Consider the following 576,716-nt stretch of genomic DNA (forward strand, 5'->3'; position numbering starts at 1 on the left):
CCTCCTCCAACTATGGAACTCTGTGCAGCTGAGTCTGCAGTATGTCCTTCCCTGCCTGTTTCCATGTTATCCAGCATGATATTAGTTTATTCTTTATAGAATGGAGTGGACTATTTATTCATATATTGTTGAAAAAAGTATGAACTGATTTTTTCCACCCTGGCTAATGTGCAAGAAGCCATAGGCAGCATGCATATAAACATGCTTCTCACAAAATTAGAATATCATCAAAAAGTAAATGTATTTCAGTTCATCAATACAACAAGCAAAACTCATTTATTATGTCATTACAAACAGAGTAATCTATTTTAAGTGTATATTTCTGTTAATGTTGATGATCATGGCTTAAAACCAATAAAAACCCAAAAGTCATTATCTCAGAAAATTAGAATACTTTATAACACCAGCTTGAAAATGATTTTAAAATCCAAAATGTTGGCCTACTTAAATGTATGTTCAGAGAATGCACTCATTACTTGGTCGGGGCACCTTTTGCATCAATTACTGCATCAGTGTGGCATGGCATGGAGGTGATCAGCCTTTGGCATTGCTGAGGTGTTATGGAAGCCCAGGTTGCTTTGATAGCAGCCTTCAGCTCATCTGCATTGTTGGGCCTGGTGTCTCTCATTTTCCTCTTGACAATACCCCATAGATTCTCTATGGGGTTCAGGTCAGGCAATTTACCTGGCCAATCAAGCACAGTGATACTGTTGTTTGTAAACCAGGTATTGGTACTTTTGTCAGTGTGGACAGGTGCCAAGTCCTGCTGTTTTTTTGTTATTACTCTAATATACTGAGATAATGACTTTTGGGTTTTCATTGGCTGAAAGCCATAATCATCAACTTTAACAGAAACAAACACTTGAAATAGATCACTCTGTTTGTAATGACTCTACATAATATATGAGTTTCACTTTTTGTACTGAAGAACTGAAGTAAATTTTGTGAGAAGCATCGGTAAGTGTATTTAAATTCCATTCTCCCAACCAATGTTCTTTACAGTATTCAGAAATGTTTCTTGTCCTGTGAGCTAGATTCATTTTTTTTCATTAAATTAAGGACATTGCAACAGATCTCTCAAGGGTTCATCATATGGTTCAAAAGGAAGAAGGAAACAAAATGTTTGGTGTGTACTTTGGCACTGATTATCTAGATTGTGAATTATAATTGTGGCATTATTTACCCTTAATTTCCTCACTGTGGTAAGAGTAAGTAGATTCCTAGTTAAGTACCCTGGTTTTGCACTTTACCAGAGTAATTAGTGATCGATAATGGTTTGCTATTGTAAATATAAAGAATATTGATGCATGCAAAATGATGATTGCAGTCAATTTCACACTATATAAATAGCCATTGTGTTTAAAGGCTGCTACATCCTTAACCCCTTTCCTATCGAAGGTGGTTTGCACGTTGATAACCATGCCAACTTTTGCAATTCTGACCACTGTCACTTTATGTGGTTAGAACTCTGGAACGCTTCAATGGATCACGGTGATTCTGAGAATTTTTTTTGTGAGATATACTGTTAGAGTTGGCGGATTGCACTAAATAAAATAAAAAATAAATGGCAATCGCAACCCAGGGTCCACCATGCAGAGATGAACCTGTTGCTAGTGTGAATAATGATGGAACAAAACAGCGAGCGATACCTTAAATGCACTGTGTTAACGGCATTCAGTGTGATCGGCACACTGAGTACCAAACTCAGTTACTACACTAAGAGGAACTGCACTAAGTGTGCTAAGTGCTAAACCCTGTTCACGTCACAGGGAAGTTAGCACGTGGATTAGGCTTGCTGTGCAACGAAACTGTGCTAACCGCACACAAGAATGAAGCAGATGCTGAGCTAATAGAAAGAACTTTTATGACGCTAGATCCAATACCCTGTCGCCTTTACAGAGAAGGGTTGAGTTGCTCTGTAACTGGACTGTACTACCTGCACACAAGAACGATACAGATGCTAAGCCATTTGGCTAAATACTCCAGTCCTAAAGCTACTGAACCCGTGCCTGACCGGCATCCAAAGCATGTAGCAGACTAGAGACTCAGGCAGAGAGCCACGGGTATGGCACTGCATAAGTGTGCAACCTGGAAAAACACACACAAAATTTCAGCTCACCCTTTTTGAGTAATCTCCATGAGATTTATTCAGTCCGAGCACGGAAAGAGCTTCTGCCAAGGCTCTCTGGAAACGATGAGAATGAAAGAGGAATCCAGCTCAGGAAAGTATATAAAATCAAAAGTTTTTATTCCAAAATATTTTAAAAAAGAGGAAACACTGCATGTCAAAAATCAGCAATATCCAATGAACGGAAGGACGACCATGGTACAGCTGAACGCGTTTCGAACACTAGGTGTTCTTAGTCCACAGCAAGTGATCCAAGTGAAAACTTCACATATAAAAGCATCCATCACAGGTGAAATGAATACATGACATAATTGAAAAGACACACCTACTGCAATACAAAAAATGGTATATGTGATACAAAAAAAAAAAAAAAAAAAACACAAAAAAGCAAAAATTTTTTTTTTTTCTTTGCAAAAAAGAAATAATTAATTACGTTACATGCAATCAAAATGACAAAATGAAACAAAATATATAAACTAATATAAATATAATATGTTTGAAATGAGAAAACATTTGATTTAATAATGCAACATAATTTCTTTTTTAAGATTTAAACCTGTAGGAGTACGTGTGTCAAGTAAATAAATCCAGAATGCCTCTTTGTCTCGCAGTTTTTTCTCTCTATCTCCTCCTCGTATATCCCTATGTACTTGTTCAATGGCATATACTCTTAGATATGTGGTCTGTCTGTTATGTGTATTAATAAAATGATTTGAAACATTAGAAATGTGACGTAAAGTAGGCTGAACAATGTCATTGAGATGCTCCCGAAATCTTTCTTTTAATTTTCTGATGGTGGAACCAACATACAACAAATTGCAGTATGTGCATTCAATAATATAGACCACATGATCAGAGTTACAATTCATGAAATTCCTCATGGAGAAAATCCTTGAGTCATTAGAACCGCAAAATGTTGATGTTTTTTTTACATATGTGCATGTTTTGCAAGGATATGTGCCACATTTAAAAAAGCCCTTTGTAGGTAGCCAATTTGAAGAATTTGCATATTTTTTGGAATGCATAAAATTCGGAGAAAGAATGTTACCTAAAGTTGGAGCACATCTAGATACAATACGAACCCCATTTTGAAGAATTGTGTCCATAATGTGATCATCACGTAAAATGTTGATTTTTTGACACAATATTAGAGATAGACTTAAAATGTGTGCTATACGTAAGCACTAGTACTGGTTTGTCCAGAATATTACGATTTGGATTTGATGATGTATGATTTGAGTGAGGGGACTGAATAAGATCTAATCTCGACCTATTGTGCGCTATGTCAAAAGCCCGGTCAAGAGACCAATTTGGATAATTTCTGTTTTTCAAACGTTTTTTAATAACAAGTTTTTCCTGTTCAAATGCTGAATCATTGCTGCAGTTCCTTCTGGCTCTAATAGCCTCTCCCACTGGTATCGCACGAATTGTGTGGGATGGGTGGAAACTCTGAGCATGTAGAATAGTATTCCCGGCACCTGGTTTGCGGTGTGTGCAGCTTTGAACAATTTGATGTGGTAATCCTGTAAGAACTAAATCTAAAAAAGATATGGAATTGTAATCAGAAAAAAAAGTAAACTTGAGATTAAAAGGATTATTATTTATGTAAGATGAAAATTGTATGATAGATTCCTGATCTCCGTTCCATACCAACAGTAAATCATCAATGTATCTAAAAAATAATTGGATATGTCTAGAAAAAGGATTGTCTACACAAAAAATATATTGTTCCTCCCACCATGACATGACTAAGTTTGCTACAGAAGATGAAAATTTGGCCCCCATGGAAACTCCACTTTTTTGCAAAAAAAATTTGTTTTCAAACATAAAATAATTATGTGACAACAAAAAAGATAGAACTGAAATAATGAAAGACTGTAAATCATTAGAGCAAGAACTATAATTTCTGAGATGATGATGTACTGCATGTAATGCAATTTGATGTGGAATGGACGTATAGAGTGAAAGGACATCGCATGTGAGCCAACACCAGTTAGAATTCCATGTCACATTTTTCAGCATATTAAGTATATCTCTAGAATCTTTTAGATAGCCTGGAACTCTCTGGACTAAGGGTTGCAGGATACTATCCAGCCATTCCCCCAGATGTTCACTATAGGACCCTATACCTGAGATTATAGGACGCATGGGCGGTGGTGTGACATGTTTGTGTGTTTTAGGCAAACCGTATAAAAACGGAATTTTCGGATTATCAATATATACATATTCAGCCTGTTTCTTAGTAAAGAAATTTTGATGTAAACCAATATCGATAATCTCCTTGCAAAGTTTGAGATATTCTGAAGTTGGATCAGATTTCAGCTGGATATAAGTGTTTTGGTCTAATAGCATGTCAGACATGGCTTTCATGTAATCACACTTATTAAGCACTACCACCGATCCCCCTTTGTCCGACATTTTAATAATAATATCGGGGTTGCTACGGATGTTTTCCAAAGATTCTCGCTCACATTTACTTAGATTAAATTTAGAGACATGTGTGTCTGATTTTAGTACTAAATTGCGTATGTCCCTTTCCACGTTTTCTTGGAATCTGTCCATAGCTTGTGTTCTAGTTTGAACAGGATAAAACGTGGGATTTTTTGTCCTAAATGAGGGAACCGAGTTTTCATCTTGCTGAGTTTCTTTCTGAGTTTCCAAATCCATGAGACATAATAGCCCATTTTGTTCAGCAAAATCCATGCCAAAAAACTCATTGGTGTGGTGGGGCACAGATGAATCTGAAGTATCCTCTTCTGAAAAAAAATGTCTTTTGACCGTTAGGTCTCTTACAAATTTATTAATGTCTTTGAGTGTAGAAAAAATATCCAAATTGGTGTTGGTAGGAGCAAAGTTCAGACCTCATGACAAAAGTTTTAAGTCCGCGCTAGAAAAAACACATGAAGACAAATTAATCACATCTAGCGGGGTGTTTTGTTGTGGCTCCTCAGACGATTCTGGAATATAGTGGGCACATCTGTGATGTTTTCTGCCGCTCCTCCTGGTGCGCTTTTTGGTGCGTTTTTTGAATAACCAGTGTAACTTTGTTTTGACTTGCGATAATAGCTTGTCTGAGATTTAGAGTTAAAGTTTGCTGATTGTACACGAGTATCATAATTTGAAGAATCTATAGAGACATCAGAAGATTCTGGATCTGATGATGAAAATGTAACTTGATTACGATGTGCAAAGGTGCAATTGCGTCTTTTTAAGATGGATTTAGGTGGATTTGTTTGTCTCCCCCATCTTCCCCATTCATATACTTGTTTGTTATGTCATGTCATGGTGGGAGGAACAATATATTTTTTGTGTAGACAATCCTTTTTCTAGACATATCCAATTATTTTTTAGATACATTGATGATTTACTGTTGGTATGGAACGGAGATCAGGAATCTATCATACAATTTTCATCTTACATAAATAATAATCCTTTTAATCTCAAGTTTACTTTTTTTCTGATTACAATTCCATATCTTTTTTAGATTTAGTTCTTACAGGATTACCACATCAAATTGTTCAAAGCTGCACACACCGCAAACCAGGTGCCGGGAATACTATTCTACATGCTCAGAGTTTCCACCCATCCCACACAATTCGTGCGATACCAGTGGGAGAGGCTATTAGAGCCAGAAGGAACTGCAGCAATGATTCAGCATTTGAACAGGAAAAACTTGTTATTAAAAAACGTTTGAAAAACAGAAATTATCCAAATTGGTCTCTTGACCGGGCTTTTGACATAGCGCACAATAGGTCTAGATTAGATCTTATTCAGTCCCCTCACTCAAATCATACATCATCAAATCCAAATCGTAATATTCTGGACAAACCAGTACTAGTGCTTACGTATAGCACACATTTTAAGTCTATCTCTAATATTGTGTCAAAAAATCTTAACATTTTACGTGATGATCACATTATGGACACAATTCTTCAAAATGGGGTTCGTATTGTATCTAGATGTGCTCCAACTTTAGGTAACATTCTTTCTCCGAATTTTGTGCATTCCAAAAAATATGCAAATTCTTCAAATTGGCTACCTACAAAGGGCTTTTTTAAATGTGGCACATATCCTTGCAAAACATGCACATATGTAAAAAAAACATCAACATTTTGCGGTTCTAATGACTCAAGGATTTTCTCCATGAGGAATTTCATGAATTGTAACTCTGATCATGTGGTCTATATTATTGAATGCACATACTGCAATTTGTTGTATGTTGGTTCCACCATCAGAAAATTAAAAGAAAGATTTCGGGAGCATCTCAATGACATTGTTCAGCCTACTTTACGTCACATTTCTAATGTTTCAAATCATTTTATTAATACACATAACAGACAGACCACATATCTAAGAGTATATGCCATTGAACAAGTACATAGGGATATACGAGGAGGAGATAGAGAGAAAAAACTGCGAGACAAAGAGGCATTCTGGATTTATTTACTTGACACACGTACTCCTACAGGTTTAAATCTTAAAAAAGAAATTATGTTGCATTATTAAATCAAATGTTTTCTCATTTCAAACATATTATATTTATATTAGTTTATATATTTTGTTTCATTTTGTCATTTTGATTGCATGTAACGTAATTAATTATTTCTTTTTTGCAAAGAAAAAAAAAAAATTTTGCTTTTTTGTGTTTTTTTTTTTTTTTTGTATCACATATACCATTTTTTGTATTGCAGTAGGTGTGTCTTTTCAATTATGTCATGTATTCATTTCACCTGTGATGGATGCTTTTATATGTGAAGTTTTCACTTGGATCACTTGCTGTGGACTAAGAACACCTAGTGTTCGAAACGCGTTCAGCTGTATCATGGTCGTCCTTCCGTTCATTGGATATTGCTGATTTTTGACATGCAGTGTTTCCTCTTTTTTAAAATATTTTGGAATAAAAACTTTTGATTTTATATACTTTCCTGAGCTGGATTCCTCTTTCATTCTCATAAGTGTGCAACCTGCCTGCCAATGTGTACAGGCTTAAGGCAAAGACAGTCCACTAAGAAAGGCAAAAGCTGACAGCACTCACTGTTCTGGGGCACCCATTCAACATCCAGGGAACCGTCCCGGATATTACCAGACCAACCAATGCATAATGAACAGCGCTCCACCCAGGTGTAGAAATCTTCAAAATACTTTATTTATTATTGAGCCATGGTACAGCAGCAACGTTTCGACCACCACTTGGTCTTTGTCAAGCATGCTGGGTGGAGCGCTGTTCATTATGCGTTGGTTGGTTAAGGCAAAGACAGACACAAACATGCAAACACAGTGTAGAGAATCCACCCACACACCATACGTAAATGACACTAGCGCACCCGCGTGCGCCGCTGAGAGCCTTTTATACGCTAGGCTCCACCCGAAAGACTAATCCCCAGTTGGCCGAGACATCGCCCATGGGCCAACCCGGAGCTGCCACATTATCAGAGCAGCTAACATCCGACCACCAATGAGAAGACGCCACATCACGGACTTGCTCAGTCAGGTGATCTCTGGACTTAGACTCCAGAGCGCAAGGCTGCACCTGCATATCACTGGTTTGAATTTTAATGCTTTTAAATCACAGAGCTATGTCACACAAAATAGTTAATAAATAACATTTCTAGTGATGAGCGAGTATACTCGCTGCTCAGGTTTTCCCAAGCATGCTTTGTTAGTGCTCGGAGATGTAGTTTTCGTAGCCTCAGCTGCATGATTTATGGCTTATGTACAGCCTGAATACATGTGGGAGTTGCCAGGTTGCTAGGGAATCCTCACAGGTATTTAGCCTGTCTAGCAGCCATAAATCATGCAGTTGCTTGGACAAAAACGAAATCTCCGCGCACTAACAAATACTCGGAGACCACCTGCGTGCTTGGGAAAACCCAAGCAACGAGTGTACTCGCTCATCACTAAACATTTGCCATATGTGTACTTTTTGTCAGTACAATTTTGAAACCAAAATATTTTTTTGTTAGAAAGTTATAAGGGTTAAAAGTGGACTAGCAATTTTTCATTTTTCCAACAAAACTTACAAAACCATTTTTTTAGGAACCACTTCTCAATTGAAGTCACTTTGAGGGGTCTATATGACAGGAAACACCCAAAAGTGACACCTGTTGTGAATTCTGTGGCAGAGTTCACTCCTGTGGTCACAATTGGTACTTCGGCTGATTCTCTTTGGGATCTTCTGTTTGTGGAGGAAAGTGGTACTGCAGCTTCTGAGTTTCCTCCCTCAGGTGATCTGGTGAGCTCGTTAGCTTCTTCTCTACCAGGAATATTTGATTCCTGGTAGTAATTTCCCAAAAGGTCGATTGTTTAATTTGTCCGTGCCTGAGCACACCGCTATGCGCAGTTATGTGAAGGAATCCCTGGAGAAGGGGCATATTCGCCCGTCATCGTCGCCATTAGGAGCAGGGTTCTTTTTTGTAGCCAAGAAGGATGGTTCGCTGAGACCTTGTATAGATTACCGCCTTCTTAATAAGATCACGGTTAAATTTCAGTACCCCTTGCCATTGTTATCTGATCTGTTTGCTCGGATTAAGGGGGCTAGTTGGTTCACAAAGATAGATCTTCGTGGTGCGTATAATCTGGTGCGAATTAAGCAAGGTGATGAATGGAAAACTGCATTTAATACGCCCGAGGGTCATTTTGAGTATCTCGTGATGCTGTTCGGACTTGCCAATGCTCCATCAGTGTTTCAGTCCTTTATGCATGACATCTTCCGAGAGTACCTGGATAAATTCCTGATTGTGTACTTGGATGACATTTTGATCTTCTCGGATGATTGGGAGTCTCATGTGAAGCAGGTCAGAACGGTTTTTCAGGTCCTGCGTGCTAATTCTTTGTTTGTGAAGGGATCAAAGTGTCTCTTTGGTGTGCAGAAGGTTTCATTTTTGGGGTTCATCTTTTCCCCTTCTACTATCGAGATGGATCCTGTTAAGGTCCAAGCCATCCATGATTGGACTCAGCCGACATCTCTGAAAAGTCTGCAAAAGTTCCTGGGCTTTGCTAATTTTTATCGTCGCTTCATCTGCAATTTTTCTAGTATTGCTAAACCATTGACCGATTTGACCAAGAAGGGTGCTGATGTGGTCAATTGGTCTTCTGCTGCTGTGGAAGCTTTTCAAGAGTTGAAGCGTCGTTTTTCTTCTGCCCCTGTGTTGTGTCAACCAGATGTTTCTCTTCCGTTCCAGGTCGAGGTTGATGCTTCTGAGATTGGAGCAGGGGCTGTTTTCTCGCAGAGAGGTTCTGGTTGCTCAGTGATGAAACCATGCGCTTTCTTTTCCAGGAAGTTTTCGCCTGCTGAGCGTAATTATGATGTGGGCAACCGAGAGTTGCTGGCCATGAAGTGGGCATTCGAGGAGTGGCGTCATTGGCTTGAAGGAGCTAAGCATCGCGTGGTGGTATTGACTGATCATAAGAACTTAACTTATCTCGAGTCTGCCAAGTGCTTGAATCCTAGACAAGCTCGTTGGTCATTGTTTTTTGCCCGTTTTGACTTTGTGATTTCGTACCTTCCGGGCTCTAAAAATGTGAAGGCGGATGCTCTGTCTAGGAGTTTTGTACCCGACTCTCCGGGTTTATCTGAGCCGGCGGGTATCCTCAAGGAAGGAGTAATTGTGTCTGCCATCTCCCCTGATTTGCGGCGGGTGCTGCAAAAATTTCAGGCTAATAAACCTGATCGTTGCCCAGCGGAGAAACTGTTTGTCCCTGATAGGTGGACGAATAGAGTTATCTCTGAACTTCATTGTTCGGTGTTGGCTGGTCATCCTGGAATCTTTGGTACCAGAGAGTTAGTGGCTAGATCCTTTTGGTGGCCCTCTCTGTCGCGGGATGTGCGTGCTTTTGTGCAGTCCTGTGGGATTTGTGCTCGGGCTAAGCCCTGCTGTTCTCGTGCCAGTGGGTTGCTTTTGCCCTTGCCGGTCCCGAAGAGGCCTTGGACACATATCTCTATGGATTTTATTTCTGACCTTCCCGTTTCTCAAAAGATGTCAGTCATTTGGGTGGTCTGTGATCGCTTTTCTAAGATGGTCCATCTGGTACCCTTGTCTAAATTGCCTTCCTCCTCTGATTTGGTGCCTTTGTTCTTCCAGCATGTGGTTCGTTTGCATGGCATTCCAGAGAATATTGTTTCTGACAGAGGTTCCCAGTTTGTTTCGAGGTTTTGGTGAGCCTTTTGTGGTAGGATGGGCATTGACTTGTCTTTTTCCTCGGCTTTCCATCCTCAGACTAATGGCCAGACCGAGCGAACCAATCAGACCTTGGAAACATATCTGAGGTGCTTTGTTTCTGCTGATCAGGATGACTGGGTGTCCTTTTTGCCTTTGGCTGAGTTCGCCCTTAATAATCGGGCCAGCTCGGCTACCTTGGTTTCACCGTTTTTCTGCAATTCTGGGTTCCATCCTCGTTTCTCTTCTGGACCGGTTGAGTCTTCGGACTGTCCTGGTGTGGATACTGTGGTGGACAGGTTGCAGCAGATTTGGACTCAGGTGGTGGACAATTTGACCTTGTCTCAGGAGAAGGCTCAACTTTTCGCTAATCGCAGACGCCGTGTGGGTCCCCGACTTTGTGTTGGGGAACTGGTTTGGTTATCTTCTCGTCATATTCCTATGAAGGTTTCCTCTCCTAAGTTTAAACCTCGTTTTATTGGTCCGTATAGGATTTCTGAGGTTCTTAATCCTGTGTCTTTTCGTCTGACCCTTCCGGATTCTTTTTCCATACATAACGTATTCCATAGGTCATTGTTGCGGAGATACGTGGCACCTATGGTTCCATCTGTTGAGCCTCCTGCCCCGGTTTTGGTGGAGGGGGAATTGGAGTATATTGTGGAGAAGATTTTGGATTCTCGTGTTTCAAGACGGAAACTCCAGTATCTGGTTAAATGGAAGGGTTATGCTCAGGAGGATAATTCCTGGGTTTTTGCCTCTGATGTCCATGCTCCCGATCTTGTTCGTGCCTTTCATGTGGCTCATCCTGGTCGGCCTGGGGGCTCTGGTGAGGGTTCGGTGACCCCTCCTCAAGGGGGGGGGTACTGTTGTGAATTCTGTGGCAGAGTTCACTCCTGTGGTCACAAGTGGTACTTCGGCTGATTCTCTCTGGGATCTTCCGTTTGTGGAGGAAAGTGGTACTGCAGCTTCTGAGTTTCCTCCCTCAGGTGATCTGGTGAGCTCGTTAGCTTCTTCTCTACTTAACTCCACCTGATGCTTTGATCTATGCTTCCTGTCAATGTTTCAGTGTGGGACTTGTTTTTTCCCTGGATCATTCCTGTGGCCTGCTGCTCTGCAAAGCTAAGTTTTGCTTATGTTATTTTGTTGCTATTTTTCTGTCCAGCTTGCTTTATTGGTTTTTCTCGCCTGCTGGAAGCTCTGAGACGCAGAGGGACCACCTCCGTACCGTTAGTCGGTGCGGAGGGTCTTTTTGTTCCCTCTGCGTGGTTTTTTATAGGTTTTTGTGCTGACCGCAAAGTTATCTTCCCTATCCTCGTTCTGTTCAGCTAGTCGGGCCTCACTTTGCTAAATCTGTTTCATCTCTATGTTTGTGTTTTCATCTTACTCACAGTCATTATATGTGGGGGGCTGCCTTTTCCTTTGGGGAATTTCTCTGAGGCAAGGTAGGCTTATTTTTCTATCTTCAGGATTAGCTAGTTTCTCAGGCTGTGACGAGGCGCCTAGGTTCTGGTCAGGAGCACTCCACGGCTACCTTTAGTGTGGTTTTATAGGCTTAGGGATTGCGGTCTGCAGAGTTCCCACGTCTCAGAGCTCGTTCTATTATTTTGGGTTATTGTCAGTTCACTGTATGTGCTCTGACCTCCATGTCCATTGTGATTCTGAATTGCCTTTCATAACAGACACCATTCTAAAAATTTCACCCTTCATGGTGCTCAAATTCACATTGAAGAAGTGTTTAACCCTTCAGGTGCTTCGCAGGAAGTTTTGGAATGTGGAAAAAAATGAACATTTAACTTTTTTTCACAAAAAGATCCATTTTTTTTATTTTGACAAGGTTAACAAGAAAACATGGACCCCAAAATTTGCTGTTTAATTTCTCTTGAGCATGCCGATACCACTTATGAGGGAGAAAACAATTGTTTGGCGCACGGCAGAGCTTGGAAGGGAAAGAGCGCCATTTGACTTTTTGAATGTAAAATTTTCTGGAACAATTGGTGGACACCATGCAGCATTTGAAGAGCCTCTGATGTGCCTAAAAGAGTGAAAATCTCCCACAAATGACACTATTTTTGAAACTAGATCCCTCATGGAACTGAATTAGATGTGTGGTGAACACATTGAACCCTCATGTGCTTCATAGAAGTTTATAACGTTTGAGAAAATAAAAAAAAACACATCTTCCCCACAGATATGTTTTTGAGCACAAATGTTGCATTTTCATAAGTGTAACAGGAGAAATTGCACCATACAATTGGTAGTGCAATTTCTCCTGAGTACCCCAATACCCGATATGAGGGAGAAAACTACTGCTTAGGCGCATGGCACATGGCAGGGCTTGTAATGGAAGAAGCACCATTTGACTTTTTGAATGTAAAATCTCCTGGAATTATTAGCGGAAGTCTTGTCCTATTTGGATAGCCCCTGATGTGCCTAAAAAGTGGAATGCCCCACAAGTGGCCCCCTTTTGGAAACTAGACCCCTAAAGGAATTTATTTAGATGTGTGGTGAACACATTGAACCACAAGGTGCTATACAGAGGTTTATAGCATTGAGCCGTGAAAATAATAAAATCACATTTTCCCCACAACGTTATTTTATCCCCAAATTTTGCATTTTCATAAGGGTAATAGGAGAAACTGCATCATACAAATTGTTGTGCAATTTAATTTGAGGTCCAGCGCAAAGCTCAGAAGGGAAAAGGCGCCATAATGGAGTTCAGATTTTGTTGGAATGGTTTGAGGGTGCCATGTCACTGCAGTGCCAGAACAACAGAAACCTCCTTTATGTGAACTCATTTTACAAACGACACTCCACAATGAATTCATCTAGGGGTGCAGTGATCATATTGACACCATATGTGCCTCACAGAATTTTATACCATTGAGCGGTGAAGAAAGACCAAACTCAATTTTTACCACTAAAATGTTGTTTTAGTCCCAAGTTTTTCATTTTTCTAAGGGATAATAGGAATTTTTTTTACAAGAAACTAAGGTCCATTTTTTCCTGAATGCGCCAATACCCTACATATAATCAGGAAATATTTTTCAGGAAAAGCTCAGAAGGCAAGGAGCACCAGATTTTACTGTTATGGTTTGAAGGTGCCATGACCCACTGGGAGAGCCCATGAGGTGCCAGAACAGCAGAACCTTCCATTAGTGACCATATTTTACAAACTTCCCCTCTCAATGAACTAATCTAGGGGTGCAGTGATCATATTGACACAACGGGTGTGTCACAGAATTTTATATCATTGGGCAGTGAAGTAAAAATTACCAAATTTTTACCACCAAAATTTTGTTTTAGCCTCAGATTTTACATTTTCACACAAGAATTGAGTAAATATAGCACTATAATTTGTCCCACAATTTACCCTGAACGTGTCAATACCTCATATGTGGCTGTATAGTACCACTGTTAGGGGTCGAGTTCCCGCCTCTGCACAGGGGGAATCTCGGGCCATCTCTGCTGCGGTCTCCCATTCTTCTCCTGCCGCAGTGGAGCCTGCTCAGCGGAGACATCAGTCCCAGCATCTTGCTCAGTCTCACTTTGTGCATAGAGTTACTGCTGCTTTTCCAGCTCCTGCCATGGAAGCCAGTGCTGGGCAGCAGCGAGCGGATGCTTTTGGGACTAAGTCCTGCTTTTCCTCTTCTGAGCATGCCCAGGGCAAGATCTCCCATTGGAGATCGAGGGTCATGTGCTCAGATACTGCAGCAGATCCCATTGGTCCTCCAGGAAGGTCCTGAAGGTGCTCAACTTCTGTGGCAGCCTCCCATTGGTCCTTCTGGGAAGGTCCTGTACATGCTGCAGCTATATAAGGTTCACATGACCACACGGCCATGCGCTAGTGTACATTTTTAAACGTGTGTGTGTGTTGTGAGTGAAAGTCATTCTTTAAAAATCTCCTCCCTATTGGATGACTGCAGTGCTCACGGAAGGTGGATGATTGCTATCTAGCGCCCGACTTAGCCATCAGCACGTAACACACCATACAGCGTCTAATTGCTGTGATCGCCAGTGTGGCGCCGTGCGCTTTCACAGAGCTTTCCTGACCCAAGCCTGGGTGGTTAGTGGAGTCTGCCAGTGCGGCACCGCACGCACTCTTGTGCATCTTTAGTTATTATTTTGGTTATGCTGACACCCCAGTAGCGGTGTTGAGCGCAAGTAGTCTAGACGGACTTAGATCCCACATCTTGGGACTGAGCTCGGTGACTCCTTGCTTGCGCTCTTGTGTGCGGTAGCGCCCTGTGACTTAACAGGGTTCGCTTCCACCGCCATATAGCGCTGCCATTTGCTAGCAGCAGGTTCTCACCTGCACGGTGGACCCCGGACTGCGAACGCACCTAATAACGTCTTACCTTTTACTCGGTGCATTCCTAACAGTCCTAACAACTACTTAGCCATACAGAGAGACTCACTAGGAATTTTAGCTCTATTTGCCTCCTGCGATCTTTGAAAGGCAGAATTAAAAAATCAACAGCAGGTGCTGAAGAATTGTTTTTATTTATTTTTAAGCCTTTTCTCATGTGGTATAAGTGATTAGGCAACTTTATTCTTCAGGTCAGGTTTTTATGTTTGGCTGCTGTCACACACTAAAATACGCTTTTTATTGAAAAAACTATTTTTTTGCATCACCATTTTTTGAGAGCTATAATTTTTCTAACAGATTCAAGTGAGTCATGTGAGTGCTTGTTTTATGCAGGGCTAGTTGACGTTTTTATTGGTAGCATTTTCAGACACATGACTTTTTTTATTGCTTTCTATTCCGATTTTGGGAGGAAGAATGAATAAAAAACAGCAATTTAGAAAATTTTGGGGGGAATTTTATGTCATTTCACGTGTGATAAAATTGATAAGACAAGTTTATTCTTCGGGTCAGTACTATTACAGAGATACCTCATTTATATTTTTTTAATATTTTGCCACTTTCAAACAACAATGTGTAATTACCAAATATCTGTACTTTTATTGTTTATTTGTTTATTTTTTCATAAAAGTATTTATTTATGGGTACAATATATTTTGATTTATTATTATTATTTTTATATTTTTTAATATTTTTACAATTATTTTTTTTCACTTTTCTTATCTTTTTTACTTTGTCTTACTTTGGGACTATCATTTTTTGCAGAATGATCACTTGTATAACATGGGGATGCAGCAGAATCCTTATGCTATGCAAACTGTCAGTTCTGCACTGACAGATAAAGTTGTTGATCATGCACTGCGCATGAACTAGCAACTTTACTAGCTCTGGTGACCTAGATGTCGCCATGATGTCATTGGGTCACAATGGCAACAATAGGGACCCCGCGTCACACACAGAGTCTTCGATCCAAGGGCAGAGGGGCTGTCATCCCTCTTCCTTTTCCAGGAAAGCTGCAATCACGTTTGATCACAGAATTTAGGAGGTTAAAGTGCCGGGACCACCTTTGGCACTTAGTGTAGGGAGTCTGCTGTCAGAACCAGCTGACACCTGGCGGTGATAGTTTTAAACTTCCCCCCATGCGATTGAATAGACTTACAGTCCTTAAAAATTCAGACATCAAATATCATGTACAAAATCATAGAAATAATGTAGGTCAATAATTTTCAGATGAGAACCATCCTTGATCACTAAAACATTCAGGAAAACCTGTAATATTTGCATATTAGTAAGTGCTACAACATCACGTGTAAAACACATTTTCGATAAAATGGACAACCCCATTATTATCATGGCACTCATTTTGAAAGATGTGTCAAGGGCCAAGGCATAATCAATGGTGAGGGCATAGCAAAGTTTGATCACATAATCTTCAGAATATTGACACGTCACTCCTCTTTATGCTTCGGTGCCTGAAACAGGGGTTACCAAACCCTTATGATGCAATCTAAAAAAATTTGTTGCGGCACTCAAAATGTATATGCTTGAAAAAGAAATTCTTTTATTGAAGATGCAAATTCCAGAATATCATTGTAACGTTTCTGTCATAACATTGACCTTCGTCAGACTGGAGTACATAAAATAAAACAAAAGAAAATGATATCTTTATATAATAATACAAACAATGTCCATAGAAAAAAAGTACACATTTTAAACAAAATTTAACACTTTGAGCAAAAAAGTAATCCATGTAAAGAAAGAAAAAAATCCTTTTACATTACGCTAGTCAAATTTCAATGTGACGTGCAATGGGTGATTGACTGCAAAACGGTTATATACAACATAGTAGAGAAAGTTCAGTATCTATATCTGCTTTGACTGCGGGTTTGCTCAGGACAATCTACTTAGATGGTCTATATATACGATGTCTCCTATATTTCATGAAAAAACTAAATAAAAGCAGAAAAAAACGGAAAAAGAAACAAAAAAGAAAGAAAATAGATAGACACAAGTCTTACCAAGAAAATATCACACGTGCCTAACCGTATGTACAATCCTGTTAGTCTCTATGAGTGAGGGAGGCCCATTCTTATTAAAGTCCTAGGAGCAAAAAAGGCAAATCATATAGAGCCCACTTAGTATGCAGTGTCAAAATTCATATACTTTTAATAACAGTAGGTGTAACTATACATAACATACTGACTTGGTATGCCAAGTCAGGTCATATCTATCTGCAGCTACGGGCATAATCCCACCAATGTGTCTCCATACAAGATCCTTACCAGTGATTAGATCCAGGGCCGTGTGCTCTGCGTGTGAGAAAATGACCGGGGAAAAAGGTGCCCTAAACTAAGTGGACGAGGGTGTCAATATATATACTAAATGCGCCGGAAGTCTAGGGATGCATACCAGGTCCCAGGTAACTCGAGTTTGGTAGTTAATATCTCGTCCAAATGTCTAAATAATTCTCAAATAAGTCTGTTACAAAGGGGCCTCTCGTTCTGCCCCACTTATCGTTTTGATACATTTCAGCTAGAAATTGACCTACAGAGGTTTTACAGGAATCTACATCTCAAAGCTTTTTTTAAAAATACTGATAGTATTGACACCCGGAACCTGTCCAACACCCATTAACCTAACTGATCTAGGTCTAAAAATTCGTAGCACTTTTTCTCCACCAAAAAATAGCCATCCTATTGAAACCTTCATTGCACTTATTGATAAAGAGGTATCTGATTACACTAAGCAGATAGCCAGGGGTGCTTTTAGTTTACGACCGAATCTTAAACCCACTGATCGAACAGCCTTGCGGTCATTAACAGAGGACAAAGAAATAGTAATAAAACCTGCCGACAAAGGGGGAGCTATTGTCATCATGGACCATTCATTTTACAAGAATGAAATTCTGTCGCAGTTATCGAATCCAGAGATCTATCAACCTTTGCCCAATAATCCCACCTCCTCTATCAAACAACTGATTATGGTAACCCTAGACAGGGCACTCCAAGCACAGATTACAGATACAGAAACAAGGGATTTTTTGACAAAGAGCCATCCATTAATTCCTATATTTTATGTTTTACCCAAAATCCATAAGAGACTGGATAAACCCCCAGGGCGTCCAATTGTGGCTTCAACGGACTCTATTCTTTCTCCTCTTTCAATCTTATTTGAAAAAATGTTAACACCTCTTATTAAAAACACCCCTTCATTTCTGTTAGATACGGGTTCTTTTTTACAGCTTATCCAGAATGTTGGCACATTACCCCAGGGCACTCTATTGGCAACCTTTGACGTTAATAATCTGTATACGTCTATGCAACATCAGAAAGGCATGAGGGCTATGAGGACAATGTTGGAAGAATCTTTAATGCAACCCAACGTGATTAATTTTCTTATGGAGCTTCTGGAAATTGTTGTCACCAAAAATTTCTTTATGTTTGAGGAGCAATTTTACCTTCAATTACAGGGAACAGTGATGGGGTCCAATGTGGCCCCATCCTATGCTAATTGCTTTATGTCTCGCTTTGAATCAGAATACATCTATCCAAATAGACTCTACCAAACACATTGTCTATTGTGGCGTCGTTATATCGACGATGTGTTTTGTCTTTGGCAAGGCACAGAAGATAGTTTATTACAATTTCTAGACCACGTTAATTCTGTTTGGCCTGAATTAAAATTTACACTTAATTTTAATCAATATGAGATCAACTTCTTGGACACTAAAGTCCTACAAGGGGATGATGGTAACTTAACTCTAGACCTTTATACTAAAGATACTGATCGTAATAATCTATTATTTTTTCAAAGCTGTCATCCATAAGCCGTTAAGAGGTCAGTGCCAATTTCACAATTTGAAAGGGTACGGAGGATAGTAAGTAACCCGCAAGTATGTACACAACGTTTAGAAGAAATGAAAGATAAGTTCCAACAGAGAGGCTATCCCCCTCGACTCCTTCATCAGGCACAGCAAACTAGAAATACGTTACCTAGATCAAGGACCTCCCGACGACTGCCATTTGTACACACTTTTCATCCGTTCATGTACAGAGTACATAGAAAAATTCGTAAGCATTGGCATATTTTACAAGAGAGCTTCCCTGACATTCCAGAATTCCAAGAGCCATTCCTGCCTTGTTTCAGGAGACCTAAAAATCTCAAGAATAAAATTGTAAGAGCAGATATAGGCTCTGCCTTGACTAGTCCTAGGCAAGTGTTCCTCTGCCCCCAAAGCAAGGGTACATTCCCCTGTTTACAGTGCGCTCAATGCGCTAATGTGCTGAAGGGTCCCAGTATTTCTCATCCACAGACGGGAGACAATATCACTTTTACCGGTTTTTTCACATGCGAATCTCTACCGGTCGTATATGCTATTAAATGTCCCTGTGGAATGATTTATGTGGGTGAGACCACGCAGGCGGTCAAGGATCTCATCTCCCACCATAAATCTGATATTCGCTGTAAAAAGAACCATTTGCCAGTCCCATACCATTTCAATACAGCAGGACATTCTATAGCTCAGCTACGATTTTTTGTCTTAGAACAAGTTTCCATGAACAGGAGAGGTGGAGATGTTACTCAGAAATTATTAGCCAGAGAGGCATATTGGATTCATTTCCTACAGAGCATGGAACCACGGGGTCTTAATAGGGATTTTGATGTTGTGAATCTATTATAATCTTGTCAGGCTTTATTTCTATCCATTTTATATTCGGATTAAAGTATTTTGCCCTGTTTTCTTTGCTGTGTTTTATAACAGGTTCCCTGCCTTGTGCCCGTACGTTATATGTCCCTCACATGTTCATGGTCTCTTTTTCACTATATAGTAATGGATGCAATGATGGTTTGCCTGTCATGTTTACTTATTTTCTTCTATTTGATGTCTCCTAGGTCATTTCATGATGTTTCTTCTTTCTCTATTACGGCTTACCTGTCTGGCTCGTTCCAACGCTGAGGATCGCCTTCTGTACCGCCCTCTCCTCCTTCCTTTTTTGGTGATGGTTTGCGTTCCACCAGAGCACTTCACCTAACACTTCCGCCTATACGGGGAGACACGGTGACGCACTTCCGGCTGTGACGTAACGCTTGTGAGATCACCTAGCCTCACGCAATGTTATGCATAATGAGAGCGCCATTCAGAGATGGCTCGGCTGCGCTCCAGATGCGGCTCAGTGACGTCCATCTTAGGCGCCGGTTTTCCAGACGCTAGACTTCCGGCGCATTTAGTATTTAAATTGACACCCTCGTCCACTTAGTTTAGGGCGCCTTTTTCCCCGGTCATTTTCTCACACGCAGAGCGCACGGCCCCGGATTTAATCACTGGTAAGGATCTTGTATGGAGACACTTGGTGGGATTATGCCCATAGCTGCAGATAGATATGTCCTGACTTAGCATACCAAGTCAGTACGTTATGTATAGTTACTACTGTTAACTAACTACTGTTATTAAAAGTATATGGATTTTGACACTGCATACTAAGTGGGCTCTATATGATTTGCCTTTTTTGCTCCTAGGACTTTAATAAGAATGGTCCTCCCTCACTCATAGAGACTAACAGGATTGTACATACGGTTAGGCACATGTGATATTTTCTTGGTAAGACTTGTGTCTAGGGTTGAGCGAAACGGGTCGGCCATTTTCAGAAGTCGGCCTAATAGGAATATACTCACCCTCGGACGCGCCCTGCTTCTTTTCGGCAGCCTTCCTTCCTAAGAATCAGCGCTTGAAGGACATTTGGTGACATCGCGGCTTGTGATTGGTCGCGTGAGCGGTCACATGGGCGGTCGCGTGACCAATCACAAGCCGCGACGTCATCTAAGGTCCTTCACGCGCTGATTCTAAGGAAGGAAGGCTGCCGGTTAGTACCAGGGCGCGTCAGAGGGTAAGTATAGCAATATTTTTTATTTTAATTCTATATTTTACACTTAAATATGGATCCCAGGGCCTGAAGGAGAGTTTCCTCTCCTTCAGACCCTGGGAACCATAGTATCCCATTGCACTGCATTGGATTTCGTGTTTCGGCCGACCCCGACTTTTCTATAGGATCGGCCGATTTCACTCGACCCGACTTTTGAGAAAGTCGGGTTTCGTGAAACCCGACCCGATCCTATAAAAGTAAAAGTCGCTCAACCCTACTTGTGTCTTATCTATTTTCTTTCTTTTTTGTTTCTTTTTTTGTTTTTTTCTGCTTTTATTTAGTTTTTTCATGAAATATAGGAGACATCGTATATATAGACCATCTAACTAGATTGTCCTGAGCAAACCCGCAGTCAAAGCAGATATAGATACTGAACTTTCTCTACTATGTTGTATATAACCGTTTTGCAGTCAATCACCCATTGCACGTCACATTGAAATTTGACTAGCGTAATGTAAAAGGATTTTTTTCTTTCTTTACATGGATTACTTTTTGGCTCAAAGTGTTAAATTTTATATAAAGATATCATTTTCTTTTGTTTTATTTTATGTACTCCAGTCTGACGAAGGTCAATGTTATGACCGAAATGTTACAATGATATTCTGGAATTTGCATCTTCAATAAAAGAATTTCTTTTTCAAGCATATACATTTTGAGTGCCGCAACAAATTTTTTTAGATTGCAAAGTTTGAAACCTGGATTAATAAATAAATTGAAACGTAAGAGTCTAGAAGATAGAAGTGAACCATAAACAGGAATGCGGTTCAGTAGTGAACACGTTTCAAACTTCTTCATCAGGACACTGTGGTTTGTCCTGATGAAGAAGTTTGGAACTTCAAAATGCAGAATTAACCATTACATTTCAATTACCTTTTATTCAAGCCGTGGGCTTGCAGCAGCCTTGAGCCTTTTACTGGTTGTGGTTATGTAACCACACCAAATGAGTACCATTGCCTTTGGTCTCCTATTGTCACTCGGATAAAACCCTAGTTGTGCTTTTTTGCTATTCCAGTTTTTCCCAAACACTGAAAAGATATGGTAATAACCAACTTGAAGTTAAGATAATGCCATAATAGGTGAGCGAAGGAGGCCACAAGTAAGAACAAGAATATTATTTGCATATGTTAAATTAACTTACAAAATTACTTCTACTATTGTATAATTGTAAAACTTTTTTTTGAGATGCACTATAATACCTTTCTGAACTGTAGGTTGTCTTTCAATTTTGGCTGAATCACCTTATATGTTAGAAGCCGTATTGTACTTATGACCATTAGTAGCAGTTCCATGTGGGCCCTGTTGCCTGTAGTGGCCCTAGGCTCCTCTGCCGCTTAAGAATATACCAATATTATAAATGGCACATGGGAGGAGGAAAGGCTGGTCCTGGAGCAAAAATTACAACTTTGATTCAACTTTCATATGCTTCTCTCATTGTATCAATTCCTTTAATATCTAAGCCATTAGCATACATGGTAACAAGCAGAATATTTATGTCAACAGTTTCTGATAACAGTGTCCCTGGAGTATAAGGCTATGTTCACACGTTCCTGATTTCCCTCCTTTTTTTTCAGGACTAAAAACCGCAGCTCTTGGCAGAAAACGCAGGTCCTTTTTTTGGTGCTTTTTTGGTGCTTTTTTGGTGCGTTTTTTATGCAGTTTTCTATGCAGAGTCTGTGTGTTTTCTAGGAAGTTTTTTAGGGTTAAAATGGCTGAAAATACCCTAACCCTACCCCTAACCCTAACCCTACCCCTAACCCTAACCCTACCCCTAACCCTACCCCTAACCCTAACCCTACCCCTAACCCTACCCCTAACCCTACCCCTAACCCTACCCCTACCCCTAACCCTACCCCTAACCCTAACCCTATTCTAACCTTAGTGGAAAAAAAAATTCTTAATTTTTTTATTGTCCCTACCTATGGGGGTGACAAAGGGGGGGGGTGTCATTTACTATTTTTTTTTATTTTGATCACTGAGATAGGTTATATCTCAGTGATCAAAATGCACTTTGGAACGAATCTGCTGGCCGGCAGATTCGGCGGGCGCACTGCGCATGCGCCCGCCATTTTGCAAGATGGCGGCGCCCAGGGAGAAGACGGCCGGACGGACACCGGGAGGCCGGGTAAGTATAAGGGGGGGAGATGAGGGCACGGGGGGGGCGTCGGAGAACGGGGGTGGCATCGGAGCATGGGGGGGTGGGATTGGGGCACGGGGGGGCAGCCACACTGCAGCAGTTCTGCACCACAAACCGCAGTAAAACCCGCAGATATATTTTTCATCTGCGGGTTTTACTGCGGGTTTGACCTCACAATGGAGGTCTATGGGTGCAGAACCGCTGCAGTTCCGCAAAAAGAAGTGACATGGTACTTCTTTTTTACCGCGACTATTCAGCGCGGCTTTTTTCGCGATTTTCCGCAATGTGGGCACAGCAGTTCCTGTTTTCCATAGGGTACATTGTAATGTAATGAACCTACAGAGAACAGGGAGCAAAATGCCCCAAGAATGGATCTAATACAAGAAGTAATCATATAAAAATATATAAATTTAATTAGAAAACAAAATATAAGACAAAACAAATAAATACAGAGGTATGGTGATGATAGACAAGAAGAACAATTCTATGGGCATATGTACAAGCACATTGGCGCGACCAGACAATGCCAAATAAAGTGACATGTGCATAGGGTAAGTAGCCCGCACCTGTGTGCTACCAGCGGGACGTGTAGTGGGACAGACAAAGTGGCTATGCTACCGCAGCCCTACAAAAACCATATGTATATGCTGCTGCTATACTCTGCCCCCCCATTAAAAGGCACTGCTCCCGGGGGTTTTTGTAGGGCTGCGGTAGCATAGCCACTTTGTCTGTCCCACTACACGTCCCGCTGGTAGCACACAGGTGCGGGCTACTTACCCTATGCACATGTCACTTTATTTGGCATTGTCTGGTCGCGCCAATGTGCTTGTACATATGCCCATAGAATTGTTCTTCTTGTCTATCATCACCATACCTCTGTATTTATTTGTTTTGTCTTATATTTTGTTTTCTAATTAAATTTATATATTTTTATATGATTACTTCTTGTATTAGATCCATTCTTGGGGCATTTTGCTCCCTGTTCTCTGTAGGTTCATTATATTGTTAGGGAGTTTTGGTCCCGTTTTGTCCCTGGTGGTATGCCATGGGCATGCTGTATAAGAGGGATATTTTCACTTCTAGGTACGTCCGTAGTGCCAGTTTTTGTTTGTATATTACATTGTAATGTACCCTGCATGGAAAACAGCTGCGCACCCGCAGCAGGAAAATCGTGGCGATTCCGCATTAAAAAAAGGATGGTGTGAACATGGCCTTAAAGTCATGGGCTTACATTGCTATAACAGTTTTTGAAAAGAAAAAAAAAATAGTTTTGTTTGTGAATACTTATTTTTATTTACCACAAAATCAAAAGAGCAAGGTTTTAATTAAAATTACTAGTTAACATTTATGTTTTTACATCACACAACAGAGGAACACATACTGGAAAAAATGTGTGGTGTTCAAATAATGCTTATTATTGTACAGCTCTGGTAAAAATTAAGAGATCACTGCAAAGTGTTCAGTTTGTCTGATTCTTCTCTTTATATTTTTGAGTAAAATGTAAATTTTTCATTTATTCTATAAATTGCTGACAACATGTTTCCGAATTGCCAAGCAATAATTTTTTTTTTTTCTGAAAGGAAGAAGTGGTCAAAACTAAAAAAAAAATAACCAGTGGTTTCAGACCTCAAATAATGCAAAGAAAACAAGTTCATAATAATTTAGAAACAACAATAATAATGTTTTAACTCAGGAAGAGTTCAGAAATCAATATTTTGTGGAATAACCATGATTTTTAATCAAGGCTTTCATGCGTCTTGGCATGCTTTCTACCAGTCTTTCACACTGCTCCTGGCACAAAAATTTAAGCAGTTCTTATTTGTTTGATGGCTTGTGACTATCCATCATCCTCTTGATTACATTCCAGAGGTTTTCAATGGGGTTCAGTTCTTTAGATTGGGCTTCCCATGACAGGGTCTTCATGTGGTGGTCTCTTAATTTTTGCCAGAGCTGTATATTGCAAGAAATACTATTTACTAATCTTTAATGGTGCATGAATTTCTGTCTCCAGCAATAGTATTATATTGACCGTTAAGAAAAAAAACAAAAAAAAACTAAATCAGGAAGTTCCTGCTCACTGTGTGTGTAGTTGGAGCATATTTTTTTCACTTTCACTTTGCAAGCTGACAGACAAGGTGGTAAGATCCTAAGCAATAAGAAATACCAGTTGTAAGCTGTGTTATCTTTGTTGATCAATAAATAAATATTCACTGTTGAACGGCTGGATAATACAGAGATAAATCTGCTGCCAACAGTGGGCAATATTGCTTACCATTAGACATGAGCATATTGATCAACGGAGGATGGAGTTTGAGTCTAATTTCCTTAAATTTGTTGTTCCCCTTGGTTTTGAGCACTCTGTGATTTGATTTCTGATTAAAAAAAGTTCTCCCCAGGCATAATTTCCTCTACTGCTGAAGCAACAGAGAGCGGGCTAACGTTTTGCATGACCACTATAACTGGCAGAATATCATGTAGTGGATTATATATTATATTTATACCTTGTACATTGGTGGTCAGTTGGTCAGTGGTTTCCCAATGGACCACAGTCGGAGGTACATGACTGGCAGTTTGTATGGCAGAGTCAGTTTCCATCTTTAAAATCCTCTGGGTAACTGGAATCTAACTATTATATTGAAATCTCTCTCACTTCTCTCTTTCATCTCTCCTCTGTCCTCTCTTTTCTCTCTTCACTCTTTCTCCCCTCCTTTCCAATATTTAGATCAACGCAAATTTATTTACCGGAAATCAAATTTCCAGAGAAAATTCGGGGAAGCCAGCGAATTCGGATTTCAAGTTATCTGATCATCTCTACTTACAACCTATTGACTTTTTGGCATGAAGAAATCTTAGTCAGCAACAGCACACAAAATGTTAACAAAACATACAAATCAACTTAGTGAGCTTGAAAGTTGCTATATGCTTAATACAAGGTCTTTTAATATTCTTTCTGTGCTGAGTAAAATTTCAATGTAGCAAACACACTTTTATTATAAGGACCTATTGGCAATAAATTAATTATTACCCAGTATAAAAAGAAGCATAAAGGATAAACAGTGCAAACATAATATCATTTTATACATTATGTATTCCCATCCTGTGGATTTTTCTGATGAGACGCTAACTAAACGTATTGATCAAATCAACGACCTTAGCTAATATATTAACATTCACAGTGCACTGAAGTAAGAAATCCATGAGACATATTGACATTATATTGATCATGTCAAAACATCCAGTAGTAGTGACTACTGAATCTTAAGCATTGGATTTTTCAGACTGTAAATATCCCTTTTGTAGCAGGAATAATTATCCTGTAATGTCAGTATTGTAGAAGCTTGCCATAGTCAACTAAAAGTTTAAATATTCAAGTAAATTATTCAGACTACTGTTACTATATAAATTATAATTAGTAGGTGATATCTGCTGTAATTGTAAAAATGGAATAAATATATACTTTGCAAAAGATTAAAATATGTGCATGCACGTATTGGTGCATCTGCAGCATCTTGTCTATATTCCATCTCAATGAGAATTGTAACTTTTTGTATCATTCATACTATGATTTATAGTAGCTTAGTAGTCCATACTGTGATCTAGCTATACACAGGGTCATAACTATAATAGATGCATTGGTGGCAATCGCACCTGGGCACTAGAGTGCAGGCAGCTCAAAAGATCCTCTTTGGCCAATATGAGACCAGACAGATCTGTGGCTCTCACCGCTGAATTTACAACCAGGAATGCTCGCGTGTAATAATGGTGGTAGCCTGGTGGTTGCTTTGAAGCTTGGCAAGCTGACACACATAACATGCCTGGCCTATTTGCTCAACTTAGTGGTTCAGCAGTTTCTGAAAACCTACCCAGATTTTCCTGAGCTACTTGTGAAGGAACGTCGCGTGTGTCCTCATTTCCACAAGTCACCTACAGCCGAGCCGGTCTGAAAGTGCTGCAGCAGCACTTGCAAGCGCCACATCACCGACTTGTTTTCGACCAGACCACACTCTGGAACTCCACATTACATATGTTGGCAAGGCTTTGTGAACAGCAGAGAGCAGTATTTGAATACCAGCTACAACATGCTCATCGGTATTTTGGTCAGAACCGAGTCATTAATGTCTGACATCTGTGTTGGTCTCCAAAACTTTGAGGAATCAACCAAGATGGTGAGCGGCAATGACGCCATAATCACTGTAACTCTCCTGCTTCTGTATCAACTCAAATGCTCACTGCTCACAATTAAAGAGGAAGTATTGCATATGGACCAAGTACAGATGGAGGAAGAAAGTACACAGCCTGATAGTACTCAACCAAACTCATCTCATCATCTCAGCGCAGATTCGGTGATAATGAGAAGGAGGCTGAGAAGGATAAACAGGAGATGGTTGCCTGTGCTACAAAGGGGTCTGCCCACATCAGCTTCTCATCTAGTTGCCATGGGTGGCCTGAAGAGGAGGAGCAGGAGGTGGAGAGGGAGGAGGAGGAAATTAATAGTCTTCCACCTGGTGGGGACAGGGAAGTCTTGCCTGTTGGGACTCTCAAGGAAAATTGTAGGAGAGATCAGCACAAATAAGGTCTTATCCGAGAGAAACAGTGAGCTTTACGCTCACATTAAACTCACCTGTTCAATCTGTAAAAACAGCATATAATGTGAGGTCAGCTGCAGCAGATCCATGGGTCAACAAAGTCTGTTGGGAGCTGACTTTATGTGAGTAGCCCGCCAGGGTCCTGCTGTTCACAGGGGATGTCACGGTGGCGACCCGGTCCATGGCCCTGGGCGCCAATGTAAAAGGGAAAGGTTTTTAAAGGGAATAAAGTTTATATTCATGATGCCATCTGTGGTATTCGGTTAGTGGGGACTGACGCTGCTTTAAGGGGTCCTCTGGGGTGATGTTATGCCAGCTTGATGGTATACCTTCCCACAGGTGAAGTATATCCCCAGGGCTCCCGGTGTGTAGATGGTAGATGGTGAATGGTGCAGTAAAGAATAAGGACACAGGGTTGCAGTCTCTTTACCTTGTTTACTGTCAACTTCAGGCAGCCACAGTCCAGGGCACCAGATCACAGGGCAGGCAGGGTCCGGCCGGCTTGGAGGCAAGTTAGTAGCCCCCTTATCCAGGTGGAAATCAAAGCCTTCCTCGAGTGCTGTGGTGTTGTAGTCCGTTACTGCCTATGGCTTCACATAAGGTCCTCACAGATGTTCTCTCTCTCTCTGTCCCTGTATAGGACTCGACCCGTATGACTGGTGACTTGAGGCAGTTTATAGGGACTCTAGTACACCCCAGCCTCTAAGGGTGTCACCATGTCCCCTGGGTACTAAGGCAGACAGGGAACGTGGAGTTCAGCTGTCCTGCCGGTCTCTGATGTAAGTCATGGAGAGCCTTGTGATCCTCTGTGTTCCGGCTACCGGTCTTTGCACCTCAGAAGGAGGCAGCATGCTCGGGGCTTGTCTCCCCCTGGTATCCTTTCCTGTGCTTTGCTCTTTTACACGTTCTCTGCAATATATTCGGCTTTCTGAATGTCTCTTTCCGGGAATGGCTGCACAGTGGCTACACAGCTCCGTAAACCCTCCTCTGCCTCAGACTGATCCAGTCTGTTTCCTGGCAAGAACTGACTAACTTTTCCTACAGACTACCAGATATATATATGGGGAGACACCTAGTAAATAGGATCATAAGTTCCCCCTGGTGGCCTGGAGTGTGTAGGATCATAAGCTCCCCCTGGTGGCCTGGAGTGTGAATGTGCTGCATGTTTGTAGTACCTGGTTACAGTTTCCCTTCTTGCCTTCAAGTGTAACATCACTCTCCCCGTGAGGAAAGCAATGCTACTGTGACGACCAGGACCCTGGAGCGCCACATATGTAAAACCTTTATGTGCCTTTCCCATGATCTTCACTTTTTATGCATTTTAGCAAACAATGATTACTGGTTCTTGACCTTTCTCGACCCACGCAACATCGAGAATTTACTATCTCTTTACCAGATATCACCACCCTACTAACCAGAATCCCTCAATCCGCTATTTCATCCTTCTTCTCCGCTAGATTTCTAAAACTTAACATAGACAAAACAGAATTCATTGTCTTTCCCCCATCTCACGCGACCCCCCAACGAACCTATCCTTTACAGTAAACGGCTGCCCGTTCTCCTCAGTCCCACAAGCTCGCTGTCTCGGCGTAATCCTTGACACTGATCTCTCCTTCAAACCGCATATCCAAGCCCTTTCCACTTCCTGCCGCCTTCAACTCAAAAATATTTCACAGACCCGTACAGTCCTCAACCAAGAATCTGCAAAAACCCTAGTCCATGCCCTCATCATCTCCTGCCTCGACTACTGTAACCTCCTGCTCTGTGGCCTCCCCTGAAACACTCTCATACCCCTCCAATCTATTCTAAACTCAGCTGCCTGACTAATCCACCTGTCCCCCCGCTATTCCCCGGCCTCTCCCCTCTGTCAATCCCTTCACTGGCTCCCCATTACCCAGAGACATCCACAACCTGTCTCCTCCATACATCTGTGACCTTGTCTCCCGGTACTTTCCTGCATGCAACCTCCAATCCTCACAAGATCTCCTTCTCTACTCCCCTCTTATCTCCTCTTCCCACAATCGCATACAAGATTTCGCTCGCGCATCACCCCTACTCTGGAACTCTCTATCACAACATATCAGACTCTCACCTACCATCGAAACCTTCAAAAAGAACCTGAAGACTCACCTCTTTTGACAAGCCTACAACCTGCAGTGACCACCGATCGACCAAACCACTGCACGACCAGCTCTACCCTCACCTATTGTATCCTCACCCATCCCTTGTAGATTGTGAGCCCTCGCGGGCAGGGTCCTCGCTCCTCCTGTACCAGTTGTGACTTGTATTGTTCAAGATTATTGTACCTGTTTTTATTATGTATACCCCTCCTCACATACAAAGCGCCATGGAATAAATGGCGCTATAATAATAAATAATAATAATAGTAATCTCTCCTTTCTTTGGCGTAAAGGGCTATTAAAATGGGTCAATATTAGAAGGCCCTAGTTGAACGATTAGTCAAAAAATTCCCACCCGACAACACTGTCGGCAGAGGTCAGCGTTGTTTGGGCAACCAAGGAGTAGAGATGGGGTAGACACACACACCAGGTCCACCAGAGGCAGGGGAACACTATCAAAGGTCTGGGACAGTTTCATTAGACCCTGCCAGCCCCATGGCCCTGATGCGTGGGGTACTTTGACAAGGAGGGAAACGTTTTTGCATTTCATATAGTCTTCACTCAGTACGTCAACAGCTTTAGTTTCATTCAAGTAAAGTTCTTGCTTTTTCCCATCATTTGATAGAAATAAGTGTTCCTTCTGGTCACATAAATTTCTTCCATAGTCCACAACATCATAGTTCCTTTAATTCATTGACAAATTCTGTCTTTTTAAAATTCTAAAAAATGTATTCTGAGGCCATCTTCCATGTTTCTTCAAGGGTGTATTGAGGTCCCTCCTTTAAATTTTAGCTAAGCCTTGCTCTTATTGCATAGGCTTTACCATCTAGGAACCTCACTCCTTAATAATGCTGAAAAAATGTTTTCTGAGGCCCACCCTGTCTTCCAGGGTGTAAAGCAGTCACTCCTTAAAATTTTTGGCAGCCCCTTCAGGGTATGTGCACACGGTGTGGATTTTGTTGCGGATCCGCAGCATTTTTGGATGTGCGGAATTGCACCAAATCTGCAATGTAGTCCACAACCAATGTTAATCCATGTGAATCCAGAATTGGTGTGCACATGCTGCGGAAAAATCCACGCGGATTTGCAGCGTTTTATTTTCCATAGCATGTCAATTCTTTTTATGGATCTGCAGCGATTCTGCACCCATTGACATCCAATGAGTCAGTCAAATGTGCAGCAAACCCACAGGTGTAAAAAGATTTACGGATTTGCTGCAGAACTGCATGCGAAAAATGCTGCAGAAAGGAAAGAGGAAGAGTGTGTGGGCGGAGAATGTGTGGGCGGAAACTTTGTGTGTGCGAATGAAGATATGCGTGTCTGTGTGCGGGTGTCTGTGTCTCTCTGCGTGTGTGTACGTAAAATAATAAAACAACCCAACACTCCCTGTTCTGATGTAATCCATTTAATAATAATTGTCCCATGACGATCTCCCATGTAGAGCTGTCACATCAGGTGATGTGACTGCTCTACAAGGGCTCCAGTGATACAGTGCCAGGAGGTATCCTCCCGCACTGTATCACTCCACCGACTAGAGCTCACCGCAGTTTGTCCTGTCACTTGCGGCACTGCTGCATGTAGTGCAGTAAAGTAAAAGCACGAACTCCGAAGAACTACTCTGCGGGAATATTATCTCCGGTCAGTGTATCATCGGAGTCCCCTGTAAAGCGATCACATCTTCTGATGTGACATCTCTACACGGGAGATCGTCGGGGGACAGTCACTATTTAATGGATTACATCAGAACAGGAGTATTTGTGTTGGTTTATTATTTTATTTTTTTGCAGGAGAATGAGGGCGTCGCAGGAATTAGTATTATAATATAGGAATTAGCATATAATAAATATGGTAAATTGTGTGGTGTTTTATTTCATTACTTTATTCTGGCTGTGTCTTTTTTTAATATGTAACAACAATAGGATTAGTAATGGATATGTGTCTTATTGACAACTCTCCATTACTAAGCCGTGGGCTTGATGTCACCTTACCATACAAAGGTGACATCAACCCCACAACTATTACCCCACTTGCCACTGCTACAGGGCAAGTGGGAAAAGAGAGGCTAAGTGCCGGAATTGGCGCATCTTAGAGATCCGCCATTTCTGAGAGCTGGTGTTTCTAGCCGGGGGGCCAATATCCATGATCCTTTCCTAGGCTATTAATATCAGCCTGCAGTTGTCTGCATAGCCTTTTCTGGTTACTAATTATAGGGGGAACCCAAGTCATTTTTTGGGAGCTCCCCTATTTTGATAGCCAGTAAAGGATACAGATGTAAGCTTATATTAATAACCTGGAAAGCTCCATGGATATTACCCTCTTCCCAGGCTATAAACATCTGCACCTAGTCGCTGGCTTTCCCTCTCTGGTTTGGAAAATTGCGCGGGAGCTCATGCCATTTTTTTTCCATTTTTTTAAATTAAACAGATATTGCGTTTAAGGCTGGGGTCACACTTGCGAGAAACTCACACGAGTCTCGGACCTCAATACCTGGCACTGCCACAGGCACTTGGGACCGAAGTGTGCAGCTGCATGTATTTCTATGCAGCTGAACACTTCGGTCCGAGTGCCTGCGGCAGTGCCGGGTATTGAGGTGTGAGACTCGTGCGAATTTCTCGCAAGTGTGACCCTGACCTAACGCAGATTTTGTGTGTGTGTGTCTTTATTTAACTCTTTATGTACCATTGTATTATGTTTATTACTAAACATCGGGCTGGGTATTATCTATCTGTCTATCTATCTAGCTATATCTATCTATAGACATATCTATCTATAGATACATCTATCTATCTATCTATCTATCTATCTATCTATCTGTGTGTGTAAACATTATTCTTCAATGGAGTATGTAAAAGAAGAGGTTGGACAAGGAAATTACATCACAATTCTTTTTTTGTTAAATAGCTTACAAAAATGCATACAAATCCACATGAAAAAAAACACATGAAAATCCGAATCAAAGCTACATCAAAAATGCATCAAATCCACTCGGATTTTCAACTAAGTTTTCTGCCAAGAGAGGAAGAATCCGGGCCGAAAATTCCTCAGGCAAATCCGCAATGTGTGCACATACCCTCACTGAGTTCATAGGCTTTATGAGTCAAAGAGTCCCACTACCTAAGGCCGGCGTCACACTAGCGAGTTTTACGGACGTATGAGTGCAGAAAATACGTCCAGAAAATATGCATTGCACACGCCCAATGATTCTCTATGGGGCAGCTCCTATCTGCCGAATATTACGCATGCGTAATATACGGTATGTTACGGGCGTAGAAAATCGCAGCATGATGCGTTTGTCAGCGTATTGCGCAAAAAATATGCCAATGAAAGTCTATGGGGGCGAGAAAATTACAGATTACACACGGACCATGTGTGTGACTTGCGAGAAATATGCAGCGGTGTTCTATAGAAAAGCCGGCAATTCAGCGCAGTGTACAGTAAAATCACACTGCCAGAATAGAATAGAATAGGTAGAATAAATGTGTACACATAGTATAGGTATATATATATATATATATGTCAGTGAGACACACATATATATATATATATATATATTTACATTTAATTGAGCGCTAGATGGCAGAAAAGCTGGTAATTCAATTGCTGGCTTTTCCTATCTCCTTCACAAACCCGACAGGATATGAGACATGGTTTACATACAGTAAAGCATCTCATATCCCTTCTTTTATTACATATTCCTCTTTTGTAATGTAAGAAGTGTCTTTGTGTCAAATTTGGGATTTCTAGCTATTAAATTAAAGGGTTAAATCACAGAAAAAATTGGCGTGTGCTCCCGCACAATTTTCTCCACCAAAGCCAGTGACTGAGGGCAGATATTGATAGGCTAGAGAGGGACCATGATTATAGGACCCCACCTGGGTAAAAACATCTGCCACCAGCTACCCCAGAAAAGGCACATCTGTAAGATGCGCTTATTGTGCCTATTCTGGCACTTAGTCTCTCTTTTTCCACTCCCCTGTAGTGGTGGGATATGGGGTAATGAAGGGTTAATGTCACCTTGCTATTGTAATTTTTTTTTTGTTAGGGAGTTATAAGGGTTAAAAGTTGACCAGCAATTTCTCATTTTTACAACACCATTTTTTTTAGGGATCACATCTCATTTGAAGTCATTTTGAGGGGTCTATATGATAGAAAATACCTAAGTGTGACACCATTCTAAAAACTGCACCCCTCAAGGTGCTCAAAACCACATTCAAGAAGTTTATTAACCCTTCAGGTGTTTCACAGGAATCTTTGGAATGTTTAAATAAAAATTTAACTTTTTTTCTCAAAAAATTTAATTCAGCTCCAATTTGTTTTAATTTACCAAGGGTAACAGGAGAAAATGGACCCCAAAAGTTGTTGTACATTTTGTCCTGAGTACGCCGATACCCCATATGTGGGGGTAAACCACTGTTTGGGCACATGACAGAGCTCGGAAGTGAAGGAGCGCCATTTGACTTTTCAATGCAAAATTGACAGGAATTGAGATGGGATGCCATGTTGCGTTTGGAGAGCCACTGATGTGCCTAAACATTAAACCCCCCCACAAGTGACACCATTTTGGAAAGTAGACCCCCTAAGGAACTTACCTGGAGGTGTGGTGAGCACTTTGACCCACCAGGTGCTTCACAGAAGTTTATAATGCAGAACTGTAAAAATAAAAAATCATATTTTTTCACAAAAATTATCATTTCGCCCCCAATTTTTTATTTTCCCAAAAGTAAGAGTAGAAATTGGACCCTCAAAAGTTGTACAATTTGTCCTGAGTACGCTGATACCCCATATGTGGAGGTAAACCACTGTTTGGGCACATGGGAGAGCTCGGAAGGGAAGGAGCGCCGTTTGACTTTTCAATGCAAAATTGACAGGAATTGAGATGGGACGCCATGTTGTGTTTGGAGAGCCACTGATGTGCTTAAACATTAAAACCCCCCACAAGTGACACCATTTTGGAAAGTAGACCCCCTAAGGAACTCACTTAGAGGTGTGGTGAGCACTTTGACCCACCAAGTGCTTCACAGAAGTTTATAATGCAGAACCGTAAAAATAAAAAATCATACTTTTTCACAAAAATTATATTTTTGCCCCCAATTTTTTATTTTCCCAAGGTTAAGAGAAGAAATTGGACCACAAAAGTTGTTGTACAATTTGTCCTGAGTACGCTGATACCCCATATGTGGGGGTAAACCACTGTTTGGGCGCATGGGAGAGCTCGGAAGGGAAGGAGCACCGTTTGACTTTTCAATCTAAAAAAGTGACAGGAATTGAGATGGGACGCCATGTTGCATTTGGAGAGCCACTGATGTGCCTAAACATGGAAACCCCCCACAAGTGACAGCACTTTGGAAAGTAGAACCAGTAAGGAACTTATCCAGATGTGTGGTGAGCACTTTGACCCACCAAAGGCTTCACAGAAGTTTATAATGCAGAGCCGTAAAAATAAAACAAACATTTTTTCCCACAAAAATTGTTTTTTAGTCCACAGTTTTGTATTTTCCTGAGGGTGACAGGAGAAATTGGACCCCAAAAGTTGTTGTCCAATTTGTCCTGAGTACGCTGATACCCCATATGTGGGGCGGACCACCGTTTGGGCGCATGGGAGGGCTCGAAAGGGAAGGAGCATCATTTGGAATGCAGACTTAGATGGATTGGTCTGCAGCCGTCACATTGCATTTGCAGAGCCCCTAATGTACCTAAACAGTAGAAACCCCCACAAGTGACACCACAAGGAACTTATCTAGATGTGTTGTGAGAATTTTGAACCCCCAAGTGTTTCACTACAGTTTATAACGCAGAGCCGTGAAAATAAAAAATCTTTTTTTTCCCACAAAAATTATTTTTTAGCCCCCAGTTTTGTATTTTCCCAAGGGTAGCAGGAGAAATTGGACCCCAAAAGTTGTTGTCCAATTTGTCCTGAGTAAGCTGATACCCCATATGTAAGGAGGAACAACCGTTTGGGTACATGGCAGACCTCAGAAGGGAAGGAGCGCCGTTTGGAATCCAGACTTAGATGGATTGGTCTGCAGGCGTCACGTTGCATTTGAAGAGCCGCTGATGTACCTAAACAGTGGAAACCCCCCACAGGTGACCCCATATTGGAAACTAGACCCCCCAAAGAACTTATCTAGATGTGTTGTGAGAACTGTGAACCCCCAAGTGTTTCACTACAGTTTATAATGCAGAGCCATGAAAATAAAAAAATCTTTTTTTCCCCACAAAAATTATTTTTTAGCCCCCAGTTTTGTATTTTCCCAAGGGTAACAGGAGAAATTGGACCCCAAAAGTTGTTGTCCAATTTGTTCTGAGTACGCTGATACCCCATATGTTGGGGTAAACCCCTGTTTGGGCACACAGGAGAGCTCGGAAGGGAAGGAGCACTGTTTTACTTTTTCAAAGCAGAATTGGCTGGAATTGAGATCGGACGCCATGTCACGTTTGGAGAGCCCCTGATGTGCCTAAACAGTGGAAACCCCCCAATTATAACTGAAACCCTAATCCAAACACACCCCTAACCCCAATCCCAACGGTAACCCTAACCAGACCTCTAACCCAGACAAACCCCTAACCCTAATCCCAACCCTATTCCCAACCGTAAATGTAATCCAAACCCTAACTTTAGCCCCAACCCTAACTGTAGCCTTAACCCTAGCCCCAACCCTAACCCTGGCCCTAACCCTAGCCCTAACCCTAGCCCTAGCCCTAGCCCTAATCCTAACCCTAACCCTAGCCCTAACCCTAGCCCAAACCCTAACCCTAACCCTAACCCTAGCTCTAACCCTGGCTCTAACCCTAGCCCTAACCCTAGCCCTAGCCCTAACCCTAGCCCTAACCCTAACCCTAGCCCTAACCCTAACCCTAGCCCTAACCCTAATGGGAAAATGGAAACAAATGCATTTTTTTAATTTTTTCATTTTTTCCCTATCTGATGCTGTATGGCAGCTAGTTTTTTGCGGGACAAGATGATGTTTTCAGCGGTACCATGGTTATTTATATCTGTCTTTTTGATCGCGTGTTATTCCACTTTTTGTTCGGCGGTATGATAATAAAGCGTTGTTTTTTGCCTCGTTTATTTTTTTTCTTATGGTGTTTACTGAAGGGGTTAACTAGTGGGACAGTTTTATAGGTTGGGTCGTTACGGACGCGGCGATACTAAATATGTGTACTTTTATTGTTTTGTTTTTTTTATTTAGATAAAGAAATGTATTTATGGGAATAATATATATATTTTTTCTTTATTTAGGATTTTTTTTTTTTTTATACATGTGGAAATTTTTTTTTTTACTTTTTTACTTTGTCCCAGGGGGGGACATCACAGATCGCTGATCTGACAGTTTGCACAGCACTCTGTCAGATCAGCGATCTAACTTACAGCACTGCAGGCTCACCAAGCGCCTGTTCTGAGCAGGCACTTGGTAAGCCACCTCCCTCCCTGTGGGACCCAGATGCCGCGGCCATTTTGGATCCGTGCATGGTGCCAAGGAAGGAAGGTAAGAGACCCTCGGAGCAACGCGATCACATCGCGTTGCTGCAGGGGGTCTCAGGGAAGCCCACAGGGAGCCCCCTCCCTGCGCGATGCTTCCCTATACTGCCGGCACACCGTGATCATGTTTGATCGCGGTGTGCCGGGGGGTAATGTGCCAGGGGCGGTCCGTGACTGCTCCTGGCACATAGTGCCGAATGTCAGCTGCGATAGGCAGCTGTGTTGTGAATTCTGTTGTCGGGCTCCCTCCTGTGGTCATGAATGTAACTTTGGCTGGTTCTGTCCATGAACTTCCTCTGGTGGGTGTTTCTGAGTTTCCTTCCACAGGTGACGAGGTTAATTCGTTAGCTGGCTGCTCTATTTAACTCCACTTAGATCTTTGCTCCATGCCACCTGTCAATGTTCCAGTATTGGTCTAGTTCTCTCCTGGATCGTTCTTGTGACCTGTCTTCCCAGCAGAAGCTAAGTTCCAGCTTGTATTTCTTTGGTTTGCTATTTTTCTGTCCAGCTTGCTATTTTCATTGTTGTCTTGCTTGCTGGAAGCTCTGGGACGCAGAGGGAGCGCCTCCGCACCGTGAGTCGGTGCGGAGGGTCTTTTTTGCGCCCTCTGCGTGGTCTTTTTGTAGGTTTTTGTGCTGACCGCAAAGTAACCTTTCCTATCCTCGGTCTGTTCAGTAAGTCGGGCCTCACTTTGCTAAATCTATTTCATCTCTGTGTTTGTATTTTCATCTTTACTCACAGTCATTATATGTGGGGGGCTGCCTTTTCCTTTGGGGAATTTCTCTGAGGCAAGGTAGGCTTTATTTTTCTATCTTCAGGGCTAGCTAGTTCCTTAGGCTGTGCCGAGTTGCATAGGGAGCGTTAGGCGCAATCCACGGCTATTTCTAGTGTGTTTGATAGGATTAGGGATTGCGGTCAGCAGAGTTCCCACGTCCCAGAGCTCGTCCTTTATTATCAGTAACTATCAGGTCATTCCGTGTGCTCTTAACCACCAGGTCCATTATTGTCCTGACCACCAGGTCATAACAGTACAGGTGGCCCAAAGTACTAATGCATCTCAATAGAGGGATAAGAGAAGTTCTGAGACCATTTTTTTTTCTTTGCAGTGTGTTTTGTCTCTCTTTTCCCCTCTACCTCTGGGTGGTTCAGGACACAGGTGTAAACATGGACATTCAAGGTCTGTCCTCTTGGATGGATAATCTCACTACAAGGGTACAAAACATTCAAGATTTTGTGGTTCAGAATCCGATGTCAGAGCCTAGGATTCCAATTCCTGATTTGTTTTTTGGTGATAGATCTAAGTTCTTGAATTTCAAAAATAATTGTAAATTGTTTCTTGCCTTGAAACCTCGCTCCTCAGGTGACCCTGTTCAACAAGTAAAGATCATTATTTCTTTGTTACGTGGTGACCCTCAAGACTGGGCATTTTCCCTTGCGCCAGGAGATCCGGCATTGCGTGATGTTGATGCGTTTTTCCTGGCGCTTGGATTGCTTTATGACGAACCTAATTCAGTGGATCAGGCAGAGAAAATCTTGCTGGCTCTGTGTCAGGGTCAGGATGAAGCGGAGATATATTGTCAGAAGTTTAGAAAGTGGTCTGTGCTTACTCAGTGGAATGAATGTGCCCTGGCATCAATCTTCAGAAAGGGTCTCTCTGAAGCCCTTAAGGATGTCATGGTGGGATTTCCCATGCCTGCTGGTCTGAATGAGTCTATGTCCTTGGCCATTCAGGTCGATCGACGCTTGCGTGAGCGTAAAGCTGTGCACCATTTGGCGGTACCATCTGAGCATGGGCCTGAGCCTATGCAATGTGATAGGACTTTGACCAGAGCTAAACGGCAAGAACACAGACGTCGGAATGGGCTATGTTTTTACTGTGGTGATTCCACTCATGCTATCTCCGATTGTCCTAAGCGCACTAAGCAGTTCGCTAGGTCTACCACCATTGGTACGGTACAGTCTAAATTTCTATTGTCCATTACTCTGATTTGCTCTTTGTCATCCTATTCTGTTATGGCATTTGTGGATTCAGGCGCTGCCCTGAATTTGATGGACTTGGAGTATGCTAGACGCTGTGGTTTTTTCTTGGAGCCCTTGCAGTATCCTATTCCATTGAGAGGAATTGATGCTACGCCTTTGGCCAAGAATAAGCCTCAGTACTGGACCCAATTGACCATGTGCATGGCTCCTGCACATCAGGAGGATATCCGCTTTCTGGTGTTGCATAATCTGCACGATGTGGTCGTTTTGGGGTTGCCATGGCTACAGGTTCATAATCCAGTATTGGACTGGAAATCTATGTCTGTGTCCAGCTGGGGTTGCCAGGGGTACATGGTGATGTTCCATTTTTGTCTATTTCGTCTTCCACTCCTTCTGAAGTTCCAGAGTTTTTGTCGGATTATCGGGATGTATTTGATGAGCCCAAAGCCAGTGCCCTACCTCCTCATAGGGATTGCGATTGTGCAATTAATTTGATTCCTGGTAGTAAGTTTCCTAAGGGCCGATTGTTCAATTTATCTGTGCCAGAACACGCCGCTATGTGGAGTTATTTAAAGGAATCCTTGGAGAAAGGCCATATTCGCCCGTCGTCATCACCGTTAGGAGCAGGGTTCTTTTTTGTGGCCAAGAAGGATGGTTCTTTGAGACCTTGTATTGATTACCGCCTTCTTAATAAAATTGCAGTCAAATTTCAGTATCCTTTGCCGTTGCTGTCTGATTTGTTTGCTCGTATTAAAGGGGCTAGTTGGTTCACCAAGATAGATCTTCGAGGGGCGTATAATCTTGTGCGTATTAAACAAGACGATGAATGGAAAACAGCATTTAATATGCCCGAGGGCCATTTTGAGTACCTGGTTATGCCATTCGGGTTTTCCAATGCTCCATCAGTATTTCATTCCTTTATGCATGACATCTTCCGAGAGTACCTGGATAAATTCCTGATTGTGTATTTGGATGATATTTTGGTCTTTTCGGATGATTGGGAGTCTCATGTGAAGCAGGTCAGAATGGTGTTCCAGGTCCTTCGTGCGAATTCCTTGTTTGTGAAGGGGTCGAAGTGTCTCTTTGGAGTTCAGAAGGTTTCATTTTTGGGGTTCATTTTTTCCCCTTCTACTATCGAGATGGACCCTGTTAAAGTCCAGGCCATTTACAATTGGACTCAGCCGACATCTGTGAAGAGCCTGCAAAAGTTCCTGGGCTTTGCCAATTTTTATTGGCGCTTCATCGCTAATTCTTCTACTGTTGCTAAACCGTTGACTGATTTGACCAAGAAGGGTGCTGATGTGGTCAATTGGTCTTCTGCAGCTGTAGAGGCTTTTCAGGAGTTGAAGCGTCGTTTTTCTTCTGCCCCTGTGTTGTGCCAGCCAGATGTTTCGCTCCCGGTTCAGGTGGAGGTTGATGCTTCTGAGATTGGAGCAGGGGCTGTTTTGTCGCAAAGAAGTTCTGATGGCTCGGTGATGAAGCCATGTGCATTCTTTTCTAGAAAGTTTTCGCCTGCTGAGCGTAATTATGATGTTGGTAATCGTGAGTTGTTGGCCATGAAGTGGGCATTCGAGGAGTGGCGTCATTGGCTTGAAGGAGCCAAGCATCGCGTGGTGGTCTTGACGGATCACTAGAATTTGACTTATCTTGAGTCTGCCAAACGGTTGAATCCGAGACAGGCTCGATGGTCGTTATTTTTCTCCCGTTTTGATTTTGTGGTTTCATACCTTCCGGGCTCTAAGAATGTGAAGGCTGATGCCCTGTCAAGGAGTTTTGTGCCTGACTCTCCGGGTGTTCCTGAGCCGGCGGGTATTCTCAAAGAGGGGGTAATTTTGTCTGCTATCTCCCCTGATTTGTGGCGGGTGCTGCAAAAATTTCAGGCTGATAGACCTGACCGTTGCCCAGCGGAGAAACTGTTTGTCCCTGATAGATGGACTAGTAGAGTTATCTCTGAGATTCATTGTTCAGTGTTGGCTGGGCATCCTGGAATCTTTGGTACCAGAGATTTGGTGGCTAGATCTTTTTGGTGGCCTTCTTTGTCACGGGATGTGCGTTCTTTTGTGCAGTCCTGTGGCACTTGTGCTCGAACTAAGCCTTGCTGTTCTCGTGCCAGTGGGTTGCTTTTGCCCTTGCCGGTCCCGAAGAGGCCCTGGACGCATATTTCTATGGATTTTATTTCGGATCTCCCCGTCTCTCAAAAGATGTCGGTCATTTGGGTGGTTTGTGATCGCTTTTCTAAGATGGTCCATTTGGTACCTTTGTCTAAATTGCCTTCCTCCTCTGATTTGGTGCCATTGTTTTTCCAGCATGTGGTTCGTTTACATGGTATCCCGGAGAACATCGTTTCTGACAGAGGTTCCCAGTTTGTTTCGAGGTTTTGGCGATCCTTTTGTGCTAGGATGGGCATTGATTTGTCTTTTTCCTCGGCTTTCCATCCTCAGACAAATGGCCAAGCCGAACAAACTAATCAAACTTTGGAAACATATCTGAGATGCTTTGTTTCTGCTGATCAGGATGATTGGGTGTCCTTTTTGCCGTTGGCTGAGTTCGCCCTTAATAATCGGGCCAGCTCGGCTACTTTGGTTTCGCCGTTTTTCTGCAATTCTGGTTTCCATCCTCGTTTCTCTTCAGGGCAGGTTGAGTCTTCGGACTATCCTGGTGTAGATACTGTGGTGGATAGGTTGCAGCAGATTTGGACTCATGTGGTGGACAATATGACATTGTCCAAGGAGAAGGCTCAACGTTTCGCTAACCGCCAGCGCTGTGTGGGTCCCCGACTTCGTGTTGGGGATTTGGTTTGGTTGTCGTCTCGTTATGTTCCTATGAAGGTTTCCTCTCCTAAGTTTAAGCCTCGTTTCATTGGTCCGTATAAGATTTCTGAGGTTATCAATCCTGTGTCATTTCGTTTGGCCCTTCCTGCTTCTTTTGCTATGCATAATGTGTTCCATAGGTCGTTATTGCGGAGATACGTGGCGCCTGTGGTTCCATCCGTTGATCCTCCTGCCCCGGTGTTGGTTGAGGGGGAGTTGGAGTATGTGGTGGAGAAGATTTTGGATTCTCGTGTTTCGAGACGGAAACTCCAGTACCTGGTCAAGTGGAAGGGTTATGGTCAGGAAAATAATTCCTGGGTTTTTGCCTCTGATGTTCATGCTGCCGATCTGGTTCGTGCCTTTCATTTGGCTCATCCTGGTCGACCTGGGGGCTCTGGTGAGGGTTCGGTGACCCCTCCTCAAGGGGGGGGTACTGTTGTGAATTCTGTTGTCGGGCTCCCTCCTGTGGTCATGAATGGTACTTCGGCTGGTTCTGTCCATGGACTTCCTCTGGTGGGTGTTTCTGAGTTTCCTTCCACAGGTGACGAGGTTAATTCGTTAGCTGGCTGCTCTATTTAACTCCACTTAGATCTTTGCTCCATGCCACCTGTCAATGTTCCAGTATTGGTCTAGTTCTCTCCTGGATCGTTCTTGTGACCTGTCTTCCCAGCAGAAGCTAAGTTCCAGCTTGTATTTCTTTGGTTTGCTATTTTTCTGTCCAGCTTGCTATTTTCATTGTTGTCTTGCTTGCTGGAAGCTCTGGGACGCAGAGGGAGCGCCTCCGCACCGTGAGTCGGTGCGGAGGGTCTTTTTTGCGCCCTCTGCGTGGTCTTTTTGTAGGTTTTTGTGCTGACCGCAAAGTAACCTTTCCTATCCTCGGTCTGTTCAGTAAGTCGGGCCTCACTTTGCTAAATCTATTTCATCTCTGTGTTTGTATTTTCATCTTTACTCACAGTCATTATATGTGGGGGGCTGCCTTTTCCTTTGGGGAATTTCTCTGAGGCAAGGTAGGCTTTATTTTTCTATCTTCAGGGCTAGCTAGTTCCTTAGGCTGTGCCGAGTTGCATAGGGAGCGTTAGGCGCAATCCACGGCTATTTCTAGTGTGTTTGATAGGATTAGGGATTGCAGTCAGCAGAGTTCCCACGTCCCAGAGCTCGTCCTTTATTATCAGTAACTATCAGGTCATTCTGTGTGCTCTTAACCACCAGGTCCATTATTGTCCTGACCACCAGGTCATAACACAGCTGACACCCGGCCGCGATCGGCCGCACTCGCCCCATGAGCGCGGCCGATCGCGTATGACATACTATCCCGTCGGTGGTCATACGGGCCCACCCCACCTCGACGGGATAGTAAGTCATATGTCAGAGAGGGGTTAAGGGCATAAAAATTCAAATTTGGAAAATTGCAAAATTTCCAAAATTTTAGCCAAATTTCCATTTTTTTCACAAATACACGCAAGTCTTATCGAAGAAAATTTACTACTTTCATGAAGTATGTCACGAGAAAACAATCATCTGGATCCATTGAAGCATTCCAGAGTTATAACCTCATAAAGGGACAGTGGTCAGAATTGTAAAAATTGTCCCGGCCATTAACATGCAAACCACCCTTGGGGCTTAAGGGGTTAATAGGCCAAATCTAAAATTATGTAAGGCGTCAAATATGATTATAGAACGGTTTTAGACAACGTGATAGGATGACATGTCCAGAAGAAACTATGAATTTGGAACACTATGTTACAGGATGATAGTTATTTTCTATTGAAAGCCACCAGATATAAGGAAGCTAAAGTCACATTCTAGATAAATAAAATCCATTTTAATACCCGCTATTACCCATAGGCAAGATAGATGAATTGCTGTACCAGCAGTTTCCCCTTACTTCTGTAATCACAATTCATCCGACTTTCATAATATTTTTCCATTAGCAGTTAAAAGAATTCATACTGGTACTTCACTTTGAGACAGTGGCTCTATTCCATTTAACAATGGGCATCCTTTTTATTGAAAACTCTGCATCAAGACAGATATACTATTTGTCATGCCATTACAAATTATTCCATTGTAAACTGACCGAGAGCAGCAGCTATGACCGAGCCTCTGTCTTATTACACTCTGGCACTTCACAGGAAAATCGCGTCCCAGTCCCAATGTACTGCCTAGTGTGCGATGCATAACGCTCACGTGTAGGCCACAGGCCTCCTCTGCTACTTCCAGGCCTCCATCTTCTGGAGCTGCTGCACATAACCCAGAGTTTACTGGGCAGTTCAAATTCATCAGATTGTAACACACAGTATCAGGCACAACACTTCTTGTTCCTTGTTTCCTTGACACAGTATGTTTCCTTAAAACAGTCAGTTTCCAGTATTGCTATCCGTTCCTCCTAGACTATCACCATGTTAGCTAGTCTTGTCTGCCGCAGCGATTTCCTGTCCAGTCCAGAAGTGCTCCCACTTACATTCCCTTCTCACATGTCCGCTTCCATCTTCCCTTGTACGCGAGAGGATAAGGTACTCCTCCCAGTACCTAGTCCAAGCGCTGAGCTCCAGACATTGGAGAAATGTCCACAGGGATTCTAGTGAGGCCTCCTACTGCCACCAGCAGCCCACTGCACCTGAAATTGAGCTTGGTTACTGTACTTCCCGATCTGACTGACTATCAGGAAGTAGTCTTCTTTATGCTAGCATTAGGGTAGCGACTAGTTGATTTTTTGAGGGAATGAAGTCACTGGAAGGGGAAGGGCCTACTTTAGTCCAGAGAAGACATGATGGCAGGAAGCAGAGTTGTGCTGAGGCTGCTGGAAAGGAGATGAGGGAACTACTATGGATCCGTGAGCAGATGGGAATCGGGACACAGGACTTAGTGTGAGTGCTCAAGAATGTATTTTGGAAAGCGTTGATGTTACTTCAGTGGGGCTTTGTGGAGAAGGGGCATGATCAGTGGCTTTGTGGAGAAGGGGGGAATGATGATGGGCTTTGCGGAGAAGGTGGACATGATGAGGGGCTTTGTGGAGAAGGGGGCATAATGAGGGGCTTTGTGGAGAAGGGAGCATGATGAGGGGCTTTGTGGAGAAGGGGGGCATGATCAGGGGCTTTGTGGAGAAGGGCACGATGAGGGTCTTTGAGGAGATGGGGTATGATGAGGGGTTTTGTGGAGAAGGGGGGCACAATGAGGGGCTTTGTTTAGAAGGGGGGCACCATGAGGGATTTTGTGGAGAAAGGGGGCACTATGAGGGGCTTTGTGGAGAAAAGGGGCATGAAGGGGCATGACGAGGGTCTGTGTGGAGAAGTGGGGGCATGAAGACGGGATGTGTGGAGAAGTGAGGGGGATGGCCAGGGGCAGTGTGGAGAAGTGGGGGGATGATGAGGGGCTTTGTGGAGAAGTGGAGGATGATGAAGGACTGTGTGTAGAAGTGGGGGTGATGAGGGGCTGTGTGTAGAAGTGGGGGGTGACGAGGGCTGTGTGGAGAGGTGAGTGGATGATGAGGGTCTGTGTGGAGAAGTGGGGGGATGATGAGAGGCTGTGTAGAGAAGAGGGGATGATGAGGGGCTGTGTGGAGAAGGGGGGCATGAAAGGGGCCATGATTACGGGCTTTGTGGAGGAAGGGGGGCATGATGATGGGCTTTGTGGAGAAGGGGGCATGATGAGGGGCTTTGTGGAGAAGGGGGGCATGATGAGTGGCTTTTTGGAGAAGGGGGCATGATGAGGGGATTTTTGGAGAAGAGGGCATGATGAGGGGCTTTGTGGAGAAGGGGGGGTGATGAGGGACATGATGAGGGGCATTGTGGGGAAGGGGGTCTGTTAAATTTTGCACATTTATTTACTCAGGACTTTTTACCAGGTGCGTTACTCTTAAAGAAAAAATGTCATGATATTTTCATAAAAAATGTAGTGGCTTATTGGATTGTCCACAGAAAAACCACATTCCAGCAAAACATTAAAATAGGTGAAATAGTTATGAACAGATTGTCCATTTGTTCATATCAGCGTTTGTTCCACATCTTTCCCAAAGTTCTGAATGGTAAAAGCCATCGGTCTGTGTGAAGTCTGAAGTCATCATGGCTACCAGTTGTTTCTTCCTTCTGTGACTTGTCTGACGTCCATGGAGAATGATGGTGAAGGCAGGAGGTGACAGCCCCCATGTGACCAACAACCCCCCTCCCTCCTAAGAGACGTAATATATATATGTCCCACAGAGCACGTGTCCTCTCTATATGGTGTTAACTTATACTCTGAGCTATATATACATAAATAGCTTTTGTAATGTGAGTGAGAGGCAATGTGTTCAGTACAGAATTGAGAATAAGAATAATTAATATTTAACAGGGCCATGATGAGGGGATGTGAGGAGAAGGGGGATGACGAGGGGCTGTGTGGAGAAGTGGAGGATGATAAAGGGCTGTGTGGAGAAGTGGGGGGATGACGAGAAGTGTGTGAAGAAGTGGGGGGATGGCGAGGGACTGTGCAGGGAATGGGGATGATGATGAGGGGCTGTGCGGAGAAGGGGATGATCAGGGCCGGCTCCAGGTTTTTGAGGTCCCCGGGTGAAAGAGTCTCAGTGGGCCCCCCCTTTAACACATACCATGATTCATGATCGCATATAACACAGCCATGTAGTATATAGCACAGCCCATGTAGTATATAACACAGCCACGTAGTATACAGCACAGCCTGCGTAGCATATAACAGCCCCTATAGTATATAGCACAGCCACATAGTATATAACATGGCCCATGTAGTATATAGAACAGCCATGTAGTATATAGCACCGCCCACGTAGCATATAACAGCCCATATAGTATATGACACAGCCACGTAGTATATAGCACAGCCCACATAGCATATAACAGCCCATATAGTATATAGCACAGCCACATAGTATATAACACGGCCCATGTAGTATATAGAACAGCCATGTAGTATATAGCACAGCCCACGTAGCATATAATAGCCCATGTAGTATACAGCACAACCACATAGTATATAACACAGCCCATGTAGTATACAGAACAGCCATGTACTATATAGCACAGCCCACGTAGGATATAACAACCCATATAGTTTATAGCACAGCCTACGTAGTATATAACACAGCCCATGTATTATATAGCACAGCCATGTAGTATACAGCACAATCCCCCTTCCCCCAAGAATGGCCCCATAGTCCAGTACTCACTGTTATATTTACAAAAAAAACACTCCTCACCTCTCAACGTGCCTGCGCTGCTCCCTGCTCCGGTCTTGGTGGCTGCCACTGCACTGCCTGACACACACCGAGTGCGTGATGATGTCATTGCGCACCTGCAGCGGCAGTGTCAGAGGCAGAGTGGGGAATGATGGGAGAGGGAGCATCAGGTGACGCTCTCTCCTCTTTCATTTGCTTTGAACTTTACCGGCAGACGCCGGTATAGTTCAATGCGGCGGAGGGGGAGTTGGCGCTGGCGTCAGGCGGTCCCCCTGCCTCACAGAGGCCCCATAGCGGCTGCGTGATGTGCCGCTAGCTGAGGGCCCCTGGGGGAGCGGGGGCCCTAGGCAGCTGCCTGCCCCTAATGCCGGCCCTGAATGGGCCCCCCTGTCTCGCCAGGGCCCCAACACTTGCCCGGGTATGCCGGGTGCTGACACCAGCCCTGGGGATGATGATGAGGGGCTGTACGGTGAAGGGGGATGATGTGGAGCTGTGAGGGGAATGGGGTCATTAGGAAAAGGGGCAATGTGGGGAAGGGGGTGATGATGCACACTAGGTGGCTACAAGGTGAAGGGGGTGATGTAACTACCTTGTATATAAAATAGTAAAAAAAAACAGCTTACTCAAACTCTAGGCGAACCGAAGCACGGAATCCCTGGGACCAAATGTAAATAAAATGTGAAGAAAATCCAGCTTCTTGGAAATTCCAAAGTTTATGGAACAACAGGTAAAAAAATCAAAATGTGCTAAATTGTAGACAGCAAAGGAATGAGTTTCAAACACACGAGACCATGTGTGCCTGAAAGGTGTTGCTGTGCTGTCTCTGCAATTTAGCATGTTTTGATTTTTTATCTATTTTTCAATACATTTTGAAATTTCCAAGAAGCTTGATTTTCTCATCATTTGTAACTCACTTGTGGCTGTGTTGCAAAGTGGGTAATGTTACTGTTGTGAGGCTGCGTGTTGGTGGGGCTGTGGGGGAAGATGGTTATGTCACTCATGTGCTTTTCATTTTCATTACTTACCTCTATCATGGCTTAGTTCTACTTAATGATTTGTTAACTTCAATGTTATAGACTTGTATTGTATGTACAGTATCACTACATTTATATCTTTCTCCTTTTTGTTAGTTTTATTAAAAACAAAAATAAATAAATCTATTTGAGAACTATGAGCTGAATTTTAATTTCTATATTTTTAAATCTTAGGGTATGCTTACACATTACAATTTGTTGGGGAATGATCTGTAACAAAGTCCTCACCAGTAGACCCACACTAAATTGTTCAGATTTCACTATTTCTTTCCTGTCATCAGCATTTAGCATATTTTTCAGACTAGAAGAGGCAATTTTCCCCCAAAATTTGGGAAGAAAATTTGGCTTTGTCCTTTGGTCAGAATATAGCTTGTGGGGGGGGGGCAGTTGTGGTGTGGGGTCACAGGAGGCAGGCTCCCTGCTGCAGGAAGTCGTCAGCAGAAGTGAGGCGAGGCTGCGGGACCTTAGCCAATCTGCGTATGTGCCTCCAAAGGTGGCCATCTTCCTGAAGCACACCGCTGGTAAATCAATGCACTCTGCTCTGCCTCACCACCGATACCCCTCCTGCCAGCCCAGAACCTGCAGCCTTGTACCGCTAGGACACCCCTTCTCACACCCTGTGCCTGCAGCATTGCACCACCGCCTCTGGTTTCCTGCAACATGGACCTTGCATCTTGTTACTCCAACCCACTGCCCCCAGGTAAGCTACTGTAAATTCAGAATATAAAACAGACCTCATGTTATTTATAAAAAAAAATTTTTCAAACTTCCTCACCAAAATATGTGGTGCATCTTATGTTCTGAAAATTACAATAATTAAAAAAAAAAAAGTGAATAAAAACAGGATAAACGCTTATGTAACCAATCTATTATGTCCCAGCTGTGTTTCTCGGTGTATGTCGCCTTTCTGTGTCCAATACAGCCTGGTCTGTTTTAGAAGTCATATAGGACAACATTTTTTATGGATGTTTATTAAAGGACCATTGCTGAGGGTCTGACTGCTAGTGCCCCCACTTCTCCATAGGACAGGCTCTGGCAGATTTCCTCATAGCAATTTTGAAGAGAACTTTACCCCTAAGTGACAAAGCCAATTTGGTACTTAATGACCAAGCCAAGTTTTGTAATTCTAACCACTGTCAGTTTATGAGGTTTATAGCTTATTTTATAGTTTATAGCTCTAGGATGTTTCCACATATCCCACTGATTCTGAGATTTTTTTCTCGTGACATATTGTACTTCATGTTAATGGTAAAATTTCTTCGATATAATTTGCATTTATTTATAAAAAAACAGAAATTTGACAGATTTTGAAAATTTAGCAATTTTCTAAATTTTCATTTTTTTACACTTAAATCAGAGAGTGATGTAATACAAAATAGTTCATAAATAACATTTCCCACATGTCAGATTTACATCAGCACAATTTTGTAAACATATTTTTTTTGTTAGGACGTTATAAGGGATAACATTTGACCAGCAATTACTAATTTTTCCAATAAAATTTACAAGAGAAAATGGACCACAAAATTTGTTGTGCAGTTTCTCCTGAGTACGCCGATACCCCACATGTGGGGAAAAGCCACTGTTTGGGTGCATGGCAGGGCTCAGAAGGGAGGGAGCACTATTTGACTTTTTGAACACAAAATTGTCAGGAATCAATGGTGGCGCCATGTTATGTTTGGAGACTGATGTACCTAAACAGTGGAAACCCTCCAATTCTAACGCCAACCCTAACCCCAACAAACCCCTAACCCTAATCCCAACCCTAACCATAACCCTAACCATAACCCTAACCTCAACACACCCCTAATCCTAACCCTAACCATAACCCTAACCCCAACACATCCCTAACCCTAATCCCAACCCTAACCATAACCCCAACCACAAACCTAAATCTAACATACCCCTAACCCTAATCCCAACCCTAATCGTAATCCCTACTATAAACACAACCCTAACCCTAGCCCAACCCTAACCCTAGCCGAACCCTAACTTTAGCCCAACCCTACCCCTAATTTTAGCCCAACCCTAACCCTAACTTTAGCCCAACTCACTTTAGCCCAACCCTAACCCTAACTTTAGACAAACTCACTTTAGCCCTACTCTAGCCCTAACTTTAGCCCAACTCACTCTAGCCCAACTCTAACCCTAATGGAAACATGGAAATAAATTCATTTTTTATTTTATTATTTTTAGCTAACTAAGGCTAGTTTCACAGCCCTGCCCTCGGCCACTAGCTCCGCCTACTTCTGCATGCGGCCTGCGTACCTATCTTTAACATTAGATACGCAGGTCATGCGGCTGTATGCGGATGCTTCCGCATGCGTTGTTTTGACGATGCAGAGAAAAAAAATTGCTACCACCTGCGTCCTACGCTAGTCGCCGCATCGTCAAAACGACGCATGAGGAAGCATCCGTATACAACCGCATGACCTGCGTACCTAATGTTAAAGATAGCCGCATGCAGGCCGCTTGCAGAAGTAGGCAAAGCGCGAGGCGGAGGTGCGGCCGAGGGCGGGGCTTCATGGAGGAAGTCCGCAGCCATCCACAGCTCCTCAAAACGCTAATGTGAAACCGGCCTAAAGGGTGATAAAGGGGATGTTGATGTACTATTTTTTTATTTTGATCACTGTGATAAGGTCTATCACAGTGATCAAAATGAACCAATAGGAAAAATTTCCTATTGTTGCTGGCCTGCCGGACAGACTTGACAGGGGGTTGCAGGGACAACGGAGGTACTAGATGGGGATCGGGGACACTATTTCTCTCTCCTCTGATGTGCAATCACATCAGAGGAGAGGGAAATTAAATGGAAAATCTGACTTTTTTGTGGTTATACAGTTAATAATGGCGATCGCAACACTGGGTTCGGTAAAAAACGACCCAAATCTGAGACCCTGGAAAAATTCTGACTCTGGGGGGCACTATACCCTTATTCCTCAGTTCCATTAAAAAGCAGCGCTGTGGCATAAGTACCCTTAACTGCCGCCGTTAAGAGGTGTATTGGCGGTCGTTAAGGGGTTAATTTTCAGTAACTCAAATCTATCTACATAGTGTACATTAGACCTGGGCATAGTGCAGCATGCAGGACACCCAGCTGTCTGGCTCATGGACTGAGGCAACAAAGGACCTGTAAGACTCATGCTGGTGTGGTAGATGGAGGCAGGTATATCTCGCCCAGGTGTTTGTCCTATGTGAATTAGGCCACTCAGTATCTTCAGGGTGCTAATGGGTTAATGATTGCAGGAATAAAAGATGACCAGCTGGGTGTTTCCAGTCTCTGCCTGGGGCACACAGATTGCCTGCCTGTGTGAGACAAACGTGAGTGAAGAGCTCTGCTCAAGATCTGTATGATGTTAGCTGGGTGGGAGAAGCCCCCCCAGTTGTTCAGATAGCAACGTATTTGTTTAGTTAGTGCCGGACAGGCTAGGATTTATTTTTATGTTTTGTTTTTTGTGTTGCTTTCACGTTAATAAATCTGACCTGAGGTCAGTCTGCTCAGAAACCTGCTGTACGCCTCAGATTCAATGCACAAACCACGTGTCCTTTGACCCCAGCAAAGGCGATCCCAGAGTGTTTTGTCACATTGTGGTGGAGAACGCGGGCATACCGTGGCACAGGCGACAGCATGGAAGACGTGGTGAAAGCCTTAGTAAAGTCCACTGCCGTACAGCAGCAGGCCACTGCCGCACAGCACGAAGCTAATCGCTTGATGGCCGCACAGCTGAAGGAGTTACTGGACATGACGGTTGCAGACCGCCAACTTCTCCAACAGGTGGCGCAGCGCCTGGTGAGCATGCCTGACGCTGACCCGGAAGCAGAGTCCAGAAGGATCCATGTGAGTCGATACTGGCAAAAGCTGACTGCAGAAGATGACGTCGAGGCATATCTGACAACGTTTGAGCGGACGGCATTGAGAGAGAAGTGGCCGAAGGCACGATGGGCCGATTTGATTGCCCCGTTTCTCTCCGGCGAGGCCCAAAAAGCTTACCATGATTTGGACCCGGAGGTCGCTCAGGACTTTGAGAAGCTGAAAGCTGAGATCCTGGCCCGGCTGGGTGTGACGACGGCTGTCCGTGCACAGAGGGTACATCAGTGGACATACCAGCAGGATAAACCAGCGCGGTCTCAGATGTTCGACTTGATCTACTTGACAAAGAAATGGCTGCAACCTGAGGTACTGACAATACCCGAAATAATCCAGCGGGTTGTCCTGGACAAGTACCTGAGAGTACTACCCCCAGCGCTGAAAAGGTGGGTAAGCCAAGGAAATCCCACGACAGCGGATCAACTTGTGGAGTTGGTCGAGCGTTATTCCGTGGCAGAAGGACTTCCCGACGACACCGCCAACCCCGGTCTGTGCCTCCTCCTCGTGGAACCGGTAAGACTGTTCCAGGGACCACGGGTGAAGGAAAATCGCTTAAAACTGTGGGGGAGGAGTCCGGGACTGCTCGCACTCCGAGACCAAGAGTATTGGACGGTGGTCTCAGTAGGGGACCTGTTAGGTGTTTCCGCTGCCATGAGAAGGGTCATGTTTCTGCGAACTGTCCTGTTACCGCTGAACCCATGCAGTGCGACGTTATAGACTCTAGAAAACGCATGTCTTTGGTTACACAGCTAGTGAGTGTGAATGCGGGTCAAAATGATACAGTGAAACACCTGTGTGAATCATCTGTTGATGGGAAAAATGTTGTGGCATTACTAGACTCTGGAAGTGTGGTGACTCTGGTGAAAGCTAGTCTAGTGGCACTTCCGTCTGGTCCGTCTGACAAGTTTTCTGTGACGTGTGTGCATGGTGACACCCGCTCGTACTTAACAGCGGTCATATGGATTTCTACTCCCTATGGGTCAGTGCAGCACAAAGTGGGACTCGTTCCCGCATTGTTACATGATGTAATCCTGGGCAGGGATTTTCCCTATTTCTGGCAGTTGTGGGAGAATCAGTTGCTCCTTCACGGTAGCTGTACCCGTGAATCTTCTCCCATGCCATCTGGAGGTCCCGAGTCCCTAGAGGAGACCCCACAGGAAGATGTTGCTGGGGAGGTTAGTGAATCTAACCTTCAGTACCCCTTCTCCGTCATGGCGGGGGAAACAGAGGAAACTGAGGAACCTCAGCGAGAGGCGGAGGCAGACAGCCATCTGGCACCCTGCCTGCCAGATTTGGGAGTCCAGGTGGATGACTTCCACAGCGAGCAAATGAAAGATCCTACCTTGACTCCGGCTAGGAAAAATGTAAAAATGATAGATGGGGTACCCGTAGAACCTGACACTAGGCTAGCGTACCCGTATATGGTTCTTGAAAATGATTTGCTCTACCAGGTAGAAAAAAAAGGGGAAGACACAGTGCAACGGTTAGTGGTACCCAAACCTTATCGGCGGAAGGTACTAGATTTGGCCCACGGACATATAATGGGGGGACATCTGGGGGTACAGAAAACCACAGAAAGGATATTGCATTGTTTTGTGTGGCCTGGAATACATTGTGATGTGCGTAACTATTGTGAGTCCTGTCCAGAGTGCCAAATCGCGGCCCCTAAATCTGAGTTCCGTAGCCCTTTGGTACCCCTTCCTATCATCGGGGTCCCTTTTGAGAGAATTGGGATGGATTTGGTTGGGCCCCTTCCCCGATCCGCACGTGGGCACCAACATATCCTCGTCATCGTGGACTATGCCACTCGTTACCCGGAAGCCGTCCCTTTGCGTAACACAGCTACCAAGACGATCGCCAAGGAATTGGTACAAGTGTTTAGTCGGGTGGGAATTCCAAAACAGATACTCACCGACCAGGGGACTCCCTTTATGTCGAGGGTAATGAAGGAGCTCTGCAGGCTCTTACAAATAGACCCGTTGCGTACGTCTGTCTATCACCCTCAAACAGATGGCCTGGTTGAGCGCTTCAACAAAACCTTAAAACAGATGCTCCGGAAGGCGATAGACAAAGATGGGAAGAACTGGGATTACTTGTTACCCTATTTGCTGTTTGCCATTAGGGAAGTTCCCCAGTCTTCCACAGGATTTTCGCCTTTCGAACTGTTGTACGCCCGTCGTCCCCGGGGACTGCTGGACGTCGCAAAAGAAACCTGGGAAGGTCAAGTCACTCCCTTTAAAACGGTGATCGACCATGTAACACAAATGCAGGATCGTATTGCCGCTGTCATGCCCATTGTTAGGGACCATATGTTACAGGCCCAGGGAGCCCAGAGGCAAAGTTATGATAGAGGCGCTAAGGTCCGTACATTTGCACCCGGCGATAGGGTGTTGGTCCTAATCCCTACGGTGGATAGTAAATTCCTGGCGAAATGGCAGGGCCCGTTTGAGGTCCGAGAAAGAGTTGGTGAAGTGAACTATAAAGTGTACCAGCCGGGTAACATACATAGTAACATAGTAACATAGTTAGTAAGGCCGAAAAAAGACATTTGTCCATCCAGTTCAGCCTATATTCCATCATAATAAATACCCAGATCTACGTCCTTCTACAGAACCTAATAATTGTATGATACAATATTGTTCTGCTCCAGGAAGACATCCAGGCCTCTCTTGAACCCCTCGACTGAGTTCGCCATCACCACCTCCTCAGGCAAGCAATTCCAGATTCTCACTGCCCTAACAGTAAAGAATCCTCTTCTATGTTGGTGGAAAAACCTTCTCTCCTCCAGACGCAAAAAATGCCCCCTTGTGCCCGTCACCTTCCTTGGTATAAACAGATCCTCAGCGAGATATTTGTATTGTCCCCTTATATACTTATACATGGTTATTAGATCGCCCCTCAGTCGTCTTTTTTCTAGACTAAATAATCCTAATTTCGCTAATCTATCTGGGTATTGTAGTTCTCCCATCCCCTTTATTAATTTTGTTGCCCTCCTTTGTACTCTCTCTAGTTCCATTATATCCTTCCTGAGCACCGGTGCCCAAAACTGGACACAGTACTCCATGTGCGGTCTAACTAGGGATTTGTACAGAGGCAGTATAATGCTCTCATCATGTGTATCCAGACCTCTTTTAATGCACCCCATGATCCTGTTTGCCTTGGCAGCTGCTGCCTGGCACTGGCTGCTCCAGGTAAGTTTATCATTAACTAGGATCCCCAAGTCCTTCTCCCTGTCAGATTTACCCAGTGGTTTCCCGTTCAGTGTGTAATGGTGATATTGATTCCCTCTTCCCATGTGTATAACCTTACATTTATCATTGTTAAACCTCATCTGCCACCTTTCAGCCCAAGTTTCCAACTTATCCAGATCCATCTGTAGCAGAATACTATCTTCTCTTGTATTAACTGCTTTACATAGTTTTGTATCATCTGCAAATATCGATATTTTACTGTGTAAACCTTCTACCAGATCATTAATGAATATGTACAAAAAAACCCTGTTTGGGAGAGAAGAACAGACAAATCGCGGCGCCCTAAGTGCGTAAACACAATATTATAGTCTTTAAAGGGTGCACAATTTTATGCACTCACCTGATAAAAGACTAAAATGGCTTTAGATCATGTATCCTCCAAATTCCCTCTGAGATACTTTTCAATATACAGGGCTTGCAGCTTGCCTCGGGTGGATCCAAGTGAGAGAGCCAGAGTAAGGCTCACACAGGATGAGTAGTTCAAGAAAAGCACATCCAGCCCATGAATGGCAGCGCTTCCCAGGACTCACATTCAAAGATGATATTTCATATTTTTTTATTTCATAACTTAAAATAGAAGAGATACAACGCGTTTCGGATACAGTATATATCCTTCTTCAGGTATCATAAAAATACAGTACAAATCCTACCTAGGATTTGTACTGTGTTTTTATGATACCTGAAGAAGGATATATACTGTATCCGAAACGCGTTGTATCTCTTCTATTTTAAGTTATGAAATAAAAAAATATGAAATATCATCTTTGAATGTGAGTCCTGGGAAGCGCTGCCATTCATGGGCTGGATGTGCTTTTCTTGAATTAATGAATATGTTGAAGAGAACAGGTCCCAATACTGACCCCTGCGGTACCCCACTGGTCACAGCGACCCAGTTAGAGACTATACCATTTATAACCACCCTCTGCTTTCTATCACTAAGCCAGTTACTAACCCATTTACACACATTTTCCCCCAGACCAAGCATTCGGAGAAAACCGGAACAGATTTATCATGTGAATCTGATAAAATCCTGGAAAGACCGCTCTGCCCTAACGGCGGATCTGCCCCGTCCGGTTTGTTCACCTATTGTACCAGAGGTGCAGGTTGCTGAGACTCTCTCAGAACGACAAAAATCTGAGGTTAAGCAATTTTTGTTACAGAACCGACAGTTCTTCTCCGAAAAACCTGGCCGGACGAAGTTGGTGAAACATGAGATTGTCACAGAGCCTGGCGTCACTGTTCATGTGAAGCCCTACCGGATTCCGGAAGCCCGCCGTGAAGCCGTCTCCCGGGAAGTGATGGCAATGTTGGACTTAGGAGTCATTGAGGAGTCACACAGCGCCTGGTCCAGTCCAATTGTGTTGATACCTAAACCGAATGGCTCCATCCGGTTTTGTAATGACTTTAGGAAACTGAATGCAGTTTCTAAATTTGATGCGTACCCTATGCCCCGGGTCGATGAGTTGATCGACCGGCTTGGTAAAGCCCGATACATTACGACCCTGGATTTAACAAAGGGGTACTGGCAGATTCCTCTGGCCGAGGCGGCCAGAGAGAAGACGGCATTTGCTACACCGGAAGGTCTGTTCCAGTATGTCTATATGCCGTTTGGACTTCACGGAGCTCCCGCAACGTTCCAGAGATTGATGGATCGAGTCTTGAGGCCTCACAGACAGTACGCTTCTGCCTACCTGGATGACATCGTAATTTACAGCATGGACTGGGAAACTCATCTACAGAAGGTACAAGCCGTGATTGATGACCTGCGAGATGCAGGTTTAACGGCAAACCCCAAGAAATGCCACATCGGGCTTGAAGAAGCCCGATACTTGGGCTACGTGATTGGCCGAGGAGTGGTTAAACCCCAGATCGACAAAATACAGGCAATTCAGGGCTGGCCACAACCAGTGAACAAGAAACAAGTGCAGGCTTTCCTGGGGATTGCCGGCTATTATCGCCGGTTCATACCCAATTTTGCAGCCATGGCTACTCCCTTGACGGATCTTACCAAGGGGAAGGGTTCCGTCATGGTAAAATGGACCTCAGCTGCTGAAGAGGCCTTCCACAGCCTGAAACGGGCTTTGTGCTCTCAGCCCGTACTAGTGACTCCTGATTTCAGCAGCGAGTTTGTGGTACAAACTGATGCCTCTGATACTGGTGTCGGAGCTGTACTTTCCCAGGTGAGGGACGGAGTTGAACACCCGGTCCTCTACCTCAGTCGGAAACTGAATGTACATGAGCAGAGGTATGCGGTGGTTGAAAAAGAGTGCCTAGCCATTAAGTGGGCTCTCGACTCCCTCAAGTATTACCTAGCCGGTAGGAAGTTTAGGCTGGTCACAGACCATGCCCCTCTCAAGTGGATGCACCTCCACAAAGACCGTAATAGTCGGGTAACCCGGTGGTTCCTTGCCCTGCAGGCTTACTCTTTTACGGTGGAGCACCGACCTGGGGTGCAGATGGGGAACGCCGATGCCCTATCCCGAGTGCACTGTTTCAAAAGTGTTCTTGCTCGACCGGAGTGGTCTGAGCAAGGGGGGGGGATATGTAAGACTCATGCTGGTGTGGTAGATGGAGGCAGGTATATCTCGCCCAGGTGTTTGTCCTATGTGAATTAGGCCACTCAGTATCTTCAGGGTGCTAATGGGTTAATGATTGCAGGAATAAAAGATGACCAGCTGGGTGTTTCCAGTCTCTGCCTGGGGCACACAGATTGCCTGCCTGTGTGAGACAAACGTGAGTGAAGAGCTCTGCTCAAGATCTGTATGATGTTAGCTGGGTGGGAGAAGCCCCCCCAGTTGTTGAGATAGCAACGTATTTGTTTAGTTAGTGCCGGACAGGCTAGGATTTATTTTTATGTTTTGTTTTTTGTGTTGCTTTCACGTTAATAAATCTGACCTGAGGTCAGCCTGCTCAGAAACCTGCTGTACGCCTCAGATTCAATGCACAAACCACGTGTCCTTTGACCCCAGCAAAGGCGATCCCAGAGTGTTTTGTCACAGACCTGAAAATATTGGCACATGGGCTGCACCATACGATTGCCCTCTCAGCGTCCAAAGTTACCAACTGTCCAAAAATTCCAGAACAATCTAGGAAAGTATGGCAATTTTTTGCCCTGTCTGTAAAAAAATTTAAGCTGGCCATGATTTTTTTAAGCTGAAGAAACTTATGCAGATCATTTTGACTAACTCTCTTAATTTTATAGTCAATGCAGCTATAGTATTCATATCAAAATTATGGACTGTACTGTAGATATGCACCATTTATAGCCATAATGATTTATTATGATTTTTCCATGTGTACATAACTTTTTTTGCCTGTCTGATTTTATTAATTAGCTGTCCAAAAAAAATAAATAAATAAAGTCATGTTGGCAACCCTTCCGATGTCCCAATATAAAGGGGAGGAGGCAATCCTAGCAGCATCCCAATATATAGGGGAGGAGGCAACCCTACAGGCATCCCAATATATCATGGATGAGGAGACCAAATGTATGGGGGACGAGATGACACTACCAGCGACCCAATATATGGTGGAGGAGGCAACCCCACAGGCATCCCAATATATCATAGATGAGGAGACCAAATGTATGGTGGAGGAGATGACACTACCAGCGACCCAATATATGGTGGAGGAGGCGACCCTATCTGCATCCAAATATATGGTGGAGGAGGTGACCCTACCGGCGTCTCAATATATGGTGGAGGAGGCAACCCAACTGGAGTCCCAATTTATGGTAGAGGAGGTGATCCTATCAACGTCCCAATATATGGTGGAGGAGGCAATCCTACTGACGTCCCAATATGTGGTGGAGATGGCAACCCTACCGACTTCCCAATATATGGTGGAGGATGCAACCCTACCGATGTCCCAATATATGGTGGATGAGGAGACCAAATATAAGGTGGAAGAGATGACACTACCAGCGACCCAATATATGGAAGAGGAGGCGACCCTATCTGCATCCCAATATATGGTGGAGGTGACCCTACCGGCATCCCAATATATGGTGGAGGAGACAACCCAACTGGAGTCCCAATGTATGGTGGAGGAGGCGATCCTATCATAGTCCCAATATATGGTGGAGGAGGCGACCCTACCAGCATCCCAATATATGGTGGAGGAGTCAACCCTAACGATCTCCCAATATATGGTGGAGGAGGCAAGCCTACCGACGTCCCAATATATGGTGGAGGAGGCAAGCCTACTGACGTCCCAATATATGGTGGAGGAGGCAAATCTACCAATGTCCCAATAGATGGGGGAGGAGGCAACCCTTGGAGGAGAACACAGTCACTGGCTCCTCCCACTATTCGGCACAAGCAACTGTGGCAGCAGATGCGATGATGTAACTGCATTGCGTCTGCTGTGAAGAACGTGTGTGTTTACAGGAAAAACAGGCACAGAGCACCAGAAGAATGGGAACAAGGTGAGTATTTTTGTGTGTGTACATGTGTGAGGTCTCATCAGTATATAGGGGGACTGTGAGTTTATATAAGTGGCTATGTGTGTGGAGGCTCATACTGTATAGGGGGCTGTGGTGATCATAATACTTTCTGGGGCATTGTGGGGGATTATACTTTATGTAAGGGCCCCTTAGAACCATTATACCATGTGTGGGATGCTATGAGGGCAGTCATACCGTGTGCAGCTGCCTTTGAGTACCATCCTGTGTGTAGCGAGGTCTGTGAGGACCATCATTACTGTCTATTGGGATATATGGGTGCCATTACTCTGTGTGGGAGGCTGTGATGATCATCAAACCATGTGTGGGGGTGCTGTGAGATCCATCATACTGTGAGGCTATCATACTGTCTGTGTGGGACCAGAAAATTATACTGGGGAGCTGTGGGGGCGTCGTACTGTGCTGCTGGGGCTGTGGGGGCATCGTACATTGTAGGGGCATTGTACTGTGTGTGGCTAGGGCTGTGGGGGCATCATACATTGTGGCGGCATTGTAATGTGTGTGGGGGTGGCTGGGGCTGTGGGGGCATCTTACTGTGTGTGGGGTCATCGTACTATGTGTAGGTGGAGCTGTATAGCATCCTTTATTGTGGGGTCATTGTACTGTGTGTGGGGGCATTGTACTGTGTGTGTGGACATTGTACTTTATGGGAGCATCTTATTTTGTGTAACTGTTTATCAAGGTACAATGACTGAGTAACGGGAGAAAATGATTTATAGATGTCAGAAAAAGCATTGAATTACCTGGCGCTGATTCACTGCTACAAATAAGAATACAAGTTACAATCAGCCCCATTGTAAAATGTAGCAGCGACTCAGTGGAATTAACCCTTTCACCCCCGGAGCTTTTTCCGCTTTTTTGCTCCCCTCCTTCCCAGAGCCATAACTTTTTTGTTTTTCCGTCAATATGGCCATGTGAGGGCTTATTTTTTGCGGGACGAGATGTACTTTTGAAAGATACCATTGATTTTACCATGCCATGTAACAGAAAATGGGAAAAAATTCCAAGTGTGATGAAATTGCAAAAAAAGTGCAATCTCACACTTGTTTTTTGTTTGGCTTTTTTGCTAGGTTCACTAAATGCTAAAACTAACATGCCATTATGATTCTCCAGGTCATTACGAGTTCATAGACACCTAACATGTCTAGGTTATTTTTTAGCTAAGTGGTGAAAAAAAATTCCAAATTTTGCTAAAAAAAAAAAAAAAAATGCGCGATTTTCCGATACCCGTAGCGTCTCCAATTTTCGTGATCTAAGGTCAGGTGAGGGCTTATTTCTTGCGTGCCGAGCTGGCGTTTTTAATGATACCATTTTGGTGTAGATACGTTCTTTTGATCGCCCGTTATTGCATTTTAATGCAATGTCGCGGCGACCAAAAAAACGTAATTTTGGCGTTTTGATTTTTTTTCTCGCTACGTCATTTAGCGGTCAGGTTAATCCTTTGTTTTTATTGATAGATCAGGCGATTCTGAACGCGGCGATACCAAATATGTGTATGTTTGATTTTTTTTTAATTGTTTTATTTTGATTGGGGCGAAAGGGGGGTGATTTGAACTTTTATATATTTTTTATTTTTTTTATATTTTTAATCACTTTTTTTTTTTAATTTTGGCATGCTTCAATAGCCTCCGTGGGAGGCTAGAAGCAGGCACAGCACGATCGGCTCTGCTACATAGAGGTGAAGTACAGATCACCTCTATGTAGCAGAAATGCAGGGTTGCTTTGAACGCCGACCACAGGGTGGCGCTCAAAGCAATCGGCCATGAACAACCATAGAGGTCTCAAGGAGACCTCTGGTTGTTATGGCGATGCACTGCTGACCCCTGATCATGTGACGGGGGTCCGCAGTGCGAGCACCGCCGGCCGCGCGGCCGGGAGCGCTAGTTAAATGCCGCTGTCAGCGCTTGACGGCGGCATTTAACTAGTTAATGGGCGCGGGCGGATCGCGATTCCGCTCGCGCTCATTGCGCGCACATGTCAGCTGTACAAAACAGCTGACATGTCGCGGCTTTGAGGTGGGCTCACCGCCGGAGCCCACCTCAAAGCAGGGGATCTGCCAGCTGACGTACTATTCCGTCAGCTGGCAGAAAGGGGTTAATACTGCTCAGTAAAAAGTGATACAAATAATATAAAATAATAATAATTATATTAATTTTGAGCAGAATTTCAGCCTATTGCTTCGGTCTCCACAACAGTCACTGTCTCTCGTGTGAAAATAAATTGCCCCCCCGGTATACAGAATACTAAAATCTCACTATTTATGAGTGAAAGCTGTATCTTATAACAAAGCTTCCACACATGAATAGAGAGAGAACTTGTTTTCATCAGACCTCCTCTTTTTCACCAGTCCAAGGTGATAGGTGGTGTCCAACAGCTGTGACTTGCACTGATTGGCAGAATGGGCACTGTTATCTCTGTAAGGCCGCGCTCACACTGGCATATAATTCGGATGGGTGCAATTTGATAAAAATAATCAGATTGCTCTAAGGCCAATGTTATTCAATGAGGCCATGCAGATCTGTGTATTTTATTCTCAGCTGTATTGGGCATGCTACGATTTCACTCTGAAATCTGATGGGTGTGAGAAAAAAAATCAGATGCCATACAGATTATCAGTATACGGACCACCAGCATACGGACCATCAGCATGCAAATCACCAGCATATGGGCCACCATTATATGTCATCAGAATTTAATGAATACATTACAATTCTGTAAGATGGGAAACTGTAAATGATCCTGTAAAAGATTAATAGCTGCTGAGTAAAAAACAGATTGTACATGGGTGACAAGTGAGAAATAAATCATCCTGCTCTCCTGGGTGAGAATGAGACTGATTATTTACAGTGGGGAAAAAAAGTATCTAGGCAGCCACCAATTGTGCAAGTTCTCCCACTTAAAAAGATGAGAGAGGCCTGTGATTGACATCCTAGGTAGACCACAACTATGAGTCAAAATTGAGAAAACAAATCCAGAAAATCAGCTTGTCTGATTTGGCAAGAAATATTTAGCATATTGTGGTGGAAAATAAATATTTGGTCACCTAAAAACATGCAAGATTTCTGGCTCTCACAGACCTGTAACTTCTTCTTTAAGAGGTTCCTCTGTCCTCCACTCATTACCTGTAGTAATGACATCTGTTTGAGCTTGTTATCAGTTTAAAAGACACCGATCCACAACCTTAAACAGTCACACTCTAAACTCCACTATGGTGAAGACAAAGAGCTGTCGAAGGACACCAGAAAAAAAAATTGTAGCCCTACACCAGGCTGGGAAGACTGAATCTGCAACAGGCAAGCAGATTGGTGTGATGAAATCAACTGTGGGAGCAGTAATAAGAAAATGGAAGACATACAAGACCACTGATAATCTCCCTCCATCTGGGGCTCCACGCAAGATCTCACCCCGTGGGGTCAAAATGATCACAAGACTGGTGAGGAAAAATCCCATAACCACAAGGAGGGACCTAGTGAATGCCCTGCACAGAGCTGGGACCACTGTTGTGAATTCTGCTCTTGGGCTCCCTCCGGTGGTTATGAGTGGTAGTGCTGCTGTCTTTGGATCGCAGCATTTATCAGGTGTGTCCTCTTATTGCAATTTGGACTGGGCTATTTAGTCTTGCTTGATCCTTTAGTCAGTGCCAGTTGTCCATTGTTTTTGGAGGATTCACATTCCTACCTGGTCTCTCCTGTTTTGCTGTTCGTTTCATCAAAGATAAGTTCTGGCTTTGTTTTTGCAGTCCACATGCTGTGGACCTTATGGTTCAGAGTATTTCCATGTTTTGTCTTTTCCAGCTTTGTCTGTGTAAGGATTTTTTCAGCCAAGCAGTATCTCTGGAGATGCAGATATACCCTCCATGTCTTTAGTCAGATGTGGAGATTTTGTATTTTCTGTGGTGGATATTTTCTAGTGTTTTAATACTGACCGCATAGTACTCTGTCCTATCCTTTCTTTTTAGCTAGAATGGCCTCCTTTGCTAAATCCTGATTTCAGTCTGCGTTTGTCATTTCCCTCTCCTCTCACAGTCAATATTTGTGGGGGGCTGTCTATCCTTTGGGAATTTTCTCTGAGGCAAGATAGTTTTCCGTTTCTATCTTTAGGGGAAGTTAGTTCTTAGGCTGTGTCGAGGTGTCTAGGGAGTGTTAGGTACATCCCACGGCTACTTCTAGTTGCGGTGCTAAGTTCAGGGTCTGCGGTCAGTACAGGTACCACCTTCTCCAGAGTACGTCTCATGCTGCTCTTTGGCCACCAGATCATAACAGTACAACTGGCCAACAATGAGTTAAACGCATCTCAGAAGAAGGGAAGGAAAGTGCTGAGCCATTTTTTTTTCTGTAGTCTGTTGTGTCTTTCCTTCCCTCTTTTCCTCTGGGTGGCTCAGGAGTTTGGCACTGGCATGGAGGTTCAGGAATTGGTTTCTCGTGTGGACCAACTTGCTGCTAGAGTACAGGGTATTTCTGATTATATCGTTCAGACTCCGGTTTTAGAGCCTAGAATTCCAACTCCTGATTTTTTTGGGGGGGACAGGTCAAAATTTTTGAGCTTTAAAAATAACTGTAATCTGTTTTTTCCTCTTAAACCCCGTTCTTCTGGTGATCCCATTCAGCAGGTTAAAATTGTTATTTCCCTGCTGCGTGGTGATCCTCAGGATTGGGCATTTTCCCTGGAATCTGGGAATCCTGCTTTGCTTAATTTAGACACCTTTTTTCAGGCGCTAGGGTTATTGTATGTTGAACCTAATTCAGTGGATCATGCAGAGAAGACCATGTTGGCCCTGTGTCAGGGTCAAGAAGCGGCAGAATCGTATTGCCAGAAATTTAGAAAATGGTCTGTGTTGACTAAATGGAATGAGGATGCCTTGGCGGCAATTTTCAGAAAGGGTCTTTCTGAATCCGTTAAAGATGTTATGGTGGGGTTCCCCACGCCTGCTGGTCTGAGTGATTCTATGTCTCTGGCCATTCAGATTGATCGGCGCTTGCGCGAGCGCAGAGTTGTGCACACTGTGGCGTTGTCCTCCGAGCGGAGCCCTGAGCCTATGCAGTGTGATAGGATTTTGTCTAGAGCTGAACGACAAAGATTCAGGCATCAGAATAGGTTGTGTTTTTACTGCGGCGATTCTGCTCATGTTATTTCTGATTGCTCTAAGCACACAAAGATAATCGCTAGTTCTGTTACCATCAGTACTGTACAACCTAAATTTCTGTTATCTGTGACCTTGATCTGCTCATTATCGTCATTTTCTGTCATGGCATTTGTGGATTCAGGCGCCGCTCTGAACTTAATGGACTTAGAATTTGCCAGACGTTGTGGTTTCCCCTTGCAGCCTTTGAAGAACCCTATTCCTTTACGGGGCATTGATGCTACACCGTTGGCTATAAATAAACCTCAGTTTTGGACACAGCTGACCATGTGCTTGGCGCCAGCCCATCAGGAAGATTGTCGTTTTCTGGTGTTGCATAATTTGCATGATGATATTGTGCTGCGTTTTCCATGGTTACAGGTACATAATCCGGTGTTAGATTGGAAATCTATGTCTGTGACTAGTTGGGGTTGTCAGGGGGTTCATGGTCACGTTCCTTTGATGTCAATTTCCTCTTCCCCCTCTTCTGAAATTCCTGAGTTTTTGTCAGATTTCCAGGATGTATTCAATGAGCCCAAATCCAGTTCCCTTCCACCGCATAGGGACTGTGATTGTGCTACTCACTTGATTCCAGGTTGTAAGTTCCCTAAGGGCCGACTTTTCAACCTGTCTGTGCCAGAACATACCGCCATGCGGAGCTATATTAAGGAGTCTTTGGAGAAGGGGCATATTCGGCCATCTTCTTCACCATTGGGAGCAGGTTTTTTTTTTGTTGCCAAGAAGGATGGCTCCTTGAGACCCTGTATTGATTATCGCCTCTTGAATAAGATCACGGTCAAATTTCAATACCCATTGCCTTTGCTTACTGATTTGTTTGCTAGGATTAAGGGGGCTAGTTGGTTTACTAAGATTGACCTTCGAGGGGCATATAATCTTGTTTGTATTAAGCAGGGTGACGAATGGAAAACTGCATTTAATATGCCCGAAGGCCAATTTGAATACCTTGTGATGCCATTCGGACTCTTTAATGCCCCATCTGTGTTCCAGTCCTTCATGCATGATATCTTTCGGAGTTATCTTGATAAATTCATGATTGTATATTTGGATGATATTTTGATTTTTTCCGATGATTGGGAGTCTCATGTGAAACAGGTCAGTATGGTATTTCAGATCCTCCGTGATAATGCTTTATTTGTGAAGGGGTCTAAGTGCCTCTTTGGAGTGCAGAAGGTTTCTTTTTTGGGCTTCATTTTTTCTCCCTCATCTATAGAAATGGATCCGGTTAAGGTTCAGGCCATTCATGATTGGATTCAGCCCACATCCGTGAAGAGCCTTCAGAAATTCTTGGGCTTTGCTAATTTTTATCGTCGTTTCATTGCCAACTTCTCCACTGTGGTTAAACCCCTGACCGATTTGACGAAGAAAGGCGCTGATGTGACGAATTGGTCCTCCGCGGCTGTTTCTGCCTTTCAGGAGCTGAAACGCCGATTTACTTCTGCCCCTGTGTTGCGTCAGCCGGATGTTTCTCTTCCATTTCAGGTTGAGGTTGACGCATCTGAGATTGGGGCAGGGGCCGTTTTGTCTCAGAGGAATTCTGATGGTTCCTTGATGAAACCGTGTGCCTTCTTTTCTCGGAAGTTTTCACCTGCGGAACGCAATTATGATGTCGGCAATCAGGAGTTGTTGGCTATGAAGTGGGCATTTGAGGAGTGGCGACATTTGCTTGAGGGGGCCAAGCATCGTATTGTGGTCCTGACCGATCATAAGAATCTGATTTACCTCGAGTCTGCCAAACGGCTGAATCCTAGACAGGCTCGATGGTCCCTGTTTTTCTCCCATTTTAATTTTGTGGTCTCGTATCTTCCGGGTTCTAAGAATGTTAAGGCTGATGCCCTCTCTAGGAGTTTTTTGCCTGATTCTCCTGGGGTCCTTGAGCCGGTCGGCATTCTGAAGGAAGGGGTGATTCTTTCTGCCATCCCCCCTGATTTACGATGGGTTCTTCAGGAATTTCAGGCTGACAAACCTGACCGCTGTCCTGTGGGGAAACTGTTTGTTCCTGATAGATGGACCAGTAAAGTGATTTCTGAGGTTCATTGTTCTGTGTTGGCTGGCCATCCTGGGATTTTTGGTACCAGAGATTTGGTTGGTAGGTCCTTTTGGTGGCCTTCTTTGTCGCGGGATGTGCGTTCTTTTGTGCAGTCCTGTGGGACTTGTGCGCGGGCCAAGCCTTGCTGTTCCCGCGCTAGCGGGTTGCTTTTGCCTTTGCCAGTCCCTGAGAGACCTTGGTCGCATATTTCTATGGATTTTATTTCAGATCTTCCGGTTTCCCAGAGGATGTCGGTTATCTGGGTGGTTTGTGACCGGCTTTCTAAGATGGTTCATTTGGTACCTTTGCCTAAATTGCCTTCCTCTTCTGATTTGGTTCCGTTGTTTTTTCAGCATGTGGTTCGTTTGCATGGCATTCCAGAGAATATTGTGTCCGATAGAGGTTCCCAGTTTGTTTCTAGGTTTTGGCGGGCCTTTTGTGCTAGGCTGGGCATTGATTTGTCTTTTTCTTCCGCATTTCATCCTCAGACAAATGGTCAAACCGAGCGAACTAATCAGACTTTGGAAACTTATTTGAGATGCTTTGTGTCTGCTGATCAGGATGATTGGGTGGCTTTCTTGCCATTGGCCGAGTTTGCCCTTAATAATTGGGCTAGTTCTGCTACCTTGGTTTCGCCTTTTTTTTGTAATTTTGGTTTTCATCCTCGTTTTTCTTCAGGGCAGGTTGAGCCTTCTGATTGTCCTGGTGTGGATTCTGTGGTTGACAGGCTGCAGCAAATTTGGGCTCATGTGGTGGACAATTTGGTGTTGTCTCAGGAGGAGGCTCAGCGTTTTGCTAACAGTCGTCGGTGTGTTGGTTCCCGGCTTCGGGTTGGGGATTTGGTCTGGTTGTCTTCCCGTCATGTTCCTATGAAGGTTTCTTCCCCTAAGTTCAAGCCTCGGTTTAATGGTCCTTATAGGATTTCTGAGATTATCAATCCAGTGTCTTTTCGTTTGGCCCTTCCAGCCTCATTTTCCATCCATAATGTTTTCCATAAATCTTTGTTGCGGAAGTTTGTGGTGCCCGCTGTTCCGTCTGTTAATCCTCCGGCCCCGGTGTTGATTGGTGGGGAGTTGGAGTATGTGGTTGAGAAGATTTTGGATTCTCGTTTTTTGAGGCGGAAGCTTCAGTATCTTGTCAAATGGAAGGGTTACGGCTAGGAGGATAATTCTTGGGTCATTGCCTCCGATGTTCATGCTGACGATTTGGTTCGTGCCTTTCATTTTGCTCGTCCTGATCGGCCTGGGGGCTCTGGTGAGGGTTCGGTGACCCCTCCTCAAGGGGGGTTACTGTTGTGAATTCTGCTCTTGGGCTTCCTCTGGTGGTTATGAGTGGTAGTGCTGCTGTCTTTGGATCGCAGCATTTATCAGGTGTGTCCGCTTATTGCAATTTGGACTGGGCTATTTAGTCTTGCTTGATCCTTTAGTCAGTGCCAGTTGTCCATTGTTTTTGGAGGATTCACATTCCTACCTGGTCTCTCCTGTTTTGCTGTTCATTTCATCAAAGATAAGTTCTGGCTTTGTATTTGCAGTCCACATGCTGTGGACCTTATGGTTCAGAGTATTTCCATGTTTTGTCTTTTCCAGCTTTGTCTGTGTAAGGATTTTTTCAGCCAAGCAGTATCTCTGGAGATGCAGATATACCCTCCATGTCTTTAGTCAGCTGTGGAGATTTTATATTTTCTGTGGTGGATATTTTCTAGTGTTTTAATACTGACCGCATAGTACTCTGTCCTATCCTTTCTTTTTAGCTAGAATGGCCTCCTTTGCTAAATTCTGATTTCAGTCTGTGTTTGTCATTTCCCTCTCCTCTCACAGTCAATATTTGTGGGGGGCTGTCTATCCTTTGGGAATTTTCTCTGAGGCAAGATAGTTTTCTGTTTCTATCTTTAGGGGAAGTTAGTTCTTAGGCTGTGTCGAGGTGTCTAGGGAGTGTTAGGTACATCCCACGGCTACTTCTAGTTGCGGTGCTAAGTTCAGGGTCTGCGGTCAGTACAGGTACCACCTTCTCCAGAGTACGTCTCATGCTGCTCCTAGGCCACCAGATCATAACAGACCACCAATACAAACGCTACCATCAGTAACACACTATGCTGCCTGGGACTCAGATCCTGCAGTGCCAGATGTGTCCCCCTGCTTAAGCCAGTACATGTCTGGGCCCATCTGAAGTTTGCTAGAGAGCATTTGGATTATCCAGAAGACTGCTGATAGAATGTCCTATGGTCTGATGAAATCAAAGCAAAACTGTTAGGTAGAAACAAAACTCATCATGTTTGGAGGAGACAGAATGCTGAGTTGCATCCGAAGAACACCATACCTACTGTGAAGCATTGGGGTGGCAATATCATGCTTTGGTGCTGTTTCTCTGCAAACGGACCAGGACGACTGATCAGTGTACATGAAAGAATGCATGGGGCCATGTATCGTGAGATTTTGAGTGAATACCTCCTTCCATCAGCAAGGGCATTGAAGATGAAACGTGGATGCGTCTTTCAGCATGATAATGATCCTAAGCACACCGCCAGGGCAATGAAGAAGTGGCTTTGTAAACAAGCATATGAAGTTCCTGGAGTGGCCTAGCCAGTCTCAAGATCTCAACCCCATAGAAAACCTTTGGAGGGAGTTGAAAGTCCATGATGCCCAATGACTGACCCAAAACATCACTGCTCTAGAGGAGATTTGCATGGAGGACTGGGCCAACATACCACCAACAGTGAGTGCCAACCTTGTGAAGACTTACAGAAAATGTTTGACCTCTGTCATAGCCAAGAAAGGATATATAACAAAATATTGACATGAACTTTTGTTAATGACCAAATAGTTATTTTCCACCATAATTTGAAAAATAAATCTTGCCAACTCAGACAGGGTGATTATTCTGGATTTGTTTTCTCAATTTTGACTCTCATAGTTGTGGTCTACCTATGATATCAAATACAGGCCTCTCCCATTTTTTTAAGTGGGAGATCTTGCACAATTGGTGGCTGACTAAATGTTTTTCCCCACTGTATACACTAGCATGAGTGAACCCTTAGAATTGAGCAGCAGTGCACATGCTGAGTCTGAGCTCCATTCTTTGAGCAGCATTGCACATGTTCAGTTTGAGCTCCGTTCTTGCTCTACCAGGCTGCAGAGCAAGCTGCGTTTTCCAGCAGCTCCATTGAGAATGAACGTGAAGTAGTCCGGCACCTAACCAGCCACTCTATTTTGTAGTTGGGATATAAAGTCCCCGATTTTCCAATCGGTGCAGGTCCCAGCAGTTGCACACTCACTGATCAGCAAGTTATCACCTATCCAATAGTTAGATGATAAATTGTTTTCACTGCACAACCCAATTTAAAAGGACTTTGTCAGTACAGACTGATTATTCAAAACAAGCACACGTGCTCGATGCACCCTTGGTGTGGCCAGACATTTAAAGTGGTTGTCCACTAATAAGTAAATGTTCAGTCCCGATCAAATAATAAAGCCTATACTCACCTCCCATGCTGGTGCTGTTCTAGCGGTATTGGCTGTTGTGAATTCTGCTCTTGGGTTCCCTCCAGTGGATGTAGGTGGGAATGCAGTTGTCTCTGAGTCGCAGTCCTGGCCAGGTGTATCTGCTGATTGCAGTTCTGACTGTGATATTTTGGTGTGCAGGATTCATTAGTCCTTTCCAGTTGTCAATGTTTCTTCTGAAGTGTTGGTTCACTTTCTGGCTTCTCCTGCTTCGCTGCCAATTCAGCATAGATAAGTGTCTGGTTTTTGTTTCTGTGGCACACATGCAGTGTGCTTATATTCTGTGTTATTCTGTTGTTTTTCTCTTGTCCAGCTTAGACTGCGTCAGTGTTTTCTCAGTCTTGTTGGATTCTCTGGAGATGCAGATATACGCTCCACATCTTTAGTTAGATTGTGGAGTTTTTGTGTTTTCTGCCATGGATATTTTTGGAAGGATTTTTAATACTGACCGCTTAGTATCCTATCCTATCCTTTCCTATTTAGCTAGTGTGTGCCTCATTTGCTAAATCCTGTTTCCTTCCTGCGTGTGTCTTTTCCTCTACTACTCACAGTCAATATTTGTGGGGGGCTGCCTAAGAGAAGAAATTGGGCCCCAAAAGTTGTTGTGCCATTTGTTCTGAGTACGCTAATACCCCGCATGTGGGGGCAAACCACTGTTTGGGCGCATGGCAGAGCTCGGAAGAGAAGGAGCGCCATTTGACTTTTCAATGCAAAATTGACTGGAATTGAGATGGGACGCCATGTTGCATTTGGAGAGCCCCTGATGTGCCTAAACATTGAAACCCCGCACAAGTGACACCATTTTGGAAAGTAGACCCCCTAAGGAACTTATCTAGATGTGTGATGAGCACTTTAACCCACCAAGTGCTTCAAAGAATTTTATAATGCAGAGCCGTAAAAATAATAAAAAAAATTTTCGCCCCCCAATTTTTTATTTTCCCAAGGGTAGCAGAAGAAATTGGACGGCAACAGTTGTTGTGCCGTTTGTTATGAGTACGCCGATACCCCACATGTGGGGGTAAACCACTGTTTGGGCGCATGGCAGAGCTCAGAAGGGAAGGAGCGCCATTTGACTTTTCAATACAAAATTGACTGGAATTGAGATGGGACACCATGTCACGTTTGGAGAGCCCCTGATGGGCCTAAACATTGAACCCCCCCCACAAGTGACACCATTTTGGAAAGTAGACCCCTAAGGAACTTATCTAGCTGTGTTTTGACAGCTTTGAACCCCCAAGTGTTTCACTACAGTTTATAATGCAGAGCCGTGAAAATAAAAATTATTTTTTTTTCACAAAAATTATTTTTTAGCCCCCAATTTTGTATTTTCCTAAGGGTAACAGGAGAAATTCGACCCCAAAAGTTGTTATTCAATTTGTTCTGAGTACCCTGATACCCCATATGTGGGGGGAACCACCGTTTGGGTGCATGGCAGAGCTCGGAAGGGAAGGAGCGCCATTTGGAATGCAGACTTAGATGGATTGGCCTACAGGCCTCACGATGCATTTGCAAGAGCCCCTGATGCACCTAAACAGTAGAAACCCCCCCACAAGTGACACTATTTTGGAAACTAGACCCCCTAAGGAACTTATCTAGGTGTTTTTACAGCTTTGAACCCCCAAGTTTTTCACTATAGTTTATAACGCAGAGTCGTGAAAATAAAAATTATTTTTTTTCCCACAAAAATGTTTCTTAGCCCCCCAAATTTTTATTTTCCCAAGGGTAACAAGAGAAATTGGACCCCAAAAGTTGTCCAATTTGTCCTGAGTATGCCAATACCCCATATGTTGGGGTAAACCCCTGTTTGGGTGCACGGTAGAGCTCGGAAGGGAAGGACCACTGTTTTACTTTTTCAACGCAGAATTGGCTGGAATTGAGATTGGACGCCATGTCGCGTTTCGAGAACCCTGATGTGCCAACCCCCAATTCTAACTGAAACCCTAATTCAAACATACCCCTAACCCTAATCCTAACCATATCCCTAACCACACCCCTAACCCTGACACACCCCTAACCCTAATCCCAATCGTAAATGTAACCCTAACCCTAACTTTAGCCCTAACTCTAACTTTAGCCCCAACCCTAACTTTAGCCCCAACCCTAACTTTAGCCCCAACCCTAACTTTAGCCCCAACCCTAACTCTACCTTTAGCCCCAACCCTAACTTTAGCCCCAACCCTAACTTTAGCCCCAACCCTAACTCTAACTTTTGCTCCAACACTAACTTTAGCCCCAACCCTAACCCTAGCCCCAACCCTAGCCCCAACCCTAACCCCAACCCTAACCCCAGCCCTAACCATAGCCCTAACCATAGCCCTAACCCTAGCCCTAACCCTAGCACTAACCCTAGCCCTCACCCTAGCCCTCACCCTAGCCCCAACCCTAGCCCCCACCCTAGCCCCAACCCTAGATCCAATCCTAACCCCAACCCTAACCCTAGCCCTAACCCTAGGCCTAACCCTAGCCTTAACCCTAACCCTAATGGGAAAATTGAAATAAATACATTTTTAAATTTTTTTATGTTTCCCTTACTAAGGGGGTGATGAAGGGGGGTTTGATTTACTTTTCTAGCGGGTTTTCTAGCGGATTTTTATGATTGGCAGCCGTCACACACTAAAAGACGCTTTTTATTGCAAAAATATTTTTTGTGTTACCACATTTTGAGACCTATAATTTTTCTATATTTTGGTCATGTGAGGTCTTGTTTTTTGCGGGACGAGTTGACGTCTTTATTGGTAACATTGTCAGGCACGTGACATTTTTTGGTCGCTTTTTATTCCGATTTTTGTGAGGCAGAATGACCAAAAACCAGCTATTCATGAATTTCTTTTTGGGGTGCGTTTATACCGTTCTGCGTTTGGTAAAATAGATAAAGCAGTTTTATTCTTCGGGTCAGTACTTTTACAGTGATACCTCATTTATATCATATTTTAATGTTATGGCGCTTTTTATACGATAAAAACTATTTTATAGAAAAAATAATTATTTTTGCATCTCTTTATTCTGAGGACTGTAACTTTTTTATTTTTTCGCTGATGATGCTGTATGGCAGCTTGTTTTTTGTGGGACAAGATGACGTTTTCAGTGGTACCATGGTTATTTATATCCGTCTTTTTAATCATGTGTTATTTCACTTTTTGTTTGGTGGTATGATAATAAAGAGCTGTTTTTTGCCTCGTTTTTTTTTTTTTTTACGGTGTTCACTGAAGGGGTTAACTAGTGGGACATAGGTTGAGTCGTTATGGACGCGGCGATACTAAATATGTGTACTTTTATTGTTTTTTTTTCCTTATTTAGATAAAGAAATGTATTTATGGGAAAAATATTTTTTGTTTCTTTATTTAAGAATTTTTTTTTTTTTCTTTACACATCTAAAAAAAATTTTTTAAACTTTTTTACTTTGACCCAGGGGGGACATCACTGTATAGTGACAGATCGTTGATCTGACACTTTGCAGAGCACTGTCAGATCAGCGATCTGGCGTGCCCTGCTCCTTGCCTACAGGAGCCTGCTCTGGACCCGGAAGTACTCCCTGCAGGACCCGGAAATAGACCCACGGCCATTTTGGATCCGAGGCCTGCAGGGAGGAGATGCTTGGTACAAGGTGAGCACATCACCTTGTACCGATCGTCTCAGGGAAGCCCGCCGGGAGCCTCCTCCCTGCGCGATGCTTCCCTATACTGCCGGCACACCGCAATCATGTTTGATCGTGGTGTGCCGGGGGTTAATGTGCCGGGAGCGGTCCGTGACCACTCCTGGCACATAGTGCCGGATGTCAGCTGTGATAGTCAGCTGACACCCGGCCGCGATTGGCCGCCGTTCCTCCGTGAGCGCGGCCGATCGCTTATGACGTACTATCCCGTCACTGGGAATAAAGTCCCAGTTCACCTTGACGGGATAGTACGTCATATGGGATTAAGGGGCTAAGAGCTAAGAAGCATGTAGTTGCTACTTATCTACCTGTAGTGCACAACATCATTCTCCACCAGGCACAGAGCAGTCACAGACCTCTCCTGCCGGCGATTCAACTGCCTTTGCTGATGCAACGGGGTGTGGCTTCCGATTCATTCTGATTGACAGCCGGCTCTTACAGTTACGCAGCATGAATCTGGCTGTCAATCAAAATAACTTTGGAGGTTCCGCCTTGTTAATATAGCAGAATGAAAAAGAAGCCTCTGCTTTGTCAACGTGATGTCAACAGAGGCTTCTGAATCCTCGGCAGAAGCGATCAGTTACCGCTTTGTGCCGGGAGAGAATGGTGCCGGGAAACAACAGGCAGATAAGCTACAATTACCTGCCCGTTAGTGCTGAGGCACATTTTTTTTTTCATAAAGTTATGGATATCCCCTTTAACAAAGAGTTAGGGGGAAAAAGCAGCTGCCACTTTGTGCATTTTTTAAAAATTAATAAAGGTAGTTTTTTGATTATCACTTTTCGTAATATAAAGCATTAGTGCTCTAATTGGTCAGTTTTGAATTCAGGCTTTCCTGTATGTACACAAGTCTCAGCCAGTGACGGAGCGCAGCCGACAGAATTAACAGGTGCACTCTCTTTTAAGATGACTATCGGTTGTGCTCTCTTTTATGATGACTGACGGTTGCGCTCTGTTATGATGTCGGTTGTGCTTTTTCATGATGACTGTCAGTTGTGCTCTATTATGATAACTGTTGGTTGCGCTCTGTTATGATGACTGCTGTCGGTGCACTCTGTTATGAGGACTGTTGTTTGCGCTCTTTTATGATGACTGTCAGTTGCATTGTTTTATGATGACTGTCAGTTGCGCTCTTTTATGCCTCTCTCCATGAAGCTCTGCCCACTCCTCACAATGTCGCTGTTGTGGACAGGACTGGTGACAGACGGGAGAAGTCACATTCTGTTGACACTGAACCATCAGCTCTGAGGGTAATTATTTATATTACAAAAAGCCACAATAAAAATGTAAGATTTATAAATCAGGAAAAAAAATTTTTTTGGCCCAAATACATAAAATATATAACAAAGTAAAAAATATTCATGTCTGACTGGTGATGTTTGCTCCATTAAAACCTTGAGAAGAGGGGACTAGAAAGGAGTCTGTATGAAGATCTCCAGGAATCAACTCAGATCTAGAGGCTTCAGTGCTGTGCTGACTACATCAAAGGTGATTTTTTGAGTTCCACTCTCCTGCAACTCCGATGTAGTCACTTCTGCACTGAACCGTCTAGAGCGAAGTTGTTAAAATGAGGTCCTCAAAATATCAACTCTGATCTAGTCAGCTCAGCACTGAAGCGTCTAGATCAGAGTCGCTACAGTGAGATCCTCAAAATATAAACTCCGATCTACTCACTTCACTAGTGAGCTGTGTAGATCAGAGTGGCTAAACTGAGGACCACAAAAAATCATCTCCGATCTAGACGCAACCCTAGCATTAGGGACAGACCTGTGTGAGCGTGATTGCAGACACACGCTTCCGTACAGGTCTGTGAAGTAGAACGACGTCACACAAAGGTCAGACCTGTGATCACAGGGGGAAGAATCACTGACATGCTTCCATGCTTCTACAGCAATATTCTCACTGTCAGACCTGTGTGAGATGAGCATAGGCTGCATATGTTGTGCACACTGGGGGTGGGGAGTTCGGCGGAACTGTTATGATGACAGGAACTGAGCATGCTCGGCCAGCTGAAGTTGACTGGGAGGACGGAGTGGAAAAACGACAGGGGGCATACTTCAGCAGATGAAAGCTTGCTATTTTTTGAATGGAGCATACTTTTTAATAACTATAAATTACAAAACCATTTATTTCCACCTTTTCTGCTTAGTTAAATGTATTTTTTATGGTGGCCCTTTATTGGGACTGCGGAAATTATCTGAGCACTGTGGTCATCTGGTCTCTGGCTCTCCTTAACAAATTAATTTTGTGTCAGTGGATTAGATAGACCAGTGCGCAATTCACACTACCCTGGTTCTTGGGACTGGTGGGGTCTCAGAGGTCAAAAATGGAAGATGGAAAGAGATAGATAGATAGATAGATAGATAGATAGATAGATAGATAGATAGATAGATAGATAGATAGATAGATAGATTAAAGGCCGGAAAATGGTCTGCGGCGTACAGTATAATCACGCTGACAGATTAGAAAGGATAGATAGTTTACATAAAAACACAAAGAATAGATGTATATATATATACACTAGATGGTAGGCCGATTTTAACGCATCGGGTATTATAGAATATGTATGTAGTTTATTTATGAAGATTTTATAATAATACATTGAATACACAGGATTCGGCTGGCCGTGACCATTTAGCGAAGCGTGGTTCAACTCCCGCGCCAATTCACGGCCGGACTGCGCCTGTCGCTGATTGTTCGCAGCCAGCCACGTAGTATATAGCACAGCCACGTAGTATATAACAGCCCATGTAGTAAATTGCACAGCCACGTAGTATATAGCAGAGCCATGTTGTATATAGCACAGCCACGTAGGTTATACTGTAGCACAGTCCACGGAGTATATAGCACAGTCCACAGAGTATATAGCAGAGCCACGTAGTATATAGCACAACCATGTAGTATATAACACAGCCCACAGAGTATATAGCACAGCCATATAGTATAGAGCACAGCCCACGGAGTGTATAACAGCCCACATAGCATATAACACAGCTCACATAGTATATAACAGCCCACGCACGTAGTGTATAACACAGGCCACGTAGTGTATAGCGCAGGCCACGTAGTGTATAACACAGGCCATGTAGTGTATAACACAGGCCACATAGTGTATAACACAGGCCACGTAGTGAATAACACAGGCCACGTAGTGTATAGCACAGGCCATGTAGTGTATAGCACAGCCCACTTAGTAAATTGCACAGCCCGCGTAGTATATTGCACAGCCCGCATAATATATTGCACAGCCCGCGTAGTATATTGCCCAGCGCATGTAGTACATTGCCCAGCACACGTAGTATATTGCACAGCCCGCGTAGTATATTGCCCAGCCTGCGTAGTATATTGCCCAGCCCGCGTAGTATTTTGCACAGCCCGTGTAGTATATTGCACAGCCCGCATAGTATATTGCACAGGCCGCGTAGTATATTGCACAGCCTGCATAGTATATTGCCCAGCGCATATAGTATATTTCCAGCACGCGTAGTATATTGCACAGCCTGCGTAGTATATTGCCCAGCCTGCGTAGTACAGTATATTGCCCAGCCCGAGGAGTATTTTGCACAGCCCGCGTAGTATATTGAACAGCCCGCGTAGTATATTGCACAGCCCGCGTAGTACATTGCACAGCCCGCGTAGTACATTGCACAGCCCGCGTAGTATATTGCACAGCCCGCATAGTATATTGCCCAGTGTGCGTAGTATATTGCACAGCCCACGTAGTATATTGCCCAGCACGCGTAGTATATTGCACAGCCCACGTAGTATATTGCACAACCCGCGTAGTATATTGCACAGCCCGCGTAGTACATTGCACAGCCCGCATAGTATATTGCCCAGTGTGCGTAGTATATTGCACAGCCCACGTAGTATATTGCCCAGCACGCGTAGTACATTGCACAGCCCACGTAGTATATTGCACAACCCGCGTAGTATATTGCACAGCCCGCGTAGTATATTGCACAGCCCGCATAGTATATTGCCCAGTGTGCGTAGTATATTGCACAGCCCACGTAGTATATTGCCCAGCACGCGTAGTACATTGCACAGCCCACGTAGTATATTGCACAACCCGCGTAGTATATTGCACAGCCCGCGTAGTACATTGCACAGCCAGCGTAGTACATTGCACAGCCCGCGTAGTACATTGCACAGCCCGCGTAGTATATTGCACAGCTCACGTAGTATATAGCAATGTGAGCATCATATCCCTGTTAAAAAAAGAATTAAAATAAAAAATAGTTATATACTCACCTTCCGTTGGCCCCCGGATCGAAGTGGTTACCGATGCTCCTCGGGCGCTCTGGTCTCAAGAGTGCATTGCGGTCTTGCGAGATGATGACACAGCGGTCTCGCGAGACCGATACATCATCATCTCGCGAGATCGCAGTGCATGGAGCGGTCACTGGCCCATCGCGAGAAGCGGGAAAGGCCTGTTGTGGATCCGAGGGGCTGACGGACGGTGAGTATATAATGATTTTTTATTTTTTTAAATTATTTTTAACATTAGATCTTTTTACTATTGATGCTGCATAGGCAGCATCAATAGTAAAAACTTGGTCACACAGGGTTAATAGCAGCGTTAATGGAGTGCGTAACACCACAGCATAATGCGGTCCGTTAGCGCTGCCATTAACCTTGTGTGAGCGCTGACTGGAGGGGAGTATGGAGCGGGCACTGACTGTGGCGAGGAAGGAGTGGCCATGCTGCCACCGGACTGTCCTAATCACCACAAGAGCGCAGTCAATAGATCCCATAAAATATCACTTTTATTAATTACATAAAAACCAAATACATAGAAACAGGTGCAGTGGAAATGATGGGGACAGTGGAGCACTATGTGGCAGTATAAATAACACCTTACAGGGCTAAAAGGTACCAGCCACCGCATGAACATACTGTAGAATAGTATACTTTGGCTAGCAAACCACCGGACTGTGCCCGTCTCTCATTGGTCGTGGCAATGGTCGTGGGTGTTTTGCCACAACCAATCAGCGTCTTGGATTTCCATGACAGACAGAGGCTGCGACCAATGAATATCCGTGACAGACAGACAGACAGAAAGATAGACGGAAGTGACCCTTAGACAATTATATAGTAGATATATATGTATATGTATATACAGTTAGGGCCAGAAATATTTGGACAGTGACACAATTTTCGCGAGTTGGGCTCTGCATGCCACCACATTGGATTTGAAATGAAACCTCTACAACAGAGTTCAAGTGCAGATTGTAGCGTTTAATTTGAAGGGTTGAACAAAAATATCTGATAGAAAATGTAGGAATTGTACACATTTCTTTACAAACACTCCACATTTTAGGAGGTCAAAAGTAATTGGACAAATAAACATAACCCAAACAAAATATTTTTATTTTCAATATTTTGTTGCAAATCCTTTGGAGGCAATCACTGCCTTAAGTCTGGAACCCATGGACATCACCAAACGCTGGGTTTCCTCCTTCTTAATGCTTTGCCAGGCCTTTACAGCCGCAGCCTTCAGGTCTTGCTTGTTTGTGGGTCTTTCCGTCTTAAGTCTGGATTTGAGCAAGTGAAATGCATGCTCAATTGGGTTTAGATCTGGAGATTGACTTGGCCATTGCAGAATGTTCCACTTTTTGGCACTCATGAACTCCTGGGTAGCTTTGGCTGTATGCTTGGGGTCATTGTCCATCTGTACTATGAAGCGCCGTCCAATCAACTTTGCAGCATTTGGCTGAATCTGGGCCGAAAGTATATCCCGGTACACTTCAGAATTCATCCGGCTACTCTTGTCTGCTCTTATGTCATCAATAAACACAAGTGACCCAGTGCCATTGAAAGCCATGCATGCCCATGCCATCACGTTGCCTCCACCATGTTTTACAGAGGATGTGGTGTGCCTTGGATCATGTGCCATTCCCTTTCTTCTCCAAACTTTTTTCTTCCCATCATTCTGGTACAGGTTGATCTTTGTCTCATCTGTCCATAGAATACTTTTCCAGAACTGAGCTGGCTTCTTGAGGTGTTTTTCTGCAAATTTAACTCTGGCCTGTCTATTTTTGGTATTGATGAATGGTTTGCATCTAGATGTGAACCCTTTGTATTTACTGTCATGGAGTTTTCTCTTTACTGTTGACTTAGAGACAGATACACCTACTTCACTGAGAGTGTTCTGGACTTAATTTGGTGAAGAAGAACCCGTTCACAACATCAACTGAAGTATGCGGCGATCATCCACCACTGTTGTCATCCGTGGACGCCCAGGCCTTTTTGAGTTCCCAAGCTCACCAGTCAATTCCTTTTTTCTCAGAATGTACCCAACTGTTGATTTTGCTACTCCAAGCATGTCTGCTATCTCTCTGATGGATTTTTTCTTTTCTTTCAGCCTCAGGATGTTCTGCTTCACCTCAATTGAGAGTTCCTTTGACCGCATGTTGTCTGCTCACAGCAACAGCTTCCAAATGCAAAACCACACACCTGGAATCCACCCCTGACCTTTTAACTACTTCATTGATTACAGGTTAACGAGGGAGACGCCTTCAGAGTTAATTGCAGCCCTTAGAGTCCATTGTCCAATTACTTTTGGTCCCTTGAAAAAGAGGACGCTATGCATTACAGAGCTATGATTCCTAAACCCTTTCTCCGATTTGGATGTGGAAACTATCATATTGCAGCTGGGAGTGTGCACTTTCAGCCCATATTATATATATAATTGTATTTCTGAACATGTTTTTGTAAACAGCTAATATAACATAACTTGTGTCACTGTCCAAATATTTCTGGCCCTAACTGTATATATATATATATATATATATATATACACACACTACCGTTCAAAAGTTTAGGGTCACCCAGACAATTTTGTGTTTTCCATGAAAACTCATACTTTTATTAATCAAATGAGTTGCCAAATGAATTTAAAATCTAGTTCAGACATTGACAAGGTTCGAAAAAAAGATTTTTATTTGAAATAATAATTTTCTCCTTCAGACTTTGCTTTCGTCAAAGAATGCTCCCTTTGCAGCAACTACAGAATTGCAGACCTTTGGCATTCTAGTAGTTAATTTGCTGAGGTAATCTGGAGAAATTTCACCCCATGCATCCAGAAGCCCCTCCCACATGTTAGTTTGGCTTGATGGGCATTTTTTACATATCATACGGTCAAGCTGCTCCCACAACAACCCAATGGGGTTGAGATCTGGTGACTGCGCTGGCCACTCCATTACAAATAGAATACCAGCTGCCTGCTTCTTCCCTAAATAGTTCTTGCATAACTTGGAGGTGTTCTTTGGGTCATTGTCCTGTTGTAGGATGAAATTGGCTCCAATCAAGCGCTGTCCACAGGGTATGGCATGGCATTGCAAAATAGAGTGATAGCCTTCCTTATTCAAAATCTCTTTTACCTTGTACAAATCTCCCACTTTACCAGTACCAAAGCAACCCCAGACCATCACATTACCTCCACCATGCCTGACAGATGGCATCAGGCACTCTTCCAGCATCTTTTCAGTTGTTCTGCATCTCACAAAGGTTCTTCTGTGTGATCTAAATACCTCAAACTTAGATTTGTCTGTCCATAACAGTTTTTTCCAATCTTCCTCTGTCCAATGTCTGTGCTCTTTTGCCCATATTAATTTTTTCCTTTTATTAGCCAGTCTCAGATATGGCTTTTTCTTTTGCCACTCTGCCCTGAAGGCCAGCATCCTGGAGTTGCCTCTTCACTGTAGACGTTGACACTGGCGTTTTGCGTGTACTATTTAATGAAGCTGCCAGTTGAGGACCTGTGAGGCGCTAATTTCACAAATTACAGACTTTAATGTACTTGTCTTGTTGCTCAGTTGTGCAGCGGGGCATCCCACTTCTCTTTCTACTCTGGTTGGAGCCTGTTTGTGCTCTCCTCTGAAGGGAGTAGTACACACCATTATAGGAAATCTTCAGTTTCTTGTCAATTTCTCGCATGGAATTGCCTTCATTTCTAAGAACAAGAATAGACTGTTGGGTTTCACATGAAAGTTCTATTTTTCTGACCATTTTGAGAGTTTAATGGAACCAACAAATGTAATGCTCCAGATTCTCAACTAGCTCAAAGGAAGGTAAGGTTTATAGGTTCTGTAATCAGCAAAACTGTTTTCTGCTGTGCTAACATACTTGAACAAGGGTTTTCAATGGGTATTCTAACTAGCCATTAGCCTACTTACACAGTTAGCAAGCACAAAGTACCATAAGAACACTGGAGTGATGATTGTTGGAAATGGGCCTCTATACACCTGTGAAGATATTGCATTACAAACCAGATGTTTGCAGCTACTGTAGAATATTCATTTACCACATTAACAAATTATAGAGTGTATTTCTGAATCATTTAATGTTAGCTTCAGTGGAAAAAAAAAACGCTTTTTTTTTCAAACTGAAACTGTCTTAACTAAAGTCACCAATGACCTACTAACTGCCAAGAGCAAGCGACACTACTCTGTCCTCCTTCTCCTAGACATGTCTTCTGCCTTTGACACTGTGGACCACTCCCTTCTGCTACAGATCTTCTCATCTCTTGGCATCACAGACTTGGCCCTATCCTGGATCTTGTCATATCTGACAGACCGAACATTCGGTGTCTCCCTCCCCCACACCACCTCCTCACTTCGCCCCTTGTCTGTCGGTGTTCCTCAAGGCTCTGTTCTAGGACCTCTACTCTTCTCCATCTACACCTTCAGCCTGTGACATCTCATAGAATCTCACGGTATGCAGTACCATCTCTACACCGATGACACGCAGATCTACCTATCCGGACCTGACCTCAACTCCTTACTTACCAAAATCTCACGCTGTCTGTCTGCTATCTCAGCCTTCTTTTCTGCTCGCTTTCTACAACTGAACATGGACAAAACAGAATTCATCATCTTTCCCCATCTCACTCTACTCCTCCACAAGACCTATCCATCAATGTTAACGGCTGCTCACTTTCCCCAGTCCCACACGCCTGGTGCCTCGGGATGATCCTCGACTCTGCCATCTCTTTCAAGCCACATATCCAAGCCCTTGCCTCCTCCTGCCATCTCAAACTCAAAAATATTTCCCGAATCCGTGCATTCCTTGCCCGCAACCACAAAAACACTAGTGCATGCCCTTATCATCTCCTGCCTTGACTACTGCAACCTCCTACTCTCTGACCTCGTCTCTAGCACTCTGACACCACTTCAATCCATCCTACACTCTGCTGCCCGACTAATCTACCTGTCTCCCGGCTTTTCCCCAGCCTCTCTCCTATGCCAAGTTCTTCACTGGCTTCCTATCGCCCAGAGACTCCAGTTCAAAACCCTTACAATGACAGACAAAGCCATCCACAACCTGTCTCCTCCATACATCTGTGACATGGTCTCCCGGTACTTACCTACATGCAACCTCCGATCCTCTCAAGATCTCCTTCTCTTCTTCCCTCTCATCTCTTCTTCCCATAACCGCATCCAAGACTTCTCCCGTGCTTGCTCCTTACTCTGGAACTCTCTACCCCAACAAATCAGACTCTCGCCTACCATAAAAACCTTCAAAAAGAACCTGAAGACTCACCTCTTTGAACAAGCCTACAGCCTGCAGTGATCCTCAACCTACTGAACCGTCACACAACCAGCTCTACTGCGAGCCCTTGCGGGCAGGGTCCTCCCTCCTTATGCTCCTGTGTGCCTTGTTTTTTTGCTCATGTTTAATTGTATTTGTCTATATTTGCTCCCTCTTCACATGTAAAGCGCCATGGAATAAATGGCGCTATAAAAATGTATAATAATAATAATAAAAATAAGGAAATTTCTAAGTGGCCCTAAACTTTTGTACGGTAGTGTATATATATATATATATATATATATATGTATATATATATATATATATATATATATATATATATATATATATATAATTAACAAAAAAGGAACAGCACAAATCCTTTACTTATCTTCGGGTGCAAAGCCCTTGAACAGCCTGTCCACTGGTTGTTCTTAGTCCATAAAATTCAAAAAAGTAGGCAGCACTCCATATTCTCTTTAGTGATATGCAGGATTTATTCAGACCCACATGTCTGGGCAACGTTTTGGCTCCAAATGAGCCTTTCTCAAGTCAAGTTGAGAAAGGCTCATTTGGAGCCGAAACGTTGCCCAGACATGTGGGTCTGAATAAATCCTGCATATCACTAAAGAGAATATGGAGTGCTGCCTTCTTTTTTGAATTATATATATATGTTAGTGACGCACACATATATATATATATATATATATATATATACTAGATAGCAGCCCGATTCTAAAGAATCGGGAGTCTAGAATCCATATATACTTTATTTATTCAAATGTAAAAATAATACAATTAATAAATAATAGTAAGAAAGAACAAAAAATGGCTGCACTCACCAGCTCTTGACAATTCTTGTTATTTAAGGTACAGTTACACAGGATCCATGAACATGCTTATGAGGGGAGGGATGAAAGACATCAGACGACAACTTTGCGTGTTGTGGCAAATGCCACAACAACGGTTCTTTGCTTAAGAACAATGTCAGGTAGTAGGAAAATACCCAGTTAATAATAGGCAATAGTTCTTTGCAGGAATGCAGATATTAATAAATAGGCAGTTTATATTGCAGAGAAATTGCTGGGCAATAATCGACAATGTCCTTATGTGGCAAATAATAGAGCAATATACCCAATGTGGCAAAGAAGAGGTTAATAAACGGCAGTCTCTCAGTATAACATTCAGTGAATAATAGGCAGTATATGGAGAAAACACCAAACAAAAGTTCAAAATTGGTGTGAAAATGTCACTGAACCACTTCACAACTAAATATATATAGTTTTGGTAAATGGTATTATCATTTTTTTGACGAAATTCGGCAGGAGCTTGAAGAGCAACGTCACTGGGCCCGCCTCCACGCAGTAGAAACTTGCTGTGAGGTAAAAATTCAAAAATCACACCAAAATGGCGGGCGGAGTGTGTCACAGTACGGCACGTTTCTGATTGGTCGCTCGCAGCAGGCGGCAACCAATCAGACACTGTTGACGTCACTTATCTCCGGACATTAGCTCCGGACAGGAAGTTGGCACAAATTGCAGGAAGTAGTATTCTAGGCAATTATATATTAGATATATCTTTACATTTCATAGAGAGATAGATAGAAGAATAGCTGGTAACCTGTCAGTGTGATTTTACTGTACCTGCATATGAATTGCCGGCTTTTCAAAGGACTCCGGTGCGTAAAAATCGGACAGCACTCGCATTGTGCGATTTTTTTCTCGCACCCATTGACTTCTGTTGTGGGATGCGATCCAATTTCTGATTACAATCGCAGCATGCTGTGATTTTTTTTCCAGTCTGTCCGTGATATGATCCAAGCTTGAAAAAGAAACGCAGATGAAGACCCAGTCATAGAATAACATTGGTCCGAATTCAATCCGATTTTTTATCGGATTGCATTCGTCCGATTTCATCGCAAGTGGGCATGAGCCCTAACTCCCTACGCCATGAATATAGGATAACTTCCAAATTTGGGAATATCTCTTTAAAGCTTACAAACAATGCAAACCTTTACATAAGACATGCCACGGCTTATTTACCTGCCACAGAGGCAGTCCTTATGGTAGGTATACCATTCTTATTAGACATTTCAAATAAATGTGTATAATATGAACAAACATTCTGAAGAATAGAGTTGGAAATCATAAAAAATAAGTCATAGGAATATATTACCTACATGACTAAATAAGAAATGTCACTGCTATGTAACACACTAGTACCTTAGATAATTATAATGCTTGTTCTAATCCATACAGACTTCTGAGAATTGAATACCGAGGCCAGCGTCATGTCTTAAAAATAGATGCCTATTTCTTACAATTTAATTACAAATCCCAAGAAAGCCTAAGAAAAGTCTTTTCAGCTTACTCTGAATGCAGAGATATCATTTATATTGTGAAAGTAGTGAATATATCCGGAGCAATAAATGTTAATATTCTTAGCACTCACAGTTATGCACGGCCATTTGATGTAAGGGGAATTGCTTACATGTTCACACACTGCAGAGAAATATTGCAGCAAGGAACACTTGGCATGCAATAATACAGATGTAATATATCTCCTCAAGAGCCACTGTGGTTTGGGATGTGTAAAGAAGGCTAATTGCAAGCTTAAAATGAAGATGATTAAATACACAAGTGCTTTAAAACAGAAGGATGAGCGCAGCCCCACAGTTTTTCATTTCTGTGTGTGCAATCATCCAATAAGCACTCTTCACCGCACGGTAATTGACAAGTTAAACCGCCGCATTACCGAACCGGTGTGGCAGAAGGGGAATTGGATTAAATGTCCTTCACAGACACACTTCCATAGAATTCACTATAAACTACAAATGGATTTTAAAACAGTTTGATAAGAAGTAGAATAAAGCTTCGGCTAATACACATCAAAAGCACATGCTGCTGCACATCTCTGCGGCTGTTCATCCATCTTCCTGCCATCTCCCATCAATCAGCATTTCTTGTAACTGCAAAATATGACAGCAGTTTAACATATGACATTTTCTCTTACCCAACATTTATTTTTCTGCCACTCGTGCATGTTTGAACATTTCTTGTGAATACTTAAAAGAAAGCTGCATCAGTGACCGGTCACCTTTTGGTTTTGATGTGAGCAATTTGTACTTTTCTATTTGATGACAAGCACCCATATGTGGATCATACGCCTCGGAGTTTTAAAGAAAAGTAATCTTTTTTCTTCATCCAGTCTCATGCAGTTGTTCTACTGTTTTAATATTCACGATTTGGAAATTTTTCTCTACTAAAGTATTTTTTTTTACAAAATAAAAAAGGTCATAAAACTAAGTTTGGAACTTACTTCTTTGTTGTGACCCTCACAATTTGCAAAGCTGAGGGGCCTAAATCCTCATTGACAAAAAGGAATAGAAACATCCCGCTATATTAGGACGAAGAAAACTGTCAGAAACAACCCATTAATCATGTTAATGGGCTTCCAGTAGCTCTCTTCATCTTTATGATAATAGATGTTGCATAATTATTCTTCTTACCAACCAAAAACAACAATTCACCCCAGCTTGTGTTCAATAAAGGTGAGGGTTCTACAATTTAACCCCTTTACCCCCAAGGATGGTTTGCACGTTAATGACCAGGACAATTTTTACAATTCTGACCACTGTCCTTTTATGAGGTTAGAACTCTGGAACGCTTCAACAGATCCCAGTGATTCTGACATTGTTTTTTTGAGACATATTGTACTTCATGATAGTGTTAAAATTTCTTTGATATAACTTGCGTTTATTTGTGAAAAAAACAGAAATTTGGGGAAAATTTTGAAAATTTTGCAATTTTCCAACTTTGAATTTTTATGCCCTTAAATCACAGATATATGTCATGTAAAATAATTAAAAAGTAACATTTCCCACATGTCTACTTTACATCAGCACAATTTTGGAACCAAAATTTTTTTTTGTTAGGGAGTTATAAGGGTTAAAAGTTGACCAGCAATTTCTTATTTTTACAACACCAATATTTTTTAGGGACCACATCACATTTGAAGTCATTTTGAGGGGTCTATATGATTGAAAATAACCAAGTGTGACACCATTCTAAAAACTGCACCCCTCAAGGTGCTCAAAACCACATTCAAGAAGTTTATTAACCCTTCAGGTGTTTTACAGGAATTTTTGGAATGTTTAAAAAAAATGAACATTTAACTTTTTTCACAAAAAATTTACTTCAGCTCCAACTTGTTTTATTTTCCCAAGGGTAAGAGAAGAAATTGGACCCCAAAAGTTGTTGTGCCACTTGTTTTGAGTACACCGATACCCCACATGTGGGGGTAAACCACTGTTAGGGCACATGGGAGAGCTCGGAAGGGAAGGAGCGCCGTTTGACTTTTCAATGCAAAATTGACAGGAATTGAGATGGGACGCCAAGTTGCATTTGAAGAGCCACTGATGTGCCCAAACATTGAAACCCCCCACAAGTGACACCATTTTGGAAAGTAGACCCCCCAAGGAACTTATCTAGATGTGTTGTGAGAACTTTGAACCCCCAAGTGTTTCACTACCGTTTATAACGCAGAGCCGTGAAAATTAAAAATAAAAATTTTTCCCACAAAAATTATTTTTAGCCCCAAGTTTTGTATTTTCCCAAGGGTAGCAGGAGAAATTGGACCCCAAAAGTTGTTGTCCAATTTGTCCTGAGTACGCTGATACCCCATATGTGGGGGGAACCACCGTTTGGGTGCAAGGGAGGGCTCGGAAGGGAAGGAGCGCCATTTGGAATGCAGACTTAGATGGAATGTTCTGCAGGCGTCACATTGCGTTTGCAGAGCCACTAATGTACCTAAACAGTAGAAACCCCCACAAGTGACCCCAAAAGTTGTTGTCCAATTTGTCCTGAGTACGCTGATACCCCATATGTTGGGATAAACCCCTGTTTGTGCACACGGGAGAGCTCGGAAGGGAAGGAGCACTGTTTTACTTTTTCAACACAGAATTGGCTGGAATTGAGATCGGAAGCCATGTCACGTTTGGAGAGCCCCTGATGTGGCTAAATAGTGGAAACCCCCCAATTATAACTGAAACCCTAATCCAAACACACCCCTAACCCTAACCGCAATGGTAACCCTAACCACACCTCTAACCCTGACACACCCCTAACCCTAATCCCAACCCTATTCCCAACCATAAATGTAGCCCCAACCCTAACCCTAACTTTAGCCCCAACCCTAACTGTAGCCTTAACCCTAGCCCCAACTCTAACCCTAGCCCTAACCCTAGCCCTAACCCTAACCCTAGCCGTAGCCCTAACCCTAGCCCTAACCCTAATGGGAAAATGGAAATAAATACATTTTTTTAAATTTTTTAATTTTTCCCTAACTAAGGGGGTGATGAAGGGGGGTTTGATTTACTTTTATAGCGCTTTTTTTTAGCGGATTTATATGATTGACAGCCGTCACTCACTGAAAGACGCTTTTTATTGCAAAAAATATTTTTTGCATTACCACATTTTGAGAGCTATAATTTTTCCATATTTGGGTCCATAGAGTCATGTGAGGTCTTGTTTTTTGCGGAACGAGTTGACGTTTTTATTGGTAACATTTTTGGTCATGTGACATTTTTTGATCACATTTATTCTGATTTTTGTGAGGCAGAATGACCAAAAACCAGCTATTCATGAATTTCTTTTGCGGGAGGCGTTTATACCGTTCCGCGTTTGGTAAAATTGATAAAGCAGTTTTATTCTTCGGGTCAGTACGATTACAGCGATACCTCATTTACTTTTTTTATGTTTTGGCGCTTTTATACGATAAAAACTATTTTATAGAAAAAATAATTATTTTTGCATCGATTTATTCTGAGGACTATAACTTTTTTATTTTTTCGCTGATGATGCTGTATGGCGGCTCCTTTTTTGCGGGACAAGATGATGTTTTCAGCAGTACCATGGTTATTTATATCAGTCTTTTTGATCGCGTGTTATTCCACTTTTTGTTTGGCAGTATGAGAATAAAGCGTTGTTTTTTGCCTCGTTTTTTTTTTTTTTTTACGGTGTTCACTGAAGGGGTTAACTAGTGATATAGTTTTATAGGTGGGGTGGTTACGGACGCGGCGATACTAAATATGTGTACTTTTATTGTTTTTTTTTATTTAGATAAAAAAATGTATTTATAGGAAGAATATATATATATTTTTTTGGAATTTTTGGGGAATTTTTTTTACACATGTGAATTTTTTTTTTACACTATAACATTGCCCTAGGGGGGGGGGGGCATCATGTTATAGTGTAAGATCGCTGATCTGACACTTTGCTGTACACTGTGTCAGATCAGCAATCTGACGTGCACTTCTCCAGGCTTCCCGGCGCCTGCCCTGAGCAGGCGCAGTGAAGCCACCTCCCTGCAGGACCCGGATGACATGGCCATATTGGATCCGGGCCTGCTGGAGGGAGGAGGAGGTAAGAGACCCTCGCAGCAACGCGATCACATCGAGTTGCTCCGGGGGTCTCAGGGAAGCCCGCAGGGAGCCCCCTCACTGCGCGATGCTTCCCTATACCGCCGGCACACTGCGATCATATTTGATCGCAGTGTGCCGGGGGTTAATGTGCCTGGGCGGTCCGTGACCGCTCCTGGCACATAGTGCCGGATGTCAGCTGCGATAGTCAGCTGACACCCGGCCGCGATCCGCCGCGTTTCCCTGTGAGCGCGGCCGATCGCTATGACGTACTATCCCGTCGAGGGTCAGATAGGCCCAGGTCACCTCGACGGGATAGTACGTCTAAGGTCAGAGAGGGGTTAATATCCAAATAACTTTTATGAATTGTCAATTTATAAAAGTAGAAAGGGCCTCTTAAAAGAATTATCCACTATTGGACAATCTCTTCTTACATGCTAAGGTGCCCCAGGTGGATCTACGTTTTGTTAACAATTTTAGGGTAAGTTCACAGTTTTTATTTCCTGCAGAAAAACCTGATCTTTTTGGCAGGAAAGAAGCTGCATCAAAAATGCAGGTTTAGGTGCGCTTTTGGTGCATTTTTTTCTCTTTGTCCATGTTTAAGGTCCTTGAATTTTCAGCAGCAAAAATGCAGCAAATATTGATACCTGCCTTTTTCCTGCATTTTTTCAACACCCATTCAAGTCAATGGGTGAAAAACGCAGAAAAACGCAGCAAAAACGCTGAAAGAAGTGACATGCTCTATGTCCGAAAAACGCAGCAAAGCACAAAATACTGATCACACAAAAAACAATGTGTGTGCATGAGATTTCTGTAACCTCATAGGCTTTGCTGGTACTGTAAAAAGCAGCTGAAAAGTAGCATTAAAAAAAGCAGCAAAAACGCCCTATGTGAACTTACTCTTAAAGTACACACATAACAAAACATAGGCTAAAAAACAATAAGCAAGCACCCTGCAGTAAGTAGGTAAATAAATAAATATTAATAATAAATGTACTGTAAATATCTTTGGGCATTTGGTAATACTATTGTGATCAAAAAAGTTCAAAAAGCCTCAAAATAGTCAGGAGCAGAGCAGAATATAGGCCTGTCTGTTTATTGTCTGCATTCCATTCTCTGCCATGTGAAATCTGCATAGAAATGAGCACTGGCATAATATGCACAAAATCATGCAGATCAGTTGCAGTGTTTATCCTTTGCATTGTGAAGGGAAAAATCCAACTTGAAAGTCTGCAGCGTAAATTGACATACTGCAGATTTCATATACACAGTGTTGTTCGTTTTCTGCAGCAGACGTGTTAAGGTTCGTTCCCGTGTGGCATTTTTGCAGCATTTTTTTATACAGCATATTTGGCAGGTAAAATACATAGTGTTTTTACAATATGAGCATAATCGATGAGATTTCTGAAATCTCGTGTACATGATGGTATTTGTTTCTGCCCGAATTCTGAGCCTTGCTAATTAGACAGTGGCATGCCTGAAAGACACATGTCAGTTTTTTCAGGGTTTTTTACAGGGGGTCATTTGAATGGGTGAAAATTGGAAGTAAAAACGCTGCCAAAAAGCATGTAAAAATGCAGTAAATTACACTTGTGTGACATGTACTAGAGAGTTGTTTATAAATCTGATCCATGATCTTGCTAATGTATTACACTATGAATTTTTAACTTCAGCCGTAAATTCACAACAAATAACAAATGTTGAACTTTGGCCAAGTCTCATTTATAATGATCACATGTTTTCGTGCAGCCGGGGATTTCCACCTTCAGCTGTTGTTCGGTTCTTCTATATTGTCACTACTGAAAATAATTAGCTAACTTTGTAATAAAGCCTAGGTTTTGAAAGTAAAAACTATTCTTTTGTAGTCAGTATCCTCTCTGGCCAAAAAATGGGCTCTTGAGCAGCAGACAACCACTAAAAACTACGAAAACCCTAATAGAGTGTTTGAAAATCCTCTTGCTAACAATCTACCCCCTTCCTATCTCCTAATCATCTAATCATGTCTCTCGAGCTGTTGTGTTCTATGTTACCCGCAGGGTAGTGTCAATAAAAGAAAGCTTTAGGATATGATCAGACATCCTAGAAAATGTATGCCACAAAGCTACACCACTACCACAACATTCAGAACTACCATGGGACATTCTAAAAAATTATGCTGTTTTTCCTGTTAGAATTTTCTACATGGTAATCGTAAAATCCCATAACCTGAAATGTAATTTTTAGTGGCCATGGTATACATGAGTAACTTGCAGTGCTGTAGACTCTTTATTTTATTTCAGTAGTGTTTCAACTTGATTTTACTCAATAAACCAAGGAAAAAAGAAATGTTTGAGAATAAAACACCCTGGCCAGTTGTTATTACCTGATAGAAGAATATAATCCTAAATATGATATATGGTGAAATAAATATACAGCATTTCCTTTATGGAAAGAATTACAGCTTTTTAAATTGAAGTGGACTCTCTCGTTTCCTAAAAAGGTTTCTCTTCCCATTATACATGGCTCTGATTAAAGAAAAGACAGATGTGATCTTTACACGCTGGATGATATTACACATTTCACGCAGTTATTTCCATCTCCATAATGCAAAATGGGTCAAAACAGCATCAATAGTCTATTGATTTCAAAGTCATTTTCCCTCTCTTAAATATGGTGATACATTTATGTGTTTGCATCATATTCCTCCGAGCTCCACCGCTAAAGGACATTGATGAATGGCCCCATGGTGCTTTCATTATAAACTCTTTTGGTGTTAACCTTCGTTAATGCATCCAGCGCCTATTGTATTTCTGATGCCCTGTTTTAATGTGCACACAGTGAAGGGGAAAAGATGACGCCACCGGAATTTGTTTACTAAAAACAAGGTTGCCTCTTTGCTCATGGCCACGTGTGATGATAAAAGACTGCTGACAACTGGCACATAAATCCCTAGAAACCAGGAAATAGGTTCTCCAAAACTTAACGATATACATGAAGTGCTGAAAATTGTATTTATGAATGCTACGTCTTAAAGGTAAAAAATGGATTATAAATCATGTTAATACATAGTAAAATATATTATACACTCCGAGTTTGTACATTAAAGTTATGAGGGTAGCTTGGGAACCATCCAGGATCAGAGGTTGGAGAAGATGTGGAGGCTATGCATATTAAAAGTGGCTGACTGATGGGCCAGATCCACTAGAGAGAGAGCTGTTTGTTATTCTTTTCTGACTAATGCCAAGGGATCCTCTTATCAAGAGATTAGTAGATTCTTGCAGTACTACAGAAGGATAGCCAAAGGTGCTGAATTCTTTGGCAACATCTGAGCTATGTGTTTGTAATTGGAGATATGAGGCAAAAACATTCTACAGTATATAAGGAGCAGTTAAGGCCCCTTCACATTAAGCGACGCTGCAGCGATACCGACAACGATCCGGATCGCTGCAGCGTCGCTGTTTGGTCGCTGGAGAGCTGTCACACAGACCGCTCTCCAGCGACCAACGATGCCGGTAACCAGGGTAAACATCGGGTAACTAAGCGCAGGGCCGCGCTTAGTAACCCGATGTTTACCCTGGTTACCATGCTAAAAGTAAAAAAAACAAACACTACATACTTACCTACCGCTGTCTGTCCTCCAGCGCTGCGCTCTGCTTCTCTGCTCTCCTCCTGTACTGGCTGTGAGCCGGAAAGCAGAGCGGTGACGTCACCGCTCTGCTTTCTGGCTCACAGCCAGTACAGGAGGAGTGCAGAGCACAGCGCTGGAGGACAGACGGCTGTAGGTAAGTATGTAGTGTTTGTTTTTTTTTACTTTTAGCATGGTAACCAGGGTAAACATCGGGTTACTAAGCGCGGCCCTGCGCTTAGTTACCCGATGTTTACCCTGGTTACCAGTGAAGACATCGCTGGATCGGTGTCACACACGCCGATCCAGCGATGTCAGCAGGAGTCCAGCGATGAAATAAAGTTCTGGACTTTATTCAGCGACCAACGATCTCCCAGCAGGGGTCTGATCGTTGGTCGCTGTCACACATAACGATTTCATTAACGATATCGTTGCTACGTCACAAATAGCAACGATATCGTTAACAATATCGTTATGTGTGAAGGTACCTTTAGTCTGGTTTGGGGGCAGGAAGGAGTTGTTTAATATGGTAGGTAAAGCAGAAGGTCAGGATAGGGGGCAAACAACAATCAGGGTCAGGAATATGAACCGGTTTGATAACAACTTGTCAAACTTCATTAGTAAGCTTAGCAAGTACAAGAACTACTGAAACCTTTTGATTAGGCAAGGAGTAATTAAGAAGGATTCCTGAAAAATATTGTGTCTGTAGGAGATTGACTGGGAAAGATGCTTTTGAACAGTTGGTTTCCCTTGTAGCCTTAGTAGACAGGTAAAGAGCTATAGGACAGGGTGCACCCATTGAGCAAAGACCATAAGATGCTACATCAGTGACAGCTGGTGAGTGCGATAATTGGAAAAATTGCCTGTCCCATAAAATTCCCCTTTTTGAAGTGAAGCAAACTAAGAAATTAGTAACTTGCTACATATACGGCTTCAGGAGACACCAGCAACCAGTTATTATTGCAGGAGAAATTGTCACTTGCTATAAATTTTCTTGAGTCCGCTGCTGAGAAATTGCACATGCTGTTAAATGCTGGCCATTAAAATGCCATGGCTCATAGAGAAATGTTCTAAGGAGAGAAACAGAGTTTTTTGACCCATGTAGCTGGGACCCTTATCTATGACATTTTCATGCCTTTTAGGAGTTTAATTTGCACTTATGTAACTGAGTTTTGCATATAAAATAAGTAATCATAAAGGTTAGATATGAGCAGAAGCTACTCTGCAAAAGATCATACTATGATTCTCCAGTATTTCATCATAGGTCCATACAAATGATAAATAAGGAATTTGTCCCATCAGAAGCTTCAGAGCACCATGTAGATAAATGCTCAGAGCCTTTGTATCAGCAGAAGAGTATAATTAATATAGTGCGTTTAATTAATGGTCAAGATATCTTCAGGTGTGGTGACTTTCATGTGGAACACAGAAGAAGCCAACAGGAACTGAAGGGAACAGTGCTCAGTGGGACCCTTCATTCTAACAATTGGGTGAGGTCTCAGATCTCCATCATTATAAACATCTGACATGTGCAGTATAAATTATTATACAGTGATAGTAAGACTTGGTCTCTGTATTAAATAATAAAGGTGACACCAAATTTTACTCATGCTCAAACTTCAAATCAAAGTCCAAGTTATATGTAAGAAGATGCTTTATAGTATTAAAGGGATTGTCCAGTTGCATCAAATTGATTATCTATTTACAGGATGTGTTATATGTATCAGATCTGTGGGGGTCCAACTTGTGTTGCGGCCACTGTCAGGTTCTGGAGAAGAACTCCTATTCAAAAGAATTGTTCTGCAGTACTCAGCACTAGGGTTGAGCGACCTTGACCTTTTTAGAGTCGAGCCGTGTTTCGCGAAACCCGACTACCTTAGAAGTCGAGTCGAGTGGAATCGGCCGATTATCGCGAAAAGTCGGGTATCGCCCGAAACACGAAACCCAATGCAAGTCAATGGGGGAGCATAGTCGGCAGTGAGTGGAGGCCAGGAAAACACCTACACTGCCCATTTTAATGGCAAAAACATCCATTCTTGTTAAAGAAGCTTGTCAATCGTAATTTACCTTATAATAATTGGAAGGCATTTGAAATTGGGGGTTATTTGGCTAAAGTTGTGGGGGGTAGGGCTGGTTCAAGTAATTAGTGGGCCCAGGAAATCTGGACCACGTCACGGCAGTGGAGCAGGGAGAGGTAAGTATTTAAACTTTGCAAGTGCTGTGATCCTGAGCAAGCAGGGGGGGCCCACTCGTTGGCATTGGCACTGGCACAGGGCCCCTCAAAGTACAGCGGTGTGTTTGCACGGCGGGGGCGCCTCCCACCGGCAGCAACACTTTTGCGTACTATGAGAGGCCCTGTGCCAGTGATGTCGCCAACTAGTATTCCTCCCCCAACCTGATGAAGGAACCTGCACTTTCATCTGCACCTTCCTCTTTGTCCCCGTGTAAGGTGGTATGGTATGCGGGAAGAGGAACCTGACTTTCAGCAGGGTCACAATCTTGCTGTGTAGCGTGCACGGGGAATTTTGCGTTATGGGTCAATGTACCAGCAGACTCATCTATCACTGGCTGGGCAATGGGCAGGATGAGGAGGAAACACAGATATAGGCCCAAAGAATAAAGTGGGCTAAATGCAGTTCAAAATTGGTAACACAGGACTAACCAGGGAGCATTGCAGTGGAGGACAACTGGAATGAGAGGCTGACACAGAGAGTAGGCCCAAATCAGTAAGTAGTCGACATGCAGTTCAAAATTGGCAACCGTAGTAAACAGGCGGCCCAGCTTTGTTCAGTTGAGGAGAACAGCAAGGAGTGGCAGACACCGATAGTAGGCCCCAACCCAACTAGTAGGCCAAATGCAGTCTAACATTAACAACTACTTAACAAGAGCCTGAAAATGGAATTTCAGGACAGGAAACCAGGAGAACAGCAAGGAGTGGCAGACACCGATAGTAGGCCCCAAACCAACTAGTACGCCAAATGCAGTTGTTCCATTTAACTACAATTTAATGAGAGCCTGAAGATAGAAGTTCAGGAAAGGCAACCTGGAGAACACCTTGGAGTGGAACACACCATCTCTCTACACCCCATACCCAATTTGTAGGCCTAATGCAGCGTAGTTTCCAACAACTACTAAACGAGAGCATGAAGATCGAAGCAATGGAGAGGAAACCTGGGGAACACCTTGGAGTGGAACACACCATCTCTCTACACCCCATACCCAATTTGTAGGCCTAATGCAGCGTAGTTTCCAACAACTACTAAACGAGAGCATGAAAATTGAAGCTCAGGAAAGGCAACCTGGAGAACACCTTGGAGTGGAACACACCATCTCTCTACACCCCATACCCAATTTGTAGGCCTAATGCAGCGTAGTTTCCAACAACTACTAATCGAGAGCATGAAGATCGAAGCAATGGAGAGGAAACCTGGGGAACACCTTGGAGTGGAACACACCATCTCTCTACACCCCATACCCAATTTGTAGGCCTAATGCAGCGTAGTTTCCAACAACTACTAAACGAGAGCATGAAGATCGAAGCAATGGCGATGAAACCTGGGGAACACCTTGGAGTGGAACACACCATCTCTCTACACCCCATACCCAATTTGTAGGCCTAATGCAGCGTAGTTTCCAACAACTACTAAACGAGAGCATGAAGATCGAAGCAATGGCGATGAAACCTGGGGAACACCTTGGAGTGGAACACACCATCTCTCTACACCCCATACCCAATTTGTAGGCCTAATGCAGCGTAGTTTCCAACAACTACTAAACGAGAGCATGAAGATTGAAGCTCAGGAAAGGCAACCTGGAGAACACCTTGGAGTGGAACACACCATCTCTCTACACCCCATACCCAATTTGTAGGCCTAATGCAGCGTAGTTTCCAACAACTACTAAACGAGAGCATGAAGATTGAAGCAATGGAGAGGAAACCTGGGGAACACCTTGGGGAGGCAGACACCGTTAGTAGGCCCTACCAAAGTTGTACACCCAATGCAGTTTTAAAATTCCTAGAGGCTGAAAACAAGACTATTGACGCTCAGCTTTTTTCAAAGGAACACAGCTGAATTGAGTGGCGCAGACAGACACAGGAAGTAGGACTCAAACCAAAAATGTGGCTCACTGCAGCAGAAAAAAGTTACAGGGGTACACAAGCTGCAGTGCTCTGGGCAGTGGAGGACAATTTCAATAGTGAACCGCAGACAGACTTTGTACGCCTACTATTAAAAAAAGGATGCTCTATGCAATTATAAATAGGTTCCAGGGGTACACGGGCAGCAGTGGTGTGGTCAGTGGAGGCCTAGTGGAAGGAGTGACCGCAGACAGGCATCGAAGGCCTAAAATAATAACACATGGCTGTAGGCAATTTTAAATTGGTTCCAGGGGTACACGGGCAGCAGTGGTGTGGTCAGTGGAGGCCTAGTGGAAGGAGTGACCGCAGACAGGCATCGAAGGCCTAAAATAATAACACATGGCTGTAGGCAATTTTAAATTGGTTCCAGGGGTACACGGGCAGCAGTGGTGTGGTCAGTGGAGGCCTAGTGGAAGGAGTGACCGCAGACAGGCATCGAAGGCCTAAAATAATAACACATGGCTGTAGGCAATTTTAAATTGGTTCCAGGGGTACACGGGCAGCAGTGGTGTGGTCAGTGGAGGCCTAGTGGAATGAGTGACCGCAGACAGGCATCGAAGGCCTAAAATAAAAAAATTGGGCTGGCTGTAGGCAATTTTAAATTGGTTCCAGGGGTACACGGGCAGCAGTGGTGTGGTCAGTGGAGGCCTAGTGGAAGGAGTGACCGCAGACAGGCATCGAAGGCCTAAAATAATAACACATGGCTGTAGGCAATTTTAAATTGGTTCCAGGGGTACACGGGCAGCAGTGGTGTGGTCAGTGGAGGCCTAGTGGAAGGAGTGACCGCAGACAGGCATCAAAGGCCTAAAATAAAAAAATTGAGCTGGCTGTAGGCAATTTTAAATTGGTTCCAGGGGTACACGGGCAGCAGTGGTGTGGTCAGTGGAGGCATATTGTAAGGAGTGACCGCAGACAGGCATCGAAGGCCTAAAATAATAACACATGGCTGTAGGCAATTTTAAATTGGTTCCAGGGGTACACGGGCAGCAGTGGTGTGGTCAGTGGAGGCCTAGTGGAAGGAGTGACCGCAGACAGGCATCGAAGGCCTAAAATAATAACACATGGCTGTAGGCAATTTTAAATTGGTTCCAGGGGTACACGGGCAGCAGTGGTGTGGTCAGTGGAGGCCTAGTGGAAGGAGTGACCGCAGACAGGCATCGAAGGCCTAAAATAATAACACATGGCTGTAGGCAATTTTAAATTGGTTCCAGGGGTACACGGGCAGCAGTGGCCTGGTCAGTGTAGTAGTAGTAGAAAGAACGGACCGCAGACAGGCATCGAAGGCCTAAAATAAAAAATTTGGGCTGGCTGTAGGCAATTTTAAATTGGTTCCAGGGGTACACGGGCAGCAGTGGTGTGGTCAGTGGAGGCATATTGTAAGGAGTGACCGCAGACAGGCATCGAAGGCCTAAAATAATAACACATGGCTGTAGGCAATTTTAAATTGGTTCCAGGGGTACACGGGCAGCAGTGGTGTGGTCAGTGGAGGCCTAGTGGAAGGAGTGACCGCAGACAGGCATCGAAGGCCTAAAATAATAACACATGGCTGTAGGCAATTTTAAATTGGTTCCAGGGGTACACGGGCAGCAGTGGCCTGGTCAGTGTAGTAGTAGTAGAAAGAACGGACCGCAGACAGGCATCGAAGGCCTAAAATAAAAAATTTGGGCTGGCTGTAGGCAATTTTAAATTGGTTCCAGGGGTACACGGGCAGCAGTGGTGTGGTCAGTGGAGGCCTAGTGGAAGGAGTGACCGCAGACAGGCATCGAAGGCCTAAAATAAAAAAATTGGGCTGGCTGTAGGCAATTTTAAATTGGTTCCAGGGGTACACGGGCAGCAGTGGTGTGGTCAGTGGAGGCCTAGTGGAAGGAGTGGCCGCAGACAGGCATCGAAGGCCTAAAATAATAACACATGGCTGTAGGCAATTTTAAATTGGTTCCAGGGGTACACGGGCAGCAGTGGTGTGGTCAGTGGAGGCATAGTGGAAGGAGTGACCGCAGACAGGCTTCGAAGGCCTAACATAACAAAAATGTCAATACAATGGTATTGTCAGTGGCAGGCATTGAAGGATGTCAGCGCATACACTAAACATTGGTGGAGCTGTGAGATAATTTTGCAAGTGGTAGAGCACTGCTTGAGCTGGGGGGGGGGGAACTGTCTTGTGGCCGGCGGTACAGGCCCAGGGCCCCTCATATTACAACGGTGTGTCTGACGTTGGGTGCGCACCACCACCGCCAGAGACACTTTATTGTACTATGAGGGACCCAGTGGCAATGCCGTCGACCAAAAGCGGGCACACCCACCTCTTCAGACAAACAGCACTCTCACGGGTGCTGTCGCCAAGTGTCGATACCACGGCCCCGTGTGGGGAGTTTGGCCATTTAGTGAGGTGTAAACATGTCGTATGCTGGACAATCAGGTGCAGAAAATTACGAGATTGGAAAAGGCATTCAGAATAGTCCACAGGCAAGACCTTTTCATAGGAAAGCTAGGTGTCAGCCGGGCAAGGTGGGGCAAAAGATTTCGAAATCCAGTTGTGGTTCATTTTAATGAAGGTTAGATCATCTACATTTTGGGTAGCCAGACGAGTCCTTTTTTCTGTTAGTATTGAACCTGCAGCACTGAATACTCTTTCTGATAGGACACTAGCTGCCGGGCAAGCAAGCTCCTGCAATGCATATTCTGCCAATTCTGGCCAGGTGTCTAATTTTGATGCCCAGTAATCAAATGGGAATGACGGTTGAGGGAGAACATCGATAAGGGATGAAAAATAGTTTGTAACCATACTGGACAAATGTTGTCTCCTGTCACTTTGAATTGATGCTGCAGTACCTGTCCTGTCTGCGGTCATAGCAAAATCACTCCACAACCTGGTCAGAAAACCCCTCTGGCCAACGCCACTTCTGATTTCTGCCCCTCTAACTCCTCTGGTCTGCTGGCCCCTGCAGCTCGTGTGAGAACGATCACGGGCGCTGTGTGCAGGGAATGCCAGAAGCAAACGGTCAACAAGAGTTGATTGTTTGGTTGCTAATATTAGTTCCAAGTTCTCATGTGGCATTTTATTTTGCAATTTGCCTTTATAGCGAGGATCAAGGAGGCAGGCCAACCAGTAATCGTCATCGTTCATCATTTTAGTTATGCGTGTGTCCCTTTTGAGGATACGTAAGGCATAATCCGCCATGTGGGCCAAAGTTCCAGTTCTCAAATCTGCGGTTGTGCTTGGTTGAGGGGCAGTTTCAGGCAAATCCACGTCACTTGTGTCCCTCCAAAAACCAGAACCCGGCCTTGCCGCGCCACCAATTTCCAGTGGCCCCGGAAAAGCTTCCTCATTAAAAATACAATCATCCCCATCATCCTCCTCGTCCTCCTCCTCCTCTTCGCCCGCTAACTCGTCCTGTACACTGCCCTGGCCAGACAATGGCTGACTGTCATCAAGGCTTTCCTCTTCCTCAGCTGCAGACGCCTGATCCTTTATGTGCGTCAAACTTTGCATCAGCAGACGCATTAGGGGGATGCTCATGCTTATTATGGCGTTGTCTGCACTAACCAGCCGTGTGCATTCCTCAAAACACTGAAGGACTTGACACATGTCTTGAATCTTCGACCACTGCACACCTGACAACTCCATGTCTGCCATCCTACTGCCTGCCCGTGTATGTGTATCCTCCCACAAAAACATAACAGCCCGCCTCTGTTCGCACAGTCTCTGAAGCATGTGCAGTGTTGAGTTCCACCTTGTTGCAACGTCTATGATTAGGCGATGCTGGGGAAGGTTCAAAGAACGCTGATAGGTCTGCATACGGCTGGAGTGTACGGGCGAACGGCGGATATGTGAGCAAAGTCCACGCACTTTGAGGAGCAGGTCGGATAACCCCGGAGAACTTTTCAGGAAGCACTGCACCACCAGGTTTAAGGTGTGAGCCAGGCAAGGAATGTGTTTCAGTTGGGAAAGGGAGATGGCAGCCATGAAATTCCTTCCGTTATCACTCACTACCTTGCCTGCCTCAAGATCTACAGTGCCCAGCCACGACTGCGTTTCTTTCTGCAAGAACTCGGACAGAACTTCCGCGGTGTGTCTGTTGTCGCCCAAACACTTCATAGCCAATACAGCCTGCTGACGTTTGCCAGTAGCTGCCCCATAATGGGAGACCTGGTGTGCAACAGTGGCAGCTGCGGATGGAGTGGTTGTGCGACTGCGGTCTGTGGACGAGCTCTCGCTTCTGCAGGAGGACGAAGAGGAGGAGGAGGGGGTGCGAACGGCTACAGCCAACTGTTTCCTAGACCGTGGGCTAGGCAGAACTGTCCCAAACTTGCTGTCCCCTGTGGACCCTGCATCCACAACATTCACCCAGTGTGCCGTGATGGACACGTAACGTCCCTGGCCATGCCTAATGGTCCATGCATCTGTTGTCAGGTGCACCTTTGTGCTCACAGATTGCCTGAGTGCATGGACGATGCGCTCTTTAACATGCTGGTGGAGGGCTGGGATGGCTTTTCTGGAAAAAAAAGTGTCGACTGGGTAGCTCGTAGCGTGGTACAGCGTAGTCCATCAGGGCTTTGAAAGCTTTGCTTTCAACTAACCGGTAGGGCATCATCTCTAACGAGATTAGTCTAGCTATGTGGGCGTTCAAACCCTGTGTACACGGATGCGAGGCTAAGTACTTCCTTTTTCTAACCATAGTCTCATGTAGGGTGAGCTGGACTGGAGAGCTGGAGATCGTGGAACTAGCGGGGGTGCCGGTGGACATGGCAGACTGAGAGACGGTGGGAGATGGTATTGTTGCCGCCGATGCCCTAGATGCAGTGTTTCCTACTACGAAACTGGTGATTCCCTGACCCTGACTGCTTTGGCCTGGCAAAGAAACCTGCACAGATACTGCAGGTGGTGCGGAAAATGGTGGCCCTACACTGCCGGAAGGGATGTTGCGTTGCTGACTAGCTTCATTGGCCGAGGGTGCTACAACCTTAAGGGACATTTGGTAGTTAGTCCAGGCTTGCAAATGCATGGTGGTTCAATGTCTATGCATGCAACTTGTATTGAGACTTTTCAGATTCTGTCCTCTGCTTAAGATAGTTGAACATTTTTGACAGATGACTTTGCGCTGATCAATTGGATGTTGTTTAAAAAAATGCCAGACTGCACTCTTTCTAGCATCGGATACCTTTTCAGGCATTGCAGACTGAGCTTTAACCGGATGGCCACGCTGTCCTCCAACAGGTTTTGGCTTTGCCATGCGTTTTGGGCAAGATACGGGCCCGGCAGATGGAACCTGTTGCGATGTTGATGCCTGCTGCGGCCCCTCCTCCTCCGCTTCAGAACTGCTGCCGCCTGCACCCTGTTCCCCCAATGGCTGCCAATCGGGGTCAAGAACTGGATCATCTATTACCTCTTCTTGTAGCTCGTGTGCAACTTCGTCTGTGTCACCGTGTCGGTCGGTGGTATAGCGTTCGTGATGGGGCAACATAGTCTCATCAGGGTCTGATTCTTGATCATTACCCTGCGAGGGCAATGTTGTGGTCTGAGTCAAAGGACCAGCATAGTAGTCTGGCTGTGGCTGTGCATCAGTGCACTCCATGTCAGATTCAACTTGTAATGGGCATGGACTGTTAACTGCTTCACTTTCTAAGCCAGGGACGGTATGTGTAAAGAGCTCCATGGAGTAACCCGTTCTGTCGCCTACTGCATTCTTCTCTGTTGTTGTTTTTGCTGAAGAGGACAAGGAAGCGACTTGTCCCTGACCGTGAACATCCACTAACGACGCGCTGCTTTGACATTTACCAGTTTCACGAGAGGAGGCAAAAGAGCTAGAGGCTGAGTCAGCAAGATAAGCCAAAACTTGCTCTTGCTGCTCCGGCTTTAAAAGCGGTTTTCCTACTCCCAGAAAAGGGAGCGTTCGAGGCCTTGTGTAGCCAGACGACGAACCTGGCTCCACAGCTCCAGACTTAGGTGCAATATTTTTTTTCCCACGACCAGCTGATGCTCCACCACTACCACTACCCTCATTACCAGCTGACAATGAACGCCCCCGGCCACGACCTCTTCCACCAGACTTCCTCATTGTTTTAAAAACGTAAACAAACTAACGGTATTTGTTGCTGTCACACAACTTACACGGTGAGCTATAACTTCAGTATGATTTAGCTACCCCTTTATAGGTGAGTGAGACCACAACGAAAATCAGGCACAACGTTACACACTCTGTTGTTGGTGGCAACAAATGAGAGAGATGCCACACATGCAGGACTGTCACTGAAGCACAAATGTAAATATTAATCTCCCACTGATTTGATTTTTTTTTTTTTTTTCAGGGAGACTTTAGGAAAAAAAAATAATAGAATAAAATGATTTTTTCAGGAAGAATTTAGAAACCAAATAAAATAAAATGATTTTTTCAGGGAGAATTTAGAAAACAAATAAAACAAAAAAAGGCTTTCTATGGCCCACTGAGTGAGAGATGACGCACACAGGAGTCAGGAGTGGCACACAAGCCCAGAGGCCAATATTTATCTCCCACTGATTGACGTAGTGATTTTTTCAGGTAGATTTTGGAACCCAAATCAAGCTAAAAAAATAATAGGCTTTCTATGGCCCACAATTGGAGAGAGAGAGAGAGATGGCACACCCAGGAGTCAAGACTGGCACACAAGCAGAAAGGGCAATATTAATCTCCCACTGATTTTTTTTTTTTTTTTTTCAGGGAGACTTTAGGAAAAAAAAATAATAGAATAAAATGATTTTTTCAGGAAGAATTTAGAAACCAAATAAAATAAAATGATTTTTTCAGGGAGAATTTAGAAAACAAATAAAACAAAAAAAGGCTTTCTATGGCCCACTGAGTGAGAGATGACGCACACAGGAGTCAGGAGTGGCACACAAGCCCAGAGGCCAATATTTATCTCCCACTGATTGATGTAGTGATTTTTTCAGGTAGATTTTGGAACCCAAATCAAGCTAAAAAAATAATAGGCTTTCTATGGCCCACAATTGGAGAGAGAGAGAGAGAGATGGCACACCCAGGAGTCAAGACTGGCACACAAGCAGAAAGGGCAATATTAATCTCCCACTGATTTGTTTTTGTTTTTTTTTTCAGGGATACTTTAGGAAAAAAAAATAATAGAATAAAATGATTTTTTTCAGGAAGAATTTAGAAACCAAATAAAATAAAATGATTTTTTCAAGGAGAATTTAGAAAACAAATAAAACAAAAAAAGGCTTTCTATGGCCCACTGAGTGAGAGATGACGCACACAGGAGTCAGGAGTGGCACACAAGCCCAGAGGCCAATATTTATCTCCCACTGATTGATGTAGTGATTTTTTCAGGTAGATTTTGGAACCCAAATCAAGCTAAAAAAATAATAGGCTTTCTATGGCCCACAATTGGAGAGAGAGAGAGAGATGGCACACCCAGGAGTCAAGACTGGCACACAAGCAGAAAGGGCAATATTAATCTCCCACTGATTTGTTTTTTTGTTTTTTTCAGGGAGACTTTAGGAAAAAAAAATAATAGAATACAATGATTTTTTCAGGAAGAATTTAGAAACCAAATAAAATAAAATGATTTTTTCAGGGAGAATTTAGAAAACAAATAAAACAAAAAAAAGCTTTCTATGGCCCACTGAGTGAGAGATGACGCACACAGGAGTCAGGAGTGGCACACAAGCCCAGAGGCCAATATTTATCTCCCACTGATTGATGTAGTGATTTTTTAAGGTAGATTTTGGAACCCAAATCAAGCTAAAAAAATAATAGGCTTTCTATGGCCTACTATTTGTGAGAGAGATGGCACGCTCAGGACTGGCACACAAACCCAGAGGCCAATATTAATCTCCCACTTTTTTTTTTTTTGTTCCAGGGAAAATTTATAAACCCAATAAAAAAAATAATAAATAGGCTTTCTATGGCCCACTATCTGAGAGAGAGAGATGGCACGCTTAGGACTGGCACACAAGCCCAAAGGCCAATATTAATCTCCCACTGATTGATTTATTGATTTTTTCAGGTAGAATTTAGAACCCAAATAAAGCAAAAAAAAAAAAATGGGCTTTCTATGGCCCACTGAGTGAGTGATGATGCACACAGGAGTCAGGAGTGGCACACAAGCCCTGAGGCCAATATTTTTCTCCCACTGATTGATGTAGTGATTTTTTCAGGTAGATTTTAGAACCCAAATCAAGCAAAAAAAAATAAATAGGCTTTCTATGGCCCACTGACTGAGAGATGGCACACACAGGAGTCAAGAGTGGCACACAAGCCCTGAGGCCAATATTTTTCTCCCACTGATTGATGTAGTGATTTTTTCAGGTAGATTTTATAACCCAAATCAAGCAAAAAAATAAATAGGCTTTCTATGGCCCACTGAGTGAGAGATGGCACACACAGGGATGGCACTCTAGCAGAAATGTCAATCTTAATCTCCCACAAAAAAAAAAACAGGGAGTGTCCAACAATTACTATCTCCCTGCAGTAATCTCAGCCAGGTATGGCAGGCAGCAATAAGGAGTGGACTGATGCACAAATTAAATAAAAAGTGTGGACAAACAAAAAAGATAGCTGTGCAGAAAGGAAGGTACAAGAGGATTTGTGCTTTGAAAAAAGCAGTTGGTTTGCACAGCTGCGTACACACAGCAATGCAGCTATCAGGGAGCCTTCTAGGGCAGCCCAATGAGCTACAGCGCTGAGGGAAAAAAAAAAAAAATGTAGCTTCCACTGTCCCTGCACACCGAAGGTGGTGTTGGGCAGTGGAAATCGCTACAGCACAAGCGGTTTGGTGGTTAATGGACCCTGCCTAACGCTATCCCTGCTTCTGACGAAGCGGCAGCAACCTCTCCCTAAGCTCAGATCAGCAGCAGTAACACGGCGGTCGGCGGGAACGCCCCTTTAAAGCCTCTGTGACGCCGCAGACAGCAAGCCAATCACTGCAATGCCCTTCTCTAAGATGGTGGGGACCAGGACCTATGTCATCACGCTGCCCACACTCTGCGTTTACCTTCATTGGCTGAGAAATGGCGCTTTTCGCGTCATTGAAATGCGACTTTGGCGCGAAAGTCGCGTACCGCATGGCCGACCCCGCACAGGGGTTTCATGAAACCCGACTTTGCCAAAAGTCGGCGACTTTTGAAAATGAACGACCCGTTTCGCTCAACCCTATTTATAAGAAGACTTACATATCTAATTTATCATTCAACCCTATTGGGCCCTGAGCATTAGTTCACATAATCCATTTCCCTTCATGCTGTAAAAGAATTTTATTATGGTTTCCTCCTTGTGGCGGGTATTTCACAATTTCTAAACCAGCAAATCGCAATAGTCTAGGATTTGCATTATGAACCTCTTGCATGTGTTTAATTAATCTCAAAGATCCTTTTCCAGTAGTTATAGAGTTAAAATGTTCTCTGAATCTGGTCGACATGGGACGGATGGTTTTCCCTATATAATAAAACAAACAGGGACAGAATAGTATGTACGCTACATATTTACTTTTGCGGGAAATAAAGTCATTGACTTTGTGTCTTATGGGACCAATTTGTAAAGGATTTTCAGTGGCATGAAATTGGCAGAAGTTGCAGTTTCCACACTTATAATTGCCTTGAGGAGTTATAGCTTGGAGCCAGTTTCTTTCCTCAGGTAAGGTGCGATTATGCACCAACACATCGGCTAAATTTTTTGTGCGCTTATATGCGAACTGTAGACTGAGCATGCTTATAAGTCTTTGTCAGCCTGCAACATGTGCCAGTTTTTTCTAATTATAGTATGTATTGTTTTGTCCATTGGACTGTGCTTGAAGCAGAAACTAAATTTTTGTTCACCTTTGTCTTTTTGTACACTGTGTTCCAAATTATTATGCAAATGATATTTTTCTCGGATTTTCCTAAATAGTCGGTGCAAATGACAGTCAGTCTAATAAAAGTCATCACCCGTTAGATTATACATCAAATTTTATTGAAGAAACCTCCCAATGATAACAGTATAATCTCCAAAATAAATAAAAACTCAAAATGCACTGTTCCAAATTATTAGGCACAGTATAATTTCTAAACATTTGATATGTTTTAAAGAACTGAAAATGCTCATTTGTGGAATTTGCAGCATTAGGAGGTCACATTCACTGAACAAAACAGCTATTTAACTACAAAACCTCCTAACAGGCCAAGTTACATGTTAATGTACGACCCCTTCTTTGATATCACCTTCACAATTCTTGCATCCATTGAACTTGTGTGTTTTTGGAGAGTTTCTGCTTGTATTTCTTTGCATGAAGTCAGAATAGCCTCCCAGAGCCGCTGTTTTGATGTGAACTGCCTCCCACCCTCATAGATCTTTTGCTTGATGATACTCCAAAGGTTCTATGTACGGTTGAGGTCAGGTGAAGATGGTGGCCACACCATGAGTTTATCTCCTTTTATTCCCATAGCAGCCAATGACTCAGAGGTATTCTTTGCAGCACGAGATGGTGCATTGTCATACATGAAGATGATTTTGCTCCTGAAGGCACGTTTCTGCTTTTTAGATCATGGAAGAAAGCTGTCAGTCAGAAACTCTAAATACTTTGCAGAGGTCATTTTCACACCTTCAGGAACCTTAAAGGGCCCTACCAGCTGTTTCCCCTTGATTCCGGCCTAAAATCATGACTCCTCCACCTCCTTGCTGACGTCGCAGCCTTGTTGGGACATTGTGGCCTCCACCAACCATCCACTACTCCATCCATCTGGACCATCCAGGGTTGCTCGACACTCATCAGTAAACAAGACTGTTTGAAAATTAGTCGTCATGTATGTCTGGGCCCACTGCAACCGTTTTGGCTTGTGAACACTGTTCAGGGGTAGCCGAATAGTAGGTTTATGAACCAAAGCAAGCCTTTGAAGGATCCTACACTTTAAGACTCGCGGGACTTCAGAGGCACCAGCAGCTTCAAATATCTGTTTGCTGGTTTGTAATGGCTTTTTAGCAACTGGTCTCTTAATCCGATGAACTTGCCTGGCAGAAACCTTCCTCATTCTGCCTTTATCAGCACAAACATGCCTGTGCTCAGATTCAGCCACAAATCTCTTAACAGTACGATGATCACGCTTAAGTTTTCGGGAAATATCTCATGTTTTCATCCCTTGACCAAGGCATTGCACTAGATGATGCTTTTCAGCAGTAGAGAGATCCTTTTTCTTTCCCATGTTACTTAAAAACTGTGGCCTGCTTAATAATGTGGAACATCATTTTTAAGTAGTTTTCCTTTAATTAGAATCACCTGGAAAACTAATTATCACATGTGTTTAAGATTGATTTCAGTGATCCATTGAGCCCTGACACACAATGACATCCACGAATTTATTTGAAAAACAAAAAAATTAAATCTTTATGAAACTTAAATCCAATTTGCATAATAATTTGGAACACAGTGTATGTGTCTTTTATTGTGTCTAATTTTTTGCCTTTTTAAAAGATCCTATAAACTGTAGTGGTAATTGTACCCTCAATGATATACACTTTTACATCTAGAAACTCAATACTCTCACCTCCAAAGTGTGAAGTGAATTGCATATTCTCTTTGTTGGTATGATTTAGATATCCCACAAACTCCTCGAATTCTTTCTTTGAGCCATCCCATACAATGAACACATCATCTATAAATCTTAAGAAATATCGGATATGTTTGAGATATTGGTTCGAGATATTATTATTGTATCGATCTTCAAATACTGCAAGAAACAGATTTGCAAAAGCACAAGCTACGTGCGTACCCATTGCGGTACCAGTGCGTTGGAGGTACCACTTGTCTAGAAATTTAAACGCATTATGCGACAACACAAATTCAAGCCCCTCCAAAATGAAAGAACAAACTCTGATCAATATTGTGTTTAGTTAGAATTTTTTTGATAGCTTCGATACCTGCCTCTTGTGGAATTCTCGTATAGAGGCTGACCACATCTATAGATGTTAAAGAGAAATTGGCTTGCCAATCAATATTTTTCAAAAATAACACAAATTTGCCGGAGTCTTTAATGTAGGAGGAAATTTTTTCCAATATTGGTTTCAATAGCCAGTCAAGATATTGGGACAATGGCTCTGTCAATGCGTTGATCCCGGATATTATTGAACGACCGGAGTTTTTTTGGAATTTTTGTGTATTTTAGGGATACTGTACCAATATAGTATTTTCAGGAAATCAGGGAGTAGGCTTTCACCCCTCTTTTTTGTCAAAATTCCTGTCTCAACATATCTTTTTAACAGCATTCTCAGCTTTTCTTTATATTTTATGATAGGGTTTTTTTCTAAAGGTACATGCGTAATTTTTTGCAGACTGCAATTTTAAAGATGAATTACAGATTTTAGGAAAACAAACCTTGGAATCAAGAATATACTCTTTGGCAGAGAGAGAAATCCATTTATTCTGGACCATTAATTCGCTTAAATCCTATACCCAGTGTGAACGAGTGCCTAGAGGGCTCCGGGTATTTAAAAAAATCTCACAATTCAAAGACGACTCAGCTTTCCAAAAGGAATGGGAGCGCATTCATTTAGAATGTTCCAAAAACCTGTTGCAGTTGGTGGTAACACAAAATGAGAAAGAATGTGCAGATTTATACCTACAGTTGGAAAAAGCTGAAGCAGAACTTTCATCACGCCTGACAGAGATACAATATAGTAACTTTAATAAAAAATTGGATAAGAAATTAGTTCTAATCCAAAGTGAGACAAAGCAAAAGAAAAAATAAACATTTTTGAGAGATAAGCATGATTTTGACAACGGAAAAATTTTCTCTTGGAATAAAAATAAAAAACGTACGGCTTATGACTATAAATATAAAACCACCAAAAATATGAGAAAACATTAACCTCGCACAGATGGATAAATAACAGATCCTGAATCGAGTGCGACTGAGGACAACCCAAAGGACAAGAAAGAGCCTCAACCTCTTCAAAACCATCGATCCCTTTAGGAGGAAGATCAGACGAGGAGGCAGGAAATGCAAATCCGTGGAAAAAACAGAAACAAATCTCATGGATAAAGTAGAGGCAACTAATGATAGTCTGCAGATCATTAACTTGTCTAACAGAGAATTAATAGCAGAATTGTCACGAGGGTTAAACTTTTGATTACCAGAAAAATTTGATCTTGTAGAGTTTAAAATTGACTTTTTTAAAAGTATTAGAAAACTCCAATTACAAAAACATTTTTCCAACAGTAAATATAGAGAGTCAATTGCTGCTTCATCAGTCAGTACCGAACGTCCAGTGTGTATAGGTAGGTAATTTGGGCTTTTAATAGATTCATCTGACAACAATGAGGAGATGGAAGAAACAGCTTTATTGGCATCGCTGCACACTTATGATAAAGATTTAGAGACACAATTGCATAAAGAGGCCGTGCAACCTCAGATAGATCCATTTAAAGGAGGGATACGTTCAAATTATATGCCACCTATTTCTCCCAGAAATGCAATCGATCGATCTATTCCATGATGTAGTAATCAGAGATATAGAAGCCATCCTTTATCATTCTCCTAATATGAATTTATCTAAAGAGGAATCGAGGGCATTATCTGACATGAAAAAATGGAATGATGTAATATTCCGTAGGGCAGACAAAGGGGGAAATTTGGTAATTTTAGATCGGGATTACTACATAGAGGAGGCTTTGTTGCAACTAAATAACTTAGATACGTATGTACCTTTAGAAAAACCCTACCATAAATTATAAAGAAAAGCTGAGAATGCTGTTAAAAAGATATGTTGAGACAGGAATTTTGACAAAAAATAGGGGTGAAAGCCTACTCCCTGATTTCCCGAAAATACCATATTGGTACAGTATCCCTAAAATACACAAAAATTCCCAAAAAACCCCGGTCGTCTAATAATATCCGGGATCGACGCATTGACAGAGCCATTGTCCCAATATCTTGACTGGCTACTGAAACCAATATTGGAAAAAATTCCCTCCTACATTAAAGACTCCAGAGAATTTGTGTTATTTTTGAAAAATATTGATTGGCAAACTAATTTCTCTTTAACATCTATAGATGTGGTCAGCCTATATACGAGAATTCCACAAGAGGCAGGTATCGAAGCTATCAAAAAAATTCTAACTAAACACAATATTGATCAGAGTTTAAGTTTTGGAGGGGCTTGAATTTGTGTTGTCTGTCGCATAATGCGTTTAAATTTCTAGACAAGTGGCACCTCCAACGGACTGGTACCACAATGGGTACGCCTGTAGCTTGTGTTTTTGCAAATCTGTTTCTTGCAGTATTTGAAGATCAATACATTAATAATATCTTGAACCCATATTTCAAACATATCCGATATTTCTTAAGATTTATAGATGATGTATTCATTGTATGGGATGGCTGAAAGAAAGAATTCGAGGAGTTTGTGGGATATCTAAATCATACCAACAAAGAGAATATGCAATTCACTTCACACTTTGGAGGTGAGAGCATTGAGTTTCTAGATGTAAAAGTGGATATCATTCAGGGTACAATTACCACTAGAGTTTATAGGAAACCCACAGCTTCAAATAACATGCTGCAATTTGACAGTGGGCACCCATCCCATACGAAACAGAGTCTCCCATATAGTCAGATGATAAGGTACTGTAAAATAACTAGTGACCGCATTCAATATAAAGAGCAAGTAAATGATCTGAAATCACGCTTTATTGAAAGGGGTTACCCAAGATCTTTATTGCAGAAAGCTGAAAAACGTGTAGAGAAATTCACACAAATGGATCTTTTAAAAAGGCAAAAAATTAGACACAATAAAAGACACATACAAAAAGACAAAGGTGAACAAAAATTTAGTTTCTGCTTCAAGCACAGTCCAATGGACAAAACAATACATACTATCATTAGAAAAAACTGGCACATGTTGCAGGCTGACAAAGACTTATCGAAAATAAGCATGCTCAGTCTACAGTTCGCATATAAGCGCACAAAAAATTTAGCCGATGTGTTGGTGCATAATCGCACCTTACCTGAGGAAAGAAACTGGCTGCAAGCTATAACTCCTCAAGGCAATTATAAGTGTGGAAACTGCAACTTCTGCCAATTTCATGCCACTGAAAATCCTTTACAAATTGGTCCCATAAAACACAAAGTCAATGACTTTATTTCCTGCCAAAGTAAATATATACATACTTGTGTGTGAGCGGGCACCATCTAAATATTGCAATATATACAGGGGATCACCATATGCATACCAACAAACAGTAATCCAAGACAAAAGCAAGCGTATGCATAAAAATTAGGATCACCACAACACATTAGTACAATATAATAAATCTTTATTTAGAGACCAACAACGTGAACAAAAACATTTAGAAACATCTAAAATCAAACGGACATAAAGGGTCCATACATATACATTCAAGAAAAGAGGAGGGGGGGAGAGGAAAAATTAGGAGCTTGACATGCTGAGATATGCATCTGTAAGCCGTTGCAAATGAATGCAACTGGTGGGTGCAGTACCTGCTGGTGATTTCAGCTGAAGTAGAAGAAAGGAAAAGGGAATATCCAGCACGTCCATCCAGTGTAAGTAAAATATCCAAAATTTATTGAAGCATTTTAAAAAACAATATTAAAAAAGAGAGAGGGAGACTCTCTCTGCCTGACGCGTTTTTGGCGCACCACGGCGCCCTTAGTCATAGGAACTGTGGCTAAGGGCGCCGTGGTGCGCCAGAAACGCGTCAGGCAGAGAGAGTCTCCCTCTCTCTTTTTTAATATTGTTTTTTAAAATGCTTCAATAAATTTTGGATATTTTACTTACACTGGATGGACGTGCTGGATATTCCCTTTTCCTTTCTTCTGGTCCATACATATAGTAGGTATAATCAATATTAGTGTTACAAATAAGTACACACCCCACACAGCAAATATGGAAATTCCACCATCAATTTGGCATAGAAACACATCTATTGCTAACACTTATAAATACACTCCAAAAAAGATCTTAAAACCTATTCCCAAATGGGAACCGTGACCTAAACAGAGGTAAATAAGGGGGAGTCTGATACTCCAATAATAAACCCTCTATGGCCACTTCCAATAAGGGATTATATAGATCTTACCTAGCCCTAGTGCGGGCACCTAAACCACTGGTCTAAGGCAACAGGCGTGTCAGAGATAGTGTAGCTGTGCGGGTGCTCAGACCCACGCGTATCGATGCTCATGGCGTCTTCCTCAAGGTCAATATGGTATTACTCACGTTGTTCACCGGTCTTTATAATCGAGAAATCACACATGAGGCGCCTATCAGCTGTGCAGCAGTATGGCGGCGCCAGAGATTCCACCCGGCGTTATCGCCAATGAACTGCGCAGGTGCTCAGGGAGAGAGTACCCAGAGGGCTGCGCCCAACCAGCCCGACATGCGCAGTCCCCCTCTGGTCCAGATATTCACCCGGTGTTATAACCATTAAACTGCGCAAGCGCTAGGGGAGATGGGACCCAGAGGTCTATGCGCAGCCAGCCTGGCATGCGCAGTACTGAGTTACATTACCGTGGAAACCATCCACGCTGGCCAGCTGTGCCCCGTCCCCGTAGTGCCAAATAATAAAAGTGTCTCACTCCTAATACAATGCCCGGGCATACACGCACTCCCCCAACCTAGCAAAGGGAGATTTTTATAAATCTAACGTAGCCGCAAATGACGCATACGCCCACAAGAGGAGTAATGTCCCCTATGTGACCGGCATCTAGCGGCCCGGCAATGTATTACAAGGTAACATGTGTACCCAGATCAGCTTTCACAAATGTGAGCCAGATACAGGTCCCACACGGGTCCAAATATGGTGCAACAAAGAGCCTGTACCTGAGTACAAGGGTAGTAGCCCCATTAGGCACAAATAGGGGCCTGTTATAATCCATGCACCGTTATGGCATTTCTCCAGCATATGCATAGTATAAATCAAGCTACCCCGTACACACCAACAACTCTCAACCCTGGCCAGGGTGCAGACACCAACACGGGCACACAGAACCAAACCCCCCAATGAATATTAATGAAAATAGAAAACTATATTACATTATGCAGAAAGCCAAAGTGTTAACCATTGAAACTATTAACTTACAAAAAATGATGATATACATGGTAAGATTGTCAGATCTATGAATCTAAAGAACACAAACATGCTCTACTACGACGCGTCGATTGTCATTAAGACCTGACACTTAGATGATGAAAATTGATACACGTCCGGATTGATAAATTCACAGGAGACAGAGGGGCCGAGGACCAGGCCACCCAAAAGCAGTCCAACAGTGGAATGTTCACAGGATTTTAAGGAAAACAACTAAAGTCTCATCATCGGATCCAGGGTTTATGAGCTTCCATAACTCCAGAACTGGTTTCTAATTGAACGACTTTCTCCCCAAATGGCACCAGAGGGGGTCAGGATCAAAGGTTTCCAGTGTCCGATCCATTTAACACCAACGGGTAACACAACCTAAATCACCTGTAAAGAAAATCAGGGATAAGAATTTACATGCATAGGTACCCATAACCAAGTCGTCCCCATAAATCCCAACACACGGGCACCACAAAAGATCCATAGATGAACACACCTAGAGCCTTTTGTAGAAACCCGTGTACAGAAGCTCTTCATTCAGACCGACCGGGGCCAGGCTCTTTAGTTCAAAAATCAGTCGGGATTCTCTCCTCAGTAGCTCATCAGTGAGCTTCCCCCCCCCTAATACTCGGGATAACCCTCTCAAGGCCCATGACCCGAAGACTCCTGTGGCTACCCTTATGTTGTTCTAGAAAATGTGTTGCCACAGAAGTAATCTGTTTCCCTTTTTCCCTATCACCCCTAGCTGTGGTGATATTCGAGATGTGCTGTTGCACCCTCCGGCGCAACTCTTGGGTGGTCTGCCCAACATACACTTTTTGGCAACCACACAATAGGGCATAAACCAAATTCCTAGTCCGACAATTAAAGTATGACTTTGATTTAACCCGAAAAGGTAAAGATGGTATACAGGTCCCCACATCGGCCAGCATAAGAGGGCAAATCGAACACCCGCCACAGGGGTAAGACCCAATAATGGTTTTACCTGTATTCAATCTGGTCGTAGGGCGCCTGAAGTGGCTCCTGGTCAGGCAGTCCTTCAAATTTTGGGCTCTTCTTGCCACCATTCTGGGCCTATTTGGGACGATGGTCCTCAGTCTCATATCACTGAGTAAGATCCCCCAGTTAGACTCCATTATATGGTACACATCTTTCCACTGGTTATTAAACCTTGTAATCAGGCTCAGTTGGTTCCCGTTTCCTTTCCGTTGCGTCCCAAGGACCTCTTCCTTCGATCTCTGCCGGGAAAACTCATATGCTCTCGAGACCACTTTTCGTGGGTATCCCCGTTCTTGAAAACGTTTGGTAAGTAATTTTGATTGTTCCTGGAAGCATGTCATAATAATAATAATAATCTTTATTTATATAGCGCCAACATATTCCGCAGCGCTTTATGGTATGTCATGGTACTACAGTTCCTCCTGGCACGCAGGAATTGACCCTTAGGGATGCTATTACGTAGATGGTATGGGTGGAAGCTGGAATAATGTAAGATGTTATTCGTGGCCGTCTTTTTGCGGAAGAGAGTCGTGGTAATCCGATGGTCATCAATCATTATCCTCAAATCTAGAAAGTCCACCGCCTTGCCGGGATGGCATGATGTTAACCTAATGCCACATTGGTTGGTATTCAGCTCTCTGACGAAATCTTCAAGAGTTTCTGTTGTACCTGTCCACAAGATTACAATATCATCAATAAAGCGATACCATTTCAAAACGTGCTCCCGGTAGTCACGGTTCTTATACACCTGGGTCTCCTCCCACCACCCTATAAAGAGGTTCGCATAGGGGGGCGCACACCTCGCCCCCATGGCTGTACCAGACACCTGTTTGTAATGGACCCTATCAAAGATAAAATAGTTCTTTTCCAAAATAATCCAGAGAAGGTACAGAACAAATGAGTCATGGCCCCTGCTACCTGTGGTGTACTTATCCAGGTAATAGCCCACAGCGGTAATACCTAGGTCGTGGTTAATGCAGGTGTACAACGCCTCCACATCGAGTGTGGCCAGGATGGTACCAGCGGGTATCACCAGGGAATCCAACTGCTGGATGAGAAGTGACGAGTCCCGTATGTAGGAATCCAACTTTAACACAGCCGGCTGCAAGAAAAAGTCTAAATAAATACATGATTTCTCATATAGCCCCCCAATTCCCGACACGATGGGCCTCCCCGGTGGCTCCGACAAAGACTTATGTACCTTTGGTAACATATAAAAGGTTGGAACCACCAGGTGTTTCACCGTCAGGAAGTCCAGTTCCCTTTTATTAATAATGCCCTGATCGAAAGCACGATTTAGTAATCCATCAAGGCTGGACTTGAAAACAGGGGTTGGGTTGGAGGGCAGGGCAACATAGTGCTGTGTATTATCAAGTTGTCTTCTTGCCTCCCTACAGTACATGTCTTTCGGCCACAGCACTATGCTGCCCCCCTTATCCACCTCCTTGATCTCAAAGGCCCCATTGGACCTTAGTCCCTTGAGCGCCCATTTTTCCTCCTTCGATAGATTATTCTGTCCCAATTTATCCAGCCTCAAATCCTGAATGTCCCTGCTGGCTTTTTCAAAGAAAATTTGAATGGCAGGGAACAGGGAAAAGGATGGGGTTGCCTGGGAAGGTAGCCTACCCTCAAACTTACGCCTACCTCGTTGACTCTCATTTTCCTCTAATAGATCCGTGAGGTCTCGTAGAAGCTGTCGGTCCGTGTCTGTTAGTCCATCCAATGATTCAGGGCTCTGATAAAGCATCTTAAAGGTCAACTGTCGGCAAAATAGATAAAGATCTTTTGTAAGCTCAAATTTATCCAAAACATTCATGGGGGAAAAGGACAGGCCCCTGGAGAGCAACTTCTTTTCAAAGGTGGTTAGGGTGTATGAAGATAAGTTAATAATATTCAACTCACCCATCTCACCCTCTGGGTCAGCGGCACCCCCTACCGCCTGCGATTGTTGTACCGAGTGACCCTCTTGAGACTCGGCGACCAATCTCTGTTCCTGCCATTCCGTTTTTTCCGACCTACAGTGTTTCCTTCTCCCGCGTCTGTGCCGCTTTCTCGGTCACTGGTGTCGGTGGACAAAAAATCACTCGAGACCACTTCCTGAGTTGCATTCCCAGCACTTACATCCTGAGTGAAACGTCTCCTGTTGGCCATCCTCTTATTCCCCTGATGAGTCCATCTGAAGGCCTTGCCCTCTGCATAATCCGTTCTATCTCTGTGGAATTTATCTTTCTTGCCCCTGATAATATCTTTCTCAAATTTTTCTATGACCACCTTGAGATTTTCTTTAAAGGGGATAACCTTATCCTTTTTGTCGAATTCCTCTAGCTTACCCTCCTTGTTTCTAATCTCATCCTTCAATTTAGTTAGTAATTGGTAATCATGTGCAATCAGTAAATCCAAAAGAATATGGGAGCAGCTCTGAAGACCTTTTTCCCATGCATCCTTAAAGTCCACATCTACTTCTCACGCAGGGAAAATTTGTACCCTGAGACCCCTAGGCGTAATATTCTGTTTTTTATAACTCTCTAGTGTTTTAACATTCCACCACGTTTTTGTTAGATTTTTATGCAAATGTGTAATCTCTGATGTTAGACCCTCAAAGCCCTCATCTCTAGGCAGACCTGCTTCACTTCCTAATGCCGCCTGGCCAAAAATATCGACCTCCTGGCTACGCCAAGCAGCTTCCCTGGCGCTCAAATCCATCACTTAAAATAGTAATTCCAATAAACACAAATAGGTATAGATAGTCCGACGTGCCTCCACTCAAGAGAACCAGCTAAAGAAACCAGTTTACAAACTAAGCTTATACATACTTGTGTGTGAGCGGGCACCATCTAAATATTGCAATATATACAGGGGATCACCATATGCATATCAACAAACAGTAATCCAAGACAAAAGCAAGCGTATGCATAAAAATTGGGATCACCACAACACATTAGTACAATATAATAAATCTTTATTTAGAGACCAACAACGTGAACAAAAACATTTAGAAACATCTAAAAGCAAACGGACATAAAGGGTCCATACATATAGTAGGTATAATCAATATTAGTGTTACAAATAAGTACACACCCCACACAGCAAATATGGAAATTCCACCATCAATTTGGCATAGAAACACATCTATTGCTAACACTTATAAATACACTCCTGGCCAGCTGTGCCCCGTCCCCGTAGTGCCAAATAATAAAAGTGTCTCACTCCTAATACAATGCCCGGGCATACACGCACTCCCCCAACCTAGCAAAGGGAGATCTTTATAAATCTAGCGTAGCTGCAAATGACGCATACGCCCACAAGAGGAGTAATGTCCTAGGTTGGGGGAGTGCGTGTATGCCCGGGCATTGTATTAGGAGTGAGACACTTTTATTATTTGGCACTACGGGGACGGGGCACAGCTGGCCAGCGTGGACGGTTTCCACGGTAACGTAACTCAGTACTGCGCATGCCAGGCTGGCTGCGCATAGACCTCTGGGTCCCATCTCCCCTAGCGCTTGCGCAGTTTAATGGTTATAACACCGGGTGAATATCTGGACCAGAGGGGGACTGCGCATGTCGGGCTGGTTGCGCGCAGCCCTCTGGGTACTCTCTCCCTGAGCACCTGCGCAGTTCATTGGCGATAACGCCGGGTGGAATCTCTGGCGCCGCCATACTGCTGCACAGCTGATAGGCGCCTTATGTGTGATTTCTCGATTATAAAGACCGGTGAACAACGTGAGTAATACCATATTGACCTTGAGGAAGACGCCTTGAGCGTCGATACGCGTGGGTATGAGCACCCGCACAGCTACACTATCTCTGACACGCCTGTTGCCTTAGACCAGTGGTTTAGGTGCCCGCACTAGGGCTAGGTAAGATCTATTTAATCCCTTATTGGAAGTGGCCATAGAGGGTTTATTATTGGAGTATCAGACTCCCCCTTATTTACCTCTGTTTAGGTCACGGTTCCCATTTGGGAATAGGTTTTAAGATCTTTTTTCGAGTGTATTTATAAGTGTTAGCAATAGATGTGTTTCTATGCCAAATTGATGGTGGAATTTCCATATTTGCTGTGTGGGGTGTGTACTTATTTGTAACACTAATATTGATTATACCTACTATATGTATGGACCCTTTATGTCCGTTTGCTTTTAGATGTTTTTAAATGTTTTTGTTCACGTTGTTGGTCTCTAAATAAAGATTTATTATATTGTACTAATGTGTTGTGGTGATCCCAATTATTATGCATACGCTTGCTTTTGTCTTGGATTGCCAAAGTAAATATGTAGCGTACATACTATTCTGTCCCTGTTTGCTTTATTTTATAGGGAAAACCATCCGTCCCATGTCGACCAGATTCAGAGAACATTTTAACTCTATATCTACTGGAAAGGGATCTTTGAGATTAATTAAACACATGCAAGAGGTTCATAATGCTAATCCTAGACTATTGCGATTTGCTGTTTTAGAAATTGTGAAATACCCACCACAAGGAGGAAATCATAATAAAATTCTTTTACAGCATGAAGGGAAATGGATTATGCGAACTAATGCTCAGGGCTAGGGTTGAGCGAAACGGGTCGTTCATTTTCAAAAGTCGCCGACTTTTGGCAAAGTCGGGTTTCATGAAACCCGATCCGACCCCTGTGCGGGTTCGGCCATGCGGTACGCGACTTTCGCGCCAAAGTCGCGTTTCAATGACGCGAAAAGCGCCATTTCTCAGCCAAAGAAGGTAAACGCAGAGTGTGGGCAGCGTGATGACATAGGTCCTGGTCCCCACCATCTTAGAGAAGGGCATTGCAGTGATTGGCTTGCTGTCCGCGGCGTCACAGGGGCTATAAAGGGGCGTTCCCACCGACCGCCATGTTACTGCTGCTGATCTGAGCTTAGGGAGAGGTTGCTGCCGCTTCGTCAGAAGCAGGGATAGCATTAGGCAGGGTCCATTAACCACCAAACCGCTTGTGCTGTAGCGATTTCCACTGCCCAACACCACCTTCGGTGTGCAGGGACAGTGGAAGCTACATTTTTTTTTTTCCCCTCAGCGCTGTAGCTCATTGGGCTGCCCTAGAAGGCTCCCTGATAGCTGCATTGCTGTGTGTATGCCGCTGTGCAAACCAACTGCTTTTTTCAAAGCACAAATCCTCTTGTTCCTTCCTTTCTGCACAGCTATCTTTTTTGTTTGCACACACTTTTTATTTAATTTGTGCATCAGTCCACTCCTTATTGCTGCCTGCCATACCTGGCTGAGATTACTGCAGGTAGATAGTAATTGAAGGACACTCCCTGTTTTTTTTTTTTTGTGGGAGATTAAGATTGACATTTCTGCTAGAGTGCCATCCCTGTGTGTGCCATCTCTCACTCAGTGGGCCATAGAAAGCCTATTTATTTTTTTGCTTGATTTGGGTTCTAAAATCTACCTGAAAAAATCACTACATCAATCAGTGGGAGAAAAATATTGGCCTCAGGGCTTGTGTGCCACTCCTGACTCCTGTGTGTGCCATCTCTCAGTTAGTGGGCCATAGAAAGCCTATTTATTTTTTTGCTTGATTTAGGTTCTAAAATCTACCTGAAAAAATCACTACATCAATCAGTGGGAGAAAAATATTGGCCTCAGGGCTTGTGTGCCACTCCTGACTCCTGTGTGCATCATCACTCACTCAGTGGGCCATAGAAAGCCCATTTTTTTTTTTTTTGCTTTATTTGGGTTCTAAATTCTACCTGAAAAAATCAATAAATCAATCAGTGGGAGATTAATATTGGCCTTTGGGCTTGTGTGCCAGTCCTAAGCGTGCCATCTCTCTCTCTCAGATAGTGGGCCATAGAAAGCCTATTTATTATTTTTTTTATTGGGTTTATAAATTTTCCCTGGACCAAAAAAAAATAAAGTGGGAGATTAATATTGGCCTCTGGGCTTGTGTGCCAGTCCTGAGCGTGCCATCTCTCTCACAAATAGTGGGCCATAGAAAGCCTATTTATTTATTTTTTTTTTGTTTTATAAATTCTCCCTGAAAAAAAAAAGGGAGATTAATATTGGCCTTTGGGCTTGTGTGCCAGTCCTAAGCGTGCCATCTCTCTCTCTCTCTCAGCTAGTGGGCCATAGAAAGCCTATTTATTATTTTTTTTATTGGGTTTATAAATTTTCCCTGGAACAAAAAGAAAACAGTGGGAGATAAATATTGGCCTCTGGGCTTGTGTGCCACTCCTGACTCCTGTGTGCGTCATCTCTCACTCAGTGGGCCATAGAAAGCCTTTTTTTGTTTTATTTGTTTTCTAAATTCTCCCTGAAAAAATCATTTTATTTTATTTGGTTTCTAAATTCTTCCAGAAAAAATCATTTTATTCTATTATTTTTTTTTCCTAAAGTCTCCCTGAAAAACAAACAAAAAACAAATCAGTGGGAGATTAATATTGCCCTTTCTGCTTGTGTGCCAGTCTTGACTCCTGGGTGTGCCATCTCTCTCTCTCTCTCCAATTGTGGGCCATAGAAAGCCTATTTTTTTTTAGCTTGATTTGGGTTCCAAAATCTACCTGAAAAAATCACTACATCAATCAGTGGGAGATAAATATTGGCCTCTGGGCTTGTGTGCCACTCCTGACTCCTGTGTGCGTCATCTCTCACTCAGTGGGCCATAGAAAGCCTTTTTTTGTTTTATTTGTTTTCTAAATTCTCCCTGAAAAAAATCATTTTATTTTATTTGGTTTCTAAATTCTTCCTGAAAAAATCATTTTATTCTATTATTTTTTTTTCCTAAAGTCTCCCTGAAAAAAAAAAAAAAAAAAAAATCAGTGGGAGATTAATATTGCCCTTTCTGCTTGTGTGCCAGTCTTGACTCCTGGGTGTGCCATCTCTCTCTCTCTCTCCAATTGTGGGCCATAGAAAGCCTATTTTTTTTTAGCTTGATTTGGGTTCCAAAATCTACCTGAAAAAATCACTACATCAATCAGTGGGAGATAAATATTGGCCTCTGTGCTTGTGTGCCACTCCTGACTCCTGTGTGCGTCATCTCTCACTCAGTGGGCCATAGAAAGCCTTTTTTTGTTTTATTTGTTTTCTAAATTCTCCCTGAAAAAAATCATTTTATTTTATTTGGTTTCTAAATTCTTCCTGAAAAAATCATTTTATTCTATTATTTTTTTTTCCTAAAGTCTCCCTGAAAAGAAAAAAAAAAACAAATCAGTGGGAGATTAATATTTACATTTGTGCTTCAGTGACAGTCCTGCGTGTGTGGCATCTCTCTCATTTGTTGCCACCAACAACAGAGTGTGTAACATTGTGCCTGATTTTCGTTGTGGTCTCACTCACCAGTAAAGGGGTAGCTAAATCATACTGAAGTTATAGCTCACCGTGTAATTTGTGTGACAGCAACAAATACCGTTAGTTTGTTTACGTTTTTAAAACAATGAGGAAGTCTGGTGGAAGAGGTCGTGGCCGGGGGCGTTCATTGTCAGCTGGTAATGAGGGTAGTGGTAGTGGTGGAGCATCAGCTGGTCGTGGGAAAAAAAATATTGCACCTAAGTCTGGAGCTGTGGAGCCAGGTTCGTCGTCTGGCTACACAAGGCCTCGAACGCTCCCTTTTCTGGGAGTAGGAAAACCGCTTTTAAAGCCGGAGCAGCAAGAGCAAGTTTTGGCTTATCTTGCTGACTCAGCCTCTAGCTCTTTTGCCTCCTCTCGTGAAACTGGTAAATGTCAAAGTAGCGCGTCGTTAGTGGATGTTCACGGTCAGGGACAAGTCGCTTCCTTGTCCTCTTCAGCAAAAACAACAACAGAGAAGAATGCAGCAGGCGACACAACGGGTTACTCCATGGAGCTCTTTACACATACCGTCCCTGGCTTAGAAAGTGAAGCAGTTAACAGTCCTTGCCCATTACAAGTTGAATCTGACATGGAGTGCACTGATGCACAGCCACAGCCAGACTACTATGCTGGTCCTTTGACTCAGACCACAACATTGCCCTCGCAGGGTAATGATCAAGAATCAGACCCTGATGAGACTATGTTGCCCCATCACGAACGCTATACCACCGACCGACACGGTGACACAGACGAAGTTGCACACGAGCTACAAGAAGAGGTAATAGATGACCCAGTTCTTGACCCCGATTGGCAGCCATTGGGGGAACAGGGTGCAGGCGCAGCAGTTCTGAAGCGGAGGAGGAGGGGCCGCAGCAGGCATCAACATCGCAACAGGTTCCATCTGCCGGGCCCGTATCTTGCCCAAAACGCGTGGCAAAGCCAAAACCTGTTGGAGGACAGCGTGGCCATCCGGTTAAAGCTCAGTCTGCAATGCCTGAAAAGGTATCCGATGCTAGAAAGAGTGCAGTCTGGCATTTTTTTAAACAACATCCAATTGATCAGCGCAAAGTCATCTGTCAAAAATGTTCAACTACCTTAAGCAGAGGACAGAATCTGAAAAGTCTCAATACAAGTTGCATGCATAGACATTTAACCACCATGCATTTGCAAGCCTGGACTAACTACCAAACGTCCCTTAAGGTTGTAGCACCCTCGGCCAATGAAGCTAGTCATCAACGCAACATCCCTTCCGGCAGTGTAGGGCCACCATTTTCCGCACCACCTGCAGTATCTGTGCAGGTTTCTTTGCCAGGCCAAAGCAGTCAGGGTCAGGGAATCACCAGTTTCGTAGTAGGAAACACTGCATCTAGGGCACCGGCGGCAACAATACCATCTCCCACCGTCTCTCAGTCTGCCATGTCCACCGGCACCCCCGCTAGTTTCACGATCTCCAGCTCTCCAGTCCAGCTCACCCTACATGAGACTATGGTTAGAAAAAGGAAGTACTTAGCCTCACATCCGCGTACACAGGGTTTGAACGCCCACATAGCTAGACTAATCTCGTTAGAGATGATGCCCTACCGGTTAGTTGAAAGCGAAGCTTTCAAAGCCCTGATGGACTACGCTGTACCACGCTACGAGCTACCCAGTCGACACTTTTTTTCCAGAAAAGCCATCCCAGCCCTCCACCAGCATGTTAAAGAGCGCATCGTCCATGCACTCAGGCAATCTGTGAGCACAAAGGTGCACCTGACAACAGATGCATGGACCAGTAGGCATGGCCAGGGACGTTACGTGTCCATCACGGCACACTGGGTAAATGTGGTGGATGCAGGGTCCACAGGGGACAGCACGTTTGGGACAGTTCTGCCTAGCCCACGGTCTAGGAAACAGTTGGCTGTAGCCGTTCGCACCCCCTCCTCCTCCTCCTCGTCCTCCTGCAGAAGCGAGACCTCGTCCACAGACCGCAGTCGCACAACCACTCCATCCACAGCTGCCACTGTTGCACACCAGGTCTCCCATTATGGGGCAGCTACTGGCAAACGTCAGCAGGCTGTATTGGCTATGAAGTGTTTGGGCGACAACAGACACACCGCTGAAGTTCTGTCCGAGTTCTTGCAGAAAGAAACGCAGTCGTGGCTGGGCACTGTAGATCTTGAGGCAGGCAAGGTAGTGAGTGATAACGGAAGGAATTTCATGGCTGCCATCTCCCTTTCCCAACTGAAACACATTCCTTGCCTGGCTCACACCTTAAACCTGGTGGTGCAGTGCTTCCTGAAAAGTTCTCCGGGGTTATCCGACCTGCTCCTCAAAGTGCGTGGACTTTGCTCACATATCCGCCATTCGCCCGTACACTCCAGCCGTATGCAGACCTATCAGTGTTCTTTGAACCTTCCCCAGCATCGCCTAATCATAGACGTTGCAACAAGGTGGAACTCAACACTGCACATGCTTCAGAGACTGTGTGAACAGAGGCGGGCTGTTATGTTTTTGTGGGAGGATACACATACACGGGCAGGCAGTAGGATGGCAGACATGGAGTTGTCAGGTGTGCAGTGGTCGAAGATTCAAGACATGTGTCAAGTCCTTCAGTGTTTTGAGGAATGCACACGGCTGGTTAGTGCAGACAACGCCATAATAAGCATGAGCATCCCCCTAATGCATCTGCTGATGCAAAGTTTGACGCACATAAAGGATCAGGCGTCTGCAGCTGAGGAAGAGGAAAGCCTTGATGACAGTGAGCCATTGTCTGGCCAGGGCAGTGTACAGGACAAGGTAGCGGGCGAACAGGAGGAGGAGGACGAGGAGGATGATGGGGATGATTATATTTTTAATGAGGAAGCTTTTCCGGGGCCAGTGGAAATTGTTGGCGCGGCAAGGCCGGGTTCTGGTTTTTGGAGGGACACAAGTGACGTGGATTTGGACACACGCATAACAAAAATGATGAACGATGACGATTACTGGTTGGCCTGCCTCCTTGATCCTCGCTATAAAGGCAAATTGCAAAATATAATGCCACATGAGAACTTGGAACTAATATTAGCAACCAAACAATCAACTCTTATTGACCGTTTGCTTCTGGCATTCCCTGCACACAGCGCCCGTGATCGTTCTAACACGAGCTGCAGGGGCCAGCAGACCAGAGGTGTTAGAGGGGCAGAAATCAGAAGTGGCGTTGGCCAGAGGGGTTTTCTGACCAGGTTGTGGAGTGATTTTGCTATGACCGCAGACAGGACAGGTACTGCAGCATCAATTCAAAGTGACAGGAGACAACATTTGTCCAGTATGGTTACTAACTATTTTTCATCCCTTATTGACGTTCTCCCTCAACCGTCATTCCCATTTGATTACTGGGCATCAAAATTAGACACCTGGCCAGAATTGGCAGAATATGCATTGCAGGAGCTTGCTTGCCCGGCAGCTAGTGTCCTATCAGAAAGAGTATTCAGTGCTGCAGGTTCAATACTAACAGAAAAAAGGACTCGTCTGGCTACCCAAAATGTAGATGATCTAACCTTCATTAAAATGAACCACAACTGGATTTCGAAATCTTTTGCCCCACCTTGCCCGGCTGACACCTAGCTTTCCTATGTAAAGGTCTTGCCTGTGGACTATTCTGAACGACTTTTCCAATCTCGTAATTTGCAGCACCTGATTGTCCAGCATCCGACATGTTAACACCTCCCTAAATGGCCAAAGTCCCCACACCGTGGTATCGCCACTTGGCGCCAGCACCCGTGAGAGTACTGTTTGTCTGAAGAGGTGGGTGTGCCCGTTTTTGGTCGACTGCACTGCCACTAGGTCCCTCATAGTACAATAAAGTGTCTGGCGGTGGTGGTGCGCACCCAACGTCAGACACACCGTTGTAATATGAGGGGCCCTGGGCCTGTACCGCCGGCCACAAGACAGTCCCCCCCCAGGTCAAACAGTGCTCTCTGACTTGCAAAATTTTCTCTCACAGCTCCACCAATGTTTAGTCTATGCGCTGACATCCTTCAATGCCTGGCACTGTCAATACCATTGTATTGACATTTTTCTTATGTTAGGCCTTCGAAGCCTCTCTGCGGTCACTCCTTCCACTAGGCCTCCACTGACCTGTCTACTGCTGCCCGTGTTCCCCTGGAACCAATTTTAAATTGCCTACAGCCAGCCCAATTTATTATGTTAGGGCTTCGAAGCCTGTCTGCGGTCCCTCCTTCCACTAGGCCTCCACTGACCTGTCTACTGCCGCCCGTGTTCCCCTGGAACCAATTTTAAATTGCCTACAGCCAGCCCAATTTATTATGTTAGGGCTTCGAAGCCTGTCTGCGGTCCCTCCTTCCACTAGGCCTCCACTGACCTGTCTACTGCCGCCCGTGTTCCCCTGGAACCAATTTTAAATTGCCTACAGCCAGCCCAATTTATTATGTTAGGGCTTCGAAGCCTGTCTGCGGTCCCTCCTTCCACTAGGCCTCCACTGACCTGTATACTGCTGTCCGTGTTCCCCTGGAACCAATTGTAAATTGCCTACATCCCAATTTTTGTTATGTTAGGCCTTCGAAGCCTGTCTGCGGCCCCTTCTTTCCACTACTACTACACTGACCAGGCCACTGCTGCCCGTGTTCCCCTGGAACCAATTTTAAATTGCCTACAGCCAGCCCAATTTATTATGTTAGGCCTTCAAAGCCTGTCTGCGTTCCCTCCTTCCACTAGGCCTCCACTGACCTGTCTACTGCCGCCCGTGTTCCCCTGGAACCAATTGTAAATTGCCTACATCCCAATTTTTGTTATGTTAGGCCTTCAAAGCCTGTCTGCGGTCCCTCCTTCCACTAGGCCTCCACTGACCTGTCTACTGCCGCCCGTGTTCCCCTGGAACCAATTTTAAATTGCCTACAGCCAGCCCAATTTATTATGTTAGGGCTTCGAAGCCTGTCTGCGGTCCCTCCTTCCACTAGGCCTCCACTGACCTGTCTACTGCTGCCCGGGTTCCCCTGGAACCAATTTTAAATTGCCTACAGCCCAATTTTTGTTATGTTAGGCCTTCGAAGCCTGTCTGCGGTCACTCCTTCCACTAGGCCTCCACTGACCTGTCTACTGCTGCCCGTGTTCCCCTGGAACCAATTGTAAATTGCCTACATCCCAATTTTTGTTATGTTAGGCCTTCGAAGCCTGTCTGCGGCCCGTTCTTTCCACTACTACTACACTGACCAGGCCACTGCTGCCCGTGTTCCCCTGGAACCAATTTTAAATTGCCTACAGCCAGCCCAATTTATTATGTTAGGGCTTCGAAGCCTGTTTGCGGTCCCTCCTTCCACTAGGCCTCCACTGACCTGTCTACTGCCGCCCGTGTTCCCCTGGAACCAATTTTAAATTGCCTACAGCCAGCCCAATTTATTATGTTAGGGCTTCGAAGCCTGTCTGCGGTCCCTCCTTCCACTAGGCCTCCACTGACCTGTCTACTGCCGCCCGTGTTCCCCTGGAACCAATTTTAAATTGCCTACAGCCAGCCCAATTTATTATGTTAGGGCTTCGAAGCCTGTCTGCGGTCCCTCCTTCCACTAGGCCTCCACTGACCTGTCTACTGCCGCCCGTGTTCCCCTGGAACCAATTTTAAATTGCCTACAGCCAGCCCAATTTATTATGTTAGGGCTTCGAAGCCTGTCTGCGGTCCCTCCTTCCACTAGGCCTCCACTGACCTGTCTACTGCTGCCCGGGTTCCCCTGGAACCAATTTTAAATTGCCTACAGCCCAATTTTTGTTATGTTAGGCCTTCGAAGCCTGTCTGCGGTCACTCCTTCCACTAGGCCTCCACTGACCTGTCTACTGCTGCCCGTGTTCCCCTGGAACCAATTGTAAATTGCCTACATCCCAATTTTTGTTATGTTAGGCCTTCGAAGCCTGTCTGCGGCCCGTTCTTTCCACTACTACTACACTGACCAGGCCACTGCTGCCCGTGTTCCCCTGGAACCAATTTTAAATTGCCTACAGCCAGCCCAATTTATTATGTTAGGGCTTCGAAGCCTGTCTGCGGTCCCTCCTTCCACTAGGCCTCCACTGACCTGTCTACTGCCGCCCGTGTTCCCCTGGAACCAATTTTAAATTGCCTACAGCCAGCCCAATTTATTATGTTAGGGCTTCGAAGCCTGTCTGCGGTCCCTCCTTCCACTAGGCCTCCACTGACCTGTCTACTGCCGCCCGTGTTCCCCTGGAACCAATTTTAAATTGCCTACAGCCAGCCCAATTTATTATGTTAGGGCTTCGAAGCCTGTCTGCGGTCCCTCCTTCCACTAGGCCTCCACTGACCTGTCTACTGCCGCCCGTGTTCCCCTGGAACCAATTTTAAATTGCCTACAGCCAGCCCAATTTATTATGTTAGGGCTTCGAAGCCTGTCTGCGGTCCCTCCTTCCACTAGGCCTCCACTGACCTGTCTACTGCTGCCCGGGTTCCCCTGGAACCAATTTTAAATTGCCTACAGCCCAATTTTTGTTATGTTAGGCCTTCGAAGCCTGTCTGCGGTCACTCCTTCCACTAGGCCTCCACTGACCTGTCTACTGCTGCCCGTGTTCCCCTGGAACCAATTGTAAATTGCCTACATCCCAATTTTTGTTATGTTAGGCCTTCGAAGCCTGTCTGCGGCCCGTTCTTTCCACTACTACTACACTGACCAGGCCACTGCTGCCCGTGTTCCCCTGGAACCAATTTTAAATTGCCTACAGCCAGCCCAATTTATTATGTTAGGGCTTCGAAGCCTGTCTGCGGTCCCTCCTTCCACTAGGCCTCCACTGACCTGTCTACTGCCGCCCGTGTTCCCCTGGAACCAATTTTAAATTGCCTACAGCCAGCCCAATTTATTATGTTAGGGCTTCGAAGCCTGTCTGCGGTCCCTCCTTCCACTAGGCCTCCACTGACCTGTAGTGTTGAGCGATACCTTCCGATATCGGAAAGTATCGGTATCGGATAGGATCGGCCGATATTCAAAAAATATCGGATATCGCCGATACCGATACCCGATCCCAATGCAAGTCAATGGGACCAAAATATCGGAATTAAAATAAACCCTTTCTTGCCTTGTAGGTTCATTCTACATGAAGGAAAACAACTAAGAATAATGCCGGATGTATTTGGGGAGGTGGCGGAGACATTAAAGTCATAGAGGTTTATCCCAATCAAATAGAATAGCATGTTTTTTGTTTTTTTTTAAGACGTTCGGAGTGACAAAGATATTGACTATGTAAATTTTTTTTTTTATTTTGTCAGATTTTGATGTTTCACTATTCCACGCCCTTCCCCTTCTTTTTTTTCTTTTTTTTTTTTCTTTTCCCACACTTTCATCTTCATCATCATCAGCATCTTTGACATCAACTTCTTCTTCACCTTATTCATCTTCTTCTTCATCCTTTACCTTTTTTTTTTTTTATTACATTCTTCATATTCATTTTATTCAACTATTATTATTCTTCCTATTCTACATATTCTTTTTATTCCACTGTTATTAGTCTTCCTATTCTACTTCTTCATCATATTCTCATTTGTGACAGGCATTCCCGCAGTTGTTATCTATAAAAGTTGGAAGATTACACCTTCCGTTCTGCCAGTCACAAAAGTTACATTTGTCCGCGTTCAGTTTGGCCTGCAGCATCAGGCTTTATCCAGGGGCACCACGAGGAGGAACGGACTCACCCCCATACACTGCTTAGTCTTCTTCTGCATATAATTTAGATAATATCTTTTGCTCTGATTTTAAGTCTTATGCTTAATGTTCTTCTGCTCTTTGTTCTGCAGCCTCTTGTTCTTCTGCTTCTCGGTCTTCCATGTTGTCGTCTCCAGGGTCGTCGTCTCCAGTGTCGTCATCTCCGCCGTCATCGTCTCAGCCGTCGTCGTCTCCGCCGTCGTCGTCTCCGCCGCCATCGTCTCCGCCGTCGTCGTCATCGGGGTGGTCTTCCGGGTCGTCGTCGTCGTCATCGGGGTGGTCTTCCGGGTCGTCGACTTTAGGGTCTTCAACTTGGAAATGTAGCAGAAGGTACAAGAAGGCTGAGAAAATGCCAAGAACCAGCTGATGGAACTGGAACATGGAACTACCGAGGACCAGCTGACGTTACTGGAACCCGGTTACTAAGCAGGAGGTACCCGTGCTAAAAAGCACTACCAAGGACCGCCTGACGTTGGCGGAACTCGGATACCCAGAAGGAGGCACCTAAGCCAAAGGCTCTGCCCGGAACCAGCTGACGGTACTGGAACCAGGATGGGGAGCAGAAGGTACAAGAGCAAAAGACACTGCCGAGAACCAGCTGACGGTACTGGAACCCGGATGGGTAGCCGAAGGTCCAAGAGCCAATGGAACTACCGAGGACCAGCTGACGTTACTGGAACCCGGTTACTAAGCAGGAGGTACCCGTGCCCGAAAGCACTACCAAGGACCACCTGACGTTGGTGGAACTTGGATACCCAGAAGGAGGCACCTAAGCCAAAGGCTCTGCCCGGAACCAGCTGACGGTACTGGAACCAGGATAGGGAGCAGAAGGTACAAGAGCAAAAGACACTGCCGAGAACCAGCTGACGGTGCTGGAACAAGGTGGTGGACCTGAAGGTCCACAGGAGAGGAGAGAACAGCTAGGCCGCGAGGCAGCCGCAGTTACCGAACCCCAACAGTCCTACAGGGGGACACTACAGAACCAGCCTTGACTACCAGTTCACGCAGCCCACATAGGAAGCTCCTAAACTGGAGGCACCCTGGAGTTGGCTAACCCGACCGCACCACGACGGGGCAAGCATAGGCGTCTCAGTGAGCTTGACACAACCCGGAAACAGCTGACGGTGCTGAAACCAGGCTTGGCACGAGGGAGTACCTGTGTCAAGAACACTGCCGAGAACCAGCTGGCGGTGCTGGAACCCAGATGCGTTGCCCCAGTGTGCAAGAGCCAATGGCACGACCGAGGACCAGCTGGCGGTGCTGGAACCCGGTTACTAAGCTGTAGGTGCCCGCGCTTAAAAGCACTACCAAGGACCGCCTGACGTTGGCGGAACTCGGATACCCAGGAGGAGGCACCTAAGCCAAAGGCTCGGCCCGGAACCAGCTGACGGTGCTGGAACCAGGTGGTGGACCCCAAGGCCCACAGGAGAGGAGAGAACAGCTAGGCCGCAAGGCAGCCGCAGTTACCAAACCCCAACAGTCCTACAGGGGGAGCTGGGCCTACTGGCACTACAGAACCAGCCTTGACTACCAGTTCACGCAGCCCACATAGGAAGCTCCTAAACTGGAGGCACCCTGGAGTTGGCTAACCTGACCGCACCACGACGGGGCAAGCATAGGCGTCTCAGTGAGCTTGACACAACCCGGAAACAGCTGACGGTGCTGAAACCAGGCTTGGCACGAGGGAGTACCAGTGTCAAGAACACTGCCGAGAACCAGCTGGCGGTGCTGGAACCCAGATGCGTTGCCCCAGTGTGCAAGAGCCAATGGCACGACCGAGGACCAGCTGGCGGTGCTGGAACCCGGTTACTAAGCTGTAGGTGCCCGCGCTTAAAAGCACTACCAAGGACCGCCTGACATTGGCGGAACTCGGATACCCAGGAGGAGGCACCTAAGCCAAAGGCTCGGCCTGGAACCAGCTGACGGTGCTGGAACCAGGTGGCGGACCCGAAGGCCCACAGGAGAGGAGAGAACAGCTAGGCCGCGAGGCAGCCGCAGTTACCGAACCCCAACAGTCCTACAGGGGGAGCTGGGCCTACTGGCACTACAGAACCAGCCTTGACTACCAGTTCACGCAGCCCACATAGGAAGCTCCTAAACTGGAGGCACCCTGGAGTTGGCTAACCCGACCGCACCACGACGGGGCAAGCATAGGCGTCTCAGTGAGCTTGACACAACCCGGAAACAGCTGACGGTGCTGAAACCAGGCTTGGCACGAGGGAGTACCTGTGTCAAGAACACTGCCGAGAACCAGCTGGCGGTGCTGGAACCCAGATGCGTTGCCCCAGTGTGCAAGAGCCAATGGCACGACCGAGGACCAGCTGGCGGTGCTGGAACCCGGTTACTAAGCTGTAGGTGCCCGCGCTTAAAAGCACTACCAAGGACCGCCTGACGTTGGCGGAACTCGGATACCCAGGAGGAGGCACCTAAGCCAAAGGCTCGGCCTGGAACCAGCTGACGGTGCTGGAACCAGGTGGTGGACCCGAAGGCCCACAGGAGAGGAGAGAACAGCTAGGCCGCGAGGCAGCCGCAGTTACCGAACCCCAACAGTCCTACAGGGGGAGCTGGGCCTACTGGCACTACAGAACCAGCCTTGACTACCAGTTCACGCAGCCCACATAGGAAGCTCCTAAACTGGAGGCACCCTGGAGTTGGCTAACCCGACCGCACCACGACGGGGCAAGCATAGGCGTCTCAGTGAGCTTGACACAACCCGGAAACAGCTGACGGTGCTGGAACCAGGTTTGGCACGAGGGAGTACCAGTGACAAAAACACTGCCGAGAATCAGCTGGCGGTGCTGGAACCCAGATGCGTTGCCTATTAAATATTGTCTTCCTAGAGCCCCAACTAGCGGTGCTGGAGCAAAGGGTAAGCAGGGGGAGCATAGTGTAGGCCAAAGCCTGCACTGGAGGCAGCTTTGTGTCAGCGTTGCATTTGCAGGACACTTTGCCGGCTACACAGTGTGGGAACAGCTGGCATTGCTGAACCCCACTAACACAATGGCGGGTGTTTTTCTCTGTGCAGATAGCACTTGCGGGCAAAAACTAGCGATGTTAGAGCCCGTGGTGAAGCAGGAGGAGGAGGAGAGGAGCAGAGTGTAGGCCGAAGCCTAGTTGAACCAATTTCAAAGGAAACCTTTAACCCCCCCTCAGGTGTTACAAAGTACAAGAGACACACCTTGTGCAGTATTAATGCTGCACAAGTGAAAGGTTGCTCTATTAATTTGTCTACTTGCACACGCTGAATGAAAGACGTACACAATTTAGCCCAGTCAAACTGTAGTGGATGCGTGACTTGGCTTTTTAAGGAGACGCAGCACAGGTGTCCCAAATAACGCCTTGGTGCTTGGCGCAGCTTCCTGAGCGTTGTTATTTGCTGTACAGGCGTCTGCAGTCTTGTGTTATCCCTTGGCAATGCCCTGTTAGAGCTGCCCGTCTTATGACCTCATTTCATGTTGGCCGGTGCGGTTAACGATGGCCATAAATCCCAGACCCACAGTGCCTTTTCATAAAGTCACACTGCGGTGCTGGGATTCGTGGCCTTGTGCAGTAAATATGTTCGCCGCTCACACATGTCCTTACACCTGCTTCAGACTGGGCGGCCTCAGCTGATCCCTTATCGCATGCCGCGGCCATGAGGCCGCACAGTCAGAAGAAGGCGGAAGGAGGGGAGTGAAGACAGGGGAACATATGCACTGCTCGTGCCCATCAATCACACCCTCGCAGTCAAAATATATGAGACAACGAGGGGCGTTGTGTCGGGCAGGGCGGACGCACAGGCACAGCCAGCCAACCAATGATGTCAGAAGACGGGCAGCGCTAACAATGGGGGTGCTGCGTGTCATTAGAAAGGAAAGTCACACCTCAGGGACAGTGGAATGGTCTCTAATGAGACACATTTTGTACGTGTTGAGTTCCACGTGGGCAAGGAGAAAAAGTCAGCCACCTTGTACAAATGCAGCAGTACTGCTGTACAAGGTGGCTGTTATACATAGAAACACCTGGGGGTGGGGGGCAGGCTCCCTTCAATTTCAGTTCATGTGCCTGCGTGGCGTTTGCAGGACACGTTGCCGGCTACACAGCAGGGGAACAGCTGGCGGTGCTGAACCCCACTAACACATTGGCTGGTGATTTTCTCTGTGCAGCTAGCACTTCCGGGCAGAAACTGGAGGTGTTTGAGCCCAGGGTCAGCAGGAGGAGGAGAGGAGCAGAGTGTAGGCCGAAGCCTGCACTGGTGACAGCTTTTGGTCGGTTGTGCCAGAGTGGCTTGTGCTGGACACGATGCCGGCTACACAGCAGGGGAACAGCTGGCGGTGCTGAACCCCACTAACACATTGGCTGGTGTTTTTCTATGTGCAGCTAGCACTTCTGGGCAGAAACTGGAGGTGTTTGAGCCCAGGGTCAGCAGGAGGAGGAGAGGAGCAGAGTGTAGGCCGAAGCCTGCACTGGTGGCAGCTTTTGGTCAGTTGTGCCAGCGTGGCTTGTGCTGGACACGATGCCGGCTACACAGCGGGGGAACAGCTGGCGGTGCTGAACCCCACTAACACATTGGCTTGTGTTTTTCTCTGTGCAGCTAGCACTTCCGGGCAGAAACTGGAGGTGTTTGAGCCCAGGGTCAGCAGGAGGAGGAGAGGAGCAGAGTGTAGGCCGAAGCCTAGTTGAACCAATTTCAAAGGTAACCTTTAACCCCCCCTCAGGTGTTGCAAGGTACAAGAGCCACACCTTGAACTGCATTAATGATGCACAAGTCAAAGGTTGCTCTCTTAATTTTGCTCCTTGCACACGCTGAATAAAACACGTACACTATTTAGCCCATTATACTGTCAAACAGTAGTGGAGGCGTGACTTGTCTTTTTAAGGAGACGCAGCACAGGTGTACAAATTTACACCTAGGTGCTGGGCGCAGATTCCTTACCGTTGTTATTTGCAGTACAGGAAACTGCGCTCTTGTGTTATCCCTTGGCAATACCCTGTTAGTGCAGGCCGTCTCATGACCTCATTTCATGTTTGCCGGTGCGGTTAACGATGGCCATAAATCCCAGACCCACAGTGGCTTTTCCTAAAGTCACACTGCGGTGCTGGGATTTGTGGCCTTGTGCAGTAAATATGTTCGCCGCTCACACATGTCCTTACACCTGCTTCAGACTGGGCGGCCTCAGCTGATCCCTTATCGCATGCCGCGGCCATGAGGCCGCACAGTCAGAAGAAGGCGGAAGGAGGGGAGTGAAGACAGGGGAACATATGCACTGCTCGTGCCCATCAATCACACCTTCGCAGTCAAAATATATGAGACAACGAGGGGCGTTGTGTCGGGCAGGGCGGACGCACAGGCACAGCCAGCCAACCAATGATGTCAGAAGACGGGCAGCGCTAACAATGGGGGTGCTGCGTGTCATTAGAAAGGAAAGTCACACCTCAGGGACAGTGGAATGGTCTCTAATGAGACACATTTTGTACGTGTTGAGTTCCACGTGGGCAAGGAGAAAAAGTCAGCCACCTTGTACAAATGCAGCAGTACTGCTGTACAAGGTGGCTGTTATACATAGAAACACCTGGGGGTGGGGGGCAGGCCCCCTTCAATTTCAGTTCATGTGCCTGAGTGGCGTTTGCAGGACACGTTGCCGGCTACACAGCAGGGGAACAGCTGGCGGTGCTGAACCCCACTAACACATTGGCTGGTGTTTTTCTCTGTGCAGCTAGCACTTCCGGGCAGAAACTGGAGGTGTTTGAGCCCAGGGTCAGCAGGAGGAGGAGAGGAGCAGAGTGTAGGCCGAAGCCTGCACTGGTGGCAGCTTTTGGTCAGTTGTGCCAGCGTGGCTTGTGCTGGACACGATGCCGGCTACACAGCGGGGGAACAGCTGGCGGTGCTGAACCCCACTGACACAATGGTGGGTGTTTTTCTCTGTGCAGCTAGCATGTCCGGGCAGAAACTGGCGGTGTTTGAGCCCAGGGTCAGCAGGAGGAGGAGAGGAGCAGAGTGTAGGCCGAAGCCTGCACTGGTGGCAGCTTTTGGTCAGTTGTGCCAGCGTGGCTTCTGCTGGACACGATGCCGACTACACAGCAGGGGAACAGCTGGCGGTGCTGAACCCCACTAACACATTGACTGGTGTTTTTCTCTGTGCAGCTAGCAGTTCCGGGCAAAAACTAGCGGTGTTTGAGCCCAGGGTCAGCAGGAGAGGAGCAGAGTGTAGGCCGAAGCCTAGTTGAACCAATTTCAAAAGTTACCTTTAACCCCCCCTCAGGTGTTGCAAGGTACAAGAGCCACACCTTGTGCAGCATTAATGCTGCACAAGTAAAAGGTTGCTCTATTTAATTTGCTCCTTGCACACGCTGAATAAAACACGTACACTATTTAGCCCACTATACTGTCAAACAGTAGTGGAGGCGTGACTTGTCTTTTTAAGGAGATGCAGCACAGGTGTCAAAATTTACACCTAGCTGCTGGGCGCAGATTCCTGAGCGTTGTTATTTGCTGTACAGGAGTCTGCGCTATTGTGATCCCTTGGTCATGCGCTGTGAGCGCTTCCTGTCTTCTGACCTCATTTCATGTCGGCCGTTGCGGTTAGCGATGGACATGAATCCCAGACCCACAGTGTGTTTTCAAAAAATCACACTGCGTGGCTGGGATTCGTGGCCTTGTGCAGTAAATATGTTTGACACTCACACATGTCCTTACACCAGCTTCAGACTGGGCGGCCTCATCTGATCCCTTATCGCCTGCCGCGGCCATGAGGACACCCAGTCTGAAGAAGGCGGAAGGAGATGAGTGAACACAGGCAAACATATGCACTGCACATGCCCATCAATCACACCCCCGCTGTCCAAAAAAATAAGACACCAAGGGGCGTTGTTTCGAGCAGGGCAGACGCACAGGCGCAGCCAGCTAACCAATGATGTCAAAAGACGGGCAGCGCTAACAAGGGTGGTGCTGCGTATCATTAGAAAGGAAAGTCACACCTCAGGGACAGTGGAATGGTCTCAATGAGACACATTTTGTACGTGTTGAGTTCCACGTGGGCAAGGAGAAAAAGTCAGCCACCTTGTACAAATGCAGCAGTACTGCTGTACAAGGTGGCTGTTATACATAGAAACACATGGGGGTGGGGGGCAGGCTCCCTTCAATTTCAGTTCATGTGCCTGCGTGGCGTTTGCAGGTCACGTTGCAAGCTACACAACAGGGGAACAGCTGGCGTTGCTGAACCCCACTGACACATTGACTGGTGTTTTTCTCTGTGCAGCTCGCATGTCCGGGCAAAAACTGGTGGTGTTAGAGCCCAGGGTCAGCAGGAGGAGGAGAGGAGCAATGTGTAGGCCGAAGCCTGCACTGGTGGCAGCTTTTGGTCGGTTGTGCCAGCGTGGCTTGTGCTGGACACGATGCAAGCTACACAGCAGGGGAACAGCTGGCGTTGCTGAACCCCACTGACACATTGACTGGTGTTTTTCTCTGTGCAGATCGCATGTCCGGGCAAAAACTGGCGGTGTTAGAGCCCAGGGTCAGCAGGAGGAGGAGAGGAGCAGAGTGTAGGCCGAAGCCTAGTTGAACCAATTTCAAAGGTTACCTTTAACCCCCCCTCAGGTGTTGCAAGGTACAAGAGCCACACCTTGTGCAGCATTAATGCTGCACAAGTAAAAGGTTGCTCTATTTAGTTTGCTCCTTGCACACGCTGAATAAAACACGTACACTATTTAGCCCATTATACTGTCAAACAGTTGTGGAGGCGTGACTTGTCTTTTTAAGGAGACGCAGCACAGGTGTCAAAATTTGCACCTAGGTACTGGGCGCAGATTCCTGAGCGTTGTTATTTGCTGTACAGGAGTCTGCGCTATTGTGATCCCTTGGCCATGCGCTGTGAGCGCTTCCTGTCTTCTGACCTCATTTCATGTCGGCCGTTGCGGTTAGCGAGGGACATGAATCCCAGACCCACAGTGTGTTTTCAAAAAATCACACTGCGTGGCTGGGATTCGTGGCCTTGTGCAGTAAATAGGTTTGCCGCTCACACATGTCCTTACACCTGCTTCAGACTGGGTGGCCTCAGCTGATCCCTTATCGCCTATCACGGCCAGGAGGCCGCACAGTCTGAAGAAGGCGGAAGGAGATGAGTTAAGACAGGCGAACATACGCACTGCTCGTGCCCATAAACCACACCCTCGCTTACAAAATAAATATGACAACGAGGGGCGTTGTTTCTAGCAGGGCGGATGCACAGGCGCAGCCAGCTAACCATGATGACAAAAGACGGGAAACGCTACCAAGGGGGGTGCTGCGTATCATTAGAAAGGAAAGTCACACTTCAGGGACAGTGGAATGGTCTCAATGAGACACATTTTGTACGTGTTGAGTTCCACGTGGGCAAGGAGAAAAAGTCAGCCACCTTGTACAAATGCAGCAGTACTGCTGTACTAGGTGGCTGTTATACATAGAAACACCTGGGGAGGTGGGGCCAGGTTCCCTTTAATTTCAGTTCATGTGCCTGCATGGCGTTTGCAGGTCACGTTGCCGGCTACACAGCAGGGGAACAGCTGGCGTTGCTGAACCCCACTAACACATTGGCTGGTGTTTTTCTCTGTGCAGCTAGCACTTCCGGGCAAAAACTAGCGGTGTTTGAGCCCAGGGTCAGCAGGAGGAGGAGAGGAGCAGAGTGTAGGCCGAAGCCTGCACTGGTGGCAGCTTTTGTTCTGTTGTGCCAGCGTGGCTTTTGCTGGACACGTTGCCGACTACACAGCAGGGGAACAGCTGGCGGTGCTGAACCCCACTGACACATCACCTAGTGTTTTTTCTGTGTAGACAACACTTCCAGGTGGCAACTGACAGTGTTGAAACCCAGGGAATCAAAGAGGAGCAGAGTGTAGGCCGAAGCCTGCAGTGGAGCAAGTTGAAAGGGAACCTTTAACCCCCCCCCCCCAGGCATTTGTTGCTGAAAGAGCCATCTTGTACAGCAGTAATACTGCACATGGAAAATGGTGGCTCCGAAAATTATGCTCCTTGCAAACGCTGAAGTACACACTCATATAATGTGTCCCCTCACACCGTCAAACCATCCCGGAAGTGGGACTTTCCTTTGTAATGTGACACAGCACAGCCGTCATTCCAACCCCCTTGGTGCCGGGCGCCACCTCCTCAACGTTGTTTGGTTCTGTCACGGAGCCCGCGCTGTAATGTTATCCCTTGGCCATGCACAGTTAGCGGTGCCCGTCTTCTGACATCATGTAGGTGTCAGGCTGGCAGTGCCTGTGCGTCCAAGCTGCCCGAGATCCAACCTTGCAGTGTCATCTAATGTAGTCCCACTGCGGGCCAGGGATCCATGGGCATGCGCAGTGCATATCATCGCCTCTCACTCACCTCCTTCCTGCTTCTTCAGACTGTGCGGCGTCACGGCCGTGGCATGCTATTAGGGATCAGCTGACGCCGCCTAGTCTGAAGAAGCGTGAAGAAGGGGAGTGAGAGGCTAGTAGATGCACTGCGCATGGCCATGGATACCAGGCCCACTGTGGGATCACATTAGACGACACTGCGAGGTGTGATTTCGGGAAGCGTGGACGCACAGGCGCAGCCAGGACGACAACAAATGATGTCAGAGGACGGGCAGCGCAAACTGTGCATGGCCAAGGGATAACATAACAGCGCAGGGTCCATGACGGAATCAAACAACGCTAAGGAGGCAGCGCACGGTGCCAAGGGGGTAGCAATGACGGCTGTGCTGCGTCACATTACAAAGGAAAGTCCCACCTCCGGGACGGTTGGACGGTGTGAGGGGACACATTACATGAGTGTGTAGTTCAGCGTTTGCAAGGAGCATAATTTCAAGAGCGACCTTTCCCTTGTGCAGTATTAGTGCTGCACATGGTGGCTCTTTCAGTAACAAACGCCTAGGGGGGGGGGGGACAGGTCCCCTTACATTTTAGTTGTGCCAGCGTGGCGGTCGCATGACACGCTGCCGGATACACAGCTGGGGATCAGCTGACGTTACTGAACCCCAATAACAGAGGAGCGACTGTTAAATGTGCACACAGCACTTCCAGGCACCAACTGGCGGTGTTAGAGCCCAGGGACAGCAGGAGGAGCAGATTGGAGGTATTGCCGCACACACAGCTGGGGATCAGCTGACGTTACTGAACCCCAATAACAGAGGAGCGACTGTTGACTGTGCACACAGCACTTCCAGGCACCAACTGGCGGTGTTAGAGCCCAGGGACAGCAGGAGGAGCAGATTGGAGGTATTGCCGCACACACAGCTGGGGATCAGCTGACGTTACTGAACCCCAAAAACAGAGGAGCGACTGTTGACTGTGCACACAGCACTTCCAGGCACCAACTGGCGGTGTTAGAGCCCAGGGACAGCAGGAGGAGCAGAGGAACAGAGTGTAGGCCGAAGCCTGATTGGAGCAAGTTGAAAGGGAACCTTTAACCCCCCCCAAGACGTTTGTAGCTGAAAGAGCCATCTTGTGCAGCACTAACGATGCAAAAGGAAAAGGTGGTTCTTTTAATTATGCTCCTTGCAAACACCGAAGTAAACACTAAAAATGTGTCCCCTTATACTGTTAAACCGTCCCGGAGGTGCGAATTTCCTTCGTAATGGGACACAGCACAGCTGTCATTCCTATCCCCTTGGTGCCGTGCGCTGCCTCCTCAGCGTTGTTTTAAGCTGTCACGGAGCCTGCGCTGTTCTGTTAGCCCTTGGCCATGCCCAATTAGCGCTGCCTGTCTTCTGACATAATTTGGTGTCAGGCTGTCACTGCCTGTGCGTCCACGCTGCTCCAGATCCCACCTCGCAGTCTCGTCCAACGTAATCCCACTGCGGGCCTTGGAACCATGGACATGCACAGTGCATATCCTCGACTCTCACTCCCCTCCTTCCCTCTTCTTCAGACTGTGCGGTGTCACGGCCGTGGCATGCTATTAGGGATCAGCTGACGGTGCACAGTCTAAAGAAGGCGGAGGGAAATGAGCGAGAGCCCGAGGGGAAGATATGCACTGCGCATGCCCATGGATCCCAGGCCCGCAGTGTGACTCAATCAGAAGACACAGCGAGGCGGGATCTCGGGCAGCGCGGCCGCACAGGCGCAGCCAGCCTGACACCAAATTATGTCAGAAGACAGGCAGCGCAAATAGGGCATGCCCAAGGGATAACAGAACAGCGCAGGCTCCGTGACAGCTTAAAACAACGCTGAGGAGGCAGCGCATGGCACCAAGGGGGTAGGAATGACGGCTGTGCTGCGTCACATTGCGAAGGAAAGTCCCAGCTCCGGGACAGTATAACGGTATCAGTGAACACATTTTATAAGTGTTAAGTTCTGCGTGTGCAAGGAGCTAAAAAAAAAGAGCTACCTTTTCCTTGTGCAGCATTACTGCTGCACAAGATGGCTCTTTCAGTAACAAACGACGGGGGGGGGGGGGGACAGGTTCCCTTACATTTAGGTTGTTGTGCCAGCGTGGCGGTCGCAGGACACATTGCCGGCTACACAGCTGGGGATCAGCTGACGTTACTGAAACCCAATAACACTGGGTCGTATGTTTTTACTGTGCAGCCTGCACTTCTGAGCCGCAACTGGCGGTGTTGGAGCCCAGGAATAGCAGTTCAGGTGGTAGAAAGATGAACACAGCAGGAGACCTGGATGACACCCAATTACTTAATCAGGCAGAGGAGTGGCAAATTCCTGCGAGATCCAGGCCTGGTTCATTTTCAGGAAAGTAAGCCGGTCAACGTTATCGGAGGATAGTCGCATGCGACGGTCTGTTAGTACACCACCTGCGGCACTAAAGACACATTCCGATAAGACACTAGCCGCAGGGCAAGCCAGCACCTCCAATGCATACTGGCTTAGCTCTGGCCATGTATCCAGCTTAGAGACCCAAAACTTGAACGGGGAAGAGCCGTCTGGGAGTACAGTAAGAGGGCAAGCCATGTAGTCTGTCACCATCTGACGGAACCGTTGCCTCCTGCTGACTGGAGCCGCCGGTGATGGTGTAGACATTTGGGGCGGGCACACAAAAGTGTGCCAGAGTTGTGCCATACTGGGCTTGCCTTGGGCAGAGGCACTGCTTCTGCTCCCTCTTTGGGCAGAGCCTCCCCCACTGCCTCGACGCACTGAGCTGCTTTATAAAGCACTAGCAGCACTCCTCTCAGTTGGACAGGAGAAGATGATGGAATTCACCAGTGTGTCGTGGTACTCCCGCAATTTACGCTCCCGGGTCAACGCAGGGATGAGGTTTTGGACGTTGTCCCGGTAGCGAGGATCGAGGAGGGTGAACACCCAATAATCAGGCATGTTGAGAATGTGGTCGATGCGGCGGTCGTTTCTCAGGCACTGCAGCATGAAATCCACCATGTGCTGCAGAGTGCCAACTGGCCCAGAAACGCTGTCCCCTGCTTGAGACATGATCTCTGCCCGCTCGTCATCACCCCACCCTCGCTGTACACACTGACCACTGGACAATTGTGTCGCTCCCTCCTCTGGACGGAGCTCTTCCTCCTCCATTGACTCCTCCTCATCCTCCTCACAAATTGGCCCCTGCGTACCCCTTTGTGAGGAACCACGTGGCGCTGACTCTCCAGAAGCTGATGGAAAAGGTGACTCCTCATCCTACACCTCTTCCACAACATCATCCCTTAACCCTTGCAAAGTTTGCTGAAGCAGGCAGATAAGGGGGACAGTCATGCTGACTAGTGCATCATCTGCACTTGCCATCCGCGTGGAATAATCAAAAGGACGCAAAACCTGGCAGACGTCCTTCATAGTGGCCCACTCTGTGGTTGTGAAGTCTGATCGGCGCTGACTGCGACTTCTTTGCGCCTGATGCAGCTGGTACTCCATAACTGCTTGCTGCTGCTCACACAACCGCTCCAACATATGTAACGTGGAATTCCACCTGGTAGGTAGGTCACATATGATGTGGTGTTCCGGAAGGCGGAATCGGCGCTGCAGAGCAGCAATGCGGGATCTGGCCAAGCTGGAACGCCGCAAGTGAGCACACTCTAGGCGGACCTTGTGCAGCAGGGCATCAAGATCCGGATAGTCCCTCAGAAAACTCTGCACAACCAAATTGAGCACATGTGCCAGACATGGGATGTGAGTGAGGTTGCCAAGGGCCAAAGCTGCCACCAGATTTCGGCCATTGTCACACACTACCATGCCTGGCTGGAGATTCGCTGGCAGTAACCACACATCGCTCTCCTGCTTGATGGCATTCCAGAGCTCCTGCGCTGTGTGGCTTCGATGCCCCAATGAAACTAGTTTCAAGACGGCCTGCTGACGTTTGGCCACGGCTGTGCTCATGTCGGTCATAGGTAAACGTTCACGGGTCCATGTGGAGGTGGACTGTGACGGATCCTGCAGAGAGGAATCTGAGGAACTGGTGTAAGAGGAGGAGTCGATGCGTACAGACTGGATTCCTGCAATCCTTGGAGTGGGCAGGACACGTCCTGCGCCACTCGCACGATCTGTACCTGGCTCAACAACATTAACCCAATGGGCAGTGAGGGAAACATATCGCCCCTGTCCATGCTGACTGGTCCACGCATCGGTGGTGAGGTGGACCTTGCTACTGACGGCGTTCAGTAGCGCATGTTTTATGTTTGCCTCAACATGCCTGTGCAGGGCAGGGACAGCCTGCCTGCTGAAGTAAAAGCGGCTGGGCACCTTGTACTGTGGGACTGCCAATGCCATCAAGTCACGGAAGCTGTCAGTCTCCACCAGCCTGAACGAGAGCATTTCCAGGGACAACAGTTTGGCAATGCCTGCATTCAGAGCCTGTGCTCGGGGGTGGTTGGCCGAGAATGCCCGCCTTTTCTCCCATGCCTGTACTACCGATGGCTGTAGAGTAGACTGGGAGTGTGAGGATGACTGGGAAGGTGGTGCTGTGGGTGGAATTACACTAGGTCTCTGGACAACAGTGGAGGAAGAGGCAACACGAGATGAAGAGGTGGTAGCTGCCGCTGTTGGTTGGCCTACGTCTTCACTGTGTTTCTGTAACTCCACCGCGTGCCTCGTCTGCACATGTTTCCACATATTTGTGGTATTGAGGTTGCTGACACTTTTACCTCTTTTTACTTTCTGATGACACAGCTTGCATTTGACAAAACAAATGTCATCTGCAACTGTGTCAAAAAAGGACCAGGCACTGCAAGTCTTGGGAGCGCCCTTTTTGGCTTTGGAAAGAGACAGGCTCCTAACGGGTGCCAAAATGGAGGCTACAGGCTCCGCAGTCTTCCCCCTCCCTCTCCCTCTTTGGCCCGTAAGGGGAAGCTCTTCCTCAGAGCTGCTCCCACCACCTTCCTGTTCCTCACGCCACGATGGGTCAAGGACCTCATCATCTCCACTACCCTCTGCCACCAACTGCTCCTCCTGGGTAGTCTCGGCAGCACAGTACGCATCAGAAAGCGGCACCTGAGTTTCATCATCAGATGCGTACTGCGCTGTGGTCACCGGAGGCACTGGCCCACCTGCCTCTTCAGAGTCAGAGAGAAAAAGCTGTTGGGCATCACTGCACACTGCCTCTTCTTCCATTTCTCCAATGCTGCTTGGCTGGCCCCCTGTTTCCAAGCCAAGAGATTCAGAGAACAGAAGTAGAGACGGCTCCTGTCCTGGGCTCTCTGACTGCCTGGCCAATTTGACAGGTGGTGAAGAGACAGATGGCTGCTCTCCAGTGCTCTGTGCCTGAGAGGATGTGGCACTAACTGAAGTCGATGCCGAGGCGTTAGCTGCCATCCACCCGACAACGGCTTCAATTTGGTCTTCACGCAGCAGCGGTGCACGGCGCTCTCCGACAAAGCTGCGCATGAAGGACTGTTCCCTGCTGAAACTGAGTGACGACGAGTCACCGGCGCCCGCAGCAGGCACAGAATCACCACGTCCTCTCCCTGCTCCTCTCCCTGCTCCGCGCCCACGCCCACGTGCCTTACTCCCTGCCCTCTTCATCTTGCTGGACAGATAAAGATAAGCAGAAAAGTACTAAGGCCTTAGCGTGCTTATTCCTGAAATGCTCCTCCTAACAGGTGTAAGAAACACTAATGTTGTAAAGTGTGGACTAAACTTTATTATTTTTCAAATGTGGCCTACACAAGTGTTAAGTTGTGTTTGGTGAACTTTACTTTTTTTTTTGTGCAGATCGGGCTACAGAGCTAGTTTAAATCACACGGAGACCGTGCAGACAGCCGTAAACGGCGCTGCAAGGACAAAAAACCCTCCTCTAGGTTATCCTATGTAGTGTTTTTCCACTATTTAGCTGGAGACGGGTGGAAAGACACTAATAGGAATTTTTTTTTTTAAATTTTAAACAGGCTGCACTATTTGAAAAAAAGGAAATTGTTTTTCAAGGTATGAGGCAGTAACGCACCCTGAGCTGAATCCAACCGGCTATAGCTGCACACAGACTACAGGGCGAGCTGCGCTCACACAGAGACCGTGCAGACAGCCGTAAACGGCGCTGCAAGGCCAAAAAACCCTCCTCTAGGTTATCCTATGTAGTGTTTTTCCACTATTTAGCTGGAGACGGGTGGAAAGACACTAATAGGAATTTTTTTTTTAAATTTTAAACAGGCTGCACTATTTGAAAAAAAGGAAATTGTTTTTCAAGGTATGAGGCAGTAACGCACCCTGAGCTGAATCCAACCGGCTATAGCTGCACACAGACTACAGGGCGAGCTGCGCTCACACAGAGACCGTGCAGACAGCCGTAAACGGCGCTGCAAGGCCAAAAAACCCTCCTCTAGGTTATCCTATGTAGTGTTTTTCCACTATTTAGCTGGAGACGGGTGGAAAGACACTAATAGGAATTTTTTTTTTTTAATTTTAAACAGGCTGCACTATTTGAAAAAAAGGAAATTGTTTTTCAAGGTATGAGGCAGTAACGCACCCTGAGCTGAATCCAACCGGCTATAGCTGCACACAGACTACAGGGCGAGCTGCGCTCACACAGAGACCGTGCAGACAGCCGTAAACGGCGCTGCAAGGCCCAATAAACCCCCTCTAGGTTATCCTATGTAGTGTTTTTCCACTATTTAGCTGGAGACGGGTGGAAAAACACTAATAGGGAATTTTTTTTTTAATTTTTAAACAGGCTGCACTATTTGAAAAAAAGGAAAATTTTTCTCAAGGTATGAGCCAGTAACGAACCCTGAGCTGAATCCAACCGGCTATGGCTGCACACAGACTACAGGGCGAGCTGGGCTCACACGGAGACCGTGCAGACAGCCGTAAACGGCGCTGCAAGGCCCAAAAACCCCCCTCTAGGTTATCCTATGTAGTGTTTTTCCACAATTTAGCTGGAGACGGGTGGAAAAACACTAATAGGGAATTTTTTTTTTAATTTTTAAACAGGCTGCACTATTTGAAAAAAAGGAAAATTTTTCTCAAGGTATGAGCCAGTAACGAACCCTGAGCTGAATCCAACCGGCTATGGCTGCACACAGACTACAGGGCGAGCTGGGCTCACACGGAGACCGTGCAGACAGCCGTAAACGGCGCTGCAAGGCCCCAAAACCCCCCTCTAGGTTATCCTATGTAGTGTTTTTCCACAATTTAGCTGGAGACGGGTGGAAAAACACTAATAGGAAATTTGAGAAAAAATGTGCAGCAGGCTGCACTATGAGCAAAAAAGGACAATGGATAGAACTGTGTGAGGCAGTGTGAACCCCCCCTGAGCTGAATACAACCTGGTATATGGCTGCACACAGACTACAGAGTGAGCTGCACACACACACACACACACACACAGAGACCTTGCAGAACGCTGTTAAAACAGCGCTGCAAGGCAAGAGCAAGGTGAACAGTGAAGAACACACAGCGTTTTGCTAAATTAGCCTTTGGAAAGGAAAATAAAGCAATTAGCTAGCTCAACTGGCCCTCAGTTAGAACACAGCGTCCTGTCCCTAACTGAAATCACAGCAGAGTGAGCGCAAAATGGCGGCAGCGTTTTTTATAGTGCAGAGTGACATCATTTCAGCAGCCAATCACAGCCTTGCCAGTACTTACATGCCCACCATGCTAAACAGGATGTGCCCACACTTCCAATCATTCCTCATTGGCTGCTGCGTTCTGTTTGAATTCTGGGAACTTCCGATTCCGGTATCCGATACGCGGGAAGTATCGGAATTCGGTATCGGAAATCCGATACCGCAAATATCGGCCGATACCCGATACTTGCGGTATCGGAATGCTCAACACTACTGACCTGTCTACTGCTGCCCGGGTTCCCCTGGAACCAATTTTAAATTGCCTACAGCCCAATTTTTGTTATGTTAGGCCTTCGAAGCCTGTCTGCGGTCACTCCTTCCACTAGGCCTCCACTGACCTGTCTACTGCTGCCCGTGTTCCCCTGGAACCAATTGTAAATTGCCTACATCCCAATTTTTGTTATGTTAGGCCTTCGAAGCCTGTCTGCGGCCCGTTCTTTCCACTACTACTACACTGACCAGGCCACTGCTGCCCGTGTTCCCCTGGAACCAATTTTAAATTGCCTACAGCCAGCCCAATTTATTATGTTAGGGCTTCGAAGCCTGTCTGCGGTCCCTCCTTCCACTAGGCCTCCACTGACCTGTCTACTGCCGCCCGTGTTCCCCTGGAACCAATTTTAAATTGCCTACAGCCAGCCCAATTTATTATGTTAGGGCTTCGAAGCCTGTCTGCGGTCCTTCCTTCCACTAGGCCTCCACTGACCTGTCTACTGCCGCCCGTGTTCCCCTGGAACCAATTGTAAATTGCCTACATCCCAATTTTTGTTATGTTAGGCCTTCGAAGCCTGTCTGCGGTCCCTCCTTCCACTAGGCCTCCACTGACCTGTCTACTGCCGCCCGTGTTCCCCTGGAACCAATTGTAAATTGCCTACATCCCAATTTTTGTAATGTTAGGCCTTCGAAGCCTGTCTGCGGTCCCTCCTTCCACTAGGCTCCACTGACCTGTCTACTGCCGCCCGTGTTTCCCTGGAACCAATTTTAAATTGCCTACAGCCAGCCCAATTTATTATGTTAGGGCTTCGAAGCCTGTCTGCGGTCCCTCCTTCCACTAGGCCTCCACTGACCTGTCTACTGCTGCCCGTGTACCCCTTGAACCAACATCAGAAAATATAAAAATAAGTATTTTGCTTATAAAAAAGAAAATACTGGAGAGATATCAAATGCAGACATTTTAACATTAAAAACAAACACATACAACAAAAATCTGGTACAGTACTAAAAATGGCCACCAGCTACAATAACTTTCTCCTGCAAGTAGTTAACTGAAAGTTTTTTTCAATTTAAAACACAGATATGGCATCCACCGAGTGTTGTCCTGTCGCGTCTTCTTTATATAATTGTCAAGAAGATGCAAAACAATGAAAATAATAAAATCATTATTTACCAAAAAAATAGAGTAAGTCAAAACCACATTGCAAATAAACATTCATTACAAATAAAGAAACAGGGCGCGTCCGAGGGTGAGTATATACCTAATAAGAATATAATCACCCTCGGACGCGCCCTGCTTCTTTCCGACAGCCTTCCTTCCTAAGAATCAGCCCTTCCGTGGTGTAGAGAGAGGGTGTGTTACACTCCAAGGTGTTCCCCAGGTTGCCTTTCCTGAGCTTCGATCTTCATGCTCTCGTTTAGTAGTTGTCGGAAAGTAGGCTGCATTAGGCCTACAAATTGGGTATGGGGTGTAGAGAGATGGTGTGTTCCACTCCAAGGTGTTCTCCAGGTTGCCTTTCCTGAGCTTCGATCTTCCGGCTCTCGTTTAGTAGTTGTTGGAAACTACACTGCATTAGGCCTACAAATTGGGTATGGGGTGTAGAGAGATGGTGTGTTCCACTCCAAGGTGTTCTCCAGGTTGCCTTTCCTGAGCTTCGATCTTCCGGCTCTCGTTTAGTAGTTCTTGGAAACTACACTGCATTAGGCCTACAAATTGGGTATAGGGTGTAGAGAGATGGTGTGTTCCACTCCAAGGTGTTCTCCAGGTTTCCTCGCCAATGCTTCGATCTTCATGCTCTCGTTTAGTAGTTGTTGGAAACTACACTGCATTAGGCCTACAAATTGGGTATGGGGTGTAGAGAGATGGTGTGTTCAACTCCAAGGTGTTCTCCAGGTTGCCTTTCCTGAGCTTCGATCTTCCGGCTCTCGTTTAGTAGTTGTTGGAAACTACACTGCATTAGGCCTACAAATTGGGTATGGGGTGTAGAGAGATGGTGTGTTCCACTCCAAGGTGTTCTCCAGGTTGCCTTTCCTGAGCTTCGATCTTCCGGCTCTCGTTTAGTAGTTGTTGGAAACTACACTGCATTAGGCCTACAAATTGGGTATGGGGTGTAGAGAGATGGTGTGTTCCACTCCAAGGTGTTCTCCAGGTTGCCTTTCCTGAGCTTCGATCTTCCGGCTCTCGTTTAGTAGTTCTTGGAAACTACACTGCATTAGGCCTACAAATTGGGTATGGGGTGTAGAGAGATGGTGTGTTCCACTCCAAGGTGTTCCCCAGGTTTCCTCGCCAATGCTTCGATCTTCATGCTCTCGTTTAGTAGTTGTTGGAAACTACACTGCATTAGGCCTACAAATTGGGTATGGGGTGTAGAGAGATGGTGTGTTCCACTCCAAGGTGTTCTCCAGGTTGCCTTTCCTGAGCTTCGATCTTCCGGCTCTCGTTTAGTAGTTGTTGGAAACTACACTGCATTAGGCCTACAAATTGGGTATGGGGTGTAGAGAGATGGTGTGTTCCACTCCAAGGTGTTCTCCAGGTTGCCTTTCCTGAACTTCTATCTTCAGGCTCTCATTAAATTGTGGTTAAACGGAACAACTGCATTTGGCGTACTAGTTGGTTTGGGGCCTACTATCGGTGTCTGCCACTCCTTGCTGTTCTCCTGGTTTCCGGTCCTGAAATTCCGTTTTCAGGCGCTCGTTAAGTAGTTGTTAATGTTAGACTGCATTTGGCCTACTAGTTGGGTTGGGGCCTACTATCGGTGTCTGCCACTCCTTGCTGTTCTCCTCCACTGAACAAAGCTGTGCCGCCTGTTTACTACGGTTGCCAATTTTGAACTGCAATTCGACTACTTACTGATTTGGGCCTACTCTCTGTGTCAGCCTCTCATTCCAGTTGTCCTCCACTGCAATGCCCCCTGGTTATTCCTGTGTTACCAATTTTGAACTGCATTTAGCCAACTTTATTCTTTGGGCCTATATCTGTGTTTCCTCCTCATCCTGCCCATTGCCCAGCCAGTGATAGATGAGTCTGCTGGTACATTGACCCATAACGCAACATTCCCCGTGCACGCTACACAACAACATTGTGACCCTGCTGAAAGTCAGGTTGCTCTTCCCGCATACCATACCACCTTACACGGGGACAAAGAGGAAGGTGCAGATGAAAGTGCAGGTTCCTTCATCAGGTGGGGGGAGGAATACTAGTTGGCGACATCACTGGCACAGGGCCTCTCATAGTACGCAAAAGTGTTGCTGCCGGTGGGAGGCGCCCCCGCCGTGCAAACACACCGCTGTACTTTGAGGGGCCCTGTGCCAGTGCCAATGCCAACGAGTGGGCCCCCCCTGCTTGCTCAGGTTCACAGCACTTGCAAAGTTGAAATACTTACCTCTCCCTGCTCCACTGCCGTGACGTGGTCCAGATTTCCTGGGCCCACTAATTACTTGAACCAGCCCTACCCACCACAACTTTAGCCAAATGACCCCCAATTTCAAATGCCTTCCAATTATTATAAGGTAAATTACGCTTGACAAGCTTCATTAAGAAGAATGGATGGTTTTCACATTAAAATGGGCACTCTAGGTGTTTTCCTGGCCCCCACTCACTGCCAACTATGCTGCCCCATTGACTTGCATTGGGTTTCGTGTTTCGGTCGATCCCGACTTTACGTCATAATCGGCCGATTTCACTCTACCCGACTTTTGAGATAGTCGGGTTTCGCGAAACCCGGCTCGACTCAAAAAAGGTCAAGGTCGCTCAACTCTACTCAGGGCCTAATAGGGTTGAATGATAAATTAGATATGTCAGTCTTCTTATAAACATTCTCTATGTTAAAAAATTGCCCGGTTTGCATTATATGATTAAGTGTTTTTAACAATGTTGTAACTCTGTGCATATATGTAAAAAATGTCTTGTCATGTTTTTAAGGAAAAGAGAAAAAAAAGGAAACACATTGTTTTCTATGCACACATGATGATCGCTATACTTTAAAAGGGAAGTGACATCATGGTAAATCACGCACCTGGACCCTTTGAAGCGCAGTCCGTGCAAAACGGCCGTCGTCCTTGGTCACCTTGCACCCTCGCATATACCTGCAGCTGTTATTATGATGTCCTCAGTCCACGCTATGGCGCAATAAAGGACTTTTTTATCGCAGCACAAGCTGGTGAGTGCCACATTTTCTTCTTTCTTTGTATAATTTCTGTTAATGTTGATGATTGTGGCTTACAGCCAATGATAACTCAAAAATCATTATCTAAGTAAATTAGAATACTTTATAACACCAGCTTGAAAAATAATTTTAAAATCCAAAATGTTGGCCTACTGAAATGTATGTTCAGTAAATGCACTCAATACTTGGTTGGGTCTCCTTTTGCATCAATTACTGCATCAATGCATTGTGGCATGGAGGCTATCAGCCTTTGGCACTGCTGAGGTGTTATGGAAGCCCAGGTTGCTTTCACAGCAGCCTTCAGCTTGTCTACATTGTTGGGTCTGATATCTCTCATCTTCCTCTTGACAATACCCCATCGATTCTCTATGGGGTTAAGGTCAGGCGATTTTGCTGGCCAATCGAGCACAGTTATACTGTTGTTTTTAAGCCAGGTATTGCTACTTTTGGCAGTGTGGACAGGTGCCAAGTCCTGCTAGAGAACGAAATTTCCATGTCTAAAAAGTGCTCTAAAATTTCCTGGTAGATGGCTGCGATAACATTGGTCTTGATAAAACACAGTGGACCTACGCCAGCAGATGACATAGCTCCTCAAATCATCACTGTTTGTTGAAACTTTACACTAGACCTCAAGCAGTTTGGATTGTGCCTCTCCACTCTTCCTCCAGACTCTGGGACCTTGATTTAGAAATTAAATGCAAAATTTACTTTCATCCAAAAACAACACCTTGGACCACTGAGCAACATGTCAGCTCTTTTTCTACTTGACCCAAGAAAGTCGCTTCTGGCATTGTCTATTGGTCATGAGTGGCCTGACACAAGGATTGCGACACTTGTAGCCCATGTCCTGGATACGTCTGTGTGTGTGCAGCAGTCCACTCCTTGTGAATCTCCCACAAATTTTTGAATGGCCTTTTCTTAACAATCCTTTCAAGGCTGAGGTTATCCGGTTGCTTGTGCACTTTTTTCTACCACACTTACACACTTATTCTGGCTTACCCTGGAGTGTGTCAATGACGGCCTTTTGAACATCTGTCAAGTCAGCAGTCTTCCCCATGACTGTGGAGCCTACTGAAACAGACTAAGGGACCTTTTTAAACACTTAGGAAGCCTTTGGAGGTGTTTTTTGTTAATTATACTAATTTACTGTGATAATAACTTTTGGGTTTTCATTGGCTGTAAGACATAATCATCAACATTAACAGAAATAAACACTAATTTTGTAAGAAGCACCTGCATATATATGCCCTTCATCCTGCTATTTTTGTCTCTCATCCTGGTATATATGTCTCTAATCCTGGACCCATTATGGTATATGTCCCTTATCCTGGGCTCCATCCTAATATATCAGAATGGGGGATATACAGTATATAACAGAATGGGGTCTAGGATGGATGATATAAATACCAGGATGGGGCCCAGGATAAGGGACATATACCAGGACATATGTTCCTTATCCTTGACATCATCCCGGTATATATATCGCCCATCCTAGTATATACAGTGGGTACGGAAAGTATTCAGACCCCTTTACATTTTTGACTCTTTGATTCATTGCAGCCATTTATTAAATTCAAAAAAGTTCATTTTTTTCATATTAATGTACACTCTGCTTCCCATCTTGACTGAAAAAACAGAAATGTAGTAATTTTTGCAAACTTAATAAAAAAGAAAAACTGAAATATCACATGGTCATAAGTACTCAGACCCTTTGCTCAGACACTCATATTTAAGTCACATGATGACCATTTCCTTGTGATTCTCCTTGAGATGGTTCTACTCCTTCATTGGAGTTCAGCTTTGATTAATTATACTGATAGGACTTGATTTGGAAAGGCACACACCTGTCTATATAAGCCTCACAGCTCACAGTGCAGGTCAGACCAAATGAGAATCATGAGGTTAAACGAACTGGCCCAGTAGCTCAGAGACAGAATTGGGGCAAGGCACAGATCTGGCCAAGGTTACAACAGAAACTTTGCAGTACCCAAGTTTCCTAAGAGCACAGTGATCTCCATAATCCTTAAATGGAAGGACAGGTCTCTGCGTTGCAATTCATGTCAGCTGAATGTGTGTCCTAGGATGCATATCCAGCTGAAATATTTGCTTGCATTGGCGGGCATCTCACCTGCTGGACCTGGTGTCAACCTCTGCGACTGTGGTAGTCAAGCCATGAGAACCTCATTAACCATTTTCTGACATTTTTCATAATAATACGTCCATGTGCCCTGTCCTATCCTACCAGGGACGTATTATTACTGCATTGCAATCGCCTGTGCACATGGGTGGTGCGCGGGCGATCGCTGCCGGGTGTCAGCTGTCAAAATCACCAGCACTTTAACCCCCTAAATGCTGCAATCCAAAGTGTCCAAGGCTTTCCGGTAGCCGGCAGAGGACTGAAAGCATCTGCCTTTGGATCAGAGACCCTGCGGCGTGTTTGGGGTCCTGATGGTTGCCATGTTGACCCGATGTCTTCACAACGACATCCGGGTCACCAGAGCTAGGAAACTTGCTGATCATGCCCAGTGCATGATCAGCAAGTTTCTCTGTCAGTGCAGAGGCTGACAGTTTGCATAGTATGGGAATGCTGCTGCATCCCTATACTATACAAGCGACCAGCCTGCAAAAAATGATAGTTCCATATTGGGACAAAGTAAAAAGGTTAAAAAAAAGTTAAATAAAAAAGCTAAATAAAGTTTTTTAAAAGAATTGTAAGAATATCAAAAATATCAAAAATAATAATAAAAAAATCAAAAGATATTATATCTATAAATAAATATTTGTATGAAAAAAAAACAATAAAAGTATGGATATTTGGTATCACTGTGTCCGCAACGACCCAATCTATAAAACGTTTCCACTAGTTAACCCCTTTAGTGAAAACCATAAAATTTTTTTTAAAAAAACAGGACAAAAAACAATGCTTTATCATCCTGCCGCTAAACATAAAGTGGAATAAAACGCTATCAAAGCAACAGATATGAATAATCATGGTACCACTGATAACATAATTTTTACCCGCAAAAAATAAGCCATGACACGGCTCCATCATAGGAAAATTGAAAAGTTACAGCTCTCAGATTAAAGCAATGCAAAAATAATTATTTTTTCTATAAAATAGTTTTTATTGTGTAAAAGCTCCAAAACATAAAAAAGATATAAATGAGGTATCACTGTAATCATGCTGACCTGAAGAATAAAGCTGTTTTATCAATTTTACTACAAACGGAGTGGCATAACCTGCCCTCCCAAAAAAAAATTCCTGAATTGCTGGTTTTTGTTCATTCTGCCTCCCAAAAATCGGAATAGAAAGAGATCAATAAATGTTATGTGCCCGAAAATGGAACCAATATAAATGTCAACTCGTCCCACAAAAAAACAAGCCCTCACATTACATTGTGGGCCAACATATGGAAAAATTATAGCTGTTAAAATGTGGTGATGCAAAAACTATTTTTTACAATAAAAAACTTTTAGTGTGTGACAGCAGCCAACCATAAAAATCTGATATGAATCTGGTATAGCTGTAATCGCACCGATCCTAAAGATTAAAGTCATCTAATCACTTATACCGCGTGAAGAATGACTTAAAAATAGATAAAACCAATTCATCATCTGCTGTTGATTTTTTTTGTGCCTCCAAAGATCGCAGTAAGGCTCGGCGCACATTTATCCTGCTCTCTACGCTGAGCGCTTGCACTAGAATTTCCAAGTAACTCTCTGAAATACGTGATTCAGACGGAACCTCTGGTGGAAGATTCCCCATAATGAGGCAGATGGAGGCACTGTGGACGCCGTCTGATCTGTGATCCAACGGTTTCCATATTTTTAGGATTACATAAAAGTGCCATCGACCACAGTTTTGTGCAATTCTGAAAAGAACATGCTGAACAGAGGCCAGATGGTGTCCACAGTAACTCTGCTGCTTCATTATAATGAATGGATCACCACATTCAAAGATTTACATGGAAACCCCAAAGTAAGTGGTCAGCATAGAGCGCCAGTTAAATGTGATCCCAAATGATTTGTAAAATGTTCCCAATAAAAGCTTCAACTCAGTCTACAAAAAAAAAGGAAGTCCCCACTCAGGTCTCTCATCTGTTAATGGAAATATAGGGGGCTTGCGTGTTACTGGTAACGCAAAGGCTCTGGAAAAGCAAAATGGCTCCTCATCCACCAAAAGAAATTCAGCAAATTTTCCGCTCCCAAATCCTAATGCCCCCTCCCTTCTGAGCTCCACAGTGTACCTAAACCACATATATCATCCACTTGTTTGGCATTTCTGAAGCTATAAGAGCCCGCCTAACTTACTAGTGCATGTCTCCAGAAGGCTGGACTGGGCATAACGTACTGGTGACTGGTCACGTACTGGTCACTACAACAGCAGTTTACAATTTTCACTCTGCAACATTGATTGCTGCTTGTTTCTGGAAAACACCCATGAAGTCAAAATCGGCACTACACCTCTAGATAAATTCCGCAAGGGGTATAGTTTCCAAATTGAGGTCACTTGACCTTCTAGCAATTAGGGGCTCTGTATATTGAGTCCGCAAACTGTTCTAGGAACATCTGCGCTCCAGAAGGCAAATAGCGCTCTGTTCCTTCTGAGTCTCTCCGTGTGGCTAAGTAGTACTGTACAGCCACATATGTTCAAAAGAATTTGTGGGACAAATTTTGGTGCCATTTTTATCCACCTCTTGTGTGAAAATGTAAAACTTGGGGCTAAAACTAAATTTCGGTGGTAAAAATGTAGGTATTTTTTCCTCACTGCCCAATAGTATAAAATTCTGTGACACACCCATGGTGTCAATATGATCACTGCACCCCTAGATGAATTAATTGGGGATCGTAGTTTGTAAAATCAGTTCACATATAGGAGGATTATGCTGTTCTGGAACCTCATGGGCTCTCCCAGTGGGTCATGGCACCTGCAAACCATAACAGTAAAATCTGGCGCTCCTTGCCTTCTGAACTTTGCACTGTGCCTGAAAAATATTTCCTGATTGAAAAAAATCAACTCAGTTTGTTGTAAAAAAAATCCTATTAGTCCTTAGAAAAATCAAAAACTTGGGGCTAAAACATCATTTTAGTAGTAAAAATGTAATGTATTCTTTCTTCACCGCTCAGTGGTATAAAAGTCTGTGAGGCATATGTGGTGTCAATATGATCACTACACCACTAGATGAATTCATTGGGGAGTTTAGTTTGTAAAATTAGTTCACATATAGGGGATTCTGTTGTTCTGGCACCTCAGGAGCTCTGCCAATGTGACATGGCACCCTTAAACCTTTCCAGTAAAATCTGAACTCCAATATGGAACCTCTTCCCTTCTGAGCTTTTGCAGTGTGCTTCATAAGTAGTAATACCCCTCATATGGGATATCAGCATACTCAGGAGAAATTGCACTACAAATTGCATTGTGCAATTTCTCCTGTTCCCCTTATGAAAATGATTTTATTATTTTCACGGTGTAACGGGGTCTACCAAGCTTGGGTACCTCTTTCAATACCACCCCGTGTTTCAGGAGGTCCACTCTGCTTTGGCTGGAGTCTGAATGAAGGACGCTAGCTGGAATTCCTTGGTTACATGGGCGCATATAAAAGATCACTGCTTCTCCACGTATTTCCAGTCTGACAACACTTTACTCACAGGACACAGAATATATCACACAGATACAGAGGGCAGGCCAATAGAAAAGCGGCAGGCCAGACATACATTACAATAGCCGCAGGTGGCCGGAGCCTGCCGATATTTACTGTGGGAATTACAAAGGTGGGGGGCGGACAAAAGGGGAATATTGTGTTCCCTCTGCCCAGGGCGCAGCCTGTGGGCTGATGCATTAGGGACATGCATCTCACATGGAACCTATTATACATACATATAACTGCACAACATATTCTGGGTGCTGAGTGGCTCCGTAACACGTAACATGGCTCCCCTTTTCAGCGACGCGATCGGCATACACAGTCTGATCCTTAACGGATCGGTTTGGGGATGACCGAAGTTTATGGGGTTGGTATAAGTTCCGTTTGTCGACTTAGTCCTTTGGCATTACCGTTTTCTTTGCTGGGTCTGTAGTGGATGGTGAAGTCCAGAGGTTGTAGGGCTAAACTCCACCGCAGCAATCTGGCGTTGTCTCCGGAGACCCGATTAAGCCAGACTAGGGGATTATGGTCCGTTAGGAGGGAAAACTGTCATCCATACAAATATGGTTGCAACTTTTTGAGTGCCCATACTACCGCCAGGCACTCCTTCTCGATGACCACATAGCTTACTTCACGGGGCAGTAGTTTCTGACTCAGGTAAGCTTCCGGGTGTTCTTGGCCGTCCGGCTTGACTTGGCTCAGTACTGCCCCCAAACCAAACATAGAAGCATCTGTGTGAACAAGGAAACGTTTAGTTGGATCGGGTGCGGCCAATACAGGGGTATTGGTGAGGGCGTCCTTTAGTTGATGGAAGGCTTCCTCACACTCTGGGGTCCAGGTTACCTGGGGGGTTGGTTCTTATGGGTCAGATCAGTGAGGGGCTTGGCTACGCTGATGTAATTGAGAGCAAATTTCCTGTAATACCTCGCTGTCCCTAGAAATGCCATGACCTGGGTTTTAGTGCGTGAGGTGGGCCATTTGGCTATGGCCTCAATCTTGGCTGGTTCTGGTCGCTGTTTCCCACTTCCCACCCAATGCCCTAAATACTTAACCTCAGCTTTGCCCACGTGACACTTGTTTGGGTTCAGGGTGATTCCGGCCTTGTGGATCCTGTCCAATACTGTCTCTAGGTGATTTAGATGCTCCTCCCAGGTCGCACTGTAGATGGCGATGTCATCCAGGTAGGCACAAGCATAGTCCTGGAGACCACCCAGAAGCCGGTCAGCCAGCCTCTGGAAGGTCGCCGGGGCATTCTTCATCCCGAATGGCATAACTCGAAACTGGAATAAGCCGAACGGGGTGACAAATGCCGACTTGGGAATAGCATCAGGACTAAGGGAAATCTGCCAGTAGCCTTTGCATAGATCGATGGTGGTCAAATACTTTGCTCCCGCCAGCTGGTCTAACAACTCATCCACACGCAGCATGGGATATTCATCCGTCACTGTTTTCTCATTGAGCTTACGATAGTCTACACAAAACCGTGTAGTCCCATCCTTCTTGGGCACTAACACTACGGGGGATGCCCAGGGGCTATCTGACTCTTCAATGACCCCTAAACGCAACATCTCTTGTATCTCTTGTTGCATCCCCTCTCGTACAGACTCAGGGACACAGAAGGGGTTTTGTCGCAGGGGGGTCTGATCCTGGGTCTCAACCTTGGGTTGTGCCAGGCGAGTGTACCCTGGTCTCTCCGAAAACATCCTCTGTCGCTGCCTAATGAACTCTTAAGCCTGCTGTCTCTCCTGGGGGCCTAGGTCTTCACCCATGTTTTAGACTGAGTCCTTTCCCCTAAGACATCAGGCAAGGGAAGTCTGGCTAAATCCTCTGCTTCAGGTGCACAGATGGCTACTACCTCTTCAGGGCGCTCCCGGTAGGGCTTCAGCATATTCACGTGGAACGTGTGGATAACCCTGGGGTCATCACAATCGGCGACATTATAGGTTGTGTCGGCTATTTTCCCCACTACCTGGTAGGGCCCCTGCCATGCAGCTTGGAACTTGTTCTGCCTAGAGGGCTCTAACACCAGGACCTTCTGTCCTATTTCCAAGGTGCGCTCTCTGGCCCTCCGATCGTACCATATGCGCTGGTGCCGCTGGGTCACCTGCATGTTCTCACGTACAGCCTGGGTCAGCTCCTGTAGGAGGTCCCAGAATTCCAGCACATAGGGTACAATAGGTACCCCTTCTATGAGGCCCTCCCCTTCCCAGTGTTCTAGCACTAAGTCTAAGGGTCCCCTTACTTACCCGTCTCATGTATACCAGCTCAAACAGGGAGAACCCTGTGGATTCTTGGGGCACCTCCCGATAGGCAAACAGGAGGTGTGGCAAGAATTTCTCCCAGTCCCTGTAGGTCCTGGTAAAAGTCCCAATGAGTTGTTTTAACGTCCCGTTAAAGCCTTCACACAACCCAATGGTTTGCGGGTGGTACGGGGCGCTTCTAATGGACTTTATGCCGCACAGCTTCCACAGTTGTTTGGTCACCTCTGCTGTAAACTGGGTACCCTGGTCCGAGATAATCTCCCGGGGAAATCCAACCCATGAGAAAACCTGGAGCAGGGCGGCCGCCACCGTCTCTGCTAGTATGTTAGGTAACGCAACCGCCTCTGGATACCATGTGGCATAATCTACCACTGTCAATATATACCTTTTCCCTGACGGACTGGGTTTGGCTAACGGCCCTATCAGATCGACCGCTACTCAGCTAAATGGTTCCTCCACAATGGGGAGGGGGCATAATTTGGCCTTGCATCGATTTCCCCTCTTGCCAATGCACTGGCAACTGTCACAGGTCTGGCAGTACTGACGAACATCATAGGTTACCCCTGGCCAAAAGAAGTTTTGTGTCAGACGATGCCTGGTGCGACTGACACCGAAGTGCCCGGCCAAGGGTAATTCATGAGAGATTCGCAGTAACTCCTGCCTATACTTCTTGGGAACTACCAGCTGTTGTCCCTGTGTGGTGCTGCTCTGTGATCCGGTAGAGGAATCCCTGCTTCCATACAAACTGTTCCCCTTCCAGTACCTCTCTCCCCTCCTGTGCCTTCTCGTGATATCCCTCCAATCAAGGATTCTCAAGTAACTCCCACTTAAATTCATCTGGGGTGGCCCAAGAAATGTGTCTGGCTATGGGAATACGTGTAGGGCTGGGATGTCTTACCTGGGCCTCCTCTGAGTGTGATTCCGCCTCCGCAGCTCGAGCTTGTCTCCGGGTGGTCACAGGATATGTCTCAACCAGAGGGGCAACCGAAAAGGCAGACAACATGGGCCCCAAGTCATTTCCCAACAAGATGTCTGCAGGCAAATCCTTCATCAAGCCAACCTCAACAAGGCCATCCCCGACTCCCCAGTTCAGGTGAATCCTGAATTTGTGATTCAATTCACATGACCCATGAAAAAATACTGTTGCCATACTGCCCAAAGTAGAAGATTTCATTAACAAGAGAATGCTTATTTGACCCCATGCGTAACTGTGTGGAATTCCTCATAATGTCCTGCTGGTATCACATCACAATGTAAAGCACAGTCAATCAGGAAATACTATAATAGTCTGTATAAAAGCCAAGTCAGGCAATGCAGCGGCAATTTTAGCACTTTAGGGTAAATATGGAAGGATAGTGAGAGGGTGTCAGAGCTCACAGATCAACAATTGAGATAGGGAGTGAAAGCCATAAAATATTGAACAAATACTCAAGGAAGTATATGTTGTAAAGCTGAAACAGTGAAGAAGATGAGTGTAGTAGTCTGAAAATAATATAGATAGGTGATTAAGCTGGCCAAATACTGTTACACCCACCCCATTACGTATCTCACATCCATTGGTCATGCTTCACATAAGAAGCCATTCCCTCTCCAACAGAACACGCCCCCGGAAGAAGCTCTGGGCAAAACGCGCGTCGGGGTGCACAAGGGAGGACACTTTGGTACGCACTCTGCACCACTCGGTCTACTTGGAATTTCCTCTAGAGGTATATGCTATTTTCCACATTTTATGATTTTATAAGTTGGTTATTGCTGATTAACTTCTATGTGATCGCATATGAACCACTATAGCTCCATATGATTGGCTGTTTACCCTAGATATGTTACTAGGTGGTGCCCTACTAGGTCATAGACATTTTGTGGAATTTTTGGGTAGAGTTAGTACTAAGTTGTTCTCCTGTTACACTCTGTTCTTTTCGATATCAGTGTCCTTGGTAATTTTTTTGCTTGAAGTAAAGATTTATATTTTTAATAACTTATCATCAAATGGTTCTCTTCTTGCGGCTAAGTGTATTTAAGTCCGCCTTTTGTATATATATGTTATTAAGCCTTTAAGGTGGATAATTTTTCGCTGGTGTCGACCTCCAAAAAGGGATAATTTTTTAATTGTATTTGCATTTTAAATTGCATAAAAACTTTTTTAGTGCAGAGTGTTATTAATCAAGCTGTTGGTTACCACCAGTTACCATCAGTTTCTAAATAGCTATATATATGGTCACTTAACAAAACAAAGGTTATGTATGTATTAAAGATCTTGAAAAGGGTTTAATATAGTCCTAGGAGACCTAATAGTCGTACACAACTTTTTCAGCAATTGAAGACTGTGCTGTACTTGCAATTCATGTCAAATCAATTCACTAAGAATCATGTTTTTTAACCCCTTCCCGACCTTTGACGCATACGCTGCGTCATGAAAGTCGGTGCCATTCCGACCCATGACGCAGCATATGCGTCATGGAAAGATCGCGTCCCTGCAGATCGGGTGAAAGGGTTAACTCCCATTTCACCCGATCTGCAGGGACAGGGGGAGTGGTAGTTTAGCCCAAGGGGGGTGGCTTCACCCCCTCGTGGCTACGATCGCTCTGATTGGCTGTTGAAAGTGAAACTGCCAATCAGAGCGATTTGTAATATTTCACCTAAAAAAATGGTGAAATATTACAATCCAGCCATGGCCGATGCTGCAATATCATCGGCCATGGCTGGACACACTAATGTGCAACCACCCCACCCCTCCGATCGCCCCCCCAGCCCCCGATCTGTGGTCCGCTCCCCTCGGTCCTGTGCTCCACTCCCCCGTCCTCCTGCCCGCTCCCCCCGTGCTCCAATCACACCCCCGTGCTCCAAACAACCCCCGCACTCCGATCCCCCCCCGCACAGCGATCCCCCCCCGCACAGCGATCCCCCCCGTGCTCCGATCCACCCGCCCGCACAGCGATCCCCCACTCCGTGCTCCAATCCACCCCCCCGTGTTCCGATCCACCCCCCCCCCGTGCTCCGACGCCCCCCCCGTGCCCTGATCCCCCCCCCTTATACTTACCTGGCCTCCCGGGGACCGTCCGTCTTCTTTCCTGGGCGCCGCCATCTTCCAAAATGGCGGGCGCATGTGCAGTGCGCCCGCCGAATCTGCCGGCCGGCAGATTCGTTCCAGAGTGAATTTTGATCACTGAGATATAACCTATCTCAGTGATCAAAATAAAAAAAAAAGTAAATGACCCCCCCCCTTTGTCACCCTCATAGGTAGGGACAATAAAAAAAATAATTTTTTTTTTCCACCAAGGTTAGGGTAAGAACTAGGGTTAGGGTTAGGGTTAGGGGTAGGGGTAGGGTTAGGGGTAGGGTTAGGGGTAGGGGTAGGGGTAGGGTTAGGGGTAGGGGTAGGTTTAGGGCTAGGGTTAGGGCAAGGGTTAGGGCTAGGGTTAGGGGTAGGGTTAGGGTTAGGGGTAGGGTTAGGGGTAGGGTTAGGGTTAGGGTTAGGGTTTCGGTATGTGCACACGTATTCTGGTCCTCTGCGGATATTTCCGCTGCGGATTTGATAAATCCGCAGTGCTAAACCGCTGCGGAATTATGGCGGATTTACCGCGTTTTTTTCTGCGCATTTCAATGCGGTTTTATAACAGCGATTTTCTATTTGAGCAGTTGTAAAACCGCTGCGGAATCCGCAGAAAGAAGTGACATGCTGTGGAATGTAAACCGCTGCGTTTCCGTGCAGTTTTTCTGCAGCATGTGTACAGCGATTTTTGTTTCCCATAGGTTTGCATTGAACTGTAAACTCATGGGAAACTGCTGCGGATCCGCAGCGTTTTACGCAGCGTGTGCACATACCTTTAGAATTAGGCTATGTGCGCACGGTGCGGATTGGCCGCTGCGGATCCGCAGCAGAGTTCCATCAGGTTTACAGTACCATGTAAACATATGGAAAGCCAAATCCGCTGTGCCCATGGTGCGGAAAATACCGCGCGGGAACGCTGCGTTGTATTTTCCGCAGCATGTCAATTCTTTGTGCAGATTCCGCAGCGTTTTACACCTGTTCCTCAATAGGAATCCGCAGGTGAAATCCGGACAAAAAACACTGGAAATCCGCGGTAAATCCGCAGGTAAAACGCAGTGCCTTTTACCCGTGGATTTTTCAAAAATGGTGCGGAAATATCTCATACCAATCCGCAACGTGGGCACATAGCCTTAGGGCTAGGGTTGGGTTGGAATTAGGGTTGTGGTTAGGGTTAGGGGTGTGTTGGGGTTACGGGCGTGTTGGGGTTAGGGTTGTGATTAGGGTTATGGCTACAGTTGGGATTAGAGTTAGGGGTGTGGGGGATTAGTGTTGGAGTTAGAATTGAGGGGTTACCACTGTTCAGGCACATCAGGGGTCTCCAAACGCAACATGGCGCCACCATTGATTCCAGCCAATCTTGTATTCAAAAAGTCAAATGGTGCTCCCTCACTTCCGAGCCCCGACGTGCACCCAAACAGTGGTTTACCCCCACATATGGGGTACCAGCATACTCAGGACAAACTGCGCAACAATTACTGGGGTCCAATTTCTCCTGTTACCCTTGTGAATCTAAAAAAATGCTTGCTAAAACATAATTTTTGAGGAAAGAAAAATGATTTTTTATTTTCACGGCTCTGCGTTGTAAACGTCTGTGAAGCACTTGGGGGTTCAAAGTGCTCACCACATATCTAGATAAGTTCCTTGGGGGGTCTAGTTTCTAAAATGGGGTCACTTGTGGGGGTTTCTACTGTTTAGGCACACCAGGGGCTCTGCAAACGCAACATGACGTCCGCAGACCATTCGATCAAAGTCTGCATTTCAAAAGTCACTACTTCCCTTCTGAGCCCCGACGTGTGCCCAAACAGTGGTTTACCCCCACACATGGGGTATCAGCGTACTCAGGAGAAACTGGACAACAACTTTTGGGGTCCAATTTCTCCTGTAACCGTTGGTAAAATAAAAAATTCTGGGCTAAAAAATTATTTTTGAGGAAAGAAAACGTATTTATTATTTTCACGGCTCTGTGTTATAAACTTCTGTAAAGCACTTGGGGGTTGAAAGTGCTCACCACATATCTAGATAAGTTCCTTTGGGGGTCTAGTTTCCAAAATGGGGTCACTTGTGTGGGGTTTCTACTGTTTAGGCACACCAGGGGCTCTGCAAACGCAACGTGACGCCCGCAGACCATTCCATCAAAGTCTGCATTTCAAAAGTCACTACTTCCCTTCTGAGCCCCCACGTGTGCCCAAACAGTGGTTTACCCCCACACATGGGGTATCAGCGTACTCAGGAGAAACTGGACAACAACTTTTGGGGTCCAATTTCTCCTGTAACCCTTGGTAAAATAAAAAATTCTGGGCTAAATAATTATTTTTGAGGAAAGAAAACGTATTTATTATTTTCACGGCTCTTGTTATAAACTTCTGTAAAGCACTTGGGGGTTGAAAGTGCTCACCACATATCTAGATAAGTTCCTTTGGGGGTCTAGTTTCCAAAATGGGGTCACTTGTGGGGGGTTTCTACTGTTTAGCCACATCAGGGGCTCTGCAAACGCAACGTGACGCCCGCAGAGCATTCCATCAAAGTCTGCATTTCAAAACGTCACTACTTCACTTCCGAGCCCCAGCATGTGCCTAAACAGTGGTTTACCCCCACATATTGGGTATCAGCGTACTCAGGAGAAACTGGACAACAACTTTTGGGGTCAAATTTCTCCTGTTACCCTTGGGAAAATAAAAAATTGCGGGCTAAAAAATCATTTTTGAGAAATGAATTTTTTTTTTTATTTTCATGGCTCTGCGTTATAAACTTCTGTGAAGCACTTGAGGGTTCAAAGTGCTCACCACACATCTAGATTAGTTCCTTTGGGGGTCTAGTTTCCAAAATGGGGTCATTTGTGGGGGATCTCTAATGTTTAGGCACACAGGGGCTCTCCAAACACGACATGGTGTCCGCTAATGATTGGAGCTAATTTTCCATTTAAAAAGCCAAATGGCGTGCCTTCCCTTCTGAGCCCTGCCGTGCGCCCAAACAGTGGTTTACCCCCACATATGGGATATCTGCGTACTCAGGACAAACTGGACAACAACATTTGGGGTCCAATTTCTCCTATTACCATTGGCAAAATAGGAAATTCCAGGCTAAAAAATCATTTTTGAGAAAAGAAAAATTATTTTTTATTTTCATGGCCCTGCATTATAAACTTCTGTGAAGCACCTGGGGGTTTAAAGTGCTCAATATGCATCTAGATAAGTTCCTTGGGGGGTCTAGTTTCCAAAATGGGGTCACTTGTGGGGGAGCTCCATTGCATAGGCACACAGGGGCTCTCCAAATGCGACATGGTGTCCGCTAACAAATGGAGCTAATTTTCCATTCAAAAAGTCAAAAGGCGTGCCTTCCCTTCTGAGCCCTGCCGTGTGCCCAAACAGTGGTTTACCCCCACATATGAGGTATCGGCGTACTCGGGAGAAATTGCTCAACAAATTTTAGGATCCATTTTATCCTATTGCCCATGTGAAAATGAAAAAATTGAGGCGAAAAAATTTTTTTGTGAAAAAAAAGTACTTTTTCATTTTTACGGATCAATTTGTGAAGCACCCGAGGGTTTAAAGTGCTCACTAGGCATCTAGATAAGTTCCTTGGGGGATCCAGTTTCCAAAATGGGGTCACTTGTGGGGGAGCTCCAATGTTTAAGCACACAGGGTCTCTCCAAACGCGACATGGTGTCCGCTAACGATGGAGATAATTTTTCATTCAAAAAGTCAAATGGCGCTCCTTCCCTTCCGAGCCTTACCATGTGCCCAAACAGTGCTTTACCCCCACATGTGAGGTATCGGTGTGCTCAGGAGAAATTGCCAAACAAATTTTAGGATCCATTTTATCCTGTTGTCCATGTGAAAATGAAAAAATTGAGGCTAAAAGAATTTTTTTTGTGAAAAAATAGTACTTTTTCATTTTTACGGATCAATTTGTGAAGCAGCTGGGGGTTTAAAGGGCTCACTATGCATCTAGATAAGTTCCTTGGGGCGTCTAGTTTCCAAAATGGGGTCACTTGTGGGGCAGCTCCAATTTTTAGGCACACGGGGGCTCTCCAAACTTGACATGGTGTCCGCTAAAGAGTGCAGCCAATTTTTCATTCAAAAAGTCAAATGGCGCTCCTTCCCTTCCAAGCCCTGCCGTGCGCCCAAACAGTGGTTTACCCCCACATATGAGGTATCAGCGTACTCAGGACAAATTGGACAACAACTTTCGTGGTTCAGTTTCTCCTTTTACCATTGGGAAAATACAAAAATTGTTGCTGAAAAATCATTTTTGTGACTAAAAAGTTAAATGTTCATTTTTTCCTTCCATGTTGCTTCTGCTGCTGTGAAGCACCTGAAGGGTTAATAAACTTCTGGAATGTGGTTTTGTGCACCTTGAGAAGTGCAGTTTTTAGAATGGTGTCACTTTTGGGTATTTTCAGCCATATAGACCCCTCAAACTGACTTCAAATGTGAGGTGGTCCCTAAAAAAAACGGTTTTGTAAATTTCGTTGTAAAAATGAGAAATCGCTGGTCAAATTTTAACCCTTATAACTTCCAAAATTGTGCTGATGTAAAGTAGACGTGTGGGAAATGTTATTTATTAACTATTTTGTGTCACATACCTCTCTGGTTTAACAGAATAAAAATTCAAAATGTGAAAATTGTGAAATTTTCAAAATTTTCGCCAAATTTCCGTTTTTATCACAAATAAACACAGAATTTATTGACCTAATTTTACCACTAACATGAAGCCCAATATGTCACGAAAAAACAATCTCAGAACCGCTAGGATCCATTGAAGCGTTCCTGAGTTATTACCTCATAAAGGGACACTGGTCAGAATTGCAAAAAACGGCAAGGTCTTTAAGTTTCCAAAATGGGGTCACTTGTGGGGGGTTTCTACTGTTTAGGCACATCAGGGGCTCTGCAAACGCAACGTGACGCCCGCAGAGCATTCCATCAAAGTCTGCATTTCAAAACGTCACTACTTCAATTCCAAGCCCCGGCATGTGCCCAAACAGTAGTTTACCCCCACATATGGGGTATCACCGTACTCAGGAGAAACTGGACAACAAATATTGGGGTCAAATTTCTCCTGTTACCCTTGGGAAAATTAAAAAATTCTGGGCTAAATAATTATTTTTGAGGAAAGAAAACGTATTTATTATTTTCACGGCTCTGCATTATAAACTTCTATGAAGCGCGTGGGGGTTCAAAGTGCTCACCACACATCTAGATAAGTTCCTTTCGGGGTCTAGTTTCCAAAATGGGGTCACTTCTGGGGGGTTTCTACTGTTAAGCCACATCAGGGGCTCTGCAAACGCAACGTGACGCCCACAGAGCATTCCATCAAAGTCTGCATTTCAAAACGTCACTACTTCACTTACGAGCCTCGGCATGTGCCCAAGCAGTGGTTTACCCCCACATATGGGGTATCAGCGTACTCAGGAGAAACTGGACAACTACTTTTGGGGTCCAATTTCTTCTGTAACCCTTGGGAAAATAAAAAATTCTGGGCTAAATAATTATTTTTGAGGAAAGAAAACGTATTTATTATTTTCACGGCTCTGCATTATAAACTTCTGTGAAGCACTTGGGGGTTCAAAGTGCTCACCACACATCTAGATAAGTTCCTTTGGGGGTCTAGTTTCCAAAATGGGGTCACTTGTGGGGGGTTTCTACTGTTAAGCCACATCAGGGGCTCTGCAAACGCAACGTGACGCCCACAGAGCATTCCATCAAAGTCTGCATTTCAAAACGTCACTACTTCACTTTCGAGCCCCGGCATGTGCCCAAACAGTGATTTGCCCCCACATATGGGGTATCAGCGTACTCAGGAGAAACTGGACAACAACTATTGGGGTCAAATTTCTCCTGTTACCCTTGGGAAAATAAAAAATTGCAGGCTAAAAGATCATTTTTGAGAAAATAATTTTTTTTTTTTTTTTCATGGCTCTGCGTTATAAACTTCTGTGAAGCACTTGGGGGTTCAAAGTCCTCACCACACATCTAGATTAGTTCCTTTGGGGGTCTAGTTTCCAAAATGGTGTCATTTCTGGGGGATCTCCAATGTTTAGGCACACAGGGGCTCTCCAAACGTGACATGGTGTCCGCTAATGATTGGAGCTAATTTTCCATTTAAAAAGCCAAATGGCGTGCCATCCCTTCCGAGCCCTGCCGTGCACCCAAACAGTGGTTTACCCCCACATATGGGGTATCAGCGTACTCAGGACAAACTGGACAACAATATTTGGGGTCCAATTTCTCCTATTATCCTTGGCAAAATAGGAAATTCCAGGCTAAAAAATCATTTTTGAGGAAAGAAAAATTATTTTTTATTTTCATGGCTCTGCATTATAAACTTCTGTGAAGCACCTGGGGGTTTAAAGTGCTCAATATGCATCTAGATAAGTTCCTTGGTGGGTCTAGTTTCCAAAATGGGGTCACTTGTGGGGGAGCTCCAATGTTTAGGCACACAGGGGCTCTCCAAACGCGACATGGTGTCCGCTAACAATTGGAGCTAATTTTCCATTCAAAAAGTCAAATGGCGCGCCTTCCCTTCCGAGCCCTGCCGAGTGCCCAAACAGTGGCTTACCCCCACATGGGAGGTATCGACGTACTCGGGAGAAATTGCCCAACAAATTTTATGATCCATTTTATCCTACTGCCCATTTGAAAATGAAAAAATTGAGGCGAAACGAATTTTTTTGTGAAAAAAAAGTACTTTTTCATTTTTACAGATCAATTTGTGAAGCACCTGAGGGTTTAAAGTGCTCACTAGGCATCTAAATAAGTTCCTTGGGGGGTCTAGTTTCCAAAATGGGGTCACTTGTGGGGGAGCGCCAATGTTTAGGCACACAGGAGCTATCCAAACGCGACATGGTGTCCCCTAACGATGGAAATAATTTTTCATTCAAAAAGTCAAATGGCGCTCCTTCCCTTCCGAGCCTTACCATGTGCCCAAACAGTGGTTTACCCCCACATGTGAGGTATTGGTGTACTCAGGAGAAATTGCCCAACACATTTTAGGATCCATTTTATCCTGTTGCCCATGTGAAAATGAAAAAATTGAGGCTAAAAGAATTTTTTTGTGAAAAAAAGTACTTTTTCATTTTTACGGATCAATTTGTGAAGCACCTGGGGGATCAAAGTGCTCACTATGCATCTAGATAAGTTCCTTGGGGCGTCTAGTTTCCAAAATGGGGTCACTTGTGGGGGAGCTCCAATTTTTAGGCACACGGGGGCTCTCCAAACGTGACATGGTGTCCGCTAAAGAGTGGAGCCAATTTTTGATTCAAAAAGTCAAATGGCGCTCCTTCTCTTCCAAGCCCTGCCGTGCGCCCAAACAGTGGTTTACCCCCACATATGAGGTATCATCGTACTCAGGACAAATTGGACAACAACTTTCGTGGTTCAGTTTCTCCTTTTACCATTGGGAAAATAAAAAAATTGTTGCTAAAATATAATTTTTGTGACTAAAAAGTTAAATGTTCATTTTTTCCTTCCATGTTGCTTCTGCTGCTGTGAAGCACCTGAAGGGTTAATAAACTTCTTGAATGTGGTTTTGAGTACCTTGAGGGGTGCAGTTTTTAGAATGGTGTCACTTTTGGGTATTTTCAGCCATATAGACCCCTCAAACTGACTTCAAATGTGAGGTGGTCCCTAAAAAAAATGGTTTTGTAAATTTCGTTGTAAAAATGACAAATCGCTGGTCAAATTTTAACCCTTATAACTTCCTAACGAAAAAAAAATTTTATTTCCAAAATTGTGCTGATGTAAAGTAAACATGTGGGAAATGTTATTTATTAACTATTTTGTGTCACATATCTCTCTGGTTTAACAGAATAAAAATTCAAAATGTAAAAATTGCGAAATATTCAAAATTTTCGCCAAATTTCCGTTTTTATCACAAATAAACGCAGAATTTATTGACCTAAATTTACCACTAACATGAAGCCTAATATGTCACGAAAAAACAATCTCAGAACCGCTAGGATCCGTTGAAGCGTTCCTGAGTTATTACCTCACAAAGGGACACTGGTCAGAATTGCAAAAAACGGAAAGGTCTTTAAGGTCAAAATAGGCTGGGTCATGAAGGGGTTAATATTATGAGGTCAGATAGAATATATTTAGATCTAGTTTATAAAAATCACATAAAAATGTCATTTCCCAACATAATGAGTATAATAATGACTCCATTAATTGCGACTCTAAGGGAACTGATGTTAAAAGTTTAACAGTTGACAAATATTAGTTTGGTTGTGGTAAATAGAAGATATAATACATGAAAATAAAGTGTTTTAATTGAAGAAACCTATGACCTAATTGTAGTTATTCGGATTTATGCTCTGTAGAAAGTTTTATATTATTCTCAAACAAGGTAAAAGAGCACCGAGAAAGCAATTTATTACTAGATAGAAAGTATTTTAATGATGGAAAATAAGTTTGATGAGTCCAGAGTAACCAGTAGGTGAGCTCCAGAAGAATGTTCATTTTGAAAACTATTAAAATCCCTTTTTGATGCATATGATGATAAGTAACGTACACTGAGTATGGCTAATGTCACAGAGGTACATTTGCTACTTCATCCAAATGGTGATTATTTTTCACACTGGTCAGGTCTCATTACTTCCAACATACCTCGTTTTCAGTAATAATTAAAAACCTGTGCTATTATTAGCTGCACTTTAATATTTGTTCTTTTGATTCAAAAACTAGATATGAGAAGATAATGGAAGAAATGTATGATGTGCTTTATATTTTATATAGCTGCCAGTCCATTACTATTCATTTTTATAAGACTGCATACTGTATGATGGAAGTACATGGGAAATGTTCCCAAAATAACAAGATAGATAATATATAATATAACCATTTAATTTACATACTGTATGTAAAGTGCCTTGAAAAAGTATTCATACCTCGTGAACCTTTCCATATTTTTCACGTTACACCTACAAACTTAAATGTATTTTATTGTGATTTTATGTTATACTAGATGGCAGCCCGATTCTAAAGAATCGGGAGTCTAGAATCCATATATACCTGAAATTCGGCAGGAGCTTGAAGAGCAACGTCACTGGGCCCGCCTCCACGCAGTAGAAACTTGCTGTGAGGTAAAAATTCAAAAATCACACCAAAATGACGGGCGGAGTGTGTCACAGTACGGCACGTTTCTGATTGGTCGCTCGCAGAAGGCGGCAACCAATCAGACACTGGACACTGTTGACATCACTTCTCTCCGGACATTAGCTCCGGACATTAGCTCCGGACATTGGCTCCGGACATTAGCTCCGGACATTAGCAGGAAGTAGTATTCTAGGCAATTATATATTAGATTCCGATACAAAGTATCAAGTATTTGTGAAGTGTAAAAGAAATGATACATGGTTTTCTAAATATTTAAAAAATATAAATCTGAAAATCGTGACGTGCCTTTGTATTCATTCACTTATAGTTTGATACCCCTAAATAAATCCTGAGTAGCCAACTGCCTCCAAATGTGACATAATTAGTAAATTGAGTCCATGTGTATGTAATTTATTCTCAGTATAACTACAGCTGTTTTGTCAAGGCCTCAGGTTTTTTTGGAACATTAGGGATCAAACAGCATCATGAAAACCAAGGAACACACCAGACAGGTCAGGGATAAAGTTGTACAGAATATTAAAGCAGGGTTACTAACAAACAAAAAAAATAGCCCAGGCTCTGAACATTTCACGGAGCACTGTTCAATCCATCATCCTAAAATGGAAGGAGTATGGCACAACTGCAAACCATGGCCATCCACCTATACTGATATCTCAACCAAGGAGAGTCCTAATTAGAGAAGCAGCCAAGAGGACCATGGTCACTCCGGAGAAGCTACAGAGATTCACAGCTCATGTGGGAGAATCTGTCCACAGGAAAACTATTAGCTGTGTACTACACAAATCTGACCTTTATGTAAGAGTGGCAAGAAGAAAGACATTTTTGAAAGCAAGCCATAAGAAATCCTTGTATGTGAAAGAAGATGCGCTGGTCAGATGAGACCAGTTTGCAAACAAGAATGGGCAAAAATGTCAGCCTCTAGATGTGCAAAGCTGATAGACACATACCACAAAAGTCTTGCAGCATTAATTGCAGTGAAAATTGGCTCTACAAAGTACTGACTCAGACTCAGACTCAGAGGAGCTGAATATAAACGCACACCACAATTTTAACATCTACACTTTTTAAATATTTAGAAAACGATGTATATTTTTCTGTATGCAAGTTCTTGCTACATTGTGTTGGTATATCACTTAAAATGGCAATAAAATATATTTAAATTTGTGGGTAAAACATGAAAAGATGGGGTAAAGTTCAAAGGGGATGAAACATTTTTCATTGCATTGCAATATATCTGCACTGGATATATATCCAAACTCAAATGTTTGCTTTTCCCTTTGAAAACAGTGCCACCCTTGACTATGGGAAGCATCTGGCATTGCAATTCAAGCGACTGGGATTAAATATTTGGGCATCATGACGGGTCTTTAAGGCCCATGGCCTAAATAAAATTCTTGAAGTTTACAGTCAGAGCTGCAAAATAAGTTCTCTTACCTTTAAATACAATTAATTTGCGTAAATTAAGTGTTTCATGTCTTTCTTGGTTGGTAAAGGTCTCATAATCTTTATTTTTCACTCTCAAGCCACTCCAGCACTTAGCTTAGTCTCGTTTAAACATTTCATAGTACTTGGATAATAAAATAATGAAGGATAGTCATGTGACTCTGAGTATAACTTTTGTGGGCAGCAATTGATCATGTCTATAGTGGATATATTTTCCCAAGGTATAAGTGATACTAATGCTTAATTTTTACCAATATGTGAATAAACGTGTTTATTACAGTACAAGAAGAACAGTTCTAATAAGAAAATCCCATCCTGATGGGGTCATCTTTCGTTTTTGTCCTCTCATTTCTCCCCTCCTTCTTCCAAGAGCTAAAAGTATTTTTCTTCATGTTAACGTAGCCATATGGGGCTTGATTTTTGCAGAACGAGTTGTAGCTTTGAATAACACACTTTTCCATATAGAATACAATGTACTGAAAAACTAGGGAAAAATACCAAATAGGGCGAACTTGTGAAAAAAGGCAATTATGCCATTGTGTTTTGGGGTTTTGCTTTTACAGTTGTTCAATAAATATCACCGCAACTTGATTCCTCCAATTAGTTTGATGACGGTGCTATCAAACTTGTATAATTGTTTTTTATATATTAGTAGTTACAAAAATTTCAGAACATTGTAAAAATGTAATTTTCATTTCAAAATACAAACTGTTAGGGGTCGAGTTCCCGCTTCTGCACAGGGGGAATCTCGGGCCATTTCTGCTGCAGTCTCCCATTCTTCTCCTGCCGCAGTGGAGCCTGCTCAGCAGAGACGTCGGTCCTTGCGTCTGGCTCAGTCTCACTCTGTGCTTAGGCTTGCTGTTGCTTTTCCAGCTTTTGCCATTAAAGCCAGTGCTGGGCAGCAGCGAGCGGACACTTTTGTGACTAAGTCCTGCTTTTTCCCTTCTGAGCATGCCCAGGGTGAGATCTCCCGTTGGAGATCGAGGGTCACATGCTCAGATGCTGCAGCGGTTCCCATTGGTCCTCCTGGAGGGTCCTGAAAGGGCTAACTTCTGTGGCAGCTGCCCATTGGTCCTTTATTGGAAGGTCCTGAACGTACTGCAGCTATATAAGCTTCGCATGACCGCACAGCCATGCGCTAGTGTACAATTGTATACGTGTGTTTGTTGTGAGTGCAAGTCGTTCATTAAACACCCCTACCCTATTGTATGACTGTTCGCGTAAGGTGTATGGCTGCTATCTAGCGCCCGACTAACCACTCAACGTGTTACACACGAATCAGCGTCTATTGCTGTGACTGCCAGTGCGGCACCACGCGCCAGTAGTGCGCTTCCTGACCCACGTCTGGGTGCTGAGTGGTGTCTGCCAGCACGGCACAGTTCACACTTCGGTGCTCTAACTATATCAGTTACCTAACACACCCAGTTGCGGTGTTGTGCACAAGTAGTCTGAACGGACTTCAACCCTAAGTCTTGGGATTGAGTTCACTGACTCCTTGCTTGCACTCATTAGTGCAGTATTGCGGTCCTGTGGCTTTACAGGGTTCGCTTCCACCGCCATATAGCAGCTGCCATTTACTAGCAGCAGGTTTTCACCTGCACGGTGGACCCCGGACTGCGAACGCACCAATATTATTTCACCTTATACTTGGTGCGTTCCGCCAGTCCTAACACAAACTTTTTTGAAGTTGCATGTGAGGGCTTGTTATTTGTTTAGGAAGCTGTTGGTTTTATTTATTCCATTTTGGAGTACATAAGATGTTTTGATTTCATCTTATTGCATTTTTAAGGAAGATATGGTGGCCCAAAAAAAAATAAATTTTCGTGCTTTGGTTTTTTCTTCTTTATGCTGTTTATTGTGCTAGATAAATAATTTTGTATTTCAGAAATGTTCAATAATTTTAACCTTTGAAAATGTTTTACTTTTTTAGCCCCTTTAGTGATCATTTGATTACTTCTACTATTTACTGCAGTCATTATCATTCCACAGCTCTATCCAACTTTCAGTAACCAGCCATATGACATAAACTCTAGAGCTATAAGGTAAAATTTGTCTGAACCCTCCCTGGAGCATTGGCACTACTGCAGTGAAATCCTTTCCAGAAGCAGCTTTAAGATGTCCTTGGCAGCAACCAGTGCTGAGTAGGGTTGAGCGAAATGGGTCGTTCATTTTCAAAAGTCGCCGACTTTTGGCAAAGTCGGGTTTCATGAAACCCGATCCGACCCCTGTGCGGGGTCGGCCATGCGGTACGCGACTTTCGCGCCAAAGTCGCGTTTCAATGACGCGAAAAGCGCCATTTCTCAGCCAATGAAGGTAAACGCAGAGTGTGGGCAGCGTGATGACATAGGTCCTGGTCCCCACCATCTTAGAGAAGGGCATTGCAGTGATTGGCTTGCTGTCTGCGGCGTCACAGGGGCTATAAAGGGGCGTTCCCGCCGACCGCCATGTTACTGCTGCTGATCTGAGCTTAGAGAGAGGTTGCTGCCGCTTCGTCAGAAGCAGGGATAGCGTTAGGCAGGTGTTGTGAATTCTGTGGCTGAGTTCACTTCTGTGGTCACAAGTGGTATTGCAGTCTCTGGGCTTCCTCCCTCAGGTGTTTTGGTGAGCTCGTTGGCTGCCTTGCTATTTAGCTCCACCTGAGTCTGTCTTCCTTGCTCCTTGTCAATGTTCCAGTGTTGGATCTGAGCTACTGCATCTTTCCTTGGGCCTGCTGCTCTGCTAGATAAGTGCTTCTAGTTTGTTTTCTGTTTTTTCTGTCCAGCTTGCTATTATCTTTTGCTGGAAGCTCTGAGAAGCAAAGGGGTGCACCGCCGTGCTGTTAGTTCGGCACGGTGGGTCTTTTTGCCCCTTTGCGTGGTTTTCGTTTTAGGGTTTTTTGTAGACTGCATAGTTCTCTTTGCTATCCTCGCTCTGTCTAGAATATCGGGCCTCACTTTGCTGAATCTATTTCATTCCTACGTTTGTCTTTTCATCTTGCTAACAGTCATTATATGTGGGGGGCTGCCTATTCCTTTGGGGTATTTCTCTGAGGTAAGTCAGGCTTGTATTTCTATCTTCAGGCTAGTCAGCTCCTCAGGCAGTGCCGAGTTGCATAGGTAGTGATAGGCGCAATCCACTGCTGCTTATAGTTGTGTGAGGATAGATCAGGTACTGCAGTCTACAGAGATTCCACGTCTCAGAGCTCGTCCTATTGTTTTTGGTTATTGCCAGATCTCTGTATGTGCGCTGATTACTGCACGCTGTGTTGCCTGATTGCCAGCCATAACAGTACAAGGAGCCACACCAATGATTCTCAATAGAGGGAAAAAAGAAATCCTGACATCATTTTTTTTTCTTAGCTCTGTCTTCAGTCTTTTTTTTCCCCTAGACATTAGAGTGCTTCAGGACACAGCTGTGGACATGGATATTCAGGCTCTGTGCTCCTCAATGGATAATCTCGTTGTAAATGTACAAAAGATTCAAGATACTATTGATCAGAAATCGATGCTAGAACCAAGAATTCCGATTCCTGATTTGTTTTTTGGTGACAGAACTAAGTTCCTGAGCTTCAGAAATAATTGTAAGCTATTTTTGGCCTTGAAACCTCATTCTTCTGGTAATCCTATTCAACAGGTTTTGATTATTATTTCTTTTTTGCGCGGCGACCCACAGGACTGGGCGTTTTCTCTTGCACCAGGAGATTCTGCATTGAGTAATGTTGATGCATTTTTCCAGGCGCTGGGATTGCTTTACGATGAGCCTAATTCAGTGGATCAGGCTGAGAAAAATCTGCTGGCTTTATGCCAGGGTCAGGATGATGTAGAAGTATATTGTCAGAAATTTAGGAAGTGGTCAGTACTCACTCTGTGGAATGAATCTGCACTAGCGGCTTTGTTCAGAAAGGGTCTCTCTGAAGCTCTTAAGGATGTAATGGTGGGATTTCCTATGCCTGCTGGTTTGAATGAGTCTATGTCCTTGGCCATTCAGATCGGTCGTCGCTTGCGCGAGCGTAAATCTGTGCACCATCTGGCGGTATTGTCTGAGAGTAAACCTGAGCCTATGCAGTGCGACAGGACTATGACTAAAGTAGAACGGCAAGAACACAGACGTCGGAACAGACTGTGTTTCTATTGTGGTGATTCTACTCATGCTATTTCTAATTGTCCTAAACGCACTAGGCGGTTCGATAGCTCTGCCGTTATTGGTACTGTACAGTCCAAATTCCTTTTGTCCATTACCTTAATGTGCTCTTTGTCATCGTATTCTGTCATGGCGTTTGTGGATTCAGGCGCTGCCCTGAATCTGATGGATTTGGATTATGCTAAACGTTGTGGATTTTTCTTGGAGCCTTTGCGGTGTCCTATTCCGTTGAGAGGAATTGATGCTACACCTTTGGCCAAGAATAAGCCTCAGTACTGGGCCCAGCTGACCATGTGCATGGCTCCTGCACATCAGGAAGTTATTCGCTTTCTGGTACTGCATAATTTGCATGATGTGGTCGTGTTGGGGTTGCCATGGCTACAAACCCATAATCCAGTATTGGATTGGAACTCTATGTCGGTAACCAGCTGGGGTTGTCAGGGAGTACATGGTGATGTTCCATTTTTGTCTATTTCGTCATCCATTCCTTCTGACATCCCAGAGTTCTTGTCGGACTTTCAGGATGTATTTGAAGAGTCCAAGTCTGATGCCCTACCTCCGCATAGGAATTGTGATTGTGCTATCGATTTGATTCCTGGTAGTAAATTCCCTAAGGGTCGTTTATTTAATTTGTCCGTACCTGAACACACCGCTATGCGCAGTTATGTGAAGGAGTCCCTGGAGAAGGGACATATTCGCCCATCGTCGTCACCATTGGGAGCAGGGTTCTTTTTTGTAGCCAAGAAGGATGGTTCGCTAAGACCGTGTATTGATTACCGCCTTCTTAATAAGATCACTGTTAAGTTTCAGTATCCCTTGCCATTGATTTCTGACTTGTTTGCTCGGATTAAGGGGGCTAGTTGGTTTACTAAGATTGATCTTCGTGGTGCGTATAATCTGGTGAGAATCAGGCAGGGAGATGAATGGAAAACGGCATTTAATACGCCCGAGGGTCATTTTGAGTATCTGGTGATGCCGTTCGGACTTGCCAATGCTCCATCTGTTTTTCAGTCTTTTATGCATGACATTTTCCGTGAGTATCTGGATAAATTCTTGATTGTTTACTTGGATGACATTTTGATCTTCTCAGATGATTGGGAGTCTCATGTGAAGCAAGTCAGAATGGTTTTCCAGGTACTGCGTGCTAATTCCTTGTTCGTGAAGGGATCAAAGTGTCTCTTCGGTGTGCAGAAAGTTTCATTTTTGGGGTTCATCTTTTCCCCTTCTACTATCGAGATGGATCCGGTTAAGGTTCAGGCCATCCAGGATTGGACTCAGCCGACATCTCTAAAAAGTCTGCAGAAATTCCTGGGCTTTGCTAATTTTTATCGTCGCTTCATCTGTAATTTTTCTAGCATTGCCAGACCATTGACCGATTTGACCAAGAAGGGTGCTGATTTGGTTAATTGGTCTTCTGCTGCCGTGGAAGCTTTTCAGGAGTTGAAGCGTCGTTTTTGCTGTGCCCCTGTGTTGTGTCAACCTGATGTTTCTCTTCCGTTCCAGGTCGAGGTTGATGCTTCTGAGATTGGTGCAGGGGCGGTTTTGTCACAGAGAGGTTCTGGTTGCTCAGTGTTCAAACCATGTGCTTTCTTTTCCAGGAAATTTTCTGCTGCTGAGCGTAATTATGATGTGGGCAACCGAGAGTTGCTGGCCATGAAGTGGGCATTCGAGGAGTGGCGTCATTGGCTTGAGGGTGCTAAGCATCGCGTGGTGGTTTTGACTGATCATAAGAACCTTACTTATCTTGAGTCTGCCAAGCGCTTGAATCCTAGACAGGCCCGTTGGTCGTTATTTTTTGCTCGTTTTGATTTTGTGATTTCATACCTTCCGGGCTCTAAAAATGTGAAGGCGGATGCTCTGCCTAGGAGTTTTGTGCCCGACTCTCCGGGGTTGTCTGAGCCGGCGAGTATCCTCAAGGAAGGAGTCATTGTGTCTGCCATCTCCCCTGATTTGCGGAGAGTGTTGCAGAAATTTCAGGCTAATAAACCTGATCGTTGTCCGGCCGAGAAACTGTTCGTCCCTGATAGGTGGACTAGTAAAGTTATCTCTGAACTTCATTGTTCGGTGCTGGCCGGTCATCCAAGAATCTTTGGTACCAGGGAGTTGGTTGCTAGATCCTTCTGGTGGCCATCTCTGTCACGGGATGTGCGTGCTTTTGTGCAGTCCTGTGGAATTTGTGCTAGGGCTAAGCCCTGCTGTTCACGTGCCAGTGGGTTGCTTTTGCCCTTGCCGGTCCCGAAGAGGCCTTGGACACATATTTCGATGGATTTTATTTCTGACCTTTCCGTTTCTCAAAAAATGACGGTCATTTGGGTGGTCTGTGATCGCTTTTCTAAAATGGTCCATCTGGTGCCCTTGGTTAAATTGCCTTCCTCCTCTGATTTGGTGCCTTTGTTCTTCCAGCATGTGGTTCGTTTACATTGCATTCCTGAGAATATTGTTTCTGACAGAGGTTCCCAGTTTGTCTCGAGGTTCTGGCGAGCCTTTTGTGGTAGGATGGGCATTGACCTATCTTTCTCCTCGGCCTTCCATCCTCAGACTAATGGCCAGACCGAACGAACCAATCAGACCTTGGAAACATATCTGAGATGTTTTGTTTCCGCTGACCAGGATGATTGGGTGTCATTTTTGCCGTTGGCTGAGTTCGCCCTTAATAATCGGGCCAGCTCGGCTACCTTGGTCTCTCCATTTTTCTGCAATTCTGGGTTCCATCCTCGTTTCTCTTCAGGACAGGTTGAGTCTTCGGACTGTCCTGGTGTGGATTCTGTGGTGGACAGGTTGCAGCAGATCTGGACTCAGGTAGTGGACAATTTGACCTTGTCCCAGGAGAAGGCTCAGCTTTTCGCTAATCGTAGACGCCGTGTGGGACCCCGACTTCGTGTTGGGGATCTGGTTTGGTTATCTTCTCGTCATATTCCTATGAAGGTTTCCTCTCCTAAATTTAAACCTCGTTTTATTGGTCCGTATAGGATTTCTGAGATTCTCAATCCGGTGTCTTTTCGTCTGACCCTCCCAGACTCCTTTTCCATACATAATGTATTCCATAGGTCGTTGTTGAGGAGATACGTGGCACCTATGGTTCCATCTGTGGAGCCTCCTGCCCCTGTTTTGGTGGAGGGGGAATTGGAGTATATTGTGGAGAAGATTTTGGATTCTCGTGTCTCTAGACGGAAACTCCAGTATCTGGTCAAATGGAAGGGTTATGCTCAGGAAGATAATTCCTGGGTTTTTGCCTCTGATGTCCATGCCCCAGATCTTGTTCGTGCCTTTCATGTGGCTCATCCTGGTCGGCCTGGGGGTTCTGGTGAGGGTTCGGTGACCCCTCCTCAAGGGGGGGGTACTGTTGTGAATTCTGTGGCTGAGTTCACTTCTGTGGTCACAAGTGGTATTGCAGTCTCTGGGCTTCCTCCCTCAGGTGTTTTGGTGAGCTCGTTGGCTGCCTTGCTATTTAGCTCCACCTGAGTCTGTCTTCCTTGCTCCTTGTCAATGTTCCAGTGTTGGATCTGAGCTACTGCATCTTTCCTTGGGCCTGCTGCTCTGCTAGATAAGTGCTTCTAGTTTGTTTTCTGTTTTTTTCTGTCCAGCTTGCTATTATCTTTTGCTGGAAGCTCTGAGAAGCAAAGGGGTGCACCGCCGTGCTGTTAGTTCGGCACGGTGGGTCTTTTTGCCCCTTTGCGTGGTTTTCGTTTTAGGGTTTTTTGTAGACTGCATAGTTCTCTTTGCTATCCTCGCTCTGTCTAGAATATCGGGCCTCACTTTGCTGAATCTATTTCATTCCTACGTTTGTCTTTTCATCTTGCTAACAGTCATTATATGTGGGGGGCTGCCTATTCCTTTGGGGTATTTCTCTGAGGTAAGTCAGGCTTGTATTTCTATCATTAGAACATCTAATTCCACCAACAAATTATCCATTAACGTGGATCACTCTAATACTACAGATATCACATAAGGGAGTTTCAATTAAGAAAAAGACCCAAAAAAGAGTGTTCATAAGAAAAATACAAATTTATTTAGACATAAAATATACAAAATTATAACAAGGTAGAGCTAACCCTGCAGGATGGGGGAAATAGCAGTCCGCACTTCACTATGGTATCAATATAAGCAATATGTAGCTAATTTCAAGTAAAAAGTATCAGGAGACATTTCCTATTAGATACCATCATATAGTCAAAGGCATTAAAGCAGCACAGATGTAGAGAGATCTCAATTAGCCTAATGAGGTCAGTGTAACTCCATCGACATAAAGTGGCATAGTGCAAACCGATATCAGCAAATGCTGTGTCTAGGGATGACGCTGAAATATCAAATAGGCGATAAATATAAATATAATGCTTGCATAAATTACCTATTAGGAAGTGTGGTAGCCGGACCCCTGCCTGCCGCCTCAACGCGCGTTTCGCCGATCTTCTTCAGGAGGCGTGGCTTGGGTCATGTGTGGGTCACGTTATATAGTGCAGTATGGCCAATGAAGTGCAGAGCCGCTTAGAAGTCGGCGCATGCGCGGATGTCAAGGCGCCGACAGAAAAAAGACACTTCCTGCAGCGCCCGTGGAGCGCAAACAATCCACCGTCGCTGAGCGACGGCGACTGCGTGCGGTCACTATGGGCGCGTTAGGAAGGTCTAGGACACCTTGATCCCGGGCATGCGCACAAGCCGGCAAGACATGTAATGTGGAGAACCTAAGGCTGCACTAAGTGTAAGATCTAGATGTGAACATCATGCCTGCACGGGGGAGACAGCGATGGGAGGGAAAAGTCCAAACGTGCCTCAATCCCGAGCACACATAAAGCTCACAGCAATAAAGTATATGCAGGGGAAAATTATATTGGATAAATTACATCAGTCCTATGCATATATCGATATAGTGGTTGTGAAGGAATGACCTATACAGTACCTCAAGATAACAAAATATAACCAATCATTATAATCAAGGAAGAAATGATACATTAGAAGGACTTATATATAGAATAAGTGCTAAAAATTATATATTAAAATAATGATGTGAATTTGGGCTAAAAAATAATAAAAGTGTAAATAATTAGAAAATTAATTGTTATGTGATCTATCAATATAAAAAAATCGGAAATTACCCAAGATAGAATACCAATTCTTAGGATATCTATATGTGAACAGTGTATAGATATCAATATGTGATAACAGTAGTTATAGCTTAAAATCAATATGCATAAAATTCGTTGGGCACTGAAAAAGTACCAAAAATGATTATCATAAGATAACCAGTCCAAAATACGTACAAAATACATTAATTATAAATAACAATAACACCGTAAAGGTGAATATTCGTGTTGTCCAATTCTTTTCTTTCTCCATTCCTCCTGTATTAAGATTGGGAAACCGTAACAGTCTGTCAGGAATTCCTTCAATGGATCAATGATGTAAAGCAGCAACTCCACAGTCAGTCGGCAATTCGCAGCCAAGATAGATATAATATGCATACGCACTATATAAGTACAAGCAGAAAAAAATTAAAATCTAAACATAAACAATTAAAAACGATAACCACACATGAAGGAAAACAAAATTAAAAATAAAAATGCAACAAAGAATAGATAAAAACCCAGAGATTATTTCATATATAGATTATAAGAACGAGCTAAATCCATGACTTTCATTGAGCCCATTTGGTACCAATGTATTTAGGCGAAAAATCCATCGACTTTCCACCTGAGACAAGATCTTAAATAGATTACCCCCCCTTACGCCAAGATTTACCTGATCGATAGCTAAGACTTGAAGGCCCTTTGCATCTGATTCGTGCATTGTTCTAAAATGTCTAGGGAGAGTTTTCAATTGATCTCCCTCCTTACTTTCTTTAGAAAGTAAAAAAATTCTCACGTGACAAACAAGATTATGAACAGAAAAAGATATTCCGTTGGCAGTATAGAGGACAAAATGAGGATAAACTTCGTACTAGAAGTCCATCTACCTCTTCAACTACATCAACAGCAAGTAGTATGACCTCAACTCATGGACATGAACAGCTCAGCTATAGACAGATGAAAACCAGATTTGGAGGAAAGAAAGGCTATCAAGGGAGATATGAGGCAACCCAAAATAAGAAAAAGAAAGACCATCCCAAGGTAATAAACCTATCCTCGCATACTCTATCTGACGAACATATGTCTTTACTTGAAAAGGGCCTAACTTTCTCTCCCCCACAACATCTAGACCCCTTTACCACAGTAAAAGATGTCCACCTATTCGCAAGGAAAATTATCCTAAAAAGATTCCATGAAAAAAACAAAATGGGTCTGGCTCTAAACAACGAGGAAGAGTTGGAGACACTCACCATTTTGGAATCTCTATTACAAGAAAGCGACCAGGAGGAAAGGGTGAGCAAGTTTCCTACTTTCATATTTGATAAATCAAAAAAATTTCCTAATATTAATGTATGTCCTGCAGTTGAGATCTTTGTAAAATTAGTCACTAAAGATATTGAGGAAATCAACCATAAATACTATCCTAATGTATCGGATTTGAGGGAGAAAAAAATCATTCAAGAATTACAGGGATGGAAGGATGTCACATTCAAAAGGGCTGATAAAGGGGGAAATCTAGTAATCTGGCCTAATGAACTATACGAAAAACAGGCGTTTAAAATTCTACTAGATGATAAATGTTATAAAAAATTAACATATATCCCTCTTCAACAACATCAGAATGAATTAGTTAATATATTAATGGAGGCCTGTACTATGGGGATTATCCCCAAAAAATTACTCGAAACAATTGAGACTTTAAAACCAAAATTACCAACATTTTACCTCCTCCCTAAATTACATAAAGACCCTCTAGACCCTCCGGGCCGACCAATTGTGTCAGGCAATGATAGCCTTAATGAAATAATATGCAAAATAATAGACCACTATTTAAAACCGATCGTTAATACCTTGCCATCTCATATATTAGATACAACGGCAGCCTTAAAAAGACTCGATCAGCTCCACCTAGATGACAATATGATCCTTGTTACAGCAGATATAGAGGCCTTATATTCATCAATACGACATTCTCAGGGTCTAGCTGCAATTTCATGGTTTCTTAATAACAGCAATATGGAAAGATCTCTGGTTGAACTTCTATTGATTCTGTTAGAATTTATTTTAACCCATAATTGCTTCACATTTAAAGACCAAATCTTCCTCCAATTACAAGGTACGGCTATGGGGGCAGCATGTGCCCCCTCATATGCCAACCTTTTTCTTGGATTATGGGAACGTGATATTTTCCAATGTTCATCTATACCTGGCATTGAAAAAGTACATAATTGGTCAAGATATATTGACGATATTATTTTCGTATGGGAGGGGACTATTGAAGAACTTAATACCCTAATGACTCGGCTAAATAATAATGATATGAATATCTATCTGACCTACACATATGGACGTAGAGTCACATTCTTGGACATTGATATTTCGGTCGATCTTGAAGGATCAATTTCAACAACCATCTTTAGAAAACCGACTGCAACAAACTCGATCTTGCATGCGACTTCATCTCATTTACCCTCTACGATTAAATCTATCCCTATCAGTCAGTATGTGAGAGCTAAAAGAATATGTTCTACAGAACAAGCATATGAAGAACAAGCAAAAGAACTCTATACTAGATTTAGAGAAAGAGGGTATGGACATCGTCCAATCAGACAAGCTTATAACAAAGCACGAAGCTCAACCAGAAACCAATTGCTCTATTCCAAAAAGAATAAGCAAGAATCTTCTAATAAGGATGTGAGACTTATTACACCTTATAATAACCAGTGGAAACAGTTCACTAAAATTATACACGATCGGTGGAATGTATTGCTGGTCGATCCAATCCTGAATAAGATACTCACCCCTAAGCCTTTAATCACAGCCAAAAGATCTAAAAACCTATCTGACCTATTGGTCAGAAGTCACTATGGCTCTAAAAAAGATCAGATTCAAACTAATGTCTTCGGAGAAATTCAAGGGTTTTTCCCTTGCAAAAGATGTAAAGCCTGTACAAACACTATAAAGAGCAAAGAATTCTCCAATTCAGAGGGATCAAAGAAATTCTTAATCAGGAAATACCTTACCTGTTCATCCCAAGGCGTGATTTATCTTGCACGCTGTCCATGTAACTTAATATACATCGGAATGACGACCAGAGAACTCCGCGTCAGAGTACGCGAGCACGTGCGAGATATTGAAAAATCTAAAGAAAGTAAGGAGGGAGATCAATTGAAAACTCTCCCTAGACATTTTAGAACAATGCACGAATCAGATGCAAAGGGCCTTCAAGTCTTAGCTATCGATCAGGTAAATCTTGGCGTAAGGGGGGGTAATCTATTTAAGATCTTGTCTCAGGTGGAAAGTCGATGGATTTTTCGCCTAAATACATTGGTACCAAATGGGCTCAATGAAAGTCATGGATTTAGCTCGTTCTTATAATCTATATATGAAATAATCTCTGGGTTTTTATCTATTCTTTGTTGCATTTTTATTTTTAATTTTGTTTTCCTTCATGTGTGGTTATCGTTTTTAATTGTTTATGTTTAGATTTTAATTTTTTTCTGCTTGTACTTATATAGTGCGTATGCATATTATATCTATCTTGGCTGCGAATTGCCGACTGACTGTGGAGTTGCTGCTTTACATCATTGATCCATTGAAGGAATTCCTGACAGACTGTTACGGTTTCCCAATCTTAATACAGGAGGAATGGAGAAAGAAAAGAATTGGACAACACGAATATTCACCTTTACGGTGTTATTGTTATTTATAATTAATGTATTTTGTACGTATTTTGGACTGGTTATCTTATGATAATCATTTTTGGTACTTTTTCAGTGCCCAACGAATTTTATGCATATTGATTTTAAGCTATAACTACTGTTATCACATATTGATATCTATACACTGTTCACATATAGATATCCTAAGAATTGGTATTCTATCTTGGGTAATTTCCGATTTTTTTATATTGATAGATCACATAACAATTAATTTTCTAATTATTTACACTTTTATTATTTTTTAGCCCAAATTCACATCATTATTTTAATATATAATTTTTAGCACTTATTCTATATATAAGTCCTTCTAATGTATCATTTCTTCCTTGATTATAATGATTGGTTATATTTTGTTATCTTGAGGTACTGTATAGGTCATTCCTTCACAACCACTATATCGATATATGCATAGGACTGATGTAATTTATCCAATATAATTTTCCCCTGCATATACTTTATTGCTGTGAGCTTTATGTGTGCTCGGGATTGAGGCACGTTTGGACTTTTCCCTCCCATCGCTGTCTCCCCCGTGCAGGCATGATGTTCACATCTAGATCTTACACTTAGTGCAGCCTTAGGTTCTCCACATTACATGTCTTGCCGGCTTGTGCGCATGCCCGGGATCAAGGTGTCCTAGACCTTCCTAACGCGCCCATAGTGACCGCACGCAGTCGCCGTCGCTCAGCGACGGTGGATTGTTTGCGCTCCACGGGCGCTGCAGGAAGTGTCTTTTTTCTGTCGGCGCCTTGACATCCGCGCATGCGCCGACTTCTAAGCGGCTCTGCACTTCATTGGCCATACTGCACTATATAACGTGACCCACACATGACCCAAGCCACGCCTCCTGAAGAAGATCGGCGAAACGCGCGTTGAGGCGGCAGGCAGGGGTCCGGCTACCACACTTCCTAATAGGTAATTTATGCAAGCATTATATTTATATTTATCGCCTATTTGATATTTCAGCGTCATCCCTAGACACAGCATTTGCTGATATCGGTTTGCACTATGCCACTTTATGTCGATGGAGTTACACTGACCTCATTAGGCTAATTGAGATCTCTCTACATCTGTGCTGCTTTAATGCCTTTGACTATATGATGGTATCTAATAGGAAATGTCTCCTGATACTTTTTACTTGAAATTAGCTACATATTGCTTATATTGATACCATAGTGAAGTGCGGACTGCTATTTCCCCCATCCTGCAGGGTTAGCTCTACCTTGTTATAATTTTGTATATTTTATGTCTAAATAAATTTGTATTTTTCTTATGAACACTCTTTTTTGGGTCTTTTTCTTAATTGTATTTCTATCTTCAGGCTAGTCAGCTCCTCAGGCAGTGCCGAGTTGCATAGGTAGTGATAGGCGCAATCCACTGCTGCTTATAGTTGTGTGAGGATAGATCAGGTACTGCAGTCTACAGAGATTCCACGTCTCAGAGCTCGTCCTATTGTTTTTGGTTATTGCCAGATCTCTGTATGTGCGCTGATTACTGCACGCTGTGTTGCCTGATTGCCAGCCATAACAGGCAGGGTCCATTAACCACCAAACCGCTTGTGCTGTAGCGATTTCCACTGCCCAACACCACCTTCGGTGTGCAGGGACAGTGGAAGCTACATTTTTTTTTTTTCCCCTCAGCGCTGTAGCTCATTGGGCTGCCCTAGAAGGCTCCCTGATAGCTGCATTGCTGTGTGTACGCCGCTGTGCAAACCAACTGCTTTTTTCAAAGCACAAATCCTCTTGTTCCTTCCTTTCTGCACAGCTATCTTTTTTGTTTGTCCACACTTTTTATTTAATTTGTGCATCAGTCCACTCCTTATTGCTGCCTGCCATACCTGGCTGAGATTACTGCAGGGAGATAGTAATTGTTGGACACTCCCTGTTTTTTTTTTTTTTTTTTGTGGGAGATTAAGTGCCATCCCTGTGTGTGCCATCTCTCAGTCAGTGGGCCATAGAAAGCCTATTTATTTTTTTGCTTGATTTGGGTTCTAAAATCTACCTGAAAAAATCACTACATCAATCAGTGGGAGAAAAATATTGGCCTCAGGGCTTGTGTGCCACTCCTGACTCCTGTGTGCATCATCACTCACTCAGTGGGCCATAGAAAGCCTATTTTTTTTTTTTTTTGCTTTATTTGGGTTCTAAATTCTACCTGAAAAAATCAATAAATCAATCAGTGGGAGATTAATATTGGCCTTTGGGCTTGTGTGCCAGTCCTAAGCGTGCCATCTCTCTCTCTCAGATAGTGGGCCATAGAAAGCCTATTTATTATTTTTTTATTGGGTTTATAAATTTTCCCTGGAACAAAAAAAAAAAAAGTGGGAGATTAATATTGGCCTCTGGGCTTGTGTGCCAGTCCTGAGCGTGCCATCTCTCTCACAAATAGTGGGCCATAGAAAGCCTATTTATTTATTTTTTTTTGGTTTTATAAATTCTCCCTGAAAAAAAAAGGGAGATTAATATTGGCCTTTGGGCTTGTGTGCCAGTCCTAAGCGTGCCATCTCTCTCTCTCAGATAGTGGGCCATAGAAAGCCTATTTATTATTTTTTTTATTGGGTTTATAAATTTTCCCTGGAACAAAAAAAAAAAAGTGGGAGATTAATATTGGCCTCTGGGCTTGTGTGCCAGTCCTGAGCGTGCCATCTCTCTCACAAATAGTGGGCCATAGAAAGCCTATTTATTTTATTTTTTTTGGTTTTATAAATTCTCCCTGAAAAAAAAAAGGGAGATTAATATTGGCCTTTGGGCTTGTGTGCCAGTCCTAAGCGTGCCATCTCTCTCTCTCAGATGGTGGGCCATAGAAAGCCTATTTATTATTTTTTTTATTGGGTTTATAAATTTTCCCTGAAAAAAAATAAAAAGTGGGAGATTAATATTGGCCTCTGGGCTTGTGTGCCAGTCCTGAGCATGCCATCTCTCTCACAAATAGTGGGCCATAGAAAGCCTATTTATGTTTTTGGTTGATTTGGGTTCTAAATTCTACCTGAAAAAATCAATAAATCAATCAGTGGGAGATAAATATTGGCCTCTGGGCTTGTGTGCCACCCCTGACTCCTGTGTGCGTCATCTCTCACTCAGTGGGCCATAGAAAGCCTATTTTTTGTTTTATTTGTTTTATAAATTCTCCCTGAAAAAATCATTTTTATTTTATGTGGTTTCTAAATTCTTCCTGAAAACATCTTTTTTTTTTTTATTATTTTTTTTTTCTAAAGTCTCCCTGGAAAAAAAAAAAAAATCAAATCAGTGGGAGATTAATATTGCCCTTTCTGCTTGTGTGCCAGTCTTGACTCCTGGGTGTGCCATCTCTCTCTCTCTCTCCAATTGTGGGCCATAGAAAGCCTATTATTTTTTTAGCTTGATTTGGGTTCCAAAATCTACCTGAAAAAATCACTACATCAATCATTGGGAGAACAATATTGGCCTCTGGGCTTGTGTGCCACTCCTGACTCCTGTGTGCGTCATCTCTCACTCCGTGGGCCATAGAAAGCCTTTTTTTGTTTTATTTGTTTTCTAAATTCTCCCTGAAAAAATCATTTTATTTTATTTGGTTTCTAAATTCTTCCTGAAAAAATCATTTTATTCTATTATTTTTTTTTCCTAAAGTCTCCCTGAAAAAAAAACAAAAAACAAATCAGTGGGAGATTAATATTGCCCTTTCTGCTTGTGTGCCAGTCTTGACTCCTGGGTGTGCCATCTCACTCTCTCTCTCCAATTGTGGGCCATAGAAAGCCTATTAATTTTTTAGCTTGATTTGGGTTCCAAAATCTACCTGAAAAAATCACTACATCAATCAGTGGGAGATAAATATTGGCCTCTGGGCTTGTGTGCCACTCCTGACTCCTGTGTGCGTCATCTCTCACTCAGTGGGCCATAGAAAGCCTTTTTTTGTTTTATTTGTTTTCTAAATTCTCCCTGAAAAAATCATTTTATTTTATTTGGTTTCTAAATTCTTCCTGAAAAAATCATTTTATTCTATTATTTTTTTTTCCTAAAGTCTCCCTGAAAAAAACAAAAAAAACAAATCAGTGGGAGATTAATATTGCCCTTTCTGCTTGTGTGCCAGTCTTGACTCCTGGGTGTGCCATCTCTCTCTCTCTCTCCAATTGTGGGCCATAGAAAGCCTATTATTTTTTTTGCTTGATTTGGGTTCCAAAATCTACCTGAAAAAATCACTACATCAATCAGTGGGAGATAAATATTGGCCTCTGGGCTTGTGTGCCACTCCTGACTCCTGTGTGCGTCATCTCTCACTCAGTGGGCCATAGAAAGCCTTTTTTTGTTTTATTTGTTTTCTAAATCCTCCCTGAAAAAATCATTTTATTTTATTTGGTTTCTAAATTCTTCCTGAAAAAATCATTTTATTCTATTATTTTTTTTTCCTAAAGTCTCCCTGAAAAAAAAAAAAAAATCAAATCAGTGGGAGATTAAAATTTACATTTGTGCTTCAGTGACAGTCCTGCGTGTGTGGCATCTCTCTCATTTGTTGCCACCAACAACAGAGTGTGTAACATTGTGCCTGATTTTCGTTGTGGTCTCACTCACCTGTAAAGGGGTAGCTAAATCATACTGAAGTTATAGCTCACCGTGTAAGTTGTGTGACAGCAACAAATACCGTTAGTTTGTTTACGTTTTTAAAACAATGAGGAAGTCTGGTGGAAGAGGTCGTGGCCGGGGGCGTTCATTGTCAGCTGGTAATGAGGGTAGTGGTAGTGGTGGAGCATCAGCTGGTCGTGGGAAAAAAAATATTGCACCTAAAGGTACCGTCACACTTAGCGACGCTGCAGCGATACCGACAACGATCCGGATCGCTGCAGCGTCGCTGTTTGGTCGCTGGAGAGCTGTCACACAGACAGCTCTCCAGCGACCAACAATGCCGGTAACCAGGGTAAACATCGGGTAACTAAGCGCAGGGCCGCGCTTAGTAACCCGATGTTTACCCTGGTTACCATCCTAAAAGTAAAAAAAAACAAACAGTACATACTTACCTACAGCCGTCTGTCCTCCAGCGCTGTGCTCTGCTCTCCTCCTGTACTGTCTGTGAGCACAGCGGCCGGAAAGCAGAGCGGTGACGTCACCGCTCTGCTTTCCGGCTGACAGACGCTCACAGCCAGTGCAGGAGGAGAGCAGAGCACAGCGCTGGAGGACAGACGGCCGTAGGTAAGTATGTACTGTTTGTTTTTTATTACTTTTAGGATGGTAACCAGGGTAAACATCGGGTTACTAAGCGCGGCCCTGCGCTTAGTTACCCGATGTTTACCCTGGTTACCAGTGAAGACATCGCTGGATCGGTGTCACACACGCCGATCCAGCGATGTCAGCAGGAGTCCAGCGACGAAATAAAGTTCTGGACTTTATTCAGCGACCAACGATCTCCCAGCAGGGGCCTGATCGTTGGTCGCTGTCACACATAACGATTTCATTAACGATATCGTTGCTACGTCACAAAAAGCAACGATATCGTTAACAATATCGTTATGTGTGAAGGTACCTTAAGTCTGGAGCTGTGGAGCCAGGTTCGTCGTCTGGCTACACAAGGCCTCGAACGCTCCCTTTTCTGGGAGTAGGAAAACCGCTTTTAAAGCCGGAGCAGCAAGAGCAAGTTTTGGCTTATCTTGCTGACTCAGCCTCTAGCTCTTTTGCCTCCTCTCGTGAAACTGGTAAATGTCAAAGCAGCGCGTCGTTAGTGGATGTTCACGGTCAGGGACAAGTCGCTTCCTTGTCCTCTTCAGCAAAAACAACAACAGAGAAGAATGCAGCAGGCGACACAACGGGTTACTCCATGGAGCTCTTTACACATACCGTCCCTGGCTTACAAAGTGAAGCAGTTAACAGTCCATGCCCATTACAAGTTGAATCTGACATGGAGTGCACTGATGCACAGCCACAGCCAGACTACTATGCTGGTCCTTTGACTCAGACCACAACATTGCCCTCGCAGGGTAATGATCAAGAATCAGACCCTGATGAGACTATGTTGCCCCATCACGAACGCTATACCACCGACCGACACGGTGACACAGACGAAGTTGCACACGAGCTACAAGAAGAGGTAATAGATGACCCAGTTCTTGACCCCGATTGGCAGCCATTGGGGGAACAGGGTGCAGGCGGCAGCAGTTCTGAAGCGGAGGAGGAGGGGCCACAGCAGGCGTCAACATCGCAACAGGTTCCATCTGCCGGGCCCATATCTTGCACAAAACGCGTGGCAAAGCCAAAACCTGTTGGAGGACAGCGTGGCCATCCGGTTAAAGCTCAGTCTGCAATGCCTGAAAAGGTATCCGATGCTAGAAAGAGTGCAGTCTGGCATTTTTTTAAACAACATCCAATTGATCAGCGCAAAGTCATCTGTCAAAAATGTTCAACTACCTTAAGCAGAGGACAGAATCTGAAAAGTCTCAATACAAGTTGCATGCATAGACATTTAACCACCATGCATTTGCAAGCCTGGACTAACTACCAAACGTCCCTTAAGGTTGTAGCACCCTCGGCCAATGAAGCTAGTCAGCAACGCAACATCCCTTCCGGCAGTGTAGGGCCACCATTTTCCGCACCACCTGCAGTATCTGTGCAGGTTTCTTTGCCAGGCCAAAGCAGTCAGGGTCAGGGAATCACCAGTTTCGTAGTAGGAAACACTGCATCTAGGGCACCGGCGGCAACAATACCATCTCCCACCGTCTCTCAGTCTGCCATGTCCACCGGCACCCCCGCTAGTTCCACGATCTCCAGCTCTCCAGTCCAGCTCACCCTACATGAGACTATGGTTAGAAAAAGGAAGTACTTAGCCTCGCATCCGCGTACACAGGGTTTGAACGCCCACATAGCTAGACTAATCTCGTTAGAGATGATGCCCTACCGGTTAGTTGAAAGCGAAGCTTTCAAAGCCCTGATGGACTACACTGTACCACGCTACGAGCTACCCAGTCGACACTTTTTTTCCAGAAAAGCCATCCCAGCCCTCCACCAGCATGTTAAAGAGCGCATCGTCCATGCACTCAGGCAATCTGTGAGCACAAAGGTGCACCTGACAACAGATGCATGGACCAGTAGGCATGGCCAGGGACGTTACGTGTCCATCACTGCACACTGGGTGAATGTTGTGGATGCAGGGTCCACAGGGGACAGCAAGTTTGGGACAGTTCTGCCTAGCCCACGGTCTAGGAAACAGTTGGCTGTAGCCGTTCGCACCCCCTCCTCCTTCTCTTCGTCCTCCTGCAGAAGCGAGAGCTCATCCACAGACCGCAGTCGCACAACCACTCCATCCGCAGCTGCCACTGTTGCACACCAGGTCTCCCATTATGGGGCAGCTACTGGCAAACGTCAGCAGGCTGTATTGGCTATGAAGTGTTTGGGCGACAACAGACACACCGCGGAAGTTCTGTCCGAGTTCTTGCAGAAAGAAACGCAGTCGTGGCTGGGCATTGTAGATCTTGAGGCAGGCAAGGTAGTGAGTGATAACGGAAGGAATTTCATGGCTGCCATCTCCCTTTCCCAACTGAAACACATTCCTTGCCTGGCTCACACCTTAAACCTGGTGGTGCAGTGCTTCCTGAAAAGTTCTCCGGGGTTATCCGACCTGCTCCTCAAAGTGCGTGGACTTTGCTCACATATCCGCCGTTCGCCCGTACACTCCAGCCGTATGCAGACCTATCAGCGTTCTTTGAACCTTCCCCAGCATCGCCTAATCATAGACGTTGCAACAAGGTGGAACTCAACACTGCACATGCTTCAGAGACTGTGCGAACAGAGGCGGGCTGTTATGTTTTTGTGGGAGGATACACATACACGGGCAGGCAGTAGGATGGCAGACATGGAGTTGTCAGGTGTGCAGTGGTCGAAGATTCAAGACATGTGTCAAGTCCTTCAGTGTTTTGAGGAATGCACACGGCTGGTTAGTGCAGACAACGCCATAATAAGCATGAGCATCCCCCTAATGCGTCTGCTGATGCAAAGTTTGACGCACATAAAGGATCAGGCGTCTGCAGCTGAGGAAGAGGAAAGCCTTGATGACAGTCAGCCATTGTCTGGCCAGGGCAGTGTACAGGACGAGTTAGCGGGCGAAGAGGAGGAGGAGGACGAGGAGGATGATGGGGATGATTATATTTTTAATGAGGAAGCTTTTCCGGGGCCACTGGAAATTGGTGGCGCGGCAAGGCCGGGTTCTGGTTTTTGGAGGGACACAAGTGACGTGGATTTGCCTGAAACTGCCCCTCAACCAAGCACAACCGCAGATTTGAGAACTGGAACTTTGGCCCACATGGCGGATTATGCCTTACGTATCCTCAAAAAGGACACACGCATAACTAAAATGATGAACGATGACGATTACTGGTTGGCCTGCCTCCTTGATCCTCGCTATAAAGGCAAATTGCAAAATATAATGCCACATGAGAACTTGGAACTAATATTAGCAACCAAACAATCAACTCTTGTTGACCATTTGCTTCTGGCATTCCCTGCACACAGCACCCGTGATCGTTCTCACACGAGCTGCAGGGGCCATCAGACCAGAGGAGTTAGAGGGGCAGAAATCAGAAGTGGCGTTGGCCAGAGGGGTTTTCTGACCAGGTTGTGGAGTGATTTTGCTATGACCGCAGACAGGACAGGTACTGCAGCATCAATTCAAAGTGACAGGAGACAACATTTGTCCAGTATGGTTACAAACTATTTTTCATCCCTTATCGATGTTCTCCCTCAACCGTCATTCCCATTTGATTACTGGGCATCCAAATTAGACACCTGGCCAGAATTGGCAGAATATGCATTGCAGGAGCTTGCTTGCCCGGCAGCTAGTGTCCTATCAGAAAGAGTATTCAGTGCTGCAGGTTCAATACTAACAGAAAAAAGGACTCGTCTGGCTACCCAAAATGTAGATGATCTAACCTTCATTAAAATGAACCACAACTGGATTTCGAAATCTTTTGCCCCACCTTGCCCGGCTGACACCTAGCTTTCCTATGAAAAGGTCTTGCCTGTGGACTATTCTGAATGCCTTTTCCAATCTCGTAATTTTCTGCACCTGATTGTCCAGCATACGACATGTTTACACCTCACTAAATGGTCAAACTCCCCACACGGGGCCGTGGTATCGACACTTGGCGACAGCACCCGTGAGAGTGCTGTTTGTCTGAAGAGGTGGGTGTGCCCGCTTTTGGTCCACGGCACTGCCACTGGGTCCCTCCTAGTACAATAAAGTGTCTCTGGCGGTGGTGGTGCGCACCCAACGTCAGACACACCGTTGTAATATGAGGGGCCCTGGGCCTGTACCGCCGGCCACAAGACAGTCCCCCCCCCCAGCTCAAACAGTGCTCTACCACTTGCAAAATTATCTCACAGCTCCACCAATGTTTAGTCTATGCGCTGACATCCTTCAATGCCTGCCACTGACAATACCATTGTATTGACATTTTTGTTATGTTAGGCCTTCGAAGCCTGTCTGCGGTCACTCCTTCCACTATGCCTCCACTGACCACACCACTGCTGCCCGTGTACCCCTGGAACCAATTTAAAATTGCCTACAGCCATGTGTTATTATTTTAGGCCTTCGATGCCTGTCTGCGGTCACTCCTTCCACTAGGCCTCCACTGACCACACCACTGCTGCCCGTGTACCCCTGGAACCAATTTAAAATTGCCTACAGCCAGCCCAATTTTTTTATTTTAGGCCTTCGATGCCTGTCTGCGGTCCATTCTTTCTACTACTACTACACTGACCAGGCCACTGCTGCCCGTGTACCCCTGGAACCAATTTAAAATTGCCTACAGCCATGTGTTATTATTTTAGGCCTTCGATGCCTGTCTGCGGTCACTCCTTCCACTAGGCCTCCACTGACCACACCACTGCTGCCCGTGTACCCCTGGAACCAATTTAAAATTGCCTACAGCCAGCCCAATTTTTTTATTTTAGGCCTTTGATGCCTGTCTGCGGTCCGTTCTTTCTACTACTACTACACTGACCAGGCCACTGCTGCCCGTGTACCCCTGGAACCAATTTAAAATTGCCTACAGCCAGCCCAATTTTTTTATTTTAGGCCTTCGAGGCCTGTCTGCGGTCACTCCTTCCACTAGGCCTCCACTGACCACACCACTGCTGCCCGTGTACCCCTGGAACCAATTTAAAATTGCCTACAGCCATGTGTTATTATTTTAGGCCTTCGATGCCTGTCTGCGGTCACTCCTTACAATATGCCTCCACTGACCACACCACTGCTGCCCGTGTACCCCTGGAACCAATTTAAAATTGCCTACAGCCAGCCCAATTTTTTTATTTTAGGCCTTTGATGCCTGTCTGCGGTCCGTTCTTTCTACTACTACTACACTGACCAGGCCACTGCTGCCCGTGTACCCCTGGAACCAATTTAAAATTGCCTACAGCCAGCCCAATTTTTTTATTTTAGGCCTTCGAGGCCTGTCTGCGGTCACTCCTTCCACTAGGCCTCCACTGACCACACCACTGCTGCCCGTGTACCCCTGGAACCAATTTAAAATTGCCTACAGCCATGTGTTATTATTTTAGGCCTTCGATGCCTGTCTGCGGTCACTCCTTCCACTAGGCCTCCACTGACCACACCACTGCTGCCCGTGTACCCCTGGAACCAATTTAAAATTGCCTACAGCCAGCCCAATTTTTTTATTTTAGGCCTTTGATGCCTGTCTGCGGTCCGTTCTTTCTACTACTACTACACTGACCAGGCCACTGCTGCCCGTGTACCCCTGGAACCAATTTAAAATTGCCTACAGCCAGCCCAATTTTTTTATTTTAGGCCTTCGAGGCCTGTCTGCGGTCACTCCTTCCACTAGGCCTCCACTGACAGCACCACTGCTGCCCGTGTACCCCTGGAACCAATTTAAAATTGCCTACAGCCATGTGTTATTATTTTAGGCCTTCGATGCCTGTCTGCGGTCACTCCTTCCACTAGGCCTCCACTGACCACACCACTGCTGCCCGTGTACCCCTGGAACCAATTTAAAATTGCCTACAGCCAGCCCAATTTTTTTATTTTAGGCCTTTGATGCCTGTCTGCGGTCCGTTCTTTCTACTACTACTACACTGACCAGGCCACTGCTGCCCGTGTACCCCTGGAACCAATTTAAAATTGCCTACAGCCATGTGTTATTATTTTAGGCCTTCGATGCCTGTCTGCGGTCACTCCTTCCACTAGGCCTCCACTGACCACACCACTGCTGCCCGTGTACCCCTGGAACCAATTTAAAATTGCCTGCAGCCAGCCCAATTTTTTTATTTTAGGCCTTTGATGCCTGTCTGCGGTCCGTTCTTTCTACTACTACTACACTGACCAGGCCACTGCTGCCCGTGTACCCCTGGAACCAATTTAAAATTGCCTACAGCCAGCCCAATTTTTTTATTTTAGGCCTTCGAGGCCTGTCTGCGGTCACTCCTTCCACTAGGCCTCCACTGACCACACCACTGCTGCCCGTGTACCCCTGGAACCAATTTAAAATTGCCTACAGCCATGTGTTATTATTTTAGGCCTTCGATGCCTGTCTGCGGTCACTCCTTCCACTAGGCCTCCACTGACCACACCACTGCTGCCCGTGTACCCCTGGAACCAATTTAAAATTGCCTACAGCCAGCCCAATTTTTTTATTTTAGGCCTTCGAGGCCTGTCTGCGGTCACTCCTTCCACTAGGCCTCCACTGACCACACCACTGCTGCCCGTATACCCCTGGAACCAATTTAAAATTGCCTACAGCCAGCCCAATTTTTTTATTTTAGGCCTTCGATGCCTGTCTGCGGTCCGTTCTTTCTACTACTACTACACTGACCAGGCCACTGCTGCCCGTGTTCCCCTGGAACCAATTTAAAATTGCCAACAGCAATGTGTTATTATGTTAGGCCTTCGATGCCTGTTTGCGGTCACTCCTTCCAATAGTTCTCCACTGACCAGACCAATGCTGGCCGTGTACCCCTGGAACCCAGCTGAAAGTGCATGTAGCCTCCTTTTTTTCTTTGTTTTATATTTAGAAAGCCCAGATTAACTACGCTGTGCAACGGTTCAAGCTACCCAGTCGACATTTCTTTTGCGAGAAAAGCCATCCCAGCCCTCCACCGGCATGAAAAAGTCTGCATTGTCATAGCACTCAGGCAATCAAACAGTAGAAAGGTGCACCTGACAAGAGACGCATGGACCAGTAGGCATGTCCACAAAAAGTTACGTGTCCATTACGGCGCACTGGGTTAATGTGTTGGATGCATGGTCCACAGGGGACAGCCTACAAAGTCTGTCTGCAGTCCCTAATTCCAATTTTCCTCCGCTGACCACACCACTGCTGCCCGTGTACCCCTGGAACCAATTTTACAGTGTCTACAGCCTAATTTTGTTATGTTAGGCCTACTACGCCTGTCTGCGGTCCCATTTCCAATACTCGTCCACTGACCACACCACTGCTGCCCGTGGACCCCTGGAACCTATTTTTAATTGCATAGAGCATCCTTTTTTTAATAGTAGGCGTACAAAGTCTGTCTGTGGTCCACTATTGAAATTGTCCTCCACTGCCCAGAGCACTGCTGCTTGTGTACCCCTGTAACTTTTTTAAGCTGCAGTGAGCCACATTTTTGGGTTAAGTCCTACTACCTGTGTCTGTCTGCGCCACTCAATTCAGCTGTGTTCCTTTGAAAAAAGCTGAGCGACAATAGTCTTGTTTTCAGCCTCTAGGAATTTTAAAACTGCATTGGGGGTATAACTTTGGTAGGGCCTACTAACGGTGTCTGCCTCCACAAGGTGTGCCCCAGGTTTCCTCGCCATTGCTTCGATCTTAATGCTCTCGTTTAGTAGTTGTTGGAAACTACACTGCATTAGGCCTACAAATTGGGTATGGGGTGTAGAGAGATGGTGTGTTCCACTCCAAGGTGTTCTCCAGGTTGCCTTTCCTGAGCTTCGATCTTCCGGCTCTCGTTTAGTAGTTCTTGGAAACTACACTGCATTAGGCCTACAAATTGGGTATGGGGTGTAGAGAGATGGTGTGTTCCACTCCAAGGTGTTCTCCAGGTTGCCTTTCCTGAGCTTCGATCTTCCGGCTCTCGTTTAGTAGTTGTTGGAAACTACACTGCATTAGGCCTTCAAATTGGGTATGGGGTGTAGAGAGATGGTGTGTTCCACTCCAAGGTGTTCTCCAGGTTGCCTTTCCTGAGCTTCGATCTTCCGGCTCTCGTTTAGTAGTTGTTGGAAACTACGCTGCATTAGGCCTACAAATTGGGTATGGGGTGTAGAGAGATGGTGTGTTCCACTCCAAGGTGTTCTCCAGGTTGCCTTTCCTGAGCTTCGATCTTCCGGCTCTCGTTTAGTAGTTGTTGGAAACTACGCTGCATTAGGCCTACAAATTGGGTATGGGGTGTAGAGAGATGGTGTGTTCCACTCCAAGGTGTTCTCCAGGTTGCCTTTCCTGAGCTTCGATCTTCCGGCTCTCGTTTAGTAGTTCTTGGAAACTACACTGCATTAGGCCTACAAATTGGGTATGGGGTGTAGAGAGATGGTGTGTTCCACTCCAAGGTGTTCTCCAGGTTGCCTTTCCTGAGCTTCGATCTTCCGGCTCTCGTTTAGTAGTTGTTGGAAACTACACTGCATTAGGCCTTCAAATTGGGTATGGGGTGTAGAGAGATGGTGTGTTCCACTCCAAGGTGTTCTCCAGGTTGCCTTTCCTGAGCTTCGATCTTCCGGCTCTCGTTTAGTAGTTGTTGGAAACTACGCTGCATTAGGCCTACAAATTGGGTATGGGGTGTAGAGAGATGGTGTGTTCCACTCCAAGGTGTTCTCCAGGTTGCCTTTCCTGAGCTTCGATCTTCCGGCTCTCGTTTAGTAGTTCTTGGAAACTACACTGCATTAGGCCTACAAATTGGGTATGGGGTGTAGAGAGATGGTGTGTTCCACTCCAAGGTGTTCTCCAGGTTGCCTTTCCTGAGCTTCGATCTTCCGGCTCTCGTTTAGTAGTTGTTGGAAACTACACTGCATTAGGCCTTTAAATTGGGTATGGGGTGTAGAGAGATGGTGTGTTCCACTCCAAGGTGTTCTCCAGGTTGCCTTTCCTGAGCTTCGATCTTCCGGCTCTCGTTTAGTAGTTCTTGGAAACTACACTGCATTAGGCCTACAAATTGGGTATGGGGTGTAGAGAGATGGTGTGTTCCACTCCAAGGTGTTCTCCAGGTTGCCTTTCCTGAGCTTCGATCTTCCGGCTCTCGTTTAGTAGTTGTTGGAAACTACACTGCATTAGGCCTACAAATTGGGTATGGGGTGTAGAGAGATGGTGTGTTCCACTCCAAGGTGTTCTCCAGGTTGCCTTTCCTGAGCTTCGATCGTCCGGCTCTCGTTTAGTAGTTGTTGAAAACTACGCTGCATTAGGCCTACAAATTGGGTATGGGGTGTAGAGAGATGGTGTGTTCCACTCCAAGGTGTTCTCCAGGTTGCCTTTCCAGAACTTCTATCTTCAGGCTCTCATTAAATTGTGGTTAAACGGAACAACTGCATTTGGCGTACTAGTTGGTTTGGGGCCTACTATCGGTGTCTGCCACTCCTTGCTGTTCTCCTGGTTTCCTGTCCTGAAATTCCATTTTCAGGCTCTCGTTAAGTAGTTGTTAATGTTAGACTGCATTTGGCCTACTAGTTGGGTTGGGGCCTACTATCGGTGTCTGCCACTCCTTGCTGTTCTCCTCCACTGAACAAAGCTGTGCCGCCTGTTTACTACGGTTGCCAATTTTGAACTGCATTTCGACTACTTACTGATTTGGGCCTACTCTCTGTGTCAGCCTCTCATTCCAGTTGTCCTCCACTGCAATGCCCCCTGGTTAGTCCTGTGTTACCAATTTTGAACTGCATTTAGCCAACTTTATTCTTTGGGCCTATATCTGTGTTTCCTCCTCATCCTGCCCATTGCCCAGCCAGTGATAGATGAGTCTGCTGGTACATTGACCCATAACGCAAAATTCCCCGTGCACGCTACACAGCAAGATTGTGACCCTGCTGAAAGTCAGGTTCCTCTTCCCGCATACCATACCACCTTACACGGGGACAAAGAGGAAGGTGCAGATGAAAGTGCAGGTTCCTTCATCAGGTGGGGGGAGGAATACTAGTTGGCGACGTCACTGGCACAGGGCCTCTCATAGTACGCAAAAGTGTTGCTGCCGGTGGGAGGCGCCCCCGCCATGCAAACACACCGCTGTACTTTGAGGGGCCCTGTGCCAGTGCAAATGCCAACGAGTGGGCCCCCCCTGCTTGCTGAGGATCACAGCACTTGCAAAGTTGAAATACTTACCTCTCCCTGCTCCACTGCCGTGACGTGGTCCAGATTTACTTGGCCCACTAATTACTTGAACCAGCCCTACCCCCCACAACTTTAACCAAATGACCCCCAATTTCAAATGCATTCCAATTATTATAAGGTAAATTACGATTGACAAGCTTCTTTAACAAGAATGGATGTTTTTGCCATTAAAATGGGCAGTGTAGGTGTTTTCCTGGCCTCCACTCACTGCCGACTATGCTCCCCCATTGACTTGTATTGGGTTTCGTGTTTCGGGCGATACCCGACTTTTCGCGATAATCGGCCGATTCCACTCGACTCGACTTCTAAGATAGTCGGGTTTCGCGAAACACGGCTCGACTCTAAAAAGGTCAAGGTCGCTCAACCCTACTTATAAACATTCTCTATGTTAAAAAATTGCCCGGTTTGCATTATATGATTAAGTGTTTTTAACAATGTTGTAACTCTGTGCATATATGTAAAAAATGTCTTGTCATGTTTTTAAGGAAAAGAGAAAAAAAAAGACACTCATTGTTTTCTATGCACACATGATGATCGCTATACCTTAAGTGGAAGTGACATCATGGTAAATCATGCACCTGGACCCGTTGAAGTGTAGTCCGCGTGAAACGGCCGTTGTCCTCGGTCACCTTGCACCCTCGTATATAGCTGCAGCTGTTGTTATGATGTCTTCAGTCCACGCTATGGACAATAAAGGACTTTTTTATTGCAGCACAAGCTGGTGAGTGCCACATTTTCTTCTTTCTTTGTATATGTTGCTTTTGGACTGCTAATCAATGTTGAGCACCACAAAGCCAGTGCAAGATAGATACCACCTGATAGTGTACAGGGAATTTTTGCTGCTGCAGCCACAGAAAACTGCAGGTGTAATCTAGTGTCGTTCTACTTTTCTCTATGAAATTCATCATTAACAGAAATAAACAACTGAAATACATCACTCTGTTTGTAATGACTCTATATAATATTTGAGTTTCACTTTTTCTTGCACCGGGGCCCATCAGACTCTACTTAAACCACTGTCTGCAGTCGCTCTATGTGACTGCAGTCTTTTTAATCCTCACAATGTGCGCATTGAGTAAGGTCACGCTCATCTGGTCAGCACCTGACCTCAGGTATGCAAATCACATTCTCGTGGCCACATGACCACCTACTGCCAACACTGGATAATCCTTACAGCGCGCAGTGCTGTTGCTATAAGGGTATGTGCACACGTATTCTGGGTCCACTGCATTTTTTTCTGCAGCGGATTTCAGCAGATTTGATAAATCCGCAGTGGAAAACCGCTGCGGATTTACCGCGGTTTTACTGCGGTTTAAGAACTGCGGATTTCTATTGGAGCAGTTGTAATACCGCTGTGGAATCCACAGAAAGAAGTGACATGCTGCGGAATGTAAACAGCTGCGTTTCTGCGAGTTTTTTTCCGCAGCATGTGCACAGCGTTTTTTGTTTCCCATAGGTTTACATTGAACTGTAAACGCTTGGGAAACTGCTGTGGACCCGCAGCTGCGGACATTCTGCGGATCCGCAGCAAAATCCGCATCGTGTGCACATACCCTAAGGATTAAAAAAAGTCTGACTTTATCCTCAAGCCTGGACATCCCCTTTAAGACAAAAAATGCATTTTATTAAATATTAACATGTTTTCCACCCTATATAATACTCTCCTCTCTTAGGCCGGTTTCACATGTCAGTGGCTCCGGTACGTGAGGTGACAGTTTCCTCACGTACCGGAGACACTGACTCACGTACACACATTAAAATCAATGTGTCTCTGCACATGTCAGCGTGATTTCACGGACCATGTGTCCGTTTGGAAAACACGGAGACATGTCAGTGTTCGTGGGAGCGCACGTATTACACGGACCCATTAAAGTCAATGGGTCCGTGTAAAACACGTACCACACACGGATGTTGTCCATGTGCAGTCCGTGTGCCATGCAGGAGACAGGGGTACAGTTAGCGCTGTCCCCTCAGCGTGGTGCTGAAGCCGCTATTCATTTCTTCTCTCCAGCATCTGGAGAGAAGATATGAAAAATCTTTTTTTTTGGGGTGTTTAAAATAAAGATCCCTGTCTCCCACCCCCTGTGCGCCCCCCGCTGTTAATAAAATACTTACCCGGCTCCCTCGCTGGCGCTGCTTCCTGTCCTCACCGCAGCTTCTCATGTATGAGCGGTCACGTGGTGCCACCCATTACAGTGATGAATATGCGGCTCCACCCCTATGGGAGGTGGGGCCGCATATTCATCACTCTAATAGATGCATTTATTTTAGTACCTAGGCTTACAGTAGTTATGGTGGTTTTAAGATGGAGTGGGGTCCATGCCATATCCAAAAGTCATGGTTTTGGCTTACAAATACTGATGTAAAATACTGACCAAATACTGCTAGTGTGACGGCAGCCTCGCAGTCTCACATTCACACTCGCACTTACTGTCACACATACTCACACACACTCACGCAGCCTCTTGCGCGGTACCACCAGCGGAACACCATCGCTAACACGCCGCCGCTGGGATCAGCCAATGATTCACTGACTGCCACCATCTTTGTACAGGAGGAGTGCATGCACAGTTTTAATGTGACCGCCGCTATCTGTCTGCAGAAATATGGTGGCAGTCTGATTTACTGCGCCTGCGTGAATTACGCCCAGGTGCAGTGAATCATTCGGCTGATTCCGGCGGCAGATGCACGACGTGTCTACAGGCAGAGGAAGCCTGTCACATTAAAGGGGTTTTCCCATGAACAAAAGTTCAGTTAACAAATTGACTGTGTCTGACCGTGTATGGAGCATAGCACATCTCCTGTGCAGGGGAGTAAGCAAAAGACAATACTGACATTACAGCCGAGGATCACAGTGGATTCATTTTGTGAGGTAAAATATTTCACTGTCTGTTTTTAAAAAATATTTTACTTCACAAAAAGTGTCCTCTGCGATCTCCTGCTGTAATATCAGTATTGTCTTTTGCTTCCTCCCCTGCCCAGGAGCTGTGGTATATTCTGTACACAATCAGACACAGACAATTTTTAAAATGAACTTTTGTTCATGGGAAAACCCTTTTAAAAAGCAAATATCAACGTCAACATGGCTTCTCCTAAAAAGTATGCCAATGACAATGAAAGGAAAGTAGCAAAGACACAATGTCGAAGACAACAACGGGCAAATGAGACTCTTGAAGAGCAATTCTCAATGCTGCAAAGTCTGCCCCCATCGTGACATTACCGCCCTCCCGATGTGATAGCATCAGGCCTCCATCTAGTTGATAAATAATTGGCCTGGAATATTTCCAGCAGCCAAAAATAAATCTTGTTGCTATGGAAACAAGTATTAATGTTAACAAGTACATGTGCTATGTTTTAGCAGAAAAGCTTACATAATTTTGTAAATGTGATTAAGAAAAGTTAATGTCAGGTTAAGATTGGAACTTTGGCAAAAACTTTCCAAATGCATTTTGCTTTTGCAGGATGATGCTCCCGCCCACAAGTCTCATATTGCTTTGCAAAAACTAAATGAAATCAGCTTTTAAATTGCTGTGGTTTGAAAAACAAGATAACAATTTTTTTCAAAGAGTTTAGAATTTCTTCTTGTTTGAAGCAATAAATGTGTGTGATTGAAAGGTGATTACTGGTATATTAATAAAATAACTATGCTGCAGCTGCCTTGGCTGCTTTTTCTAGCCCTAATGTTGGCACAGGTAGGGAAGCGTTGGCTCTGTAGGGAGCGGAAGGTCAGCTGTGCATTCAGCAGGCATCTGCGCCCTGGAAGATTTGTTGAGATGGGAACACAGCTTATTCTGGTAATATACCAATCTGGACTCCATTTTGGAAGATGCATATCATCACCCATTTCACTTTTATACAGAGGGTATAAAATCATGACTATACAATAGTCACCCTTTTATTATGGTAACTAGGGTTGAGCGAAACGGATCGGACAATTTAAAAAATCGCTGACTTTTGGCAAAGTCGGGTTTCGTGAAACCTGACCCGATCCTAGTGTGGGATCGGCCATGAGGTCGGTGATAGTCGCGTTTCGTATGATGCTTTCAGCGCTATTTCTCATCCAATGAAGGCGGACACAGAGTGTGGGCAGCGTGATGACCTAGGTCGCGGTCCCCACCATCTTAGAAAAGGGCATTACAGTGATTGGCTTGCTTATTGCGGCGTCACAGGGGCTATAAAGGGGTGTGCACGCCGACCACCATCTTACTTCTGCCGATCTTAGCATAGGGAGAGGTTGCTGCAGCTTCATCAGAAGAAGGGATATAGTTAGGGAGGGAAGATTAACCCCAATACTGCTTGTGCTGTAGCGATTTCCACTGTCCAACACCACCTTTTCTTTGCAGGGACAGTGGAGTGTTTTCTTCTTTTTTTTTGAGCATCAGCGCTGTAGCTTATTAGGCTGCCTTATCAGTCTCCCTGATAGCTGCATTACTGTTTGTACACCGCTGTGCAAACCATCTGCTTTTTTAAAAGCAAAAATCCTGTTGCTCCTTTCTGCACAGTTCTCTTGTTTCTTTGTCCACACTTTTGTGTGCAGCAGTCCTTTTTATTGCTGCCATACTTGTCCATCGATCATTGTAGGGAGATTGAAATTGTACTACAGCCCTTGTATTTTTTGATATATCTGCCAGCCACGTTGAGCCACTTACATTGTGCAGTGTAATACACAGGGCCTGATTTTGCTGCAGTCTCCCCCCCCCAAAAAAAAGGGAGATTTAAATTGCCAACAAGTTTATATACACCTTCTACCTTGTTTTACAGTACCATATAACGGTTGTTATTTTTGATAGATTTTCCCAAAAAATGAGGAAGTCTGGTGGAAGAGGCCGTGGGCTTTCGTTGCCAGCTGGTACTGATGGTGGTGATGGAGCATTTGGTGGTAGTGGGAAAAGCAAAATAGCACCAAAGGCTTGAGGTGTTGAGCCAGCATCATCGTCTGGCTACACAAGGCCTCAAAGGCTCCCTTATCTGGGAGTAGGAAAACCGCTTTTAAAGCCGGAGCAGCAGGAAAAAGTTTTGGCTTTCCTTGCTGACTCAGCCCCTAGCTCTTTCGCCTCCTCTTCAGAAAGTTCGAAATATAAAAGCAGTGCGTCGTCAGTGGATGCTCCCGGTCAGGAACAAGTCGCTTCCTTGTGTCCTTCACCCAAAGCAAAAGTGAAGGATGCGGCAGGCGACACTACAGTTTACTCCATGGAGCTCTTTACACATACCGTGCCAGGGTTAGAAAGGGAAATAGTTAACAGGCCATTACAAGATGAATCGGACATGGAGTGCACAGATGCACAGCCACAGCTAGATTATTATGCTGTTCCATTGACTCAGATCACTACATTGCCCTCGCAATGTACTGAGTCAGAATCTGACCCTGATGAGACTATGGTGCCCCGTCATGAGCGCTATAGCATCTTGGGTTCATATTGCGTTAGTGCAATCTGTTTAGCGCCTAGCGCTAGCAGATTGCGCTAACGCAATGTTGTTTTATGGGGTCGCGTTAAACGTCCCCGCTCTCGCAGATCTCTGATCTGCGAGAGCGGGGAACGGACCTCGGGCGCGCCGCGGACGCTGCAAGCAACATCCACGGCGCGCCACAAAACACCGGCACATCGCCAGCGCGTGCCGAAAATGGCACGCGCTAGTGATGCGCGTCCCCATTGCTGTTAATGTGCGCGCTAACGGACGTGTTGCACGGCGTTAATTTCGCCGTGTAACGCTGTCCGTTAGCATGGTCACATTAACGCAATATGAACCAAGCCTTACACGGTGTCACAGAGGAAGGTGTACATGACTTTGAAGAGGAGGTGATAGATGACCCAGTTGTTGACCCAGATTGGCAGCCATTGGGGGAACCGCTGACAGTAGCTCTGAAGCGGAGGAGGATGATCCGCAGCAGGCATCTACATCGCAACAGCTTTCATCTGGCAGGCCCGTATCTGGCCAAAAATGTTTGACAAAACCCAAAACACTTTTAGGACAGTGTGGCCATCCGGTGAAAGGATGGCCAAGCGGCACTATATGTGCATGCGCAGGCACTCTGTGACCGCACTATACCCTCGGAACCTCTTCCTCAGTCTTGTGTGTCACGGTGTCGCTGTCCCAGGAGCGCATAGCGCCCGTGTGCTTTCCGGTGTGAGGTGACCACGTGAACTGAGTACAGATGATGAAGATATTCCTGAGGGCGCTATTGGTTAGCTTGTTAACCTTAGCCCTACCAATTTGTGCTCCCTTGTTTGCATCAGCCAAAACGCGCGTCGGGGTGGACAGGGGAGAGGTGCCTGTTCGCACAAGTAATATTCTTACACTGACCAGTATGTATACTCTGAGTGGGCTTTTTTCTGCTGTTAAATCATAAACTTTAGTAGTTCTTACATGAAGCTATGTTTTACTAGTCCTACATCATTATTGGATTCTTTGTACGGTCAGTGTGTGGATTTGCATACATTATACGCACTTACCCCCTGCCCTTTCAGGTGCATGCTATGGGTAGCACGGGGATTGTTTCCCCCTGTTATGTTTTTATCAGTTGTTATTATTAATAAAGATTTTTTTGTATATTTGTATATATTTGGACTCTTGACTGTTATTCTCTGGTTTGGTTTGGAGTACCACGCTATGACCTACCCAGTCAACACTTCTTTGCAAGAAAAGCCATCCCAGCCCTCCACCAGCATATAAAAGACCGCATTGTCCAAGCACTCAGGCAATCAGTCAGTAGAAAGGTGCACCTCACAACAGATGCATGGACCAGTAGGCATGGCCAGGGACGTTACGTGTCCATCACGGCGCACTGGGTTAATGTGGTGGATGCAGGGTCCACAGGGGACAGCCATAGTGGGACAGTTCTGCCTAGCCCATGGTCTAGGAAACAGTTGGCAGTAGGCGTTCGCCACCCCTCCTCCTCCTCCAGAAGCAAAAGCTCGTCCACAGAGCGCAGTCACACGACCACTCCATCTGCAGCTGCCAGTGTTGCATACGAGGTGTCACATTATGGAACAGCTTGTGGTAAGCGTCAGCAGGCTGTGTTGGAAATTAAGTGTTTGGGTGACAACAGACAAACCGCGGAAGTTCTGTCCGAATTCTTGCAGCAAGAAACTAAGTCATGGCTGGGCAGCGTACATCTTGAGGCAGGCAAGGTAGTCAGTGATAACGGAAGGAATTTTATGGCTGCGATAGCCCTTTCAGAACTGAAACACATACCTTGCCTGGCTCACACCTTGAACCTGGTGGTGCAGTGCTTCCTGAAAAGTTATCCGGGGTTACCCAACCTGCTCCTGAAGGTGCGCAGACTTTGCTCACACATCCGCCAGTACACTCTAGCCATATGCAGAACCATCAGCGATATTTGAAGCTTCCCCAGCACTGCCTAATAATCGACATTGCAACAAGGTGGAACTCCACACTGCACATGCTTCAGAGGCTGTGCGAACAGAGGCGTGCTGTAATGTATTTGTGGGAGGATACACATACACGGGCAGGCAGTTGGATGGCAGACATGGAGTTGTCAGGTGTGCAGTGGTCGAAGCTACAAGATCTGTGTCAAGTCCTTCAGTGTTTTGAGGAATGCACACACCTGGTTAGTGCAGACGATGCCATCATAAGCATGAGCAGCCCCCTAATGCATCTGCTGATGCAAAGTTTGACGCACATAAAGGAGCAAGCGTCTGCAGCCGAGGACGAGGGTAGCCTTGATGACAGTCAGCCACTGTCTGCTCAGGGAAGTCTCCTGGACGAGGTGGCGGACGAAGAGGAGTAGGACGAGGAGGATGATGGGGAAGAATATTTATGGGAGGAGGAAGCTTCTCAGGGGACAATCGAAGCTGGTGGCATTGCAAGGTCAGGTACAGGGTTTTTGAGGGTGACAAGTGATGTTGATTTGCCAGAAAGTGCTCCTCAACCCAGCACAAGCAGTGAATTGACACCTGGAACATTGGCCCACATGGCGGATTATGCCTTGCGTATCCTAAAAAGGGGCCCCCGCATTATAAAAATGATAACCGATGACGATTGCTGGTTGGCCTGCCTCCTGGATCCACGCTATAAAAGGGAAATTGCAAAATATCTTGCCACATGAGAACATTGAGCAAATATTGGCAACCAAACAAGCAACTCTTGTAGACCGTTTGATTCAGGCATTCCCAGCACACAGCGGTGGTGATGGTTCTCACACGAGCTGCAGGGGGCAACATGGCAGAGGTGTTAGAGGTGCACAAATCAGAAGGCCTTGTGTAGCCAGACGATGACGCTGGCTCAACAACTCGAGACTTAGGTGCTATATTGCTTTTTCCACGACCACCTGATGCTCCACCACCACTACCATCATTACCAGCTGGCAATGACCGCCCATGGCCACGACCTCTTCCACCAGACTTCCTCATTCTTGGAAAAATGTAACCAAACTAACAAATGTTATATGGTACTGTAAAACCAGTTAGAAGGTGTACGTTAACTTGTTGTGAATTTAAATTTCCCTTTATAGGTGTGTGAGACTGCTGGGAAATCAGGCCCACTGTATTACACTACACAGTTTCTGTGTCTGAAAGTGGCTGACAGACATGCCACAAACAGGACTGACGCAGATGCACTTAGTGGCAATAGAAAGTTCCCTTTATAGATGTGGAAGGCTGCTGGGAAAATAAGGCCCACTGTATTACACTACAGTTTCTGTGTCTGAAAGTGGCTGACAGATATGCCACAAACAGAACTCACGCAGATGCACTTAGCGGCATTAGAAATTTCCCTTTATAGATGTTGACGACTGCTGGGAAAATCAGGCCCACTGTATTACAGTACACAGCTTCAGTGGCTGACAGATATGCCACAAACAGGACTGACGCAGATGCACTTAGTGGCAATAGAAATTTCCCTTAATAGGTGTGGGAGACTGCTGGGAAAATCAGGCCCACTGTATTACAGTACACAGCTTCAGTGGCAGACAGTGGCTGACAGATATGCCACAAACAGGACTGACGCAGATGCACTTAGTGGCAATAGAAATTTCCCTTAATAGGTGTGGGAGACTGCTGGGAAAATCAAGCCCACTGTATTACACTACACGGCTTCAGTGGCAGACAGGCAAACAGTGGCTAGCAGATATATATGTATATATATATATATATATATATATATATACACACAGTATATAACAGTGCTACAATAACAATCTCCCTACAATGATCTCAGGACAAGAATGGCAGCAATAAAAAGGACTGCTGCACACAAAAGTGTGGACAAACAAAGAAACAAGAGAACTGTGCAGAAAGAAGCAACAGGATTTTTGCTTTGAAAAAAGCAGTTGGTTTGCACAGCGGCGTACAAACAGCAATGCAGCAATCAGGGAGCCTTATAAGCTACAGAGCTGATGCACCGAAATCAGCCTCCACTGTCCCTGCAAAGAAAATGTGGTGTTGGACAGTGGGAATCGCTACAGCACAAGCGGTTTGGGGGTAAATCTTCCCTTCCTAACAATATCCCTGCTTCTGACGAAGCTGCAGCAACCTCTCTCTATGCTCAGATCGGCAGAAGTAAGATGGCGGTCGGTGTGCACGCTTCTTTATAGCCCCTGTGACGCCGCTGAAAGCAAGCCAATCAATGTAATGCCTTTCCCTAAGATGGTGGGGACTGAGACCTATGTCATCACGCTGCCCACACTCTGCATCCACCTTCATTGGCTGAGAAATGGCGCTGAACGCATCATATGAAACGCGACTTTGGCGTGAAGATTGCCGACTGCATGGCCGATCCCACACTGGGATCTGCTCGGGTTTCACGAAACCCGACTTTGCCGAAAGTCGGCGACTTATGACATTGACCGATCCGTTTCGCTCAACCCTAGTTACCAACTATTTTTCCTCCCTTATCGATGTTCTCCCTCACAGATCATTCCCTTTGATTACTGGGCATCTAAACTAGACACCTGGCCTGAATTGGCAGAATATGCATTACAGGAGCTCGCTTGCTCAGCTGCTAGTGTGCTATCAGAAAGAGTCTTCAGTGCTGCTGGTTCAATACTGACCGAAGAAAGGACACGTCTGGCTACCAGAAATGTTGATGATCTAACCTTCATTAAAATGAACCAATCATGGATTTCAAATTATTTTGCCCCACCTTCCCCTGCTGACACGTAGCTTGCCTGAAAAATGTCTTGCTTTTGGCCTCCTCTTACTGACTGCTCCAATTCCTCCATTTACAGCTGCTGAATGTCCACCATAGGCCATTTTTATACCTCCCTAAATGGTCTGACTCCCCCCACAGAGCCGTGGTCACCACTTGGCGCAAGCACCCGTGCGAGTGCCGTTTGCCTGGACACGTGGGTGTGCTCACTCTTGGGCGACGGCACTGGCACAGGGTCCCTCATAGTACAATGAAGTGTCTCTGACGGTGGTGGTGCACACCCAACATTAGACACACCATCGTAATATGAGGGGCCCTGTGCCAGTACCGCCGCCCACGAGAGAGTGTTCCCCCCAGCTCGAACAGTGCTCTACCACTTGCAATACTTACCTCTCCCTGTTCCACCACTGTGTAGTCTGTTCTGTTTAATCCTTCAATGGCACTGCCAATACAAATTTGTTGAAATGATAGATGATAGTTAAAATATACAGGGGCCCTGGCCTCCATTTAGACCAGTTAATACTTTGCGCCTACTACCACTGTCTGCTACTCAGCAGAGGAGCCCACCCCAGTACCTAGCTATGCCGCCTGGTTAGTCCTGTTACCAATTTTGAACTGCATTTAGCCTACTTTTTTATTTTAGGCCTACTAAGTCTGTCTGCGCCACTCATTACAGCTGTCATCCATTGAACAAAGCTAAGCTGCCTGTTTATTCCTGTTACCAATTTTGAACTGTATTTAGCCTACTTACTTATTTAGGCCTACTAACTGTGTCTGCCTCCCATTACAGTTGTCCTCCACTGAACAAAGCTGAGCCGCCTGTTTACTCCTGTTTCAGATATTAAACTGCATTTGACCTACTTGTTTGGTTGGGCCTACTAACTGTGTCTGCTACTCATTACAGTTGTCCTCCACTGAACAAAGCAATGCCGCCTGTGTAGTCCTGTTACCACTTTTGAACTGCATTTAGCCTACTTTATTATTTGGGCCTATATCTGTGTTTCCTCCTCATCCTGCCCATTGGCCAGCCGCTACTAGATGAGTCTGCTGTTACATTGACCCAGACCACTACATTCCCCTTGCACTCTACACAGCAGAATCTGACCCTGCTGAAAGTCAGGTTCCCCTTCCCGCATACTATACCACCTTACATGGGGACAAAGAGGAAGGTGCAGATGAAAGTGCAGGTTCCTTCATCAGGTGGGGGGGCGTACTTGTTGGCACTGGCACAGGGCCCCTCATAGTACGCAAAAGTGTCTCTGGCAGTGGGAGGCGCCGCCCGCCGTCAAACACACCATCGTACTATGAGGGACCCTGTGCCAGTGCCAACTAGTGGGCCCCACCTGCTTTCTCAGGATCGCAGCACTTGCAAAGTTGAAATACTTACCTCTCCCTGCTCCACCGCCGTGAGGTATTCCGCATTTCCCGCGCCCACAAAAATCTTGAGCCAGCCCTACCCCCCCACAACTTTAGCCAAATGAGCCCCTGTTTTCAATGCCTATTATTATAAAGTAAATTAAGATTGACAAGCTTCAGTAATACAAATTGATGTTTTTGGCGTTAAAATGGACACTGTAGGTGTTTTCTTGTCCTCCACTCACTGCCGACTTTGATTCCCCATTGACTTGCATTGGGTTTCGTGTTTCGGCCGACCCCTGACTTTTCGCAATAATCAGCCGATTTCACCCGACCCGACTTTTGACAAAGTCGGGTTTCGCGAAACCCGACTCGATCCTAAAAAAGTAAAAGTCGCTCAACTCTAATGGTAACACTATGCCTATCATACCACAGCAGTCCAGCATACAGCTTGCCATGCTTGCTGGTATGACTGAAGGCACTGTTAGGCCGGCATCACACTAGCAAGTTTTACGGACGTATGAGCGCATTAAATACGTCCGTAAAACACGCATTACACACGGCCCAATTATTCTCTATGCCCCAGCTCCTATCTGCCGTATTTTACTGATCCGTATTATACGGCTTTCTACGGCCGTAGAAAATCGCAGCATGCTGCGTTTCTCACCGTATTGCGCAAAAAAATCGTCAATCCAAGTCTATGGGGGCCCGAAAAATACGGATTACACATGGACCAGCAGTGTGACTTGCGAGAAATACGCAGCGGTGTTAGCGAGAAAAGCCGGCAATTCAGTGCAGTGTACAGTAAAATCACACTGACAGCTTACAATAGAATAAGTGGAATAAATGTGTACACATAGAATAGGTATATATATATATCTATATATATATATATATCTATATATATCATTGAGACACATATATGTATATACTGTATATTAATATTTCATCCAGCGCTAGATAGCTTAAAAGCCGGTAATTCAGTTGCTGGCTTTTGCTATCTCCTTCCTAAACCCGACATGATATGAGACATGGTTTACATACAGTAAACCATGTCATATCCCCCTTTTTTTTGCATATTCCACACTACTAATGTTAGTAGTGTGTATGTGCAAAATTTGTCCATTCTAGCTATTAAATTAAAGGGTTAAATGGCGGAAAAAATTGGCGTGGGCTCACGCGCAATTTTCTCCGCCAGAGTAGTAAAGCCAGTGACTGAGGGCAGATATTATAGCCTGGAGAGGGTCCATGGTTATTGGCCCTTCCCCGGCTAAAAACATCTGCCCCCAGCCACCCCAGAAAAGGCACATCTGGAAGATGCGCCTATTCTGGCACTTGGCCACTCTCTTCCCATTCCCGTGTAGCGGTGGGATATGGGGTAATGAAGGGTTAATGCCACCTTGCTATTGTAAGGTGACATTAAGCCAGATTAATAATGGAGAGGCGTCAATTATGACACCTATCCATTATTAATCTAATTATATGAAAGAGTTAAAAAAAACACACACACATTATTAAAAAGTATTTTAATGAAATAAACACACCATTTGTTGTAATATTTTATTGTATGCTCAATCCACTGGCTGAAGACCCTCGCTCTGTGACAAAGAAAAAATAATAAACCAACAATATACATGCCTTCTGAGGATCTGTAACGTCCCACGTTGTAAATCCATCTGAAGGGGTTAATTTTTTTACAGCCAGGAGCTCTGCTATAATGCAGCTATGCTCCTGACTAGGGTTGAGCGAAACGGGTCGTTCATTTTCAAAAGTCGCCGACTTTTGGCAAAGTCGGGTTTCATGAAACCCGATCCGACCCCTGTGCGGGTTCGGCCATGCGGTACGCGACTTTCGCGCCAAAGTCGCGTTTCAATGACGCGAAAAGCGCCATTTCTCAGCCAATGAAGGTGAACGCAGAGTGTGGGCAGCGTGATGACATAGGTCCTGGTCCCCACCATCTTAGAGACGGGCATTGCAGTGATTGGCTTGCTGTCTGCGGCGTCACAGGGGCTATAAAGGGGAGTTCCCGCCGACCGCCATCTTACTGCTGCTGAACTGAGCTTAGGGAGAGGTTGCTGCCGCTTCGTCAGAAGCAGGGATAGCGTTAGGCAGGGTCCATTAACCACCAAACCGCTTGTGCTGTAGCGATTTCCACTGTCCAACACCACCTTCGGTGTGCAGGGACAGTGGAAGCTACATTTTTTTTTTTTTCCTCAGCGCTGTAGCTCATTGGGCTGCCCTAGAAGGCTCCCTGATAGCTGCATTGCTGTGTGTACGCCGCTGTACAAACCAACTGCTTTTTTCAAAGCACAAATCCAGTTGTTCCTTCCTTTCTGCACAGCTATCTTGTTTGTTTGTCCACACTTTTTATTTAATTTGTGCATTAGTCCACTCCTTATTGCTGCCTGCCATACCTGGCTGAGATTACTGCAGGGAGATAGTAATTGTAGGACAGTCCCTGTTTTTTTTTTTTTTTTGTGGGAGATTAAGATTGGCATTTCTGCTAGAGTGCCATCCCTGTGTGTGCCATCTCTCACTCAGTGGGCCATAGAAAGGCTATTTATTTTTTTGCTTGATTTGGGTTCTAAAATCTACCTGAAAAAATCAATAAATCAATCAGTGGGAGAAAAATATTGGCCTCAGGGCTTGTGTGCCACTCCTGACTCCTGTGTGTGCCATCTCTCACTCAGTGGGCCATAGAAAGCCTATTTATTTTTTTGCTTGATTTGGGTTCTAAAATCTACCTGAAAAAATCACTACATCAATCAGTGGGAGATAAATATTGGCCTCAGGGCTTGTGTGCCACTCCTGACTCCTGTGTGTGCCATCTCTCACTCAGTGGGCCATAGAAAGCCTATTTATTTTTTTGCTTGATTTGGGTTCTAAAATCTACCTGAAAAAATCACTACATCAATCAGTGGGAGAAAAATATTGGCCTCAGGGCTTGTGTGCCACTCCTGACTCCTGTGTGTGCCATCTCTCACTCAGTGGGCCATAGAAAGCCTATTTATTTTTTTGCTTGATTTGGGTTCTAAAATCTACCTGAAAAAATCACTACATCAATCAGTGGGAGATAAATATTGGCCTCAGGGCTTGTGTGCCACTCCTGACTCCTGTGTGTGCCATCTCTCACTCAGTGGGCCATAGAAAGCCTATTTATTTTTTGCTTGATTTGGGTTCTAAAATCTACCTGAAAAAATCAATAAATCAATCAGTGGGAGAAAAATATTGGCCTCAGGGCTTGTGTGCCACTCCTGACTCCTGTGTGTGCCATCTCTCACTCAGTGGGCCATAGAAAGCCTATTTATTTTTTTGCTTGATTTGGGTTCTAAATCCTACCTGAAAAAATCAATAAATCAATCAGTGGGAGAAAAATATTGGCCTCAGGGCTTGTGTGCCACTCCTGACTCCTGTGTGTGCCATCTCTCACTCAGTGGGCCATAGAAAGCCTATTTATTTTTTGCTTGATTTGGGTTCTAAAATCTACCTGAAAAAATCAATAAATCAATCAGTGGGAGAAAAATATTGGCCTCAGGGCTTGTGTGCCACTCCTGACTCCTGTGTGTGCCATCTCTCACTCAGTGGGCCATAGAAAGCCTATTTATTTTTTGCTTGATTTGGGTTCTAAAATCTACCTGAAAAAATCAATAAATCAATCAGTGGGAGAAAAATATTGGCCTCAGGGCTTGTGTGCCACTCCTGACTCCTGTGTGTGCCATCTCTCACTCAGTGGGCCATAGAAAGCCTATTTATTTTTTTGCTTGATTTGGGTTCTAAATCCTACCTGAAAAAATCAATAAATCAATCAGTGGGAGAAAAATATTGGCCTCAGGGCTTGTGTGCCACTCCTGACTCCTGTGTGTGCCATCTCTCACTCAGTGGGCCATAGAAAGCCTATTTATTTTTTTGCTTGATTTGGGTTCTAAAATCTACCTGAAAAAATCACCACATCAATCAGTGGGAGAAAAATATTGGCCTCAGGGCTTGTGTGCCACTCCTGACTCCTGTGTGTGCCATCTCTCACTCAGTGGGCCATAGAAAGCCTATTTATTTTTTTGCTTGATTTGGGTTCTAAAATCTACCTGAAAAAATCACTACATCAATTAGTGGGAGAAAAATATTGGCCTCAGGGCTTGTGTGCCACTCCTGACTCCTGTGTGTGCCATCTCTCACTCAGTGGGCCATAGAAAGCCTATTTATTTTTTTGCTTGATTTGGGTTCTAAAATCTACCTGAAAAAATCACTACATCAATCAGTAGGAGAAAAATATTGGCCTCAGGGCTTGTGTGCCACTCCTGACTCCTGTGTGTGCCATCTCTCACTCAGTGGGGCATAGAAAGCCTTTTTTTTTAATTTTTTTATTTGGTTTCTAAATTGTCCTTGAAAAAATCATTTTATTTTATTTGGTTTCTAAATTCTTCCTGAAAAAATCATTTTATTTTATTTTGTTTCTAAAGTCTCCCTGAAAAAAAATAAATAAAAATAAAACAGTGGGAGATTAATATTGCCCTTTCTGCTTGTGTGCCAGTCTTGACTCCTGGGTGTGCCATCTCTCTCTCTCTCTCTCTCTCAAATTGTGGGCCATAGAAAGCCTATTTATTTTTTTGCTTGATTTGGGTTCCAAAATCTACCTGAAAAAATCAGTACATCAATCAGTGGGAGAAAAATATTGGCCTCTGGGCTTGTGTGCCACTCCTGACTCCTGTGTGTGCCATCTCTCACTCAGTGGGCCATAGAAAGCCTTTTTTTGTTTTTTTATTTGGTTTCTAAATTGTCCCTGAAAAAATCATTTTATTTTATTTGGTTTCTAAATTCTTCCTGAAAAATTCATTTTATTTTATTTTGTTTCTAAAGTCTCCCTGAAAAAAATAAATAAATAAATAAAACAGTGGGAAATTAATATTGCCCTTTCTGCTTGTGTGCCAGTCTTGACTCCTGGGTGTGGCATCTCTCTCTCTCTCTCAAATTGTGGGCCATAGAAAGCCTTTTTATTTTTGTGCTTGATTTGGGTTCCAAAATCTACCTGAAAAAATCACTACATCAATCAGTGGGAGAAAAATATTGGCCTCTGGGCTTGTGTGCCACTCCTGACTCCTGTGTGTGCCATCTCTCACTCAATTGGCCATAGAAAGCCTTTTTTTGTTTTTTTATTTGGTTTCTAAATTCTTCCTTTTAAAATCATTTTATTTTATTTTGTTTCTAAAGTCTCCCTGAAAAAAAAAAAACAGTGGGAGATTAATATTGACATTTGTGCTTGAGTGACAGTCCTGCGTGTGTGGCATCTCTGTGATTTGGTGCCACAGAAAACAGAGTGTATAACATTGTGCCTGATTTTCCTTGTGGTCTCACCAACCTGTAAAGGGATATTGAAATCATACTGAAGTTATAGGTCACCGTGTAAGTTGTTTGACAGCAACAAATAAAGTTACTTTGGTTAAGTTTTTAAAACAATGAGGAAGTCTGGTGCAAGAGGTCGTGGCCGTGGGCGTTCATTGTCAGCTGGTAATGATGGTAGTGGTAGTGGAGCATCAGGTGGTCGTGGGAAAAAAAATATTCCACCTAAGTCTGGAGCTGTGGAGCCAGGTTCGTCGTCTGGCTACACAAGGCCTCGAATGCTCTCTTTTCTGGGAGTAGGAAAACCGCTTTTAAAGCCGGAGCAGCAACAGCAAGTTTTGGCTTACCTTGCAGACTCAGCCTCTAGCTCTTTTGCCTCCTCTTCTGAAACTGGTAAATGTAAAAGCAGCACGTCGCTTGTGGATGTTCACGGTCAGGGACAAGTCGCTTCCTTGTCCTCTTCAGCAAAAACAACAACAAGAGAGAAGGATGCAGCAGGCGACACAACGGGTTACTCCATGGAGCTCTTTACACATACCGTCCCTGGCTTAGAAAGTGAAGCAGTTAACAGTCCATGCCCATTACAAGTAGATTCTGACATGGAGTGCACTGATGCACAGCCACAGCCAGACTACTATGCTGGTCCTTTGATTCAGACCACAACATTGCCCTCTCAGGGTACTGATCCACAATCAGACCATGATGAGACTATGTTGCCCCGTCACGAACGCTATACCACCGACCGACACGGTGACACAGACGAAGTTGCACACGAGCTAGAAGAGGAGGTAATAGATGACCCAGTTGTTGACCCCGATTGGCAGCCATTGGGGGAACAGGGTGCAGGCGGCAGTAGTTCAGAAGCGGAGGTGGAGGAGGGGCCGCAGCAGGCATCAACATCGCAACAGGTTCCATCTGCCGGGCCCGTATCTGGCCCAAAACGCGTGTCAAAGCCAAAACCTGTTGGAGGACAGCGTGGCCATCCGGTTAAAGCTCAGTCTGCAATCCCTGAAAAGGGATCCGATGCTAGGAAGAGTGCAGTCTGGCATTTTTTTAAACAACATCCAATTGATCAGCGCAAAGTCATCTGTCAAAAATGTTCAACTAGCTTAAGCAGAGGTCAGAATCTGAAAAGTCTCAATACAAGTTGCATGCATAGACATTTAACCACCATGCATTTTCAAGCCTGGACTAACTACCAAACGTCCCTTAAGGTTGTAGCACCCTCGGCCAATGAAGCTAGTCAGCAACGCAACATCCCTTCCGTCACTGTAAGGCCACCATTTTCCGCACCACCGGCAGTATCTGTGCAGGTTTCTTTGCCAGCCAAAAGCAGTCAGGGCCAGGGAATCACCAGTTTTGTAGGAGGAAATATTGCATCTAGGGCACCGTCGGAAACAATACCGTCTCCAACCGTCTCTCAGTCTGCCATGTCCACCGGCACACCAGCAAGTTCCACGATCTCCAGCTCTCCAGTCCAGCTCACCCTACATGAGACTCTGGTTAGAAAAAGGAAGTACTTATCCTCGCATCTGCGTACACAGGGTTTTAACGCCCACATAGCTAGACTAATCTCGTTAGAGATGATGCCCTACCGGTTAGTTGAAAGCGAAGCTTTCAAAGCCCTGATGGAGTACGCTGAACCACGCTACGAGCTACCCAGTCGACACTTTTTTTCCAGAAAAGCCATCCCAGCCCTGCACCAGCATGTTAAACAGCGCATCGTCCATGCACTCAGGCAATCTGTGAGTACAAAGGTGCACCTGACTACAGATGCATGGACCAGTAGGCATGGCCAGGGACGTTACGTGTCCATCACGGCACACTGGGTGAATGTGGTGGATGCAGGGTCCACAGGGGACATCAATTTCGGGACAGTTGTGCCTAGCCCACGGTCTAGGAAACAGTTGGCTGTAGGCGTTCGCACCCCCTCCTCCTCCTCGTCCTCCTGCAGAAGCGACAGCTCTTCCACAGACCGCAGTCGGCCAACCACTCCATCGGCAGCTGACACTGTTGCACACCAGTTGTCCCATTATGGGCCAGCTACTGGCAAGCATCAGCAGGCTGTATTGGCTATGAAGTGTTTGGGCGACAACAGACACACCGCGGAAGTTCTGTCCGAGTTCTTGCAACAAGAAACGCAGTCGTGGCTGGGCACAGTAGATCTTGAGGCAGGCAAGGTAGTGAGTGATAACGGAAGGAATTTCATGGCTGCCATCTCCCTTTCCCAACTGAAACACATTCCTTGCCTGGCTCACACCTTAAACCTGGTGGTGCAGTGCTTATTGAAAACTTATCCTGGGTTCTCCGACCTGCTCCTCAAAGTGCGTGGACTTTGCTCACATATCCGACGTTCGCCTGTACACTCCAGCCGTATGCAAACCTATCAGTGGTCTTTGAACCTTCCCCAGCATTGCCTAATCATAGACGTTGCAACAAGGTGGAACTCAACACTGCACATGCTTCAGAGACTGTGCCAACAGAGGCGGGCTGTTATGTTTTTGTGGGAGGATACACATACACGGGCAGGCAGTAGGATGGCAGACATGGAGTTGTCAGGTGTGCAGTGGTCGAAGATACAAGACATGTGTCAAGTCCTTCAGTGTTTTGAGGAATGCACACGGCTGGTTAGTGCAGACAACGCCATAATAAGCATGAGCATCCCCCTAATGTGTCTGCTGATGCAAAGTTTGACGCACATAAAGGATCAGGCGTCTACACCAGAGGAAGAGGAAAGCCTTGATGACAGTCAGCCATTGTCTGGTCAGGGCAGTGTACAGGACGAGGTAGCGGGCGAAGAGGAGGTGGAGGACGAGGAGGATGATGGGGATGAGTATATTTTTAATGAGGAAGCTTTCCCGGGGGCACTGGAAATTGGTTGCGTGGCAAGGCCGGGTTCTGGTTTTTTGAGGGACACAAGTGACGTAGATTTGCCTGAAACTGCCCCTCAACCAATCACAACCGCAGATTTGACAACTGGAACTTTGGCCCACATGGCGGATTATGCCTTACGTATCCTCAAAAGGGACACACGCATTACTAAAATGATGAACGATGACGATTACTGGTTGGCCTGCCTCCTTGATCCACGCTATAAAGGCAAATTGCAAAATATTATGCCACATGAGAACTTGGAACTAATATTAGCAACCAAACAATCAACTCTTGTTGACCGTTTGCTTCAGGCATTCCCAGCACACAGCGCACGTGATCGTTCTCACACGAGCTCCAGGGGGCCGCAGACCAGGAGTGTTAGGGGTGCACACATCAGAAGTGGCGTTGGACAGAGGGGTTTTCTGACCAAGTTGTGGAGTGATTTTGCTATGACCACAGACAGGACAGGTACTGCTGCATCAATTGAAAGTGACAGGAGACAACATTTGTCCAGTATGGTTACTAACCATTTTTCATCCCTTATCGATGTTCTACCTCAACCGTCATTCCCATTTGATTACTGGGCATCCAAATTAGACACCTGGCCAGAATTGGCAGAATATGCATTGCAGGAGCTTGCTTGCCCGGCAGCTAGTGTCCTATCAGAAAGAGTATTCAGTGCTGCAGGTTCAATATTAACCGAAAAAAGGACTCGTCTGGCTACCCAAAATGTTGATGATCTAACATTCATTAAAGTGAACCACAACTGGATTTCGAATTCTTTTGCCCCACCTTGCCCGGCAGACACCTAGCTTTCCTATGAAAAGCTCTTGCCTGTGGACTACTGTCAATTACTTATCTAATGTCTAATTTGCTGCAGCTGATTGTCCAGCATACGACATGTTTACACCTCCCTAAATGGCCAAACTCCCCACACGGGGCCGTGGTATCGCGACTTGGCGCAAGCACCCGTGAGAGTGCTGTTTGTCTGAAGAGGTGGGTGTGCCCGCTTTTGGTCGACGGCACTGCCACTGGGTCCCTCATAGTACAATAAAGTGTCTCTGGCGGTGGTGGTGCGCACCCAACGTCAGACACACTGTTGTAACATGAGGGGCCCTGGGCCTGTACCGCCGGCCACAAGAGAGTTCACCCACCCCCAGGTCAAACATTGCTCTACCACTTCCACAGTTATCTCTCACACTTCCACCAATGTTTAGTCTATGCGCTGACATCCTTCCATTCCTGCCACTGACAATACCATTGTGTTGACATGTATGATGGTTGTTATGGCTGGCAATCAGGCAACACAGCGTGCAGTAATCAGCGCACATACAGAGATCTGGCAATAACCAAAAACAATAGGACGAGCTCTGAGACGTGGAATCTCTGTAGACTGCAGTACCTGATCTATCCTCACACAACTATAAGCAGCAGTGGATTGCGCCTAACAACTACCTATGCAACTCGGCACTGCCTGAGGAGCTGACTAGCCTGAAGATAGAAATACAAGCCTGACTTACCTCAGAGAAATACCCCAAAGGAATAGGCAGCCCCCCACATATAATGACTGTTAGCAAGATGAAAAGACAAACGTAGGAATGAAATAGATTAAGCAAAGTGAGGCCCGATATTCTAGACAGAGCGAGGATAGCAAAGAGAACTATGCAGTCTACAAAAAACCCTAAAACGAAAACCACGCAAAGGGGCAAAAAGACCCACCGTGCCGAACTAACAGCACGACGGTGCACCCCTCTGCTTCTCAGAGCTTCCAGCAAAAGACAATAGCAAGCTGGACAGAAAAAAACAGAAAACAAACTAGAAGCACTTATCTAGCAGAGCAGCAGGCCCAAGGAAAGATGCAGTAGCTCAGATCCAACACTGGAACATTGACAAGGAGCAAGGAAGACAGACTCAGGTGGAGCTAAATAGCAAGGCAGCCAACGAGCTCACCAAAACACCTGAGGGAAGAAGCCCAGAGACTGCAATACCACTTGTGACCACAGAAGTGAACTCAGCCACAGAATTCACAACAGTACCCCCCCCTTGAGGAGGGGTCACCGAACCCTCACCAGAACCCCCAGGCCGACCAGGATGAGCCACATGAAAGGCACGAACAAGATCTGGGGCATGGACATCAGAGGCAAAAACCCAGGAATTATCTTCCTGAGCATAAACCTTCCATTTGACCAGATACTGGAGTTTCCGTCTAGAGACACGAGAATCCAAAATCTTCTCCACAATATACTCCAATTCCCCCTCCACCAAAACAGGGGCAGGAGGCTCCACAGATGGAACCATAGGTGCCACGTATCTCCTCAACAACGACCTATGGAATACATTATGTATGGAAAAGGAGTCTGGGAGGGTCAGACGAAAAGACACCGGATTGAGAATCTCAGAAATCCTATACGGACCAATAAAACGAGGTTTAAATTTAGGAGAGGAAACCTTCATAGGAATATGACGAGAAGATAACCAAACCAAATTCCCAACACGAAGTCGGGGTCCCACACGGCGTCTGCGATTAGCGAAAAGCTGAGCCTTCTCCTGGGACAAGGTCAAATTGTCCACTACCTGAGTCCAGATCTGCTGCAACCTGTCCACCACAGAATCCACACCAGGACAGTCCGAAGACTCAACCTGTCCTGAAGAGAAACGAGGATGGAACCCAGAATTGCAGAAAAATGGAGAGACCAAGGTAGCCGAGCTGGCCCGATTATTAAGGGCGAACTCAGCCAACGGCAAAAATGACACCCAATCATCCTGGTCAGCGGAAACAAAACATCTCAGATATGTTTCCAAGGTCTGATTGGTTCGTTCGGTCTGGCCATTAGTCTGAGGATGGAAGGCCGAGGAGAAAGATAGGTCAATGCGCATCCTACCACAAAAGGCTCGCCAGAACCTCGAGACAAACTGGGAACCTCTGTCAGAAACAATATTCTCAGGAATGCCATGTAAACGAACCACATGCTGAAAGAACAAAGACACCAAATCAGAGGAGGAAGGCAATTTAACCAAGGGCACCAGATGGACCATTTTAGAAAAGCGATCACAGACCACCCAAATGACCGACATTTTTTGAGAAACGGGAAGGTCAGAAATGAAATCCATCGAAATATGTGTCCAAGGCCTCTTCGGGACCGGCAAGGGCAAAAGCAACCCACTGGCACGTGAACAGCAGGGCTTAGCCCTAGCACAAATTCCACAGGACTGCACAAAAGCACGCACATCCCGTGACAGAGATGGCCACCAGAAGGATCTAGCAACCAACTCCCTGGTACCAAAGATTCCTGGATGACCGGCCAGCACCGAACAATGGAGTTCAGAGATAACTTTACTAGTCCACCTATCAGGGACGAACAGTTTCTCGGCCGGACAACGATCAGGTTTATTAGCCTGAAATTTCTGCAACACTCTCCGCAAATCAGGGGAGATGGCAGACACAATGACTCCTTCCTTGAGGATACTCGCCGGCTCAGATAACCCCGGAGAGTCGGGCACAAAACTCCTAGACAGAGCATCCGCCTTCACATTTTTAGAGCCCGGAAGGTATGAAATCACAAAATCAAAACGAGCAAAAAATAACGACCAACGGGCCTGTCTAGGATTCAAGCGCTTGGCAGACTCGAGATAAGTCAAGTTCTTATGATCAGTCAATACCACCACGCGATGCTTAGCACCCTCAAGCCAATGACGCCACTCCTCGAATGCCCACTTCATGGCCAGCAACTCTCGGTTGCCCACATCATAATTACGCTCAGCAGCAGAAAATTTCCTGGAAAAGAAAGCACATGGTTTGAACACTGAGCAACCAGAACCTCTCTGTGACAAAACCGCCCCTGCACCAATCTCAGAAGCATCAACCTCGACCTGGAACGGAAGAGAAACATCAGGTTGACACAACACAGGGGCACAGCAAAAACGACGCTTCAACTCCTGAAAAGCTTCCACGGCAGCAGAAGACCAATTAACCAAATCAGCACCCTTCTTGGTCAAATCGGTCAATGGTCTGGCAATGCTAGAAAAATTACAGATGAAGCGACGATAAAAATTAGCAAAGCCCAGGAATTTCTGCAGACTTTTTAGAGATGTCGGCTGAGTCCAATCCTGGATGGCCTGAACCTTAACCGGATCCATCTCGATAGTAGAAGGGGAAAAGATGAACCCCAAAAATGAAACTTTCTGCACACCGAAGAGACACTTTGATCCCTTCACGAACAAGGAATTAGCACGCAGTACCTGGAAAACCATTCTGACTTGCTTCACATGAGACTCCCAATCATCTGAGAAGATCAAAATGTCATCCAAGTAAACAATCAAGAATTTATCCAGATACTCACGGAAAATGTCATGCATAAAAGACTGAAAAACAGATGGAGCATTGGCAAGTCCGAACGGCATCACCAGATACTCAAAATGACCCTCGGGCGTATTAAATGCCGTTTTCCATTCATCTCCCTGCCTGATTCTCACCAGATTATACGCACCACGAAGATCAATCTTAGTAAACCAACTAGCCCCCTTAATCCGAGCAAACAAGTCAGAAATCAATGGCAAGGGATACTGAAACTTAACAGTGATCTTATTAAGAAGGCGGTAATCAATACACGGTCTTAGCGAACCATCCTTCTTGGCTACAAAAAAGAACCCTGCTCCCAATGGTGACGACGATGGGCGAATATGTCCCTTCTCCAGGGACTCCTTCACATAACTGCGCATAGCGGTGTGTTCAGGTACGGACAAATTAAATAAACGACCCTTAGGGAATTTACTACCAGGAATCAAATCGATAGCACAATCACAATTCCTATGCGGAGGTAGGGCATCAGACTTGGACTCTTCAAATACATCCTGAAAGTCCGACAAGAACTCTGGGATGTCAGAAGGAATGGATGACGAAATAGACAAAAATGGAACATCACCATGTACTCCCTGACAACCCCAGCTGGTTACCGACATAGAGTTCCAATCCAATACTGGATTATGGGTTTGTAGCCATGGCAACCCCAACACGACCACATCATGCAAATTATGCAGTACCAGAAAGCGAATAACTTCCTGATGTGCAGGAGCCATGCACATGGTCAGCTGGGCCCAGTACTGAGGCTTATTCTTGGCCAAAGGTGTAGCATCAATTCCTCTCAACGGAATAGGACACCGCAAAGGCTCCAAGAAAAATCCACAACGTTTAGCATAATCCAAATCCATCAGATTCAGGGCAGCGCCTGAATCCACAAACGCCATGACAGAATACGATGACAAAGAGCACATTAAGGTAATGGACAAAAGGAATTTGGACTGTACAGTACCAATAACGGCAGAGCTATCGAACCACCTAGTGCGTTTAGGACAATTAGAAATAGCATGAGTAGAATCACCACAATAGAAACACAGTCTGTTCAGACGTCTGTGTTTTTGCCGTTCTACTTTAGTCATAGTCCTGTCGCACTGCATAGGCTCAGGTTTACTCTCAGGCAGTACCGCCAGATGGTGCACAGATTTACGCTCGCGCAAGCGACGACCGATCTGAATGGCCAAGGACATAGACTCATTCAAACCAGCAGGCATAGGAAATCCCACCATTACATCCTTAAGAGCTTCAGAGAGACCCTTTCTGAACAAAGCCGCTAGTGCAGATTCATTCCACAGAGTAAGTACTGACCATTTCCTAAATTTCTGACAATATACTTCTACATCATCCTGACCCTGGCATAAAGCCAGCAGATTTTTCTCAGCCTGATCCACTGAATTAGGCTCATCGTAAAGCAATCCGAGCGCCAGGAAAAATGCATCAACATTACTCAATGCAGAATCTCCTGGTGCAAGAGAAAACGCCCAGTCCTGTGGGTCGCCGCGCAAAAAAGAAATAATAATCAAAACCTGTTGAATAGGATTACCAGAAGAATGAGGTTTCAAGGCCAAAAATAGCTTACAATTATTTCTGAAGCTCAGGAACTTAGTTCTGTCACCAAAAAACAAATCAGGAATCGGAATTCTTGGTTCTAGCATCGATTTCTGATCAATAGTATCTTGAATCTTTTGTACATTTACAACGAGATTATCCATTGAGGAGCACAGAGCCTGAATATCCATGTCCACAGCTGTGTCCTGAAGCACTCTAATGTCTAGGGGAAAAAAAAGACTGAAGACAGAGCTAAGAAAAAAAAATGATGTCAGGATTTCTTTTTTCCCTCTATTGGGAATCATTGGTGTGGCTCCTTGTACTGTTATGGCTGGCAATCAGGCAACACAGCGTGCAGTAATCAGCGCACATACAGAGATCTGGCAATAACCAAAAACAATAGGACGAGCTCTGAGACGTGGAATCTCTGTAGACTGCAGTACCTGATCTATCCTCACACAACTATAAGCAGCAGTGGATTGCGCCTAACAACTACCTATGCAACTCGGCACTGCCTGAGGAGCTGACTAGCCTGAAGATAGAAATACAAGCCTGACTTACCTCAGAGAAATACCCCAAAGGAATAGGCAGCCCCCCACATATAATGACTGTTAGCAAGATGAAAAGACAAACGTAGGAATGAAATAGATTAAGCAAAGTGAGGCCCGATATTCTAGACAGAGCGAGGATAGCAAAGAGAACTATGCAGTCTACAAAAAACCCTAAAACGAAAACCACGCAAAGGGGCAAAAAGACCCACCGTGCCGAACTAACAGCACGACGGTGCACCCCTCTGCTTCTCAGAGCTTCCAGCAAAAGACAATAGCAAGCTGGACAGAAAAAAACAGAAAACAAACTAGAAGCACTTATCTAGCAGAGCAGCAGGCCCAAGGAAAGATGCAGTAGCTCAGATCCAACACTGGAACATTGACAAGGAGCAAGGAAGACAGACTCAGGTGGAGCTAAATAGCAAGGCAGCCAACGAGCTCACCAAAACACCTGAGGGAAGAAGCCCAGAGACTGCAATACCACTTGTGACCACAGAAGTGAACTCAGCCACAGAATTCACAACAGATGGTACTTAACATAGTCAGGGGCAGTGTCCTCTATTTACCACAGTAAATACTTTGCGCTAAATTAGTAGGTCTGAAACTACGCAGAGGATCCCACCCCTGAACCTAATGATTGCACCCTTTAGTGTTTTCGTTTTGTTTTAATGCGAGACATTCACATTTATTTATTGTTTTGGACTACCAACTGGCAGACATTCATTACAATCGGCCTCCGCTGACCAGACCACTGCTGCCCGTGTACCCCTGGAACCAATTTTAAATTGCCTACAGCCTGTCCAATTTTATTATGTTAGGCCTTCGAAGCCTGTCTGCGGCCCGTTCTTTCAACTACTACTACACTGACCTGTCTACTGCTGCCCGTGTACTCCTGGAACCAATTATAAAGTGTTAGGCCTTCGAAGCCTGTCTACGGTCCCTCCTTTCACTAGGCCTCCACTGACCAGACCACTGCTGCCCGTGTACCCCTGGAACCAATTTTAAATTGCCTACAGCCAGCCCATTTTATTATGTTAGGCCTTCGAAGCCTGTCTGCGGTCCCTCCTTCCACTAGGCCTCCACTGACCAGACCACTGCTGCCCGTGTACCCCTGGAACCAATTATAAAGTGCCTACAGCCTTCCAATTTTATTATGTTAGGCCTTCGAAGCCTGTCTGCGGTCCCTCCTTCCACTAGGCCTCCACTGACCTGTCTACTGCTGCCCGTGTACCCCTGGAACCAATTTTAAATTGCCTACAGCCAGCCCATTTTATTATGTTAGGCCTTCGAAGCCTGTCTGCGGTCCCTCCTTCCACTAGGCCTTGTAGCGTGGCTAAAGGATGTCTAATCGATGGGAGATATGTGTCTTATAGATGGCTTGCTGCTGTGATGTAACCATAGCTACCTATATGTGTTTCAGGACCTGTGGTGATGTCACAACCACATGTCTGGTCATGTGATGGGTTCTGGGTGTGGTTAGACATATAAAAGAAAGCCTAATGCTTAACACAGATAGATATGTGAGGAGGTGAAACCCTCCTGTGTGTGTCAAGGCTCCAGGACTGAGCCGGAAGGACTGGACATTTGTTTTTCTTTTCCTGAGCCAAAGGCTATTTGTTTTCTGTTATTTCGCCACGTGGTTTATGATGCAATAAACCCTATGAACTTTTTCAAGAAACGTGCCTCCTGAGTCTCAGACGTCGCACCCGAGTGAGTGAAATCCCTACAATTGGTGGAGACGTGCGGGCAGCGTTCCCAGCGGAGACGAAGAGTCTGTTATTGGATGTCCTGGGTCAAGTCTGTGGTAAGCCAGCAAGCTTTGCCGGAGAAAATGGAGGACCTGCTGAAACACTTGCTCCAGTCGCAGCAAGAGAGCAACAGGCTGTTGATGCAGCAGATTCAACAGAACCAGCAGCAGATACAACAGAGCCAGCAGGAGCAACGGCAGCAGATACAACAGAGCCAGCAGGAGCAACGGCAGCAGATGCAGCTTCTGGCAACCGCCATCCAGGGCAAGACGAGCGACTCAACCCCAGGTCTGGCTGATGACACCCACGTTCGGAAGACGGTAAGACGCGCGTTGCAAAAAATGACTCCCGCGGATGATGTTGAGGCCTTCCTGACGGTGTTTGAGAGGGTCGCTGAGCGGGAAAAACTTCCGCCAGAGCAGTGGGCAGAGGTACTGGCGCCATACCTGACGGGAGAACCCCAGAAGGCGTACTATGATTTGACCTTGCAGGATGCCAAGGAGAATCACAAATTGAAAGCCGAGATTCTCGCACGTTTGGGGGTGACACTGACTGTCAGGGCAAAGCGAGTTCACTGCTGGGCCTATCACCGGGACAAACCACCTCGTTCCCAAATATTTGATCTGTTGCACCTGGTCCAGAAATGGCTGCAGCCAGAGTCATCTACACCTGCACAGATGGTAGAACGGGTGATGATGGATCGGTTTGTCCATTCCCTCCCAAGGCCTATACAGTCTTGGGTTGCCCAGGGTGATCCCCAGAATGCCGACGAGCTGATCGGACTGGTTGAGAGATACCAATTGTTGGAAGGCTCCTTCGGGAGGCAGCCCATGCCGTACTGGGGGTCCCAGAAGGGAGCTGGGTCCCAAAAAGGGGTGGTGCGTCCAAGGTCACAAAGGGCGGGGGAGGTGGTGCCCAAGGTCCCTACGGGTGATATTATTTGTTGGAGGTGCCACGGGCCGGGACATATAGCTGCCCGTTGTTCCCAGACCACTGAGCAGATGGACTGCAGCATGGGACGCCGTTGTTCATACTATGCGTATCCAGCCTGTAGTGTGAACTCTCCATCCAACGAGGGACCTCAAGCGTGTCCCGTAAAGGTGAACGGTTGAGCAGTAACGGCACTGTTAGACTCGGGGAGCCTAGTGACCCTGGTGAGGGCCACTTTTCCTCTCCACCTGCTCCCAGGAAAGAAGGTCGGAGTGCGATGCATACATGGTGATGCAAAGGACTACCCTATGGCCAGGGTGGACATTGAAACGGCATGTGGCACTGAGTCCCACATAGTCGGCGTCGTTCAGGACTTGTTGCACCCTATAATTATTGGCCGGGATTTCTGTTTGTTTTGGGATTTGTGGGGGAAAGGTTCTGGGCTGCCTAGCAAGAGTAGGGAACCAATGAACCCTGGAAAGGTGTCGCCACACCCAGAGTCAGACAGGTTTCCTTTTTGTGTCCTGGTTGGAGATGAGGAGGAAGTGTCCCCTGCATCTGACATTCTGGAGTTAGAGGTATCCGGTGAAAATTTTGGGACTGCCCAACATAGGGACCCCATTCTGAGGGAAGCCTTTAATAATGTCACAGTTATTGACGGGGTGGTACAGGAGCCGGGGGCAGACACAAGATTTCCCCATTTTCTGATGAGTGGGGAGTTGTTGTACCGAGTCACGAAAATAAGGGAGGAGTTGGTAGAGCAGTTGGTAGTGCCGGGTCCGTATAGACGGAAGGTGTTGGACATGGCCCATTCACACATCTTGGGTGGACACCTAGGGGTGGAAAAAACGCAGGAACGGGTTGTGCAGAGGTTCTATTGGCCTGGGTGTCACCGGGAAATAGTGAACTATTGCAGGTCCTGCCCTACATGTCAGCTAACTGCTCCCACTCCTCATTTCCGGAACCCCCTTGTGCCACTGCCCATTATTGAGGTACCGTTCGAGAGAATTGCCATGGACTTGGTCGGTCCCTTAGTTAAATCAGCTCGGGGCCATCAGTATATATTAGTCATCCTGGACTATGCCACACGCTATCCTGAGGCAATTCCCTTGAGAAATTCTTCCTCAAAGAGCATAGCCCGCGAGTTGGTCCATGTCTTTTCCCGGACAGGTCTGCCGAAGGAGATCCTGACTGACCAGGGTACACCTTTCATGAGCAAGGTGATGAGGGAGTTATGCAAAGCCCTGAAAATCTCCCAGTTGAGGACCTCGGTGTACCATCCCCAGTCAGATGGCCTTGTTGAGAGATTTAACAAGACTCTGAAGAGCATGCTGAGAAAAGCTATTGAGAAAGACGGTAGAGACTGGGATTGTCTCTTACCCTATCTGATGTTTTCCATTCGTGAAGTTCCACAGGCCTCCACAGGGTTCTCACCATTTGAGCTTCTATATGGCCGACATCCGCGAGGACTCCTGGATATAGCCAAGGAAACCTGGGAAGCCGAAGTCACGCCCCACAGAAGCGTCATTGAGCATGTGGCCCTGATGCAGCAGAGGATTGCAAAGGTGATGCCTATCGTGAAAGAGCACCTCCTCCAGGCACAAGAAGCTCAGGCCAGGGTCTACAACCGGTCTGCAAGAGTGAGGCAGTTCAATCTGGGAGACCGAGTTCTTGTGTTGGTTCCGACGGTGGAAAGTAAGTTCTTGGCCAAATGGCAAGGGCCATATGAGGTCATCGAGAAACTTGGTGAAGTAAACTATAAAATTCACCAACCAGGAAGACGGAAACCATTCCAAGTATACCATGTCAACCTTATCAAGCCGTGGCAAGATAGAGAGCCGACAGTAACTCCATCGTTGTTAAGCAACCCAGAAGATGAGGTTGGAGCGGTTACTATAGCGGAGACGCTATCGGAGTCCCAGAAACAGCAATGCCGGGAGTTACTCCAGAAAAACAGGGACCTGTTTTCCGAGTTGCCTGGGTACACGAAGGTCATAGAGCATGAGGTCCTGACAGAGCCCCATGTGCGCGTGAACGTGAAGCCCTATAGAATTCCTGAGGCCCGTCGAGAAATAGTCTCCAAGGAAGTGGAGCGTATGTTGAAGCTTGGAGTCATTGAGGAATCCAAGAGCGGTTGGTCGAGCCCAATTGTCCTGGTCCCAAAACCTGATGGGGAGTGGAGATTTTGCAACGACTATCGGAAGTTGAATGAGGTCTCCAAGTTCGACGCATATCCCATGCCCCGCGTTGATGAGCTCATCGAAAGGCTTGGGCCCGCCAGGTACATAACCACCTTGGATTTGACGAAGGGGTATTGGCAGATCCCCATGGCACAGGAAGCCAAGGAGAAGACGGCGTTTTCTACACCAGATGGATGCTTCCAGTATGTCCGGATGCCATTTGGCCTACAGGGAGCTCCGGCCACTTTCCAAAGGGCTATGGATAGAGTCCTTTCACCCCACAAGGCATACGCTGCTGCGTACCTAGAGGATATCGTCATCTTTAGCCTGGACTGGGAGAGTTATCTGGAGAAAGTCCAAGCGGTGTTTGATGCTATAAGAGAGGCCGGATTTACAATAAACCTGAAGAAGTGTGCATTGGGTAAAGAAGAGGCTAAGTACCTTGGATACATAGTGGGTCATGGAGAAATAAAACCCCAAATCAGTAAAGTGGAGGCAATTCAAACATGGCCAAAACCAGTTTCCAAGAAGCAAGTTAAAGCCTTCCTGGGAATCGTGGGATATTACAGGAGGTTCATCCCAAACTTCGCCACAATGGCGGCGCCTCTGACTGACCTGCTAAAAGGGACAAAATCAGTAATGGTTAAGTGGTCCGAAGAAACAGATTCAGCCTTCCAAGAAATGAAAGAGGCTTTATGTAAGCAACCCGTTCTGATGGCCCCAAACTTCAAGAAAGAGTTTATTCTTCAGACAGATGCCTCAGATGTTGGGGTGGGAGCAGTCCTTTCCCAAGAACTACATGGAGAGGAGCATCCTGTTCTCTATCTGAGTAGGAAGCTGTCCTCGTCTGAAAAGAACTACTCAGTCGTTGAAAAGGAGTGCTTGGCCATAAAATGGGCAGTCGACACATTACGGTACTATTTGCTGGGACGTAAATTTAGACTGATATCCGACCATGCCCCACTTAGGTGGATGAGGGAAACGAAGGCTAGAAATGCTAGGGTCACCCGTTGGTTCTTAGCCCTGCAGGACTTCTGTTTCCATGTGGAACATAGGGCCGGAAAGCTGCACGGTAATGCTGATGCCCTGTCAAGAATCCCTTGTCTAGTGGGGGAAAGTGCCAAGCCCCACGGCTTTAGGCAGAGGGGGGAGGTATGTAGCGTGGCTAAAGGATGTCTAATCGATGGGAGATATGTGTCTTATAGATGGCTTGCTGCTGTGATGTAACCATAGCTACCTATATGTGTTTCAGGACCTGTGGTGATGTCACAACCACATGTCTGGTCATGTGATGGGTTCTGGGTGTGGTTAGACATATAAAAGAAAGCCTAATGCTTAACACAGATAGATATGTGAGGAGGTGAAACCCTCCTGTGTGTGTCAAGGCTCCAGGACTGAGCCGGAAGGACTGGACATTTGTTTTTCTTTTCCTGAGCCAAAGGCTATTTGTTTTCTGTTATTTCGCCACGTGGTTTATGATGCAATAAACCCTATGAACTTTTTCAAGAAACGTGCCTCCTGAGTCTCAGACGTCGCACCCGAGTGAGTGAAATCCCTACAGCCTCCTCTGACCATTCTACTGCTGCCCGTGTACCCCTGGAACCAATTTTAAATTGCCAACAGCCCTATTTTGTTATGTTAGGTCTTCGAAGCCTGTCTGCGGTCACTTCTTTCTACTACTACTACAATGACCAGACCATTGCTGCTCGTGTACCCCTGGAACCAATTTTAAATTGCCTACAGCCCAATTTTTTTATGTTAGGCCTTCGAAGCCTGTCTGCGGTCCCTCCTTCCACTAGGCCTCCACTGACCATTCTACTGCTGCCCGTGTACCCCTGGAACCAATTTTAAATTGCCTACAGCCCAATTTTTTTATGTTAGGCCTTCGAAGCCTGTCTGCGGTCCCTCCTTCCACTAGGCCTCCACTGATCATTCTACTGCTGCCCCTGTACCCCTGGAACCAATTTTAAATTGCCTACAGCCCAATTTTTTTATGTTAGGCCTTCGAAGCCTGTCTGCGGTCCGTCCTTCCACTAGGCCTCCACTGACCAGACCACTGCTGCCCGTGTACCCCTGGAACCAATTATAAAGTGCCTACAGCCTTCCAATTTTATTATGTTAGGCCTTCGAAGCCTGTCTGCGGCCCGTTCTTTCTACTACTACTACACTGACCAGTCTACTGCTGCCTGTGTACCCCTGGAACCAATTTTAAATTGCCTACAGCCCAATTTTTTTATGTTAGGCCTTCGAAGCCTGTCTGCGGTCCCTCCTTCCACTAGGCCTCCACTGACCATTCTACTGCTGCCCGTGTACCCCTGGAACCAATTTTAAAATGCCAACAGCCCTATTTTGTTATGTTAGGCCTTCGAAGCCTGTCTGCGGTCCCTCCTTCCACAAGGCCTCCACTGACCATTCTACTGCTGCCCGTGTACCCCTGGAACCAATTTTAAAATGCCAACAGCCCTATTTTGTTATGTTAGGCCTTCGAAGCCTGTCTGCGGTCCCTTCTTTCTACTACTCCTACACTGACCAGACCACTGCTGCCCGTGTACCCCTGGAACCTATTTTTTATTGCATAGAGCATCCTTTTTTTAATAGTAGGCGTACAAAGTCTGTCTGCGGTCCACTATTGAAATTGTCCTCCACTGCCCAGAGCAATGCTGCCTGTGTACCCCTGTAACCTTTTTTAAGCTGCAGTGAGCCACATTTTCGGTTTAAGGCCTACTACCTGTGTCTGTCTGCGCCACTCAATTCAGCTGTGTTCCTTTGAAAAAAGCTGAGCGTCAATAGTCTTGTTTTCAGCCTCTAGGAATTTTAAAACTGCATTGGGGGTACAACTTTGGTAGGGCCTACTAACGGTGTCTGCCGCCCCAAGGTGTGCCCCAGGTTTCGTCCACATTGCTTCGGTCTTCCGACTCTCGTTTAGTAGTTGTAGAAAACTACACTGCATTAGGCCTACAAAATGGGTATGGGGTGTAGAGAGATGGTGTGTTCCACTCCAAGGTGTTCCCCAGGTTTCCTCGCCATTGCTTCGATCTTAATGCTCTCGTTTAGTAGTTGTTGGAAACTATACTGCATTAGGCCTACAAATTGGGTATGGGGTGTAGAGACGGTGTGTTCCACTCCAAGGTGTTCTCCAGGTTGCATTTCCTGAGCTTCTATCTTCAGGCTCTCGTTTAGTAGTTGTTGGAAACTACACTGCATTAGGCCTACAAAATGGTTATGGGGTGTAGAGAGATGGTGTGTTCCACTCCAAGGTGTTCCCCAGGTTTCCTCGCCATTGCTTCGATCTTAATGCTCTCGTTTAGTAGTTGTTGGAAACTACACTGCATTAGGCCTACAAATTGGGTATGGGGTGTAGAGACGGTGTGTTCCACTCCAAGGTGTTCTCCAGGTTGCCTTTCCTGAGCTTCTATCTTCAGGCTCTCGTTTAGTAGTTGTTGGAAACTACACTGCATTAGGCCTACAAAATGGGTATGGGGTGTAGAGCGATGGTGTGTTCCACTCCAAGGTGTTCCCCAGGTTTCCTCGCCATTGCTTCGATCTTAATGCTCTCGTTTAGTAGTTGTTGGAAACTACACTGCATTAGGCCTACAAATTAGGTATGGGGTGTAGAGACGGTGTGTTCCACTCCAAGGTGTTCTCCAGGTTGCCTTTCCTGAGCTTCTATCTTCAGGCTCTCGTTTAGTAGTTGTTGGAAACTACACTGCATTAGGCCTACAAGATGGGTATGGGGTGTAGAGAGATGGTGTGTTCCACTCCAAGGTGTTCCCCAGGTTTCTTCGCCATTGCTTCGATCTTAATGCTCTCGTTTAGTAGTTGTTGGAAACTACGCTGCATTAGGCCTACAAATTGGGTATGGGGTGTAGAGAGATGGTGTGTTACACTCCAAGGTGTTCCCCAGGTTTCCTCTCCATTGCTTCGATCTTCTGGCTCTCGTTTAGTAGTTGTTGGAAACTACACTGCATTAGGCCTACAAATTGGGTATGGGGTGTAGAGAGATGGTGTGTTCCACTCCAAGGTGTTCCCCAGGTTTCCTCTCCATTGCTTCGATCTTAATGCTCTCGTTTAGTAGTTGTTGGAAACTACACTGCATTAGGCCTACAAATTGGGTATGGGGTGTAGAGAGATGGTGTGTTACACTCCAAGGTGTTCCCCAGGTTTCTTCTCCATTGCTTCGATCTTCTGGCTCTCGTTTAGTAGTTGCTGGAAACTACACTGCATTAGGCCTACAAATTGGGTATGGGGTGTAGAGACGGTGTGTTCCACTCCAAGGTGTTCTCCAGGTTGCCTTTCCTGAGCTTCTATCTTCAGGCTCTCGTTTAGTAGTTGTTGGAAACTACACTGCATTAGGCCTACAAATTGTGTATGGGGTGTAGAGACGGTGTGTTTCACTCCAAGGTGTTCTCCAGGTTGCCTTTCCTGAGCTTCTATCTTCAGGCTCTCGTTTAGTAGTTGTTGGAAACTACACTGCATTAGGCCTACAAAATGGGTATGGGGTGTAGAGAGATGGTGTGTTCCACTCCAAGGTGTTCCCCAGGTTTCCTCGCCATTGCTTCGATCTTAATGCTCTCGTTTAGTAGTTGTTGGAAACTACGCTGCATTAGGCCTACAAATTGGGTATGGGGTGTAGAGAGATGGTGTGTTACACTCCAAGGTGTTCCCCAGGTTTCCTCGCCATTGCTTCGATCTTCTGGCTCTCGTTTAGTAGTTGTTGGAAACTACACTGCATTAGGCCTACAAATTGGGTATGGGGTGTAGAGAGATGGTGTGTTCCACTCCAAGGTGTTCCCCAGGTTTCGTCCACATTGCTTCGGTCTTCCGACTCTCGTTTAGTAGTTGTAGAAAACTACACTGCATTAGGCCTTCAAATTGGGTATGGGGTACGATACGATACGATACGATACACTTTATTGATCCCGTGGGAAATTATGGTATCACAGCAGCACAACTTAAATCATAAAAAACATAAAGGAATTACATAGTTGACATGACAGTTTGTTGACAGAAGAACATTATACATTATACATTAGAATAGGACATACACAACGAGTGAACTGAAATGTAGAGAAATAAGTAGACATTCACCTTGGTGGTTTAACCCTAATGTTATTATTGTACATTCCCATGGCAGTTGGCACAAACGATTTCCTATATTTTTCCTTCTTACACCTCAGAAGTATTAGCCGGTTGCTGAAGGTGCTCTTCTGTCTCATGAATAGCTCATATAATGGATGTGCATTATTGTTCATAATTGCCATACACTTTTTCAGAGTTCTTTTCTCCACTACCTCCCCAAAAGAGTCCAGATTACAGCCGACAGCAGAACTTGCCTTCTTATTCAGCTTATTAGCATCAGAGGGTGTAGAGAGATGGTGTGTTACACTCCAAGGTGTTCCCCAGGTTTCCTCTCCATTGCTTCGATCTTCTGGCTCTCGTTTAGTAGTTGTTGAAAACTACACTGCATTAGGCCTACAAATTGGGTATGGGGTGTAGAGAGATGGTGTGTTCCACTCCAAGGTGTTCCCCAGGTTTCGTCCACATTGCTTCGGTCTTCCGACTCTCGTTTAGTAGTTGTAGAAAACTACACTGCATTAGGCCTACAAATTCGGTATGGGGTGTAGAGAGATGGTGTGTTCCACTCCAAGGTGTTCCCCAGGTTTGCTCGCCATTGCTTCGATCTTAATGCTCTCGTTTAGTAGTTGTTGGAAACTACACTGCATTAGGCCTACAAATTGGGTATGGGGTGTAGAGACGGTGTGTTCCACTCCAAGGTGTTCTCCAGGTTGCCTTTCCTGAGCTTCTATCTTCAGGCTCTCGTTTAGTAGTTGTTGGAAACTACGATGCATTAGGCCTACAAAATGGGTATGGGGTGTAGAGAGATGGTGTGTTCCACTCCAAGGTGTTCCCCAGGTTTCCTCGCCATTGCTTCGATCTTAATGCTCTCGTTTAGTAGTTGTTGGAAACTACACTGCATTAGACCTACAAATTGGGTATGGGGTGTAGAGACGGTGTGTTCCACTCCAAGATGTTCTCCAGGTTGCCTTTCCTGAGCTTCTATCTTCAGGCTCTTGTTAAATAGTGGTTAAATGGAACAACTGCATTTGGCGTACTAGTTGGTTTGGGGCCTACTAACAGTGTCTGACGCTCCTTGCTGTTCTCCTGGTTTCCTGTCCTGAAATTCCATTTTCAGGCTCTCGTTAAGTAGTTGTTAATGTTAGACTGCATTTGGCCTACTAGTTGGGTTGGGGCCTACTATCGGTGTCTGCCACTCCTTGCTGTTCTCCTCCACTGAACAAAGCTGTGCCGCCTGTTTACTACGGTTGCCAATTTTGAACTGCATTTCGACTACTTACTGATTTGGGCCTACTCTCTGTGTTAGCCTCTCATTCCAGTTGTCCTCCACTGCAATGCCCCCTGGTTAGTCCTGTGTTACCAATTTTGAACTGCATTTAGCCAACTTTATTCTTTGGGCCTATATCTGTGTTTCCTCCTCATCCTGCCCATTGCCCAGCCAGTGATAGATGAGTCTGCTGGTACATTGACCCATAATGCAAAATTCCCCGTGCACGCTACACAGCAAGATTGTGACCCTGCTGAAAGTCAGGTTCCTCTTCCCGCATACCATACCACCTTACACGGGGACAAAGAGGAAGGTGCAGATGAAAGTGCAGGTTCCTTCATCAGGTGGGGGGAGGAATACTAGTTGGCGACGTCACTGGCACAGGGCCTCTCATAGTACGCAAAAGTGTTGCTGCCGGTGGGAGGCGCCCCCGCCGTGCAAACACACCGCTGTACTTTGAGGGGCCCTGTGCCAGTGCCAATGCCAACGAGTGGGCCCCCCCTGCTTGCTCAGGATCTCAGCACTTGCAAAGTTGAAATACTTACCTCTCCCTGCTCCACTGCCGTGACGTGGTCCAGATTTCCTGGGCCCACTAATTACTTGAACCAGCCCTACCCCCCACAACTTTAGCCAAATGACCCCCAATTTCAAATGCCTTCCAATTATTATAAGGTAAATTACGATTGACAAGCTTCTGTAACAAGAATGGATGTTTTTGCCATTAAAATGGGCAGTGTGGGTGTTTTCCTGGCCTCCACTCACTGCCGACTATGCTCCCCCATTGACTTGCATTGGGTTTCGTGTTTCGGGCGATACCCGACTTTTCGCGATAATCGGCCGATTCCACTCGACTCGACTTCTAAGATAGTCGGGTTTCGCGAAACACGACTCGACTCTAAAAAGGTCAAGGTCGCTCAACCCTACTCCTGACTGTAAAACCCCAGCGAATGAATGGAAACTAGGTCAATGACCTGTAGTTACCTTCATTCGCGGTGAGGCGCCCTCTGCTGGATGTCCTTCGAGCGTGGGAAAAATTCAGAAAAGTTCCCAGGCTCGAGTTCATATGAGGACAACCAGCAGAGGGCGCCTCACCGCGAATGAAGGTAACTACAGGTCATTGACCTAGTTTCCATTCATTCGCTGACAGTATATATGTTTTTATTATTTTTTGAGCACATGGATCCCTTGTATATCCGTATGTCGGTTTTGCAAGCCTGCGAGAAAATCTCGCAGTACGGATGCCATACGGATTACATACGGAGGATGCCATGCGCAAAATACGCTGACACACCCTGCCTACGGAGGAGATACAGACCACTATTTTGGGGACTTTTCAGCGTATTACAGCCGTAAAATACGGACCGTATTGTCTTATGCCGAGTGTGACGCCGGTCTTAGTTCACTTTCTACATCCTGCTGCGATGGTTAGTCGTCATGTCCAGTGTCATCACATCGCCCATAGCTGCTACTACAGCGGCATCATCTTAGAGGAGGCAATTTTTTTTCTCAAGCAAGATGGCACGGCCGGTGCCTGCAGAGTAGCATCTATCGCTGATCACCGATAGCTGCTACTGCACAGGTGCTGGTGGCGCCTTCTTAGAAGAGACAATTTTTTTTAACAAGATGGCGCCGCTTGCGACTGCGCAGTAGCAGCTAGTGGATCGCCGATAGCTGCTACTGCGCAGGCGTGGCTGGCACCATTTTGAGGCACATTTTTATTTAATGAATTAAGTTATAGCATCAAAAGAGCTGCAGAATACACATGCGATCAGGCTGCAGTGCAGGCGGCTCCGCCCACGCCTACCTGCTGCAGATTATTACTTTCTCAATATACATAATATTCATTATGTAAACTAGTGGGCAGGTCAGTCAAGAATCAGTGACCTGTCAGAAGCCATACAGATGAACAGCTAAGCAGAGCATCACATGAAGACCTTCTCCCCCCCCCCCTTCCCCCACAGGCTGCCCCGGAGCATGAGCAAATGATTAATTCAACACTGAAAGTAAAGATTACGCAACAACCACATGACGAATTTCATCAACCAGGGTATCATTTTAATCAGTATAATGGCGCCGACCTGACACTGTCTGTAGGTTACTGTGCACAATCCTGCTGACAGGCTCCCTTTAACCAAGTATAGTTGTTTAAGAAGTTTTGCACAATTAAATTAAGGATATGTGACCTGCAGGGAGCATGAGTTATTCTAAGAAAACATAAGGAATCTCCTTGTTTCTCCTTGTGGAGAGTGATATACCAGCTCTGGCTTGTCAAGGTAAGGAGGCTTATTCGCCATGCAATGCTCCTCTGGGAAATTTAATATGCAAATTGCCCCATCTATAAAAAGAGAACTTGAGGTCTATAGTTCCACCTGTTGGAAGTAGCGATCCTACAAGTCACAATCAACCCTTTACGAGTCTTGCACTACACCTAAGTCATATTGCATGACTCGTTAAAGGGTTAATTGAGACTTGTAGGATCGTTGCTTCCAACAGGTGGCGCTATAGAGTTCAAGTTCTCTTTTTCTCTTAAGAGGCAATTAGCATATAGAATATGTCAGGCATTGTTGTTCTTCACAATTCCATATTGACAGGGAGCCATCCAACAAGTGATCTGAAGCTTGTTGGAAAAACATCACTGGTATGCTGTATAGCCTTTGTCGCAGATGATTTCATGCTGTAAAAATACCAGGAAGTGCTTTACCTTCCATCAGAGAAATGAATGAAGATGGTGTGTGGAATAAACATTGTGTCCTATGGCTGTTGGAGATGGAGACTCTGCTTGCACTTGTTGCTGCAAGTGTTTACAGTGCAGAGCACTTTGGAGAGCTCAAAGCCAGGTCAAAATGGCAGCTTACATGTCCTGCACAAGAGAGCCCAGAGCAGTCATTGCACTCTCTGAGAAATAATGGCAGCTGAGTATCTTCCATTGAGGCTGAGCACACCACCATTTCTTGAACAGCAGCTTATATCAGAGATACATATCTGGCTGTACAATGGAAGAGGAGTACGTGGACGATGACAATCAGTAGTGCTGGATGATATCGACCAAGTACTATTCGAATAGGTGGCTAGGCTGACAAAATATAAGGGCGAGGAGAATGGGTAAGCGGACACAGGGCCGTATTTGCCACTAGGCACGCGAGGGCACGTGCCTAGGGCGGCGACATTGCGGGGGGCGGCACCTGAGCAAGGTGTGTTTTTTTTTTTTTTATAAGTCCCGGCCCGGGTCAAAAACGCGACCGTCGGCCCCGCCCCCCCCGCATAGGGAGGGGGGGGGGGAATTGTGAGCCATCAGCCTTGCATAGGGAGGGGGGGAGAATTATGAGCGTCATCAGCCATGCATAGGGTGGGAGGGGGGGGGGAATTATGTGAGCCATCAGCCATGCATAGGGAGGGGGGGAATTATGAGCGCCATCAGCCATGCATAGGGAGGGAGGGGGGGGAATTATGTGAGCCATCAGCCATGCATAGGGAGGGGGGGGGGATTATGAGCGCCATCAGCCATGCATAGGGAGGGAGGGAGGGGGGGGGAATTGTGAGCCATCAGCCATGCATAGGGAGGGAGGGGGGGGAATTATGTGAGCCATCAGCCATGCATAGGGAGGGGGGGAATTATGAGCGCCATCAGCCATGCATAGGGAGGGAGGGGGGGAATTATGTGAGCCATCAGCCATGCATAGGGAGGGGGGGGATTATGAGCGCCATCAGCCATGCATAGGGAGGGAGGGAGGGGGGGGAATTGTGAGCCATCAGCCATGCATAGGGAGGGAGGGGGGGGAATTATGTGAGCCATCAGCCATGCATAGGGAGGGGGGGAATTATGAGCGCCATCAGCCATGCATAGGGAGGGAGGGAGGGGGGGGGGAATTATGAGCCATCAGCCATGCATAGGGAGGGAGGGGGGGGAATTACGTGAGCCATCAGCCATGCATAGGGAGGGGGGGGGGAATTATGAGCGCCATCAGCCATGCATAGGGGGGGGGGAATTATGAGCGCCATCAGCCATGCATAGGGAGGGAGGGGGGGGGAATTGTGAGCCATCAGCCATGCATAGGGAGGGAGGGGGGGAATTATGTGAGCCATCAGCCATGCATAGGGAGGGGGGGGGAATTGTGAGCCATCAGCCATGCATAGGGAGGGGGGGGGAATTATGTGCGCCATCAGCCATGCATTTTATTATGTGAGCCATCAGCCATGCATAGGGAGGGGGGGAATAATGAGTGCCATCAGCCATGCATAGGGAGGGGGGGGAATTATGAGCGCCATCAGCCATGCATAGGGAGGGAGGGGGGGGGAATTGTGAGCCATCAGCCATGCATAGGGAGGGGGGGGGAATTATGAGCGCCATCAGCCATGCATAGGGAGGGAGGGAGGGGGGGGGAATTGTGAGCCATCAGCCATGCATAGGGAGGGAGGGGGGGAATTATGTGAGCCATCAGCCATGCATAGGGGGGGGTAATTATGAGCGCCATCAGCCATGCATAGGGAGGGAGGGGGGGAATTGTGAGCCATCAGCCATGCATAGGGAGGGGGGGGGAATTATGAGCGCCATCAGCCATGCATAGGGAGGGAGGGGGGGAATTGTGAGCCATCAGCCATGCATAGGGAAAGGGGGGGGAATTGTGAGCCATCAGCCATGCATAGGGAGGGGGGGGAATTATGTGCGCCATCAGCCATGCATAGGGGGGGGGAATTATGAGCGCCATCAGCCATGCATAGGGAGGGAGGGGGGGAATTGTGAGCCATCAGCCATGCATAGGGAGGGGGGGGAATTATGAGCGCCATCAGCCATGCATAGGGAGGGGGGGGGGGGGAAATGTGAGCCATCAGCCATGCATAGGGAGGGAGGGGGGGAATTATGTGAGCCATCAGCCATGCATAGGGAAAGGGGGGGAAATTGTGAGCCATCAGCCATGCATAGGGAGGGGGGGGGAATTATGAGCGCCATCAGCCATGCATAGGGAGGGAGGGGGGGGGAATTGTGAGCCATCAGCCATGCATAGGGAGGGAGGGGGGGAATTATGTGAGCCATCAGCCATGCATAGGGAAAGGGGGGGGAATTGTGAGCCATCAGCCATGCATAGGGAGGGGGGGGAATTATGTGCGCCATCAGCCATGCATAGGGGGGGGGGGAATTATGAGCGCCATCAGCCATGCATAGGGAGGGAGGGGGGGGAATTGTGAGCCATCAGCCATGCATAGGGAGGGGGGGAATTATGAGCGCCATCAGCCATGCATAAAGAGGGAGGGGGGGGGGAATTGTGAGCCATCAGCCATGCATAGGGAGGGGGGGGAATTATGAGCGTCATCAGCCATGCATAGGGAGGGAGGGGGGAATTGTGAGCCATCAGCCATGCATACAGGGGGGGGGGAATTATGAGCCATCAGCCATGCATAGGGAGGGGGGGGGAATTATGAGCCATCAGCCATGCATACAGGGGGGAGGGGGGAATTATGAGCCATCAGCCATGCATACAGGGGGGGGGAATTATGAGCCATCAGCCATGCATACAGGGGGGAATTATGAGCCATCAGCCATGCATACAGGGGGGGGGGAATTATGAGCCATGCATACAGGAGGAGGGGGGGGGGATATGAGCCATGGCCATTATACAATATGGAGCATCATGTGGGGCCATTATACAGTATGGAGCATCATGTGCGGTCATTATACAGTATTGAGCATCATGTGGGGCCATTATAAAGTATGGAGCATCATGTGCGGTCATTATACAGTATTGAGCATCATGTATGGCCATTATACAGTATTGAGTATCATGTGTGGTCATTATACAGTATGGAGCATCATGTGTGACCATTATACAGTATGGAGCAGCATGTGTGGCCATTATACAGTATGGAGCATCATGTGCGGTCATTATACAGTATGGAGCATCATGTACTGGCCATTATACAGTATTGAGTATCATGTGTGGTCATTATACAGTATGGAGCATGTGTGACCATTATACAGTATGGAGCATCATGTGGGACCATTATACAGTATGGAGCATCATGTATGGCCATTACACAATATTGAGCATCATGTGGGGCCATTATACAGTATGGAGCATCATGTGTGGCGATTATACAGTATGGAGCATCATGTAGGGCCATTACACAGTATGTGGAGCACTGCGTAGCTATTATACAGTATGGAGCACTGCGTGGCCATATTTTTTTGGCTTTAATTATTGTATATGAAACAGTGTGATCAGCAGTGCTGAATAGGTGTGGTTGGGACTTGGATATGGGTGTGATTAGTTGTGAAATGGGTGTGGTCAGAGGCATAGCCCAAAATTTGCCGCGGCGCACTACATGCGCCGCAACCTTTACATCTTTTTCCCTTCTTCAAAAGTTTGGAGGTATGGTACCACATTTCCCAGATCACAGCAAGTACCGCAAATCCCATAGGGAATGAATGAAACCAAACGCAGTGTTGCCGTAAGTGATCCGTTACGTGGCAGATGCAGAAAAACTGCCCCGATCTACTGCAAAAGGCGACTTTCACAACAGCGATTCTTGCCAAAGTCACTGCGGATAGTGTCATACTCACCAAAGGGGGAGGCAGCACTAAAAGTGCCTAGGGCAGCAGAAACTCTAAATACGGCCCTGAGCGAACACCTTCATGCTTGCACTGATTACCGTCCAGATTGATTTTTCCCAAATGAGCACATAATGTTGCCTCATGTGCTGTTGGAGAGTCTGAATGTCCATGACTTGTTATCCTCCTCCTATGAGATGCACACACATACGACTCACCACTTCCAAGACCAGGGCTTTCAGGCACTGTTGTTCTTCCTTCATCAATAACATGTGTGTCATCACCTGTTCCTGAGCTGACAACTTAAGAAGCAGTTTTTACTCTGGTAAATCTTTTAGCTGCATGTCACCTCTTTGCAATCGCCAACCAGTGATGTCCCAAATGTACTCGATGGGAGACAAGTCCAGAAACGCTACAGACAATGGCAGCATGTTTAGGCCACACTGGCTACCGGCAGTAGCACAAGAATCATACGGTCTATTGTTGTTATGGTTAACAGGAACTGAAACACATTAAGAAATGGCTGTACTGATACAACCACAAAATCAATGTAATACCGAGCTGTTAATGTACCTGGAATGAAGATCGGAGGGGTTTGGCTTCTGTACATTATTCCACCACACACCATAAACCCAGGAGTAGGACTGGGGTGACATTCTTTCATGAAGGCCTCTTTATGCCCACATGGTCTTCAGATGGAGACTGAAATTGAGGTCTGTCATTTTCACAATGGTCGCCAGAGATTGGTCTATTTGGCATTACATCAATTTTGCTTTTGACCCACTAGAACAGCAATTTCTTCAAAGTGCACCAGGAGCCATTGTTTAACACAATGCCATGCCACATGTTGCTTTTACTACTGTTTGCAATCTTTGTGGCCTAATCGTGCTACCACAGCCTTCAGTGTCTCTAGATTTGTCTTCCAATGAGCACATCTGAAATATCAATGGTTGGCAATTGCAAAGAGAGCTGCTAGCAGTGGATCTTGATGATCTGTGTGCTCAAGTCCATTTAGCATGGCAGAACATTCCTTAGACAACTATTGATAAACTCATTGATAGCATGCCAAGGTGTGTAAGTGTTTGTATTTTGGTATGTAGTGCTTATACCTAATACTAAATAAATCAGGACGTTTTGAAAAATTTGTTTCCATTTTATCATTTGCATATCATTGACACGTCTATTGATCCTGTGATCCTTACAAGATGTTGCCCTGATATAGTATGTATGTTCCTAATATAAATTAATGTTGATAAAATTTGGTCTTCTCTCCATTTGGCACTCTGAGCATCCATATTGGCTATTCCCATGATACATATGCCCTTGCATGAAATGCTGAGAAAATATCAACTTTATTAATTTCAGGTACAGTCATATCAGCAATTTAAAATCACTTATTATAAGTAGTACCTAACCTACAAGTACATTAGGTCACTGACAGATATTTGATTTCAATGCTTGACTAGACATAAAAATTGTTTTACAATAAATTCAAGTGAGATCATGACCAGAGATTCTGGGACCGTCTGAATCTTTGACAGAACGCTTTTTAGCTGTAGACTATTGAATATATTACTGATATAGTACAATACATCAGGCAGCTAATTACCAGGATTCTGTGATCAAATGATATTTCACTCGAGTGCTATGTATAATACTAACAATTTAGTCAATTTTCACTATTATGAGGAGCCTATTGATCAATATCCTGATAGTTTTAAAAAGTAGGTTTCCTCTTGCATGAGATATACTGTACAGTATGCATAGACAGTACAGTAGTTACCCATTTTTACACACCGCGTAGAAGTGAATTTCAGCACTGAGAGTATTAATAACAGTTTAGTGTTTGTAATGTGACACAGTTCAGCATTACTGCCACTAGCCCACACCGACTACCATTAAATGGATGCTTAGAGGTGTTTGTTACAACATTCATCTTTTCTCTTCTCCTTGCACTTTGTAATCAGACACAGCTATTCAAGGAGATCAGTGAGAGCTGGACTGTCTGTCAATTTATGTCTCACACAAGAGAAAGTCAGTTATAAGCTATTGTGGTGTGTATTATTTTTTCTCTATATGTTGCTATCTACTTATAATTGGTCAATGCCATGCAGGAGAAGAAGTATGAAGGTGGATACAATGGCGTAACACCTCTATGAGGACTCATGCTTTTTTTAAATGTAAGAAAATGTACTGTATTGTATGTGTTATCCTCCTGGAGGCTGCAGTTTCTGTTAGTCAAGGGTGACAGGGTTAACTGTAGGGCCAGCCCATAGTTGGGGGGTGGGGGAGTATTATGGACCTGTGGGTTAGTTCCTAGTTTTGTAGTAGTTAGTGAGCTGGAGACAAGAAAGGACACCATCAGAGGAAGACAACTAACCCTAATCCCAACCCTAACCTTAATCCCAACCCTAAACCTAATCCCAAACCTAACCATAACCTTAACCACAAATCTAACTCTAATCCCAACCCTAATCCCAACACACCCCTAACCATAATCCCAACCCTAACCCTAATTCCATCCTAACCCTAATCCCAATCCCAATCCTAATCCCAACTCTAATCCCAACCCTAATCCAAATCCTAATCACAACCTTAATTCCAACCCTAACCCTAATCAAAACTCTAATCCCAACCCTAACCCTAACCCTAATCCCAACCATAACCCTAAAGGGTTAATGTTGACCCTAACCCTAATCTCAACTCTAACCCTAACTTTAGCCCCAACTCTAACCCTAACCCTAACTTTAGCTCAACTCACTTTAGCCCAACTGTAACCCTAATTGGAAAATAAAAATATGTTTTCTTTATTTTATTATTTTTCCCTAACTAAGGGGGTGATAAGGAAGGGTTCATTTACTATTTTTTTTTTATTTTGAACACTGTGATAGGGTCTATCACTGTGCCCAAAATTAACTAATAGGGAAATCTTATTATTGTTGCTGGGTGCTGGTCAGCAGATCTCAGTGGATGTACTGCGCATGCGCCCGGCATATTTTTTTACTGGGAGAAGACACCATTGGCCATGTAGGGAAGCAGGAGGACCCAGGGTGTTATGATCTGGTGGTTTAGGAGCAACATGGAACGAGCTCTGAAGGAAGTGGTATCTGTACTGACCGCAGTCCCTAAGCTCAACACAACACTAGAAGTAGCCGTGGGATGCTTTTAACTCTCCCTAGGCACCTCGACACAGCCTAAGAGCTAACTACCCCTAAAGATAGAAGCAGGAAAACTATCTTGCCTCAGAGAAAATCCCCAAAGGATAGATTAGCCCCCCACAAATAATGACTGTGAGTGGAGAGGGAAAAGACATACACAGAATGAAACCAGGATGAGCACAGGAGGCCAGTCTAGCTAGATAGATAGGACAGGATGGAATACTGTGCGGTCAGTATAAAACACTACAAAAATCCACGCAGAGATTACAAAAATCTCCACACCTGACTAAAGGTGTGGAGGGTAAATCTGCTTCCCAGAGCTTCCAGCAACACAGAGATAATTCATACTGATAAGCTGGACAAACATAGAAAGCACAGAACGGATAAGTCCACAATCTGTGGACAGAAAAGAGCAAGCAAGAACTTAGCTTTGCTGAACTGGTCAGGATAACAGGGAAATCCAAAGAGATGTGAATCCAACCAGGAACCATTTACAAGTGGCACTGGCTGAAGGAAAGAGCCAGGCAAAAATAGCCGAGCAGAAAAGACAATCAGTAGAAGCAGCTGCTGACAGCTAAATCCAAGGAGCAGCCATACCACTTGAAACCACAAGAGGGAGCCCAAGAGCAGAACTCACAAAAGTGCCACTTACAACCACCGGAGGGAGCCCAAGAGCGTAATTCACAACAGTACCCCCCCCTTGAGGAGGGGTCACCGAACCCTCACCAGAGCCCCCAGGCCGATCAGGACGAGCCAAGTGAAAAGCACGAACCAAATCGGTGGCATGGACATCGGAGGCAACAACCCAAGAATTATCCTCCTGGCCATAACCCTTCCACTTGACAAGATACTGAAGCCACCGCCTAGAAAAACGAGAATCCAAAATCTTCTCAACCTCATATTCCAACTCTCCCTCAACCAACACCGGGGCAGGAGGGTCAACCGAGGGAACAACGGGGACCACATATCTCCGCAACAAAGATCTATGGAAAACATTATGAATGGCAAAAGAGGCTGGAAGAGCCAAACGAAAAGACACCGGATTAATAATTTCAGAAATTTTATAAGGACCAATAAACCGAGGCTTAAACTTAGGGGAAGAAACCTTCATAGGAACATGACGAGAAGACAACCAAACCAAATCCCCCACACGAAGCCGGGGGCCAACACAGCGGTTAGCAAAACGTTGAGCCCTTTCCTGAGACAACGTCAAATTGTCCACCACATGAGTCCAAATCTGCTGCAGCCTGTCCACCACAGAATCAACACCAGGACAATCAGAAGGCTCAACCTGCCCAGAAGAAAAACGAGGATGAAAACCAAAACTACAAAAGAAAGGTGAAACCAAAGTAGCCGAACTAGCCCGATTATTAAGGGCAAACTCGGCCAACGGCAAGAAAGACACCCAATCATCCTGATCAGCAGACACAAAGCACCTCAAATAGGTCTCCAAGGTCTGATTAGTTTGCTCAGTTTGGCCATTAGTCAGAGGATGAAACGCCGAAGAAAAAGACAAATCAATGCCCATCCTAGCACAAAAGGCCCGCCAAAACCTAGAGACAAACTGAGAACCTCTGTCAGACACAATATTCTCCGGAATGCCATGCAAACGAACCACATGCTGAAAAAACAATGGAACCAGATCTGAGGAGGAAGGCAACTTAGGCAAAGGTACCAGATGGACCATTTTAGAGAACCGGTCACAAACAACCCAGATAACAGACATCTTCTGGGAAACAGGAAGATCCGAAATATAATCCATGGAAATATGCGCCCAGGGCCTCTCAGGGACCGGCAAAGGCAAAAGCAACCCACTAGCGCGGGAACAGCAAGGCTTGGCTCGGGCGCAAGTCCCACAGGACTGCACAAAAGCACGGACATCGCGCGACAAGAAGGCCACCAAAAGGACCTAGCAACCAAATCTCTGGTACCCAAAATCCCAGGATGACCAGCCAACACTGAACAATGAATCTCAGAAATCACCTTACTTCTCCATCCATCAGGAACAAACAGCTTCCCCACAGGACAGCGGTCAGGCCTATCAGCCTGAAATTCCTGAAGCACCCGCCGCAAATCAGGGGAGATGGCAGAAAGAATCACCCCTTCCTTAAGAATGCCAACCGGCTCAAGGACTCCAGGAGAATCAGGCGAAAAACTCCTAGAGAGGGCATCAGCCTTAACATTCTTAGATCCCGGAACATACGAGACCACAAAATCAAAACGGGAGAAAAACAGGGACCATCGAGCCTGTCTAGGATTCAGCCGCTTGGCCGACTCAAGGTAAATCATATTCTTATGATCAGTCAGGACCACAACACGGTGCTTAGCTCCCTCAAGCCAATGTCGCCACTCCTCAAACGCCCACTTCATAGCCAACAACTCCCAATTGCCGACATCATAATTGCGTTCTGCAGGCGAAAACTTTCTGGAAAAAAAAAGCACACGGTTTCCATCAGATTCCCTCTGAGACAAAACGGCCCCTGCCCCAATCTCAGAAGCGTCGACCTCAACCTGAAAAGGAAGAGAAACATCCGGCTGACGCAACACAGGGGCAGAAGTAAATCGGCGTTTAAGCTCCTGAAAAGCCTCAACGGCCGCAGAGGACCAATTCGTCACATCAGCGCCTTTTTCATCAAATCAGTAAAGGGCTTAACCACACTGGAAAAGTTGGCAATGAAACGGCGATAGAAATTAGCAAAGCTGTTATGACCTGGTGGTTAGGAGCACCAAGAATGACCTGATAATTAAACCTCATACAGGACGAGCTCTGGGATGTGGGAGCTCTGCTGACCGCAAGCCCTAATCCTTTCACACACACTAAAAATAGCCGTGGAGCGCTCCTGACCAGACCTAGGCGCCTCGTCACAGCCTAAGAACTATCTAGCCCTAGAGATAGAAAATAAAGCCCACCTTGCCTCAGAGAAATTCCCCAAAGGTAAAGGAAGCCCCCCACATACATTGACTGTGAGTAAGATGAAAGTCACAAACGCAGAAATGAAACAGGTTTCAGCAAAGGGAGGCCAGACTTACTAAATAGACAGAGGATAGGAAAGGTAACTTTGCGATCAGCACAAAAACCTACAAAAGGCCACGCAGAGTGTGCAAAAAAGACCTCCGCACCAACTCACGGTGCGGAGGGGCCACTCTGCATCCCAGAGCTTCCAGCTAGCAAGACAAAATCATGAAAACCAGCTGGACAAGAAAACAGAGAACAAAATAAGACTATAAGGAACTTAGCTTCTGCAGGAGAAGGCAGGTCACCAGAGAGATCCAGGAGCGAACTGAACAAATGCAAAAACATTGACAGCTGGCATGGAGTAACGATCTGAGAGGAGTTAAATAAAGAATCCAACCAAAGGATAAACCACGTCACCTGTGTAAGGAACCTCAGAAGCAGCAGCTTCACTCATAGCCACCAGAGGGAGCCCATAGACAGAACTCGCCGAAGTACCATTCACGACCACAGGAGGGAGTTCGACAACAGAATTCACAACAGTACCCCCCTTGAGGAGGGGTCACCGAACCCTCACCAGAGCCCCCAGACCGATCAGGATGAGCCAAATGAAAGGCACGAACCAGATCGGCAGCATGAACATCAGAGGCAAAAACCCAGGAATTATCTTCCTGACCATAACCCTTCCACTTGACCAGGTACTGGAGTTTCCGTCTCGAAACATGAGAATCCAAAATCTTCTCCACCACATACTCCAACTCCCCCTCAACCAACACCGGGGCAGGAGGATCAACGGAGGGAACCGTAGGCGCCACGTATCTCCGCAACAGCGACCTATGGAACACATTATGGATGGCAAAAGAAGTTGGAAGGTCCAAACGAAATGACACAGGATTAAGAACTTCAGAAATCTTGTATGGCCCAATGAAACGAGGCTTAAACTTAGGAGAGGAAACCTTCATAGGAATGTGACGAGATGACAACCAAACCAAATCCCCAACACGAAGTCGGGAACCAACACAATGCCGGCGGTTAGCGAAGCGTTGAGCCTTCTCCTGGGACAATGTCAAATTGTCCACCACATGAGTCCAAATCTGCTGCAACCTGTCCACCACCGCATCCACACCAGGACAGTCCGAAGGTTCAACCTGCCCTGAAGAGAAACGAGGATAGAAACCAGAATTACAGAAAAAAGGAGAAACTAAATTAGCCGAGCTGGCCCGATTATTAAGGGCGAACTCAGCCAAAGGCAAGAAGGACACCCAATCATCCTGATCAGCAGAAACAAAGCATCTCAGATATGTCTCCAAAGTCTGATTAGTTCGTTCGGTTTGGCCATTAGTCTGAGGATGGAAAGCCGAAGAAAAAGACAAATCAATGCCCATCTTAGCGCAAAAGGACCGCCAAAACCTCGAAACAAACTGGGAACCTCTGTCCGAGACGATGTTCTCTGGAATGCCATGCAAACAAACCACATGCTGGAAAAACAATGGCACCAAATCAGAGGAGGAAGGCAATTTAGATAAGGGTACCAAATGGACCATCTTAGAGAAGCGACCACAAACCACCCAAATGACCGACATCTTTTGAGAAACAGGGAGATCAGAAATAAAATCCATGGAAATATGCGTCCAGGGCCTCTTCGGGATCGGCAAGGGCAAAAGCAACCCACTGGCACGAGAACAGCAGGGCTTAGCCCGAGCACAAGTCCCACAGGACTGCACAAAAGAACGCACATCCCGTGACAAAGAAGGCCACCAAAAGGATCTAGCCACCAAATCTCTGGTACCAAAGATTCCAGGATGACCAACCAACACTGAACAATGAATCTCAGGGATAACTCTACTATTCCATCTATCAGGGACAAACAGTTTCTCTGTAGGACAACGGTCAGGTCTATCAGCCTGAAACTTTTGCAGCACACGCCGCAAATCAGGGGAAATGGCAGACAAAATTACCCCTTCTTTAAGAATACCCGCCGGCTCCGGAACACCCGGAGAGTCAGGCACAAAACTCCTTGACAGGGCGTCAGCCTTCACATTCTTAGATCCCGGAAGGTATGAAACCACAAAATCAAAACAGGAGAAAAAGAGTGACCATTGAGGCAGTCTATGATTCAACCGTTTGGCAGACTCGAGATAAGTCAAATTCTTGTGATCCGTCAAGACCACCACACGATGTTTAGCTCCTTCAAGCCAATGCTCCTCGAATGCTCACTTCATGGCCAACAACTCCCGATTGCCCACATCATAATTGCGCTCAGCAGGCGAGAATTTTCTAGAAAAGAAGGCTCAGGGTTTCATCACCGAGCCATCAGAACTTCTTTGCGACAAAACAGCCCCTGCTCCAATTTCAGAAGCATCAACCTCAACCTGAAAAAAAGGGAGCGAAACATCTGGCTGGCACAACACAGGGGCAGAAGCAAAACGACGCTTCAACTCCTGAAAAGCCTCTACAGCCGCAGAGGACCAATTGACCACATCAGCACCTTTCTTTGTCAAATCAGTCAACGGTTTAGCAATACTGGAAAAATTAGCGATGAAGCGACGATAAAAATTAGCAAAGCCCAGGAACTTCTGTAAGCTCTTCACAGATGTCGGCTGAGTCCAATCGTAAATGGCCTGAACTTTAACAGGGTCCATCTCGATAGTAGAAGGGGAAAAAATGAAACCCAAAAATGAAACCTTCTGAACTCCAAAGAGACACTTTGACCCCTCCACAAACAAGGAATTCGCACGAAGGACCTGGAACACCATTCTGACCTGCTTCACATGAGACTCCCAATCATCCGAAAAGACCAAAATGTCTTCCAAATAAACAATCATGAATTTATCCAGGTACTCTCGGAAGATGTCATGCATAAAGGACTGAAACACAGATGGAGCATTAGAAAGCCCGAATGGCATAACCAGGTACTCAAAATGGCCCTCGGGCGTATTAAATGCCGTTTTCCATTCATCACCCTGTTTAATTCGCACAAGATTATACGCACCACGAAGATCGATCTTGGTGAACCAACTAGCCCCCTTAATCCGAGCAAATAAATCAGACAGTAGCGGCAAAGGATACTGAAATTTGACTGTGATCTTATTAAGAAGGCGGTAATCAATACAAGGTCTCAAAGAACCATCCTTCTTGGCCACAAAAAAGAACCCTGCTCCCAATGGTGACGACGACGGACGAATATGACCCTTCTCCAAGGATTCCTTTATATAACTCCGCATAGCGGCGTGCTCTGGCACAAATAAATTAAACAGATGGCCTTTAGGAAACTTACTACCAGGAATCAAATTAATAGCACAGTCACAATCCCTATGAGGAGGTAGGGCACCAGATTTGGGCTCTTCAAATACATCCCGGTAATCTGATAAAAACTCAGGGACTTCAGAAGGAGTGGATGGCGAAATTGACAGCAATGGAACATCACCATGTACCCCCTGACAACCCCAGCTGGACACAGACATAGATTTCCAATCCAACACTGGATTATGGACCTGTAGCCATGGCAACCCCAAAACAACCACACCTTGCAACACCAAAAAGCGAATATCCTCCTGATGTGCAGGAGCCATGCACATGGTCAATTGAGTCCAGTACTGAGGCTTATTCTTGGCCAAAGGCGTAGCATCAATTCCTCTCAATGGAATAGGATACTGCAAGGGCTCCAAGAAAAAACCACAGCGCCTGGCAAACTCCAAGTCCATCAAATTCAGGGCAGCGCCTGAATCCACAAATGCCATTACAGAATAGGACGACAGAGAGCAAATCAGAGTAACGGACAAAAGAAATTTAGGCTGTACTGTACCAATGGTGGCAGACCTAGCGAACCGCTTAGTGCGCTTAGGACAATCGGAGATAGCATGAGTGGATTCACCACAGCAAAAACACAGCCCATTCTGACGTCTGTGTTCTTGCCGTTCAGCTCTGGTCAAAGTCCTATCACACTGCATAGGCTCAGGCCTATGCTCAGAGAATACCGCCATATGGTGCACAGCTTTGCGCTCACGCATGCGCCGATCGATCTGAATGGCCAAAGACATAGACTCATTCAGACCAGCAGGCGTGGGGAATCCCACCATGACATCCTTAAGGGTTTCAGAAAGACCCTTTCTGAAAATTGCCGCCAGGGCACATTCATTCCACTGAGTAAGCACAGACCACTTTCTAAACTTCTGACAGTACACCTCCGCTTCATCCTGACCCTGACACAAAGCCAGCAAGATTTTCTCGGCCTGATCCACGGAATTTGGTTCATCATAAAGCAATCCAAGCGCCAGAAAAAACGCATCAACATCACGCAATGCAGGATCTCCTGGCGCAAGGGAAAATGCCCAGTCTTGAGGGTCACCACATAACAAAGAAATAATGATTTTTACCTGTTGAACGGGGTCACCAGAGGAGCGGGGTTTCAAAGCCAGAAACAGTTTACAATTATTTTTGAAATTCAAGAACCTAGATCTATCCCCAGAAAACAAATCAGGAATTGGAATTCTAGGCTCTAACATCGGATTCTGAACCACAAAAATCTTCAATGTTTTGTACCCTTGCAGTGAGATGATCCACACAAGAGGACAGACCTTGAATGTCCATACCTACACCTGTGTCCTGAACCACCCAAAGGTCTAGGGGAAAAGAAAGACAAAACACAGTGCAAAGAAAAAAAAATGGTCTCAGAAGTTCTCTTATCCCTCTGTTGAGATGCATTAATACTTTTGGCCAGCTGTACTGTTATGACCTGGTGGTTAGGAGCACCCAGAATGACCTGATAATTAAACCTCATACAGGACGAGCTCTGGGATGTGGGAGCTCTGCTGACCGCAAGCCCTAATCCTTTCACACACACTAAAAATAGCCGTGGAGAGCTCCTGACCAGACCTAGGCGCCTCGTCACAGCCTAAGAACTATCTAGCCCTAGAGATAGAAAATAAAGCCCACCTTGCCTCAGAGAAATTCCCCAAAGGTAAAGGAAGCCCCCCACATATATTGACTGTGAGTAAGATGAAAGTCACAAATGCAGAAATGAAACAGGTTTCAGCAAAGGGAGGCCAGACTTACTAAATAGACAGAAGATAGGAAAGGTAACTTTGCGATCAGCACAAAAACCTACAAAAGACCACGCAGAGTGTGCAAAAAAGACCTCCGCACCGACTCACGGTGCGGAGGGGCCACTCTGCATCCCAGAGCTTCCAGCTAGCAAGACAAAATCATGAAAACCAGCTGGACAAGAAAACAGAGAACAAAATAAGACTATAAGGAACTTAGCTTCTGCAGGAGAAGGCAGGTCACCAGAGAGATCCAGGAGCGAACTGAACGAATGCAAAAACATTGACAGCTGGCATGGAGTAATGATCTAAGTGGAGTTAAATAGAGAATCCAACCAAAGGATAAACCACGTCACCTGTGTAAGGAACCTCAGAAGCAGCAGCTTCACTCATAGCCACCAGAGGGAGCTCATAGACAGAACTCGCCGAAGTACCATTCACGACCACAGGAGGGAGTTTGACAACAGAATTCACAACACAAAGCCCAAAAATTTTTGAAGGCCCTTCACAGATGTGGGTTGAATCCAGTCATGAATAGCTTGGACCTTACCAGGATCCATTTCTATAGACGACGGAGAAAAAATAAAACCCAAAAGAGAGACCTTCTGAACTCCGAATAGGTACTTAGACCCCTTCACAAACAAAGCATTATCACAAAGGATCTGGAACACCATCCTGACCTGCTTCACATGAGACTCCCAATCATCGGAAAAAATCAAAATATCATCCAAATATACAACCATGAATTTATCAAGATAATTGCGGAAAATATCATGCATGAAGGACTGGAACACAGATGGAGCATTAGAGAGCCCAAATGGCATTACAAGGTATTCAAAATGGCCTTCGGGCGTATTAAATGCAGTTTTCATTCATCACCCTGTTTAATATGAACAAGATTATATGCCCCTCGGAGGTCAATCTTAGTAAACCAACTAGCCCCCTTAATCTGAGCAAACAAATCAGTAAGCAAAGGCAAGGGGTATTGGAATTTGACCGTGATCTTATTAAGAAGATGATAATCTATACAGGGTCTCAAGGAGCCATCCTTCTTAGCAACAAAAAAGAAACCCGCTCCCAATGGTGACGAAGATGGCCGAATATGCCCTTTCTCCAAAGATTCCTTAATATAGCTCCGCATGGCGGCATGCTCTGGCACAGACAGATTGAAAAGTCGGCCTTTAGGGAACTTACAACCTGGAATCAAGTTAATAGCACAATCGCAGTCCCTATGTGGAGGAAGGGAACTGGACTTGGGCTCATCAAGTACATCCTGGAAATCCGACAAAAACTCAGGGACCTCAGAAGAGGGGGAAGAGGAAATTGACATCAAAGGAACGTCACTATGTACCCCTTGACAATCCCAACTAGTCACTGACATAGTTTTCCAATCCAGCACCGGATTATGTTGCCCCTCAAAGGAATAGGGCACTGTAAAGGCTGCAAGGAAAAACCACAGCGCCTGGCGAATTCTAAGTCCATTAGGTTCAGGGCAGCACCTGAATCCACAAATGCCATGACAGAAAAGGACGACAATGAGCAAATCAGGGTCACAGATAAAAGAAATTTAGGCTGTACAGTACTAATGGTAACAGACCTAGCGACCCTCCTAGTACGTTTAGGGCAATCAGAAATAACATGAGCAGAATCACCACAGTAAAAACACAGCCTATTCTGACGTCTGAATTCCTGCCGTCCTGTTTTAGTCAAAATCTTATCACATTGCATAGATTCAGGACTCTGCTCAGAGGACACTGCCATATGGTGCACAGCTTTGCGCTCTCACAAACGCCGATCAATCTGAATGGCTAGAGACATAGACTCGCTCAAACCAGTAGGCGTAGGGAAGCCCACCATAACATCTTTAAGGGCTTCAGAAAGACCCTTTCTGAAAATAGCAGCCAGAGCATCCTCATTCCATTTAGTAAGCACAGACCATTTCCTAAATTTCTGGCAGTATAATTCTGCCACTTCCTGACCTTGACACAAGGCCAACAGGGTTTTTTCTGCATGATCCACAGAGTTAGGTTCATCATACAATAATCCGAGCGCTTGAAAAAATGCGTCTACATTCGGCAATGCCGGATTCCCTGATTCAAGGGAGAATGCCCAGTCCTGAGGGTCACCACGCAGCAAGGATATGATGATTTTTACTTGCTGAATGGGATCACCAGAAGAACGGGGTTTCAAAGCAAAAAACAATTTGCAGTTAATTTTAAAGTTCAAAAACTTGGATCTGTCTCCAAAAAACAAATTAGGAGTAGGAATTTTAGGCTCCAAAGCCGGAGTCTGGACAACATAATCTTGGATACTCTGTACTCTTGCAGCAAGTTGATCCACATGAGAAAACAAACCCTGAACATCCATGCCAGAGCACAAATCCTGCACCACCCGAAGGTTAAGGGGAAAAAAAAAAAGACAAAAAGAGAGCACAGAAAAAAAATGGCTCAGAATTTTTTCCTTCTTTTTGAGATGCATTTAATTCTTTTTTTGGCCACTTGTACTGTTATGATCTGGTGGTTTAGGAGCAACATGGAACGAGCACTGAAGGAAGTGGTATCTGTACTGACCGCAGTCCCTAAGCTCAACACAACACAAGAAGTAGCCGTGGGATGCTCCTAACTCTCCCTAGGCACCTCGACACAGCCTAAGAGCTAACTACCCCTAAAGATAGAAGCAGGAAAACTATCTTGCCTCAGAGAAAATCCCCAAAGGATAGATTAGCCCCCCACAAATAATGACTGTGAGTGGAGAGGGAAAAGACATACACAGAATGAAACCAGGATGAGCACAGGAGGCCAGTCTAGCTAGATAGATAGGACAGGATGGAATACTGTGCGGTCAGTATAAAACACTACAAAAATCCACGCAGAGATTACAAAAATCTCCACACCTGACTAAAAGTGTGAAGGGTAAATCTGCTTCCCAGAGCTTCCAGCAACACAGAGATAATTCACACTGATAAGCTGGACAAACATAGAAAGCACAGAACGGATAAATCCACAATCTGTGGACAGAAAAGAGCAAGCAAGAACTTAGCTTTGCTGAACTGGTCAGGATAACAGGGAAATCCAAAGAGATGTGAATCCAACCAGGAACCATTTACAAGTGGCACTGGCTGAAGGAAAGAGCCAGGCAAAAATAGCCGAGCAGAAAAGACAATCAGTAGAAGCAGCTGCTGACAGCTAAATCCAAGGAGCAGCCATAGCACTTGAAACCACAAGAGGGAGCCCAAGAGCAGAACTCACAAAAGTGCCACTTACAACCACCGGAGGGAGCCCAAGAGCAGAATTCACAACACCAGGGACACTTGGAGACACTGGTAATTATCGGGGGCGATCGGGGACTCTATTTCTCTGTCTTCTGATGTGCAATCACATCGGAGGGCAGAAATTAAATGGCAAATCGCGCTTTCTTTTTTTTGCGGTTGCCCTTATACGGTTAATAACGGCAATCGCAAACCGGGGTTCGGTAAAAACCGACCCGAATCATTTTCTCTTGGGTCTCGGCTACCCCCAGCAGCCAAGACCTCGGAGAAAATCGAACTCTAGGGGGCGCAATACACTTTTTCCACTACCGCCGTTAAAAGGCATATCGGCAGTTGTTAAGGGGTTAAATTGAAATAAGCAATATTCAAAAGCTAACAATGCGCAAGATGATCAACAATGCAAGGACAAATGCATGCTGAAGTGAATAGCGAAAATGTTAAATAAAATAGGCGGAGCACTAACACATAATCAAATAGCAGTAAATGTTTAAAGGGGTTATCCATTACTAGGACAAACCATTCTTGATATGAAAGTTTACCCCGTGAAAATAAAAACATCTATACTCACCTCCTCTTCCGACACCATTCCAGCGGAGTCAGCATTCGCGTTCCCAGGGCTCACGTGCAGTAGTTATGACACGTGAGCCCCGCACCCAATCAGCACTTGCATCAGTGTCCCTGTCTTTGGATGTACATCAGCATAATTTTTTATACATAATTTTTTTTTGTTGGTAGAAAGGTTAGAAGGGTTGAAAGTTGATCAGCAACTTCTTGTTTTTCCAACAAAGTTTACAAAACCAATTTTTTATGGGACCACATTCCATTTAAAATCTCTTTGAGGGCCTATGTGACAGAAAATACCCAACAGTGACACCATTTTCAAAACTGCACCCTACAAAGTGTTCAAAACCATGCAATAAGTTTACTAACCCTTCAGGTACTTCGCAAAAGTTAAAGCAATTTGAAAGAAAAAAAATGAAAATTTGACTTTTTCCCACAAATTGCTGCTTTAGCCCCAAATATTGCATTTTCTCAAGGCAAACAGAAGAAAATGGACCATACAATTTGTTGTGCAATTTCTCCTGATATGTGGGGGAAAACTACTGTTAGAGCTCAAAAGGGAAGGACCACCATTTGACTTTTATAATGCAAAATTGGCTGGTATTTATATAGCTGTGTGATGAGCACCTTGAACCAATAATCTGTCATCCTAATTAGCCCTGGTCATTTCCCTACCTAAGCCATTGAGGTTGGCACCCTAAAAATAAAACGCAGAATGACACCCATCCGCAAAGATGGCTGTTGCTATTACACCCTAATTGAGGGAATTTTGATAATGACTGAGAAGCATTTCATGACACACTCTGCGTGTCGGAATAAATAAGCAAGGATATCCTATATAGTGACAATCAGCCTCAAATAGACCTAAAGCCATAGGTTGTATTGCATAAACCTATACATACGTAACTATCAACTGCAATCTATATACGAATAGTCCATTATTGTCAATGATTGTCAATGATGCTCTACAGTCATAGAAGTTCATACAGTTTAGAACCTAATTGACACTGTATAAGATATCTCTGCTTTTGAGCGTGTTGCATTTCAGTGGTTAATTTTTTATGATTTAAAATGTAATTTATTTTGTTAGGTTTAGAAAGACTGTGCAGAGACACTAGATGAAATTAGAGGTGGTAAAACTTACAGTTTCTCTATAAAATCTGCTCACCACCTTGAAAATAACAATCTTGTCCAAAATGCTGTTCCTTTCCAATTTGTAGCTGATAATAATATGGCACCTATAAAAGAAAACTTTATGTTTGTGACTCTGATTCTTCAACTCACATAACACTGTGACAGTCTAATGGCTCAGCGTGACTGAGGATTAATATTGTGCTCAACAATTCAGGGGCATGCAAAATGGTCAAAATTACTGTTATTGTGAACAGTTAAGCAAGTTAAATGACACATTTCCTTTGTATTTTAAGCAAACAATATATATATATTTTTCATCTTTTACATTTTAAAAATTACAAAAAGAAAAATAGTCTGGAGTAAAAGTTTGGGCACCCTTCATGGGTAGTACCTAGTAGGACCACCTTTTGCAAATATTACAGCTTGTAAATTGTAGAAGGGAAGTGCACCCAAAATGTATATCTTTACGTAGAGATGTGTTTAGTGCATGTTTTGGGTATATCCCCCACATGTACACCACATGGAGCAAAGCCCCCCCCCCTCCAGCCTGCTGTAAAACAAAGCTGCCATGAGCTGGCATATCAGGTTTCATTTAGGACTTAAGGTACCGTCACACATAACGATATCGTTAACGATATCGTTGCTTTTTGTGACGTAGCAACGATATCGTTAAGGAAATCGTTCTGTGTGACAGCGACCAACGATCAGGCCCCTGCTGGGAGATCGTTGGTCGCTGAGGAAAGTCCAGAACTTTATTTCGTCGCTGGACTTCCCGCTGACATTGCTGGATCGGCATGTGTGACACCGATCCAGCGATGTCTTCACTGGTAACCAGGGTAAACATCGGGTTACTAAGCGCAGTGCTCGGTATTCAGGAGAGAGAAGGCAATTGAGGGTCCCCGTCACCTCCTTACAGTATCATGGGGCATCAGGCCAGCTGCCTTGCTGGTACATTGTCGCTGGGCGGTGGTTAGCGCACGATGCCACTTCTTTAAGGCAGTTAAAGTTAGGACCAACTGAGAGGTTTGCTGTGACATGGCATGACGCAAGGTAGTACAAAGACACATACATAGTATGTAATACAGTAATTATTATTTGACAACAAATCTCCTCTTCACTCCCTAATAAAGGTAAAAGCATTGCCCTTTTCCCTCCTTTCCTGTAATGTATATATTCTGTGTGCACAACATTGGCAATACTTTCATCTCATAGTATTATGTGTCTTCTGAAGAGCACTGTGATACTGACAGACTCATTTTAAACCTAGCAAATATTATATACTATATTTTATATATTTCATAATGTTATGTAGACTTACCTTAAAAAGTGGAAAAGTGGGACCTTGGTTCTGCAATTGGTCTTGAGCTTTCTATACCTTTTCTATGATGCTTAGAGCATTGCTCAAATATTTTATCCAGGGATACCCACAAAAAAGTTTAGCCTTAAAGAGGTACTCTCAAGATGGGAAGTTATTCCTTACACTAAGAATAAGAGATAACTTCCCAACTGATGGAATCAAACTTCTGGTGCCTCCACCAATCCCCAGAAGCAGGGCTCTGAAGAGCCTTCTCTGAATGGAATAGTGGTTCATCATGTGCAGTGCTGCTCCATTCATTGGACTCATTGAATAGGGCATAACTTCTAATCTTGAGAATATCCCTTTAACTGGTTGGATGCCTAGGTGTTGGTCTTCAGAGTAGTCACCAATTGACAGTGAGTTGAGATAATAATGAAAGTACAGGAGGGTAGTCAAGCAACAGTCTTGTGTTAGCAAGGGGTGGTCAGTGAAAGTTAACAAATCTGAAAGTGGAGGCTTATTTATTTCCAATCCAGAGGTCTACCTGGAGAAGCGAAAGAAAAGTTATGGACCCAAGCCAGTCCATACACAAAAAACCGGGTGAAACACAATTAAAATATAGTACATAATCTACTGGAACATACTTCAGGACAGATGCAGGAACATGTCAAGAGGCTCATTCCTCCTATAAATAAGCAAATAAGTTTAATCTGCATCTGGTTGCTGTGAGATCTTTGTGCTCAGGCCAGTTATGTGTTGTGAATTCTGCTCTTGGGCTCCCTCCGGTGGTTGTAAGTGGCACTTTTGTGAGTTCTGCTCTTGGGCTCCCTCTTGTGGTTTCTAGTGGTATGGCTGCTCCTTGGAGTTAGCTGTCATCAGCTGCCTCCACTTATCGTCTCTTCTGCTCGGCTATTTAAGTCTGGCTCTATCTTCAGCCAGTGCCACTTGTAAATGGTTCCTGTTGGATTCACATCTCTTTGGAGTTCCCTGTTCTCCCGACCAGTTCAGCTAAGCTAAGTTTTTGCTTGCCCTTTTCTGTCCATAGATTGTGGACTTATCCATTCTGTGCTTTCTATGTTTGTCCAGCTTATCAGTGTGAATTAATTCTGTCTTGCTGGAAGCTCTGGGAGGCAGATTTGCCCTCCACACCTTTAGTCAGGTGTGGAGATTTTTTGTAAACTCTGCGTGGATTTTTGTAGTGTTTTATACTGACCGCACAGTATTCTGTCCTGTTCTATCTATCTAGCTAGACTGGCCTCCTTTGCTACATCCAGGTTTCATTCTATGTATGTCATTTCCCTCTCCACTCACAGTCATTATTTGTGGGGGGCTGTCTATCCTTTGGGGATTTTCTCTGAGGCAAGATAGCTTTCCTGTTTCTATCTTTAGGGGTAGTTAGTTCTCCGGCTGTGACGAGGTGTCTAGGGAGTGACAGGAACATCCCACGGCTACTGCTAGTGTTGTGTTAAGCTTAGGAACTGCGGTCAGTACAGGTACCACCTCCTTCAGAGCTCGTCCCATGTTGCTCCTAAACCATCAGTTCATAACAGGGCCCCTTCTGGATACTGACCGCACAGTATTCCATCCTGTCCTATCTATTTAGTTAGACTGGCCTCCTGTGCTCATCCTGGTTTCATTCTGTGTATGTCTTTTCCCTCTCCACTCACAGTCATTATTTGTGGGGGGCTAATCTATCCTTTGGGAATTTTCTCTGAGGCAAGATAGTTTTCCTGCTTCTATCTTTAGGGGTAGTTAGCTCTTAGGCTGTGACGAGATGCCTAGGGAGAGTTAGGAGCATTTCACGGCTACTTCTAGTGTTGTGTTGAGCTTAGGGACTGCGGTCAGTACAGTTACCACTTCCTTCAGAGCTCGTTCCATGTTGCTCCTAGACCACCGTATCATAACAGTACAAGTGGCCAAAAATGAATTAAATGCATCTCAAAAGAAGGAAAAGAAAGTTCTGAACCATTTTTTTTTCTGTGCTCTAGTTTGTCCTTTTTTTTTCTTTTCCTCTTGATATCTGGGTGGTTCAGGATATATGCTTCGGCATGGATGTTCAGGGTTTGTTTCCTCGTGTGGATCAACTTGCTGCAAGAGTATTGAATGTAGATGCATTTTTTCAAGCGCTCGGATTATTGTATGACGAACCTAATTCTGTGGATCATGCGGAAAAAACCCTGTTGGCCTTGTGTCAAGGTCAGGAAGCGGCAGAGTTATACTGCCAGAAATTTAGAAAATGGTCTGTGCTCACTAAATGGAATGAAGAGGCTCTGGCTGCTATTTTCAGAAAAGGTCTTTCTGAAACCCTTAAAGATGTTATGGTGGGCTTTCCTACGCCTGCTGGTTTGAGCGAATCTATGTCTCTAGCCATTCAGATTGTTCATTGTCTGCATGAGCGCAAAGCTGTGCACCATATGGCAGTATTCTCTGACCAAAGTCCTGAACCTATGCAATGTGATAGGATTTTGACTAGAATAGAACGGCAGAAATTCAGACGTCAGAATAGGCTGTGTTTTTACTGTGGTGATTCGGCTCATGTCATCTCTGATTGCCCTAAGCGTACTAAGGGAGTCGCTAGGTCTGTTACCATTAGCACTATACAGCCTAAATTTCTCTTATCTGTGACCCTGATTTGCTCATTGTCGTCCTTTTCTGTCATGGCATTTGTGGATTCAGGCGCTGCCCTGAACTTAATGGACTTAGAATTCGCCAGGCGCTGTGGTTTTTCCTTGCAGCCTTTGCAGAGCCCTATTCCTTTGAGGGGCATTGATGCTACACCCTTGGCCAAGGATAAACCTCGGTACTGGACATAGATGACTATGTACATGGCTCCTGCACATCAGGAAGATTGCCGTTTTCTGGTGTTGCATAACCTGCATGATGTTGTTGTACTGGGATTTCCATGGTTACAGGAACATAATCAGGTGCTGGATTGGAAAACTATGTCGGTGACTAGTTGGGGTTGTCGAGAAGTACATAGTGACGTTCCTTTGATGTCAATTTCCTCTTCCCCCTCTTCTGAGGTCCCTGAGTTTTTGTCGGATTTCCAGGATGTATTTGATGAGCCCAAGTCCAGTTCCCTTCCTCCGCACAGGGACTGTGATTGTGCTTGATTCCTGGTTGTAAGTTCCCTAAGGGCCGACTTTTCAATCTGTCTGTGCCAGAGCATGCCGCCATGCGGAGTTATGTTAAGGAGTCTTTGGAGAAGGGGCATATTCGAACCTCTTCGTCACCATTGGGAGCGGGTTTCTTTTTTGTTGCTAAGAAGGATGGCTCCTTGGGACCCTGTATTGATTATCGTCTTCTTTATAAGATCACGGTCAAATTCCAATACCCCTTGCCTTTGCTTACTGATTTGTTTGCTCAGATAAAGGGGGCTAGTTGGTTTACTAAGATTGACCTCCGAGGGGCATATAATCTTGTTTGTATTAAACAGGGGGACGAATGGAAAACTGCATTTAATACGCCCGAAGGCCATTTTGAATACCTTGTGATGCCATTCGGGCTCTCTAATGCTCCATCTGTGTTCTAGTCTTTCATGCATGATATTTTCCGCAATTATCTTGATAAATTCATGGTCGTATATTTGGATGATATTTTGATTTTTTCCGATGATTGGGAGTCTCATGTGAAGCAGGTCAGGATGGTGTTCCAGATCCTTCGTGATAATGCTTTATTTGTGAAGGAGTCTAAGTGCCTATTTGGAGTTCAGAAGGTCTCTTTTTTGGGTTTTATTTTTTTCTCCCTCGTCTATAGAAATGGATCTTGTTAAGGTCCAAGCTATTCATGACTGGATCCAACCCACATCTGTGAAGGGTCTTCAAAAATTTTTGGGTTTTGCTAATTTCTATCGCCGTTTCATTGCCAACTTTTCCAGTGTGGTTAAGCCCCTTACTGATTTGACGAAGAAAGGCGCTGATGTGACGAATTGGTCCTCTGAGGCTGTTGAGGCCTTTCAGGAGCTTAAACACCGATTTACTTCTGCCCCTGTGTTGCGTCAACCGGATGTTTCTCTTCCTTTTCAGGTTGAGGTCGACGCTTCTGAGATTGGGGCAGGGGCCGTTTTGTCTCAGAGGGAGTCTGATGGTTCTTTGATGAAACCGTGTGCTTTTTTTTCCAGAAAGTTTTCGCCCGCGGAAAGCAATTATGATGTCGGCAATCGGGAGTTGTTGGCTATGAAGTGGGCGTTTGAGGAGTGGCGACATTGGCTTGAGGGAGCTAAACACCGTGTTGTGGTCCTGACTGATCATAAGAATCTGATTTACCTCGAGTCGGCCAAGCGGCTGATTCCTAGACAGGCTCGATGGTCCCTGTTTTTCTCCCGTTTTGATTTTGTTGTCTCGTATCTTCCGGGATCTAAGAATGTTAAGGCTGATGCCCTCTCTAGGAGTTTTTCGCCTGATTCTCCTGGAGTCCTTGAGCCGGTTGGCATTCTTAAGGAGGGGGTGATTCTTTCTGCTATCTCCCCTGATTTGCGGCAGGTGCTTCAGGAATTTCAGGCTGATAGGCCTGACCGCTGTCCAGTGGGGAAGCTGTTTGTTCCTGATAGATGGACAAGTAAGGTAATTTCTGAGGTTCATTGTTCAGTGTTGGCTGGGCATCCTGGGATTTTTGGTACCAGAGATTTGGTTGCTAGGTCCTTTTGGTGGCCTTCCTTGTCGCGCAATGTGCGTGCTTTTGTGCAGTCCTGTGGGACTTGCGCCCGGGCCAAGCCTTGCTGTTCCCGCGCTAGTGGGTTGCTTTTGCCTTTGCCGCTCCCTGAGAGGCCCTGGACGCATATTTCCATGGATTTTATTTTGGATCTTCCTGTTTCCCAGAAGATGTCTGTTATCTGGGTTGTTTGTGACCGGTTCTCTAAAATGGTCCATCTGGTACCTTTGCCTAAGTTGCCTTCCTCCTCAGATCTGGTTCCATTATTTTTTCAGCATGTGGTTCGTTTGCATGGCATTCCGGAGAATATTGTGTCTGACAGAGGTTCTCAGTTTGTCTCTAGATTTTGGCGTGCCTTTTGTGCTAGGATGGGCATTGATTTGTCTTTTTCTTCGGCGTTTTATCCTCAGACTAATGGCCAAACTGAGCGAACTAATCAGACCTTGGAGACCTATTTGAGATGCTTTGTGTCTGCTGATCAGGATGATTGGGTGTCTTTCTTGCCGTTGGTCGAGTTTGCCCTTAATAATCGGGCTAGTTCGGCTACTTTGGTTTCACCTTTCTTTTGTAATTTTGGTTTTCATCCTCGTTTTTCTTCTGGGCAGGTTGAGCCTTCTGATTGTCTTGGTGTTGATTCTTTGGTGGACAGGCTGCAGCAGATTTGGACTCATGTGGTGGACAATTTGACGTTTTCTCAGGAAAGGGCTCGACGTTTTGCCAACCGCCGTCGGTGTGTTGGTCCCTGGCTTCGTGTGGGAGATTTGGTTTGGTTGTCTTCTCGTCATGTTCCTATGAAGGTTTCTTCTCCTAAATTTAAGCCTCGGTTTATTGGTCCTTATAAAATTTCTGAAATTATTAATCCGGTGTCTTTTCGTTTGGCTCTTGCAGCCTCTTTTGCCATTCATAATGTTTTCCATAGATCTTTGTTGCGGAGATATGTGGTGCCCGTTGTTCCCTCGGTTGACCCTCCTGCCCCGGTGTTGGTTGGGGGAGAGTTGGAATATGAGGTTGAGAAGATTTTGGATTCTCGTTTTTCGAGGCGGAGGCTTCAGAATCTTGTCAAGTGGAAGGGTTATGGCCAGGAGGATAATTCTTGGGTTGTTGCCTCTGATGTCCATGCCACCAATTTGATGTGTGCTTTTCACTTGGCTCGTCCTGATCGGCCTGGGGGCTCTGGTGAGGATTCAGTGACCCCTCCTCAAGGGGGGGTACTGTTGTGAATTCCGCTCTTGGGCTCCCTCCGGTGGTTGTAAGTGGCACTTTTGTGAGTTCTGCTCTTGGGCTCCCTCTTGTGGTTTCTAGTGGTATGGCTGATCCTTGGAGTTAGCTGTCATCAGCTGCTTCCACTTATCGTCTCTTCTGCTCGGCTATTTAAGTCTGGCTCTATCTTCAGCCAGTGCCACTTGTAAATGGTTCCTGGTTGGATTCACATCTCTTTGGAGTTCCCTGTTATCCCGACCAGTTCAGCTAAGCTAAGTTTTTGCTTGCCCTTTTTTTGTCCATAGATTGTGGACTTATCCATTCTGTGCTTTCTATGTTTGTCGAGCTTATCAGTGTGAATTAATTCTGTCTTGCTGGAAGCTCTGGGAGGCAGAGTTGCCCTCCACACCTTTAGTCAGGTGTGGAGATTTTTTGTAAACTCTGCGTGGGTTTTTGTAGTGTTTTATACTGACCGCACAGTATTCCATCCTGTCCTATCTATTTAGTTAGACTGGCCTCCTGTGCTCATCCTGGTTTCATTCTGTGTATGTCTTTTCCCTCTCCACTCACAGTCATTATTTGTGGGGGGCTAATCTATCCTTTGGGGATTTTCTCTGAGGCAAGATAGCTTTCCTGCTTCTATCTTTAGGGGTAGTTAGCTCTTAGGCTGTGACGAGATGCCTAGGGAGAGTTAGGAGCATTCCACGGCTACTTCTAGTGTTGTGTTGAGCTTAGGGACTGCGGTCAGTACAGTTACCACTTCCTTCAGAGCTAGTTCCATGTTGCTCCTAGACCACCGTATCATAACAGTTATGTCACTACTACATGCATTGCCAGACATAGTGAAGCAATACTAGAAATAAAAAAATCATAAGTATCAACATTTGTTGAGTTTTTAGCGAGCAGAGTGATACATAAAACAAAACCTCATGTCATAATGGTAAATTCTATCAAGACACATACAACAACTATTATAATATCCTCCTGTCCTTTTTCATTCTGCAATTATTCTGCATGTGCCATTTCATCGCTGAAGGGTCTATCTATTTGGTGTGAAAAAAATGGGAAAATCCAGCAACCGCAAAAGTCATAAAACATCACATTTAATATTAAATTTTATGATTAAGGGCTAGTGTAGCTCGAAACGCGTCGACCATTATCTTTTTTTATATTTTTTCCTTTTCATGTTTTAAATATACTAATAAATGTGATGTTTTATGACTTTTGTGGTTGCTGGATTTTCCCATTTTTTTTCATGGTTTATTTACTCAGGAAACCAGCCTGTAGTCTCCGTGCACGGCACCCCTATTCTAGGAATTTCTCCACCCGGTGAGCTGATGGTTGCTCCATTGTGTTTTTCTCTTTGGCACCCAGCCGTCGTGTCTGTGGCTAACCAAACAGGATGCGACTAGCACTCCTGTTACCACCACCATGCCAATATAGTAGTCCTAAAGCCTTGGCTCACTTGAGACCAGACTTTGAACATTTGTCTACAGAAGCTAAATACTAGTTAATGATTAATATGGGAAGTCATGGTAATTCACTGAAATCAGAGTCCTCAGGGAATTTTCATTACATTAGATTTACACCCACATAATAATACAAAACCACCAGCTTTTTTTTATATAACAAATATCACTATATTACTAAAATTATAAACAACATAAGAATGAAAGAGCCTTAATACCTGGATGTCCTCCTATTATTTGTGCTATCTGTCATGACATAATTAAAGCAATTAGAAAGAAAGTCTATTAAACTCTTCATCCGCTAATTCCCCAGCCATGTTTAAGCCTCTTCCTTATTCAAGTTATTCATGTATTGTTTCGTCAAATCAGAGATGGGAAAATAGAATAAGTTCAAGGTGATGAGTTATCTAATCATTTTTGAAGTGTCATTGAAATATGATTTTATAACCTCTTCCAGTTTCTATTCAAATTAATGAGAAGGGAAAGAAAAAAAAAAGGTCAGGGAAGATTGTGGCTGCCGCGTGTTGCATTGCTGATTTTTTTCACTTCAAAAGGAATTTAAATTCGACAACTAAATGAGTTCAAATAAAAATGACTTTGTTCTTAAACAAGCGCTTGTACCACATCGAGCCTCCTGACATGAATCTTAATATTCACATGAAACTATAGGATTTGCATGGCGCACTTGTTAGTAACGTGATTTAGATGAGAAGTTTTCCAAGACGGGCGGAAGGAGTGATCTTTTTGTATTATTTCAGTGTGAAATGATAAACAAGTTCACATCAGGTAACTCGGTGCCATCTTCTGAAGCAACTAGAATAAAAGGTGGAAAAGAAAGGTCAGTATCAGATCGAGAGAATAGACCCTGCTGTATACTATACTAACAAAGAGCAGTAGCGTATTGTGCAGGATGGTGGCTCGGTGGTTAGCATTGTTGCTTTGCAGCGCTGAGGTCCTGGGTTCAAATCCCACCAAGGACAACATCTGCAAGGAGTTTGTATGTTCCCCCTGTATTTGCGTGGGTTTCCTCTGGGTTCTCCAGTTTCCCGTCACACTTATAGGGAAATTTATTTTGTGAGCCCCAATGGGAACAGTGATGATAAAGTCTGTAATGCTCTGTGACAATTAATGGTGCTATATAGGTAACACATAATAAATAATAAGCCACCAATGGTGATGCTTGGACTGTTTCTAAATTGGCGTACTGACGTATGTCAATCTTAATCTGTTTAGGCAAAGAGGTCATAGTCCTATGCTACAGACCTTATAGGGTTGATCTGTTCACTACCTGGACAACCCCTGTTTAAATGAAGTAAGTAATCTCCCTTATTTTTTTTTTTACAATAGATACTCATCGCCTGCACAGATGCCTTCCCAGTGATGTTGGCGCCAGCTCTCCCATTGCTTGCGCTTCAATGTTATGCCACATGAGCCCTGCAGCCACACAGTGTACACATGTTCTTATTTCCACACCACCGTAAAAAGTGAGGGTGCAACAGGCCAATAGCAGCCGCAGGACTCATGAAGTAAAAAAATGTCCTGGGAGACCAGGCTCTGACAACACTGTAAATTTGCAAGTGACGTAGTTGAGTACCGTATATGTTATTTTGATTCTACTTCATTTAAAAAGGGGTTATTCGAATAGTGTACAACCCCTTTAATAGGTTCTTATAGAGATTGAACCTTCACTGAGAAGTCATAGATGGGATATTGAAATTTAAGTAATTAATTTGAATATGTCAGCAGGTTCTACTATGAAATCCGAGAGCTGCATAATGTAGGGGCAGAGACCCTAATTCCACTTATGTATCACTCACTTAGGCCGGGGTCACACTTGCATGTGCAATGCAAGAAACTCATGCGAGTCACTCGCCTCGATACCCAGCACTCGGGACCAGAGTGTTCAGCTGCAGCCGCACACTCCAGTCCCAAGTGGCGGGTATTGAGGTGAGAGACTCGCACGAGTTTCTTGCATTGCACACGCAAGTGTGACCCCGGCCTTACTGGGCTGTGCTTTGCTGTTTCAATAAAATCAGTTTTTTTATCAGCAAGGGATTATCACTACAGGACTAGATATCTCAAACCTGCTAGTCCAACCATGCCCCCGCTACTGATTGGCTGCTTTCGGTTACTATGGATTGTACACAAACAGCTGCCAATCAGTAGTGTAGGTGGGGTTATAAATGGCTCAACATTCTAAGCACTGCTAAAGCTGCAACAGGGAAAACTGGACTCTATCATAAGTGCTGCACCCAGAAACCTAAGTGATACATCACTGGAGTCAGAATGTTAGCTCTTACATTATGCTGTTCTTAGATTACATAGCAAAACCTGCTTACAGATTCCATTTCAATTCTATGGTAAAATGTTAAGTCCCTTGAACAAAATATATTATGAAATAATTGTATGATTGCTGAGGTACCAACTTCTGCAATCCTCACTAGTCACAAAAACAGGGGTCACAAAGTTCCCTATGTGAATGGACTGGTTGTGATTATACACAGCCACTGCTCTATTCATTGTTTATATGAGTAGTAGTTGCACATGCTCATTATTACTCCAGTTTGGGGGTAGCTGCACATACTCGCTATTACTCCAGTTTAGGGGTAGCTGCACATGCTCATTATTACTCCAGTTTGGGGGTAGCTGCACATGCTCACTATTACTCCAGTTTAGGGGTAGCTGCACATGCTCATTATTACTCCAGTTTAGGGGTAGCTGCACATGCTCATTATTACTCCAGTTTGGGGGTAGCTGTACATGCTCACTATTACTCCAGTTTTGGGGTAGCTGTACATACTCACTATTACTCCAGTTTTGGGGTAGCTGTACATACTCACTATTACTCCAGTTTTGGGGTAGCTGTACATGCTTAGTATTACTCCAGTTTGGGGGTAGCTGCACATGCTCACTATTACTCCAGTTTGGGGGTAGCTGCACATGATCACTATTACTCCAGTTTTGGGGTAGCTGTACATGCTCAGTATTACTCCAGTTTGGGGGTAGCTGCACATGCTCAGTATTACTCCAGTTTGGGGGTAGCTGCACATGCTCCCTATTACTCCCGTTTTGGGCGTAGCTGCACATGCTCCCTATTACTGCAGTTTGGGGGTAGCTGCAAATGCTCACTATTACTCCAGTTTGGGGGTAGATGTACAGTACATGCTCACTATCAGTTTGGGGGTAGCTGCACATGCTCATTATAACTCCAGTTTGGGGGTAGCTATACATACTCACTATTACTCCAGTTTGGGGGTAGCTGCACATGCTCCCTATTACTCCAGTTTGGGGATAGCTGCACATGCTCACTATTACTCCAGTTTAGGGGTAGCTGCACATGCTCATTATTACTCCAGTTTAGGGGTAGCTGCACATGCTCATTATTACTCCAGTTTGGGGGTAGCTGCACATGCTCACTATTACTCCAGTTTTGGGGTAGCTGTACATACTCACTATTACTCCAGTTTGGGGGTAGCTGCACATGATCACTATTACTCCAGTTTTGGAGTAGCTGTACATGCTCAGTATTACTCCAGTTTGGGGGTAGCTGCACATGCTCACTATTACTCCAGTTTGGGGGTAGCTGCACATGCTCCCTATTACTCCCTTTTTGGGCGTAGCTGCACATGCTCCCTATTACTGCAGTTTGGGGGTAGCTGCAAATGCTCACTATTACTCCAGTTTGGGGGTAGATGTACAGTACATGCTCACTATCAGTTTGGGGGTAGCTGCACATGCTCATTATAACTCCAGTTTGGGGGTAGCTGTACATACTCACTATTACTCCAGTTTGGGGGTAGCTGCACATGCTCCCTATTACTCCAGTTTGGGGGTAGCTGCACATGCTCCCTATTACTCAAGTTTGGTGGTAGCTGCACATGCTCACTATTACTCCAGTTTGAGGTTAGCTGCACATGCTCACTATTACTCCAGTTTGGGGGAAGTTGCACATGCTCACTATTACTTCAGCTTGGGGGTAACTGTACATGCTCACTACTACTCCAGTTTTGGGGTAACTACACATGCTCATTATTACTCCTGTTTGGGGGTAGCTGCACATGCTCACTATTACTCCTGTTTAGGGGTAGCTGCACATGCCCACTATTACTCTAGCTTGGAGGTAGCTGCACATCAGGGCCAGACTGCCCTTCTGGCAACTCTGGCAAATGCCAGAAAGGCCTGTCTGATTGTGGGCTACCTTGTCTGCTATATTGTTAGCAGAATCAGTGTTCTCAAGATAGCCATACTGTTAAGAGATGTGACGGAGCACAAAGTTACTGACTCCGTCACTTATCCCAGCAGGTCACGGGTATCATTAGAAATATTGGTCTTGTAGAAAATCTTCCTTTCCTCCATCCAGGGTAATATTAGTAATATATTCACATCTGGTTCATGGGTACTGGGACAACATGAGCCTGTGTGATTTCAAATGCTAGTGCTGAATTTCAGCCCCAGTCCGTACCTGCTGCACATGCTCACTATTACTCCAGTTTGGGGATAGTTGTACATGTTCACTATTACTCCAGTTTGGGGATAGTTGTATATGCTCACTATTACTCCAGTTTGGGGGTAGCTGCACATGCTCACTATTACTCCAGTTTGGGGATAGTTTTACATGCTCCCTATTACTCCAGTTTGGGGATAGTTTTACATGTTCACTATTACTTCTGTTTGGGGGCAGCTGCACATGCTCACTATTACTCCAGTTTGGGGGTAGCTGCACATGCTCACTATTACTTCTGTTTGGGAGTAGCTGCACATGCTCACTATTACTCCAGTTTGGGGGTAGCTGCACATGCTCATTATTACTCCAGTTTGGGGGTAGCTGCACATACTCGCTATTACTCCAGTTTGGGGTTAGCTGCACATGCTCATTATTACTCCAGTTTGGGGTTAGCTGCACATGCTCATTATTACTCCAGTTTGGGGGTAGCTGCACATGCTCACTATTACTCCAGTTTGGGGTTAGCTGCACATGCTCACTATTACTCCAGTTTGGGGGTAGCTGCACATGCTCATTATTACTCCAGTTTGGGGGTAGCTGCACATACTCGCTATTACTCCAGTTTGGGGTTAGCTGCACATGCTCATTATTACTCCAGTTTGGGGTTAGCTGCACATGCTCATTATTACTCCAGTTTGGGGTTAGCTGCACATGCTCACTATTACTCCAGTTTGGGGTTAGCTGTACATGCTCACTATTACTCCAGTTTGGGGTTAGCTGTACATGCTCACTATTACTCCAGTTTGGGGAACTTATTCTCTGGATTGATGGGTGAACCCTCAGTAATCATACATCTATGTCCAGTCCTAATTCTGTCCCATTAATGATCAAATCTATAAAGTATGTTGTCCTAGCCCGGTATATATTGCATAATAATTTCTGACAATTACAAGCTAAGGAGTTCTTTCATAATGCCCTTTAATGACTTCCATGTTGGAAATGATTATGCAGATATAACATTAAAATTAACCCAGAAGTTCCCTAAGCCTGAATCATTGTATTGTTCAGCTAATAATCTTATTAGTCTGGGACTTATAGCGCCATCCGTAGGGAACGAGCTGTCCGAATTGTATATGTTCACTCTGCTGAACCACAGAATCGTCTGAGACCTACTGTAGGGCTCAGAATAACATTGTAAGTCCTTATTATTAAGTGGCTCGGTATATATTCAAATGCACCCCGTAAAACGATGATGTGTTGGTGCAATAGATGAAGGTGATTGTGTCATTACCTGGTTTATGCATCTGACGCTAAGAATACAGAATCCGAATGTTCTGTAAATTATTGGCAATGTCACCTACTACTTTCATAGTCAGTAAGGTTTTTGGCAAGTTATATGAGGAATGAAATGAGCCATAGAAACTGCAATATTCTTTGTCATAACCTACAAATTCATTCTTGTAATGTTCAGCTCCATCACAAAAGTGAAGCAACTACTGCTCTGAGCAGATGACAAAGTAGGTACAATGATGGTTGAGCCACACAAGATAAAACTTAAAGGGGATGTCCACTTTTGGGGTTAATTTTGTTTCATCACATGCATGTACCGTATTTGGAGGCTAAATATAATTTTTGCAATTGTATATACGGTATCTAAAAATCTTGCACTATTGCAGTTTTTCTTTTACTGGCTATTTGTTTTCCTTCTCATTCAACTTTCAGGTGGCCTATGGTCATAAATTAGCTGAAGAAGACAAATGCATAGGCTCACTGATGGATCCTCAGTTAACTCATCTTGCAGCAACACAAAGTACAGGCGCTATAAAAGGCAATCAGTGTAATTTTTTTTAAAATTAAACCCAATTGAAAAAATGATTTTAGCCTCAAATACAGGCATTTAAGTAAAAAAAAAAATCCCAAAAGGAATTCCCCTTTAAAATTAATAAAGCTCATGCATGTTTGCTTCCCATATCAAATGTCTCAATTTATACAAAGGAGATCACAGATTTGTTATTATTATAACATTCGTCTTCTCAAATTAGAACTGAAATATCTTTTATGATTTCATCACATATGCCGAATATTCACAGTGGGAGACTGATGGGCTCAAGTGTTTGATAATTCCCAATGAGAAGTCGAGTGAAATCGGCCGACTGTGGCGAAAAGTCGAGGATCGACCGAAACACGAAACCCTATGCAAAGTATTTGGTTTTTTGTTTTTGTTTGTTTTTTTCTCTCTCTCTCTCTCTCTCTCTGTCATAAACAAAACAAGTAAAACAGTCCTCAAATTCTAATCTAGTTAAATGTCTATTGGTGTCTTTCATATGGCAAAAGGGCATTTGGGCTCAGCAAGGCACCAATGCTAATGTGAAACCGCTACCTCTACATGCACAATGGCTGTTAGTGTTTGTATATCTTACCTACATTTATTACTAAGAATGTAATTCACTTCTCCAAATTCTTCACCCAGTTTTTGAGGTGCATGGAGCTAAAGCCACTATGTCTGTGTCTGTCCAGTATTACAAAAGATTTAAAGGGAATCTGTCATCAGGTTTTTGCTATGTATTTTGAGGACAGTATGAGGAAGGGGTTAACACACATATCAAGCTGTGTGCTGTTGCTTGCCTACAATGAAGGTTTTAGCATAAGGACATTATCACTGCTGTGACTAGCTGAATAATTTATTTTATTCCAATAAGAGACGTCTCAAGGAGACATGACTAATAGTGATGAGCGAGTGTACTTGTTGCTCGGGTTTTCCCGTTCACGCTCGGGTGACCTCCGAGTATTTATGACTGCTGGGGATTTGGTTTTCTTCACGGCAACTGGATGATTTACAGCTAATAGCCAGCTTGATTACATGTGGGGATTCCCTAGCAACCAGGCAACCCCCACATGTACTCAGCCTGGCTAGTAGCTGTAAATCATTCAGCTGCCGGGATGAAAACTAAATCTCCGAGCACTAACAAATACTCAGAGGTCACCGGAGCGTGCTCAGGAAAACCCGAGCAACGAGTACACTCACTCATCACTATAATGACTAACTTTTACAAGTACATAAATGGATCATACAAAAAATGAAAAGTTGTTTCAGGCAAAACCCCTCAAACAACAAAGGGGCATCAACTCCATCTGGAGAAAAAAAGGTTCAATCTCCAGAGGAGACAAGGCTTCTTTACCATAAGAACTATTATGTTCTGTGTGGAATAGAAGACTACCTCAAGAGTTGGTTATGGCAGGAACCATTGACTTTTTCAAAAAGGGCTTAGATGCTTTTTTTTTTTTACAAGAAAATAACACAAATACTTAAACATAAATGTAAATCTGCAAAGTTTTTTTCTGAACGTTCCGTCCAATAGATCAACAATTGCTTTAAGGAGGGAAAAATTAGCTCTTTTAGTGCAGACTGGACCATGCATTATGTTGTATATATTCCCTTTTCTTGTATCCTTTCCCATCCCTCAGTTAACTTGATGAGGTGCATTTTTTACTTCTATGCAAAAGTATATTGCAACAGAGACATTTTTATTTTCTGGTATTTCGATGACCCTATTGAAAAGTTCTTCAGTAGAATCCGCAGAGGAGAACATATAAACAAAAAGGATCCTTTATGTCCCAACAGCATGCAGTTAAGAGCGTTCTCTATTAAAACTATTGGAGATCTGTCCATAGCATGAGTCGTTAATATCAGATTGGTGGGAGTCCGTTACCTGGCAAACTCACCAATCAGGTGGTAGAAGCCTCGGCTCCGGCAGTGGCCAGATATAAACACAATGAGCGGAGAGGCACCCTACAGAGCCAATGTCTACTGGCTGTGCCAAGTGCAAAATAATATTAGCTGTTCTTCAGCACATATTTATTAATTTTATTAGCAATATGGGAAATAAATCATTGCTAAGACCCATTCCAACCCACGAGTGGTTAAATATAGAAATACGTATCTGCTTTTTCATCTATTCTTTATGAATTACCTGTGTAATGAAACTTAGGATATAAAAATTCCCAAACCCTCTAGTGAATGAAAAATATACTGAAAGTTCAGATGACACCCATCACCTTTTCACGCACAATATAGTATCTGTGACCAAGTGAGCTTCAATTAAGCAAACAATAGTAGGAAGATATTGCTGCTGCAAATTACATTCCATGTTCTTCCTAGGTTCTTTTCACTTAAACAGAAAATAAACACAAAAGAAAAAAAAAACCTTCTTCCCTTACACTAATTAGTCGAATTTACCAACATGTCAAATTCATTGAAGCCCTCCAATGATTGCGGAAAAAAAGCAACATAGGCACCCAAACAAGAGATACTCTCCTTGAATGGGTTCATTCAAACTCTATAACCCCATCTTCAGCTAGTCCTTTCTACCTGAGGAGGGGAGAGCACGGCAGAGTCATTCTGATTCAGCAATCAGTGAGGGTTTCAGAACTGAACCCCCATTAACTGATTAATTGTTCTGACATGTCACTATGACCTTTTCAAAATTGTGCATATTTCCACTTAAAGGAACTTTCCCATCTTTATTTTTAATTAAATGATTATGTGCATGCAGGGTAGTGGGAGTGTATTAATATACGCACTGTGAAGAATATGAGAGGATTTAATGGCAGATTATGATCTTCCTTCATAATGTGTAACTGGACACCTGACTCAGCAGGTGGTTTAGCTACACCAGCTTCAAAGTGAAAACTCACACCCCCAACTGCTAATTTAGTATCCAGGCTCATGACACCATGACCCCTGCTGATCCCACACTGTGTAACTGCTACATTCAATTTTCCCCAAATCAGATAGGATTTCATAAGTAGATAATGGAATTATCATTGTCATAGCTGTATATCGGTGATTTTTTCGAGATCCTAAATCCTTCATAGGTTTTGGGAGTTTAGCTACATCCCGGGGGTGAAACAGGAAGTGACAAACCAAGGGGTAAATCCTTGTGTAAGACCATGTGCTCTCTCTTTTGTCATGCTTGCTTTACACTTCTAAAGCAAAGTTCACATTTTTTAATGTGAAGGAAGAAAGTGGAAACATGTGGCACCCCACTCCCTTCATGTAGTCCAGCTCACATGGTGGAACATCAAACCAGTCACTGCCAAGTTCATCTGCTTATACCTTTCTACTACTACCTGTATTTGCATATTTAACCATTGAATACAGTGGGGAAAAAAACAATTGTGCAAGTTCTCTCACTTAATAAGATGAAAGAAACCTGTAATTGACATCATAGGTAGACCATAACTGTAAGATTCAAAATGAGAAAACAAATCCAGAAAATCACTTTGTCTGATTTAGCAAGAATTATTTTGCAAATTATGGTGGAAAATAAGCATTTGGTCATTAACAAAAGTTCATCTCAATATTTTGTTAAATATCCTTTGTTGGCAATGACAGATGTCAAATGTTTTCTGTAAGTCTTCACAAGGTTGGAAAACACTGTTGGTGGTATGTTAGCCCATTCCCTCCATGCAGATCTCTAGAGCAGTAATGTTTTGGGCCTGTCTATGGGCAACACGGACTTTCAACTGCATCCAAAGGTTTTCTATGGGGTAGAGATCTGGAGACCGGCTAAGCCACTCCAGGACCTTCATATGCTTCTTACGAAGCCACTCCTTCATTGCCCTGGTGGTGTGCTTGGGATCATTATCATGCTGAAAGACCCATCCATGTTTCATCTTCAATGCCCTTGCTGATGGAAGGAGGTTTGCACTCAATATCTCATGATTCATGGTCCCATTCATTCTTTCATGTACACGGATCAGTTGTCCTGGTGCCTTTGCAGAGAAATAGCCCCAAAGCATGATGTTGCCACCTCCATGCTTCATAGTAGGTATGGTGTTCTCTGGATGCTACTCAGCATTCTGTCTCCTCCAAACACGATGAGTTTTGTTTCTACCAAACAGTTCTACTGTGGTTTCATCAAACCATATGACATTCTCCCAATAGTCTTCTGGATAATCCAAATGCTCTCTAGCAAACTTCAGAAGGACCCGGACATGTACTGACTTAAGCATGTCTGGCACTGCAGGAAATGAGTCCCTGGCAGAGTAGTGTTACTGATGGTAGCCTTTGTTACAGTGGTCCCAGCTCTATGCAGGTCATTCACTAGGTCCCTCCGTGTGGTTCTGGGATTTTTGCTCACCGTTCTTGTGATCATTTTGACTCCACAGGGTGAGATCTTGCGTGGAACACCAGATCGAGGGAGATTATCAGAGGCCTTGTATGTCTTCCATTTTCTTATTATTGCTCCCTCGATTTCATGACAGACAGCTGTGGTCTGATATTAATAGCCAGGAAAATTGGCCCTCCTCCCAGGCTAAGAACATCAGCCCTCAGCCACCCCAAAAATGGTGCATCAATAAGATGTGCCAAATCTGGTGCTTAGCCTCGCTCATCCCACTTGCCCTCTAATATACACATCTATTTAAAAATAAAAACAAAATTATACTCATCTTACGCCTGCCGAATCAATTGAAGCCCTTATCTACTGCAAAAAAGAAAAATAATAAAAAAACATATTCCTCACCTATACGATGTGAAAAAAATCCATACTGTCCCATGATAATCAAGATGATTTAGATAGTGGTCACATCACTGATGTGACCACTATCCCGGCCAGCCAGAACAGGACCATAATCGCTCCTTCAGTGTCTAGCGCTAAGCTGCCGTGAGAAAGTTCACCTTTGTTCTAACTCACACCACTGCTCACTGCGTGAGAAAGTCGTCAAGCAGTGAGCAGTGCTGTAATTGAGGTCACCGGGGTTCAGCTGTGAACTTTCTCATGAGAGTTCAGCAGTAGACACCGGAGGAGCGATTACAGTGTGTTTTGGCTGGTGGGGAGAGCAGTCACTGATGTGACTGCTCTCCAAATCCTCTGAATCGTTGTGGGACAGTATAGATTATCTTCATATCGGACAGGTGAGGGGTATGGTTGTTTATTATTTTTGTTTTTTTTTACAGGGAACATGGACATCGGTGGATTGTGAGTAAGGTGAGTATCATGGTTGTTTAATATTTTCAGTTTTTTACTGGTGACAAGGTCTTCAATGGAATAGGCGTAAGTGAGAATAACTCTGATTTTTTATTTCAAATAAAGAAGTCTGTATCTTTAAAAAAATTTTTTAATTCTGGCTGTATCGTTTTTACAACCTAACTATGGGATCAGTAATGGCGGCATCTAATAGACACCTATCCATTACAAACTGGGCTTGATGTCACTGGCCATAATACAGCGGACATTTGCCATTCATCACAAGAAGGGCCATGACCAAGACAATGCCGACAGGTTATCCTGAAGTGGGGAGGCTGCAGACGGTTGCCAGGGGAACATCGGAAAGTGCTAGCACCCTGTGAAGGGAGGGATGTGTGAAGAATATGGGGGTATGAATTAGCAGACTACAATCCTCCTTCCTAATGTATAGCTGTTACAGGACATCTGGCTCAGCAGATGGTGCAGCCTCATCAGCTTCAAAGTGAAAACTTACAACCCCACCAGCTCAGCTCATGAGAAGATGACCCCCTGCTGAGATCATACTGTGTAACTGCTACCTTCAAACTCTAAGTAAGATAGCATTTCATAAGGATACTATGAAATTATTGTACGTCATAGCTGTATACCAGTTACAATTTTGAGATCTCTGGAATGGGCTAAACGTCTTCCAGGGTCTCGATACATTCTAGCACCCCAGGGTGGGGAGATATGCAGAGCAGCTAGTAGAAGCCAGGTAGCAAAATGATGTTTGGTCTCCTAGTGTAACGAGGCCCGTCTGGATCCTATAGCACCAGAAACCCCGCCCTATGATCTTCTATTTTGAAGTTATGGTCCTTCATAGGTTTTGAAAGTTTTAGCTACAAACACCCAAGGGAGGGGAAATTATGACCATCCCGGGGGCGGAACAAGGAGTGACCAACCAAGGGGTTAAATCCTTGTGTAAGATCATATGCTCTCTCACTTTGCCATGCTTGCTGTTCACTTCCAAACGGGGTCACGCCATGTAATGTGCTGGATTGAACTGGAAACAGCTGGCGCCCCACATGAGTGCAGTCCAGATCTTCTTTAAAGGTATATGTAATTTTATACTTTACAGTTTCCAAAAAAGAGAAAAACACCTTACAGTTAACTGTGTTGATAAAGGCAGTCTTATGTTGTTAACCTAATAATATGTCCACTGTTCTTAACTGGTTAGCAACCAAAAAATCAAATTATCTGAAACAAGGTATTCTGTCAGCATGTCAATCTCCAGGACTTGTTTTTAGTTGGAGTTTATACACCACATTCCATAGTTGGGAATAGTGCGAAATGCAGCAATCAGTAAGAGGTAATGGGTGCAAATTCCAGCAATTCCAACGTTAGAATTTGTCCTGGAAATAGGCAGGGAATAATGAGGAAGGATTCAGGTGGACCTTTTTGAGCCGTTTATTAAAGTGTTTACTCAGTATTTTTGAGCAATTTGGAAGTTGCAGAAAGTGTTGGGACATTTGGCATTTACAAATTTAGCATGGATGAGACATGGTCAAGACGAGGTGTGGCTACACCCACCAATCAAAATGACAAGTTTTGCCACTTTAGATGTGTAACTTAATCTAGAAATCCAGTCTCTATCTGGAGTAAATTTATGGCTGTGTCACCTGCCAGTTTAATAGGTGCATCTAATTCATTAGACATGGTGAGCCTCTTAACGAATTAAGCACATCATACTCCAGTGAGCCCCAGTCTTAATGAATAGGATTCTTAGTTCTTCCTTATCTAAATGTTTTCTCTAGTTTCTCTCTCAAAAGGGATATTTCAGTCCAGGAGTACTGTGCTCTCCATCTCCATTGCTTTGCAATCTGTAAGATTGGTTTCACAAGTGATGCTCCCTCTAGTTGCTGGTGAAGTGCAGCTGAGTAATGAGATCTCCGGCCTAACTGTCCACAGTCTGGTTCTCTGTACCTCTGTCGCATTGCATCTTCAAGCTTGTATTCCCTGTGGGCTGTGACTATCACCCATGAGCAAGGTCAAGACATATACATGGGTTTATCTCATAGTAGTTCATATGATTACTTGCTGGAGCTAGTAGTCCCTGAGCTGGGGGTATAAATAGTGGAGCACCAGTGTCCCGTGTAACACCAACACTCCAAATCTCTGACATAGCCAAGTGAATTGAATCACATGTGCATGGCCTTTATATTCCCTGGAACCTGTACATATGGCCCAAAACTAAGTGTAAAGTTGTTGTCCACATTGTCTTCAGCATTACTGTTGAGATATTGTATTGCATGAGTGTCTATAGTAGCTGCTGTATTGCTCCCTCCCTATCTTTCAACTTTTTTGTGTTCGTTTGGTTACTGCTGGCTCCCCTGCCAAATCTATGACAGTCAGTCATTTACAGCACCATGGAATTAATGGTGCTATATATATAAATAAATAAATAATAATAAATGATAGGCAGCTGAATCCTGGGTGGAGCCTTTTGTATAAAGGATCCCCAATGGTGCTCACAAGCGCGCTTGTATCATTTGTATGTGGCTATGTGAATGAAGACCCTACCATTCTGTCTGCAAATGTCATAGAATCATAGAATGTTAGAGTTGGAAGGGACCTCCTGGGTCATCTGGTCCAACCCCCTGGTCAAAGCAGGATTCATTAAACCATCCCAGACAGATGTCTGTCCAGTCTCTGTTTGAAAACTTCCATGGAAGGAGAACTCACCACCTCTCGTGGCAGACTGTTCCACTCATTGAGCACCCTAACTGTCAAAAAGTTGTTTCTAATATCTAATCTGTGTCTCCTCCCATTCAATTTCATCCCATTGCTTCTAGTCTTTCCCTGTGCAAATGAGAATAAAGATGATCCTTCTACAATGTGACAGCCCTTGAGATATTTGTAGACAGCTATTAAGTCGCCTCTCAGTCTTCTTTTTTGCAAGCGAAAAATTCCAAGATCCTGTAACCGTTCCTCATAGAACATGGTTTGCAGACCGGTCACCATTCTGGTTTCTTTTCTCTGAACTTGCCCCAGTTTGTTGATGTATTTTTCAAAATGTGGTGCCCAGAACCGGACACAGTATTCCAGATGAGGTCTGATCAAAGAGGAGTAGAGGGCAATAATAACTTCACGTGATCTAGACTATATGCTTTTGTTAATACATTCCAGAATTGCATATGCCTTTTTTGCTGCTGCATCACACTGTTGACTCATCTTCAGTTTCGTATGTTTGTCTTACTTAAGTGTCTTAAATGTCATATGTCTGTCTTACTTTGGGACTGTACACATAGGCAGGCAGCTAGCATCAGTGGGGGCAATTAGCCATTTGGCTTAGCATCTTTTACCTACATGTACACATGGGCTACTTGCACAGTGAACTAGTCTGTAGGAACATGTATGCGGTTAGCACAGTAGAGTTTCAGAGCAAGCTCAACCCTAGTCAGGGTATTAAGCAGAGCATCTGTTTTGTTTCTGTGTGCGAGTGACACAGGTCAGGTGCAGTGCATCTGTTTTGTTTCTGTGTGCGAGTGACACAGCTCAGTTGCAGAGCATCTGTTTCGTTTCTGTGTACGAGTGACACAGCTCAGGTGCAGTGCATCTGTTTCATTTCTTTGTGCGAGTTCAGTGCACGTGCTTGGCCTGTGACGTTTAACAGGACAGAGCACTTAGTACTCGCTTGTACTGTTCCTATCAGTGGAGTAACAGAGTTTGGAACTCAGTGACCTGTTCACGCTGAGTGTCATTTACCCAGTGTGTACAAATAATCACTCGCTGTGTGTTCCACCATGGCTCACTAGCAGCAGTTCAACATCTCTGCACAGTGAACTCCGGATTGCGATTGCACTTTATTATTTATTTTATTTAGTGCAATCTGCCAACCGTAACAAGTAGAATCTCAGACATACAGGCACATTAATAAAACAGCAATACACAATGTTTACATATTGACTTATGGCCAAACCGTCAGGACACCGCATGGGGCAAACATGCCAGGCATATAGGAGAGAGGAGGCAACTGAGAGTCGCCGCCATCTCCTTACAGTACCAGTCCCAGCAGTGGCACACTCCTCCGTTAGAACTGGCTAGGAGACGGGGCTTGCAAACTAGTTGGAAACAATGGTTTCAGTTGTGGTCTCTTCCTGTAGCAGATTGTTTCTAAAATACAAACATTTTCGCTATTTGTAAAGTATTTAAAAAGTAAACTATTGAAAAAAGTTTCATACAGTATTTCCAAAAACAAACAACTACTTTGAATAACATTTTTTAATTACAGCCTCCCGTACAGTAATCTCAGACATAGTTTGATGCACTCGGCATACATCGTTTGCCTGTCATCTTGGATGCTAGTAATAAAAACATCTCGTAAAATTGTGACATGTTCACTCAAAAATAACAAAATAACATATTCAAACATCATGTAATAATGGAGAAAACCCTATCATCAGGATACGAAGAACAGGCAATAACTGTTAAACTGTAAAGCGCTGCGGAATATGTTGGTGCTATATAAATAAAGATTATTATTATTATTATTATTAAATCATGTTCACACAGCCACAGAAATATAACAGCGATATGCCTATTCTTGCATGAAAACAACACTTGATTTAAAGAATAGAAATGGCCAAAATGTAATGCAAATAATGTATATAAATTGGGGCCAGGTTCCTAGTTAATAACGATTAAAGTGGGGTTTTGACAAGTTTATTCAAATGTAAAAGGAGATAATACATTTTATAAAAATTACATCCCAAAAGTATGAACAAACAGAAACTTGCAAAGCGCAAGTCCATAATTTATGAAAGGAAAGAAGGGAAACTAAGCTGCTGCACGAACACATATGGCCTCTTTTTGTTGGTGCGGCCTCCCTCAGTAATACTAATCTTGGCAGCTCTGTTTAGTTATGCAGTCGTGTGTATGGAAAGTTTACCACCTTCACAACATCCACCGTGCGTGTACAGCGTCAATCTGGAGCGAGTGTATCCAGCGGGATCACAGGTTGAGCACAATTTGTTCCATGACTCAGATAAAGAAAATGAACATACCTCTTTTTACGACACAGTTTTAAAAAAAAAACAAAAAAAAACAAACAAATGACACGAATATGTGAACAGCATCACAGACTGTAAAGGGGAAAACAGAAGTAGAACACATGCATGAAAAACAGATGTCTGAATGAGACCAAATAATAAGAGATGAGCCGAATTGTATAAAAAATGGAAAAAGTAAGAGCAGCACTAGCAATCACAGGTCGGGTGCAAGCCCCCCAGGTAACCACCAAACATTAGGTAGATAGTCAGAGACTGGAGGCAGCACAACATTCAGAGTGAAAAAAAGACTTCCGTTTAATGGCTCAACATGGCAACATTTTGGTTCCTTACGGAGAACCTTTCTCAAGTATTACATGGGTGCATACACATGATATGAGCTGAATTCTAGATACATTTCTCCGAAGTGTCTAGTATTTTTTAACTTTGTTGTTTCGAATATACACAGCTTAGAGGGAATAATGAACATGAACCTTTTTAGAGCTATGTACAGTACACATAGTGTACCATATAATAATATAAAGCTGCACTCAACAGCGCCACAATGGAGAAATTCATATTGGCACAGGTAAGGATCAGGATAGAACAAGCAGCACTGCACTGTGCTGTAGAGAGGTGCTACAGGACAACCTTTCAGTATAAGCTCTACAGTAATGCATATATTTGCCATTGAAATGCTCATACTGTTTGGATACATATATGCTAGCCACCTTAGGGAGAGACCCAAGTTGGGCTATATGTAGCGGGATGAAAGAGACCGAAAAGCCCTCTACTTAAAGGAAATACAGAGTGGATGCTTTCCTGAAACGGAAAGTACTTGCAAGCAGCATAATACAAAGAATAGCAGGTTTACCCAGAATCCTTTGCAGTAGGTGGAGCTATGCAAATCATCTCTTTCCACCCCAGTCTAATCCACAGCGCTTGGAACCGCCAAGCGTGCAATGCTGCGGATTAGTTTCTAAATTTACACAGCCAACCAATTCCTACCTGTGGACACGTGTTTCGGGCTTTAGGCCCTCATCAGCACAGCTCTGCCTACTGCAAAGGATTCTGGGTAAACCTGCTATTCTTTGTATTATGCTGCTTGCAAGTACTTTCCGTTTCAGGAAAGCATCCACTACATACTGTTTGGATAGACCTTCCTGCCACATATTAACAATAACTGTGGCTTTGTATAAACTGAATGTCATATTCTAATGGCTCAAACATTATTATATATTGATAATAACCCGATGCCACTGTATAATGTATTAGTAAATATATATCTATGCAATTTTCTAATTTATCAGTAATAGCCTAGTGTGAACCAACAGCTATAACATGTTCCAATATAGATTATGATAAAGAGAATGACCTTTACATTATCGTTGAGCCAATTTGTGTGAAAATGTCATATGTACTTGTCATTAAAATCCACAAAATATAAAATAAATGTTCCAACAAGAATAATGTTACATGGCGTTATTCACATAGTCATGAAAAGATATGTATTATAACCTGTAGCTGACACTAGTATTAAGAAAGTTAAAGAGGTTGTCCAGGTTTGGGACAAACATCTGCACGTACAATGCTATGTTACTGCAGACTGCCTAATTTTGATAGGGAGCTCTGGCAGTTATAGGGAATTGGGGTGGATGGTGTTACAGTTATAGCTAATGAGGATGGACTGTGTGGTGGTTACAGCTAACAAGGGCAGATAGTGCGTTGGTTATAGCTAATAAGGACTGACAGTGTAGTGGTATAAGGTAATAATAATAATAAGGTAATAGATAAGCTTCTCGGGGGTGTCTAGTTTCCAAAATATGGTCTCTTCTGGGGGATTTTCACTGTTTAGGCATATCAGGGGCTCTCCAAATGCAATATGGTGTCCGATCTCAATTCTAGCCAATTCTGCGTTGAAAAAGTCCAACGGCGCTCCTTCTCTTCCAAGCTCTGCCATGTTCCAAAACAGTGATTTACCCCAACATATGGGGCATCAGCGAAATCAGGACAAATTGCACAACAACGTTTATGGTCTAATTTCTCCTGTTATCCTTGGAAAAATAAAAAATTGGGGGTGAAAAGATCATTTTTGTGGAAAAAAATATGATTTTTTTTATTTTCACGGCACCATGTTATAAACTGTGAAGCACTTGGGGGTTTAAAGTGCTTACTACACATCTAGATAAGTTCCTTTGGGTGTCTAGTTTCCAAAATGGGGTCACTTGTGGGGTTTTTTCACTGTTTAGGCACATCAGGGGCTCTCCAAACGCGACATGGCGTCCAATCTCAATTCCAGCCAATTCTGCAATGAAAAAGTCAAATCGAGCATCTTCCTTTCCGAGCTCAGCCGTGCGCCCAAACAGTGGTTTACCTCCACATATGGAGTATCACCATATTGAGGACAAATTGCACAACTACTTTTGGGGCCTAATTTCTCCTGTTACCCTTGGGAAAATAAAAAATTGGAGGCGAAAAGATCATTTTTGTGGAAAAAATCAGTTTTTTTTATTTTCACGGCTCTAAGTTATAAACTTCTGTGAAACACTTGGGGATGCAAAGTGCTCATCACACATCTAGATAAGTTCCTTGGGGGTCTAGTTTCCAAAATGGGGTCACTTGTGAGGGGTTTCCACTTTTTAGGCACATCAAGGGCTCTCCAAACATGACATGGCGTCTGATCTCAATTCCAGCCAATTTTGCCTTGAAAAAGTCAAACGGCGCTCCTTCTCTTCTGAGCCCTGCCGTGCACCCAGAGTTTTTCCCCACATATGGGGTATCGGCATATTCAGGAGAAATTGCACAACAAATTTTGTGGTTCATTTCTCTTTCGACACTTGTGAAAATAAAAAAAAATTGGTACTGCAGTAAAATGTGAAAAAAGTTAAATGTTAATTTTTTTCTTCCACGTTGCTTTAGCTCCTGTGAAGCATGCAAAAGGTTCATAAACTTCTTGGATGTGGTTTTGAGCACCTTGAGAGGTGCAGTTTTTAGAATGGTGTCACTTTTGAGCATTTTCTGCCATGTAGACCCCTCAAAGTGACTTCAAATGCAAATGTGATATGGTCCCTAAAAAAATGGTTTTGTAAATTTTGTTGTAAAAATGAGAAAATCGCTGGTCAAATTTAACCCATTATAACATCTTAACAAAAAAAAAGTTTTTCAAGAATTGTACCGATATAAAGTAGACATGTGGGAAATGCTATTTATTAACTATTTTGTGTGACAAATCTGTCTGATTTTCTGATTTAAGGGCATAAAAATTTAAAATTTTATAAATTGCAAAATGTTAATTTTTTTTTGTGCCAAATTTCCATTCTTTTTCATAAATAAACGCAAGTCATATTGAAGAATTTTTACCACTTACATTAAGTACAATATGTCATGAAAAAACAATGTCAGAATCAGCAGTAGCTGTTAAAGCATTCAAGAATTATAACCACATAGTGGCAGTGGTCAGAATTGTAAAAATTGGCTTGGTCATTAAGTGCAAAATTGACTCTGTCACTAAGGGATTAATCATGTATTGATTATGGTTTTGGTGCTGCTGTGAGAGACAGAATTTAAAAAAAATAATTAGAAAATCACATTGTATGATTTTTAAATGATTGCATTTTATTGCATGAAATAAGTCTTTGATCACCTATCAATCAGCTATAATTCTGGCTCTCATAGACCTGTTAAGGAAAAACTAAGAAGCCCTTCTACTCTGCTCTCATTACCTATATTAATTGCACTTGTTTGAACTTGTTACCTGTATAAAAGACAGCTGTCTACACACTCTATCAATCATACTTCACACCATGGCCAAAATTGTACACCTGCACAAGGCTGAGGTGGGACATAGGACAACAGGAAAGCAACCTGGTGAGATGACAACAGCTGTTGACACAATTATTAGAAAATGGAAGAACACAAGATGACTTTCAATCTGACTTGATCTGCGACTCCATGCAAGATCTGGCCTTATGGGGGAAGGATGATTCTGAGAAAGGTTAGGTTAGGTCAACATGGGAGGACCTGGTCAATGACCTGAAGACAGCTGGGACCACAGTCTCAAAAATTACCATTAATAAGATGTTACGCCGTCTAGGATTAAAATCCTGCAGGGCACGCAAGGTTCCCCTGCTCACACCAGCACTTGTCCAGGCCTGTTTGAAGTTTGCCAATGACCATCTGGATGATCCAGAGGAGGCATGGGAGAAGGCCATGTGGTCAGATGAGACCAAAAGAGAGCTTTTAGGTATCAACTCCACTGGCCGCATTTGGAGGAAGAAGAGGGATGAGTACACACTCCACGAACATTGTCCCAACCATGAAGCATGGTTAGGGAAACAGCATACTTTGGGGTGCTTTTCTGCAAAGGGGATACGATGACTGCACTGTATTGAAGGGAGGCTGGGTGTAGTTATGTATTGCAAGATTTTAGCCAATAACCTCCTTCCGTCAGAAAGAGCATTGAAGATGGCTCGTGCCTGGGTCTTCCAGCATAACGATGATCCATAACACACAGCCAGGGCAGCCAAGGAGTGGCTCCGTGAGAACTATTTCAAGGTTTTGGGGTGGCCTAGCCAGTCTCCAGACCTGAACCCAATAGCAAATCTTTGGAGGGAGCTGAAACTCAGTGTTGCCCTGCCACAGCTCCGAAACCTGAAAGATCTGGAGAAGATCTGTATGGAGGAGTGGGCCAAAATCCCTGGTGCATTGTGTACAAACTTGGTCCCGAACAACAGGATACGTCTGACCTCTGTATTTTTTTGCAAACAAAGGTTTCTGTACTAAACATTATGTTCTTTTTTCTATTGTATCAAATGTTTATTTCATGAAATAAAATGACAATTAATTATGCAAAAATTATACAATGTGCTTTTTCTGGATTTTATTAAGATTTTGTCTCTCACAGTTGAAGTCTACCTACGATAAATTACAGACCTCTCTATTCTTTGTAGGTGGGAAATTTACCAAACAAAAGGCAATATTCAGGAAACAAACACCAGCAATTTGGCACCATAATGATGGTTATGCTGATGAGGGGTGTTTTGATCTTTGCTCATTGCTATGTACACCAATGACTTTATCAATAAAAAAAGTCAGCATTTTCAGCACCAAGGACAGCAGGTTTCTATACAAAGGTATCCTAAAGATTTCTGTAGCGTTCAGCATCAAAGGGAGTTGATTTGTTATAATGTAGGTAAAAACTGAATTTTGCATTCATATTTTGTACATTCCCAGAAGGAAAATAAAAGTTTGTTATATAACGAGAATCTGCCAGCTCATTCACTAAAGATTTACTTCCCATTGTTGTGTTACCTTTTATTAAAAATGATTATGAATAAGAATAATAGCAACCCACCCCAGTGCCGGAATCCCAGTGCTCCCATAACTCTGAAACATTTAGGGAAAGAATCTGATAACAGATAGTGCAAGATCTCACGGGGAAGTAGAAAAAATAAACAATTATAAATACGGAAAAGATGGATTTTAGAGATAGCATTAGTTAATTGGATGAAACGAAGTGGGAGCATAGTATACAATATTTACTACCAGGTTCTCCACTCCTTTGTCATTATTAAAATAAAGTTCAGCTTTATTATGCACACTACAATCCCTCATGCACATGTTCAAACAATGTCTGGCTTTATGATTTATTAATTGGGCAGAGAAAAGTTTTTAGCTTTAAAGAAAATGATCTTAAATATTTCACAGTGCACAGCACAAAGTCTCCCTGCTTGTTCAAGGAGGATCCTGACCCAGGGGAGGGAAGCCACTTTAAAATATGACATGTCTGCACAAAAACATTGTGCTAGTCATGACACTCTTAAAGAGCCTCGAAAACAACAATTGTTTAATAGATATAAATCATTGTGTTATCCTCTTGTATTCACTATTTGACTACTTTATTCAGTCAAATCTGAGTTACTACTGTTTCGTTAGCCTTTGGATTCTGACAGTATGTCTATTCGGTATTATTTAGGCGTGATGCTAGGAGAACGGAGCTGTGCTACATAGTTTCATAGCTTCAACAACTACACATTTACATGAAAAGGAAACAATGACAGACAGAAGATGAAAAATTGTAAAAGCTATATAGAAGAGCATACTGAATCACACAGAAATTCTGCAATGATTAAATGGGTTTTCTGGTATTAAGCTACAATTCTACAGACACTCTGTGTCACTGCAAGCTTGTGAGTCCTCTCATTTGGTACACTACACACTTTGAGGGTTCCCTGGTGCCAGAGAATGGAGAATGTGATTTGCATACTCCTGGTCACATTCCAACTAGACTGTGTCCAGCTTTGCTTAATACACTTGCATTGAGCGAAGCCATGCCCATCTAGTCGGCATGTGATAACATGTAGGCAAATCACATACTTACTTGCATTCATGTACCTACTGCTCCCGGTGCTGGATAATCCTCGCATCACACATTTTAAGATGCTTTTTATAAAGCACCCACTATATGGCATCCCAAATAGAAATTATTGACATAGTTCAATTATGTGTCATATGCTATGTAAATGATAAAACTCTGTTTATCTGTCACGATCGACACGATTAAGTCCAGCATATGGCACAACATATACCAATAATGGGATGGAATGAGGTGAAGAGGGCCCTCACTGTAGGGAACGAGTGATGGGGCACCTCCTGCACTTCAACCTGTGCCTGTCCCTAAACTCTATCACCAACAGTCAGCTGATGGGTCATGTGACTTTTTAAAGGATGGCGGAAGTGGTCACCACCCACATCATCTGACTAGCAACAAACCAGCTGCCAGCAAGGAATCTGACATTAACCCTTGCTGGCCCGAAATGAAAAAAGCTACATTTATAATATAGCGGAACCAGAGCTGTCACAAAACCAAAAATGAATTGTGACAGTACCCCCTTTTCAATGAGGGGCCTCTGGACCCTCAACACCGGATTTCACTGGAAATGATGTCTCAACCCATTAGGATTCACCTGATCCTGGAGATGGCAATAACGTAGGCCCTGGAGGGGCAACAAATCTCCAGAGCACCGACCTGTGGAATACGTTATTTACCTGTATTACTGGGGGAAACTCGAGCTGGAAAGTGCCCAGGCTAACAATGGCCGACCCCCGATATGGCCCAATCACGATAGATCTCCAGGTCCCAGATGCGTATTTCCACCTGATATTTTTGATGGACGCCCACACGTATTCAATCGCACACAGGTCCGGACCTGAATGTTTATTTCCATGCATGCATTTGCCAAAAGATGGTGATCTCTTTGAGGAACAGACAACAGAGGCGTCCCCATTTGCCACCAAACTCACACCCTCGCTATATAGAGAGGGAATCACTACCCTCCCAGATACCACCTCCTGAGAGGACTCCAAGACTCAGAGTTTACTTAAGGTAAAGGTTGAGTCTTGCCCCTACTCCCTGGTAGCACCTTAGCTGCCACCTCAGGAGAAGAATGGGTAAGTTTGAGAAGGACGGCAGAGATTGTAGCTCCCAGGCAACAAGGCTGATCACAACTAACTACTTCCCTGGACCGCCAATCTATAACCATATTGTGACTCTTAAGCCAGGGAAGGCCTAAGACGGTGTGAGTTGGCATACACTCCAAGATGTAGCACAACAGGGATTCTTCGTAAAGAGTCCCTATACACAGCTTAATATTACCTATGACTTTGGTCACACACCCCTGGCTTAGAGGAACAGAGTCAATTGCCCGAATGTTAGTGGGTTTCGCCAGCGTCTTACCAATCAGATCATGGGTCTGAACAAAGCGAGAATCCACCAAATTAACTCCAGCTCCACTATCCACAAGAAGCAGTATAGTCTCATTTTCCCCACCAACCATCACTTTAGCCAGAATGGTACACTGAGACGTAAAAGTTGAGGAAATGTACACACCCTTGTCGTCTCCCTCCACACGACCAGGGAATTGCGGCTTTTGTGATGAAGTACATACTTTGTTGCGAGCTGGACAGACATTTATATAATGATCCGTTAGACCACAGAAAACACATGCCACCGTCTCATGGCAAAACAAAGGCAACCTAGTTTGACAGGAGGCTCCTCCCACCTGCATGGGTTCGTCCATCTGCACCAGTGTTTCCTACTCACTTGAAAGAACAACATGGAGTAGATTTGGTGTATGTCTCTCCCTGAGGTGTCTATCCACCTGGATAGCAAGGGCCATGGCGGCTTCCAATGACTCAGGAGTAGTACACTGCACCAGAGTATCCTGAAACCTCGCTGACAGACTCTGACATAAATGGCTCCTAAGAGCAGGGTCATTCCACTGTGTGTCAGTGGCCCATCTCCGAAACTCTGAGTAGTACGCCTCAGCCCCCTTGCTTGCTTTTATAGTCTAGACTCAGCCAGGGAAATGCCTTCAGAATCCCTATACACCAGCGCCAATGTCCTGAAAAACTCGTCCACTGACCGCAAAGATGGTGAATTGGTCGGCAAGGAAAAGGCCCAGGATTGGGGATCATCCTTGAGAAGGGAGACTATAATCTCCACACACTGTCCCTTACTCCTTGAGGAACGAGGGCAAAGCCTGAGATATAATTTATAGGCTTCTTTGAAGACCATAAATGTATCTCTCCCTCCTGAAAATCTGTGAGGGAGAGATATTTTGGGTTCCAATTTAGCCAAGACTTGAGATGAGACCAAGAACCCCATCAACTGCTGAAGCTGCAGCACCACATGAGTCTGCAAATTGGTAACCTCATCTGTGAGGGTCTGGATCAGATGAGCAAAAGCCTCAGCCTGAGCCATGGGTTCACCGGAAAAAAGTATGGGTTGGTGATAATGTCACGGTTAAGTCTAGAGGATGACACAACATATACAAACAATGGGATTGAATGGGGTGAGGAAGGCCCTGACCGTAGGGAATGAGGGATGGGGCACCTCCTGAATTTCAACCTGTGCCTGTCTCTAAACTCCCCTAATGCCCTAAGCGGGTACTTCCCCCCGCTGCTGTCACGTGCCTAGTCTCTGATTGTCATCTCACTATTACCTGGCTAGTGCACTGTCCGGCAAGGACGCTAGCCTCGTTACTAGCCTCGTCACGGCAGATGGTGAACAACACAAGGAGAGGAGAAGAAGACAGCAGATTCCTCACTGAAACCAGGGAGCACTTTACTCCAAGATGATAATCATAGATTACTCTATCACCGGCAGTCAGCTGATGGGTCATATGACTTTATAAAGGATGGTGGAAGTGGCCACAAAGCCACATCAGCTAACAAGCAACAAAGCAGCTGCCAGCAAGGAATCTGACAATTACGCTTGCTGGCCCCAAAGGAAAAAGGCTACATTTAAATTACAGGGGAACCAGAGCTGCCACAAATTAAAAATGAATTGTGACATTACCATACAAGTGCCATTGCTATATGTTACTTTGTGGCCAATGAGGTTAGGAGACACCACCATAAATGGCCATCTTATTTTCAAGCAGGTACGGAGTGGGGCTGAAATTCAGTCCTGGCATTTGAAATCACACAGGCCCATTCTGTCCCCGTCCCCAAGCACTAGATGGGATATATTACTAATATTACCCTGGATGGACGAAAGCAAGATTTACTACAAGACCAATATTTCTAATGATGCCAGTGACCTGCTGGGGTAAGTGACGGAGTCAGTGACCTTGTGCTTCATTACAACTGTTAACAGTATGGGTGTCCTTGAGAACACAGATTCTGTTAACAACTTTGCAGACAAGGCAGCCCATGACCAGACAGGCCCTTCTGGCATTTGCCAGAATTTCTAGATGGCCAGTCCGGCCCTTTTTTCAAGTCAGGGGCAGAGAGACCATTGCTGCAACCTGTGAAGCCACTAAAAGGTAGGGGGGCCACTTCCACCAATCTAGTAGCTGTTGTCACAGACATAAAGAGGGGTTCAGAGTGTTTTTGCACAGGTGCCTTCTTTTGTCAATGTTCTCCCCTGATTCAATTTCAACCTCTATCCCTGCTTAGACTGTCATTCGACTGGGGAAATACAAGTCTATAAATCACTTTCTAAACCGTGCATTTTTGTACACTGTTGTACAGTGATTGCAGCCCAAAGTGTAAAGTCCTCTGTACCATTGCATAGGGAAGAAAATAATTTACGTAACAGATGTAATATATGCTAGTTTTGTACATAAACAAGTCAAAGCGTCTCTAAATGCGTACACATAGAAAGGTCGGACTGCTGACAGTTTCTAAATGATTTTTTACTGAAAAGTTGCAATGCCTAGATTGGCCGCTAGATGTCAGGGGAATGCCGTACGTCTATTTGCAAATTAAGTAAGTGCCTTAAATATCCCATTAGGTGATCCTTTAATTAGACGCAAAGCTGTAAAAGTTTTAATTGAGGCAAACAACGCAACTCTTCAAATATAGACTCATAAATATACAACATGCCTAATGTTCAAAGTGGCTTGATCTCAATTTGCTGCTCAGCCTCTGGATCTTTATTGATTTATTCATTGATATCATAGCATGACAGATAGACAAATCACAGACGGCTTTAAAAAAAAAAATGATGTCATATCATGTCATGGCAGTATCTGCATACATATCGGAGAAGCTTTTTTTTGTTTAAGTTTTCCATCCAGAAGCTGATTGCTGTTTATTGCCTTCATAAAAAGCTTATAAAGGACAATGACTGTTCTGGACTCTATATTCCGGTGATGGATGGCTTAGTAGTGACATGATCAATGATGACCCGCTAAGCCTCACACTCACAGTCTGAGCCACAGATGAATGAATATGACCAGCGGATCATATTCAGAGAGGTGATTCTCCTCTATGGGATCTCAGACATGGACTGCTAATTAAATCCTCCTATTACCAGATTAAATGACTTACCAGACAATTGCCTCATTAACGTTATTGGCTGCTCTGCTTCCCATCCTGCCATTTACACAGGTTGTTTGCTACAGATGTGACCTAATAGGGAGGTTTTCTGTGTGCAGATTCTGGGTGCCAATGGTACAATTGGGGAAACACAGCGTTGTCACTCGTCACCTCCGCTGCTTGGGAGAGAAGGATGAAAGGAACACTGACATATGAAAATGTATCAGTGCTACGCTCGCTTGTTTTCTGATCCACCTGCATTTCATCCTGCACCGTGACAAGCTCCTCCGAGGGATTCGTTACCATGCTATTTCGTCTCCGCGCCACGGAGAAAAAAAAAAAAATCCCAGATGCCATGGAAATGTACCCATCCTTTGTGAATACCAATGAACCCCACCTAGGCGCGAATATCAGCTCATGAATCCGCATGCGAGGGTCCGTGGTGCTTTTGCGTGTCAAGGCGTAGGCTGGCTCGTGGAAGTCAAAAGCCATTATTAGAACACTCGGAAAGTTCCCCTGTCTATTTCTGTGTTCATCTGCAAATTTCGAATTAATTTACCTTTAGTCGGAGGTCTCAGGGCTAAGAGGAAAAAAAATAATCAAGCGTGCATTGAAATCTTTAATGATGGCAGTCACAAGTGATGCATTTGTAAACAAGGAGACAAAAGAAATAAATCCCAGAACCAACAATTTCCTTTCTGCTGAAACACTGTAATCATGCGAAGCTACAAGACAAATCACTTCTGAGATGGATGTAGCGTCTAGGTCTTATTTCTGGACGGCTGAACGGTATTATACTTTACACACCACTGTAGAATTACATGAAGCAATTATCCTGCCGCAGATTATTAGGAGAGTTCATAGCAATAATTACCTTGTGAAAATGAGCAAAATAATCCATGGCGAATGAATAAAATATTTCATCATTTACAAAAAAAAATTGATTGCTCGTTACGAAAGAATTAAGAAAGTGAATGATTTCACAGGCACGTGTGAACGATTATTGGTAAGACTTGATTAAAAGGAATCTGTCAGCAGGTTTTTGCTATGTGAGCTGACAGCACCATGAGGTAGGGACAGAGATCCCGATTCCAGTGATATATCATTTAGTTTATTGGGTGAAGCAGTTATGACAAAGTCACAGTTTTCCTGTGCTGCAGACCTAGAAGAGCTCAGTTTGTTACTTTGGTCATGCCACAACTTTCTGTGTACATTGGATAGAAAGCTGCTAATCAGTGCTGGGGCTGCGGTTAGACTAGGAGGTACAAGGCCAGTTGTCCTGTAGTGATAATCTCCTGCTGATAAAACACTGATTGCATTGAAGCAGCAACAGACAGCCTAGTAAATAACATATTCCAGAAATCAGCGTCTCTGCTTTTATGGTGCTCTCAGATTACATGAGAAAAACTGCTGACGGATTCCCTTTAAGGATTGATGCAAATAGATGCAGATATATACTATGGAGGTGCAGTGACTTGTGTGTCTATGTACAATGCTACATATATGGTAGACATACTGTACTCTCATAGAGCTAAAAGTAACACTGTAAGGGAGAATTTGTAATATAGCAGGAGATGAAACATCTCACAATTTAGAAACATATTCACCAATATTGTAATGTAAATTGTTGCAGATTTTTTCATGGAATACGCAGTGGACATCAGTATCGATTCCATCACGTCTGAACCAGGCTTAACGGGCCACTGTCACCCCCTCCAGCCGTTATAAACTAAAAGAGCCACCTTGTGCAGCAGTAATGCTGCATTCTGACAAGGTGGCTCTTTTAGTTTTTGGTGCATTTATTCCCAAAATGAAGCGTTTTAGAACTTCTCCAAAATACCTTTCATTAGCCAGGGAGGCAGGTCTTAACCCCCCTGCTGGAAACGCCACACTGCCGTCACTCAAATCTTCAGGGGTGCCGGGTGCCGCCCCCTCCGCACTGTTTTCGCATGAAATCCGGCGCCTGCGCTGTTTAGTACTGGCTGGTGCAGTACTACAAGGACGTACTATTCCGTCCTTGGGAAGTAAGGCCCACCCCACATGGACGGAATAGTACGTCCAATGACAGAAAGGGGTTAAAGAGACCATATCACTAAAATTGTTATTATTTAGTTTGAAAACTGATGTAACATTATTAATAATTTTGCCAAAAAATCATAGGCAAAATATACTGTGTAAGAAACTTGAGAAAACTCTTCTTCATGGCACCAGCCTCTCCGTGAGATGAGCCGACCTCAGTTGAAGTTGTCTCCAGGGGAATTCCCCAAGATCCTCTGATCTGCGGCTGTCACTCTCCCATGATGCCTTGCAGCGAGAAGAGTGAGTTATGTGCTGTAAGAGCTGCGATCTGTCCCCAGTGTGGTGCTGAGACTTTCAGCCTCCAGTCCTGCTCTGCAAATAGTGGAGTAAGAAGTCTAATCAGCAGCCAGCAGATAAGTAGTGCGGACACAGAAGATGTGATGACTTTTGCGCAGGTCTACTTCACTACACAGTGTCTGTCTGTCTGTTTGCTGCTGTATGTGTAATGTAGGTGCAGGACTTCTATGGAGGAGGAGGCTGCAGTCCCTGCAAGATAAAGAATCAATGAGCGGAGCAGAACAACACAGATGTTATCACCTCTGCTGTGAAAGCCCTTCTGTGCTGTGCTAATTAAGTGGGAAACCCCCAGATGGTGCTACAATGGCTGGTAGAGGCAGATGATGGCTGAATAGTTCAGCCATCATCAGCAGGGAAAAAGTTCAGGTTCAGCTTGCAAGCCTGCATTAAAGTTAAGGACCTGACATATGGCATAACTGTACGTCACATGTTGGGAAGGGGTTAACAAAACTTGTAGCAGGGAAAAATATAAAATGATAATAATTAAAAAAAAACTAATCTGGCAAATCCCAGCCATTCTAGCACTGTTATTTGTTCTGAGTAGCCCTCAGCACTGGACTTGTATACTGATGTTTATGAAGAAATCCCTCACAAAAGCAATGGTGAACGCTCATCAGCAATGCAGCAGTCAGTCTGCTCCCCGACCAGCACTGTGACATTGGTAATATTGTATATTCTGAGTGCTTCTGACATGCATCTAGGGATACATGGTGTTTACTGCATGGGGTAAGGTGCGCCAATTCCTAGGGCTAGGAACATACTGACTAGTGATGAGCATGTACTAGTTGCTCAGGTTTTCCTGAGCACGCTCGGGTAACTTCCGAGTATTTTTTAGTGTTCGGAGATTTCGTTTTCATCACAGCAGCTGAATGATTTACAGCTACTAGCCAGGCTGAGTACATGTGGGGGTTGCCTGGTTGCTAGGGAATCCCCACATGTAATCAAGCAGGCTAGTAGCTGTAAATCATGCTGCTGGGGCAATAAAAACTTAATCTCTGACCACCGAGCATGCTTGGGAACACCCGAGCAACGAGTACATTCGCTCATCACTAATACTGACTAATGTATTAACTGCTGAACGCTCATCAGAGGAATATGCAGCACAGCCCTCAGTTCCTTGCACCAGAAAACACCACTTACTGTATTTCTGTCAGAAGCACTCAGCATATGCAGTTTTTGCACTCTCACAGTGCCAGCTAGGGTGCAGACTGACTGCTGTGTGGATGATAAGCACTCAGCACAGGACTGGTAGAGAGATTTCCTCCGGGAATCCCTCCACATGCTCAGCACTGAGAAGTCTTCAGGAGCACAGCAGTCAGTTTGCGCCCTGACCAGCACTGTGTACCTATACTGCATATGCTGAGCCCTTGTTCACTGTGACCCTGACAATTTTTTAAAATTTTCTATTGGTAGGAGGAAGGAGTGATTAAAACTTTGGATTTAGGGTCTTGCGATTTTACGCACAGAAAAAAAAGCATGCATATTTCTATTGTATTATGATATATACAATGTATATATATACGTATATTTCACACTTGTACCGTGTTAGCCATAAAGTTTCATATGACATGCCAGTTATATACTGTACATTCTCTGTGTTACTATAAATGTGAGCTTTTATAAATAACCATTCTCAAGTGAACTGGTTTACAGGTTACTAAAGACTGAACTGATATGGTCATTACATGCTGTGCTTTGGTCTGTACCCAATAATAATAATAATAATCTTTATTTATATAGCGCCAACATATTCCGCAGCGCTTTACAGTTTAACAGCTTCAAACACAAAAGTCATAAGTCACAACGTTAACAATACAATAATTAAAGCGAAATAAGACGACCCTGCTCGTGAGAGCTTACAATCTACAATGAGGTGGGGGAGATACAAAGCACAGGTGTGTATTTACAATGATGTATTTACAATGATGGTCCAACCATCTTCAGGGGGTGGGGGATAGATGGGGATAGTGAATGGGCTACACACACACAAACATAACATGACTGATTAGTGAACGTGATAGGCCGCTCTGAACAAATGTGTTTTGAGCGAGCGCCTAAAACTATGCAAATTGTGGATGGTCCTAATATCTTGGGATATCTTGGGGTAGAGCATTCCAGAAGATTGGCGCAGCGTGGGAGAAGTCTTGGAGTCGGGAGTAGGAGGTACGGATTAGTGCAGAGGTTAGTCGAAAGTAATTTGCAGAGAGCAGTGGTCTGTTAGGCGGATAGACAGAAATGAGGGAGTAACGATTAGCCAGACGGACGACCCTGGTGCTGCATTAAGGATAGACTGGAGAGGGGAAAGTCGAGTGAGGGGGGAGGCCAATTAATTGCATTGCAGTAGTCCAGGCGGGAGTGGATCAGGGCGACAGTGAGGATTTTAGTTGTCTCCATGGTGAGAAAAGGGCGGATACCCAACAACCAGCCTGTAATCTGGGGACATGTCGATTTGGAACACAGCATGCTGAGCTGCCAATCCCAAGATGGCCGCTTCCATGATCTGTGATTCTCTAAACATAATTCTTCTGTTCACAGATATTATACTTTCAAATTTCATTTATTCCATGTTTATTTCCACATACAGTCTCCTTACTATGATATATGCTTTAGGCTATGTGCACACTTCTTTTAAACCGCAGCGTTTCCGCAGCGGATTTTCCGCAAAGTGTGCACAGCATTTTTTTTTTCTCATTGATTTACATTGTACTGTAAATCAATTGCGGATCTGCAGCGTTTCTGCACCTCAAAAAACGCTGCGGATCCGCAGAGAACCCGCAACGTGTGCACATAGCCTTAGTGTCTGAAGGTGATAAGTTCTCTTTAAGTTGCATGTATATACATGCAAATGTATTGCATGTGTCTCTAAATACATTATAGATGAAAATGCTCCCATCCACAAACACTACCCAAGGGAAAAAACTAAAACAAGCTACTAAAGACTATATTAATTTCGGCCTTTGCTGATCATAGTCATTAAGAGGCAGGGAAGTGAATGGAGCTATTAAAATTAACACACATATTTCCAGTATTCTCTGTGGCTACTCAGTTACTTAAACAAATCACTCTTACTAAATGCAAAATTAAGAAATCTACCGGAGGCTTTTTAATTGTCTACCTCCGGTATGTGATTACTTTTCTTTTTCCTTCTACCCATCAGCAGAATAGTGAAAAAAAATATGCAGTATGTTCACGTTTTTAAATAGGCTCTGTGTTCAATTTAAGTAAAAGATAAGGTATGATAGAGAAGTGGCAATTCATAAATGGCTTGTTAGACACAAAACTAATATGTCTTAGGCATGGGAGCTCTTACCATAAAAAGTGAAAGCATTACTTACCTATTTGGCAGCCCTGCTGATTCAGAGCAGGCCACTCTGTAGGCCTGCACTAGCTCTGGAAGTGATACCCGTTCCATCCGGAAGTCACAGGACTGCTGAAGCCTATGACTTGCTGCAGCAGTCAGGTGAGGTAAGTAGAAGCAGGGGCAGACATAAATAGAAGCGGGTCCTTTTGCGAGAACAGTAGATGGTGCCCTTGCTGTCCAATAGTTCATCATAATACAGTCATTTAGGTGTCTGTGAAAGAAGCTGGTTGCTGCTTTTGAGGTGGAAGCAGGTCTCCTTAGATCTTGTGCCGATGTGCAGTTGCATAGATTGCACCAATGGTATGTCCATCTCTGAGTAGAAGAGCACACCATCAGAGAAGCATCTGATGGCGTTCTCTTCCAGTCACTTGACAGATGCAGCCAATCACAATCTTCAGTGGTCCTGTGACTTCAGAATAGGCATAGTTTCCGGAGATAGTGAGGGCCTACAGAGCAGCCAGCACTGCACCAAGATGGGTGCAAGGGTGTTGGCGTTTAAGCAGTATCTGGATCGCCCCCAGACACAGGGCCACGAGTTCTCGGTACCGGGCCTTTCTGATTCAGTTCTGAGGCTGTCACGGTGGCTAGACCCAGTCCGTGACCCTGCTAAGGGGCGTCCCATAAAAGGTGATAGGAGTCTGTCAAGGTTTCATGACGCCACCTGTGGTATTCGGTCAGAGTGACCGACGCTGCTGTGGGGTCCGCTGGGGTGATGGAATGGCAGCTAGATGGTATACCTTCCCACAGGTGAAGTATGTCCCCAGGGCTTCCCAGTAAGGTGGATGGTAATGATGTGAGGTGCAGGCAATAACGAGGACACAAGATTGCAGTCTCTTTACCTCTTTACTGAAGACTTCAGGATCCTCAATCCAGAGCACAATTAACAGGGCTTTCTGAGACCGGCCGGTCCGATGGGCACATCCAGAGTTCCCTTTGCAGGTGGAAATCAGTGCCTACCACTAGCGCCTGTGTGTTGTAGTGCTACCCTGCTGAGCATTCGGAATAGCCCTCACAACTTCTGTTCTCATTCGTTCTTTCTAATTCTCTCTCTCTTGTTCCAGATGTTACTAGTTTCTCGTCCCCCAGATATGTTATGGCTAGGACGCACCCGTATGACGGGAAGGCTCGGAGCTCTTCCGGGACCCTAGAGACGCCCCTCTCCACGCGTTGCCCCCTATGTCTTCGTAGGAAATTTAAGGTAGACAGCCAACCTACAATTAACTGTCCTGCGGAGTTTGAAGTAAGGCCTAGAGTCAGTTATTTCTGCGGTGTTCCGGCCACCGGCTACGCGCCTCAGTAGGATGTTGCCTCGGTCTCACGACATGACTCCTACTGGCTCTCCTTTGTGCTTGATCTCGTTTCTCACTGTTCCACAATGTCGTTCCCTTCGTGTCTCTTTCTTAGGATACCGCCGCAAGGTAGTGCAGGCGCGGTTCTGTAACGTTCTGCTCTGTTCGCTAGGTACCTGCCAGGTTCCCACGCCCGACAGGGACCCCCCTGTGTCTTCTCCCTGCAACACCCCCTGCCACGGGATGTTGCCTGAATCCAACCCAGTCAGCTTCTGAATAACTTCCCATCCAACCCCTAGTTTTACCAGTGTGAGGAGTGGCCCAATAAATAAAGCCTTTTTCTCCCCCTAGTGGCCGGAGTGTGAAGTGTAATGTGTGCTGGTGATACCTGGTCAGTAGAATTCCTTCAGTGCCATCAGACATACCATCACTCCCCTTAGCGGCAGATTGTCATACTGCAACGACCAGATCTCTGGGGCGCTGCATATCCATACCTAAAAATTATTTTTGCGTCAAACAACCCCTTTAAGCTGAATACCTGACTAATTGTTGACGGTTTGCTGTTGATGAACCTAACCTAATTGTTACTTTATTTATTTATGAAAAAAGTGGAACTATGGCGAAAATTTTTAAAATGTAGCAATTTTCAAATTTTAATTTTTATGCCCTTAAATCAGAGAGATATGTCACACAAAATAGTTAATAAATAACATTTCCCTCATGTCTACTTTACATCAGAACAATTTTGGAAACACAATTTTTTTTTTGTTAGGATGTTATAAGGGCTAAAAGTTGACCAGCGATTTCTCATTTTTACAACAAAATTTACAAAACCATTTTTTAGGGACCATCTCACATTTAAAATCATTCGGAGGGGTGTACAAGACAGAAAATACCCAACAGTGACACCATTCTAAAAACAACAACCCTCAAGGTGCTCAAAACCACATTCAAGAAGTTTAATAACCCTTTACGTGCTTCACAGGAACTGAAGCAATGTGGAAGGAAAAAATGAACATTTAACTTTTTTTTTTTACAAACATTTTACTTCAGAACCAATTTTTTCTTATTTTCACAAGTGTAAAAAGAGAAAATGAACAGCAAATTTTGTGGTGCAATTTTTTCTGAATTAAAAAGCTTACTTTGATGGAATGGTCTGCGGGCGTCATGTTGCGTTTGCAGAGCCCCTGATGTACCTAAACAGTAGAACCCCCCCCCATAATAACCCCATTTTGGAAACTAGACCCCAAAGGAGCTTATCTAGATGTGTGGTGAGCACTTTGAATCCCCAAGTGCTTCACAGAAGTTTATAACGTAGAGCCGTGAAAATAAAAAATCCTATTTTTTCCACAAAAATGATAATTTCACCCCCAAATTTTTACTTGCACAAGGGTAACAGGAGAAATTGGACCACAAAAGTTGTTGTGCAATTTGTCTTGAGTATGCTGATACCCCATATGTGGGGGGACAACTGTTTGGGCACTCATTGGGGCTTGGAAAAGGGAAATACTGACGTTTTAAAATGCAGACATTGAAGGAATGGTCTGTGGGCATCATGTTGTGTTTGCAGAGCACCTGAAATGCCTAAACAGTAGAAACCCCCTAGTAACCCCATTTTGGAAACTATTCCCCCCAATGAACTTATCTAGATGTGTTGTGTGAACTTTGAACCCCCAAGTGTTTCACTAAAGTTTACAACGCAGAGCCGTGAAAATAAAAAATCATTTTTTTCCACAAAAAATTATTTTTAGCACGCAATTTTTTCTTTTCACAAGGGTAACAGAAGAAATTAGACCCTAAAAGTTGTTGTCCAATTTGTTTTGATCACGCTGGTACCCCATATGTGGGAGAAAACTACTGTTTGGGCACACATTGTGGCTCATAAGGGAAATAGTGACATTTTGGAATGCAGACTTTGATGGAATGGTCTGCGGGTGTTATGTTGCGTTTGCAGAGCCCTTGATGCACCTAAACAGTAAAAAAAAAACCACAAGTGACCCCATTTTGGAAACTAGACCTCCCAAAGAGCTTTTCTAGATGTGTGGTGAGCACTTTGAGCACCCAAGTGCTTCATAGAAGTTTATAACACAGAGCCATGAAAATAAAAAATCATTTTTTTCCACAAAAATTAATTTTATCCCCCAATTTTTTATGTTCCCAAGGGTAACAGGAGAAATTGGACCACAAAAGTTGTTGTCCAGTTTGTTCTGAGTACGCTGATGCTCCATATGTGGAAGTAAACCACTGTTTGGGCGCACGGCAGAGCTCAGAAGGGAGGGAGCACCATTTGACTTTTTGAATGCTAAATTGGCTGGAATCAATGTTGGCGCTATGTCACGTTTGGAGACCCCCTGATGTACCTAAACAGTGGAAATGCCCCCAATTCTAACACCAACCCTAACCCCAACACATCTCTAAACCTAATCCCAACCCTAACCATAACCTTAAACACAACCTTAACCACAACACACCCCTAAACCTAATCCCAATCCTAACCATAACACTAATCACAACTCTAACCCCAACACACCCTTAACACTAATTCAAACCTAAACATAACCCTAACCACAACCCTAACTCCAACACACCCCTAACCCTAATCCCAACCATAACCCTAACCACAACTCTAACCCTAATCCCAACCCTAACCCTAACCTAACCCCAATACACCCCTAAACCTAGTCCCAACCCTAACCCTAATCCCAACCCTAACCCTAATTTCAACCCTAACCCTAATCCCAACCCTAACTTTAATGCCAACCCTAACCCTAATCCCAACCCTAACCCTAATGCCAACCCTAACCCTAACTTTAGCCCCAACACTAACCCTAACTTTAGCCCCAACCCTAACCCTAACTTTAGCCCCAACCCTAAGCCTAATTTTTAGCCCCAACCGTAACTCTAATATTAGCCCCAACCCTAACCCTAACTTTAGCCCAACTCACTTTAGCCCAACTCTAACCCTAATGGGAAAATGGAAATAACTATATTTTCTTTATTTTATTATTTTCCCTAATTCCCTAAGTGATAAAGGAGGGGGGGTGGGGGGTTTATTTACTATTTTTTTTTTTTTTTTATCATGTGATAGGGTCTATCACAGTGACTAAAATGAACCAACAGGAAAAATCTCCCTATTTTTGCAGGATGCTAGCCAGCAGATCTCAGCGGGCGCATGCGCATTTTCTCCCAGAAGAAGAAGCCAGAAGCCCAGGGGATTTCAGGAGGCCATGCAGGGACAACGAGGTACATCAGAGGAGAGAGAAATTGAATGGCAAATCGCATTTTTTTTTTCGGTCTCCGTTATACAGTTTATAACGGCGATCACAACCCCAGGGTCGGTAAGAACAGACCAGAATCATGTTCTCTGGGCTCTCTGCTACCACCGGCTGGTGAGATCCCAGAGAAATTCCAACTCTGGTTGGCGCTATACAATTTTTCCACAGTTAATAAGTACCCTTAACTACTGCCATTAAATGGCATATATATCAAATTGGTCACTGAGGGATGAAATTGATGTGTACACTTGACAGTGTATGTTGGGATCGAGATGCATATGAAAAGGTTTTTTTCCAAAAATAAACAGATTTAAGTTGGAAATCTCTTTGATCCCTACAAAATTTATGTATCTCATGGATTGTTTTGACACACGTATCTTAAGTCTTCTACATCTGAGTATGAAATATCTGCAATCTCTCAGGCGGACAGGCCAATCTGAGATTGGTCTGTGCTGCATCAATTAGTTTATCCAAGCTGGTGATTGTGCTGGTATTAACATCAATAAGTAGTTACATTAAAGTATTAGAACAGCTGTTGTACGCCTCTTCCCGTTTGGTAACGAATGCCTCATCATCCACAGGAAAAGTGGTTACAACACGTACTCATAATCCTCTGGGTTTTAGTTTACAAGACACATATTTTTCTAGGAATACATGATTCCACCATAAATTGGTACGTTTCAACAACATATATTTGTATGTCAGAAGACTTGATTGTCCCATCTGTGATCACTGGTCTGCTGTGGATCATCCACATTCACACCAAAACTCAGGTCAATTTGGCCAAGCTCAGACTTTTCCTTGGCCTTATAGTCCATGTCACCAGAGATGACACAGTAAACCTATGTGAGAAATTAATCATGGGATTAGGTAGCATGTCCGAAACACAATGTGCATGAAATTATCTAAAAAAAAAAAATTAACACATTCAACATGCTTTTACTTAGGAATATCAGGAAAAATCGTCAATGGAGAAATCAGACAAAGGCAGAGAAATATTGATCAAAATCCCCAGGTAATAGTCAATATGCAAAAAAATTTTACTATTGGAAAACTCAGGATAGAGGGAAAAAGATATACAACTGTGCGAAAACAGGGATTCACAAAACAGGAGGATGGTCATATAATTATACAGTATATCACATGATAAATGATGATGGTATACAAGTTAAACTCATCATCAAAAGCCCACCTATGAAAAAAGGTGATAGTGTACCAGGAGGTAAAAAACAATGCTAGTATATGCAATAGCTAAAGTGAAATATATAAATCAAGGAAAATGGACTAGTGCATTACTTAAGACTAACCACAATGGGTGCAGAGGCTCATAGATGGATGCATTTTTGAGGGATTTTGTTTATTTTTCTGATTTTTATTTTATCTTTTTTTGCTTGATTTTTGTGACTTTGACTTTGTTTGATTGCTTACATTTTTTGTATATTATTTGGTATTTGTACATGTTTGCTAATACATTGATATATATTTTATATGATTCAATATTGTACATTTACTCTTTATATTTACCAGCTAACCAATTTAGCCTATGCCAGTGTTAGGGCTAGCGGAACGAACCGAGTAAATAGAGATGTTTATTGATATTGGTGCGTTCGCAGACCGGGGTCCACCGTGCAGGAGTACCTGCTGCTAGCAAACGGCGGAGCTATATGGCGGTATAGACTAACTCAGTTAATTCACTGAGTAGCCGTGAAAGGAAAGCACTGTGCCCTGTTAGACTCCACAGAGGCACAGGCTAACTGCCCAAACAGAGAGCAGTCAGTGGTCACACAAAACTCCTCGCCGGAGGAGCCAGCATTCTAGGGGCTTATTTCAGCCGGGTCCCTGAATACACTCAGACTCAATCTCCTCGCCGGAGGAGCCAGCATTCTAGGGGCTTATTTCAGCCGGGTCCCTGAACACACATACATGTGACCACACTGGCGCAAAGCACATAACATAAGACAATACTAGCGCATGGCCGTGCGGTCATGCGCAGTTTATATAGTTGCAGCACAGGAAGCTGCTACTGAAGTTTTTGCCCTTTCAGGACCTTCCAGAAGGACCAATGGAAAGTGCTGCAGTACCTGAGCATGTTTTGCCCTTTCAGGACCTTCCAGAAGGACCAATGGAATGTACTGTAGCACCTGAGCATGTGACCGAACATGTGGCCCTCGACCTCCAATGGGAGACCCTGCCCTGGGCATGCTCAGTGTGAGTAAACAAGGACTTAGTCCCAGAGAGGCTCGCTCGCCACAGATCAGTGCAGGGTACCATAGGAAAGCCAGAAAAGGCAGTAGTGACCCTATGCACCGAATCAGCCCCAGCGAGACGCTGGGAGCGACGTCTCCGCTGAGCAGAGCCCACTGCGGCCGATACCGAATGGGAGACCACAGCAGACATGGATCGAGATTCCCCCTGTGCAGCAGAGGAAACTCGACTCCTAACATTACCCCCCCTCCTAGGGCCCCCCCCCTCCTTGAGCCTCACTACGCTCAAAAGCTGCGATAAGCAGCGGAGCCCGAATGTGCTCCACAGGCTCCCAGGTTCTATCCTCTGGGCCGTGACCCTTCCAGTCCACCAGATAGAATTTCTTGCCACGTACCACCTTGCACCCCACAATAGCATTCACCTCAAACTCATCCGTGGATGAACCCGATGTCCCAGCAGATGACTCGGAAAACCGGGACAAATGAACGGGCTTTAAGAGGGAAACGTGGAAAGTATCGGTGATACCAAGGCGTGGAGAAATAGCCAAACAGTAGACCACAGGGTTGACCTGTTCCAGAACCTTAAACGGGCCAATGTAGCGAGGAGCAAACTTAGTGGACTCAACTCGCAGCCTGATGTTACGGGCGGAGAGCCACACTAAATCGCCAGGAGCAAAGGCCGGAGCGGGGCGCCGGTGTGTATCAGCCGAAACCCTCATTCTCTCCTTGGAGGCCCGGATGGCATCCTGTGTGTGGTCCCAGATGTCACGTGCCTCCACCGCCCAGTCTGTCACCCTAGAATCGGTGGATGACACGGGCATGGGCACAGGGACACGCGGATGCTGGCCGTAATTAAGGAGAAAAGGAGTTTGACCAGTGGAATCGGCTACGGCGTTGTTCAGGGCAAATTCCGCCCAAGGTAGCAAAGATGCCCAGTCATCCTGCCTAGCAGAGACGAAATGTCGCAAATATGTCACCAGAGTCTGGTTGGTTCTCTCCACCAACCCATTCGTCTCGGGATGGTATGCAGAGGAGAGGTTTAACTCTATGCTGAGCAAACGGCAGAGCTCTCTCCAAAACCGAGATGCGAACTGGGAACCCCGATCGCTGACAATCTTATCAGGCATACCATGCAAATGGAAAACGTGTTTAATGAACAACACCGCCAAGGCCCGTGCTGAGGGTAACCGAGGAAGCGGCACCAAATGCACCATCTTGGGGAAATGGTCGGTGACAACCCAAATAATGGAGCAGCCACGCGACTTGGGTAGACCCACCACAAAGTCCATCCCGACCATCTCCCATGGCCTGTCTGCCACCGGTAGAAGGTAAAGCAACCCAGCAGGCCGTTGCCGAGGAGACCGATTCTGGGCGCAAGAAACGCACGCCTGAATATAGTCCTTGACATCTCGGGCCATATGCGGCCACCAGTATGTTCTCGCCAGAAGCTCAGATGTCCTCTTGGTCCCAAAATGCCCACCCACTCTGGAGGAGTGAGCCCAAGAGAGAACCTCCGGTCGCTAGTTAGGTGGTACGAAAGTCTTGCCCGGGGGCACAGACTCTAGCGAAACCGGAGCTACAGTTCTCAGGCTCTCAGAAGGGACAATAAGCCGAGGCTCCTCCTCCTCCTCCTCCGATGACACCACGGAGCGGGAGAGAGCGTCAGCACGAACATTCTTCTCCCCGGAGAGGAAATGGAGAGTAAAATGGAACCGGGAGAAGAACAGGGACCATCTAGCCTGGCGAGAATTCAGCCACTGGGCCGTTTGCAGATACACCAAGTTCTTGTGGTCAGTGAAGACTTGGAAGGGAAAGCGAGCTCCCTCCAAGAGATGTCTCCACTCCGAAAAAGCCAACTTCATGGCCAGCAACTCCCTGTCCCCGATGGAATAATTCCTCTCCGCTGGTGTGAAGGTCTTGGAGAAGAAGAAGCAAGGATGCTTCCGACCTTGAGCATCCTTTTGGAAAAGGACTGCTCCAGCACCAATGGATGAGGCATCCACCTCCAAGACAAATGGCTTATCAACATCGGGGCGATGTAGGATGGGAGCGCTAGCGAAGTGTGACTTGATCGAGAGAAAGGCTTTGGAGACCTCCTCTGACCACAACTTGGGATTTGCTCCCTTCTTGGTGAGGGCAACCAAGGGAGCTACCAAAGTTGAGAAGTGTGGAATGAACTGGCGATATTAATTAATGAACCCCATAAAGCGCTGCACCGCTTTAAGAGAATGGGGTTCCTGCCAGTCCATTACAGCCTGTAGCTTGGCAGGATCCATAGCCAAACCCTGGGCAGAGATGATATAACCAAGGAAAGGCAAGGACTCCTGCTCAAACACACACTTCTCCAACTTGGCGTAGAGGGAGTTTGCCCGTAAGAGGTCGAAGACTTTGCGAACATCTCTCCGATGGGAGTCAATATCTGGAGAGAAGATGAGAATATCATCCAGATAGACTACGACCGAGGTGGTGAGCATATCCCGGAAGATGTCGTTCACAAAGTCTTGGAAAATGGCTGGGGCATTACAGAGCCCGACGGGCATCACCAGATATTCATAGTGCCCATCCCTGGTGTTAAAAGCCGTCTTCCATTCATCCCCCTCACGGATGCGAATCGGGTTGTAAGCACCCCGCAGATCTAACTTTGTAAATACCCTCGCTCCCCGTAGCCTATCAAACAGCTCAGATATCAGGGGTAGTGGGTACTTGTTCTTAACGGTGATGGCGTTAAGACCCCTGTAGTCTATGCATGGACGTAAGTCTCCAGTCTTCTTCTGTACGAAGAAGAACCCTGCCCCTGCCGGTGACACTGACTTCCTAATGAATCCTCTTGCCAGATTCTCCTGGATGTACTGGGACATTGCCTCCGTCTCCGGGAGAGATAACGGATAGACTCGACCCCGGGGAGGCTCAGCACCAGGCAAGAGGTCAATAGGACAGTCATAGGGGCGGTGAGGCGGAAGGGTTTCCGCAGCTCTTTTGGAGAACACGTCTGCATAGGGCCAATAGTGCTTGGGGAGAGAGGAAAGATCTGCGGGTACCTGTATAGTAGCAACCTGAACGCACTCCCTCAGACATCTACCCTCGCAAGATTTACTCCATCCCAAAATTCTCCCAGAGGACCACTCAATATGAGGAGAATGGTAGCGAAGCCATGGTATCCCCAACAGGACCTCATCAATTCCCTCAGGAATGACTAATAGGGAGATTATCTCCTGATGTGATAGAGACACAGATAGCGTGAAAGGAATGGTTTGGTGGGTAATCTGTGAAGGTAGTGTTGACCCATTTACCACTCGAACGGTTACCGGCTTGGCGAGCATCACCAAGGGTATTACGTGACGCTGGGCAAAAGCGGAAGACATAAAGTTACCCTCTGCCCCAGAATCCACGCATAGCTCGACCATAAGAGTGGATGGGCCTATGGTAATTGTCCCCTTGAAGGACAACTTTGAGGCAAACGTCGCTGTGTCTAGTGTACCTCCTCCAACTGCCACTAGACGCTGACGTTTCCCCGACCGCTGAGGACCCTTGGAGGCAAGGTGTCCTGACTGCTGGCAAACATGACGGACCTTATGTGCATGGGCAGACTGAGACTTGGATCCCGCTCGTGTCACCTCTAAGGCCTCATGTGACTCTGATGCCTGGACTGGAGATTCCAAAGGTTTGGCGAAGGTGGGAGCCAGCCGAAACCTCTGCCTACACTGGGCTCGCTCCAACCTCCGCTCGTTAAAACGGAGGTCAATACGAGTAGAGACAGTTATTAACTCCTCCAGTGTGGCAGGAATCTCCCTAGTAGCCAGAGTGTCCTTAATATGGTCAGCCAGGCCCCTCCAAAATATGGGGATGAGGGCTTTATCCGACCACTCCAGCTCGGAAGCTAAAGTACGGAAGCGGACGGAAAAATGGCTGACCAAGGACTCACCCTGAGTTAATGCCAGTAGTTGGAGCGCTGTGTCATGGGTGACTTGAGGTCCTAAAAAGACCTTTTTCAGAGTGCTCAGGAACAACGGAGCACTCTGCACCACATGATCACCACGCTCCCACAGCGGCGTAGCCCACTCCAACGCCCTGTCCGACAAGAGAGACACAATAAATCCCACCTTAGCCCGCTCTGTAGGAAAACGTGCAGCCAGGAGCTCGAGGTGAATAGAGCACTGACTCACGAATCCCCTACAAGTTTTGCTATTTCCAGAAAATTTTTCTGGCAGTGGGAGGCGAGATAACGTCGGAACAGGGGTGGCAGTGGACAAGGTTGCTGCAGCCACGCTAGCAGTCTGTACAGCAACTGCGGTAACATCCACAGCTGAGGTTGAGCTCTCGAGAGCCGCCAACCTACCCTCCAGCTGCTGGATATACCGCAAAGATTGCTGAATGTTCGCCATTTACTAGCCAGACCCTGGCGCTAGTATTCTGTTAGGGCTAGCGGAACGCACCGAGTAAATAGAGATGTTTATTGATATTGGTGCGTTCGCAGCCCGGGGTCCACCGTGCAGGAGTACCTGCTGCTAGCAAACGGCGGAGCTATATGGCGGTATAGACTAACTCAGTTAATTCACTGAGTAGCCGTGAACGGAAAGCACTGTGCCCTGTTAGACTCCACAGAGGCACAGGCTAACTGCCCAAACAGAGAGCAGTCAGTGGTCACACAAACACACAAAACTCCTCGCCGGAGGAGCCAGCATTCTAGGGGCTTATTTCAGCCGGGTCCCTGAATACACTCAGACTCAATCTCCTCGCCGGAGGAGCCAGCATTCTAGGGGCTTATTTCAGCCGGTTCCCTGAACACACATACATGTGACCACACTGGCGCAAAGCACATAACATAAGACAATACTAGCGCATGGCCGTGCGGTCATGCGCAGTTTATATAGTTGCAGCACAGGAAGCTGCTACTGAAGTTTTTGCCCTTTCAGGACCTTCCAGAAGGACCAATGGAAAGTGCTGCAGTACCTGAGCATGTTTTGCCCTTTCAGGACCTTCCAGAAGGACCAATGGAATGTACTGTAGAACCTGAGCATGTGACCGAACATGTGGCCCTCGACCTCCAATGGGAGACCCTGCCCTGGGCATGCTCAGTGTGAGTAAACAAGGACTTAGTCCCAGAGAGGCTCGCTCGCCGCAGATCAGTGCAGGGTACCATAGGAAAGCCAGAAAAGGCAGTAGTGACCCTATGCACCGAATCAGCCCCAGCGAGACGCTGGGAGCGACGTCTCCGCTGAGCAGAGCCCACTGCGGCCGATACCGAATGGGAGACCGCAGCAGACATGGATCGAGATTCCCCCTGTGCAGCAGAGGAAACTCGACTCCTAACAGCCAGTATGCCTATTTACCTTAATCAATTTTGCTAACACTAAGCCTTGAGCATTGCACATTATGATGTCACGACATGCACCATGAACACAGGGGCATACATGGTGCCTAAAACCTCAGTATAGTGTGAAGATGCCTGAATAAGACGTCATGTGTAAGAAGAAATACAAACCCAGATTGTGCAGAGTACTGGCAGCTGGACAGGTGAGCAGCGAGGTATTAGATTTTTATACCCCCTAAGTTTATTATACTCTGAGGTCTTAATACATCCAAGAGCATAATGAGGAACATTTGATTTGCGTTGAATAACTATTGTGCAAATCAAATTTCCCTGCCAAATTTGAGCGAACTGACAAATATACCTTCAATTTTGGCAGATTCACACATCTACAGGTATATAATAGATGCTTGAAACAAAGCTCCAGCAGATGCAGTTGGAAAACCAACAGTAAGTGAACTAAACAGAAACATATATCTCTCCTAAGATAAAAAAAAATGTAGGAAATAATAAATGGGCAAAACAGAAAGATCATGTGGCCTTTTCCTAGAATAAAAATTTAATTTCTATATTGTATTATATTCAATTCAATGAAAAAAAAAAGCATCAAGAGATCTGTCCACAATGTAGTATAAGGTTAGCCTCCTGTTCCAGGCTGGACAAAGGAGCTTAAAATCTCTACTTTAATTTAACTGTCTTAAAGAACATTAAAGATTCTCTCCTCTTTATACCATATTTACCCCATGACATCAAGAGTTTTTCATAAAAACGGAACCAACACTCAAAAACAATAACATTTCAGAAACAAAAAAATCTGATCAAATACAGAAAAAGTAAAAACAAATATAACAAATCAATTACAAAACACAGATTCATACAGTAGTGCACATCGTATGTGAAAAACACTTCATGTGCTTCAATTGATTTATTTATAAAGTACAATAACATCAATCATGAAATCAAATATTTTGTAAAGACATTAAATGACCCAATGTATAGCATAATACAACCCTGATGTCTTACAAGCAATATTTCCCCTTACAGGATGATGGAGACATAAAGCTGAATGCTAATGGATAGTGTTGAGCATTCCGATACCGCAAGTATCGGGTATCGGCCGATATTTGCGGTATCGGAATTCCGATAGAAAGAAAGGGTTTATTTTAATTCCAATATTTTTGTCCCATTGACTTGCATTGGTATGTGGGTATCGGTATCGGCGATATCCGATATTTTTTGGATATCGGCCGATCCAATCCGATACTGATACTTCTGGATATCGGAAGGTATCGCTCAACACTACTAATGGATAAATATTTTGAATCAGTACATCATTATTATTAAGCTCAAATATCCCGCTGTACCGAATACAAAGCCATCAATCTAGAAAATGAGGTCTAGAAACGCACTTTGCACACCTTAGTTGTTGAGTGGAGCTTGCTGCTGTGCATTGCTGAGCCATCCAAACACTTCCAGACGATCTATTAAATGAGAAATTAGGAAGCTCATTGCTCATTTGCAACACATGTCTTATAACAAGTGTTCTCTACATGATCATATCATCTAATTGCCTTCAGCAAGAATTCCTAGAGCTTATGCTCTTGGGTCTTGCAAATGTATTAGAATCAGTCTTCTGGCAGCAATAATAGCCCAGCTCATAGTAGCAGTTAGCTAATAAAATATGATTCATCCATTGCTAGTATAGTTAATGTACTGTCTGTTATTAGGTTTTCCTAGCTTTCTTGAAAATTGTACATGACCTAAATAAAAATTATGAAAAGGCGGGAGGTAACGATCTTCTAAGTATCAGCTGATCTTCTTCATATATTTTAATGATAGAACTGGCTGCAATCATTTCCTTTAAAAATTGCCATGAGATATTTCCATTTTGGACTTTTATTGCATTACCAGGTAAAAATTTAAATATGTGGGTCTCACCTTTGGGAGTCTTTCCTATCTCCAGAATAGATATCCTCTTGTGCTAGATGCCAACTGAAGAGACAGCTTCTGTCATCCACATGCAGGCAAAAATGAAATTAAGAAGAAGACGCATTGCAGTCTCCTTCCACTTCTATGAGTGTCCTGGAAAGGGCTGAGAATGGCTCACATAGAAGAAAGTAGACAGAGAGGCCACCACATTCCCTTTTTTCTTCTTGAAATTGGCCACCTGAGGCCACTTCACCAGATACAACAGGAGTCAAAGATGTGTAAAACCCATATCAATTAGTCATTCAGAGCACATCCGTAAATGAACTATGAATGTTTAAGAACCACTGGAAGACAATATAAATATAATGATGTATATAATACAGTCATGGCCAAAAGTATTGACACCCCTGCAATTCTGTCAGATAATACTCATTTTCTTCCTGAAAATGATTGCAAACACAAATTATTTGGTATTATTATCTTCATTTAATTTGTCTTAAATGAAAAAACACAAAAAGAATTGTCCTTAAGCCAAATTAGATATAATTCCACTCCAAACATGAAAAAGGGGGTGGACAAAAGTATTGGCACTGTTCGAAAAATCATGTGATGCTTCTCTAATTTGTGTAATTAACAGCACCTGTAACTTACCTGTGGCACCTAACAGGTGTTGGCAATAACTAAATCACACTTGCAGCCAGTTGACAAGGATTAAAGTTGACTCAACCTCTGTCCTATGTCCTTGTGTGTACCACATTGAGCATGGAGAAAAGAAAGAAGACCAAAGAACTGTCTGAGGACTTGAGAAACCAAATTGTGAGGAAGCATGAGCAATCTCAAGGCTACAAGTCCATCTCCAAAGACCTGAATGTTCCTGTGTCTACCATGCGCAGTGCCATCAAGAAGTGTAAAGCCCATGGCAATGTGGCTAACCTCCCTAGATGTGGACGGAAAAGAAAAATTGACAAGAGATTTCAACGCAAGATTGTGCGGATGTTGGATAAAGAACCTCGACTAACATCCAAACAAGTTCAAGCTGCCCTGCAGTCCGAGGGTACAACAGTGTCAACCCGTACTATCCGTTGGCATCTGAATGAAAAGGGACTGTATGATAGGAGACCCAGGAAGACCCCACTTCTTACCCCGAGACATGAAAAAAGCCAGGCTGGAGTTTGCCAAAACATACCTGAAAAAGCCTGAAACGTTTTGGAAGAATGTTCTCTGGTCAGATGAGACAAAAGTAGAGCTTTTTGGGCAAAGGCCTCAACATAGAGTTTACAGGAGAAAAAAAGAGGCATTCAAAGAAAAGAACACGGTCCCTACAGTCAAACATGGTGGAGGTTCCCTGATGTTTTGGGGTTGCTTTGCTGCCTCTGGCACTGGACTGCTTGACCGTGTGCATGGCATTATGAAGTCTGAAGACTACAAACAAATTTTGCAGCATAATGCAGGGCCCAGTGTGAAAAAGCTGGGTCTCCCTGAGAGGTCATGGGTCTTCCAGCAGGACAATGACCCAAAACACACTGCAAAAAGCACTAGAAAATGGTTTGAGAGAAAGCACTGGAGACTTCTAAGGTGGCCAGCAATGAGTCCAGACCTGAATCCCATAGAACACCTGTGGAGAGATCTAAAAATGGCAGTTTGGAGAAGGCACCCTTCAAATATCAGGGACCTGGAGTAGTTTGCCAAAGAAGAATGGTCTAAAATTCCAGCAGAGCATTGTAAGAAACTCATTGATGGTTACTGGAAGTGGTTGGTCGCAGTTATTTTGGCTAAAGGTTGTGCAACCATGTATTAGGCTGAGGGTGCCAATACTTTTGTCTGGCTCATTTTTGGAGTTTTGTGTGAAATGATCAATGTTTTGCTTTTTGCTTCATTCTCTTTTGTGTTTTTTCATTTAAGACAAATTAAAAGAAGATAATAATTCCAAATAATTTATGATTGCAATAATTTTCAGGAAGAAACTGAGTATTATCTGACAGAATTGCAGGGGTGTCAATACTTTTGGCCATGACTGTATATGTGTATGTGTGTGTGTTAGCTAGTATATATATATATATATATATATATATATATATATATATACTAGCTGAAGAGCCCGGCATTGCCTGGGCATAGTAAATATCTGTGGTTAGTTATAGCACCTCACGTTTCTTATTTTCCCATCATGCCTCTCATTTTCTCCCTTACACCTCTCATTTTCTCCCTTACACCTCTCATTTTCCCCCTCACTCCTCTTATTTTCCCCCTCACTCCTCTCATTCCCCCCTAACACTTGTCATTTCGACCTCACATCTGTCATTTTCCGATCACTCCACTATTTTCCCTGACTCCTTTCATTTTGCACTCACACCTTTTGATTTTCACCTCACACCCCTCATTTTCACCTCAGTATATACATGTTTGTCATCTCCCTTATATATAGTATACACCTGTATGTCTTCTCTTGTATATAGTATATACCTGTATGTCATCTCCCCTGTAAATAGTATATACCTGCTGTATGTCATCTCCTCCTGTATATTGTATATACCCATGTGTCATCTCCTCCTGTATATATTATATACCTGTATGTCATCTCTTCTGTATATGCTATATACCTGTATGTCATCTCCTCCTATATATAGTATATACCTGTATGTCATCCCCTGTATATAGTATATACCTGTATGTCATCTCCCCTGTATATAGTATATACCTGCTGTATGTCATCTCCTCCTCTATATACCTATGTGTCATCTCCTCTTTTATATAGTATATACCTGTATGTCATCTCCTCCTGTATATAGTATATACCTGCTGTATGTCATCTCCTCCTCTATATACCTATGTGTCATCTCCTCTTTTATATAGTATACACCTGTATGTCATCTCTTCTGTATATGCTATATACCTGTATGTCATCTCCTCCTATATATAGTATATACCTGTATGTCATCCCCTGTATATAGTATATACCTGTATGTCATCTCCCCTGTATATAGTATATACCTGCTGTATGTCATCTCCTCCTCTATATACCTATGTGTCATCTCCTCTTTTATATAGTATATACCTGTATGTCATCTCCTCCTGTATATAGTATATACGTGTGTCATCTCTTCCTGTATATAGTATGTACCTGTAAGTCATATCCTCCTGTATATAGTATATACCTGTGTATCATCTGCTCCTGTATATAGTATATACCTGTGTGTCATCTCCTCCAGTATATAGTATATACCTGTATGTCATCTCCTCCTGTGTATAGTATATACCTGTGTGTCATTGCCCCTGTATTGTTGTGAATTCAGCTTTTGGGCTCCCTCCGGTGGTTGTAGAGGGTAATGCAGTTGTGCCTGGACTGCAGGAGTGGACAGGTGTATCTACTAATTGCAAAACTGACTGGGGTATAGAGCTTTGCTGGATCCTTTAGTCAGTGCCAGTTGCCCATTGTTCTTGAAGGATTCATTTCCCTGCTGGTCTCTCCAGTTTGCTGTGTTTTTCTACAAAGATAAGTCCTGGCTTTGTTTTTGCTGTCCACCTGCAGTGGACCTTATAGTTCTGTGCATTTTCATGTTTTTGTCTTGTCCAGCTTGGTCTGTGAAGGATTTTTTGCAGCCTAGCTATTTCTGTGGAGATGCAGATATACCCACCATGTCTTTAGTCAGATGTGGTGATCCGTATTTTCTGCGGTGGATATTTTCTAGTGTTTTTATACAGACCGCATAGTACTCTGTTCTATTCTTTCTTTTTAGCTAGTATGGCCTCCTATGCTAAAATCTGATTTCATATCTGTGTATGTTATTTCCCTCTCCTCTCACAGTCAATATTTGTGGGGGGCTATCTATCCATTGGGGATTTTCTCTGAGGCAAGATAGGTTTCCTGTTTCTGTCTTTAGGGGTAGTTAGATCTTAGGCTGTGCCGAGGGGTCTAGGGAGTGTTAGGTACCCCCCACGGCTACTTCTAGTTGTGCTGCTAGGTTCAGGGTTTGCGGTCAGTACAGGGACCACCTTCTCCAGAGTACGTCTCATGCTGCTCCAAGGCCACCAGATCATGACACTGTATATAGTATGTACCTGTATGTCATCTCCCCTGTATATAGTATATACCACGTTGTCATCTCCTCCTGTATATAGTATATACCTGTATGTCATCTCCTCCTGTATATAGTATATACCTGTGTGTCATGTCCTCCTGTATATAGTATATACCTGTATGTCATCGCCTCCTGTATATAGTATATACCTGTGTGTCATCTCCCCTGTATATAGTATATATGTGTGTGTCATCTCCTCCTGTATATAGTATATACCTGTGTGTCATCTCCTCCTGTATATAGTATATACCTGTGTGTCCTCTCCTCCTGTATATAGCATATACCTGTATGTCATCTCCTCCTGTATATAGTATATACGTGTGTCATCTCCTCCTGTATATAGTATATACCTGTGTGTCATCTGCTCCTGTATATAGTATATACCTGTGTGTCATCTCCTCCTGTATATAGTATATACTTGTGTGTCATCTCCTCCTGTATATAGTATATAACTGTGTGTCATCTCCTCCTGTATATAGTATATACCTGTGTGTCATCTCTCCTGTATATAGTATATACCTGTGTGTCATCTCCTCATGTATATAGTATATATCTGTGTGTCATCTCCTCCTATATTAGACCGAGTTGACACGTTATTTGGTCAGTATTTTTACCTCAGTATATGTAAGCTAAATTGGCAGCTTGATAAATCCCCAGCCAACAGGAAGCCCTCCCCCCTGGCAGTATATATTAGCTCACACATACACATAATAGACAGGTCATGTGACTGACAGCTGCCATATTTTCTATATGGTACATTTGTTGCTCTTGTAGTTTATCTGCTTATTAATCAGATTTTTATTTTTGAAGGATAATACCAGACTTGTGTGTATTTTAGGGCGAGTTTCATGTGTCCATTTGTTTGTGTTGAATTGCGTGTGGTGACATGCATATAGTGACTTTTGTGAGATGAGTTTTGTGTGGCGACATGCGTGTAGCAACTTTTTGTGTGTCGAGTTGCATGTGACAGGTTAGTGTAGCAAGTTGTGTGCAGCAAGTTTTGCGCATGGCGAGTTTTGCGCATGGCGAGTTTTATCTGTGGTGCGTTTTGAGTATGTACAAGTCTTGTGTGAGGCAACTTTTGCATGTGTTGCAACTTTTGTACATGTGGCAATTTTTCCGTGTGTGCAAGTTTTGCGTGTTGCGAGTTGTCCTTGAGGTGAGTTTTGCACGTGTGGCGAGTTTTGGGGAGCCTAGTTTTGCATGTGGCGAGTTTTGCGCGTGGCGAGTTTTGAGTGGCGACTTTTGTGTTTTGACTTTTATGTGGCAAAATTGGTGTATGTGTGGTGAAATGTGTGCTTAGGGTGGTATATGTGTTCAAGCACGTGGTAGTTTGTGGCGCCTTTTGTGTGTGTGTTCATATCCCCGTGTGTGGTGAGTATCCCATGTCGGGGCCCCACCTTAGCAACTGTACGGTATATACTCTTTGGCGCCATCGCTCTCATTCTTTAAGTCCCCCTTGTTCACATCTGGCAGCTGTCAATTTGCCTCCAACACTTTTCCTTTCACTTTTTCCCCATTAAGTAGATAGGGGCAAAATTGTTTGGTGAATTGGAACGCACGGGGTTAAAATTTCACCTGACAACATAGCCTATGATGCTCTCGGGGTCCAGACGTGTGACTGTGCAAAATTTTGTGGCTGTAGCTGCGACGGTGCAGATGCTAATCCCGGACATACACACGTACATACATACATACACACACACATTCAGCTTTATATATTAGACTAGCTGAAGAGCCCGGCGTTGCCTGGGCATAGTAAATAGCTGTGGTTAGTTATAGCACGTCACTTCTCTTATTTTCCCATCACGCCTCTCATTTTCCCAATCACATCTTTAATTTTCCCCCTCACATCTCTCATTTTCTCCCTCACACCTCTCATTTTCTCCCTCACTCCTCTCATTCCCGCCTAACACTTGTCATTTCGACCTCACATCTCTCATTTTCCGATCACTACACTATTTTCCCTCACTCCTCTCATTTTGCACTCACACCTTTTCATTTTCACCTCACACCTCTCATTTTCACCTCAGTATATACATGTTTGTCATCTCCCTTATATATAGTATACACCTGTATGTCATCTCCTGTATATAGTATATACCTGTATGTCATCTCCCCTGTATATAGTATATACCTGCTGTGTCATCTCCCCTGTATATAGTATATACCTGTATGTCATCTCCTTCTATATATAGTATATACCTGTGTGTCATCTCCCCTGTATATAGTATATATCTGTGTGTCATCTCCTCCTGTATATAGTATATACCTGTATGTCATCTTCTATATATAGCATATACCTGTATGTCATCTCCTCCTGTATATAGTATATACCTGTAGGTAATCTGCTCCTGTATATAGTATATACCTGTGTGTCATCTCCTCCTGTATATAGTATATACCTGTATGTCATCTCCTTCTGTATATAGTATGTACCTGTATGTCATCTCCTCCTTTATATAGTATATACCTGTGTGTCATCTCTCCTGTATATAGTATATATCTGTGTGTCATCTCCCCTGTATATAGTATATACCTGTGTGTCATCTCCTCCTGTATTAGACCTCGTTCACACGTTATTTGCTCAGTATTTTTACCTCAGTATTTGTAAGCTAAATTGGCAGCCTGATAAATCCCCAGCCAACAGGAAGCCCTCCCCCTGGCAGTATATATTAGCTCACACATACACATAATAGACAGGTCATGTGACTGACAGCTGCCGTATTTCCTATATGGTACATTTGTTGCTCTTGTAGTTTGTCTGCTTATTAATCAGATTTTTATTTTTGAAGGCTAATACCAGACTTTTGTGTGTTTTAGGGCGAGTTTCGTTTGTCAAGTTGTGTGTGTTGAGTTGTGTGTGGCGACATGCATGCAGCGACTTTTGTGAGATGAGTTTTGTGTGGCAACATGCGTGTAGCAACTTTTTGTGTGTTGAGTTGCATGTGACAGGTTAGTGTAGCAAGTTGTGTGCAGCAAGTTTTGCGCATGGCGAGTTTTGCGCGTGGTGAGTTTTATGTCTGGTGCCTTTTGAGTATGTGCAAGTTTTGTGTGAGGCAACTTTTGCATGTGTTGCAAATTTTGTGCATGGGGCAATTTTTCCGCATGTGCAAGTTTTGCGTGTGGCGAGTTTTCCATGAGGTGAGTTTTGCACTTGTGGCGAGTTTTGCGTGAGCCTATTTTTTGCATGTGGCGTGTTTTGCGCGTAGTGAGTTTTGAGCGGCGACTTTTGTGTTTCGACTTTTATGTGGCGAGGTTGGTGTATGTGTGGTGAAATGTGTGCTGAGGGTGGTATATGTGTTCAAGCACGTGGTAGTGTGTGGCGCATTTTGTGTGTGTGTTCATATCCCGTGTGTAGTGAGTATCCCATGTCGGGGCCCCACCTTAGCGACTGTACGGTATATACTCTTTGGCGCCATCGCTCTCATTCTTTAAGTCCCCCTTGTTCACATCTGGCAGCTGTCAATTTGCCTCCAACACTTTTCCTTTCACTTTTTCCCCATTATGTAGCTAGGGGAAAAATAGTTTGGTGAATTGGAAAGCGCGGGGTTAAAATTTCACCTCACAACATAGCCTATGACGCTCTCTGGTTCCAGACGTGTGACTGTGCAAAATTTTGTGGCTGTAGCTGCGACGCCTCCAACACTTTTCATTTCACTTTTTCCCCATTATGTAGATAGGGGCAAAATTGTTTGGTGAATTGGAAAGCGCGGGGTTAAAATTTCACCTCACAACATAGCCTATGACGCTCTCAGGTTCCAGACGTGTGACTGTGCAAAATTTTGTTGCTGTAGCTGCGAGGCTTCCAACACTTTTCCTTTCACTTTTTTTCCCCATTATGTAGATAGGGGCAAAATTGTTTGGTGAATTGGAATGCGCGGGGTTAAAATTTCGCCTCACAATATAGCCTATGACGTTCTCGGGGTCCAGACGTGTGACTGTGCAAAATTTTGTGGCTGTAGCTGCGACGGTGCAGATGCCAATCCCGGACTTACACACACACATACATACACACACACACACACACATTCAGCTTTATATATTAGATATATATATATATATATATATATACATATATATATGAGTGAGCCTGTGTTATATATGGACTAGCTATTGAACCCGTTCTACACCCGAGTGGCGAGCATTTATATTGGTATATGGTCTCCATCCTGGTATGTGCTGCTTCCATCTCGCGCCCTAATCTTGTCATGTGCTGCTACCATCTTGTGCACCCCATAAGCAGACCCTGCAGTATAAGACAGTTCCACATAGGCAGACCCTGTAGTATAAGACAGCACCCCATAGGCAGACTCTGTAGCATAAGACAGCACCCCATAGGCAGACCCTGTAATATAAGAAAGCACCCCACAGACAGACTCTAGTAGGCAAACACTGTTGTATAAGACAGCACCCCATAGGCAGACCCTCTAGTATAAGGCAACCCCCATAGGCAGACCCTGTAGTATAAGACAGCCCCCCATAGGCAGACCCTGTAGTATAAGGCAGCACCCCATACGCAGACACTGTAATATAAGATGGCACCCCATAGGCAGACCCTGTAGGAAAAGGCAGCACTCCCCCACAGACAGACCCTGCAGTATAAGGCAGCACTCCCCACAGGCAGACTCTATAGTATAAAGCAGCACCCCCCAGAGGCAGACTCTGTAGTATAAGGCAGCACCCCCCCACAGGCAGACTCTGTAGTATAAGGTAGCACCCCCACAGGCAGACTCTGTAGTATAAGGCAGCAGAGCCCCACAGGCAGACTCTGTAGTAAAAGTCAGCACACCCCCACAGGCAGACTCTGTAGTATAAGGCATAAGGCAGCACCCCCCACAGGCAGACTCTGAAGTACAAGGCAGCACTACCCCACAGGCAGACTCTGTGGTATATGGCAGTGCCCCCCCACATGCAGACTCTGTAGTATAAGGCAGCATCCCCCAAGCAGACTCTAGTATAAGGCAGCACCCCCACAGGCAGACTCTTTAGTATAAGGCAGCTCCCCACAGGCAGACTCTGTAGTATAAGGCAGCACCCCTTTCCCACCACACACAGGCAGACTCTGTAGTATAAGGCAACCCCCCCACAGGCTGACTCTGTAGCATAAGGCAGCATCCCCCCACACACAGGCAGACTCTGTAGTGTAAGGCAACACCCCCCACAGGCAGACCCTGCAGTATAAGGCAGCACCCCCCTTCACAGGCAGACTCTGTAGTATAAGGCAGCCCCAATAAAAAATAAATACTCACCTCTCTTCTTCTTGGTTCCTGCGCTGCTCCCTGCTCCCGCTCACCTCCATTCCGCGGGCGCCGGGCACTGACGTCATCGCGCCCCCTGTCAGTGTTGGCGTCGGTGACATTAGACGCTGACAGGGGGATGATGGGAGAAGGAGCGTAGCGCTTCTTCCCTCATCAATGTGGTCAGCTGCATCAGCTAGATGCAGATACAGTTGACCCTGCGCTGACAGTGGGGGGGCCTACTGCTGGCACCAGTCTCCCGCCTGCTCGGGCCCCATAGCAGCCGGGCAGCAGAACAGGGAGATTGATTCTCCCTGCTCTGCCACAGAATATAAATGTATTAGCACGCTGTGCACGCTAATACAGTTACAGTATCTCCTGGGCCACAATCCTCATCCCCAACTCTGTGGGGTCCAGACTGTGCAGGTGCGTTGCACTTGCGCAGTCTATAAAGGCTTCAGACAGAGTGACGCTCCCACCATTATATTACGGATGGTTTATTTTCCATGTTGGTTCTGTTATACTATTAGTAGCCCTCAGCTGCGTCTCAGTCCTTCACAGCCCTTATCCATATGTACATCTCTTGACAAATGGTAAGGTTTTAGTACTAGAGGTTAGGACAGTCCAGAATAGGGTCACCATGACGTGGTGGGATGGCTTTTATGTTTTTTTTTTAATCAAAGTTGTGTTAACTAAGCACTCTAAATTATTTTCATACACTATTGCAATTTATTTATTTACTGTAGGGAATTTGCTTATTATGGTTTTATCTTAGGTTTTGTCTGTTTAATGTTCAGTGTCACATGTGTCCACACGCTGCATGCACACCAACTTATATTCCAGTTAATTTCCTTAGGTTTTTAACTTTTGTACACAAAAGAGGCTGTTTTGTTAAACTGTATGGTTTATGGACCAATGAACTGGTTCCTTGTGTGTGCACCAGTGTCTATCAGAGAGCAGATCCCTTACAATATACATATTGTAAGGAAGCAACTGGCAAGATCCTGGATGGGAGATATATGTATCACCAAGGTTTCTAGCTTTGGTGATGTGAAACTCAGTAGGAAGCTCCAACTCAGATAATGTTAAGAGGGTTTTTATTGGCCCTGAAGTTTAGGTCTGGGCTTTAGGAACAAATTGAAGATCTGGGCGGGACTGACCATTCTCATCTTCAAGTCCAGGAGGTACAGCTGATAAAAAGGGCAGCTGAGCTTCTCCACAATGGTCTATAAATGGAGAGTTGAAAACTCCTTTATATGCTGGACAATCTGCATCTGTGGCTTACTAATAAAATTGTGTATTTATCAGAATGAGGGCTGTGCTGCTGTATTGACTATTTTGTTTATTTCTACTTCCATGCAGGAGAAAGTTTATTCATTTTGTTTATGCTGGAAGATTATGAACTTCAATAAAACCTCCTTTTTGCACCAAACTATCTTCTTCCTATACCTACCACAAGTGCTACCAGAGTGAGTGATCCCTTACAATAAACACTGCTCAAAAAATAAGAACAGAATTCCATGGTGCTGTACATGAGAAAGGGGGTTACATATAGAGTTATAGATACCATTTACGGTAAACAAATTTACAGTGACAGACTGGTACAGAGGGGAGAGAACCCTGTCCTTGCGGACTTATATTCTATGGGATAGTGGGGAAGAGACAGAAGGTAGGGGCGAGGCGGCGGCTCTGGCGATGGTGAGGCGGCGGCTCTGGCGATGGTGAGGTGGCAGGATGGTTATTGCAGGCTGTAGGCTTTCTTGAAGAGATTGGTTTTCAGGTTCCGTCTGAAGGCGCCGAAGGTGTTGGATAGTCGGACGTGTTGAGGCATGGAATTCCAGAGGATGGGGGATATTTGGGAGAAATCTTGGAGACAGTTGTGTGAGGAACAAATAAGTGTGGAGGAGAGCAGGAGGTCTTGGGAGGATCGGAGATTGCGTGAGGGAAGATATTGGGAGATTAGTTCAGAGATATATGGAGGGGACAGGTTGTGGATGGCTTTGTAGATCAGTGTTAGTAGTTTGAACTGGATTCGTTGGAGAATTGGGAGCCAGTGGAGGGATTTGAAGAGGGGTGAAGCAGGGGAGTAGCGAGGAGAGAGGTGGATTAGCCGGGCAGCAGAGTTGAGGACAGACTGGAGTAGTGCAAGAGAGTTAGCGGGGAGGCCACAGAGGAGGGTGTTGCAGTAGTCAAGGCGGGAGATGATGAGGACATGCACAAGAGTTTTGGTAGATTGTGGGCTGAGGAAGAACTGATTCTGGCAATATTTTTGAGTTGGAGGTGGCAAGAGTTTGGATGTGCGGTTTGAAGGACAGGGCAGAGTCGAGAGTTACCCCGAGGCAGTGGATTTCAGGTGCGGGAGAGATCGTGATGCCGTTTACCATAATAGATAGGTCGGGTAGGGGGGATACGTGAGATGGGGGAAAGATGATGAGTTCGGTTTTGTCTACATTGAGTTTTAGGAAGCGAGAGGTGAAGAAGGAGGATATGGCTGACAGACACTTCGGGATTCTGGACAGCAGAGAGGTGACATCTGGGCCAGAGAGATAGATCTGAGTGTCGTCCGCATACAGGTGGTACTGGAAGCCGTGGGACTTTATGAGTTGTCCTAGGCCAAAAGTATAGATGGAAAAAAGTAGGGGCCCTAGGACAGAGCCCTGAGGGACTCCAACAGAGAGAGGGCGGGATGAGGAGCTGGTGTGGGAGTGGGAAACGCTAAATGTGCGGTCGGAAAGGTATGAGGCAATCCAGGACAGGGCAAGGTCTTTGATGCCAAGGGAAGAAAGAATCTGTAGGAGTAGGCAGTGATCGACTGTGTCGAAAGCAGAGGACAGGTCAAGAAGGAGGAGGATGGAGAACTGTCTGCTAGGTTTGGCTGTAAGTAAGTCATTAGTAATTATGGTCAGGGCAGTTTCGGTGGAGTGGTGGGGGTGGAAGCCAGATTGGAGGTTGTCAAGGAGAGAGTTAGATGAGAGGTGGGAGGAAATTTGAGCATGGACATGCTGCTCAAGGAGTTTTGAAGCAAATGGGAGGAGTCATATGGGGCGGTAGCTGGGCATAGCAGTTGGGTCAAGGTTAGTTTTTTTGAGGATGGTTGTGATGGTGGCATGTTTGAAGGCCGAGGGGAAGGTACCAGAAGATAGCGATAGGTTGAAGAGATGGGTTAGGACTGGAATGAGCATGTTAGTGACGTTGGGGAGCAGGTGGGAGGGGATGGGGTCAAGTGCACAGATGGTGAGGTGCGATTTGGAGAAGAGGCGAGTAAGCTCTCCTTCAGTGACGTTGGAGAGGGAGGTTATTAGGGAAGGACAGAGGTCTGGTATATGGAGTGGTTGGGGTGATGGAACTGTAAAGGTTTGCCTTGTTTGGTTGATCTTGTTTTTGAAGTAGGTGGCAAAGTCCTCGGAGGAGATGAGGGGAGTTGGAGGTGGCAGTGGAGGGCGGAGGAGGGAGGTAAATGTGCTGAATAGTTGTTTTGGGTTGTAGGATAGTGAAGATACAAGGTTAGTGAAGTAGGTCTGTTTAGCGGAGGTGAGGGCTAATTTGAAGTCAAATGTAGCTTGTTTGAAAGCAGTGAAGTCGTCTGGCAGGCGTGTTTTCTTCCAACGCCGCTCCGCAACCCTGGATCCTTGTCGAAGTTTTTTTGTGAGATTGTTATGCCAAGGTTGCCTATTTGTTCGTCGCACTGTGCCATGCATGAGAGGGGTGACTGAGTCTATGGCTGATGTGAGGGTGGAGTTATAGAAAGCGGTGGCACTGTCCATGTTGTGGAGTGAAGATATGGAGGACAGGGGTAGGAGAGAGTCTGAGAGTCTGTGAATGTCTAGATGTGCGAGGTTTCTGCGAGGATGTCGTAATGGCTGGACCTGGGGGGCAGGTGAAGAGGACAAGGATGAGAAGGTGAGTAGATGATGGTCAGATAGGGGGAAGCGAGAGGTTGTGAGATTAGATAAGGAACAGAGGCGTGTGAAGATGAGGTCTAGTGTATGTCCGTCTGTGTGGGTGGCTGTGGAGGACCACTGAGTGAGTCCAAAGGATGAGGTAAGGGCCAGGAGCTTGGAGGCTGCTGGCTGGCAGTGTCAGTAGGGATATTAAAGTCACCCATGATGATGGTGGGGATGTCAGCAGAGAGAAAGTGAAGGAGCCAGGTGGAGAATTGGTCGATGAAGGCAGTGGCTGAGCCCGGTGGTCGGTATATGACAGCCATTTGGAGATTGGAGGGAGAGTAGATACGGACAGAGTGAACCTCGAAAGAAGGGAGGATAAGGGAGGGTGGGGGTTGGATAGGGTTGAAGGAACACTTATTAGAAAGAAGGATACCCACTCCTCCACCATGTCTGTTGCCAGAGCGAGGAGTGTGGGTAAATTGGAGGCCACCGTAGCTCAGTGCTGCAGGCGAGGCTGTGTCAGGGGGAGTCAGCCAGGTCTCAGTGAGGGCCAGGAAGGAAAGGTTTCGGGAAGTAAAGAGATCGTGGATCACATGGAGCTTGTTGCATATAGAGCGGGTATTCCAAAGTGCCCCAGAGAGAGGAAGCAGGGTGGTGGGGGTCAGTGGCACAGATTTTAAGTGTGAGGGGTTGCGATAGTTTCTCATAGTGTGAGAAGGATAGGGGTGAGGATTAGTGAGGAATGAGGGATGTATCACCAGCAGTGAGAATAAGCAGAGAAAGGGAAACAGGTGGGTGAAGGAGAAAGTTTGGCTTATATTATATTTTGGTGGTTGAGGTTAGAGAGCAGGACTGCAGATTAAGCAAGGTGGGGGTAAGAGAGAGGGGGAGATAGTTATGTGGTTTGAGGGTACAAGGGTATGGGGTTAGTGGAGGAGAGTGAGGATTAGTGGAGAACAAACAGTGGGGGAAATGTGAGCATGGTTAAAGAGCAGGGGAGAGAAAGAAAGACAAGTAAACTTAGAAGACAGTGATTAGTCTTACCGTCTGGCCGATTTCTGGACTATTTCAGATGACACACTTAAAATATGTCACTTGAAATTATGTCACATCTGACTGAAGTCAATCTGACCCACTCCATGCAACTTATACCATTCAAATGACCAAGAAATGAGGCCAGGTGAGACAAGGAGGGGAGGAAGGAGGTGGAGAATAGTCCACAGGAGGAGACAATTAGCAGATTGCAGTTAATACAACATTTGTCTACCAAAAATGAGGACAGAGGCAGGATAACATCAAAAGATGGGGCTAGGTGTGAGGAGCACAGAATGATACAGGAATTCAAGTCAGGGAAAAATAATCAAAGTACCGCTTAGAACAGAGGGAGAGAAGTACATGGGTTTCAGGGGTGAAGTGGGTAATCCAGGATAGGAGATAGTTCTCCTGAGGGATCTCCTCCCAGACCTGGAGTAAAGAATCAATCAACTCCTCGACAGTCTGTGGTGCAATGTGTCATTGGTAGATGGAGCGAAACATGATGATCCAAATGTGCTTGATTAGATTCAGGTCTGGGGAATCAGCAGGCCAGTCCATAGCATCAATGCCTTCATCATGCAGGAAAAGCTGACACACTTCAGCCAAATGAGGCGTAGCATTGTTATGCATCAGAAGGAACCCAGGGCCCACTGTGCCTGCATATGGTCTCACAATGGGTCTAAGGATCTCATCCTGGTACCTAATGGCAGTCAGGATACCTCTGGCTAGAACATAGAGGCTGTGCGGCTCTCCAAAGAAATTCCTCCCCACTCCATTATTGACCAACTGCCAAACTGGTCATGCTGGCGGATGTTGCAGGAAGCAGAACATTCGCCATGGTGTCTCCAGACTCTGTCACGTCTGTCACATGTGCTCAGTTTGAACCTACTCTAATCCATGAAGCGCACAGGGCGCCAATGTCGAATCTGATAATCTTGGTGTTCTCTGGCAAATGTCAATCGCCCTGCATGGTGCTGGGCTATAATCGCAACACTCGCTTGTGGAAGTCGAGCCCTCATACCACCCTCATGGAGTCTATTTCTGACAGCTTGAGCAGACACATTGATGTAAGCGGCCTGCTGGAGGTAATTTTACAGGGCTCCAGCACGGCTCCTCCCGTTCCACCTTGCACAAAGGAGGAGGTAGCTGTCTCCTGGTGTACTGGCCTGTCTACTGGTATCTGCTCCATGCTTTGAACATTGTGCTGACAAACACAGCTACCTTTTTTGCCACAGCTTGCACTGATGTGCCATCCTGGATGAGCTGCACTACTGTAAAACCCCAGGGTCCTAGTTGATAAAGTGGCATTGCTTTCCTCTAGGGGAGAGTGATGTCACGCTTAGAAGCAAGGGAAGATCTCTTCTAGAAGGTAACCACAAAGCACACAACATGTTTACACTCCATGCCAGAAGGGGGAGCTCTAAACCCGGATTATGGGGAACTTCTCTATATATAGATTCTGGTTTTGGAGTCGAAAGGCAGTCTGTTAGGGGTCGAGTTCCTGCCTCTGCACAGGGGGAATCTTGGGCCATCTCCACTGCGGTCTCCCATTCTTCTCCTGCCGCAATGGAGCCTGCTCAGCGGAGACGTCGGTCCCCACGTCTTGCTCAGTCCCACTCTGTACAAAGAGTTACTGCTGCTTTTCCTGCTTCTGCCATTGAAGTCAGTGCTAGGCAGCGGTGAGCAGACACTTCTGGGACTAAGTCCTGCTTTTCTAATTCTGAGCATGCCCTGAGTAAGATCTCTCAGTGGAGATCGAGGGTCACATGGTCAGATACTGCAGCTATGTCCATTGGTCCTTTCAGGGAGGTCCTGTAGGTGCTAGGACTAAGTCCTGCTTTGCACACACTGAGCATGCCCAGGGCAAGATCTCTCTGTGGAGATTTAGGGTCACATGCTCAGGTATGGCAGTCTCTCATTGGTCCTTCTAGGAAGATCTTTTACTTGCTGCAGCTATATAAGGCTCGCATGTCCGCACGGCCATGCGCTAGTATCAATTCATATATGTGCTTTGCCCCAGTGTGGTTATGCATGAGTGTGTTCAGGGACCCGGCTGAAATAAGCCCCTAGAATACCGGCACCTCTGGTGAGGAGATTGTATGTATGAGTGTGTTCAGGGACCTGGCTGAAATAAGCCCCTAGAATACCGGCTTCTCCGGTGAGGAGATTGCATGTTGCATAACCACTGACTGCTATCAGCTTGGCAGTAAGCTTGTGCTCCTGTGAGGCTAACAGGGCACAGTGCTTCCCTTTTACGGCTACTCTGTGGAGTAACAGAGCTAGTCTATACCGCCAAACAGTGCCGCCATTCGCTAGCAGCAGGTTCCTCCTGCACGGTGGACCCTGGGCTGCGAACGCACCATTTATAATAAGCATCTCTATTTACTCGGTGCGTTCCGCTAGCCCTAACAGAATACTAGCGCCAGGGTCTGGCTAGTAAATGGCGGACGATCAGCGTTTACAGCGGTACATCCAGCAGCTGGAGGGTAGGTTGGCGGCTCTCGAGCGCCCAACCTCAGCTGTGGATGTTACCGCAGTCGCTGTTCAGGCTGCAAGTGTAGCTGCAGCCAGTTTGTCCTCTGCCACCCCTGCTCCGACTTTATCCCGTCTCCCACTTCCAGACAAGTTTGCTGGTGACAGTAAGCAATGTCGGGGATTCGTGAGTCAGTGCTCCATACATCTTGAGCTTCTGGCTGTACGTTTTCCTACGGAACTGGCGAAAGTGGGATTTATTTTATCCCTTTTGTCGGGCAGGGCGTTGGAGTGGGCAACGCCGCTATGGGAGCGCAATGATCGTGTGGTGCAGAGTGCTCCTCTCTTCCTGGATGCTCTGAAACAGGTCTTTTTGGGACCTCGTGTCACCCACGATACTGCGCTCCAATTGTTGGCAACAACCCAGGGTTCGTCCATGGTCAGCCAGTTCGCCGTCCAATTCCGGACTCTGGTCTCTGAGCTGGAGTGGCCGGATAAAGTCCTTATTCCGGTGTTCTGGAGAGGACTGGCAGACCATGTGAAGGACACCTTGGCCACCAGGGAGATTCCCGCCACACTGGAGGAGCTTATTTCTATATCTACCCGCATTGACCTCCGTTTTAACGAGTGGAGGTTGGAGCGGGCCCAGTGTAGGCAGAGGTTTCGGCTGGCTCCCACCTTTGCCAGACCTCTAGAATCTTCCGTTCAGGCGTCCGACTCCCATGAGGCCATGGAGGTTTCTCGAGCGGGACCTAAGTCTTGGACCGCTCAAGTACCCGTGGTTTGCAGAAATTGCTAACAAGAAGGACATTATGCCAATAAATGTCCACGGTGGTTGGGTAAACAACCAATGGAGGAGGTTCTCTAGACACAGCGGCATTTTCCTCCAAGCTGTCCTTCAAGTGGACAATCATATTAGGCTCTTACTCTCTAACAGTCGAGCTTTGTGTGGATTCTGGAGCAGAGGGGAATTTCATGTCCTCGGCTTTTGCTCTTCGCCATGCAATACCTCTGGTGATGCTTGCCAAACTGGTGACTGTTAGAGTAGTGAACGGGTCAACACTTCCATCTCAGACCACACACCAGACTGTCCCTTTCACGTTAGCTATGTCCCCTTCCCACCAGGAGATACTGTAATTTCCCTTCTTGTTCTTCCAGAGGGAATAGATGAGATTCTGCTGGGAATACCCTGGCTCCGTTTCCACTCCCCACATATTGATTGGACCTCTGTGAGGATATTGGGTTGGAGTGAATCCTGTAAGGGCAGATGTGTGAAAGAGTGCATTCAGGTTTCCACCACTGAGATACCCGTAGATCTCTCTTCTCTTCCCAAATACTATTGGTCCTATGCAGACGTCTTCTCCAAAAAGGCTGCGGAGACCCTTCCACCTCACGGTCCCTATGACTGTCCTATAGATCTCTTGCCTGGAGCAGAACCTCCTCGGGGACGTGTCTATCCCCCCTCTCTTCCGGAAATGGAGGCCATGTCCCAATACATCCAGGAGAATTTGGCAAGAGGGTTCATTAGGAAGTCAGTGTCACCAGCAGGGGCAGGGTTCTTTTTCGTGCAGAAGAAGAACGGAGAATTACGTCCTTGCATAGATTACAGGGGTCTTAACGCCATCACCGTTAAGAATAAGTACCCGCTGCCCCTGATTTCTGAGCTTTTTGATAGGTTATGGGGAGCTAAGGTATTTACCAAATTAGATCTGCGGGGTGCCTATAACCTGATTCGCATCCGTGAGGGGGATGAATGGAAGAAGGCGTTTAACACCAGAGATGGGCACTATGAGTATCTGGTGATGCCCTTCGGGCTCTGTAATGCCCCAGCCTTTTTCCAGGACTTTGTCAATGACATCTTCCGGGATATGCTTTCCACCTCGGTCGTAGTCTATCTGGATGATATTCTCATCTTTTCTCCAGATATTGACTCCCATCGGAGAGATGTTGGCAGAGTCTTCGACCTCTTACGGGCAAATTCTCTCTATGCAAAGTTGGAGAAGTGTATGTTTGAGCAGGAGTCTTTACCTTTCTTGGGCTATATCATCTCCGCCCAGGGATTGGCTATGGATCCTGCCAAACTACAGGCTGTGATGGACTGGCAAGAACCCCATTCTCTTAAAGCGGTGCAGTGCTTTATGGGGTTCATAAATTATTACCGCCAGTTCATTCCCCACTTCTCAACTTTGGTAGCTCCTTTGGTAGCCCTCACCAAGAAGGGAGCAAATCCAAAATTGTGGTCTGAAGAGGTCTCCAAGGCCTTTTCTTCTATTAAGTTTCATTTTGCTAGCGCTCCCATCCTACATCGTCCCGATGTTGATAAGCCATTTATAATTGAGGTGGATGCCTCTTCCGTTGGTGCAGGAGCAGTCTTCTTCCAAAAGGATGCTCAAGGTCGGAAGCATCCATGCTTCTTCTTCTCCAAGACCTTCACACCTGCGGAGGGGAATTATTCCATTGGGGACAGGGAGTTGCTAGCGATGAAGCTGGCTTTCTCGGAATGGAGACATCTCTTGGAGGGGGCTCGTTTTCCCTTTCAAGTCTTCACGGACCACAAAAATTTGTTATTTCTGCAAACAGCCCAGCGGCTAAATTCTCACCAGACCAGATGGTCCTTGTTCTTCTCCCGGTTCCACTTCACCCTTCATTATCTCGCTGGGGAGAAGAACATTCATGCTGACGCTCTCTCTCTCTCGCTCTGTTGTGTCATCTGAGGAGGAGGAAAGGGAGTCTCGGCTTATTGCCCCTTCAGAGAGCCTGAGAACCGTAGCGCCGGTTTCGCTAGAGTCTGTGCCTCTGGGCAAGACATTTGTGCCCATTAATTTGCGACCGGAGGTTCTCTCTTGGGCTCATTCGTCCAGGGTGGGTGGACACTTTGGGACAAAGAGGACATCTGAGCTGCTGGCGAGGACGTACTGGTGGCCACATATGGTCCGGGATGTCAGAGATTATATTCAGGCATGTGTCTCTTGCGCCAAAAATAAATCTCCTCGTCAACGGCCAGCTGGGTTACTCTATCCCTTGCCGGTGGCAGACAGGCCCTGGGAGATGGTCGGGATGGACTTTGTTGTGGGTTCACCCAAGTCTCGCGGCTGTACCATCATTTGGGTCATCACCGATCATTTCTCGAAAATGGTGCATTTGGTGCCGCTACCACGGTTACCTTCTGCACGGGCCTTGGCAGCGTTGTTCGTAAAACACATCTTCCGCCTACACGGTATGCGAGACAAAATTGTCAGTGACCGGGGTCCCCAGTTTGCGTCTCGGTTCTGGAGAGAGCTTTGTCATCTTCTCAGCATTGAGTTAAATCTCTTTTCCGCATATCATCCCGAGATGAATGGGTTGGTAGAGAGGGCCAACCAGACCTTGGTCACATATCTGCGACATTTTGTCTCAGCCAGGCAGGATGACTGGGCATCCTTGCTACCATGGGCAGAGTTTGCACTGAACAACGCCGTATCCGACTCCACTGGACAAACCCCATTCCTCCTCAACTATGGTCAACATCCGCGGGTACCTGTGCCTATGCCCATGCCTTCCGTCGACTTCAGAGTGGCAGACTGGGCTGTGGAGGCACGGGATATTTGGGACCGCACTCAGAATGCCATTCGGGGCTCTAAGGAGAGAATGAGGTCCTCCGCCGATGCACATCGGCGCCCCGCTCCGACCTTTGCTCCTGGCGACTTGGTGTGGCTCTCTGCCCGTAACATCAGGCTGCGAGTTGAGTCCACTAAGTTTGCACCTCGCTACTAGTGTCCCTTCAAGGTCCTCAAACAGGTTAATCCTGTGGTCTATCGTTTGGCCCTTCTGCCATGCCTGGGTATCACCGACACCTTTCATGTGTCCCTCTTGAAACCCGTATACATGTCCCGGTTTTCCGAGTCATCTGCCGGGACATCGGGTTCATCTACGGACAATTAAGAGGTGAACGCTATTTTGGGGTGCAAGGTGGTACGTGGCAAAAAATTTTATTTGGTGGATTGGAAGGGTTATGTGTTGTGAATTCTGTGGCAGAGCTCCCTCCTGTGGTCATAAGTGGTACTTCGGCTGATTCTCTCTGTGAGCTTCCGTTGATGGAGGAAAGTGGTACTGCGGCTTCTGAGTTTCCTTCCTCAGGTGATGTGGTGAAGTCGTTAGGTGCTGCTCTATTTAACTCCACCTAGTGCTTTGATCCTGGCCTCCAGTCAATGTTCTAGTATTGGACCTGTTTCCTCCTGGATCATTCCTGTGGCCTGCTGCTCTGCATAGCTAAGTTCCGCTTTGCTATTTTGTTTGCTGTTTTTTTTCTGTCCAGCTTGTCTATTTGTTTTTTCCTGCTTGCTGGAAGCTCTGGGACGCAGAGGGTGTACCTCCGTGCCGTTAGTTCGGTACGGAGGGTCTTTTTGCCCCCTTTGCGTGGTTTTTGTAGGGTTTTGTGTTGACCGCAAAGTTACCTTTCCTATCCTCGCTCTGTTCAGAAAGTCGGGCCTCACTTTGCTAAATCTATTTCATCTCTACGTTTGTCTTTTCATCTTAACTCACAGTCATTATATGTGGGGGCTGCCTTTTCCTTTGGGGGATTTCTCTGAGGCAAGGTAGGCTTAATTTCTATCTTCAGGCTAGCTAGTTTCTCAGGCTGTGCCGAGTTGCATAGGGAGCGTTAGGCGCAATCCACGGCTGCCTCTAGTGTGGTTGGAGAGGATTAGGGATTGCGGTCAGCAGAGTTCCCACGTCTCAGAGCTCGTTCTATGTTTTTGGGTTATTGTCAGGTCAATGTATGTGCTCTGACCTCTATGTCCATTGTGGTACTGAATTACCTTATCATAACAGTACTGGAGGCCCAAAGTACTAATGATTCTCAATAGAGGGAAAAAAGAAGTTCTGAGACCACTTTTTTCTCTGCACTGTGTTTTGCCTTTTTTTCCCCTAGACATTTGGGTGGTTCAGGACACAGGTGTAGCGATGGACATTAAAGGTCTGTCTTCATGTGTGAATCAGCTCACGGCAAGAGTACAAAATATTCAAGACTTTGTGGTTCAGAATTCTATGTTAGAACCGAGAATTCCTATTCCTGATTTGTTTTTTGGAGATAGAACTAAATTTCTGAGTTTCAAAAATAATTGTAAACTATTTCTGGCTTTGAAACCTCGCTCCTCTGGTGACCCAGTTCAACAAGTTAGGATCATTATTTCTTTTTTACGTGGCGACCCTCAGGACTGGGCATTTTCTCTTGCGTCAGGAGATCCTGCATTAAGTAATATCGATGCGTTTTTCCTGGCGCTTGGATTGCTGTACGATGAGCCTAATTCAGTGGATCAGGCAGAGAAGAATTTGCTGGCTCTGTGTCAGGGTCAGGATGAGATAGAGGTATATTGTCAGAAATTTAGAAAGTGGTCCGTACTCACTCAGTGGAATGAAGGTGCGCTCGCAGCTATTTTCAGAAAAGGTCTCTCTGAAGCCCTTAAGGATGTCATGGTGGGATTTCCTATGCCTGCTGGTCTGAATGAGTCTATGTCTTTGGCCATTCAGATCGGTCGACGCTTGCGTGAGCGTAAATCTGTGCACCATTTGGCGGTATTACCTGAGCTTAAACCTGAGCCTATGCAGTGCGATAGGACTTTGACCAGAGGTGAACGGCAAGAACACAGACGTCAGAATGGGCTGTGTTTCTACTGTGGTGATTCCACTCATGCTATCTCTGATTGTCCTAAGCGCACTAAGCGGTTCGCTAGGTCTGCCACCATTGGTACGGTACAGTCAAAATTTCTTCTGTCCGTTACCTTGATCTGCTCTTTGTCATCGTATTCTGTCATGGCATTTGTGGATTCAGGCGCTGCCCTGAATTTGATGGACTTGGAGTATGCTAGGTGTTGTGGGTTTTTCTTGGAGCCCTTGCAGTGTCCTATTCCATTGAGAGGAATTGATGCTATGCCTTTGGCCAAGAATAAGCCTCAGTACTGGACCCAGCTGACCATGTGCATGGCTCCTGCACATCAGGAGGTTATTCGCTTTCTGGTGTTGCATAATCTGCATGATGTGGTCGTGTTGGGGTTGCCATGGCTACAAGTCCATAATCCACGGATAAAAAATACCCAGAAACAATAATAAAACACAGCACTGTCAAAAACAGGCACAACACATACTCCACTAAGGATATAAACAAAAGAGAAAGGAGTACCAAACCACCCGTAAATAAAATCTAATATTTATTATTAATATTAATATATATAAAAATTGTAACATGCACTATAATACAAGATAGTATCAAAAAAATGTTTTTGTATATTACTTATGAACAAACATATAAAATTTGTGAAGGACACAAACAAGAACCTAACCACTTAACATAGTGTGCACAGGACCCCCTGAGGAAGCCCACGCGAAACGTGCGTTGGGGCTACGTCTAACCACACACACGGATCCATCTGGGTGAGATATCTTTACATTTGTTTGGCACACAGTACACTGAGTCTGGGACACTTAGTTTTGGGCCACATTTGTGGTGATCTATGTGGTTTTCCCTGGATCTCTCCTTTTGACTAGTGTATGATGCTGCTAGTTGCTAGATGCTGTTATATGTAACACCAGATGTATAGGGTCCTGTGCACACTATGTTAAGTGGTTAGGTTCTTGTTTGTGTCCTTCACAAATTTTATATGTTTGTTCATAAGTAATATACAAAAAATTTTTTTTGATACTATCCTGTATTATAGTGCATGTTACAATATTTATATATATTAATATTAATAATAAATATTAGATTTTATTTACGGGTGGTTTGGTACTCCTTTCTCTTTTGTTTAAGTCCATAATCCAGTATTAGATTGGAAATCCATGTCTGTGTCCAGCTGGGGTTGTCAGGGGGTACATGGTGATGTCCCATTTCTGACTATTTTGTCATCCACCCCTTCTGAGGTTCCAGAGTTCTTGTCTGATTACCGGGATGTATTTGATGAGCCCAAGTCCGATACCCTACCTCCGCATAGGGATTGTGATTGTGCTATCGATTTGATTCCTGGTAGTAAATTCCCAAAAGGTCGACTGTTTAATTTGTCTGTGCCTGAGCACGCCGCTATGCGGAGTTATGTGAAGGAGTCCTTGGAGAAGGGGCATATTCGCCCATCATCGTCGCCATTAGGAGCAGGGTTCTTTTTTGTAGCCAAGAGGGATGGTTCACTGAGAACTTGTATAGATTACCGCCTTCTAAATAAGATCACGGTTAAATTTCAGTACCCCTTGCCATTGTTATCTGATTTGTTTGCTCGGATTAAGGGGGCTAGTTGGTTCACCAAGATAGATCTTCGTGGTGCGTATAATCTTGTGCGTATTAAGCGAGGCGATGAATGGAAAACTGCATTTAATACGCCCGAGGGCCATTTTGAGTATCTAGTAATGCCATTCGGACTTGCCAATGCTCCATCAGTGTTTCAGTCCTTTATGCATGACATCTTCCGAGAGTACCTGGATAAATTCCTGATTGTGTACTTGGATGACATTTTGATCTTCTTGGATGATTGGGAGTCTCATGTGAAGCAGGTCAGAACGGTGTTTCAGGTCCTGCGTGCTAATTCTTTGTTTGTGAAGGGATCAAAGTGTCTCTTTGGTGTTCAGAAGGTTTCATTTTTGGGGTTCATCTTTTCCCCTTCTACTATCGAGATGGACCCCGTTAAGGTCCAAGCCATCCATGATTGGACTCAGCCGACATCTCTGAAAAGTCTGCAAAAGTTCATGGGCTTTGCTAATTTTTATTGTCGCTTCATCTGCAATTTTTCTAGTATTGCTAAACCATTGACCGATTTGACCAAGAAGGGTGCTGATGTGGTCAATTGGTCTTCTGCTGCTGTGGAAGCTTTTCAAGAGTTGAAGCGTCGTTTTTCTTCTGCCCCTGTGTTGTGTCAACCAGATGTTTCGCTTCCGTTCCAGGTTGAGGTTGATGCTTCTGAGATTGGAGCAGGGGCTGTTTTGTCGCAGAGAAGTTCTGATTGCTCGGTGATGAAACCATGCGCCTTCTTTTCCAGGAAGTTTTCGCCTGCTGAGCGAAATTATGATGTGGGCAATCGAGAGTTGCTGGCCATGAAGTGGGCATTCGAGGAGTAGCATCATTGGCTTGAAGGAGCTAAGCATCGCGTGGTGGTCTTGACTGATCATAAGAACTTGACTTATCTCGAGTCCGCCAAGCGTTTGAATCCTAGACAGGCTCGTTGGTCGCTGTTTTTTGCCCATTTTGACTTTGTGATTTCGTACCTTCCGGGCTCTTAAAATGTGAAGGCGGATGCTCTGTCTAGGAGTTTTGTGCCCGACTCTCCGGGTTTATCTGAGCCGGCGGGTATCCTCAAAGAGGGAGTAATTGTGTCTGCCATCTCCCCTGATTTGCGGCGGGTGCTGCAAAAATTTCAGGCTAATAAACCTGATCGTTGCCCAGCGGAGAAACTGTTTGTCCCTGATAGGTGGACGAATAAAGTTATCTCTGAGGTTCATTGTTCGGTGTTGGCTGGTCATCCTGGAATCTTTGGTACCAGAGAGTTAGTGGCTAGATCCTTTTGGTGGCCATCTCTGTCGCGGGATGTGCGTACTTTTGTGCAGTCCTGTGGGATTTGTGCTCGGGCTAAGCCCTGCTGTTCTCGTGCCAGTGGGTTGCTTTTGCCCTTGCCGGTCCCGAAGAGGCCTTGGACACATATCTCTATGGATTTTATTTCAGATCTTCCCGTCTCTCAAAAGATGTCAGTCATTTGGGTGGTCTGTGATCACTTCTCTAAGATGGTCCATTTGGTACCCTTGTCTAAATTACCTTCCTCCTCTGATTTGGTGCCATTGTTCTTCCAGCATGTGGTTCGTTTACATGGCATTCCAGAGAATATCGTTTCTGACAGAGGTTCCCAGTTTGTTTCGAGGTTTTGGCGAGCCTTTTGTGGTAGGATGGGCATTGACTTGTCTTTTTCCTCGGCTTTCCATCCTCAGACTAATGGCCAGACCGAACGAACCAATCAGACCTTGTTAACATATCTGAGATGCTTTGTTTCTGCTGATCAGGATGACTGGGTGTCCTTTTTGCCTTTGGCTGAGTTCGCCCTTAATAATCGGGCCAGCTCGGCTACCTTGGTTTCGCCGTTTTTCTGCAACTCTGGGTTCCATCCTCGTTTCTCTTCAGGGCAGGTTGAGTCTTCGGACTGTCCTGGTGTGGATACTGTGGTGGACAGGTTGCAGCAGATTTGGACTCATGTAGTGGACAATTTGACCTTGTCCCAGGAGAAGGCTCAATGTTTCGCTAATCGCAGACGCTGTGTGGGTCCCCGACTTCGTGTTGGGGATTTGGTTTGGTTATCTTCTCGTCATATTCCTATGAAGGTTTCCTCTCCTAAGTTTAAACCTCGTTTCATTGGTCCGTATAGGATTTCTGAGGTTCTTAATCCTGTGTCTTTTCGTCTGACCCTTCCAGATTCTTTTTCCATACATAACGTATTCCATAGGTCATTGTTGCGGAGATACGTGGCACCTATGGTTCCATCTGTTGACCCTCCTGCCCCGGTTTTGGTGGAGGGGGAGTTGGAGTATATTGTGGAGAAGATTTTGGATTCTCGTGTTTCAAGACGGAAACTCCAGTATCTGGTTAAGTGGAAGGGTTATGCTCAGGAAGATAATTCCTGGGTCTTGCCTCTGATGTCCATGCTCCCGATCTTGTTCGTGCCTTTCATATGGCTCATCCTGGTCGTCGTGGGGGTTCTGGTGAGGGTTCGGTGACCCCTCCTCAAGGGGGGTACTGTTGTGAATTCTGTGGCAGAGCTCCCTCCTGTGGTCACAAGTGGTACTTCGGCTGATTCTCTCTGTGAGCTTCCGTTGGTGGAGGAAAGTGGTACTGCGGCTTCTGAGTTTCCTTCCTCAGGTGATGTGGTGAAGTCGTTAGGTGCTGCTCTATTTAACTCCACCTAGTGCTTTGATCCTGGCCTCCAGTCAATGTTCTAGTATTGGACCTGTTTCCTCCTGGATCGTTCCTGTGGCCTGCTGCTCTGCATAGCTAAGTTCCGCTTTGCTATTTTGTTTGCTGTTTTTTTTCTGTCCAGCTTGTCTATTTGTTTTTTCCTGCTTGCTGGAAGCTCTGGGACGCAGAGGGTGTACCTCCGTGCCGTTAGTTCGGTACGGAGGGTCTTTTTGCCCCCTTTGCGTGGTTTTTGTAGGGTTTTGTGTTGACCGCAAAGTTACCTTTCCTATCCTCGCTCTGTTCAGAAAGTCGGGCCTCACTTTGCTAAATCTATTTCATCTCTACGTTTGTCTTTTCATCTTAACTCACAGTCATTATATGTGGGGGCTGCCTTTTCCTTTGGGGGATTTCTCTGAGGCAAGGTAGGCTTATTTTCTATCTTCAGGCTAGCTAGTTTCTCAGGCTGTGCCGAGTTGCATAGGGAGCGTTAGGCGCAATCCACGGCTGCCTCTAGTGTGGTTGGAGAGGATTAGGGATTGCGGTCAGCAGAGTTCCCACGTCTCAGAGCTCGTTCTATGTTTTTGGGTTATTGTTAGGTCACTGTATGTGCTCTGACCTCTATGTCCATTGTGGTACTGAATTACCTTATCATAACAGTTATGGTCCTGAGGACAGGTCCTAGGAGCCTGCTGAGCACATTCGGGCTCCGCAGCTCATTGCCGCCTTCGAGTGTAGTGAGGCTGTTATGATCTGGTGACCCTTGGAACCGCATGAAACTTTCTCTGGAGTAGGTGGAAACTGTACTGACCGCAAATCCTGAACTGACATCGCAACTAGAAGTAGCCGTGGGGTGTGCCTAACAAACCCTAGACACCTCGACACAGCCGGAGGACTAAATACCCCTATAGATGGAAATAGGAATTCTACCTTGCCTCAGAGCAGAACCCCAAAGGATAGGCAGCCCCCCACAAATATTGACTGTGAGTTGGAGGTGAAAGACACACGCAGGCAGAAAACAGGATTTAGCAAAAGAGGCCACTCTAGCTAAATAGGAAAGGATAGGACAGAATACTAAGCGGTCAGTATTAAAACCCTTCCAAAAATATCCACAGCAGATAATACAAAAAATTCCACCATCTAACTAAAGACGTGGAATGTATATCTGCAATTTCTGAGAATCCAACAAGACAGAAAAAATACTGACACAATCTAAGCTGGACAAGAAAAAACAAAAGAATAGCACTGAATTATCAAGCACACAGCATGTGTGCCACAGAAACAAAACCAGACACTTATCTTTGCTGATTTGGCAGCAAGGCAGGAGGAACCAGACAAAGGTCCAACACCTCCAGAGAACCATGGACAACTGGCAAGGACTAATGAATCCTGCACACCTAAATACCCCAGTCAGAACTGCAATCAGCTGACCAGGACTGCAATCCAGGGACAACTGCATTACCACCTACAACCACCGGAGGGAGCCCAAAAGCAGAATTCACAACACGAGGCCCAGGGAGGGGGGCCCTAGGAGGGGGGTAATGTTAGGGGTCAAGTTCCCGCCTCTGCACAGGGGGAATCTTGGGCCATCTCCGCTGCGGTCTCCCATTCTTCTCCTGCCGCAGTGGAGCCTGCTCAGCGGAGACGTCGGTCCCCACGTCTTGCTCAGTCCCACTTTGTACAAAGTTTTACTGCTGCTTTTCCTGCTTCTGCCATTGAAGTCAGTGCTGGGCAGCGGCGAGCAGACACTTCTGTGACTAAGTCCTGCTTTTCTCGTTCTGAGCATTCCCTGAGTAAGATCTCTCAGTGGAGATCGAGGGTCACATGGTCAGATACTGCAGCTATGTCCATTGGTCCTTTCAGGGAGGTCCTGTAGGTGCTAGGACTAAGTCCTGCTTTGCACACACTGAGCATGCCCAGGGCAAGATCTCTCTGTGGAGATTTAGGGTCACATGCTCAGGTATGGCAGTCTCTCATTGGTCCTTCTAGGAATGTCTTTTACTTGCTGCAGCTATATAAGGCTCGCATGTCCGCACGGCCATGCGCTAGTATCAATTCATATATGTGCTTTGCCCCAGTGTGGTTATGCATGAGTGTGTTCAGGGACCCGGCTGAAATAAGCCCCTAGAATACCGGCACCTCTGGTGAGGAGATTGTGTGTATGAGTGTGTTCAGGGACCCGGCTGAAATACGACCCTAGAATACCGGCTTCTCCGGTGAGGAGATTGCATGTTGCATAACCACTGACTGCTATCAGCTTGGCAGTAAGCTTGTGCTCCTGTGAGGCTAACAGGGTGCAGTGCTTCCCTTTCACGGCTACTCTGTGGAGTAACAGAGCTAGTCTATACCGCCAAACAGTGCCGCCATTCGCTAGCAGCAGGTTCCTCCTGCACGGTGGACCCTGGGCTGCGAACGAACCATTTATAATAAACATCTCTATTTACTTGGTGCATTCCGCTAGCCCTAACACAGTCAGTGAGTAGTCTGTCAGAGGGACAGAGCAAAGAGAGAAGGTCAGACAGCAGACTGGAGCAGTCTGAGGTCGGAAAGAGAGTTGGAGAAAGCCAGAAAGGAGCTTGTCACAGAACTTCAGCTGAGACAGAGCTGGTATGATAGGAGAATAGCTGAGCAGACGTAGGGGTCTGCTGCTTCTGGAGGAAAGAGGAAAGAAGAGACTTGTGAGGGGCCATGCAGCCAGAAGTGCTGCAGCTCCTGGACAGGAAAACAGAGAAGGAAGAACAGCAAATAGTGAGCATGCAGAAGAATGAAGTGCAGGAGAGTGACACCAGGGGAGGACAGCGACATATGGTCTATCTCCCTGTGGAGTGCAGATTCCCAGTAGCGGGAAGAACGAGGTTGTGTCAGACTCAAGAAGGCACAGCAGAAACTGGCAGGACAGGTGGATTATTACACATAACCTGTCCGCCCTAATACCCAGGAGACACAGTGACATATAGAGACCGGGTCATGATAGATACCCTGTGAAATGCTCGAGTCACTTGTCATACGGGTTTGTGTCCCACCTTTATGGAGGACAGAGAGAACTGTGAGGACCTTGATTGAAGCCACAGGCAGCAAGGGACTACATCAAAGCACTGGTAGGAAGGCTTGTAACTCCACCTGGTAAAGGGGTCTCTATACTTGCTTCCAAGCAGGCCGGACCCTGCCTGTACCTGTGATCTGGAGCACTGGACTGTGGATGTCATGATCAGCTGCAAATGCGGCCCAGCCCATAGACGCCCCCAATCCAACCAACCTCAGAAGGCGTGGGGCGTGCGTCCCCTGGGGATAAAATACGGACCCTTTAAACCACAGAGGGGGACCCGGGCCTACCCGAACTAGGGGAGGGCAGCAACCGGGGTTCTGTGGCAGCTGAGCATGTGGACAAGGAAAGAGACACATAGGACATGATTACACCAATACTTCAGGTATAGAGAAAGTAAAGTTTGCTAAAGTAAAGTCACCCAGTGCATAAACAAAACATGACGATGGCAGGCTCCCGATTCCACACCTCAGAAGGGTACCACCCAGTGGACCCCAAGGCACCAACGGATCACCAAGGCATAGATAGGCGGGACATCAGAACCCAGGCAGGACATCAGGGTACATGAGGACATCAGGGTACAGGCAAGACATCAGGATACAAACAGGACATCTGGACTCAGGAAAGACCTCAGGACATCAGGACACCAGGGAACAGACAGGATATCAGGACATCAGGGTCCATGAGGTAATCAAGACACAGGCAGGACATCAGGATACAGACAGGACATCAGGACATCTGGACCCAGGGTCACCGGCAGACATCAGACAGGAGTCGTTCAGTTCCGGACATCCGACACGACCTACAGGCACCACCAGAGTCATCAGGCTCCAAGCTCCAGACAGCGGTCATCAGGTTCCAGACTGCGGTCGTCAGGCTCCAGGCATCGGACCTAGGAAGGAACTCAAGTGTGATGGTGCAAACACCGCCGTACTGGACATGAGCCATACGGGGTTAACACCGCATGGTAGTCAGAGCACAGAGTAGTAGATGCTCAGCAGAAACACCGGTTTCAAGAGACTCAAAGTCACTGGGAGTGAGGCTCCAGATGCAGAGGGATTCCAGGAACATAATCACAGCAGACACAGTTCAGACAGTTCAGGTACAGGGTCAAGGATTCGGGCCTGGATATACCACCTCCAGGACAGGTGCCAGAACAGGACAAAATAGGATTCAAGGCAAGGACTTTGGTACCAAAACATAGATGGGAGAAGTGCAGGAACACAAACACACATAGCAAAGTTCAAGAGCTTTGTGAGTGTAGCTCAGGCCCCGCCCATAGGGCAGGGGAACTTTATATATGACCTGCCCCTCAGCAATTGGCTGGGGACAGCATTTGAAGTACACACCCTAACCCTGATAAAAGCAGGGGAGGTGTGGCCGCGCACGCCCTAAGCACACACAAAAAACATTACAGCACCAACAGTGCAGGTTCTGAGGCTCAGGGCACCTGACTGAAACTGCATGCACTGAGCCACTTGGAAAGTCATGCACCAGCCACAAATGACCTCACAATCCGCGGACAGCTTCACAGCAGCAACCAGGGACCGCACATGAGGAAGGTATGCAGCAGGGCAAATACCTAAATGCCCATGTACGACTGCGCAGCAGAGCAGGGAACTGAGAAGGCTCCATTAAGGTAACAGCCAACAGTATCCCAGCTCAAGTTAGGGGGAAAGGAGTAAAGGGTTAAAGCAAACATATGCATTGTCATGCCGAAAACCAGAAACAAACAAAACGGCATGACAGTGGATACCTGAAGTCTCCAGTAAACCAGGTAAAGAGACTGTAAATAATGATGAGTGAATATACTCGTTACTCGAGATTTCCCGAGCTTGCTCGGGTGTCCTCCAAGTATTTTTTAGTGCTCGGAGATTTAGTTTTCTTCACCGCAGCTGAATGATTTACGTCTGTTAGCCAGCATAAGTACATGTGGGGGTTGCCTGGTTGCTAACTATAAACTTATGTCCTCTGTTTCTTTATACACTACCCACCATCACCAGCCATACACTAGGAGCCTTGGGAACCTACTTCACCTGTGAGAAGTTATACCATCTTAGCTGCCATAGCATCACCCCAGTGGACCCCTTTAAGCAGTGTCGGTCCCCTCTGGCTGAATACCACAGGTGGCGTCATGAACACAAACTTTATTAAACCGTTAAAAGACCTTTCCCCTTTATTTGGGCACCCAGGGCCACGGACCGGGTCGCAGCCACCGTGACATCCCCTTTAAATACCGGACCTGAAACCGAGTACTCCACGGCCCTGGCAGGCAACTCACTACCTGATAAGCTTTTGTTGGTTGTAGACACTGCCTCATGCTACTGTACAGTATCTTTAGGGATGAGAGCAAAGACAAAATGCAAAAGTGACCAAAACAGCTAAAAAGGATGAGAATGGGGAAATGGTCTATGATCATCCATGCAGAACCACTCCTTTATAGAGGTTTTCTTGCTAATTGCCTATAATTTCAACCTGTTATCTTTTCCATTTCCACAACAAATGTGTGCTGCATATATCTCTTTTAGGCTACTTTCACACATCAGGTTTTTTGTTTCAGGCACAATGCGGCTAATTTTATATCTCAAATAGTGACAAAATGATGTGACAGATCCGTTTTTCTGATGGATCCGTTTTTTGGTTTTTCACCTGGGAATACAGTGACTTCCTGTTCGAGAGAGAGAGAGATTTCTGTTAAAAACTGGATCCGGTCGCCGAATTCGGCCATTTATACCTGCGTTTCATTCGGTTTTGGCCAGATCAGTCGTTGTGCGGTTTTCCACCGGACATAAAAAACGTTGCTCTGGACGTTTTCTCTGTCCGCCGGAAAACTAATTTTTGATGGATCCGGCAAAAATCGGATGAAATGTTGGGACATCAGGTGCAATCCGGCACTAATGCAACTCTATGAGAGAAAAACGGATCTGGCGGGAAAAAAAAGGGTCCTTTTTTTAGAAAATTCGCCGGATTGTGGGTGATGCAAAAAACCTGATGTGTGAAAGTAGCCTTAAACTGTTGGTATATAAAGAATATGAAGATGAATCAATAGAAGAGTGTGAGAAGTACTCACTCTCAAGAATGTATAGCAAAATAACAATAACAAATACATACAAATATCAAGGATGGGCAATGGCACTGAACAGAAAAAAAAACTGTATTCCCCCAATAGAAATAATTAAAGATTACAAGACAGTCATGCCCTGACATACAGGGGCGGACATATCATATGTGCAGCCAGTACAGCAGCACTAGGTGGAGGGGGGCCCTTGCAGGGTGACTAACACTGAGGGCAATCTGGCCTGTTTCTCTTGCCTCGATGTTCCAGAGGGGCCCCTGGCCAGATTGCCTTGCCCTCATGTGCGGCGGGCAGGGATGACAGCAAAGCGAAGCTGTAGGGATCTGCCCTCTGCTTCCTGCCCAGCGCTTACTGTCTGACACAGCCATGTGGCTGGATGATGACAGCATTTAGCACGCACCTGTGTCAGAAAGCTGCTGGCGATGAAGATGCTGTGGCTGTGGGGAACGTTCAGAGAGGTGAGTGGTGTGTGTGTTTGTTTAGGCAATGTTGAGGTGGTGATGAAGGTGGGGGAGAAGACAATGATGAAGGTGGTGGGGGACAACAATGATTGGGGTGGTGGAGAGGGTAATGATGGAGTTGGGGGAAAGGACAATGATGGGGTAGGGGGGAGAACAATGATTGAGGTGGTGAGGGAGAACAATGATTGGGGTTGTGGGGGAGAACAATGATTGGGGTGATGGAGAGAGCAATGATGGAGGTGATGGGGAGGGCAATGATTGGGGTGGTGGAGAGTGCAATGATTGTGGCGGTTGAAAGGGGAATTATGGGGTGGTGGAGGGCAATGATGAGTGTTGTGGAGAGGGCAATGATGGGGTGGTGGAGAAAGCAATGATGGAGGTGATGGAGAGGGCAATGATGGAGGTGGGGGAGAGGACAATGATGGTATGCATGGGAAGAGGACAATGAGAGATGTGGGGGATTGGAATGTGAGGAAAGGGGACTTATAATGGACTTACGAACTGGGGAGGAGGAAGTTAGATATGGATGTAAAATGAATTGGGTGGTGGAGGAGGGTGCTAAGCCCCTGATAGCATCCTCTCCATCTCACAATTCATTGTGATGCTATCAGGGTCTTAAAATTTATTGAGGTGTGGGAGAGGAGGCAAAAAGGTGCATAGAACCCTTCATAATGAATTGAAAAGTAGGAGAAGATGCTGTCATGGACTTGTAATGAATTTGGAGGTGGCGGAGGATGTTCAGAACCTGATAGCTTCTTCTCCCACTTCCACATTCATTTTGATTATATCAAGTATTTATAATGAATGATGGGGACACAGGACAGGGACTAAGGCTATGTGTACATGTTCAGGATTTGCAGAAGAAAATTTTGCTGCATATCCTAATGTGTTGGCAGGAAGAAAGTTGCGTAAAATACATTTATTTTTTTACACGTTTCCCATGCTTTCCGTAATTTCTCCCATTAGTACGGGTGAAATACGCTGCAAGAATTGATATTGTGCAGATTTAAATCTGCTGCAAATCTGCAAGGAAACAATAAGCAACGTGTGCATGAGACTTCAGGGATCTCATTCACTTTGCTAATACTGTAAAACCTTGCATATTTTACGTGTGCACATAACCTTACAGTTAATTGGGGAGAGTCACAGACTAAATAATTTATATTATTGGAAGTAAAAGATTACAGTTAATGAGGGACACAGTGCTGCTTATCATGTTATGTTTTTAAATTCTTTATTTTAGGTTTATCATAGGAAAGATACAAACATGTTGTAAGCATATACAGGGTGGGCCATTTATCTGGATACACCTAAATAAAATGGTAACAGACTACTTGGAGCACATAATATGTTACCATGTTTGGAGGGAGCTCCACAGGGCTAGCCCATATTTGTCTGGGCATTTACTGCTCCATGATAAAATGAGTATGAACTCTGTACCTGAGATTTTGTTTCTTACCTAAATAAAATGGGAATGGTTAGTGATATCAACTTCCTGTTTGTGGCACGTTAGTATATGGGAGGGGGGAAACTTTTGAAGAGGGGTGGTGACCCATGGCGGCCATTTTGAAGTCAGCCATTTTGGATCCAACTTTATTTTTTTCAAAGGGAAGACGGTCATGTGACACATCAAACTTATTATTTCACAAGAAAAACAATGGTGTGCTTGGTTTTAACGTAACTGTATTCTTTCATGAGTTATTTACAAGTTTATGACCACTTATAAAATGAGTTCAAAGTGCTGCCCATTGTGTTGGATTGTCAATGCAACCCTCTTCTCCCACTCTTGACACACTGATAGAAACACCGCAGAAAAAATGCTAGCACAGGCTTCCAGTATCCGTTGTTTCAGATGCTGCACAACTCGTATCTTCACAGCATAGACAATTGCCTTCAGATGATCCCAAAGTTAACAGTCTAAGGGCGTCAGTATGGGAGACCTTGGTGGCCATTCAACTGGCCCACGATGACCACTTTCCAGGAAACTGTTCATGTAGGAATTCTCGGACTTGACACCCATAATGTGGTTGTGCACCATCTTGGGTGTCAGGTTTGAGCATTTGACAAAATTATATAGGCATTGTGCAATAGACATATTTAATGCGGCATTTGCCATTTGACAAATAATATGTATGTTATTAAACCATCTAAAATTTAAGGTGTACGGTGCAATTTGAATAGTGACTTAATTTTATCACTTAAAACTGTAACATTGTTATCAACATTTTAGATTTTGGCCCTATTATTAGGTATAGGGCCTTTTTTTCAGTCAAAATATCTATGAATATCTGGTCCTTGATCGCAGTTTAAAGTATTGTCTCTCGCATTACAGACTTTGGCCCTATTATTTGATATAGGTCATTTTGTTGCTATTTTTCTGTGTCATATCGCCGACGCTGCTGCTGTCCCCCGAGTCCTCCCATACTTACTTCTATTCGGCGTCTCGGCGTGCCTCCGCAGCTGTTGATCCCCACCAGGCGTCTGCTTCTCAGCACTCCCGCCTGGCTTCTGCCTCCTGTCGGGTGCGCACATCCACTGGGTTCTGTGCGCGTGCACACTTCTGAGTTGCCATGGTCTTCTTCACACTTGTCCTCTCTATCGCCCTGGAGGACTCTAGCCCGGAAGTACTGCGCTGCGCTGGCTATATTACTCTGCTTTTTCCGCTTTGCCGTGCCTGATGCTCATTTTTGTTTGCAAGTGATTCTTGCCCCCACGCCTTTCTAGCTGTCGCACTCTTGTTTCTAACATTGTTTCTCTGCTTTGCTCTTTCCTTAGATCCTGTCCTTGTTCTCCATCCTGTCAGTTGCCCAGTGTCTTGCCTGCCTGCTCATGTCCTCCGCCCTGCCCATGTTCCAGTCTCCAGCCTGTCAGTCCTCTTCATCCATCCAGTCCTTGGTTCTGTGTGTCGCCTTCTAGTCTGTGTTTTCATACAGTCCGTTTCTCTTTGCTGCCCTGATTCAGTCCTTCCGTCAGTCCATACCTTTCTCTATTAGCTACCTCTCTTGTCCATCTAGGTCTTCCAGCTGCCGGGGCGATAGTCTCCCATGGGCCTGCCCCTAACGCTCCCTAGGGGGGTGGTTCATCTGGTCAGCTCGCCCGTGGGAGGATCATTGTCACGGTTCAGTGGGTCCACCCTTCAGTATCCATAGTAGAGTCCTCACATTCTGTTTATTTTGCCACCCATTTTTTGGTTGCAATATCTCCCCTGGCACTACGAGATAATTTCCACATTGGGTATTTCTTTGTATGTGTGTATTTTTTGTGTATATTTAGTGTAAGATTTTTTTAGGGTGCATCAGGGCCTTTACGGCTGCAGACGTTGAGCGGGGGCACCATTACGTCAACAACTAGTGTGCCAACCTCCGCTGGTAGGAAGGGTGAGTCTAGGGTCAGTCTAGGGAGAGATTAGCCCTAGTTACAATTTTTCTCCCCTCCTACTCAAATTCGCTATGTTTTGCACTCTTTTGATAACTACTATTATGTGCTACACCTTTTTAAATTTATATCAATGAAGGTTTATTTTAGAGGTCTAAGGTTTTTGGTTTGTAATAATAGTAAGACTTCAATGAAGAATTTTTTATGAAGGCTTTTATAATACATCCCCTCCAGGAGAAGGTAGGTAGATTATCGGATTTCATTAACGTTTCTACTTTCTTAAATAAGGGGAGATAATTGGTTCGGTATAGGTTAATGGTATCTTTAGTGATAAATACTCCCAAATATTTTAAAGCATGCATGGACCAATTGAAAGGAGAATGTTTACGGAGAGTAGCTAAGTATGAGCTTGGCAAAGTTACGTTAAGAGCCTCCGATTTGGTGATTTTAATTTTAAAATTAGATATATGGCCAAATTTGTTCAGTATATTAAGTATAGTTGGGAAGGCTAAAAGAGGGTTAGTTGTGAGAAACAATAAGTTGTCTGCAAAGGCCAACATTTTCAACTCTACATTCCCAATCCTCAGATGTTAATATTAATGCCTTGAGACAGAGTGCCGTTGACTCTCACCCTGGCCATGGGCTGTGAGCACAGAGAGAATATTGCAGAGACAAACTTCGGCAGGAAACCAAATTTATCTAATACTTTCTCCATATGTGTCCAACTAACCCTATTGAATGCCTTCTCGGCATCAGTAGATAAGAGGGCCAACGGGATGCCTCTGGTTTTAGCAAAAGTTATAGATTGGATAATCTTTGCTGAGTTGTCTTTACCTTCCCTGCTTCTTACAAACCCAGCCTGGTCTGCATGAATCAGTTTGGGAGAATATCACCCAATCTCCTAGCTGAAATTTTGGCCCACAGTTTTGTGTCCGCATTAAGCAAAGAGATCAGTCTGTAACTGGCTCATAGGTTAGGATCTTTCCCATCCTTCAGGAGAACAGTAATGAAGGCTTCTAGGGATTGTTTGGGTAAAGGATAACCATCTAAGGAAGCATTAAAGAGTGTCACTAAATGAGGAAGCAGAGATTTAATGAACTTTTTGTAATATGTTCGAGGAAGCCCGTCTGGACCAGGGGCTTTACCATTGGGGATAGTCTGTAGAGTATCTAATATCTCTTTGGCAGTGACAGGGCCATCAATGAAGTGTGATCTTCTAAGAAAAGTTTCGGAAGTTTTAGTGGGTCAAGGAATGAGGAAATCTTTTCTGAGGTTGCTGCTAAATCCAAATTGTCCATTGGTGTGTCAAGATTGTATAGCTTATCATAAAAGTCTTTAAACTCCTTGGCAATATCGGCAGTGTCAATGGCTGTTGAGCCGTCAGCGGTATTAATTTGCTTAATGAAAATGTTATCATTGCGTTTCTTTAGTAGTGAGGTCATAAGTTTACTGCCTTTATTGCCATGAAAGTAGAACTTCTGGCAGCTTCTCATGTAAGTTTTAGCCGACTGGACATTCAGTAAATCTCTCAGGGTGTGTTGCAGTTTAATTAGATCCTCTTGTACTGCTGTGGCCAAAGATCTTTTATGAAGAGTTTCAAAAGAGTTGATTTGGTAGAGGATAGAAATAACCCCTCTCAACCTTTCTTTCCTCAAACATGAGGCCAATGCTACAAATTCTCCTCTCATAATGTGCCTCCCACACCGTGGGTGGTGAAGGACCTGAGCAGGTGTTTTCTTGGAAAAAAATTCAAGAGAGATGGAGAGTTTATTGATGTGAGGGGTGGAATCTTGGAATCTAGCAAGGTTTCGTTTAGCTTCCAGGATTGAAGAGGAAGAGGCAAAGAGGTAATAATTTCCAGGAATATTGGGGCATGATCTGAGATTGAGATGACATCAGTTCTTGCAGATTTGTTGAAGGTTTGATGATTGCATCAGAAGATAATTTTATCTATGGTAATTATTGTGGGGGGAGAAAGTAAAATCCTTAGTCGAAGGGTGTAATGTTCTCCATTGGTCTATTAAGTTAAGAGAATGCAAATTAAGGTGTAGTTTTTTTCAGCGTTTTTTGGGAGATGGAGGATTTACCAGATGAGGTGTCTATTAAGAGGTTGAGTTGGACATTGAGATCTCCTCCCACGATAAGCAAGCCTTCAGAAAACAAGCGGAGGGTATGTAGGACATTTATGAGCCAACTGACTTGATTATTGTTGGGGGCATATACGTAAATTGCATAATGTAATTGTGGTATTGGCCAATATGCCCTTTACCATGATATATCTACCATCTGGATCTGATAGAGTGTCTCTTAGTATGAAGGGAAAATTCTTTTTAAAGGCTATACTCACTCCCCTAGAAGCTGAAGGGCCCGTTCTATGGTACCAGGTTAGAAAAGGTGTCCTGTGTAACGACCGTTATGCCGGTCGCTGCTCGAGAACAGAATACGGCGCTGCTATGAATGACTCAGGGCACAATATGATATTAAACCAACTTTTCTTTATAACTTATGCAAAAAATGACAGAATTTTCTCTCCCAACACAATATGGGCCACAACAGCCACAACTCACAGAATAAGTTATGTAGCCTGAGAGACCCCAAGTGCCAGCTTCACAGACAGGAATCCGACTACCCCACAACTATACCACCCCTCCCTTAACTGTAATGGGCCTACACGGGGTTATACTGTGCCTGTGACACGTGGTCCTCTCAGGAATACAATCTTACACCCGCCTCCCGCCTAATTTACGGGTACCCGGTTTTTCCCAACATATATATATATATATATATATATATATATATATCACAGTATATACTCAATGTATACCCAATGCACTGTCTTATTGTTGAGCGCTCAAAGTGTACTCTTTTGCAATCTATGCTTCAACGGTAAATAACTGAATTTGTTATACAGATGTCCAGCAGCAGATTAAATTAGGGTTGAGCGAAACGGGTCGTTCATTTTCAAAAGTCGCCGACTTTTGGCAAAGTCGGGTTTCATGAAACCCGATCCGACCCCTGTGCGGGGTCGGCCATGCGGTACGCGACTTTCGCGCCAAAGTCGCGTTTCAATGACGCGAAAAGCGCCATTTCTCAGCCAATGAAGGTAAACGCAGAGTGTGGGCAGCGTGATGACATAGGTCCTGGTCCCCACCATCTTAGAGAAGGGCATTGCAGTGATTGGCTTGCTGTCTGCGGCGTCACAGGGGCTATAAAGGGGCATTCCCGCCGACCGCCATGTTACTGCTGCTGATCTGAGCTTAGGGAGAGGTTGCTGCCGCTTCGTCAGAAGCAGGGATAGCGTTAGGCAGGGTCCATTAACCACCAAACCGCTTGTGCTGTAGCGATTTCCACTGCCCAACACCACCTTCGGTGTGCAGGGACAGTGGAAGCTACATTTTTTTTTTTTTCCCCCTCAGCGCTGTAGCTCATTGGGCTGCCCTAGAAGGCTCCCTGATAGCTGCATTGCTGTGTGTATGCCGCTGTGCAAACCAACTGCTTTTTTCAAAGCACAAATCCTCTTGTTCCTTCCTTTCTGCACAGCTATCTTTTTGGTTTGTAAACACTTTTTATTTAATTTGTGCATCAGTCCACTCCTTATTGCTGCCTGCCATACCTGGCTGAGATTACTGCAGGGAGATAGTAATTGAAGGACACTCCCTGTTTTTTTTTTTTTTTTGTGGGAGATTAAGATTGACATTTCTGCTAGAGTGCCATCCCTGTCTGTGTCATCTCTCACTCAGTGGGCCATAGAAAGCCTATTTATTTTTTTGCTTGATTTGGGTTATAAAATCTACCTGAAAAAATCACTACATCAATCAGTGGGAGAAAAGTATTGGCCTCAGGGCTTGTGTGCCACTCTTGACTCCTGTGTGCATCATCACTCACTCAGTGGGCCATAGAAAGCCTATTTATTTTTTTGCTTGATTTTGGTTCTAAAATCTACCTGAAAAAATCACTACATCAATCAGTGGGAGAAAAATATTGGCCTCAGGGCTTGTGTGCCACTCCTGACTCCTGTGTGCATCATCACTCACTCAGTGGGCCATAGAAAGCCCATTTTTTTTTTTTTTTTGCTTTATTTGGGTTCTAAATTCTACCTGAAAAAATCAATAAATCAATCAGTGGGAGATTAATATTGGCCTTTGGGCTTGTGTGCCAGTCCTAAGCGTGCCATCTCTCTCTCTCAGATAGTGGGCCATAGAAAGCCTATTTATTTATTTTTTTTTTTTAATGGGTTTATAAATTTTCCCTGGAAAAAAAAAAAAAAAAGTGGGAGATTAATATTGGCCTCTGGGCTTGTGTGCCAGTCCTGAGCGTGCCATCTCTCTCACAAATAGTGGGCCATAGAAAGCCTATTTATTTTTTTTTTTTTGGTTTTATAAATTCTCCCTTAAAAAAAAAGGGAGATTAATATTGGCCTTTGGGCTTGTGTGCCAGTCCTAAGCGTGCCATCTCTCTCTCTCAGATAGTGGGCCATAGAAAGCCTATTTATTTTTTTATTTTTTTAATGGGTTTATAAATTTTCCCTGGAAAAAAAAAAAAAGTGGGAGATTAATATTGGCCTCTGGGCTTGTGTGCCAGTCCTGAGCGTGCCATCTCTCTCACAAATAGTGGGCCATAGAAAGCCTATTTATTTTTTTTTTTTTGGTTTTATAAATTCTCCCTTAAAAAAAAAGGGAGATTAATATTGGCCTTTGGGCTTGTGTGCCAGTCCTAAGCGTGCTATCTCTCTCTGTCTCTCAGATAGTGGGCCATAGAAAGCCTATTTATTATTTTTTTTATTGGGTTTATAAATTTTCCCTGGAACAAAAAAAAAAAAGTGGGAGATAAATATTGGCCTCTGGGCTTGTGTGCCACTCCTGACTCCTGTGTGCGTCATCTCTCACTCAGTTTGCCATAGAAAGCCTTTTTTTGTTTTATTTGTTTTCTAAATTCTCCCTGAAAAAATCATTTTATTTTCTTTGGTTTCTAAATTCTTCCTGAAAAAATCATTTTATTCTATTTTTTTTTTCCTAAAGTCTCCCTGAAAAAAAAACAAAAAAAAACAAATCAGTGGGAGATTAATATTGCCCTTTCTGCTTGTGTGCCAGTCTTGACTCCTGGGTGTGCCATCTCTCTCTCTCTCTCCAATTGTGGGCCATAGAAAGCCTATTATTTTTTTTAGCTTGATTTGGGTTCCAAAATCTACCTGAAAAAATCACTACATCAATCAGTGGGAGATAAATATTGACCTCTGGGCTTGTGTGCCACTCCTGACTCCTGTGTGCGTCATCTCTCACTCAGTGGGCCATAGAAAGCCTTTTTTTGTTTTATTTGTTTTCTAAATTCTCCCTGAAAAAAATCATTTTATTTTATTTGGTTTCTAAATTCTTCCTGAAAAAATCATTTTATTCTATTTTTTTTTTCCTAAAGTCTCCCTGAAAAAAAAAAAAAAAAAACAAATCAGTGGGAGATTAATATTGCCCTTTCTGCTTGTGTGCCAGTCTTGACTCCTGGGTGTGCCATCTCTCTCTCTCTCTCCAATTGTGGGCCATAGAAAGCCTATTATTTTTTTTAGCTTGATTTGGGTTCCAAAATCTACCTGAAAAAATCACTACATCAATCAGTGGGAGATAAATATTGGCCTCTGGGCTTGTGTGCCACTCCTGACTCCTGTGTGCGTCATCTCTCACTCAGTGGGCCATAGAAAGCCTTTTTTTGTTTTATTTGTTTTCTAAATTCTCCCTGAAAAAATCATTTTATTTTATTTGGTTTCTAAATTCTTCCTCAAAAAATCATTTTATTCTATTTTTTTTTTTCCTAAAGTCTCCCTGAAAAAAAAAAAACAACAACAAATCAGTGGGAGATTAATATTGCCCTTTCTGCTTGTGTGCCAGTCTTGACTCCTGGGTGTGCCATCTCTCTCTATCTCCAATTGTGGGCCATAGAAAGCCTATTATTTTTTTTAGCTTGATTTGGGTTCCAAAATCTACCTGAAAAAATCACTACATCAATCAGTGGGAGATAAATATTGGCCTCTGGGCTTGTGTGCCACTCCTGACTTTTTTTTTCCTAAAGTCTCCCTTAAAAAAAAAAAAAAATCAAATCAGTGGGAGATTAATATTTACATTTGTGCTTCAGTGACAGTCCTGCGTGTGTGGCATCTCTCTCATTTGTTGCCACCAACAACAGAGTGTGTAACATTGTGCCTGATTTTCGTTGTGGTCTCACTCACCTGTAAAGGGGTAGCTAAATCATACTGAAGTTATAGCTCACCGTGTAATTTGTGTGACAGCAACAAATACCGTTAGTTTGTTTACGTTTTTAAAACAATGAGGAAGTATGGTGGAAGAGGTCGTGGCCGGGGGCGTTCATTGTCAGCCGATAATGAGGGTAGTGGTAGTGGTGGAGCATCAGCTGGTCGTGGGAAAAAAAATATTGCACCTAAGTCTGGAGCTGTGGAGCCAGGTTCGTCGTCTGGCTACACAAGGCCTCGAACGCTCCCTTTTCTGGGAGTAGGAAAACCGCTTTTAAAGCCGGAGCAGCAAGAGCAAGTTTTGGCTTATCTTGCTGACTCAGCCTCTAGCTCTTTTGCCTCCTCTCGTGAAACTGGTAAATGTCAAAGCAGCGCGTCGTTAGTGGATGTTCACGGTCAGGGACAAGTCGCTTCCTTGTCCTCTTCAGCAAAAACAACAACAGAGAAGAATGCAGCAGGCGACACAATGGGTTACTCCATGGAGCTCTTTACACATACCGTCCCTGGCTTAGAAAGTGAAGCAGTTAACAGTCCATGCCCATTACAAGTTGAATCTGACATGGAGTGCACTGATGCACAGCCACAGCCAGACTACTATGCTGGTCCTTTGACTCAGACCACAACATTGCCCTCGCAGGGTGCTGATCAAGAATCAGACCCTGATGAGACTATGTTGCCCCATCACGAACGCTATACCATCGACCGACACGGTGACACAGACGAAGTTGCACACGAGCTACAAGAAGAGGTAATAGATGACCCAGTTCTTGACCCCGATTGGCAGCCATTGGGGGAACAGGGTGCAGGCGGCAGCAGTTCTGAAGCGGAGGAGGAGGGGCCGCAGCAGGCATCAACATCACAACAGGTTCCATCTGCCGGGCCTGTATCTTGCCCAAAACGCGTGGCAAAGCCAAAAACTGTTGGAGGACAGCGTGGCCATCCGGTTAAAGCTCAGTCTGCAATGCCTGAAAAGGTATCCGATGCTAGAAAGAGTGCAGTCTGGCATTTTTTTTAAACAACATCCAATTGATCAGCGCAAAGTCATCTGTCAAAAATGTTCAACTACCTTAAGCAGAGGACAGAATCTGAAAAGTCTCAATACAAGTTGCATGCATAGACATTTAACCACCATGCATTTGCAAGCCTGGACTAACTACCAAACGTCCCTTAAGGTTGTAGCACCCTCGGCCAATGAAGCTAGTCAGCAACGCAACATCCCTTCCGGCAGTGTAGGGCCACCATTTTCTGCACCACCTGCAGTATCTGTGCAGGTTTCTTTGCCAGGCCAAAGCAGTCAGGGTCAGGGAATCACCAGTTTCGTAGTAGGAAACACTGCATCTAGGGCACCGGTGGCAACAATACCATCTCCCACCGTCTCTCAGTCTGCCATGTCCACCGGCACCCCCGCTAGTTCCACGATCTCCAGCTCTCCAGTCCAGCTCACCCTACATGAGACTATGGTTAGAAAAAGGAAGTACTTAGCCTCGCATCCGCGTACACAGGGTTTGAACGCACACATAGCTAGACTAATCTCGTTAGAGATGATGCCCTACCGGTTAGTTGAAAGCGAAGCTTTCAAAGCCCTGATGGACTACGCTGTACCACACTACGAGCTACCCAGTCGACACTTTTTTTCCAGAAAAGCCATCCCAGCCCTCCACCAGCATGTTAAAGAGCGCATCGTCCATGCACTCAGGCAATCTGTGAGCACAAAGGTGCACCTGACAACAGATGCATGGACCAGTAGGCATGGCCAGGGACGTTACGTGTCCATCACGGCACACTGGGTAAATGTGGTGGATGCAGGGTCCACAGGGGACAGCAAGTTTGGGACAGTTCTGCCTAGCCCACGGTCTAGGAAACAATTGGCTGTAGCCGTTCGCACCCCCTCCTCCTCCTCTTCGTCCTCCTGCAGAAACGAGAGCTCGTCCACAGACCGCAGTCGCACAACCACTCCATCCGCAGCTGCCACTGTTGCACACCAGGTCTCCCATTATGGGGCAGCTACTGGCAAACGTCAGCAGGCTGTATTGGCTATGAAGTGTTTGGGCGACAACAGACACACCGCGGAAGTTCTGTCCGAGTTCTTGCAGAAAGAAACGCAGTCGTGGCTGGGCACTGTAGATCTTGAGGCAGGCAAGGTAGTGAGTGATAACGGAAGGAATTTCATGGCTGCCATCTCCCTTTCCCAACTGAAACACATTCCTTGCCTGGCTCACACCTTAAACCTGGTGGTGCAGTGCTTCCTGAAAAGTTATCCGGGGTTATCCGACCTGCTCCTCAAAGTGCGTGGACTTTGCTTACATATCCGCCGTTCGCCCGTACACTCCAGCCGTATGCAGACCTATCAGCGTTCTTTGAACCTTCCCCAGCATCGCCTAATCATAGACGTTGCAACAAGGTGGAACTCAACACTGCACATGCTTCAGAGACTGTGTGAACAGAGGCGGGCTGTTATGTTTTTGTGGGAGGATACACATACACGGGCAGGCAGTAGGATGGCAGACATGGAGTTGTCAGGTGTGCAGTGGTCGAAGATTCAAGACATGTGCCAAGTCCTTCAGTGTTTTGAGGAATGCACACGGCTGGTTAGTGCAGACAACGCCATAATAAGCATGAGCATCCCCCTAATGCGTCTGCTGATGCAAAGTTTGACGCACATAAAGGATCAGGCGTCTGCAGCTGAGGAAGAGGAAAGCCTTGATGACAGTCAGCCATTGTCTGGCCAGGGCAGTGTACAGGACGAGGTAGTGGGCGAAGAGGAGGAGGAGGACGAGGAGGATGATGGGGATGATTATATTTTTAATGAGGAAGCTTTTCCGGGGCCACTGGAAATTGGTGGCGCGGCAAGGCCGGGTTCTGGTTTTTTGAGGGACACAAGTGACGTGGATTTGCCTGAAACTGCCCCTCAACCAAGCACAACCGCAGATTTGAGAACTGGAACTTTGGCCCACATGGCGGATTATGCCTTACGTATCCTCAAAAGGGACACACGCATAACTAAAATGATGAATGATGACGATTACTGGTTGGCCTGCCTCCTTGATCCTCGCTATAAAGGCAAATTGCAAAATATAATGCCACATGAGAACTTGGAACTAATATTAGCAACCAAACAATCAACTCTTGTTGACCGTTTGCTTCTGGCATTCCCTGCACACAGCGCCCGTGATCGTTCTCACACGAGCTGCAGGGGCCAGCAGACCAGAGGAGTTAGAGGGGCAGAAATCAAAAGTGGCGTTGGCCAGAGGGGTTTTCTGACCAGGTTGTGGAGTGATTTTGCTATGACCGCAGACAGGACAGGTACTGCAGCATCAATTCAAAGTGACAGGAGACAACATTTGTCCAGTATGGTTACAAACTATTTTTCATCCCTTATCGATGTTCTCCCTCAACCGTCATTCCCATTTGATTACTGGGCATCAAAATTAGACACCTGGCCAGAATTGGCAGAATATGCATTGCAGGAGCTTGCTTGCCCGGCAGCTAGTGTCCTATCAGAAAGAGTATTCAGTGCTGCAGGTTCAATACTAACAGAAAAAAGGACTCGTCTGGCTACCCAAAATGTAGATGATCTAACCTTCATTAAAATGAACCACAACTGGATTTCGAAATCTTTTGCCCCACCTTGCCCGGCTGACACCTAGCTTTCCTATGAAAAGGTCTTGCCTGTGGACTATTCTGAATGCCTTTTCCAATCTCGTAATTTTCTGCACCTGATTGTCCAGCATACGACATGTTTACACCTCACTAAATGGCCAAACTCCCCACACGGGGCCGTGGTATCGACACTTGGCGACAGCACCCGTGAGAGTGCAGTTTGTCTGAAGAGGTGGGTGAGCCCGCTTTTGGTCGACGGCACTGCCACTGGGTCCCTCCTAGTACAATAAAGTGTCTCTGGCGGTGGTGGTGCGCACCCAACGTCAGACACACCGTTGTAATATGAGGGGCCCTGGGCCTGTACCGCCGGCCACAAGACAGTTCCCCCCCCCCAGCTCAAACAGTGCTCTACCACTTGCAAAATTATCTCACAGTACCACCAATGTTTAGTCTATGCGCTGACATCCTTCAATGCCTGCCACTGACAATACCATTGTATTGACATTTTTGTTATGTTAGGCCTTCGATGCCTGTCTGTGGTCACTCCTTCCACTAGGCCTCCACTGACCACACCACTGCTGCCCGTGTACCCCTGGAACCAATTTAAAATTGCCTACAGCCATGTGTTATTATTTTAGGCCTTCAATGCCTGTCTGCGGTGACTCCTTCCACTAGGCCTCCACTGACCACACCACTGCTGCCCGTGTACCCCTGGAACCAATTTAAAATTGCCTACAGCCATGTGTTATTATTTTAGGCCTTCGATGCCTGTCTGCGGTCACTCCTTCCACTAGGCCTCCACTGACCACACCACTGCTGCCCGTGTACCCCTGGAACCAACATCAGAAAATATAAAAATAAGTATTTTGCTTATAAAAAAGAAAATACTTGAGAGATATCAAATGCAGACATTTTAACATTAAAAACAAACACATACAACAAAAATCTGGTACAGTACTAAAAATGGCCACCAGCTACAATAACTTTCTCCTGCAAGTAGTTAACTGAAAGGTTTTTTCAATTTGAAACACAGATATGGCATCCACCGAGTGTTGTCCTGTCGCGTCTTCTTTATATTATTGCCAAGAAGATGCAAAACAATGAAAATAATAAAATCATTATTTACCAAAAAAATAGAGTAAGTCAAAACCACATTGCAAATAAACATTCATTACAAATAAAGAAGCAGGGCGCGTCCGAGGGTGAGTATATACCTAATAAGAATATAATCACCCTCGGACGCGCCCTGCTTCTTTCCGACAGCCTTCCTTCCTAAGAATCAGCCCTTCCGTGGTGTAGAGAGAGGGTTTGTTACACTCCAAGGTGTTCCCCAGGTTGCCTTTCCTGAGCTTCGATCTTCCGGCTCTCGTTTAGTAGTTGTTGGAAACTACGCTGCATTAGGCCTACAAATTGGGTATGGGGTGTAGAGAGATGGTGTGTTACACTCCAAGGTGTTCCCCAGGTTTCCTCTCCATTGCTTCGATCTTCCGGCTCTCGTTTAGTAGTTGTTGGAAACTACGCTGCATTAGGCCTACAAATTGGGTATGGGGTGTAGAGAGATGGTGTGTTACACTCCAAGGTGTTCCCCAGGTTTCCTCTCCATTGCTTCGATCTTCCGGCTCTCGTTTAGTAGTTGTTGGAAACTACGCTGCATTGGGCCTACAAATTGGGTATGGGGTGTAGAGAGATGGTGTGTTCCACTCCAAGGTGTTCTCCAGGTTGCCTTTCCTGAGCTTCGATCTTCCGGCTCTCGTTTAGTAGTTGTTGGAAACTACGCTGCATTAGGCCTACAAATTGGGTATGGGGTGTAGAGAGATGGTGTGTTCCACTGTAGAGAGATGGTGTGTTCCACTCCAAGGTGTTCCCCAGGTTTCCTCGCCAATGCTTCGATCATCATGCTCTCGTTTAGTAGTTGTTGGAAACTACGCTGCATTAGGCCTACAAATTGGGTATGGGGTGTAGAGAGATGGTGTGTTACACTCCAAGGTGTTCCCCAGGTTTCCTCTCCATTGCTTCGATCTTCCGGCTCTCGTTTAGTAGTTGTTGGAAACTACGCTGCATTAGGCCTACAAATTGGGTATGGGGTGTAGAGAGATGGTGTGTTATACTACAAGGTGTTCCCCAGGTTTCCTCTCCATTGCTTCGATCTTCCGGCTCTCGTTTAGTAGTTGTTGGAAACTACGCTGCATTAGGCCTACAAATTGGGTATGGGGTGTAGAGAGATGGTGTGTTACACTCCAAGGTGTTCCCCAGGTTTCCTCTCCATTGCTTCGAACTTCCGGCTCTCGTTTAGTAGTTGTTGGAAACTACGCTGCATTAGGCCTACAAATTGGGTATGGGGTGTAGAGAGATGGTGTGTTACACTCCAAGGTGTTCCTCAGGTTTCCTCTCCATTGCTTCGATCTTCCGGCTCTCGTTTAGTAGTTGTTGGAAACTACGCTGCATTAGGCCTACAAATTGGGTATGGGGTGTAGAGAGATGGTGTGTTCCACTGTAGAGAGATGGTGTGTTCCACTCCAAGGTGTTCCCCAGGTTTCCTCGCCAATGCTTCGATCATCATACTCTCGTTTAGTAGTTGTTGGAAACTACGCTGCATTAGACCTACAAATTGGGTATGGGGTGTAGAGAGATGGTGTGTGTTCCACTCCAAGGTGTTCTCCAGGTTGCCTTTCCTGAACTTCTATCTTTAGGCTCTCATTAAATTGTGGTTAAACGGAACAACTGCATTTGGCGTACTAGTTGGTTTGGGGCCTACTATCGGTGTCTGCCGCTCCTTGCTGTTCTCCTGGTTTCCTGTCCTGAAATTCCGTTTTCAGGCGCTCGTTAAGTAGTTGTTAATGTTAGACTGCATTTGGCCTACTAGTTGGGTTGGGGCCTACTATCGGTGTCTGCCACTCCTTGCTGTTCTCCTCCACTGAACAAAGCTGTGCCGCCTGTTTACTACTGTTGCCAATTTTGAACTGCATTTCGACTACTTACTGATTTGGGCCTACTCTCTGTGTCAGCCTCTCATTCCAGTTGTCCTCCACTGCAATGCCCCCTGATTAGTCCTGTGTTACCAATTTTGAACTGCATTTAGCCCACTTTATTCTTTGGGCCTATATCTGTGTTTCCTCCTCATCCTGCCCATTGCCCAGCCAGTGATAGATGAGTCTGCTGGTACATTGACCCATAACGCAACATTTCCCGTGCACGCTACACTGCAAGATTGTGACCCTGCTGAAAGTCAGGTCCCCCTTCCCGCATACCATACCACCTTACACGGGGACAAACAGGAAGGTGCAGATGAAAGTGCAGGTTCCTTCATCAGGTGGGGGGAGGAATACTAGTTGGCGACGTCACTGGCACAGGGCCTCTCATGGTACGCAAAAGTGTTGCTGCCGGTGGGAGGCGCCCCCGCCGTGCAAACACACCGCTGTACTTTGAGGGGCCCTGTGCCAGTGCCAATGCCAACGAGTGGGCCCCCCCTGCTTGCTCAGGTTCACAGCACTTGCAAAGTTGAAATACTTACCTCTCCCTGCTCCACTGCCGTGACGTGGTCCAGATTTCCTGGGCCCACTAATTACTTGAACCAGCCCTACCCACCACAACTTTAGCCAAATGACCCCCAATTTCAAATGCCTTCCAATTATTATAAGGTAAATTACGCTTGACAAGCTTCATTAAGAAGAATGGATGGTTTTGACATTAAAATGGGCACTCTAGGTGTTTTCCTGGCCCCCACTCACTGCCGACTATGCTGCCCCATTGACTTGCATTGGGTTTCGTGTTTCGGTCGATCCCGACTTTACGTCATAATCGGCCGATTTCACTCGACCCGACTTTTGAGATAGTCGGGTTTCGCGAAACCCGGCTCGACTCTAAAAAGGTCAGGGTCGCTCAACTCTAGATTAAATAGGTATTTGAGCCACCAAATCTTCTGATGCAGATCCAGATAAAGTTCACAAATAATTTCAGGAATATCCCATAGCCAGAATCGTGAAGTGCAGGAATCCACACAGTGTCTATTAGTCAGGCAATTCTTAATGCAAGACTGTCCTTAATTAGGCTGTGATTCCTATCTAGCTATCCCTAGCTAACTACACAGTTGGTGACCGGTCAAACTTCTCTGTTTACTCACAAGAATATCTTTCTTAAAGTCACACAGTCCCAAAACAGGAATACCTCAAGATCTGGATTCCCCACTCTCCATCACCGCGCTGCTTCTTCTTAAACGCCCAGAAACTCTCTCTGAGGTAACTGTCCTGTTTCTAGAATCTTCTTGTCTTTAACTCATGGATGACCTCCGGTGGCTGAACAAAATTACTGCAACAACATTGTAATTATCCTGTCTATTACTCAAGGGTGACCTCCGGTGGCTGAACACAGTTACTGTATCAACACTGTTAATGATAGAAAAATGACATCACCACTTTACACTTGGACACATCAGGAACATGCCCCTTCCTAAAATGTGTTTCTTGTAAAAATGCAATGCTGGTGTTCTTTGAATGTAGAAGGTGTTAGGAGTTGAGTTCCTGCCGCTGCACAGGGGGACTCTCAAACCATGTCTGCTGCGGTCTCCCATTCTGCATCGGCCGCAGTGGAGCCTGCTCAGTGGAGACGTCGGTCCCAGCGTCTCACTGAATCTGATACTGTGCAAAGGGTTACTGCTGCCTCTCCAGGCTCTACTATTGTGCCCTGCACTGGTCTGCGGCGAGCAAGCTTTTCTGGGACTAAGTCATGCTTTGCACACACTGAGCATGCCCAGGGTAAGATCTCTCAGTGGAGATCAAGGGTCACATGCTCAGGTATAGCAGCAACCTCCATTGGTCCTCCAGGAAGGTCCTGTACCTGATCAAGTTCTTGGCAGCCTTCCATTGGTCCTTCTTGGAAGGTCCTGTAGGTACTACAGCTATAAAAGGTTCTCATGACCGCACGGCCATGCGCTAGTATCAAATATGTACGAGCTCAGCGCCAGTGTGGTCCTGTGTGTGGTCAGGGACCCGGCTGAAATAAGCCCCTAGAATGCTGGCACCTCCGGCGAGGAGTTTTGTGTATGCAGTCAGGGACCCGGCTGAGATAAGGCATTAGAATTCCGGCTCCACCGGAGAGGAGCTGCATGTTGGTTAGACTGCATGACCACTGTCGGATCTACACAGTAGCTGTGTCCCCTGTGAGCTAAACAAGGCACAGCGTTCTCTTTACTACGGGCTCTGTGGAGTAACAGAGTTCGTTTGTACGATTTGTTTCGCCGCCTTGCTTAGCAGCAGGTTCTTTCCTGCACGGTGGATCCCGGGTTGCTAACGCACCTATCTCAGCTAATAAATATATTCAGTGCGTTCCACCAACCCTAACAGTAGGTTCATTATCTGACTGCGTTTACTTGGTGAGCTCATACCCTTTGCGTTGTGTGAGGCCACTACTAAGGCGGCCGACATGGCTGTACTAGCCATTACATAAGAATAGTTGCATTAATGTGACAAACAACTAAAAAAATCAAGAAAAAGGAGAGTAACAAAATAACAAGTATTTACAGAAATCATCTTATCCGCGGCAGAGGTGGGGGAATTAGCATCCTCCAAAAGCAGACAAGACAGTCCATTGCGCATGCACAAATGGCAATCACAAGAAAAAAGAGAAAATTAAGAAAGAAAAGAGTGGAAATTTCCACCATAGAACAACAATATATGTATTCAGTACATCATCAACTAATAACCCACAAAGTTCAAAAAGTAAAAAAATTTAGGCCCAGATATATCTGGTTTATCACTAGGCCTGAAAAGAAAAAGTGAACTGGTTGAAATTGGTGAGCCTCAGTGAGGCGGATTCTTCTTAGGACCATGCTTCCCACTGTTTGGGGGAGCTGCGACTCTTTGCAGGTGACCATTCCTCTGCAGTAATGGAAGAGGGGCATTCAGCTTCATATCCAGGGGCAACCAGGAAGGGACCTCTATGGAAGAAATGTTGAAAGTCTCCCATACTTTTGAAAGGTCCTTGGGAGCCCTATCAACAACTTGTTTGCCCCCACCATGTGAAGCGATGGCCGGGGGACCACCACGGTGCAGGAAGACTACTGTACACAAGATGAGGTGCAAACAACAAAGGGTAGATTTATTGGGAGGCAAGGAATGAAAGGGACGAGGAAGATGCAAACAGGGGTTTACAATAACAAAAGATAATGCACATGAGTTATCTTGTCTGTAAAATAGCACAGTGCTTCAACAATTTCAGACTCAGAATTTGTCTCACAAGCAGCTTTAAACAATAAGACAAATATCGATGCTACTCCATGTATAACCTCCCTGGCCTTTACTATGCAGGCCACACGGCTACCGTGTTCTGACTACTGAAGCCTGTACTAGGCCCTAACTGGTGCACCATACAGGAACAGACTCACGGTGATGTTGGGGACACAGGTCCAGTCCCAGGGGGCCCCCAGAAGTCCAACACGGTGGTGCACACGGATTTCTGTCAGCTCTGCGAAGCGTGGTCTTCTCCTTGCTTCTGGATCCTAGGGATGCTTCTGGAAACTGTAAGTCCCCTTCTCAGTATCTTCGTGGCTTCTCAAACTAGCACAGAACAGCCACCTTTGCTGTAACTGGAAAAGTCTATTTCAAAAACGCAGTCTGTCTCAAGCTCTGTAACTCTTCTTGCAGCAAAACAAAACACTGTCTTCTGTATCAGCTTCTTCTCTCCCTGTATCTTCTTCACTGCACTGACTGGTTCATCACAACGATTAGAGCAGGGGGGGAGCAGACCATTCCATCTTACACCAGACAAGGGGATGCAGCCTCTTAAAGTGACAGCATGTTTCTTACTGTCCATAACAGCACCACCCTCTTACACATGTATTGCCAATCCAAATGGGAACAGCCACTTCTACAAAATCTTGTTAGAGTGGAGTACCTTCAGAAGAGGTTTCAATTTCCTGCGTTTTGCGAGTGTTGATGGTGCAAGGTCTTGGTACAGTTGAATAGATGCTTCCTCATAGGTGATAGATTTGCAATCACGTGCAGTAGACAGGATAGCTGAGGTATCTAAATAATTCAGTAGGCCACAAATTACATCCCTCAGTGCATCTGAAGGCCTTGGCATGGGTCTAATAGATCTATGAACCCTTTCAATAATGATCTGTTCACATCTCTCTTGTGGTAATAACAATGCAAATATCTCCTTAACCGATTTTTCAAGAATATCAGATGACACACTTTCAAGGATGCCTTTAATTCTGATGTTTTTCCTGTGGCGGAGATTTTCTTGGTCCTCTAAAGCAAGAGAAGCATTATTTAGCTGGATACGGTGAAAAACAAGCTGTTCTTTTATATTATTGGAGTGGTCTATAAGTAAAGCCTGTGCCGACTCTAAGGACACCACTCTATTTCCAATATATTGCAAATCAGCTTGCATGCCCGTAATTTCAGCGACCAGAGGTTTCATCACCTGTGCCAAAGATTTTTTAAAGAAGGATTTTGAGATCCGACCTGAATCTGATTGTGGAAGATCACTACCAGATGCCTCATCATTAGTGTTGAGCGATACCTTCCGATATCGGAAAGTATCGGTATCGGTTTGGATCGGCCGATATTCAAAAAATATCGGATATCGCCGATACCGATACCCGATCCCAATGCAAGTCAATGGGACCAAAATATCGGAATTAAAATAAACCCTTTCTTTCCTTGTAGGTTCATTCTACATGAAGGAAAACAACTAAGAATAATGTAGGATGTATTGTGGGAGGTGGCGGAGACATTAAAGGCAATGAGGTTTAGCCCAATCAAATAGAATAGCATGTTTTTTGTTTTTTTTAAGACGTTCGGAGTGAAAAAGATATTGAGTATGTAAATTTTTTTTTATTTTGTCAGATATTGATGTTTCACTATTCCACGCCCTTCCCCTTCTTTTTTTTTCTTTTTTTTTTTACTTTTCCCACACTTTCATCTTCATCATCATCAGCATCTTTGACATCAACTTCTTCTTCACCTTATTCATCTTCTTCTTCATCTTCTACCTATTTTTTTTTTTATTACATTCTTCATATTCATTTTATTCAACTATTATTATTCTTCCTATTCTACATATTCTTTTTATTCCACTGTTATTATTCTTCCTATTCTACTTCTTCATCATATTCTCATTTGTGACAGGCATTCCCGTAGTTGTTATCTATAAAAGTTGGAAGATTACACCTTCCGTTCTGCCAGTCACAAAAGTTACATTTGTCCGCGTTCAGTTTGGCCTGCAGCATCAGGCTTTATCCAGGGGCACCACGAGGAGGAACGGACTCACCCCCATACACTGCTTAGTCTTCTTCTGCATATAATTTAGATAATATCTTTTGCTCTGATATTAAGTCTTATGCTTAATGTTCTTCTGCTCTTTGTTCTGCAGCCTCTTGTTCTTCTGCTTCTCGGTCTTCCATGTCGTCGTCTCCAGGGTCGTCGTCTCCAGTGTCGTCATCTCCGCCGTCGTCGTCTCAGCCGTCGTCGTCTCCGCCGTCGTCGTCGTCGTCATCGGGGTGGTCTTCCGGGTCGTCGTCATCGGGGTGGTCTTCCGGGTTGTCGACGTTAGGGTCTTCAACTTGGAAATGTAGCAGAAGGTACAAGAAGGCTGAGAAAATGCCAAGAACCAGCTGATGGAACTGGAACTCGGATGGCTACCCGAAGGTTCAAGAGCCTATGGAACTACCGAGGACCAGCTGACGTTACTGGAACCCGGTTACTAAGCAGGAGGTACCCGTGCTAAAAAGCACTACCAAGGACCGCCTGACGTTGGCGGAACTCGGATACCCAGAAGGAGGCACCTAAGCCAAAGGCTCTGCCCGGAACCAGCTGACGTTACTGGAACCAGGATGGGGAGCAGAAGGTACAAGAGCAAAAGACACTGCCGAGAACCAGCTGACGGTACTGGAACCCGGATGGGTAGCCGAAGGTCCAAGAGCCAATGGAACTACCAAGGACCAGCTGACGTTACTGGAACCCGGTTACTAAGCAGGAGGTACCCGTGCCTGAAAGCACTACCAAGGACCACCTGACGTTGGTGGAACTTGGATACCCAGAAGGAGGCACCTAAGCCAAAGGCTCTGCCCGGAACCAGCTGACGGTACTGGAACCAGGATGGGGAGCAGAAGGTACAAGAGCAAAAGACACTGCCGAGAACCAGCTGACGGTGCTGGAACCAGGTGGTGGACCCCAAGGCCCACAGGAGAGGAGAGAACAGCTAGGCCGCGAGGCAGCCGCAGTTACCGAACCCCAACAGTCCTACAGGGGGAGCTGGGCCTACTGGCACTACAGAACCAGCCTTGACTACCAGTTCACGCAGCCCACAAAGGAAGCTCCTAAACTGGAGGCACCCTGGAGTTGGCTAACTCGACCGCACCACGACGGGGCAAGCATAGGCGTCTCAGTGAAGTTGACACAACCCGGAAACAGCTGACGGTGCTGAAACCAGGCTTGGCACGAGGGAGTACCTGTGACAAGAACACTGCCGAGAACCAGCTGGCGGTGCTGGAACCCGGATGCGTTGCCCCAGTGTGCAAGAGCCAATGGCACGACCGAGGACCAGCTGACGGTGCTGGAACCCGGTTACTAAGCTGTAGGTGCCCGCGCTTAAAAGCACTACCAAGGACCGCCTGGCGTTGGCAGAACTCGGATACCCAGGAGGAGGCACCTAAGCCAAAGGCTCGGCCCGGAACCAGCTGACGGTGCTGGAACCAGGTGGTGGACCCCAAGGCCCACAGGAGAGGAGAGAACAGCTAGGCCGCGAGGCAGCCGCAGTTACCGAACCCCAACAGTCCTACAGGGGGAGCTGGGCCTACTGGCACTACAGAACCAGCCTTGACTACCAGTTCACGCAGCCCACATAGGAAGCTCCTAAACTGGAGGCACCCTGGAGTTGGCTAACTCGACCGCACCACGACGGGGCAAGCATAGGCGTCTCAGTGAAGTTGACACAACCCGGAAACAGCTGACGGTGCTGAAACCAGGCTTGGCACGAGGGAGTACCTGTGACAAGAACACTGCCGAGAACCAGCTGGCGGTGCTGGAACCCGGATGCGTTGCCCCAGTGTGCAAGAGCCAATGGCACGACCGAGGACCAGCTGACGGTGCTGGAACCCGGTTACTAAGCTGTAGGTGCCCGCGCTTAAAAGCACTACCAAGGACCGCCTGGCGTTGGCGGAACTCGGATACCCAGGAGGAGGCACCTAAGCCAAAGGCTCGGCCCGGAACCAGCTGACGGTGCTGGAACCAGGTGGTGGACCCCAAGGCCCACAGGAGAGGAGAGAACAGCTAGGCCGCGAGGCAGCCGCAGTTACCGAACCCCAACAGTCCTACAGGGGGAGCTGGGCCTACTGGCACTACAGAACCAGCCTTGACTACCAGTTCACGCAGCCCACATAGGAAGCTCCTAAACTGGAGGCACCCTGGAGTTGGCTAACTCGACCGCACCACGACGGGGCAAGCATAGGCGTCTCAGTGAAGTTGACACAACCCGGAAACAGCTGACGGTGCTGAAACCAGGCTTGGCACGAGGGAGTACCTGTGACAAGAACACTGCCGAGAACCAGCTGGCGGTGCTGGAACCCGGATGCGTTGCCCCAGTGTGCAAGAGCCAATGGCACGACCGAGGACCAGCTGACGGTGCTGGAACCCGGTTACTAAGCTGTAGGTGCCCGCGCTTAAAAGCACTACCAAGGACCGCCTGGTGTTGGCGGAACTCTGATACCCAGGAGGAGGCACCTAAGCCAAAGGCTCGGCCCGGAACCAGCTGACGGTGCTGGAACCAGGTGGTGGACCCCAAGGCCCACAGGAGAGGAGAGAACAGCTAGGCCGCGAGGCAGCCGCAGTTACCGAACCCCAACAGTCCTACAGGGGGAGCTGGGCCTACTGGCACTACAGAACCAGCCTTGACTACCAGTTCACGCAGCCCACATAGGAAGCTCCTAAACTGGAGGCACCCTGGAGTTGGCTAACCCGACCGCACCACGACGAGGCAAGCATAGGTGTCTCAGTGAGCTTGACACAACCCGGAAACAGCTGACGGTGCTGAAACCAGGCTTGGCACGAGGGAGTACCTGTGACAAGAACACTGCCGAGAACCAGCTGGCGGTGTTGGAACCCGGATGCGTTGCCCCAGTGTGCAAGAGCCAATGGCACGACCGAGGACCAGCTGACGGTGCTGGAACCCGGTTACTAAGCTGTAGGTGCCCGCGCTTAAAAGCACTACCAAGGACCGCCTGGCGTTGGCGGAACTCGGATACCCAGGAGGAGGCACCTAAGCCAAAGGCTCGGCCCGGAACCAGCTGACGGTGCTGGAACCAGGTGGTGGACCCCAAGGCCCACAGGAGAGGAGAGAACAGCTAGGCCGCGAGGCAGCCGCAGTTACCGAACCCCAACAGTCCTACAGGGGGAGCTGGGCCTACTGGCACTACAGAACCAGCCTTGACTACCAGTTCACGCAGCCCACATAGGAAGCTCCTAAACTGGAGGCACCCTGGAGTTGGCTAACCCGACCGCACCACGACGAGGCAAGCATAGGTGTCTCAGTGAGCTTGACACAACCCGGAAACAGCTGACGGTGCTGAAACCAGGCTTGGCACGAGGGAGTACCTGTGACAAGAACACTGCCGAGAACCAGCTGGCGGTGCTGGAACCCGGATGCGTTGCCCCAGTGTGCAAGAGCCAATGGCACGACCGAGGACCAGCTGACGGTGCTGGAACCCGGTTACTAAGCTGTAGGTGCCCGCGCTTAAAAGCACTACCAAGGACCGCCTGGCGTTGGCGGAACTCGGATACCCAGGAGGAGGCACCTAAGCCAAAGGCTCGGCCCGGAACCAGCTGACGGTGCTGGAACCAGGTGGTGGACCCCAAGGCCCACAGGAGAGGAGAGAACAGCTAGGCCGCGAGGCAGCCGCAGTTACCGAACCCCAACAGTCCTACAGGGGGAGCTGGGCCTACTGGCACTACAGAACCAGCCTTGACTACCAGTTCACGCAGCCCACATAGGAAGCTCCTAAACTGGAGGCACCCTGGAGTTGGCTAACCCGACCGCACCACGACGAGGCAAGCATAGGTGTCTCAGTGAGCTTGACACAACCCGGAAACAGCTGACGGTGCTGAAACCAGGCTTGGCACGAGGGAGTACCTGTGACAAGAACACTGCCGAGAACCAGCTGGCGGTGCTGGAACCCGGATGCGTTGCCCCAGTGTGCAAGAGCCAATGGCACGACCGAGGACCAGCTGACGGTGCTGGAACCCGGTTACTAAGCTGTAGGTGCCCGCGCTTAAAAGCACTACCAAGGACCGCCTGGCGTTGGCGGAACTCGGATACCCAGGAGGAGGCACCTAAGCCAAAGGCTCGGCCCGGAACCAGCTGACGGTGCTGGAACCAGGTGGTGGACCCCAAGGCCCACAGGAGAGGAGAGAACAGCTAGGCCGCGAGGCAGCCGCAGTTACCGAACCCCAACAGTCCTACAGGGGGAGCTGGGCCTACTGGCACTACAGAACCAGCCTTGACTACCAGTTCACGCAGCCCACATAGGAAGCTCCTAAACTGGAGGCACCCTGGAGTTGGCTAACTCGACCGCACCACGACGGGGCAAGCATAGGCGTCTCAGTGAAGTTGACACAACCCGGAAACAGCTGACGGTGCTGAAACCAGGCTTGGCACGAGGGAGTACCTGTGACAAGAACACTGCCGAGAACCAGCTGGCGGTGCTGGAACCCGGATGCGTTGCCCCAGTGTGCAAGAGCCAATGGCACGACCGAGGACCAGCTGACGGTGCTGGAACCCGGTTACTAAGCTGTAGGTGCCCGCGCTTAAAAGCACTACCAAGGACCGCCTGGCGTTGGCGGAACTCGGATACCCAGGAGGAGGCACCTAAGCCAAAGGCTCGGCCCGGAACCAGCTGACGGTGCTGGAACCAGGTGGTGGACCCCAAGGCCCACAGGAGAGGAGAGAACAGCTAGGCCGCGAGGCAGCCGCAGTTACCGAACCCCAACAGTCCTACAGGGGGAGCTGGGCCTACTGGCACTACAGAACCAGCCTTGACTACCAGTTCACGCAGCCCACATAGGAAGCTCCTAAACTGGAGGCACCCTGGAGTTGGCTAACCCGACCGCACCACGACGAGGCAAGCATAGGTGTCTCAGTGAGCTTGACACAACCCGGAAACAGCTGATGGTGCTGAAACCAGGCTTGGCACGAGGGAGTACCTGTGACAAGAACACTGCCGAGAACCAGCTGGCGGTGCTGGAACCCGGATGCGTTGCCCCAGTGTGCAAGAGCCAATGGCACGACCGAGGACCAGCTGACGGTGCTGGAACCCGGTTACTAAGCTGTAGGTGCCCGCGCTTAAAAGCACTACCAAGGACCGCCTGGCGTTGGCGGAACTCGGATACCCAGGAGGAGGCACCTAAGCCAAAGGCTCAGCCCGGAACCAGCTGACGGTGCTGGAACCAGGTGGTGGACCCCAAGGCCCACAGGAGAGGAGAGAACAGCTAGGCCGCGAGGCAGCCGCAGTTACCGAACCCCAACAGTCCTACAGGGGGAGCTGGGCCTACTGGCACTACAGAACCAGCCTTGACTACCAGTTCACGCAGCCCACATAGGAAGCTCCTAAACTGGAGGCACCCTGGAGTTGGCTAACCCGACCGCACCACGACGAGGCAAGCATAGGTGTCTCAGTGAGCTTGACACAACCCGGAAACAGCTGACGGTGCTGAAACCAGGCTTGGCATGAGGGAGTACCTGTGACAAGAACACTGCCGAGAACCAGCTGGCGGTGCTGGAACCCGGATGCGTTGCCCCAGTGTGCAAGAGCCAATGGCACGACCGAGGACCAGCTGACGGTGCTGGAACCCGGTTACTAAGCTGTAGGTGCCCGCGCTTAAAAGCACTACCAAGGACCGCCTGGCGTTGGCGGAACTCGGATACCCAGGAGGAGGCACCTAAGCCAAAGGCTCGGCCCGGAACCAGCTGACGGTGCTGGAACCAGGTGGTGGACCCCAAGGCCCACAGGAGAGGAGAGAACAGCTAGGCCGCGAGGCAGCCGCAGTTACCGAACCCCAACAGTCCTACAGGGGGAGCTGGGCCTACTGGCACTACAGAACCAGCCTTGACTACCAGTTCACGCAGCCCACATAGGAAGCTCCTAAACTGGAGGCACCCTGGAGTTGGCTAACCCGACCGCACCACGACGAGGCAAGCATAGGTGTCTCAGTGAGCTTGACACAACCCGGAAACAGCTGACGGTGCTGAAACCAGGCTTGGCACGAGGGAGTACCTGTGACAAGAACACTGCCGAGAACCAGCTGGCGGTGCTGGAACCCGGATGCGTTGCCCCAGTGTGCAAGAGCCAATGGCACGACCGAGGACCAGCTGACGGTGCTGGAACCCGGTTACTAAGCTGTAGGTGCCCGCGCTTAAAAGCACTACCAAGGACCGCCTGGCGTTGGCGGAACTCGGATACCCAGGAGGAGGCACCTAAGCCAAAGGCTCGGCCCGGAACCAGCTAACGGTGCTGGAACCAGGTGGTGGACCCCAAGGCCCACAGGAGAGGAGAGAACAGCTAGGCCGCGAGGCAGCCGCAGTTACCGAACCCCAACAGTCCTACAGGGGGAGCTGGGCCTACTGGCACTACAGAACCAGCCTTGACTACCAGTTCACGCAGCCCACATAGGAAGCTCCTAAACTGGAGGCACCCTGGAGTTGGCTAACTCGACCGCACCACGACGGGGCAAGCATAGGCGTCTCAGTGAAGTTGACACAACCCGGAAACAGCTGACGGTGCTGAAACCAGGCTTGGCACGAGGGAGTACCTGTGACAAGAACACTGCCGAGAACCAGCTGGCGGTGCTGGAACCTGGATGCGTTGCCCCAGTGTGCAAGAGCCAATGGCACGACCGAGGACCAGCTGACGGTGCTGGAACCCGGTTACTAAGCTGTAGGTGCCCGCGCTTAAAAGCACTACCAAGGACCGCCTGGCGTTGGCGGAACTCTGATACCCAGGAGGAGGCACCTAAGCCAAAGGCTCGGCCCGGAACCAGCTGACGGTGCTGGAACCAGGTGGTGGACCCCAAGGCCCACAGGAGAGGAGAGAACAGCTAGGCCGCGAGGCAGCCGCAGTTACCGAACCCCAACAGTCCTACAGGGGGAGCTGGGCCTACTGGCACTACAGAACCAGCCTTGACTACCAGTTCACGCAGCCCACATAGGAAGCTCCTAAACTGGAGGCACCCTGGAGTTGGCTAACCCGACCGCACCACGACGAGGCAAGCATAGGTGTCTCAGTGAGCTTGACACAACCCGGAAACAGCTGACGGTGCTGAAACCAGGCTTGGCACGAGGGAGTACCTGTGACAAGAACACTGCCGAGAACCAGCTGGCGGTGCTGGAACCCGGATGCGTTGCCCCAGTGTGCAAGAGCCAATGGCACGACCGAGGACTAGCTGACGGTGCTGGAACCCGGTTACTAAGCTGTAGGTGCCCGCGCTTAAAAGCACTACCAAGGACCGCCTGGCGTTGGCGGAACTCGGATACCCAGGAGGAGGCACCTAAGCCAAAGGCTCGGCCCGGAACCAGCTGACGGTGCTGGAACCAGGTGGTGGACCCCAAGGCCCACAGGAGAGGAGAGAACAGCTAGGCCGCGAGGCAGCCGCAGTTACCGAACCCCAACAGTCCTACAGGGGGAGCTGGGCCTACTGGCACTACAGAACCAGCCTTGACTACCAGTTCACGCAGCCCACATAGGAAGCTCCTAAACTGGAGGCACCCTGGAGTTGGCTAACCCGACCGCACCACGACGAGGCAAGCATAGGTGTCTCAGTGAGCTTGACACAACCCGGAAACAGCTGACGGTGCTGAAACCAGGCTTGGCACGAGGGAGTACCTGTGACAAGAACACTGCCGAGAACCAGCTGGCGGTGCTGGAACCCGGATGCGTTGCCCCAGTGTGCAAGAGCCAATGGCACGATCGAGGACCAGCTGACGGTGCTGGAACCCGGTTACTAAGCTGTAGGTGCCCGCGCTTAAAAGCACTACCAAGGACCGCCTGGCGTTGGCGGAACTCGGATACCCAGGAGGAGGCACCTAAGCCAAAGGCTCGGCCCGGAACCAGCTGACGGTGCTGGAACCAGGTGGTGGACCCCAAGGCCCACAGGAGAGGAGAGAACAGCTAGGCCGCGAGGCAGCCGCAGTTACCGAACCCCAACAGTCCTACAGGGGGAGCTGGGCCTACTGGCACTACAGAACCAGCCTTGACTACCAGTTCACGCAGCCCACATAGGAAGCTCCTAAACTGGAGGCACCCTGGAGTTGGCTAACTCGACCGCACCACGACGGGGCAAGCATAGGCGTCTCAGTGAAGTTGACACAACCCGGAAACAGCTGACGGTGCTGAAACCAGGCTTGGCACGAGGGAGTACCTGTGACAAGAACACTGCCGAGAACCAGCTGGCGGTGCTGGAACCTGGATGCGTTGCCCCAGTGTGCAAGAGCCAATGGCACGACCGAGGACCAGCTGACGGTGCTGGAACCCGGTTACTAAGCTGTAGGTGCCCGCGCTTAAAAGCACTACCAAGGACCGCCTGGCGTTGGCGGAACTCTGATACCCAGGAGGAGGCACCTAAGCCAAAGGCTCGGCCCGGAACCAGCTGACGGTGCTGGAACCAGGTGGTGGACCCCAAGGCCCACAGGAGAGGAGAGAACAGCTAGGCCGCGAGGCAGCCGCAGTTACCGAACCCCAACAGTCCTACAGGGGGAGCTGGGCCTACTGGCACTACAGAACCAGCCTTGACTACCAGTTCACGCAGCCCACATAGGAAGCTCCTAAACTGGAGGCACCCTGGAGTTGGCTAACCCGACCGCACCACGACGAGGCAAGCATAGGTGTCTCAGTGAGCTTGACACAACCCGGAAACAGCTGACGGTGCTGAAACCAGGCTTGGCACGAGGGAGTACCTGTGACAAAAACACTGCCGAGAACCAGCTGGCGGTGCTGGAACCCGGATGCGTTGCCCCAGTGTGCAAGAGCCAATGGCACGACCGAGGACCAGCTGACGGTGCTGGAACCCGGTTACTAAGCTGTAGGTGCCCGCGCTTAAAAGCACTACCAAGGACCGCCTGGCGTTGGCGGAACTCGGATACCCAGGAGGAGGCACCTAAGCCAAAGGCTCGGCCCGGAACCAGCTGACGGTGCTGGAACCAGGTGGTGGACCCCAAGGCCCACAGGAGAGGAGAGAACAGCTAGGCCGCGAGGCAGCCGCAGTTACCGAACCCCAACAGTCCTACAGGGGGAGCTGGGCCTACTGGCACTACAGAACCAGCCTTGACTACCAGTTCACGCAGCCCACATAGGAAGCTCCTAAACTGGAGGCACCCTGGAGTTGGCTAACCCGACCGCACCACGACGAGGCAAGCATAGGTGTCTCAGTGAGCTTGACACAACCCGGAAACAGCTGACGGTGCTGAAACCAGGCTTGGCACGAGGGAGTACCTGTGACAAGAACACTGCCGAGAACCAGCTGGCGGTGCTGGAACCCGGATGCGTTGCCCCAGTGTGCAAGAGCCAATGGCACGACCGAGGACTAGCTGACGGTGCTGGAACCCGGTTACTAAGCTGTAGGTGCCCGCGCTTAAAAGCACTACCAAGGACCGCCTGGCGTTGGCGGAACTTGGATACCCAGGAGGAGGCACCTAAGCCAAAGGCTCGGCCCGGAACCAGCTGACGGTGCTGGAACCAGGTGGTGGACCCCAAGGCCCACAGGAGAGGAGAGAACAGCTAGGCCGCGAGGCAGCCGCAGTTACCGAACCCCAACAGTCCTACAGGGGGAGCTGGGCCTACTGGCACTACAGAACCAGCCTTGACTACCAGTTCACGCAGCCCACATAGGAAGCTCCTAAACTGGAGGCACCCTGGAGTTGGCTAACCCGACCGCACCACGACGAGGCAAGCATAGGTGTCTCAGTGAGCTTGACACAACCCGGAAACAGCTGACGGTGCTGAAACCAGGCTTGGCACGAGGGAGTACCTGTGACAAGAACACTGCCGAGAACCAGCTGGCGGTGCTGGAACCCAGATGCGTTGCCTTGCCTATTAAAGATTGTCTTCCTAGAGCCCCAACTAGCGGTGTTGGAGCAAAGGGTAAGCAGGGGGAGATGAGTGTAGGCCGAAGCCTGCACTGGAGGCAGCTTTGTGTCTGCGTTGCGTTTGCAGGACACTTTGCCGGCTACACACTGGGGGAACAGCTGGCGTTGCTGAACCCCACTAACACAATGGCGTGTGTTTTTCTCTGTGCAGCTAGCACTTGCGGGCAAAAACTAGCGATGTTAGAGCCCGTGTTGAAGCAGGAGGAGGAGGAGAGGAGCAGAGTGTAGGCCGAAGCCTAGTTGAACCAATTTCAAAGGAAACCTTTAACCCCCCCCTCAGGTGTTACAAAGTACAAGAGACACACCTTGTGCAGTATTAATGCTGCACAAGTGAAAGGTTGCTCTATTAATTTGTCTACTTGCACACGCTGAATGAAAGACATACACAATTTACCCCATTCTACAGTCAAACTGTAGTGGATGCGTGACTTGGTTTTTTGATGAGACGCAGCACAGGTGTCCAAAATAACGCCTTGGTGCTTGGCGCAGCTTCCTGAGCGTTGTTATTTGCTGTACAGGAGTCTGCGCTCTTGTGTTATCCCTTGGCAATGCCCTGTTAGCGTTGCCCATCTTATGACATCATTTCATGTTGGCCGGTGCGGTTAACGATGGCCATAAATCCCAGACCCACAGTGTCTTTTCATAAAGCCACACTGCGGTGCTGGGATTCGTGGCCTTGAGCAGTAAATATTTTGGCCGCTCACACACGTCCTTACACCTGCTTCAGACTGGGCGGCCTCTGCTGATCCCTTCTCGCATGCCGCGGCCATGAGGCTGCACAGTCTGAAGAAGGCGGAAGGAGATGAGTTAAGACAGGCGAAGATATGCACTGCTCGTGCCCATCAATCACACCCTCGCAGTCAAAATAATTAAGACAACGAGGAGCATTTTATTCAGGCAGGGCGGACGAACAGGCGCAAGTAGCCAACCAATGATGTCAGAAGACGGGAAGCGCTACCAAGGGGGGTGCTGCGTATCATTAGAAAGGAAAGTCACACCTCAGGGACAGTGGAATGGTCTCAAAGAGACACATTTTGTACGTGTTGAGTTCCACGTGGGCAAGGAGAAAACATCAGCCACCTTGTACAAATGCAGCAGTACTGCTGTACAAGGTGGCTGTTATACATATAAACACCTGGGGGTGGGGGCCAGGCTCCCTTCAATTTCAGTTCATGTGCCTGCGTGGCGTTTGCAGGTCACGTTGCAAGCTGCACAGCAGGGGAACAGCTGGCGGTGCTGAACCCCACTAACACATTGGCTGGTGTTTTTCTCTGTGCAGCTAGCATTTCCGGGCAAAAACTAGCGGTGTTTGAGCCCAGGGTCAGCAGGAGGAGGAGGAGAGGAGCAAAGTGTAGGCCGAAGCCTGCACTGGTGGCAGCTTTTGGTCGGTTGTGCCAGCGTGGCTTGTGCTGGACACGATGCCGGCTACACAGCGGGGGAACAGCTGGCGGTGCTGAACCCCACTAACACATTGGCTGGTGTTTTTCTCTGTGCAGCTAGCATTTCCGGGCAAAAACTAGCGTTGTTAGAGCCCAGGGTCAGCAGGAGGAGGAGAGGAGCAGAGTGTAGGCCGAAGCCTAGTTGAACCAATTTCAAAGGTTACCTTTAACCCCCCCTCAGGTGTTACAAAGTACAAGAGCCACTCCTTCTGCAGCATTAATGCTGCACAAGTAAAAGGTTGCTCTATTAATTTTTCTACTTACACAAGCTGAATGCAACACGTAGACTATTTAGCCCATTATACTGTTAATCAGTAGTGGAGGCGTGACTTGTCTTTTTAAAGAAAAGCAGCACAGGTGTCGAAAACAACACCTTTTTGCATGGGCGCAGCTTCCTGATCGTTGTTAGTTGCTGTACAGGAGTCTGCGCTCTTGTGATCCTTTGGCCATGCGCTGTGAGCGCTTCCTGTCTTATGACCTCATTTCATGTTGGCCGTTGCGGTTAGCGATGGACATGAATCCCAGACCCACAGTGTGTTTTTAAAAAATCACACTGCGGTGCTGGGATTCGTGCCCTGGTGCACTAAATATGTTTGCCGCTCACACATGTCCTTACACCTGCTTCAGACTGGGCGGCCTCATCTGATCCCTTATCGCCTGCCGCGGCCATGAGGACACCCAGTCTGAAGAAGGCGGAAGGAGATGAGTGAACACAGGCAAACATATGCACTGCACATGCCCATCAATCACACCCTCGCTGTCCAAAAAAATAAGACACCGAGGGCCGTTGTTTCGAGCAGGGGAGATGCACAGGCGCAGCCAGCTAACCAATGATGTCAAAAGACGGGCAGCGCTAACAAGGGTGGTGCTGCGTGTCATTACAAAGGAAAGTCACACCTCAGGGACAGTGGAATGGTCTCAAAGAGACACATTTTGTACGTGTTGAGTTCCACGTGGGCAAGGAGAAAACATCAGCCACCTTGTACAAATGCAGCAGTACTGCTGTACAAGGTGGCTGTTATACATATAAACACCTGGGGGTGGGGGCCAGGCTCCCTTCAATTTCAGTTCATGTGCCTGCGTGGCGTTTGCAGGTCACGTTGCAAGCTGCACAGCAGGGGAACAGCTGGCGGTGCTGAACCCCACTAACACATTGGCTGGTGTTTTTCTCTGTGCAGCTAGCATTTCCGGGCAAAAACTAGCGGTGTTTGAGCCCAGGGTCAGCAGGAGGAGGAGGAGAGGAGCAAAGTGTAGGCCGAAGCCTGCACTGGTGGCAGCTTTTGGTCGGTTGTGCCAGCGTGGCTTGTGCTGGACACGATGCCGGCTACACAGCGGGGGAACAGCTGGCGGTGCTGAACCCCACTAACACATTGGCTGGTGTTTTTCTCTGTGCAGCTAGCATTTCCGGGCAAAAACTAGCGTTGTTAGAGCCCAGGGTCAGCAGGAGGAGGAGAGGAGCAGAGTGTAGGCCGAAGCCTAGTTGAACCAATTTCAAAGGTTACCTTTAACCCCCCCTCAGGTGTTACAAAGTACAAGAGCCACTCCTTCTGCAGCATTAATGCTGCACAAGTAAAAGGTTGCTCTATTAATTTTTCTACTTACACAAGCTGAATGCAACACGTAGACTATTTAGCCCATTATACTGTTAATCAGTAGTGGAGGCGTGACTTGTCTTTTTAAAGAAAAGCAGCACAGGTGTCGAAAACAACACCTTTTTGCATGGGCGCAGCTTCCTGAGCGTTGTTAGTTGCTGTACAGGAGTCTGCGCTCTTGTGATCCTTTGGCCATGCGCTGTGAGCGCTTCCTGTCTTATGACCTCATTTCATGTTGGCCGTTGCGGTTAGCGATGGACATGAATCCCAGACCCACAGTGTGTTTTTAAAAAATCACACTGCGGTGCTGGGATTCGTGCCCTGGTGCACTAAATATGTTTGCCGCTCACACATGTCCTTACACCTGCTTCAGACTGGGCGGCCTCATCTGATCCCTTATCGCCTGCCGCGGCCATGAGGACACCCAGTCTGAAGAAGGCGGAAGGAGATGAGTGAACACAGGCAAACATATGCACTGCACATGCCCATCAATCACACCCTCGCTGTCCAAAAAAATAAGACACCGAGGGCCGTTGTTTCGAGCAGGGGAGATGCACAGGCGCAGCCAGCTAACCAATGATGTCAAAAGACGGGCAGCGCTAACAAGGGTGGTGCTGCGTGTCATTACAAAGGAAAGTCACACCTCAGGGACATTGTAATGGTCTCTAATGAGACACATTTTGTACGTGTTGAGTTCCACGTGGGCAAGGAGAAAAAGTCAGCCACCTTGTACAAATGCAGCAGTACTGCTGTACAAGGTGGCTGTTATACATAGAAACACCTGTGGGTGGGGGGCAGGCTCCCTTCAATTTCAGTTCATGTGCCTGCGTGGCGTTTGCAGGTCACGTTGCAAGCTACACAGCAGGGGAACAGCTGGCGTTGCTGAACCCTACTGACACATTGACTGGTGTTTTTCTCTGTGCAGATTGCATGTCCGGGCAAAAACTAGCGGTGTTAGAGCCCAGGGTCAGCAGGAGGAGGAGGAGAGGAGCAAAGTGTAGGCCGAAGCCTGCACTGGTGGCAGCTTTTGTTCTGTTGTGCCAGCGTGGCTTGTGCTGGACACGTTGCCGACTACACAGCAGGGGAACAGCTGGCGGTGCTGAACCCCACTAACACATTGGCTGATGTTTTTCTCTGTGCAGCTAGCATTTCCGGGCAAAAACTAGCGGCGTTTGAGCCCAGGGTCAGCAGGAGGAGTAGAGGAGCACAGTGTAGGCCGAAGCCTAGTTGAACCAATTTCAAAGGTTACCTTTAACCCCCCCCCTCAGGTGTTGCAAGGTACAAGAGCCACACCTTGAACAGCATTAATGATGCACAAGTCAAAGGTTGCTCTATTTAATTTTGCTCCATGCACACGCTGAATTAAACACGTACACTATTTAGCCCATTATACTGTCAAACAGTAGTGGAGGCGTGACTAGTACTACTAGTCTTTTTAAGGAGACGCAGCACAGGTGTACAAATTAACACCTAGGTGCTGTGCGCAGATTCCTTACCGTTGTTATTTGCAGTACAGGAAACTGCGCTCTTGTGTTATCCCTTGGCAATACCCTGTTAGTGCAGGCCGTCTCATGACCTCATTTCATGTTGGCCGGTGCGGTTAACGATGGCCATGAATCCCAGACCCACAGTGGCTTTTCCTAAAGTCACACTGCGGTGCTGGGATTCGTGGCCTTGTGCAGTAAATATGTTCGCCGCTCACACATGTCCTTACACCTGCTTCAGACTGGGCGGCCTCAGCTGATCCCTTATCGCATGCCGCGGCCATGAGGCCGCACAGTCAGAAGAAGGCGGAAGGAGGGGAGTGAAAACAGGGGAACATATGCACTGCTCGTGCCCATCAATCACACCCTCGCAGTCAAAATATATGAGACAACGGGGGGCGTTGTGTCGGGCAGGGGGGACGCACAGGCACAGCCAGCCAACCAATGATGTCAGGAGACGGGCAGCGCTAACAATGGGGGTGCTGCGTGTCATTAAAAAGGAAAGTCACACCTCAGGGACATTGTAATGGTCTGTAATGAGACACATTTTGTACTTGTTGAGTTCCACGTGTGCAAGGAGAAAAAGTCAGCCACCTTGTACAAATGCAGCAGTACTGCTGTACAAGGTGGCTGTTATACATAGAAACACCTGGGGGGGTGGGGGGCAGGCTCCCTTCAATTTCAGTTCATGTTCCTGCGTGGCGTTTGCAGGAAACGTTGCAAGCTACACAGCAGGGGAACAGCTGGCGGTGCTGAACCCCACTAACACATTGGCTGGTGTTTTTCTCTGTGCAGCTAGCATGTCCGGGCAGAAACTGGCGTTGTTTTAGCCCAGGGTCAGCAGGAGGAGGAGAGGAGCAAAGTGTAGGCCGAAGCCTGCACTGGTGGCAGCTTTTGGTCAGTTGTGCCAGCGTGGCTTGTGCTGGACACGATGCCGACTATACAGCAGAGGAACAGCTGGCGGTGCTGAACCCCACTAACACATTGGCTGGTGTTTTTCTCTGTGCAGCTAGCATGTCCGGGCAGAAACTGGCGTTGTTTTAGCCCAGGGTCAGCAGGAGGAGGAGAGGAGCAAAGTGTAGGCCGAAGCCTGCACTGGTGGCAGCTTTTGGTCGGTTGTGCCAGCGTGGCTTGTGCTGGACACGATGCCGGCTACACAGCGGGGGAACAGCTGGCGGTGCTGAACACCACTAACACATTGGCTGGTGTTTTTCTCTGTGCAGCTAGCATTTCCGGGCAAAAACTAGCGTTGTTAGAGCCCAGGGTCAGCTGGAGGAGGAGAGGAGCAGAGTGTAGGCCGAAGCCTAGTTGAACCAATTTCAAAGGTTACCTTTAACCCCCCCTCAGGTGTTACAAAGTACAAGAGCCACTCCTTCTGCAGCATTAATGCTGCACAAGTAAAAGGTTGCTCTATTAATTTTTCTACTTGCACAAGCTGAATGCAACACGTAGACTATTTAGCCCATTATACTGTTAATCAGTAGTGGAGGCGTGACTTGTCTTTTTAAAGAAAAGCAGCACAGGTGTCGAAAACAACACCTTTTTGCATGGGCGCAGCTTCCTGAGCGTTGTTAGTTGCTGTACAGGAGTCTGCGCTCTTGTGATCCTTTGGCCATGCGCTGTGAGCGCTTCCTGTCTTATGACCTCATTTCATGTTGGCCGTTGCGGTTAGCGATGGACATGAATCCCAGACCCACAGTGTGTTTTTAAAAAATCACACTGCGGTGCTGGGATTCGTGCCCTGGTGCACTAAATATGTTTGCCGCTCACACATGTCCTTACACCTGCTTCAGACTGGGCGGCCTCATCTGATCCCTTATCGCCTGCCGCGGCCATGAGGACACCCAGTCTGAAGAAGGCGGAAGGAGATGAGTGAACACAGGCAAACATATGCACTGCACATGCCCATCAATCACACCCTCGCTGTCCAAAAAAAAAAGACACCGAGGGCCGTTGTTTCGAGCAGGGGAGATGCACAGGCGCAGCCAGCTAACCAATGATGTCAAAAGACGGGCAGCGCTAACAAGGGTGGTGCTGCGTGTCATTACAAAGGAAAGTCACACCTCAGGGACATTGTAATGGTCTCTAATGAGACACATTTTGTACGTGTTGAGTTCCACGTGGGCAAGGAGAAAAAGTCAGCCACCTTGTACAAATGCAGCAGTACTGCTGTACAAGGTGGCTGATATACATAGAAACACCTGTGGGTGGGGGGCAGGCTCCCTTCAATTTCAGTTCATGTGCCTGCGTGGCGTTTGCAGGTCACGTTGCAAGCTACACAGCAGGGGAACAGCTGGCGTTGCTGAACCCCACTGACACATTGACTGGTGTTTTTCTCTGTGCAGATTGCATGTCCGGGCAAAAACTAGCGGTGTTAGAGCCCAGGGTCAGCAGGAGGAGGAGGAGAGGAGCAAAGTGTAGGCCGAAGCCTGCACTGGTGGCAGCTTTTGGTCGTTTGTGCCAGCGTGGCTTGTGCTGGACACGATGCCGGCTACACAGCGGGGGAACAGCTGGCGGTGCTGAACCCCACTAACACATTGGCTGGTGTTTTTCTCTGTGCAGCTAGCATGTCCGGGCAGAAACTGGCGTTGTTTGAGCCCAGGGTCAGCAGGAGGAGGAGAGGAGCAAAGTGTAGGCCGAAGCCTGCACTGGTGGCAGCTTTTGTTCTGTTGTGCCAGCGTGGCTTGTGCTGCACACGTTGCCGACTACACAGCAGGGGAACAGCTGGCGGTGCTGAACCCCACTAACACATTGGCTGGTGTTTTTCTCTGTGCAGCTAGCATTTCCGGGCAAAAACTAGCGGTGTTTGAGCCCAGGGTCAGCAGGAGGAGTAGAGGAGCAGAGTGTAGGCCGAAGCCTAGTTGAACCAATTTCAAAGGTTACCTTTAACCCCCCCCTCAGGTGTTGCAAGGTACAAGAGCCACACCTTGTGCAGCATTAATGCTGCACAAGTAAAAGGTTGCTCTATTTGTTTTGCTCCTTGCACACGCTGACTAAAACACGTACACTATTTAGCCCATTATACTGTCAAACAGTTGTGGAGGCGTGACTTGTCTTTTTAACGAGACGCAGCACAGGTGTCAAAATTTGCACCTAGGTACTGGGCGCAGATTCCTGAGCGTTGTTATTTGCTGTACAGGAGTCTGCGCTATTGTGATCCCTTGGCCATGCGCTGTGAGCGCTTCCTGTCTTCTGACCTCACTTCATGTCGGCCGTTGCGGTTAGCGATGGACATGAATCCCAGACCCACAGTGTGTTTTCAAAAAATCACACTTCGTGGCTGGGATTCGTGGCCTTGTGCAGTAAATAGGTTTGCCGCTTACACATGTCCTTACACCTGCTCCAGACTGGGCGGCCTCAGCTGATCCCTTATCGCCTACCACGGCCAGGAGGCCGCACAGTCTGAAGAAGGCGGAAGGAGATGAGTTAAGACAGGCGAACATATGCACTGCTCGTGCCCATAAACCACACCCTCGCTGACAAAATAAATATGACAACGAGGGGCGTTGTTTCTAGCAGGGCGGATGCACAGGCGCAGCCAGCTAACCATGATGACAAAAGACGGGAAACGCTACCAAGGGGGGTGCTGCGTATCATTACAAAGGAAAGTCACACCTCAGGGACAGTGGAATGGTCTCAATGAGACACATTTTGTACGTGTTGAGTTCCACGTGGGCAAGGAGAAAAAGTCAGCCACCTTGTACAAATGCAGCAGTACTGCTGTACTAGGTGGCTGTTATACATAGAAACACCTGGGGGGGTGGGGCCAGGTTCCCTTTTAATTTCAGTTCCTGTGCCTGCATGGCGTTTGCAGGTCACGTTGCTGGCTACACAGCAGGGGAACAGCTGGCGTTGCTGAACCCCACTAACACATTGGCTGGTGTTTTTCTCTGTGCAGCTAGCACTTCCGGGCAAAAACTAGCGGTGTTTGAGCCCAGGGTCAGCAGGAGGAGGAGAGGAGCAGAGTGTAGGCCGAAGCCTGCACTGGTGGCAGCTTTTGTTCTGTTGTGCCAGCGTGGCTTGTGCTGGACACGTTGCCGACTACACAGCAGGGGAACAGCTGGCGGTGCTGAACCCCACTGACACATCACCTAGTGTTTTTTCTGTGTAGACAACACTTCCAGGTGGCAACTGACAGTGTTGAAACCCAGGGAATCAAAGAGGAGCAGAGTGTAGGCCGAAGCCTGCAGTGGAGCAAGTTGAAAGGGAACCTTTAACCCCCCCCCCCAGGCATTTGTTGCTGAAAGAGCCATCTTGTACAGCAGTAATACTGCACATGGAAAATGGTGGCTCCGAAAATTATGCTCCTTGCAAACGCTGAAGTACACACTCATATAATGTGTCCCCTCACACCGTCAAACCATCCCGGAAGTGGGACTTTCCTTTGTAATGTGACACAGCACAGCCGTCATTCCAACCCCCTTGGTGCCGGGCGCCACCTCCTCAACGTTGTTTGGTTCTGTCACGGAGCCCGCGCTGTAATGTTATCCCTTGGCCATGCACAGTTAGCGGTGCCCGTCTTCTGACATCATGTAGGTGTCAGGCTGGCAGTGCCTGTGCGTCCAAGCTGCCCGAGATCCAACCTTGCAGTGTCATCTAATGTAGTCCCACTGCGGGCCAGGGATCCATGGGCATGCGCAGTGCATATCATCGCCTCTCACTCACCTCCTTCCTGCTTCTTCAGACTGTGCGGCGTCACGGCCGTGGCATGCTATTAGGGATCAGCTGACGCCGCCTAGTCTGAAGAAGCGTGAAGAAGGGGAGTGAGAGGCTAGTATATGCACTGCGCATGGCCATGGATACCAGGCCCACTGTGGGATCACATTAGACGACACTGCGAGGTGTGATTTCGGGCAGCGTGGACGCACAGGCGCAGCCAGGACGACAACAAATGATGTCAGAGGACGGGCAGCGCAAACTGTGCATGGCCAAGGGATAACATAACAGCGCAGGGTCCATGACGGAATCAAACAACGCTAAGGAGGCAGCGCACGGTGCCAAGGGGGTAGCAATGACGGCTGTGCTGCGTCACATTACAAAGGAAAGTCCCACCTCCGGGACGGTTGGACGGTGTGAGGGGACACATTACATGAGTGTGTAGTTCAGCGTTTGCAAGGAGCATAATTTCAAGAGCGACCTTTCCCTTGTGCAGTATTAGTGCTGCACATGGTGGCTCTTTCAGTAACAAACGCCTAGGGGGGGGGGGGGACAGGTCCCCTTACATTTTAGTTGTGCCAGCGTGGCGGTCGCATGACACGTTGCCGGATACACAGCTGGGGATCAGCTGACGTTACTGAACCCCAATAACAGAGGAGCGACTGTTGACTGTGCACACAGCACTTCCAGGCACCAACTGGCGGTGTTAGAGCCCAGGGACAGCAGGAGGAGCAGATTGGAGGTATTGCCGCACACACAGCTGGGGATCAGCTGACGTTACTGAACCCCAATAACAGAGGAGCGACTGTTGACTGTGCACACAGCACTTCCAGGCACCAACTGGCGGTGTTAGAGCCCAGGGACAGCAGGAGGAGCAGATTGGAGGTATTGCCGCACACACAGCTGGGGATCAGCTGACGTTACTGAACCCCAATAACAGAGGAGCGACTGTTGACTGTGCACACAGCACTTCCAGGCACCAACTGGCGGTGTTAGAGCCCAGGGACAGCAGGAGGAGCAGAGGAACAGAGTGTAGGCCGAAGCCTGATTGGAGCAAGTTGAAAGGAAACCTTTAACCCCCCCCCCCCAAGACGTTTGTAGCTGAAAGAGCCATGTTGTGCAGCACTAAGGATGCAAAAGGAAAAGGTTGCTCTTTTAATTATGCTCCTTGCAAACACCGAAGTAAACACTAAAAATGTGTCCCTTTATACCGTTAAACCGTTCCGGAGGTGCGAATTTCCTTCGTAATGGGACACAGCACAGCTGTCATTCCTATCCCCTTGATGCCGTGCGCTGCCTCCTCAGCGTTGTTTTAAGCTGTCACGGAGCCTGCGCTGTTCTGTTAGCCCTTGGCCATGCCCAATTAGCGCTGCCTGTCTTCTGACATAATTTGGTGTCAGGCTGTCAGTGCCTGTGCGTCCACGCTGCTCCAGATCCCACCTCGCAGTCTCATCTAACGTAATCCCACTGCGGGCCTTGGAACCATGGGCATGCACAGTGCATAACCTCGACTCTCACTCCCCTCCTTCCCTCTTCTTCAGACTGTGCGGTGTCACGGCTGTGGCATGCTAGGGATCAGCTGACGGCGCACAGTCTAAAGAAGGCGGAGGGAAATGAGCGAGAGCCCGAGGGGAAGATATGCACTGCGCATGCCCATGGATCCCAGGCCCGCAGTGTGACTCAATCAGAAGACACTGCGAGGCGGGATCTCGGGCACCGCGGCCGCACAGGCGCAGCCAGCCTGACACCAAATTATGTCAGAAGACAGGCAGCGCAAATAGGGCATGCCCAAGGGATAACAGAACAGCGCAGGCTCCGTGACAGCTTAAAACAACGCTGAGGAGGCAGCGCATGGCACCAAGGGGGTAGGAATGACGGCTGTGCTGCGTCACATTACGAAGGAAAGTCCCAGCTCCGGGACGGTATAACGGTATCAGTGAACACATTTTATAAGTGTTAAGTTCTGCGTGTGCAAAGAGCTAAAAAAAAAGAGCTACCTTTTCCTTGTGCAGCATTACTGCTGCACAAGATGGCTCTTTCAGTAACAAACGACGGGGGGGGGGGGGACAGGTTCCCTTACATTTAGGTTGTTGTGCCAGCGTGGCGGTCGCAGGACACATTGCCGGCTACACAGCTGGGGATCAGCTGACGTTACTGAAACCCAATAACACTGGGTCGTATGTTTTTACTGTGCAGCCTGCACTTCTGAGCCGCAACTGGCGGTGTTGGAGCCCAGGAATAGCAGTTCAGGTGGTAGAAAGATGAACACAGCAGGAGACCTGGATGACACCCAATTACTTAATCAGGCAGAGGAGTGGCAAATTCCTGCGAGATCCAGGCCTGGTTCATTTTCAGGAAAGTAAGCCGGTCAACGTTATCGGAGGATAGTCGCATGCGACGGTCTGTTAGTACACCACCTGCGGCACTAAAGACACGTTCCGATAAGACACTAGCCGCAGGGCAAGCCAGCACCTCCAATGCATACTGGCTTAGCTCTGGCCATGTATCCAGCTTAGAGACCCAAAACTTGAACGGGGAAGAGCCGTCTGGGAGTACAGTAAGAGGGCAAGCCATGTAGTCTGTCACCATCTGACGGAACCGTTGCCTCCTGCTGACTGGAGCCGCCGGTGATGGTGTAGACATTTGGGGCGGGCACACAAAAGTGTGCCAGAGTTGTGCCATACTGGGCTTGCCTTGGGCAGAGGCACTGCTTCTGCTCCCTCTTTGGGCAGAGCCTCCCCCACTGCCTCGACGCACTGAGCTGCTTTGTAAAGCACTAGCAGCACTCCTCTCAGTTGGACAGGAGAAGATGATGGAATTCACCAGTGTGTCGTGGTACTCCCGCAATTTACGCTCCCGGGTCAACGCAGGGATGAGGTTTTAGACGTTGTCCCGGTAGCGAGGATCGAGGAGGGTGAACACCCAATAATCAGGCATGTTGAGAATGTGGTCGATGCGGCGGTCGTTTCTCAGGCACTGCAGCATGAAATCCACCATGTGCTGCAGAGTGCCAACCGGCCCAGAAACGCTGTCCCCTGCTTGAGACATGATCTCTGCCCGCTCGTCATCACCCCACCCTCGCTGTACACACTGACCACTGGACAATTGTGTCGCTCCCTCCTCTGGACGGAGCTCTTCCTCCTCCATTGACTCCTCCTCATCCTCCTCACAAATTGGCCCCTGCGTACCCCTTTGTGAGGAACCACGTGGCGCTGACTCTCCAGAAGCTGATGGAAAAGGTGACTCCTCATCCTCCACCTCTTCCACCACATCATCCCTTAACCCTTGCAAAGTTTGCTGAAGCAGGCAGATAAGGGGGACAGTCATGCTGACTAGTGCATCATCTGCACTTGCCATCCGCGTGAAATAATCAAAAGGACGCAAAACCTGGCAGACGTCCTTCATAGTGGCCCACTCTGTGGTTGTGAAGTCTGATCGGCGCTGACTGCGACTTCTTTGCGCCTGATGCAGCTGGTACTCCATAACTGCTTGCTGCTGCTCACACAACCGCTCCAACATATGTAACGTGGAATTCCACCGGGTAGGTAGGTCACATATGATGCGGTGTTCCGGAAGGCGGAATCGGCGCTGCAGAGCAGCAATGCGGGATCTGGCCAAGCTGGAACGCCGCAAGTGAGCACACTCTAGGCGGACCTTGTGCAGCAGGGCATCAAGATCCGGATAGTCCCTCAGAAAACTCTGCACAACCAAATTGAGCACATGTGCCAGACATGGGATGTGAGTGAGGTTGCCAAGGGCCAAAGCTGCCACCAGATTTCGGCCATTGTCACACACTACCATGCCTGGCTGGAGATTCGCTGGCAGTAACCACACATCGCTCTCCTGCTTTATGGCATTCCAGAGCTCCTGCGCTGTGTGGCTTCGATGCCCCAATGAAACTAGTTTCAAGACGGCCTGCTGACGTTTGGCCACGGCTGTGCTCATGTCGGTCATAGGTAAACGTTCACGGGTCCATGTGGGGGTGGACTGTGACGGATCCTGCAGAGAGGAATCAGAGGAACTGGTGTAAGAGGAGGAGTCGATGCGTACAGACTGGATTCCTGCAATCCTTGGAGTGGGCAGGACACGTCCTGCGCCACTCGCACGATCTGTACCTGGCTCAACAACATTAACCCAATGGGCAGTGAGGGAAACATATCGCCCCTGTCCATGCTGACTGGTCCACGCATCGGTGGTGAGGTGGACCTTGCTACTGACGGCGTTCAGTAGCGCATGTTTTATGTTTGCCTCAACATGCCTGTGCAGGGCAGGGACAGCCTGCCTGCTGAAGTAAAAGCGGCTGGGCACCTTGTACTGTGGGACTGCCAATGCCATCAAGTCACGGAAGCTGTCAGTCTCCACCAGCCTGAACGAGAGCATTTCCAGGGACAACAGTTTGGCAATGCCTGCATTCAGAGCCTGTGCTCGGGGGTGGTTGGCCGAGAATGCCCGCCTTTTCTCCCATGCCTGTACTACCGATGGCTGTAGAGTAGACTGGGAGTGTGAGGATGACTGGGAAGGTGGTGCTGTGGGTGGAATTACACAAGGTCTCTGGGAGGAAGCCAAACCAGCTGTGCGTGAGCTGGAGGAAGAGGCAACACGAGCTGAAGAGGTGGTAGCTGCCGCTGTTGGTTGGCCTACATCTTCAGTGTGTTTCTGTAACTCCACCGCGTGCCTGGTCCGCACATGTTTCCACATATTTGTGGTATTGAGGTTGCTGACATTTTTCCCTCTTTTTACTTTATGATGACACAGCTTGCATTTGACAAAACAAATGTCATCTGCAACTGTGTCAAAAAAGGACCAGGCACTGCAAGTCTTGGGAGCGCCCTTTTTGGCTTTGGAAAGAGACAGGCTCCTAACGGGTGCCAAAGTGGAGGCTACAGGCTCCGCAGTCTTCCCCCTCCCTCTCCCTCTCCCTCTTTGGCCCGTAAGAGGAAGCTCTTCCTCTGAGCTGCTCCCACCACCTTCCTGTTCCTCACGCCATGATGGGTCAAGGACCTCATCATCTCCACTACCCTCTGCCACCAACTGCTCCTCCTGGGTAGTCTCAGCAGCACAGTACGCACGAGAAAGCGGCACCTGAGTTTCATCATCAGATGCGTACTGCGCTGTGGTCACCGGAGGCACTGGCCCACCTGCCTCTTCAGAGTCAGAGAGAAAAAGGTGTTGGGCATCACTGCACACTGCCTCTTCTTCCATTTCTCCAATGCTGCTTGGCTGGCCCCCTGTTTCCAAGCCAAGAGATTCAGAGAACAGAAGTAGAGACGGCTCCTGTCCTGGGCTCTCTGACTGCCTGGCCAATTTGGCAGGTGGTGAAGAGACAGATGGCTGCTCTCCAGTGCTCTGTGCCTGAGAGGATGTGGCACTAACTGAAGTCGATGCCGAGGCGTTAGCTGCCATCCACCCGACAACGGCTTCAATTTGGTCTTCACGCAGCAGCGGTGCACGGCGCTCTCCGACAAAGCTGCGCATGAAGGACTGTTCCCTGCTGAAACTGAGTGACGACGAGTCACCGGCGCCCGCAGCAGGCACAGAATCACCACGTCCTCTCCCTGCTCCTCTCCCTGCTCCGCGCCCACGCCCACGTGCCTTACTCCCTGCCCTCTTCATCTTGGTTGACAGATAAAGATAAGCAGAAAAGTACTAAGGCCTTAGTGTGCTTATTCCTGTAATGCTCCTCCTAACAGGTGTAAGAAACACTAATGTTGTAAATTGTGGACTAAACTTTATTATTTTTCAAATGTGGCCTACACAAGTGTTAAGTTGTGTTTGGTGAACTTAACCTATTTTTTGGTGCAGATCGGGCTACAGAGCTAGTTTAAATCACACGGAGACCGTGCAGACAGCCGTAAACGGCGCTGCAAGGCCAAAAAACCCTCCTCTAGGTTATCCTATATAGTGTTTTTCCACTATTTAGCTGGATACAAGTGGAAAGACACTAATAGGAATTTTTTTTTTTCAAATTTTAAACTGGCTGCACTATTTGAAAAAAAGGAAATTGTTTTTCAAGGTATGAGGCAGTAACGCACCCTGAGCTGAATCCAACCGGCTATGGCTGCACACAGACTACAGGGCGAGCTGCGCTCACACAGAGACCGTGCAGACAGCCGTAAACGGCGCTGCAAGGCCCCAAAAAAAACCTCTAGGTTATCCTATGTAGTGTTTTTCCACAATTGAGCTGGAGACTGGTGGAAAGACACTAATAGGAATTTTTTTTTTTTTCAAATTTTAAACAGGCTGCACTATTTGAAAAAAAGGAAAATTTTTCTCAAGGTATGAGCCAGTAACGAACCCTGAGCTGAATCCAACCGGCTATGGCTGCACACAGACTACAGGGCGAGCTGGGCTCACACGGAGACCGTGCAGACAGCCGTAAACGGCGCTGCAAGGCCAAAAAACCCTCCTCTAGGTTATCCTATATAGTGTTTTTCCACTATTTAGCTGGATACGAGTGGAAAGACACTAATAGGAATTTTTTTTTTCAAATTTTAAACAGGCTGCACTATTTGAAAAAAAGGAAAATTTTTCTCAAGGTATGAGCCAGTAACGAACCCTGAGCTGAATCCAACCGGCTATGGCTGCACACAGACTACAGGGCGAGCTGGGCTCACACGGAGACCGTGCAGACAGCCGTAAACGGCGCTGCAAGGCCCAAAAACCCCCCTCTAGGTTATCCTATGTAGTGTTTTTCCACAATAGAGCTGGAGACTGGTGGAAAAACACTAATAGGAAATTTGAGAAAAAATGTGCAGCAGGCTGCACTAAGAGCAAAAAAGAACAACTGTGTGAGGCAGTGTGAACCCCCCCTGAGCTGAATACAACCGGGTATATGGCTGCACACAGACTACAGAGTGAGCTGCACACACACACACACAGAGACCTTGCAGAACGCTGTTAAAACAGCGCTGCAAGGCAAGAGCAAGGTGAACAGTGAAGAACACACAGCGTTTTGCTAAATTAGCCTTTGGAAAGGAAAATAAAGCAATTAGCAAGCTCAACTGGCCCTCAGTTAGAACACAGCGTCCTGTCCCTAACTGAAATCACAGCAGAGTGAGCGCAAAATGGCGGCAGCGCTTTTTTATAGTGCAGAGTGACATCATTTCAGCAGCCAATCCAAGCCTTGCCAGTACTTACATGCCCACCATGCTAAACAGGATGTGCCCACACTTTCATTCATTCCTCATTGGCTGCTGCGTTCAATTTGAATTCTGGGAACTTCCGATTCCGGTATCCGATACGCGGGAAGTATCGGAATTCAGTATCGGAATTCCGATACCGCAAATATCGGCCGATACCCGATACTTGCGGTATCAGAATGCTCAACACTACTCATCATTTGAGTCTGAATACTCAATATGATCATCTGTGTCAGGATTTGATTGTAAGACTTTAGAATGGGCCCAAATTGTTGATGGTCAGCATTTAAGGAATTTTTCCATTTCAATCTGTTTGTCTTGGTGGAGAACTGAAGCTGCGTTTTTTACACGCTCTTTAAGAGATGTCACCATTATAACAATAGAAAGCGTGTATTGTGAAGCTCACCACTTGTGCATGAAAGTAATTTTTAAGTATGTATAGTTAGTTAGTTCGTTCACATGCTTATAACAAGAATCCATTCGTGTATTGAAGCTGGGTCCTGAAACAGTTAATTTCCAGATTAAATCCGTATTTTTGCTGGCAGGTTCAACAGCAGTGGACCATAAAGATAAGCTGGGGAGAGTGATAATATGGTATTACAACTGAAAGTCTAAGTGTGATGAATATGTAGGAGCCTACTGTGAAGCTTTGATATGATCTCAGCCAGCAAGTTGTGCCCAAAGGGGTTAAATTATTGTTTAATGCTCTAACAGTTAATGCTCCTGTTCCCGCCAAAAGCGTCCGGCTGCAGCCTGCTAAAATGGATATGTTCTCCTGTTACTCAAATTGTCTCTTCAGAGAGGAAGAGAGCTAGAACTCTAGTGCCACCTATTGGAAGGTAGCAATCCTACAAGTCAATGTTGACCCTTTAACGAGCCTTGTCACATAACTTGGGATAATAGCCAAACCAGAATCTCAATTTGCAGACACTGTGTTTCGGGGTACTGCCCCTCGTCAGTGCAAAGCGGAGATCTGGTTTGGCTGTGTGAGAAGCGTCAGACCATTATCCAAGAAGTATCATTTCTCCTTGCGGAGATCGACATGCTAAACATGCCGAGATGAGGAGACTTAAAGCCACAATGCTCCTCTGAGTAATATCCTAATTATTCAAATTGTCTCTTCAGAGAGGAAGAGAGCTAGAACTCTAGTGCCACCTATTGGAAGGTAGCAATCCTACAAGTCAATGTTGACCCTCGTCAGTGCAAAGCGGAGATCTGGTTTGGCTGTGTGAGAGGCATCAATTCTCCTGTTACAAAAAGCAAAGGAGGGAGGAGGGGCAAGAATGTGTCTTGATCTCTCCTTCACCTCTCTCTCCCAGAGCCTCATAGACCTATCCACCTGAGACTGTTCAGGCTCAGCACCTGGCGTGCAAAGTCCGTGCACTAATCGCCACTGTAGACTTCTCCCATGAGGGAAGCCTTCCTCCAGGACCGTGTTACCGTCTTCCATCAGATGGAAGTGAACCAGCTGAGCAGGCGGTGAGCGTCAGGTCCAAACAGCAGCTCTGCTTCTTCAAGGCTCAGGAGACTCCAATGAAGCAGCGTGGGAGGCGCATGCAGAAACCGGGGTCCCCAGCACAAGCTGACCGATGGCGCACAGGCCTGAGCTTCCTCTCCTCGCTCACCCGGCTACTGTCGCACCAGGATCTCCACTCTGGTAAGGGTGTGCATCGCTCCCAGAGTCTAGGGGTCCCAGGGGAGCTGAATAAATACATATTGAATGCAGGCTAAGTTACAACTGCAAATATTTTTGGCCTGGAAGCAGGAGCTGTAAAAACACATGTCCTCCCTGATGGAAATTCAGGCCACGCCCCTATCACGCTATATTTTTAATGGTCGGGCACATATCTGTATTCAGGGGGGAAACACATGCATGTATACAGTGTATGTGACCTTTTTTATTTTCAGGGCTGCGACAATCATCGTGACAAAATGAGTCGTGGCTGGGAGATGTTGACATAAGGGTCTAGCCAGATGGAGAAGAAACAGGAGAAAGCGGCTCTAATCAGACAAGACGTCAGTGGTGAGTGCCTGGAAGTAAATGTTATTCTATATCTGCAATGTGTGATTTGAAGTGTTAATGTTATTTGTAAAATCCCTTATTCTACATTCTCACATTTATGTGAAATGCCCGTGTGCTTCCAGGTTTTTTATCAGACGTGACATGAACTTGTAGAGTTTTGTAGGTCCATTCACACATACATGAAAATAACGGATCTGAGAATGAGATCCATGAGGGTCAGAGAATGTTCTGTTCTGATTTTGAGCATCAGAATAGGGCATGCTCAATGCGTATGTAAAAGTGTACAGCACACCGACACTGCACATGGAAACAGGAATGTAGCCTTATTATGTATAGCACAGTCCCTTAGTGTATAGTGTGCTCACTTAGTATGTATAGCATAGTCCCTTAGTATATAGTGTACTCACTTATTTTGCATAGCGCAGTCCCTTAGTATACAGCTCTGGAAAAAATTAAGAGACCACCACATCAAAACACCGTCATGGGCAGCCCAATCTCCAGACCAGAATCCCATTGAAAACCTTTGGAATGTAATCAAAAGGAAGATGTATAGTCACAAGCCATCAAAAAAAGAAGAATTGCTTAAATTTTTGCGCCAGAAGCAGTGTGAAAGACTGGTGGAAAGCATGCCAAGACGCATGAAAGCTGTGATTAAAAATCATGGTTATTCCACAAAATATTGATTTCTGAACTCTTCCTGAGTTAAAACATTAGTATTGTTGTTTGTAAATGATTATGAACTTGTTTTCTTTGCATTATTTGAGGTCTGAAAGCACTAGGATTTTTTTTTAATTTTGACCATTTTTCTTTGTCTGAAAAAAAATACAAAATTTATTGCTTGGAAATTCGGAGACATGTTGTCAGAAGTTTATAGAATAAAAGAACAATTTACATTTTACTCAAAAATATACCTATAAAGAGAAAAATCAGACAAACTGTACATTTTGCAGTGGCCTCTTAATTTTTTCCAGAGCTATATATACTGTATATACAGTATATGTGCGTGCGTGTGTGTGTGTGTGTATACATATGTGGCTATATATATATATATATATATATATATATATATATATATATAGTATATATATATCTACTATATAAAGCTGAATGTGTGTGTGTGTGTGTGTATGTGTGTGTGTATGTCCGGGATTGGCATCTGCACCGTCGCAGCTACAGCCACAAAATTTTGCAGTCACACGTCTGGACCCCGAGAGCGTCATAGGCTATATTGTGAGGTGAAATTTTAACCCCGCGCGTTCCAATTCACCAAACAATTTTGCCCCTATCTACATACCGTGCCGCACAAGAGGTTGGTACACAAAATGAGAATGCTTGGTCTGGGGGAAATTGTGTGTAAATGGGTTAGTAACTGGCTTAGTGATAGAAAGCAGAGGGTGGTTATAAATGGTATAGTCTCTAACTGGGTCGCTGTGACCAGTGGGGTACCGCAGGGGTCAGTATTGGGACCTGTTCTATTCAACATATTCATTAATGATCTAGTAGAAGGTTTACACAGTAAAATATCGATATTTGCAGATGATACAAAACTATGTAAAGCAGTTAATACAAGAGAAGATAGTATTCTGCTACAGATGGATCTGGATAAGTTGGAAACTTGGGCTGAAAGGTGGCAGATGAGGTTTAACAATGATAAATGTAAGGTTATACACATGGGAAGAAGGAATCAATGTCACCATTACACACTGAATGGGAAACCACTGGGTAAATCTGACAGGGAGAAGGACTTGGGGATCCTAGTTAATGATAAACTTACCTGGAGCAGCCAGTGCCAGGCAGCAGCTGCCAAGGCAAACAGGATCATGGGGTGCATTAAAAGAGGTCTGGATACACATGATGAGAGCATTATACTGCCTCTGTACAAATCCCTAGTTAGACCGCACATGGAGTACTGTGTCCAGTTTTGGGCACCGGTGCTCAGGAAGGATATAATGGAACTAGAGAGAGTACAATGGAGGGCAACAAAATTAATAAAGGGGATGGGAGAACTACAATACCCAGATAGATTAGCGAAATTAGGATTATTTAGTCTAGAAAAAAGACGACTGAGGGGCGATCTAATAACCATGTATAAGTATATAAGGGGACAATACAAATATCTCGCTGAGGATCTGTTTATACCAAGGAAGGTGACGGGCACAAGGGGGCATTCTTTGCGTCTGGAGGAGAGAAGGTTTTTCCACCAACATAGAAGAGGATTCTTTACTGTTAGGGCAGTGAGAATCTGGAATTGCTTGCCTGAGGAGGTGGTGATGGCGAACTCAGTCGAGGGGTTCAAGAGAGGCCTGGATGTCTTCCTGGAGCAGAACAATATTGTATCATACAATTAGGTTCTGTAGAAGGACGTAGATCTGGGGATTTATTATGATGGAATATAGGCTGAACTGGATGGAGCAATGTCTTTTTTCGGCCTTACTATGTTACTATGTTACCTTTACTTGCAATCCTGCCTGGGAGGAAATTGGAGGGCACCTGTTGCCGGGCCAAAAATCAGTGAATCGCCATGACCTTATTGCTCGGGTTTTCAAACAGAAACTTTCAAAAATGACTAATCTCATCACAAAATCACATATTTATGGTGAGACGCAATGCTGGATGTATTCAGTTGAATGGCAAAAAAGAGGCCTTCCTCACGCCCACATCTTGATCTGGCTGAAGCAAAAAATACAGCCTACCGAAATTGACAATATCATCAGTGCCGAATTGCCAGACCTTCGGATTGACCCATTGCTGTTTGACACCATCACAAAAAACATGATCCATTGTCCGTGTGGGAGTCTCAACAAAAATTCTCCCTGTATGATTGATGGCAGGTGTTCAAAGCATTACCCACGATCCCTGGTTCAAGAAACCCAAACAGGACAGGATGGATATCCAGTCTACCGAAGAAGAAAGCCAGGGGATGGTGGTTTCACAGCAAAGGTCAAAATGCGTGTTGGATCATCACTCCAAGAGATAGAAATTGACAACAGGTGGGTAGTGCCTTACAACCCTTTGCTCTCAAAAATCTTCCAGGCCCACATAAATGTTGAATCTTGCCACTCTGTGAAATCTATCAAGTATATCTGCAAATATGTCCACAAAGGAAGTGATCAAGCAGTTTTTGAACTCCAGAAAAATGGACCTATTATTGATGAAGTGGAGGCATTCCAGATGGGCAGGTACATAAGCAGCAATGAAGCTGTTTGGAGAATACTAGGCTTCTCCATTCATGAGCGCTACCCACCAGTTGTGCATCTGAGTGTGCACTTGGAAAATGGACAGAGAATTTATTTTAACCCAGCAAACTTGCAGCAGCAGCTCCTAACATCACCTAAGACCACCCTCTTGGCATTTTTTGAGCTGTGTCAACAAGACCCTTTTGCAAAAACAATTCTCTACTGTGATTTACCAAAGTACTACACTTGGAATGCCTCCAGAAAAACACTGGAACGGAGGAAACGGGGCCTTGATATTGAAGGCTATCCAGGGGTGAAAGCAACTGATACGCTTGGTCGCGTCTACACTGTTCATCCGTCAAATGCAGAGTGCTTCTACCTGCGCATGTTACTTCATGTTGTCAAAGGCCCTACATCATTTTCTGATTTGAAGACCGTCGGAGGCCATGTGTGGAATTGCAGCTACGCTTTTAAACGGTGGCAGGACAGCACATTCGACATTCAAACTACCACTTAACCTGTCTCATAGTGACAGCCCCGTGTGTAATATTGCCAAGGGATCAGGACTGGCCAAATTGCTTCAAAAATGCAGTGCTATCATTTGGGATGAATGCACCATGTCACACAAAAGGGCTCTGGAAGCAGTGGACAGACTTCTGCAAGACCTGCGTAGCAACAAATATATCATGGGAGGAGTAGTTGTTGTTTTGGCAGGTGACTTCCGCCAAACACTACCTGTTATTCCAAGATCAACCCCTGCAGACGAACTCAATGCCTGTCTGAAAGCATCGTACCTTTGGAGAAAAGTAAAGAAAATGTCACTGAACACAAACATGAGGGTCTACATGACAGGCGATGTTTCTGCTGGACTGTTTTCGAGCCAGCTGTTGACTATTGGAGATGGCAAGGCACCAGTAAACTCAACCACTGGAAAGATCACCTTCCCAAGCAACTTTTGTTGCATTGTGACTTCCATTGAGGAGTTGAAAGCAAAGGTTTTTCCAAACATTCAACTCCACTTCAAAAATTCTGGCTGGCTGTGTGAAAGGGCTATTCTAGCTCCCAAAAATGACAGCGTCAACAAGATCAATCTTCAAATTCTAAATCTCCTTCCAGGTGTGTGCACAACCTACAAGTCAGTAGATACAGTAATAGACCCTGCTCAAGCATTATTTTATCCAACTGAGTTCCTCAATTCCTTGGAGCCACAAGGACTTCCTCCTCACAACCTCTTTCTAAAACCTGGAGCACCTATTCTGTTATTGAGAAATTTGGATCCACCAAAGCTGTGTAATGGAACAAGACTCTTGATTAAGAACCTGTTTCCACATGTAATTGAGGCAACCATTTTGACAGGATGTGCCACAGGAGAAGATGTTTTCATTCCAACAATTCCTCTCATTCCATCTGATTTGCCGTTTGATTTTAAACGCCTCCAGTTTCCTGTTCGGCATTTGCTATGTCCATCAACAAGGCTCAGGGACAGTCCTTGAAAGTAGTTGGAATCGATTTACAGTCTCCATGCTTTTCTCATGGTCAACTTTATGTGGCCTGTTCAAGAGTTGGAACAGCCAAAAATCTGTTTGTCTTTGCACCTGAAGGAAAAACTAAGAATGTCGTTTATCAAAAAGCTCTCGAATAGGTTGTAGAAGATTACTTCATATTACTTGGCCAGTTTAGTTAAATCTGTGTGGAATATCTCTGGTGCTGAAATATATGTTGTAAAATGCTTATATTATCTTAGTTTTTGCCTTTTAATACTTACATTTCTATCTATTTGTTTTGTGGTTTTTGTGTGCAGAATAAATTTTTGTTAACACATTCTATTTTGCTTACAGCAGTTATTAACCCGGGCGAAGCCGGGTAGTACAGCTAGTATATATATATATATATATATATATATATATATATATATATATCTATAATATAACGCTGGGAGCGTCACTCTGTCCGAAGCCTTTATAGACTGCGCAGGCGCAAGTGCCGGCGCAGTCTGGGCCTCACAGAGTGACGCTCCCGGGAGATTGCGGTATGCGTTCACACTGAACGCACACCGCGATCTCCAACAGAGAAGCAGGGACCGCCAGGAGGGTGAGTATCGGCCATATTCACCTGTCCTCCGTTCCACCGCTGAGCGCCGCCATCTTCCCGGTCTTCGGCTTGTGACCTTCAGTTCAGAGGGCGCGATGACGCGCTTAATGCGCGCCGGCGCCGCCCTCTGGCTGAACATTCACAGCCAGGAGACCGAGAAGATGGCGGCGCCCAGCGGTGGAACGGAGGACAGGTGAATATAGTAAGTGCTGGGGGGCCTGAGCTGGCGGCGATATCGACACCTGACCCCCACAGCGCGCCGGTGTCCCCGCCTGCTCAGGCCCCCGGATGGGTGCAGCACATGACAGGATGGGGACGCAGGATGGGTGCAGCGCATGACAGGATGGGGACGCAGGATGGGTGCAGCACATGACAGGATGGGGACGCAGGATGGGGACGCAGGATGGGTGCAGCACATGACAGGATGGGGACGCAGGATGGGTGCAGCACATACCAGGATGGGGACGCAGGATGGGTGCAGCACATGACAGGATGGGAGCGCAGGATGGGTGCAGCACATGACAAGATGGGGACGCAGGATGGGTGCAGCACATGACAGGATGGGGACGCAGGATGGGTGCAGCACATACCAGGATGGGGACGCAGGATGGGTGCAGCACATGACAGGATGGGAGCGCAGGATGGGTGCAGCACATGACAAGATGGGGACGCAGGATGGGTGCAGCACATGACAGGATGGGGACGCAGGATGGGTGCAGCACATACCAGGATGGGGACGCAGGATGGGTGCAGCACATGACAGGATGGGGGCGCAGGATGGGTGCAGCACATGACAGGATGGGGACGCAGGATGGGTGCAGCACATGACAGGATGGGGACGCAGGATGGGGACGCAGGATGGGTGCAGCACATACCAGGATGGGACGCAGGATGGGTGCAGCACATGACAGGATGGGGACGCAGGATGGGTGCAGCACATACCAGGATGGGGACGGAGGATGGGTGCAGCACATGACAGGATGGGGGGGCAGGATGGGTGCAGCACATGACAGGATGGGGACGCAGGATGGGTGCAGCACATGACAGGATGGGGACGCAGGATGGGTGCAGCACATGACAGGATGGGGACGCAGGATGGGTGCAGCACATACCAGGATGGGGACGCAGGATGGGTGCAGCACATGACAGGTGGGGACGCAGGATGGGGACGCAGGATGGGTGCAGCACATACCAGGATGGGGACGCAGGATGGGTGCAGCACATGACAGGATGGGGACGCAGGATGGGGACGCAGGATGGGTGCAGCACATACCAGGATGGGGACGCAGGATGGGTGCAGCACATGACAGGATGGGGGCGCAGGATGGCTGCAGCACATGACAGGATGGGGACACAGGATGGGGACGCAGGATGGGTGCAGCACATACCAGGATGGGACGCAGGATGGGTGCAGCACATGACAGGATGGGGACGCAGGATGGGTGCAGCACATACCAGGATGGGGACGCAGGATGGGTGCAGCACATGACAGGATGCGGGGGCAGGATGGGTGCAGCACATGACAGGATGGGGACGCAAGATGGGTGCAGCACATGACAGGATGGGGACGCAGGATGGGTGCAGCACATGACAGGATGGGGACGCAGGATGGGTGCAGCACATACCAGGATGGGGACCCAGGATGGGTGCAGCACATGACAGAATGGGGGAGCAAGATGGCTGCAGCACATGACAGGATGGGGACGCAGGATGGGGACGCAGGATGGGTGCAGCACATACCAGGATGGGACGCAGGATGGGTGCAGCACATGACAGGATGGGGACGCAGGATGGGTGCAGCACATACCAGGATGGGGACGGAGGATGGGTGCAGCACATGACAGGATGGGGGGGCAGGATGGGTGCAGCACATGACAGGATGGGGACGCAGGATGGGTGCAGCACATGACAGGATGGGGACGCAGGATGGGTGCAGCACATGACAGGATGGGGACGCAGGATGGGTGCAGCACATACCAGGATGGGGACGCAGGATGGGTGCAGCACATGACAGGTGGGGACGCAGGATGGGGACGCAGGATGGGTGCAGCACATACCAGGATGGGGACGCAGGATGGGTGCAGCACATGACAGGATGGGGACGCAGGATGGGGACGCAGGATGGGTGCAGCACATACCAGGATGGGGACGCAGGATGGGTGCAGCACATGACAGGATGGGGGCGCAGGATGGCTGCAGCACATGACAGGATGGGGACACAGGATGGGGACGCAGGATGGGTGCAGCACATACCAGGATGGGACGCAGGATGGGTGCAGCACATGACAGGATGGGGACGCAGGATGGGTGCAGCACATACCAGGATGGGGACGCAGGATGGGTGCAGCACATGACAGGATGGGGGGGCAGGATGGGTGCAGCACATGACAGGATGGGGACGCAAGATGGGTGCAGCACATGACAGGATGGGGACGCAGGATGGGTGCAGCACATGACAGGATGGGGACGCAGGATGGGTGCAGCACATACCAGGATGGGGACCCAGGATGGGTGCAGCACATGACAGAATGGGGGAGCAAGATGGGTGCAGCACATGACAGGATGGGGACGCAGGATGGAGCAGCACATTCCAGGATGGAGACCATATACCAATATAAATGCTCGCCACCCGGGTGTAGAACGGGTTCAATAGCTAGTATATATATATATACAGCTTTGTTGCCATAAACGGAGTGGGGCCCGGACACATTTCTTGCACAGGGGCCCCATGCTGTCAGTGTCTGCCTTTGCTAACATACAGCTCTGGAAAAAATAATTAAGAGACCACTGTAAAATGTTCAGTTTGTCTGATTTTTCTCTTTATAGGGATATTTTTGAGCAAAATGTAAATTGTTCTTTATTCTATAAACTTCTGACAACATGTGTCCTAATTTCCAAGCAATACATTTTGTATTTTTTTCTGACAAAGAAAAATGGTCAAAATAAAAAAAACCCTGTGCTTTCAGATCTCAAATAGTGTAAAGAAAACAAGTTCATAATCATTTAGAAACAACAATACTAATGTTTTAACTAAGGAAGAGTTCAAAAATCAATATTTTGTGGAATAACCATGATTTTTAATCACAGCTTTCATGCGTCTTGGCATGCTTTCCACCAGTCTTTCACACTGCTTCAGGCACAAAAATTTAAAGGGAATCTCTCTCCCCCCCAGGGCGTTTTTAAGTAAAAGAGCCACCTTCAGCAGCACTATGGCTGCATTCTGTGAAGGTGGCTCTTTTGTTTAGCATCCCTAGGAATGCTGAAATAATGACTTTTATAAATTTGGCGCAATACCTCTATTGAGTAAAGGAGGTATGATTTCTCCCTGACTCAAGCACCTCGCAGCTGTCCATCAACCCTCTGGGCGCCGCCTCTCTGTCATGACGTCACTGGTGCCTTCGTGTAGCCAAGGCCACAGATCCCGCCCTGCAGTGTGTTATGATGTATTCACACTGAGGGGCTGGGAATCTGGTGCCTGCGCAGTGGAGCAGGTCACCGTGCTCCATTGAAGATAGTGCTGAAGTCTCACGAGATTCGTGAAGTATTGCTAGACTTTGGCACTATCTTTAATGGAGCACGGTGACCCGCTCCACTGCGCAGGTGCCAGATTCCCAGTCCCGCAGTGTGAATACATCATAACACACTGCAGGATGAGATCTTGGGCCTCCTCTGTGCGCAGGTGCGATCTAGTTACAGCAGAACTTGATGTAAGTTCCAGGGCAGCGCGCATGGCACATGACTAAGAAATAATTGCAGAGCGCAGGCGCGGGTGACGGCACAGGAGAGAGAGGAGGCGGTGCCCGGTGGGATGATGGACGGCTGCGAGGCGCTTGAGTCAGGGAGAAATCATACTTCCCTGATTCAATAGAGGTATGGTGCTAAATTTATAAAAGTCATTATTTCAGCATTCCTAGGGATGCTAAACATATAAGCCACCTTCACAGAATGCAGCCTTAGTGCTGCTGAAGGTGGCTCTTTTACTTTAAAACGCCCTGGAGGATGACAGGTTTCCTTTAAGCAGTTCTTCTTTGTTTGATGGCTTGTGACTATCCATCATCCTCTTGATTACATTCCAAAGGTTTTCAATTGGGTTCAGGTCTGGAGATTGGGCTGCCCATGACAGGGTGTTGATGTGGTGGTCTCTTAATTTTTTCCAGAGCTATATGTCGCTATGGATTATCAAACATGCATAAATTGTGTAGCTGCAGTCATTTTACATAATTTGCAGCCGCAGTAGGTTGATCAAATTAAATAATGAATCAAGGACACATATGCAATTATTTTCAGAGAGCTACACTGGTTGTATTAAACTTGCATTGATTTACAGTCCCAGTTAAGCTATTGATTGGTCAGCCTCAATTATGGGAACGCAAGCATACATACTTTAGAATCTGTGATAAACTAGCAGCTTATCTTGTGAGAAAGTCCAATTTAATAGCTTATCTCCATCATAACCATCACAAAGCTTTACATATACTATTTTGCAGAGTGTCAGTTCTTATCTTTGAGGTAATGAAGTAGTTTTACCTGCAGCACAGTGTAAAACCGCAAAAAATATATCACAAAGATGTCAGATTCCAATCTTAGCTATGTTAAAGACGTAGCCCTGAAACTTTGGTAGGTAAGAACTGTGCAAACATGAAACTGATAAGAAATAATTGGACCTGGACTAGCAAGCCTACCAAGATGAGGTGCTTCAATGTGCAACACTGACCAATACTCACAATAAGCCACTTGCTGCAGTTTTTCATTTAAAAGTAATATTGGACTTTAAAGGGAATTTATCATCTGCTAATTTTATTTTCAATAATTAGAGAAATAATGTGTTTGTATAGTTTCTACTGTATATAAGCAGAGAAGCAGAGAATGGGCACCTTATTGATAGCTGCGATTATTGGGACTTTAAGCAGAGGAGTAGCTAGGGTTTCAGCTTGGGGAGGGGGTGAAAAATCTGAGTGGACCCCTAACCAGGTTATCCTAACTACAGCTACGTGGTATACCCTAATTGTGAGTATAGGAGAACCTCAGCAGATGACCACACTGTGTTTTAAAATAAATCTACAGTTGGTATGGAAAGTATTCAGACCCCTTTAAATGTTTCAATCTTTGTTTCATTGCAGCTATTTGGTAAATTCAAAGAAGTTCATTTTTTTTCTCATTAATTTACACTCTGCACCCTATCTTGACTGAAAGAAAAACAGAAATGTAGTAATATTTACAAATTTATTAAAAAAGAAAAACTGAAATATCACATGGTCATAAGTATTCAGACCCTTTGCTCAGTATTGAGTAGAAACACCCTTTTGAGCTAGTACAGCCATGATTCTTCTTGGGAATGATGCAACAAGTTTTTCACACTTGGATTTGGGGATCCTCTTCCATTCTTCCTTGCAGATCCTCTCCTGTTCCATCAGGTTGGTTGATGAACATTGGAGGACAGCCAGGTCTCTCCAAAGATGCTCAATTGGGTTTAGGTCAGGGCTTTAGCTGGGTCAGTCAAGAATGGTCACGAAGTTGTTCTGAAGTCACTCCTTTGTTATTTTAGCTGTGTGCTTAGGGTCATTGTCTTGTTGGAAAGTGAACTTTTGGCCAAGTCTGAGGTCCAGAGCACTCTGGAAGAGGTTTTCATCCAGGGTATCTCTGTACTTGGCCGCATTCATGTTTCCTTCAATGACAACCAGTCGTCCTGTCCATGACGCTGAAAAACACCCCCATAGCATGATGCTGCCATCGTCATGTTTCACTGTTGTCATTGTATTGTGCAGATGATGAGCAGTGCCTGGTTTTCTCCACACATACAGCTTAGAATTATCACCAAAAGGGTCTACCTTCATCTCATCAGACCAGAGAATCTTATTTCTCATAGTCTGGGAGTCCTTCATGTGTTTAGCCCACTCTATGTGGGCTTTCATATCTCTTGCACTGATGAGAGGCTTCTGTCTGGCAACTCTGTCATAAAGGCCCAACTGGTGGAGGGCTGCAGTGATAGTTGACTTTGTGGAACTTTCTCCCATCTCCCTACTGCATCTCTGGAGCTCAGCCACAGTGATCTTGGGGTTCTTCTTTACCTCTCTCACCAATGCTCTTCTCCCATAATTGCTCAGTTTGGCTGGACAGCCAGGTCTAGGAAGACTTCCAGTGGTCCCAAACTTCTTCCATTTAAGGATTATGGAGGCCACTGTGGTCTTAGGAACCTTAAGTGCAGAAATTCTTTTGTAACCTTGGCCAGATCTATGCCACAATTCTGTCTCTGAGCTCCTTGGCCAGTTTCTTTCACCTCATGATTCACATTTGGTCTGACATGCACTATGAGCTGTGAGGCCTTATATAGTCAGGTGTGTGCCTTTCTAAATCAAGCCCTACCACTTCAGTTAAAGACAGCAGGACTCAAATAAAGGAAAAGAACCATCTTAAGGAGGATCACAAGGAAATGGACAGCATGTAACTTAAATATGAGTGTCTGAGCAAAAGGTCTGAATACTTATGACCATGTGATATTTCAGACCTTTATTTAAAGGTCTGAATACTTTACGTACGAGGTTATCCTAATATTCAAAAAAATAAATCCATTTGAAAATAGCACCCGCCGTGCCTATGCAGTAGCAGCAATCGGTGTATATAGAGGTGATCTGATAGCCGCCACTGCTCCGGCGGCAACATCTTGAAAAAATGTCCTCCTCCTGCGCAATAACAGCTATCGGATCACCTCTGTATACACCAATACCTGCTACGGCAGGCTATACCAGGCACGGCAGGTGACATTTTCAAATGAATACTTTTTTTTAATATCAGGATAACCTCAAACATATTAATTATAAACACAGTGCATGCCATGCCTGCCTGCAGAAGTTTTTTTTCCAGTAAGTACAGATGATCATCACAAAATTAGAATCTCATCAAAAGTTAATTTATTTCAGTTCTTCAATACAAAAAGTGCTACTCATATATTATATAGAGTCATTACAAACAGAGTGATATATTTCAAGTGTTTATTTCTGTTAATTAATGTTGATGATTATGGCTTACAGCCAATGAAAACCCGAAAGTCATTATCTCAGTCAATTGGAATAATTAACAAAAAACATCTGCAAAGGCTTCCTAATAGTGATGAGCGAATATACTCGTTACTCAAGATTTCTCGAGCATGCCCGGTGGTCCTCCGAGTATTTTTTAGTGCTCGGAGAGTTAGTTTTTCTTGCCGCAGCTGAATGATTTACATCTGTTAGCCAGCATAAGTACATGTGGGGATTCCCTAGCAACCAGGCAACCCCCACATGTACTTATGCTGGCTAACAGATGTAAATCTCGAGTAACGAGTATATTCGCTCATCACTACTTCCTAAGCATTTAAAAAGGTCCCTTAGTCTGTTTCAGTAGGCTCCAATCATGGAGAAGACTGTTGACTTGACAGATGTCCAGAAGGCAGTCATTGACACAATCCACAAGGAAAGTAAATTTTGCATTTCATTTGGAAATCAAGGTCCCAGAGTCTGGAGGAAGAGTGGTGAGGCACACAATCCAAGCTGCTTGAGGTCTAGTGTGAAGTTTCCACAATCAGTGATAGTTTGGGAGCCATGTCATCTGCTGGTGTAGGTCCACTGTGTTTTATCAAGACCAAAGTCAGCGCAGCCGTCTACCGGGAAATTCTAGAGCTCTTCATGCTTCCCCCTGCCGACAAGCTTTCTAGAGATGGAAATTTTATTCTCCAGCAGGACTTGGAACCTGAGTGTCCACACTGCCAAAAGTACCAATACCAGGTTTAAAAACAGCAGTATCACTATGCTTGATTGGCCAGCAAATGCACCTGACCTTAACCTTATAAGGGATCTATGGAGTATTGTCAAGAGGAAGATGAGCGGCACCAGACCCAAAAATGCAGACAAACTGAATGCTGCTATCAACCTGGGCTTCGATAACACCTCAGCAGTGCCACAGGCTGATCGCCTCCATGCCACACCATATTGATGCAGTAATTAATGCAAAAGGAGCCATGACAAAGTATTGAGAGCATATACTGAACATACATCTCAGTAGGCCAACATTTCAGATTCAAAAATAATTTTTCAAGCTGGTCTTATAAAGTATTCTAATTAACTTAGATAATGACTTTTGGGATTTCATTGGCTGTAAGTAGTGATGGGCGAGCACTAAAATGTTTGGGTGCTCGTTGCTCGGGTTGAGCAAATTGGAATGCTCGGGAGCTCGACGCGAGCAACAAGCCCAATACAAGTCTATGGGAAACGCAACCATTTTTCTGGCGGCCCCCCTCGGCAGTCTTAAGAGGGACTAGAAATTGCGGAAATTGATGGCAACAGTGAAATTGATGGGAACAGTGCTCAAATGACATGCGAACAGCATGGGGAAGAAGCATTTCTGACTCCCAGGTCACTGCTGTGAACAATGTTGTAAAAGTCTTATGTCACTTTTAGAAACTCACAATAAAACATACAAAAACAAAAACAAAATGGATTTTCCTGGGAAATATGTTAAGGAACATCATTTCCAGGGTAATGACTTGTATGTAAGGCAAAATAAATAACCAAAAACCAAACTGTTCCATCACACCTTGGGCTATTTTCACACGTAGTGTTTTGATGCATTTTTGAACTTTAGCATTGATTTCAACCAAGACAACTGCGTTCACTGGGAAATGTCATTGTAACATTTTACAACCTTATCTGGCTATGTGGTGTTTGACACATCATCAGACACATCCTGTTTCATTTATGAAGGAGGGACTCTGAAAGTCACAAAGCCAATTTTATAGGGCCATCAGGCGGCCTTTACTATTCTTAAAGGGCCAGTAGTAGGCTGTGCTTTGTTGTTCCCATTATTAAACAGTGGGTCTCCTATACTGTTATTGTGTATGCAGTGAGCGGCAGGCCTGCCAAAAATTAGGATGCACCCCAGTACCCCTTTGAAGAGATGTACAGGAGGGCCTCTTGAAAACAATGTTCCCATAGTTAGGAAGTGGGTCTCTCATACTGTTTGCCTATGCAGTGAATGCAAGAGCTGCCATAAATTTGAATGCAACCAAATACCCCTTTGAAGAGACGTACAGAAGGGCCTCCTGAAAACAATGTTCCCATTATTAGGAAGTGGTTCTCCCTTATTGTTTGCCAATGCAGTGAATGAAAGGCCAGCCCAAAAATTAAGATGCACCCCATTACCCCTTTGAAGAGATGTACAAAAGGGCCTCCTGAAAACAATGTTTCCATTATTAGGAAGTGAGTCTCCCACACTGTTTGCCTATGCAGTGAATGCAAGGCCTACCCAAAATTTAGACGCACCTCAAGACCCCTTTGAAGAAATGTACAGGAGGGCCTCCAGAAAACAATGTTATCCATTATTAGGAAGTGGTTCTCCCTTACTGTTTGCCAATGCAGTGAATGCAAGAGCTGCCAAAAATGTAGACGCACCCCAATACCACTTTGAAGAGACGTACAGGAGGGCCTCCTGAAAACAATGTTTTGGCATGTCTGAAAGCTATAGAAGGTTTCTCCGGAATAAACTTAGAAATAACGGAATCAAGCCTAAAAGTCGGCCAAGCATTTTGTAAGATGGAGCGGACCCTATCGGACTGGGAGCTAAAGGCTGTTAAAAGCTCACCACCTGCTCATCACTAGATCTACTTGATGATCTATTATTATATAGAAGATCATGGCGGGAAGCATGTTTGGCCCTTATGACACGCACGTTTGATCATCCTCCGGCTATACCCCCGCGAACGAAAGCGTTCCTTAAGCTCCTCTGCTCTATGTTCATAGTCGCTATCCGATGAACAAATTCTATGGATGTGGAGGAACTGTCTAGTTGGAACAGATCTAACCATATGCGGTGGATGGCCAGAAGATGCGTGTAACACTGTGTTTGCAGCTGTTTCCTTTCTGAAGATATCGGTTTGTAATATACCAGAGGGGTCTCTCCTAAGGCTATGTGCACACGTTGTGGATTAGGCTTAGGAATTTCTGGTGTGGATTCTGCCTCTCCTGGCAGAAAATGCACCTGCGGATTTGTTGCGTTTTTTCGTGCGGTTCCGCAGCGTTTTTCAAGCGTTTTTGCTGCGGTTTTCTTGCTGATTTGCTGCGTTTTTTACCCCTGCGGTTTTCTATAATGGAATGGGTACAAAAACGCTGCAGATTCACAAAAAAGAAGTGACATGCTACTTCTTTTAAACTGCAGCATTTCCACATTTAAGACTAGAAAAAAATCTGGCTAAAATTTGAGGAGCCTGTATGTTTTCACGGGGCTTCCAAGACCTTTCCTTGGAACCAAAGCCTTTCCAATCGACCAAAAAGAAGGTTTTACCTTTAGACATTTTCATGGCAAGGATATCTTTAGCTTCAAAGACATCCTGAGCGGAAACAGGCAGAGGTGATTGACCAGGGGAAGCATGGAATTGATTGAAATTGACAGGTTTCAGAAGGGAAACGTGGAAAGAATTGGGAATGCGAAGCGAAGCAGGTAATTTCAACTTGTAGGTAACATTGTTAATATGAGCCAAAACCTCAAATGGACCAATGTACCGTGGACCCAGTTTATACGAGGGAATCTTTAGACGGATGAACCTGGAAGATAACCACACCTTATCACCAGGCTGGTGTAACGGAGGATCCAGGTATCTCTTATCGCATGTCTCTTAATCCTGTCCTGCGCCTGTTCAAGTGTGATTTTGGTCTCCTGCCAGACCCTGGAGAACTCCTCGGACAGAAGATCGGCTGCCGGCACGCCCGAGACAAGGAGTACCGGCAGAGGGATAACAGGATGTTGCCCGTAAACGATGAAGAAGGGTGATTTGGAAGAAGAGTCATTGGTGTGGTTATTGTACGCGAACTCGGCCCACGGAAGCAAATCAGACCAATCGTTCTGATGAACGTTGGAAAAATGATGGAGATAAGTCATCAGATTCTGATTCGTGCGCTCCGCTTGTCCGTTAGTTTGAGGATGGTAGGCTGAGGAGAAATCTAATGTTATGTTCATCAGCTTGCACAGAGCTCACCAGGACCGAGAGGTGAACTGAACTCCTTTATCAGAAACTATGTGTAGGGGAAAGCCGTGAATCCGAAAAACATGGGCAATGAAGATTCTTGCCAATTCAGGAGCGGAAGGTAATCCAGGCAGAGAGATGAAATGAGCCATTTTGGAGAATCGATCCACAACTACCAAGATGACCGTATGACCAGAAGACCGAGGTAAATCAGTAATAAAATCCATTGCAATGTGTTGCCAGGGAGCCCAAGGAATCGGAAGCGGGTGCAGAAGACCGGAGGGCAGATGCCTAGGAATCTTGTTGTTTGCACAGGAAGGACAGGAGGTGACAACATTTTGGACATCTTGTAGGAGGGACGGCCACTAGTAATAGCGCGTGATGAGAGAAAATGTTTTCTTGAATCCCACATGGCCTGCCAGCTTAGAGGCATGACCCCAATGTAAAACTCGACTCCTCTTGTTCTCCTGAACAAAGGTCTTACCAGGGGGCAAGGAAGTCATGCTAATAGGGGCAATCAAAATGACCTTGCTGGGGTCCACGATGTGTGAAGGTTCTTCCTCAACATCGGTTGCGAGAAAGACCTGGATAAAGCATCTGCTTTGAAGTTCTTATCGCCAGGATCGAAATGCAGTTCAAAGTCAAATCGGGCAAAGAATAAAGACCACCTGGCTTGTTGAGGATTAAGTCTTTGCGCAGAGTGGATATATGCCAGATTCTTGTGGTCTGTGTAGATTCTGAAAGGATGAACAGCTCCCTCCAATAAGTGTGGCCACTCCTCTAGCGCCAACTTGATTGCCAGCAGTTCTTTGTCACCAATGGCTTAATTCCTCTCCGGGACGGAGAACATCTTGGAAAAGAAGCCACAGGTAGCCAGTTGTCTGGAAGAAGACTTCTGGGAAAGTACCGCACCGGCGCCAATGGCAGAAACATCTACCTCAAGAATAAAAATCTTGTTGGTCTCCGGACAACTGAGTATGGGAGCCAAGGCAAAGGCTTGTTTCAAAGACCAAAAGCGTCTTCAGTTTCAGGAGTCCAGACGTGAGAGTTGGACCCTTTGCGAGTCAAGGCGGAAATAGAGGTGACCAGAGTGGAGAAATGTGGGATAAACTGCCGGTAGTAGTTAGCAAAACCGAGGAAGCCTTAACCCCCTGGGGACGTGGCCAGTTGAGCACAGCAGACACTTTACCCGGATCCATACGCAAGCCAGAGTAAGAAATGATATAACCTAGGAACAGTAAAGATGATTGTTCAAAGAAGCACTTCTCGAGTTTGGCTTAAAGATGGTTCTCTCTAAAACGAGACAGGACTTGGCGGACGTCTTTTCTGTGGGTAGCAAGAACCGGGGAAAGCACAAAAAGAATGTCGTCTAAGTATACCACCACACAGGAGTAGAGTAGATCCTGGAAAATATAATTTATAAACTCCTGGAATACTGCAGAAGCGTTACACAAACCGAAAGGCATGACTGAATACTCATAGTGGCCATCTCGGGTGTTGAAGGCTGTCTTCCACTCATCTCCAGAACGGATACCAATAAGGTTGTAGGCTCCGCGAAGATCCAATTTCATGAAGATTCGTGCTCCCCTAAGATGATAAAACAACTCCAGAATAAGAGGTAGCGGATACTTGTTCTTAATCGTGAGATTGTTAAGACCTCGGTAGTCTATACAGGGACAGAGGGAACCATCCTTCTTCCTGATGAATACAAAACCTGCACCTGCAGGAGAGGAGGACTTGCGAATAAAGCCTTTAGCTAAATTCTCCCAGACATAGTTGGACATAGCTTGCGTCTCAGTGGGAGACAATGGGTAAATTTGACATCTGGGCGGAGTAGAGCCTGGAACAAGATCGATTGGGCAGTCATATGGTCGATGCGGAGGCAAGATCTCCGCCTCTCTCTTTTTGAAGACGTCCACAAAAGACCAATAGGTGGAAGGTAAATCGGAGGACACCGAAATTGGATGTGAAGGATTCCTTGGCAGAACAGGAAGCAAACAGTTATTCTGGCAAAACAGTCCCCAACGCACAATATCACAATATCACCAGACTGCCAGTCAAGATAAGGTTCATGAGTCCTCAACCAAGGAAGTCCAAGAAGAATTGTGTGGGACAATGAAGGCAGCACATAAAAAAAACTATCTTCTCCCGATGCAGGATTCCAATTTGGAGTTCCAGTTCTTTGGTCACCAAAGTAATGGAGTCCCGCAGGGGTTGGTCGTCGACTGAAGCAATCTGCCGAGGAGTCTCCAGGGATCTGACTGGAATCTGTAGTCTCCTAACCGCTTTGAGTTGGATTAAATTCCTGGTGGCCCCAGAATCTATATAAGCTAAATTAGAAAAATGCTTAGAACCCAGATGCAAAAGAACAGAAAGAGTTGAGAGAATTCAGGGACACCTAATGAGACCTGTCTAACCTGTCCTAGGTGGCGGCATTTCCCAGCCTTAAAGGATAGGAATGCAGAAGATGAGACGCACTCCCACAATAGAAATAGAAACCTTGTGTAAGTCTCTCCTTCCGGTGCTGCTCCACCGGCTTGAGGCGATCCACCTGCATGGACTCCAGAGCAGAAATAGCAGAAGTTGACACAGGACGCAGATGGGAAGGACTCTGGGAAGATGAGGAAATCTCCTCTCTCTAGGGGACTCTCGGGAACGCTCTTGGAAGCATAAATTAATGCGGGTTGCCAGAGAGATAATATCCTCCAAGGAAGTCGGAGTGTCCCGACCCGCCAATTCATCCTTGATTCGAGCCCAGAGAACTCGCCAAAAGGCTCCTACCAAAGCCTCATCATTCCATCCTAATTCGGACGAAAAATTGCTGAACCGAATGGCATACTGACCCACAGAGAGCGTACCCTGGTGAAGGTTAAAAAGTGACTTGGTGGTGGAGGCCAAATGATCCGGTTCATCAAATATTTTACGAAAAGTATCAAGAAAGATGGAGAGTTGAGAGACAAGAGGATCATCACACTCCCAGAGGGGGTTTACCCAAGCTAAAGCCTCACCCTGTAAGTGGGAAATCACAAAGGCCACCTTAGCTCAGTCAGTGGGGTACTGCATAGGAAGCAACTCAAAGTGTAGTTGGCATTGGTTCAGAAACCCTCTACACAATTTAGATGCCTACTGTAACGAGGGGGTTTAGCCAGGCAAGGCGGCGGGTGGGGGGCTGCGGTCTGGGAAGGAACAGGAGCGGAAGACTGGAGGGCACGAAGACGATCATCCACAGAAGCCATGAAGTTAAGGATGTGGGCTTGAGTATCACGCTGCTGAACAAGCTCCTGTTGGAGACCAGCCAGCTGCGAAGCACTCCCTGGGTCAGAGGCCTGAAAAGACGAGAGATGAGACTCCATGGATTTCAAAAAGGACATAATCCTTGACTGATTCTCTGAAGAAACAGTAGCTCCTTTTGGGTGGGAGTTGGAGTACCAGCAGGATCCTTGGCATGATTGTACTGTGAGACTTTTTGGGACTCCTAAAGTGAACCCGCAGGACCACGACAACAAACCTCCCAAGGGTGAGCTGACCTGGTGAACCACCCCCAATACAGGGAGCATTAGGGGCATGCCCAAGGGAGACTATTGCAACTGAAGCTAATACCCTGGGACAGGAGGTAGGAGACTCAAGCAGGAACGGAAGGAAGGGATGTCCGAGGCAGGGAACCCACGGTGGAGCTGACGCGGCTAAGACACAAGATGGACAGGCATGGCGAGGACGCGGGGCAGACAGGCACGACAAAGACACTGGACAGGCTGAGTTCTGCGAAGACACAGGGCAGGCTGGGTATGGCAAAGACACTGAACAGGCTGGGTACAGAAGAGATACAGGGCAGGCTGGTTACGGCAAAGACACAGAACTGGCTGGGTACGGCAAAGACACCACAGAACGCAGATAAACGTGGGACCTGGGTCACATGAAACACAAATGACAGACAGGCATGGAGCAGAGGGAAAGGTTACTTAAAATAGGCTGCGTGCAGCAGTACTTCCGGGTCAGGATCCTCATAGAGTGGAGGAGCGGAGAGACCGCAGGCCAGACCGAGGAAGTGTGCTGAAAAGGTGGAGTGAGAGGTGGGCACTTGGCGAGAGCCAGGGATCAGCGGCGAGTCTGGACGAGAGTAGACCGGAAGGTGTGCGCACATACCAGGAGCGCGCCGGGATGGGTAAGTTTACCGGGGAGCAGGGAGAGGAGCGGCAAACGCGACAGCATGGAGCAGCGACGTGACATTATGGCAGCTATAAATAGTCTCCTGATTACATCATGGCACGCCCCCTGAGGAAGGATAATTCTAAAACGCGTGTCGGGGTGGGCGGGAGACATCGTGGCTTTCCTTGCTCTATCACCGATATGTTTTCACATCTTGGGTTTCCTGTTTGATATGATATAGTTGTATACTGTTACTGATGAGGAACCGTGCATGGACTAAATTGTTCTGATATATCTAGTGCTATGGATTTGTTATATATCATGGGGATTGCTGCCTGATCCCAATGTCCCATGTGTTTTGTTGCCACTTTTAACCCTCATCCTGTCTTTCTACTTTGTCTAGAATACTAATAATAAAAAATTCTTTGTATGATTTGCTTAAATTTGGACTATTGCACTTTGTCCTTTCTGTTGTTTGGTTTCTATGTAGTGAATGCAAGAACTGCCAAAAATTTGGAGCCTCTCCAAAGCCCCTTTAAAGAAACGTAGAGGACATCCTCATGAAAAAATTTCCCATTACGAAAAGTGGGTCTCTCAGCGTGTTTGTCTATGCAGTGAATGCAAGAGCTGCCAAAAACTTGGAGCCACTCCAATGCCCCTTTGAAGAGACATAGAGGAAGACCTCTTGAAAAAATATTCACATTATGAAGAAGTTGTTCTCCCATAGTGTTTGCCTGTGCAGTAAATGCAAGGGCTGCCAAAAATTTGGAGGCTCTCCAATGCTCCTTGGAAGAGATTGGGGGGAGAACCTCATAAAAAATGTTCCCATTATAAAGGAGCGGGTCTCCTATACTTGTAATGCCTATGTACTAAAAGTGGCAACAGGCTGCCAAAAATTTACCCCTGGGGGGTATACAAGAACATACTGTATAACCATTTTTTTTGTATGGGCATCATAAACACCCTTTAAAAAAATTATGTGGATGTTGCATCATGGACCACGGTCACCCTGGTGACATGGTGGTGGAGGATGAGTATGAGGAGAAGGAGGAGGACAACAGAAAATAGCCAGAATCAGGAAGCATATACCCATGTGTTGGTGTGAAGAGGTGCATGGGAATAGACCTCCCAAAAAAGACACTGGATTTGAGTTTGTTACGCTGCTATCATTCGGTGGTGTTGAGAAGTCTTGCCCAATCCAGCCCTTCTTCATTTTTATAAGAGTCAGCCTGTCATCATTTTCAGTTGACAGTCGGATGCGCTTATCAGTTATAATTCCCAAAGATTAGTAGAGAAAAGACATGTTGTATAGGAGATCAACAGGACAAATAGTAACTAGTTATCAAAAAAGTTTATTATTAATGAATGGTCTAATAAGCAAACAACACAATTAAAAACAATTAAAAACACAAGTAGTGCCCGTAACAACGGGAACCGCAAGACAAAACCCACAGACAAAGATACTTAAATATGTTGGCACCTGAGAGAGCTAGAATACATAGCAGGGCATAACCAGGAAAAGGAATGATCATAAAGGTATATGTATCAAAACCCAAATATTTAGATAGATATTACAATAGAGTAACACTGGAAAGCACCTATTGCTGCTAATGAACAGACTGTGACCATGTAGATAGTATGCAGATGCAATCACCTAGCTAAGAACCTGTAGTGGTCCAAATACCATAATTACCACAGGAATAACATGGTAGCCCAACCTAGGAATTAGTCTGATAGTGAGAATATATGGTGTGGACATACCAATAAAGTACAAAAAATATATATACAAGACCCATGTGGGGCAATAGCAGGTGGATCACAAGTCCAAGTCATCGGTCCAGTCCGTCCTATCAGTCAGGATACCAGTCAGAGTGTCGCAGGGTAGTCCATGGGTCTTTGTTGCCCTACGCGTGTCGCCGCATACAAGCAGCTTCATCAGGGGCAGGTATGTCCACTTAACCAAGACTAAACTTATATACAACTTACATAATAGCAGGATCAGTCCCAGCTGAGGAAAAGAGCCACGAGTCCAAGACCGGAAACTGAGGCGGCGGCGTCGCACGATCACTGCGCAAGCGCAGGGGGAAAGGACCAACCCCACCGCTGTGGGCAGCACGGCACAACAAGTCAAAGAGGAGCCACAACACACTGCGCAGGCGTATGAGGAGAGAACTGACCTCACCGCTGTAGGCTGTATTGTGCCGCACTGCTTACAGCAGGTGTGGCCAGTTTTTTCCCCCTGCGCTTGCGTAGTATTTGGGTAACCACGCCGTTTCTATTTGTATTTACTGCGCCGCACGACCCGCTCACAGTAGTGAGGTCAGCCTCCTTGTTGCGTCTGCGCGGTACGCCTTTTCAGGGTTCTTCTTTGTTTATTATGCCGTACCAGCCATAGTGGTGGGGTTTTGCTTCCCCCCTGCGCCTGCGCAGTACTCAGGCTATCGTGCCTCCTCTACTTGCATCTACAGCGCCGTACAGCCCGCCTACAGCGGTGAGGTCAGTTCTCTCCTCTTCGCCTGCGCAGTGTGTTGTGGCTCCTCTTTGACTTGTTGTGCCGTGCTGCCCACAGCGGTGGGGTTGGTCCTTTCCCCCTGCGCTTGCGCAGTGATCGTGCGACGCCGCCGCCTCAGTTTCCGGTCTTGGACTCGTGGCTCTTTTCCTCAGCTGGGACTGATCCTGCTATTATGTAAGTTGTATATAAGTTTAGTCTTGGTTAAGTGGACATACCTGCCCCTGATGAAGCTGCTTGTATGCGGCGACACGCGTAGGGCAACATAGACCCATGGACTACCCTGCGACACTCTGACTGGTATCCTGACTGATAGGACGGACTGGACCGATGACTTGGACTTGTGATCCACCTGCTACTGCCCCGCATGGGTCTTGTATATATATTTTTTGTACTTTATTGGTATGTCCACACCATATATTCTCACTATCAGACTAATTCCTAGGTTGGGCTACCATGTTATTCCTGTGGTAATTATGGTATTTGGACCACTACAGGTTCTTAGCTAGGTGATTGCATCTGCATACTATCTACATGGTCACAGTCTGTTCATTAGCAGCAATAGGTGCTTTCCAGTGTTACTCTATTGTAATATCTATCTAAATATTTGGGTTATGATACATATACCTTTATGATCATTCCTTTTCCTGGTTATGCCCTGCTATGTATTCTAGCTCTCTCAGGTGCCAACATATTTAAGTATCTTTGTCTGTGGGTTTTGTCTTGCGGTTCCCGTTGTTACGGGCACTACTTGTGTTTTTAATTGTTTTTAATTGTGTTGTTTGCTTATTAGACCATTCATTAATAATAAACTTTTTTGATAACTAGTTACTATTTGTCCTGTTGATCTCCTATACAACATGTATTTTCTCTACTAATCTTTGGTGCTCGTCTATTTGTTGAGGGGGATTCAGGATTTTCTGACTTGTGTTGTATATTTAAGGTGGTGCCCTCCATTGGTACAATTACTATCAGTTATAATTCCACCATCAGCACTAAAAACCAATCACAAAATCATGGAGGACGTTGGTACTGTCAGCAATCTTCCAAAACTTTGCACTCCTGGTGAGAGTACCCTGCGCCTCAGGGACTGTGCGATAGGTTCTGAGATGCATGATGAGAGCATTATACTGCCTCTGTACAAATCCCTAGTTAGACCGCACATGGAGTACTGTGTCCAGTTTTGGGCACCGGTGCTCAGGAAGGATATAATGGAACTAGAGAGAGTACAAAGGAGGGCAACAAAATTAATAAAGGGGATGGGAGAACTACAATACCCAGATAGATTAGCGAAATTAGGATTATTTAGTCTAGAAAAAAGACGACTGAGGGGCGATCTAATAACCATGTATAAGTATATAAGGGGACAATACAAATATCTCGCTGAGGATCTGTTTATACCAAGGAAGGTGACGGGCACAAGGGGGCATTCTTTGCGTCTGGAGGAGAGAAGGTTTTTCCACCAACATAGAAGAGGATTCTTTACTGTTAGGGCAGTGAGAATCTGGAATTGCTTGCCTGAGGAGGTGGTGATGGCGAACTCAGTCGAGGGGTTCAAGAGAGGCCTGGATGTCTTCCTGGAGCAGAACAATATTGTATCATACAATTATTAGGTTCTGTAGAAGGACGTAGATCTGGGGATTTATTATGATGGAATATAGGCTGAACTGGATGGACAAATGTCTTTTTTCGGCCTTACTAACTATGTTACTATGTTACTATGTTAGGTCTGAGAGGGTCTGAGAGAACTATCTCAGAACTTTGCCAGTGTTCCCCTGCCTCTGCTGGATTGGAGTTGTGTTTCTCTTGCCTATACTCCTTGATTGTCCAAAGAAATGTGACCTCTGCCGCCAGCGTTATCAGATGGCAATTTTTTTTAACAATTCCGCAACAAGGGCCCTCTGGTACTCCATTTTAGTAGACCTCTCCGCCTCAGGAATAAGAGATAGTAAGTTCTCCTTGTAACATGGTTCTAGAAGTGTCACCAACCAGTAATGACTGTCACCAAAAATTTGGATAAAGCGAGGGTCACAGGAAAGGCAGTGTACCAAACTCAGCCATGCATGCCAGACTGCTAACAGGCAAGACTTCTGTGTGCTCACAAAAAGGACAACTGACCATGCTGTCCTCCTTCTCCTCCTCCCTGTCCTCAGGCCATCCATGCTGAACAGACTGTATGACAGTTGTGCAGGTAGTACCGCCTATAGCGCATGAAACTATCTCCTGTTCCTCCTCCTCCTCCTCTTCCTCATTGTCCCAATCCATGTTGGGATGAGATGAGGCTCTGCTATGTGTATTCACCCTGTATAGTTCCTTGCTCCATCTCATCGTGCTCCACCTGCAATGCATCCTCTTTGATTGTGAGCAAAGAGCATTTCAAAACACACAGAAGCGGGATGGTGATGTTAATTATGGCGTCATTGCCGCTCACCATCTTGGTGGAGTCCTCAAAGTTTTGGAGGATGATAAGTATGTCTGACATCCATGTCCACTCCTGCGGTCTTATGTGTGGAGTCTGAACTGAATACCGATGGCTTTGTTGATGCTAGTAGTCAACAACTGCCCTCTTCTGCTCACAAATCCTTTCCAACATCTGCAGTGTAGAGTTCCAACGTGTGGGGACATCACTCATCAGTCGGTGTGCTGGAAGCTGCAAATACTGCTGAAGCACAGCAAGGGCGTCAGAAGCTGTAGCTGACTTTCTAAAATGGGCACACAGGCAGCATACTTTCACAAACAGATCCGGCAGCTCCGTGTAGGATTTTAGCACATGGGTCAGGCATAGTACATGTGTGAGCTCACCTCGCCTCAGAGCTGCCACCAGGTTTCAGCCATTGTCACACATGATCATGCCTGCTGTAGGTTCAGCAGTGTCAGCCACAGATCTGCCTGCTCTTTCAGAGCTGTCCACAACTCTTCAGCATTGTGCGCTTTGTCACCTAAGCATATTAGCTTCAGCACAGCCTGTTGCCACTTGGCTGAGGCAATGCTGCAGTGCTTTCAGCTTGTGACAGATGTGATCAATTTGGAGATGGAGGCTGAAGAGGAGGAGAAGGTGCAGGAGCTGTAGACTGTGATGACAACCCTGATTGACATAGGGTCCGCAATCCCCGGCATCGGGAGGACGTGTTCCATCCCAAGTTCCAACTGAGTCCCGGCTTCCACTATGCTAACCCAGTGTGCCATCAGCGAGATTTACCATCCCTGCCCACAAGCAATTGTCCACTTGTCCATGGTTAGGTGGACTTTCCCAGTAACTGCATTGTTGAGGGCATGGCTAATGTTGTGGGACACATGCTTGTGTATTGCGAGTACGGCATATAGGGAGAAATAGTGGCAGCTGGGGACAAAGTACATAGGGACGGCCGCTGCCATCAGGTTGCAGAAATCTTCTATCTCCACTAGCCTAAAATGCAACATTGTGAGTGCAAGCAGTCGCAAAATGTGTGAATTTAGTAGTGTGGCCTGTTGGGCGCTGGCTGCATATTTGCGCTTGCATTCCAAGGACTGAGGTATGGACAACTGAACTCTGCGCTGGGACAAGGACATGCTTGCTGATGGTGCTAGTTGAGTGTGTGCAACGACAGGTGCAGAACAGGAGGCATCTTCGCATGTACCATGGGCAGGGGATTGGCTTGCATGCACAGTGGAAGACCCAGTGGTGTCACCCGCAGACACTGTTCCTGGACCCTGGGGTTCAGCAAAGTCGAGTGCTTTGCTGCTATGAACCTGATCATGGTGGTGGTCGTCAGGCTGGTAGTTTTGCTACGCCTGCTGATGCTGGCCTGGCAGATGGTGCAAATGGCCTCTCTGGCGTTATTGGCAGAGTCTTTAAAAAACAACCAGACTTGGGAAGACCTAAGAGTTGGACTGGCAACTTATGTCGTGTTGGTGTTAAGGGTAGTGGCTAGCCGCCTTCTTTCTGCAGCCACCACCCTGCTTCTTCCTGCCTGTTGGGGTACTATGCCTCTCTCCCCCTAGTGTGCTATTGACCTCTCTCTGCATGTCCTTTTGCCAGCTTGGGTCAGTTACTATATTATCCACCACCTCATCCACCACTTCTGCACCCTCATACTCCTCCTGACTTTCTGGCAATTGTGTCTCATCATCCTCCTCCCCCTGTGACACTTTCCTACCGTGCCTTCATGTGACGTAGCTGCTCAAATATTTGGGCACTGCTACTTGCAATCTCTTCTTGCCCCACTTCAAGTGGACTGGGCAAGAGGCCTGAATCTATAAATGGAAAAGTGATCATCTCTTCGGAGTGTCCAAGTGTGGGATCAGTTGTCTTTGGGCACTCGGCATGGTGGGATGAAGAAGGATCAGGGTGAGGAATATGCGGTCCAGACTCACGGCTAATGAGACTTGACTGTGTGGAATACAGGGTGGTGGTGGTGGTCGCAAAGTGACTGGAAGCATTATCAGCTATCCAACCACCAACCTTTAGACACTGCTCTGGGTGCAATAGTGGTGTGCTGGCAAGAAGATGTGAGTGTTGTGGCACAATTTCAGCTTGCCCACGGCCTTGGCATGCACCATCAAATGGAGGCCTGAAATGGCACAATCTGGAGCGCACTAATATGTGATCTATGGGACGGACAAACCCCAGTTTAAAATAGCTGGATTTTTAGCACTGTAATATGGAAAGGATCTGGCTGTATTCTGCAGTGCCAACAAGCAAAAAAATGGAGCAGAAAAACGGAGTTCTCTGGATTGCTTTTAAAGCAAATAATCAGGATTAAGATCCCCCCCCAAATATTCTTGGCCCATGATACCTGGGGCTATGTCTATAAATATCTGTAATAGGCAGCAGCAGCAACTGGAATGGACTCTCTTGCTATATGTACTGAATTCTGCCACATACACTGCCTGCCTGCCTAGCACTGATATCTATGCAGCTTTATTAGTCCTCAGAAGGACTGTTAGTTGAGATGCATATGTGTATAATATATGGCATACCCACACTAAGTAAGAACCAAGCAAATCTCTCCCTAGCTCAGCAGCAACTCTCCCTACACTGCCTGATTCTGGAGCAGAGTGTGATGAGCATGGCAGCACCAGGTCTGATATAGACCTGATGACACTGTGCGGCCAGCAAATCACTGTAATGCCACAACCAACATGGCTGAGGCATTACAGTGTGTGGCAGACAATCCCTACGTGTTCATTAGCGCTCTATAGAGCGCCAAACATGCAGTGTGGGGACCCGAGTTCCTGCCGAGCAACCCCAGAAATACTCGGGCTGTCCGAGCATCATGAGCACTGCGATGCTCGGGCGAGCATCGAGTAGAGACGAGCAAGCTCGCTCATCACTAGCTGTAAGCCATAATCATCAACATTAACAGAAAAAAACACTTGACATAGATCATTCTGTTTGTAATGACTCTATGTAATATATGAGCTTCACTTTTCGTATTGAACAACTGAAATTAACTAACTTTTTGATGATATTCTAATTTTGTGAGAAGCACCTGTACATCCATGTGACAGTTGAAGGCTCTCTGGACTTTATAGTCTAGTCAGCTACATGCAGACATCATTACTAAGGAAATGACTAGCTGCAGAGGTCACGTGAATGAATGGCATGTGATCATCACTACCGCAAACTAGGCTAAGTCAAGTGGGGACCACCAGAACGATGGTCAATTAAACAAATGAGTAAATACGTAATTTTTTAATACGTGCTGCTTTCTCTCATTTTTTTTATTTTTATACCGAGCAGTCCCGTTAAAGCTAAACTTAATCTTGCTAAGCAACACAGGTAAAACAGTACATTGATTTACATTAAACTGTAATAAAACTTATGGAATAAATGCTCTTTGAAATAACCTGCCATTTAAGTGGCCAATACTTCAAGTAACGCTTATAGGGTTAATGATTCAAGCTGACTCCAGTGAGGTAACAGTGTGTTTGGAATTTATATAGCTGATTTCATTATACATTTTTTTCCTTGAAGGAACTGCTCAATAAATTTACGTTTTATAATTTTTATTTGCAGTCGGTTGTACTGTATAAGGAAGGGCAAACTAAAGCCACACTCATCATTTTCTCCTGGCTCTTGAAACAGCAAGCGAGGCATTTCAAGATTTCACTGCACTCGTATAAAACATGGAGGAGGAAGTGCTGGTGGTGGAGAGTCTCTGGAGACCAGGTGAAGAACATTTCACATCAGAGCAGAATTTTTTCTTGGTGTCTTCTCAGTGATTGACTTACTTGTGCCTTATCTAATTGAGAGGCATATCTTGTATACTTAAAAAAAAACACAAGATCAGGCAAAACGAGAGGAACAGATGTTTACTTTGTTTTTGTTCTGAGGGGACATGGATGAAAGATACGGATGAAGATTTTTCAATGTTTTGGGGATTTCAGTAGCCGGTTTATATCTGTTTATATAAGAAACACCTCAAAATAGTTTTCTTGAATTCATATCAGTTTAGTCAAAGGAAAAAGAGGATGCATACAGTATATATGTTATGTGTACACCGCTAGGTTCAGATAGGGGCGGGACAGGTCTCATGAATTCTTTGGAAGTCTGGGGGAACCGTTACTCAGGGCGACCATGCACTGCACAGCAGAACCTCCAATTAGACACACCATTTTACAAACGATACCTCTTGATTAATTAGTCTAGAGGCGCAGTCATCATATTGACACCACAAAAAAAATTACATTTTTGCCACCCAAATTTTGTTTAAGCCCCAGATATTATATTTTCACACTGGGAAAATAGCACCAAAATTGTTCCCACAATTTCTGCTGAATGTAGAAATACCCTCTATATGGCTGTACAGTACTAGCCACATGGTGAGGCTCGAGAGGGACTGAAAGAGTGCTATTTGCCTCCTTGAGTGCAGATTTTCTGAGAATAGTTTGCAAACTCCATATACAGAGTCCCTAAGTGCTAGAAGAGCAGAATCCCCCCTCAAGTGACTCCTTTTTTTTAAATTATACTCCATTGGGAATTTATCTACAGGTGTAGTGACGATTTTGACTCCATGGTTGTTTTCCTAATCAAGCAGCAATGGATGTTGCTGAGTGAAAATTGCAAACTGCCTTTGTAGTCACTAGTACGTTGTAGTGACAAGTACCGTATATACTCGAGTATAAGCTGAGATTTTCAGCCCAAATTTTTGGGCTGAAAGTGCCCCTCTCGGCTTATACTCGAGTCACGGTGGGTGGCAGGGTCGGCGGGTGAGGGGGAGAGGGCGCTGAGGCATACTTACCTAGTACCGGCGATCCTGGCGCTCCCCCTGCCGTCCCACGGTCTTCGGGTGCTGCAGCTCTTCCCCTCTTCAGCGGTCACGTGGGACCGCTCATTAGAAAAATGAATATGGACTCCACTCCCATAGGGGTGGAGCCGCATATTCATTTCTCTAATCAGTGGTAACGGTGACCGCTGATAGAGAAAGAGGCTGTGGCACCGAAGACAGTGTGACAGGCAGGGGCAGTGTCAGGATCGCCGGGACTACAGTAGGTAAGTATCTCATATTTACCTGTCCACGATCCACACGCCGGGCGTCGCTCCATCTTCCCGGTGTCTCTGCGCTCTGACTGTTCAGGTCAGAGGGCGTGATGATGCATATAGTGTGCGCGGCGCCCTCTGCCTGATCAGTCAGTGCAGAGAGACGCCGGGATGAGATGCCGGGAGCTGCAAGCAAGAAAGGTGAGAATGGCTTTTTTTTTATTGCAGCAGCAGCAGCAATGGCACAGCTTTCTATGGTACATCAATGGGGCAATAATGAACGGTGCAGAGCACTATATGGCACAGCTATGGGGCAATAATGAACGGTGCAGAGCACTATATGGCACAGTTATGGGGCAACAATGAACGGTGCAGAGCACTATATGGCACAGCTATGTGACACTAATAAACGGTGCAGAGCACTATATGGCACAGCTATGGGGCAACAATGAACGGTGCAGAGCACTATATGGCACAGCTATGGGGCAATAATGAACGGTGCAGAGCACTATATGGCACAGCTATGGGGCAATAATGAACGGTGCAGAGCACTATATGGCACAGTTATGGGGCAACAATGAACGGTGCAGAGCACTATATTGCACAGCTATGTGACACTAATAAACGGTGCAGAGCACTATATGGCACAGCTATGGGGCAACAATGAATGGTGCAGAGCACTATATGGCACAGCTATGGGGCAATAATGAACGGCGCAGAGCACTATATGGCAGCTATGGGGCAATAATGAACGGTGCAGAGCACTATATGGCACAGCTATGGGACAATAATAAACGGTGCAGAGCACTATATGGCACAGTTATGGGGCAATAATGAATGGTGCAGAGCACTATATGGCACAGCTATGGGGCAATAATGAACGGTGCAGAGCACTATATGGCACAGCTATGGGGCAATAATGAACGGTGCAGAGCACTATATGGCACAGTTATGGGGCAACAATGAACGGTGCAGAGCACTATATGGCACAGCTATGGGACACTAATAAACGGTGCAGAGCACTATATGGCACAGCTATGGGACAATAATAAACGGTGCAGAGCACTATATGGCACAGTTATGGGGCAATAATGAACGGTACAGAGCACTATATGGCACAGTTATGGGGCAACAATGAACGGTGCAGAGCACTATATGGCACAGCTATGGGGCAATAATGAACGGTGCAGAGCACTATATGGCACAGTTATGGGGCAATAATGAACGGTACAGAGCACTATATGGCACAGTTATGGGGCAATAATGAACGGTGCAGAGCACTATATGGCACAGCTATGGGGCAATAATGAACGGTGCAGAGCACTATATGGCACAGTTATGGGGCAACAATGAACGGTGCAGAGCACTATATGGCACAGCTATGGGACACTAATAAACGGTGCAGAGCACTATATGGCACAGCTATGGGGCAATAATGAACGGTGCAGAGCACTATATGGCACAGCTATGGGGCAATAATGAACGGTGCAGAGCACTATATGGCACAGTTATGGGGCAACAATGAACGGTGCAGAGCACTATATGGCACAGCTATGGGGCAATAATGAACGGTGCAGAGCACTATATGGCACAGCTATGGGACAATAATAAACGGTGCAGAGCACTATATGGCACAGTTATGGGGCAATAATGAACGGTGCAGAGCACTATATGGCACAGCTATGGGACAATAATAAACGGTGCAGAGCACTATATGGCACAGCTATGGGACAATAATAAACGGTGCAGAGCACTATATGGCACAGCTATGGGACAATAATAAACGGTGCAGAGCACTATATGGCACAGTTATGGGGCAACAATTTACGGTGCAGAGCACTATATGGCACAGCTATGGTACAATCATAAACGGTGCAGAGCACTATATGGCACAGTTATGGGGCAACAATGAACGGTGCAGAGCACTATATGGCACAGCTTTTTATGGGGCAATAATGAACGGTGTAGAGCACTATATGGCACAGCTATGGGGCAAGAATGAACGGTGGAGAGCATTGAATATGGGGCACAGCTTTATATGGAGCATCTATGGGGCAATAATGAACTGTATGGAGCATTATATGGGGCTCCTGAATTCAACATGGATATTCAAAAACACTTAACCTACTGATGTCTCAATTAATTTTACTTTTATTGGTATCTATTTTTATTTTTGACATTAACCGGTAGCTGCTCCATTTTCCACCCTAGGCTTATACTCGAGTCAATAAGTTTTCCTAGTTTTTTGTGGCAAAATTAGGGGGGTCGGATTGTACTCGGGTCATATACGGTAATATGAAGTGACCACTATGTTGTGACCAGTACGTTATGCTCAGCTCATGCTTCTGGAGACACGCACCCATGAATTATGTGGTCTCTCATCGCTACAGAAATGCCAAATACGTGGATGCTAAATGTGGTTTAGACACACCATGGGGCTCAGAAGTGAGGGGGGCATTTGGATTTGGGAGCCCCTCATTTGGTGAATTTCTTTTGACAGATGATGGACCTAAGTGGGGACTTTTTTTGTGGATTGACTTGAGGCGTTTATTGGGAACATGCAAAAACCATATAATATAGAGGGCACCACCTAATATCAGGGATCAGCCTGTAACATGTGATATAAAAGCCATTACATAAAAAGAATTGAAAGAAACATGCTATGAACACAGGAATCACCAAAAATAGAAAATATTTTTATTGAACCATACCAGACAAAGACTTGTTAACTCATTTAAAAAAGCAAAAACTGTATACAACTAGCAATATTAACCCAAAATAGGGCTAATTAACCCATGTATCTCCACAACCAACCAAGATATACAGTGGAGTGAAAAGAAAACGTCTTTGCCCCTTTTTGATTTCCTATTCTGTTTGCATTTTTGTCACACTTAAACGTTTCGAATCACCAAACAAATTTAAATATTACACAAAGGTAACACAAGGAAACACAAAATGCAGTTTTTAAATTAAGGTTTTTATTAAGGGAAAAAGAAATACAAACCTACATGGCCCTGTGTGAAAAAGTGATAGCCCCTTAAACCTAATAACTGGTTGGGCCACCCTTAACAGCAACAACTGCAATCAAGTGTTTGTGATAAGTGGCAATGAGTCTTTTACAATGCTCTAGAGGAATTTTGCACAATTTTTGCAATTCAGCCACATTGGAGTGTTTCTGAGCATGAACCGCAATTTTAAGGTTGCGCCACAACATTTCAATCAGATTAACGTGAGACTTTGACTAGGCCACTCCAAAGTCTAAATTTTGTTTTTCTTAAGCCATTTCAGAGGTGGACTTGCTAGTGTGTTTTGGATCATTGTCCTTTTGCATAACCCAAGTGCGCTTCAGCTTGAGGTCAAGAACAGATGCCCTGCTACTCTCCACAAACTATCTGTTGAATTGGGACCCTACTATTATGACTAAAGGTTTTTGATCTTTGTCCTTTTGACACTATCTTCTACAGTCCTGATAGCCCATGCCTGGCATGTGCTTGTTTTCTTCAGGCTATGGTATATATACTCTTTCCACTGAGTTTTTAGTGGGATAATCAGGCACTTTGAACTTTCATCTCTTTTGTACTTGAGAGGTGTAGGTGGTATTTTATATATACATTCCTTTGTTCCATCTGTTTTGTTGCCTTCACTTAAATCATTCATGTCTGATAGCCTATGCTTTTTGGCTTTTTACCACAGATATTTACATTATGACTTTATTGGTCTATTTAAGCTTAAACATAAATTGTTGACAACATATTCCAATTGTGATTTATCTCCTTAGTGCTTTCTATTTCTTAGATATATCTTGGTTGGTTATGGAGATACAAGTTTAATTAGACCTATTGTGGGTTAATATTGCTTTCTTCATGTCATTGACTTTTTAAATGTTTTAACAAGTATTTGTCTACTGTATGGTTCAATAAAATATTTTCTATTTTTGGTGATCCCTGTGTTTTTAGCATGTTATAGTATGTTTCTTGCCCTTCATTTATTGGGAACATTTTACATAATGTTTTGGGGTCACATTTATCTTGTGCTATACGCTAAGCACTTTCTTTGGAGTTTCCATCTAAATCTCTGAGTGACCTTATCAGATGAAACTGCTGAAGGAGCAATTCACTGTAATGAGGCAGCAGAGTTACCTAGTTAACCTTGTTAACTAGTGTAACAGTTTTATAGGTTGGGTCATTACAGACTCAGCAATACCAAATATGTGTACTTTTGTTGCTTTTTCATAAAAATATTTATTTATGAATAACATATATATACTAGCTGAAGAGCCCGGCGTTGCCCGGGCATAGTAACAAACTGTGGTTAGTTATAGCAAATTATAATTATTATCCTCCATCCCATAGTCCCGTGCCCATATAACCATCATACAAAACCTCCATCCCATAGTCTTGTGCCCATATACCCATCATACACATCTGCCATCCCATAGTCCCATGCAAATATACCCATCATACAAATCCTCTATCCCATTTCCCATGCCCATATACCCATCATACACATCCTCCATCCCATATACCCATCATACATCCTCCATCCCATAGTCCCATGCCCATATACCCATCATACATTTCCTCCATCCCATAGTCCCGTGCCCATATACCCATCACACATCCTCTATCCCATAGTTCCATGCCCATATACCTATTATAAAGAAAAAAAACACAAGGCGCCCCCAAGGTGTCTCACTATATTTGAAAGAATACAATCCTTTGCGGGAAATGTGCTCACCTATTTCAGTTGTGAACCAAAGGTCACAACTCCCATGAAGGCATAACCGTAGCAGCAGGTCTCCACAAAAATCCAAAAGGATATTGAGGGTAGTAGTCTTGGGCGAACTGAAGACCGCGCTCACGAGGTAGATTTTAGGTTTTTTATTGAAGCCTACGCGTTTCAAGAGCTTTCTTACTCTCTTCTTCAGGGCATATAATACATAGCACAGTACAGGGTGTATTTATACATAAGACAAAAGGAAGGGGAGGGGCACCAAGGCACTTATACTATAATACAAAAGGCAAGATTTAAAACATATATATGGTACATAAAATCTTGGCAAATAACTTTTTATAAATTAATAACATTAATTCTTAATTGACATTTAATATTTAAATTAAAAAAAAAAAAAAATATATACAAAAAAAACAAAAAAACAAACAAGTCAAAGAATATCTGACATTACATTTAGCCCTTCAGGCTCAAGGGAATTCAAAGTGTATATCCAAAAAAGCTCTTTCTTATTAAGTGATTGTATGCGATTAAAAACATGTGCAGGAACGTGATCAATGGGGTGAACTCGAAATAGTGAAGGATTGCAATTATGTGAAATACTGAAGTGTTTGGAAAGACCATGTTTAAGGTAACCTATTTTGATATTATGTCGATGAGAATTCATGCGGAGGTGAAGTGGTTGTATTGTCCTACCAACATATATCTTGTTGCATGGACAAGTGATAATATAAATAACATAAGAAGTGGTGCAAGTGAAATGGTAGCTGATTGGAAAAGGGTGAGGAAAGGAAGAATGTTTAAATGCTGTACTAGTATGTGCTATATTACCACAGCACAAACATTTTTTGTGAAAACATTTGAAAATCCCTGGTTTTTGTGAAGCAGATAATTTTTTGCATTCATCAAAAAGTCTGCTGGGTGCTAGTTTATTTTTCAAACTGGGTGCTCTCCTAAAAATAATTTTGGGATGTTGCGGCACCAACTTTCCCAGTATATTATCCTCTCTCACTATGTACCACAACTCATTAATAGATTTTTTAATGAATTTGTGGTCTGTGCTGAATGTGGTTAAAAAACTACAGGTAAATTCTTCTGAACTAGCTGCAATATCAGCTTTTTCTTTTTTTAGTATCATTTCTTGATTAAAATTCTTAAAAACATGCTCCAATGCTCTATTCACCAAATCCTTGGGGTATTTTTGTGCTATAAACTTATTTTTTAAAAACTCGGATTGAACCTTAAAATCACTATCGGAAGAACAATTTTTCCTAATACGCATAAACTGACTTTTTGGAATGTTACAAAGCCATTTATCAAGATGGTTGCTGTTATAATGCACATAGCTGTTACTGTCTACTTTTTAAAAAAATTTTTTTGTATGAATTTCTCCATCAACAATAAAAAATGTCACATCTAGATAGTTAATAGCGGTTTTGTTAAAAACAAAAGTAAAATCAAGACCCCAGGGGTTATTTTTAAGCTCTGACATTAAAAATTCTGGAGGTTTAAAAGTTGTGTCCCAAATAAAAACCAGATCATCAATATAACGACCATAAAACACCATGCAATCAGTAAAAGCACTTTTATAGATAAAAGAATTCTCAAAGTGACCCATAAATAAATTAGCATATGTAGGTGCTACCCGTGATCCCATTGCCGCACCGCGTGTCTGGCGGTACAGTTCACCCAAAAAAGTAAAATAATTATTTTTTAAAATAAACTCCATTCCAGACATTAAAAACTGTTTCTGTTTGTCCAATAGACACAAAAGAGAATAGTAAAACCAAAAACACTCAGTTTGAAAAAATGTTGCAGTAATCCGCAAGTGCTAGTAAAAGATGTAAAAAACAGGGTATTTGGTTGATACGTTTTTTGCAAAAAATGTATACTAAGCTGCTCTACCAATCTTCACGGTATACCCTTATCAGAGCAGTCCTAACTAATGTATGCAATCCCTATCTGATGTATTTAAAAACCTGATCATCTGTATATAACCTGTGTGAACAGGGTTCAGAGAGGAAAAATCCATGTGTGCATTCAGGGTAGAACAGCTTTTGTGCAGATAGCCCAAGAGGAGTGGTGGAACTCCCCAGTCTTGTAGACACAAGAGAACAATTATGGAAACAGGAACACATGGGCTACTTGCACAGTGAACAAGTCTGTATGATCATGTTCACACACCACCAAGAAACCTGAAGACACAAAAGAGAATAGTAAAACCAAAAACACTCAGTTTGAAAAAATGTTGCAGTAATCCGCAAGTGCTAGTAAAAGATGTAAAAAACAGGGTATTTGGTTGATACGTTTTTTGCAAAAAATGTATACTAAGCTGCTCTACCAATCTTCACGGTATACCCTTATCAGAGCAGTCCTAACTAATGTATGCAATCCCTATCTGATGTATTTAAAAACCTGATCATCTGTATATAACCTGTGTGAACAGGGTTCAGAGAGGAAAAATCCATGTGTGCATACAGGGTAGAACAGCTTTTGGGCAGATAGCCCAAGAGGAGTGGTGGAACTCCCCAGTCTTGTAGACACAAGAGAACAATTATGGAAACAGGAACACATGGGCTACTTGCACAGTGAACAAGTCTGTATGATCATGTTCACACACCACCAAGAAACCTGAAGACACAAAAGAGAATAGTAAAACCAAAAACACTCAGTTTGAAAAAATGTTGCAGTAATCCGCAAGTGCTAGTAAAAGATGTAAAAAACAGGGTATTTGGTTGATACGTTTTTTGCAAAAAATGTATACTAAGCTGCTCTACCAATCTTCACGGTATACCCTTATCAGAGCAGTCCTAACTAATGTATGCAATCCCTATCTGATGTATTTAAAAACCTGATCATCTGTATATAACCTGTGTGAACAGGGTTCAGAGAGGAAAAATCCATGTGTGCATACAGGGTAGAACAGCTTTTGTGCAGATAGCCCAAGAGGAGTGGTGGAATTCCCCAGTCTTGTAGACACAAGAGAACAATTATGGAAACAGGAACACATGGGCTACTTGCACAGTGAACAAGTCTGTATGATCATGTTCACACACCACCAAGAAACCTGAAGACACAAAAGAGAATGGTGAAACCAAAAACACTCAGTTTGAAAAAATGTTGCAGTAATCCGCAAGTGCTAGTAAAAGATGTTCCTGTTTCCTGTTTGTCCAATAGTCTCGGATCTGTATCCATAAATAATTTCATACTTTCAAGTCCAATTTCATGTTTGATATTTGTATATAGGGAGCATACATCAACTGTAACAAATACGTAACTATCTTTCCACTTAATATTTCTGATAAGTTTTATCACATGTGCAGAATCCTTAATGTAGCTCCTCAATTGGGTGACATGTAACTGCATAATGCTATCTATGTAGCTGGATAGATTTGAAGTTAGGGAACCAATACCCGAAATAATGGGGCGACCAGGGGGATTTGTAAGACTCTTGTGAATTTTGGGAATATGATACATAAAAGGTACGCTTGGATTTTTTATAGAGAGATACTTACTCTCATTCTCATTCAAGACACCATTATCAAAGGCATCCTTGATCATAGAGTTATAAGCTTTTTGCATTTCTGAAAAAGGGTCATTAGTTATTCTAGAATAGAACTCGTGGTCAGACAATATATAATATGCTTCTTTTATGTAGTCACCTCGGTCCTGCACCACTATACCACCTCCCTTATCTGCAGCTTTGATGACTATCTCCGTATTGTTTTTGAGTTTTAAAAGAGAAGCTTTCTCACCTGATGTTAGATTCCCACCTTTTTTCAATTTTACCTTAGAATTTTTTTCAATCTTATTAAATTTTTTTTTTTTTTTTTTTAGTAGTAAATTAGAAAAAGTTTCCAAATGAGGACCCTTACTATCTGTCGGATAAAATTTGCTTTTACTTTTAACATCCAAATGTAACCCTGTAGGTTCAGTTGTATTAGAGAGTTCTTCATTCTCATTAGTGTTATAGACACATTTTTTAATTTCATAATGTCTCTTTAAAGTGAGTTTTCTCACGAAACTATGAACATCCAAAAATATCTCAAGATTCTTACTCCCTGAATTTGGGCAATATGATAGACCTCTAGATAAAAGGGTTAAATCAGTTGTAGTCAATGCCAAAGAGGAAAGGTTAAAGACATTACTAGGTGTTGTTACTAGGTGTCTTATGTATAAATACACCCTGTACTGTGCTATGTATTATATGCCCTGAAGAAGAGAGTAAGAAAGCTCTTGAAACGCGTAGGCTTCAATAAAAAACCTAAAATCTACCTCGTGAGCGCGGTCTTCAGTTCGCCCAAGACATATACCTATTATGACAGTCTTTGCTATGGCAACCACTCTGACATCATCATCACCATGGCAACTTATTATGACATCATCGTCACCATGGCAACCATTATGACATCACCGTCACCATTGCAACCTATTATGATGACATCATCACCATGGCAACCATTATGACATCATCTTCGCCATGGCAACTTTTATGACATCATCATTGCTAGAGTTGAGCGACTTTGACCTTTTTAGAGTCGAGCCGGGTTTCGCAAAACCCGACTATCTCAAAAGTGGGGTCGAGTGAAATCGGCTGATTATGACGTAAAGTCAGGATCGACCGAAACACGAAACCCAATGCAAGTCAATGGGGCAGCATAGTCGGCAGTGAGTGGGGGCCAGGAAAACACCTAGAGTGCCCATTTTAGTGTTAAAACCATCCATTCTTCTTAATGAAGCTTGTCAATCTTAATTTCCCTTATAATAATAGTTAGGCATTGGAAATTGGGGGTCATTTGGCTAAAGTTGTGGGGGGTAGGGTCGGTTCAAGTATTTAGTGGGCCCAGTAAATCTGGACCACGTCACGGCAGTGGAGCAGGGAGAGATAAGTATTTCAACTTTACAAGTGCTGTGATCCTGTGCAAGCAGGGGGGGGCCCTCGTTGGCATTGGCACTGGCACAGGGCTCCTCAAAGTACGGCGGTGTGTTTGCACGGCGGGGGCGCCTCCCACCGGCAGCGACACTTTTGCGTACTATGAGGGGCCCTGTGCCAGTGACGTCGCCAACGAATATTCCTCCCCCCACCTGATGAAGGAACCTGCACCTTCATCTGCACCTTCCTCTTTGTCCCCGTGTAAGGTGGTATGGTATGCGGGAAGGGGAACCTGACTTTCAGCAGGGTCACAATCTTGCAGTGTAGCGTGCATGGGGAATGTTGCGTTATGGGTCAATGTACCAGCAGACTCATCTATCACTGGCTGGGCAATGGGCAGGATGAGGAGGAAACACAGATATAGGCCCAAAGAATAAAGTGGGCTAAATGCAGTTCAAAATTGGTAACAGGACTAACCAGGGGGCATTGTTTTGTTCAGTGGAGGACAACTGGAATGAGAAGCTGACACAGAGAGTAGGCCCAAATCTGTAAGTAGTCTAAATGCAGTTCAAAATTGGCAAGAGTAGTAAACAGGCGGCACAGCTTTGTTCACTGTAGGAGAACAGCAAGGAGCGGCAGACACAGATAGAAGGCCCCAACCCAACTAATAGGCCCACTGCAGTTTTAAAATCCCGATAGGCTGAAAACCAGATAATTGTAGGTCATTTTTTGTAAAGAGGACAGCTGTATTGAGTGGCGCAGCCAGACACTACAAGTAGGCCTTAAACCACAAAGTTGGCTCGACGCTGGTTTAAAAAAGGTTACATGGGTACACGTTCTGCATTGTTGTGGTCAGTGGGGGACAATTGGAAGGAGGGACCGTAGAAAGACTTTGTAGGCGTAAAATTACAAAATAGGCTCTATGCAGCTTCGATTATGTGGCAATCTGGAGAACACCTTGGAGCGGCAGACACTGGTAGTAGGCCCCAACCCAAGTACTAGCCCCACTGCAGTTAGATTAAAAAGACTACTAAACGAGAGCCTGAAGATCAAAGCTCAGAAAAGGCAACCCGGAGAACACCTTGGAGTGGCAGACACTGGTGGTAGGCCCCAAACCAAGTACTAGCCCCACTGCAGTTAGATTTAAAAAACTACTAAACGAGAGCCTGAAGATCAAAGCTCAGAAAAGGCAACACGGAGAACACCTTGGAGTGGCAGACACTGGTGGTGGGCCCCAACCCAAGTACTAGCCCCAATGCAGTTAGATTAATAAGACTAGTAAACGAGAGCCTGAAGATCAAAGCTCAGAAAAGGCAACCCGGAGAACACCTTGGAGCGGCAGACACTGGTGGTAGGCCCCAACCCAAGTACTAGCCCCACTGCAGTTAGCTTAAAAAGACTACTAAACGAGAGCCTGAAGATCAAAGCTCAGAAAAGGCAACCCGGAGAACACCTTGGAGCGGCAGACACTGGTAGTAGGCTTCAAACCAAAAATTTGGGTCAATGGAGTTTACAAAATGTTCCAGGGGTACACAGGCAGCATTGGTGTGGTAAGCGGAGGACAATTTCTATTTGGGACTGCAGACAGACTTAGTAGGCTGTCCCCTGTGGACCATGCATCCACAACATTAACCCAGTACACCGTAATGGACATGTAACCTTTCGTGGACATGCCTACTGGTCCATGCATCTGTTGTCAGGTGCACCTTTCTACTATCAGATAGCCTTAGCGCATGGACAATGCGGATTTTTACATGATGGTGGAGTGTTGGGATGGCTTTTCTCGCAAAAGAAGTGACGACTGGGTAGCTCTTACCGTGGTACAGCGTAGTCCATCTGGTCTTTATAATTATAATATAAAGGAAAAAGTAGGTTGTACGCACTTTAAAATAGGTTCCAGGGGTACACGGGCGGCAGTGTCCAGGTCACTGGAGGACTAGTGGAAAGAAGGGACCGCAGACAGGCTTCGAAGGCCTAACATAATAAAATTGGGCTGTAGGCAATTTAAAATTGGTTCCAGGGGTACACGGGCAGCAGTAGAATGGTCAGTGGAGGCCTAGTGGAAGGAGGGACTGCAGACAGGCTTCGAAGGCCTAACATAATAAAATTGGGCTGTAGGCACTTTTAAATTGCTTCAAGGGGTACACGGGCAGCAGTGGTCTGGTCAGTGGAGGAGTAGTAGAAAGAAGGGACCGCAGACAGGCTTCGAAGGCCTAACATAAAAAAAATTGGGCTGCAGGCAATTAAAAATTGGTTCCAGGGGTACACGGGCAGCGGTGGTCTGTTCAGTGTAGGAGTAGTAGAAAGAAGGCACCGCAGACAGGCTTCTAAGGCCTAACATAAAAAAATTGGGCTGTAGGCAATTTAACATTGGTTCCATGGGTACACGGGCAGCAGTAGAATGGTCAGTGGAGGCCTAGTGGAAGGAGGGACCGCAGACAGGCTTCGAAGGCCTAACATGAAAAAATTTGGCTGTAGGCAATTTAAAATTGGTTCCAGGGGTACACGGGCAGCAGTACAATGGTCACTGGAGGACTAGTGGAAAGAAGGGACCGCAGACAGGCTTCGAAGGCCTAACATAATAAAATTGGGCAGTAGGCACTTTTAAATTGCTTCAAGGGGTACACGGGCAGCAGTGGTCTGGTCAGTGGAGGAGTAGTAGAAAGAAGGGACCGCAGACAGGCTTCGAAGGCCTAACATAAAAAAAATTGGGCTGCAGGCAATTAAAAATTGGTTCCAGGGGTACACGGGCAGCAGTGGTCTGGTCAGTGTAGGAGTAGTAGAAAGAAGGGACCGCAGACAGGCTTCTAAGTCCTAACATAAAAAAATTGGGCTGTAGGCAATTTAAAATTGGTTCCAGGGGTACACGGGCAGCAGTAGAATGGTCAGTGGAGGCCTAGTGGAAGGAGGGACCGCAGACAGGCTTCGAAGGCCTAACATAAAAAAAATTGGGCTGTAGGCAATTTAAAATTGGTTCCAGGGGTACACGGGCAGCAGTGGTCTGGTCAGTGGAGGCCTAGTGGAAGGAGGGACCGCAGACAGGCTTCGAAGGCCTAACATAAAAAAAATTGGGCTGCAGGCAATTTAAAATTGGTTCCAGGGGTACACGGGCAGCAGTGGTCTGGTCAGTGGAGGCCTAGTAGAAGGAGGGACCGCAGACAGGCTTCGAAGGCCTAACATAAAAAAAATTGGGCTGTAGGCAATTTAAAATTGGTTCCAGGGGTACACGGGCAGCAGTGGTCTGGTCAGTGTAGGAGTAGTAGAAAGAAGGGACCGCAGACAGGCTTCTAAGGCCTAACATAAAAAAATTGGGCTGTAGGCAATTTAAAATTGGTTCCAGGGGTACACGGGCAGCAGTAGAATGGTCAGTGGAGGCCTAGTGGAAGTAGGGACCGCAGACAGGCTTCGAAGGCCTAACATAAAAAAAATTGGGCTGCAGGCAATTTAAAATTGGTTCCAGGGGTACACGGGCAGCAGTGCAATGGTCACTGGAGGACTAGTGGAAAGAAGGGACCGCAGACAGGCTTCGAAGGCCTAACATAATAAAATTGGGCAGTAGGCACTTTCAAATTGCTTCAAGGGGTACACGGGCAGCAGTGGTCTGGTCAGTGGAGGAGTAGTAGAAAGAAGGGACCGCAGACAGGCTTCTAAGGCCTAACATAAAAAAATTGGGCTGCAGGCAATTTAAAATTGGTTCCAGGGGTACACGGGCAGCAGTGGTCTGGTCAGTGTAGGAGTAGTAGAAAGAAGGGACCGCAGACAGGCTTCTAAGGCCTAACATAAAACAAATTGGGCTGTAGGCAATTTAAAATTGGTTCCAGGGGTACACGGGCAGCAGTGGTCTGGTCAGTGTAGGAGTAGTAGAAAGAAGGGACCGCAGACAGGCTTCTAAGGCCTATTATTAAAAAAATTGGGCTGTAGGCAATTTAAAATTGGTTCCAGGGGTACACGGGCAGCAGTGGTCTGGTCAGTGGACGACTAGTGGAAGGAGGGACCTCAGACAGGCTTCGAAGGCCTAACATAACAAAAATGTCAATACAATGGTATTGTCAGTGCCAGGCATTTAAGGATGTCAGCGCATAGACTAAACATTGGTGGAGCTGTGAGAGATAATTTTGCAAGTGGTAGAGCATTGTTTGAGCTGGGGGGGAACTCTCTTGTGGCCGGCGGTACAGGCCCAGGGCCCCTCATATTACAACGGTGTGTCTGACGTTGGGTGCGCACCACCACCGCCAGATACACTTTATTGTACTATGAGGGACGCAGTGGCAGTGCCGTCGACCAAAAGCGGGCACACCCACCTCTTCAGACAAACAGCACTCTCACGGGTGCTGGCGCCAAGTGGCGATACCACGGCCCCGTGTGGGGAGTTTGGCCATTTAGGGAGGTGTTAACATGTCGTATGCTGGACAATCAGGTGCTGCAAATTACGAGATTGGAAAACTCATTCAGAATAGTCCACAGGCAAGACCTTTTCATAGGAAAGCTAGGTGTCGGCCGGGCAAGGTGGGGCAAAAGATTTCGAAATCCACTTGTGGTTCATTTTAATGAAGGTTAGATCATCTACATTTTGGGTAGCCAGACGAGTCCTTTTTTCGGTTAATATTGAACCTGCAGCACTGAATACTCTTTCTGATAGGACACTAGCTGCCGGGCAAGCAAGCTCCTGCAATGCATATTCTGCCAATTCTGGCCAGGTGTCTAATTTGGATGCCCAGTAATGAAATGGGAATGACGGTTGAGGGAGAACGTCGATAAGGGATGAAAAATAGTTAGTAACCATACTGGACAAATGTTGTCTCCTGTCACTTTGAATTGATGCTGCAGTACCTGTCCTGTCTGCGGTCATAGCAAAATCACTCCACAACCTGGTCAGAAAACCCCTCTGTCCAACGCCACTTCTGATTTCTGCCCCTCTAACACCTCTGGTCTGCTGGCCCCTGCAGCTCGTGTGAGAACGATCACGGGCGCTGTGTGCTGGGAATGCCAGAAGCAAATGGTCAACAAGAGTTGATTGTTTGGTTGCTAATATTAGTTCCAAGTTCTCATGTGGCATTATATTTTGCAATTTGCCTTTATAGCGAGGATCAAGGAGGCAGGCCAACCAGTAATCGTCATCGTTCATCATTTTAGTAATGCGTGTGTCCCTTTTGAGGATACGTAAGGCATAATCCGCCATGTGGGCCAAAGTTCCACTTGTCAAATCTGCGGTTGTGCTTGGTTGAGGGGCAGTTTCAGGCAAATCTACGTCACTTGTGTCCCTCAAAAAACCAGAACCCGGCACTGCCACGCCACCAATTTCCAGTGGCCCCGGAAAAGCTTCCTCATTAAAAATATAATCATCCCCATCATCCTCTTCGTCCTCCTCCTCCTCTTCGCCCGCTACCTCGTCCTCTACACTGCCCTGGCCAGACAATGGCTGACTGTCATCAAGGCTTTCCTCTTCCTCTGCTGCAGACACCTGATCCTTTATGTGCGTCAAACTTTGCATCAGCAGACGCATTAGGGGGATGCTCATGCTTATTATGGCGTTGTCTGCACTAACCAGCCATGTGCATTCCTCAAAACACTGAAGGACTTGACACATGTCTTGTATCTTCGACCACTGCACACCTGACAACTCCATGTCTGCCATCCTACTGCCTGCCCGTGTATGTGTATCCTCCCACAAAAACATAACAGCCCGCCTCTGTTCGCACAGTCTCTGAAGCATGTGCAGTGTTGAGTTCCACCTTGTTGCAACATCTAAGATTAGGCGATGCTGGGGAAGGTTCAAAGAACGCTGATAGGTCTGCATACGGCTGGAGTGTACGGGCGAACGTCGGATATGTGAGCAAAGTCCACGCACTTTGAGGAGCAGGTCGGATAACCCCGGATAACTTTTCAGGAAGCACTGCACCACCAGGTTTAAGGTGTGAGCCAGGCAAGGAATGTGTTTCAGTTGGGAAAGGGAGATGGCAGCCATGAAATTCCTTCCGTTATCACTCACTACCTTGCCTGCCTCAAGATCTACAGTGCCCAGCCACGACTGCGTTTCTTTCTGCAAGAACTCGGACAGAACTTCCGCGGTGTGTCTGTTGTCGTCCAAACACTTCATAGCCAATACAGCCTGCTGACGTTTGCCAGTAGCTACCCCATAATGGGAGACCTGGTGTGCAACAGTGGCAGCTGCGGATGGAGTGGTTGTGAGACTGCGGTCTGTGGACGAGCTCTCGCTTCTGCAGGAGGACGAGGAGGAGGAGGAGGGGGTGCGAACGGCTACAGCCAACTGTTTCCTAGACCGTGGGCTAGGCAGAACTGTCCCAAAATTGCTGTCCCCTGTGGACCCTGCATCCACAACATTCACCCAGTGTGCCGTGATGGACACGTAACGTCCCTGGCCATGCCTACTGGTCCATGCATCTGTTGTCAGGTGCACCTTTGTGCTCACAGATTGCCTGAGTGCATGGACGATGTGCTCTTTAACATGCTGGTGGAGGGCTGGGATGGCTTTTCTGGAAAAGAAGTGTTGACTAGGTAGCTCGTAGCGTGGTACAGCGTAGTCCATCAGGGCTTTGAAAGCTTTGCTTTCAACTAACCGGTAGGGCATCATCTCTAACGAGATTAGTCTAGCTATGTGGGCATTCAAACCCTGTGTACGCGGATGCGAGGCTAAGTACTTCCTTTTTCTAACCATAGTCTCATGTAGTGTGAGCTGGACTGGAGAGCTGGAGATCGTGGAACTAGCGGGGGTGCCGGTGGACATGACAGACTGAGAGACGGTGGGAGATGGTATTGTTGCCGCCGGTGCCCTAGATGCAGTGTTTCCTAATACGAAACTGGTGATTCCCTGACCCTGACTGCTTTGGCCTGGCAAAGAAACCTGCACAGATACTGCAGGTGGTGCGGAAAATGGTGGCCCTACACTGCCGGAAGGGATGTTGCGTTGCTGACTAGCTTCATTGGCCGAGGGTGCTACAACCTTAAGGGACGTTTGGTAGTTAGTTCAGGCTTGCAAATGCATGATGGTTAAATGTCTTTGCATGCAACTTGTATTGAGACTTTTCAGATTCTGCCCTCTGCTTAAGGTAGCTGAAGATTTTTGACAGATGACTTTGCGCTGATCAATTGGATGTTGATTAAAAAAATGCCAGACTGCACTCTTTCGAGCATCGGATCCCTTTTCAGGCATTGCAGACTGAGCTTTAACCGGATGGCCACGCTGTCCTCCACCAGGTTTTGGCTTTGCCACGCGTTTTGGGCAAGATACGGGCCCGGCAGATGGAACCTGTGGCGATGTTGATGCCTGCTGCGGCCCCTCCTCCTCCTCTGCTTCAGAACTGCTGCCGCCTGCACCCTGTTCCCCCAATGGCTGCCAATCGGGGTCAACAACTGGGTCATCTATTACCTCCTCTTCTAGCTCGTGCGCAACTCCGTCTGTGTCACCATGTAAGTCGGTGGTAGAGCGCTCGTGACGGGGCAACATAGTCTCATCAGGGTCTGATTCTGGATCAGTACCCTGCGAGGGCAATGTTGTGGTCTGAGTCAAAGGACCAGCATAGTAGTCTGGCTGTGGCTGTGCATCAGTGCACTCCATGTCAGATTCAACTTGTAATGGGCATGGACTGTTAACTGCTTCACTTTCTAAGCCAGGGACGGTATGTGTAAAGAGCTCCATGGAGTAACCCGTTGTGTCACCTGCTGCATCCTTCTCTGTTGTTGTTTTTGCTGAAGAGGACAAGGAAGCGACTTGTCCCTGACCGTGAACATCCACTAACGACGCGCTGCTTTTACATTTACCAGTTTCAAAAGAGGAGGCAAAAGAGCTAGAGGCTGAGTCAGCAAGATAAGCCAAAACTTGCTCTTGCTGCTCCGGCTTTAAAAGCGGTTTTCCTACTCCCAGAAAAGGGAGCATTCGAGGCCTTGTGTAGCCAGACGACGAACCTGGCTCCACAGCTCCAGACTTAGGTGCAATATTTTTTTTCCCACGACCACGTGATGCTCCACCACTACCACTACCCTCATTACCAGCTGACAATGAACGCCCCTGGCCACGACCTCTTCCACCAGACTTCCTCATTGTTTTAAAAACGTAACCAAACTAACGGTATTTGTTGCTGTCAAACAACTTACACGGTGAGCTATAACTTCAGTATGATTTAGATACCCCTTTACAGGTGGGTGAGACCACAACGAAAATCAGGCACAATGTTACACTCTGTTTTTGGTGGCACCAAATGAGAGAGATGCCACACACGCAGGACTGTCACTGAAGCACAAATGTAAATATTAATCTCCCACTGTTTTTTTTAATTTTTTCAGGGAGAATTTAGAAACCCCCCCAAAAAAATGATTTTTTTAAGAAGAATTTAGAAAACAAATAGAAAAAGTGATTTTTTCAGAGAGAATTTAAAAACCAAATAAAAGAAACAAAACAAATAGGCTTTCTATGGCCCACTATCTGAGAGAGAGAGATGGCACGCTTAGGACTGTCACTGAAGCACAAATGTAAATATTAATCTCCCACTGTTTTTTTTATTTTTTTCAGGGAGAATTTAGAAACCCTGTTATGAACAGGTAATTCAGAACCACAATGGACATTGAAGTTCAGAGCACACAAAGTGACCTGACAATTACCAAAAACATAGGACGAGCTCTGAGACGTGGGAACTCTGCTGACCGCAATCCCTAATCCTATCACACCACACTAGAGGTAGCCGTGGATTGTGCCTAACGCTCCCTATGCAACTCGGCACAGCCTGGGAAACTAACTAGCCCTGAAGATAGAAAAATAAGCCTACCTTGCCTCAGAGAAATTCCCCAAAGGAAAAGGCAGCCCCCCACATATAATGACTGTGCGTAAAGATGAAAATACAAACACAGAGATGAAATAGATTTAGCAAAGTGAGGCCCGATTTAATGAATAGGCCGAGGAGAGGAAAGATAGCTTTGCGGTCAACACAAAAACCTACAAACAACCACGCAGAGGGGCAAAAAGACCCTCCGCACCGACTAACGGTACGGAGGTGCTCCCTCTGCGTCTCAGAGCTTCCAGCAAGCAAGAAAAACCAATATAGCAAGCTGGACAGAAAAAATAGCAAACAAAAATAACACAAGCAAAACTTAGCTTATGCAGGATAGGCAGGCCACAGGAACGATCCAGGAGGAAGCAAGACCAATACTAGAACATTGACTGGAGGCCAGGATCAAAGCACTAGGTGGAGTTAAATAGAGCAGCACCTAACGACTTAACCTCATCACCTGAGGAAGGAAACTGAGAAGCCGCAGTACCACTCTCATCCACCAAAGGAAGCTCATAGACAGAACCAGCCGAAGTACCACTCACGACCACAGGAGGGAGCTTGGTCACAGAATTCACAACAGTACCCCCCCTTGAGGAGGGGTCACCGAACCCTCACCAGAGCCCCCAGGCCGACCAGGATGAGCCACATGAAAGGCACGAACCAGATCGGCAGCATGGACATCAGAGGCAAAGACCCAGGAATTATCTTCCTGACCATAACCTTTCCACTTAACCAGATACTGGAGTTTCCGTCTCGAAACACGAGAATCCAAAATCTACTCCAATTCCCCTTCAACCAAAACTGGAGCAGGAGGATCAATAGATGGAACCACAGGTGCCACGTATCTCCGCAACAATGACCTATGGAACACGTTATGGATGGAAAAAGAAGCTGGAAGAGTCAAACGAAAAGACACAGGATTAAGAACCTCAGAAATCCTATATGGACCAATGAAACGAGGCTTAAATTTAGGAGAGGAAACCTTCATAGGAATATAACGAGATGACAACCAAACCAAATCCCCAACACGAAGTCGGGGACCCACACAGCGCCTGTGGTTAGCGAAACGTTGAGCCTTCTCCTGGGACAAAGTCAAATTGTCCACTACATGAGTCCAAATCTGCTGCAACCTATCCACCACAGTATCCACACCAGGACAGTCCGAAGACTCAACCTGCCCTGAAGAGAAACGAGGGTGGAACCCAGAATTGCAGAAAAACGGCGAAACCAAAGTAGCCGAGCTGGCCCGATTATTAAGGGCGAACTCAGCCAAAGGCAAAAAGGACACCCAATCATCCTGATCAGCAGAAACAAAACATCTCAGATATGTTTCCAAGGTCTGATTGGTTCGTTCAGTCTGGCCATCTGTCTGAGGATGGAAAGCCGAGGAAAAAGACAAATCAATGCCCATCCTAGCACAAAAGGCTCGCCAAAACCTCGAAACAAACTGGGAACCTCTGTCAGAAACGATGTTCTCTGGAATGCCATGTAAACGAACCACATGCTGGAAAAACAATGGCACCAAATCAGAGGAGGAAGGCAATTTAGACAAGGGCACCAAATGGACCATCTTAGAGAAGCGATCACAAACCACCCAAATGACCGACATTCTTTGAGAGACGGGGAGATCCGAAATAAAATCCATAGAGATATGTGTCCAAGGCCTCTTCGGGACCGGCAAGGGCAAAAGCAACCCACTGGCACGAGAACAGCAGGGCTTAGCCCGAGCACAAATCCCACATGACTGCACAAAAGAATGCACATCCCGCGACAGACGGCCACCAAAAGGATCTAGCCACCAAATCTCTGGTACCAAAGATTCCAGGATGACCAGCCAACACCGAACAATGAACCTCAGAGATAACTTTATTCGTCCACCTATCAGGGACAAACAGTTTCTCCGCTGGGCAACGGTCAGGTCTATTAGCCTGAAATTTTTGCAGCACCCGCCGCAAATCAGGGGAGATGGCAGACAAAATTACCCCCTCTTTGAGAATACCCGCCGGCTCAGGCAAACCCGGAGAATCGGGCACAAAACTCCTAGACAGGGCATCCGCCTTCACATTTTTAGAGCCCGGAAGGTACGAAACCACAAAGTCAAAACGGGAGAAAATCAGCGACCAACGAGCCTGTCTAGGATTCAACCGTTTGGCAGACTTGATATAAGTCAAGTTTTTGTGATCAGTCAAGACCACCACGCGATGCTTAGCTCCTTCAAGCCAATGACGCCACTCCTCGATTGCCCACTTCATGGCTAGCAACTCTCGATTGCCAACATCATAATTTCGCTCAGCAGGCGAAAATTTCCTGGAAAAGAAGGCGCATGGTTTCATCACCGAGCAATCAGAACTTCTCTGCAACAAAACAGCCCCTGCTCCAATTTCAGAAGCATCAACCTCTACCTGGAACGGAAGCGAAACATCTGGTTGGCACAACACAGGGGCAGAAGAAAAACGACGTTTCAACTCCTGAAAAGCTTCCACAGCAGCAGAAGACCAATTGACCACATCAGCACCCTTCTTGGTTAAATCAGTCAACGGTTTAGCAATACTAGAAAAATTATTGATGAAGCGACGATAAAAATTAGCAAAGCCCAGGAACTTCTGCAGACTCTTCAGAGATGTTGGCTGAGTCCAATCATAAATGGCCTGAACTTTAACAGGGTCCATCTCGATAGTAGAAGGAGAAAAAATGAACCCCAAAAATGAAACCTTCTGAACACCAAAGAGACACTTTGACCCCTTCACAAACAAAGAATTAGCACGCAGGACCTGGAACACCATTCTGACCTGCTTCACATGAGACTCCCAATCATCCGAGAAGACCAAAATATCATCCAAGTATACAATCAGGAATTTATCCAGGTACTCTCGGAAGATGTCATGCATAAAGGACTGAAACACTGATGGAGCATTAGAAAGCCCGAATGGCATAACCAGGTACTCAAAATGGCCTTCGGGCGTATTAAATGCTGTTTTCCATTCATCGCCCCGTTTAATACGCACAAGATTATACGCACCACGAAGATCTATCTTGGTGAACCAACTAGCCCCCTTAATCCGAGCAAACAAATCAGACAGCAGCGGCAAGGGGTACTGAAATTTGACCGTGATTTTATTTAGAAGGCGGTAATCAATACAAGGTCTCAGCGAACCATCCTTCTTGGCCACAAAAAAGAACCCCGCTCCCAATGGCGACAACGACGGGCGAATATGACCCTTCTCCAAAGACTCCTTCACGTAACTCCGCATAGCGGCGTGCTCAGATACAGATAAATTAAACAGTCGACCCTTAGGAAACTTACTACCAGGAATCAAATCGATAGCACAATCACAATCCCTATGCGGAGGTAGGGCGTTGGACTTGGGCTCATCGAATACATCCCGGTAATCAGACAAGAACTCTGGGACCTCAGAAGGGGTGGATGATGAGATAGACAGAAATGGAACATCACCATGTACCCCCTGACAACCCCAGCTGGACACAGACATTGATTTCCAATCTAATACTGGGTTATGGACTTGTAGCCATGGCAACTCCAACACGACCACATCATGCAGATTATGCAACACCAGAAAGCGAATATCCTCCTGGTGCGCAGGAGCCATGCACATGGTCAGCTGGGTCCAATACTGAGGCTTATTCTTGGCCAAAGGCGTAGCATCAATTCCTCTCAATGGAATAGGACACTGCAAGGGCTCCAAGACAAACGCACAGCGCCTAGCAAACTCCAAGTCCATCAAATTCAGGGCAGCACCTGAATCCACAAATGCCATGACAGAATAGGAAGACAAAGTGCAGATCAAAGTAACGGACAAAAGTAATTTCGACTGTACTGTACCAATGGACAATCGGAGATAGCATGAGTGGAATCACCACAGTAGAAACACAGCCCATTCTGACATCTGTGTTCTTGCCTTTCAGCTCTGGTCAAAGTCCTATCGCACTGCATAGGCTCAGGTTTATGCTCAGATAATACCGCCAAATGGTGCACAGATTTACGCTCGCGCAAGCGTCGACCGATCTGAATGGCCAAAGACATAGACTCATTCAGACCAGCAGGCATAGGAAATCCCACCATGACATCCTTAAGGGCTTCAGAGAGACCCTTTCTGAAAATAGCTGCCAGCGCACATTCATTCCATTGAGTGAGCACGGACCACTTTCTAAACTTCTGACAATAAATCTCTATCTCATCCTGACCATGACACAGAGCCAGCAAATTTTTCTCTGCCTGATCCACTGAATTAGGTTCGTCGTACAGCAATCCGAGCGTCAGAAAAAACGCATCAATATTACATAATGCAGGATCTCCTGGCGCAAGGGAAAATGCCCAGTCTTGAGGGTCGCCACGTAATAAAGAAATAATGATCTTAACTTGTTGAACTGGGTCACCAGAGGAGCGGGGTTTCAAAGCCAGAAATAGTTTACAATTATTTTTAAAATTCAAAAACTTAGCTCTATCTCCAGAAAATAACTCAGGAATAGGAATTTTAGGTTCTAACATAGGATTCTGAACCACTAAATCTTGAATATTCTGTACATTTATAGCGAGATTATCCATCAAAGAGAACAGACCTTGAATGTCCATGTCCACACCTGTGTTCTGAACCACCCTGATGTAAAGGGGAAAAGAAAGACAGAACACAGTGCAAAGAAAAAAAAATGGTCTCAGAACTTCTCTTTTCCCTCTATTGAGAAGCATTAGTACTTTGGGCCTCCAGTACTGTTATGAACAGGTAATTCAGAACCACAATGGACATTGAAGTTCAGAGCACACAAAGTGACCTGACAATTACCAAAAACATAGGACATAGTAACATAGTAACATAGTTAGTAAGGCCGAAAAAAGACATTTGTCCATCCAGTTCAGCCTATATTCCATCATAATAAATACCCAGATCTACGTCCTTCTACAGAACCTAATAATTGTATGATACAATATTGTTCTGCTCCAGGAAGACATCCAGGCCTCTCTTGAACCCCTCGACTGAGTTCGCCATCACCACCTCCTCAGGCAAGCAATTCCAGATTCTCACTGCCCTAACAGTAAAGAATCCTCTTCTATGTTGGTGGAAAAACCTTCTCTCCTCCAGACGCAAAGAATGCCCCCTTGTGCCCGTCACCTTCCTTGGTATAAACAGATCCTCAGCGAGATATTTGTATTGTCCCCTTATATACTTATACATGGTTATTAGATCGCCCCTCAGTCGTCTTTTTTCTAGACTAAATAATCCTAATTTCGCTAATCTATCTGGGTATTGTAGGACGAGCTCTGAGACGTGGGAACTCTGCTGACCGCAATCCCTAATCCTATCACACCACACTAGAGGTAGCCGTGGATTGCGCCTAACGCTCCCTATGCAACTCGGCACAGCCTGAGAAACTAACTAGCCCTGAAGATAGAAAAATAAGCCTACCTTGCCTCAGAGAAATTCCCCAAAGGAAAAGGCAGCCCCCCACATATAATGACTGTGAGTAAAGATGAAAATACAAACACAGAGATGAAATAGATTTAGCAAAGTGAGGCCCGAATTACTGAATAGACCAAGGATAGGAAAGATAGCTTTGCGGTCAACACAAAAACCTACAAACAACCACGCAGAGGGGCAAAAAGACCCTCCGCACTGACTAACGGTACGGAGGTGCTCCCTCTGCGTCTCAGAGCTTCCAGCAAGCAAGAAAAACCAATATAGCAAGCTGGACAGAAAAAATAGCAAACAAAAATAACACAAGCAAAACTTAGCTTATGCAGGATAGGCAGGCCACAGGAACGATCCAGGACGAAGCAAGACCAATACTAGAACATTGACTGGAGGCCAGGATCAAAGCACTAGGTGGAGTTAAATAAAGCAGCACCTAACGACTTAACCTCATCACCAAAGGCCAATATTAATCTCCCACTGTTTTTTTTTTTCAGGGAGAATTTATAAAACCAAAAAAAATAAATAAATAGGCTTTCTATGGCCCACTATCTGAGAGAGAGATGGCACGCTTAGGACTGGCACACAAGCCCAAATGCCAATATTAATCTCCCACTGTTTTTTTTTTTCCAGGGGAAATTTATAAACCCAATAAAAGAAAAATAAATAGGCTTTCTATGGCCCACTATTTGAGAGAGAGATGGCACGCTTAGGACTGGCACACAAGCCCAAAGGCCAATATTAATCTCCCACTGTTTTTTTTTTCAGGGAGAATTTATAAAACCAAAAAAAATAAATAAATAGGCTTTCTATGGCCCACTATTTGAGAGAGAGATGGCACGCTTAGGACTGGCACACAAGCCCAAAGGCCAATATTAATCTCCCACTGTTTTTTTTTTTTTCAGGGAAAATTTATAAACCCAATAAAAAAAACATAAATAGGCTTTCTATGGCCCACTATTTGAGAGAGAGATGGCATGCTCAGGACAGGCACACAAGCCCAAAGGCCAATATTAATCTCCCACTGTTTTTTTTTTTTTTCAGGGAGAATTTAGAAACCCCCCCCCCAAAAAAAAACAGAAAAAAAAATTAGGCTTTCTATGGCACACTATGTGAGATGGCACACACAGGGATGGCACTCGAGCAGAAATGCCAATCTTAATCTCCCACAGCTTTTTTTTAGGGAGAATTAAAAAAAAAACAGGGACTGTCCTACAATTACTATCTCCCTGCAGTAATCTCAGCCAGATATGGCAGGCAGCAATAAGGCTATGTTCACACTTTGCGGATTCCACTGCGGATTTTTCCGCAGCAGAATTCCAAAATCCGCAGTGAAAACCCGTTGCGGTTTTTACTGCGGATTTATCGCGGTTTTTACTGCGTTTTCTTCTGCGGATTTTCATCTGCAGTTTTCTATTGGAGCAGGTGAAAATCCGCAGAAAAGAAGTGACATGCTGCGGAATGTAATCCGCAGCGTTTCCGCGCGGATTTTTCTGCAGCATGTGCACAGCGTTTTTTGTTTCCCATAGGTTTACATTGGAATGTAAACTCATGGGAAACTGCTGCGGATCCGCAGCGGTCAAATCCGCTGCGGATCCGCAGCAAAATCCGCAAAGTGTGAACATAGCCTATGGAGTGGACTGATGCACAAATTAAATAAAAAGTGTGGACAAACAAAAAAGATAGCTGTGCAGAAAGGAAGGAACAAGAGGATTTGTGCTTTGAAAAAAGCAGTTGGTTTGCACAGTGGCGTACACACAGCAATGCAGCTATCAGGGAGCCTTCTAGGGCAGCCCAATGAGCTACAGCGCTGAGAAAAAAAAATGTAGCTTCCACTGTCCCTGCAAACAAAAGGTGGTGTTGGACAGTGGAAATCGCTACAGCACAAGCGGTTTGGTGGTTAATGGACCCTGCCTAACACTATCCCTGCTTCTGACGAAGCGGCAGCAACCTCTCCCTATGCTCAGATCAGCAGCAGTAAGATGGCGGTCGGCGGGAACGCCTCTTTATAGCCCCTGTGACGCCACAGACAGCAAGCCAATCACTGCAATGCCCTTCTCTAAGATGGTGGGGACCAGGACCTATGTCATCACGCTGCCCACACTCTGCGTCCACCTTCATTGGCTGAGAAATGGCGCTTTTCGCGTAATTGAAACGCGACTTTGGCGCGAAAGTCGCGTACCGCATGGCCGACCCCGCACAGGGGTCGGGTCGGGTTTCATGAAACCCGACTTTGCCAAAAGTCGGCAACTTTTGAAAATGAACGATCCGTTTCGCTCAACCCTAATCATTGCCATGGCAACCATTATGACATAATCTTCGATACAGACACAGATACACACATGCACTTGTTTTTAGTTAGAAAGATAGATTTTTTTCACATTTTTACTTTGTCCCATAGGACTTTTATTTTTGCAGTCCGATCGCTTTTAAAGCATTGCAAGAGCTACAAAATTGCAACACCATGCTCTGAGCATGGTGTAGCAACTAATCATGTCTGTGCTTTTCTCAGTTCCCTGATTTTTATGTTTACATTAGTTTACATTCACAAATACAGGTATTATCCAGAATTTATGACACTATCTTAGGTTAATAACAGGAATGAAACACATGTAAAAATTCTTCAAGGTAAGACTCTTACAGCGCGGAGGTCTTTTTGAGAAATATATACCGTGAACCTCATAATATGTGTACACATGACCTTTGAAAGTGCTATTGATTGATATGGGGTAGACTTGATAACACAAAGTACTAGTACTGTGCATGTTGCTTCTTTCCCTTTGATGTTGGCTCCGGCGGTGAGCCCACATCTTTCTGTTTAGAATAGCTGACATGTGCCCGGAAGAGCTACGGGTGGAATCGCTATCCACCCATGGCTATGAACGCGTTAAAGGGAACCTGTCACCCCCCTCAGGCGTTTGTAACTAAAAGAGCCACCTTGGCGAGCACTAATGCATTCTGCATTCTGACAAGGTGGTTCTTTTAGTTATGATGCCTGCACACGCTGAAATAAACGTTTATAAACTGTGCCCCCTGTTACCCTGAAATCGCCAGGGAGGCGGGTCTTTCCTTTCTAATCAGACGCAGCACAGCCATCACTCCGGGCCTGTGCGCGCCGGGCGCCGCCTCCTCAGCGTTCTTTGAATCTGTCACGGAGCCTACGCTGTGTTGTTAACCCTTGAACATGCACAGTGTAAATAAATCAGAAGACACTGCGGGGCGGCATGTCCGGCAGGACGGCCGCACAGGCGCAGTCAGCTAGACTGCAAATGAGCCCATGGGTTAACAACACAGCGCAGGCACCGGGACAGATTCAAACAATGCTGAAGAGGCACCGCCCAGAGCACACAGGCCCGGAGTGACAGCTGTGCTGTGTCTGATTAGGAAGGAAAGACCCGCTTCCCTGGCGATTTCAGGGTAAGAGGCGGCACATTTTATAAGTGATTATTTCAGGGTGAGCAGGCATCATAAGTAAAAGAGCCACCTTGTCAGAATGCAGCTATTGTGCTGCACAAGGTGGCTCTTTTAGTTACAAACGCCTGAGGGGGGTGACAGGTTCCCTTTAAGTGCTGCTGTCAAACTCTGATAGCGTCATTTAACTCATTCTTCCGGCCGTCAGTCTGGAAATCCGCTCATCGGTGTCCCCTGTCACATGATCTCAGGTCATTGATGGGTTGGCATAACAACCAGAGGGCTCCTGGAGACCTCTATGTTTGTCACTGCCGGCTAGCTGTGAGCGCCACCTGGTGGTCGGCGCTCATAGCAAGTGAGGTATTCTGCTACATAGATGTGATCTGATCATCACCTGTATGTTGCAGAGCTAATCGGGTTATGACAGCTTCTAGTCTCCCATGGAGATGATTGAAGCACGCCAAAAGTAAAAAAAAAGGTTTTTAAAATCTTAAAAAATAAAAAAAGTTTAAGGGTATGTCCACACATTGTGGATTTGGCTGCGGATCCGCAGCAGTTTTCATGTGTTGTACAGTACCATGTAAACGTATGGAAAACTAAATCCGCAGTACACTTGCTGCGGAAAATTCTGCGCAGAAACACTGCGGTTTATTTTACGCAGCATGTCAATTCTTTGTGCGGATTCCGCAGCGTTTTACACCTGTTCCATAATTGGAATCCGCAGGTGTAAAAATGCCGGCGAAATCCGCATAAAAATAGCAAATAATCTGCAGTAACTCAGCGGTAAATCCGTAGGTAAAACGTAGGATGTTTCTGCAGAATCCGCGAGGAAAAATCCGCAATGGAATCCGCAACATGTGTACATAGCCTAAATCTCCCCCTTTCGCCCCATTCAGAATAAAACAATGGAAAAAAAATCAAACGTACACATATTTGGCATTGTCACATTCAGAATCGCCCGATGTATGAATATAAAAAGGATTAACCTGATCGCTAAACGACGTAGCGAGAAAAAAGTAAAAATGCCAGAATTACTTTTTTGGTTGCTACGACATTGCATTAAAATGCAATAACAGGCAATCAAAAGAACGTATCTGCACTAAAATGGTTTCAATAAAAACATCAGCTCGGCACACAAAAAACAAGCCCTCGCCAAACCCGATATCACGAAAAATGGAGACGCTACAGGTATCGTAAAACGGTGCATTTTTTTTAACAAACTTTGGATTTTTTTTCACCACTTAAGTAAAAAGGAACCTAGACATATTTTGTGTCTTTACACTCGTAATGACCTGGAGAATCATAATGGCAGGTCATTTCTAGCATTTAGTGAACATGGTAAAAAAAAATCCCCAAAAGATGAGGAATTGCACTTTTTTTTTTTGCAATTTCATCGCACTTCGATTTTTTTCCCCTGTTTTTGAGTACACAACATAGTAAAACCAATTGTATCATTCAAAAGTACAACTTGTCCTGCAAAAAACAGAAACACAAAAACGGAATCGGGCTGCAGCGCGAAGGGCTTAAAGTCAGTTTCATCTGCTGGCAGCCTGCTGCAACTGCAGATTTGCTAGGTCAGCTGATGTGGGTGGGGACCACTCCCACCATCCTGGCCAGTGCACTATCTAGGGCTGAGCAAGGTAACAGCGAGGGATGAGGTTTGTGACGGCGGTGGGGGGAAGGACCTTCTTAGGTTGTGAGGGAAGTGCAGAGACAGGCTCAGGTTGGAGCTCAGGAAGTGTCCCATCCATCATTATCAGTAGAGCCTTCTTCTCCCCTATACCATCCTGTTGTGTGTGGGTCATGCCATCCGCTGACCGACCCCCTGGTGAGATCTTGATACAACACCTTCTATGTGCCATTGTCACAAGATAATGTTATTCACTTCACTTGTCAGTAATTTCAATGTAAGGCTGGGTTCCCATTGCGTTATGGGACCGCGTTAAACGGACAGCGTTGCACGGCGAAATTAACGCCGTGCAACGCGGCCGTTAACGCGCCCATTCACGCTAATGGGAACGCGCTAAACTAGCGCGTGCCATGTTCGGCACGCGCTAGCGACGCGCCGGAGATTCCTGGTGCGCCACGAACGCTGCTTGCAGCGTCCGAGGCGCGCCCGCGGTCCGTTCCCCGCTCTCGCAGATCGGGGATCTGCGAGAGCGGGGACGTTACCGCGACCCCGAACGCGGCCCCATAAAAAACATTGCGTTAGCGCAATCCGCTAGCTCTAAACTGATTGCACTAACGCAATGTGACCCTAGCCTAATGGATCATGGGTATACAAATGACTTATAACTAGTGATGAATGAATAGTGAAATGTTCGGATTCGGGACAATCGGCACAAATAATTTCTAATACCCATGTATTCGTATCGAATAATGAATCCAATGCAAGTCAATGGGAAAGCCGAATATTTTTCTGCTGGACCTAACAAACAGGTCTGGGGGCTTAGGAAAAAAGGTGAAATGGATGGGAAAAAGCTAAAACAAAATGGGAACGGCATGGAGAAGATGCCTGCATGCCTTTCTGACTCACATATGGTATTTGGGAATAATGTTGTCAGATTATTGCGCCAGTTTTACAGATTTATAAGAAGGACCTACCAAACCAAACCTAAATTTTTTCTTTGAAGATAATTAAAAAATTATACCTGCCATTTAGCATATGTTCACATAGAGCGTTTTGGCTTTATTTTTTCCTTTAATATTTATGAGGGCTCTCACTCCTACATTTGGGAGGTCTCTCCCTCATTCTAAATTGTTAGCTAGATAGTGGAATACATATTCCCCATCACTTTAGCATGCCAGCTAAAACATACCCATTTGAATTTTAAACTTCACCCACCACCGCCACCACGTCCACCGCTATGTCATTATGTCCTCGCTTGACATTTTCAAAGAGCCAGCAGGTGCCATGAAGCCTTAATTTGAAAGGGCCCTCAGGAAGCCCAGTATCATACATTTGGGAAAGCTCTCGCTCCTGTTTTTGGGAAGTCCCTCCCTCATTCCAAATTGTTAGCTAGATAGTGGAATACATATTCCCCATCACTTTAGCATGCCAGCTAAAACATACCCACTTGAATTTTTGGCTTTGCCCGTCACCACCATCATGCCCACCACCATGTCATTATGCGGCCCGCACCTCACATTTTCAGAGGGCTAGCAGGTGTCATGAAACCTGAGTTTTGTGAGCTCCACAGTTCATTTTGGCCACCGGATCCCAATGGAGCCACTGTCATAGCGGGGGAAGTCTCTGTAAGGTGAATGTAAGGCCGCCGTCACACATGCGAGTTTTACGGACGTAAGAGCGCAGAATCTACGTCCGTAAAACTCGCAAAAAATACGGCACAATTATTCTCTATGCCCCTGCTCCTATTTGCCGTATTTTACTGATCAGTATTATACGGCTTTCTACGGCCGTACAAAATCGCAGCATGCTGCGTTTGTCACCGTACTGCGCAAGAAATACGCCAATGAAAGTCTATGGAAGCGTGAAAAATACGGATTACACACGGACAAGCAGTGTGACTTGCGAGAAATACGCAGCGCTGTTAGAGAGAAAAGCCGGTAATTCAGTGCGGTGTACAGTAAAATCACACTGACAGCTTACAGTAGAATAGGTAGAATAAATGTGTACACATAGAATAGGTATATATATATATATATATATGTCAGTGAGACACATATATGTATATATATTAATATTTATTCCAGCGCTAGACAGCTTGAAAGCCGGTAATTCAATTACCGGCTTTTTCCTTCTCCTTCCTAAAACCCGACATGATTTGAGACATGGTTTACATACAGTAAACCATGTCTTCTCTCCATTTTTTTTGTAGATTCCACACTACTAATGTCAGTAGTGTGTATCTGCAAAATTTGGCCGTTCTAGCTCTTAAAATAAAGGGTTAAATGGCGGAAAAAATTGGCGTGGGCTCCCGCGCAATTTTCTCCGCCAGAGTAGTAAAGCCAGTGACTGAGGGCAGATATTAATAGCCTGGAGAGGGTCCATGGTTATTGGCCCCCCCCCTGGCTAAAAATATCTGCCCCCAGCCACCCCAGAAAAGGCACATCTGGAAGATGCGCCTATTCTGGCACTTGGCCACTCTCTTCCCATTCCCGTGTAGCGGTGGGATATGGGGTAATGAAGGGTTAATGCCACCTTGCTATTGTAAGGTGACATTAAGCCTAATTAATAATGGAGAGGCGTCAATTATGACACCTATCCATTATTAATCCAATACTAGTAAAGGGTTAAATAAAACACAAACACATTTTTTAAAATTATTTTAATGAAATAAAAACAATGGTTGTTGCAGTATTTTATTCAACGCCCAATCCAGTCACTGAAGACCCTCGTTCTGTGAGTAAAAAAAACATAATAAACCAACAATATGCTTACCCTCCGCAGATCTGTAACGTCCAACGATGTAAATCCTTCTGAAGGGGTTAAAACATTTTGCAGCAAGGAGCTGTGCTAATGCAGGCTGCTCCTCGCTGCAAAACCCCGGGGAATGAGGCTAAAAATAGATCAATGATCTATATTTAGCTTCATTTGCGGTGAGGCGCCCTCTGCTGGCTGTTCATAGATCGTGGGAAATTACCTAGAAAGCCAGGGAGCTTTCTAGGTAATTTCCCACGATCTATGAACAGCCAGCAGAGAGCAGGGAGCCCACGCCAATTTTTTCCGCCATTTAACCCTTTATTTTAAGAGCTAGAACGGCCAAATTTTGCAGATACACACTACTGACATTAGTAGTGTGGAATCTGCAAAAAAAATGGAGAGAAGACATGGTTTACTGTATGTAAACCATGTCTCAAATCATGTCGGGTTTTAGGAAGGAGAAGGAAAAAGCCGGTAATTGAATTACCGGCTTTCAAGCTGTCTAGCGCTGGAATAAATATTAATATATATACATATATGTGTCTCACTGACATATATATATATATATACCTATTCTATGTGTACACATTTATTCTACCTATTCTACTGTAAGCTGTCAGTGTGATTTTACTGTACACCGCACTGAATTACCGGCTTTTCTCTCTAATATATGTGTCTACTGACACATATATATATATATATATATATATATATATATATATATAGACAGTATATATATATTTTCTTTTCTTTTTGGGACACATGGATCACTTCTATAGCGGTATGTTGGTTTTGCTAGCCTGCGAGAAAACCACGCAGTACGGATGCCATACGGATTACATACGGAGGATGCCATGCGCAAAAAACGCTGACACACCCTGCCTACGGAGGAGCTACGGACCACTTTTTTCGGGACTTTTCAGCGTATTACGGCCGTAATGTACGGACCGTATTGTTTTACGCTGTGTGTGACGCCGGCCTAATACAGGAGTTGGGGGAGCTGTATGCTCAATGTCAGTAAATTGGATTCTAATAGACACCAAAAGCATTGGAATTAAATTTTGAATACAGTGTATGCAAGTGAAGGCCTGTATTGTGCTCAGTCTGTCAGGCCTGAAACCCATGTCAGGAATATGTACAAGCCTCATTTTTCTTGGAATCAGCCTCCTCAAGGTAAAGAGACAGGAGTGCCATTGAACAGTCTGCACAAGCCTGCGCACTACTTCTGTAAACTACACAACCAGGCAGAATATACCGTATTTTCCGCTTTGTAAGACGCACTTTATTTCCCCCAAATTTGGGGGAAAAATGGGGGTGCGTCTTACAAAGCGGATATACCGCTTTACAGGCTGGGATGAGGGGGTGTCCGCTGCTGCCCGCCGCCGCCCGCTATCGCCCGCCACCACGGTTGTCTGCTGCTGCCCGCTGCTGTCCCGGGAGATCCTGGAAGCTCCGGTGCTGTGGGGGGCTCTGGCGACATTTTGTGAAAGACCAGAGCCCCAAGGCAGTTCGTCCATGCGTTCCTTTATGACTGACTTCGGGAAAATGGCCACCGGAATCTCGGGAGATGAGATTTCAGCGCTGAGATCTCATCTCTCGAGATTCCGGCGGCCATTTTCCCGGAGTCAGTCATATAGGAACGCATGGACGAACTGCCGGGGGGCTCTGGTCTTTCACAAAATGTCGCCACAGCCCCCCGCAGCCCCGGAGACAGCCCTGCAGCCCCCGAGACAGCCCTGCAGCCCCGGAGACTGCCCTGCAGCACAGAAGCCCCCCTGCAGCACAGGAGCCCCCCTGCAGACCCCCTCAACCCAGCCGGCAGCGCAGGAGCCCCCCTGCAGCACAGGAGCCCCTCTGCAGACCCCCTCATCCCAGCCTGCAGCAATGCTCCACTCCTGCCTCCAGCACCGACCCTGGGACCCTGATCCGCTGCAGCGACAACCCCTGGTGAGTAATAAGACGCATGGATTATAAGACGCCCCACCAATTTATTAAAAAAAGTTTTTTTCCTATTTTTCTCCTCAAAATTTGGGGTGAGTCTTATAATCCGGAGCGTCTTACAAAGCGAAAAATACGGTATATTTTTAATGGTTTTGAGCAACAATGGAGCAATTACAGGATATGTCCAAGAGAGTGATGAGGTCTCTGGAGTGTATTACTCAGGTGACAGGCAATGTTACAGAACTCAGGTAAAGGCCTTGGCGTGGCAATTACCATGTTCCAATATGTGTAAGGCTGCGGCCTGAATAGGTCTGTGGAGCAAATTAACCCAGTGTCTTAGATGTGCTTAAAATGTACAGAAACTGGCCAATACCCCACCACCATTTTTTATTACCCAAATTTAGAAAATTTAAGGGATGCAACAATTTAATAAAGAGACACAAGTCTCATTTAGGAGCCTGGAAAAGCCAGCATTGGTCTTTGTCCTGCGCCAGACAATATAAAGTGGTAACGAATATGTATGCCCTATCTAACTAACAATTTGTGAACAGACATATATTCTGAGAAGGGACAACTGAACGCTGCACTGGGACAATGAACTGCATGTGGTTGCTGATTGTTGTCTGTGCATCTGCAGGTTGTGGGCAAGAGGCATCAGTGCCTCCTTCCTGGTCAGCAGATTGGGAAGGCCGTAACACAGGGGAAGGGCCAATGGGTTCACCCTCAGACACAGATTTTGTACACAGGCATTCCCCCACCTACAGGAGTGCTGCGTATGTGAGCAGTATATGGCTTATGCTAACAGAGGTATTATGTAGAATTTCCTTTTATAAAGGGATTTGTGGGTAAGATTTTTAAACTAGCAGCATATATATAGAGCATGTTTCATTACTCATATTATAATTCTGTGAAAGAATGAAACCTGAAGAAGTGTGTGGAGCATATCAATGCATTGATGTTCCAAAATGTCCAAGTGTAGATCCAAAAATCAACATCAGGCTACCAGATACATGCTGAAAGAGACCGTACTGGGGACCTCACAATAAATTTTGAAGTTATCATTGCTAGAGATAGGGAGTGCAATTTTCATAATTGCACAATGTGCAAAGTTTTCAAAAAATTACCCAAGGGGTCTGTTTCAGACCAGCTGAAAGAGGCTGTGATGGGGACCACACAATAGATTTTGCAGTTATTACAAGAGGAAGAGATAGGGAGTACAAGTTTCACCATTGCACATTGTGCAAAGTTTTCAAAAAATGCCCAAGGGGTCTGTATCAGACCAGCTGAAGGAGGTCGTGATGGGGAACTCACAATACATTTTGCAGTTATTACAATGGGTAGAGATAAGGAGTACAAGTTTCACCATTGCACAATGTGCAAAGTTTTCAAAAATGAACCATGGGGTCTGCATCAGACCAGCTGAAAGACGCCGTGATAGGGACCTCACAATACATTATGCAGTTATTACAAGAGGTAGAGATAGGGAGTACAAGTTTTACCATTTACAGCCGTGGGTGCCCATCAATTATGATTGCACCAGCCAAACTAAAAACCTGCTCAGACAACACATTTGCGGCAGAGCATGGCAGCACCTCCAAGGCATACAAGGAGAGGTCGGGCCAAATGTGCAGCTTGAAGAATCAATAGATAAAGGGCACTGAAGAATCAGGAAAGACGCTGGTATGGATACTTAAATAGTCCTTCACTATCTTGGTCAACCTCTTCCTCCTCATAGTTACACCCACAGATAGCCATTGCTGTTGTGACGGATTCATGAAAATGGCCCAGTTGGTGGACATTTTCTCCCCGAGTTACACCTGGTGTGTGTGGCCCTTCCCTGTAATCCTTGCTGGTGAAAAGAGCCAGTACCGCTGCAAGCAGCGTTATCTAAAGGTAATCTTTTTATCAAGTCTTCCACAACGGACCTCTGGCATGAATGCACTGAAAATGACACGTCTGCCTCTGTCATGAGAGAATCAAATTTCTCTTTTTACCGTGGGCCAAGAAAGGTGCACAGCCAGTATTTCATGTTTGTACAAAATGTCTTTCACACTAGGGTCTTGGAAAAGGCATCTGGACATGAACTCTGCCATGTGTGGCAAACTACAAAGAGTCAAACGTTCAGTGTCCTCACCAGAAAGAACACTAACCATCCTCTCCTCCTCACAAAGCATAGCCTCATCCTCCTCCTCCTCTTCTTCAGGCCATCGATGCTGGACAGACATGAAGCTGGGATTGGGAGTCCCCTCTGTAGAGCAGACCAAAAACTCCTGTTGCTCCTCATCCTCCTCCTCCTGTTTCTCGTCATCACCTAATGTGGCCTGAGAATATCATGTGAGGCTGGGCTGTGTGGTATCAGCCACTGTAAAATCTTGCTCCATAGCCATCTGCTCGGCATTCAAAGCTTTCTCTTTAAGATTCAGCAGCGAACATTTTTATAGACAGGGCAGTGGGATGGCTACACTAATAATAGTGTCATCAGCGCTCACCATCTTGGTGCAGTACTTAAAGTTTTTAAGAACCTCACATATGTCAGCAATCCACACCCACTCAGCAGTTGTTATGTGTGGGGGCTGAGTGTTACTCTGACCGGTATAGAGAAGCTGGAATTCAGACACTGCCCTTTACTGCTCACTAAGCCTTGCCAACACATGAGTGGTCGAATTCCAGCATGTGAGCAGGTCACAAATAAGTCGGTGACAAGGCAAATTAAAGCACTGCTGCAGCGAATCAGCGAAAGCCTGATATGATTTTTAGAAATGTGCACTGACACTGTGTACCTTGGCAAGTAGGTCAGGCAAGTCAGGGTATGTTTTTAAAAACTACTGTACAATTTTAGCATGTGGGCTATGCATGGAGATATACCGGCTTGCCAAGCTTTAATGCAGCCACCAAGTTACGTCCATTATTGCACACAATCAGACCTGGTTGGAGGTTCAGCGGGGAGAGACACTGATCGGTTTGTTCTTTTATCCCTTTCAATAGCTCTGCTGCATTGTGAGCTTTATCACCTAAACAGATGAGCTTCAGCAGAGCATGCTGATCCTTCGCCAAGGCAGTGCTGCTGACTTCCCAGCTGGGGAATGATGGGGAGGCTAATTCCGCTGAGGAGACAGGAACTGAAATATGAGGAGACTGAAACCCTGATGGAAGTTGGGCCCGCTATTCTTGGTGTGGGTAAGATGTGTGATGTCCCAATGTCTGACTCCCTCCCAGACTCTACCAGGTTAACCCAATGTGCCATCATGGAAATGTAGCGTCCCTGTCCACAAGAACTTTTCCATTTGTCGGTGGTTAGGTGGACTTTTCCTGTGACTGCGTTGGTCAGAGCACAGCTGCTATTGTGTAACATGTGCTTATGTAACGCGGGGACGGCACACCTGGAAAAATAATGGCAGCTGGGAATCTAGTACCATGGTACTGCCACCACCAAGAGGTTGCGGAAAAACTCAGTTCCCACAAGTCAAAACGGCAGCATTTCCAGGGCTAGCAATCTGGAAATATGTGTGCTTAGTGTTTGGACAAGTGGGTGCGTGGGTGGATATTTCTGCTTTCTGTTAAATGTCTGGGGCAGGGACAACTGCACGCTGAGCTGGGACAACGAACTGGAGGTGCTTGCTGACTGTTGTGCTGTGCAACTACAGGTTGTGGGCAGGAGGCATCAGCACCTGCTTTATGGACAGCAGATTGGGAAGGCTGTAGCACAGGGGAAGGGGCAGTGGTTTTACCCTCAGGCACAGATTTTGTAACCAGGCGTTCCGCCCACCTACTGGGGTGCTTGGCTGTTACGTGCTTTTGCATGGTGGTGGAGCTCAGACTGGAAGTGTGCTTACCTCTTCTTAGCTTGGCATGGCAGATGCTGCAAATTACAATTGTTTTATCTGAAGGAATTTCAGAAAAAAACTGCCATACAGGTGAACAACACACCCATGGCCTGTTATCTAGCCAAGTGGGGAGGCTCTGTGGAACAGTTGACCGAGTTCTCACTCTGGTCAAACCACTATCTCTTCTTGCCTGTTTTTCTGCTACGGATTTATCGTTCTCTGCACTGCTGTTCTCACTAGGCATGCCACATGCCAGGTTAGATCAGTGGCCTAATCATCGACCACGTCATCTTCCAATTCATCAATTTGATCCTCCTCCTGAGTAGCGATTTTACGTTGACCTGTGGGTCATGATTATCCTCCACCTCTTCAGACATGATTTGATTTTCCCCAACATGGCTTTTTCCTGCCCGTGGGTGCTCAAATGTATGGGCATCACTGCACTCCACCGCCTCATGACCCTCTTTAATGGTGCACGTTGAAAGGTCTGACAAATTACAAGGGAATGTAAACAGTTCCTCAGAGTGGCCAGCATTGTGGTCATATGTCTCCTGGGACTCTTGATGTTGAGAGGATGGAGGAGCAGGTTGAGGATTTAGAGGCCCAGCCTCTTGGCTTCTCAGACTGGACCATGTGGAAGACTTTGTGGTGTCGACACACTGGAGCCTTTGCCTACCATTCAACTCACAACATCCTCGCACTTGTCTTGAGTTCATCAGTAGTGTAGTGCACTGACCAAATTTTGACAGGAAGCTAGAATGAGATACAGTCACCTTCTGATCTGTCACATGGTCTTGGTGGACACCACCACATCCACATCATCTTTTCTCATATTGAATGCGTTATGCTTATGACAAAAACATTTTCCTGGCTTTATTTTTCACTAGTACCCTCACAGAAATTGTTATGTACCAATTCACTGTATCTAGCAATGTGTGGCTATTTTTTTCAGATATCAGCTGTATTACACATGGCAACAGCAGACTCATGAAAATTACAGGTAAATAGTCATGTTGGCATATCTCAGCAGGCATTGCGCCAGTCACACAACTGCTAGATATGATATTTATTAAACCAATAAAAGATTAGTAATTTTTTATATCACATTGCTGGAACACTGCAAGAGCGCACTAATGAAAATTATTGCCACTGGTAAATTGTCATGTTTGCTTATCTCTTCCCAGATTGCGCCAGTCGCACAACTGCTAGATAAAGATACGCTATTTATTAAACCAATAAAAAATTGAATGTTTTTATATCGCATTGCTGACACACTGTAACAGCGGACTAATGAAAATTATTGCCACTGATAAATTGTAACTTTTGCTTATTTCTGCAAGGATTGCGCCAGTCACACAACAGCTAGATAAAGTTACGCTATTTATTAAAGCAAGAGAAAATTTGTATTTTTTTATATCACCTTGCTGACATACTGCAACAGTGCACTAATAAAAATTATTGCCACTGGTAAATTGTCACGTTTGCTTATCTCTGCCTGGATTGCATGAATCACACAACTGGTAAAGATATGCTATTTATTAAACCAATAGAAAATTAGTATTTTTTTATATCACCTTGCTGACACAGTGCAACAGTGCACTAATAAAAATTACTGCCAGTGGTAAATTGTCACGTTTGCTTATCTCTGCCTGGATTGCATGAATCACACAACTGGTAAAGATATGCTATTTATTAAACCAATAGAAAATTAGTATTTTTTTATATCACCTTGCTGACACAGTGCAACAGTGCACTAATAAAAATTATTGCCACTGGTAAATTGTCACGTTTGCTTATCTCTGCCTGGATTGCATGAATCACACAACTGGTAAAGATATGCTATTTATTAAACCAATAGAAAATTAGTATTTTTTTATATCACCTTGCTGACACAGTGCAACAGTGCACTAATAAAAATTACTGCCAGTGGTAAATTGTCACGTTTGCTTATCTCTGCCTGGATTGCACCAGTCACACAACTGCTAGATAAAGATACGCTAAATATTAAACCAAAATTTGAATTTTATTTATCGACTTGCTGACACATTGCAACAGTGTTGAAATGAAAATTATTGCCACTGGTAAATTGTCACATTTCCTTATCTCTTACCGGATTGCGCCAGTCAAACAAATTAGCTTTTAAAAAGGATTTTACTATATGCTGGCACTGAGGAATATTATTAGCTGTAAAAAAAAATGTATTTGCTGCTACGCAGGAATATTATGTAGCTCCCAAACAATTGGTTTTGTATATTCTGATACTAACTAATATTATTGGCCTCTAAAAAGAGCTGATTTGTAGATGATGGTAGTGGAAGAAAGTCTGCCTATCTCTCCCTAATCCCACATTCTGTTCCTAATCCTAAAATTTAAAACACGCAATGCAAAATAGCAGAGCTCTGCAGCATGTTCTTGCAATGATGATGTGATCTGATAACATTCAGGTGCCTGCCTTTCACTCTCCCTATGGATTAAATCTCTCCCTACTCCATCTCCACCTAAAAAAATCACTTATCTTCACCCTCAGTAGCTCTTAAATGAGCTTTTTGAAATCAGTAAATCTCCCTATATATTCCTTTCACTCTCCCTATGCTCACACTACACTCTCCCTATGATGTTTCTGGCTGCAATGTGCACAAGATGGCGCAGGTAGGGATTAACTATCACCTATGATGCTGTAAATCCAGCCAATCACAGTAATGCCACACCAAAGATAGCACCGGCATTACTGTGAATGGCAAGCCAGCCCAGCATATTCATTGACTGCAAATAAAGTGCCAAACATGCTGGGCGGGTCACTCGAATATACCTAGGCGAATATCAACTTGCTTGCCTGAACAGCGTACTATTCATGCGAGTAATGAATAGTGCCGAATGTATTCACTCATCACTACTTATATAATTCAATTATGAGACATAGTTGTACACAATTCAGTTATAATGGTACAATTGTTAACTTGCCAAGAGATAAATTGGGCTTTGTAAGAAAGATTTTCAGATAGATTCAGGTATTACTGAAATTATGCTGCCTGAGATTGTCTCCTTCTAGTCGAAAATTAATCATTTTACGCTGCTCAAACAGGTCAATTCTGGTGTGTTTTTTGCATTTAATAATCAGCCAAACAAAAAAAATAGATCAAAAAGTATTTTCTTCATACTTTATGCTTCTGTTGAGGATTTATTCCTATTAAAAGACTGTGCCAGAACTGTGCTGTGTAATCAAGAGCTAAACATGTTTTTTTGACACAAACAATTATATATATATATATATATATATATATATATATATATACATCCTAACTTTTTATGCAGTTTAGGCTCTTTAATCATGCTTAGTTAGATACAAAAAACATGGCAATTGATGACCATTATTGGCCTTGAGTTTATATCCTTTTGCTACAAAAATATTGAGCAAAAATAAATACAATTTGGTAAGCAACGAAATCATGTCAGGTTCATATTTTAAGAGGACCATATGTTTCATGCTGACCTGAACACTGGATGTAATAGTGGCTGCAAAGTGGAATACACTCATGGTTGAAAGGACAAAGGAACTGAGAGTAGAAAGGGGTTGTAGGAACCCCATTCTCATGATCTTAAAGATGATGGGCAGGGTTTATAAGTGAAAAAAACTGCAGTCAGGTTCCCTTTCATTTATATTGAAATTTTACTTAGTACACAGTGATGTAGATGATAGAGAGTGGTTTCTTTAAGCAAAAATCAAAATGAGCCCTTATTAAATAAAGTTTTATCAACAAGTCATTTGAGAACATTTTAGTTAGGAATTTATCCCAAGAGGGAAATCTTGTACAGATTCTCATTTATGAGAATTGGTCCTTTTTTACTAATGGCCCCTTCGAAATGCTGTAGCCTAAATCTATGGTATGCAATTCATTGTGAAGATGCATTGGACAATGTCTAACTTATTTCTCACTTTGTTGAGAAATATAACTTTTAATTAGTTTAGACACGTGAATTCACCCGAGATTTATAGGAAGTTAACCATTTTTGGACCTTCCTAACTTAGTTACTTAGTCACGTGTAGTTTTCACCTTGTTTGGGACTGTGGTTCTTCTTTTTCCTAGGAGTTTTGTTTGTTCTTAGGGAAGTAGCTCTCATGGTTCTCTCCGTGAAAGCTCTAGAATAGGTCGAGGAGACGCTGGTGTTATTGAGAATCAAAATAGAAGGAGAAGAAAGTATAGCAGGAGAATAAAGGAGCAGAAAGAATGGAGGTTTGTATAGGGAGCCTTGTTCTAGCATCTGCACAAGAGGAGGAAGAAACCAGAATGTGAACGTATCAGACTCTCCAGAAGTGGAAAATATTGTTATCATGGTACACTAGTGTGATAAAACTAAATTTGATAGGCCATTCCCATTTTTGCTGTGACCCTCTGATTGTTTATCATCCTATGAAGGGCTCTCTTAGGCTAGGTTCACATTGTATATGTAAACGCATGCCAAAACCAAAAGCATGTCCCTGCGTACATCATGTTAAAAATATGTACGCATGACATATGTGGATCTATGTGGATCATACGCTGCGCACAGAAACGCTAATGTGAACCCGGCCTTAGGGTAACACATCTGTTCTGAATAGAGTGAGGTGACTGACTGTGCCAACGCGTCTTACTACGCACATTTTCAGAATGCTAATCAGCATGTGGCATTTTTACAAGTGGTAAAATACTATGATGAATACTATGATGAATTTCAAGTTCTCTTTTTGAGGATACACACTGGCTTCAAAAGTAGCTTATCAAGTATATGAGGTGGGAATAGGTACTTGGGAATTGTCTTCTAAAAGACGCCAAGGAAACAATAAAAAAAAATATAGTCAGAATAAAGATTTACAGTTCCATAATTTCCGTAGAAGTGGTAATCTGCTGGAGGATGCCTGAAAATAGAGATGCCATTTTTAGAGTAAAACATATTCACTTAAAGTAAATGACTGATCAGAATAGATTTAGTGTTTGGCAGGTAATACCTGCTCTTATATTTCTTCTGTAAAAACAGGACCATTAGTAAATGTGCCCTATATTAAATATTACTCACCAGGGATACACTGGTGATAGACCTGGATTTAGTTGCCACAACCTTCCCTGCATTGCTTTGATTTAAACAGCGATTTGGAATTTGGAGTCACTTTTGCAGTGGACTGCTATATAGGTACTCAGCTTTCTCCTGTTCTAAGGATGACAAATGGAAAATCAATTCTTCTCCAAGATTGTCTTTCTAGATCCTACGGATTTATAGCCCTGTAGAAAACTCTTAATGTGAACAATTACCAACTTGTCTGCTCCCACTTACGGAGCCCCACTCCCTCTCTCTCCTCTCACCTGCTATATTGCCAGCATAAATTGTCTGCAGTACTGATAGGATACTGGATTATACTGTAACAGACACGACAGGGAGTTTCTCAGGTATCTGACGTGTGTATCCTAATGTATGTGTACATCTGTGCTTCTGCCAAGGTGTTCTGTATATGCAGGATGAAACTAAGGAACTCATTTTCCTCTGCCATCTTTATTAATCAAATAATGAGCCCGTGATGGAATAATTTAACAGGCAGCTGTTTTACAAACCTTAATTTCCTCCTTTTAATAAGATAAAGTGTTAAAGGGCAAACTACTATTTACATACATTACGGAGTGCAAACATTCTGGGTGTATCTTAATCACAGCTAGGTGCTGAAGAGGAAACTATTTCCTTGTGGAGAGTGCCAAGATGGAATAAAGAGACATATAGGCCATGCAATGCTCCTCTAGAAATTTAAATTTGCAAATAGCGTTCTTCAGAACGCTATCTCTGGCAGCACATATTGGATGTGGCAATCCTAAAACTCAATATCAACCCTTTACTAACCTTGCCATAAGACTTAGCATAACAAGCCAAACCATAAATCTTATTTGCAGAATCATGTTTCGGGTTGTTGCCCCTCCTCAGTGCAAAGATCACAGCTACAAAGCAACGAGCTGTAGTTTCACTCAGAGAAAAGACACAGCAGGCCCAATGACTTTCCCTTATGTCTATTCACCTAGAACATAAAGGAATTGTTCATCTAGGACATTTATGGTATGTCCACAGGAAACGGATTACTGTTGGATCTGCATCTAACTTGTGAACAAGGTCTGTGGCATACTGCGGTCAGTTGAGAGGTGGATGTACATATGACTCTTAGCATTGATTTCTCAGAGTAATCAGAACATTTTGGAGCATGCACGGTCATCTCTCCACCCATATTGGCACATACACCCCACAGATACTCAACCAGACTGAGATCTTGGAAAACTTGAGTCCTGTCAACGTCCTTAACTCTTTGTTATGTTCCTCAATCCACGCTTTAACAATTTTTGCAGTGAAGCAGATTACATTATCCTACTGATAGATCTAATTGAAATTACAAAATTCCATTGCCATAAATGGTGTAATTGATCTTCAAAAATGTTTAGGCAGGTTGTACATGTTAAAATAACATTTACATGACTGCCAGTACCCAAGGTTTCTCAGCAAATTTGCCAAGGCATCAGACTACCTCCACTCGCTTGCCTTCTTGTCATAGTAAATTCTGATGCAATCGGGTAGGCCATTGAAGATTAAGCTCATGAATTAGGGTCAAGTAAAGTATGTGAGTGAAACAAGAACCATGCTTGTCATCATGCAAGATACCCCCAACATACATCTGACCCTCCTGTCTCCTCAGTCATATTTTATGATGCACCCACAGTCCCACTACATGTTTTAATTAAAAAAATAAAAAACATCCTATACTCACCAAATCCAGATCCTACTAAGTCCACCAGACAGAGTGTGGGCAGACTGACATACTGTCATCGCACACACAGGACATCAGAATCCCATTGCAATTGTGTCTGCTGTTCTGTAAACAGCAGGTGTAAAGCGACCTGTGGTCTACAGAACAAAGAGCCGTAGTGCAGGGAGAACATGTCTCCCTGCACTACCGCACATCTTAAATATATTGACATGCTGTGAATGCCAATAAAGTTAACAGTGACAGAAGCTGCAGGGGGCACCTCTGAGCATGAGGCCTGGAGCAACCGCCCTCTCTGCCCCCCCTTGTAGTTACGCTAAAGACTAAAAGGTATTATACAGATCTGGTTGATCCATAGATAATATCATTGTATTTTAAGGTATTGTCAGACCTCCAAAATTTTCTATTGACATTGATAGCACCTAAATAAGAAGCGTCTTCATACGCAAAACGGCCTTCTTCTGATCCCTGGCACTTGCTCCCTCTCCCTGCCCATGTGCTTTTAGAAGGACTTTAATAAAGGTACATTTTACATGGTGAGTGCAGCTCTGCTTTGTTATTGGCACCAAAAGAATAAAATGGCCATCCATAGATCCTATTCTAGTGAACTGACCGATGCAGCCAATCACAGTCCTGAGGATTCAGGAGAACAAAGTACTAAATGTCATCAATTTGGGCTGCACTGTAGCACTCTGAACTGGTTTCAAGAGGGTTAGAGCAGGTGCTTATCCCTGTTTTTATTACTTTGACACCATCCATACCAATTGAAAGCTTTTTAAAGGGTGGGCAACCCCTTTAAAATAGGGGTCAACCGCACCTATATAGGATAAATAATAGAATTTTGTATAAATTCCTACTTTATAAAAGCAAAAGAGTAAAAATGTGTAAAACTGGACAACGCCTTTAACATTTTCAGAAATACGTGCTATAGTAGTTATAATGTGTCACTGTATACAGAATGACACTATTGATGATTTACTGGTTATGCTTCCTTGAACCACTTTTGCTAACCATTGAAACAGTAGAAAATACTTTCCAAACTCCCCCAAAACCATTTAAATATCATGGCCTAAAAAATATTGTTCAGACCAAGATATTTAAATTCAGTATGGCTGCATAGCTAAAATAACACAGTCCCAATTAATCAAAGCAACTTTGCCAGAATTCTAAAGTAAAATGCTTAGAGCAAAATTTGAGCTAAGCAAAAATTTAGCGACTTGGGTGGATGGGAAGAGCTGAGGTGAGATGGCGACATGTTGGGGGTATGACATCACAGCTTTTTAATTTATGACAAGCTGCGACATTCCTTAATCCAAAAATTTAATTCCAGTCCCTGACTATAGTAAGATTTTCTAGCATGGTGCATTGATGCGCATGGCACTCATTAGACACTCCAGATTCATGACGAAGCATAATAATAATAATCTTTAGTTTTATATAGCGCTAACATATTCCGCAGCGCTTTACAGTTTGCACACTTTATCCCTGATGGGGCTCACAATCTAGAATCCCTATCAGTATGTCTTTGGAATGTGGGAGGAAACCGGAGTGCCCGGAGGAAACCCACGCAAACACGGAGAGAACATACAAGCTCTTTGCAGATGTTGTCCTGGGTGGGATTAGAACCAAGCATGCCCAAGCATGCACCTATTTATGAATAAGGGGTGTCTGACTTTGCCTTGCACCCTCATCAACACTGGGTACAAAATTGATGGTTTTGATAAATCAAAGCCATTGTGTTTTTAGGGAAAGTTTGAAAATTTTTAAAAGGTAGTCCAATTAGTATTTTGCTAAATTACATAATGTTATGTTTGTTTTTGGCTGTATTATTACTATTATTATTATTATTATTATTATATTGTTAACTTTTTAGGCTTTTTAGGCCATAGCTACAACTATAGGATAGTGCAATTTTTCCCAAAAAAGGATATAAAAAAATATTATAATGAAGGAAACTCTAAATATCAATACCACACAAAATACCCTGATTGGATAGAAAAACCACCAGAAAAGGGTCGAGAGTAGGGTTGAGCGACCTTGACATTCTTAGAGTCGAGTCGGGTTTCGCAAAACCCGACTATCTCAATAGTCGGGTCGAGTGAAATCGGCCGATTATGACGTAAAGTCGGGATCGACCGAAACACGAAACCCAATGCAAGTCAATGGGGCAGCATAGTCGGCAGTGAGTGGGGGCCAGGAAAACACCTAGAGTGCCCATTTTAATGCCAAAACCATGCATTCTTCTTAATGAAGCTTGTCAATCTTAATTTCCCTTATAATAATAGTTAAGGTAAGGTAAGTATTTAAACTTTGCAAGTGCTGTGATCCTGAGCAAGCAGGAGGGGCCCACTCGTTGGCATTGGCACTGGCACAGGGCCCCTCAAAGTACGGCGGTGTGTTTGCACGGCGGGGGCACCTCCCACCGGCAGCGACGCTTTTGCGTACTATGAGGGGCCCTGTGCCAGTGACGTCGCCAATGAGTATTCCTCCCCCCACCCGATGAAGGAACCTGCACTTTCATCTGCACCTTCCTCTTTGTCCCCGTGTAAGGTGGTATGGTATGCGGGAAGAGGAACCTGACTTTCAGCAGGGTCACAATCTTGCTGTGTAGCGTGCACGGGGAATGTTGCGTTATGGGTCAATGTACCAGCAGACTCATCTATCACTGGCTGGGCAATGGGCAGGATGAGGAGGAAACACAGATATAGGCCCAAAGAATAAAGTGGTTTAAATGCAGTTCAAAATTGCTAAGAGGACTAACCAGGGGGCATTGCTTTGTTCAGTGGAGGACAACTGTAATGAGAGGCTGACACAGAGAGTAGGCCCAAATCAGTAATTAGTCTAAATGCAGTTCGAAATTGGCAACAGTAGTAAACAGGCGGCACAGCTTTGTTCAGTGGAGGAGAACAGCAAGGAGCGGCAGACACTGTTAGTAGGCCCCAACCCAACTAGTAGGCCAAATGCAGTTGTTCCATTTAACAATTATTTAACAAGAGCCTGAAGATAGAAGCTCAGGAAAGGCAACCTGGAGAACACCTTGGAGCGGAAGACATCGTCTCTACAACCCAGACCCAACTTGTAGGCCGAATACAGTGTTGTTTTCAACAACTACTTAAGAAGAGCCTCAAGATTGAAGCAATGGAGAGGCAACCTGGGGAACACCTTGGAGTGGAACACACACCGTCTCTACACCCTTGACCCAACTTGTAGGCCACATGCAGTGTTGTTTTCAACAACTACTAAACGAGAGCCAGAAGATTGAAGCAATGGAGAGGCAACCTGGAGAACACCTTGGAGCGGCAGACACTGGTAGTAGGCCCCAACCCAAGTACTAGCCCCACTGCAGTTAGATTTACAAAAAACTACTAAACGAGAGCCTGAAGATCAAAGCTCAGAAAAGGCAACCCGGAGAACACCTTGGAGCGGCAGACACTGGTAGTAGGCCCCAACCCAAGTACTAGCCCAGCTGCAGTTAGATTTAAAAAAACTACTAAACGAGAGCCTGAAGATCAAAGCTCAGAAAAGGCAACCCGGAGAACACCTTGGTGCGGCAGACACTGGTAGTAGGCCCCAACCCAAGTACTAGCCCCACTGCAGTTAGATTTAAAAAAACTACTAAACGAGAGCCTGAAGATCAAAGCTCAGAAAAGGCAACCCGGAGAACACCTTGGAGCGGCAGACACTGGTAGTAGGCCCCAACCCAAGTACTAGCCCCACTGCAGTTAGATTTAAAAAAACTACTAAACAAGAGCCTGAAGATCAAAGCTCAGAAAAGGCAACCCGGAGAACACCTTGGAGCGGCAGACACTGGTAGTAGGCCCCAACCCAAGTACTAGCCCCACTGCAGTTAGATTTAAAAAAAACTACTAAACGAGAGCCTGAAGATCAAAGCTCAGAAAAGGCAACCCGGAGAACACCTTGGAGCAGCAGACACTGGTAGTAGGCTTTAAACCCAAAATTTTGGTCAATGGAGTTTATAAAATGTTCCAGGGGTACACAGGCAGCATTGGTGTGGTAAGCGGAGGACAATTTCTATTTGGGACTGCAGACAGACTTAGTAGGCTGTCCCCTGTGGACCATGCATCCACAACATTAACCCAGTGCGCCGTAATGGACATGTAACCTTTCGTGGACATGCCTACTGGTCCATGCATCTGTTGTCAGGTGCACCTTTCTACTATTAGATAGCCTGAGAGCATGGACAATGCGGATTTTTACATGATGGTGGAGGGCTGGGATGGCTTTTCTCGCAAAAGAAGTGACGACTGGGTAGCTCTTACCGTGGTACAGCGTAGTCCATCTGGGCTTTATAATTATAAATTAAAGAAAAAAAGTAGGCTGTATGCACTTTGAAATAGGTTCCAGGGGTACACGGGCGGCAGTGGACTGGTCACTGGAGGACTAGTGGAAGGAGGGAACGCAGACAGGCGTAGTAGGCCTAACATTATAAAATTGGGCTGTAGGCACTTTAAAATAGGTTCCAGGGGTACACGGGCAGCAGTGGTCTGGTCAGTGGAGGAGTAGTAGAAAGAAGGGACCGCAGACAGGCTTCGAAGGCCTAACATTAAAAAAATTGGGCTGTAGGCACTTTATAATTGGTTCCAGGGGTACACGGGCAGCATTGGTCTGGTAGTGGAGGAGTAGTAGAAAGAAGGGACCGCAGAGAGGCTTCGAAGGCCTAACATAATAAAATTGGGCTGTAGGCACTTTATAATTGGTTCCAGGGGTACACGGGCAGCAGTAGACAGGTCAGCGGAGGCCTAGTGGAAGGAGGGACCGCAGACAGGCTTCGAAGGCCTAACATAAAAAAAATTGGGCTGTAGGCACTTTAAAATAGGTTCCAGGGGTACACGGGCAGCAGTGGTCTGGTCAGTGGAGGAGTAGTAGAAAGAAGGGACCGTAGACAGGCTTCGAAGGCCTAACATAAAAAAATTGGGCTGTAGGCACTTTTAAATAGGTTCCAGGGGTACACGGGCAGCAGTGGTCTGGTCAGTGGAGGAGTAGTAGAAAGAAGGGACCGCAGACAGGCTTCGAAGGCCTAACATAAAAAAAATTGGGCTGTAGGCACTTTATAATTGGTTCCAGGGGTACACGGGCAGCATTGGTCTGGTCAGTGGAGGAGTAGTAGAAAGAAGGGACCGCAGACAGGCTTCGAAGGCCTAACATAATAAAATTGGGCTGTAGGCACTTTAAAATAGGTTCCAGGGGTACACGGGCAGCAGTGGTCTGGTCAGTGGAGGAGTAGTAGAAAGAAGGGACCGCAGACAGGCTTCGAAGGCCTAACATAAAAAAAATTGGGCTGTAGGCACTTTATAATTGGTTCCAGGGGTACACGGGCAGCATTGGTCTGGTCAGTGGAGGAGTAGTAGAAAGAAGGGACCGCAGACAGGCTTCGAAGGCCTAACATAATAAAATTGGGCTGTAGGCACTTTATAATTGGTTCCAGGGGTACACGGGCAGCAGTAGACAGGTCAGCGGAGGCCTAGTGGAAGGAGGGACCGCAGACAGGCTTCGAAGGCCTAACATAAAAAAAATTGGGCTGTAGGCACTTTAAAATAGGTTCCAGGGGTACACGGGCAGCAGTGGTCTGGTCAGTGGAGGAGTAGTAGAAAGAAGGGACCGTAGACAGGCTTCGAAGGCCTAACATAAAAAAATTGGGCTGTAGGCACTTTTAAATAGGTTCCAGGGGTACACGGGCAGCAGTGGTCTGGTCAGTGGAGGAGTAGTAGAAAGAAGGGACCGTAGACAGGCTTCGAAGGCCTAACATAAAAAAATTGGGCTGTAGGCACTTTTAAATAGGTTCCAGGGGTACACGGGCAGCAGTGGTCTGGTCAGTGGAGGAGTAGTAGAAAGAAGGGACCGCAGACAGGCTTCGAAGACCTAACATAATACAATTGGGCTGTAGGCACTTTTAAATTGGTTCCAGGGGTGCACGGGCAGCAGTGGTCTGGTCAGTGGAGGAGTAGTAGAAAGAAGGGACAGCAGACAGGCTTCGAAGGCCTAACATAAAAAAATTGGGCTGTAGGCACTTTATAATTGGTTCCAGGGGTACACGGGCAGCATTGGTCTGGTCAGTGGAGGAGTCGTAGAAAGAAGGGACCGCAGACAGGCTTCGAAGGCCTAACATAATAAAATTGGGCTGTAGGCACTTTATAATTGGTTCCAGGGGTACACGGGCAGCAGTAGACAGGTCAGTGGAGGCCTAGTGGAAGGAGGGACCGCAGACAGACTTCGAAGGCCTAACATAAAAAAAATTGGGCTGTAGGCACTTTAAAATAGGTTCCAGGGGTACACGGGCAGCAGTGGTCTGGTCAGTGGAGGAGTAGTAGAAAGAAGGGACCGCAGACAGGCTTTGAAGGCCTAACATAAAAAAAATTGGGCTGTAGGCACTTTTAAATAGGTTCCAGGGTTACACGGGCAGCAGTGGTCTGGTCAGTGGAGGAGTAGTAGAAAGAAGGGACCGCAGACAGGCTTCGAAGGCCTAACATAAAAAAAATTGGGCTGTAGGCACTTTATAATTGGTTCCAGGGGTACACGGGCAGCATTGGTCTGGTCAGTGGAGGAGTAGTAGAAAGAAGGGACCGCAGACAGGCTTCGAAGGCCTAACATAATAAAATTGGGCTGTAGGCACTTTTAAATAGGTTCCAGGGGTACACGGGCAGCAGTGGTCTGGTCAATGGAGGAGTAGTATAAAGAAGAGACCGCAGACAGGCTTCGAAGGCCTAACATAGAAAAAATTGGGCTGTAGGCACTTTATAATTGGTTCCAGGGGTACACGGGCAGCATTGGTCTGGTCAGTGGAGGAGTAGTAGAAAGAAGGGACCGCAGACAGGCTTAGAAGGCCTAACATAATAAAATTGGGCTGTAGGCACTTTATAATTGGTTCCAGGGGTACACGGGCAGCAGTAGACAGGTCAGTGGAGGCCTAGTGGAAGGAGGGACCGCAGACAGGCTTCGAAGGCCTAACATAAAAAAAATTGGGCTGTAGGCACTTTAAAATAGGTTCCAGGGGTACATGGGCAGCAGTGGTCTGGTCAGTGGAGGAGTAGTAGAAAGAAGGGACCGCAGACAGGCTTCGAAGGCCTAACATAAAAAAATTGGGCTGTAGGCACTTTATAATTGGTTCCAGGGGTACATGGGCAGCATTGGTCTGGTCAGTGGAGGAGTAGTAGAAAGAAGGGACCGCAGACAGGCTTCGAAGGCCTAACATAAAAAAAATTGGGCTGTAGGCACTTTTAAATAGGTTCCAGGGGTACATGGGCAGCAGTGGTCTGGTCAGTGGAGGAGTAGTAGGAAGAAGGGACCACAGACAGGCTTCGAAGGCCTAACATCAAAAAAATTGGGCTGAAGGCACTTTATAATTAGTTCCAGGGGTACACGGGCAGCATTGGTCTGGTCAGTGGAGGAGTAGTAGAAAGAAGGGACCGCAGACAGGCTTCGAAGGCCTAACATAATAAAATTGGGCTGTAGGCACTTTATATTTGGTTCCAGGGATACACGGGCAGCAGTAGACACGTCAGTGGAGGCCTAGTGGAAGGAGGGACCGCAGACAGGCTTCGAAGGCCTAACATAAAAAAATTGGGCTGTAGGCACTTTTAAATAGGTTCCAGGGGTACACGGGCAGCAGTGGTCTGGTCAGTGGAGGAGTAGTAAAAAGAAGGGACCGCAGACAGGCTTTGAAGGCCTAACATAAAAAAAATTGGGCTGTAGGCACTTTATAATTGGTTCCAGGGGTACACGGGCAGCTTTGGTCTGGTCAGTGGAGGAGTAGTAGAAAGAAGGGACAGCAGACAGGCTTCGAAGGCCTAACATAATAAAATTGGGCTGTAGGCACTTTATAATTGGTTCCAGGGGTACACGGGCAGCATTGGTTTTGTCAGCGGAGGCCGATTGTAATGAGTGTCTGCCAGTTAGTAGTCCCAAACAATAAATACATGTTAATCTCTCGCATGACAACAAAACGAAACCACCAAAGTGTGCATTCATTCGGTACTGGGGTGGGCTCCTCTGCGGAGTTTCAGACCTAGTAATTTGGCGCAAAGTATTTACTTGGTTAAATATAGGACACTGCCCCGGACTATGTGAAGTACCATCATACATATCAATACAATGGTATTGTCAGTGGCTGGAATTTAAGGATGTCAGCGCATAGACTAAACATTGGTGGAACTGTGAGAGATAATTGTGCAAGTGGTTTAGCAATGTTTGAGCTGGGGGTGGGGGAACTCTCTTGTGGCCGGCGGTACAGGCCCAGGGCCCCTCATGTTACAACAGTGTGTCTGACGTTGGGTGCGCACCACCACCGCCAGAGACACTTTATTGTACTATGAGGGACCCAGTGGCAGTGCCGTCGACCAAAAGCGGGCACACCCACCTCTTCAGACAAACAGCACTCTCACGGGTGCTGGCGCCAAGTGGCGATACCACGGCCCCGTGTGGGGAGTTTGGCCATTTAGGGAGGTGTAAACATGTCGAATGCTGGACAATCAGGTACTGCAAATTACGAGATTGGAAAAGTCATTCAGAATAGTCCACAGGCAAGACCTTTTCATAGGAAAGCTAGGTGTCGGCCGGGCAAGGTGGGGCAAAAGATTTCGAAATCCAGTTGTGGTTCATTTTAATGAAGGTTAGATCATCTACATTTTGGGTAGCCAGACGAGTCCTTTTTTCGGTTAATATTGAACCTGCAGCACTGAATACTCTTTCTGATAGGACACTAGCTGCCGGGCAAGAAAGCTCCTGCAATGCATATTCTGCCAATTCTGGCCAGGTGTCTAATTTGGATGCCCAGTAATCAAATGGGAATGATGGTTGAGGGAGAACGTCGATAAGGGATGAAAAATAGTTAGTAACCATACTGGACAAATGTTGTCTCCTGTCCCTTTGAATTGATGCTGCAGTACCTGTCCTGTCTGCGGTCATAGCAAAATCCCTCCACAACCTGGTCAGAAAACCCCTCTGTCCAACGCCACTTCTGATTTCTGCCCCTCTAACACCTCTGGTCTGCTGGCCCCTGCAGCTCGTGTGAGAACGATCACGGGCGCTGTGTGCTGGGAATGCCTGAAACAAACGGTCAAGTTCTCATGTGGCATTATATTTAGCAATTTGCCTTTATAGCGAGGATCAAGGAGGCAGGCCAACCAGTAATCGTCATCGTTCATCATTTTAGTAATGCGTGCGTCCCTTTTGAGGATACGTAAGGCATAATCCGCCATGTGGGCCAAAGTTCCAGTTGTCAAATCTGCGGTTGTGCTTGGTTGAGGGGCAGTTTCAGGCAAATCTACGTCACTTGTGTCCCTCAAAAAACCAGAACCCGGCCTTGCCACGCCACCAATTTCCAGTGGCCCCGGAAAAGCTTCCTCATTAAAAATATAATCATCCCCATCATCCTCCTCGTCCTCTTCGCCCGCTACCTCGTCCTGTACACTGCCCTGGCCAGACAATGGCTGACTGTCATCAAGGCTTTCCTCTTCCTCTGCTGCAGACACCTGATCCTTTATGTGCGTCAAACTTTGCATCAGCAGACGCATTAGGGGGATGCTCATGCTTATTATGGCGTTGTCTGCACTAACCAGCCGTGTGCATTCCTCAAAACACTGAAGGACTTGACACGTCTTGTATCTTCGACCACTGCACACCTGACAACTCCATGTCTGCCATCCTACTGCCTGCCCGTGTATGTGTATCCTCCCACAAAAACATAACAGCCCGCCTCTGTTCGCACAGTCTCTGAAGCATGTGCAGTGTTGAGTTCCACCTTGTTGCAACGTCTATGATTAGGCGATGCTGGGGAAGGTTCAAAGACCGCTGATAGGTCTGCATACGGCTGGAGTGTACGGGCAACCGGCGGATATGCGAGCAAAGTCCACGCACTTTGAGGAGCAGGTCGGATAACCCCGGATAACTTTTCAGGAAGCACTGCACCACCAGGTTTAAGGTGTGAGCCAGGCAAGGAATGTGTTTCAGTTGGGAAAGGGAGATGGCAGCCATGAAATTCCTTCCGTTATCACTCACTACCTTGCCTGCCTCAAGATCTACAGTGCCCAGCCACGACTGCGTTTCTTTCTGCAAGAACTCGGACAGAACTTCCGCGGTGTGTCTGTTGTCGCCCAAACACTTCATAGCCAATACAGCCTGCTGACGTCTGCCAGTAGCTGCCCCATAATGGGACACCTGGTGTGCAACAGTGGCAGCTGCGGATGGAGTGGTTGTGCGACTGCGGTCTGTGGACGAGCTTTCGCTTCTGCAGGAGGACAAGGAGGAGGAGGAGGGGGTGTGAACGGCTACAGCCAACTGTTTCCTAGACCGTGGGCTAGGCAGAACTGTCCCAAAATTGCTGTCCCCTGTGGACCCTGCATCCACAACATTCACCCAGTGTGCCGTGATGGACACGTAACGTCCCTGGCCATGCCTACTGGTCCATGCATCTGTTGTCAGGTGCACCTTTGTGCTCACAGATTGCCTGAGTGCATGGACGATGCGCTCTTTAACATGCTGGTGGAGGGCTGGGATGACTTTTCTGGAAAAGAAGTGTCGACTGGGTAGCTCGTAGCGTGGTACAGCGTAGTCCATCAGGGCTTTGAAAGCTTTGCTTTCAACTAACCGGTAGGGCATCATCTCTAACGAGATTAGTCTAGCTATGTGGGCGTTCAAACCCTGTGTACGCGGATGCGAGGCTAAATTCTTCCTTTTTCTAACCATAGTCTCATGTAGGGTGAGCTGGACTGGAGAGCTGGAGATCGTGGAACTAGCGGGGGTGCCGGTGGACATGGCAGACTGAGAGACGGTGGGAGATGGTATTGTTGCCGCCGGTGCCCTAGATGCAGTGTTTCCTACTACGAAACTGGTGATTCCCTGACCCTGACTGCTTTGGCCTGGCAAAGAAACCTGCACAGATACTGCAGGTGGTGCGGAAAATGGTGGCCCTACACTGCCGGAAGGGATGTTGCATTGCTGACTAGCTTCATTGGCCGAGGGTGCTACAACCTTAAGGGACGTTTGGTAGTTAGTCCAGGCTTGCAAATGCATGGTGGTTAAATGTCTATGCATGCAACTTGTATTGAGACTTTTCAGATTCTGACCTCTGCTTAAGGTAGTTGAACATTTTTGACAGATGACTTTGCGCTGATCAATTGGATGTTGTTTAAAAAAATGCCAGACTGCACTCTTTCTAGCATCGGATACCTTTTCAGGCATTGCAGACTGAGCTTTAACCGGATGGCCACGCTGTCCTCCAACAGGTTTTGACTTTGCCACGCGTTTTGGGCCAGATACGGGCCCAGCAGATGGAACCTGTTGCGATGTTGATGCCTGCTGCGGCCCCTCCTCCTCCGCTTCAGAACTACTGATGCCTGCACCCTGTTCCCCCAATGGCTGCCGATCGGGGTCAACAATTGGGTCATCTATAACCTCCTCTTCTAGCTCGTGCGCAACTCCGTCTGTCTCACCATGTAAGTCGGTGGTAGAGTGTTCGTGACAGGGCAACATAGTCTCATCAGGGTCTAATTCTGGATCAGTACCCTGCGAGGGCAATGTTGTGGTCTGAGTCAAAGGACCAGCATAGTAGTCTGGCTCTGGCTGTGCATCAGTGCACTCCATGTCAGATTCAACTTGTAATGGGCATGGCCTGTTAACTGCTTCACTTTCTAAGCCAGGGACGGTATGTGTAAAGAGCTCCATGGAGTAACCCGTTGTGTCGCCTGCTGCATCCTTCTCTGTTGTTGTTTTTGCTGAAGAGGACAAGGAAGCGACTTGTCCCTGACCGTGAACATCCACTAACGACACGCTGCTTTTACATTTACCAGTTTCAAAAGAGGAGGCAAAAGAGCTAGAGGCTTAGTCAGCAAGGTAAGCCAAAACTTGCTCTTGCTGCTCCGGCTTTAAAAGCGGTTTTCCTACTCCCAGAAAAGGGAGCGTTCGAGGCCTTGTGTAGCCAGACGACGAACCTTGCTCCACAGCTCCAGACTTAGGTGCAATATTTTTTTCCCACGACCACCTGATGCTCCACCACTACCACTACCCTCATTACCAGCTGACAATGAACGCCCCCGGCCACGACCTCTTCCACCAGACTTCCTCATTGTTTTAAAAACGTAACCAAACTAACGGTATTTGTTGCTGTCAAACAACTTACATGGTGAGCTATAACTTCAGTATGATTTAGATACCCTTTACAGGTGGGTGAGACCGCAAGGAAAAGCAGGCACAATGTTACACACTCTGTTTTTGGTGGCACCAAATGAGAGAGATGCCACACACGCAGGACTGTCACTCAAGCACAAATGTCAATATTAATCTCCCACTGTTTGTTTTTATTTTTTCAGGGAGAATTTAGAAACCCCCCAAACAAATGTTTTTTTCAGTAAGAATTTAGAAAACAAATAAAAAAAAGTGATTTTTTTCAGAGAGAATTTAGAAACCAAATAAAAAAAAAAAAATAGGCTTTCTATGGCCCACTTTCTGAGAGAGAGAGATGGCACACCCAGGAGTCAGGACTGGCACACAAGCAGAAAGGCCAATATTAATCTCCCACTGTTTTTTTTAATTTTTTCAGGGAGAATTTAGAACCCCCCCCCAAAAAAAAAAGATTTTTTAAGGAAGAATTCAGAAAACAAATAAAAAAAAAGTGATTTTTTCAGAGAGAATTTAGAAACCAAATAAAAGAAAAAAAAACAAATAGGTTTCTTTGGCCCACTATCTGAGAAAGAAAGATGGCACACCCAGGAGTCAGGACTGGCACACAAGCAGAAAGGCCAATATTAATCTTCCACTGTTTTTTTATTTTTTCAGGGAGAATTTAGAAACCCCCAAAAAATAAATGAATTTTTAAGGAAGAATTTAGAAAACAAATTAAAAAAAGTGATTTTTTCAGAGAGAATTTAGAAACCAAATAAAAAAACAAAACAAATAGGCTTTCTATGGCCCACTATCTGAGAGAGAGAGATGGCACGCTCAGGACTGGCACACAAGCCCAATGGCCAATATTAATCTCCCACTGTTTTTTTTTTTTCAGGGAGAATTTATAAAACCAATAAAAAATAAATAAATAGGTTTTCTGTGGCCCACTATATGAGAGAGAGATGGCACGCTCAGGACTGGCACACAAGCCCAAAGGGCAATATTAATCTCCCACTGTTTTTTTTTTTTCAGGGAGAATTTATAAAACCAATGAAAAAATAATAAATAGGCTTTCTATGGCCCACTATTTGACAGAGAGATGGCACGCTCAGGGCTGGCACACAAGCCCAAAGGGCAATATTAATCTCCCACTGTTTTTTTTTTTCAGGGAGAATTTATAAAACCAATGAAAAAATAATGAATAGGCTTTCTATGGGCCACTATTTGAGAGAGAGATGGCACGCTCAGGACTGGCACACAAGCCCAAAGGGCAATATTAATCTCCCACTGTTTTTTTTTTTCAGGGAGAATTTATAAAACCAATGAAAAAATAATAAATAGGCTTTCTATGGGCCACTATTTGAGAGAGAGATGGCATGCTCAGGACTGGCACCCAAGCCCAAAGGGCAATATTAATCTCCCACTGTGTTAGGGCTAGCGGAACGCACCAAATAATAAGACAGATAGAGTATGGTGCGTTCGCAGCCCGGGGTCCACCATGCAGAGATGGAACCTGCTGCCAAGTAATGACGGACTATATGGCGGTACTCATAAGTATACACACGTGGGTTAAACTTCACCCAGCGTGAAAGAAGCGATCCTGTTGCGTCACAGGATCGCGGTACCGCACATAGAGCGTGAGCAAGTAGTCAGCGAACTCAACCCCAACTAGGATTGAAGTCTGATTAGACCCTTGCTGGCACAACACCACAACTGGGTGTGTAAAGAAGCCAAACAACAATATTTAGGCACAAGAGTGCATGCGGTGCCGCACTGACGAACGCCACTAACCACCCAGGCTTGGGTAAGGAAAGCACAGAGGAAGTGCACGGCGCCGTACTGGCGGTCACAGCAACTGGACGCTGTAATGTGTGATTCGTGCTGTAGGATAAGTCGGGCGCTAGATAGCAACCATACACCTTCCGCGAACAGACATTCAATGGGGAAGGGGTATCCAAGGACGACCTGCACTCACAACTAACACACGTATGCAAATGTACACTAGCGCATGGCCGTGCGGTCATACACAGTTTATATAGTTGCAGCACAGGAAGTGGCTACAGAAACTTTGCCCTTCCAAGACCTGCCAAGAGGACCAATGGAATGTGCTGCAGAGCCTGAGCACATGACCCTCGATCTCCAACTTGAGATCTTGCCCTGGGCATGCTCACTGTGTGCAGACAAGGACTTAGTCCCAGAGAAGTCCACTCGCTGCTGACCAGCACTGGTTTTAATGGCAGAAGCTGAAGAAGCAGCAGTAACTCTCTGTACAGAGTTAGACTGAGCAAGACGCTGGGACCGACGTCCTTGCTGAGCAGACTCCACTGCGGCTGGATAAGAATGGGAGACCGCAGCGGAGATGGCTCGAGATTCCCCCTGTGCAGAAGCGGGAATGAGACCTAACATACTGTTTTTTTTTTCAGGGAGAATTTATAAAACCAATAAAAAAAAAAAAAAAAGGCTTTCTATGGCCCATTATTTGACAGAGAGATGTCACGCTCAGGACTGGCACACAAGCCCAAAGGGCAATATTAATCTCCCACTGTTTTTTTTTTTTTCAGGGAGAATTTCTAAAACCAATGAAAAAATAATAAATAGGCTTTCTATGGGCCACTATTTGAGAGAGAGATGGCACGCTCAGGACTGGCACATAAGCCCAAAGGGCAATATTAATCTCCCACTGTTTTTTTTTTTTTCAGGGAGAATTTATAAAACCAATGAAAAAATAATAAATAGGCTTTCTATGACCCACTCTTTGACAGAGAGATGGCACGCTCAGGACTGGCACAGAAGCACAAAGGGCAATATTAATCTCCAACTGTTTTTTTTTTTTTTTCAGGGAGAATTTATAAAACCAATGAAAAAATAATAAATAGGCTTTCTATGGGCCACTATTTGAGAAAGAGATGGCACGCTCAGGACTGGCACACAAGCCCAAAGGGCAATATTAATCTCCCACTGTTTTTTTTTTTCAGGGAGAATTTATAAAACCAATGAAAAAATAATAAATAGGCTTTCTATGGCCCACTCTTTGACAGAGAGATGGCACGCTCAGGACTGGCACACAAGCCCAAAGGGCAATATTAATCTCCCACTGCTTTTTTTTCTTCAGGGAGAATTTATAAAACCAATAAAAAAAAAAATAGGCTTTCTATGGGCCACTATTTGAGAGAGAGATGGCACGCTCAGGACTGGCACACAAGCCCAAAGGGCAATATTAATCTCCCACTGTTTTTTTTTTTTTCAGGGAGAATTTCTAAAACCAATGAAAAAATAATAAATAGGCTTTCTATGGGCCACTATTTGAGAGAGAGATGGCACGCTCAGGACTGGCACACAAGCCCAAAGGGCAATATTAATCTCCCACTGTTTTTTTTTTTTTTTTCAGGGAAAATTTATAAAACTAATAAAAAAAAATAAATAGGCTTTCTGTGGCCCACTATTTGAGAGAGAGATGGCACGCTCAGGACTGGCACACAAGCCCAAAGGCCAATATTAATCTCCCACTGTTTTTTTTTTTTTTTTCAGGGAGAATTTAGAAACCCCACAAAAAAAAAAAAGAAAAGAAAATTAGGCTTTCTATGGCCCACTATGTGAGATGGCACACACAGGGATGGCACTCGAGCAGAAATGCCAATCTTAATCTCCCACAACTTATTTTTTTAGGGAGAATTAAAAAAAACAAAAAAAAAAACACAGGGAGTGTCCTACAATTACTATCTCCCTGCAGTAATCTCAGCCAGGTATGGCAGGCAGCAATAAGGAGTGGACTGCTGCACAAATTAAATAAAAAGTGTGGACAAACAAACAAGATAGCTGTGCAGAAAGGAAGGAACAACAGGATTTGTGCTTTGAAAAAAGCAGTTGGTTTGCACAGCGGCGTACACACAGCAATGCAGCTATCAGGGAGCCTTCTAGGGCAGCCCAATGAGCTACAGCGCTGAGGAAAAAAAAATGTAACTTCCACTGTCCCTGCAAACAAAGGTGGTGTTGGACAGTGATAAATCGCTACAGCACAAGCGGTTTGGGGGTTAATGGACCCTGCCTAACACTATCCCTGCTTCTGAAGAAGCGGCAGCAACCTCTCCCTATGCTCAGATCAGCAGCAGTAAGATGGCGGTCGGCGGGAACGCCCCTTTATAGCCCCTGTGACGCCGCAGACAGCAAGCCAATCACTGCAATGCCCTTCTCTAAGATGGTGGGGACCAGGACCTATGTCATCACGCTGCCCACACTCTGCGTCCACCTTCATTGGCTGAGAAATGGTGCTTTTCGCGTCATTGAAACGCGACTTTGGCGCGAAAGTCGCGTACCGCATGGCCGACCCTGCACAGGGGTCGGGTCGGGTTTCATGAAACCCGACTTTGCCAAAAGTCGGCGACTTTTGAAAATGAACGATCCGTTTCGCTCAACCCTAGTCGAGAGTAGTGTTGAGCATTCCGATACTGCAAGTATCGGGTATCGGCCGATACTTGCTGTATCGGAATTCCGATACCGAGTTCCGATATTTTTGTGATATCGGAAATCGGTATCGGAGTGTGCGGTGCGTATGGTTCCAAGGGTCTGGAGGAGAGGAAACTCTCCTTCAGGCCCTGGGATCCATATTAATGTAAAAAATAAAGAATAAAAATAAAAAATATGGCTATATTCACCCCTCCGAAGAACCCTGGCTGTCACCGCTGCAAGCGTCCGCCTCCGTTCCTGAGAATGTAGTGAGTGAAGGACCTTCGATGACGTCCCGGTCAGGTGAGCGGTCATGTGACCGGTCACCTGACCGCGACGTCATCGAAGGTCCTTCCCTCTCTGCAATTCTCAGGAACGGAGGCGGACGCTTGCAGCGGTGACAGCCAGGGTTCTTCGGAGGGGTGAGTATAGCCATATTTTTTATTTTCATTCTATATTTTTTACATTAATATGGATCCCAGGGCCTGAAGGAGAGTTTCCTCTCCTTCAGACCCTGGGAACCATTGAGGATACATTCCGATATTTGTGTCCCATTGACTTGTATTGGTATCGGGTATCGGTATCGGCGAGATCCGATATTTTGCCGGTATCGGCCGATACCATCCGATACCGATACTTTCAAATATTGGAAGGTATCGCTCAACACTAGTTGAGAGTATATTAACCAAAATGTTATCAATTTATTATTATTAAAATTACACAAAATTTCAACAATACAGAGTAGCACTACCAAAGCAGGTTGAATAGGAATTTTTGTGGACCAAATTATAGCATTATTCACAACTGAAAAATTAATTTAGTACAAGATACAATAATTATGTGTTGTAAATCATGTAAAAACACACTGAATATAAGGGAGTCACCATTGCCATATTCCAATTAGTCCCATAAGGGGTCAAAACTCCAGGTGGAGAGGGAACATGGAGAGTTATTACTCCCCAGGATAAAGTACCACATGAACAGTGATTAGTCCCTAGAATAAAGTGCAACAGTGCGTACTAGTGCTAATATTTGAGGAGGGTGTCCATGATTATAAAACAAGTGCCAGCGGTGTAACTTACTTTGGCTTGCCACAAAATTAAAGCCCAGACCTGCCACCTCTACGCGTGTTTCGCCTCCTGACGAAGACGGGCAAAATGGCTGCGATCTGGGATTTCCCTGAGCAGCTGAAGGCTGCTGCAGGTGGCGTGGAGGGAGCAGCTGTCAGGGCTCAGATGCCGGAGATCCAGGGAGGTCAGGCTGCTAGAGTTCATCGTTGCGAGGAAAGCTTAATTTTGCATGCTGGATTATGCCCATGGGACGTTTTTTTCACTTCCCTTGGCAGCAACAACGTCAGAGGCCTCATATTCTTTAACAAAAGAACTAAAGGAGGATTTGTCAGTTTGGGAGGGTTTTCTGGACAAGTGTAATGGCTGGTCACTAATGATCACCGAGTTAGTAGAGGATTTTCACTGTGAATTGTTGACGGACACGGCGGGTAGAACAGGTTTCGAGGACTATTGCAAGGGTCAATGTTGAGTAGGAGAATGGCCGAGGGCCTGGATAGAGGCAAGATTTACAAAGAGTCTGATGTTATTAGAGTTTTTTCCAATTGTTGTGGTCTGTCAATTTGGGGTGAGCAATTCAGCAATAGGAATATGCGCTTTCATTATGACAATATGTCAGTGGTAATGACCATTACAATTTATCTGAGTCTTCTTCCCTGGTGGATCGCTTGCTGAGGTATTTTGTCTTGAGGTGCCTTAGCCTCAATGTTTGGGTGGTGGGGGTTCATGATCCAGGGGTCGAGAATTCAGTTGCTGATTCTCTCTCTTGTTTGCAGTGGGATACAGTAGTTTTCAAACGCTGGTGCCAGATGCAGAGTCCACTGCCTGCAGGTAGACAGTGGAGCTCTTGGAACTGGTATGCGGGCATCAAGCTCATTGATTTGAGCATCCCTGGCAGACAGTACAAGGGTAGCTTACAAAATAGTAATTGTAATGAGTGAGAGACATGGAGACAGGAATTTGAAGAGTTGGGGTCAGAAGAGGACCTCGTAGGTGCATTACTTTGTTGGTTAAGTTTGATGGTGGGAGAAAGGTGGTTCATTTCAACAGGAAAACCTTTTATAGTAGGAATAGCATCTGGTTTAAAGTAGGGGTTGGGTGAATATCACAAAGTTTTTTTTTTATTATGGATCAGGCACTGAAGAGTTTTAGAATAGGCTCACTAGAATGGCCATTTGAAGGCCAGTTTAATTTAAACTTCTGTACAAACTGGGGGGCATTGTGGCATGAGTATGCAGCATTCATTTTGAGGAGACGTTTCATCTGGCTTTTTTGAGGGCATTTTATGGGGACATAACAATAGGGAAGTTGGTTTCCCCATTCTCGGGTAGAGGGGGTGGGTTATTAGGTCAGGATGCAGTTGATTTAGCTGATTCTGTTGAGTTTTGGGTGCGGCGGTCCAAAACAGATCAAGTCAGAAAAGGAAATAGGTAGTTTTGTGTGCATTTAGAGGGAGAAAAATGTGTTCGGCAGAGTGTTTTAAAAGTTATTTAGGTTTAGGAGTTGATCGTTCAGGCACATTGTTTAAGCACAAAGACGAGTCTTTTCTGTCTGTATCGGTAAATGCCTGAAACTTTTGGGGCTGGAGGCTGACAGGTTATCAGCTCATTCTGACATTGGGGTATGCCTGTATTGGGGCATCAACTGAAGCGTAAAAATGGGGACTCCCAGCTGAAGTGGTTCAGGAGATACATAGATGGGAGTCTAGGCGATATATAATTTATGTAAGGAATCATTTTATGCAAGGGAGGGGTGGAATGGGGGACGGAGTTGAATGGGAAGCATTGGTTATTGTTAAGGATTAGAATGCTGATTAAGCATACAGATTTGGTTGTTTTTGTATTCATCTCCCTCCTTCTTCCCTCCCCCCCTCTTTCTCTTTTTCTTTCCCATAGCAGTAGTGTGGATTTTAGGGCTTTCGCTTGTGTATTATGGTGCATTAAGGGCAGACGTGCAAAAAGCAAGCATCAGCTGGGTTTTCCGAGGCACGAGGTTGTAGTGAAGTGGATTGGGAATAGAATCATGAAATGGCGACAGGTGATGCCTAATTTTTACTGTTTTGCTCGGTTAGATCATTCCCCGGATGTGCTGGTGTTGCATGTTGGGGGTAATGATCTGAGGATTCGCCTGTGTAGAGATTTGAATCGGGACATGCGTCATGACGTTCTGCGCTTATGGACAAATTATCCAAAAATGAAGTTAGTATGGTCAGATACAGGGGTGAACCTAGCCACACTGCTGCCTGAGGCAAACTTCAAAACGGCACCCCCCCCAAACACATATACAGTACAGCCCCCCTATAGGGCTCCCATCTCATATACAGTCCCCCCATACATTACATGAGTGATAACTATTGTATATGCTACAATAGGTCATAAATCAGACAGTATAGTACTCCATACAGTATTCTGGGCACCACAGTGCTCCATACAGAATAATGAGCCCTATACATTGCTCCATACAGAATAACATGCCCCATATATTGCTCCATACAGTATAATAAGCCCCATATATTGCTCCATACAGTATAATGAGCCCCACATGATTGTCCATACTGTATAATGGCCACACATGATGCTCCATACTGTATAATGGCCACACAGTGCTCCATACTGTATAATGGCCTCACATGGTGCTCCATACTGTATAATGGCCACACAGTGCTCCATACTGTATAATGGCCACACATGATGCTCCATACTGTACAATGGCCACACAGTGCTCCATACTGTATAATGGCCACACATGATGCTCCATACTGTATAATGGCCACACAGTGCTCCATACTGTATAATGGCCACACATGATGCTCCATACTGTATATTGGTCACACATGATGCTCCATACTGTATAATGGCAACACAGTGCTCCATACTGTATAATGGCCACACATGATGATCCATACTGTATAATGGCCACACAGTGCTCCATACTGTATACTGGTCACACATGATGCTCCATACTGTATCATGGCCACACAGTCCTCCATATTGTATAATGGCCACACTTGATGCTCCATACTGTATAATGGCCACACAGTGCTCCACACTGTATAATGGCCACACATGATGCTCCATACTGTATAATGGCCACACAGTGCTCCATACTGTATAATGGCCACACGTGATGCTCCATACTGTATAATAGCCACACAGTGCTCCATACTGTATATTGGCCACACATGATGCTCCATACTGTATAATGGCTACACAGTGCTCCATACTGTATAATGGGCACACATAATGCTCCATACTGTATAATGGGCTCACATGATGGTCCATACTGTATAATGGCCACACATAGTTACTCCTACACACGCGACTGCGCTCCGTACACCTTGCACACACGGCTCCACTCCGTACTCATGCGGCTCCACTCCATACACCTCGCACACCCGGCTCTGCTCCATACACCTCATATACACCTGGCTCCGCTCCATACACCTCATACACATGCAGCTCGCTCCGTACACTGAATACACACCCGGCTCCGCTCCGCACACCTCATACACACCCGACTCTGCTCCATACACCTCGTACACATTCAGCTCCACTCCATACACCTCATACACACACGGCTCCGCTCCATACACCTCATACACACACGACTCTGCTCCATACACCTCATACACACATGGCTCCGCTCCATACACCTTTGTTATGTTTGCTAATGACAGGTGTTATGAAGACAATCCAGAAACACAGTGTGCATAGCGATCAGAGCGCACACAGTGATCTGACAAATACCCAAAAATACAAGAACGAGCTCTGAGACGTGGAAACTCTGTAGACTGCACACCTGATCCTATCCTAAACACAACTAAAAGCGGCTGTGGATTGCGCCTAACAACTACCTAGGCAACTCGGCACAGCCTAAGAAACTAGCTAGCCTGAAGATAGAAAAATAGGCCTGACTTGCCCCAGAGAAATTCCCCAAAGGAAAAGGCAGCCCCCCACATATAATGACTGTGAGTAAGATGAAAAGACAAAACGTAGGGATGAAATAGATTCAGCAAAGTGGGGCCCGATATTCTAGGACAGAGCGAGGACAGTAAAGCGAACTTTGCAGTCTACAAAAAACCCTAAAGCAAAACCACGCAAGGGGGGCAAAAAAAAACCACCGTGCCGAACTAACGGCACGGCGGTACACCCTTTGCGTCTCAGAGCTTCCAGCAAAACAAAAGACAAGCTAGACAGAAAAAAAGCAACAAAAAAGCAAAAAGCACTTAGCTATAAAGAGCAGCAGGTCACAGGAACAATCAGTAGAAGCTCAGATCCAACACTGAAACATTGACAAGGAGCAAGGATAGCAGCATCAGGCGGAGTTAAGTAATGAAGCAGTTAACGAGCTCACCAGAACACCTGAGGGAGGAAGCTCAGAAGCTGCAGTACCACTTGTGACCACAGGAGTGAATTCAGCCACAGAATTCACAACAGTACCCCCCCTTGAGGAGGGGTCACCGAACCCTCACCAGAGCCCCCAGGCCGACCAGGATGAGCCGCATGAAAGGCACGAACAAGATCGGAAGCATGAACATCAGAGGCAAAAACCCAGGAATTATCTTCCTGAGCATAACCCTTCCATTTAACCAGATACTGGAGTTTCCGTCTAGAAACACGAGAATCCAAAATCTTCTCCACAATATACTCCAATTCCCCCTCCACCAAAACCGGGGCAGGAGGCTCAACAGATGGAACCATAGGTGCCACGTATCTCCGCAACAACGACCTATGGAATACATTATGTATGGAAAAGGAGTCTGGGAGGGTCAAACGAAAAGACACAGGATTGAGAACCTCAGAAATCCTATTCGGACCAATAAAACGAGGTTTAAATTTAGGAGAGGAAACCTTCATAGGAATATGACGAGAAGATAACCAAACCAGATCCCCAACACGAAGTCGGGGACCCACACGGCGTCTGCGATTAGCGAAAAGTTGAGCTTTCTCCTGGGACAAGATCAAATTGTCCACTACCTGAGTCCAGATCTGCTGCAACCTATCCACCACAGAATCCACACCAGGACAGTCCGAAGACTCAACCTGTCCTGAAGAGAAACGAGGATGGAACCCAGAATTGCAAAAAAAAGGAGAAACCAAGGTAGCCGAGCTGGCCCGATTATTAAGGGCGAAATCAGCCAACGGCAAAAAGGACACCCAATCATCCTGGTCTGCAGAAACAAAACATCTCAGATATGTTTCCAAGGTCTGATTGGTTCGTTCGGTCTGGCCATTAGTCTGAGGATGGAAAGCCGAGGAAAAGGATAGGTCAATGCCCATCCTACCACAAAAGGCTCGCCAAAACCTTGAAACAAACTGGGAACCTCTGTCAGAAACAATATTCTCAGGAATGCCATGCAACCGAACCACATGCTGAAAGAACAAAGGTACCAAATCAGAGGAGGAAGGCAATTTAGCCAAGGGCACCAGATGGACCATTTTAGAAAAGCGATCACAGACCACCCAAATGACTGACATCTTTTGAGAAACGGGAAGGTCAGAAATGAAATCCATCGAAATATGTGTCCAAGGCCTCTTTGGGATAGGCAAGGGCAAAAGCAACCCACTGGCACGAGAACAGCAGGGCTTAGCCCTAGCACAAATCCCACAGGACTGCACAAAAGTACGTACATCCCGTGACAGAGATGGCCACCAGAAGGATCTAGCCACTAACTCTCTGGTACCAAAGATTCCAGGATGACCAGCCAACACCGAACAATGAAGTTCAGAGATAAGTTTATTAGTCCACCTATCAGGGACGAACAGTTTCTCTGCTGGACAACGATCAGGTTTATTCGCCTGAAATTTTTGCAGCACCCGCCGCAAATCAGGGGAGATGGCAGACACAATGACTCCTTCCTTGAGGATACCCGCTGGCTCAGATAAACCCGGAGAGTCGGGCACAAAACTCCTAGACAGAGCATCCGCCTTCACATTTTTAGAGCCCGGAAGGTACGAAATCACAAAGTCGAAGCGGGCAAAAAATAACGACCAACGGGCCTGTCTAGGATTCAAGCGCTTGGCAGACTCGAGATAAGTCAAGTTCTTATGATCAGTCAATACCACCACGCGATGCTTAGCTCCTTCAAGCCAATGACGCCACTCCTCGAATGCCCACTTCATGGCCAGCAACTCTCGATTGCCCACATCAAAATTACGCTCAGCGGGCGAAAACTTCCTGGAAAAGAAAGCACTTGGTTTCATCACTCAGCAATCAGAACCTCTCTGTGACAAAACCGCCCCTGCTCCAATCTCAGAAGCATCAACCTCGACCTGGAACGGAAGAGAAACATCTGGCTGACACAACACAGGGGCAGAACAAAAACGACGCTTCAACTCCTGAAAAGCTTCCACAGCAGCAGAAGACCAATTAACCAAATCAGCACCCTTCTTGGTCAAATCGGTCAATGGTTTGGCAATGCTAGAAAAATTACAGATGAAGCGACGATAAAAATTAGCAAAGCCCAGGAACTTTTGCAGACTTTTCAGAGATGTCGGCTGAATCCAATCCTGGATGGCTTGGACCTTAACTGGATCCATCTCGATAGTAGAAGGGGTAAAGATGAACCCCAAAAATGAAACTTTCTGCACACCGAAGAGACACTTTGATCCCTTCACAAACAAAGAGTTAGCACGCAGGACCTGAAAAACCATTCTGACCTGCTTCACATGAGACTCCCAATCATCTGAGAAGATCAAAATGTCATCCAAGTAAACAATCAGGAATTTATCCAGATACTCACGGAAGATGTCATGCATAAAAGACTGAAACACAGATGGAGCATTGGCAAGTCCAAACGGCATCACTAGATACTCAAAATGACCCTCGGGCGTATTGAATGCAGTTTTCCATTCATCTCCTTGCCTGATTCTCACCAGATTATATGCACCACGAAGATCTATCTTAGTGAACCAACTAGCCCCCTTAATCCGAGCAAACAAGTCAGATAACAATGGCAAGGGATACTGAAATTTAACAGTGATCTTATTAAGAAGGCGGTAATCAATACACGGTCTCAGCGAACCATCCTTCTTGGCTACAAAGAAGAACTCTGCTCCCAGTGGTGATGACGATGGGCGAATATGTCCCTTCTCCAGGGATTCCTTCACATAACTGCGCATAGCGGCGTGTTCGGGCACGGATAAATTAAATAATCGACCTTTAGGGAATTTACTACCAGGAATCAAATTGATAGCACAATCACAATCCCTATGCGGAGGTAGAGCATCGGACTTGGGCTCTTCAAATACATCCTGATAATCAGACAAGAACTCTGGGACCTCAGAAGGGGTGGATGACGAAATCGATAAAAATGGAACATCACCATGTACCCCCTGACAACCCCAGCTGGATACTGACATGGAATTCCAATCCAATACTGGATTATGGGTTTGTAGCCATGGCAACCCCAACACGACCACATCATGCAGATTATGCAACACCAGAAAGCGAATAACTTCCTGATGTGCAGGAGCCATGCACATGGTCAGCTGGGCCCAGTATTGAGGTTTATTCTTGGCCAAAGGTGTAGCATCAATTCCTCTCAATGGAATAGGACACCGCAAAGGCTCCAAGAAAAACCCACAACGTTTAGCATAATCCAAATCCATCAGATTCAGGGCAGCGCCCGAATCCACAAACGCCATGACAGAAAACGACGACAAAGAGCATATCAAGGTAATGGACAGAAGGAATTTGGACTGTACAGTACCAATGACGGCAGACCTAGCGGACCGCTTAGTGCGCTTAGGACAATCAGAAATAGCATGAGTGGAATCACCACAGTAGAAACACAGACCATTCAGACGTCTGTATTCCTGCTGTTCAACTCTAGTCATAGTCCTATCGCACTGCATAGGCTCAGGTTTAACCTCAGGCAGTACCGCCAAATGGTGCACAGATTTACGCTCGCGCAAGCGTCGACCGATCTGAATGGCCAAAGACAAAGACTCATTCAAACCAGCAGGCATAGGAAATCCCACCATGACATCCTTAAGAGCCTCAGAGAGACCCTTTCTGAACAAAGCTGCCAGCGCAGATTCATTCCACTGAGTGAGTACTGACCATTTCCTAAATTTCTGACAATATACTTCTATATCATCCTGACCCTGGCACAAAGCCAGCAAATTTTTCTCAGCCTGATCCACTGAATTAGGCTCATCGTACAGCAATCCGAGCGCCAGGAAAAACGCATCGACACTACTCAATGCAGGGTCTCCTGGCGCAAGAGAAAATGCCCAGTCTTGAGGGTCGCCGCGCAAAAAAGAAATAATAATCAAAACCTGTTGAATAGGATTACCAGAAGAATGAGGTTTCAAGGCCAGAAATAGCTTACAATTATTTTTGAAACTTAGAAACTTAGTTCTATCTCCAAAAAACAAATCAGGAATAGGAATTCTTGGTTCTAACATAGATTTCTGATCAATAGTATCTTGAATTTTTTGTACATTTATAACGAGATTATCCATTGAAGAGCACAGACCCTGAATATCCATGTCCACACCTGTGTCCAGAATCACCCAAATGTCTAGGGGAAAAAAAAAAAGTGAACACAGAGCAGAAAAAAAAAAAAAAATGATGTCAGAACTTTTTCTTTCCCTCTATTGAGAATCATTAGTTTGGCTCCTTGTACTGTTATGTTTGCTAATGACAGGTGTTATGAAGACAATCCAGAAACACAGTGTGCATAGCGATCAGAGCGCACACAGTGATCTGACAAATACCCAAAAATACAAGAACGAGCTCTGAGACGTGGAAACTCTGTAGACTGCACACCTGATCCTATCCTAAACACAACTAAAAGCGGCTGTGGATTGCGCCTAACAACTACCTAGGCAACTCGGCACAGCCTAAGAAACTAGCTAGCCTGAAGATAGAAAAATAGGCCTGACTTGCCCCAGAGAAATTCCCCAAAGGAAAAGGCAGCCCCCCACATATAATGACTGTGAGTAAGATGAAAAGACAAAACGTAGGGATGAAATAGATTCAGCAAAGTGGGGCCCGATATTCTAGGACAGAGCGAGGACAGTAAAGCGAACTTTGCAGTCTACAAAAAACCCTAAAGCAAAACCACGCAAGGGGGGCAAAAAAAAACCACCGTGCCGAACTAACGGCACGGCGGTACACCCTTTGCGTCTCAGAGCTTCCAGCAAAACAAAAGACAAGCTGGACAGAAAAAAAGCAACAAAAAAGCAAAAAGCACTTAGCTATAAAGAGCAGCAGGTCACAGGAACAATCAGGAGAAGCTCAGATCCAACACTGAAACATTGACAAGGAGCAAGGATAGCAGCATCAGGCGGAGTTAAGTAATGAAGCAGTTAACGAGCTCACCAGAACACCTGAGGGAGGAAGCTCAGAAGCTGCAGTACCACTTGTGACCACAGGAGTGAATTCAGCCACAGAATTCACAACACACCTCATACACTTACTGCTCTGCTCCGCACACCTCATACACACCCGGCTCTGCTCCGTACACCTCGTACACATTCAGCTCCGCTCCATACACCTCATACACACACGACTGCGCTCCATATACAGTGGGGCAAAAAAGTATTTAGTCAGTCATCAATAGTGCAAGTTCCACCACTTAAAAAGATGAGAGGCGTCTGTAATTTACATCATAGTTAGACCTCAACTATGGGAGACAAACTGAGAAAAAAAAATCCAGAAAATCACATTGTCTGTTTTTTTATCATTTTTTTTGCATATTATGGTGGAAAATAAGTATTTGGTCAGAAACAAACAATCAAGATTTCTGGCTCTCACAGACCTGTAACTTCTTCTTTAAGAGTCTCCTCTTTCCTCCACTCATTACCTGTAGTAATGGCACCTGTTTAAACTTTTTATCAGTATAAAAAGACACCTGTGCACACCCTCAAACAGTCTGACTCCAAACTCCACTATGGTGAAGACCAAAGAGCTGTCAAAGGACACCAGAAACAAAATTGTAGCCCTGCACCAGGCTGGGAAGACTGAATCTGCAATAGCCAACCAGCTTGGAGTGAAGAAATCAACAGTGGGAGCAATAATTAGAAAATGGAAGACATACAAGACCACTGATAATCTGATTCGATCTGGGGCTCCACGCAAAATCCCACCTTGTGGGGTCAGAATGATCACAAGAACAGTGAGCAAAAATCCCAGAACCACGCGGGGGGACCTAGTGAATGAACTGCAGAGAGCTGGGACCAATGTAACAAGGCCTACCATAAGTAACACACTACGCCACCATGGACTCAGATCCTGCACTGCCAGACGTGTCCCACTGCTTAAGCCAGTACATGTCCGGGCCCGTCTGAAGTTTGCTAGAGAGCATTTGGATGATCCAGAGGAGTTTTGGGAGAATGTCCTATGGTCTGATGAAACCAAACTGGAACTGTTTGGTAGAAACATAACTTGTCGTGTTTGGAGGAAAAAGAATACTGAGTTGCATCCATCAAACACCATACCTACTGTAAAGTATGGTGGTGGAAACATCATGCTTTGGGGCTGTTTCTCTGCAAAGGGGCCAGGACGACTGATCCGGGTACATGAAAGAATGAATGGGGCCATGTATCGTGAGATTTTGAGTGCAAACCTCCTTCCATCAGCAAGGGAATTGAAGATGAAACGTGGCTGGGTCTTTCAACATGACAATGATCCAAAGCACACCGCCAGGGCAACGAAGGAGTGGCTTCGTAAGAAGCATTTCAAGGTCCTGGAGTGGCCTAGCCAGTCTCCAGATCTCAACCCTATAGAAAACCTTTGGAGGGAGTTGAAAGTCCGTGTTGCCAAGCGAAAAGCCAAAAACATCACTGCTCTAGAGGAGATCTGCATGGTGGAATGGGCCAACATACCAACAACAGTGTGTGGCAACCTTGTGAAGACTTACAGAAAACGTTTGACCTCTGTCATTGCCAACAAAGGATATATTACAAAGTATTGAGATGAAATTTTGTTTCAAACCAAATACTTATTTTCCACCATAATATGCAAATAAAATGTTAAAAAAACAGACAATGTGATTTTCTGGATTTTTTTTTCTCAGTTTGTTTCCCATAGTTGAGGTCTACCTATGATGTAAATTACAGACGCCTCTCATCTTTTTAAGTGGTGGAACTTGCACTATTGCTGACTGACTAAATACTTTTTTGCCCCACTGTACCTCATACACACATGGCTCGGCTCCATACATTTCATACACTCACTGCTCCGCTCCATACACCTCATACACACACGGCTCCGCTCCATACACCTCATACACACACAGCTCCGCTCCATACACCTCATACATACACCGCTCCGCTCCATACACCTCATACACACACAGCTCCACTCCATACACCTCATACACATACCGCTCCTCTCCATACATCTCATACACACAAGGCTCGGCTCCGTACACCCCCTACACATTCAGCTCCGCTCCATAAACCTAGTACACCCACGGCTCTGCTCCGTACACTTCGTACACATTCAGCTCCGCTCCATACACCTCATACACACACCACTCCGCTCCATACACCTCATACACACAGGGCTCCGCTCCATACACCTCGTACACATTCAGCTCCGCTCCATACATCTCATACACACACCGCTCCGCTCCATACATCTCATACACACATGGCTCCGCTCCATACACCTCATACACACACGGCTCCGCCCCATACACCTCATACACACACTTACCATTGCAACCAGCACAGCAGAGTCCTGCAATCCATGGAGGTCCCGATCATGTGACCCGTGACTCCTCCTCTCCTGTGACCTCATCACAGGTCCTGTTTGCACAGAGCAGTCAATATGTGGTGTGCTGCTCTGCGGATGCAGGGATGACCGGCTGATATTGCACACCGTGGGTTGTAAGCAGGGGCACGCGCACCGCACTAGTGACAGCAAATGTCAGGGATTATGGAGAGTCGGCACCAGGTGTTCTGACCACCACTCTGCCGCCCCCTGTCTTTCAGTGACGACTGCCGCCTGAAGCAAAGGGCTCAACTTGCCCCATTGTAGCGGCGCCCCTGGTCAGATATAATGCCCAGAAAAACTTGGCATGCTGCCCAGTCTGTGGAAAGGATTAATAAAACCCGGATAAAAGTAAATAGGGCTACACATGATGCTCCATACTGTATAATGGCCTCACATGATGCTTCATACTGTATAATGGCCACACAGTGCTCCATACTGTATAATGGGCACACATAATGCTCCATACTGTATAATGGCCACACAGTGCTCCATACTGTATAATGGGCACACAATGCTCCTTACTGCATAATGGCCACACATGATGCTCCATACTGTATAATGGGCCCACATGATGCTCCATACTGTATAATGGCCACACATAGTTACTCCTACACATGCGGCTGCGCTCCGTACACCTTGCACACATGGCTCCACTCCGTACTCACGCGGCTCCACTCCATACACCTCGCACACCCGTCTCTGCTCCATACACCTCATATTCACCTGGCTCCGCTCCATACACCTCATACACATGCAACTCGCTCCGTACACTGAATACACACCTGGCTCCGCTCCGCACACCTCATACACACATGGCTCCGCTCCATACACCTCATACACACACGACTCCGCTTCATACACCTCATACACACAGCTCCGCTCCATACACCTCATACATACACCGCTCCGCTCCATAACCTCATACACACACGGCTCCACTCCTTACACCTCATACACACAAGGCTCCGCTCCGTACACCCCGTACACATTCAGCTCCACTCCATACATCTAGTTCACCTACGGCTCTGCTCCGTACACTTCGTACACATTCAGCTCCGCTCCATACACCTCGTACACACATGGCCCCACTCCATACACCTCATACACACACAGCTCTGCTTCATAAACACCTCGTACAAATTCAGCTCCGCTCCATACACCTTATACACACACCACTCCGCTCCATACACCACATACACACAGGGCTCTGCTCCATACACCTCGTACACATTCAGCTCCGCTCCATAAACCTCATACACACACAGCTCCGCTCCATACACCTCATACACACACGGTTCTGCCCCATACACCTCATACATACACTTACCATTGCAACCAGCACAGCAGAGTCCTGCAATCCACGGAGGTCCCTATCATGTGACCCTTGACTCCTCCCCTCCTGTGACCTCATCACCGGTCCTGTTTGCACAGAGCAGTCAATATGTGGTGTGCTGCTCTGCAGGTGCAGGGATGACCGGCTGATATTGCACACTGTGGGTTGTGAGCAGGGGCGCGCGCACCGCACTAGTGACTAGTGCCACCTGAAACAAAGGGCTCAACTTGCCCCATTGTAGCGTCGCCCCTGGTCAGATATAATGCCCAGAAAAACTTGGCATGCTGCCCAGCTGTGGAAAGGATTAATAAAACCAGGATAAAAGTAAATAGGGCAGTGGGAAGTTTTATTGCAAGGAATAGAGGGGTAGTAGAAAGGCACACAGATCTGGAGTCCGGGAAGGAGAATTTTTGCGACATGATGGGGTGTACCTGAATTCAGTCGGGATTGATCTGTGGGTTTTGAGCATTCAAAAAGGAGTGGAACAGGCATTTCTTTTGGTGGGGTGACTCGTCAAGTAATGCTTGTTGTGGCGATGATGAGGGGGTTCTTGGAGTTGGTGGCAAAATTGTGTGGGGGGCTGTACATTGGGTGGATGGTAACCCGCCCTTTATGTTTGGATTTTAGCTAATTGTCTGGTGGACTTTGGGACTCTTCAGGGTGGGGTTCCTGGAATTTGCTGTTATTGTAAAGGTTTTCTGGCAACAAAGGTGCCCCCGAGCCTGTGGTAGTGACTGGAGGTATTGCTCAATGGTTAATTATTATTTATTGGTTCTGTCAGGTTTTGGAGCTCCAAAAACTTCCATACTAAAAAGTGGGAGTAGGGTGGTGTTATAAAATGGTGGGGTGGTTATAAAGGGGACAGTTGGAGGGAAGCCTTCACAATGCTGCAGTCAAGGACTTTGAAAAAAAAACATCATGATAACTGCTACAGTAGTGCAGCGCCCCAGGGTCCTGGTCATTGCAGTAATGTCATTTTCCTCTAGGGGAGAGTGATATTACGTTTGGAGGCAAAGAATGACAACTGAATCCAGGTATCACAAACATGCAACACATTTCACACACCAGGCCACCAGGGGGAGGTCTGCTCCTATTTATTGGGGCACTCTTCACACTTAGGTAAAACTGGTTGCCTAGAGAGGAAGTCAGTTAGTTGCTGGCTGAGCTTCGTTCAGGTAGTTGGTCCCTGACAGGGGTGGGATCCTGTCAGAAGCCGAGACAGAAGGACACGGAGCTGTACCTGCCCTAAGTGCGTCAGCTTCCAGAAAGAGACACTGAAGGAGAACTGTATTGTAGAGAGGGTGAAGAAGTCAGAGCAAAGGAGAGAATATCAGAGGGAGATCAGCCAGGAGCAGGCTGCCATCTTCTGAGGCACAGAAATCCAGTTACCGGCACACCGAGGGAGCAAGGACCTTTATGCTTTACTTCAGAGACCGGCAGGACAGCTGATTTCACGTTACCTGTCCGCCCTACACCCAGGAAGCAAGGTGGCACCCCTTAGAGGCTTGGGCATGATAAAGTCCCTGTAAAATGCCTCAAGCCACCGGTCATACGGGTTTGTCCTATCCATCCGGGGGACAGAGAGAGAGACATAACATCTGTAACATCTTCAACAGTTGTGAGGATCTTATTAGAAGCTTAGCAGTAAGGTATTACAACACCACGGCGCTAGAGGAAGGCTTCTGATTTCTACCTGGACAAGGGGACTCTGGATTTGCCTCCAAACCAGCCGGACTCTGCCTGCCCTGTGGTCTGGCACCCTGGACTGTGGATGCTGAAGCCTTCAGTAAAAGGTAAAGAGACTGCAACCTTGTGTCCTCGTTCTTCACTGTGCCTCTCACCATCCACCATCTACTCACTGGGAAGCCCTGGGGACATACTTCACCTGTGGGAAGGTATACCATCTAGCTGCCATAACATCACCCCAGCGGACCCCTTAAAGCAGCATCGGTCACCCTGACCGAATACCACAGGTGGCGTCACGAACACAAACATATCCCTTTAAAGACCTTTCCCTTTTAAACGGACGTCCCAGGGCCATGGACCTGGTCAGCCACCGTGACATCCCCCAGTGAACCGAAAGACCCGGTACCGAGTACCCCACTGCCCTGACGGGGTGCTCCAGTAGTATGGCTGATCACGGTAACTGTCAGATATTTTCTTTCGCAGCATGTCTTAGGAAAACCAATGATAAAGTTTTCATCCCATCTCCTTATACTTCACTCACAGCTAAAATCAAGTAGTTCTGATTTTATCCAATAATCATACTATAAAATACAAGGCCGCCCTAAGGAACATTGAAAGATGTCCACTGTATATATATATATATATATATATATATATATATATCTCCAAAGAAGGGCCCAGGGTGGTGTAAAAATGAGAAAAAAATATCCTTGATGCCCTTATGCACCATGCCTGTGTCCTTTGTCATTCTCCTCACTTCCTCCTCCAACAGAGGAAATCCTGTAAGTGCTGCAGCCAACCAGCAGCTACTGGTCAGCTGCAGTGTTAATATCCTATCCAAGCTAAAAGAAAGAGAATGTATTAATCCTTTGGAGACCTATGTGTTTCCATAGTTACAGACTACAAACAAACTTCATGTGGTCTGATCTTGCAGTCATACTCTTCAAAATTATCCAACGCTTTTTGTTAGCCCAAGGAAAACTTACAGCATGTCATTATGACTGCAGGTTGAGAACACAAAAGTTGAAGTCTGCAACGAAGGAGTCGCATAATTCTGCATGCTTCATACATGCTGGGGCTGCATGCACAAATGTATGGTTGTAGACAGATGCTCCAGATTCATTAAATGGCAATGCCTCTTAAAGGGGTAGTCTAGGACTTTAACATTGATGGCCAATCTTTAGCATAGGTCACCAATCCTTGATCGGTGGGGGTGCATCACGTGGCACCCTTGCTGATCAGCTGTTCTTGGTGTCAGCTCCCGGAACTGCTCCATTATGGAGCTACACACCTCCATTGACTGTATAGTGGTCATGGTTGGGTACTGAACATTCGCACTCTAAATAAATTTTTATTTCATAAATAATCAGATCTTGATTTACACACAAAAATATCAATATAATAAACAGATGACAATGCAAGATATGTTATTAAAAGTATAATTAAAATCACATTATGTCCTATTGAAAAAAATCCAATATGTAGACAGATATAATAATCATAAAAAAATATATATATGTAAAAATATATGAAAATAGATGTGCCCAGCAGGGGACAGGGAGCAAACAAACCACGTGGCAATGGGCATAAAATTGTACTGACTGTTATCACAATACCACCAGCATAGAACATAAATAAATAGATAAGATGAATGATGGCAAACCAAAAAGGTGCTAATTAATAATTAATATAATGAATATATAAATTCATACAAATTTAAAAAAACTCAATCAGAAAAATCAATAGTAGTGAAAGAGTGAAACAAATGTGTAAAATAAAGAAAAATACTAAATACAAATAAGTGCAACAATGTGCTACAAGTTACCCCAAATTAGACCAATAAATAAATACGGTGTACCACCAAAAAAATCACATATATCCAAAGGAGAAGGGAGTACCAACCAAATATAAAATATAAATATTTTATTGAAAACAATTAAAATAAAATGATACAAAAAATACACTATACAGTGAAAAAGTGGGAACAAGGCAGAGTAACCCTAGAGCAATCCAAATAAAGGTTAAATAATCAGGTACATATATATCAAGCAAATCATGTCCAGTGAATTATAGTGGTATATACATCAGCAGGTATAGAGTTCATAATAATCAATGCAACACTGCAAAAAGGGGTCCATATACCTATGTGTATGCGTTGGTATAGCTCATAAAAATATATAAGTCAGTAGTCCCGTAGATAATGAGGGGCATGAGAGGTTAATAAAGTGTGCTGGAGGCAGCACTACAAGAAGGAGACTGCTAAAGTGTCAGTGCACTATAGGCTATAGTGGAAGTATCTTGTTAGATAAAGGTAAGTATGCATGTGCAAATATGAGGCCTGTACAACAGGATATGGGGCAAAAAAGCGAGCTATAGGTACAGTCAGACACCTAGTATAGATACCTGCAGATGAAGGGATCGCTGGAGGGAGGAAAACCCCGACGCGCGTTTCGCAACGTAGCTTCTTCCTGGGGGGTCGTGGTAGTGAAGGGGACACAGTACGAACCTTATATATGCGGCGGTTGTCTAGGCGCTGGCGTCCATAGAGCACAGACCAGGAAGCGGCGGATCCGGCGTCCCACGTCACCAAGTCCCGCCCAACTCCGACGCGTCAGAGAGGAGGGGAGCAAGGTGACGCTGCGGGACACGTTACCACGGCAACCAGAACCGGCCGACGGGCGCAAGCGAACTACGCTGCAGAGCACCGAGGGGAGGCTGAAAGGAAGCGTAAGGAAAAACAATAGTACATATGCGCTCAGCATAGAAAGTGTAATGTATTGCTGGGGAGTGTAGGAGTGGCACTGGGAGGGAGTGGGTGTAAAGGAACTATGTCAGGCCAGTGTGGATATGTATAGGGGTGGGTGAAAAGGAGATGTGTGTCTGGCCAATGATAGACAAAAGCAAGTGATCCAGAGCACACCTCAGTTAATATATAAATACAGGGGAGACCTGTGTTTATTAACCTCTCATGCCCCTCATTATCTACGGGACTACTGACTTATATATTTTTATGAGCTATACCAACGCATACACATAGGTATATGGACTCCTTTTTGCAGTGTTGCATTGATTATTATGAACTCTATACCTGCTGATGTATATACCGCTATCATTCACTGAACATGATTTGCTTGATATATATGTACCTGGTTATTTAACCTTTATTTGGATTGCTCTAGGGTTACTCTGCCTTGTTCCCACTTTTTCACTGTATAGTGTATTTTTTGTATCATTTTATTTTAATTGTTTTCAATAAAATGTTTATATTTTATATTTGGTTGGTACTCCCTTCTCCTTTGGATAAATGTGCTACAAGTGTATTTTAAATGCCAGTGTAAACTGATACATATGCAACCAAATAAGAACAAAATAGCCGTGATAAGTGATCAGAAGAGCCACCGACGCTGGGGTATAAAAATAATAATAAAAAGTAAATCACATCATGCCACAATGCTCACCAGTGAGGAGCTCCACCGTCCCCTGCCCACACCACTCCAACGCACGTTTCGCTAGGGAGTGATGAAAAGAGGCCGGCGTTTCACCACAAAGCTTACTCCAGTCAAGGTGCCACAAAAATTTTATGACTTTTATGCTCGATTTCATAATCGCTTTGATAAATCAGGGCCTTAGTGTATAGTTGCTTAAAATGTTATTTTACATTCACTGGAGCAAGAAACATAATTAGTTATAGCTCTGTACATACAAGTGCTTCTCACTAAATTAGAATATCATCAAAAAGTGAATTTATTTCAGTTCTTCAGTTCAATCAGTGACCTCAGATATTATATAGAGCCATGACAAATAGAGTAATGTATTTCAAGTCTTCATTTCTGGTAATGTTGATGACTATGGCTTACAGCCAATGAAAACCCAAAAGTCATTATCTCAGTAAATTAGAATTAACAAAAACCCATGCAAAGGTTTCCTATGTGTTTAAAAAGGTCTCTTAGTCTGCTTCAGTAGGCTCCACAACCATGAGGAAGACTGCTGATGTGATAGATGTCCAGAAGGCAGTCATTGACACACTCCACAAGGAGGATAAGCCACAAAAGGTCATTGCTAAAGAATCTGGCTGTTCAGAGTGCTGTATCCAAGTGTATTATTGGAAAGTTGAGTGGAAGGAAAAAATGTGGTAGAAAAAGGTGCACAAGCAACCTAGATAACCGCAGCCTTGAAAGGATTGTTAAGAGCCACCACACACAGACGTATCCAGGACATGGGCTACAAGTGTCACATTCCTTGTGTAAAGCCACTCATGACCAATAGACAAAAACAGAAGTGTCTAACTGGGCCAAGGAGAAAAAGGACTGGACTATTGCTCGGTTGTACAATGTGTTATTTTCAGATGAAAGTAAATTTTGCATTTCATTTGGAAATCAAGGTCCCAGAATAAGACTGGAGAAGCACACATTCCAAGCTGCTTGAGGTCTAGTGTGAGGTTTCCACAATCAGTGATGGTTTGGGGAGCCATGTCATCTGCTGGTGTACACTGTGTTTTATCAAGACCAAAGTCAGTGAAGCCATCTACCAGGAAATTTTAGAGCATTTCATGCTTCCCTCTGCCAACAAGCTTTTTGGAGATGGAAATTTCATTCTCCAGCAGGACTTGCCACCTGTCCACACTACCAAAAGTATCAATACCTGGTTTAAAAACAACAGTATCACAGTGCTTGATTGGCCATCAAACTCGTCTGACCTTAACCCCATAGAGATACTGTGGGGTATTGTCAAGAGGAAGGTGAGAGACACCAGACCCAACAATGCAGACGAGCTGAAGGCTGCTATCAAAGCCACCTGGGTATCCATAACACCTCAGCAGTGCCACAGGCTGATCATTTCCATGCCACATCACATGTAATTGATGCAAAAGGAGCCCCGACCAAGTATTGAGCGCATTTACTGAACATACATTTCAGAAGGCCAACATTTTGGATTTTAAAATAATTTTTCAAGCTGATGTTATAAAGTATTTCAATTTTTGAAATAATTACTTTCTGGTTTTCATTTTCTGTAAGCCATAATCATCAACATTAACAGTAATAAACACTTGAAATAGATCCCTCTGTTTGTAATGACTCTATATAATATGAGTTGCACTTTTTGTATTGAAGAACTGAAATACATTTTGATGATATTCTAATTTAGTGAGAAACACTTGCATATCCTCCATGTGGCCACTGTTGTCTAATGTGCAAACTTTGCTTTCTGTTGATAGATTTACGTATGTGAGAAAGGGTATACCTTTGAGAGGAGACTATACGCATTCTTAGTGTGCAAGATTTATTTTTTACTATGTGAGAGAAATTCAATTCTTTATTGTGACACCTTCCTGTCCATTATAATCAACGTAGTCTTCTTTGTGAGTGGCACATAAGCTGTGTGTGTTCTGATACAAAGCTTTGGAGTTTTGTGCTTTATGTCACATCACCCTGAGGACATGTCTCTAAACATCTAGAGCAGGAAGGAATGCCCACTTACCATCAAAGCGAAGTGGAGAAGAAGAGAAAAGCTAAAGACTCATTAGGGTATGTCACATCACTCTGGTGTCCTTACGATGCAGTTGCAAACACGATCAGACTTTGAACATAGAAATAGCAGATGTTCCTGTGTTGCTCTTTTAGGAAACGCTCTAAGACTTAAGTCATCAAAGAATATGTTAGAATATATATTGCGAGCCTAAAATGAGCAAAAGGCGCAGGACACTGCAAATCAAACATCATCATTAGCAAATGTTAAAGAACAACATGTGCTGCAAAAAAAAGCCCCCCAAAACACTAAAGTAAAAAATGCAAGTAGTAATAATACTAATAATGACAATAATAATAATAATACATATGTTCTTTTTGAAATGCCAGTAGCTGTGTTCAAATGATTCTACTCTTCTTCCCAGCATGTAAAACTCCAAGAGTGGGGTTACAAGCGTAGCAAGCTGGCAACACTCGCTGTAAATTATTAAACAGATAATTTATGGCATTCATTTACTTCTCAAACAACAGCATATGGCTCTCTAATGCTGCTTCAGATCCCAGCCTGGTCTAGTGAAGAAAATTCATCTAGTGAGGCTTTGAGGGAAGAAGAAAACAACGTCGTAAGTGGGAATAGATGCCTCAGATATAAGCATTCTGTGCGTGCCGTAAGAGCAGCAGCGTTACCCATCCGTTACGACTATTCATAAGCTACCGGGTCTGTAATTACTATCTGATTGCACAGTGAAAAAGCAGCATTATTGTAAAACCAATCAATTGTTCACTGTCACATGTCCTGGATTATGGAAGATTACTCATAACCAAAGAAGAGCTCCTTAAGGAATCTTGTAATGACGACAGAGCGGAGAGTAACCGTAGTTTAGAACACATGGTTTCACAGCTTATCAAATATATAATATCATGAGCTGCAGAATGGTAGACAAATTCTACGATGCAATGAATAATATACATGTTGCAGTAAAAGACTTAAAAAATTAAAGGCTATTTTTCCATAATAGTTGCAACACACTTCTTACCTCTCTTAATATGCCCCTAAGCTGCAGTTTGATGTTCCCTTAATGTAATACTCTGGTGACTCCTTCCTAAAAATAAAAAAGCAAGCTGTTATGTAACCCTATCATGTACACAGAATAACAAAAAAAGAATTGTTTTATTTAGAATTTGTATTGAAGCTAAAGCGCTCAATTATAGAAGAAATAAGAGCAGCAGATAAAGCTTTAGTAGATGCAAATGAAGCTGACGGCATATCCACTGGATGTCATTCTGACAAGCAAAGCCTCAAGATTTAAGAGGAACTAAATGCCAGAAACATTTCCACATGTTTTAGAAGCTGAACTGTGTTGTCATACCTTAAGTAACATTCCCGATAGTTGTGGTAGGCATAAAATGAATTAAAAAGCATGCTCACAACCTTGCAACCTTCAACGGCTGGGGTTAAGCACAAACCAGAGAGGATATTTTCTGCACTACAAAATCTATTTGTCATCTAAGAGTGTATTCAGTGCATCAATCCCTATCGTATTGTTTGGCGTACAAATCATTTATACAGTGTGGCTATAGAATTGTGGAACAAGTTAAAAAAAAAGGCATTATTGTCTACAAGCTTTCTGTTCATGAATGATTGACTTAAATAAAGCACATAGCCACTGTAGGTCATCCAAAGGTGGAATTAAAAGTTCATGCAGGGGTGGGATTAGGCCTGTTCTTACCTGTTGTTGTGAACCTGTTGATAAAATTACTGCCAGTTCCCTGAACCAGCAAGAAGAAGAGTCGCAATCTGGTACTGAAGACCGAGAGCCTGCTGGTTTCAACTGAATGTGTATTGGACGCACAGTCAGTTGAAATGTATTGTGGTGAGCAAAACATCCGGCTTCCTGCACCACAACAGTTAAAATGCCCCCCCCGACCTATCAGAGGTCAGCAGATAACATCAGCGGGCACGCCGGTGGTGCATAGCAGTGACGTCATACGGTGACATTTGTTCCAATGTCATCTGCTGGCCTGTTCCACACCGCATATGTAGAAAGAAGAGGATTCCGTGGGCGTGTGGAGAGGTTAGAAGTATTTTATTGTGTGTGTAATACAGAAGAATGACAATATGATTGATGACATAAGATACAAGGAAGAAAGACATTAGGTACAAAGAAGAAAGACATTAAATGCACAGGATGGGGGATATACAGGCCCTTATTTGGGAACATAGGTGCCTGGGATGGGAGACATAAGAGTGCAGGATGGGAGACATAAGAGTGCAGGATGGAGGACATATGGGCCCAGGATGGGGGGACATAAGGACTCAATGAGGGACATAGCGACCCAGGATGGAGGACATAGAAACCAGGATAGATGATATAAAGGCCCAGGATGGGGGGACATAAACAACCAGAATGGAGGACATAGGGACCCAGGATGGAGTACATTATTACATAAAGGGGTCAGAATGGGGGACATTATTAAATAAAGAGGCCTATGATGAGGGACATTACAGGAAGTGGCCCAGGATAGGGGGACATTATTACAGGAAGGGTCCCAAGATAGAGAAAATTATTACAGGAAGGGACCCAGGAAGGGGGACATTAAATAAAAGGGCCAGGATGAGTGACATTATCACAGGAAGGTGCCAGAATGAGGGACATTACTACAGGAAGGGGACCAGGATGGAGGGCATTATTACAGGAAGGGGACCAGGATGGAGGGCATTATTACAGAAAGGGGTTAGAATGGAGAAAATTATTACAGGATGGGAGGCATTATTAGAGAAAGGGGCCAGGATGGGAAGCATAATTACTGTATGGGGGCTAAAATGAGGAACACAGATTGGCATGTGGAGGACATGGATATTGTAGGGGCCAATTAGGGGACATGATTACAGCTGTAATATATTTTACTTTTGAGGATATTGCTGCCCATGGGCAGAACAAAAGGCAGATTCTGTTACTCTGTAAGGCAGCACTATGTCACTTTTTTCTTCATCAGGCGTAATGTAGACGCTGGGGAAAAAGTGGGGAACGTGTTCAAGAATGTGTTCGAGCTATAGATGCCTGTGTGTTACTTTCTATAGAGACAAGTCCGGGCAGGAAGAAGTGATAGAAATCTGCACTGGTTTAAGAAGAAAAGCAAAGATGAATGACTACAACTACAGGTGTCACTGGTAAGTCAGTGTATTACATGTGCATGCACACTATACTATATAGAGAGCTTCTGTGTATAATATCACTGGAAATCACTGTATTACATGTACAGTATACACTATATACTACATACAGAGCTCCTGTATATAATATCACTGGTGATCACTGTATTGTCTGAACACTATACACTGTATGCAAAGCTCCTGTGTATAATGACACTGATGGTAAAAATAGTGCTATTAGTATTGTTTTTTTTTCATTAATAATGATCAGTATTGTAGTATTCATGCATATTTGGTCTCTGGCTGCTGAGGGCAGAGATTAGGTGCAGTAGACAGTTGATGTTACTTATGGGTGGGAGGTCATCCATTCCAATTTGAGCAGGGTTCCTTTAGTACTAATTTTCTAAACCCTTTAACACTATTCACCGTACTTAAGGTACCTTCACACATAACGATATTGTTAACGATATCGTTGCTATTTGTGACGTAGCAACGATATCGTTAATGAAATCGTTATGTGTGACAGCGACCAACGATCAGGCCCCTGCTGGGAGATCGTTGGTCGCTGAATAAAGTCCAGAACTTTATTTCGTCGCTGGACTCCCTGGAGACATCGCTGGATCGGCGTGTGTGACACCGATCCAGCGATGTCTTCACTGGTAACCAGGGTAAACATCGGGTAACTAAGCGCAGGGCCGCGCTTAGTAACCCGATGTTTACCCTGGTTACCATGCTAAAAGTAAAAAAAAACAAACACTAGATACTTACCTACAGCCGTCTGTCCTCCAGCGCTGTGCTCTGCACTCCTCCTGTACTGGCTGTGAGCCGGAAAGCAGAGCGGTGACGTCACCGCTCTGCTTTCCGGCTCCCAGACAGTACAGGAGGAGAGCAGAGAAGCAGAGCGCAGCGCTGGAGGACAGACGGCTGTAGGTAAGTATGTACTGTTTGTTTTTTTTTACTTTTAGCATGGTAACCAGGGTAAACATCGGGTTACTAAGCGCGGCCCTGCGCTTAGTTACCCGATGTTTACCCTGGTTACCGGCATCGTTGGTCGCTGGAGAGCGGTCTGTGTGACAGCTCTCCAGCGACCAAACAGCGACGCTGCAGCGATTCGGATCGTTGTCGGTATCGCTGCAGCGTCGCTAAATGTGAAGGGGCCTTAAGTGATTGACAGTTTGATTGGATCAACGTGTACCTAGCAGCAGGCAATGAGACTATCAACGAAGTTATAGGTAGGATAAGGATGGTAAAACACTTTAACTTTTAGCTGCTGTTATTTGCACTTTGTTTTTGAGGAAACTGAAAATGGGACTGGTAAACAAACATTTGAGTCCACCCCTGAATTCATGCACACAGACATTTTTTAGATCTGTGTTTTAAGAATCGATAACACAATATCTATGGAAATGTATAGGCCATCATATTTCATTTGGACAGTTTGGTAATTTTTATCTCATTAAGTAGCGATGATAGGATCAGTAAAGTTTTTCAAATTTGCCTATTTGCAGGAATATTACAAGGAAAATTCGAATCTCAGAGAAGTTACTCTCTACCAATTGACTGTCCGTTACTGTGGTCTGCGGTTTTTTCGGACTCAAGAACATAGTGCATGTAAGATGTAAAAAAATAGAAAAGGTACTTATACTCACTTTACCACTTACCACTCTAGGCCCTCTGTTCCGTCCCTTTGCCGCTTTACACTTGGCTGGGACGTCCAACTCTGATGAAGCCCACATAAAATCATAACACTACGTGCTTTGCGTGCACATGCATGAAGTCCCAGAGTAGCATGTAGAGGTCCGGGAATTCAGCGCTTGCAGTAGTGATAAGAAGATGTGATGAGGACCTGACAGGAGACGGTGTTATGATTAGGTAATTCAGTACCACAATGGACATAGAAGTCAGAGCACATACAGTGACCTGACAATAACCCAAAAACATAGAACGAGCTCTGAGATGTGGGAACTCTGCTGAACACAATCCCTAATCCTCTCCAACAACACTAGAGGCAGCCGTGGATTGCGCCTAACGCTCCCTATGCAACTCGGCACAGCCTGAGAAACTAGCTAGCCTGAAGATAGAAGATAAGCCTACCTTGCCTCAGAGAAATACCCCAAAGGAAAAGGCAGCCCCCACATATAATGACTGTGAGTTAAGATGAAAAGACAAACGTAGAGATGAAATAGATTTAGCAAAGTGAGGCCCGACTTTCTGAACAGAGCGAGGATAGGAAAGGTAACTTTGCGGTCAACACAAAACCCTACAAACAACCACGCAAAGGGGGCAAAAAGACCCTCCGTACCGACTAACGGCACGGAGGTACACCCTCTGCGTCCCAGAGCTTCCAGCAAGCAAGAAAAACCAAATAAGCAAGCTGGACAGAAAAAAACAGAAAACAAAAATAACAAAAGCGGAACTTAGCTATGCAGAGCAGCAGGCCACAGGAACGATCCAGGAGGAAGCAAGTCCAATACTAGAACATTGACTGGAGGCCAGGATCAAAGCACTAGGTGGAGTTAAATAGAGCAGCACCTAACGACTTCACCACATCACCTGAGGAAGGAAACTCAGAAGCCGCAGTACCACTCTCCTCCACCAACGGAAGCTCATAGAGAGAATCAGCCGAAGTACCACTTGTGACCACAGGAGGGAGCTCTGCCACAGAATTCACAACAGTACCCCCCCTTGAGGAGGGGTCACCGAACCCTCACCAGAGCCCCCAGGACGACCAGGATGAGCCATATGAAAGGCACGAACAAGATTGGGAGCATGGACATCAGAGGCAAAGACTCAGGAATTATCTTCCTGAGCATAACCCTTCCACTTAACCAGCTACTGGAGTTTCCGTCTTGAAACACGAGAATCCAAAATCTTCTCCACAATATACTCCAACTCCCCCTCCACCAAAACCGGGGCAGGAGGATCAACAGATGGAACCATAGGTGCCACGTATCTCCGCAACAATGACCTATGGAATATGTTATGGATGGAAAAAGAATCTGGAAGGGTCAAACGAAAAGACACAGGATTAAGAACCTCAGAAATCCTATACGGACCAATGAAACGAGGTTTAAACTTAGGAGAGGAAACCTTCATAGGAATATGACGAGAAGACAACCAAACCAAATCCCCAACATGAAGTCGGGGACCCACACAGCGTCTGCGATTAGCGAAACGTGGAGCCTTCTCCTGGGACAAGGTCAAATTGTCCACTACATGAGTCCAAATCTGCTGCAACCTGCCCACCACAGTATCCACACCAGGACAGTCCGAAGACTCAACCTGCCCTGAAGAGAAACGAGGATGGAACCCAGAGTTGCAGAAAAACGGCGAAACCAAGGTAGCCGAGCTGGCCCGATTATTAAGGGCGAACTCAGCCAAAGGCAAAAAGGAAACCCAGTCATCCTGATCAGCAGAAACAAAGCATCTCAGATATGTTTCCAAGGTCTGATTGGTTCGTTCGGTCTGGCCATTAGTCTGAGGATGGAAAGCCGAGGAAAAAGACAAGTCAATGCCCATCCTAGCACAAAAGGCTCGCCAAAACCTCGAAACAAACTGGGAACCTCTGTCAGAAACGATATTCTCTGGAATGCCATGTAAACGAACCACATGCTGGAAGAACAATGGCACCAAATCAGAGGAGGAAGGTAATTTAGACAAGGGTACCAAATGGACCATCTTAGAGAAGCGATCACAAACCACCCAAATGACTGACATTTTTTGAGAGACGGGAAGATCTGAAATAAAATCCATAGAGATATGTGTCCAAGGCCTCTTCGGGACCGGCAAGGGCAAAAGCAACCCACTGGCACGAGAACAGCAGGGCTTAGCCCGAGCACAAATCCCACAGGACTGCACAAAAGAACGCACATCCCGCGACAGAGATGGCCACCAAAAGGATCTAGCCACTAACTCTCTGGTACCAAAGATTCCAGGATGACCAGCCAACACCGAACAATGAACCTCAGAGATAACTTTATTCGTCCACCTATCAGGGACAAACAGTTTCTCCGCTGGGCAACGATCAGGTTTATTAGCCTGAAATTTTTGCAGCACCCACCGCAAATCAGGGGAGATGGCAGACAAAATTACTCCCTCTTTGAGAATACCCGCCGGCTCAGATAAACCCGGAGAGTCGGGCACAAAACTCCTAGACAGGGCATCCGCCTTCACATTTTTAGAGCCCAGAAGGTATGAAACCACAAAGTCAAAACGGGCAAAAAACAGCAACCAACGAGCCTGTCTAGGATTCAACCGCTTGGCAGACTCGAGATAAGTCAAGTTCTTATGATCAGTCAAGACCACCACGCGATGCTTAGCTCCTTCAAGCCAATGACGCCACTCCTCGAATGCCCACTTCATGGCCAGCAACTCTCGATTGCCAACATCATAATTTCGCTCAGCAGGCGAAAACTTCCTGGAAAAGAAGGCGCATGGTTTCATCACCGAGCAATCAGAACTTCTCTGCGACAAAACAGCCCCTGCTCCAATCTCAGAAGCATCAACCTCGACCTGGAATGGAAGCGAAACATCTGGTTGACACAACACAGGGGCAGAAGAAAAACGACGCTTCAACTCTTGAAAAGCTTCCACAGCAGCAGAAGACCAATTGACCACATCAGCACCCTTCTTGGTCAAATCGGTCAATGGTTTAGCAATACTAGAAAAATTGCAGATGAAGCGACGATAAAAATTAGCAAAGCCCAGGAACTTTTGCAGTCTTTTCAGAGATGTCGGCTGAGTCCAATCATGGATGGCTTGGACCTTAACAGGGTCCATCTCGATAGTAGAAGGGGAAAAAATGAACCCCAAAAATGAAACCTTCTGAACACCAAAGAGACACTTTGATCCCTTCACAAACAAAGAATTAGCACGCAGGACCTGAAACACCATTCTGACCTGCTTCACATGAGACTCCCAATCATCCGAGAAGATCAAAATATCATCCAAGTATACAATCAGGAATTTATCCAGGTACTCTCGGAAGATATCATGCATAAAGGACTGAAACACTGATGGAGCATTGGCAAGTCCGAATGGCATTACAAGGTACTCAAAATGGCCCTCGGGCGTATTAAATGCAGTTTTCCATTCATCGCCTCGCTTAATACGCACAAGATTATACGCACCACGAAGATCTATCTTGGTGAACCAACTAGCCCCCTTAATCCGAGCAAACAAATCAGATAACAGCGGCAAGGGGTACTGAAATTTAACCGTGATCTTATTTAGAAGGCGGTAATCTATACAAGGTCTCAGCGTACCATCCTTCTTGGCCACAAAAAAGAAATAATGATCCTAACTTGTTGAACTGGGTCACCAGAGGAGCGAGGTTTCAAAGCCAGAAATAGTTTACAATTATTTTTGAAACTCAGAAATTTAGTTCTATCTCCAAAAAACAAATCAGGAATAGGAATTCTTGGTTCTAACATAGAATTCTGAACCACAAAGTCTTGAATATTTTGTACTCTTGCCGTGAGCTGATCCACACATGAAGACAGACCTTTAATGTCCATCGCTACACCTGTGTCCTGAACCACCCAAATGTCTAGGGAAAAAAAAGGCAAAACACAGTGCAGAGAAAAAAAAAACACAGTGCAGAGAAAAAAAAATGGTCTCAGAACTTCTTTTTTCCCTCTATTGAGAATCATTAGTACTTTGGGCCTCCAGTACTGTTATGATTAGGTAATTCAGTACCACAATGGACATAGAAGTCAGAGCACATACAGTGACCTGACAATAACCCAAAAACATAGAACGAGCTCTGAGACGTGGGAACTCTGCTGACCACAATCCCTAATCCTCTCCAACAACACTAGAGGCAGCCGTGGATTGCGCCTAACGCTCCCTATGCAACTCGGCACAGCCTGAGAAACTAGCTAGCCTGAAGATAGAAAATAAGCCTACCTTGCCTCAGAGAAATACCCCAAAGGAAAAGGCAGCCCCCACATATAATGACTGTGAGTTAAGATGAAAAGACAAATGTAGAGATGAAATAGATTTAGCAAAGTGAGGCCCGACTTTCTGAACAGAGCGAGGATAGGAAAGGTAACTTTGCGGTCAACACAAAACCCTACAAACAACCACGCAAAGGGGGCAAAAAGACCCTCCGTACCGACTAACGGCACGGAGGTACACCCTCTGCGTCCCAGAGCTTCCAGCAAGCAAGAAAAAACAAATAAGCAAGCTGGACAGAAAAAAACAGAAAACAAAAATAACAAAAGCGGAACTTAGCTATGCAGAGCAGCAGGCCACAGGAACGATCCAGGAGGAAGCAAGTCCAATACTAGAACATTGACTGGAGGCCAGGATCAAAGCACTAGATGGCGTTAAATAGAGCAGCACCTAACGACTTCACCACATCACCTGAGGAAGGAAACTCACAAGCCGCAGTACCACTCTCATCCACCAACGGAAGCTCATAGAGAGAATCAGCCGAAGTACCACTTGTGACCACAGGAGGGAGCTCTGCCACAGAATTCACAACAAGACGGTAAAGAGAATAGGGGCCGTAGAGGTAATCGGCAAGGTGAGTATAAATATCCAAACAAATGATTTTATGTATTTAAAGTACTCATTCCTGTTTGCGCTTTCAAAATTGTACAATGATAAATAGAGGTGATTGCTTTGCACACCTCTCTCAAGGGTACAATACTAAATGCCAAGGGTTTTTCACATGCAGTGGATGTAATGTAATATATGTGCTTAAATGCCCTTGTGGAATAATGTATGTAGGGCAGTCTTCTCACCAAATCAAAACCTGACTTACCGAACATTGCACAGTTATTTGGAGTTTTGAACAAACACTGAAAAAGAAAAAAAGATCAGGATGATAGCAAGCAGAAGAAAAAGAAAAAGTTTGAGGGAACACATGTGGCACACTACTCCTATGAGACAGGAGATTATTATTATAGCGCCATTTATTCCATGGCGCTTTACATGTGAAAAGGGGTATACATAATAAAAAACAAGTGCAATAATCTCTAACAAAACAAGTCACCCACTGGTACAGGAGGAAAGAGGAACCTGCACACGAGGTCTCACAGTCTACAAGTGATGGGTGAAGATACAGTAGGTGAGGGTAGAGCTGGTTGTACAACAGTATGGTGGAATGAGGGTTACTGCAAGTTTTAGGCTTGTTAGAAGATGTAGGTCTACAGGTTCATGTTGAAGGTTTCCATGGTAGGGGAGAGTCAGATATGTTGGGGTAGAGAGTTTCAGAGTAGAGGGATTTCACGGGAAAAATCTTGCATGTGATTGAGGGTACAGGAGATAAGAGGGAAGTAGGATCATTGGTTGCATGCAAATAAGTATCGGGAGACTAGGTCACAGACAGGCTCGGACTGGCTCACAGGGTAACAAGGGAATACCCTGGTGGGCCCCTGTTTAGATCTGGGCCCCCAACTACACTGTATGGCAGTACTTGGCATAATTAATTTGATTCACTCTGTACAGAAAAAAGCAGCATCTCATCATTCATTAACCACACTACCCAGTTTATTACTATATAGAGATATAGGTAAATTTGTGAACAAAGGTAGTATAAGGTTTGCATGCAGGTGAAAAATGGGCCCTCCCAAAGTCAATGTTATTGGTGGGCCCTTTTCACCCCAGTCCGGCACTGGTCACAGATGTATGGAGGAGACAGATTGTGGGTGGCTTTGTATGCCATGATTAAGGTATTCAACTGTAGTCTCTTTTCTATGGGGAGCCAGTGAAGGGACTGACAGAGAGGAGAGGCCGGGGAATAGCGGGGGGAATAGGTGGATTAGTTGGGCAGCAGAGTTTAAGACAGACTGGAAGGGTGCAAGAGTGTCACAAAGTAGGCCATAGAGCAGAAGATTGCAGTAGTCGAGATGGGAGATGATGAGGGCATGTACTAGTGTTTTTGCAGATTCTTGACTTAGAAATGTGTAGACCCGGGATATGTTTTTGAGTTAGCAGGAAATGAAAAGGGCTTGGATATGTGGTTTGAAAGAGAGATCAGAGTTAAGGGTTACTCCAAGGCAATGAGCTTGCGGGACTGGGAGAATAAGCAGCCATTGACTTTGATGGATAGGTCCGTTGGAGAGATTGAGTGAGATAGGGAAAGATTGTGAATTCTTTTTTATGCATGTAAAGTTTTAGAAGGAGATGTAGTTTAAGACCTCAGCTGGCTAGTAATCAAAGAGATTAATGGGAGTGATGCACAGCAGATTAACATTTGCTTACTACAATGTGATAGTGGATTAATACTCTTGAAACATTAAAGCCTAAAAGATTAAATGAAACTTGCAGTTTTAGTGTGTTTTTGTAGTTTCACATTTCTTTGTGTATTTATGGACTGTTAGCGAAGTTGATGTTTTATATTCTGCTTTGAATTTTGATCTATGGAATTATTTTTTCTGTCTAAAAAACATTTATAGCTGAAATGGTGATCAGTGTTGTATTGGTATACAGACATGTGAGATTCAAAGTTATTCTTGTTTTGTTGTTGTATAAAATGTTATGATATTTTTAAATTATATGGATCAGGTAATGGTGGTAACATGGTAATGGCTATGTATCTGTGAAATAGGGTAACCTGCAAATGCTTGAAGAAGGGGAACCAGCCCCACCTCCCGAAATGTTGCATATGTGTGTACAGGCACTCTGATCATCCTTGATTAGTCTCAGCATGATCAACATGTGAAGATGTTTACTATGGACACCCAGCTCAGGCCTCCTACCTAGATTTCCACTCGTACTGTGAGTGAATGTAGTGAAAGTATCGGTTGTAAAGGAGTTTATATTTGAATATATATAATTGATTTCTTAATACTAGAAAACATTTTCTATGCAAAGCAGAGCATTGTGCTGCATGTTTCCTATTATTATGATGCAACAAGCACAGAATGATTATTACTACTGCTGCCACAACTATTGCGTGCATGAGACCTATATTGTGTATTAGTCAACTACACTTGAACCAAATTTCAATTAATATTTATGAAAAAGCCATGACTACTTTCCAGAAACTTTCAACCTTCTTTATATATAAATACTAAAGAAATGGAGTATGTAGTCCAAAATAAGAAACCAAAAAGTATTACTGTAATTCATAATTATATATACAAAGGCAACAGCAGATATAAAATATGTATCAAAAACAAAGTTAGTCTGGAAGAAAATGGCGGGCGCATGAACAGTGCACCTGCCAAGATCTGACTTCCGGTACCTGGCACCAATAGGAGATTTTTCCTATTTTTTCATTTTGATCACTGTGATAGACCCTATCACAATGATCAAAATAAAAAAAAATAGTGAATCAAACCCCCCTTTGTCACCCCCTTATTTAGATAAAAATAATAAAATAGTTTTATTTTTACTTTTTCCATTCTTTGCAGTTAGGGTTAGGATTGGGGTTGGAGTTGGGGATAGGATTGTGGTGGGGTTAGGATTGGGTTGGGGTTAGAGTTGTGGTTCGGGTTAGGCTTGGGTTTGGGGCTGTGTTAGAATTTAAATTAGAATTGGGGGGTTTCCACTGTATAGGCACTTTAGGAGGTCTCCAAATGTGACATGGTGCCTGCCATCGATTTCAGATAATTTTGCGTTCAAAACATCAAATTGTGCGCCCTCCCTTCTGAGCCCTGCCATGTGCAAAGGCAGTGAATTACCCCCACATATGGGGTATCGGTGTACTCAGGAGAAATTTCACAACAATTTTCATGGTATATTTTCTCCTGATAACCTTATAAAAATAAAAAAAGTTTTGGTCTAAAATATTTTTTTGGGAAAAAAGTTAAATGTTACTTGCTTCCCCCACATTTCTTTAGTTCTTGTGAAGCACCTGAAGGGTAAGTACACTTCTTGAATGTGGCTTTGAGAACCTTGAGGGGTGCAGTTTTTAGAATGACTTCACTTTTTGTCATTTTCTGTCATTTTCACCAAAGTCACTTAAAATGTGATGTGGTCCCCAAAAAATGTTTGTTAAAGTTTCCTGGAAAAATTAGAAATTGCTGGTCAATTTTATCCTTATAACTTCCTAACAAAAAAATATGTTTCCAAAATTGTGCAAATGTAAAGTAGACATGTGGGAAATGTTATTTATTAACCCCTTTCTGACATTGGACGTACTATCCCGTCGAGGTGGGGTGGGCCCCTATGACCACGGACGGGATAGTACGTCCAGCGCGATCGGCGGCGCTCACGGGGGGAGCGCGTCCAATCGCGGCCGGGTGTCAGCTGCCTATCGCAGCTGACATCCGGCACTATGTGCCAGGAGCGGTCACGGACCGCCCCCGGCACATTAACCCCTGGCACACCGCGATCAAAGATGATCGCGATGTGCCGGCGGTGCAGGGAAGCATCGCGCAGGGAGGGGGCTCCCTGTGGGCTTCCCTGAGCCCCCCGCAGCGATGTGATCGCGTTGCTGCAAGGGTCTTACCTCCCTCCCTGCTTGCTCCAGACCCGGATCCAAGATGGCCACGGATCCGGGTCCTGCAGGGAGGGAGGTGGCTTCACAGAGCCTGCTCAGAGCAGGCAGTGTGAAGCAGCCTGCACTGCTATCAGATCGGTAATCTGACAGAGTGCTGTGCAAACTGTCAGATCATCGATTTGTGATGTCCCCCCCTGGGACAAAGTAAAAAAGTTTAAAAAAAAATTTCCAAATGTGTAAAAAAAAGTAAAAAAAATATTCCTAAATAATGAAAAAAATATATATATTATTCCCATAAATACATTTCTTTATCTAAATAAATTAAAAAAAACAATAAAAGTACATATATTTAGTATCGCCGTGTCCGTAACGGCCCGATCTATAAAACTGGCCCACTAGTTAACCCCTTCAGTAAACACCTTAAGGAAAAAAAAAACGAGGCAAAAAACAACGCTTTATTATCATACTGCCGAACAAAAAGTAAAATAACACGCGATCAAAAGGACAGATATAAATAACCATGGTACCGCTGAAAGCGTCATCTTGTCCCGCAAAAAACAAGCTGCCATACAGCATCATCAGCAAAAAAATAAAAAAGTTATAGTCCTGAGAATAAAGTGATGCAAAAATAATAATTTTTTCTATAAAATAGTTTTTATCGTATAAAAGCGCAAAACATAAAAACATGATATAAATGAGGTGTCGCTGTAATCGTACTGACCCGAAGAATAAAACTGCTTTATCAATTTTACCAAACGCGGAACGGTATAAACGCCTCCCCCAAAAGAAATTCCTGAATAGCTGGTTTTTGGTCATTCTGCCTCACAAAAATCGGAATAAAAAGCGATAAAAAAATGTCACGTGCCCGAAAATGTTACCAATAAAAACGTCAACTCATCCCGCAAAAAACAAGACCTCACATGACTCTGTGGACCAAAATATGGAAAAATTATAGCTCTCAAAATGTGGTAACGCAAAAAATATTTTTTGCAATAAAAAGCGTCTTTCAGTGTGTGACGGCTGCCAATCATAAAAATCCGCTAAAAAACCCACTATAAAAGTAAATCAAACCCCCTTCATCACCCCCTTAGTTAGGGAAAAATTAAAAAAATTTATTTATTTCCATTTTCCCATTAGGGCTAGGGCTAGGGTTAGGGCTAGGGTTAGTGCTAGGGTTAGGGCTAGGGTTAGGGTTAGGGCTAGGGTTAGGGTTAGGGCTAGGGTTAGGGCTAGGGTTAGGGTTAGGGCTAGGGTTAGGGCTAGGGTTAGGGCTAGGGTTAGGGTTAGGGCTAGGGTTAGGGCTAGGGTTAGGGTTAGGGCTAGGGTTAGGGCTAGGGTTAGGGCTAGGGTTAGGGTTAGGGTTAGGGCTAGGGTTAGGGCTAGGGTTAGGGCTAGGGCTACAGTTTGGGTTGGGGCTAAAGTGACAGTTAGGGTTTAGATTACATTTACAGTTGGGAATAGGGTTGGGATTAGGGTTAGGGGTGTGTCAGGGTTAGAGGTGTGGTTGGGGTTACCGTTGGAATTAGGGTTAGGGGAGTGTTTGGATTAGGGTTTCAGTTATAATTGGGGGGTTTCCACTGTTTAGGCACATCAGGGGCTCTCCAAAAGCGACATGGCGTCCGATCTCAATTCCAGCCAATTCTGCTTTGAAAAAGTAAAACAGTACTTCTTCCCTTCCGAGCTCTCCCGTGTGCCCAAACAGGGGTTTACCCAACATATGGGGTATCAGCGTACTCAGGACAAATAGGGCAACAACTGTTGGGGTCCAATTTCTCCTGTTACCCTTGGGAAAATACAAAACTGGGGGCTAAAAAATAATTTATGTGGGAAAAAAAAGAGTTTTTATTTTTACGGCTCTGCGTTATAAACTGTAGTGAAACACTTGGGGGTTCAAAGCTCTCACAACACATCTAGATGAGTTCCTTAGGGGGTCTAGTTTCCAAAATGGTGTCACTTGTGGGGGGTTTCTACTGTTTAGGTACATTAGGGGCTCTGCAAATGCAATGTGACACCTGCAGACCATTCCATCTAAGTCTGCATTCCAAATGGAGCTCCTTCCCTTCCGAGCCCTCCCATGCGCCCAAACAGTGGTTTCCCCCCACATATGGGGTATCAGCGCACTCAGGACAAATTGGACAACAAATTTTGGGGTCCAATTTCTCCTGTTACCCTCGGGAAAATACAAAACTGGGGTCTAAAAAATAATTTTTGTGGGAAAAAATTTTTGTTTTATTTTTACGGCTCTCCATTATAAACTTCTGTGAAGCCCTTGCTGGGTCAAAGCGCTCACCACACATCTAGATAAGTTCCATAGGGGGTCTACTTTCTAAAATGGTGTCACGTGTGAGGGGTTTCTACTATTTATGTACATTAGGGGCTCTGCAAATGCAACATGGCGTCTCATCTCAATTCCTGTCAATTTTGCACTGAAAAGTCAAACGGCGCTCCTTCCTTTTCGAGCTCTCCCATCCGCCCAAACAGTGGTTTACCCCCACATATGGGGTATCAGCATACTCAGGACAAATCATACAACAACTTTTGGGGTCCAATTTCTTCTCTTACCCTTGGAAAAATAAAAAGTTGGGGGCGAAAAGATAATTTTTGTGAAAAAATATGATTTTTTATTTTTACGGTTCTGCATTATAAACTTCTGTGAAGCACTGGGTGGGCCAAAGTGCTCACCACACCTCTAGATAAGTTCCTTAGGGGGTCTACTTTCCAAAATGGTGTCAATTGTGGGGGGTTTCAATGTTTAGGCACATCAGTGGCTCTCCAAACGCAACATGGCGTCCCATCTCAATTCCTGTCAATTTTGCATTGAAAAGTCAAACGGAGCTCCTTCCCTTCTGAGCTCTCCCATCCGCCCAAACAGTGGTTTAACCCCACATATGTGGTATTGTCGTACTCAGGACAAATTGTACAACAATGTTTGGGGTCCATTTTCTCCTGTTACCCTTGGTAAAATAAAACAAATTGGAGCTGAATTAAATTTTTTGTGAAAAAAAGTTAAATGTTCATTTTTATTTAAACATTCAAAAAATTCATGTGAAGCAACAGAAGGGTTAATAAACTTCTTGAATGTGGTTTTGAGCACCTTGAGGGGTGTAGTTTTTAGAATGGTGTCACACTTGGGTATTTTCTATCATATAGACCCCTCAAAATGACTTCAAATGAGATGTGGTCTCTAAAAAAAAATGATGTTGCAGAAATGAGAAATTGCTGGTCAAATTTTCACCCTTATAACTCCCTAACAAAAAAAAATGTTGGTTCCAAAATTGTGCTGATGTAAAGTAGACATGTGGGAAATGTTACTTATTAAGTATTTTGTGTGACATATCTCTGTGATTTAATTGCATAAAAATTCAAATTTGGAAAATTGCGAAATTTTCATAATTTTCACCAAATTTCCGTTTTTTTCACAACTAAACGCAGGTACTATCAAAGAATTTTTACCATTGTCATGAAGAACAATATGTTACGAGAAAACAATGTCAGATTCACTGGGATCCGTTGAAGCGTTTTAGAGTTATAACCTCATAAAGAGACAGTGGTCAGAATTGTAAAAATTGGCCCGGTCATTAACGTGCAAACCACCCTTGGGGGTAAAGGGGTTAACTATTTTGTATGAAATGACTCTCTAATTTAAGGGTACAAAAAATAAAATTTTGAAAAAGAATTTTCTCAAATTTTGGCCAAATTTCCATTTTTTTCATAAATAAACTCAAGTCTTATCAAAGAAATGTTACTGTTACAGAGAAGCGGGGTCAGTGGGTGCTCTTGTCCGCTGGCCCGGCTGTCTTTAGCAAGACTGCATGGACCACGGCTCATACCACTGAACGCCCGCTCTCTCCCAGTGGGCAATACACTACACAGACAACATAGGGTTAAGGTAAACCAGGGTGGCAATACTTTATTGAATCAAAGCACACAATAGCAAACAGAGCATTCCAAACATGCCTGGAATTGTATGGGTACATGGGCGCATATAAAATATATCTGCGTCTCCACGTATTTCTAGTATGACACGATGTCAGAGCTCCCAGGGTCGCTACTCCATCTGTGGATGAATGCACAGAAAAGGGGTAACGACAAGCATAGGGAGATGACCAATAACTGTCCATAGAGTCCATACAAGGTTCAGAGCCAGTTGACATGATGTCAGAGCTCCCAGGGTCGCTACTCCATCTGTGGATGAACGCACAGAGATGGGGTAACGACAAGCATAGGGAGATGACCAAGAACTGTCCATAGAGTCCATACTAGGTCCAAAGCCAGTTGACATGATGTCAGAGCTCCCAGGGTCACTACTCCATCTGTGGATGAACGCACAGAGAAGGGGCAGTGTTATGAAAGGTAATTCAGTACCACAATGGACATAGAGGTCAGCGCACATACAGTGACCTGGCAATAACCCAAAAAACAAGAACGAGCTCTGAGACGTGGGAACTCTGTTGACCGCAATCCCTAATCCTCTCCAACCACACTAAAGGCAGCCGTGGATTGCGCCTAACGCTGCCTATGCAACTCGGCACGGCCTGAGAAACTAGCTAGCCTGAAGATAGAAAATAAGCCTACCTTGCCTCAGAGAAATACCCCAAAGGAAAAGGCAGCCCCCACATATAATGACTGTGAGTTAAGATGAAAAGACAAACGTAGAGATGAAATAGATTTAGCAAAGTGAGGCCCAACTTTCTGAACAGAGCGAGGATAGGAAAGGTAACTTTGCGGTCAACACAAAACCCTACAAAAACCACGCAAAGGGGGCAAAAAGACCCTCCGTACCAAACTAACGTCACGGAGGTACACCCTCTGCGTCCCAGAGCTTCCAGCAAGCAGTAAAAAACAAATTGACAAGCTGGACAGAAAAAAACAGCAAACAAATAGCAAAGAGGAACTTAGCTATGCAGAGCAGCAGGCCACAGGAACGATCCAGGAGGAAACAGGTCCTATACTAGAACATTGACTGGAGGCCAGGATCAAAGCACTAGGTGGAGTTAAATAGAGAAGCACCTAACGACTTCACCACATCACCTAAGGAAGGAAACTCAGAAGCCGCAGTACCACTTTCCTCCACCAACGGAAGCTCACAGAGAGAACCAGCCGAAGTACCACTTGTGACCACAGGAGGGAGCTCTGCCACAGAATTCACAACAGTACCCCCCCCTTGAGGAGGGGTCACCGAACCCTCACCAGAGCTCCCAGAACGACCAGGATGAGTCATATGAAAGGCACGAACAAGATCGGGAGCATGGACATCAGAGGCAAAGACCCAGGAATTATCTTCCTGAGCATAACCCTCGACCTGGAACGGAAGCGAAACATCTGGTTGACACAACACAGGGGCAGAAGAAAAACGACGCTTCAACTCTTGAAAAGCTTCCACCGCAGCAGAAGACCAATTGACCAAATCAGCACCTTTCTTGGTCAAATCGGTCAATGGTTTAGCAATACTAGAAAAATTGCAGATGAAGCGACGATAAAAATTAGCAAAGCCCAGGAACTTTTGCAGACTTTTCAGAGATGTCGGCTGAGTCCAATTATGGATGGCTTGGACCTTAACAGGATCCATCTCGATAGTAGAAGGGGAAAAGATGAACCCCAAAAATGAAACCTTCTGAACACCAAAGAGACACTTTGATCCCTTCACAAACAAAGAATTAGCACGCAGGACCTGAAACACCGTTCTGACCTGCTTCACATGAGACTCCCAATCATCCGAGAAGATCAAAATGTCATCTAAGTACACAATCAGGAATTTATCCAGGTACTCTCGGAAGATGTCATCCATAAAGGACTGAAACACTGATGGAGCATTGGCAAGTCCGAATGGCATTACTAGATACTCAAAATGGCCCTCGGGCGTATTAAATGCAGTTTTCCACTCATCGCCTCGCTTATTACGCACAAGATTATACGCACCACGAAGATCTATCTTGGTGAACCAACTAGCCCCCTTAATCCGAGCAAACAAATCAGATAACAGCGGCAAGGGGTACTGAAATTTAACCGTGATCTTATTTAGAAGGCGGTAATCTATACAAGGTCTCAGCGAACCATCCTTCTTGGCTACAAAAAAGAACCCCGCTCCCAATGGCGACGATGACGGGCGAATATGCCCCTTCTCCAAAGACTCCTTCACATAACTCCGCATAGCGGCGTGCTCAGGCACAGATAAATTAAACAGTCGACCTTTTGGGAATTTACTACCAGGAATCAAATCGATAGCACAATCACAATCCCTATGCGGAGGTAGGGTATCGGACTTGGGCTCCTCAAATAAATCCCGGTAATCAGACAAGAACTCAGGAACCTCAGAAGGGGTGGATGACGAAATAGACAGAAATGGGACATCACCATGTACGCCCTGACAACCCCAGCTGGACACAGACATGGATTTCCAATCTAAAACTGGATTATGGACTTGTAGCCATGGCAACCCCAACACGACCACATCATGCAGATTATGCAACACCAGAAAGCGAATAACCTCCTGATGTGCAGGAGCCATGCACATGGTCAGCTGGGTCCAGTACTGAGGCTTATTCTTGGCCAAAGGCGTAGCATCAATTCCTCTCAATGGAATAGGACACTGCAAGGGCTCCAAGAAAAACCCACAACGCCTAGCATACTCCAAGTCCATCAAATTCAGGGCAGCGCCTGAGTCCACAAATGCCATGACAGAATACGATGACAAAGAGCAGACCAAGGTAACAGACAGAAGAAATTTTGACTGTACCGTACCAATGGTGGCAGACCTAGCGAACCGCTTAGTGCGCTTAGGACAATCAGAGATAGCATGAGTGGAATCACCACAGTAGAAACACAGCCCATTCTGACGTCTGTGTTCTTGCCGTTCAACTCTGGTCAAAGTCCTATCGCACTGCATAGGCTCAGGTTTAAGCTCAGGTACTACCGCCAAATGGTGCACAGATTTACGCTCGCGCAAGCGTCGACCGATCTGAATGGCCAAAGACATAGACTCATTCAGACCAGCAGGCATAGGAAATCCCACCATGACATCCTTAAGGGCTTCAGAGAGACCTTTTCTGAAAATAGCTGCGAGCGCACCTTCATTCCACTGAGTGAGTACGGACCACTTTCTAAATTTCTGACAATATACCTCTATTTCATCCTGACCCTGACACAGAGCCAGCAAATTCTTCTCTGCCTGATCCACAGAATTAGGCTCATCGTACAGCAATCCGAGCGCCAGGAGAAATGCATCGATATTACTTAATGCAGGATCCCCTGGCGCAAGGGAAAATGCCCAGTCCTGAGGATCGCCACGCAAAAAAGAAATAACGATCCTAACTTGTTGAACTGGGTCACCAGAGGAGCGAGGTTTCAAAGCCAGAAATAGTTTACAATTATTTTTGAAACTCAGAAATTTAGTTCTATCTCCAAAAAACAAATCAGGAATAGGGATTCTCGGTTCTAACATAGAATTCTGAACCACAAAGTCTTGAATACTTTGTACTCTTGCCGTGAGCTGATCCACACATGAAGACAGACCTTTAATGTCCATTGCTACACCTGTGTCCTGAACCACCCAAATGTCTAGGGGAAAAAAAAGGCAAAACACAGTGCAAAGAAAAAAAAATGGTCTCAGAACTTCTTTTTTCCCTCTATTGAGAATCATTAGTACTTTTGGCCTCCAGTACTGTTATGAAAGGTAATTCAGTACCACAATGGACATAGAGGTCAGCGCACATACAGTGACCTGGCAATAACCCAAAAAACAAGAACGAGCTCTGAGACGTGGGAACTCTGTTGACCGCAATCCCTAATCCTCTCCAACCACACTAAAGGCAGCCGTGGATTGCGCCTAACGCTGCCTATGCAACTCGGCACGGCCTGAGAAACTAGCTAGCCTGAAGATAGAAAATAAGCCTACCTTGCCTCAGAGAAATACCCCAAAGGAAAAGGCAGCCCCCACATATAATGACTGTGAGTTAAGATGAAAAGACAAACGTAGAGATGAAATAGATTTAGCAAAGTGAGGCCCAACTTTCTGAACAGAGCGAGGATAGGAAAGGTAACTTTGCGGTCAACACAAAACCCTACAAAAACCACGCAAAGGGGGCAAAAAGACCCTCCGTACCGAACTAACGTCACGGAGGTACACCCTCTGCGTCCCAGAGCTTCCAGCAAGCAGTAAAAAACAAATTGACAAGCTGGACAGAAAAAAACAGCAAACAAATAGCAAAGAGGAACTTAGCTATGCAGAGCAGCAGGCCACAGGAACGATCCAGGAGGAAACAGGTCCTATACTAGAACATTGACTGGAGGCCAGGATCAAAGCACTAGGTGGAGTTAAATAGAGAAGCACCTAACGACTTCACCACATCACCTGAGGAAGGAAACTCAGAAGCCGCATTACCACTTTCCTCCACCAACGGAAGCTCACAGAGAGAACCAGCCGAAGTACCACTTGTGACCACAGGAGGGAGCTCTGCCACAGAATTCACAACAGGGCAGCGACAAGCATAGGGAGATGACCAAGAACTGTCCATAGAGTCCATACAAGGTCCAAAGCCAGTTGACACGAGAGTCACCACCTGTCCTATCGGACCATCTCCATGGAACCAGGCGACCAGCGGGTCCCAACCATGGCTATCTCCAAACATATCCATGGTGCAGAGATGGTCACTGGATCAGATCTGTGTCCTTCCAACCGGAGCCGAAAACCCCTAGGTTGTATCCTTTAGAATCCTAGACCAGTGTCCCTCGTGATGGTGCCATGATGAATTGGCTGCAGTCCTTTCTTCTGTTTGTAGTGTGGTTTGCAGAATGTCCGGCTGATAGCTCTGTGTACTTCAGACTCCCAGGATGTGAACTCTGAGTCAATTTATACCCAAGGCATGTAGGCTATTTTTAGAATTACCCAGGGTCTTTCAGTCCAACATCAAGATAAGGTAAACAATGGTGATGGGATTAAGTAGCACTATTAGCATATAAGCACACATCAATAAACAAAGCTTAACCCACTCAATGTACAGTCACTATTACAGACTTACACTGTATGTTAAATGGTATCAGTTTGCAAGTCTGTCTTCTTGAACAACCAAACATAAAAACTTAAATGCACAAGCCAATATACAAATGAAAAGTCAGTTCTTATTGGTTTGCAAAATGGTAGCTGTCTGGGTAATTAAGATACAATCTGGTTTCTTCACAGTTACCACTAACATGAACCACACGAGGAAACATAGTGAATGACCTGCATAGAGCTGGGACCACCATATCAAAGGCTACCTTCAGTAACACACTACGCCACTAGGGACTCAGATCCTACAGTGCCAGACATGTCCCCCTGCTTAAGCCAGTACATGTCCGGGCCTGTCTAAAGTTTGCTAAAGAGCATTTGGATTATCCAGAAGAGTATTGAGAGATTTTCGTTTGGTCTGATGAAACTAAAGTAGAATTGTTTGGTAGAAACAAAACTCGTCGTGTTTGGAGGAGACAATGCTTAGTTGCATACAAAAAACACCATACCTTCTGTGAAGCATGGGGGTGGCAACATCATGCTTTGGGGCTATTTCTCTGCAAAGGGACCAGGATGACTGATATATGAACATGAAAGAATGAATGGGGCCATGTATCGTGAGATTTTGAGTGTAAACCTACTTCCATCAGCAAGGGCATTGAAGATAAAACAAGGATAGGTCATTCAGCATAATAATTATCCCAAGCACACTGCCAGGGCAACATAGGAGTGGCTTCGTAAGAAGCATATGAAGGTCCAGGAGTGGCCTAGCCAGTCTCCATATCTCAACACCATAGAAAAACTATGGAGGGAGTTGAAAGTCCATGTTGCCCAGCGACTGGCCCAAAACATCACTGCTCTAGTCAGTATTTAGTCAGCCACCAATTGTGCAAGCTCTCCCACTTAAAAAGATGAGAGGCCTGTAATTGACATCATAGGTAGACCACAACTAGGAGAGTCAAAATGAGAAAACAAATCCAGAAAATCACCTTGTCTGATTTGGCAAGATTTATTTTGCACGTTATGCTGGAAAATTAGTATTTGGTCATTAACAAAAGTTCATCTCAATATTTTGTTTAATATCCTTTGTTGGCAATGACAGACGTCAAACGTTTTCTGTAAGTCTTCACAAGATTGGCACACACTGTTGGTGGTTTGTTGGCCCATTCCTCCATGCAGATCTCCATGCAGTGATTGTTACAGTGGTCCCAGCTCTATGCAGGTCATTCACTAGGTACCTAGTGTGGTTCTGCTATTTTTGCTCACTGCTCTTGTCATCATTTTGACTCGACGGGGTGACAGCTTGTGTAGAACCCCGGATAAAGGGATATTATCAGTGGTCTTCCATTTTCTTATTATTGCTCCCACAGTTGATTTCATCACACCAGGCTGCTTGCCTATTGCAGATTCAGTCTTCCCAGCATGGTGCACGGCTACAATTTTGTTTCTGGTGTCCTCCGACAGCTCTTTGGTCTTCACCATAGTGGAGTTTGGAGTGTGACTGTTTGAGGTTGTGGACAGGTGTCTTTTATACTGATAACAAGTTCAAACAGATACCATTACTACAGGTAATAAGTGGAGCACAGAGGAGCCTCTTAAAGAAGAAGTTACAGGTTTGTGAGAGCCAGAAATATTGCATGTTTTTAGTGACCAAATACTTATTTTCCACCATAACTAGCAAAATAAATCTTGACAAATCAGACAAGGTGATTTTCTGGATTTGTCTTCTCATTTTGACTCTCATAGTTGTGGTCTACTTATGATGTCAATTGCAGGGCTCTCTCATCTTTTAAGTGGGAGAACTTGCACAGTGGGTGGCTGACAAAATACTTTTTTTCCCCACTGTAAATATGGATCGCCCCACTTAAGGGCAATGGGGTACTCGGTACCGGGTCCTTCAGTTCCCTCAGCGAGGATGTCACGGTGGCCCGACCCGGACCTTGGCCCCAAGAGGGGCGCCCAATAAAAGGCAGAGTTCGTAGGTAGTGTTCGTGACGCCACCTGTGGTATTCAGTCAGAGTGACCGATGCTGCTTAGGGGTCCGCTGGGGTGATGGAATGGCAGCTAGATGGTATACCTTCCCACAGGTGAAGTATATCCCCAGGGCTTCCCAGAAGTGTAGATGTTGATGGTGGATGGTGCAAGGTGCGGCGAATAACGAGGACACAATGGGTGCAGTCTCTTTACCTTTACTGAAAGCTTCAGCATCCACAGTCCAGAGTGCCGGATGACAGGGTAGTCAGAGTCCGGCCGGTCTGATGGCAGATCCAGAGTCCCCTTATCCAGGTGGAAATCAGTAGCCTTCCCCTTGCGCACAGTAACGTAGTAGGTCCCTACTTGCATTAGCTACCATAAGGTACTCACTCTTGCTACTTCTCTCTCTCTGTCCCCAGATGGATAGGACATAACCCGTATGATGGTGGTGGCCTGAGGCTATTTTGTAGGGACCCTAGAGACGCCCCTCCTCCGCGTTGCCACCTTGTCTGCTTAGGTGTTTAGGTCGGACAGCCAACTTGGAATCGACTGCCCTGCCAGTCTCTGAAGTAAAGCGTAGAGTCTATTACTCCCTTGGTGTTCCGGCCACCGGATCTGCGCTCAGATGGAGACAGCCTGCTTCTAGCTGGTCTCCAACTGTTGTTTCACTCCTGTTGCTATGACTTCTGTGCTCACTCACTACGGCAGACTTCCTTCCTTGTCCTTTCTTAGGAGGCTGCTGCATGGGTTGCAGACGCAGCTCCGTGTCCTTCTTTCCAACTGAGCCGCTGATGTTCTTTCTTGTTCCTCTGTCTGCCTGACAGGAATTCCCTGGGCCGAGCCCAGTCTGCTTCTCTCCCTCTCCTCCTCCTGGCTCCAACTGTCTGACTTCCTAACCAGCCCACCAGTTTTACCCTTTGTGAGGAGTGCCCTAGTACATAGAACCCTTAGCTCCCCCTGGTGGACTGGCGTGTGAAGTGTGTGTGTGGCTGTGATACCTGGCAGGGTGAACTCCTTCGGTGCCATCAGACGTAACATCGCTCTCCCTGGTGGAAGAACAACATTACTGCAACGACCAGGACTCTGGGGCACTGCAAATACAGAAGTGGTGACGTGTTTCTAATATGGTTTTACTCTGATTGTTCCACTCCTGGTTTTCACTTACAAATACTGATGAAAAATACAGACCAAATACTGTACGTGTGAATGTGGTGTAAATTGTTATAATATTGTGCTATAAGTGGTTTGGTAATATGTGCCTCTCAGCTATTGGATCCTGCTATAAGTTTAAAATAGACAAAACCTAAGATAGAGACAAAATGACATATAGCACAGCCACGTAGCATATAACAGCCCACGTAGTATATAGCACAGCCAGGTAGTATATAACACAGCCACGTAGTATATACCACAGCCAAGTAGCATATACCACAGCCCACATAGCATAAAGCACAGCCACATAGCATATAACACAACCACATAGCATAAAGCACAGCCATGTAGCATATAACAGCCAACGTAGTATATAGCACAGCCACGTAGTATATAACACAGCCACGTAGCATATAACAGCCCACATAGTATATAGCACAGCCACGTAGCATATAACACAGGCTACGTAGCATATAGCACAACCACGTAGCATATAGCACAGCCATATAGTATCTAACACAGCCCATGTAGCATATAACACAATCCACGTAGTATATAGTACAGTCCACGTAGTATATAACACAGCCACGTAGTATATAGTACAGTCCACATAGTATATAACACAGCCCACGTAGTATATAGCACAGTGCATGTAGTATATCGCACAATCCATGTAGTATATAGTACAGTCCACATAGTATATAGCACAGCCACAAAGTATATAGCACAGCCACATAGTATATAGCACAACCGCATAGTATATAGCAGCCACATAGTATTTAACACAGCCCAGATAGTATATAGCACAGTCCGCGTAGTATATAGCACACTCCACATAGTATATAGCACAATCTGCGTAGTATATAGTACAGTCCACATAGTATATAACAAAGCCCAGGTAATATATAGCACAGTCCACATCTATATATATAATTGTCTAAGGGTTTTTCCGTCTGTCTGTCTGTCCTGGAAATCCCGCATCTCTGATTGGTCGAGGCCAGCTAGTATATATATATATATATATATATATAGTAGCTATTGAACCCGTTCTACGCCCGGGTGGCGAGCATTTATATTGGTATATGGTCTCCATCCTGGTATGTGCTGCTCCCATCCTGCGTCCCCATCCTGCCATGTGCTGCACCCATCCTGCGCCCCCATCCTGTCATGTGTTGCACCCATCCTGCACCCCCGTTCTGTCATGTGCTGCCCTATTCTGTCATGTGCTGCTCCCATCCTGCGCCCCCATTCTGTCATGTGCTGCTCCCATCCTGCGCCACCATTTTTTAATTTGTTTCTCCCATCCATATGCCCCGTACACTGCTCCACAAAGGTTTATGGCCCCCATAAGATGCTCCATAGTGTATGCCCCCATACACTGCTCCATTATGGTTGATGGCCCCATAAGATGCTCCATAGTGTATGCCCCCGTACACTGCTCCATTATGGTTTATGGCCCCCATAAGATGCTCCATAGTGTATGCCCCTGTACACTGCTCCATTATGGTTGATGGCCCCCATAAGATGCTCCATAGTGTATGCCCCCGTACACTGCTCCATTATGGTTTATGGCCCCCATAAGATGCTCCATAGTGTATGCCCCCGTACACTGCTCCATTATGGTTTATGGCCCCCATAAGATGCTCCATAGTGTATGCCCCCGTACACTGCTCCATTATGGTTTATGGCCCCATAAGATTCTCCATAGTGTATGCCCCCGTACACTGCTCCATTATGTTTGATGGCCCCCATAAGATGCTCCATAGTGTATGCCCCCGTACACTGCTCCATTATGGTTTATGGCCCCCATAAGATGCTCCATAGTGTATGCTCCAGTACACTGCTCCATTATAGTTTATGGCCCCCATAAGATGCTCCATAGTATATGCCCCCGTACACTGCTCCATTATGGTTGATGGCCCCCATAAGATGCTCCATAGTGTATGCTCCCGTACACTGCTCCATTATGGTTTATGGCCCCCATAAGATGCTCCATAGTGTATGCCTCCGTACACTGCTCCATTATGGTTTATGGCCCCATAAGACGCTCCAGTGTGTATGCCCCCGTATGCTGCAGCGATATATATATAAAAAAAATACCATACTCACCTATCGTTGCTGGGCGCCGAGTGCTGGGGGGCCTGAGCAGGCGGGGACACCGGCGCGCTGTGGGGGTCAGGTGCCGGTATCGCCACTAGCTCAGGCCCCCCAGCACTTGCTATATTCACCTGGCCGTGATCCAGCGCTGCGTCCGCTCCGTGTTACGGCTCCTCTGGCTGTGACTGCTCAATCAGAGGGCGGCGCCGGCGTGCATTAGGCGCGTCATCGTGCCCTCTGAACTGTGAACGTCAGAGCAGAGGACCGGGAGACGGAGCCACATGCAGCGCTGGAACGGGGGACAGGTGAATATAATACTCACCCTCCTGGCGCGTCCACGGTCCCTGCCTCTCCGGTGGAGATTGCGGTGTGCGTTCAGTGTTTACGCATACCGCGATCTCCTGGGAGCGTCACTCTGTGGGGTCCAGACTGCGCCAGCGCTTGCGCTTGCGCAGTCTACAAAGGCTTCGGACAGAGTGACGCTCCCAGCGTTATATTATATATATATATATATATATATATATATATATATATATATATAGTTAAAACATGCAAAAAATGACAAGGATAAAATCTGTTAACAGAGATCAATTACATTTTTTTTAAATGCAATCTTAATAGATATATTAAATGAAATTGAGATGTGCAGTTCATGAAGAAATATAAAGACAAAAAATATACATATTTATTTGACCAGTTAGTATTAAAAAAGAAGGGAAAGAATATTTAAACCGTTTGCCTACCATAACCTAAAAACACCTGAATATTTGCTTAGTTTTAATTTATTTCAGAAGCTTTGTGTGCATAGTTGCTAGTAACAAATCTGTTGTACATATACATTCCCATAGTCTCATTCTTTGATCTATTTATACAAAGTGTTTCTGTAATGTTCTTTTTCTACAGTACAATTCATTCTGTTCATTGGGAAAACATCTATTTCCCTTGTAAAATGTTCGGTTTGTGAATAAATCTAAATAAATAGACATCATTTAAACCCATAGAAATACAAATATAGATAAAAATACAAATAATTGGTGCAGTTTAATTACTCCAGATTTTAGTTTAACTGAAAAGTACTATGAGCAACAACATATATTTTGTAAATCCGTTTTAGGCCGTGTTCACACATTGAGTATTTGATGAGTTATTGTACATCAGTGTTTGTAAGCATTGATGGGCGAACACGTGGATGTTCGGTTTCGCCTGAACATATAAAAAAAGTTTGGTTGGGATACCAGAACTGTCCCTGAAATTGGATCCCAACCCCCTTTAGAGGAATTGGGGGCCCGAACATCCCTTGTTTGCCATGCTGTCATCTCCATGACAGCGAGGCACACACCGGCTGTGATCGGCGGTAAGATCATAAGAAGGGACTCTATGTCATTTTTTTTGGGGGGGGGGTCTCCCCAATAATAACTAGTAAAGGCTAAGCAAACAGCTGTGAGCTGATATTAATAGCCTGTGAAGCTTCATGACCTATTGGCTTCTAACAGGAATTTTAACATCAGCCCTCAGCCAAAGTTTGCGTGTATCATATTAGGTCTTTGTTGCGGATTCTATGCAGATTTTTATCTTGAAATTACAGGCTATGTGGACATATCTACAGCCATACTTTTCCATTGACTGTTCTCTGGACCATAAAGCCTTTTTTTTACAAAAAAAAGTTGATTTCAATCATCTCTCTTCCCATTTATTATTGAGGAGTAAAAGAAATAGTGACTGACAAACACACTGAGCGCTAAACATATAGCTTAGCCTTACATATTGGGTTACTGACAGTGTAGTGACATAACAGAGCCTCAGCACTTTTATGATTACTAGATGGAGGCCCGATGCTATCGCATCGGGAGGGCGGTAATGTCACGATGGGGGCAGGATTTGCAGCATTGAGAATCTCTCCCCCATGTGCTCACCCACCTATCCACTCTCTCTTTCCCCATGTGCTGACTTCTCACATCTGTGTTCTTCTTTGACCTGTCTACCCCTTGTGCTATCTCCCTTTTCTGCTGTCTTTCTCCTTCCTATGCTGTGTTCTTCCGTCATATGCTGCTTTCCCACAAACGAAAATTCATTTTAAAAATTGTCTGTGTCTGACCATGTACAGAACATACCACAGCTCCAGGGCAGGGGAGGAAGCAAAAGACAATACTGACAATACAGCAGGAGATCGCAGAGGATACATTTTGTGAGGTAAAATATTGTTTAAAAACAGTCAGTGAAATATTTTACCTGACAAAATGAATCCTCTGTGATCCTCTGCTGTAATATCAGTATTGTCTTTTGCTTCCTCCCCTGCCAAGGAGATGTGGTATGCTCCGTACACGGTCAGACACAGGCAATTTTTAAAATGAAATTTCCCTCATGGGAAAACCTCTTTAATGTGACCAGCTTCCTCTGCCGGTGTAGACACGAGAGATGAGCGGTTTTCGAGTCGAACTGTTCGCCAATTTCAAATTCGAGCTGTCTTGGGCAGTGTTCGAGTCGTTCGACGAACCCGAACAATTAGCTTAAAATTTGGCTGTTCGAGTTTATGTTCGATAACTGTTCGTTCACCAAAAGCCTAGCTTGATTTGCACATTAAAAACTGTTTATCATTGTTAATAGACTGTTTCAGTGTATAGTGGGCGGGGGGCGGTCGATAGATCTGTGCTGAAATAACACCGATCTCCATTTTTTTTTCTGTCCCGCATTTACAGTGGGGCGGTGCAGTCTCTCAGCCTATCAGCAGTGCACACACACACAGCAATGTGCATGTGATGCACACAAGCAAGGGCATGTCTCATTGGCTGTGTATGTCACATGTCCTTGCCCTATAAGAACCAGCCATTTTCCCCGTCGCCACCATTTCCTCACTGCTGCAGCTTAGTGTTAGACGGCACCGCTGCTGCTGTGGGCTCTATACAGTCTAAGAGTGTTTTTTGGAGCGAATTGTCAGAGAGATAGGTTTAGGGAGTCAGGAGGAGTCGGGACTAGTTGTAAAATCAGCCCTTTTTAGGGTAGGTTACAGCAGTTCATAGCACTGTTTGCCAGGCAGGTCTGTGCCAGTGCTGTGCAAGTAGTTGTCACAGCATTTGGTGTAATCTAGCTCAGCCAATCCTTTTGGGCTAGTAGCATTGTCTGATAGTTATCTGAGTAGCTCACCTGTGAAGCTAGCTACACCGCCTGTGTATCTCAATTTTCACTGCATCTAATCCAGTTAATAGTTTAGGGCCTAGGAGCAGTGTCTGCACGTCAGCAGAGTAGCCCGCCTGTGAAACTAACTACACCGCCTGTGTATCTCAATCTTCACTGCATCTAATCCAGTTAATAGTTTAGGGCCTAGGAGCAGTGTCTGCACGTCAGCAGATTAGCCCGCCTGTGAAACAAACTATACCGCCTGTATATCTCAATTTTCACTGCATCTAATCCAGTTAATAGTTTAGGGCCTAGGAGCAGTGTCTGCATGTCAGCAGAGTAGCCCGCCTATGAAACAAACTATACTGCCTGTGTATCTCAATTTTCACTGCATCTAATCCAATTAATAGTTTAGGGCCTAGGAGCAGTGTCTGCACGTCAGCAGAGTAGCCCGCCTGTGAAACTAACTACACCGCCTGTTTATCTTTATTTTCACTGCATCTAATCCAGTTAATAGTTTAGGCACTTTCAATGAAGCAACTAAATGCCTCAAATAGTGAGCAGGATATGGAGCACCCCATGGGCAAACAGCGATCGATGTAGTATGCTCCTTCACAGAAGCAGCCCAATGGGAGGACACTATTCGGAGGCACAGGTAGTAACGGAACACCCCCTCAATGTCTGTTTTGGCCATTAGGGTGCCCCTTACCAACTTCTTGACCCGCCTTATTGCCTCGTCAAAGGAGGTACAGTACATAATACTGTACTTGGTTCCGCGTCGATGTTGTCATTTTCTGACCTGCCCCTTGGATATGACAAATGGTGGATTAGTCTGAATGTATTAAGTTCATTTTTTGGCACAACCCCCAATGGCGGGTTCTGAATGGACCCGTCACCATTCTACCTAAAGATATTTCATTTTTTCTTTTTTTTGTCAAGACGTCTGGTTGTTGGTATAGTGAGATAAGATTTTTACTCCAGCCTTTCTTGATTTTAGAAGGGCATGACATGCCTATATCTGTGTCTCCTCTTCCTTTTACTCCTCCACCTCTTTGATTTTCGCATGACTATATGTAGTTGTGAATTTTTCCATGTGTTTGTTGTGTCTTCTGAGCAGTTTGTCAGCTTTTGGACACCTTTTAAGGTGTTTTCTATGTGTTTTCCATGTGTTTGTGTTTGCCTGCCATTGCTTTCAATGGGGTTCGACGGTGTTTGTCGAACGTTCGACGAACATTTCGTTGAACACGTCCCTGTTTGATGAACCGAACTGAACCCGAACACTAGGGAGGGTGTTGTGAATTCAGCTTGCGGGCTCCCTCCGGTGGTTGTAGAGGGTAATGCAGTTGTGCCTGGACTGCAGGAGTGGACAGGTGTATCTACTAATTGCAAAACTGACTGGGGTATATAGCTTTGCTGGATCCTTTAGTCAGTGCCAGTTGTCCATTGTTCTTGAAGGATTCACTTCCCTGCTGGTCTCTCCAGTTTGCTGTGTTTTTCTACAAAGATAAGTCCTGGCTTTGTTTTTGCTGTCCACCTGCAGTGGACCTTATAGTTCTGTGCATTTTCATGTTTTTGTTTTGTCCAGCTTGGTCTGTGAATGATTTTTTGCAGCCTAGCTATTTCTCTGGAGATGCAGATATACCCCCCATGTCTTTAGTCAGATGTGGTGATCCGTATTTTCTGCAGTGGATATTTTCTAGTGTTTTTATACTGACCGCATAGTACTCTGTTCTATTCTTTCTTTTTAGCTAGTATGGCCTCCTATGCTAAAATCTGATTTCATATCGGCGTATGTTATTTCCCTCTCCTCTCACAGTCAATATTTGTGGGGGGCTATCTATCCTTTGGGGATTTTCTCTGAGGCAAGATAGGTTTCCTGTTTCTGTCTTTAGGGGTAGTTAGTTCTTAGGCTGTGCCGAGGGGTCTAGGGAGTGTTAGGTACCCCCCACGGCTGCTTTTAGTTGCGCTGCTAGGTTCAGGGTTTGCGGTCAGTACAGGGACCACCTTCTCCAGAGTACGTCTCATGCTGCTCCGAGGCCACCAGATCATAACAGGAGGGGGCTCAACACTAGAGAGAGTACAAAGGAGGGCAACAAAATTAATAAAGGGGATGGGAGAACTACAATACCCAGATAGATTAGCGAAATTAGGATTATTTAGTCTAGAAAAAAGACGACTGAGGGGCGATCTAATAACCATGTATAAGTATATAAGGGGAGAATACAAATATCTCGCTGAGGATCTGTTTATACCAAGGAAGGTGACGGGCACAAGGGGGCATTCTTTGCGTCTGGAGGAGAGAAGGTTTTTCCACCAACATAGAAGAGGATTCTTTACTGTTAGGGCAGTGAGAATCTGGAATTGCTTGCCTGAGGAGGTGGTGATGGCGAACTCAGTCGAGGGGTTCAAGAGAGGCCTGGATGTCTTCCTGGAGCAGAACAATATTGTATCATACAATTAGGTTCTGTAGAAGGACGTAGATCTGGGGATTTATTATGATGGAATATAGGCTGAACTGGATGGACAAATGTCCTTTTTCGGCCTTACTAACTATGTTACTATGTTACTAGTAGACACGTCATGCATCTGCCTCCGGGATCAGCTGAATGATTCACGGCGCCTGCGTGGAATTCACACAGGTGCAGTAAATCAGACCACCGCCATCTTTGTGCAGACAGAGAGCGGTAGTCACATTAAAACTGTGCATGCACTTCTCCTGTACAAAGATGGTAGGGTTAGTGAATCATTTGGCTGATCCCGGCAGTGGATCTCTATCACGTCTGTCACATGTGCTCAGTGTGAAGCTGCTTTCATCTGTGAAGAGCACAGGGCACCAGTGGCGAATTTGCCAATCCTGGTGTTCTGTGGCGAATGCCAAGCATCCTGCATGGTGTTGGGCTGTGAGCACAACCCGTATGTGTGGACGTCGGACACTCAGACCATCCTCATGGAGTCGGTTTCTAACCGTTTGTGCAGAAACATTCACATTTGTGGCCTGCTGGAGGTCATTTTGCAGGGCTCTGGAAGTGCTCCTCCTGTTCCTCCTTGCACAAAGGCTGAAGTAGTGGTCCTGCTGCTGGGTTTTTTGTTATGACCTGGTGGTCAGGACAATAATGGACCTGGTGGTTAAGAGCACATGGAATGACCAGATAGTTACTCATAATAAAGGACGAGCTCTGGGACGTGGGAACTCTGCTGACCGCAATCCCTAATCCTATCAAACACACTAGAAATAGCCGTGGATTGCGCCTAATGCTCCCTATGCAACTCGGCACAGTCTAAGGAACTAGCTAGCCCTGAAGATAGAAAAATAAAGCCTACCTTGCCTCAGAGAAATTCCCCAAAGGAAAAGGCAGCCCCCCACATATAATGACTGTGAGTAAAGATGAAAATACAAACACAGAGATGAAATAGATTTAGCAAAGTGAGGCCCGACTTACTGAACAGACCGAAGATAGGAAAGGTTACTTTGCGGTCAGCACAAAAACCTACAAAAAGACCACGAGCTTCCAGCAAGCAAGACAACAATAAAAATAGCAAGCTGGACAGAAAAATAGCAAACCAAAGAAATACAAGCTGGAACTTAGCTTCTGCTGGGAAGACAGGTCACAAGAACGATCCAGGAGTGAACTAGACCAATACTGGAACATTGACAGGTGGCATGGAGCAAAGATCTAAGTCAAGTTAAATAGAGCAGCCAGCTAACGACTTAACCTCGTCACCTGTGGAAGGAAACTCAGAAACACCCACCAGAGGAAGTCCATGGACAGAACCAGCCGAAGTACCATTCATGACCACAGGAGGGAGCCCGACAACAGAATTCACAACAGTTTTTGTCCTCCTACGACCCCCTTCGTGTTTCCTGGTGTACTGGTCTGTCTCCTGGTAGCGCCTCCAGCCTCTGGACACTATGCTGACAGACATAGCAAACCTTCTTGCCATAGCTCATATTGATGTGCCATCCTGAATGAGCTGCACTACCTGAGCCATTGGTGTGGGTTGTAAAGTCCGTCTCATGCTACCATGAGTGTGAAAGCACAACGAACATTTAAAAGTGACCAAAATATCAACCAGAAAGCATTGGTACTGAGATGTGGTATGTGGTCCCCACCTGCAGAACCACTCCTTTATTGAGTGTGTCTTGATAATTGCCAATAATTTCCATCTGTTGTCTACTCCATTTGCACAACAGCATGTGAAATTGATTGTCAAACATTGTTGCTTCCTAAGTGGACAGTGTGATTTCACAGAAGTTTGATTTACTTGGAGTTATGTTCTGTTGTTTAAGTGTTTCCTTTATTTTTTTGAGCTGTGTATATATATGTGTATGTATGTTGATTAACCTAGAGCAGGACAAGCCAAGTCAAGTTTCATCATCCTTGACAGACTCAACTATTAAAGGACTTCTTTGGTACCTAAGTTCAATATACCGGTTAGACATATAATGATGTATTTCTGTTTGAAATTAAATTGGTTATATAGAGTACACATTTACCAGTAAAACCTTAGTAGTTAATTTCCCCATTTCCCTTGTAGTTCCCAGCTCTTCCCCTTTCTAATCTTCTCCTTCTTCCTTACCTTACCTTCTTCCCTACCTTCTGTTAGTATTAAATATATTGTTTTGTATTGTATTATAAAAACTTCAATAAAAATTCAGTTGAAAAAAAAAAATGTGTGGAGAAAAAGGGCACAGAATTTCAGGAAAAGAACATCTTGCCAACCATTAAGCATGGGGGTGGATCAATTATGCTTTGGAGTTGTGCTGCAACCAATGGCACGGGAAACATTTCACGGGTAGAGGGCAGAATGGATTCAATTAAATTTCAACAAATTTTTATGCAAACATTACAGCATCTGTGAAAAAAAAGCTGAAGTTGCAAAGAGGATGGCTTCAACAAATTAATAATGATCCTAAACACAAGTCAAAATCCACAACAGACTACCTCAAAAGGAGCAAGCTGAAGGTTTTACAATGATTTTAAGATGTAGAAGCTGAAAAAAAAATATACCGTATTTTCTGGTGTATAAGACGACTGGGCGTATAAGACGACCCCCAACTTTTCCATATAAAATATGGAATTTGGGATATGCCCGCCGTATAAGATGGTCATGTTATACGCCCAGTCATCTTATACGGCATGTGGTTCCCAGGGTCTGGTGGAGAGGAGACTCTCCTTCAGGCCCTGGGATCCATATTCATGTAAAAAATAAAGAATAAAAATAAAAAACATGGATATACTCACCCTCGGACGGCCCCTGGCTCACAGCGCTGCTAGCATCTCCCTCCGTTCCTAAGAATGCAGTGAGTGAAGGACCTTCGATGACGTCGCGGTCACATGAGCGGTCAGGTGACCGGTCACCTGACTGCGACGTCATTGAAGGTCCTTCACTCAGTATATCCATGTTTTTTATTTTTATTCTTTATTTTTTACATGAATATGGATCCCAGGGCCTGAAGGAGAGTCTCCTCTCCTCCAGACCCTGGGAACCACACGCCGACATCCAGGATCGCTCCCTGCACACGCCGTACCCGGCGTATAAGAGGACCCCTGACTTTTGGGACAATTTTTAGGGGTCAAAAAGTCGTCTTATACGCCGGAAAATACGGTAGTTCTTTTGCCTGAAATACAAACGGAATGTGTCATATTTAACTTTAGACCTTAGAGATCATTTCATCTTCATCTTGATTAGCTGTTCACAATAACTTTAATTTTCACCATGGGTGCCCAAACGTTTATGTGCCACTGTACACGTATTTGCAGAGAAATTGGAATTCTACTGATTTGCAGCGAATGAATTAATTTTGAAAAAATTGGTAAAGCTTCAAAAGATTTGCTTATGTCAGGACATAAGAAGCATTGGAGCTACATGTCTTTTTATTTAATTTATGTTTTGAGGACATGACAGACACACAGATATGGCACATTCATATTCGTAATCGGAAACCCGAACAAAATTGTATAAAATCTGTAAAAATCGGTAATATTAGGTAAAAGTGCGGGAAAATATTTGCGTTGCCACAAAAATATTTTCAACACTTTAGCACCGATAATGGTGGTGTATGATGAGTGTTTGGAACGTGTTCAATGTGGGAAAAGGGTTTGCAGAGCTCAGAGGCGCTGCGTTCTTGGAACCACAGGACAGCAGTCATTTTTTTTCCCCTTACTTTACTTGGCACATTGTGGCTAGCCAATCAGGGCACAGGAAACACCAACAATGTCCTGACACAACGGCTTGTGTCATTGGCTGCTGAAATCATATGTCTCTCTCCCTATAAAGAGCAGACATCTTGCTTTAGCGCCATTTTGGCACTGTAACAGCGCAGAGAGGCTGCTCCTGATGGTAGCACTGTTAACAGCAAGATTTTAGCTAGTTAGTTAGGTGGTTGTATATCGGTCAGATATTGTAGCTAGCTAGTGTCCATTGTGGTTGTAAAATTTACCTTCCATAATTTTCTTTTTTTGGGGTGACATTACTGAGGTTCACAGACAAAGGCAGCAGGGCACGTGTCCTACAAGTGTGTTGTGCACTGCTTCTATTGTGCTCCATGCACGAGTATAGCATTCTAAATGATATTTTTTCACTAGCTAAATGTGAAAAAGGCTGCTGTATCCCACATTTTAGCTAGTTAGATAGGTGGTAGAATATCAGTCAGATAGTGTAGCAAGATAGTGTCCAGTGTGGTTGTAAAATTTAGCTTCCTGAATTTTTTTTGGAGGGGGCATTACTGAGTTTCACAGACAAAGCCAGCAGTGCACATGTCCAACAAATGTGTTGTGCACTGCTTCTATTGTGTTCCATGCATGAGTATAACATTCTAATTAATATTTTTTCACTAGCTAAATGTGAAGCCTGCTATATCCCACTTTTCAGCTAGTTAGCTAGGTGGTTGAATATCAGTCAGATACTGTAGGGAGCCAGTGTCCAGTGTGGCTGTTAAATTTACCTTCCAATACTGTTTTTTCTTTTTTGGCCATACTGAGGTGCACAAAGAAAGCCAGCAGGGCAAATGTTGTGCACTATTTTCATTGTGATCCATGCACAATTACAGCATTATAATTCACATGTAGCTCGTGAAAAAATATTAAACAGCCTGCTGTATCCCACCTTGTCATGTAGTGCTGTGGTGATTTAAAACTGTATGCAGACCTAAGGCACATTAAAAAAAAGTTATTTTTTTTTTCCGTTGATAAATGTGAAACAGCCTGCTGTATCCCATGTTGTTATTTTGTGGCAGTGATATGAACCTGTCTGCAGACTTAAGTCACATTAATAAAAATAATTTTTCAGTTCCATAAAGTTAGACAAACCGCCGTCTCACACTTTGTCATTTGTTTGGGTTGAAATTAATCTGTAGAGGCCTGATCCATAGGCCACAATTTTTTTTTCTGTTATTAATGCCATAAGTAAGGACCTAACTTAAAAAATAGCTTGTAGCATCTAGTGTGTTATAAAGGCCTGATCCTTGGTCCAAAAGAAATTCTGCTGTTATTACCATCATACAGTAAGGGACCTGACTTTAAAATTGTTTGCAGCCTTACTTATTTGTCATACAGGCCTCATCCACACTCAAACATTTATTTTTTCTGTGACTAACACGATACAGCACGCCATATTTCAACTTTGAATTTACTGTCGCTGAAATTCAGCTGTTTGCAGAGGTGGTGCAGCGTTTAAAATCCAATTTTTGGTTGCTAATACTGTGCTCCTACCACACTATCAGAGCAACATGACTGGGAAAAAACAAGGCTGTGGTGGAAGGGGAATTAGGCTTGGTGTTCAGGGTTACGTCGGGTAGATGGTAATGTTTGTGAAAGCACTATTGAAACATCACCTCCTATGCAAAACAACTGACAACTTATCTTTCTATGGCAAACACATAGTGATACGCCTTGTCAATGATGCCCAGAAGGAGCATGTACTCGAGTGGATGGCAAATGCAGCTACAAGTGGCCTGTCCTCCTCTTCTAGCACCTCAACATCACACCCAGAACAGTCCACAGATGTGGCACCAAATTCCCCTTGCTTCCCCCCGCATTCCAACTATCCAACCATTTAACTGACTGTACAGAACCACAGATGGGTGAGGCTGTTCACACATTCTATGCTATGTTCATCAGAAGTGTACTCAAAAACTTCACCTAGTCAAGAGGATGAAATCTGTACCGATGCCCCAAATTTTTTTAGCTTTGATCCATGGCAGGAAGAAGTATGGTCCGAACAACATCCTGACCCTCGTCACCAGATGTTAGCCCCTGGGTGGAGGTGATCCTGATGAGACTCTGATATCTGAGGCTCACATGGACTGTACTGTGCTGTCACGGCAAGAAGAGGAGAAGGGCGACTCCAATGGCAAGGAATGTGATAACACATGATGATGAGGTGTTAGATCCCAGCTGGCATGAACATAAAGGCACCCAGCTGATTAGGTCATCTGAGGAGGCTATGTTGCGCCGTCCATCTCAGACACGTAGTGATGCTGCCACAACGAGCAAAGCATCCCTTGCCACAACTGTTGCAGTCCCCCAGTACCAATTACCCAATCGCCATTACTTTTATAAGAAAGCTGTGCCAGTGCTACACCAGCATGTCACAGACAACATCACCCGTTCATTGACAAAATCTTTGTCTGCCAGGGTGCATTTCACCACAGACACTTGGACAATTAAGCATGGCCAAGTGTGTTACATCTCGCTGATTGGGCACTGGGTGACTCTGGTGGCTGTGGGCACAGGCGCTGCTCCACAAGTCTTGGAATCCCCAAGGCTTGCTGGACAAACCTCTACATTTAATACTTTCTCCTCTGCTTCTGCCTTCTCTTTCTCCTCTAGGGCCTCCACCTACACCCTCAATCTCTACCTTCACGAGACACGCATTCCAACAGTGCATAGCGAATCCCCACCACCTCTGTAATGTGCAGCCAGGGCTCACCACAATCAGACAGACTTAAAATTTATATGCCTTGAGATTGCAGTCATACAGCTGAAGAGTTGTGGAGAGCTCTCCAGGCTGAACTTGACCAGTGGCTGTCTCCGCTGAAGGGTATATACACTAGATTCCTTGATAGGGCATTGATCCAGGGAACTAGTCTGATTGCCGTATGTGGAGTCGGGAAGGAATTTTTTTCCCCAATGTGGAGTTTACTCTTTGCCACATAGGTGTTTTTTGCCTTCCTCTGGATCAACATGTTAGGGCATGTTAGGTTAGGCTATGGGTTGAACTAGATGGACTTATAGTCTTCCTTCAACCTTAATAACTATGTAACTATGTAACCTGCATACAGGGAAGGCCATGTCCGATAGCGGTGCGAACTTGGTGGTGGCCCTACAGCAAGGCAAGCTCACACATGTGCCTTGCATGTCTCACGTCTTCAACTTGGTGGTACAGCATTTTCTCGGCCACTATCTTGGCATGGGTGAGCTGCTCCAGAAAGCATGTAAGCTGTGTGCTGATTTCCGCCATTCACACCCCTCTGCTCATCGACTTGCATCGATACAGAGGTCTTTGTTCATGCCAGTTAACAGACTGATATTCAATGTGCCGAAAAGGTGGAATTCCACTCCGCACATGTTGCAGCAACTGTTCCAGCAGCAGTGAGCCCTGACACAGTGTGTCATGTCATACAGCCTGGGCCAATGCAGTACGCACGTGGCGCATATTACGTTTACACAGTGGGCACAGATTCAGGACCTCTGCACCCTTCTGCACAGTTTTGAAATGGCTACTAAGATAGTTATCGCTGACAACGCCATCATCAGCATCACTATTCTGGTCATCTATATGATAGTGCAGACTTTGAATATCCTGCGGGAGGAATTGGTCGTTCAAGAAAAAGAGGAAGCAGAGAAGGCTGCGTAAGGGATAACATTGTGTCGGAGTTCAAGACTGTCATCACACTGGTGGGTGCCAAGGTAGGGTGGATTACTGCGATCCAGGGGAGCTGGTGATAACAGACAAACAGTTATTGATGGTGCGAGATCTGAAGAACAATTGGAAGAGGAAGAGGTGATGGGCAAGCAACTGTCGGATGAAGAGGATAATCCAATCTTCTCTGTTGTTCCTAGTTGGCGGGAGGAGACAGAGGAAACAAGCCTTATTGTTAACCAGCCACCTACACAGCATTGGATGGGACCTCAAGGTAAAGCTCGACATATGAGTGCCTTCTTTCTGCACTATCTGCAACATGATCCCCATATAGTTATGATTAGGAATAATGCTGACTACTGGATTGCCACTTTATTAGATCCATGTTATAAAACCACATTTTTTGGTCTTACAAAATGGAAGAGTGGCCTAAGCTCGCCTCACATGCCTTGGAGGGTTTATCATGCCCGACAGGCAACGTTCTCTCAGAACATGTCTTCAGTGCTGCTAGTGGTGTCCTGATGGATAAGCGCATCCGGCTGTTCCCTGAATGTGTAGACCACCTAACTTTCATTAAAGGGAACCTGTCACCCCGAAAATCGCGGGTGAGGTAATCCCACCGGCATCAGGGGCTTATCTGCAGCATTCTGTAATGCTGTAGATAAGCCCCCGATGTTACCTGAAAAAGGAGAAAAAGACGTTAGATTATACTCACCCAGGGGCGGTCCCGCTGCTGGTCAGGTCGGATGGGCGTCTCCGGTCCGCTCCGGCGCCTCCTATCTTCTTTCCATGATGTCCTCTTCTGATCTTCAGCCACGGCTCCGGCGCAGGCGTACTTTGCTCTGCCCTGTTGAGGGCAGACAAAGTACTGCAGTGCGCAGGCGCCGGGCCTCTGACCTTTCCGGCGCCTGCGCACTGCAGTACTATCCTCTGCCCTCAAGAGGACAGAGCAAAGTACGCCTGCGCCGGAGCCGTGGCTGAAGATCAGAAGAGGACATCATGGAAAGAAGATAGGAGGCGCCGGAGCGGACCGGAGACGCCCATCCGACCTGACCAGCAGCGGGACCGCCCCTGGGTGATTATAATCTAACGTCTTTTTCTCCTTTTTCAGGTAACATCGGGGGCTTATCTACAGCATTACAGAATGCTGCAGATAAGCCCCTGATGCCGGTGGGATTACCTCACCTGCGATTTTCGGGGTGACAGGTTCCCTTTAAGATGAACAAGTCATGGATCTCCAAGGGCTTTTGCACCCCAATCGCAGACTGTACAGACTAGGTGATATTGTAATTCTATATGTCCAAAAGTTATTAGTAGTTATGCACATCAATTACACATAAACAAAAAATGTCTGTTGTGGTACCATTGCCATCAGACCAAAAGTGATACAACCGAAAATTAGTAGATTAGTTTAGAAATACAGTTTTTATTATTAATAATTTAATTAAAAACATTGAATAGACAGGGTAAAAAGAACCTCCATGTGGAGGGAAAGTCACAGTACAATATTATCAATGCAACATTAAGGGATATGTGGAACAATCACAAAGGTATTATTTTGAAATGTAAATCCGCCAAGGAGGTGCATAATAATGAGAAAATATATTACCACTAGGGTTGAGCGACCTTGACCTTTTTAGAGTCGAGTCGTGTTTCGCGATAATAATTGGAAGGCATTTGAAATTGGGGGTCATTTGGCTAAAGTTGTGGGGGGTAGGGCTGGTTCAAGTAATTAGTGGGCCCAGGAAATCTGGAACGCGTCACAGCAGTGGAGCAGGGAGAGGAAAGTATTTCAACTTTGCAAGTGCTGTGATCCTGAGCAAGCAGGGGGGGCCCACTCGTTGGCACTGGCACTGACACAGGGCCCCTCAAAGTACAGCGGTGTGTTTGCACGGCGGGGGCGCCTCCCACCGGCAGCAACACTTTTGCGTACTATGAGAGGCCCTGTGCCAGTGACGTCGCCAACTAGTATTCCTCCCCCCACCTGATGAAGGAACCTGCACTTTCATCTGCACCTTCCTCTTTGTCCCCGTGTAAGGTGGTATGGTATGCGGGAAGAGGAACCTGACTTTCAGCAGGGTCACAATCTTGCTGTGTAGCGTGCACGGGGAATTTAGCGTTATGGGCCAATGTACCAGCAGACTCATCTATCACTGGCTGGGCAATGGGCAGGATGAGGAGGAAACACAGATATAGGCCCAAAGAATAAAGTGGGCTAAATGCAGTTCAAAATTGGTAACACAGGACTAACCAGGGGGCATTGCAGTGGAGGACAACTGGAATAAGGGGCTGACACAGAGAGTAGGCCCAAATCAGTAAGTAGTCGAAATGCAGTTCAAAATTGGCAACCGTAGTAAACAGGCGGCACAGCTTTGTTCAGTGGAGGAGAACAGCAAGGAGTGGCAGACACCGATAGTAGGCCCCAACCCAACTAGTAGGCCAAATGCAGTCTAACATTAACAACTACTTAACGAGAGCCTGAAAATGGAATTTCAGGACAGGAAACCAGGAGAACAGCAAGGAGTGGCAGACACCGATAGTAGGCCCCAACCCAACTAGTACGCCAAATGCAGTTGTTCCATTTAACCACAATTTAATGAGAGCCTGAAGATAGAAGCTCAGGAAAGGCAACCTGGAGAACACCTTGTAGTGTAACACACCATCTCTCTACACCCCATACCCAATTTGTAGGCCTAATGCAGTGTAGTTTCCAACAACTACTAAACGAGAGCAGGAAGATCGAAGCAATGGCGAGGAAACCTGGGGAACACCTTGGAGTGGAACACACCATCTCTCTACACCCCATACCCAATTTGTAGGCCTAATGCACTGTAGTTTCCAACAACTACTAAACAAGAGCATTAAGATCGCAGCAATGGCGAGGAAACCTGGGGAACACCTTGGAGTGGAACACACCATCTCTCTACACCCCATACCCAATTTGTAGGCCTAATGCACTGTAGTTTCCAATAACTACTAAAAGAGAGCATTAAGATCACAGCAATGGCGAGGAAACCTGGGGAACACCTTGGAGTGGAACACACCATCTCTCTACACCCCATACCCAATTTGTAGGCCTAATGCACTGTAGTTTCCAACAACTACTAAACGGGAGCAGGAAGATCGAAGCAATGGAGTGGAAACCTGGGGAACACCTTGGAGTGTAACACACCGTCTCTCTACACCCCATACCCAATTTGTAGGCCTAATGCAGTGTAGTTTCCAACAACTACTAAACGAGAGCAGGAAGATCGAAGCAATGGAGAGGAAACCTGGGGAACACCTTGGAGTGGAACACACCATCTCTCTACACCCCATACCCAATTTGTAGGCCTAATGCACTGTAGTTTCCAACAACTACTAAACGAGAGCATTAAGATTGCAGCAATGGCGAGGAAACCTGGGGAACACCTTGGAGTGGAACACACCATCTCTACACCCCAGACCCAACTTGTAGGCCGAATGCAGTGTTGTTTTCAACAACTACTTAAGAAGAGCCTGAAGATCAAAGCTCAGAAAAGGCAACCCGGGGAACACCTTGGAGCGGCAGACACTGGTAGTAGGCTGTAAACCCCAAATTTTGGTCAATGGAGTTTATGAAATGTTCCAGGGGTACACAGTCAGCATTGGTGTGGTAAGCGGAGGACAATTTATATTTGGGACTGCAGACAGACTTTGTAGGCTGTCCCCTGTGGACCATGCATCCACAACATTAACCCAGTGCGCCGTAATGGACATCTAACCTTTCGTGGACATGCCTACTGGTCCATGCATCTGTTGTCAGGTGCACCTTTCTACTATTAGATAGCCAGAGAGCATGGACAATGCAGATTTTTACATGATGCTGTAGTGCTGGGATGGCTTTTCTCGCAAAAGAAGTGACGACTGGGTAGCTCTTACCGTGGTACAGCGTAGTCCATCTGGGCTTTATAATTGTAAAATAGAGAAAAAAAATTGGCTGTATGCACTTTAAAATAGGTTACAGGGGTACACGGGCGGCAGTGGTCTGGTCAGTGTAGTTGTAGTAGAAAGAAGGGACCGCAGACAGGCTTCGAAGGCCTAACATAACAAATTGGACAGGCTGTAGGCACTTTTACATTGGTTCCAGGGGTACACGGGCAGCAGTACAATGGTCAGTGGAGGCCAAGTGGAAGGAGGGACCGCAGACAGGCTTCGAAGGCCTGACATAAAAAAATAGGGCTGTTGGCAATTTAAAATTGGTTCCAGGGGTACATGGGCAGCAGTACAATGGTCAGTGGAGGCCTAGTGGAAGGAGGGACCGCAGACAGGCTTCGAAGGCCTAACATAACAAAAATAGGGGTGCAGGCAATTTAACATTGGTTCCAGGGGTACACGGGCAGCAGTGGTCTGGTCAGTGTAGTAGTAGTAGAAAGAAGGGACTGCAGACAGGCTTCGAAGGCCTAACATAAAAAAATTGGGCTGTTGGCAATTTAAAATTGGTTCCAGGGGTACACGGGCAGCAGTACAATGGTCAGTGGAGGCCTATTGGAAGGAGGGACCGCAGACAGGCTTCGAAGGCCTAACATAACAAAAATGTCAATACAATGGTATTGTCAGTGCCAGGCATTGAAGGATGTCAGCGCATAGACTAAACATTGGTGGAGCTGTGAGAGATAATTTTGCAAGTGGTAGAGCACTGTTTGAGCTGGGGGGGGAACTGTCTTGTGGCCGGCGGTACAGGCCCAGGGCCCCTCATATTACAACGGTGTGTCTGACGTTGGGTGCGCACCACCACCGCCAGAGACACTTTATTGTACTATGAGGGACCCAGTGGCAGTGCCGTCGACCAAAAGCGGGCACACCCACCTCTTCAGAAAAAAAACAGCACTCTCACGGGTGCTGGCGCCAAGTGGCGATACCACGGCCCCGTGTGGGGAGTTTGGCCATTTAGGGAGGTGTAAACATGTCGTATGCTGGACAATCAGGTGCTGCAAATTACGATATTGGAAAAGTCATTCATAATAGTCCACAGGCAAGACCTTTTCATAGGAAAGCTAGGTGTCAGCCGGGCAAGGTGGGGCAAAAGATTTCGAAATCCAGTTGTGGTTCATTTTAATGAAGGTTAGATCATCTACATTTTGGGTAGCCAGACGAGTCCTTTTTTCTGTTAGTATTGAACCTGCAGCACTGAATACTCTTTCTGATAGGACACTAGCTGCCGGGCAAGCAAGCTCCTGCAATGCATATTCTGCCAATTCTGGCCAGGTGTCTAATTTGGATGCCCAGTAATCAAATGGGAATGACGGTTGAGGGAGAACGTCGATGTGCAGTGTTGAGTTCCACCTTGTTGCAACGTCTATGATTAGGCGATGCTGGGGAAGGTTCAAAGAACGCTGATAGGTCTGCATACGGCTGGAGTGTACGGGCGAACGGCGGATATGTGAGCAAAGTCCACGCACTTTGAGGAGCAGGTCGGATAACCCCGGATAACTTTTCAGGAAGCACTGAACCACCAGGTTTAAGGTGTGAGCCAGGCAAGGAATGTGTTTCAGTTGGGAAAGGGAGATGGCAGCCATGAAATTCCTTCCGTTATCACTCACTACCTTGCCTGCCTCAAGATCTACAGTGCCCAGCCACGACTGCGTTTCTTTCTGCAAGAACTCGGACAGAACTTCCGCGGTGTGTCTGTTGTCGCCCAAACACTTCATAGCCAATACAACCTGCTGACGTTTGCCAGTGGCTGCCCCATAATGGGACACCTGGTGTGCAACAGTGGCAGCTGCGGTCTGTGGACGAGCTCTCGCTTCTGCAGGAGGACGAGGAGGAGGAGGAGGGGGTGCGAACGGCTACAGCCAACTGTTTCCTAGACCGTGGGCTAGGCAGAACTGTCCCAAAATTGCTGTCCCCTGTGGACCCTGCATCCACAACATTCACCCAGTGTACCGTGATGGACACGTAATGTCCCTGGCCATGCCTACTGGTCCATGCATCTGTTGTCAGGTGCACCTTTGTGCTCACAGATTGCCTGAGTGCATGGGCGATGCGCTCTTTAACATGCTGGTGGAGGGCTGGGATGGCTTTTTTGGAAAAAAAGTGTCGACTGGGTAGCTCGTAGCGTGGTACAGCATAGTCCATCAGGGCTTTGAAAGCTTCGCTTTCAACTAACCGGTAGGGCATCATCTCTAACGAGATTAGTCTAGCTATGTGGGCGTTCAAACCCTGTGTACGCAGATGCGAGGCTAAATACTTCCTTTTTCTAACCATAGTCTCATGTAGGGTGAGCTGGACTGGAGAGCTGGAGATCGTGGAACTAGCGGGGGTGCCGGTGGACATGGCAGACTGAGAGACGGTTGGAGATGGTATTGTTTCCGCCGATGCCCTAGATGCAGTGTTAGAATTAGAAGGAATGTTGCGTTGATGACTAGCTTCATTGGCCGAGGGTGCTACATCCTTAAGGGACGTTTGGTAGTTAGTCCAAGCTTGCAAGTGCATGGTGGTTAAATCTCTATGCATGCAACTTGTATTGAAACTTTTCAGATTCTGCCCTCTGCTTAAGGTAGTTGAACATTTTTGACAGATGACTTTGCGCTGATCAATTGGATGTTGTTTAAAAAAATGCCAGACTGCACTCTTTCTAGCATCGGATACCTTTTCAGGCATTGCAGACTGAGCTTTAACCGGATGGCCACGCTGTCCTCCAACAGGTTTTGGCTTTGCCACGCGTTTTGGGCAAGATACGGGCCCGGCAGATGGAACCTGTTGCGATGTTGATGCCTGCTGCGGCCCCTCCTCCTCCGCTTCAGAACTGCTGCCGCCTGCACCCTGTTCCCCCAATGGCTGCCAATCGGGGTCAACAACTGGGTCATCTATTACCTCTTCTTGTAGCTCATGTGCAACTTCGTCTGTGTCACCGTGTCGGTCGGTGGTATAGCGTTCGTGATGGGGCAACATAGTCTCATCAGGGTCTGATTCTTGATCATTACCCTGCGAGGGCAATGTTGTGGTCTGAGTCAAAGGACCAGCATAGTAGTCTGGCTGTGGCTGTGCATCAGTGCACTCCATGTCAGATTCAACTTGTAATGGGCATGGACTGTTAACTGCTTCACTTTCTAAGCCAGGGACGGTATGTGTAAAGAGCTCCATGGAGTAACCCGTTGTGTCGCCTGCTGCATTCTTCTCTGTTGTTGTTTTTGCTGAAGAGGACAAGGAAGCGACTTGTCCCTGACCGTGAACATCCACTAACGACGCGCTGCTTTTACATTTACCAGTTTCACGAGAGGAGGCAAAAGAGCTAGAGGCTGAGTCAGCAAGATAAGCCAAAACTTGCTCTTGCTGCTCCGGCTTTAAAAGCGGTTTTCCTACTCCCAGAAAAGGGAGCGTTCGAGGCCTTGTGTAGCCAGACGACGAACCTGGCTCCACAGCTCCAGACTTAGGTGCAATATTTTTTTTCCCACGACCACCTGATGCTCCACCACTACCCTCATTACCAGCTGACAATGAACGCCCCCGGCCACGACCTTCCACAAGACTTCCTCATTGTTTTAAAAACGTAACCAAACTAACGGTATTTGTTGCTGTCACACAACTTACACGGTGAGCTATAACTTCAGTATGATTTAGCTACCCCTTTACAGGTGGGTGAGACCACAACAAAAATCAGGCACAATGTTACACACTCTGTTTTTGGTGGCACCAAATGAGAGAGATGCCACACACGCAGGACTGTCACTGAAGCACAAATGTAAATATTAATCTCCCACAGTTTTTTTTTTTTTTTCAGGGAGACTTTAGAAACAAAATAAAATAAAATGATTTTTTCAGGAAGAATTTAGAAACCAAATAACATAAAATGATTTTTCCAATGACAATTTAGAAACCAAATAAAAAAAAAAAAAAGGCTTTCTATGACCCACTGAGTGAGAGATGCCACACACAGGAGTCAGGAGTGGCACACAAGCCCAGAGGCCAATATTTTTCTCCCAATGATTGATGTAGTGATTTTTTCAGGTAGATTTTGGAACCCAAATCAAGCAAAAAATATAATAGGCTTTCTATGGCCCACAATTGGAGAGAGAGAGAGAGATGGCACACCCAGGAGTCAAGACTGGCACACAAGCAGAAAGGGCAATATTAATCTCCCACTGTTTTTTTTGTTTTTGTTTTTTTTTCAGGGAGACTTTGGAAAAAAATAAAAATAAAATAAAATGATTTTTTTCAGGAAGAATTTAAAAACCAAATAAAATAAAATGATTTTTTCAGGGCGAATTTAGAAAACAAATAAAACAAAAAATAGGCTTTCTATGGCCCACTGAGTGAGAGATGACGCACACAGGAGTCAGGAGTGGCACACAAGCCCAGAGGCCAATATTTTTCTCCCAATGATTGATGTAGTGATTTTTTCAGGTAGATTTTGGAACCCAAATCAAGCAAAAAAAATAATAGGCTTTCTATGGCCCACAATTGGAGAGAGAGAGAGAGATGGCACACCCAGGAGTCAAGACTGGCACACAAGCAGAAAGGGCAATATTAATCTCCCACTGATTTGATTTTTTTTTTTTTCAGGGAGACTTTGGAAAAAAAAAAAAAGATTTTTTCAGGAAGAATTTAGAAACCAAATAAAATAAAATGATTTTTTCAGGGAGAATTTAGAAAACAAATAAAACAAAAAATAGGCTTTCTATGGCCCACTGAGTGAGAGATGACGCACACAGTAGTCAGGAGTGGCACACAAGCCCAGAGGCCAATATTTATCTCCCACTGATTGATTTATTGATTTTTTCAGGTAGAATTTAGAACCCAAATCAACCAAAAAAATAAATAGGCTTTCTATGGCTCACTATCTGAGAGAGAGAGATGGCACGCTTAGGACTGGCACACAAGCCCAAAGGCCAATATTAATCTCCCTTTTTTTTTTTCAGGGAGAATTTATAAAACAAAAAAAATAAAATAAATAGGCTTTCTATGGCCCACTCTTTGTGAGAGAGATGGCACGCTCAGGACTGGCACACAAGCCCAGAGGCCAATATTAATCTCCCACTTTTTTTTTTTTTTTTTCAGGGAAAATTTATAAACCCAATAAAAAAAATAATAAATAGGCTTTCTATGGCCCACTATCTGAGAGAGAGAGATGGCACGCTTAGGACTGGCACACAAGCCCAAAGGCCAATATTAATCTCCCTTTTTTTTTCAGGGAGAATTTATAAAACCAAAAAAAAAATAAAAATAAATAGGCTTTCTATGGCCCACTATTTGTGAGAGAGATGGCACGCTTAGGACTGGCACACAAGCCCAAAGGCCAATATTAATCTCCCACTGATTTATTGATTTTTTCAGGTAGAATTTAGAACCCAAATAAAGCAAAAAATAAAATAGGCTTTCTTTGGCCCACTGAGTGAGTGATGATGCACACAGGAGTCAGGAGTGGCACACAAGCCCTGAGGCCAATATTTTTCTCCCACTGATTGATCTAGTGATTTTTTCAGGTAGATTTTAGAACCCAAATCAAGCAAAAAAATAAATAGGCTTTCTATGGCCCACTGAGTGAGAGATGGCACAGACAGGGATGGCACTCTAGCAGAAATGCCAATCTTAATCTCCCACAAAAAAAAAAAAAAAAAAAAAAAGGAACTGTCCTTCAATTACTATCTCCCTGCAGTAATCTCAGCCAGGTATGGCAGGCAGCAATAAGGAGTGGACTGATGCACAAATTAAATAAAAAGTGTGGACAAACAAAAAAGATAGCTGTGCAGAAAGGAAGGAACAACAGGATTTGTGCTTTGAAAAAAGCAGTTGGTTTGCACAGCGGCGTACACACAGCAATGCAGCTATCAGGGAGCCTTCTAGGGCAGCCCAATGAGCTACAGCGCTGAGAAAAAAAAAAAAGTAGCTTCCACTATCCCTGCACACCGAAGGTGGTGTTGGACAGTGCAAATCGCTACAGCACAAGCTGTTTGGTGGTTAATGGACCCTGCCTAACGCTATCCCTGCTTCTGACGAAGCGGCAGCAACCTCTCCCTAAGCTCAGATCAGCAGCACTAAGATGGCGGTCGGCGGGAACGCCCCTTTATAGCCCCTGTGACGCCGCAGACAGCAAGCCAATCACTGCAATGCCCTTCTCTAAGATGGTGGGGACCAGGACCTATGTCATCACGCTGCCCACACTCTGCGTTTACCTTCATTGGCTGAGAAATGGAGCTTTTCGCGTCATTGAAATGCGACTTTGGCGCGAAAGTCGCGTACCGCATGGCCGACCCCGCACAGGGGTCGGATCGGGTTTCATGAAACCCGACTTTGCCAAAAGTCGGCGACTTTTGAAAATGAACGACCCGTTTCGCTCAACCCTAATTACCACTATTGGTATTTTCATACCCACCACAGCTGGGCACTCCCTTTATTTTACATGTACCTGCTCGTTCCTTCTTTTACTGCAACCACCTGATTTGTCCTCCCCATACTGTACAGTACTTGCCTTTATCATGGGTTGCGCATGCACCAGGTTTGGACTTTCCCCCTGACTTCCAGAGATGCTCATAACATGTGAACGCAGTGTGTTTCACTGCGTTCCAGCGAGCATAATCCGGAAGTCCCCTTAGCTACGGGAAGCGGTATCCTGTGCACATGCGTTAATACACCGGGGTGATAATCAATCATTGTCACACGCTTCCTATTTGAATACGCTGGTTCTCCTCACTGTACATGCCCCTGTTGAGGTTGAGAGGGAAAGCACAGCTCCGTGACAAACATCCCTGACCAGCACTATCTGCCATACTATCGCTTCACTTACCCCAACTGGCATTAACTAGGTTATGATTATGATTGATCTTTTGGAGAAATATATTGTGGTAGTGGTGGCTCAACATCAGGCTGACAGATGATATATTCCTGGGTCATAACCTGTGTAACCCTCGGGATTGTTTGCTTTGTCTACAGCAGCAGGATATGGGTATAACCTGGTCACCATATTGACTGGATTTTTGCCTATTTGGTAGTCATCATAGAGTTTTTTATTTATATTTTCAATTGATTGTATCACATTTATATTCTGATGGACTGTGGATGTCTATTATTTATACTTTAGATCAATTGATTATGTACTATCCCTTGGTCAATTAGTGGTAATATATTTTCTCATTATTATCCACCTCATTGGCGGATTTATATTTCAAAATAATACCTTTTCGATGTTCAATGTTTTTAATTAAATTATTAATAATAAAAATTGTATTTTTAAATTAATCTAATTTTCGGCTTTATCACTTTTGGTCTAGTGGCAATGGCACCACAACAGACATTTTTTGTTTAAAAGACTAGGTGATATTGCATTTTTTAGTGTGATGCATTAATGTCACGTAACTGCACTCTATGATATGTTAAGTGTTGCTTCTGTGGCTGCTGCTGATGTTAACACAAATTTGTGGAAATGTGAACACGCATGGTTGGTCTACATCTGCTGGGTTACCTGTAGTGAAAGATGTATTGATCCCAATTATCCTATTTCTATTCTCGTGGCAGTTATTCCACTTCGGTGGTGTCAGGCCCTCATTTTTCTGTTTGGGTGTCCATCTGCTGGATTGGGTTTAGTGGAAGAACTGTTGGTCCCTATTATTCTATTTCTACTGGGGTGAAATTGATGCCACTTTGGCGGTGTCTGCCAATAATTTTTGGAAATGTGAACACTCATGGTTGGGTCTCCTTCATGAGTGTTGCCTTTAGCAGAAGGCCTCCGAGACCATCAGACCTCCACTTTCTTGGACTCAACTACCCATGTTACTATCCTTAAAGTTTACTGACAAAGGTAGTCTAGAAAACTGATATTTGTGCCACCTGAGTGTGGCTCAGCATGAAAGCAGGTAGATGTGTTGCATGTTGTATCAGGGCTCCCAGCAAAGGGGGTCTAAACCAATCCCTCACCCACTTCCTTTTACTGTGATGTTCAATTGAAAGCTGTAAATGCTGTCCCCAACCCCAATACCTCATGCCTGGCTGGTTGCTGCAGTTCCAATATTTTGGCAGCATTTGGGGCGGTTATGTTCGGTGAATATTCGACAAATTAATCGGCGAATATTGCAAATTCGGCGAACGTAATCCGAACCGAACATTGAAATATTTGCTTATTTCTACTTACAACCAATGTACATAGTCAGGTGTCAGCAAACTTGAAAGGTGGGCAGAAATATTATCGTGGGCTATGAGGATCTGCCTGAGCTACAAAGAGCCCAAAGTGTGACTAATCTACGTCATGTTAACAGATCCAACATAATTAATACTAACTTCAGCAAAACAGATAAAAATAACAATAGTAAGTTGAGAACACTTCATCGGGTATCTAAATATACCTGAATTGTGACCTGTAACTCAACATTTCAAAGCCATACAATCTGCCCTGTCCTTTGTACAGAAACTATGATAATAGATAAATGCAATGATAACTGGATGATGTCCATCACACTATGTCACTAGTGTGTAAATCAAGCAGCTCTAGTAGCTTAACCTTTGGTGACATTGAAATGTATTGTGTTCCACTTGATTTTGCCAAACCATTTCACAGTGTTCCACATATAAATGTGCTGCATGAAAATGGGAATGAGTGTCATGCTGCTGCAGAGGGAGCTTGAGAGGGAAGTGAGACTGCCTAGACAGAGAAGCACCACAGATCAGCAGCAGAGGCACCACCAAGTGGCGAGAGAGTGGTCAGACAAGCCGAGTGAAAAAACAGAGGTAGAAGTACTAAAGCGATAAGAAGTACATGTGGTCAGGAACAAGCCAGGAGGTTCAGCATCGCCCAGGAGCAGATAGGACAACGTCAGAAGGCAGAAGCAAGTCCGAAGTCAGAAACCAGAGAATCAATCCGACAAACAGGGAAATGCTGGTAAAAGGGAAGACAGATAGAGTCAACAGACACTGGGCAAGTTAGGGATCACAGCAGGACAATCCAAGGGCTACCAGAGTCAGAGTTCACACGCCGAAGGCAGAACTGTAGCTGACACCGCCAGCAGGATGCATAGGAGCTAAATAGCAAACCTGAACTCAAAATAAGGCAGAGCAAAGTTAACCCTTGATATGATTCGCCCAGAAAAAGGGCAGACAGGATTAAACCCTGGAATGAATCATGACAGAGAGTGAGGAAAATTTGATTTCATCAGTGTTGCAAGGGGGGTACCAACTGGGTCTATACAGGTCCTTACTCTTTTTAGTACACCTTGTCGAGGATGAAGACCTATAGTATATTCGTAATTTTGTTTATGCTAAATAGTGCTGTATATAATTTCAGTAACAGAGAGCAAAAAAAATGGTCATCCGGCCTACAATGACCAAACTTGGAGCACACAGATATATGAGGGCTCTCACGGAAATACCACACTGGCAAATATGTGCCCTTTTAATATTTTTTTATGCTAAATAGTGCTGTATATAATTTCAGTAACAGACAGCAAAAAAAGTGGTCCTCCGGCCTACAATGACCAAACTTGGAGCACGCAGATGTATGAGGGCTGTCACGGAAATACCACACTGGCAAACATGTGCACTTTTTATATTTTGTTATGCTAAATAGTGCTGTATATAATTTCAGTGACAGACAGCAAAACAAAGTGGTCCTCCGGCCTACAATGACCAAACTTGTAGCACGCATATATATGAGGGCTGTCACGGAAATACCACACTGGCAAATATGTGGCCTTTTTGTAATTTTGGAAGCTAAATATTGCTGTATAGAATTAGAGTCTCAGACAGCAAAAAAAGGAGTCCACCAGCCTACAATGCCCAAAGTTGGAGCACGCAGATATATGAGGCCTTTTTTGGTGAATTTAAAACACACATACAAAAAAGTGGCACAAGGATAGCCCACACAACTATGCTATGTACAGTGTGCCTGACTGTTAGGTGTCGAGTTCCTGCCGCTACACAGGGGGAATCTCGAACCACTTCCGCTGCGGTCTCTCATTCTCCTCCAGCCGCAGTGGAGCCTGCTCAGCAGAGACGTCAGTCCCAGCGTCTGGCTCGGACAGATACAGTGCGTTTGGTTACTGCTGGCCTTCCAGGTTCAGCCATTATAACCAGTACTGTTAGCGGCGAGCAGGCGCTCCTGGGACTAAGTCCTGCTTTTCTCCTTCTGAGCATGCCCAAGGGAAGACCTCTCATTGGAGGTTGGGGGTCACATGCTCAGGTCCTGTAGCAGCTCCTATTGCTCCACTAGGAAGGTCCTGGCGAGCTACAGCTATAATAGGTTTGCACGGCCATGCGCTAGTATAAAGTATATATATAGTATATTATTCCTGACAATCGGTCAATGTAGGGTGGGAACTTCCACTCGATCTCTGCATCTGACTCAGGGTGTCCTCAGGCGAGGGCTCAAAAGCCACCGAGGGTCAGAGCGGGATCAAGCACCAGCATAATGAGGGTTAATTGCAGGGATCCCACTAGTATTCATTTGCTGCTCCCTGTGACAGCTAACAGGGCTCAGTGTTTCCTTGATTCCTTGTGAATCTGTGAAGCAACAGAGTTCGCCCCTGTATAGACCGAATGACGGAACCCGTGTCTATACTGGTGTAGTACCGCCATATAGTGCCACCATTACTTAGCAGCAGGTTCCACTCCTGCACGGTGGACCCTGGCTGCGAACGCACCTTTACTCTCGTTATATTTACTCGGTGCGTTCCGCCAGCCCTAACAGTATACTAGCGCTGGGGTCTAGCTAGTAATGGCGGACGATCAGCATCTGCAACGGTACATCCAGCAGCTGGAGAGTAGTTTGGCAGCTCATGGCAGCTTCACCTCGGCCGTGGATGTCACCAGTCGCTGTTCAGGCTGCTAGCGTAGTTGCAGCCAGTTTGTCCACTGCCACCCCTTCTCCGACATTATCCCGTCTCCCGTTACCAGACAAGTATGCTGGTGACAGTAAGCTGTGTCGGGGATGTTTCGTGAGCCAGTGTCCCATACATCTAGAGCTCATGGCTGCACATTTTCCCACTGAATGGGCTAAAGTGGGATTTATTATATCCCTTCTGTCGGGCAGGGCGTTGAAATGGGCAACTCCGCTGTGGGAGTGTGATGATCATGTGATGAGGTGCAAAGTGCTACTCGCTTCCTGGACTCTCTGAAACAGGTCTTTATCGGACCTCGTGTCACCCATGATATGGCGCTCCAACTGCTGGCATTGACACAGAGTTCATCCATGGTCAGTCAATTCGCCGTCCACTTCCGAACTTTGGCATCTGAGCTGGAGTGGCTAATTAAAAGTCCTTATCCTGATGTTCTGGAAGGGACTGGCTGACCATGTGAAGGACGCCTTGGCCACCAGGGAGATTCCCGTCACACTGGAAGAGCTTATAACTATATCTACCCGCATCGACCTTCGTTTTATCGAATGAAGGTTTGAGCGAACCCCGTGTAGGCAGAGGTTTACGGTTGGCTCCTACCTTCGCCAGGCCTCTAGAGTCTCCTGTTCTGGCATCCGAGCCCCATGAAGCCATGGAGGTTTCTCAAGTGGGACCTAAGTCCCGGGCCGCTAAAATACCCATGATCTGTAATGTCTAACAGCAGTTAGGACATTATGCCAAGAAATGTCCCCAGCGGTCGAGAAACGACCGCGTCTAGTAACCGTAGGAGGAGGTTCACTAAACACAGCAGCGTTTTCCTCCAAACTGTCCTTTAAAGGGACCATCACTTTAGGCTCATCCATTCTTACAGTCGAGCTTTGTGTGGATTCTGGTGCGGAGGGGAATTTTATGTCCTCTGCCTTTGCCCAATGCCACGCAATACCCCTGGTGATGCTCGCCAAGCCGGTGACTGTACGAGTGGTGAATGGGTCGACACTGCCCTCAAAAATAACACATCAGACCATCCCATTTACGTTATCTATGTCTCCATCCCATCAGAAGATAATTTTCCTTCTTGTCATTCCCGAAGGATACCCTGGCTACGTTACCACTCCCCTCATATAGAGTGGTCCTCAGGGAGAATTTTGGGATGGAGGGAATTTTGTGAGGTCAGATGTCTGAGGGAATGCGTTCAGGTTGCCACTACAGAGGTACCTGCAGATCTTTCTTCTCTCCCCAAGCATTATTGGTCCTATGCAGACGTATTCTCCAAGAGGGCTGCAGAGACCCTTCCGCCTCACCTCCCTTATGACTGTCCTATTGATTTCTTGCCTGGGGCAGAGCCTCCCCAGGGTCAAGTCTACCCCTTGTCTCTCCCAGAGACGAAGGTAATGACTCAATACATCCAGGAGAATTTGGAAAGAGGATTCATTAGGAAGTCAGTGTCACCTGCAGGGGCGGGGTTCTTCTTTGTGCAGAAGAAGAATGGAGAACTAGATTCATGCATAGACTACAGGGGTCTTAATGCCATCACTGTTAAGAATAAGTACCCTTTGCCCCTGATATCTGAGCTCTTCGATAGGCTACGGGGAGCAAGGGTATTTACTAAGCTAGATCTGCGGGGTGCTTACAACCTGATTTGCATACGTGAGGGGGACGAATGGAAGACTGCTTTTAACACCAGGGATGGGCACTATGAATACCTGGTGATGCCTTTCGGGCTCTGTAATGCCCCAGCCATTTTCCAAGTCTTTGTGAACGATATCTTCTGGGATATGCTCTCCTCGATGGTATTCTATCTGGAGGATATTTTCATCGACTCTCCAGATTTGGATTACCACTGGAGAGATGTTTGCAAAGTCTTCGACCTCCTATGGGCAAATTCCCTCTACATCAAGTTGGAGAAGTGTGTGTTTGAGCAGGAGTCCTTGCCTTTCCTTGGCTATATCATCCATTCCCAGGGGTTGGCTATGGATCCTGTCAAGCTACAGGCTGTGATTGACTGGCAGGAACCCCATTCTCTTAAAGCGGTGCAGCGCTTTATGGGGTTCATTAACTATTATCGCCAGTTCATTCCTCACTTTTCAACTCTGGTAGCTCCCTTGGTAGCTCTCACCAAGAAGGGAGCAAATTCCAAATTGTGGTCAGAGGAGGTCTCCAAGGCCTTCCTCTCTATTAAGTCTTATTTTGCTAGTGCTCCCATCCTACATCGGCCCGATGTAGGTAAATCTTTTATAATGGAGGTGGATGCCTCACCCGTCAGTGCTGGAGCAGTCCTCTTCCAAAAGGATGCTCAAGGTCGGAAGCATCCTTGCTTCTTTTTCTCCAAGACCTTCTCACCCGCGGAGAGGAATTACTCCAACGGGGACAGGGAGTTGCTAGCTATGAAATTGGCCTTCTCGGAGTGGAGATACCTCCTGGAGGGGGTTCATTATCCATTCCAAGTGTATACGACCACAAAAAATTGGTTTATTTGCAGACTGCCCAGCGGCTAACCTCTCGCCAGGCTAGATGTCCTTGTTCTTCTCCCATTTCCACTTCACCCTCCATTATCTTTCTGGGGAGAAGAACTTCCATGCCATGCTCTCTCTGTAGTGTCTTCAGTAGAGGAGGAGGAGGAGCCTCGGCTAATTGTCCCTTCAGAGAGCCTGAGGACCATGGCCACGGATTCGCTAGAGTCTGGGCCCCCGGGCAAGACTTTTGTGCCATCTAATTTGCAACGGGAGGTTCTCTCTTGGGCTCACTTGTCCAGGGTGGGTGGACATTTTGGGACCAAGAGGACATCTGAGCTTCTGGCGAGGACGTACTGGTGGCCACATAAGGCCCGTGATGTCGGAGACTATATTCGGGCATGTGTCTCCTGCGCTAAGAATAAGTCTCCTCGACAACGGCCAGCTGGGTTACTTTACCCCCTGCCGGTGGCGGACAGGCCCTGGGGGATGGTCGGGATGGACTTTGTGGTGGGCTTACCCAAGTCCCATAGCTGCACCATTATTTCGGTAATCACCGACCATTTTTCCAAAATGGTGCATTTGGTGCCTCTTTCACGGCTACCTTCTGCACGGGCCCTGGCAGCATTGTTTATTAAACACATTTTCCGCCTACACAGTATGCCGGGCAAAATTGTCAGCGACCGGGGTCCCCAGTTTGCGTCTCGGTTCTGGAGAGAGCTTTGTCGTCTACTCAGCATCGAGCTGAATCTCTCTCATAATACCATCCCGAGACGAATGGGTTGGTAGAAAGGGCCAACCAGACCCTGGTCTCACATCTGCAACATTTTGTTTCTGCCAAGCAGGATGACTGGGCATCCATGCTACCATGGGCAGAATTTGCGCTGAACAACGCTGTAGCCGACCCCACCGGGCAGGCCCCATTCCTCCTTAACTACGGCCAGCATCCGCGGGTTCCTGTGTCCATGCCCGTGTCTTCCGCCAACTCCAGGCTGGGAGACTGGGCTGAGGAGGCACGTGACTTTTGGGACCGCACTCAGGATGCCATCCGGGTCCCCAAGGAGAGAATCAGAGTCTCTGCCGATGCACATCGGCACCCCGATCCGACCTTTGCTCCTGGCGACTTAGTGTGGCTCTCCACCTGTAATATCAGGCTGCGAGTTGAGTCCCCTAACTTTGCACCTCGCTACGTGGGCACCTTTAAGGTCCTGGAACCTTGTGGTCTACCGTCTGGCTCTTTCTCCATGCCTAGGTATCACCGACACCTTTCATGTGTCCCTTCTAAAGCCTGTTCACATGTACCAGTTTTCTGAGTCATCTGCCGGGACATCGGGTTCGTCTATGGATGATTATGAGGTGAAATCTATCTTGGGGTGTAAGGTGGTACGTGGCAAAAAATTCTATTTGGTGGATTGGAAGGGTTATGGCCCAGAGGACAGGTTCTGGGAGCCTGCTGAGAACATTCGGGCTCCGCAGCTTATTGCTGCCTTCGAGCGTAGCGAGGTCTATGGAGGGGGCCCTAGGAGGGGGGGTAATGTTAGGTGTCGAGTTCCCGCCGCTGCACAGGGGGAATCTCGAACCACCTCCAGGAAGGTCCTGGAGAGCTACAGCTATAATAGGTTCGTATGGCCACACGGCCATGCGCTAGTATAAACCTGTTATCGTGTGTGTGTAGTTGTATGCTTGGGAAGGAACAACCACGGGAAGGGCAGCATCCTATGAAGGAAAGCCACCTATGCCAAGCATGGTATCCATCCACAGACAGCTGTTTTGGGGTGTTTGCCCCTCATCAGTGTGGAGTAGGAATCTGGCTATTAGGAGCAGTGCCTAGTAAAAAGGCTATAAAGGCACAGATGATTGGCCTCGGGGAGACCAAAACATCCAACACTGCGGAGACACCATCACGTGTTTCTCAACGCAGTGATTCCAGAACACTGCCCCCATCCCTTATGGGAAATATGCAGATGCATGTAAAGAAGCTGCGGAGACACCATCACGTGTTTCTCGACGCAAGCAGTGAATAGCCAGGCCTTTCCCCGGGAAAGAACAACCACGGGAAGGGCAGCATCCTATGAAGGAAAGCCACCTATGCCAAGCATGGTATCCATCCACAGACAGCTGTTTCGGGGTTTTTGCCCCTCATCAGTGTGGAGTAGGAATCTGGCTATTAGGAGCAGTGCCTAGCCTGGCTATTCACTGCTTGTGTCGAGAAACACGTGATGGTGTCTCCGCAGCTTCTTTACATGCATCTGCATATTTCCCATAAGGGATGGGGGCAGTGTTCTGGAATCACTGCGTTGAGAAACACGTGATGGTGTCTCCGCAGTGTTGGATGTTTTGGTCTCCCCGAGGCCAATCATCTGTGCCTTTATAACCTTTTTACTAGGCACTGCTCCTAATAGCCAGATTCCTACTCCACACTGATGAGGGGCAAACACCCCGAAACAGCTGTCTGTGGATGGATACCATGCTTGGCATAGGTGGCTTTCCTTCATAGGATGCTGCCCTTCCCGTGGTTGTTCCTTCCCGGGGAAAGGCCTGGCTATTCACTGCTTGCGTCGAGAAACACGTGATGGTGTCTCCGCAGCTTCTTTACATGCATCTGCATATTTCCCATAAGGGATGGGGGCAGTGTTCTGGAATCACTGCGTTGAGAAACACGTGATGGTGTCTCCGCAGTGTTGGATGTTTTGGTCTCCCCGAGGCAAATCATCTGTGCCTTTGTAGTTGTATGCTTGTTCTGGTGATTGCTCCTTAAAGGGACACTGTCACCTGAATTTGGAGGGAACAATCTTCAGCCATGGAGGCGGGGTTTTGGGGTTTTTGATTCACCCTTTCCTTACCCGCTGGCTGCACGCTGGCTGCAATATTGGATAGAAGTTCATTCTCTGTCCTCCATAGTACACGCCTGCGCAAGGCAAGATTGCACCTTGTGCAGGCATGTACTACGGAGGACAGAGAATGAACTTCAATCCAATATTGCAGCCAGCATATAGCCAGCGGGTAAGGAAAGGGTGAATCAAAAACCCCAAAACCCCGCCTCCATGGCTGAAGATTGTTCCCTCCAAATTCAGGTGACAGTGTCCCTTTAAGCATTCCCATTCCTAGTGATGTTGAATGCTTGCGAATGTTGGAGTTACCTAGCGCCTGACAGGGCTAATCTATACACAAGAGCACGACCTGTACTGCGTCTAACCAGCAGTGACCGCGGCTATCTTCTATTACTCCTGACAATCGGTCAGTGTCAGGTGGGAACTCCTGCTCGATCTCTGCATCTGACTCAGGGCGTCCTCAGGCGCGGGCTCAAAAGCCACCGAGCGTCAGAGCGGGATCAAGCACCAGCATAGTGGGGGTGAATTGCAGTGATCCCACTAGTATTCATTTGCTGCTCCCTGTGACAGCTAACAGGGCACAGCATTTCCTTGATTCCCTGCGACTCTGTGAAGCAACAGAGTTCGCTTCTGTACAGACCGGGTGACAGAACTCTTGTCTGTTCTGGTGTAGTGCCGCCATTACCTAGCAGCAGGTTCCACTCCTGCACGGTATACCCCGGGCTGCGAACGCACCTTTACTATCGTTATATTTACTCGGTGCGTTCCGCCAGCCCCAACACTGACAAACTATGATTTTTCAACAGGCCTCAGTCTGACTGAACAGACTGTATATTTTTGTTTTTTGGGGGGGATTTTTGGAAAAAATAAAACAAAATGCATCTAGGTATATAGTAAAGAAGCTGTTGCAGCAGCAGACAGTTATGGAGCTTTGGGAGGGATGCAGTGGGAGCAATGGACGCACATACAGTGCTTGCAGGCCTTGCACTGATGTGGATATGCTGTGCCCTGCCTACCTAGCGCTGCAATGTCGGGACACACGAATTAGCCCTAAAAAGGACTTTTGGTTTCTGAGGAGTTGTGGATTTAAGCAGTGTTGGACTGGGGTGACAAGGGCCCACCAATAACATTGACTTTGGGGGGTCCCACTTTTCACCTGCATGCAAATATTATGCTACCTTCGTTCACAAATTTACCTATATCTCTATATAATAATAAACTGGGAAGTGTGGTTAATGAATGATGAGGTGCTGTTTTTTTCTGAACAGAGTGAATCAAGTGAATTATGCCAAGTACTGCCTATACAGTGGGATTGGGGGCCAAGATCTACATAGGGGCTCACTGGGGGATTCCCCTGTTTCACTGTGAGCCAGTCCGAGCCTGGATTTAAGAGTTGCAGACCTACACTAACTCTAAAAACCACGAATCTGACCCTATCTCGGCACCAGCTCTCCCTACTGTCGCTGAATCACGAACAGAATGCAGCGAGCAGGGCGGCGCAGGTCTCTTATACTTGGGATGATGTTGTGCGGCCAAGCCAATCACTGCATGACCACAACAAAGATGGCTGCGGCGTTTCATGGCCTGGCAGACAATACCTGCTCTGTGATTGGGTCTCTAAAGTCTGCCAAAGACGCTGGGTGGAGACACCAGTTACTGCCGAATAATCCCGGAAATGCTCACTGCTCGCTGAGTACACCGAGCATAGTGATACTCGGGCGAGTAACGAGTTGTGGCGAGCATGTTCGCTCATCACTAGTGGTGAGCACTTCGAACCCCCAAATGCTTCACAGAAGTTTATAACATAGAGCCGTAAAAAAAATTATATTTTTTTCACAAAAATGATCTTTTCGCCCCCAATATTTTATTTTCCCAAGGAGAAATTGGACCACAAAAGTTGTTGTGCAATTTGTCCTGAGTATGCTGATACCCCATATGTGGGGGTAACCATTGTTTGCGCGCATGGCAGAGCTTGGAAGGGAAGAAGCGGTGTTTTACTTTTTCAATGCAAATTTGGCTGGAATTAAGATTGGATGCCTTGCCATGTTTGGAGAGCCCCTGATGTGCCTAAACAGTGGAAACCCCCACAAGTGACACCATTTTGGAAACTAGACCCCATATAGAACTTATTTAGATGTGTGGTGTGCACTTTGAACCCCCAAGTGCTTCACAGAAGTTTATAACATAGAGCCGTAAAAGTAAAAAAATATTTTTTTCACCAAAATGATCTTTTCCCCCCAAATTTTTTATTTTCCCAAGGGTAACAGAAGAAATTGGACCCCAAAAGTCACTGTGCAATTTGTCCTGAATACGCTGATACCCCATATGTGGGGGTAAACTATTGTTTAGATGCATGGCAGAGCTCAGAAGGGAAGGAGTGCAAGATTTTACCATAAGTTGCCAAAAACATTAGAACCCCCCATAAGTGCCCCCATTTTACAAACTACACCTCTCATTGAATTCATCTAGGGGTGCAGTGATCATATTGACACCATGTGTGTGTCACAGAATTATTATACTATTGGGCAGTGAGGACAAAATAACTACATTTTGTTTTAGCCAAAGATTTTACATTTTCACACAAGAAGTGGGTAAAAATGGCAACAAAATTTTCTGCACAATTTCTACTGAGCGTGGCAATACCCCATATGTGACTGTACAGTGCTACTTAGTGCTATTTGCCTATTCAAGTGAATGGGTCTGTGCACATGTCAGTGTGTTTCCACGGACTGTATGTCCATGAGCAAAACACACTGACATGTCCAATTTTTAATGTCAACACTGGCCATAAAACGTCCCACACATGTGACACGCATCGTCATCAGGGAAGAAGTATTACAGTAAGCGCTGATCCCCAGTGCCGGGTGCTGAACACAGCTCTCCTCATTCTTCCCTGCTCTGCCGGCAATCGGCGCGAGCAGAGGAGAATGATAAGAGTTACATTTAAGTAATAAAAGACTATTATTCCCATCAGCCTACCCCTGTTGCTGCTGCTAATAACAGTGACAGCAGGAGCAGTGGATGGGAGTATTTCTTTTTTAATAAATTTGCAAAAACTACTACATTTGTAGAACTTTTTTGAAATTACCAAATGGCTGCAATGAAACAAAGAGTGAAAAATGTCAAGGTGTATGAATACTTTCCATACCCACTGTATGGTCCCGTATATGTCTGCACCTTCGATTTCCTGCAAGTCCACATCTGCGGCTCCCTGCCTGACCACACCTACAGTTCCTTGCCTGACCGCACCTGTGCTTTCCTGCCTGGCCACATTTGCGGTTCCCTGTCTGACCAGATCTGCGGTTCCCTGCCTGAATCCACCTTCAGTTTGCTGCCAGACCACAACTGCGGTTTCATACCTGTCCTCCCCTGTGATTCCCTGCCTGCCCACATCTGCGGCTTCCTGCCTGTCACCACCTGCAGTTCCCTGCCTGTCCGAAACTATGGTTCTGCACCTGTCTGCACCTGCAGTTCCCTGCCTGTCCGCATCTGTGGTTCCTTGGCCTGTCTGGACCTCTGGTTGCCTGCCTGTCCACACCTGAATCTTCCTGCCTGTCTGCACCTGGGGTTCCATACTTGTCTGCTCTTGCAGTTCCATATTTGCCC

This window comes from Ranitomeya imitator, chromosome 3 (genome assembly GCF_032444005.1).
Source record: "Ranitomeya imitator isolate aRanImi1 chromosome 3, aRanImi1.pri, whole genome shotgun sequence".
NCBI lineage: Eukaryota > Metazoa > Chordata > Amphibia > Anura > Dendrobatidae > Ranitomeya > Ranitomeya imitator.